Genomic DNA, 576,716 nt, shown 5'->3' with positions numbered 1-576,716 from the left:
TCTTTGATCTCTGGCTTGGTCTGGTTTTGTCTGCCACTGGTAGCCTGTGCTCATGGGATAGTCTCTTCATGGTTTCAGGAGGTGATGGCCATCTTCATTCCATCCCTCTATTCCTGAAGGGCAGTCACGTTACTTTTGTAGACAGAGTTCCATACGTTCAATCCCTTCTCCAGATGGGGTAAATATCAGTTGGGAGACACCTTGGTAGCCCCAGAGTTTCTGCCTCCTGCTATGAAGCCCTGGGGAATCCTTTTACATACTCTCAATGATAAGGTGGGTGGGAATTCGTGCCTGATTTCTTCTCAAGCACAATAAACTGCTGTGGGCTATCTTGCTGTCATCAGAAACTTCCAAGAACGAGACAGATCCCAGACTCTATAGTCACTCAAGCCCCAAACTCTAGAGGATGCGTTGAGCTCTCCCATTTACTCTCTCTCCACCCTCTGCTTCACCATGCTGGCAGGACCAAAGGGAGTCTTCACGGTGCCCATCAAAAGAGCATGTATTTAAGTGAAGAGATGCTAGTCTTCCCTTCATTGGGGAACCTTCAATCTCTAAATCATTCTCTTGAATGCTCCTTTATGTTCATATGATTCATTTATAGCTGTACCTTTTGAACCTGATACTGAGACTAACATCAGCAGGTCAGGCAGTCAGAAGGGAAAGAAGGAAGTAAAGTAGGGGAGAGCAAGGATGAGCCACAACCCACAGGGATGAAGTGGAATCTGGGTCAGTCTCTCACTGTCTCCAGCTTCCAAGACAGGACTCCTGGGAAGCTGGTGCCTTTTGTCATGACACAGAAGGTACGTCTGACCCAAGAGTTCAGCTGAAGCAGGAAATCTCACAAGAACAAAAGAGTCTTTTGGGCTGGGCTCTTCTGCCTTATGCCTGGAAATCAGTGAGCAGGTTGCAGCAGAATGCTTGAGCTGCAATAGCATCTCATCTTCTGAAAGCAAAGATGGCTGCTCCCTCACCTCTGCCTTTTGTTCCCAAGAGAATTTCTCTTGTGGCCAACCCTAGCCCAGACCTTACCAAGAAGGGGATTCTGGGAAACTTAGTTCCAGCTTAGTTACGTTGATCCAGTGTAAAATACCCCCAGGCTTAAGACTTTTAACTCCAGTGTTTCTTTCATCCCTCCATGACCCTATCTTCCCATCTTCTCATATAGATGTGAATGGATATAAGTGGGGAGTGGATGGTGATAGCAGAGCTAATCTCTTAGTAGACCTGGATGAGAACCAGCCCCAGGTGTTGGAATGTAGGGTCCCTGAATCTTGTTACTTACAGTTTCAGGCCCCAGTCACCATTTCCAAGGCAGCAGGAAAAGTCCCACTATCTAAGACTGTATTTGCATAAGATTGTATTTTATTATAGCACTTAAGCTTCTAGCTTACAATCCCATTACATGAGATTTTTTTTTTCTATTTTAAATGAATTTTTCTGAGTGGGATGGGATCAATACTGGACTGTGCTAGTATAGCTTTAGCTATTTAGACATTTCTATGATCACCTGAAAATGTTCACAAGTATAATAAGCAAATTTTAAAAAGTATACATGACAATTTCACTAATGTAGGTCTGCACCACAGAATGCAAAATCTAAACCAGTGCTTTTTAAACTATGAAAGGAATGTAAAAAATGATATCAAGTAGATCCTTGTTTATCCTAACTATATAATCCATCCCCTTTCTTAGCAATATCAGATTTCTACAGGATCAAAATGTTATTTTTAGCTTGATTCTATTGTATTATTAAAGAACTCAGAATCCTTTCACTAGGATATTGTTTTTAGGAAAAACATGAAAATGTAATAGATACTCTATTGATTGATACATACAATATCTAATTCTAGGACTTGGATTAGAAAGCTATTTTCTCAAGATATAAGTGAGATGTATAATAGAGAAACTTATGAAACAGTTCATGAGGTTAAGTGAGTGGAGTTCTACATTGATTCCCAAGTGATTTCCTGAATATGTTTTGCTTATAATTTTTGCTACATTCACCCATATCCATCCACTACCAAAAAGGATCTGAGGTGACTGATTTTTTAGATTTAACCTAATCCTATGCATAATTCAAGATAAATAAACTATGAACTATGTATGATTTATTTTACTCCTCAACTAAAGCTGTATAAATATTTTCTCAAAGTACTAAGTGTTTTTAAATCATAGAGGATGTATTTAAATTCAGTGACTGATTTGTTGAAAGTGAATATAACAAAAAACCTCCAACAACATACACACACATAAATGTTTAGGAGAAGGTATGGGAGGATCCACTCCCACCTGTGAGTGGCAGATCTTTGGGGAGGACAGTGAGAATGTCCAGGGAGGGAGAAGGGGGTAATTTGGTATTAGGGGAGATAAAAGAGGACTCCCTCTTGTAATTTTCACAGTATAAATGTGTGTTTTATTTACTACTTGTACACTTAAGGAAACAAGTACTGTTCTAATGAAAAGGCAACAGATTTAAACTTCAAAAAGGCATAGATCTGAATCAAAATAAAATCAATCTAAATATTCATAATAACATGTGCATGTTAATAATTATAATCTTTTCTATGTTAAAGTATAATTAATTTAAAAATATTGAAAGCATGCCTTGTGTGATTTCAATTTTATAAAACTATTATCTATCTACCTACCTACCTATTATCTAATCTATCTGTGTGCCTATCTATCAAGTATGTGTCTACTTGTGTTTCACAGGTGTGTGTGGAGGAATTGGTACAAGGCTAATGTATGCACTAAGGCATTAAAGAGCTCATCTGTAGGTGGAGACTGCAGTCTTCCTCCTCTTATGCTACCTGTACCTTTATTTTAAAATTTAGGTAAAAACTGTTAAATCATAGACTCCATTACATTCAACAATGTTTAAATGAGAATATATGGGAAGAATCCTTCCTACCTGGCACTTTCCTTCTAGTCTTTATTTTTCATTTGTCCCCTTGAAGATCAGAAGTTGGGTCATTGTCTACATTCATGAGTACATGAGTACTTTTGACACCACATACTGTGTGCATAGACATAATATGAATAAGTGTATTTATATATTTTCTGTATATACATATTGAAATACAGGAGTAGTAGACTTAAAGATGAATATTTTCATGTTAAAATAAGTAACTATTATTATACAAATAATTAAATATCCTCCCTTTTTAAAGGAGTTACATAAATTGGGAGGGAAATGCAGGTAGATGTGTGTGTGTGTACAATCCATTTTTTTTTTAACAAAAGCATTTAGTAATATTTATTTCCTTCTTTATGAGGAATTGTGGGAAGGCTATATATATATATATATACAGATATATGTGTGTGTGTATAATTTTACACAGATTCATGCATGCACACAAGATAAAATCCAAGGCAGCTGTCACAGCTGTAGAAATCCAGGCGGGTTGACAGAAGCTGCAGTACCGGGAGAAGGAGCTCTGTTTCTCTTTGCCCTGGAGTGTTTCCATGGTGAGAAAGTTGTTAGGAAGAGACGAAGCAATGAGACAACACAGGTTCACTCAGAATCAGACTGCAGTACCAGAGAAGTTTGCAAACACACGGATGGGTTCAGTGCAGCCTCCTGTATGGAAAACTCTGTCCGTTGTTCTTGTGCTGTTTTCTCTCCAACTTCCTCCCAAACTCCAGCTCAGATTGTAGCCCTCACGTATTGGGCTACTCCCAATAGTCATTTACTTCTTTTCCATCTGGTGTCTCTCATCATATTATTATTAGTTGAGGAGCCATCGGTCCCCTCTGCACTAGCGTCGCTTCCCACTCTACCTGTCAGGAGCTGGGAGATGACAGTCTGTATCAGCATTAGTTCTCAGCAGACTCGCCTCCACGGTTGGACTCAACTGTGCTCCAAACTCAACTCCCTCAGGTCCCTCCCTCTAACGGACCTTAATCCAAGAACTTGATGTGAGGAAAGTGAGTTGGTTGTTACTAAAAACCAGCCAAACTAACAAACCTGGTGTGATGCTATTATCCAGCCTTGGATATTCCCTTGAACAGGTGTTTACTTGCTAATAAGGATGAATATTACAGATCTGAAAGGGGTAAAATCATATACTGAAGTACCTATTGTATACCAGACATCTGTCTAGGCATGTTCACCTGAATTAACTTGTTTGATTTAAGAAGATGATATGGGATGGGTATGACTGTGAAGTGGGAGGAGGTCTGGAGTCAACACCAGAATAATCAGAATAAAATATTAAATTTAGTTAGGGCTATATGCTTCACTTACTAACATAAGAGAACATGAAATGACACTGTGGATCTACTGTCATTCACATACTGAGCAGTCTGAAAAATCAGCCTACTCAATTATAAAAACTACAACAGACGGGACTGTTAAAGCACACTCGCTGTATGTTTTCACAATAGATTTGAGCAAGAACATGGAAATAAAATGCTTGGTCAAAGGTTTGAAATGATCCATTTGACATAATATCAAAGTAGTGCAACGGAATATAGTTAATAAATTCAATTCACAAAGGATGGGTTTCCCATACCTGCTTTTAAAGCATATTTAATGTTAACCCCTCTGCATTTGCATGGAAACACAAAGGGAACTCCAAAGTGAGGTAAACAGGAGGTGATAGAGAAAAGGGACAGAATTACCAGCCTTGGTTGCTGTTAATAATTACCTGGGTAGCAATGATTGCTTTTGGAAATTACACAATCTTTGTAGCTGTCACTCACTTATGACCTCAGATTTCACATGGACTGGAAACCAAGGAGTTTGGTTCATTTCACAGGCATTCAGAAACTCCCCCACCTACCATCACCAATTCAAGTTATGGTCAAGTACTTTTTCTCTGATCTTGCTTAGAAAACATTCATCTGTGGGAGAAAAGGCACAACCTGCTTGGCCTTAAGTTACCTACTTTTTCATTTACCAAGCTCTTGGCTTGGTGATTTTGTTCAGGATTAGAGAAGAGTTAGCCAAATGCCCAGAGAAGCAGCTGTTCCTCAAAAACAAACCAGGAAGGAAAACAATAGGACCTCCTGCCCCTTAATCAGAGAAGGCAAATGGCTGGGCAATGCGTCCAAAAAGGGATGTCTTTAAGGAGTGCCCACCATTCGAATTAAAACATATGTTCCAATGAGCTAAGGCCCATGGACATCCTAGAGCTAGGAACTTCTGTACTGTAAAAGACTATGCTACTCGGGCAGAATAAAGAGTCAAAGAAGACCAAGCTGACTACTCTAGCCTTTAATTTGCCGCATCTCCATGGAAATGCTTTCCCATTTTCTCAGTTGTCTCTGTAAATCAATTTAGAGCTGCTTTGCTTAGACTCCAGGCAGACAGAGTGGAATCACAGCCCTTCCAGGAGGTGTGAGTTTCTCCCATTTATCATCCTGGGGGCTTGCTTCAAAGCCTGGTTGGGGGACTACTTAAAGGAACACAAATCCAAACAAAATGGGACTGTGCTGTCTGGATTTGGTTAAAAATCTTGAGAATGTGTGGCAGAAAATTCCAAGCACAGACCTGGAAAGCAATTGGGAGGAGACCTCACAAACGGCTTAAAAAAAAAATAAACAATTGTTGAACTCCCACCCACAACACATATACACACACGCAAGCGTTGGGACTAGAATAGATACGTGAACTTTGTTGGAACCCACAGTTGGTTTTTCCGGCTTTGGCCTTCAGCAAGCAGGTTACTCCTGAATTACCGACACTGCTGCCAAACTTGACTGCCTTTTCACATTTATTGGTTCCCATTCAACCCTGTAAATATTTAAGCTGTCTGTGGCATTGGAATGTGATTATATGATCTTACGTGATTAGAGTTAGTGGATTCCCTGATAAGAAAAGCCTTGGAGTTTACAAATGTAAAGAAAGTATAACAATATATGCATGTATGTGGTACATGTGTGTGTTTGTATATCTAGCTAATTTCAGTCACTGTGAAAAGAGGAGACAGTTTTCAGGCCAAAAAAGAGATCTAGTCCTGAAGCATGAAGCATCTGAACCTAAAGAGCTTCGGACTAGTATTTTCAAGTGCTTTTCAGTCTGTGGACATCTGTTGACTTACTGGAAAACACCTGAGGGGCAAAGTAAAGCCTCGTAATTCAGCCATCTGGTCATCTTCTTGTTCAAGCAGCTGTCCCTCTATAGCCCCTTCCCTAGACCACCAGACCAGTAGCTTTCAATGCTTTTTGATCTCAGTCTTTTGTAAGAAATGCTTTTTACAATGCTATGCAGGATGTTCACAATGCATTCATAGATCCTGTGGAAAGAAATGTTCATAAAATAATACCCAAAGTGCATTTTGATATTTTCTATTCTATTCTGTTTTGTTTTCTTTAGTGCTTGTCAGGACCCACTAAATTCATTTTATGTCTCACTAATGTATTGTGTCCTGCTGTTTGAAAACCCTATAGTAGAATTAATACTAGAAATTATAATCGCTCTGTATCCCAGCTCCTAATACTTGGTCACTTGGTAAGCATTTGTTAAATAAATGAGTGGTGAATAAATAAATGAATAAGTTGAGGCTAATATTCTATATTCAAGATATATAAGGCAGGGATGTTGGCCAACCTGGAAAACTATCATTTACAAACTAATCAGAAAAGATACAAGCATAAAATAAAAGATAAGTGTCACCCTTAGGTGGTAGGTGATTTTGGATATTTGGGAGAGCATTACTACCTGTTGGCCAGCTCTGCCGTAGTTGTCATTGTCTTCACTGTAGTAGTAGTACTGGTATTCAGTCCAGTTGTCAGCCATATCCAAACCATTGCTACTCTTTGGTAACAATATTAACTAAGATAGCGGCAATCATACTAGCCCACTCTTGTTGCTCAGTGGCCGTGGACACAGTTTCTGTGTCGCCAGATAAAGCCATAAAGATGGATGCCACTAGAGCCACTCTTTTGTTTTGAATATTTATTTATTTATTTATTTGGCTGCACCAGGTCTTTGTTATATGTGGGATCTTTAGTTTTGGTATGTGAACCCTTATTGGCAGCATGGGGGATCTAGTTCCCTGTCCAGAGATTGAACCCAGCTGCCCTGCATTGGGAGTACAGAGTCTTAGCCACTGGGCCAGTGGCAAGTCCCACTGTCTTGTCTTTAAAAGCTTCTACTTTGGCATTTTTCTCATGCATCTTCCAATCCAGAAACCAAAGGAACTGAAATCGTAATCACAGGTGAGTTTACAGCTGTTGGCCAGTATAGAAAAATGGCAGTGAGGTCTGTGAGAGAGGCAGAGGTGGGAGGGTCAACACCTCCATGCCAGTAGCTTTTACAGACGGCTGCTCAGTGAGCAAAGAAGTGAGGGGACAGGAAAAAAGGGATGATGCATAGTGACCATTGTCCTTAAAGAAAAATACTAAACCATCCTGTGGAAACCTCGCCATGACAGTAGGGAATACAGTGTATGTTAATATTAGTTAATATTGTTCCCTGGTCAGAAGAATTTGTTTTCAAATCCTAACCTGCTTACCAACTGTGTGGTGTTAGTTAAGTTGCATATTCTTTCTTGGCCTCAGTAATAAAATGGGGACTATGTAGTAATAAAATGGGGACTATGTATGATCTATTTCATCTGTTTTAGGCTGCTTAAAAGCAGAAATCACAAATGCAACTGCTTCCAGGGGTCTGAATTGAAGGGGGTCAAAATTAGGGAGTGCTCCAATACTTTGGCCACCTCATGCAAAGAGTTGACTCATTGGAAAAGACTCTGATGCTGGGAGGGACTGGGGGCAGGAGGAGAAGGGGACGACAGAGGATGAGATGGCTGGATGGCATCACCAACTCGATGGACAAGAGTTTGGGTAAATTCCGGTAGTTGGTGATGGACAGGGAGGCCTGGCGTGCTGTGATTCATGGGATCGCAAAGAGTCACACACGACTGAGCGACTGAACTAAACTGAACTGTGAACTATAGAAAACTGAAGAACGCAGGTCCCATTTAAAGACATTCAGATTTATGTGCAGAAAACAGAGTTTCCACCTAGGCCAGTTTGGCCTGCATGCCACCAGTTTGCAATTATTTAAGACAATTACCATAAAACACTTCACATAGAGCCTAGCACATAGTAAGCACTCTATAAATTGGAGCTATTACTAGCTATTATTTCATCACTTAAAAAAAAAAAGCCTCTGGAACTATTTGCAGATTCTCTTTAAGAGAGAAAATAAATGGCCTCTGAATTATTCCTTTGTATGCCTCAGTTAATGGCATCATTAAAAATAAACAGGTCTTAGGCCACCCAGGGATGAAATAAGTAGAGGAGCCTGCAGTCTACTGTCTACAGATGAGAGAATATATATAAGCTCATGGTTAGAAAGCCAGAACCATCCCTGAAGGGCAAGGAACTCATGAGGGAGACCCTTGGACCCATGTTGTGGGGACCTGTATACTGTCATAGGGCTTCCCAGGTGGTGCTAGTGATGTAGAACCCACCTGCCAATGCAGGAGATGAAACGGAAGAGACCAAAATCCAGATTTGATCCCTGGATTGGGAAGATCCCTTGCAGGAGGGCATGACAACCCACTCCAGTATCCTTGCCCGGAGAATCCCTTGGACAGAGGAGCCTGATGGGCTACAGTCCATAGGGTCGCACAGAGTTGGACCCAACTGAAGTGACTTGGCACGTACACACTCATTGTCGCAACAATGAGCAGCGGACAGAGGAGCCTGATGGGCTACAGTCCATAGGGTTGCACAGAGTTGGACCCAACTGAAGTGACTTAGCACGTACACACTCATTGTTGCAACAATGAGCAGCAATACAGTCCTTTAAGGGAGCTGAGACGAATGCATTCCTGCCAGCTGATATTAAATTCCGGCCCTCCTTTCCAAAGCAAAGTGATACTAGATGGTTTTAGAACCAGGCAGACATGGGTACAAACCTCAGTCCCCCCCACTTGCAATATACAAGGTGGATTCAACCAGTCAGCCCCTCAGGAGTTTCCTCTGTCATGTCAAGGATGGTAATGGGTTAGCATTAGTGATCCAGCAGCATAAGAGGGGCTCAATTCTTTTAGCCTTCCTTCCTCTCCATTTCCTGTGGGTTGCTTTAAGTTGTTGAGGCTTATTTTTTGCTCAAACATCATCTTGATTTCCGTGTGGGTAATAATGGGGGCAGGACAGTGCCCAGAGTCTCATTTGTCCTGCAGGTTCCTTACCCCTCCACTCCCTTCCCAGATTAACTCCCATGGGTCCCAAATGATCCAAATGGCTTCCCACCCTTTCCTCACTCTGCCATCCTTCACAGAAACATGCCATTCTGCTGGGGCTTCCGCCCTGCTTACGGAGCCCATCAGGTTTACTAGAAAGCTCCCCAAAGGGCAATAAAAAGTTTATGTCAATCTCACGCCCACCTGCAGCATCTCTAGAGTACACAGCCTCCTATCCATCCTCCTCCTTTGATTCCGGGCTTTGTAAATCTTTTACCAGATGTTGTCAAAAGCCTGGCAGATCCCCAACTCCTTCCCTGATAACACTTGGTCTCTTTAAACAACCTGGCAGCACTTCTAAGTGAGAAAAAGCCCTAAAATAAAATACACCATGTTTAGTCTCTAAGGTCATTTCCTGGCTTTGTCCTGCAGTTTCTGTTTCCTCTAACTAATCACCAAGCGACAGACCTGGATTTATTGTGGAGGCTACTTGAAAGTTTGGGTGAGCTTCTCAAGCAGACTACACACCCCCTCCATCACTCTTCCTCCCACTCCCCAGCCATTTATCACTTGCTGTGATTTAGTGAGGAGGCTTGAGGTGCGACGGTAGCAGGAACCAGATCTTGGTCACTGAAGCTTTTCAGAAGGCAAAGGGGCTAAACCCAGCTTGATCTGCAATGTGGAGCATTGTGGGCACAGTGCAGCCAATGGATCACAGCTGGTCAGGGCAGCTGCCTGCACACACTCCTGGCAGAAACTGTCAATGGGAGCTGTGCGTTCACCTTGACATGCTCATCATTCATTTCCAACTTTTATAATGATATCTAACCTTTTTAAAAGATTTACGTGGGCAAGGTGAATCACTTTGTTTCATTGACTATCCACAGCAGGCATGTGAGATAAGAACTCTTATTATACAATTTTTCAGACTCCACAGCTCAGTATGGCAACCTGAGTGTCTTACTGCAGAGTTCATGCTTTTAACCCAAATCTTTGTTGAGCTGTCCTATACTTGACCTGCAGTGCTGATCCTCTAGTGCTGAAGGGTTCCTGACTGTGAAGAAAAATAATATAGTAAAATTTACTGAGCACTTATGAAATGCCAGGCAGTTTTGAGAAACTATGGATTATCACATTTAACCCTCACAATAATCCTAGGAGTGCTAGCTCTTATGAGATCTGTCTTACAAGTTCCAGTTCCATTGCAGAAGCAGAATTTGAAGCCTTTAATTCTGATACTGGCTAGTTACTGGGACCTGTGTGTGTGTCTGTGTCTGCATGTATGGTACGGTAGTGAAATGAAACAAGCAAACAATGTGACAAATAGTACAATGTGACAAATAGTACAATGTGACAAATAGTACAGTGTGACTTGGCTCAGGTTAGAATTACGCAAAGGGTGCTCTGCATGCATTGAAAATGGGCCTATTGTGTTAGTCTATTCACACTATCATAGCAGAATACCACAGACTGGGTGGCTTACAAACAACAGAAATCTAGTTCTCACAGGTCTGGAGGCTGGGAAGTTTATGATAAAGGTGCATAGATTTGGTGTCTTGTGAAAGCCCACTTCCTGCTTCATAAATGGCCATTCTCTGCTGTGTCCTTACATGGAAGAAGTTTTGAGTGGGCTCTTATTTGTCAGACACCTATCCAAGTCATGGGGAATCCATCTTCTTTATCTAATCAGCTCTCAAATGCTCCTCCTCTAAACACCATCACATTGGGGGTTAGGTTTTAGAACACAAATTTTGGAAAGACATTTACGGAAAGACAAACATTTACGGCACTCACATTAAACTGGAGGTTTTGGATTGGCATCACAGAGAAGGTGATGTTAGAGGTGACCTTCGAGGTGTCACCACCACATTAGCATGTTCAATGGGGTCTCTCTGGAGCCCACTTGGCAGACACAGGGAGCAACATATGCAAAGGCCTAAAGCCAGGCAGGGGCAGGCTGGGGCCAGGTGCAGTGTGGCTGGAGGGAAGGGGTGTGGCGTGAAGTGGCTTTAAGAATAAAGCAGAGGCCAGACGTGAAAGGCCTTTTTAGCTATTCTATCACATGAAAGGTATGAGGAGGTTTGAAGGGTTTTGAGAAAAGGAGTAGGGGGGTCACATGTGTGTTTTTGATAAATTACTATCTAAGGGAGAACCAAAGAGAGGAAGACATACCTGAGGTCTGCGGAGGGGGAGGCAAGGAAGAGGCTGCCTTAGTTACAGAGCTCAGCAGTTACTTAGGGAGAAGAACCTGAACTCCTCTCATATGATTACAATCACGTAGGAATGTCATGTCCTGGCTAGTACAATTGCTTCTCTTAGGAAGACTCCAAATCAGGGGACCAAAGAACTGGACCCACGGGCTGAGCCAGTCACTGGTCACTTGTCATGTTCCTTCTGTTCCTGTGGGCTCGAGGGCCTCCACACAGATACCCACACAAACCCCTCTTTCCAGCTCCCTGTCTTTGCTTAGGGAGAAGCAGATATATTGTCTCTTAGAAGGTGATGCAGCATAGCTAAGTGATGACTTTCCCCAGCCATGGCTCCCATTCACTCCTACCTCACACCCTCACCAGTACTTTCTGCCATAGAAATCCCTCTCTGTGAGGAACATGGTTGTTACCCAGCTTGGTCTTTGCTCCCAATAGAAATGTCATGTATGCTGTAACAATGCCACCCTGCCATTGATATAACATAAAAGGACCAAAGACATAAATTTCATTCTGAATGCATATGTACACATACTTCATAAGCAGAAAAAAAATTTATTTATTGAAATGCTAAGAATTTGTCTAATTAAAAAAAAATAAAAGAGTAAGCCACTAACAGATTATAAATAAGTTTTAAAGTAATAAAGAATAATTGTGAGGGAAGTATGTACTATTTTTTTTTTTTAATCAAAAGATTGCTGGGAACAGTAACTGTCTGTGACAGAGTTGTTTAAGGATTCAATGAGATGGGCTGTGCACACGACTGGATGTAGAGCACAGAGTTGCAACACATCAGGTCCAGGGAACAGGTTCTGAGGACAGAACTCTAGCCTGCAGGTGAGCCTCAAAGCTGACCAGGACTCTTGCCCGGGTAGACAGACAATCCAGGACTCAGTCACAAGTTGTCTCTTTTTCTCTAGGGGTAGTAGTATGTTGGTAAATGCTTAATAACCAGCACTGTGGTGGGGTGGGGGGTGGGTAGGAAAAGCCCTCATTTGAGAGTGTCCCAATTTCTGAGGTGTAAATACTCCTGCAATGACTGATTTCAGACTGCTAATGTGATGTCAAGGAAGCAGAGTTGGGAAGATTCACATAGCTGTCCCTTGGGAGCCACTGTCTTGTTTCCCACACACAACTGCTTCAGGGGACTCTAGGTGTCCAGGCTGACTGGCTCCTGCCTTGCTCCTAAGCCCTGACCTATACCTTGGAGAACTGTCTGGTGTTTTGGTAGGAATTACCCTGCCCCACTGTAATTGGTTCATGCTTTGGGTAGGAATTGAGGTTGGAGCTCTTTGTCTCTTTCAAATGGGAGATGTGTGTGTTAGTTGCTCAGTCATGTTGGACTGTTTGAGACTCCATGGACTGTAGCCCACCGGGCTCCTTTGTCCATGGAATTTTCCAGGCAAGAATACTGGAGTGGGTAGCTATTCCCTTCTCCAGGGGAACTTCCTGATCCAGGGATCGAACTCAGGTCGCCTGCACTGCAGGCAGATTCTTTACCAACTGAGTCACCAGGGACACCCAAATGGGAGATACTCTAATTTAAATTCCCTGATTTTCTCTGTTATAATGATTTTAAATCTCTTCACTGTTTAATTAACAGCGAAGATTTGTTTCTCCCATATTTTTGACCCAGAGCAATTAAGCCACCAGCAAAGTTTGCAGGGGAAGGAAAGATGATCATTTAATTAGAGGTTAAATAATTAATTATTAATTATTGAATTGAGTTAGCATTCATTAATTAGTTTGTAAAGTGCAATAATTACATCTTTTGTGTTTTAATATGGAACTATTTTATAATTATCTGCTAAGTCAATTATGTAGCCATTAGCATTTTGCCCAAGGGTTAGGTTACCATTGTTTTTTGTCTTCTGCAGACTGCAGATGACAGAGAAATGCGGTAACTGGGTTCTTTCACATAAATGGTATCCTGTTTACAGTAAAATGTTAGACAACTTGGGTCACTGAGTCAACTAACTCTCTGTAGTTATGTAGACAAAGAGACAGACAACTCTGCATTATTTACAGTAAAAAGAATTCTGTTAAAAGAGAGTTTCCTGTTGTGAATGAGATGGTTGTGGGATCTGGTTCTAGTGGGAAGGACCCAGGCCAGGGAGGAGTGGTGGGGTGAGGTGGTGATGGTTGTGGGGGTGGGGAAACACACACAATGTGAAGACTGCTTCTATTTCAAGCTGGCTTAGAGCAGTGTGTATACTCAGTTGTGTCCAACTCTTTGTGACTCCAAGGACTGTAGCCCACTAGCCTCCTCTGTCCATGGGATTCTCCAGGCAAGAATACCGGAGTGGGCTGCCACTTCCTCCTCCAGGGGATCATCCTGACCCAGGAATCGAACCCGGGTCTCTTGCATTGGCAGGCAATTCTTGACCACTGTACCACGTGGGAAGCCCTTATGATGACCTAACTATTTCTCATTCCCAGCAGCTGATCAAAACTAGGAAGTGACAAGACACAGTTCCAATTTCTTTCTTTTTCGGCTAGTGTTTTTGCCTTTTTGGGGCAAAAGACCCCTTTGAGAATCTCAAAAATACTCTCTGAATAATGTACCCACAACACCAGCACCAAAGTTTGAATGCAGTTTCAGAGTTCATAGGCTCCTGAACTCCCCTCCTGAACTCATCTAAGGATTCTCAAATTTGGATGTGAATGAGGATTATTTGGGGAGTCATGTTAAATGCAGATTTTGAGCTCCATACCCACATATTTGGATTTCCTGGGTTTAGAAATCTGCATCTTAAACAACCACTTAATGGAATTTTGATGTGTCTGAGAAATGTGACCCATGGTTCTTCAGGTTAAAAATCCCGCTTAGTGTTTTCAAATAGACTTTGAGCATCCAACTCAGACAGACCTAGATCCAAAGTCAAATTTCTCCACTTAACTGCTAGGCATGTCATTTAATGGTTTCAGGGCTCCGTTCCTTCATCTGTGAAATGGCTATGATACCTAACTTGCATGGCAGCTAAGAGAGAAATGAATGAGAAAACCAATTGGAAAATGCTGGCCATGAGAAATGTTCAGGATCTCCCTTTTAATCTTTAGTAGATAAGGTAGAATCTTGACAGAAACAATTTGTAACAATGGAAAGAATTTGCATTTCAGTGCCTAGGAAAAACTGAATAGTTTTGCTGAAGAAGTGCGTAATTTTTAGTTTATGTTTGTGGTATCTGCTGTCAAAGTACATCATTCTAGCTTTGATTGGTCAATTATAAATATCAAGGCCAAGGGGGAAGAGCATTAGAATGGAAAATATAGGGACCACCTTAGCACTATAAATATTTTTTAAAACTTCATTGGAGTAGTGAGGATGAAATTGGCCAGAGAGAGAAGGTTACAGACATGGGGGAGGGGTGGTTATCAAAGATCTGAATACACCTCAGAAACACAGCTCCAGACCAGAAGTCCTCCGTGCTTGGTTATTGACACACCCCTTCCTTAAAAAATGGTTTCAATCTGCCTAAAATTTTTCTTTATCACAGGAATATTCTTCAGGTTTTGTAACAAAAGTCGATATAAAAGCATAAGATTTGCTATACACAAATTCCACTTGTGAACTACATCTCAGATGAAATGAAAGATGGTTGTATTGATTTTTCGGCAGCTTTCTTTAAGTCACTGCATTACATTTGCCTTCACCCCATTCTTCAAGATATTTTACAAATCGACTGAGCTACAGGGGAAAATGTGCTTATTTGTAAGCACTCTGGTCACTTTAAGATTCAAAAAACCAGTAGATACTATAAAATAGAACTAGTATTGATCCCACATTTGGTGTGAATACTCAATAGGAAAAAAATCTCAATTTTACAGGAGTTTATATTATAAAATTATATTAGTGAACATGGGTGTTGGAAATTCATACTGTATTTCCTCTATGCAAATATCATAAATCGTAACATTTCCCTGGTTTTCTCAAATAACCCATTGTTCTAGAATGTAGTTAAAATATACTGTGTAATTAAATAGAAAAGATAGTAGAGAAAAATGCTATGCTAGTTTTAGAAGTATAGTATAGTAGGGAAAAAGAGAAGCAATAAATTTAGTGGAATACTTTTGACCAAGGTTTGAGTCCTGGTTCTGTCTTTTCCTGACTTTAGGAAAAAAAATTTAAGTTCTCAGAATGTCCACATGCTTTGATATGCATACCCTTAATTTGATGTCTGCTGCTACTGCTGCTAAGTCGATTCAGTCGTGTCTGACTCTGTGCGACCCCATAGAGGGCAGCCCACCAGGCTCTCCCTTCCCTGGGATTCTCCAGGCAAGAACACTGGAGTGGGTTGCCATTTCCTTATCCAATGTGTGAAAGTGAAAAGTGAAAGTGAAGTCACTCAGTCGTGCCCGTCTCTTAGCGACCCCATGGATTGCAGCCTACCAGGCTCCTCCGCAGAGAAGGCAATGGCACCCCACTCCAGTACTCTTGCCAGGAGAACCCCATGGATGGATGGAGGAGCCTGGTAGGCTGCAGTCCATGGGGTCTCACAGAGTCGGACACGACTGAAGCGACTTAGCAGCAGCAGCAGCAGGCTCCTCCGTCCATGGGATTTTCCAGGCAAGAGTACTGAAGTGGGTTGCCATTGCCTTCTACAAATTTGATGTCTAGAATGACGTAAATTCTAAATAACTTTAAGCTAAACTATGCTGACTAAATAAGACAGTACTTGTAAAGCACTTAGAGTGCCCATCATAAAGTAAATACTCAGTAAATACTAGCTACTATTACAAATATTCTTCCTTTTGAATTGTTGAAAATGTAATTATATAGGTTTGCTAAGAATATGCTAGTTCCTGGAAAACAGAGACCTGCAATGAAAAATAAAGCTGAAGAAGAAAATTTCTATCCAGATTTTAAAAGGGGCATCTGTCTACTTTTGAAAGGATTAAAAGTTGATGATGCTAGGTGGGTTTTCATCTCCCCCAAATTCTCAGCAACACATGTGCCTTAACTTTTCCTGGAAAGGGAATTATCAATAAAAGAGCAGTTCCTCCTTATATTAAATGGCTAAGATTCTATTTTAGCTCATAGGAGTAAAGAGGGCAAAGAAAAAGGAAATGGAGATATAAAATGACTTACTAAGGTAATTAGAAAAGATTAGTAAAAAGAGAGGATGTAGGGAGGGTGTGAGGTTGCTAAGAACTCAGTGATTCTCACTAAGGAGAAGTTGTGGAACTCAAGAGAAGTGGATTCGAATAGCTCTGCATGCCATCTCCCAAGTGGCAAGGACATTTTGCTTAAGCTCTTGGGCAAGAATGAATAAAGCACCGGTCCCATGCAGACAAGTCAGGTGCTTAGGATTTGAGCAATATCTAACACAGTGGTTCTCACCTAGGGTTGATCTCACCTCTCAGGAAATATTAGGCAATGCCTGGAGACATCTTTGATTGTCATGACTCTTTAGAGAAAGAAAGGAAGAGCAAGAGCTGAGATGTATTCTCAGGCTCTAGTGGGTAGAAACCAAGGATCCCATTTGACAGTCCATGATGGACAGCGCAACCCTCACAACAAAATGGTCCAGCCCAAATGTCAACAGTGTCAAGGTTAGAAATCCTGACCAAATGCTAGCTCAAAACATTATTTTTAGGATTATGATGACAATATTATCACTTTAAAAGGCTAGGTCCGATAATATCAGAATTGGCAGAGTTTAGAGAAAAAAAGTGATAATTCTCCCTTGTTTGATAAAGTAAAGGTTTTGGCCCTTTGGGCTCATCTTCACTCCAGAACATGATAAACTATTTTAAAATCGAGTCTTCTCAGAATAGTTCTGAAAACTAGGGACACTGGCTATGGATCTAGGCTTCCTGGATTGAATTCCAGCTCAGCCATAGTAGCGTTGAAGCCTGGACAAGTTACTTAACCTCTGAGCTTCAATTTCTTCATCTTTTAAATGGAGATCATGAGAAGACCACCTTCAGGAGGTTGTGGGAGATGAACAAGCTGAACGATGTAACATACTTGGCCCCAAACCTAGCAGCGGAAGTGCTCCTTAAATATTTGTTATTATCCTACTCACTGTTCTAATTGTTCATCCTCAGGCTGCCATGCCCAGTAGGGATGTTCTTTTGTTACTTCTAAGTGTTGAAGTCTACAGGCGAAAAGTTCAAGACAGGAAGCCTGACTCTCAAGGCTGAGCTCTTTGCACATGACCCTTGGAGTAAAAAATTCAGTACACACTTCAGAAACACTGAGCGTGAGGCAATCTGACACGTGGTGCTGTTACTTCTCCTGGCTTCTTCCCTTCTATGATCTTTCTTCAGCTGAATCAGTAAAAGTACCAGAAAAGAAGGCTTTCCCCCGAAATATAAAATCAGGAATTAAGCTAAAACCACCAGCCTCCTCATTTACATTTAAAACATACTGGTTTCACAAAAGAGAAGCAAGAATGGGTTGTTAGATTACAGGCTTGATGTTACAGTGGCACGGATAATAGGAAGAGTAAAGCTACATCGAGGCAGGATAATTTCTGCTGCTAAAGAGGCAGGAAAGATAAGCCAAGAAATGTGCTAGAATGAAAGAATCAAATGGATTTTTTTCTTAAAGTTATATAAATTTTTTAAAAAGCAGACTCAAAATGTGTTTTTTAAGTAAGAAAAATGGATGAGTTTTAAATGGAAGTGGAAATTCAATGTAATATAAAATGTCACAGGAATAATAGACTAAGAGGGAACAGATGTTAAGACTTAAATTAAAAAGGTGTGGGTGAGGGAGAAATAGAAAGCAAGAAGAAAATATAGACAGAGTGGGGAGAAGGAGGTGAGAGAGTGTGGTGGAAAGATGCTAAACCAGTCTGGACCCGCGAGTCCTAGGTTTGGTGTGTCTCACTCTGTGACCTTGGCAAAAATTCCTGAACTTCCGTGGTCCATGACCCACATGAGGGGTGGGCTAGATGGAGTCTGCTGTGTCCAGAGCACTCTGGGCTTGCCTTGGTTAATTGCAAGAGTCTAGGACAGAGCTCGGAGAAGGCAATGGCACCCCACTCCAGTACTCTTGCCTGGAAAATCCCATGGATGGAGGAGCCTGGTGGGCTACAGTCCATGGGGTCGCTAAGAGTCAGACAGGACTGAGCGAAATCACTTTCACTTTTCACTTTCATGCATTGGAGAAGGAAATGGCAACCCACTCCAGTGTTCTTGCCTGGAGAATCCCAGGGACGGGGGAGCCTGGTGGGCTTCCGTCTATGGGGTCGCACAGAGTCAGACACGACTGAAGCGACTTAGCAGCAGCAGCAGCAGGACAGAGCTGGAGTCTGGAAATGGGCATGCCTGCTGGAGTGGGGCAGTTAGAGGAGGGATTGGGTGAAAGGATGGAAGGAAGTCCAGTCCAGGACAGAATCCAGCGTCTGGAGAGTATAAAAAATAGTGATGAGCACTAGGGAACAGAAGGAGCTGCACATAGCAAAGGTGTTCCTATGGGTGACTGGCTACAGCAGGTGAAGCAGGCAGGCAGGAGACTGACATTGTGGAAATTGGCAGTAAGACCCTAGTTCCTGGGCTCTGGTTGTGGGCATGATGATACTCCTTAGTGACTCATTGGTGAGACAACTTGGAGCTCAGTGCTGGAGACCTGGAGGAACTGGGCACAGGAGATGATGATGGCAAGCAGCTGTAAGAACTAAAGGACACAGTGGCCACCAACTCACAGAAGGGAGGATAAAATTCTCTCCCGTATTGGGAGGGGGCAGGGCTGGAACTATAGGTCAGGAAGAGCAAGGATCAAGGGTGACATTGAGAAAGTTCTCTAGAGCTCTATTATTCATCCATTCATTCCCTCAGCCTTGGGTCAACATCATATGTGGGGCTCTTAAAGTTGTGCTGACTTGTAATCACATCTCATGGCTGCTACTTCACAGCTTTGTGACACTGGGCAAGTGACTGGACATTTCTAACAGTCTATTGTGAAACAAGGTTGAGAATATCTACCTCATACAGTTGTTGTAAAGTCTTTAAATATGTGCTTGGCACTGCTAAGTCGCTTCAGTCATGTCCGACTCTGTGTGACCCCATAGATGGCAGCCGACCAGGCTCCTCTGTCCCTGGGATTCTCCAGGGAAGAATACTGGAGTGGCTTGCCATTTCCATCTCCAATGCATGCATGCATGTTAAGTCTTTTCAGTCATGTCAGACCCTGTGCAACTCCATAGACGGCAGCCCACCAGGCTCTGCTGTCCACAGGATTCTTTAGGCAAGAATACTGGAGTGGTTTGCCATGTGCTTGGCACAGTCCCTAACACAAAGCATGCCCTTCGTAACTGTAAGTGATCCTCATGCATGCAGTCAAGATTTACTCAACACTCACCATCTTATGAATCTAAGTCAAGAATGATGGAACATTTTGTTGTTGTTGTTGTTATTTTAGAGAAATCATGGTGCTAAATAGAACAAAAGCAGGTATGTGTGAGAAGTTTGAGAGCAATTTTTGCTCTGAGGAATGTGAAAAGCAGCGGAGAAACTCATGCTAATACATACAGTGTAGAATGATTCCAGGTTTAGGGTGGGAAAGAGGGTTGGTTAAGATGGAATACAATGAATCGAACGCTGGCCGTTTTGTTGCCAGGACTTCTGAGCTTACAGCAAGACGAAAGAGAGCCTTGCCAGCTCCATCCCAATGTGCGTCACCCGGTTCTTTTGAACTTCCACCAAATGACCGAGGCGAGCATGGCTTCAAGTACAAGAATCTTTGTTCCATTTGGGACTGCTTCCGTGAGTTCCACTGTCAGACTTGTCCTTTGTGCCTGCAGGAAAATATATCAAGTAAGTTGGGTAGTTCCAGAACTCTCTGGGATTGTCCAGAGTTCCCCACAGCTTCCACTTGATCATGGAGAGGTGAGTCAAGTCATCCATCGGGGCTGTTGACAGCTGGTGTCCCACCTGGCAAGCTGACCCAGGGAGGGAATACTACTTACAGCCTACTTGAGGTACTTTCCACATACCCCATGTGACTGAATCCTCACAACAACCTGAGAGTTAGGCCTTTTGTCCACAGGTGTCAGATGAAGTCTAAGAGTTAAGTCATTTTCTGTGGGTCGCATGGGCTATACAACTGGAGGACTTGAGCACAGGCTTGCTTAACACCCTCAAGGTAGTGCTTTCGTTCTTCATTTTACAAGAGGCCTCTCTGCTAATAATAGGCGTTGAATTTTTAGAACACTTAGTTTTTTAAAAGAAAAGTGAAAGTGAAGTCGCTCAGTCGTGTCCGACTCTTAGCGACCCCATGGACTACAGCCCACCAGGCTCTCCATCCATGGGATTTTCCAGGCAAGAGTACTGGAGTGGGGTGCCATTGCCTTCTCCGTTTTTAAAAGAAGTAAAGTCTAAAAGTCAGGCAAGTTAACCTGTATACATGCACATGAGCTGAGTGGTGTGTGTGAAAAAGAGAGAGAAAAAGGGAAAGAAAGTTATCTCTTCTTTCATGTATACAGCAACAACGCCTCCCCACTCATTTTCATTCCAGTGTAATCTATGCACATGCAAAATAATTACTTCTTCCTGTAGGAAGTGTCAGTCCTCCGAGCAAAGAAGAAAAGGCTACAGCATATGTTACCGACACATGTTTTCGCTAGTCTTGTCTCTGTTCCGCCTGCTGTGGCAATCAGCTTTTGCAAATACTGTCACTTACCAAATACAAAAAGCATGTGAATGCCCAGCCAATGGCCTGGGATAAACACAACCAGGCTTTCTGACTTGGAACATCCACCCAGAACAGAGTCTTTGTTTCAAAAGAACAAAACCAGCCTTGTATCATCAAAATCAGAGGGGGCAGTGAGGGTAGAGGAAAGACATGGACCCAACCCAACACACGGCTTTGAGTCAACCTCATACATATGAAGGAAAATTGATAGTATCTGATAGTGGGTGTGCTCAATCCAGCCAAGCCAAAGATGGGGTGGGGCTCAAAAGCACTGCTGGAAGAGTTGGGATCTGGCCAAATGGCTAAGTAGCCAGTTGGGGGTCTGAGAAGCACATGCACAGAAGGGCTTTGAGCTCTGCCTCTTGGCTGGATGCCCACTCGTCAAGTTCTTGCAGAGGGTGTGTTGGCAATGGGCACTTCTAATCCCAGAAGCCCTTGACAGGTAGGCTGTCTGCCGAGACCAACCGCGCCCGCCACCAATCCCCCTCAGGTGCCAGACTGCACTTCGGACACAGCAGCTCTGAGAACAGTGATGAGACAAAGAAGGGGAGTCTGGCACTTAGAGTGGAGAGCCTGTGGTCTCAGGCATTTGTTTGATGCTTCCTGGCCTGGTGAGTGTGGTGCTGAGAGGTGCATTGTCCCTGGTGGAAGGACTGTGGCAGGCTTGGTTAGGGTCAAGAGGGCACAGCTCTAGACATCTCCAACCTACCATTAGTCCAGCACTTTCTAGAAGGCAGCCTCTAAGTATATTTATATAGTGAACAGCGACAAGAAGGTAGAAACTCCTGGTATTGGGGAAAGGACAAGAACAGTTTCATTTAAAGAGTGTCCCAAGAGACGGACATACCTGCATGCATGCATGCATGCATGCTGTCGCTTCAGTCGTGTCTGACTCTTTCTGACCCTAGGGACTGTAGCCTGCCGGACTCCTCTGTCCATGGGATTCTCCAGGCAAGAATACTGGAATGAATTTCCATGCCCTCCTCCAGGGGATCTTCCTGACCCAGGGTTTGAACCAGCATCTCTTATGTCTCCTGCATTAGGAGGCAGATTCTTTACCACTGACACCACCTGGGAAGCCCAACTGACATTTACATACTACTTTATATAAAATAGGTAACTAACAAGAACCTGCTGTGTATAATACAGGGACCTCTACTCAGTGCTCTGTCAGGGCCTATATGGGAAAGTAATCTGAAAAAGAGTGGATGTATGTATATGTATAACTGAATCACTTTACTATACACCTGAAACTAACACCTTGTAAATCAACTATACTCCTATAAAAATGGGGGGGGGGAGTGGGGGGGAAAGAGTGTCCCAAGAAAAATCTGAATTAAGTTTGCTTCCTGTGGAGCTCTGGGATATTGAGAAGGAATCAGGGGTTCCACTTGTATAAGGACGTTTGAGCCTTCTGGGAGAAATGCTAGAGAGAACTTTCAGAGTCTATAGTTAAATACTACAATCCCTAGAACTAAGGTCCCTGAAGGGACAATGGAAACCAAAGTGGCCTAAGCCTTGAGGACTGAGGCCTGGAGGACGTACTGCTTCTTCCATGTAGGACTGGACAAAGTGCCAAAGAAATGCAAATGATTCTTTTCTACTGCACAATCAGAATTCTTCTGATTATCCTATTTTATTTACTTGTCTGTCTTGATGCCACCATGCATACAGCTACTACTAACTCATTGGGCTTCTATAATCTCTAGGGAAGCCAAAATCACCACAGCAACTCATAAACTGGTCATTGTTAGACTTGCACGTGGCTGATGTAAGCTTCATCTTGCTGTGCTGTGATTTGTCTTATGCTTGGCTGTTGACCTCTGACTAGGGCTTCTTGAGATCAAGAACCATCTTTTCTACCTCTGCCTAACAATTGATTAATAGCACAAGGTCTGGTACAGAGTGAGTGCTCAGTATATTTTTGTTGAATTATATACAAACTTACTGATTTAGTTGCTCTAAATGTGTCTGTGTGGGGGTCACTCACTCATGCATTTGGCAAAAATTTATTGAGCATCTACTATGTGCTAGAGTCTGTGCCAGTCACTGGGTATACAATGATCAAAGGAAGGGCACAGCCCAGTGGAGAAGACAGACACACACACCAAGTGATTACATTTATAAACCTGTGATTGGGAAAGAAGAACAGATTTCTCTGAGAACATGTAGCAAAGTGAGGTGGAGAAATTTCCCTTAAAAAGTGACACATAAGCTGAAATTCAAAGGGAGGAAGGATGAAGATTAACAAGGCTCAGTTCAGTTCAGTCGCTCAGTTGTGTCTGACTCTTTGTGACCCCATGAATTGCACCACTCCAGGCCTCCCTGTCCACCACCAACTCCCGGAGTTCACTCAAACTTACGTTCATTGAGTCGGTGATGCCATCCAGCCATCTCATCCTCTGTCGTCCCCTTTTCCTCCTGCCCCCAATCCCTCCCAGCATCAGAGTCTTTTCCAATGAGTCAACTCTTCGCATCAGGTGGCCAAAGTATTGGAGTTTCAGCTTTAGCATCATTCCTTCCAAAGAAATCCCAGGGCTGATCTCCTTCAGAATGGACTGGTTGGATCTCCTTGCAGTCCAAGGGACTCTCAAGAGTCTTCTCCAACACCACAGTTCAAAAGCATCAATTCTTTGGCACTCAGCTTTCTTCACAGTCCAACTCTCACATCCATACTTGACCACTGGAAAAACCATAGCCTTGACTAGACAGACCTTTGTTGGCAAAGTAATGTCTCTGCTTTTGAATATGCTGTCTAGGTTGGTCATAGCTTTCCTTCCAAAGAGTAAGCGTCTTTTAATTTCATGGCTGCAGTCACCATCTGCAGTGATTTTGGAGCCCAGAAAAAACAAAATCTGACACTGTTTCTACTGCTTTCCCATCTATTTCCCATGAAGTGATGGGACCAGATGCCATAATCTTAGTTTTCTGAATGTTGAGCTTTGAGCCAACTTTTTCACTCCCCTCTTTCACTTTCAGCAAGAGGCTCTTTAGTTCCTCTTCACTTTCTGCCATAAGGGTGGTGTCATCTGCATATTTGAGGTTATTGATATTTCTCCCGGCAATCTTGATTCCAGCTTGTGCTTCCTCCAGTCCAGCATTTCTCATGATGTACTCTGCATATAAGTTAAATAAGCAGGGTGACAATATACAGCCTTGATGTACTCCTTTTCCTATTTGGAACCAGTCTGTTGTTCCATGTCCAGTTCTAACTGTTGCTTCCTGACCTGCATACAGATTTCTCAAGAGGCAGGTGAGGTGGTCTGGTATTCCCATCTCTTTCAAAATTTTCCACAGTTTATTGTGATCCACATAGTCAAAGGCTTTGGCATAGTCAATAAAGCAGAAATAGATGTTTTTCTGGAACTCTCTTGCTTTTTCAATAAGTAAGTCATAAAAAGGGAACATTTACATGCTACTCTTATGTGCCAACACTGTTCTGCTTACTTTACATATGTGTTTATTTTATTCTCCCTACAGCCCTAGGATGGAGCTATCATCATTATGTCTAATTGTATAGGTGAGGATATCAAGGCATAAGAGGTTAAAAACTTGACTGAGGTCACAGACATTGAGTAATAGGCGAACCTGGTAGCCTGGCCTTGGAGTCATGCTCTCCATATATAGAAGAGCTTGTACAAAGGGCCTGGGGCTTAGCAAGCAACAGATCTTCTTAACCCCAGGCTAGACAGGCTCCCAGGTGTCATCTTATCAAATCCTTCCCAACACTGACAGCTCTCCTTTCCTGAGAATTTTGGCAAGGGAAATATTTTCCCTTTTGTTTTATCTGTAAGGCATCTTTCATGGTGTTAACTCACAGCCATTTTTAGAGCCAAGTCACTGAGGATGAGTGACCTAAAGGAAGGAGGAAAGGCAAGTGCCCACTGCGTGGAGTGGCCAGGAAGTGTCTCATCACTTGTTGAGAGGCTTGTTGCATCTGCTAATTCTTTGGAAAAAGAGAAGAAAGGAAAGGAAAGGAAAGGAAAGGAACAGGCTGACCCAGCAGATTTCCCCATTGCATCTGGAGACTGTAAGTCACAGAGCAAGGAAATACTTAGGTGGACAAAGCCAAACCTTTGGCCAGAATGGTAGCATCAAAGGCTTTTTCATGGGCACTTGAAATTGGTTGTCAACAGAAATGCAAATTGAACCCATCTTTGTCTTGAAGCCATATGTCCACTGGGACAGAAACAACATTTTCCCTGCTGAGAATGCTGTTCAGGGTTTACTTGGTTACAGCTTGAGCAAGTACTGCATGGTAATCAAGGGGGAATGGTAAAGGGAAAATAGAACACCCAAAGAATTATAACCAAGCTTAGACAACCTTTAGAAAGAAGAAGAGAATTCACAAGCTACTCATCTCCTATCCTCAGAGAATCTCATTTGCTATTTGATCTCACTTACTACCTTGCAGTTTTTTCAAGCAAAGTTCTCTCTCCTTAAAAGTGTTTCTTCACAGTAAATTTGCAGGCTATTATCCCGTCTATCTACTTTCTCTTAAAACCTAGGACTCTTTGTTTTTTAATTTCTAATTCCAGTCTCCATGTGGAACAACCAGGAAGATCACTTAGGGAGCCTTTGTTTCTTAGGGGATTGCTGTTCCTGTCCTTTATTATGTAATTCTAGTTTGTGACACTAGAGCTTGGGAGGGGGTCATATTCAGCAGGAGTCTATCAAGGAAGACTGAAGTTCAGAACAACATCTTCCTTATCTAGGATTATGGGATTATCCTATTGCATAGCATCCTGCGAGATGATCTTTAGGAAGTGCTTAGCAAAGCATATTGCAAGAGTGAAAAATCAGGTTAGATGTTAGCTATTATCATTATTAAGATAAGGGGGCCAAAAGCAGTAACTGGAACCAAGATTACAGTAAATAGGTAAGTTGTGTGTGATCAATGAACAAATTATAGGTGATCAGTCACTCAGTCCTGTCCGACTCTTTGTGACTCTTTGGACTGTAGTCCACTAGGCTTTTCCATCCACAGAGTTTTCCAGGAAAGAATACTGAAGTGGGCTGCCATTCCCTTCTCCAGGGGATCTTCCTGACCCAGGGATCGAAGCTGCATCTCCTCCATTTCCTGCATTGCAGGTGGATTCTTTACCACTGAGCCATTGGAAGATGATAATAATATGAATATATAAGTAGATAGGCTGGTAGTTAGGAGTTAGGCTAGAGTGCATAATATGGGAAAAGAACATAGACAGGGGAAGGATCAAGTGGATTGTATATTTATCCCTGCTTGATTCCTTGTGTGTTGGTCGCTCAGTAGAGTCCAACTTTTTGCAACTCCATAAACTATAGCCTGCCAGGCTTCTCCGTCCATGGAATTTTCCAGGCAAGCATACTGGAGTGGGTAGCCATTCCCTTCTCCAGGAAATCCTTCTGACACAGGGACTGAACACATGTCTCCTGCATTGCAGGCCAATTCTTTAACATCCGAGCCACTAAGGAAGCTTGATTCTTTACAGCAGGGAAAACCCAGAATCGGGATGTACATTCCCAGATTATTAGCAATAACTGCCATGTATTGAGCACCACTATATGCCACGAATAACACAAAAGGCTTTAAATAAGTTGTTTAAATATAATCCCCATCAAATTGTGAGTTTAGCTATTATAACCTTGGAATGCATAGCACAGTGCTTGGCACATAGTAGATGCTCAGTCAATATTTGTTAATTTTGAAACACTTTGCAACATTCTTAGTTTATCCCTTTTGAATGCACATAATTTGCTTGGCAATTCAAATGTGGAAGCAATATTATAGATGTTTGCCTTTTAAGCATCTGAAGCACAGAGCCCATGCTGATGTTAATCAAGTCTATTGCTAAGATCTTTGTTCATTGGTGACAAGACTTTTCTACATTGGCCTAGATTGAGAGAAAGCAGCACAAGCCAATGATGTGCCAAAGGGGATATTATGAAGAGAGATTGCTTCAAGTTTTACAGACTAAATTGGCAAATGAATAACAAAGTAATTAAGGGAGTCAACATTCAAAACAAGGAAGTGAAAATCTGAAACAGGCACCAAGACAAATAAGAGTATGGCTTCAGCTGGAAATACCAATTGATAGAACTATCCAGATACTAAAAGGGGAAGAAAAAAAAAGAATTTTCTAATATAATTCCTTTTAGTATTTTTTCTTTAAATAAGGATCTCTATTTCTCATGTGAAAGAATTTTATAAGTAGTGAAACCAAGGTTTACAAATTCTCCCAGAATAATTTAGGCCTAGGATGCTTCCTTCCGGTCCTATTTTTAACTCTTTGAGGGTAGTTTATCAACAATCCTGGGTATTGGGTGAATATTGGAACCTTCTATCCCATTTAGAGGACAGGTATCATGGTTAAGAATAACTGTATGTGGCAAGGATTTTCCTGGGATTTATCTAGCAATATAAAACTTATTGAGATGGACAGCACACTCTATTGTCTTTCAGGAAAAAAAAGGATATAGTCTAAGCATGAAATGGATTATTTTCTGTTTTGTACTTTTATAATAGCTATTGTTCCAAAAGTATCATATCAATCAGTCAACAACTATACGTTTGAACACCTATGAAAATGCCCATATAATTCAGAATGTCACAGTCACTGAGTAGGTATATTAAGTCGTTCAGTGACTCCAACGATTTTTTTCCCTTGGAGATCTTGCTAGCTCGTAGTTTAGCAGCTATAATATTTTTGGCAGTGTATAGGAAACCACAGTCACTAAAGTGGGTGACTCTAATTCATTCCTAAACATGATCAATCTCTCTCACTTTCTTTGTCTCTCCCTCCTTCCTTCTTTCCCTTCCTTTCTCCCCAACCCCCACCCCCCGCCACCACCACACACACACACACACAATCACTCACATGGTTTCAATCGTGGTCCAACAAGGGAAACAGAAGCCACCTAAGTATTTATACAAGAAGGCATTTAATCCAGGTGACTGGTTACAAAGATGATGGGATACATGAGAGATTAGCGACATCAGAAAGAATTACCATCCTAAACTGGAAGGATTTTAAAAACTCAACCAGAATCAGAAGTCACTAAGTGGAAGCTAGAAATGTACTGCATCTGTTCAGAGGAAATTGGAGCAATAAAATGGAAACAGCCAGCTGGAAAGATGGCCACAGATACAGAGACAAGGGGAAAACACCATGGCTTCTTCTGCCTACAGTCTCACTAGAGTGACCCATTGGCCAAACTTAGCAAGAACCCAGCTTACAGGGGACACTGGGAAATACAACCTTCAGGTCTCAGTCACCCTGCTGAACTGAGCAGAGCAGGGAAGGGACAGGGGACACACCTGGTATCCACAGGCCAGAAACTAACATAAGCGTATACCCATATATGCATGTGCACGCACACACGCAACTTGGTTCCAGCACCAGAACTGTCCCTCTTTGAATCTGAAGATAATTGAATCAATATAAAATAAGGCTAGCCATTCACAAAATAATTTGACTTTCCAAGTCTACTTGACTCTAAGATTCCAGAGTATTGTCTTTAATCTGGTCAAGGTATAGCCTAGAAAAAGAAAGGCATAATAGAAACCCAATGGTTACCATGTATTAGAATCTGTATTTAGTGCTTTTCAACATTATATCACTTTATCTTCAAGCCCATAAATTTATTACAGTTTAAGCTTATAATGGTATATTCACCTCATTGCACAAGTGAAAAAACTGAAGAAAGTAAATACATTGTCCAGGATAAGTTTTGGAACCCACATAAGATAGTCTGACTTAAATTTTTTATTGACAATATACAGGCTGTGATGCAACTGATAAAAGGTGTAAGCTGTTCATTTGCTTGGTATTTTGCTGTTTATTGTAGTGATACAGATATTGAAAAGAGGCGAATAACAACTTGAACTAAAGGATAATAAAAATATTATATGACTTTCAAATTAACAAGAAAAATGGGAAAAATTATATAATCAGAATAAGGGAAGAAAAGGAAAGATTGACTTTAAAAAACAAGAATTATTGGAAAGCACATAGTAATATAATAGATTTAAGCCCCTGCTGCAGCTAAGTCGCTTCAGTCATGTCCGACTCTGTGCGACCCCATGGACGGCAGCCCACCAGGCTCCCCTGTCCCTGGGACTCTCCAGGCAAGAACACTGGAGTGGTGTGCCATTTCCTTTTCCAATGCATGAAAGGAAAAGTGAAAGTAAAGTCGCTCAGCGGTGTCCAACTCTTAGCGACCCCATGGACTGCAGCCTACTAGCCTCCACCATCCATGGGATTTTCCATGCAAGAGTACTGGAGTGGGGTGCCATTGCCTTCTCTGAGTGTCCCTAATTCTATTAAATGTAAATGGACTAAATGTACCAACTAAAAAATTATCAGACTGGCTAACAACCTAAAACTAACAATATGCTGTTTCAAGTGACACATAGAAAACAGGACAGAGATAATTTAAATGTAAAAGGATAGAAAAAGGTTAAATATAAGAGGATAGAAAGAAAAGTTATTTGGATGGCAAATACTAACTAAAATAACAATGATAATAATACCAAGCAAAAAAGTTTTATTAAAAATAAGGAGGGATATTCTATAATGATAAAGTTTTATCAGACTTAAAAACCAGTCTAAATTTTTATATATTATGTAAAACCTTTAGAGCATATAGAGGAAAACGGACAGAAGTATAAGAAGAAACAGACAGTTATCACAACATCAGGACATTTACATATCTGAGTAAGTGGTAAAACAGACAACAAATCAGTATAGATAGAGAAAATGTGAAGAACATAGTTAACAAACTGAACAATGATTTAAAAACTTGACATAATAGACGCATATAGAACAGTTTTGCCAACAACTGCAATAGAATCATTATAGTGAAGCATATGTTGAAATTCTCCTACAAGTTACCATAACCTGAGCCATAAATTAAGACAAAGGCATTCTCTGACATGGTGGGTTTCTTTTTCTTTTTTTAATTTCCCACCCCTCTTTACTTGCCTTGGCCTTCATATTTTATTTTGAAGTATTTCTGAAATTTATGGTGATCTTGAAGTATCTGCTAATACTTTGGAGTGAAACACTAGACAGCTGGTTTTAAGCTCTGAGTATGGGAGGCAGGGCTTTCCATCATTCATTAGGGGACCCTTACTGTCACTGTATGTGGTCATTTCAATGATTCAGTTTCACTGAGAAGGTACCTTTAATCCCCTGTTTTCTCATATGTAAACTCAGGATAGCAATTGTCCCTAGTTCACAGGGCTATATTGTAAGGATTAATGAGACAAAGCACTTGATGTGTTCCTGGCATACTGAAGTATTTACTATATATTAGCTATTATTATTTGAAGTTTTCAACTACTCTCATGGTTTTGGTATCATTGAATCAAAATGTTGATGGTACCCAGATGTGTATAAGCAATCATTTCTGTAACATCTCCATGTTACAGAAATGATTTCTTTCTGTAACATCAGCCGTTTCAAACATATAACATCCACTCTTTCTTCACTCAGTAAATAATCACTCAGTAAATCATCACTGTCTTAGTAAGCTCAAGCTGCCATAACAAAATACCTTAGACTGCGTTTGCATAAACAACAAAAATTTATTTCCCTCATTTCTGGAGGCTGAAAGCCTAAGATCAGAGTGCCAGCATGGTCAGGTTCTGGTCAGGATCACTTTCCTGGCTTTCAGATGGTCGCCTTCTCACTGTGCCCTCATGTACTGTAGAGAGAGTCAGTTTAGTCTCTTCCTCTACTTATAAGGACCGTAATCTCATCATGGCCTCCCAAAGGCTCCACTTTCAAATACCATCGCATCAGGGTTAGGGCTTCTACATAAGAATTATGGGGCAAATAAACTTTAAGTTTATAACAACCACTTTTGCGATTGCTCAAATGAGAATCCCAACTCATCCTTAAATCTTCCCTTTAATTAGTTTATGGCCTTTTCTCCCCTAATCAAAATGGAAGCCATTAGACAGCAAAGACATTCTCTGTCTCCTTTTTGGGGGGTAATGGAAAGTGAGTCTCTGCATTGGCTGTGTCTGAATCAGCATGTAAAATAGAATAAAGGCACTGAAATAAGGAGCCATCGTACTTTACAACACTGAGTTGTGAAACTTCATTCTTTAAAGGCTGGGTTTGTTTCCAACTCCTTGATCTTCCTTTTTTCCAAGTTTTTTCTGTTTTTGTTTTATTTTTATTTTTTAATTTAATTTTATTTTTAAACTTTACATAATTGTATTAGTTTTGCCAAATATCAAAATAAATCCACCGCAGGTATACATGTGTTCCCCATCCTGTTTTTGTTTTTACTTGTTTCATTCACTTCCAATTACTTTAAGATAGAGCCTCATTCTCTCCTCCATTTAGATTTTGTTTAATCTTTAGTTCTCTCTCCTTTGTAACATTTGCTGGTGAGAGCTTTACTTAGTTCCGAATTATGTTCTGACTGCCATTTCCAGGGCCCCTGGGCATCATAAAAAAAAAAAAAAAAAGTCTTTAGATTCTTGATGGCAGACTGTTGAGTTTGGAAATGTAGACTCCTTTCAGTTATTTCTGGCTTTCCCTTTCAGACTGTGCTGGTAGGCCTTTGGAGCTTCATATTGCTTATTCTTGGAGACTTCCTGGAGCGTCAAAAATGACTTAAAATGATTACTATGCTGTGCATCCGCATATATGACATTCAATCGCCCAACTCTGAGCTGAATTTCAATGAGATTTGTGTAAATGAATCAGAAACATATGGATTCCATCCTCCCTAACTACCTCTACTCTTTAAAAAAAAAACGAAAAGAAAAAAACCCAGGAACTCAGCATTTGTGTTTCACTGGATATGAAAGGTCTGAAACAGAACAAGTAATGGCAAATCAGAGCGAGAGAGGCTTTCCCATTCTTGATAGCCATCTTGTCTCTCATATATCATCCTAGTCCATGATCAGGGGTTGTTAATTTCTGCTAAATTTCATTGTCCTCTTGCCTTGAGATTTTCCTTCCTTACTATAGTTCCCTATAAACCAACCCCCTGCCTTTTGTCCTTCTGTCCTAGAAATAGTTACCTGTTGGTCACTTCCTTGCCCTCCTGGCACTCACATCCTAGAGAGATGACAGAAAGATATATTATAACCAAGGAATTCTAACACATTGTGAAGGCGTCACAATAGAGGAGCATAAAAAGAATTCTGAGGAGACAACAACTTTGGGGGCATTTTGTTTTTTCCTACCTTTTGCTCGCTTTACTTTTTACTCTATTTTACTTTATTTCCTTGCTCTGGTTTCCATTTCCAGTCTTTTTCCTCCCACCTGAGTTTTCTCCAGTCACATTGGCTCTTTCCAATTCCTTGTAAAAACTCTTTCTTTCCTTCTAGTGCTGCATAAGGAAGGCAACGGCTCCCCACTCCAGTACCCTTGCCTGGACAATCCCATGGACGGAGGAGCCTGGTGGGCTGCAGTCCATGGGGTCGCGAAGAGTCAGACATGACTGAGCAACTTCCCTTTCACTTTTCACTTTCATGCATTGGAGAAGGAAATGGCAACCCACTCCAGTGTTCTTGCCTGGAGAATCCCAGGGACGGGGGAGCCTGGTGGGCTGCCGTCTATGGGGTCGCACAGAGTCGGACACGACTGAAGCCACTTAGCAGCAGCAGCAGTGCTGCATACGCATAAGGGGTTTGGTACTGTCCTCTCCTAACCTCTTCTCCATTGTCCTGAATGGAATCCTCACAGTTGGAACCTTTTGCTGCTCTTAGGCTGCCTCAGTCTGGTGTAGGTCTCCAGAGAACAGAGCCAGCTCCTGTGGGGCACAAGCTGAGCGACTGCATTGAGATCTCCAGTTGCACAATACAGAATATGTGCCGTGAGTGGCCAAGACTGATGAAATCCTGTCACAGTGAGGAGACAGAATGAAGTGTTGAGTTACATGAGTATATATACTCATAGCAGATACAGTACATAGGATAGTCAGCAAGTCTGATTAATGTTGCCCTTTTCCCCACCGATACGTGTGTTAATTTAGTCACAATGCCCTCAATCATAAAAAAAGAAATATTCCTCTATGTAGTTTTTTGTTAACTATGACAGGGATTGTGTCATTTCTCTTTTTACCACATCTGAAGCATTCTACTAAAAGACAAGTTAATTCTATCAGGCATGTATATGTCAAGCCAGAAGGTTCAGATTCTCAATAATGTCCCTCTAAATCACTCATGCTATTTTTAATGCTGTCGTTTCTAAAAGACTAAATTTGAGAATATTACAGTCTTTACCATTTATAAAGTATTTAATAATTAGTTATAAACATTAGTGGTCCAACCCGACTGTTTCCGTGTACCTGACAAAGTACTTTACTAGCATGAACTTTGCACGTATAACCCATCCATAAAGGAACTTGTGTTTTTAGCTCCTGTCTTCAGTAGTAGGCGTAGATTTGCCTATCCAGTCTTTCCTAACCAGATATCAGTGACTTGTGAGATAGCTGATCATAGTTGGGACTGTGGTTAAAAAGTAGAGAGAAATCTCACAGGCTCACATGGAGATAAATGGATATAATGTTTGCATTTGTCCCATTAGCCTCCTAATCCAGACATCTGAAACTCATTGTATTCTCAGATGGAGTTCCTATTCCCACAGAATATATTCATCCTCAATGATGACAATTCACATATGTGTAATTCCATTAATACCATTAAAGTTGAAGTTGTTTGTTTGTTTGCTTTCATTTGAGAGGAATGATGATCCATTTCATTTATTTGGTATTTGACAGTGTTCAGAACATGTTCTCATAACTCTTCAAACTGTCTGAGGCGGATATTATTATCCTCATCTTACATATGAGAAAACTGAGACTTAAAGAGATTATTTGACTCCCCCAAGGTTCTGTAAATTGCAAGCATCAGAACCAGGATACAAAACCACATCATCAGACTGTACTCTAGTAGCTTATCAAAATTATTCCCATGTTACTTTCCATTGCACTTTGTGGTTACCCTTCAAAATTTCTCATTTTGGTAAACAAAGACTTTAAAATAAAGTCTAACAAAGGAGCTCAACACTCAACATTAAATTTACTGTTCAGAAACTTCCTGGCTCACAACTAGAGACTTCTAAGTGATGGAAAGAGGGCAGTTAACATGTTGCGATGCTCTCTCTTTCAGCCATAACTTTTCTTCTAAGTTTATGGTTATGGTTTGGCTTTGGAGTACAAAGCCGTAAAACTTAATTGAATATAAGTCAGATCAAGGTCTTTTCAAGCTGGACATAATGTGAGTAACACAAATAGATGAATCAATATTTTTTTTTAAATTTCAGTTACAAAGACTTCAGTGGAAAATATAACTCCTCACTTATAAAATCTGCCCACCATGAAGCTTATATTGTGTGACATACGCATGATTAGGTCCATAACTATTATTATTAAAAATTAAAAGTATACTATAAAACTCATATCTAGAGGCCAAAAGTATAATTCTGATTCAAATCTATGTCCTTCAAAAAAACCCAGAAATATTTGTGGGTGAAAATGCAGAAGAAAAATGATTTCCCCATGTAAAACCTTTTACCAAGTCACATTTAAATACATTCAATTCAACAAATACATTATACTTTCCTAGTCTAATTTCTACTGTCCTAGAAGTTAAGCCCCTTTTTATTATGACAGAATAATATCCACATTCTGATATTTTAGAACTCTTCAAAATGCTACTTTGATGTTATATTTTGCATCATATTATTGTAGTTGCATGCTCTTTTCCCAGTTTCTAAATCAATGCTGTCCTATATCAAAGGTAGAGAGTGTGCCAACTACAGATTAAGTATTTAAATATTAAGTATTAAAGCTAAGGCTGGATAGTTACTACGGTAATGGTCTCCCAACTATGTTCACTTCCTTTCCCTGGAACTGGTAAATATGTCCCCTTAAAAAGAAAAAGGAAGGTTGCAGCTCTGATTAAGTTAATAGTGAGATGGCAAGATATCCTGGATTACTTGAGTGGTCCCAATGTAGTCACAAGTGTCCTTGTAAATAGAAGTAGAAAAACATCTAGAGAGGAGATCAACAAGGATAAAGAGAACGTGAACAATACCATAAACCAACTAGTAGACCTAACAGACATATATAAAACACATCATCCAATGACAGTAAAGTGCACATTCTTCTCATGTGCTCAGAGAATATTTATTCTCCAGGATATACCATAAAGCCACAAAACAGATCTCCATACATTTAAAAAGATTAAAATCATACCAAGTATCTTTTAAAACCACTGTGGAATGAAACTAGAAATCAATAATAAAAGAAAAACAAAATTTTACAAATATGTGAAAACTAAGCACACTAAACAACTAAGGGATCAAAAAAATCAAAAGGGAAATTAGAAAATACTTTGAGATAAATAAAAATGTAAACACAACATAGTCAAACTTATGGAATGCAGCAAAAGCAGTGCTCAAGGGAAATTTATAGTTGCAAAAGCCTACAGTGAAAAAGAAAACTCTCAAGTCAATGGCCTAACTGTACCTAACGTTACTCAAAGAAAGAGAAAAAGAAGTACAAACTAAACCTAAAACTAGCAGAAGGAAGAAAATAATAAAGAATAGAGCAGAGATAAATGGAATAGAGAATAGAATAAAGTAGAACCAACAAAATCAAAATTTGGTTGTTGGAAAAATTTGACCAATCTTTAGCTATAATAACTTGAGAAACAAGACAGAGGATGCAAGGAACTAAAATCAGAAGTAAAAGTGAGACATTATTATCAAATCTCACAGAAATAAAAAGTGTTAAAGAACACTATCAGTAGTTAAAAGCCAACAAACAGGATAACATAGATGAAATGGACTAATTTCCAAAATCATATAAATGATCAAAATTGACTTGTGAAGACCTAGAAAATCTGAACAGGTTTATAAGTAAAGAGATTAAACCAGTAATCAAAAACACTCAACAAAGAAGAGTCCAGGACCAGGTGGCTTTACTAGTGAATTCTACCAAACATTAAAAAATTTTACAACAATCCTTCTCAAAATCTTCCCCAAAAACATAAGAAGAGAGAACACTTTCTAACTCATTCTATGAAGTCATCATTCTCCTGTTACTGAAGCCAGACAGAGACATCATAAGAAAACTATAAACCAGTATTTCTCATGACCATCAGTTCAGTTAGTCAGTCACGTCTGACTCTTTGCAACCCCATGGACTGAAGCACACCAGGCCTCCCTGTCCATAACCATAGATTCAAAAAATTCTTAAGATATTAGGAAACCAAATTTAGCAACGTACAAAAATCATTACAGTCAAAAGCCAAGTGAGATTTATCCCAGGAATACAAGGTTGACTTAATATATGAAAAATCAACTAATATAATACATTATTGTAGCATAATAAAGGACAAAAACCTATGTGGCCATCTTACAGATACAGAAAAATCACTTGACAAAATCCAACACCCATTCATGATTAAAATCTCTCAGCACATCAGGAATAGAAGGGAATTTCCTGAATATAATAAAGGGCACCTATGAAAAATCTTCAACAAGTATCAAACGTAATGGATAAAGACTACAACTTGTAAACTAAAGAAATTAAAGGAGGGAAGTAGACTATTTGCTGATGACGTCATCCTATACATAGAAATTCTTAAGGAATACACACACATCTGGACACATGATGCAAAACTACTAAAACAACTTCATGCAAGGTTTAGGATGCAAGGGCAATACGAAGCACTCAATTGTTTTTCTGCAAATTAGCAACAAGAAATCCAAAAGTAAATTTAAGAAAATAATTCCATTCACAAAGAATGAATCAGAATAAGATACTTAGTGCAACAAAAGAAGTTCATGATTTGTATGAAAAGTACAAAGCACTACTGAAAGTAATTAAAGAAGATATCAATAAATGGAAAGATATTCCATTTTCATTGATTAGAAGATTTAAGAATTTTTTGTAGAAGTGACAAGATAAGACTAAGATTTATATGGAAATGAAAGAATCTAGAATAGCCAAAATGATTTTTAAGAGAACAAAGTTTACTTACTATAAGGTTACAGTATCAAGATAGTATAGTATTTGCATAAAAATAGCCCTGAGGATCAATGGAATAGAATTGAGTTCAGAAATAGAACCTGACATTTATGGTCAATTGATTTTTAACAAAAGCTCCAAGACAACTCAGTGAAGAAAACATAGTTTTCAACAAATGTTTGTATCAGCAGTACACACACAAAAAAAACTCAAAGTAGATCATAAGTATCAATGTAACAGCTAAAAATATAAAACATCTTGAAGAAAACATAGGAAATCTTCATGACCTTTGGTTAGGTAATGATATGTTAGATATGATACCGAAAGCCCAAGCCATAAGAGAAAAACTGATAAATTGGATTTTATCAAATTAGAGCTTTTGTACTTCAGAAGACACCATTAGGAAGATGAAAGGACAAGCCACTGAGTGGGTGAAAATATTTTCAAATCATATGTCTGATAAATGCCTTGTATCTAGAATATATAAAGAAATCAATGTTCCGTGAGAAGACAGTCCAGTTACAAAAAGAGCAAAATTGCATATGATTGGTTAACAAGTACATTAAAAAGTGTTCAACATCATTAGTTATTGGAAAAATTAAAATCACAATAAGTTACCATTGTATACCCACTAGAATGGCTCAGATTTCAAAAGACAGAGAAGGGAATTCCCTGGCAGTCCAGTCGTTAAGACTTGGCCCTTTCACTGCTATGGGCCTGGGTTCAATTCCTGGTTGGGGAATTAAGATCCCACAAGTCACACAGTGCCCTCCTCCCCCCAGAACATACAACATCAGGTGTTGGTAAATATGTGAAGAAAAATGTACGGCCACTGTGCAAAAGAGTTTGGCAGTTTCTTAACAGATTACATAAGCTTATCAAAGGACTTAGTGATTCCAGTCTTAAGAGTCTACTTGAGGAATGAAAACATGCACGAAAACTTGAACATAAATGTTCATAGACGCAGTGCTACAACCCAAACAGGAAATGATCTAACAGTCTAGCAACCTGACAGCGGATAAATAAAACATGGTACCAGCACACACGGACTATTATACGGCAGTCAAAAGGAATTAAACAACAATACACAACTAAAACACAGATGAGCCTCAAATATGCCATAGTAAATGAAAGAGGCAAGATCTACCAGAAGATACACTGTGTGATTTCATTTGTATGAAATGCATGGAATTGCACATTTATAGAAACAAGTAGATTAGTGGCTGCTGAGGGAGGGGGTTTTTTGTGAGTGAGGATTAACTGCAAATAGGCTTGTGGAACATTGTGAAGGTGATGAAAAGGTCCTAAGATCAGATTGCGATGATGGTTGCACAACTTTGTAAATTTACAACAAAACACTGAATTATGTACTTATAGCATATAAACTATTTTCCAATAAAGTGGTTTTAGTTGTTAGAGGGAAGATAAGTTAGCCAGGGGAAAAACAATGAAGATTAAGCTCTTCTTTGATCACATAGCCTGCTGTGGTTACTTCTATTCCAGCAGTTAATAACACTCTTTTCAAATCAGCTGCCTTATTCTCTGATTTACATTCCCCATTAGAAAGGTCAACAGAGCAAGTTGATGAATCTGGTAACTATTCTTTCCTGCTCAGGAAATTATTCCACATTAGATCTTTAGGTGGAGTGTACCAGTCTTGGCCAACTGACATCTCAAGCACCTGGCACTGAGACCAGAAACAGAAATCAGGAAGAGCTGGAGACTACAGAGAACAAGGGCACACGATCTGCAGTTGCCAAGAAGATGTGGTTTGTGGGACTGCTCAGTGCACTCCAAGAGCCCAGTGTGAGAACTGGCTATCAATGTGCCTGCCAGTCAGCCTGAGGCAGGGAAGGGATCCCAGCACAGAAGAGAAAAGGAGGAGAGAGGACAGGAGGAAGTGAGGAGAGAGAACAAAGTGTTGGCAAATCACCCTGTTGCAGGCAATTTCTGCTACTCCAAAAACAGTATCCAACTGACGAGCCTCCAGAGACATGGGAAGGCCATTTGTATTATCAGACAAACTGAAAACACTTGGTTCAGGGCCCTAAAACTGTGAATCCTAGAACCTTATGATCACATTTCATAGCTGTGGGGAAAATCAGAAAAGGAAAGACTGGGCAGAGGTTCAAAGAGGAAATGCCTTCTGCCAAACCAGGTCACCTGAGCTTCCTGTCTAAGCATGGACCCAAGGAGAATGGGTGAGACAAAGGGTCTTATTCGTGAATCAAAATTTACTTCAACAGCAAGGCAGGCTGGGGCAGGATGGGACCGGGTTCACATCTCATTTGTATTTTTCGCTGTGAAAGGCGGAGGATGCAATAAGAATGCTAGTCCCATGTATGTGTGCGTGGATGTTTTTTTGTTGTTGTTAACAAAGTCTTCTTTACTTCTTCCAAGTGTCATGTATGTGTGTGTGGATGTTTTCATGGGCCAGGCAGAGGAAGAAGAGACGCATGGGAGGAGGTGGTGCTCAGAGGATGCACTTGTTTCTTGAGGGCCTGCATGTTGAGCACTGTTGGGCACTTTTCCTTTATTTAGTTCCTCTGGCAACTTTGTAAGATGTGTGTTATTACACCTATCTGACAGATGAGGAACTGAAGCTCAAAAATCTTTCCTACCTGTAAAATAGGTAACATTATCCATGATACACATTATTTACAAGTAAGAACTTCAGGCTCCAAATTTTGAATGGCCAGTATTATTATTGTTCAGTCGCTCAGTTGTGTCTGACTCTTTGCAACCCCACGTACGGGAGCATGCAGGCTTTTCTGTCCTTCACCATCTCCCGGAGCCAGTGTTACATACTTAGTAAGTGGCAGAGCTGGGCTTTAAATTTAGGTCCATGTGAGCCTGGAGCTCCTATTTTTCTTTTATAGCTCACTGCCCATTCAGGTTTGGATAGTTTAAAAAAATATTCAGCTTTTCAGCTTTGGCTCTATTTCTTGTTTCTGGATGATAATAAGCCAGCCAACAGTCCTCCTGGGAATTCTTTTCGCCTCTAGGGCTAGAAGAATAGAAAAACACCGCCATGCCCTTGAAGCCTCACTAACAATCACGACTATAAAGGCTAGAGTCAGTGCTGAGAGGATATTATTAACAAATGGCTTAAGAAAAACCTTCAGAGCGTTTGCAGCCACCCACACCATTTGTAAAATCTTAGGGAGGAAACCTGATCCAGAAAATGGTTGGAAAGAAACAAACCCCAGTATCAGAAAAATAAAAGGAGGGGGATCATTGCCTTCAGACAACTTGTTTTATCGAGAGCAATGAAAGTGTTCCAGTTGATTCAACAAAAAATAACCAAAAACAAGGTCATATTTTAAAAGGCATTTACAGGACTGTGGGTTTCATTTCCTTTGCTTTTAGATCTTTAGCCTCTCATTCTGAGCAGCAGATGCGATGCTGTCGTATAAGGAAGACCACCTGCTTTCCAGGGCATCTCTGCAACAAATAGCTTTGGGGGAGAGAGAAGAAAGATCACAGGATGAAAAGAAAAGAATTAGAAAGGGGGAAACGGGAAATTAAGAAGTTGGCTTAATGCACATCTTCTGAATTATTCAACTGCTAAAAAGCCGACAGATTTCTGTTGACACTTGACTGTCTCACAGTGTCGATATCCATGTTCCACTTTTTAAGGACCTACTTAAAGAGAATTCTGTCCATCTGCACAGCCCAGTTTTGTGACGTATTTATCTTTCTTTGCAAAATGGAGGCATAAAAGATTTATAGAACATGGGTATTAATTAAATGGTGTTTTAGTTGAGGAAAGTTGCTCAGCTTTAAAATGACTCCCAAGGGTGAATCTTTTTGTAAAAGAAAGACTCTTTTGGAAATTAAAATAACCCACAGTCACTCATCCTTCTCATTCACCACCACCACAAAAAAAAAAAAAAAGGCTTAGTATTTTTAAGTTTCAGAGTTTCTAAAAATGTGTTAAAAACTTGTACTTGAGGCAACAGGTATGACTTGATTCACTTGAAATTACAACCTCAGGGGCTAATCGTTTGGAGAGAACTGTGTCCCCACATACCAAGGGAAATAAGACATTAAGGGAATTATTCATACAATTCTGATCAAACTGACATACTCACCTGAAGTACACCAGAAATAAAAGTAATAACAGGAAAATGTCTACAGTTTGAAGTCTCAGGAAATAATTTGTTCTAGAAAGTTGTATTTTCCATATAGTGGAGGTTTTCCTTTTATTAGACACACAAATATTATTTTCAGTTTTAAATAGTTTTAAGATTTTTGTCAAATGTATCATGCATTGCTTTGCCTTCTTAAACAGTGCTTATTTAGTTATAATTCATTCTATTAACACTTTTAAAAAGGATCTCAGAGAACTACTAAGCTATAGTCTAAACATAATTAGAACTCTCTTCGGTGTTGCAGGATCTTCATATTAAACATCAGCAATAGCACAAGACTATAATAAGGCAACGCCCTTAGGAAGATAAACATACTTGGTCCTTTACTCTGTGGTGGCCATATCCTCCTTTAGTGTTTTAATTCTTGTGTCTGCTTCTTGAAGTTGCTCTGTCTCTTCCTGTACTGCCAAGCCATCTCTTTTTGTTCCCGTTACAAGGCTTCCTCTAACAGTACCCTCCCTCTCTTAAAAACTATCACTTCTAATATTCTACAAGCTCAGAAACCAAATGATCCATAGAACAAAAAGGTGCTAAGTAAGGACCACGAGAGCACCTGCTCTTCTAACATGTAGCCCAGCAACCAGAAAAAAGCAGGCTGGAATAGGTTTTTTCTAAAAGTAGCATTGACAGATGACATTCAAGGTGCAATATTTGGGACGTTTTTGTTTAGTCACTCAGCTTTTGGAGAGATGCAACACTTACCTGCATGGGTGAAGGAAGAGCCTTTGAGCTAGGCTGGAATTTTTCCTTTCTAGATTTTGCTGATGTTCTTGTGCCTATGTTTTCTGTGCTTGGGCATTCTTAGAACTTGAAACTCTTTGAAGAGTATTCTTTGCTTCTGTTAATGTAGTTGTTTAAAAGTGACTTCAATAAACACACCTTCAAATGTTGATTTTTGGGGGGTTATTTAACCTCCTGGAATCTACTTTGCAAAATGAGCATTAGAACTCACATTTTTTCACCTGGGGCAGCTTGCTTCACCCAAGACACTGCCAAGATACAGAAGTTAAGGTCTAAGCCTTTTGGCAAGGAGATTCTTCAACGGAGCAAACTTGGCTGTCACAGTACTTCCTGTGCAATGCCACCAATATCTCTCCTCTCCTCCCTTCAGAGGAGAAGAGAATCCAATCAGAGTCACACAAAAAATCTGAAAACTGTGGATGATGTAATGTTGATTTTGATGACACGTATGCCCAATAACCATAGCTTTCTTTTTGGTTATTAAATATATTCCAGATAAAATAGTTGACAATAATTGAGATCTGGATAAGTAAGATGTTTCAGCACTAGAGAAGACTAGATAAGTCAGAATAATTCTCTACTTCAACACTCAAAACACAGATGAGGCTATCGCTTCTGTGGTATTACTGCCAAAATATAGAAGCCAAATCTAATCATAATGAAATAAATAAATGCCAAATAAGGGCCATTTCTATAGAAGGCTTACACTCTTCAAAAGTGTCAAGATCAAGAAAGACAATCTTAAGAACATTTCCAGCCTCAAGAGTTAAGAGACATGTTTTTTAATCAAAAAACCCCCCAAAAACCTTAAAATTGAAATACGAACAGATTTAGGGCAACTAAGTAGGAGAAATATGGAAAGAGAAAAATGAGTGATTACCAATTCCTTTTGATAAAACTGTATCTTAGAATTTGCTCTATTCAGATTCTAAAGGCAATAGATTCAGCTCATAAATGTTGTAGGAAAACAGTATATCGCAAAACTACATTGAATCTCTTCTTCACACACCTTCATAATGATAAATCCCCAATCCAATTATCAAGATCCAAAAGTTTTCTTGAAAAATTCTTATATCTGCGTATCTTTTAGAATGAGCTGAGATCATGGGCCTTTCACTTTCCAGTTCTTCTTATAAGGAATTTGAAAATCATCACTCTGTTCTCACAACAAGTAAAAAGATAAACAGGCTGAAAAATCAACAACTCTTCTTGGATACATAAGAGACAAAAAACAGATCTCTGTGCCCAAGATTGGAGAGACAGACAGGTGAATATAGGGAGTCACAGCTTATTGGAGTAGAGATTCATGAGTGGAAACCATCTGGTTGGAAACTGCTTAAGTTAAAACTGCTCAGGAACAAGTGCCAGGGCAGGAAAACCTAAAGTTTAATTGACAATTACTGCAAGCTTAGTGTGCACAATGCTGAGCGTTAAAAAAACTGTAGGTGACTTAGTAATTGGTAGCCCCTCATGCTGTTGTCCCTGGAGAAGGGAAAGGCTACCCACTCCAGTATTCTTGCCTGGAGAATCCCCATGGACAGAGGAGCTTGGCAGACTTCAGTCCATGGGGTTGCAGAGTCAGACACGACTGAGCGACTAAGCACATGCTTTTGTAGAGCTTCCTAGGTGACTCTAGTAGTAAAGAACCCACTTGCTAATGCAGGAGACATGAGACTTGGGTTTGATCCCTGGGTGGGGAAGAACCCCTGGAGGAGGGCATGGCAACCCACTCCAATATTCTTGCCTGGAGAATCCCCTGATCAAAGGAGCCTGGCGGGCTGTAGTCCATAGGGTCTCAAAGAGATGGACATGACTGAAGCAACTTAGTAAGCATGCAGGCTTTGGTAAAATTTACCTCCAGAAACTCAACCATGTTCTCATAATGAATATTGAGGAAAATCTCTTACTTCTGACAGGGGTGGGAAAAAGTAACCTGTTTGAAATATATCAGAGCATATTTCTTAAGGCCTGCTCTTAGGAGAAACTAGTTGGCTAGAGCCTAACATGCTGAGATGTTATAAGGGAAATGTCCAACTGCAGTCAACATTAGCCTCCTACATGAGAAAGAAAGTATTCAACACTGGCACATTCTAGCCATTCTGTGTTACGTAAGAGGGGAGAAAAGCCTGAGAAACAGTTGTGAAGTTCACAATCCAGAGACATAGGTTCACTACAAGACTAAGACCTAATCATAGGATTATAAAATTCTTCTTTCCCCACACCATGCCATGACTTTACTAAACGCCTATTTATAGCAGTTCCTTTCACACAGTATGTTGTGTCCAACTATTAAGAAAAAAATTACAAGGCATACTAAAAAGAAAAAAAAAAAAACACAATATGAAGAGACAGATCAAAAATCAGAAGCAGGCATGGCAGGGGGATTGAACCTATCAGTCCAGAAACTTAAAACTGTTTTGATTAACATGTTAAGGGCTGCAATGGATAAAGTAGATACCATGCAAGAACAGAGGGACAATGTAAGCTGAGAGATGGAAATTCTAAGAAAAAACAAAAACAATTTCTAGACATTAAAAATATTGCAACCAAAATAAAAATTCCTTTGATTGGCTTATTCTAGACTGGAAATGGGTGAAGGAAGAATCCCTGGGCTAGAGGATATATCTATAGAAGCTTTTAAAACTATTGAACACAAAGACTGAAGAAAATAGAACAGAATATCCAAGGACTGTGGGATAACTACAAAAGACGTACCATATATATATAATGGGAATACCAGAAGGAAAAGAGAGAAAGTAACAGAAGAAACATGTGAAACAATATTGACCAAGAATTTCTACATATTGTTGTAACAAAATAATCCATAAATCCAGAAAGCTCAGAGAACAGTAAGCAGGATACATGCCAAAATACCCACACCCAGGCATCTCATTTTCAACCACAGAAGTCAGAGAAAAAACTCCTGACAGAAGTATGAGGGGTAAACAAACCTATAAAGAAACAAAGATAAGAATTATACCTTCCTTCATCTCACAAATCATGCAAGCAAGAAGAGAGTAGAATGAAATATCTAGTGTGGAGAGTAAAAACCACAACTACAGAATTCTGTACCCTGAACAGTTACCCTTGAAAAGTGAAGGTAAAATAAAGACTTGTTCAGACAAACAAATTGGAAGGAATTTGTTACCAATAAACCTACCTTACAAGAAATGCTTTAAAATGCTTTTTTATAGGGAAAGAAATTAATATGTCATAAACTCAAATCTTAAAGAGAAAATAATGTAAATAAAGTAAAAACTTTTATTTTTCTACTTAATTGATCTAACAAATAATGTGGGCTTCCCCGGTGGTAAAGAATAAGAAAAAGTGGTGAGGTGGTAAAGAATCTGGCTTCAGTGCACTAGAACACCTGTAATGCAGGCGACAAAATGATCCCTGGGTCGGGAAGATCCCCTGGAGAAGGAAATGGCAAATCACCCCAGTATAAAAACATTTATTTTTCTACTTAATTGATCTAGCAAATAATAGTTTGAAAATAACAATAGCAACAATGTATGTTTACATATGTGTGTGTATATATATATATATATATATATATATATATATATATATGTGTGTGTGTGTGTAAAATTTGTGTGTGAAATGAATATAAGAGATAAGAGAAGGACTTATTTTTATAATGTACTAACACTACCTGTGAACAGATAGAGTTATTTGATGGACTTCAGTTAGTTGTAGTTCCCAGGTGGCACTAGTGATAAAGAATGCCTGCCAATGCAAGAGATGAAAGTCGTGGGTTGGATCCCTGGGTTGGGAAGATCCCCTGAAGGAGGAAACAGCAACCCACTCCAGTATTCTTGCCTGGAGAATCCCCTGGACAGAGGGGCCTGATGGGCTACCGTCGATAGGGTCGCAAAGAGTCAGACACAACTAAAGTGATTTAGCACTGCTGCTGCTGCTGCTAAGGCACCTCAGTCGTGTCTGACTCTGTGTGACCCCATAGATGGCAGCCCATGAGGCTCCCCCATCCCTGGGATTCTCCAGGCAAGAACACTGGAGTGGGTTGCCATTTCCTTCTCCAAGTATATCGCAAATTCTAGGGCAACCACTAAAGAAAAAAAAAGGAGTTAAAAATAGAAATATAATATGCTAAAAAAGAGAATGAATCAAATAAAAGTCTTAACTAAAGCCATAAGAGGCAGAAAAAGAATGGAAAACAAAAATAAGAAAATACAAAAGTGACAAATAGAAAATAGTAACAGACATGGTGAATAATGGGTTTCCCCAGTGGCTCAGTGGTAAAGAATCTGCCTGCAATGCAGGAGATGCAGATTTGGGTTCAGTCCCTGGGTTGGGAAGATCCCCTGGAGGAGGACATGACAACCCACTCCAGTGTTCTTGCCGGGAAAATCCTATGGACAGAGGAGCCTGGTGGGCTCCAGACCATAGGCTTGCAAAGAGTCAGACATGACTGAAGCAACTGAGCACACACATGGTGGATAATAATCCAACTATATAACCATCACTTTGAATGTCAATGGTCTAAATATATCAATTAAAAGATAAGGATTGTGAGTGAATCAATAAGAAAGACTCAATTATATATTGTCTACAAGAAAAATCACTTTAAATAGAAAGACACAAGCAGATCAAAAACAAATGGATGGAGAAAAACACACCATGGTAACACTAGTCAAAAGAAAATAGGAATAGCCATCTTAATTTTAGGTAGGGCAGACTTCAGAGCCTGGAGCATTATTAAAAATAAAGAAGGGAAACACATCATGATAACAAAGAATCAATTCTCCAAGAAGACATAACAGTCTTTAATATGCATGTGTCTAACAACAGAGCATCAAACTACATGAGGCAACACCTAATAGAATTGCAAGGAGAAATAGATTGATCTACTATCATAGAGACATCAATACCCATCTATCAGAAATGGACAGGCAGAAAATCAGTAATGACATGGTTGAGCTCAATAAGCCCATCAGTCAACTGGGCATAATTAAAATCTGTAGACTATCTCACTCAACAAAGGTGAAATACACTTTCTTCTTGAGCTCACATGGAACATTCACCAAAACAGATTACATTCTGGGCCATAAAACACACCTAACAAAATAAAGAATAGAAATCATACAACATCTGCTCTCAGATCCAGTGGAATTAAACCAGAAATCAGCACAGAAAGTTAACTGGAAAAGCCCAAAATATGTGGATAACAAACAACACACTTCTAAGTAACACATAGATCAAAGAAGAAATCTCAAGAGAAATTAAAACATTTTGAACTAAATGAAAATACAATTTATCAAAATTTGTGGAAAGAAATTGAAGAAGGCACAAATGAATGGAAAGATATTCTGTGCTCACGAATTGGAAGATATTGTGGTTAAATGTTCAATATGCCCAAAGTGATCTACAAGAAAGCACGCTACATTCAGTGCAATCCTATCAGAATCCCAAGGACATATTTCAAGAAACAGAAAACACATTCCCAAAACTTGTGTGGAACCATATAAGACCCCAAATAGCCAAAGCAATTTTGAGGAAGAAGAATATAGCTGGAGGCACTCATTTCCTGATTTCAAGTTATATTACAAAGCTATAGGAATTAAAGCACGTTGGTATTGGCATAAAATAGACACAAATTTCAATGGAAGAGAATAGAGAGCTCAGAAAAAAAAAACACACATGGGTATCAATTGACGACTAAGAGGCCAAGAATACACAATAGGGGAAGGATAGTTTCTTCAATTTTGGACAGCTACATGCAAAAGAATGAAAGTGGACCACTATCTCATACCATTAACAAAGATAAACTCTAAATAAAGGACTTGAACATCAGACTTGAAACCATAAAACTCCTGGGAGAAAATACGGGTAAATTTCCTGACATCAACCTTTGCAATAATTTTTTAATTTGACACCAAGAGCAAAGCCATCGCTGGCACTCTCTTTGAGGACTTGCATCTCTATCTTTGTCTTCTTGTAGCCACCGAAGGTAAACTTTTGAATCACAATTCTTTCCCAATCCTAATCAAGCTCCCACATTGAAAGTGTTGCCTTAAATCAGACTCTAAAACTCCATAAATATTCTAATTTTTCCCTCTGCCCTCTGAAAAGCACTAGAATTCTGTCAAGCAAGACTGCTTAGCCCACAGTTTATGCTTTCTACAAAAAGGTGAGAATACTTTCAGGATGCTTGGGCAAATATGTTTCATGGCCAACAAGCTTACTAGTGCCTCAAGCAATACTGAGCTTGAGAAATTGGAGTTGCACTCATTAGCAGAGGTATAGGGTCCAGAGTGGCAATCACACAAGTATTTGTACTATAAATATTACCTTTAGCATGGGAAAGATAAACTCAGGTTTGTCTTATTAAGAGGTTGTTTTGATGATATTTTCAAGGAGCCATCATAGTACGTTTGATTGAGTTTGTAAATGAACCAAAGAGACCTCAGGCAGCATATTCAGGTTAGAGAGTGTGTTTTGGCATAGCACAGCATTCCTGTGAACTGCTAAAGCACCTAACACTTTGCAAAGAATAACAGAGAGGTAAAGCTTTCCATGGAGATCAAATTATAAAGGCCTGATACTTAAAGTTTCTATTTAATGCAAGAACATTAGGAAAGTCTGGACAGATCCACAGAAAAGATATTAACGATTCATAGCAGCTAAGGAGCTACAAATAGTTCTTTAAAACGAGACTGTTTAGCCCACATTTTATGCTTTCTTCAAAAAGGTGGAAAGAGTACTCTCAGCATGTCTGGACAAATTTATTTCATGGCCAGTGAACTTTCTAATGCCTCAAGCACACTGACCTTGAGAAATTGAAATTACATTCATTAGAAAAGGTATAGACTCCAGAATTTCTAACCATTGCCATCACTATCATCAACAATGCCTCATCGTCATCCTAAAGTCATATCAGGATAAAACAGTGCAGTGGCTAAGGATGGAGGATTAGGATGGAGGGACTGTATTTGACACGTGAGATGGATATGAATCATTGGGGAATAGGAGGTGGACTGTAGTTGGATGAATAATGACCCACCAAATTTGTCATCCTAATTCTCAGAGCCTGTGAATGTTACTTTATAGGGCGAAAAGGGCTTTGAAGATATAACTGTTAGTATTGAGATGGGAAGATTATCCTATATTGCCTAGTTGGCCTGATGAATTACAATATCTTTATGAGGGACATCGGAGAAGTCAGACAGATTATTAGAGTTCAGAGTCAGAAAGTTCAGATTATCAGAAAGTTCAGAGTAAGAGAAGGTGAAATGATGATGGAAGCAGAGAGGGGAAGGATGCCCTTTGAAGATAGAAGAAGGGGGTCATATTCAGGGAATACAAAAGTAGCTCACCTTAGAGCATCCAGAAAAAAGCAGCCATGTTGACACTTGAATATTAGCCCAGGGAAACTGATTTTGGACTTCCGACTTCCAGAACTGTAAGAGATAAATCTGGAGTGGTTTAAACCACTAAATTTGTGGCAATTAGTTACAGCAGCCAGAGGAAGCTAATACAGAGACATTATACACAGTTCCACTAACTAAATTCAGATACTACATTCATTTTTGACTTCTAATACTTCTAGGGTTGCATAACAAATTATTATACATGTGAAGTCTTAACACACATGTATTATCTGTTTTCATAGATCAGGAGTTCAGGCATGTCTTAGCTGGGTCCTATGTGTTGGCTGGGGGTCTCGTCTGTGGATTGAGATCCTCTTCCAGCTCCTGTGGTTGTTGGTAGAATTCATTTTCTTGCAGCTGTAGATCTCATGATGTCTTGGAAATTGTCTGTTTCTTCCATTTGACTCCTAGAGACTCTCTTTTAAATGACTCATCTGATTAAGTCAGGCCCATTCAGGATAATCTTTCTTTTGATTAATTAAAAGTCAACTAATTCAGAACTTCAATTAATCTTCAGAATTTTCTCAACTTTGCCAGGTAATATAACCTAATTATAGGACTGATATCTCATTCTATTCGCAGATCCTGCTTAAGCTCAAGTGGGGGGTATCATATAGTGTACATAAGGCAGTGAGAATATTGGGGGCTCACTTAGAATTCTTTCTAACACAGACACATAAAATGTCATTTTTAAGACATTTTAGATGACATAAAATCTTATATTCCTAAATTAAAATTCTCATACTTCTAGGATTTACAGAAAATCTAATCCTAGCAATTGAGGAAGTTATTTTTGTAGATAAATATGTTTAGTGTATGTGTAGATACACAAAATACAAATAAAATTTTACATCTGTCTATATATATTCTTTGGCAGGTCAGGAAGCAATAGTTAGAACTGGACATGGAACAACAGACTGGTTCCAAATAGGAAAAGGAGTACGTCAAGGCTGTATATTGTCACCCTGTTTATTTAACTTATATGCAGAGTACATCATGAGAAACGCTGGACTGGAAGAAACACAAGCTGGAATCAAGATTGCTGGGAGAAATATCAATAACTTAGATATGCAGATGACACCACCCTTATGGCAGAAAGTGAAGAGGAACTAAAAAGCCTCTTGGTGAAAGTGAAAGTAGAGAGTGAAAAAGTTGGCTTAAAGCTCAACGTTCAGAAAACAAAGATCATGGCATCTGGTCCCATCACTTCATGGGAAATAGATGGGGAAACAGTGGAAACAGTGTCAGACTTTATTTTTCTGGGCTCCAAAATCACTACAGATGGTGACTGCAGCCATGAAATTAAAAGACGCTTGCTCCTTGGAAGGAAAGTTATGACCAACCTAGATAGCATATTCAAAAGCAGAGACGTTACTTTGCCAACAAAGGTCCATCTTGTCAAGGCTATGGTTTTTCCTGTGGTCATGTATGGATGTGAGAGTTGGACTGTGAAGAAGGCTGAGCACCAAAGAATTGAAGCTTTTGAACTGTGGTGTTGGAGAAGACTCTTGAGAGTCCCTTGGACTGCAAGGAGATCCAACCAGTCCATTCTGAAGGAGATCAGCCCTGGGATTTCTTTGGAAGGAATGATGCGAAAGCTGAAACTCCAATACTTTGGCCACCTCATGTGAACAGCTGACTCATTGGAAAAGACTCTGATGCTGGGAGGGATTGGGGGCAAGAGGAGAAGGGGACGACAGAGGATGAGATGGCTGGATGGCATCACTGACTCGATGGATGTGAGTCTGAGTGAACTCTGGGAGTTGGTGATGGACAGGGAGGCCTGGCGTGCTGCGATTCACGGGGTTGCAAAGAGTCAGACACGACTGAGCAACTGATCTGATCTGATCTGAAGAATCTTAGTCCAACAAATCAAATTATGAAACAAGCAACCCACTGGAGGCCTAGGCTCAAAGTTCAGATCTCAACAATTCTTGCTTAAAGTTCTACCCACTATACCATGATATAATCAGTATTTGATTATCAGGAAACACATTATAAACTCAGAATTCAGATTTATATGGTGTTGACGTCAATAATTTCCAGCAGGAGACTATAATACAAGTCCTCATAAATGCTGGTGTTTTCCCTTCACGCCCCAAGGGAAGCTTTAATCATCCAACATTATCAAGTAAGTGCTAACACTGTGTTCTTATTGCCTTTTTGTAGGTGTAAGAAGTTGACATGGCCTCATTATTCAATGCACACACACTATTTATGAGGTTCATGTCCTTACCATTTAATCATGGAGCCCAATAATTTATTATTCATTTAGGACAATTAATAGTTTTGTTGACAAATCACTTTGAAGCTGTAATTTGGCATTCCTGATTAAATCATGGCCAGTAGCCTCATGAAACTAATCAGGAAGAAATAAGAAAAGGGGAGGGAGAGAGACAGACAGACAGAAGCAGAGAGGGAGAAAAGGCAGGCAGGGAGATAGGACTTGTATCTTTATTTTTCAGTCTTTTTAGTCATAATATTTTCTGGTAGAAGCCAGCCTGTCAGTACAGATCAAGTTTTTATTCAATATGCAGACCCTCTAGTCATAGTAGGGATCTAGGAGGATTAGAATTTTCTCTAACATCCCGTATTGCTTCTATTTTTCTCTCCTCATTTGTCTTTTCCTGGAAATCAGAATTTCTACTGCAACTCTACGAAACTCTAGGACAGAAGCTGGGGGCTGTGGCTTCTGGTTTCAACTCTGCCTCTAACAGCTTATGTGATCTTGGCAAATTATTGTTGGCCTTGGTTTTGCATCTGAGAAATATCAGAAGATTTTCAAACTCCATCTAGTTCTAAAATTGTATGATTCTCAATTGAACTGAATCCAAGTGAAATTCAGTATCTATTTAGTGAAACATTATTTTGTATCACAATTTTGGTATTACTACTTTTATTGCTTTTTAATAGCTTGGAGGCAACTCATATGAACTATAACAGCAAAGTAGAAATGAAATTGGGAGCAGAAATAATGATAAAACTGCCATCTAATGAGCACTTAGTATGTGTCTGGTGCCATGATAAGTGCTTTAAACACTTTATTTACTCCTCAGGACAATATTCTGATAGGATTATTACCTCTACTTTACAAATGGAGAACTAAAGTCGTCTTAGAATGGTTAGGTGAGCTCCCCAAGCTTGCATTGCTAAGCTAGTCAGCAGCAGAGCTCAAATTTGAATCTATACCACTAGAGTCTAAAGACTGTGTTTTTGAGGTTTAAGCTCTTCCAATATCACCTGCTCCATTCACGTGCATTATGGCCAATCAAACCCAACATTGTTAGACAGTGAGGTTACCCAGAGTAGGCAGCATATGCTGTTGTTCACACTCTCCTTCCCACACCCTTTGGAGCACACCAGTGGGAGACTGAATGGCTTGCAAGTGTGGGCTCATTCCTTCCTGCTTTCAAAAACTCCAGAGGGTCTCTGTTTCTCTTGTCAGCATCACCATGGCTTTAAGAATCAGGGAAGTTCAAAGGCAGATCTTCCTCTGGAAAAATCTGGAAGACTGCACTACTGCAGTCCAAACTACTTGCCCTTACTAATGTACAATTGCTGGCAGGAAGTGACCTTTCTTTCCCATTTTAAAAGAAATTATTATAGAATTAATACGTGACATAAAATTTAAGGCTGATTAAAAGGGTAAAAGTAAAAAGTTAGAGCCCCTAGAATGTGATACTTGGATGAACATGAGAAATCACCCTGATCCTAGGAAAGAGTGAAGGCAAAAGGAGAATTCTCAGACAGCAGAGGATGAGATGGTGAGACAGCATCACTGATGCAATGGACATGAATTTGGGCATACTCCACGAGATAGTGAAGTACAAGGAAGCCTGGTGTGCTGCAGTTCATGGGGTCTCCAAGAGTTGGACATGACTTGGCGACTGAACAACAACAAAAATATGTTGGTGAGTTTGTACAAGTCACTCAGTTCCTCAGTTTAGTAGGAATAGAACTGGTGCCTAGTTCCCTGACTCTCCTGCTTTGGGGCTTTTGCTACTGCTGGGCAGTTCTGATTAAAGAAAGAACACAATATACACAAGAAGAGAATGCCAGGGAAGGACCAAGGTAGAGATTGAAAGAATCAGACATTGTAACTGCAAGCCAAGGAGTGCCAGAGAGTGACTCACAATATATGTTGTCCCCTTCTTTCCGTCCTAAGGGAAGACCAGCCTCCAGCTGAGTATCTCTTGCCTCCTAGTTGCCCCCAACTTTCTGGGGGAAATATGAGATGGGGAGAAGCTCAGAGGCATTTTTTAAAGTCTCATTCATAGCTTGACCAGATGTAGTAATGCTCTGACATCAAAGAGTTAGACATCCTTTGCAGCTGAAGAACTTTGGGGAGGTAGAGACCTCTATTACCTGGAAAAGCTCCCAAGAGCCTCCAAAGGCTGCAAACTTGATTTCTACGATTCCCAGGTCAGCCCTAGTGAATCCTTTCTGATATTTTTGTTTGTTTCTTCCCAACTAGCTCACTCTCTGCCTATTCTCTCTGAACATCCCTTCCCAAACACCAGGGAGACAAAATAATACAGATGCAAGAACTGATTCAGAACTGGAGTTTAGGCTCCCTCAAAGACAATATGTAGCGTGTATGTAAGTGCTGGTGAAGGTGGTGTGCAGAGGGGCGCAGCTCTGGGAGCAGGTGTGGGGTTTGTTCTCTGGCACTGGATGGCACAGGGTTTTCCAGTAGCCTCTGGGGAAAAGGGTTTTTTTCAGCTTGTTAGCATCCCTGTTCTTTATGGGTGCTGGTGGAGGGAATCCCCACTGGCCTCGTGCTGGACTGGCTTGGCCAAGCCTGTGTGCTTCACGTTCACTGTAAGAAGTAGGAGAGAGCCTGAGCAGAGTCCCTCGGTGGGAATTATAATTCTTCTATCCTCCCTAGAGAATATTTCTGGGGTCATTAAAGGACTCCCCATTGCTTTCAGCCTCTCCCTTCCAGGGTGGGTATGGAGGAAGTTAACCGGAACAGCAACCTCAGTTGTTATTCCATGTTCGGCAGCTCAGTCATGTCCAACTCTTTGTGACCCCATGGACTGCAGCATGCCAGGCTTCCCTGTTCTTCACCAACTCCATGAGTTTGCTCAAACTCACATCCATTGAGTTGGTGATGCCATCCAACCATCTCATCCTCTTTCATCCCCTTCTCCTCCTGCCTTCAATCTTTCCAAGGATTGGGGTCTTTTCTAATGAGTAGGCTCTTTGCATGAGGTGGCCAAAGTATTGGAGCTTCAGCTCCAATATTCTTTCCAATGAATATTCAGAATTGATTTCCTTTTGGATTGACTGGTTTCATCTCCTTGCAGTCCAAGGGACTCTCAAGAGTCTTCTCTAATACCAGCAGCATCAGAGCAGCTCCTATTCTACCCTCTGCAGAGAGCCTGGCTCTGTGCTCAATGTGGGGCTTCCAGCCCATCTCCCCACGGGTGAAATGACCTGAAGCCTGAAGAACAAGATGGTGACATTCATCTTCTTGTCCTTTTTCCCTTCTCTAATACAAAATAGTCTTCAGAAACTCTAGCTGTGAGATAGGCACCAAAATCCCACTCAGGCAGGCCGTGAATGTGAGCTGGCTGCTTCCAGAACCATTCCACACTCCTCCAGTCCCTTCCTGCTACTCTTTCTGTGCTAAGCTGGCTCCCTCTCTCCTCTGCTTTCCAGTTAGCCTCTGACCTCTCAAGTCGCCTACCCTGGTTGCTCTGACCTTTTCTTTTTTTCTGCAAAAGAGTACCTCCCTGTCCCTAAATCTTCATCAGTAAACACTCCCCATGGCACCCCTCAGTCTGTACTTAGGAAGAAAATAACTGGGAGATAAGCTGAAATAAAGAACAGTAGACAGTTTCTAGTGAGCTTGACTGGCTATGCTTCCTTGAGTATGTATACCTTAAAATACTAGTATCTTGATGTAGTGAATTAAATGCTTGTACTTGCATGCTAAGTCACTTCAGTCATGTCTGACTGTTTGTGATCCCATGGACTATAGCCCATCAGGCTCCTTTGTTTATGGGATTCTCCCAATGGGACTACTGAATGGGCAAGAATACAGGAGTGGGTAGCTATTTCCTTCTCCAGGGGATCTTCCTGACCCAGGGATCAAACCCACCTCTCTTATGTATGTCTCCTGCAGAAGAGTTCTTTACCCTTAGTGCCACCTGGGAAGCCCCAGTGATTTAAATGGTTCCCTTCAAATATATACCCATACCCTAACCCCTGGAGCTTGTGAATATGACCTTATTTAGAAAAATGATCTTGGCATATGAATTAATTAAGGGTTTTGGAATGAGATTATCCTGGATTTATCCTGGTGCTCCCTAATCCACTGACAAGTGTCCTTAGAAGAGAAGAAACATACGCAAAGGAGCACAAGACCACGTGAAGACAGAGACTGACGGGGCAGAGACTGGAGTTTACAGTCACAAGCCAAGGGTCTCCTGGAGCCACCAGAACCTTCCTAAACATAACCACGCTTAGCAGGTTTTTGCATAAGTCTTCCTGCAAGTTGCTGAGCAAATATCAGCTTACGTGTGCTTATTCTTTTGTTTAACACAAGTGGGATTATATTATTCTGTCTTGCCTCTTGTCTTTTCCACTTAGTATATCATGGATATATTACACATTGGCCATAAAAGGATTTGCTCACCTTTTGATGGCTGTAATATTCTCATTGTATGGCTCTATCACAATTTGACTATTCTCTATGGAAGAACGTTTAGCTTATTTCTGGAGTTCTGCTCTTTTAAATAATGGTACGATCATAGCAGTATACATATATCTTTGTGGTTTTGGCAACATTTTTTAGAAATGGAAGAAATTTTTTAGAGTAGGTCAAAGGGCATGTCACCCAGTTAGCTTCCAGAAGGATTGCACCCAGTTTTACTTTCACAGGATTTGAGAGGACCCAATTCCCAGGTCACTGACCATACCAGGTACAATCAGCAATTTTAACTGATACTGGCCTGTATTTTTCATATTTTTCATGTTATTGGGTGGGGATAGGGAGAAAAATATTCCATGCCTGGGAATTATGACCTAAAACTCAAATAAAAATTCTAATTAATGTTATTTCTTCCACCTGAGGGAAAATAGCCTCCCCAGACAGATTATATTGTAGCTTTATTCTCTCAACCCTGACATGTACTGTTGGGTTAACCCCAGCTGTTCCTCATCACCTTTCAGGGGATTCTCACCGTGATCTGAAAAATATTTTGACTTTTCAAATCCTGATATGATGACTTGAATGGATTTCATGCTACTCCATTAATCTTATGCCAGAGAAACTTGTCTGTAGCACATCGTACCTGAGGTCTCTGTTCCAGTTGGCTCAGATTTTATTTAGGGCTTGTTTGACGTTGATTGACAACATTCCAGGAAATAAAGATGCAAACTTGATATCCTCAACCAGACTGCCTGCCAGAGAAACACAGGCTGCTGTATTTCTTTGGGATAAATTGCCTCCTATTAACCCTGATTTTGTGTTTGTGCACTTAAGGCTTCTCAGTTGCACAGCAGCAGATCCAGGTCCTGAAACCTCCTTTTTAAGCTAATTCCTGATTCCCAGGCATGTCACATGGAAAGAATATGTTGGAGTGCCCCACATAATCTCTGTCTTATTGCAGTTTAGTCACTCCTGTTTGCAGAGCTTTGTGACTGACACCCAAGGCAGCAGATCTGAGGTTCTGCAAACCCACCGTTCTCCTTGCTCCTTGCCAGGAGTGCTGTAGCCCAAGATCCCACCAGCTGCCATGCTCTGTGGTGATTTTCTCTCTGCATGGCTGTTCCCCAGCACCCTTGCCAATTGGCTGCCTGTCGGCACTGTGAGATGTGCATGTTCCTGTGCTCTGCCCTCCTTTCCCATCTCTTGACGTTTTGCTGTCATCTAGAGATGGAGAGAGAGGATGCTCTGGATATCCCACCTCTCTTCCCCATGGTGGGGGTGGGGGTATGCTGCTGGCTGTTTCTTAGAAATGGACTTTAACTTAGCTTTCTAAGAACCAGTTAAGAATATCACACTATGTGTATTTTACCCAGTAAAACAGCCCCAAACAAAGAGAAAAACAAATTAAAAGCTGAGTGTGTGTGTGTTAGTCATGCAGTCATGTCCGACTCTTTGCGACACCATAGACTGTAGCCCACCAGTCTCCTCTGTCGATGGAATTCTCCAGGCAAGAATACTGGAGAACCCCTTTCTCCAGGGGATCTTCCTGACCCAGGGATTGAACCCGTGTCTCCTGCTTTAGAAGCACAGTCTTAATCACTTGATGGCCAGAATGTCCCATTATTTTGCTTCCAAAAAAGCCACCAAAATAAGATATTTGATCTGTCTGCTCCTTTGCATTATTATGTGTCTTAATAGAAAAACACGAGGGTAATCAGGCCTCGCCATGACATGCCTTCCTTGATGTCTAGGGTGCTGGTTAGCTAAGCTAATGAGGTACCATACTGTTGGTACTGGGGATATTAAGCATAGTAGATTTCACTGGGGCAGCACGTGGTGAAATCATGAATTTGAGCTTCTGAAACTTTTGTCTCTTGATTACAGTAGAGTCATGGATATTTTCTCCTCTGGATCCCCTCTAAGCTCACCTTTGGTATCACTACATAGTATCAGATCACATGAAGTCAGGTGGGAGGCATGTGAACACAGTGCATTGCCAGACCTTTCGTTCTTCTTAGCCTTACTACTTCCTCTCTGGAGTTTCAGGGAAGGCTGCCTTCTACCTCTGATTTCCCCTTCTTAGCAGCTCTGCAGCACCTCACAACTGAGAATAAACAGCAGACCATATCTTTTTCATACCGCAGCTCAGGTATGAAAGGAACCTGAAAAACAGGTGAAAGAAGTAAGAAGTGTGCCAAAAATTGGATAGAGGTCAAAGATGGAAGTGAAAAGAATCACGAAAAAGGATTTTGATCCTGGCAATGTGGCCTGATTGCAGTACCTTCTTCTGTACTGTATTAGAGATGCATTAGCAGCTGAATCACCATGTCCTTGGCCTACTGGTGTCTGGAAATCATTTTAAATACCATTTAGTAGCATTTAGGTTATTTTATGATAACATGGTACCCACTGAAAAGATTATTAAACTCGTATGTGCAGTGGCCTGGGGAAAAAAAATAATAAACCTTATCTCTTTGAATGATAATTCCCACAATTGCCCCTTCAGCAATTATTCATTTAAAAGCCCTTCTGCCTACATTAGACCCTGAGATAAATTGGCATGTGCTAATGCAGGGTTCTGCTATGGGTTTCTCCTTTAGGAGTTCAGGCTGTCATTACCTACCAACTGATGCTCAGAATCCTCTACCCCATTCCCTTTAGCTTGTTGTCACTGTTATGTTGTTTACTCTGAGCCAAAGTCATTTCTTTTCTATTCCACGTACCTATCGCTCCTTTGACAATGGGTTTCCAGGGCAATATTGCAAGTAATAAGCCCGTGGTCAGAGCTCTCTTGCTTGCCTCCCCAGATAATACCTCATTAGGAAATAGATCTCAGCCTTTCACTATAGAATGGGGGGATTTTGTAAAAAGCATCACTTTTCATGGCTCACAGAAGCCCATAACTCACTGGAGGGAGATAATGCTGTCAAGTGAATCCTCAGCTTCTCTGTGGATACCTGAAAGATGAAGCAGGTTAGCCGTGTGCTAGGTGACTTGGTGTGCCTTGGGAGAGTCCACACTGATCATCTCTCCCCAAGGCCAGATTTGGTGACTTGTGTGTGTTAGTCACCCAGTTGTATCCAACTCTTTGTGACACCACAGACTGTAGCCCACCAGGCTCCTCTGTCGATGGAATTCTCCAGGCAAGAATACTGGAGTGAGTTACCATTCCCTTCTCCAGTTGGTGACTCAGGGTAGCCTGTAATTGGCTGGGAAAATTGGGAAACACTACAAATCAGAATTTCCTTCCTCCATCCTTTCCTTTCTGTTTTCCTGCTTTTCCCAGAGCTGATGATTAAACATTTGCCACACCCAGCCACCTCAACAGACTCTCCAGAGTGAAACAATTCCCCAGACACAGCTGGGCAGAAACCAAGACTTGTTCACTGCTGGAGGCTCACTGTGAAAGTGGGCTGCCGGTTCTCTTCCCTGGGTAGCAGCACCAACTCTCTCCTGGCTTATTATTTCTGGCCAACTTATTCAGCCCAGTACCTATACCTTTAGCTTCTCACATATTCATCTGAATTATAACCAAGAAATTTCTGCAATGAAAGTACCATGAGCCTGATTGTACTTGGTTTTGAAAAGGAAAATAAAAAAAAACTTCTTCTCAATGATTTAATTATGAAAGATGTTGAGAAGTTTGGAGCACAGTTGAAGGTTTTGAGAGCAAGAGAACGGGAAAGGATTGCTTCTATTATTACATCCATTGTTTTCCTAAAACACGGTAAGCAGGACAAGTCCCAACATCTGTTTTAAATTCCTTTAACGTAAGCCTTTAATTACTAGTGAATCAAAATTTTATTATTTAAACTCTTATCTTTACTCTAATGTACAAGAGAAAGATTTTGATGGAGGATGAAACATATGGAGGAAAAAGGGTTTGTGAGCATGGAGCTCCCAAATAAAACATTTCCCACTTTATTTTCTCATCATAATTCCTAGAACTACCCTAGACTATATTAGTATTGTCTGACTAATATTTTAATTACACTGTTGTACTTAAGTAGCATGAAGAGTACAAATGAAAAGTAAAGTTTACTCCCCATCCTACTGTTCATAATTAATGGCAAAATTTTGTTGTGTACCTTTCCAATCAAAAATGGAATATTTGAATGCTAAATAGACTGTTGCATTTGTTGATTAAATATTCATTACAAGCCCACAATAGTTTCAAAGAATGTTTTTCCAAGTATGCTTTTACTCAGACATACAGACATCAAACAATGTTCATTAATATTAAAAACCTGGCTAGTTTGCTGCATTAATTACAAAAGCCTGTGGTTTTGCTGCTTTCCCTTTGGAATTTTTTTTTTTTCTTTCAAAGTAACCTGAATACAGTAGAGGAAATGCATGGGAAGTGAGAGTCCAGAGCTGACTTAGCTTCTCTTGGCAGGATTTTTTGCCCTGAAAGATACAGGATACCAGAAGAGTGTACGCTGCCTGCCTCCCAGGTCCTCCTACACCACTGGACTCATAAGACCAAACACCACCACCTCTCCTCCTCTCAGTAGAGTCATAACTACCAAGAACCTCACAAAATGTTCATAATGGCAGCCACCGGATATCTCCTCTCCAGTAATACTAATGGCGTGTCCTCAAACGCTCACTCCTCCTCTCTCCCACTGTTTCATTTATTGGACCACAAGAGCTATGTTGCCAGGGCATCTGCTTCAGGGCCTCCCACTTCCGTCTCCCAGGGCCCTGAAGCTTGAGATTCTTCCAGGTGAAGAGGAAAGGGTGGGGTTCCGATCCTGTCAAAGTGGCCCTTGCTGCCTTCACTTGTTTAGACGTAGCCTCTGGACAGTTTTCCTGTCAGGAGAAGTGGGAGGGACCAAGTTCCTAGCTAAGGGCTCCTCTGTGGCTGGGGGACCTCCCCTCACAGGTATTGTTTCCATTGTTACAATCTCATCTCTCTCAGCAACAAAGCATCTATTTCTGGGCCTCTAGCTTTTGCTACTTCATTGCTCCATCCTTTTCTGGGTAACTCTCAGCTTCCTTGTGACACACAGGTCCTAAAGCCTGAATGTACTGTCACTCAGTCATGTCCGACTCTTTGCAACTCCTTGGACTGTACCCCACCAGGCTCCTCTGTCTATGGGATTTTTCACGCAAGAATACTGGAATGGGTTGCCATTTCCTCCTCCAGGGGATCTTTCTGACCCAGGGATTGAAGCAGTATCTCTTGTGTCTCCTGCATTGGCAGGTGGATTCTTTACCACTGTGCCACCTGGGAAGCCCGAATAGCCCTAACCTATTTGATATTACATTCATCTTTTTTGCATCTTATTGAATTCATTCATATCCTTAAGCACATGAAGGCTTTCCTGGTGGCTCAGTTGGTAAAGAATCTGCCTGCAGTGCAGGAGACCTGGCTTCGATCCCTGGGTCAGTAAGATACCCTGGAGAAGAAAATGGCAACCCACTCCAGTATTCTTGTCTGGAGCATCCCATGGACAGAGAAGCCTGGTGGGCTACAGTCCAAGGGATCACAAAGTGTCAGATACAACTGAGCGCATGACTGAGCACAGAGCCTTCAAGGGCGGCTGTGAAGATTAAATTCGCCATAGTGAAAACTGTAGCTGAACCACAATATACCTGGTTCTTGTCTGGAGTTTGTGCTGATTTTCACTGCCTCTCCCACTCCCCAACACACTAGTCTAAGGATTAGAAGTTAGAGAGAGAGACCTTGATTCATTCTGGCTTCAAACAAGGACATTCATTCATTCAATAAATATTTATTGAGCACTTACTGTAAGTCAGATATTGTTCTAAATGCTAGAGATATCAAGGAAGATTCTTAATCTTCCTTAGCTTCCCCATAGTACAACTGAAACAAGAATGGAATGTTTACATAAGAATAGATGTTACTAACAGAGACATAGATACAGAGAACCCAAGAAATTGAAATTATTTGGTTGACAAGATACACTTGATCTCTGTGTAGATCACGTATCAGGCCACATGTGAAATCTCAGCCTAGATTTTAGATCCAGCATTCGGGAAACCATTTACATAAATCTACTGCCTTCAAAGCCTAAACCCCTTTGCTCAAGTCTCAAAGAAAGATAACATTTCCTTTCCTTACAGCTGAAATCCTGTCTTACTCTGCCTTACTCTTACTCTGCAGGAGGCAAAGTTGATATAAAATCATCATGTATTATTTGGATTCTCTATAGCCTGTCTTTCTTTTCTTCCTACTTGATCTAAGAAAGATTTTTTAAAAATGTGTTGGTCTTCCATTTCTAGTTATCTTTCTTTCAACTTCTACTTGTATTTGTATGCCTGTTTTTATTGTTTGCTTTAATATATAATATATTTGGTTCATAAAGGTTTAGGGCAGCAGCTCCTTCTTTGTAGAATGAAACCACGGCCAAGAAAAATAGCTGTCTTGGTTCTGTTTAATGATTTCTGATGTGAATTATACTTTGATAATATTTTGATTCTTGCTTCCTTTATGTTCTCAGTTTTTAAAATATACTTATGCATCCTTTTCATTTTTGAGTCACATTTTTGATGTCTTTTTGAAATAGCATATAAATGAATTTTGTTTTCCATGAAATATTTTTCTTTTAAGAGGGTAGGTAATACAAACACCAAAAAAATGTAAGACATCTTGGGTTACAAACTTTGTCTCTCATAATTTCTGTTGCTCCATTATATTCTCACATTTAAAAATTTTACATGTGAAAATACGAAGGTTTTTAAATGCCTTTATAGTAAACCTGTTTGTGTCTGTCATGATGCTTCAGTTCAGTCACTCAGTCCTGTCCGACTCTGTGACCCCATGGACTGTAGCGCTCCAGGTTTCCCTGTCCATCACCAACTCCTGTAGCCTGCTCAAATTCATGTCCATCAAGTCAGCCATCCAACCATCTCATCCTCTGTCCCCCTCTTCTTCTCCTGCCTTCAATCTTTCCCAGCATCAGGGTCTTTTCCAATGAGTCAGTTCTTTGCATCAGGTGGCCAAAGTATTGGAGTTCAGCTTCAGCATCAGCCCTTCCAACGAATATTCAGGACTGATTTCCTTTAGGATTGACTGGTTTGATCTCCTTGCAGTTCAAGGGACTCTCAAGAGTCTTCTTCAACACCACAGTTCAAAGCATCAATTCTTCAGTTCTCAGCTTTCTTTATGGTTCAACTCTCACATCCATACATGACTACTGGAAAAACCATAGCCTTGACTAGATGGACCTTTGTTGGCAAAGTAATGTCTCTGCTTTTTAATATACTGTCTAGGTCTCACAAAGTAGTGATTCTAGAAGTGTGGTCTGAGGACCCATGGTGGTCCCTGAGACTATTCAGGAAGTTCATGAGGTCATAACCATTTTCGTAATATTACTAAGATATTCTTTTGTGGTGTTGACATTTGTACTAAAGTGCAAAAGCAATGATGCCTTAGCAAGAATCAAGGCAGTGGCATCACTGTGCTGTTAGTTATTGTATATTCTATTTAATGATAAGGGAAGGAACACAGGCATTCTGCAGCACACCTGAGTATGATGACTGACTTGAGGAAAACAACGGGGGCAATTGTTTGAGTAGCAAACTGAACTACCCACTTCATGAAACACTCCTTTTCTCTTGAAAGGAAAACTAAGAGACAAGCTATGGTAAATCAAACTTCAATATTTGTCAGGCATTGTCTTTCAAATGGACTGAATGAAATTCATTTTCAGGAAAACAACTGACTCTATTTGTTGTCATTAATAACATTCAAACTCCCAAGTGAAAAGTTAGAGCTCTGGAAAACTTTTAAATGACCACTGTGACCTCATTAGCAATTTGTAGAAAAATCCAATACTTGGATTTTTTGGATGATATCAGTGTTGATATTAATGAATGTGATCTTTAAAATTTGTATAATGAAATGTGTCACATTTGGAGATCTGTATAGCTCAGGGAAACAATATATTTTTAAATGATTAATGAGTGAAGTTGTAACAATAATATATAGGTGGAGATCTGTCTAAAGTGTAGGATAGACTAGTGGATTTGGCTATAACTGGGTATGAAAAGTTATTTAATATGATTTCAGTTTCCATATTACAATTAACCTTTAAAAACTACCACATTTTAAATTTGGGTGCAGTATTTTTAAAATATCCACAATTGTCTGAAATGGCTTATACTCTTTTTACCACTACATATCTGAGGGATGATAGCTATTTATCACACACTTCAACAAAAATAGCATATTAAAACTAATTGAATGCAGAAGTAAATGTGACTGCTTCTGTCTTCTACTAAGTTAGACATTGAAGAGATTTGCAACAATATAAAATAGGGTCACTCTTTCCAGAATTTTCTTTGTTTTGGAAAATAGAGGGTTCTTTTCTCACAAAAATATACTTCTTATGTTAACATGAAATGGTATTAAAAAACTAAATGTAGAAATGTTTTTGTTAAACTCTAATTTCTAGTATCATAAATGTTGATAAATATAATCTATATATAAACAAAGTCCTTTGGGGTCCTGATTGATTTTTAAGAGTGTAAAGCCATTGTGAGACCAAGAAGTTTGAAAATGTTGTTATGAAACATTATATGTTAAAAATACTGCCAGAGTGTGACCAAAAGTGAGTCTTTCTATAGATTTTTGCATGGGTTAGCCACCTTAATCTATAAATCATTGTTTCTCTCAAGCATATCTCCTTGTGTGTATCATTTATTATTACTTGTTATTTATTTACTATCCTTTAGGGACACCAGCTATCCATGTTGAATCCCCATTTTCCATCCTCCTCATCCTCTCTGATCAGATTTGCTTTCTTTTTTACTTTATTCTATGGATTTCAAGTCTGTTATAATATTTTCTACACCTCTTGTTGAAACTTATGTTGTGTTTTTATCCTGGCATTTTATCTCTTCTTGGCTTTCTATTTCTGTTTCTTTTTTGCAAATAGTTTCCTGATAGTTTTTTTCTGGAATAAAATCTTATATAAAAAGAGAACATTATTTTGGAAATTTAACTTTTCTCTGTCTTCTAAAATATTATTATGTAATATTTCTTAGGTTCAGGCTGGATTTTCCTTTTGTCTTCCTTTTTCATGTTTGTCTTTGTTAATTTTTAATTAAGTTCTTTTAAAATTTGTTTTGTTTCCAAAAACACAGTATTTGGCTGAGGTGACATTGGGCCTGCTCGCCGCCTTTTCTGTGTCAGTCCCTCCTGTCCCCAAATCCACAGCTGAAAAGTACAGTAACACGTGAGGAAAAGTGAAAATGAAAGCATTAGTCACTCAGCCGTGTCAGACTCTTTGCGACCCCATGGACAAGAGCCCACCAGAATCCCATAGAATTCTCCAGGCAAGAATACTGAAGTGGGTAGCCATGCCCTTCTCCAGGGGATTTTCTGACACTTAACACACTGACATTGTATTAAGTCTTAATTCAATTTCCAACGTCCTGTGAACTTTCCCCTAGTTGAAAACTACTTTACCAATAGTCCTTTATTTTTTCCTCCACAATCTGATTCTTGGTCCTGTCAATCAATATTAAGTCATGAGAAACTATAATTCTTGGCTTATACTTTATAATAAATATATCCCACTTCTACCCTACCTACTGCCTTTTACTTAGGAGCTACAACTGCGAGAGTTAACTGTGCCGTTACCATTGCCCCTCATCTGCCTCGTCTAGGGATCCTTAATGTTAACCTATACCTCTAATGGGAATAATCTAATGGTTGAGAGCAAGGTTGCTGAACAGAGTACTCAGGTTGCCTAAGAATTCATCACACCTTGAGATGCATTCTGAGAAATTTGTTTTCAATATAATTCAACCTGTCTACATTTAGAGTCAGCAAAGATTCGCCTCCAGATATTGGCAATGGGTTATCTAACAGATTTAGTGTTCAGTGTTGATATGAGTTTTTTCTCTTTTTTCTGTTTCTTTATAAATACTCTAGTGGATATTGGGAAACAACATAGTAGAGACTAATAGATTCCACTTTGAAATTGCTGGCAATATTAAACCAGTCTCCAAGTTACTACAACTCTGTATGTGTATGCGTGTGTGCGTGCGTGTGTGTGTGCGTGTGTGTGTGCGTGTGTGTGCGCGTGTGCATGCAGTCAGTCATGTCTGACTCGTTGTGACCCCCCTGGACTGAAGCCCACCAGGCTCCTCTGTCCATGGAATTTTCCAGGCAAGAATACTGGAATGGGTTGCCATTTCCTACTCCAGGGGATCTTCCTGACCCAAGGATTGAACATGCATCTCTTATGTTTCCTGCATCGGCGGGCTGATTCTTTACTGCTGTGCCACCTGGGAACCCTATGAAATAGTCCTACAGTTTCTTCTACTGAAAATACAGATCAAACTTCTTATAGGATAAACAGGGTACCTGAACTTCCCCTTAAGGTGGCTGGGGCAATCACAATATGGATGACACCCAAGTAGACTGATTTCAAGACTGGATCCAGGGTTTCAGAACTTTGAACAGTCTGAAGCAAATGGCACCAGGATATAAATATAAAAGTTGGGGGAAAGGCTCTTGGGTCAAAGCAGAGAGCACTTAGTCATTAGTTCTTAGAAAAGAGCAAAGGGCCAGATATAGCTAATGAAACTCAAGGTCATTTATTCAACAATATTATTATACATATTTGCTAACTGTAAATTATATTATCAGTGCTTAAGCCTAGGAAATGTAGAAATCAAACAGGAAGCAGGAATAAAATAAGTGGGGGAGGTCTAGAACTTTTGTTGGAAATAAGGCTATGATGCCCAAAGTGTTTTCTTCTCAGTTGCTAGGTATCCTGATTTTAAAGATTTAAGAACTAGATACATACTGAAATATTTCCATGGCATCATACACACCCTATGTATCTTTATTTGATCTCCTATCAGTACCAACTGAATTCAGATCAAACCCAGTTTTTCAAAGAAAAAAATTGACCCTGTGTTCCAAATGTAAGTAACTTAGCATTGTGCATGACCGTTCAGTCATGTCTGACTCTCTGTGACCCCATGGACGGTAGTCTGCAGGGCTCCTCTGTCCATGGAATTCTCCAGGCAAAATACTGGAGTGGGTTGCCATTTCCTTCTCCAAGGAACTTAGCATTAGGGTCTAGCAAAAGACTTCTAGTCAGCCCCCCAAAGATACTGCCTGGCTATTTTCTCTTTATCCCTAAAGTGGGAAGAAACATTCGATCCATCTTGTCTCTTGAATAAACATGCTAGGTTATAAGTCTGCCTGCAAGTGACTTCTGCAGAATCCATATCCCACTTGTGGCTGTCTCTTAGTAGAAGGCAGAATAAAGATACCCGTAAATCCAAGTCAAGCTCTCTTGTAAAACCTCTCATACTTTCTTTACTTACACAAGGAGTAGCCTTGGGGTGGTATTTTCAGAGGTGCTGCCAGTTTCTCTTCTTTCCTCCTCTGCCACTAAATTTTGGATGCAGCGCTCCTTTCCAAACATTGATTTTAGAATACGTGTAACTCAATGAAAAGAAAGCCAAAGAGAAATAAAAGCTTTAAGACACGTCATTATGCAGATAGTAATGCCTTAGCTGCTTCTGCTGTCAACAGAAAAAAAGATAAAGGTGTATGTAGCAGCTGACAAATTTAGGTTAGACACCAGAGGAAATGAATATTACCAGTCAAAAGATGACAAGAAGAAGACATAGGTTCCCCAAGGGAGACTGCATGACTTCCTTTGTAGGTTTTTGAAAGAAATGGTTGACAATTCTATTTCTTATAGAGAATAGAGTTCTATCAGGGCATAGGGGGAAATACCTAATCACTCTCTGGCCAGCCCTTACCAACAGTAATTGTAAATCATATAACTGTAATAATTCATTCACCTGGAAAAGGACACTTGCCTTTATGGCCTTCTTCCTTAATTACCTTTCTGAGTGGAAATCTGCTCACAGGCTGGTTTTGGGTACTGATTTTGCCGTTCATTTACCAGGCTGATGAAAGTGTACATATCCCATAAAGTCTTTAAACTGTAATGAACTTCTAGAACTCTTCCTCTCAAATGAATAAACAGAACAAGGAAAATAGTAGGTTGTCGCAGGATAAAATGAAGACAAACTGTTCCGTGTTTATGCCTGAGGTCAGACCCCAAAAGCTTTCCCGAGGTATCTTCCATGCTTCTTCTAGGGCCAGGCTGAACACCAGACCTACATAAAGCAATGAAAGATTGGACCTATAGTTATGGTGTTTGTTTTTTTTTTTTAATGCCTGCAAAGTAGCCTGACAAGATTAAACTGTACTTTCTAGATACCTCTAGTTTTGTGATGTGTACCGTTTGGTTCCATAGAAAAATAGCTTTGATATGTAATGCTTTGATAATGATGGAATGTTAATAGGATTTTTCCTCCTCTGGTCCTCTCCTACCCAGATATGCCCAAATTCTATCTTTCCTGACAATTTCATGTCTCCTCCCAACCACTCATTCCTGAGCATGTTGTGCAAAATTTCTGTGTTGTGCTGACAAGTTGCATTTTAATCCCTTGTCGTGAAGTTCATTTCCATCTCTTATCTTTCAGTTCGCAGCATAAATGCCCCTTTCTCACAGAAGATTTCCCTGATGTTAAGATTAGGTTAAGTATCCTCGCTGCATACTCCATGTTCAGCTACATTTCCCTAGCACAGCTCTCATTGTAAGTGAGAGATATTTGTACAAAATCTACATCTCACTAGATTCAAAGTTCATGAGGGTCAGAAGCTTGTCCAAGTTCACTGCTCTATTCCCAACATCTAACACAGTGCCAGACACTTAGTGGTTATTCAGCCAAAGTTTTAAATAATTCATTCAGTTGTAAATTTTGAATAAACCCATGCCACCATTAACACTCAAGAAGGTCAATAATACTTCTTACGACCATGTTCTCAAGTTTTCAGGCTTCCCTGGTGGCTCAGATGGTAAAGAATCTGCCTGAAATGCAGGAGACACAGGTTTGATATCTGGGTCAGGAAGATCCCCTGGAAAAGGGAATGACTATCCACGCCAGTATCCTTGTCTGGGAAATCCCATAGATAGAGGAGACTGGCGGTCTACGGTTCACAGGGTCGCAAAGAGTCAGACATGACTGAGTGATTAACACACTCAAGTTTTCAGTTTTAATATTCTCTTTCACAATTAGTATTTATTTAAAATTCCTTCCACCCTGATTACTTCTCTTATTAGGGATGGTTTCTGGGTCTTGGTTTTGCATTTTGTTTTTCTTTGTCGTTTCCTCCCACCACCATGTCATCTTCCTGGCTCTTTTAGTTTGGAAACAAGTAAAATTCTTAAAAAATTTTTTTTCTTTTCTTGGGGGGGCCATTCTGTGCAGCTTGTGGGATCTTAGTTCCCTGACCAGTGATTGAACCTAGGCCCCCTGCAATGGAAGTTCAGAGTCCTAACCACTGGACAGACAGGGAATTCTCAAGAAATAAGCAACATTCTTAACAATACACTTTTCCTAGTTCATGGAGACTGCTTACCTTGGAACAGGTCTTTGTTCTCAGAGGACTTTTGTAACAGCCCCCTGAGGTAGGAAAATAGACAAGAAGATATTTATTGCTTTTGAGGAATGGTGTGATGGATCACTTTTGGCCTCATAAAGACCATCCCACCCAATACCCACTTGGAGATTGAACTCAGAGCTCTCTGGTCAGGCAAATTTATAAGCAGGCCAAGGAATTTCCTGGAAGGAAAGGAATGGAGATTTGACCTTTTCCCTTTTGAAAATGAATGATGCTATAACCTCTAATAACTTTAAATGGCATCAGCTCAGCTTGAAAAAAAATTTTTAAAGAAAATGATAGACACTAAGAATTGCCAAAATAAACTGACCACGAGGGAAGACAGAGTATAAGCATGGAAAAGAGATCATGGTGGAAACACGGCCTCACTATTGAAAGCCTGGATGAAGATCTGAGAACCCTGAAGTCTAGGCTTCTGGTGACACAGGATTAATACATCTGAGATTAACTCTAAAGAGAAAGGCCTCCTTTTTCTCCTTCAATAATCCTTGAAGCCTCCTTTATTCTAGTGAACAGGGACAACATCTTATGGTACAGCTCTTCCATTTTACAATATGACCCCAAACGGTAACCCCAGAAGCTACAGGTCAAAGCCTGGGTTCTCTCCAGACTAGACTCCTTAGTTCTTTCTTTCTATGTTCAGTTCAGTCGCTCAGTTGTGTCTGACTCCCTGTGACCCAATGAAACGCAGCACACCAGGCCTCCCTGTCCATCACCAACTCCCGGAGTTCACCCAAACTCTTGTCCATTGAGTTGGTGATGCCATCCAGCCATCTCATCCTCTGTCATCCCCTTCTCCTCCTGCCCCCAATCCCTCCCAGCATCAGGGTCTTTTCCAATGAGTCAACTCTTCCCATGAGGTGGCCAAAGTATTGAAGTTTCAGCCTCAGCATCAGTCCTTTCAATGAACACCCAGGACTGGTCTCCTTTAGGATGGACTGGTTGGATCTCGTTGTAGTCCAAGGGACTCTCAAGAGTCTTCTCCAACACCACAGTTCAAAAGCATCAATACTTCGACACTCAGCTTTCTTTCTCTGTAAGGAGTTGAAATTTAGCCTATGCCTTCTTCAATGAGTAAGTCCAGAGTGTACTGGAATGAGGACTCCCATAGCCCATAGCTGGGGCAAAAAAGGTTCCATGAAATATATTAGATTTTCTACTTCTCTGGGCAGAAAGAGGATTGAAAAATTAATATGAATAAAAATAATTCAAGGAATATGCATAACCTCCAGTCTTCCCCAGACTGGATAAGCAAGTCAGACAGAAGAGAATTAACATAGTAGGCCTGCAACTTAGACTTAAGGCCTGTTACCCTTAGAAAGGCTTATTTGCAAGATTAGCCTTTGACTGGCATCTGGTGACCTGGATTTCAGGAATGTTCCCATGACCCTAACTGATAAGAGGGTCTCACTGTTCCTAAACTGTTTGTACAACCAATATGGTTTATACTGAACATCTGCTTTCCTTCTAGGAGTCTTGCAAATTTCAGTACATGCTAAGTAGAGGGTGTCTCTATGACCAGTCCTCTTGAAAACCTTGGACCCTGAGTCTCTAATGAGCTTCCCTGGCAGATGTCACATGCATTGTCACAACTTGTTTCTGGAGGAATTAAGTGTGTGACTCCACTGTGAGAGTGGAAGCTTGTGCCTGGTTTCCTCCAACTTTGCCCCATGCACATTTCCCTTTTGCTGGTTGGGCTTTGTATCCCTTTGCTGTAATAAATCACCACCATGAGTCTGACTGTACACTGAGTCCTCCTAGGGAATTATTAAACCTGGGGCGTTATCCTGGGAGCCCAAGAAAAACACAAGAAAAGCACACAAGTAATATCCATCACATGGGATGTCCCTTTTTCAATGCAAGTAGCAGATTTTGCCAGATAGTTCCATCAACATTTTAAAACATTTTCTCATTTTATGTTTTATTATAGTATAGTTTGTGTACAAGCTTTTGACTCATTTTCCTTACACATTAACAGAGTTATGTTAGTTTTTTTAATGGTTCCTATTTCAATGTCAAGCCATCTGAACTGAAAGAGATTTTAGAAGAAATACAGTCCTACTTACTCATTTCAAGAAGAAACTGAAGCCACAGTATAAGAAATAAAAGATGGGCTTCCTAGCTTTAGAAATGAGGACTCCGGACATGTGGCTTTTGGAAACCACTTAAACCCTACAAAGGAAGTCACTGTTTACAATATTTGAATTTGTGACATTAAAGCAAGAAAAATAATTGACATATAATGTAGTTATAGAAGGAAATTTTACTCTTACTTTAAAATAAGTACTTATTTATTTATTTATAACTGGATACTTACTGACCCAGTTATATTAGGAGTTCAAGAAAATCTGATGATATGTGGTACCATCAGCCTGGTAAAAAGTTTTATAAATACTTAATCAAATCAACTCCAAAATAAAATCTCACCCAAAGTAGTCCAACTTCTTCCACTACACACACTGCTTTTTTCACTCATACCTTAACCGAAATAACTATTCGAAGGCTGGCTTGGCTACTTTTACCATATTACAGTCCTACCATTCTTTTCCTCTTCTTGGTATCCAAACTATAAGAGCACAAACTACATGAGAACTGTCTGCAACCCAAACAGTAATACGTGAGGCTATTGTTCTTACATTTTCCCTTTGGTGGAATATTATGACTCATTGGTGCATGAATTAAATTTTAAATTACTTTGAGGGAAGAGAAAATGTTGGCCCTTTGAAAATTCATTAGCCCAAGAATACTGGAGTGGGCAGCTCATCCCTTCTCCAGCAGATCTTCCCAACCCAGGAATCTAACCGAGGTCTCCTGCATTGCAGGTGTATTCTTTTCCAGCTGAGCTACCAGGGAAGCCCTTGCATCCAATTACTCAAATGATTATAAAGTTTCACATTGATCTTTCCTTGGTTTGGGGCAGGGTTTAAGAAAAATACATTTCTGTGTTTCACCAATTCTAACATATACATTTTTTTTTTCAAATTTTAATCCCTTGAATCAGGATTCATTTTACAATCAATGGCATATCAGGTTTGATTGACAGCACTTTTCCTTGAAGTAGTGTTAGTCGTTCAGTTATGTGCAACTCTTTGCGACCCCATGGACTGTAGTCCTGGCAGGCTCCTCTGTCTATTGAATTCTCCAGGCAAGAATACTGGAGTGGGTAGCCATTCCCCTCTCCAGGGGATCTTCCTGACCCAGGGTTTAAACCTGAGTCTCCTGCATTGTAGGCAGATTCTTTATCATCTGAGCCACCAGGGAAGCAAGAATGCTATTGGTTATAAGATGAAATACAGCAGGCATGTTTAAAGTATCTATTAATTCAAGTAAAATATGCTGTTGAATATGTGCCTGCTCTCCTTCCAGTTCTACTTTCCCTTTCTCCACCTTGCTTGGGGCTCAGGAAGCTGAATTGTGTACATGGCATCAACCAGGCTCCCTTGCCATACTTGCTTTTGGTTAGATGTGGTTAGAGGGAGGCACTAGCAGGCAAGCTGGAGGGCAAGGGGAGAGTGAAGTGGGATATATATTCCCATTCTAACCCCTTAAGGATCACCATGAATTGGATGGGTCCCCCCACTGAAGGCAAAGGCTGCCATCAGTCCATCCATCACCCTCCAAGTTGTTCTTTGTCTTTGATCCTTGAGATCTAGGGTTAGTGTCACCATCCAGGTGTTAATAGTCCTGGATATTGCACCATCTCTTGTTACTTCTATATATGATGCCTCAGTCAGTTCAGTTCAGTTCAGTCGCTCAGTCGTGTCTGACTCCCTGCGACCCAATGAATCGCAGCACGCCAGGCCTCCCTGTCCATCACCAACTCCCGGAGTTCACTCAGACTCACATCCATCGAGTCAGTGATGCCATCCAGCCATCTGTTCCTCTGTTGTCCCCTTCTCCTCTTGCCCCCAATCCCTCCCAGCATCAGAGTCTTTTCCAATGAGTCAACTCTTCTCATGAGGTGGCCAAAGTACTGGCGTTTCAGCTTTAGCATCATTCCTTCTAAAGAAATCCCAGGGCTGATCTCCTTCAGAATGGACTGGTTGGAACTCCTTGCAGACCAAGGGACTCTCAAGAGTCTTCTCCAACACCACACTTCAAAAGCATCAATTCTTCGGTGCTCAGCTTTCTTCACAGTCCAACTCTCACATCCATACATGACCACAGGAAAAACTATAGCCTTAACTAGACGGACCTTTGTTGGCAAAGTAATGTCTCTGCTTTTGAATATGCTATGTAGGTCGGTCATAACTTTCCTTCCAAGGAGTAAGCGTCTTTTAATTTCATGGCTGCAATCACCATCTGCAGTGATTTTGGAGCCCCCCAAAATAAAGTCTGACACTGTTTCCACTATTTCCCCATCTATTTCTCATGAAGTGATGGGACCAGATGCCATGATCTTAGTTTTCTGAATGTTGAGCTTTAAGCCAACTTTTTCACTCTCCTCTCACTTTCATCAAGAAGTTCTTTAGTTCCTCTTCCCTTTTTGCCATAAGGGTGGTGTCATCTGCATATCTGAGGTTATTGATATTTCTCCCAGCAATCTTGACCTTAGCTTGTGCTTCTTCCAGCCCAGCGTTTCTCATGATGTACTCTGCATATAAGTTACATAAGCAGGGTGACGATATACTTTTCGTATTGACGTACTCCTTTTCCTATTTGGAATCAGTCTGTTGTTCCATGATGCCTACACATCTATAAATAAGTCCTTTATTAGTCTCTCCTCAAATTTCAGTCTGCATATGCCATCTATTTTTGCCAGGGCCCTAACTGATACATACTTTCTTTAGCCCTTGGATTAGAAGCATCTTCATCAGTTGGGAGCTTTTGAGAACTGCAGACACTTGGGCTCCTCCCAGTTCAGTTCAGTCACTCAGCCATGTCTGACTCTTTGCGACCCCATGAACTGCAGCACGCCAGGCTTCCCTGTCCATCACCAACTCCCGGAGTTCACTCAAACTCATGTCTATTGAGTTGGTCATGCAATCCAACAATCTCATCCTCTGTTGTCCCTTTCTCCTCCTGCCTTCAATCTTTCCCAGCATCAGGGTCTTTTCTAGTGAGTCAGTTCTTCACATCAGGTGACCAAAGTATTGGAATTTCAGCCTAAGCATCAGTCCTTCCAGTGAATATTCAGGACTGATTTCCTTTAGGATGGACTAGTTGGATCTCCTTGCAGTCCAAGGGACTCTCAAGTGTCTTATCCAATACCACAGTTCAAAAGCATCAATTCTTCTGTGCTCAGTTTTCTTTATAGTCCAACTCTCACATCCATACATGACCACTGGGAAAACCACAGCTTTGACTAGATGGACCTTTGTCGGCAAAGTAATGTCTCTGCTTTTTAATGTGCTATCTAGGTTGGCTGTAGCTTTTCTTCCAAGGAGCAAGCATCTTTTAATTTCGTGACTGCAGTCACCATCTGCAGTGATTTTGGAGCTCAAGACAATAAAGTCTGTCACTGTTTCCATTGTTTCCCCATCTATTTGCCATGACATGATAGGACCAGATGCCATGATCTTAGTTTTCTGAATGTTGAGCTTTAAGCCAACTTTTTCACTCTCCTCTTTCACATTCTTCAAGAGGTCCTTTACTCGCTTTCTGCCATAAGTGTGATGTCATCTGCATATCTCAGTTTATGGATATTTCTCCTGGCAGTCTTGATTCCAGCTTGTGCTTCATTCAGCCCAGCGTTTCTCATGATGTACTCTGCATATAAGTTAAATAAGCAGGGTGACAATATACAGCCTTGACAATGCTTACAGATGTCTCAGGAGGCAAGTCAGGTGGCCTGGTATTCCCATCTCTTGAAGGATTTCCCACAGTTTGTTGAGATCCAAAGAGTCAAAGGCTTTGGTGTAGTCAATAAAGCAAAAGTAGATGTTTTTCTGGAACTCTCTTGCTTTTTTGATGATCCAGCAGATATTGGCAATTCAATCTCTGGTTCCTCTGCCTTTTCTAAAACCAGCTTGAACATCTGGAAGTTCATGGTTCATGTACTTTGAAACCTGGCATGGAGGATTTTGAACATTACTTTACTAGCGTATGAGATGAGTGCAACTGTATGGTAGCTTGAGCATTCTTTGGCATTGCCTTTCTTTGAGATTGGAATGAAAACTGACCTTTTCCAGTCCTGTGGCCACTGCTGAGTTTTCCAGATTTACTGGCATATTGAGTGCAGCACTTTCACAGCATCATCTTTTAGGATTTGAAATAGCTCACCTGGAATTCCATCACCTCCACTAGTTTTGTTCGTAGTGATGTTTCCTAAGGCCTACTTGACTTTGCATTCCAGGATGTCTGGCTCTAGGTGAGTGATCACACCATTGTGGTTATCTGGGTCATGAAGATTTTTTTGGTATAGTTCTTCTGTGTATTCTTGCCACCTCTTCTTAATATCTTCTGCTTCTGTTAGGTCCATACCATTTCTGTCCTTTATTGTGCCCATCTTTGCATGAAATGTTCCCTTGGTATCTCTAATTTTCTTGAAGATATTTCTAGTCTTTCCCATTCTACTGTTTTCCTCTATTTCTTTGAATTGATCGCGGAGGAAGGCTTTTTTATCTCTCCTTGCTATTCTTTGGAGCTCTGCATTCAAATGGGTATATCTTTCCTTTTCTCCTTCACCTTTCACTTCTCTTTTCTCAGCTATTTGTAAGGCGTCCTCAGACAACCATTTTGCCTTTTTGCGTTTCTTTTTCTTGGGGATGGTCTTGATCTCTGCCTCCTGTACAATGTCATGAATTTCCATCCATAGTTCTTCAGGCACTCTGTCTATCAGATCGAATCCCTTGAATCTATTTGTCACTTCCACTGTATAATGGTAAGGGATTTGATTTAGGTCATGCCTGAATGGTCTAATGGTTTTCCCTACTTTCTTCAATTTAAGTCTGAATTTGGCAATAAGGAGTTCATGATCTGAGCCACAGACAGCTCCTTCCAGACCTACTGAAATGGAATCTTCATTTTAACAGGATCCACAGATGATTTGTGTGTATATTAAAGCTTGAAAATCACTCATTTAACATATCAGTGGATATAATCAAATATAGCATAGAATGTTAACAGCTTATTCAGAGACTATTTTCTGGTCCTCACTTGATGTATGCTTCCCCAACACTTCCTCCATTCTTTGAACCAAAAAGAAAACACAAAATCTAAAGTGAAAATATCCTTATTTGGCAAACCTAAAGAATCTTATGTAAAAAGTTGTTGATTCTCATCTCAAAATAGTTTAATTTTAATTTCAGTGGAGCATTTGGAAGAAAATGGAGAGGGAAACAGTACTTACAGATATAGTAATGAACAACAACTTGGCCTGTCTATGCCAAACACCAATAAAATAAGAAAATAGTAGAGTTAACTGGACAAAAATGCTTGCCACATTGCATGCAAGTATTGGTAATTGGAGCCTCATTTGTCAGCGCTAAGCCATTCACATTGATTTTTCTACTTCTGCAAACTGGAAGTCGGGATACAGAATGAAGAAATAATTGTTAACAAGATCTCTCTGGATAGAAAAAAAGAGAACATTTAGTCAAATTAAGAAAGCAATCCTCAGTAATTTTTGACACTTGTCTGGATGTAGAAAACAAGGCAGAATCCCCAGGAGGTTTTAGAACCTGCGAATTTGCTGGTCTGTTTAAAATGCTCCACACATTACTCAAGGAAAAATCAGACATACCATGTATGCAGGGAGCTTTTAAGGCATCCTTCCAGGTTCAAGAAATTTATGAGAGTGCAGTTGCACTTACTCATTTTCCTTACCATGTAAGATTACCTCACTTTGTACTAGGTGTTCTTGAAAATAATCGAAAACTTCCTTACATTAAGGAGAAATGTCTGATTTATAACTTGGGTTTAAACCTATAATGAGGCATTCCATTCTGAGTGATATCAGGTAGCCAAAGCAATGATAGACCCAAGGTTTCAGTGAACGAGGAGCCCTGCCTGGATGGATGTTCTGCAGAGTTTGGGTCACCCTTTTTTCTCCCTGCTCAGAAAGTGTGGCCTCTGGGGCTCTGAAAAGGGGCTTGGCTGAAGGTGAATCACCTCATTTTTCATGGGTCAATCTTGAATAGCCCTTCCCCCACCCTCATGCAATGCCCACCATCATCCTTAACATCTTTCTTCTATCTAGGTGGTAGTGGCCTTCAATCTCTAGATGACAGGCCCACAGTTATGTGGTGGGAGGCACTTGGTTAGAGCGGGAAAAGTAGAAGTGAAGCAGGTAGCTCTAGGTTCGCATCATGGCTCCGTTACATTAGCTGTTTGGCCCCAGCTAATGGGGGACAAACAGCTGGTCATCTGTTTGATGCCCAGAATTTTTCTAACACAAAGCCTTCTTTTGCAATTGAGTACCTTCCAATTTCAGTGCTGATGCCTTGGTCTTCCAGGAATCACCTGGAAGGGCTCTTTCCCAGGCTTGGTCAAGAAAGCTTCCTTAGTCCTTTCCACCTCATAGTTCTAGGTAGCAAAGTAGCATAGTGTGGTGACAAAGAACAGACTCTGGTCTAGCCTGCCTAGGGTCAGATCCTGACTACATCATTTCGTAACTGGGGAAAGTGAGTTCCATGCTCTGTGCCTCAGTTTCCCCTATGAAGACATAATTATTACTCTTTTAAAGGCTTGTTGTAAGGATTCAATGATTAGCATATACAAAGCACTTAGAACAGTGCTTGTTGAATAAAAGTGGGCTTTTACAATGTTTATGATTATTCAGTTCAGTTCAGTCACTCAGTCGTGTCCGACTCTTTGCGACCCCATGAATCGCAGCAAGCCAGGCCTTCCTGTCCATCACCAACTCCCAGAGTTCACTCAAACTCATGTCCATTGAGTCGGTGATGCCATCCAGCCATCTCATCCTCTGTTGTCCCCTTTTCCTCCTGCCCCCAATCCCTCCCAGCATGAGTTTTTTCCAATGAGTCAACTCTTTGCAAGAAGTGGCCAGAGTATTGGAGTTTCAGCTTCAGCATCAGTCCTTCCAAAGAACACCCAGGACTGATCCCCTTTAGAATGGACTAGTTGGATCTCCTTGCAGTCCAAGGGACTCTCAAGAGTCTTCTCCAACACCACAGTTCAAAGGCATCAGTTCTTTAGCACTTAGCTTTCTTCACAGTCCAATTTTCACATCCATACATGACCACTGGAAAAACCATAGCCTTGATTAGATGGACCTTTGTTGGCAACGTAATGTCTCTGCTTTTGAGTATGCTATCTAGGTTGGTCATAACTTTCCTTCCAAGGAGTAAGCGTCTTTTAATTTCATGGCTGCAATCACCATCTGCAGTGATTTTGGACCCCCCCAAAAATAAAGTCTGACACTGTTTTCCAATCTATTTCCCATGAAGTGATGGGACCAGATGCCATGATCTTCATTTTCTGAATGTTGAGCTTTAAGCCAACTTTTTCACTCTCCTCTTTCATTTTCATCAAGAGGCTTTTAGTTCCTCTTCACTTTCTGCCATAAGGGTGGTGTCATCTGCATATCTGAGGTTATTGATAGTTCTCCCGGCAATCTTGATTCCAGCTTGTGCTTCTTCCAGTCCAGCGTTTCTCATGATGTACTCTGCATATAAGTGAAATAAATAGGGTGACAATATACAGCCTTGACGTACTCCTTTTCCTATTTGGAACCAGTCTGTTGTTCCATGTCCAGTTCTAACTGTTGCTTCCTGACCTGCATACAGGTTTCTCAAGAGGCAGATCAGGTGGTCTGGTATTCCCATCTCTTTCTGAATTTTCCACAGTTTGTTGTGATCCACACAGTCAAAGGCTTTGGCATAGTCAATAAAGCAGAACTAGATGTTTTTCTGGAACTCTCTTGCTTTTTCCATGACCCAGTGGATGTTGGCAATTTGATCTCTGGTTCCTCTGCCTTTTCTAAATCCAGCATGAACATCTGGAAGTTCATGGTTCACGTATTGCTGTAAGCCTGGCTTGGAGAATTTTGAGCATTACTTTACTAGCATGTGAGATGAGTGCAGTTGTGTGGTAGTTTGAGCATTCTTTGGCATTGTCTTTCTTTGGGATTGGAATGAAAACTGACCTTTTCCAGTCCTGTGGCCACTGCTGAATTTTCCAAATTTGCTGGCATATTGAGTACAGCACTTTCACAGCATCATCTTTTAGGATTTGACATAGCTCCACTGGAATTCCATCACCTCCACTAGCTTTGTTCGTAGTGATGCTTTCTAAGGCCCACTTGACTTCACATTCTAAGACGTCTGGCTGTAGGTGAGTGATCACACTATCGTGATTATCTGGGTCGTGAAGATCTTTTTGTACAGTTCTTCTGTGTATTCTTGCCACCTCTTCTTAATATCTTCTGCTTCTGTTAGGTCCATACCATTTCTGTCCTTTATTGAGCCCATCTTTGCATGAAATGTTCCCTTGATATCTATAATTTTCTTGAAGAGATCTCTAGTCTTTCCCATTCTACTGTTTTCCTCTATTTCTTTGCATTGATCGCTGAGGAAGGCTTTTTTATCTCTCCTTGCTATTTTTTGGAACTCTGCCTTCAGACGCTTATATCTTTCCTTTTCTCCTTTGCTTTTCGCTTCTCTTCTTTCACAGCTATTTGTAAGGCCTCCCCAGACAGCCATTTTGCTTTTTTGCATTTCTTTTCCATGGTGATGGTCTTGATCCCTGTCTCCTGCACAGTGTCACAAATCTCCGTCCATAGTTCATCAGGCACTCTATCTATCAGATCTAGTCCCTTAAATCTATTTCTCACTTCTACTGTATAATCATAAGGGATTTGATTTAGGTCATACCTGAATGGTCTAGTGGTTTTCCCTACTTTCTCCAATTTAAGTCTGAATTTGGCAATAAGGAGTTCATGATCTGAGCCACAGTCAGCTCCTGGTCTTGTTTTTGCTGACTGTATAGAGCTTCTCCATCTTTGGCTGCAAAGAATATAATCAATCTGATTTCGGTGTTGACCATCTGGAGATATCCATGTGTAGAGTCTTCTCTTGTGTTGTTTGAATTGTTATGTGTGTTGTTATGATTATTAGGTTCATTAAAATAGATTCTCCAATAAACATCATGACTTATGGTAAAATTTAGCTTTGCTGGTCATTTCTTTACTGAAACCCTCATTTTTGAAAAGTTTTATTAATATTTTTACTAGATAATTATTGATTATAAAAATTTGAAAAATGCAGCACTGTTAACATTTTAGTGGATTTGCTTTCAAATCTTCTTCTCTGAACATGTATTTGATTAAAATTGAAATCAAAAAAATAAATTTACACGTAGGCTTTTAAAACAAACATGATATTACAAATATATTCCCATGCCAGTAAGTATTCTTTGAAAATGTATTTTGAAATGGCTGTACAATATCACATTATACTGATACCATAAAACACATTATATGGATATCACAATTACGCCATCCTGTTTGCTGTTTTTATCCACTTTTATCCTGCTTTTTTGTCTATTTCTAATTACTCTTCATAAACAATAATGCTTTGATGTTCTTCTGCATAAATTTTTATGCACTGACTTCTGCTTTCAGTCAAAATGGAATAACAGAGCTCAGATTTAGTATTCCCATATTGAGACTAAAACAACGACAACAAAATGAAACAATGGTTTCAGACATTGAACAACAGGCAACTTAGGACAGTGATCCCTGGGAGTGGAGAAACGAATGAGATACATCTTACAATTTAGACTATTACCTTAAAAGAGGTTCCAGATCATATGCCTGACTGGGAGAATCCAGGTGGAAGACAGTGGTTATACTATGCTGTAGAGATGGGGTTGGGAGTTCAAGAAGTCCAGGTGGCAGAGTGTTAAAGAGGAGAGAGCTGCATCTACTAGCTGGACATTAGACTGGCTATTACAAATAATGTTGTGGGAGCTCTGCACAGGAATCCCACCCCCACCCAGTACATGTGTGAGAAAACACTTTCTGAGGCTAGGGAAAGAACCACATCAAAGGAGCAGTTGGAATAACACATGCAACTCACACATGTCCCCACCAACTCTATGCAAAAACCTCATAATACCTGGAGTATCAGGAAGAGTACTCAGAAGGAAATCACCTCAGTTGTGGGGTAAAATTAGCTGTAGACTAAAAAGGCTGCTCTGGTCCCACCTAATAAAGCCTAAAAGCAAAGACCAGAAAGAACAAGCTTTCCAAGGAACTTAACTGCATCACTTGCTAGTGTTTTCTCATAGATGAAATCAGAGGAACGAAGTACATAGTCACAAGAGTGCCACACTACACCTAGGAGAAATGACTGGAGGAAGGCAAGCCTACACTGCTGTAGGAATGGGCAATGTTCTGGTCCAGTCATGTCCATTCATTTGTTCATTCACTCATTCAAGTATATAAGGAGCACCTATCATGTTCCATGAGCCTCCATACATTTTAGCACAAAATAGTGGAGTCAGTCCATTTACAGAGCTGGTGAAAGTGAGTGTTAGTCGCTCAGTCCTGTCTGACTCTTTGTGTCCCCATAGACCGTAGCTCACCAGGTTCCTCTGCCCATGGAATTCTCTAAGCAAGAATACTGGAGGCGGTAGCCTTTCCCTTCTCCAGAGGATCTTTCCAACCCAGGGATTAAACCAGGGTCTGCTGCATTGCAGGCGCATTCTTTACCATCTGAGTCACCAGAGCTGGTGCTCAGTCACTATTTTAGGAACCAGGACGTGGCCAATTGCATTGCACTCTGGCCATCCTTTCTGGAATATACCTGTAAAATGAAGGGAGTGAGATGTATCTGATGGACACATCAAACCTGGTTTCCTAAGACCAAACTGCTTCCCCTGAAAGTTTGATTTAATTTGTACTAAAGTCACAAAAGGATCTGCTGGTTGAGACCACCCTGTTATGAAATTTGCTGATGCAAATTTCTGGGGCAGGACACATTGAAAGTTCTGTTTTTCTCCTGTTATTGGATCATAGGTTCAATGAATGGACTGTTTGTGGTGTGTTGAATCTCTCCCATCTTCTTCATTCCAAAATTGTCTATTAGATGGTTTCAATTTGAGACAATTTTCAAGCAATGATTGCATCAAACTAGAGTCTAATTGGGGGAAAGTAATTTCTGGCAAAATCCCAAGCCAGGAGATTTTCTATCTGAGAAAATTATATACTGAAGCTGCCAACTCGGAATGGAAAGCTTAGCAGCCTTAAATACAACTCTGCCTTTGTCCATTTCTGTGCCCTATGTTTGGTGAAGAGCCACATGGGACAAAGCAGAAGTTACTAGGATCTATTCTGCAGTTTTCTCAAGACTGCAGAATAAATATTTGTTCCATTGAAAGGAAACTTAGTGGTAATGTCTAGTCTATTCTCCCACCTCAGAAACTCAGCACAGACCATGCTATTGTTCAAACTGCTCCCGCACTGGATTGCGATTCTCACAACTCTAAATCCATCTAAAACAGGTTGAAACTTACCTTATCCAAAAGCTTTTTCTGTCTGATCCAGCCCTCACGTATCTCCTTTCTAAATGCCTGCAGATCTTAGGATCCATAAGCATTTAGTGAGGTGTGGATTTCAAAAGAGAGCATATACATTGTTTATGGACTGTTGTGAAGGAGAAGGCCAAATCATCCATCATAGCACGAATCCAACTCAGAGTCTACCTCCTCCTCAAGGGGCATTCTCCAATGGGCCCTCACAATGTCCCAGGCTTACTTCCTTCTCAGTACCTACTGCACTGGGTTATGATCTTTTCAATGCTGGTCTCTCTCAACTACTAACCATGAGTTCCTTGAGGCCTGAGATCATGGCTGGGATGTATTAACACTCCCAGAATATAGTACAGAATAGCACTGCAATGGATACTCAAGGAATGAGTGCCAAGTGAGGGAATAAATGAATGCATAAATGACTGAATTCTAGAAGCCCAATTACTCCTTGCTGATCAATTCATTGATTCTGGTACAAGGGAGCAGAAGAAGGATGGTTTTCCTCTGTGCTTAATGAAAGTTGAAGATGGTAGGTAACTCAGATCATCCTTAGCAAGCATGCATTATACTAAGGGAAAGGAATGAGAAATAAAAGCAACCATAGTCGTGTTCATGTTAGGCCCTGTTAATACCCAAAATATATAAGATCAGTTATGTAAGACCTGTCTCCATCTTTTGTACAACTGAACACTGCCTCTCTTTTTCTACTCGTATCCCCCAAGAAACCCACCTCCACCACCTTAGAGGGAAATCAAGCCTGTCCCTGTCACTTCATTTGGTAGGATTAAGCTGGAAATGTATTTTGGCAGAGACTGATAGCCCCAGGTACACCCATTATCATTTCTAGCCAAAAGTAACAGCTCCTTTCCTACCATCTGGGTGTGGTCAAGTAACTAGGTTCTGGCCAGTGAGGTATGAGCAGAGGGGAAGCATATGACTTCTGAAATTTTTTCACGAAAGATGGAAGCATGTTCTCCCCTCCTTTTTATCCATATACCAGAGGCTATAATGTGGAGGAGGACAGAGCAATAGCATGGAAGGAGACTGCATCCCTGATACTAGGCTACATACCAGCCCCTTCCATGAAAGGAGGTAATTTTGTTATTTTATGATTTCAGGGTTTCTGTAACAGTGGCCTAACCTATATCTTAACTACTACTTGTTCTTTAGGCAACAAGAATCTAGCTCCTACATCTGTATGGGATAATACATCTAAGAGGGGACTAGAGAAAAGATATTTTATGGCAATCCTAGAAAGCACTTATAATAGTCCTCCTTTTAGAAAATGAAGACACTGAAGTTCAGAGAAATCACCTACTGGTACAAGGTTGCATGGCAACTAAAGAGCCTCTTGATAAGGGTGAAAGAGGAAAAAAGCTGACTTAAAACTCAGCACTCAGAAAACTAGGATCACAGCACTCAGTCCCATAACTTCATGGCAAATAGATGGGGAAGCAATGGAAACAGTGACAGACTATTTTCTTGGGCTCCAAAATTGCTGCAGATGATGACTGCATTGAAATTAAAAGACACTTGCTCCTTGGAAGAAAAACCTAGACAGCATATAAAAAAGCAGAGACATTACTTTGCCGACAAAGGTCCATCTAGTCAAAGCTATGGTTTTTCCAGTAGTCACGTATGGATGTGAGAATTGGACTATAAAGAAAGCTGAAAAAAAAAATGTAAGCTGAGTGCCACAGAATTGATGCTTTTGAACTATGGTGTTGGAGGAGACTCTCGAGAGTCCCTTGGACTGCAAGGAGATCCAACCAGTAAATCCTAAAGGAAATCAGTCCTGAATAATCATTGGAAGGACTGATGCTGAAGCTGAACTCCAATACTTTGGCCACCTGATGTGAAGAACTGACTCATTTGAAAAGACCCTGATGCTGGGAAAGATTGAAGGCAGGAGGAGAAGGGTATGACAGATGAAGAGATTGTTGGATGGCATCACCGATTCAATGAACGTGAGTTTGAGTAAGCTCCGGGAGTTGGTGATGGACAGGGAAGCCTAGTGTGCTGCAGTCCATGGGACTGCAAAGAGTGGTACTTGACTGAATGACTGAACTGAACTGAACTGAGCGACTGAACAACAGCAACAACCTGGGTCTTATTGAGTCCAAAGCCCATACTCTCCACTTTATAATAACAGGAATAGTGACAGTAATATTAATAGCTGACATCTACTAAATGCTTATCACATGTCAAAATCTGTGCTGAGCATTATGTGTGAATTATCTCATTTAATTCTCAAAACAGCTTTTTGAAATACCAGCTACTATAGTGTCATTGATTTTATAGTTGAGGCAAGTGAGTTTACAGTTTAATTAAATAACTTTCCTAAAGTCACAAAGCTAGTAAGAGGCAGTTTAAAGTGTCACAGTTTAAACTGTTGTCTGACTGACTTGAGCTGCAGGTCCCACCCTCTGCTTGACTATGAGCACATCCTTAGATTAAATTCTTACTCAGTTAGAAAAGGAATATCTAGTTTGCAGTTTTTGCCTTAGCCTGTAGAGTAAGTCATCCTTCTGAATTCAAGGGTCTAATCACCATTTGGTGACACACATGTGGCCAGTTCGACCCCAGTGTAGAGCCGGTGAAAAGTAAAAGGAAAAAAACCCCCACATTTTCTTAAGTTATCTAATGCATGAGAACTATATAGTAAGACTCATTTGCCTACCTGCCACTGCCAGTGTATACCTTCTTCACACAGTGGTAATTTGCACATCCAGATCAATGAGTTACTGAATAGAAGTTGAAAGAAATTCACTATATACATTTAGCTGTTTGAGTTTAATCCTGCTAACATCCTATCAAGAAGCTAGGGATCTTATGAAGGATGACTGATGAACTGTAGACATGATTAAGCTTTCATAGGCCTTTGACTGAGGCTTGAATGATGATCAGTACTTTTTTAGTGGCCACTGTGGACTTCCTCTTTTATAAAAAATGAAACTATTAGTGTTGTTCTCAAATATAGTTTTGTTTTTGCTTTCATTTTAAATCATATATTCTACTATTCTATGATTCTTTTAAGTCATATGTTCCTATCAACAATTCAACCTGGTATTTGCTTCTGAAAATCAGTTGAAAATGAGGGAGAAAGAAAAACATGACAATAAAAAGCATTTTCAAAATTGATCTGCATAACTCACATAACAAAACCTGACAAAGGCATTATAAGACAAGAAGATGGTAAACCAATATCTCTCATGAACATACATGCTGTGATAAGCAGATCTGTGGAAGCTCCTAGTGTTCGTGCCCTTGTATCAGTTCAGTTCAGTTCAGTTGCTCAGTCGTGTCCGACTCTTTGCGACCCCATGAATCGCAGCAGCCAGGCCTCCCTGTCCATCACCAACTCCCGAGTTCACTCAGACTCACGTCCATTGAGTCAGTGATGCCATCCAGCCATCTCATCCTCTGTCGTCCCCTTCTCCTCCTGCCCCCAATCCCTCCCAGCATCAGGGTCATTTCCAATGAGTCAACTCTTCGCATGAGGTGGCCAAAGTACTGGAGTTCAGTTTTAGCATCATTCCTTCCAAAGAAATCCCAGGGCTGATCTCCTTTAGAATGGACTGGTTGGATCTCCTTGCAGTCCAAGGGACTCTCAAGAGTCTTCTCCAACACCACAGTTCAAAAGCATCAATTCTTCAGTTCTCAGCTTTCTTCACAGTCCAACTCTCACATCCATACATGACTACTGGAAAAACCATAGCCTTGACTAGATGGACCTTTGTTGGCAAAGTAATGTCTCTGCTTTTGAATATGCTGTCTAGGTTGGTCCCTCTAATTTGAGTGCTATGGGAACTGCAGCTTGTTTCTAAATAACAGAATATGACAAAAGCAATGAGATGTCACTGCATGACATTTATGTACCATGTCTTGCTAGTTGGGAGACCCGAATGGCAAGAAAGTGAGGGTTCACTCAAAGAACTGAAAGCAGCCTTCAGACAATAGCCAACAAGCAACTGGGGCCTTCAACTGTACAACCACAGGGAAATGAATTCTGCCAACAACCTGAAAAGGCTTGGTAGGATATTCCTCCCTAGCTGAGCCTTCAGAGGAGAATACAGCATGGCCAACACTTTGACTGCAGCCTTGTAAGACATTAAGCTTGGACCCAGTTAAACTGCAACTATTTAACCCATAGAAAGCTGTGAGATAAGTTTAAAACTGTGTTTTAAACTTTAGATAACTTGTTATGCAGCAATAACACATGTGTGAAAATTGTCAAGAAAATATTAACAGATTAAACTCATCAATACATTTCAAAATTGTGAAATTGGTTCAACATTCAAGAATCAATTAAAACATTTGTCACAAATGGCAACTGAGGTAGCATCATATCTTAAAAGGTGCAGAAAAAACACTTGAAAAAATTTGATACCTCCATAATAAATATTCCTAAGTGAACTAGGGAAAAAAAACAAATACTTCTTCAATTTGATAAAGGGCAAACCGACAGCTAACATCATATTAAATGGTGTAAAACAGAATGCTTTCCCCAAAGATTTAGAACAAGACAAGGATGTCTACCCTGACCTTTTCTGTTCAACATTGTAATGGAGTTCCTGTCCAGTGCAATAAAGAAAAACAAAGAAGTAAAAGTTGTAAAGATTAGAAAGTAAGAGGTAAAGTTGTCTTAATGCAAACACAACATGACTGCTTACCTAGAAAATCCTAAGGGATTAGTTTCCTATTGCTGCTGTAACAATTACCACAAACTTAGTGGACTTAAACCACACAAACTCATTATCCTCATAGTTCTATAGGTATAGAATGTATACCTAGATGTATGTGAGTTTCCACAGGACTGAAATCACAAGTGTTGGCAAGGCTGTGTTTCTTTCTGGAGGCTCTCAGGGAGAACCGGCTTCCTCAACTCTCTGCCTTCCAGAGACCACCTACATTTCTTGGCTTGTCACCCCCTTCCTCCATATTCAAAGCTAGCATAATTGCATGTCTCTGACCATTATTTGCATACAAATATTTTTTTTCTCCACGAGTATTTTACCTTTAAGTTTTCGTGGTGTCTTCAAAAGACACCACGAAGACTTAACTAGAAATGTTAAATTTTGATTAGGCCCATATAACACATTTTTCTTTTATGGTTAGCTCTTTCCTGTGCCCTTTTAGGAGTCTCTGGCTAACTCTAAGTTCTATAGGTTCTACAAGGTTTATAGTTTTATCTTTTGTATTCAGGTCTATGATCATTTTCTGATCCATTTCAAATGAAAATTTTTGTATGGTGTGTGAAAGGGGTCAAGTTGGCTATCCAACTGATTTAGATCATTTGTAGAAAAGATTAGCCTTTTTCCATTGAATTACCTTGGTGTCTTTCTTGTAAGTCAATTGATTATGTATGTGTAGGCCTGTTTGCAGACTATTCTATTCCTCATATATTTGTCTATCTGTTACCCAACATCACACTGTCTCAATTCAGTTCAGTTCAGTCGAGCAGTTGTGTCCAACTCTTTGCAACCCCATGGACTGCAGCACAGAGACCTCCCTGTCCATCACCAATGTCTGGAGTTAACTCAAATTCATGTCCATCCAGTTGGTGATGCCATCTAACCATCTCATCCTGTATTGTCCCCTTCTCCAACTGTCTTCAATCTTTCCCAGCATCAGGGTCTTTTCAAATGAGTCAGTTCTTCACATCAGGTGGCCAAAGTACTGGAGTTTCAGCTTCAGCATCAGTCCTTCCAATAAATATTCAGGACTGATCTCCTTTAGAATGGACTGGTTGGATCTCCTTGCAGTCCAAAAGACTCTCAAGAGTCTTCAACACTACAGTTCAAAAGCATCAATTCTTTGGTGCTCAGCTTTCTTTATAGTCCAACTCTCACATCCATACATGACTACTGGAAAAACCATAGCTTTGAATAGATGGACCTTTGTTGGCAAAGTGATGTCTCTGCTTTTTAATATGCTGTCTAGGTTGGTCATAACTTTTCTTCCAAGGAGTAAGCATCTTTTAATATCGTGGCTGCAGTCACCATCTGCAGTGATTTTGGAGCTCAAGACACTAAAGTCTGTCACTGTTTCCGTTGTTTCCCAATCTATTTGCCATGAAGTGATGGGACCAGATGCCATGATCTTCGTTTTCTGAATGTTGAGCTTTAAGCCAACTTTTTCACTCTCCTCTTTCACTTTCATCAAGAGGTTCTTTAGTTCTTCTTCACTTTCTGCCATAAGGGTGGTGTCATCTGCATATCCGAGGTTATGGATATTTCTCCCGGCAATCTTGATTCCAGCTTGTGCTTCTTCCAGCCCAGCGTTTTTCATGATGTACTCTGCATAGAAGTTAAATAAGAAGGGTGACAATATACAGCCTTGATGTACTCCTTTCCCAATTTGGAACCAGTCTGCTGTTCCATGTCCAGTTCTAACTGTTGCTTCCTGCCCTGCATACAGATTTCTCAAAGCAGGTCAGGTGGTCTGGTATTCCCATCTCTTTCAGAATTTTCCACAGTTTGTTGAGATCCACACAGTCAAAGGCTTTGGGATATTAAATAAAGCAGAAGTAGATGCTTTTCTGGAACTCTCTTGCTTCTATGATGGTCCAGTGGATGTTGGCAATTTGATCTCTGGTTCCTCTGCCTTTTCTAAATCTAACTTGAACACCTGGAAGTTCATGGTTCACATACTGTTGAAGCCTTACTTGGAGGATTTTGAACATTGCTTTGCTAGTGTGTGAGATGAGTGCAATTGTGTGGTGGTTTAAGCATTCTTTGGCATTGCCTTTCTTTGGGATTAGAATGAAAACTGAACTTTGCCAGTCCTGTGGCCACTGCTGAGTTTTCCAGATTTGCTGGCATATTGAGTGCAGCACTTTCACAGCATCATCTTTAATATTTGAAATAGCTCACCTGGAATTTCATCACCTCCACTAGCTTTGTTGTCAATTACTGAAGTTTTATTGTAAGTCTTAAAATTAGGTAGTGTGGCTCTTCCAACTATGTTTTTCTCTCTCAATCTTTTGTCAAAATTTTTTTGGATGTTCCCAATGCTTTGCATATCTTTGTACATTTTAGCCTCACTCTGATTATTTCTACAAAGAAGAAAAGAGCCTTCTGGTATTTCAGTTGGAACTACATTGAATTTATTTAGATCAATTTGGAGTAATTGACACGTTAGCAATATGTAGTCTTCTAATCTGTAAACATTGTATAGCTCTAATTTTTTAAGGCCTTAATCTTTTAGGAAATACATAGTTTTCAGTATAGACATTTTAGATTTATATGATGCTATTATAAATGGAAATTTTAAATGTAATTTCACCACTGCTTGTCTAAGGGCCAGGAAAAAAAAAAAAAGAAAGAAAGAAAGAAAGAAAAACTAAAGTTAAAAGGCTTAGGTGCAGATTGCATTTACAATGTCCTTTAACAAAAGAATTAACATCATATTTGATGTTACACCTGTCAATAAAAGTTGGTGGAGTGCCTACTAGTTGCAAAACTCTGGTTACCCCAAGAACATAAAGTTGATCACATACAAATCCTTCAGTAGATATTTTGGAGACATATCAGTGCTTATCAAAACTGTCCACTTCTTCCAGTGAGTTTTTAACTCAGTGGTTCCCAATCATGGTTACACATTAGAGAGACCTGGGGTGCTTTAAGAAAACACCAATACCCATATCCCACCCAAAGCTACCCATAAGCAGAAATTCAAAACTTCTCTCTCGAGAACTCATTCTGAAGTATTATTGTCCTCAGCACATTCATTTTGGCCATAGTGCTGTTATTCTTCCTTCTTTAAAAAAACCACTCAGGCCCCTTTTAACTGTATTACTTTCCTTCATACTCACCTAGAGCTTTATACATAGCACACATTATACATAGCCTCAAAGAGTGGGTGGGTGATCGTTTGCTAACAAAAACAAAAAGAAAAGGGGAAATCTGCTAAAGCAGCATTCCGAGGCATCTCCTGAGAATGTGTTCATTGGACTGAGGACATTTCAGTGAGGTGAGCTAGGAGACACCAAATGTTCCAAACAAGCCTGGCTGCATAATTTGCCCAGCCAGGTGCAAAATGAAAATGGAAGTGCCGTGTTCAAAAATTATTAAGCCTTTCGAGACGGTGATAGGAGAGCATTTTTATCCAAGCATGGAGCCCTTCTAAGCACTGGTTCCTTTCTGACTGCACAGCTTACTTGCCCATGAAGCCAGCCTTGGTTCCCAGGACCAGAGTGCTCTGTTTACACTCAACAGTTATGCATACTTGCTGGTAATCAAGAAGGCATAGTAAAGAAGTTGATTGTATTTCCATCCCAATGGCCTTGTCAAAAACAAAAACAAGAAAACAAAAAAACCCTAGTTTAAAATTTTTGATTTATCCCTACCTTGACTCCTAAAGAATTCACTGGAGACAGAACCATCCTCTCTTCCTGTTCTTGTTTTGAATAAACATACATATTTTTAGAGTTGCAAGTTTTCTTTATTGACCAATTTCCATAAAGCTTAAAAATCTGAGTTAAAGACTCAGTTCAGTTCCACTTTTTTTACCCAGAGCCAGTCACTAAATGCCATTCCTGTAGCTTTCAGCTTTTAGTTTTTAAAAAAGCAGTATCTACTGAGCACCCTCTAAATGCTTTATATTAATTTTCCCCCTCACAATAAAGTTTTATTATAAAGGAGGAAATATTTTCTCTACTTTTCAAATGACAAACCCAAGGCTCAGAAAGGTTAAATGATTTGTCCAAGAGGGTACAGAGAAGTAATTAACATCATAAACTTGAAATCAGGCAGGTCTAGGTTCAAATCTCATGTTTGCAGTTGTATGCATGAGACTTGGAAAAACTACTAAACTATGAACCAGATTTTCTGTAATTATACCATGGAAAGAGTAATATCTACTGCATAAGATTATCATGTGGATTGAGATAAGTAAAGTGCTTAGTACAAGGTAAGCACAACATCAACAGTAGTGCTTATTATTAAAGTCACACCTAGTAAGTAGAAGTGCCAAATTTTTACTCTCTGTCTGAAGATAGCATTGGTAAATTTCCACTCTCTTGTTTTAGATAACCCCTGGATTAAAGAAAAAGCAATAAGCATCAATTACCTTAAAGTTGAGCTTAAGGCTAGGACAAGAAACTTTTAGAGGTAAATATTGGGGAAAGTCAAAATACAGTGCTGACTAGCATTTTGAAAATAACACACCTAAGTGTTCAAGGCCTTGACTTCTCTTCCCTATTCTTGATGATTAGGCTTAAAACACCAAAAGTATCTTCAACTCGTAGAAGAATATAAAGTGTTGTCTTATAAATGCACTTAATGAGTTGACAGCTTTTCCAGTAATTTCAATCTATTCCTTGAATGCTTGGCCCTTGTTACCTCCTATTATGATACAGTTTTTGATGAGAAAGGGCGAGGGAAAGAGAGTGGGACCAGAGGATTTTCCAGGTTCCTCCAGCTCAAAAATAATCTGTGATTTTGTACTGCAGACCTATAGAGAGAAACAGCAAATATGTCATTTTAAAAATTTAAGCTTACCAGGTGTTTTTTTTTTAATTACCAAAAAACACCCTGCTTATTATAAATATATATATATATATCAGATAATACAGGAAGTTAGAAAAATTTAAAAGAAACAGTTGGCCAAGTTTCTGCCCTCAAAGCCAGTCTTGTTCTGATGCCTTTTCTTCAGGGGCTTTATTACCAAGTCTTTGGCTGCACCCTTCTGCCCCTGCCTTCCTCCTTCCTTTGTCACTTACCTAGGTCTTCATGCTGTCTTTCATTATTGCCACTACCCACACACTCCTCGTGTGCTATGGTCAAGCACTGAAACCTGACCTCCCAGAGGGTCCCCATCCACCAGACTTCTCTAATCCTCTCACTCTCTAAAAGGTTTTGCAAGCACTGGGCTTCCTTCAGGGCTTCAGCCCTCTGCCCAGGCTAGCCTGGTAATGAACCTGCTTTTGATTGGCAACTATATTCCATGGAGGCCTTACTATATTCAGAAGATAAACCAGAGGGTAAGAATTTCAGGTAGCCCAATGAAAGATCCATTCAGTGGAGATGAGACCATTGAATGCATTAAACAAATGTGTGCTCAATACAACTGGAGGCAGCATCATAGCAGAGTAAAAAGAACATGGACAAACAGACGTACATTTAAATCCAACTGCTCACTAACAGGCAACTAACTTCACCTCTCTGAACCTCTCAGAAGTGGTAAGGCCAACTTCATAAGCTTGCCATGCAGCTTTTAAAAATGCGAGTATAAAATGCCTGGTCTGTAAGAGTTCCTTTAAAGGATTAAATTAGTGAAAAGTGCTGTGAAATTTTATAAAATGAATCAGACATGATTCATGTCCTCAGGGAGCTTACTATCTAAGAAAATAAATAAGACATACATAAAAATAACATGAATATTGATTTTTAAAAACTCATTAAGACCCCGGTCCATAGACTTATTTTGTAGATGAGGAAACAGAGGCTCAGAGAAAGGGAAATGACTTGACCAAGTTTACATAAGTAGGAAATTGCAAGGCCAGAATTTGAACCTCTGTCTGCCCAAATGTATACTAATACATCAAAGGTGCTTGCTTTTACCGCTATTTATAAGACTAACCCTGGATACCAGAAAACACCATCTTGCTCAAGCAAAATGTGGCTCCCCTGGTGGCTAGACTGTAAAGAGTCCATCTGCAATGTGGGAGATTTCTGGGTTTGATCTCTGGGTTGGGAAGATCCCCTGAAAAAGGAAATGGCAACCCACTCCAGTATTCTTGCCTGGAGAATTCTGTGGACAGAGAAGCTTGGCGGATTTTTCATTTTCACTTTCAACCTTGGATCCCAGAAAATACCATCTTGCTCAAGCAAAACTGTAGGTCCCATTTTGAAATTTTTTCTACTATTTAGGCTGTGACCCATCACAGAAAAGTGTTGGGAGTTGAGGCAGTAGATTTTAGGGCCTTGAATTTAGGTTTTTGACCCCCCTTTTCAGATGAGACTATACATATACTCACAGAGATTCACGGTGACAACTTCAATCACATGACTTAAAACTAGTCCTGCTACTGGTTCTGCAAGGTGGCTTAGAGTGGTTCAATTTAAATATTTAAAATGTACCACATTTTTATTCTGTCATTTTGTTATTTTTATCCTGAGAGCTTCAAAAAATGGAAAAGGCTGTACTTCTCTCCATTAATGTTCTGATTTTCATCAAGGCTCAAACAGGAAAGAATCACACCATCATATATGCTGGGCCTTAATCCTTCCACATAGCCCATGTACTTCCTCGGTAACACTGTACCCTAAGGAAGAGGAGCAAAGACTTCAAAGACTAGGGAATTTCCTCTAGAACAGTTACTGCCATTACCAGGTGGCCAGGCAGCAGGATGAGTCATCAGGGCCTCTGAGTCTCTATACAGATCCTCTGGGTCTTACCCAGGTAAGGTTGTCACACATGCCAGGTAGCAGCATCATTATTCTCAACCACTCTTTCTGATAACAGCATGAAAACTCTGACCAGACTCATTTTGATTGTGAGGATGTCCATGTTGAATTGTCTTAAAACTTTCTTTTTTAAGAAAGGTTGTGGGACTTCCAGTTTCTGGTCTGGCAAGAAAGGAGCTTGGAAACTGCTGTTGCTGCTAAGTCACTTCAGTCGTGTCCGACTCTATGAGACCCCATAGACGGCAGCCCACCTGGCTCCGCCGTCCCTGGGATTCTCCAGGCAAGAACACTGCAAGTCTATCCTAATAACAAGAAAAAACTGAAGAAACTTAAAAATCAGCAATTCTAAGAGAAGTTGGATCATGGAACAAACCAGTGCCACCGAAATGTGAGAGGTAGACAGACAGACAGACACAGAGAATCACAACTCACCAGAGCAGGAAACTCTTTGGGAACAAGTGCCAGGGTAGAAATATGTGAACTGTAATTGCTGAATTGCTGTAGGCTCAGTGTGGACAAGTCAGAGTCCAGGGGTACCCAGCCATCTGGGATGGGGGCAGCCACACTTTTATGAGTTTTTACCTCTACAAGCTCACCCCTCTTGCTTCCTACAGGAGGATTGGAAAGTAACCACTTTGAAATATACCAAGCACTGTGTTCTTCTTTAAAAGGTTGCTTTCAGAAGAAACTTTACCCAGAGCCTTTTCTGCAAGGGTTTTTATCAGAGCCTAAATGACCTGGAGGAAGGGAAAGACCCAACACCATGGGGCTCTAGACTTCATACGGATGAAAGGGAATATCCAACTCTAGCCCATTCTAGCCATCTGTCCCACCTAAGAGGGGACTGAGACGTACTTGTGAAATCTCACAGTCCAGAGGCACAGACTTACTCAGAGACTGAGACCTAATCATAGGACTAAATACAAAGCTTGCCCTCCACCCACATGGCATCACCACATTACTAACAGCCTAGTTACAAGCAATTCCTTTTATCTCGTTCATCATGTACAACTATGAAGAAAAATTGCATACTAAAAGGGAGAAAGCAAAGTCTGAAAAGATAGAGCAAACATCAGAGCTAGACTCAGATAGGACAGAGATGTTGGATTATCAAACCAGGAATTTCAAAGAACAACGATTACTATGTTAAGGACTTGAATGGATAAAGTAGACAGCTACTAGCAAGGCAGTTATCAGACTCCTTCCCAAAGTGATTCAATCCTTTTATACTTCTCTGGACACTGTTTGAGGTTCCTGTGGTTCTACATTCTTACCAACCATTAGTACTGTTCAAGTTTTTGACAGTCTTGTAGGTATGAAAACATATCTTTCTATGGTTTCAAATTGCAATATATTGGTTAGGTTTACCATCTCCTTGTATGTTTTTGAAAGCATGAGTATTTCTTCTGTGAAACCCTGATTTATAACTTTCACCTTTCAAAAACTAGGTTGTTTGTCTTATAGACTTGTAGAAGTTCTTGTCTAGATATGAAACTCTGTCAGTTAATTGCCTTTAATATCCCCATTTCCACTAGCTTATTCCTGGAAGTCAATCAATAAGGTTAAGTTTCTATAGGAACTTTCACCATACATGCTCACCTAATTGTCTAAGAATTCTTTTCAGAATCTGACAGGTAAAACTTTAAAAAGACACTTGAACACGATTAATACAACTAAACATACTTTTTCTTTCATTCTTACCCCATAGTTAGGGAAAGTGCCGGAAATGAACGAGTCTAAGGATCAAAAGTTTTCAACAGAATCTTAGTTGAGGAATTTTGCTAATTCACTGTTCCTCTTTATATTTTTGGTTTGAGAGCACAATTAAACATACATATATTTTATATTCATGAGTAGCCTTAATTCCCCTAATTATACCAACTCTGAACTGTAGCAGCAACAGAAGGTATCAGGGGAGGGCAGGGAGAATGTGGAGCCAGAGGCAGGAAACTTTATTGATGTTGCCTCTGTCTATAGGGTGTATCATATTTTTAGGAAGAGGAGGGAAAAACACATTCTGAACTGGTTTCAGTTACTTACATTACAATGGGGATATCCATGCCTAGAACAGCTTTCATGGATTTATTTGCCAATTGACATAAATTAAAACCAGACCAAACTTCATTCCAAATCTTGTTTTTTTCTTCCAATGATTTCCCTTGTCTTCTCCCCACATTCTCTCTACCCCACCCCAAACCCTTCTTCTCTTAATGTCTTTAAAAATAACCTTGCTTTGCATACATTTTCTGCTTTCTCAAGAAAACATTTCCCCATTCCATTCTGCCTGAGGGAATGTTTTCTTCTCTCCTTCATTCCTTCATTGTAATCCTTTCAATTATCTATGAGTCTCTGCCTCAAATCTCTAATAAACATTTGGAAAGGAGAGGGCTCAGGCTTGTTGATTGAGTGGTTTTGATGTTTTTGGTTGTTGTTTTTTTTTTTTTTTTTTGAGACCAGGAAACTTCAGTTTAAGTCTAACATCTTCTTTTAAGAAAACATCCTTTTCATATTAAGGCAGTCATTTACATTTGGGGTCATTTTAACAACAAATGAGAATTCCTTAAAATCATATAAAATTCTAAAGCACAAAAGCTTATCCAGCTCTGGATAGACAGCCTGCAATGATGGAAAAAATAAAGAACATTATCCTTATTAAAACCTGTGTTCACCCAGTTTTCTGTATTCCCAGGGTAGGGCTTTCCTGTGAGCCTCAGTTTCCTTCTCCATAAAATATTTAATGCGTAGCTATGTTGTGGAGAGCTTCCCAGGTGACACTAGTGGTAAAGAACCCATCTGCCAATGCAGGAGACGTAAGAGATGCGGGTTCGATCCCTTGGTTGGGAAGATGCCCTAGAGGAGGGCATGGCAACCCACTCCAGTATTCTTGCCAGGAGAATCCCATGGACAGAGGAGCTTTGTGGGCTACAGTCTACGGAGTTACAAAGAGTTGGACTTGACTGAGTGACTAACTTTCACTTTTGCATGTTGTGGAGATTTACAATAAGCTGAATAAAAAGCCGGAGAAGGCAATGGCACCCCACTCCAGTACTCTTGCCTGGAAAATCCCATGGATGGAGGAGCCTGGTAGGCTGTAGTCCATGGGGTCGCTAAGAGTCGGACACGACTGAGCGATTTCCTTTTCACTTTTCACTTTCATGCATTGGAAAAGGAAATGGCAACCCACTCCAGTGTTCTTGCCTGGAGAATCCCAGGGACGGGAAGCCTGGTGGGCTGCCATCTATGGGGTCGCACAGAGTTGGACACGACTGAAGCGACTTTGCAGCAGCAGCAGCAGAATAAAAAGCAAATATTTTCTCATTGTTCTAGTTAGAGTTATAACTTACACTTGATCTTAGCCAAAAGGCCAAGAAGCAATTAGAGTTATAACTTAAAGTGAAGGAAATTAGAAGGATGATGTGACTAAGAGGTGGATGGAAAATGAAGAAACATATATCACCAGGAGCATTAACTGGGAAGCTCTGAACATCAGCAGCTACAGTACCTCCAGGCAGCAGGCTTGGGAATGAATCAGCTAAAACCATTACTAGTTCCATGGCAGCTCCTTATCTGAAGGACAAATGGTCCCCTTATCAACAGCCAAACCTTTCCCCCAGTCAGACAGCTAATGTCCCAAGGAAAATGGGGATTCTTTTTGGAAGGGAATGAGGATGCCTGATAGTCAAAAATCAGTGAGAGCTGTCTACACAGGTTATTAGACCTAATTTCATTCCCTGAATCTTGATTTTACTTACATTCCCTAAAATATAATTCCAAGGAGGAGATTCAAGAGATATACCTACTTCATGTGAAATATAACAGTCAACCACCCATAATGACCCAGTTCTTCTGTCTGCTCAAATCTTAACATCCTTTCAGTTCAGTTCAGTTCAGTTCTGTCGCTCAGTCATGTCCGACTCTTTGTGACCCCATGAATCGCAGCACGCCAGGCCTCCCTGTCCATCACCAACTCATCACCTCCTCCATGAAACTTGCCTCTGCCATGCCAAATTGAAGGATTTTCCTCTCTTGGGGCACCACCAACCCAAACTGACACCAATACTGAACATACACATGTTGCAGTCCTAGCTATTTGCACGTGTGTGTGTGTGTGTGTGTGTGTGTGTGTGTGTGAAACAAAAACCTTACAAAATACTTAGCCTTAATATGTATGATGCATGTTGATATTTTAAAGTTCTAATTATTTAGTCAGCACTAAATAGTCATACTAAAGTGATTTCACAATCCACTGATGAGTTTCACAATCCAGTGAGTTTCAGATAGCTTGAAAAATATCAGAGTAGTAATGGAATTGTGGACTATAGACATAAAAGAACCAGATTCAAGACTTGGCCCTGTCATTCAGATGTGTGGGCTTAAACAAGTCACTTTACCTCTCTGAGATTCAGACTGTATCAAACAGAAATCATAACAAACCCTTTCTTCTACCTAAAATGACTGTGAAATGATACACAAAAAGCATTTAATAACATAGTGCCAGAAACATAGTAGTGTTAGCTATTATTAATATTAAGTACTTAATAAGTAACAGAATTGGAATCAAAGATTAGAAGACTGTGAAGTGGGAAGAAAAATGTAAACTCAAATATAGTAATTTTACATCATTCTTCAAATGGACAGGATCTGTCTACAAGCCTCAGGTGACTTCACTACTATTGGAAAACCCAGGAAGGAAAGTCATGTGTATAGACTATATAGAGCCTTTCTTTTTAGTCAGATTATCTGAATAGTTCTCTTTCTTGATCCTGCCATGAATAAGGATGGAGAGTGACCTGGAGTTTGGAGTTTTCAATCAGGTTATAAATGTCTTCATGGATCCATCATCTTCATTCCCATTCTCCCCATGTATGTGGCCCAGTCCCATTTCACTTCTTGTTCTCTGTCTCCACTCTCTGTACCACAGTCCACATGGTAGCTCAAACTAGAAACTTGGCCTCACTCCTCAACACCCAGTCTCTATCTCTTAACAACCAATTCTACCTTCAAAATATTTGTATTCACACAGACATTGCCCTAATTCAGACTTTGCTCAATTTTCCTTGGACTGTAATCGTCTATTAAATGGTCTTCCTGATAATCTCCCCATCCCCAAACCCACTTTCTGCTTTCTGCTGTGCTCCCTGAGTATTCTTTCTAAGGCATAGATCAATTTTCATGTAACTGTCTGTATCTCCCACTTCTGTCACCAACCTGGGCTTATATATGATCCATGGTTCCCTAAAGCCTGAAAGATAATCTCCCAAATTTCTTTAATATTACATTTGAGGCTCCCTACAAATTAACCCTTGGCTACTTTTCATTCAGAAACACAAGCTGGAATCAAGATAGCCGGGAGAAATATCAATAACCTCAGATATGCAGATTACACCACCCTTATGGCAAAAAGGGAAGAGGAACTAAAAAGCCTCTTGATGAAAGTGAAAGTGGAGAGTGAAAAAGTTGGCTTAAAGCTCAACATTCAGAAAATGAAGATCATGGCATCCGGTCCCACCACTTCAGGGGAAATAGATGGGGAAACAGTGGAAACAGTGTCAGACTTTATTTTTGGGGGCTCCAAAATCACTGCAGATGGTGACTGCAGCCATGAAATAAAAAGACGCTTACTCCTTGGAAGGAAAGTTATGACCAACCTAGATAGCATATTCAAAAGCAGAGACATTACTTTGCCAACAAAGGTCCATCTAGTCAAGGCTATGGTTTTTCCAGTGGTCATGTATGGATGTGAGAGTTGGACTGTGAAGAAGGCTGAGCACCAAAGAATTGATGCTTTTGAACTGTGGTGTTGGAGAAGACTCTTGAGAGTCTCTTGGACTGCAAGGAGATCCAACCAGTCCATTCTGAAGGAGATCAGCCCTGGGATTTCTTTGGAAGGAATGATGCTAAAGCTGAAACTCCAGTACTTTGGCCACCTCATGCGAAAAGTTGACTCATTGGAAAAGACTCTGATGCTGGGAGAGATTGGGGGCAGGAGGAGAAGGGGATGACACAGGATGAGATGGCTGGATGGCATCACTGACTCGATGGACGTGAGTCTGAGTGAACTCAGGAGTTGGTGATGGATAGGGAGGCCTGGTGTGCTGCGATTCATGGGGTCACAAAGAGTTGGACACGACTGAGCGACTGAACTGAACTGAACTGAACTGAACTTTTCATTCTCGCCTCCTGCCCTCCACACACCCTCAGACTCTTCCCGTCATTTGCCATCCAGCGAATGGATCACACTCATTACTCTGCGCTTGTATAGTGCTGTCCCCGCAGCCTAGAATTCTCCTGTTCTCCTTTTCTGTATGGAAAATTCCTATCCGTAATTCAGGTCTTATCTTGTCCATTTATTTAACAAACATTTGTAGAGCACATAAATGCTCAAAAATTCTTCTCAGCTATGGGGTATGAAGATGAAGAGAGAGTTCTTACCCTCAAGGATCTCTGTCTAATGGAGGAGTTGTGAAGCCCTAGGCAGGATTAATCACTGTCTTCCCCATGCTATCCAAATACTTTGTACATAACTTTGATTGATGCCTTTATCACCTTATACCATAGCTCCTTGCTTATATATCTATGTCTCTCACCAAATAGTAAATGCTTCAAAACATGAATATCTTTCAGATTCTTGCAATCCCACAATCCACCCCAGCGCCTGAGAGCCCATAAATAATGTCCGCTTTAGGAACAAGAGTATAAGCCATGTAAAATGGAATAGTGTGATCAGAGATTGATTTAATCAGGACCCATATTATCAGCTCATGATAAAAGAAAGAGTAGGAAAGACAGGTGACTCACATAACTTAGAAATGAGTACATAGTATATTCCACACAATTTTTCTTCTCCCCTCTGTCCATTTTTCAGTTTTTATGATTGTGGAGGGACTGGTATGGGGGAAAAAATGTCATCTTCAAATGTGCCCAGATAAGAGACTCATGCTCTAAAAGTAACATTAACTTAATATTTGTTACTGGATCATATATCTTAGAAGATTCATGTAAATAGAAACTGCCTAGAATTCCTAGTATTTTACTACTAATAATAGTGTTAATATCATCTCAGCAGGAGATTATGATCCCAAACTACAGTAATTAAAATTTACTTGACTATTAGCCTACATTCCTATAATGTGTTAAAACCAGATTATTCAGAACATCATTCAAAAGAGAACATGGAGTTTTCAAAGGCCCCTTCCCCCAGGATCTCAAAATGTATTAGTAGTATCTCCATTTTAAAATAAGCAAGATTTCCTATAGAATTGAGAGTCCAGAAATTAATATATACATTTATAGTCAATTAGTTTTCAACAAGGATGGTAAAACTACTAATTGGGAAAAGAATAATATCTGCTACAAATCATACTGACATACTGGATATACACGTGCAAGAAAAAATGAAGCCTGACCCTTATCTCACACCATATATAAAAAGTATGGTATATCAAAGACATAAAACTCTGAAAAAAAATAGGGATATGGGGATAAATCTTCATGACCCTGGATTTGGCAAAAGATTCTTACTTAAAATACCAAGAGTAGGAACAACAAAATTGAAAATAGATAAAATGGATTTCATCAAAATTAAAACCTTTTGTGCATCAAAGGATACTATTAAGAAAGTAAAGACAATCCACAAAATGGAGAAAATACTTGCAAATCACTTATCTAATAAGGATCTAGTTTCTAGAATATAAACAGCTCTTAGAATTCAGCAACAAAAGAGTCAAAAAAAAGCAAAGCCCAATTTTTAAATGGGCAAAGGACTTGAGTAGATATTTTTCCTGAAAGAAATGGACATACAAGTGGCCAAGAAGCACATGAAAAGATTGTATACATCCTTAGTCATTAAGGAAATGCAAAGCAAAATAATAATGAAATACTATTTCATACCCACAAAGATGAGCTATAATTTAAAACAGGCAAAAAAATGTTTTTTAAACACGTGAGTTGGTAAAGATGATGTGAAGAGTCTGGAATCTTCACACTGGTAGAAGTATGGTAGAAATGTGAAATGGTGCAGCTGCTGTGGAAACCCATTGGTGGTTCCTGAATAAAACAGAACCGATAGGACATATGAATAAATTTGTTATAAGGACTTGGCTTACTCAATTATGGAGGCTGAGAAGTCCACGATCTGCCACCTGTAAGCTGGAGACCACAGAAAGCTTGTGGTGTGATTTAGTCTGAATCCAAAGGCCTGATAACCAAGGGAGGTGCTCGTATAGATTCCATTCCGAAGAACCTGGAGCACAGAACGCTAGAGTAGATCAATGTGCCAGGTCAGCAATCAGGCAGGAGGAGCAGAGTTCTTCCTTTTTCCGCCATTTTGCTCTATTCAAGTCCTCAATGGATTGGATGATGATCACCCATATTGGGGAGTGCAACCAGTTTACTGAGTCCACCAATTCAAGCACTAATTTAATCCAGAAACACCCTCCCAAACCCACTCAGAAATAATATTTAGATAAATATCTGGGCACTGTGTGATCTGGTCAGGTTGACACACAAAGTTAACCATCACAATAAGTTTAACGTAGAATTACTGTGTGACTCAACAATTCAGAAGAATTGAAAACAGATGTTCAAATGAAAACTTGTACGAGAATATTCATACAGCACTATTCATAAGAACCAGAAGGCAGAAACAACTCAAATGTCTACCAGCTGATAAGCAGATAAACATAATGTGGTATATCCATAAAATTGGATATTATTCAGTCATAAAAGTGGATGGAGGATTGACACATAGAACCACATGAACCTTGAAAGCATTGTACTAATTGAAAGAAACCAAGAACAGAACACCACATGTCGTATGATTCCATTTACCTGAAATATTCAGAATAGGAAAACCCAAAAGATACAAAGTAGATGAGTGATTTCTGGAGGTATGAGGTAGAGAGGGGAATGGAGTGACTTCTTCATGGTTGTGTGGTTTCCTTGGAGGTGCTGAAATTGTTTTGTGAATCTCCTAAACATTACTAATGGCAAATTTTATGTGTCATTTACCACAATATAAAAAGTCAAGATTTCCTAAAATGTTTCTCTGGCCTACCATTCCCAGTCTCTTCAACCTGAAGCTGCTGTGAAGAGATTTTCTTCGACTCTAAAACAGTCCTCAGCCAAACACGTTTGTCACCTTACCTCAATTCTCCCATGTATAATTCTAAAAATAGCTGATAATTGTGTGCCAGGAATATTTTATTTATTTCTTAATTACTTAAAAAACTATTATGTTACACCCTCTATATAAGAAACTGGAGATAGCACATTGAACAAGACAAATGAGAAATCTACTCCCAAAGAACTTAAATCACAGGAAAAAGACAGGCAGGAAGTAGATAAATGAAACAGATAATTTTATGAGCACTCTATTATGAGGATGATAAAACAGAGTGACATGATGGAGAAGGATAGGGAGGGGGGAATCTAGTTGAGCTGAGATTCTAAATGCAGAAAAGAGCTGATTAGGAGAAACCTTCCAAGCAAAGGGAACTCATGTGCAAGAATCCAAGGCAGGAAAGGCTCCAACTTGTTCAGAAAAGGCTACAGTGGCTGAAGCAGAGTAAATGAGAAGTGTAGGCATGCATCAGATCCTATAAAGCCTGTAAGTTTATTGGGAAGCCACTGGAAGGTTTTAGGAGAGAGAAACCATGGTCCGATTGATGATTTAAAAAGACCACCACTCTGGCTGCTGTGCAGAGGCTCTGTAGGATGCAAAGCAGAAGTGTGGAGACCAGGTAGGACAGAGTTGCATTAGATTTCACACGAGAGACAATGGTGGCCACAGCTGGGTGGGAGTTGCAGAGACAGAAAAATCACCCAGGACTCCTTGCCCTGTCTCCCGCTTCTCCTTTTTTTTTTTTTGCCACTCCTGCCTTTTGGACATCATACAATACCGTATGCCATACCCAGCCTCGGGACCTTGCCTCATCAGACTTTGCTCCCACTTTCTCGGCAGGACCTACCCTGTCCTAGTCTCTGTGTGAGGGCAGAGAGAGGCAGAGGTCTGAGCACATCCATGAACAGCAACAATAACAAGAAACACAAGAAAGCACAGTAGCCAAGATTTCTTCTGTTTTCTAGAATGTGGGCTCTTTTGCAAATAAACTGGTCCAGACACTTCCTGTTTATAGAAGGAGATCCTGCAGTTCAAAGCAGAGCAGGCTTTAAAAGGAGGCTTGGCCTCTGACGTGATTTCATGCAGATGATCCCACAGACCACAACTTGGAAAGCAGTTTATTTATCCCATTATCAATGGGGAGGGCAGACTGGGTGCCCAACTTCTGGTCACCTCAAGTTTTCTTTCTGCTCATTCTCAAACTGAACCAGAGGCAGGTAAACTAGACAAGGAACCCAAATTAGAGAATTTGAAGGAAGGGAAAATGACATTCATCAAGAATATGTCTTGGAAAACAAAACTTCTTCACACTTCAGCTTCCTTAGCGAAGGCCCAAGTTTTTAAAGGAAGATGCCTCATGTATTTAAAAAAAAATATAACTTTGGTGAAACAAGAAGTTAACGGCCTAAAAAGTAAGATGAGAGAGAGCTGGGGGCTACAGGAGGCTTCCAATTATACTTAATTCAGTGCATATAAGAAAGTGGAAAGGAAGAAACTGTGGAAGATATTTGCAGAAGTTTGTAAGTGTGGCAGTCAGAGGGACAAAGGTCACCCTAAATTTTCTTAAATTTATAAGCAGATAGCCAGACTGCATGTGCAGGCTATTGAGTGAAAGAAGCAGTGATCTAAGTGGGTTGAATGTACAGGTTTAGCATTGTAATAGAATAGCACTTACCGGCAGGTTAATCTAACATATATAGCTAATGGAGTGCATAATCATGACTGTGCTTTGGGGTAATTAGGCATAAATGGTAAACAGTTTACATAATTAAGCGTAATTGGTTTTACCTTTATATAACTGAACACATTTTAGCTTTTCTTTTCTCACTTTAAGTTTTCTACATCCATTCTGCTATTAGAAGGGCTGATTTTCCCTGATATTAACACTGAGTTATCAGTGTTAATATTGTAAGGAAGGAAGACCCAAACCAATTAATGTATTACTGTGAATGTTCAGTCTCTCTCTTCTGCCTACTTCAAACACTTTAGACAGCCTTTGTCTTCCAGAGAGGTTCCTTCTTGGTTAACAGTTATTGGGGCTTTCCTGTTCAGGAGAAAGAAGAAAAGAAAAACTGATACTAAAATATTAGCAAAAAATTTGTAGAGGAAATTGCAGAGGTGCAATGGAAGGGAGTTAGATGATAGACAAAAAGAGGATTCTTTGAGTGATGTGTTATTGCATTAAGAAATAGAAATAAAATCTTCAAGTTATTTTGAAAGTTCTTTTGATGGCTAGATATTTATTATTTTTTTACCATGATACAGCTTTGAAACTGGACCACATGGATCTTGATGGTGTTGATGACATTTTAAGTGTTTTACTGATTGCCATTATCAAACACTGACACAAGTATCTTTTAAAGGTCTCAGATCTTACTCTATAATCATCTAAATTCTACTTTCTGTCATTCCCAAACTATGTGTCAAGGCTGAGGACTCTTGTGTTCTATCCAATTCTCCTCTGTCAGTCTCTCTCACCCAGGATTTTCTTTTTCATATGTGGAAAGCCTTATGTACAGAAAAGACTATTTACAGCTATTTGGCTGATTATAACTGCTGAAGCCATAAATACTAAAACCTAGGTTTCCTCATGTCTTTCAGTTCAGTTAGGTTCAGTAGCTCAGTCATGTCCAACTCTTTGTGACCCCATGGACTGCAGCATGCTAGGCTTCCCTGTCCATCACCAACTCCCAGAGCTTGCTCAAACTCATGTCCATTGAGTCAGTGATGCCATCCAACCATCTCATCCTCTGTTGTCCACTTCTCCTCCTGCCTTCAATCTTTCCCAGCATTAGGGCCTTTTCCAATAAGTCAATTCTTCACATTAGGTGGCCAATGTATTGGAGCTTCAGCATCAGTCCTTCCATGAATATTCAGGACTGAATTCCTTTAGAATTTGCTGGTTTAATCTCCTTGCAGTCCAAAGAACTCTCAAGAGTCTTCTCCAACACCACAGTTCAACAGCATCAATTCTTTGGAGCTTAGCTTTCTTTATAGTCCTCTCACATCCATACATGACTACTGGAAAAATCATACCTTTGACTACATGGACCTTTGTTGGCAAAGTAGTGTCTCTGCTTTTTAATATGCTGTCTAGGTTAGTCAGAGCTTTTCTTCCAAGGAGCAAGCGTCTTTTAATTTCATGGCTGCTGTTACCATCTGAGGTGATTTTGGAGCCCCCAAAAATAAAGTCTGTCACTGTTTCCACTGTTTCCCCATCTATTTGCCATGAAGTGATGGGACTGGATGCCATGATCTTAGTTTCTGAATCTTGAGTTTTCTGAATGTTAAATTCTGAATGTTGAATCTCATTTCTTTAGGTTCAGTTTATAAATGGTGTCATTTTATTTAGAAAACTAGAAATTCTATCTCAAAAGAAAACTATAACTCGTATTTTTTATTTGTATTATGTGTAATTATGTTTAGCAGATCAGATGCCACTAAGGGTCCAGTAAAAGTGTTGGTTGCTCAGTCGTGTCCGACTCTTTGCAACCTCATGGACTATAGCCCACTAGGCCCCTCTGTATATGGAATTCTCCAGGCAACAATACTGGAGTGGCTAGCCATTTCCTTCTCCAGGGGATCTTTCTGATCCAGGGATCGAACCTGTGTCTCCTGCACTGCAGTCAGATTCTTTACCATCTGAGCAATTGGTAAGCCCAAAGGGTCCAACCCATTTACAAATTAATTAAAACATGTTAAACACTTTATGATGGGGTTTTGATGTGTCAACTTGACTAGGCTACAGTTTCCTGGTTAATTAACCAAACATTAATCTAGGTGCTGCTGTGAAGGGATTTTGCAGATGTAATTAGCACCCTTACTCAATTCACTTTAAGCAAAGGAGATTATTTTGTGTGAGCCTGACTTAGTTCAAAAGCCTTAAAGGCAGAGCTGAGGCTTTCGCAGAAGGAAGAAAAAAAGGAACTCCTCCTGTGGACAAAGCTTTGGCCCATGTTTATGGAGTTCCAGTCTACATATGGTCTTCTCCCCTAAGGACTTGCCTAACCTCAGACCTCTTAGCCAGTGACCACAATCACACAAGCCAATTTCCCTATGATAAACCACACACACACATATCATACATTCTCCTGGATCTGCTTCTCAGATTGAACTCTAACTGATACACATTTCAAACTTGGTAAAGCTGATTCTCTCACAAACTTCAAATAGCTGACAGGGCTGATTATAAACCCTATGAGCAAAACTTTGATTACTCTAATAGAAGAAATGTTAAATTAAAAACACACACAAAAAAACAGGTTTTCTTAAGCTTGCAAAACTGTTTACAAAGCTAATCATGTTCTTACTTTTTCAAATTTAGAAAATCACAAATCTAATAATAAGCATTGTAAATTAAAATCACAAAGCAAAGACGCCAGCTTCTTGAAGTGTCAAATTTTCTTAAAGTTTCAAATGCCTAACTAAAATAATTGATACAATCATTATGATAATCAAAACTTTTTTCTTAAAAACACAAATTGTAATAACTATAGGTTTAATTTATTCCCCCATATCTATATTTATTTATATAAATTGCCAAAATTGCAATGTTGTTTACCCAATTTTTAAAAAAATCATAAAAGTAAAATTGGACTGGAATCAGGGTAAGAGAATTTATAACTCAGGTAAATGGTACGAACAACTGAACAGTAATCTCAGCCAGCCTAAAATATGCTCAAGAAACCTCATCTCACAAATGTGTCAGAGAGTTTTATAGACAAATACTTATGAGAAGTAGCTGAACATGAATTTCAGTTTGACCTAATAAGGTAAATTCTATTTGAATCTTCCCTGTTTTGACAGAGAAAAAACTTCCAAAAAGCTGGAGGTGTCTGAAATGAAGAGAAGGGGATGTCAATGAAAGGAAACAGGAGCAGAAAAGAGAGGCCCAAGTTAGGGAACTGATCCAACAAAGGGCAAATATTTGTTAAAACCTTCATGACAACTATAACACTGAGCCGATGCTGTACAAATGGAGGGCAAGGGAAATATTTAAGAAAGCTTCCTGTAGAAAAATTGGCAAAGCTTGGTGAGGTCACAGGAAAATTCCAGTATAATTTGAGAAATGATACTTCAGGTCAGTGAATTGATTCTAAACCCTACCTATATCAGGACTTCCCTGGTAGTCCAGTGGTTGGGACTCTATGCTTTCAATGCAGGGGGTGTGTGTGGGGGGGCAGGTTTGATCCCTGGTCAAGAAACTAAGAAACCACATGCCGCAACTAAAGATCCTGCATCCTGCAACCAAGACCCAGCCCAGCCAAATAAATAAGTAAATACTACCTATACCTCAACTTTTGAAGAACTATGTCAGATGAAGTTAAAGGGAATGGAGGGAAGGGAGGAAGAAAGGAAAAGAAAAACCAGCACAAAAAGAAATTAACTCCCAAGGCTGAGAAGAGAGGTCTGGAGTCTCAGAGGCCAGGAGAACCACAGGTTCCCCAGCCACTTCCAGGAGAGGTGAAGCCACTGGGACCCCAAGAAAAGAAGCAACAACAACAACGAAAGCCTTGGGTTAAAGGATCTAAAGAGAATTTTGCATAAAGTTTTGAGAATGTGGATTTAGAGACTGGTAGGAGTAAGAGTCTTTAGTTTGCCAACACAGGTCCATCTAGTCAAGGCTACGGTTTTTCCGGTAGTCATGTATGGATGTGAGAGTTGGACTATAAAGGAAGCTGAGCACTGAAGAATTGATGCTGTTGAACTGTGGTGTAGAGAAGACTCTTGAGAGTCCCTTGGACTCCAAGGAGATCCAACCAGTCCGTCCTAAAGGAGATCAGCCCTGAATATTCATTGGAAGGACTGATGCTGAAGCTGAAACTCCAATACTTTGGCCACCTGATGTGAAGAATTGACTCATTTGAAAAGACCCTGATGCTGAGAAAAATTGAAGGCAGGAGGAGAAGGGGACAACAGAGGACGAGATTGTTGGATGGCATCACCGACTCAATGAACATGAGTTTGAGTAAACCTCGGGAGTTGGTGATTGACAGGGAGGCCTGGCGTGCTGCAGTCCGTGGGGTCGCAGAGTCGGAGACGACTGAGAGACTGAACTGAGGAGTGAGAGTAGCTAAAGATGTAAGAAAATTGGAAAGAGAGAGAAGAATTTTCCAGAATGTTATTAGATTCCCTTTAATTTCCTTTGAAAATTCAAATAAAGTCCTGAACTACATTTTAAAGACTTTTTTTTGGCTGGACTGTGCGTCTAACTACAACAGCAGCCTAAATCCAGGCCACTAGGCAGCCTGGGATTTATTCAGATCATGTATTTTGGAAAGTGATTCACTTAATTCTTTGATGCAGAAATACAGAAGAATACTTTCTGTTGCTGGAAAAAGTACAGATTTATCAGTTGCTTTTTCCAACAGAGCCAATCTGCTTTACACGGGGTCATCTCTATTCTTTTATTTGGGGACTAGAAACCTATTGTAGATATACTTCTCAAGGCAACACATTATGTAGGTTTCAAAGAGAATCTATAACACTGGTGATAGTGTCCATTTATTTAGTAAGTTATTCAGCAAACATCTGTGAAGAAGTTACCACATGCTCAGCACTGGGCTTAGGTTCTAAGATTAGAGAGATAAGACACAAACTGAGAACTTTGCAGGCTGGTGAGGAACATTGTGAATTGATACCTTTAGTCATTTTGGAAATTAAGTTAGCCACAGCTATTAAAAGGAATACAAATTTCACCCAACTCAGTAAATCCATGCCCAGAAATTTGACCAAATGAAATAATTTAAAATCTTTGACTCTTAATTTAATTTTTAATCAATTTAACTTATTTGAAAATTTTTGTGTTGAATAACTTTAGTCAGCCAGATGTCAGTTCAAATCCTGTTTCTGCCATTTATAAGACTACGACTTAGCTTCCTGGAATTGTGCTATCGGTAATATAAAAATTAGGATTCTAGCACCTGGAGTCCTTGTAAGTCATCGTAATTAACTGAAACATGTAGAGTTTATCATTGTGTCTGGGACATGAAAATGCTTAATAAACAATAATGTCTCCTCTGAACCACAGAAAGGTTACATTACATGTCGTTGTTTTGTCTCTATGTTGTGTCCAACTCTTTGTGATGCCATGGGCTCTAGCCCACTAGGCTCCTCTGTCCGTGGGATTCCCCAGGCAAGAATACTGGTGTGGGTTGTCATTTCCTTCTCCAGGGGATCTTCCTGACACAGGGATAGAGCCGGCATGTTTGCTTGGCTGGTGGATTCTTTACCACTGAGCCACCTGGGAAGCCCTACATCTATATATAAGTTTCTAAACATGCAAATGAGGCTGAAAAAACATGTACTTTTTGGATAGTTTTTATTCTTTTTAATTTTAATTTCCTACAGTGTTGTTCTGTAGATGAAACTTTGAGCCCCAGATTCTGAATTATGTTAATATATTTCATTGTGTTGGGGAACATAATGCTTTTTCTTTTTCCAAAGGCAAGACACGTTTTGACATATAATAAGGAAAGAGCAATCCTTCTTGGTATCCATGTACCCCCATGGTTGGGTGCTCAGCCTCACTACATTAGCCATGCAATTATTAGCCACTCAATAAACATTTATTGAAGATCTACAATGGGCTAGATATTGGCCCATGGTTTCAGAATGAAACCATGTGATTCTTGTCCTCAAGGGGTCTATTTCTGGTATTTACAGACAAATAAATCTATTATTACAGGACAAGGAAATCCTATCATAGAATTACATCCAGTTCTACTATGGGAGCCTGGAGGAGAGGCACCTAAACCAGACTGGTTGGTTAGAGAGGGCTTCCTGAGGTTGTGGTTAAGCTGAGTCTTTAGGACGATGAGAAGTAGTAAGATTAAAAAAAGCAGAAGAGTCATGCCCAGAAGAAAGAAAGGTATATGCAAAGGGAAGGAAACAGCATGATTGATAATGGAGAGCCAAAAATAATCATTCCGCACTTCACATTTACATTATATTCTCTGGAATTTTGTTCTTCAGATGAATTCAAACCAATTTTCTCAATTACCAGATATTCTCACAAGACAAGAAAGGAAGACTTAACTCTGAAATTACCCCCCCAAATATTCACCACTTTGCTCCTTGATGTTGGCCTCTCTCTGTGAAATACAGAACAAAGCAATGATTCAGAAGAGCAAGGAGGCAGAGCATCAACTAATACATTGGTTTTCTTGGCCATGTTAATCTGGCAGAAGATTGACTCCACTGGAGGAACCAAAAGCACTGAACATTTACCCAAAATGCATCTGCACACTTTTCCTTTAGTGCCTTTCACCTCCAATCATGAACTTTTCAATTGCATTAAAGATAAGAAGTAGGAATGGATAAATTGAGAACAACTGGCCAAAAGGGCACGTTTATTGAAAATATAATAAATGGAGTCACATCTCACACGGGTTTTAGTTTTAACAGTTAGAAATAAGACACAATGAGTGTGGTTCAAAGTACTCTTGAATATCTCATATGCTATGCTATGCTAAGTCACTTCAGTCGTGTCCGACTCTGTGCGACCCCATAGACAGCAGCCCACCAGGCTCCCCCATCCCTGGGATTCTCCAGGCAAGAACACTGGAGTGGGTTGCCATTTCCTTCTCCAATGCATGAAAGTGAAAAGAGAAAGTGAAGTCGCTCAGTCGTGTCTGACTCTTATCGACCCCATGGACTGCAGCCTAGCAGGCTCCTCCGTCCATGGGATTTTCCAGGCAAGAGTACTGGAGTGGGGTGCCATTGCCTTCTCCGTGAATATCTCATAAGCCACCCACAAAGAATAACATGTACATTTCATGTTGACAACCCTGTTCTTCAGTATTGTGTGTGTATAAATGTATAATGCCTACAGTAATAAAAGTCTATGGTAAGTGGCACATATGCAAAATAACATTTAAGCCATTTTTATGTAAATTATTTAGAAGAGCACTTGGAGAGTTGAATTTAAAAACAAACATATGATGGGTCTCTACTTTATAAATCCCTGTTCAATATGTAATGTCAGTCCAGGAATTGAAGATCTTTGTAGGCCTAAGGACTAATTCCAGCAGAAAGAGCACTGGACTTGGAATCCGAAGACCTGGGATCAAGTTCTGCCTCAGTCACTCATTGACACAAAGGTCCTAAGGGTTTCTAAATCCTTTGGTGTCAAAGCCTTTTGTAGTGTTTTTCCAAGACAGTAAACGTTCACGTTTCTGTTTGACATTTGACGTGTTGGCCCCACGCACCAGACGTGGATATGAAAGAGCACTGGGCAGCTCAGCCAGGAACCCATGACTTCTACCCCTTTCTGTGCTTAGTAATCAGAACTAATCAAGAATCTTTTTATCTCCCTTAAATACCTTCACTCATTCTCTTATTTACTGCTTAATAAATGTTTAGACTATTTTTAGAATGGACTGTTTTAAAAAGTATAACACAATCTTTAAAGAGAATTAAAGAGGTTTTCCCAGTTTATATATGGAATGAAAAACAGCCACAGGAATCATGTGTATGATAAGTTGACCACAAGTTATTTTTCAGAAAGCAAGTCTCATTCAGGATCGACAATGACTGTGTTCAAAAATTAGGGAACAGAGCAAACAACGAAGCGCTAACCTATCTGCCAAATTGGTACTAGGAGGGAGGGAAAAAAAGATGGAGATGGAGACAGAGGGAGGAAAGGAGATCAACCTTGGCTTACTGGCTGTGCCCTAAGAATTCCAGAAAGTTATGGGTATTATCATCACTGTCTCAGGTCCCCTCATCTGTGGATCCCTCAGAACTTAGGAAAACCAGCTAACTTGAATCTTAACCTCTACACACTCTAGCAGAGATGGCCCTTTTTATATGAATGGCTATATTTCATTTTTAAAAGGTGGTTGGTAAACTGGGTTCCTTTGGGGATTTCTACAGTATCATGGGTCTGTTTTCCAAATAATTCAGGCTCAATAAAACTGCCAACTGTGCTTTGTCACTTGATTTTGTTTTTCAAATATGGGTAATTTAATCCATATGTTGCTCATTCATAAAAATCTCTACAATGCAGTTTAAGATATTTTAAGAGCCACTTGTTTTCCCAGGAGATACTGGGGCTTACTTAATACTTTTCTAGAAACTATTTTTAAATCAGATTTCAAAACAGGAGTCTCTCTTTTTCTTATGAAATCTGGATCCTGAAATTTTAGGTTGGGTTTGAAAAGTGATTCCAAATGTTGGGTCTTGTATTTTGTTTGTAGACCACTTGCTCTGAGACCCATTTCAGTGGGTAAATCATCTCAGCTTTGGAGCTTAAAATCTCTTTAAAGGGAAGAAGGGTGACCAAAGAATGCAAGCAATATTAGTCAGATCCATTGCACGACTTGTTTTAGGAGCAGGCATCCCAGGAGCTAATGGAAAGATCCTAAATTTCCTTGCGTGTGTGCCGACTATATTTTCCCAGGGAACTAAGGTTTCATTTAGAAAATTACTTTTTTAGGGTTCTAATTATGCTACTTCCCTGCAAGGTTGACTCACATCATGCAGACATGAAGTGACATGTCTGTTGCAAGAAGAATCCTCCCCCAATGGATGTGGCTCAAGTTTTAACCTCAGAGAAGTTGTTTCACTTGCAGGCAAAGGCCTTCTTCATGATGCCAGTTCAGAAGCTCTGCCTTATTTCCTCCCCTTTTCAACTTTAATCTTCAGAAAGATAAAATCTGCCTCAAGAACAGAACAGAAATCTGTGCTCATCCCAATGTCCCCCTGCGTCACGGTCACCCTCCACTTTCTTTAGTCTGAAAACAGCTGTAAATGCATTCCTTTCTACATTGCTAATTGCTGGGGAAGCTGAGAACACAGAGACTGCAAATGCGGCTTTGTTTTTCCTTGCCATTTTAAAGTAGAGCTGGTCTTTTAACTGCTTTGGGGAAAAAAAAACCTCTACTACCCAAATGGAAGAGGCCTGAGAGAATTTCCTATTACATCATGATTAAACTATAGGGTCTCCAAAGCTGACTGCCCATGTTAAAATCCCAACTCTGTCACATACTAGCTGTGAGACCTCAGTCACTCTAGTCCCTCTGTGCCTCAGTTTCCCATATGTCAAATGGAGATGACAACAGTACCGAATAAAGAGATTGCTCTGAGTAATGAATGAAATTAAACAGGTATAGAGCCAGGCATTCAAAACACACAGGTGTTACCAGAATCTTTCTCCCTTCTGACTAGTTCTGCCCTGTCAGCCAGCAACACCCTTCTGAGAATCCCCAAAGATTTGCTTCAGAAGACGTACACTCCATGTGTTTCTACTTGCCATTTATTCCACAGATATCTAGCTAGGTGGCAGACTCTGTTAAGTGTTGGTGTATTATTTTGTTCCCCTAAAAATACAGACTCAAGATTCACTTTCATCAAATGGTAACAGAGAAAACCCACTACTCCATTCAGCCTGTCCCCAGCTTCTGTCTGATTCAACATGCTGAGGCTGGAGGACCCAATTTCTCCCAAAGGTTTGCCTACACCAGAGACTCATTAAATGAAAAGAAGCATGGATGCTCCTGAGAGAAAAAGGCTAGATAACATCAGCACTTTGTATTAACATCATTCACTTGGTAGACCCAGGCTCCTGACCCAGCTAAGAAGCCCCTTTCGCATGGGAAGAGCCCACACCGCTGAAGGAGACTAAGTGATGCGTTCCCTTCCGGTGCCCAGGGACCTATGTGTGCTGCTCATTAGTGGTAAATGGTAGCTGTGTGTGGAAATCCCTGCACATTGAGAAGACAATACAACCCTCAGGAGCCATAAATCACCTGCACTGATTCTAAAACTGACTGAGATGTGGCTGGAGAGTTGTTTGTTCAGAATTTAATTTGATGCACCAGCCGTTGGACCGGCTTTTATTTGGTGTTAAACTGCTACACTTCTAAGCTACTGGAGCTGACTCAGGTGTTCTTGAGGTTTTGTCTTCCTCCCCGCCCTGCCTCCCACCCCTAACCCCCAGGTTTGCAGCAAAGAGAATAGAATACGTTTCTTTCAAAACTTGCTTCTGCCCATGTTGAAAAGCACCCGTGTCGGGGGAAAACATGCTGATCGAGTGACACAGTAGACTGTGGTGCCTGCAGCAACTGCTGGACTCACAGCTGGGCACAGCTGGATGAGGGTTAGGTTTGGCATCTTCCAGGGGTGACCTCTCTATACCCTTATAAAGATCAAGGCCTGCTGGAAAATACAGCCCAGTGTATTTGTAGCTGTTGGATACAGTTCTAACAGCAGGCAAAAAAAGAAAATATGAGCCCCTTATTTCCAGCCCTTAGTTAACTAACCACCTGAAATCCTGACCATAGAAATTTTCACCTTCCTGCTCTGCACCTTCGTGCATCTCCTTGCACACTAGCTGCTCTCTTTACCAAGCTTAGCCTGAGCCACCCATGGTCATACTCCATCTCCAAGGACATGGTGTTCCTCCTCTCTGTCCACACCTTCCCTCTCTCCCATGTCCCTGTCTGGCTCAGGTGATTCCTCTCCTGTTCCTTCACTCACTCCCTGCCTCAGCTGTCCATTGGCTGGCTTCTGGCTGCACTTGACCTCCTGGCTTAACCTGGGCTCTGAGGTTAGCCATATTTAGGTGACCTTTACTCATTCATCCCTTTCAGATGCTTCCATACCCAAAGGGTAATCCACATGCCCAATCACTCTAACCATCTGTAGGAAATGCTCCATTTCAGAGCTTGTCCCACAGGACTTGAGAGAAGTCTTGAATTAATTATTGCAGTTATAGTGAGCGACTTCACTTTCACTTTTCACTTTCATGTATTGGAGAAGGAAATGGCAATCCATTCCAGTGTTCTTGCCTGGAGAATCCCAGGGACGGGGGTAGCCTGGTGGGCTGCCGTCTATGGGGTCGCACAGAGTTGGGCACGACTGATGCGACTTAGCAGCAGCAGCAGCAGCAGCAGTGTGTGCCCATAGAAGTCATCCTTCTAGGCTCCTCTCCAAGCCTTTTCCTTCTAGATGCTCTTCTTGATGGTCTCAGCCAGATTTGAATTCTCCCACCTGTGAATTCCCACAGCTCTTTTCTCATAAGCCTTTTACCTCCTTAAACCCTTTAGTGTTTCCTCTGTCTAAATTATCTTCTCTGCAAGATTATGACCCTCTGAATGTAGGAACTATGTTTTGATTAATCTCAAGCCTAGTCTTCTACCTTTTGTCATTGTACATGTGTTTGTACATTTGTACATGTCATTGTACATTTGTTTGATTAATTTGGACTGAGCAACCAAATCGTCACTTGGCAGTGCTGGTAATCTTCAGCCTTGCACATGGAAGGTTCAGTTCAGTTCAGTTCAGTCGCTCATGTTCATAAATCAATGCTTTTTATAAGTGATATTTGCAACAAGTATTTCTACATGTTTCTTTGCTGTTGTGGCTGAGTCATGGAGTTTGGATAAGTGACAGAGAAGCTAAAATTGATGAAAAACCCCACCCAACAAGAAAGAGAAATAGCAATCTTTCGGCAAAAAGGGGGAATTCAAAGAGAAGAAAAGGCAGGAGATCAGAAATGGGAAGACACTGACTCACCCAGGATTCAACTCACTTGGATGGGGTTTAGTGAGTGCGAAATTTGAAACCTTGGATGAATTAGAGAGGAAGGTAGACAAGCAGAAATTCTAATTTACTGTGGTTACACTAGATAGTATAATCTTCATAAGAAGAGATGAATCCAATATAGTCACCTGGGAGTGCTGAAGTGGTGGTCTCAGAAAATTGGGTAGCAAGAGAGCCTGAATGAGTATATTCATTAGTATGTACAGTTGACTCTTGAACAACATAGGTTAGGGGTACCAACCCTCAAGTCTTTGAAAATCCATTGATAATTTCACAGCAGCCCCCCAGTATGTACGTGTGGTTCTACATACGTGGATTTAACCAAATGTGTACGGCAAAGTTCCATAGTGTATATTTATTGAAAAAAAGCCAGTATGAGTGGACTGATGCAATTCAAACCTGTAGTGTTCAAGCATCAACTGTATAAGCACAGTTGTGGGGGAAAAAATCAATTTCCTTTATTCCTACTTGAGGGACCCAGCAAGCTCTAGCATAATAGCATAAAGCTGTAGGCTGAAGTAATGAATCCATGCTGGCCCTATCCTAGGTTGGGACTGATCTTTGGACTTAATTTTCTTATCCCTGTAGTCAGCTGGTGGCTGCCTTCTACCCCGTCTCTGGTCCCATCAAAAGCTTTATTATCTCCTGGATTTCCCACATTCAGGAAGTCAGTGTCTGAACAAGATTATTATTAGTGATTTTATGCTTTTCAAATGCCTGGTGGGCTATTTAGTAGCTATGTGACCTTAAGCAAGTTTCTATGTCTGCAAATTGATGATCATTGTTTCTATGACACTTAACTATTGTGATAATTAAGAATTAACACAACATGTGATGAACCTGGTTGGTACACCCCATTTCACCACATTATGAAATCAATTACACTTCAGTTTTCTCCATCTGCTACATGCCTTTGCTGCTTCCCATACCTCTGCTCTCTACTTTACTCCCTTCCATCATTTTACGGACTTGTCGTCACAATTATCCTTCCTCCCCCAAGACTGTTCATGGTCCTCTCTTTTTTGTGGTTTACCCCTTAATCATCTAACATACTCGGATATTCCCTATCTTGAACAAAATCTACTCAAGTTCAACTATCTTGGCTTAGTATCATACTTTCACTTCCAAAATGATTGTTAAGAGTGTTCAGCTATATGCTAACTCCATGTCACAGCCTACAATCTCAATTAACTATAATCTAGGTTATAGATTCTACTAGATTCTATCCTATTTGAAAATGCCGTTTCTCTTGATTCTTTTCAATAACCTAGTTTATCACCAGTGACCCACCTTTCCAAAAACATTACTTGCATCCTTGAATCATGACACTTTCCTTTCTAGAAATTTCAGTGCCTTTAAAGAGTAAAATTCTGAGTCTTCACTTTAGCATTCACTCTCCATGACCCCACTGTATCTTCCTACACCTGATATTTTCATAAAGACAAAATTAAAAGAGTTTCCTGATGAAAGAAAGTTCAGAAAACTTCGCTTACTATTCCCTCTTTAGAGATTCTTCATGTGTATTGTGACACTAATGGCTCTATGAGGAGCTCTGGGGCTCCCCAGGTGGCTCAGTGCTAAAGAATCTGCCTGCAATGCAGCAGACTCAGGTTAGATCCCTGGGTTGGGAAGATCCCCTGGAGAAGGAAATGGCAACCCACTCTAGTATTCTTGCCTGGGAAATCCCATGGAGAGAGGAGCCTGGCAGTCCATGGGGTCTCAAAAGAGTTGGACACAACTTAGCAATTTAACAACAATATGAGGAGCTCTTCAGGAAAGAAAACTTATTCAATAAGTCCTTACCTACTGCACAGTAAAATCTATAAAATATTTTTATTACTATTTGACTTTTTAGTGAACAAGTCTTATTTCAAGTTGTTTTTAAGCTACTAAAATAAGTATCTGGGGCTCTATATTTGCAGCCCTTTCCAAGACTGTTCTAGGACTTAGATGTAGTGTGTGACCAATATCAACTGGATTTCTAGATTGCTTCCTAGTATAAGCATGACTTTTTCTTATTTAAAAAAAGTTTTATACCACATTTGTCTGAAATGAATAGGAAGGCAATGAACTATAGAGTCTTTATGACACAAATATTTTCTTTAACTCTCCCAAATGGCTCATTTCTCAATATCCTATATGACTCAAAGGGAGGATGAACAGACTTTTTAAAATTACCTCCTAGAGCCAGAAGTCAAGCTGATTCTGTTCAAGTACACAATGGTATGTATAATTTACAAGTTTATGAAACAGACATGATTATACACAATTTTACCAACAATAAACCAAGGCTCAGTGTCACCCACCAATTAAGTGACACTTTATTCAAATTCAGAAATGCTGGTTCTAAAAATCTTTACTCTTTGCACAAAACGGAAGCCTTTACCAATAGTGAGGCAAACAACAGTAACGTGCCAATGCAGGGGATGAAAAGGAAGGCCACCCAAGAAAAGAAAACCATTTGGCCTGGGTGATTATCTTTGCCAAGAGTAGTGGGAGGAGCAGGAACTGTAGGTACCAGGTGCCAAATCCAGTCCTACCATGAAGAACCAAAGTGAAGGAAGACAAAACAAAGGAAAAAAAAATCCAATAATGTGCTCAAATTGCCTCAACTTCTGCAAAGCTATTTGCTCTAGGGAAAAATCAACTGCAAGCCATTTTTTTCTCCTTGTCTTCATGCTGATTATCTGGTATAACAAAAATTTGACTCGACTATGCCAAGTAGGTTATCTGCTGCAGAAGATGATGAAACAAGAAACTATAAGCTTCCATTAGAGCCATTAACTGTGTTTTACTCTTTTCTCCCATATGTGTTTCCCACTTCCTAACAATTACATTCTTGAATATTCATTGAATGCTACTTGAATGAATGAGTGAATGAATGAAAATAGGTTTATATAAGAGAACTATTTAAATTCCCTACCAACCCCTTCATTAGTTTTGGCAGCCTCAATATGTATGGGGGCTTCCCTAGTGGCTTAGATGGTAAAGAATCTGCCTGCAATGTGGGAGACCCAGGTTTGATTCCTTGGTCAGGAAGATCCCCTGGAGAAGGGAATTGCAACCCACTCCAGTATTCTTGCCTGGGAAATCCATGGACAGAGGAGACTGGCAGGCTACAGTCCGGAACAAGACATTTACAAGTAAAATGCTTTCAAAATGTGTATTCTGAAAAGAAGAAATGTATCAACATTGCTTGTGGGTGGCTGAGTACATCAGTCATCAACAAGTCAATATTTCTACACATATGACTGTAATATTTTGATAGTGCATTATCACAACACCTAGTGTTCACTCAACACTTCCATGCATTCCTGACCTCAGAAGCAAATCAAACTGTATCTTGTGGATCTACATCGAGTGCAAGCCCTACTGATGGAAAAACCTCTCTGCCTACAAGACACTGATATTCTTTATATGTTACCTGCTAAGTTGGAAGAGTACAATGAAAAAAAAAGTGGCTTGGTGGCAGCATTTCACTAGATGTTAGAATGACATGATCAGAAAATAAAATAAGAAAACTTTTGTTCTTGATGCTTTTCACTGAAGATTCTTGGACCTTCTCTGAAAATCCAGTTCTATAAGGCTTTTTCTGCAAAATTATTGGCAGATAGGAACTTTTCAGCTAGCACGTGTCAAAGCCTCCGCCAGGAATGTAAACTGTACAATAATTTTTTTCTGTCTTCAGACACCTAGAACAGAAACCTTAAACACCCAAGTGTCAAAAGAAGACAGATAACCCAATAAATTTGCTAGAGCAGGGACAGGGAAAACAAACACAGCCCTTCTGTTATACAGACGTCTGTTAACTCGCTTGGACCACTAGCCTGAAACCTCAGCCTGCCACACGTCTTTCCTGTCGGGCTGTTTATTTAGACTCCTGTAAAGCCTCTTGGCACCCATTTTTAATTTTCAGCTTGCTTCTTGTTAGTTTTCTGAAAAGCATAGCAAGATCCACTGTTTAACAAAAACACACACAAACCAGGGAAGGAGGAGATGGATAGTGGGAGGCAGTGGGTGCAGGCAACTCCCGGCAAGTGCAAGAAGACCACATTCCTGGTCCCATTTGTTTGTAACGGTGTGCAAGGTTTGCAACTGGGGTCATTCCATCACACGCACTTGGGTTTAACTCTCTGTTCATCCTCAGGAAGGGTTTTGCTTCATGTAGTCTTGTAGTCTGCATTCACTCATGAAACATTTTCTTCATGCTCCTTGCTAATGTGTAAGAAAAAGAACCTTCAATGGCACTTTATATTTCATTCTGGTGGCTTTGATCAGAGGGCTCGACGAGGCTGCAGGCAATCATCATGTCCCACTACAGAGGAAAGATAATAGACTGTTGAATTCAAAGATCATCATCAAGTAGTAGTATTTTTCTTCAATGTGACTGATAATCCATGAAGCAGCAACTATTTATCAAGGAACTGTTACATTCAAAGTGCTGGACCTGATCTATGGGAAAAGTTAACATATTTTGGGAACCAAAAATTGGAATTCAGAGTCTTGCATGAAATAACTGTGGCAGGTTCCAACTCAAGAGGCAGTCCAGACAATGAAGTGTGGGTGCCTAAAGTACTGGAATTTATAGGCATTTTGATGTCTTAGGGGAGCCATGTTAAAGACTGTTTAAAAGTGGGCTGCTTGTTCTGCAAAAGCATGGCTTAGGGTCTCTGCAGTTATGGGGAATATAAAATTTCTTCATCTCTGCACTGTCTCTTGGCTCCCAGCTTCGTACAGTTGGAAGCAATCTCTCAGTTTCCTACAAGCCCAAAGACTCAGTTTATACTTCTTTTATAGTTTTCATCAGTTTCTACAGTGAATAGTAATTTATCCTGGAACATAGTGATTTCCTTAAAATTGTGAGGTTGTCAGGGACTGTTGGGTAAGAGAAGGAAAGAAAGATTCTTTAAAAAAGAAAAAAAAAAAAGTAAATTTCACCCATAATTCAATTATATGTGTGTGTGCTTATGTATGTCTGTGTGCCCACATGCGTATATGTGCATATAAAGGAAGAAGTGACAGTCTCAGATTATCTCTAACAAACAATCCCACCCCTCCCCCAGGATTAATCGCATTAGTATTTAAAGGCATTACTTTCCTAGATTTTGTTCTGGTGCTTAAATCTGATCTATCAGATCAGATCAGTCACTTAGTCATATCTGACTCTTTGCGACCCCATCAGTCACAGCACGCCAGGCCTCGCTGTCCATCACCAACTCCCGGAGTTCACTCAGACTCATGTCCATTGAGTCAGTGATGCCATCCAGCCATCTCATCCTCTGTCGTCCCCTTCTCCTCCTGCCCCCAATCCCTCCCAGCATCAGAGTCTTTTCCAGTGAGTCAAGTCTTCGTGTGAGGTGGCCAAAGTACTGGAGTTTCAGCTTTAGCATCATTCCTTCCAAAGAAATCCCAGGGCTGATCTCCTTCAGAATGGACTGGTTGGATCTCCTTGCAGTCCAAGGGACTCTCAAGAGTCTTCTCCAACACCACAGTTCAAAAGCATCAATTCTTTGGTGCTCAGCCTTCTTCACAGTCCAACTCTCACATCCATACATGACCACAGGAAAAACCATAGCCTTGACTAAATGAACCTTTATATACATATATTACACAAACCGCCACATATGTACTTCTTTTCCACAAAGATGGAATCTACTATACCTATTGATATGCAACTTGTTTTTATAATTCCATTATATTATATGTATATCTGATGAAGTACATATTGTTCTATACATTCTTTCTAATAGTTGCATAGTATATACCTTTAAATAAATATACCATCTTTTATTTAACTAATTCCCCAGCTGGATGAACACAAAACTCATTGCCAACTTTTGGTTTGACAAACAAGGCTGCAATTAACATCATTATGTGTATTTTTTCATCATTGTTGTTTTTTGTTTAGTTGCTAAGTCGTGTCTGACTTTTTTGAAACCCCATGGACTGTAGCCCACCAGGCTCCTCTGTCCATAGGATTCTTCAGGCAAGATTATTGGAGTGGGTTGCCATTTTCTTCCCCAAGGGATCTTCTTGACCCAAAGATTGAACTCATGTCTCGTGCATTGGCAGGCAGATTCCTTACCACTGAGCCACCAGGGAGGATGAGATGGTTAGATAGCATCACCAACTCAATGGACCTGAATCTGAGCAAACTCAGGGAGACAGTGGAGGGCAGAAGAGCCTGGTGTGCTACAGTCCATGGAGTCACAAAGAGTTGGACATGACTTAGCAACTGAACAACAAAAAATGTATTTTTTCACTGATTTTAGTTACTGCTGAAAGATATTAATATCTTCCTAGAAATAGTGATGCTGACAACTGGGACTCGTCTTTAGTTATTCATGTCTCATAAGAAGGAATTTGAGATGGAAAGGGAAGAGATCATCAGCAACATAAGCACAGAGGGTCTGGAAGACAAATGTCAGCAGGGCCCATCCACATGCTGTTGGGAAAAAAGGAAGCCCGAGTCTCTAACTTCTGGTGTCTGATCTCATTGGGAAAGGATCTCTGAGAGAGCAGTGCTTCCAGCTCTCTTAGGTGGTCATTTTAATTCTAATGATTATTAGGTAAATTTAATAGCACCTAATTCCTATAACTTATTCAGATTCTATTCTCACTAAATGACATTCTCTGCCAAGTCTGTCTTTTGGGTTTGTGTAACTCCTCCCTTGAGACACGGATCCTCCCAGCATGCCCATGAACTCCTTGAATGTACAGAATTACTGTCCTGTGGGCCATTTGAAAGCCATCTTGTCATTAATGGTGCCAACAACTTGCCCCCATGCTATATCTTCAGTTACATGCTTGGATAGATGATCACAAGCTTCTAGAAGGCAAGAGCCACAGTGGTTTGAGTTTGTCAGTCCTATAGCTAGAGGACAGTGGCAGAGGGGCCACTGACTGCTAAGTCAGTTTCTCAGCATCTTTGCATTGAGATCTTACTGGTTCAGGCTGTCATCCATGACATCAGTACTGCCTGCAGTTGACTCTACTGTCTTCAGTCTCACTCTCCTCAAAAGCACTCTTAAAGAGCATCCTATTGTTTATAAAATAAAGTGCAATCCCCTAAGAGCTGGCATTTAAAACCTGAGTCCATCATAATTTAGTGGTCCAATTTCTCACTACACTACACACTTTTCTATTCCCATTTCCAGGTCTCCGCTTCTACTATTCTTTCCACTTGAAAGACGCTTCCATTCCCATCACTTTGTCATTGAGAAACACAAACTGTATTTGTAAGATAGAAGGTAGAAAAGTCTCACTGAAGGGTGGGAACTTCTGTGGAAATGTGAAGGTTTGACAAGGCTGGAGACTTGTGTGGGGAGGAAGAGTTTGGGACAAACCAGTCAGAGACCTAGCTCCCTCCCTCCCATCTCTGGCTTTTCTTTTTGAGCTATGGTGGCTAACCACAGAATAAGGTCTTTTAATAATTAAAAAATATTTTCATAAATAGATATTGTTGTATATTATTTTTATAAAGGTAAAATTGGCATTTTATCTCAACCTTTCTTGGGTGGCCAAGGTAGAAAAGGTGTGAAACAGACATTAAATCTTTATTTGTTAGATTAACATGATACTGTCCCTTGGAACTAGATAAAAAGTGAATTATTCAATGAGGGGGAAGAAAACTTTCTAAACTCAACCAACATGATGCTTATTTTCTTTTTGAACTTGGTTCATTGACACCACCACCAAGCAATCATTTTTGAAGTTGTTTTAGAAACAATTTGGCCAAGTTGGTCAGATTCATGTTAATACTCATTTTAAGTTTAACATTTTTTTTCTTGAGAAAAACAGAGATTTTTAAACAAGTTGTTAGATATTATTCTATAAGGCAATTCAAGATCTAGAGTACTTTATTCAGAAGGATTCTTATTTTATTTTATTATATCATGTGGAATATGTAATGTTTTCCAAGTTTCAAGGATAAATCTTTCCTAAAAGTTGCCCTGACTTGCTGTTTACCTTGCTGTAAAGAACAGAGGGAGACCCAACCATGAACCCATCTCAAATGAAGTTCAGACTTAAGGTTAAATACCTTTGCTGCCAATCAGTTCTGCCCCCAAAAACGTTATAAAAAGATCCAGGACACCTCTCTCCTTTGAATTGGCTGTCCAGTTCTCTGAATACTCCCACCTTCAAAGCTGAGATACTCAGATCTACTATACTTATGAAAAAGGTAAAAATTTTCCCAGAGCATTGAAAACTACGTGGCAGTCTATTTTGTGCAATAAAGCTTTGACACAAAAATAAATGGGCCACATCACATCAACTTGACTGGTTTCTAGATCTCTTGATGTCTGGAGATTTCTGCTTTATATCTTGTTTTAGAAGAAATAAAAACTGGGCCAAAGCTGGAGAAAGGAGCTAATTCTGAGTTTGGCAAGTGTCCAATATAGATGTGCAGTAAATAGGTGATCAAACAGAATGCAACTCCAAGATTCAAGCCCTTAATCAGAGCTTATGATTTCTTTCTAATGGAAAACTTCACCTACCAGTTTTGGAGGACAGCCTGTGTTCAGGACCTATTTTATCAGTCTTGAGCGGATAGCATCACAAAAGAGTGCAGTTAACCAGGGGCAAAGGAGAGGGTGGGATGAACTTCTGAAAGCAGCATTTCCATATATTCACTACCATTGTATAAAATAAATAGCTAGCAGGACGCTGCTGTATAACGTAGGGAGCTTAGCCCAGCACTCTGTGACTACCTAGAGGGGTAGCATGGCCGGGGTGGGAGGGAGGCTCCAGATGGAGGGGATATATACTTTCAACTGTTTGCACTGTTGTATGGCAGAAACCAACACAACTTTGTTGGAAAGGTTTTTAAAGGAAACCGGCCAAGCACAAAAAGAAAGAGAAGGCAAAATAGAACTATCTCAGGAGAGGAAAGGTACAAAGAGCTATTAGAGGAATCTGTTTCTAAACCAGGTACAACTTACCCTTGAAATTAAAAAAAAACTATCCGCCTGTACCTTTGATGATGGCGCAAAGCCATGAGAGACATTTTTCCAGTGAGAGTCGAATGTGAATTATGACTAGTTTAGAAGAAAATGCCTTTCACAGGAAGTCTTTGGCAGCTGTGGAAGCTGGATTTAGAAAGGAGTTAATTTAAGTGCACAAATAAATGGAATCTATATACATGGGTATTAGGAATGTCATTTTTGACATTTAAAAAGAATAGATCTTGACCTCAGTTGGAATATATACGTGATATGTCTCCCATCTCATTCCTAACATCACTAACTGGTGCATTACAACTTGGAAAGTAAATGAAGAGAAATGGCATTCTGTCACTGGATCAACATGTTATTTTAGAAATCCCAGTTTTAACACAAAGAATATGTTGACAATGGATGGAGCGTGCACTCGCTGAAAACCTCACACAGCGCAGCTGGTAAATCACCCAGAAAGCCAATTCTATGTAAATGCTTATGGAACCTCTAAGGGGAAATCCAAAACTTTTTTTTTTTTAAATCACATCAAAAGTGAAACACAGTCTTCCAGCAGCAACAAACTGGGAAAGTGAATGGCAAAACTCGGGTTTTTTCCTCCACTTGGGAAGCCAGTCTTTTCTTCCTTTATCTTTAAGTTATTTATTTTAATGGGAGGCAATGAGGGCTTGTATTTGTATCCAGGTTGATTCTAAAACATTGAGTGGATTTATATAACAAATCCTCAGGAGGTAAAAGATCCTGATGAGAAACTCATCTTCTCTAACTTGTAACCACAGTATCTAATTCAGATGACCTCCTGGTAATTCCAAGAGCTTTCCTCTCTAATTCCAGTTCAACTTGGCTGTTGGGTCTCAATTTTCATCAAGCTTCTATTCAGGGCTCAGCCACACACACAGTAAATATGCACATCAACCATGAAGAGATTTAATATTTTTGTTTGTTGGTTTTGAATTCAATGAGCTGAATTTGAAACAGTTAGTAAATAATCACTTTCCAAGAGGTGATATTTTTCATCTTGAAATGACCATTGTTTTCTTTAGTGCCATGTCTAAGATCAGAGATTAGCCAACTTTTTCTGTAAAAGTCCAGATAGTAAACAGTTTCTGTTACAACTCAATTTTGCCACCGTAACACAAAAACAGTCATAAATAGTACATCAACAAGTAGGGTTGTGTTTCAATAAAACTTTATTTAGACATGTATTTGAATTTCACATAATCTTCATGTATTAAACAATATTATTTTTCTTTGGCTTTTTTTCCAACCCTGTAAAAATATAACAGCAATTTTTAACTTGCAGACTGTGCAAAAACATGACACATTTGGTCCAAGGCCCAAACCTTGTTGACCCCTGTCTGAGAACCTCAGAAGGGAAGAGAGTGCCAAAGGACACTTCCAGGAGTTATTAAAAGATGCAGCCCCTTCCTCAAAGGTTAAGGTCAACTAGGTATGATAGTCAGTATTGTTGTCCATGAACTATTCCCTGATTTGTACCTGGGCACAAAGATAATAACATCATCCTTTCCCACACCTCTGTAGTCAGTGTGATCACATGGCTTAATCTGGCCAAGGAGCTATGGGAGGAAGTGACAGGTGCCCCCCAGGTGAAAAATGAAAGAGCAAATACATGACTTACCAGATTCCCTTATCAAGTTTAAAGCAGTTATAAATGGCAAAGTACCAACTACTGGCCTTTAGAACAAGAAGTAAAGTTCTGTTGTATTAAGCCACTGAGATTTGATGGTGATTTGTTATCATGGTTTAGCCCAGCCTGTACTAAATGAAGTCAGCTTGTTGTACATTATGATTAGAGAACACCTATGACTTCTTAAAATGAAACATTTAAGCCCATTTCAGAAGGAGCCAGTCACTTTGCCAACTAAAAATCAGCTACCAAATACATCATGAATTTATTATCCTTGAGTCTTTTTGACCGCAGAGAAAACCATGAAAAGTATAGATAATTTTAAGTGATACTGTTCAATGTAGATGAAAGTGTTAAAAATCATTTCATTATCTGCTGCTTGGAAAATAAACTTCTAGAACCTTTCTGGAAAGCCACTTTCCTATACATCAAGATCTTTTACAATTTTTCAAACTTTTTGGTCTCCAGGCAAGACAGAGGAGCCTGGCAGGCTACAGTCCATAGGGCTGTAAAGAGTTGGACATGACTGAGCGACTGAGAATGCATGCACACTGTAACAGCAAAGCTCAGGGGCTTAATGTACTTCCTGCTCACTTGACAGTCTGATCAAGTATTTGGGGGCAGCCTCTGTCTGATAATGCCAGCACCCAGTTTCTGCCATTTCATGGGACCACCGTCTTCCAGGGCTTCCATGGTGGATCCACTGCATTCAGCTAGCCATAAAACAAAGAGAGCTGGTTAGGAGGAAATGGCATACACCCTACCTTCATTCCATTGTCAGAGGACAATCGCGTAACCCATGTGACCACAGGGAAGGCTGGGAATGTAGTCTCCTTGTGCATTCAGGAAGAGGGAAAGAGGTTGGGAAACATCTAGGCTGTTTCTGCCATGTTCACTGCAGGCAACTGCGAGGAGCTGTCTGCTGTCAGTTCTCGATAATACATACTCTGCTTCAGCTCGAGTTCTTTACTAAATGGACTCCTCCACGCAGTCAAGCTTTTCCTGCCAGATTCCAAATTGGTTTTGAATTTGACCTTTGAGGAGCTTTTCTAAATTGCTCCAATCAGAATGAACTTGTCCCTTTCTCCATGGTTCTATTGCATGAATCTCTACTACAACCCTTCTCAGAGACTGACTTGTATGAGAGGAAATCATGTTATGTTTCTCCATCAGAGAGAGGGTGCTCTGGTGCTTTCACACAATGGGCTCTCAGCAAATGTTAACTCCCTTCCTTTGCCTTTCAATCAACATCTGCAAAAGCTAACGGAACAAAAATGCACTGACCAGCACTTCACATTAATGCTGCGGGTTTTAGCTCTCCCTCTTAGCAGATATTATATGAAGAACATTTATAGGAAGGTCCAGAAGAACCATCTAAGAAGTGCATGGGCTTTAAACCCTCACTGGGGATTGATTTAAGAACCAAAGGATCTAGCATAAGATTTCTTATTCCTCTGATAATCCTGTCATATTTTGCAGATTTTAAAACCCTCTGTGGATTTTTCCTTTTCCTGGAAAATCCAAGTTCTTCTGTAAATCAACTTTTCAGCCCAGTGGGTATAAAAACAGCCTGTGTAGTGAATGGGCTTCAGCTTTGCTGAGTTTGCAGGCAAACGGAAAGAAAAGCAAAGAAATAAAATAAAAGTGAGAGGTGTGAACCTTCCCCATCCATCTTAATGGAGTGCTAACCTTCCTGCCTCAAGGTGACCATTTGAATTCTAGAACTATTAAACAATGAGCTGAAATCCAAACACTCAGTCTGGGAGTGAAATCTCCTTGAGAAAGGACAGCTGTGTCCAGTTTTGACTACGGCTCGGGCTTAAGAAAACAAACACACACCAAACGAAACTGATCTTGGCTGTCCTCTGTCAGCTTTAGGCTCTAGAATCTCCCCTCTTTGCTCTGCCCTGAAAAATTCACCCTCTTTAAAAGGTGGATGGAATGCCAAGCATGGTCTTGCTGTTTGAGATGGCACCTGAGTTGGGGAAACTTAAATCAGAGACTATCTTTCATCAAGGAATGTGCCTCTTAGAATTTAGAATCTCAGCAATGGTTGGTGTCCACCATTTGGAGTGATTGGTATGGTGCCAAGTATTATCCTTGGCCCTGCTCGTTTGAATCAGGGCTCAACAAACACACATGGATGATATGGTAGAAAGGGGCCAAAAGAGAACAAAGACTAGCCAAAACAGCTTAACAAGAACCCAGAAAGAGCGAACAAGAGTACTCGTTTCTAGAGCATTCTGCTTGGTCGCCTCCTCCTTTACAAAATAAAAGAATTGGAACCAAACAACAAACAACTGCCTGCTGTTTCTGATGTTTGGTAGCGGGGTAAAAAAAGAACACCTGCCTGGAAGTCAAGTCAGACACGGGCTTCATTCCCAGCTTTAGGACTTAGCAAGCTGCTTTACCTCAGGCAGATGCCTTAATTTCCCTGACCTAGGCACCTCATCCTTAAATTATGAATTATAACATTGCTTCGTAATTTTGTTAAATTTTGAGAACTAAAGGATATCTTGGATATAATCAGCAATCATACTATAATACTTTCTCATCTGTGATGAATAGGGACTCAGGAGAAATTTTCAGGGACTCTTTCCTAATAACAGACATCCCTTCAGATTCTCCTACCACCTTCATTTTGCCTGGCCAATGGTTGCAAACAAACCAACAAGCAAAATCCCACTTGAATCTATATGAAGAAAAAAATTATTGGAAAGCAAAACACAAAAAGTTGAACATCATTTCAGATTGTAGGGAGTTGGCTGGTTTCTGGTTTTTCCTCTTTGCAGTTTCCAAATTTCTTGTGTAAGCATATATTAAACATTTTAATAAATATTTTTGACCAGAAAGGAAAGAGTGAAGAATCAACAAACACAGAGTGATCAGTAGACTAGTTTATTAAGCAGCCGTTTGCAGGTTGTTAGACAGAAACCATGCAAACCTACGCTCCAGGTTTTAGGGGAGAGTTTTAAGTGTGGCTATTCCATTCCACGCGCTTGATTAGCTCCAGTGTATATGGTTACTCTATATACCAAATGCTGTAACACATGAGGGAAAACACACACGATCCCACCTATCTGAAAATTTAGATCCTAAACCAGTTCTGTGTGCATATTAAAACGATGAAATCAAACTATGTGATGCCTAAGCAGAAAGTGAGCACATTGGAAAGTGGTAAGTGAGGAAGTTATACTAAATACAGACAGCACTGTGTGGTTTTAGGCAGAGAACTCCAGTTCCCATGGAGTACTTCATGTTGGTGGAAGAGATGGCAAAGGAGTAGAGAATCCAGGGTAGGTAAAAAACAAATTAGAAATGATTAAAGACTTTACACTGAGGATGAAAGGAATGCAGCAGAGAAGGGGTGTTGGGAACAGGATCCTGGAATTAGGATGACTGTTGAGAAATTCACACGTCTTCAGCCCAGAACCAAAGAGTTGTGATCCTATAGTTCTGTTAGATAACAAAGTTACCTATGATGCAGCTAAAATCATGTTAACTTTTTTGCCAAGTTAGTGTTGTTTAATGTGAAAAATTGGATACCCCACTTAATCAAAATGTGTTTGACTGTATGTAATAGGATGTGTCACTCAAAGTGATTTGAATAACAGAAGGCTAGAGGTAAAGTGGTCTCAAGGTTAATGACTCAATAACAACAAAGATTCAGACTCTTACCGGTAGGTTTCTCTCTGCCACCTCCTGAGTGCCATGACTCCCTGCATAACTGCAATATGACCGTGACCATTCCAAATATCATATCCCTATACTCTTTGCAGACCCCATGGACTGTAGCCCACCAGGCTCCTCTGTTCATGGAATTCTCCAGGCAAGAATTCTGGAGTGGGTAGCCACTCCCTTCTCCAGGGGATCTTCCTGACCCAGGGATTGAACCCAGGTCTCCTGCATTACAGGCAGATTCTTTCCCATCTGAGCCACCAGGGAAGCCCTGTACAACCTCCTATAAAGTAGGAAAGAGTCATAATGGAGGTGGGCAAAGAAAGCCAGAGTAGCAAAGGATTTCTCCCCATATGTCTCTCCATCTTTATCAGAGAGAAACGTATTTCACAGAAATTCCCCAACAAACTCCTCTGTATATTCAATGGTCACCACTTGGTAAATGACCACCTCCATCAAGAAAGGTAGGAAAGCAAGTATCTGCATTTTCTGTTTCTGATGTGGGCTGTGGTCTCTACCTGCAGGAAAAAAACAGGGTAGCAGTTAGCTGTTGTATAGAGAATCAACAGTAGGCATTACAACACAGAAGGAACACACACACACACACACACACATACAGAGCAAACACTCCTAATACTCGCCTCTATTTTATTTTATTTTTCTCCTTGCTCTTTCCAAAATATTTGTTCCTTGGCTGAAATTACAGAATAAGATAATCTCACAATTACAAAAGATAGTGTTTATTTCTTGTCCTTTGGATTTTTGTGAACTTTCCTTTTTGGTTTCAGATGCTATTACAGGAATTGTGATAACAACAACAAAACCCCCAAAAGCCAAGAATACGTGGTTTCTATGACCGTTTACCTTTTTTTCTGCAAAGTTTGAAAGCAATATTTCACAAACACTTTTGAAATCCCACAGTAAATGATGAACATTTATTCATCAAGCACTGAAAGAAAACTAAGCAAAAATAGAAGTTAGACAAAAATATAGTGCATATTAAAGTAGCTTCTATTAACTTACTCAGATGCCATGAACATAATTTCAAACTCCAAAGGTGAATATACATTCACAACAGTTTAATTTTTAAACAAATAAAAATGATTTCTGAATATTATTTGAAATCAAAAGCTGTCTGTCTGGAAGGGGTTAAGAATAATTAAACAGTGAAACTAAAAATGGGCAACAAATTTTTATCTGTTTTGTTTTACTTTCAAATAAAAACTAAATGCAACACAAAATAAGAAGAGCAATTTAAAATTGTCATGCATTATAATAATTGCTTTGTAATTGGAGCACTTCATCTTTTATAAGAGCTTATTACCTGTATAGTGCACTCATCTGCACAAACATTCCTGAATTCCCTAAGGTAATTAGCTTATGAAAAATTGCTGCATGGTACATCCTCCCTCTTCATTACTCCTGAGATTTTATAAAATACAAGAACTCTTACCACAGTGTTATGTTGTGAAATGTAATTAACAGAAAATATTGTATGATATCCATGTCAAACATTACTTGGGCAAAATGCAGAGACCCTAAGTATTCCTAGAGATCTAATTAAGCAAACCAAATTTATCTCACAAACCTTGACACCATAAACCTTCACCAGAGAAGACACGAAAGGCCTTGGAAAGCATTGATTCTGTTAAGCCTCTCTTAACCACACAGCTTCCCAAGACTCCATATCACACAATGAATCTATGAAATGACCCAGGAGAATTCCCTTCAGCTCCTTTTCAGTGAAGTCCTTATCTCTCTAGTCCACTAGAGCCAATCCCACTTCTCTACTGGCTCCTCTTTGTGATGTCTCTATTACTGTCTTCTTGGAAGCCATAGACCATAAGAGATCTTTCACTCATCAGTACTCCACTCAAGGCACATATGTTGCTGAATTCTATCCAGTAATTCAGAAGAAAGGAAACTTCCTTTTGCTAGACAGTGACATCATATAGTTTTCTTTTCCTTTCCTGTTCATATTGAATCCTGCCTTTGCTCTTCTATCTACTAACTGCTCCCCCAATGTCCAGAGTTTACCTGTGTGTTAAAATCTTGCACCCTTGTACTATTCTCTTAGTACTCATAACAAGAAAAGTATTTCTTTTTAAAGGGAACTATTGTTCAGCCTTGCAGCATATCAACCAACAGTTCCAAAAGTCAATAGCACAAAGATCCAAGACCAAGGTAAAGGAGGGAAATGTTTTGATTCATCAAAATCAAAATTGCAATTGCTTTTCCAGTTAAGAGCAGATGTCATGAGAAGTGATTGGTTCTGAGACTAGGGTGTCTGTTAAAGCCACTATTACTTGTATCCAAAGCAGTAAGACAATAAAAATGATTTTAAAACATGATTATAATTTTCTTAGATCAATTCATTTGTTGGTCATCAACTAAGTCCTCATTATTTTGATAAATAACTAGGGTCAAGACCTAGGAAAAATAGAAAACACAATAACTGTTAAACTGAAAATATTTTCTATTCAGGAGAATTATTACCAGTGGGATCAAATCTCCATACAAAACTATAAGATCAACAAGAGGGAATAAATAAAACTTCACATAATCTACATTTATCATTATCTGAAAATGCTACACACTTCAAATTACCCATAATAAATAATACCAATTTTCAAGTTTCCTCGGAGCTCCACTTTTACTACATATTTCTGAATGCAGAGAATAGAATGAGGTGGCTTGAGAGACTCCATGAGAAGGGGTGAAGAGAGTAGAGTACCTGGGATGAAAGACAGAAAAACAATCACTCTCAAAAAGATAAAATGATCATTAATTGCTAAAAGATGTGTCTTGGTATTTCACAACTACGTGAAAGGGACTTGAAAGTAAAAGATGTTGGGGAGGGCAACTTCAGAGAAACATTCCTTTGAAGGGAGAATCAGATAAACATAGAAAACAAGGTGACCTTTGGAGATGTAACAGTGAAGAGAAAGAAATAGAAAGAAGAAATAAAAATTAAGATTCTACAGAAATTAGGTAAATAAGATACTGTAATCATTCTTCCTACCCTTACCACCATCAGCATCATACCTTACAGAAATTTCACTACATGATACTAAGGAGGGCACTTTTGAAACTAGAAAACATGACCACAAAATACCTAGAAATGAAATCTAAAAAGCAATCCAGATAAATGCAAAGATTCTCCAAGGATAACATAAGAAAACAAAAACTGACTCTCAGTTGAAAATTCTGTCCCATGAAACATAGGAAGAAAAAACAATAACCCTCAAAGTAAATGAAAAATCCTTGAGCGATCATTTAGGGAGATGTTTTAATGTCTAGAATCAGAAATTTTAAAACTAAAAATAATGAATTGCTGGAACTCAGGAAAGAAATTTAAGGAAAAAAATTATGAAACACTGAATAAATTACTAGTTGCACAAGGGAGACTAGATTTAAATGAAAATTTAATAAAAGATATTGAGAAAAGTTTGGGAAACAAGTAAGAGAATGAAAATGAGAAAAGAGAGAACGATGACAAGAGTAAAGAAGGCAAAAAATGTCCAACATATATGTAACTGGAAAACAAAATGATGGCACGTTTGCACACGGTTAGTGGGGATGTAAACTGGTGCAGCCGCTGTGGAAAACACCATGGAGGTTTCTCCAAAACTTAAAACAGAACTACCGTATGAGCCAGCAATTCTATTCCTGGATTCACATCTGATAAAACCAAAAACATTAACTCAAAAAGACACCTGCACCCTGATTTTCTTAGCAGTGTTATTTACAATTGCCACGTTATGAAAGCAACTTGTGTCTATCAACAGATTAATGGATAAAGAAAATGTGAATACACACACACAACACACACACGATGGGATACTACTCAGACATAAAAAAGAATGAAATTCTGTCATTTGCAGCTGGGTGGTCTGGGAAGGCATTATGCCTTCCAAGTGAAATGAATCAGACAGAGAAAGACAAATCCTGTATGATATTGCTTGTTTGTGAAATCTAAAAAATACAAAAAAGGAAAAATAAAAAAAACCTAGTGAATATAACAAAACAAGCAGATTCACAGATATGGAGAACAAACTAGTGATTACCAGTGGGGAGAGGTCAGATTGAAGAGTGGAGGGGCGATATAGGGGCAGAGGATTAATACATACTCTAAAATACAGGGAAAATAGCCAATATTTGGTAATAATTATAAATGGAGTATAACCTTTAAAACTGTAAATCAATATATTGTACAACTGTAACATATAATATACATCAAGTATATGTTACGGAAAAATACTGGAAAAAATGCTGTCTCATGGAAGTGAATATTTAAACTATAACCAAGTAAAATGTTCCAGAAATAAAAGAGCATTTGACTCTATATGTTGCAAAGGCCTACCTTATGTTGGGAAAAACTGAGATAGAACTATTCTGACCAACCACTAGACCTAACCTTTAAAAAACAAAGAAAAAAAATCACCAGGAACTTCAGGCAAATGAACAAATTACCTATAAGGACCACAAAGTCCTTAATCTGATACCAGAGTTTACAAGATCTATTTTAAAAATACATCCATAGTGAAGTTGAATTTTCAAGAAATTCTGAGGAGAAAGTGCAAGTCAAGAATTTTATGCCTATCCAAGTTTTGTTTCAACTAAAAATTATAGAAAAAAATTTTTGAACATCAGTAACTCAGGAAATATACACATGAGTCATTTCTAAAGAATCTACTAGAGCAATGTTTCTTAACTTTTTATTTCCCATTATTGCCCCCAAAGGAGTCTTTTAAGTTATGCCTGCACACACACACCCACAATCATGAAATGTTAACATCTCACATACACTGTATATCTGTTCATGTATCATTGTTTTGTTTTGTTTTTTTCAAGATTATATATCTAAGAAATTTTCACCCGAGCCCCAAGAACCAACTTTTACTCTCTTGGATGTACTGAAGAACAAACTATTCTTTAATCAGGAGATAAATGAAAAACTTTGGAAAAGTACTGATGAAGCATGTATTTCATTGTAGAGTTAGAACTAAAGTAAATGGTAGGGACATGGGTTGAAAAATAGTATTTAAACATCTTGTATTCTGACAAAGTATAAAGAATATTAACCACCTCCCACCAAAAAAAAAGGAAAATGAAAAAGGAAAGAGAAATGGTAAAGTCAAATAATATCAATTTATTACTGTATAGGTAAGAGGTTGATGTCAACAGATATCTATTTAATATAGGCAAGCCAGAGAATAAAAGAATAAGCAATATATATTTATAAACCACATATGAGATTCCAGACTGGAGGAGAAAAAAACACTATGGAGGACAGTACTGGAACAAAATTGGCATATGTTCAGTAGAATAAAGCACTGTATGAGTGTCAATCTTCCTGAATTTGAGAACTGTATTTGGTTATCAGTTCAGTTCAGTCGCTCAGTGGTGTCCAACTCTTTGTGACCCCATGAACTGCAGCATGCCAGGCCTCCCTGTCCAGATTTCGGTTATATCTGAGGTTACTGATATTTTTCCTGGCAATCATGATTCCAGCTTGTGCTTCATCTACCCTGGTATTTCGCAGAGATCAAATTTCCAACATCTATTGGATCATCGAAAAAACAAAAGAGTTCCAGAAAAACATCTACTGGGCTGGAAGAAGCACAAGCTGGAATCAAGATTGCCAGGAGAAATATCAATAATCTCAGATATGCAGATGACCCCACCCTTATGGCAGAAAGTGAAGAAGAACCAAAGAGACTCTTGATGAAAGTGAAAGAGGAGAGTAAAAAAGTTGGCTTAAAACTCAATGTTCAGAAAATTAAGATCATGGTATCCAGCCCCATCACTTCATGGCAAATAGATGGGGAAACAGTGGAAACAGTGGCAGACTTTATTTTTGGGGGCTCCAGAATCACTGCAGATGGTGACTGCAGCCATGAAATTAAAAGACACTTGTTCCTTGGAAGGAAAGCTATGAATAACCCAGACAGTATATTAAAAAGCAGAGACATTACTTTGTCAACAAAGGCCCATCTAGTCAAAGCTATGGTTTTTCCAGTAGTCATGTATGGATGTGAGAGTTGGACCATAAATAAAGCTGAGCACCGAAGAATTGATGCTTTTGAACTGTGGTGTTGGAGAAGACTCTTGAGAGTCCCTTGGACTCCAAGGAGATCCAACCAGTCCATTCTAAAGGAGATCAGTCCTGGGTGTTCTTTGGAAGGACCGATGCTGAAGCTGAAATTCCAGTACTTTGGCCACCCGATGCGAAGAACCAGTTCATTGGAAAAGACCCTGATGCTGGGAAAGTTTGAAGGCTGGAGGAGAAGGGGATGACAGAGAATGAAATGGTTGGATGGCATCACTAACTCAATGGACATAAGTTTGAGTGAACTCCGGGAGTTGGTGATGGACAGGGAAGCCTGGCATGCTGCAGTCCATGGGGTCACAAAGAGTTGGACACAACTGAGCGACTGAACTGAACTGCTTTATTGACTACGCCAAAGCCTTTGATTGTGTGGATCACAACAAACTGTGGAAAATTCTTAAAGAGATGGGAATACCAGACTACTTGACCTCCCTCCTGCGAAATCTATATGCAGGTCAAGAAGCAACAGTTAGAATTGGACGTGGAATGACAAACTGGTTCCAAATTGGGAAAGGAGTATGTTAAGGCTGCATATTGTCAACCTGCTTATTTAACTTATATGCAGAGTGATGGCTACACAACATTATAAAGCAATCCTAAAGGGGATTTGACATGGAGGATTTGGAAGGGCAGAAAGTGAGGGCCCATTGAGCATGAAAAGCCGAGAGGACTTGACAAGTTGCATGCTTCCATGAAGCAACATGGCACTAGGGACATTTTTGTTCTTACCTTAAAGGCACTTCAGTAAAATCTTTTCCTTCTAGAGTAAAGCCTCAGTGAAGCTCAGGTGGGTCAGGTGATCAAATAAGCAGCTTAAAAATGGAGTAAGGAGCCTTCTGTGTTACTCACTCAGTTGTGTCTGATTCTTTGCAGTCCCATGGACTGTAGCCCACCAGGCTCTTCTGTTCATCAATTCTCCAGACAAGAATACTGGAGTGAGTAGCCATTCCCTTCTCCACGGGATCATTCCTACACAGGATTGAACCTGGGTCTCCTTATTGCAGGCAAATTCTTTATCATCTGGGCCACCAGGGAAGCCTCCAACAAGACTTCTATTCTTCTCCAAATAAGCCATTTTTCTGAGTAAAGTGATGTCTTCTGATTTAATTAATTTTAAGTTAAAGTTAAGTGATTTATGATTTACAAACTTCTAGCTGCAATTTTAGTTAGGTGAGTCAGATGGTAAATCAAACCACAAAGAACCAAGAGCCTGAGGATCAATCAGAGACCATTCTAACTGAAATTTCAAGTATAAAAAGAGAGGTCAGCAAAGGTTTGGGAGACTAGTAAGAAAGCTCTTGCAAGAACAGTCATTAAAATAACTTCGTGTAATCTCCCCCACTAGAAATAAACTCTGGAAGGATCTGGAAACAGCAGTGTCTTGGGAACACAATGTACTATCTTGCAGATGAAAAATGCCAGCCATAGACACTGTTGGACATGCATAAATTTTATTTCCAGGAATTCAGCCAGGGATACAAAGGAGAGAATTAGTTGATATTGATGACTATGACTCTTAGGTCTATTTTGAATATAAACATCCATTTCCATGCCTATTCTTCTCTCACTAGTTTGAGAAAATGGCTAGTCTTGATCTATAACATACTGAAATTGAAAGATGAAAAACCAACTTGCAAAATCTGTAAATACACACTTAATAATGTAACACTTAAAGTTCTGGAAAATATACAGTCAACTTTTAATAGTTACTTACAGTGGGAGGTGTGTGGGGAGGATGGTGAAGCAGGGAAAAGTAGAGAGAATTTCCCTACTATTTATTGTTCCTCATGTGTTTTTCTCCCCTTGTGTGCTTTAACAGTAGCAATTATTTATCTATGTACTAGGTGGGTTTCCCTGGTGGCTCAGACAGTAAAGAATCCGCCTACAACACGGACTTCCCAACTGGGTTGGGAATATCTCCTGGAGAAGGAAATGGCAACCCACTCCAGTATTCTTGCCTGGAGAATCCCAAGGACAGAGGAGCCTGTCGGGCTACAGTCCATGCGGTTGCAAAGTGTTGGACATGACCGAGCAACTAACACTGTGTGCTAGGCACTCTTCTAAGAGTACATTAGATGCATTAACTCATATAATACCCGCCTAAACCTCATGAAGTAGGGACTATCATTATCCCCATTTTGTAAATAGGAACACTGAGGACCAAGATTAGCAACTTGCTCAAGGTCACACCTCTGGTATGTCAAAGAGCTAAGGTTCAAACACAGGTAGATTTGCTCTACTATACTGTACCTTCAAGCACCCAACAATCGGATACTCAGAAAAGAAGCAAAATTATAATTCATGTAAGGAGTATGACACTTAGAAGGAACTATTGCTATCTAGACCATAAATTTGCGAGTCCTCCTGCCCAGAACCATTATCATCCATGTGGGAGTTGCTGTTGAATTTCTTGGTCTCATCACAATTGCCTGAGCCTAATTGGAGAAGGAAATGGCAACCCACTCCAGCGTTCTTGCCTTGAGAATCCCAGGGACGGGGAGCCTGGTGGGTTGCCGTCTATGGGGGCGCACAGAGTCGGACACGACTGAAGCGACTCAGCAGCAGCAGGGTCAGAATGGGTAGGGCTGGTGACTCAAGCTGTCCAATCAGAATTGCCCTTCTGAATTTCTTCAGCTAGACCTGGAGGGGCGTACAGATCCCCATTCAGTGGTCGGAGCTATGGGCTATGAGGCTCCAAAGGGCTGGAGCAGCCATATTTCCCATCCTTTGGCGGACACACAGTAAGTGAGAAACAAGGCAGCGAGTAAACAGAGAAACATCGGAGACGGAGAACTTCAGCCAGGGATCGTCTACATCTTGAGCTACGGTGGCCCCCAAGGCCAGGGGGCAGGTCTGCCCTGCCATAGCCTGCCTGTTCCACTCCTCTGTCACTCCCGAGGGACCTCCCATCAACCTTACATTCCCTTTCTTGCTTACGCAATTTGATCTGGGTTTTAAATGTTTTTGCCTCTACTAGTTAGATCTGGTTATTGCATGTGGCCACAATAAATCATATTTATCAAGGGGAAAAGGAATCATTTTGATATTTTTGCTCTAAGGGCCCAGAATTTCAACTTTTGGTGCTAAAAGAATTTCATGCAGTAGCTCCAGAGAACAAAGAAAAATGTATAGTCACTTGAAAGAAATAAATTTACTACTTAAAAAATTCATTGATTCACAAAAATTTATAGTTTTGAGCCTAGTTATTTCTACTGTATGTCTCCATAGAAAATATTAGACGAACTGGTATTTATTTTTACTCATTTCTTTGAAGTGCTTTAGTTTTTTCACTTATTCTTCATAATATGGGCCTTTCGTCAAATATATGTGTGTATTTGTTCTTTATTTTCATAAGACTTTTTATATAAACTTAAAAAAATACCTTATCAAACTTTATTTTCTGGCTTCTAAAATAGTCACCAAAAGTTCTGCTGGTACTGTATTTACTTCACCTATTTCTCTGCTCACCGTCTTTAGAAGGAAATATTCATTTCCTTTCTATAAATTATTTCTCCCCAAGGAGCTACTTTGTCTTCTCTGAAGCAACAGAACAATACCTACTCTAAAGACTCAGATCAGAGCAGCTAAAAAGGTACAAATGACCCTCTTTCCTGAGGAGCAGGACTTCAGGAAGAGGTGTCGTCGCTGGTTATGCAATCTGACCAAGTCTTGAGAGGAAGTGTGTGACGTGTTTGGAACCTACAACGTAAGGCTGGAGAACCAAATTCTAACCTGTAGTAGCTCAAGTGAATAATAAATTAATTAAATATATTCTAAAATAAAGGTAAAATATGCAAGACAAGAAAACTAGTATTTATTGAGTGCCTATTATGCCATATGGGCTTCCCAGGTACCTCAATGGTAAAGAATCTGCCTGCCCATGCAGGAGACACAAATTCGATCCCTGGGCTGGGGGAATCCCCTGGAGGAGTACATGGCAACCCACTCCACTATTCTTGCCTGAAAATCATGTGGACAGAGGAACCTGGCAGGCTACAGTCCATGGGGTCGCAAAGAGTTGTATACCACCAAGCATGCATGCATTATGCCATATATGGTATACGATGTGTGATTTCAACAAATACTCAGAATAACTCTAAAAGCAAGAAATAAGCACCCCTCCTTTGAAGATGAGGGAAGTTGAGTTACAAAGAAATTACATATATTGCCCAAGCAGACATCCTCAGTAAGTGGAGAGCCAGAATTTGAACCCCTATCTGTAGGCCTCCAGAGTGCCTGCTTTTCCCACTCTATCACACTACCTTTAAGCAAGCCATTATTCTACTTCATCCATTCTAAGAGTTACTCTACATTTGACAGCATCCAATATGCAAGAATTTGGATTGATAAGATTCTATTTATTCCTTTAATATAAGCTTAAATGTTTTCAGTCTTAAAGGTACAGGTAAAAAGGTGATGATTTGAACACATCATGATGAGCCTATATCCACAAATAAAATCACACTGGTTTTCCTAAGCCTATCTTGCCAAGACAAAGTGTTTCTTTAAAGGCAATAAGTCATTGCAAGGGTCCTGCAGCCCATCAGCTGTAACTGTCCTCGAGCGTGAGACTGCTGTCTGCCTCCCCACTGCAGCCTGCAAAGGGCTTTATTATTACCAGCCGAGAGCCACGGCAGCTGAAGGGCACATTGTCGCTACAGTTTGCTCTCCCACATGTCAACATATTCTGAGAGCTAGTGACATCTGATTTTGGCTCTTTGCTGCCTTCTGTTCCTCTGGCTTTGACAGATTTTAATGAGACAAATGCTAGCTGTGGGTTTCCTGTCTCTGTATTCTTCTACCACCTTACCCCTCAGAAACTCACTTTCTGCTGCTGTCTTTGGCAAAACGGCAAATTCAACATGACAAACTACTGATAAGGAGAAGTAGACTTGTGCCCGGAGGGTAAACTTAGCAGAGCTTTCCCACCGCATCGACACTGACCCCTGCCTTTACCTCTTCAGTACTGGCAACCAGACCTGCTCCTGACACTCAGGGATGTCAACATCCAGCAACTTGTGAGAGAGCAACACCTGATGCTTCTAGGACTCTGATGGAATAGAAAATGCTAGGATATGTGTTGGGAATTGTGTTTGGCTCAGGTTCTTAAGCAAGTTGATAGATTAGTGGTTTCTTAAGGAAACTTGGTTGAGTCAGCCCAAATACCTAGGAGGATGCTCAGAATAATGACCATTTATTGAGGATTAGTTACATGTCAGTTATTTTGTGTATTTTTTTTAATCTGTGATTTAAGCTTTTTTTAATTTTAAATGTATTTATTTTTTAATTGAGGGCTTCCCTGGTGGCTCAGACAGTAAAGAATCTGCCTGAAATGTGGGAGACCTGGAAGGATAATTGCCTTACAGAATTGTGTTGTTTTTCTGCCAAACATCAATAAGAATCAGCCATAGGTATATTGTGTATATTTTCTTAATTATCCTCAAGGTTGAACTATCAACACACTCCTATGACACTGAAAGACCAGCTTTCAGGTTGGACAGACTTGTATCTAAAGTCATATTTCTATCACTTGCCGAGATTCCTTCAGTTGGAAAAGTTTCTTTCCATATGGCTGACCTTCATCTAGGTGAACTGAATTATTGTGACCACCTCTTCCCTAATCTGCTACCAGGTTTGCTAATATCACAATTTAGATGCTCAAAGTTTGGGGGCAGCTGGAAGAAAGAGGAGGTCCTAGAAATCCTGAGTAGGTGGGGCAAGACTCTTGGCACACACAAGGTTTATGCCTTGCTCTCCTGGAGAGTGATCACTCATAGATTGCCCTGTGGCGCAGAGCAGTGGAATGTCATCAGGACAATGGTTCTGAGGTGGTGTTTCCCGTTCCCTCCAGCTTGGTCAGAGGGACCAAGACGTGGATGAAAGACGTGGTCAGGGGTACCTACAGGAGACCCAGACTATGACATCATCACAGCTGAGAGCCAGGTGGGATTGTCAAACACCAGCAGATGCTGGTCCAAGTCCAGAGGCCAGGTTGGGGCCCCTTTGACCACCAACAGAAACTGGAAAAGGACACAGAGGCCAGAGAGCCCTCCTCCTATGGCCATGTTGTTATTTCTGAAAGCTTCCCTCTGTGCACAGATGTCTTCTGGAAGAAAGAAAAAAGGAGAGGGAGGGGAAAAAAGTCCTGAAAAACTGTGCTTTATGCCAAAGTGAATGGATTAAGACTGAGATAATAACATGTAAATTGACTAGGAAAAAACAGCATCACAAAATGGAATACGATAGATTGTGTGCTCTAGGACTTAAAAGTTGAATTCAAATATACAAAAGAAAAAATTACATTTTGGTATCTTTGAATTACAGAGTATGCTAATATTACCTGATAGACGTGTTCTTTATGCTTTTATCTATTGCTTAAAATTACTGAACAAAATTGGACAAAGGAGAGTGCTTGGGACATGACTAAAGAATTGCTTCTAAAATGACATCAATCTATATGTCAATATCCATTGATTACATTGGTTTAACTAATCATAATGCAATATATTTACAGTCTTTATGTCCCATACTTTCCATGAAGATATCAATAAAGAGTTGGTCATTGCCTGGATGAAATCAAGATACACAATATTTACATAAAGTATAACATAATAAATAAGTGTTGGCATTGGAGTTAGAAAATCTCTTGAATCCTGTAATTTACTAGCTGAGTAAGATTCTATAAATTGCTTAACTTTTCTAAGGTTCCATTTTTAAAGTTTTATTATCTGTTAAATGAGGGTCAAATTCAGCAATAGTACCTGACTCAAAGATTTGTTAGGAAGATATGAGTATCAGCTGAGTCACATATGTAGTATTAATCACCACATAGATGTCAATTGTTACCAGTTGTTATATGGGTAAGTTTTACTTAAAACTCATTATTTTAGAAAGAAATGGTTGATTTAGGTATGTCTTTGTATTAAACCCATGTTGGCTCCCAGTGATCTCTATTTAACTTTCTAACTGCTTATAAGCCATTCATTTTAAAATTCCAAAAATCCAAACATTTTGCCAAGGATTATTTCAGAAATCCTTTGTCCTTTCATACTCAGGAGACTGGGTATGTCTACTTCTCAGAAACAAGGACTCTTTTGGCATCTTTCCAGCTCCCCTTGATTCCATGGAGATTATTGGCATGGTTCAATGATCACATCACAGTTCCTATGTTTCCGGAAATATTAACAATCAGAACCTTAGAGACTTGGGCATAATTTTCACCATCCCTTTTTTTTTCTCAATTAACCTGTTTTTCTTTCCCTACATCAAGTGAAATGCACAAACCTCTTAGCCATATTGGTTTGCTTCTCTCCAGTTTGAAGATACTCTTCCTTAATAGAGGAGAGGGGACAAGCGAGAAGTTCAGCGCTCTGCTTTCTCTTCATTCACTTGTAACATTGCATAATGTGTTGAGGACAAGAGACCTTTTCTTCCTATTTCTCTTCCTTGCCCTGAACTAACCTCAGCTCACCCCGGGCATAGACTTCCTCACACTGACAGTCTTTGCGGGAATTATTCTCTTTGGTTATGAGCCCTTCCTGCTACCTTCGGCACATGCTCATGTCAATAGAAACTGTCTTCAGAGAGAGCCTATGCAGGAAGGTTCTTGGCATTTGAAACAGTGTCAGGTACCCATCCGAGGCCTGGGATCATGAGTGATACTGACTGGAAGTCCCATTGGTGACCATTGGCAAGGCCAGTCCAGCCCGACAAGCTTCCAGCATCACTAAGTCACCTTGTCCTGGGGGGCACATAAAGAAACTCAGGAGAAAAGGAACAAGTTCATGTCAGTACATAAGTATCAAGGTCAACCAAAATCTTAACAATTAATATATTTGAGCAATAATCTGATCTTCTACTTGTCTGAATGTTCTAATATCTCTTTAAGAGGCAAGAATTACTTTTAAAATTGTTTTATACAAACTATTTAATAGTTCAGTGCTTCCTAGAATGATGATAAGACAGAAGTTTGTTTTTTTTCTTTTTTAAACTGTCTTATTTTTAAAAGTTACTTAGAAGAAACACTTCCTGGAGAGAAGACAATGTTCGACTGACCCTAAAATCGAGATCCAATTTAGTGACTCATAACGGGCCGTGGGAAAATAAATTTTATTTTCATTGAGCATTTACTGAGTTATTATGTGCTCAGTCCTCAGATAGCTGGGGGGAAGACTGAGTATAATACCTGATTCCTGATTTCAAGAAGCATTTTTTAAAAATTAACTGCAATAAAAATGTGTCCTACTTCATGTTATGAAATATAAATATAAGAAAGAAGTTCAGAGAATAGGAAGATGAGCATGAATGGAAGCAAAATGTCTCCATGTGTTCTCTACAGACACACAAGGGATCCCCCTCAAGGACAGTCATATATTTGTTAGTATATTTAAGGTTCTGAGATGTCTACAGTAAAGGAAGTCATTTAACTTTGCATAAATATTAATACTATCATTTCCCAAATGTATTTGACAATAGGAGCTCTTTTCTCATGGAATACCTTTAGTATCCTACAGAGTTGCCCAACCTTAGAGTAATGTTGCCAAAAACAGATTTATGTAGGATATGCTGTGGAAAATTCTTCAAGAGATGGGAATACCAGGCCACCTGACCTGCCTCTTGAGAAATCTGTATGCAGATCAAGAAGCAACAGTTAGAACTGGACATGGAACAACAGACTGGTTCCAAATCAGGAAAGGAGTATGTCAAGGCTGTATATTGTCACCCTGCTTATTTAACTTATATGCAGAGTACATAATGAGAAACACTGGGCTGGAAGAAGCACAAGCTGGAATCAAGATTGCCGGGAGAAATATCAATAATCTCAGATATTCAGATGACACCACACTTATGACAGAAAGCAAAGAAGAACTAAAGAGACTCTTGATGAAAGTGAAAGAGGAGAGTGAAAAAGTTGGTTTAAAACTCAACGTTCAGAAAACTAAGATCATGGCATCCAGCCCCATCACTTCATGGCAAGTAGATGGGGAAACAGTGGAAACAGTGACAGACTTTATTTTGGGGGACTCAAGAATCACTGCAGATGGTGACTGCAGCCATGAAATTAAGAGAAAATTGCTCCTTGGAAGAAAGTTGTGACCAATCTAGACAGCATATTAAAAAACAAAGACATTACTTTGCCAACAAAGGCCTGTCTAGTCAAAGCTATGGTTTTTCCAGTAGTCACGTATGGATGTGAGAGTTGGAATATAAAGAAAGCTGAGCACTGAAGAATTGATGTTTTTGAAGTGTTGTGTTGGAGAAGACTCTTGAGAGTCCCTTGGACTGCAAGGAGATCCAACAGTCCACCATAAAGGAAATCAGTCCTGAATATTCATTGGAAGGACTGATGTTTAAGCTGAAACTCCAATACTTTGGCCACCTGATGTGAAGAGCCAGTTCACTGGAAAAGACCCTGATGCTGGGAAAAATCGAAGACTGGAGGAAAAGGTGATGACCGAGAATGAGATGGTTGGATGGCATCGCTGACTGAATGGACATGAGTTTGAGTGGGCTCTGGGAGTTGGTGATGAACAGGGAAGCCTGGCATGCTGCAGTCCATGGGGCTGCAAAGAGTCAGACATGACTGAACGACTGAACTGAACTGAACTGCACTCATTCTGAGCTTTGAAGAATGGATCGCTTTTTTGATGGGCAGAGGATGGAGGATGGAAAGAATCCTATGGACGTGAACACACAGACTCAAGACATCATAACTAGGGTCCAGATTGATCCTGAGAGCTGGAAGCAGGCCTGGAGGGAGTGAAGGAACTCAAGTGGTCCTGATGGAAGGATCAGAGGGGTGCTGAACAGTGGTTTGCAAAACATGCATCTACGACCATCTGCACCTGAATTTTCTGGGGTGCTTGTTGTAAACTCTTCAGCCTCAACCTCAGTTCTACCAAAGGTGGGTCTTGGAAATTTGCATTTTATAATAGCAGCCCAAGTGATTCTTAAGTGCTCTAAAGTTTATAGGGAGTGAAAGCCAGGCTAGAGAAGGAAAAAGAGATTTGACAGGAAAATGAAGTTCAATGGAAAAAGGTGAATCCCCACACTCGTGCTTTCATTCATCTAATGTGTACTGAGCACTTGCTGTATGCCAAGACCTACCCGAGGTGCTGGGTCTACCTGGTGGGTTGTGACTGGAAAACCCCAGTCATGGAGTAAATTACATCCAATGATCAATTATGACACATTTACTGTATCTGCCTCTGGCCCCTTGACGAGTTCTGAAATTTTGGCTTCTGCCTCATCTCGAAACCCATCCCCATATATCTGCCCCATTCAGTTCAGTTCAGTCATTCAGTCGTGTCCGACTCTTTGCGACCCCGTGAATCGCAGCATGCCAGGCCTCCCTGTCCATCACCAACTCCCGGAGTTCACTCAGACTCACGTCCATCGAGTCAGTGATGCCATCCAGCCATCTCATCCTCTGTCGTCCCCTTCTCCTCCTGCCCCCAATCCCTCCCAGCATCAGAGTCTTTTCCAATGAGTCAACTCTTCGCATGAGGTGGCCAAAGTATTGGAGTTTCAGCTTTAGCATCATTCCTTCCAAAGAACACCCAGGGTTGATCTCCTTCAGAATGGACTGGTTGGATCTCCTTGCAGTCCAAGGGACTCTCAAGAGTCTTCTCCAACACCACAGTTCAAAAGCATCGATTCTTCAGCGCTCAGCCTTCTTCACAGTCCAACTCTCACATCCATACATGACCACAGGAAAAACCATAGCCTTGACTAGACGGACCTTTGTTGGCAAAGTAATGTCTCTGCTTTTGAGTATGCTATCTAGGTTGGTCATAACTTTCCTTCCAAGGAGTAAGTGTCTTTTAATTTCCTGGCTGCAGACACCATCTGTGGTGATTTTGGAGCCCCAAAAATAAAGTCTGCCACTGTTTCCACTGTTTCCCCATCTATTTGCCATGAAGTGATGGGACTGGATGCCATGACCTTCGTTTTCTGAGTGTTGAGCTTTAAGCCAGCTTTGGTAAGCGAATTTCAGCCCCAGTCCACTGCTTTGTGCCTCTCTTCTGTTTACCCACCTACTTCTGCCCCCCTGCACTTCTCTGCACTGCCCCTGCATCCTTGCCTTTCTCACTGGAGCATTATAGCCGAGCTCCTGCTAGCTAACAGACTGACCTCTCTGGTGCAGGCTGCCTCCTCTCCATCTCCCTGCCTGGAGCTTCACGTGTGTCCACGAGCAGACTCCCAGTCGCTGTGCCTGGACTACCTCACTACTCCTTCATGCTGAACCCTTTCTTTGCCGACCACCTACCCAAACTACAGTTGACTTTTGCTGTTGATCCAGGTCGTTTTGTAGAATCAGCTTTGGGGTCAGTCCTAAGTCTAAATCTTAGTTCCTACATTTTTCAGCCATGTGGCCTGAGGAAATAGAATCATTTCTCTGAACCTTAGTTTTCTCAAGTGAAAAAGGGGGATGGGTAATAATAATGCCATTCCAGATCATCAAGAATGAAACATGATGGTGTCTTTTAAGCTCCTAGTGCGAAGCCTGGCACATAGCAGGTGTTCAATCAATGAGAGGCATTTTATTCATCTTGGGCATCTTTGCCTTCCAGGCTGTAATTTTCTTTTAGCATCTACCTCCATACCTGTTTCCACAACTTCCAGGGATGGGGGCTGTTTTCTGAGTCCTGGCTCCATGTACACTTTGCAAAAGTGGCACCTACACAACTTTCAAAAGATGATATGTGACTAGTCCACCATCAAGGCTAAGATGAAAAGCCATGAGAGGAAGCAGTGTGAAAACAAAACATCAAGTTAGTGTCCCTCAACCAACCAGCAGAGCAGGTCCTGTTCTCCCCCACTCCCCATCCCATCCATGCACCCAGGCTTGTTGCCAATGGTGTCAGTGCCATTTCAACCCCTGCCACCACTCTGCCACAAAACAGAGCTTAGCTGACCACAAATATGGCATTAGCCTGATAAGCTCATGGATTCTAAATAAGTCCAGTTTTTTGGAAGGTAAATTTCCTGTCCTTCATTTAATTGCCGTATAATTTGCCAATCAAAACAAGGCTAACATTTCCAAGAATGGATAATAACAGGGATAATTCTCTGCCTACATGTTCTTCTTTCTCTTAGGTTAAATATCTTCTCTCCATCACTTACTTGATGAAATCCGTACTTCTTAGCCTAGGGCACAAGGGCCTATATGATCAGATGCATGTTGCTCACCTCAACAGCCTCATCTCCTGCCACCTTTCCATTCTTAAGCCTTTTGCTGCTGTCATTCTGAAATTTTTGCAGTTCTAGAACTCTCTTGTCTCCCTCTATTTGTACGTGCTGCTCTTTTTGCATCCTTTCCCCCAGTTCTTTGCCTGGAAAACTTCCATTCAGACTTGTCATTTCCTCTAGAAACCATCCCAACCCCTCCCTGCCCAGCCTTGGCTAGGTGCATCTTCATGCTCAAAACATTTGTGGATTTGGTGGCAAAGCACTTATCAGACTTTATCATAATGAAGCATGGGTTGATGGTCAGTCTCGCCTACACCTTTGCCACTCAAAGTATTGGAAATGCAGAATCTCTAGGTCCATCTCAGAGTTGCTGAATCAGAATTTTTGTTTTAGCAAGATCTGCAGGTGATTCCTAGGCTCAATGAAGTATGAGAAGGCTTCCCTAATTTAAGACAGACTTGGGAGGAGCCTCAGGAGGAGAACTTGTCTTTCATCTCTGAATTCCCAGTACCTACGATGGTACATAGCACATCATAGGGGCTTTTTGGCACCATGCCTGTACCTGAACCCCAGCTGGCCTCCTGATTTGCCTTTGTATCCCTATTGGAGAGGATTTGAGCAAAATCTGTTTTTAAGAGAGGCTTTTGTAGGACTCCTAACACAAGCAATGTTTTATGGGGCCCACATGGCAACATAAAGCCCCAAATCTGGGGCCTGACCAGGATCACAATGGTCCTTACAAGAGGAATGCAAGAGGAATCAGAGTTGGAGGAGTAACAGAAATGACAGCAGAAGCAGAGGTCAGAATGATGGAAGAAAGGGATGAGGAGACAAGGGATGAGGCCGGGGATCTAAGGGATGAGGACAGCCTCTGGAAACGGAAAGCAAGGAAACAATTTCTCCCCTAGAACTTACTGTAGAAACCAGCCCTGCTCAAACCTTGATTTTAGCCCAGTGAGATTCATGTTTTAGACATCGATCCTATAGAACTGTAAGCAGAATAAATGTGTGCTGTGTTAAGTCTCCAGATTTGTGGTAATTTGTTACAGTAGCACTGGAAAGCTGGTATAAGTAGGAAAGCTGAGTTATTTTTATTAATGTGAATTTTTCTGTTTAGACAAGCTGGGGCATGAAGTAACATCTGGGATACTCAAGCTAAGCTCCAACAGTCCTGGTCTGCCAGAAACTGGTTATATTTCCAGCTGATTGGCTCTTGGAAAGCTCTAGAAAGAAACCTACTCCCTTGGGTGGGTTGGAAGTGGGAGGGGAATAAGGGCCTGGTTCTATCTCAGTTTCAAAAGCATTTTGTGGGCAGATTTACTACTCCATGCAAGAATGTTCTCCCAAAGGCATCTTCCTAGCCTAAACCCTGAGCAGTTCTCAAGAGCCAAGCTTCCAGATAACAATGATGATTTTCATCCTGCATTGATAAATCGACCACTGAGAGCTCTGGAATCTTGATGGGGAAAGTTAGTCATCACAACCATGGAGTGAAAAGCCTGGGGACCATCAAGGCAGAAAACCAGTAGCTTCTATTAATAAATCAATCCTTTCCCAGAAGAACGTTAAAAATTTTTATGACTGTTGGTTTATGGAGAAACCTTAAAGAAGAAAAAAAAAGGAGCGGGCAATTTCAGATCTGTCTAGACCATGAAATCCACATGACATTATGATTCTTATGGGCCATTTGAGCTCTTCTCTTTGAAAGATCTCATTAAGAGTGCAGCTCTCTCCGCAGCTTTGAATTTCACATGGCTTGAGCCTCCCTTGGGAGAGCTAACAATGGTCTAGGTGCCGAAGAATCCCAAACACTGAACAGTTTCCTTGGTGTCCAACAGCTAAAGTGACTCTCTCAAGATCTCTGCAAATCGCATTACTTTAGCTACAGGCAACTGATTCTGAGCCCCCATAGAGGAGGTTTCTCCTGAGTTTCCAAGCCTACAAACAAGTGGCAGTGACCACTGCATGATATTGCTTCCAAAGGGGAATGCCCATCTCGCCTGCTTAGATCAGTGTTGTTCTCGGTCCAAGGGCAGCAGGGAGGGGAGGGGAGATGGGCTGTCTTTCAGGGTCTCTGACAGCCACCGACAGGGGCCCGAGCCACGAATCCAAGAGGAATGACAGCTTCATTCCCAGTCCCCCACCGGGAAGCTGAGGCAGAGGTTAATTAACTTCCTCTCCACCAGTTCCCTGGGAGAGTTTCCATTGGTTCCTAGATATATGAACCCACAATACTCCCTGCAGGAGACCTGGGGAAGTAGGCAAAACTAGCTTGTTGCTCACTGGGTCTTTGTTTCTCCATCTCTCGAAGAGAGTCAGGTAACTCACTGCCTCTAAGTGGAAAGTGCAACGGGCAGCACAGTCTTCAGGGAAGATAGACCAGGTTTGTATCTGGCTTCTTAAAGGAATCCTTTTAGGGCCCCTTCCTCTTATAGACATCTTCCTACTCCTCTCAGATCTATGCCCTGGCAAATGAATCCAGTTGAGACAGGTAATATATGAAAAATGTAATTGCCTGTTATATACATTTAATAAGCATATAAATATCTACTCTGTGCCAGAAACTAGAAAGAACAGGTTAATAAGGAAAATGACATTTAATGAGCATCTGCTACAGACTACATCGTGTGCTCTTTTATATTTACAACTTCATGGCCTTCTTTTTTCAGATGAGAAGAGCAAGGCTCAGAAAAGTCAAATAATTTACCCAACATCATACAACTAGTAAGTTATGCACAAAGCAAGAATTTAAGCTGACTCTCCCTCCAAGCCTGGGCTTTTTCTCTACTAATTATGAACTTTAAATCCAGAATGAAAAACAAAACAAAAAACCTAAGTTCAAATTTTGGTTTTACTATTTAGTAATTATATGACTTTGACCCAATAACTTAAATTCTTTAAATCTTAGTGTTTTCCTCTTCAAAAGGGGGATGATAAAAATAAAATCTATTTCAAAGGATTAATGAGGGTTCAATTAGATAATGTTTATGTGCTGTTTAGAACAGTACTAGGCACACAAAAAGTTCTCAAAAAGTATTAACTATACATGATTTTTTTTTTCATGCTATTCTCAAGAGACTTATCTTCTAATGGTATTCCTTTACCAATATACTTTCACTCTTCTAAAATCAATATCTATGAATAGACTTTCAAAGATTGTTTCTCCAATAGCAAAAATCTCAGATTGAGTGATCTCGAGTCACTCAAAGTCATTAAATTGGCCTAATCAAGCTGTAGCCACCATGTTTTTTAGACCACTTTTTCTTGGGACAGATTTTTAGATCTCTCACTTCCACTCATGAAAATATCCATTATTGCCTTTAGTTTGTAAAGTATCCTTGATGATCTCCTTAGTGAATGTCAAGTTTTTTTTATAGTCATTGTTTTAGTAGACATAAAAATATCTCAAAGAATTTTTGTAGAATCACAACTTTAAGATCCTGACTCACTTTTTTCCTATAAGGTCTTAAGTTCGTAAGTGGTGCCTTCCCTTGCCAGGATGGTTAACAGGGACTAAATCCTCACCAAGAAAAAGTGCGCATATGAGGGGGTGATTGCCTCAGACTAGAAGAAAGGCAACTATACAAACAGATGGGGAGCATTCTGGGAGTATCTGGTGAAGCCGAGAAATCACCTATGACTAGGTAATCCCATTCTTTAGCCGCTATTTCAGAGAAATTCTCACGTAGATCCATCTGGGCCTACCTACAAGGAGTGGCCCTCTTGAGAAAATATAGTTGTGTTGACAGGTAGAATATTGTGGTGAATATCCCCTAAGGATTACTATGCAGCAGATAAAAGTAATAAATTTGACTTAATTTCAGCAACATGGATAGATTATTAAAAAATCTAGGGTGGAAAAAGAGAGTGAGGTTTCTAGCAAAACAAAACATATAGATCAATTAGAAGCATCTACACACAAGACAACAAGACTTATTTTTGAGGGTATGCACATGTTATGGATACTGTCCAAACATATTAAAGGGGCTTACATTGACCAATGAAGATAATATGCTGTGCTGGGGGTTGGGGCCAGGATGAACTTAGCTTTCCACAGCTCAAATCCAACCAAAGAAAACAAAATATGAGAGAGATGCAGGTCAATTGCACTAGGCATGAACAGAAAAGCATTAATTACCCAAATTTGAAAAGAGGAAACAAAGCTCCAAGGAAGCCATGGCATTCTAGTAGCTCAAGAGCAGGATTTCCATGGGTCGAGGGGGACAGGCTTTTGAAGGCAGTGCAAGTGAAGTTGCTCAGTCGTGTCCGACTCTGCGACGCCGTGGATTGTAACCCACCAAGCTCCTCCGTCCATGGGATTCTCTAGGCAAGAATACTGGAGTGGGTTGCCATTTCCTTCTCCAGGGGATCTTCCCAACCCAGGGATCGAACCCAGGTCTCCCGCATTGCAGGCAGATGCTTTAACCTCTGAGCCACCAGGGAAGCCCTTTGAAGGCAGAGGCATAAACAAAGGCTCTGAAAAGTTAATTCCAGAAAAGGATCCAGTGTGCACATCAGAGAGGGGTTGGAATAGAGATGCTGAGAAGGTCAAGGAGATGGATAAAAACTGGAGGGGAAGGCCTGCAAAGCTACCATAAAGACTACATTTTGAATACATTGGGCAACCAGGGAATGTTTTAAATTTGGGAAGATGTACATATTTAAGAAAAGATATTCTGCGAGTCAAGTTAAAAGTAGATGAGAAGAGTATAGACTACAGTGGGTAGAGAGGAAATAATTTAGATCACCATCATGTGGACATTTGTTATAACCATCATGTGGACATTTGTTATAAATGCAGATTCCTAGACCATATTTCAGTTCACTGTACCCGAAGGTGTCTGAGTAGAGCCCTGTAATCTATATATTTTTAAACTAGCTCCCAGGTGACTCTTAGCTCATTGAGGATTAAGAACTATGTCATTTTCAAGCATGGCAGCATACAAGAATCAGTTGGGAAATTTTTTAAATTCTTGATACCCAGGCAACTCATCAGACCAATTAAATCGAAATCTCTGGGGTGGGGTCTGGGCATCAGTATATTTTAAATCTCCATAAGAAATTCTAATGTGCAGCCCAGACTGAGCACATCCTGCACTCCAACAAGCCTTCTTTAGAAAACTCAGGAGCCAGCAAGACTTCTCTTTATTCCATCTTCATTTAATCTCCAGCTAATTTGATTCTCTACTTAATTGGATCAAAGCCGCAGGCTCTAAATCACTTATATTAAAAATATAAATTACCCAACCTTTTATTTCAAGAACCCCCAGGCACCCAGTATAGTGCTTTTCCATCCCTGGTTCTGGACAATTGACATTTGATTATCATAAAAGGACTAAAGTTGGAATTAAATAAAAGTAGCAAGATCCTTGCTCTGGTTTGGTCTGATGAAAAGAAACAACACCAGGTGGTAGAATACAGCCACATACTTTGTATAGTAAGTACACCTTGAAACCATATACATTTAAAACTCAAACATACTCCGATATGAGATACATACACCAATTAAAGTGACAGGAATGGGTTTGAAATAAAGAAAGCAACAGACTAGACCTGCAACCTTGAGCAGGACTAAGATACATAAATTATGCCTTGGGATTCTATTGTTTTTCAGTCAGTGAACAGACTTCTGATTTAAAATGGTGCCTGGCTGGAGTTTCCTCCTGTATCCTCCCAGTTTCCCACTAAAATATCATCTATGGAGACACAGAAAAACAAGGAAACTTGAAAACTCAAATCGCCCAAAACAAGGACTGTCAACTCAGGGCCAGAATCTGGGAAGACTTGCCAAATATTAAACAGAAGGAAATAGAATGTATTTTTTAAACCCCACTGATATCCTCTAATGAAATGTAGCTAATCCTTTAATGCAAAAATAAATATCTATTAAATGAGATTCTAAAAATAATACTGGATGCTGAAACCCATAAATAGGATAGTTTGTTTAGAGATGAGAAATATTTAGGATGATAATAAAGAAAAATAGAAAACACAATAGAGAAACATACAAAAATAATTGAATAATTGGAAACAGAAGGTTCTTGAATAAGAAAATGCTATATTGCTACTGAAAGTAATCTGTGAATTCAGTGACTTCTCTGTCAAAGCCCCAATGGGGTTTTGTTTTGATTTTATCTTATTTTGCTTTAAAACGTGGCAAAATGATTCTAAGATGTATTTGATGCAATCATCCAAGAGAAAGTGGCAAGAAAGATTTTTTCTTATCAGATTTTAAAATGTATCTTAGAACAATAGTAATAAAAACATAGGAATAACAGAGGACTAGAACCAGTAGAATGGAGAGTATGTAAATATGAAATTTAATATGTTATCAAATGAGGCATTTTAAATTATCAGACAAAAGGACTGAGCTGGCTCTCTGGGAAAACAAAATTGAGCTCTCCCTGTTTTTACCCTGGGTAGGATTCTAAGCAAATCAAGGACTTTAAATGTTTAAAAATGAAGAAGAGTCTTTCAAGCATATTATGAAATCCAAAAGTCAAAAAGTAAAGACTAATAAACTTGATTATCTGTAAATCTTAAATTTGTGTGCGGAATAAAGAAGTAGAAGGAAGAAGAAGAGAAAATCCTGTCATCAAACAGTAGTTATGGGCTTCAGATAGACAGTACTCTTTGGCGGCTTAAGCCCCGACTCCAGATTCTGCGAGCCCCTCTGCTTCCTCCCCAAGATTTCTGTACACACGCTGCGCTCATATGCTCGTGGTCACTACTCAGCTTTCTTAAAGAACCTTTGATCCAACTCTACATACATCTCCCTCTCTTTGAAGGGAGAAATGAACCAATTTGCTTACTTTCTTTTGATTTCCTCGAAATCTCAGACAAAATATTTACATATTTAACGAAATTTATTGAATGTCTAGGATGAGGAAACATGTACAGCAATAGCAAATTGAATATTGAATAATTTTGTCCTAAAAACTACTTCATACACTGCACTGATTGGAAGAAATCATTAACAGTATTTTCCTGCAGGCTTCAGCCCCCTGCTATGTCATCTAGCTCCTTTTCTCCCAGTATTTCTGTTTACCTCCTATATCCTCACTTCTCTGCATTTTTTGAACTTCTGAAATCTCTATTTTATTGCTAAATGTAAAATACATTAGAAAAGTTTAAAAGTTAAATAGCAAACACCTACATCAAGAAAGAGATCATTGAAACTCTAAGACACTTCTCAAAAGAAAACCACACGCACATACAAAAATACTCTTCCTCATCACAACCACCACTCCTAGAAACAGCCAATATTTTAATTATTGTGCATTCTAAGCTGCTTCAGTCCTGTCCAATTCTTGGCGATTCTAGGGACTGTAGCCCACCAGACTCCTCTATCCATGGGATTCTCCAGACAGAACATTGGAGTGAGTTACCATTTCCTTCTCCAGGGTCTGATTATTATTTGTGCCCTTAATTTTTTAAATAATTAGTAATCATGTCCTTGTTTTTCTTTGTAGGTTTACTACCTGAGCATACATCCCTAAACTATATAATTTAGTCTCTTTTTTACCTTTGTATACAAATAATGACATCTGCTGTGTTCTTTATGCCTCTCTTTTCTTTCTCCCAATCCATGTTAGTAAGATTTATCCATGCTGGAGCATGTAGCTTTAATGTATTTGTGTTCAGAGCTGTATAGTTTTCCATACCACAGTTTATCTATTCTGTCCTAATGGCTATTTAAGTTCTTTTCAGTTTGAGGAAATTATAAACAAGGCTTCAGTGAACATTATTGTGTGTGTATGTGTATATATATCTATCTATACAGATAGATATATATACACACATATAGATAAACATATCTTGATATAAAAAGCATGCATATTTGTAGAAATTTATATATGTATATATATCTCCATCTCCCTTGGTCATGGGATATATGTGTCTACATTAGGAACTTTTCCTAAAGGTTTTACAGTCCCACCAGCAATTTTGAAGAATCCCTGATATTCCATATTCTCAAAAACATTTAATGGCAGTAAACATCTGATAGGTGTGCTTTTCTTTATGTTTTAATTTACATTTATCTGATTATTAATTATGTTTTAGAAATTTTCCATGTATTTATTGGTTTTTGGATGTCTTCTTTTGTGAAGACAAACTCCACTATATTCAAATATTTTGTTCATGTTTTAAATTGGTTGTCTGCTTTTTTCTCTCAATTTGCAGGAGCTCTTTAAAAATTGGCTTTGTTGGCTTTAAAAAAAAGGAGTTGGCTTAAAACTCAGCATTCAAAAAACTAAGATCATGGCATCTGGTCCTATCACTTCATGGCAAATAGATGGGGAAACAATGGAAACAGTGACAGACTTTATTATTTTGGGTTCCAAAATTACTGCAGATGGTGAATGCAACCATGAAATTAAAACATACTTGCTCCTTGGAATAAAAGCTATGACCAACTTAGACAACACATTAAAAAGCAGAGACATTAGTTTGTCAACAAAGATCCATCTATGGATGGATTTTTCCAATAGTCATGTATGGTTATGAGAGTTGGTTTATAAAGAAAGCTGAGTGCCAAAGAATTGATGCTTTTGAACTGTGGTGTTGGAGCAGACTCTTGAGAATCCCTTGGACTGCAAAGGTATCAAACCAGTCAATCTGAAAGGAATTCAGTCCTGAATATTCATTTGAAGGACTGATGCTGAGGCTGAAGTTCTAGTACTCTGGCCACCTGATGTGAAGAACTGACTCATTGGGAAAAAAACCTGATGCTGGAAAAGATTGAAGGCTGGAGGAAAAGGGGATGACAGAGGATAAGATAGTTGGATGGCATTACCAACTCAATGGACATGAGTTTGAGCAAGCTCCATAAGTTGGTCATGGACAGGGAAGCCTGGTGTGCTGCAGTCCATGGCGTCACAAAGAGTTGGACATGACTGAGTGACTGAACTGAACTGTAGGAGTTCTTTATGTATACTGAATACTAATACATGTCAATTATATGTGCTGGAAAAATCTCCCACTTTTCTCTATTTTATTGTGTCTTTCGTTTAACATCTTCCAGCACTCCACTGTGTTTAGCTGTCTCTGTGCTTCATTGTTTTCATATAAACTGAACCTTCATATTTATGACCTAAATTACTAATTAATGTATTCTCTTTAGAAAAACTAAATTTCCACTTCAAATACTGTCATGGCAGGTGTTAAAATGATAAAAAATTTTATCTCACTATACAAGGTTAAGAGACAAATGAGTAGTGTTTTTTAATTTTTTTTATTGAGGCATAATTGCTTTACAATGCTATGTTAGTTCAGTTAATATTCTGAGTATACAAAGAAGTCCTAAGCCATAAGAAAAAGTCAAGAGACAATTTTTAAATAGGTAAAAATATGAACAGGCAATATAAAAAATAAAAAGTATTTACCAAAGGTCAATAAACACATTTCTGCTTAATGCCATTAATTAAAGAGATGTAAGTAAATATAATTTGATATAAATATTCATCTGTAAATCAATGATATGAAAAAGTTTCACTAACCTCTGTGCTGGTGAGAGTGTGAGAAATGAAGACTCTTGTGAACAGTAAATATAAATATAAATTCATTTGAATTTGGTGGAAAACTATTTGACATTATGCATTAAGATAAATTATTGACTATGCCAAAGCCTTTGACTGTATGGATCACAATAAACTGTGCAAAATTCTGAAAGAGATAGGAATACCAGACCACCTGACCTGCCTCTTGAGAAACCTATACGCAGGTCAGGAAGCAACAGTTAGAACTGGACATGGAACAACAGACTGGTTCCAAATAGGAAAAGGAGTATGTCAAGGCTGTATATTGTCACCCTGCTTATTTAACTTAAATGCAGAGTACATAATGAGAAACACTGGGCTGGAAAAAGCACAAGCTTTTTTCAAGATTGCCCAGAAGATTGCCGGGAGAAATATCAATAACCTCAGATATGCAGATGACACCACTCTTATGGCAGAAAGTGAAGAGGAACTCAAAAGCCTCTTGATGAAAGTGAAAGAGGAAAGTGAAAAAGTTGGCTTAAAACTCAACATTCAGAAAACTAAGATCATGGCATCTGGTCCCATCACTTCATGGGAAATAGATGGGGAAAAAGTGGAAACAGTGGCAGACTGATTTTTTGGGGCTCCAAAATCACTGCAGATGGTGACTGCAGCCATGAAATTAAAAGACGCTTACTCCTTAGAAGGAAAGTTATGACCAACCTAGACAGCATATTCAAAAGCAAAGACATTACTTTGCCAACAAAGGTCCATCTAGTCAAGGCTATGGTTTTTCCAGTGGTCATGTATGGATGTGAGAGTTGGACTGTGAAGAAAGCTGAGCACCAAAGAATTGATGCTTTTGAACTGTGGTGTTGGAGAAGACTCTTGAGAGTCCCTTGGACTGCAAGGAGATCCAACCAGTCCATTCTAAAGGAGATCAGTCCTGGGTGTTCATTGGAAGGACTGATGCTGAAGCTGAAACTCCAGTACTTTGGCTACCTCATGCGAAGAGTTGACTCATTAGAAAAGACTCTGATGCTGGGAGGGATTGGGGGCAGGAGGAGAAAGGGATGACAGAAGATGAGATGGTTGGATGGCATCACCAACTCAATGGACATGAGTTTGAGTGAACTCGGGAGTTGTTGATGGACAGGGAGGCCAGGCATGCTGTGATTCATGGGGTTGCAGAGTCGGACACAACTGAGCGACTGAACTGAACTGAACAGAACTAAACTGATTAAAGATAAAACCATGTCCATACCATTTGAATCTAAAACCTAGCTTCGTTAAGTTCACCTTAAGGATATAATTGCCTAGATATGAAAAGACAAACATGGGAGCCTCTTCAATGCAGCATTATTAATAGTAATGAAGAGAAATGACATGCCCAGAAGACCCCCAATCTAGTGGATGGTTTCACAGGATGGCAACATGTCCTGCAGGCTTCAGCCTGCATTGTCTATGAGTAGATTTCAAAAGGATGACCAATAGCTGGGTTTTTCGTTTGTCCAACACTTGTAGTCAACTTTTTAAACGTAAATTTATTGTCTTGATTTAAAAATTAGTAGACTTCACTTCAAGCATTGCCTTAGGACTTCTCTAGAAAAATCAGCAACTCTGAGCTATCTGTATCTCCACATGATAACAATCAGCTGAAACTGGAGATAATCTCCTCTATAGTTTGACATTTTCTTATACCATTCCTGGTCCACTTGTGTATGTTACCCGCCTAATACCTGTGTTTTAAGTGTTAGATATAATAGTAATTAGGCTAATAATTCATTACATCTTGCCAGGGGCATTGAGCTATCAAAGGTTTGATACACCCACCTTTTAAATAACTTCTTTCTCCTAATTATAAAAGTAAGGCATAGCCGCTATAGAAAAGTTAGAGGCATAGAAATGCATAAAAAATAAATGTCAGTAATCTGATCCTTCCTAAAGATAACTCTGGTGGAATTTGTGTATATATAACTTGAAATTATGCTTTGTATTCTGCTATTTTCCAGACTTGCATGTCCAAGGCATTGCAATGAAAGCAATATCGCATCATTTTGATAACTGTGTAATATTCCATGGTACAGATGTACCATAATTATTCTTCTAAAGTTGGGCATTTAATTAGATTCTTTGTGTTTTGTGGGGGGAGGGGTCTTTTGGTTTTTTGGGGTTTTTTTTGTAATATATAATGCTATAGTGAAGATCTTTTAGTACAGTTTAATGACTTTCTTTTTGTAATATCTATAAGAGGGATTTCCAGAAATGGATCTTCTGGATCAAAGCATATGAGCATTTTTAAGTTCCTTGATATAGAGAGGATTGCCAAATTGCTTTCCTAAAGGTTAGCTGGATCAATTTGTATTCTCATAGTAGAGAACAGGCCCGTTTTTAAGTTTGTATGTTTTCTCCAGGATACAGATAGTGTGGGGGCCATATCTACTGTGATTGCTTCTAAAGTCAGTTTAATTCTGTTGAATGGGGTCATTATCTATATCAGTTAACACCTAAATAACTTTCGTCAATCAAAGTCTTGCCAGACTCCAGAATGAACCCAAGCAGAACTGAACCAAAGAGACGAATATCATTTCTAAGGTCAGGTCTGCCTACTTGCCCACGTGCGTAAAAGGTGGAAAATGAAAATGTACGAGAAACAGTCACCATGACCTCCCTGACTTTCCCCATAAATGCTTTCCAGAGGGCCATCTCAAAGCCACAAGTTCGCTGAGGACTTTCCTGCCACTTGGCTGCATCATGAGTGAGAGGAGGTACAAAGCGATCCACTTTCAAAGGCAGTTCCCTCCAGATGTGTCAGCCCCAGGTACCAAGGCTCCGTACCAGATGTGATCCCTGGGAGCTGAGGTGAGGGGAAGAGCTTGGCGTGCACAGCTGCAGGTGATGAGGTCATCAGCACAGTTTGGGGAATGGATGAGTTCACTCGGGAAAGGAAAAAAAAAATGTCACTTTTCTTTTTTCTTGTTTGAAGTCACTAAGCTTCAGGGTTCAGGAGGGAATTGTTGCTCTGACTTTATTCTCTGGGAGGCGGGTGGCTGCCTGCCAGAGGCAGCTGCACGCAGGGTCATTTGCATTGCATGTCCTCTCTGGTTTTGAAGGGGAGCTCTTCCTTCCCCTTAGACCGTCTGCTTCTTTAGAGTCAGGGCCACTGCCTCACACAGATTGTATTCGCCCTTTAATCTTTTCCCCACCCCTCCCTCTCCCTGACTTACTCCATGCAGTTTAACAAGCTTCCCAGACAGGTCCTGCGGACTCATCCCAATCACTTTGAAAGCCAGCTGGCAGACAAAGGAGGAATTATTTCCTACACTCCTGGTGGCTGGGTGCTGGAGAGAGGTACTTTGGGGGACACACCGGGGTCCCCTTGCATCTCTCCCTCTCTCTCACCCTTCACCCCGAGGTGCTGACACCTAGTAGCTGGGACCTCAGCTGGGTCTGACCTCCTGAAGCATAGTTAAGACTGCTGAACTTTCAGCTGGCCCTGACAAACCTAATGGGGCCCTGAGAGAGCAGTTTCCCAGAAGGAGAAGCAAATTCTCTTTTGTGTCTGGGCACATTCTTGAAGTTTCACCAAGGTGATGCCGGGGCTAAAAGGGATGGAGAGCTGGTTCTCTGATGTGGAGAAACTTGCTTGCAGTACAATGAGGCACCTCTTTTCTTTTGGAGGGTGCAGGGAAAAGAAATCAGAGAGGAGTGAGACAGAAGGTAGCCTAGGCAGGAGACAGGGACACAAGGCCTTTTTTTTTTCTCTGCAGAAAAAAAAAGCTCATTTCTAGTGAGCCAATTGCTTATTAAGTGACAAGAATGTTTTAGGTGTCATTTTATTTTCTCTCTCTCCAGTTAGAGATGATTTCAGCCATTATTTTAGAAATGGTACCAAATGGAGAATAAGTGGTCCATTTCAGTTTGATCTTTTTAAAATTCAGACTGGATAGAGGCCATGTGCCTTGAACCAATCAAAAGAACAGAGAGATGTAGTAGTCACTGTTGAACACGGATGTCACGGAACAGCCGCCGTGTTATTAAGCCCCCAAATGTTCCTCCTATCCTCAGAGAATCTAGCAATCAATAAAGCAGAGGGCTGCTTGGTAGCTTCAGATGGACTTTGCTTCTTCCCAGTGGCATTTGGGAAGTCTTGATTCTTACCATTAATGTCACTATGAAGCATCTTGAAGAGGTTTTGAATTTTTAATTATTTAGTGTGAGAGTACTTCTAATTATCTAGAATCTAAATAACCATTCTCCTCAATATTTTCTCCAACAATCCACTTTGACAGTAAACGGGCAAAAAAAAAAAGTAGGGAGGGGGAAGTAACATCAGACAAATAAAAAAAATAATGTGTTTCAAAGACAATCACAATCTCCCAAGCTTTCTGATATCCAGTTTTTATAGCGAAGATACTGAAATGCTTCAAGTAAGAAAGAAAAGAGCTAGGGCTTCCCTGGTGGCTCAGTGGTAAAGAATCTGCCTGCCAAGGTAGGAGACGTGGGTTTGATCCCTGACCCTATAAGATCCCACATGCCTCGGGGCAACTAAGCTCAAAGGCCGTAACAACTGAGCTCACGCGCTGCAACTACTGAACTAGAGTGCCTGGAGTCTGTGCTCTGCAACGAAAGTCCCCACAGTGGGAAGCCCGCACATCACAAGGAGCAGTAGGCCCTACTTGCTATAACTAAAGAAAAGCCTGCCCAGCAGCTAAGGCCAGCACAGCCAAAATAATAAATAAGTAACTTTTTAAAAGCCTGTGTTTAAAAGGAAAGAAAAGAAGAAAAGTACCTTTATTTCCCTGCCATTTATATCAGATGCTGGTTAACACTGCCACACACCTCATTTTGTTTAATCTTCATAATAACCTGACAATATATTTTATCCCCATTTAACAGACTAACTTCTGATTCCATACATTTCAAACCCAGTTTCTCCTCCTTCATTAAGTACATATTTTCAGTGCCAAGCGCCAGGGGACATGTTGATGTGGAGAGTTATCTTCTTCTTGTGCCCTTCCTCTTTGTGTCACATTGCCAGTCTGAAGGCATGTACCTGGAAGCCATTCTTATACCAAGATGGACAGCAATAAAGTAACCATACAAAGAAGTGGCTTTGATCCTCATAAATCTAACTCACTAAAGCCCAAACTGAGTGAATTTCCAACTCAACTGCTTTGTATCACTCCAACTCCACAAAATGGGGGAAATACAGAAGTCGAAACCGAAACAGCAGTCAACTCATTGGACTTAAATATACCTTATTTTTACTACAAACATGTGAACACATTGCTAGGATCCCTCTCAGGGCCTCAAAAGGGGCCCAGAAGCTTAAGCTTTATTAGCTTCATGGTAAATTGGCCTCTGCCCAGGGATCCTGCCATTGTCCACAGCTTTTGGCATTGACTTCAGAGCTTACTTCATGCTTGTCTGAATAGTTTTGCTGGTAGCTTTATGGGTTGATTGGACTTTGGGAAACAACCAAAGTCTTTTGGACTCAAATGTCATGGGGTTCAGGTAATTGGTCAGGCTATGGAGTCCCCTTTTAAAGGCAAAGGGTTTTCTTCTGTTGCTCATTAACTATATCTGAGAATAGTTCTCTGAAACAGGGATTGGCCCTGCAAACCATAAAATACAGCCCAGGATCATTCCAAGATCATTCAACAGAGTACTTGCGTCTCTCAAGACCCAGAGTCAGCCTGTAACTTGGCCAGTTGTCCTGTTCCTTCAAGTGCACAGAAAGCAGAACCCAGGGCTGGAGTGCCCCTTGGCCGCACATGCCAGACATGGGGGATTTGGTTATCCCTACAGCTAACAGCTCTCAGGAGCTGTCTTTGGGGAAGGGTTTTGTTGTGCCCAAACTTCATCCCATGGCTTTAATCCCACTGCATTTGTCATCTTCAGCCTCACTGAATACAGAGAAAGAGAGGCTTCAACCAGCTTGCCAGAGAGGTAAATAGGTTTAAACTTCACCACAGATGGCCTCATCTCTCAGTGCCAGATTTTCATCAACAACTGGTGTAGCTAGTGACAGGGCAAAGAACCACGGCTAAGCCTGGCTCTTGTCCACCTTGCTGATAACAGACACCACGTGGGTGGGGGGTGGGGGACAGAAAGGGAAAAATGGAAGTGAGGGATTGTGGGGTGAAAGGGAAGCATCGTGTTAGAAGCCAGAAAGAAACATTGCAACAGGAAAAGAATGAAAACCTAATATTCTGTCTGATTTATTTATTTACTAATGGCCTGCCACATTCCATAAAAGAGTGATTCCCCCCTGCCCCTTTTCTTCTGAGTTAGAGCCAGATGAAGCTGAAAACTGCCCCTTTCGTTCTCTTCTTTGGGTTTGTTTATAGGGAGGGAAAAGGTAACAGTTAAAAATGACTTGTCATTTTAAAACTTCATTCTTCCTCTCTCCCTGTCATCAGCCTCTACTTTCCCACTATTCTCAACTTCTTTTCCTCAAAAACAGGGCAGTTACAGCAAGTATGCATTTGCCAGTGCTGTACAGCCATACTTCAGCAGTTAACTAGAATGAGGAGAAAAAGAGAGAATCATACAAAAAAATTAAAGGGAAGGAAAGGAAAAACATGAACTGACCTGTAATCTTTGGGAAGTTGCCAGAATCCTTGGCTAACAAACCAATTCCATTCCACGGTGCGTGTGCATGGGTGTGTGTGTGTGTGTGCACTGCACATCTCTAAGCCTGAGTGAGCACAGAACATTCAACTCCCCATGAATTGCTGGGATATATGAGGCATAAGAAATGCTACTAGTGGCAGTCACGGTCCACGCAATTATCAAAGAACTGCTCTCCTGATCAGGTTTTGTGCTAAACACACCAGAAAGAGAAAAGGAGCGCCGATGGCTGCTTGCTTGGCATTTCTTTGTAGTCCGGCCCTTTTCTTCCCCTGAGGTGGTTGTTGTTGTTAACCGGGGTTGTGTGAAACCCCTTCTGTGCAGGAATGAGTTTCCGCTTTGAAGCTGGAGAGTCTTTGTTCTTCACCTAAGTTGGTGCCATTTTCGACAGGAGCATTTGTATTGAAGTCTGGTCAATGCCTGCCACCCAGAATTCAGTGAGGCTATTTGCCAGGTGGGAAAACATTGTGATAGTCGGACCAGACGGGACAGGGTGGGTTGGGGGCAGAGGAAGGATGGGGAGGCATTGCCTGTGTATAAAAATGCAGGATAAGACACTGTAAAAGTTGGCTTGGATTTGGGGGGAGTTAGAGTTCACAGTCCTCCTCTGGGATTTGAATGCTCCAAAAATGACTGGGGACAGAGAAGAAGAGGGGAGAAAGGCAAGTGGGATGTATTGCTGGATTATAGAAAAAGAAGTGGGAGGGAAGGGTAGAAACATGTGTAATGTATATAGAATCCCTTAGTAACTGGCATTGAGACCAGGAATGGGTTTAGAAGGTACCAGCATGGAAAGCAGTAGTTTTCAGGGTTTCCCCAAAATGCTTCTTCCAATTTCACTTTTTGAAATTTATACTCAAAAATTTTAATTTGGAAAACAACTCAATTGCATTTTGAATCTCTTATGCACCAACGTGAAGTGGATTTCCATTTACCCAGAGTTAGGTTTCAAGATTGGCAAATATTGCTTTTTAGCCTAAGTGGCTTGAATATCCTTAAATCTCACATTAATTACACATATCCCTGAATAGTAATGCTTATTCACACTAAAGCTGAGGAAGCATTGACCTAAAGGGATAAACAAACAAACAAAAAGAGTGGGTTAGCTTGTCTGTTATCCTTTCCCAGCACCATCCAGTCCAGCTGTGATGCGGGTGAGAGTAGAGAGACCTCTCTGGGGCTTGGCAAGAGGATTTACTCCTACTCCTTTCAGTGTGGAGCCCCCATTACCTAATACAGGACATAATTCTTTGGTTGTTGTGACAAGCTAGATGATGTAATTCCTTTTTATCGCAGGGAGTTGTCCCTAAAGTTGCATGTAAATTTGCTCCTAATTCAGCTCCACTGTATATCAAAGCATTCACTGTTGGCTCAGTCAGTGCTACTGTGGATTAGCAGGTGAACTCAGGCAAGTCACTTAAGGTCTCTTCAAGTCTATGTATCCATGGTCTAGATGGCTTCAGGATTCCCTTCAGTGAGAACTGTTCATGCTGCTATTAATACAATTAAAACCTCATCTTTAGGCTGACAGCATCACACTGAGCATTAATTGTGCTGCATTGTAGTCCCATGACAGGGTCATTCAGGTAGGGAGAGGTGGTCAGCATGTGAAATGGCGAAATTTGCTCTGTCCTGGAGCCAGAAGCTGTCCCTCACACTCTGAATGAACACCTACAATCCTGGACTTGGGGCCCAGGGTAAAATGGGAAAGCACATTGTCACTAACTAGAAAAAATACATCTCAACCCAGACTCTAGTGCTGGGGCACTGCATCATTCCTGATTTTTGAGATGACTTGTAGTACATACACATTGCATGCTCAGTCACTCAGTTGTGTCCAGCTCGTTGTGACCCCGTGGACCATAGGCCAACAGGCTTCTCTGTCCAAGGGATTTCCAGGCAAGAATACTGGAGTGGGTTGCCATTTTCCTCCTCCAGGGGATCTTCCCAACCCAGGGATCAAACCTACCTCTCCTGAGTCTCCTGAATTGGCAAGCAGATTTTTTTATTTTTTACCACTGAGCCGCTTGGAAAGCCCCACAGTGCGTACACATTAGCAGATACCTAATGTGTGAAAAGGAACCCTTTCAAATCAACATTATTTGACTATTTATTCAACATTTATTTATGGACAGAAACTCTCCTTCTAGAACAACAACAAAAAAAGTGTGTTCAGGAACAGATTCACATGACTAATTCTTTGGCTGAAATAAACTCAACATACAAAAGAAAACTCAACAAAAGTTTATTAAGAAGTGGATTCAGAGTTTGAAGTTAAAGGACTTAAAAATATGTTAAGTATAGATGTAGTGAAGACTTAAAAGCCAAAAATTATTGCTTATATCCTTTGAACTAGAAGTGAAGATGCCCCAGAGGCATCTTACAGGGTAAACCATCAAATTGCATTGGCTGGAAAAGCATATACAGTATCTGAGACAATAAAGCCTTCTGTAGTTGAATTGCGAAATACCTGCTATATGAAAAGTCAGTAAAAAGAATTCAAGCACTGTGACATTCCAATACTACAGTAACTCCTTGAGTTAAAGGTTTAGTTGGAAACATGAAGACTGAGTTGCCCTCTTTTCTGTAGAATTGTACTTTTGCCTCACAAATGGAAGAATCTACAAACAACGATTTTGCTTGTATTGGTATTTGTCCAATATCAGCACCAACGAATCATTAAAGAAGATTATCCATTATTTGAATGCCTGATAACAAGCATGAGTAGTGCTGAAATAATGTTCCATACATTTTCTAAAAAAATCTTTTGATTAATTTTGGAAAAACCACATTGACCTTGTGTTGATGTTACAAAATAATGGTGGATAAAACTGTTCACATAGGGCTTTCCTGGTGGCTCTGCAGTAAAGAATCCTCCAGCCAATGCAGGAGATGTAAGTTAGATCCCTGGGTTGGGATGATCCCCTGGAGAAAGAAATGGCGTGGCAACCCGCTCCTGTATTCTTGCCTAAAAATCTCATGGACAGGGGAGCCTGGCAAGCTACAGTCCATGGGGTGGCGAAAGAGGCGAACATGACTTTGTGACAAGACGACAATGACAAAATATAAGTTACATCTCAATATGCAGAAAAGACCTTTGAAATACTTAGAACAGTATGATCATAAGATATGAAAGCAAATAACCCCCCCCCATTATAAACAATTGAAAAAAGCTGCTTGCATCTTGGCACAAATCACAGTGATGGCACCAAACTGTGCCAGGAGTTACTGTATTCTTTACACACCAGAAGTAAAAACAAATGCTTGTTGCACTTAAGGTGATGCTTGATGAAGCAATAAGAAGATTACTTTTTATTAAACTTGACCCTTCAGCCCACATTTAAAAATTCTGACAAAATGGGATGTAGACTCAAAGCACTTCTGCACATTGAGATATGATTTACTTCTATGAACATATTGAAGAAAAGCACTTACGTGCTTCAGTTGCAAGCTGAGTTACTTTTTCCATGGAAAGCCATTTTTACTTGAAAGAATGACATATAAAAACTGAGACTATTTCGAGCTGGATATTTGGCTGATGTTTTCTAGAAAATGACCTAAGTAAACCTATAGCTTTAAAGAAAACAGCTGATACTATTCGCTGCCAGTGATGAAAGCGGAACTTTCAAACAAAACTGCAAATTTTGGTAAACTTGTCACCATGAGCTTTATGGTTTCCTGATACTTGTGTTCTCTTCTGATGACATCAACAGTGATGTTTATGAATTTTGTAATGTCTTATGTTTGTGATGTTTTATTATGTTATTACATATTTTGTTTATATTATGATTTGATGTTTTGCAAGGAAACACATCTGTGGTTCACTCAGTGAACCAATATTTTCCAAATAACTAATACCTGATGTTACAAAATCCTGCCTGGTTAAAAGATCCATTCAAAATACAAAGTGGGCCAATAAATTTTTGTGTGACAGAATAAAAAAATGTTATGGATTTGTTTCAGATTCTACATTTCAATTAACTTTTAGGAAACTACCACTTATCAAGTTTTGGTGGAGCATCAAAGAATTTCCACAATCATCTGAAAAAGCTACTGAAACACTTCCCCCTTTTCCACCTGCACAACTGTGTGAGGCTGGGTTTCCTTCATGTTCTTCAACCAAAATAACATATAGTACTCTTTTCGGTGAATTTCTGTGAAAGAAAAAGAGCGGTAAGATATAGTTACTTTGAAAATATTTATTCTAGCATGTAATTTCTTTAAGAGAGTCATTTAATTCATCTTTTACAAATTTGTTTTAATTTCTAATAATATATATATAGCCCTCATAAAAGTTTGGGGAGATATTCAATGTTATTCAGGAGAATAAAGAAGCCCTAAAGTGCAGAAGAATTGATGCTTTTGTACTGTGGTGTTGGAGAAGATTCTTGAGCATCCCTTGGACTGCAAAGAGATCCAATCAGTCCATCCTAAGGGAAATCAGTCCTGGGTATTCATTGGAAGGACTGATGTTGAAGCTGAAACTCCAGTATTTTGGCCACCTGATGCAAAGAGCTGACTCATTTGAAAAGACCCTGATGTTGAGAAAGATTGAAGGCAGGAGGAGAAGAGGTCGTTAGAGGATGAGGTGGTTAGATGGCATCACAGACTCATTGGACATGAGTTTGGGTAAACTCCGGGAGTTGGTGATGGACAGGGAGGCCTGGCGTGCTGCGGTTCACGGGGTTGCAAAGAGTCAGACACAACGGAGTGACTGAACTGAACTGAACTGAAAGCCAAAATAAGTGAGAACTGTGAAATTATTTCATTGTATCTTACTCTGTCTCCCTCACTCCATTGGGCTGGTCAAGAATATGCACTGTATCCTATTTGAATCTGTAACTATCCTCCATGCCTGGTATTTAGTAGATACAACAGTTAGAACTGGACATGGAACAACAGACTGGTTCCAAATAGGAAAAGGAGTATGTCAAGGCTGTATATTGTCACCCTGCTTATTTAACTTATATGCAGAGTACATCATGAGAAACGCTGGGCTGGAAGAAGCACAAGCTGAAATCAAGATTGCTGGGAGAAATATCAATAACCTCAGATATGCAGATGACACCACTCTTATGGCAGAAAGTGAAGAGGAACTAAAAAGCCTCTTGATGAAAGTGAAAGTGGAGAGTGAAAAAGTTGGCTTAAAGCTCAACATTCAGAAAATGAAGATCATGGCATCCAGTCCCATCACTTCATGGGAAATAGATGGGGAAACAGTGGAAACAGTGTCAGACTTTATTTTGGGGGGCTCCAAAATCACTGCAGATGGTGACTGCAGCCATGAAATTAAAAGACACTTACTCCTTGGAAGGAAAGTTGTGACCAACCTAGATAGCATATTCAAAAGCAGAGACATTACTTTGCCAACAAAGGTCTGTCTAGTCAAGGCTATGGTTTTTCCTGTGGTCATGTATGGATGTGAGAGTTGGACTGTGAAGAAAGCTGAGTGCCGAAGAATTGATGCTTTTGAACTGTGGTGTTGAAGAAGACTCTTGAGAGTCCCTTGGACTGTAAGGAGATCCAATCAGTCCATTCCAAAGGAGATCAGTCCTGGGTGTTCTTTGGAAGGAATGATGCTAAAGCTGAAACTCCAATACTTTGGCCACCTCATGCAAAGAGTTGACTCATTGGAAAAGACTGTGATGCTGGGAGGGATTGGGGGCAGGAGGAGAAGGGGATGACAGAGGATGAGATGGCTGGATGGCATCACTGACTCGATGGAGGTGAGTTTGAGTGAACTCCAGGAGTTGGTGATGGACAGGGAGGCCTGGCGTGCTGCGATTCATGGGGTTGCAAAGAGTCAGACACGACTGAGCAACTGAACTGAACTGAACTGAAATAAACAATCACTATAGGAATGAATGCATCAGTGATTCACTTTAGTGTCTGAAATTTTCCTGAATTCTGTAATGCTGTTTTTGGCCTCACTGACCAAGAAAAACTCCTGCCATCACAATGTCCAGGTTGTGAAGAAAATCATAAAGGAAAGATCACACATTCTTTCACATTTCTTCCAAGATCCTCCATGACATCCCCTCTAACCTCGCCTCCACCACTCCCTGCCTAAGACTTTATATTTCAGCAGCATCAAACTACTAGTCACAAGCTTGATTATTGCCCCCAGAACCCAAAATCTACACACACACACACACACACACACGTCACAGTTCTAACTCTGAACTTTGAAGGTTCAGATCAGGCTTGGACACGAGGCATGTCTCTATTTTTTGTGCTACCATAATACTCTATGCTTCGTTTTCTCATCGCACATGCAATACTTGGCCTATAATTGCCTCTTTGTGTGTATGTCTTCCTTTCCCAACTATCAGTTCACACATTCTTATATTCTCAGTACCATACATAGACTCTGACACCTAATAGGTACTTAATAAGAATGAATTACACTGAAATGGTTCCTTCTCATGATAAAGCTTAGGTATAAGTCATCCAAGCCCCATTCAATTTCACTTCCTTTTATTGAACAGTTACATGTAACAACGACTGTGGTGAGCATTCGGGATTATAAATATTTAAATCAGTGACCTTACAGTCCAATGGAGGAGAGAGAGACTTGAAATGACAGACTACAATAAGCAAGCTATATACACGTGTTTCTACAGAGCTCAGGAGAAGCATAGTCCTTCAACGGATACCTAGAACACCTTCCATGGGGCGAGACACTTGTGCAAGACCCTCATGGAAGCATGTGCCCTTAGTGAATGTAAAGTCTTGGGAAGGAGACAGGCGTTAAACAAACATCACACAAATGAGATGCGTAATTACAAACAGTGAGCAGGACTGGGAAAGAAAGATCATAAAAATATACTACCATCAGGGATCAGTTTTGACTGGGGAGGGAAAACAGATCAGATTAGGTGTTTCTGAGAAAGTGCCCTGAATGTGCAGGTGGGTGGGAGCGCGATGGAGTTAACCATCATCGGAGAAGCAGAGGGAGTACTGAGGAAAGCGTTGAGAACGGTGGGTCATTGGCTGGGGTAGAAGGCTTGCCGTGAACGTCAGCACTTGCCAGGTTTGCTGGGCTGGAGAGCTGGAGGAGGAAGGGAGGGACGAATATGGTGCAGCACCCAGGCCTGAAGAAGCCTACGGCCAAGTTTGGATATTTCCGTGTTCCTCTTGTGATAGGCTGAACCGCGATTCTGGGTGGTCTGCATTCATCTCACATAAGCCCTCACAAGATAAATAGAGCCTGTTTCCTCAAGTAACTACTGCTAAGAGAAAAGTTTTCTTATGTATTTTTCCATTGGCACTTCCCCATAGGGCACCTAAAAACTTGATTTATCATAAATGTTTCACCCAGAATACGTGTACAGTAATACGAATGTAGCATATTTAAATGCACTCCTCAAACAAATTTGCTGGCAGTGACCACAAACCATAAATAAAGGAAAAAAATAGCACAGCTGTGGTTGTTTCCAGAACAACTAGATAGACCCCTACTCGGGCTACTGCCCAGAAGCTGACAAATAGCTCAAGAGAGTCGTGGCGATATTATGGGAACATCCATCCTGGGGCTGGGACCAGCTCTTACTTAAGGGTTGGCCCCTCCAATGGGAGGAATTTACTAGCAAGGCTCCATAGTTTTTTCAGCTGGTTTGCTAAAAAAATAGGGAGAAACCAGGGCTGACCAATGAGCAGCCTACGTCTTGTCGAGTAATTAAGGTCCACTGCCTAAGTGGCTCAGTGCCTGCCAAAGCAGGATATGTGGGTTTGATCCCTCGTTTGGGAAGATCCCCTGGAGAAAGAAATGGCAACCCACTCCAGTACTCTTGCCTGGGAAATCCCATGGACAGAGAAACCTGGTGGACTATAATACAGTCCATGGGGTGGCAAAGAATTGGACATGACTGAGCAACTGAGTTTGCACACATCTTAAGGGTAAACCCCAGCGTATCCACTAACTTGCCCTGTGACCTCGGTTGTTTAACCTACCTGTCACTCATATGTTCCTCTGTAAAATGAAATAATACCAGTTACAGGTGTTAACTGAGATAATGGAAATCCATGCTTAGCACAGCATTCACTACAGGTCATCTGTTCTTACCATGACTCCCCAGCCTCAATAAGTCAGCAAGGAGGGTTTCCAAGGCTCAATGTGCCAGGCCTCAAGACCAGCCTAGCTGTCTGCTTCACCCCTCATCTGTAACCATTCATTTGGCATTTGAAGGACATAGTTATTGTAAGAAATCACCCCGTTTTTAGTCTTCGTGCAGATAGCACTCATTTCATGAAATCCTAGCCAACAAGCCTTGTGAGATTTTACCCCCTTCCTTATTGCTGTAACTTCTATACCCTGTAAAAAATATTCTAAGAAAGTTCTCTATTAAAATCTAAAACATGGTTCTAAAAGAGCCCTTTCTTTGCAGAATTTGCCAACTGCTTCCTTTATGGTTCTGAACAGACACTGTTGCCTTGAGAAGAGCAGCCCCCTTCCCTGTCCCTCACCTACCCTCCCAGCATGGGGGCGCCCAAGTCCCCACTCAGACCGGAGCACTTTCATGAGCCCTCACTTGACACCCACCAACATCCTGAAACCAGACGCCTGCTACATTCACCCAAGACTGGGCAAAGCATGAAGTAATCACAGATTTTGATATTTTTCCACCCTCAAGCACCCTCAAGGTCCAATGTGTCTGTGTGAGTAAAGTGACTCTCTCTTACCTAACCCACAGTGGAACAAGGATCAGTAGAAACCACATCAAGATTGTGCTTGGTGAGAAGTTAGAAAGACTTTCAAAAGTATACATTTGGCTTAAGCATTCCTGAAATATGAAATAACTAGAATAACATGCCTCTCTGACCTTTGCATAGGGCCTTTCACTGGAATATCTCAGGACCTCAAATGAAAGAAAGTACTTAGAACCTTGAAACACTTTTTAAAACCTGCAGACAGCTTAATGTGAGGGGTCTTGTGAACAGTTCGTTGTCAGGAGTTTCTAGCAAGTGTTATTTCTTCCTGAATTCCAAGAACCAAGTGCTCTGATGTTTACATTCACACAGGATGAACAAGCCCACCACAGCATTAAAAAGGACAAAATACCTGATGTGGTTTTCTTTGAGGGACAGGGTTAACACCGGTACACACACATTCAGGCCCAGATTCTGGCAAGGCGGCAGAGAGGCAGGTGGCCTCCCATGGTTAGTGCCACACTAACATCACTCACACAATTTAAAACAAGTGCTGGGAACCAGAAAAGTAGTTTTTGACAATAAACAAATGGCTCTTTAAAAAACAAAAGTCTGTAGGGTGACAGAAAGCAGTGATAAAAGACAAGCATTTGGCTAAACAGCATTTAATGAAGAAAAAAAATGGACAGAATCATCATGCTGAAGGTTCTCATACATATGAAGGGTGCTGAGTGATAGGGTTTGTGAGTAACAAGAGGGGAAGAGAAATCTGAAATGAGGTGATCATTGCAGTCACACTGCTGAATTCTTCTTTTCTACTTCAGTCTGGACAGTCAATATAAATCCTTCAGCTCTAGAAGGGGTCCTGGAACAGGCAGAGGTTTTGTAAGGTTTATGGTTTTTTAGGTTTTATGAAGAGAAACTTGACTTTGGCATTAGGAAGAAGAAAAAAAAAATCATTACGACCATTAAGACGTATGTATATCTGATTCCAGGACCCCCCTCAAAAAAGCTGCTGGTGCTCAAGGTAAGAAAACATTGTGCAAAGTTTTAACAAGCATTTGCTATTCTGATTGGTATGGGCACTTGTCTTTTCTACCTTTAAAAAAAGCCCTCTTACTTTTATGGTTATAAAATAATATATACTGGTATTTACATTGGTTATAAAACAAGACAAATAATCGTACAGCTAAGAAACTCAGAATGAATATTGAAGTCAGTTACACATGGATGTCAGTCTAAACAATTGCACTAAGTATGGCTGTAAAACAAGTGTTGTCTATAAATTATTCCTAAAAGATTAGGTATAAAATATAAAAAATAATTATAGCAATAATTGAATAAAATAATTTAGTGTTAACTACCCAAATTATGCTTTCAAAAGTTGAGAAATATGAAGCTGGAATAAAACATGACAAAATATAAGAATATTAAATTATTTGTCTAAAATACAGGATTTCCAAAGATTCATGGTTATTTTTTTATTAATAACTAAGAAGATATTGGTCAAAGGACAATATTTTTAACTTTTTTTTTGTATGGGATATAGCTGATTAACAATGTTGGGACAGTTTCAGGTGAACAGTGAAAGGACTCAGCCATATATATATACATGTGTCCATTCTCCCCCAAGCTCCCCTCCCATCCAAGCCATCAAAGAACAATTTTTTAACTTAGAATGAAATAGAACTGAGGTGGAAAATGAGCCTTCTAAGCACTGCAAAAAATAAAAGTAAGTAAGTTACAGGCTACATGGGGGAAAACAAAGACACCTACAGAGAATAATTAAAATATGACATTAGAGGTAAAATCAAAATAGCTACATCAATAAATGAATTGAAGTCATTAAAATACAGAGAACTTCAAAATAAATTTTTAAACTCAATGATAGTTTATTAAAAGTGAAAAATTTTATTAAGGTTTATTAAACCATAAAGTAAAAAAGATTTTAAAATATTAAATGTATTCCCTTTCCTGTCCCCTGGAAAAAATATAGGTGTCATAATACTAGTACAATAAAAATGAAAGTTCATGGCAATAAACATGAGACACAATTATAATTTCATGTGGATAGGTGGTTCAATTCATAATGAAGATATAAGTCAGCAAATTTTGTGTGCCAAACTTATTACATACAAATGTATAAAGGGAAAATGTTTAAAATAGGGGAAAGTGACAGAAAAAAAAAAATAGAACTGTTCAATGAAAAGAACCCTCTCAGTTTTAGATGGCTCTCTAATGCAAAAGTACCTGGGACATGGAGGAGCTGAAAAATAGCTATTGATAGGAATGATTTATTAAATCATTCCACAGATATCTACAGGTATCCATCTCAAACATTGCAGCCTACAGATGACACTTTTTTGGCTCCTGTGAAACATTAAAAAAACCAGAGAGTGTTGTACATGTATAAAATGTAGGTAAATATATACCACCTGATCTGCCTCTTGAGAAATCTGTATGCAGGTCAGGAAGCAACAGTTAGAATTGGACATGGAACAACAGACTGGTTCCAAATAGGAAAAAGAGTACATCAATGTTGTATACTGTCACCTTGCTTATTTAACTTCTATGCAGAGTACATCATGAGAAACGCTGGACTGGAAGAAACACAAGCTGGAATCAAGATTGCCAGGAGAAATATCAATAACCTCAGATATGCAGATGACACCACCCTTATGGCAGAAAGTGAAGAGGAACTAAAAAGCCTCTTGATGAAAGTGAAAGTGGAGAGTGAAAAAGTTGGCTTAAAGCTCAACATTCAGAAAACGAAGATCATGGCATCCAGTCCCATCACTTCATGGGAAATAGATGGGGAAACAGTGGAAACAGTGTCAGACTTTATTTATTTGGGCTCCAAAATCACTGCAGATTGTGATTGCAGCCATGAAATTAAAAGACGCTTACTCCTTAGAAGGAAAGTTGTGACCAACCTAGATAGCATATTCAAAAGCAGAGACATTACTTGGCCAACAAAGGTCCGTCTAGTCAAGGCTATGGTTTTTCCTGTGGTCATGTATGGATGTGAGAGTCGGACTGTGAAGAAAGCTGAGCACTGAAGAATTGATGCTTTTGAACTGTGGTGTTGGAGAAGACTCTTGAGAGTCCCTTGGACTGCAAGGAGATCCAACCAGTCCATTCTGAAGGAGATCACCCTGGGATTTCTTTGGAGGGAATGATGCTAAAGCTGAAACTCCAGTACTTTGGCCACCTCATGCAAAGAGCTGACTCATAGGAAAAGACTCTGATGCTGGGAGGGATTGGGGGCAGGAGGAGAAGGGGACGACAGAGGATGAGATGGCTGGATGGCATCACTGACTCGATGGACAATAGTCTGGGTGAACACCGGGAGTTGGTGATGGACAGGGAGGCCTGGCGTGCTGCGATTCATGGGGTCTCAAAGAGTCGGACACGACTGAGTGACTGAACTGAACTGAAATATATGTATTTATAAATATTCACAATAAAATGTATATAAAAGGTAAACATTTATAGTGATGATATGCTTTTAAGAAAAACAGAAATTTTATCAATCTCTTATAAAATTGACCATACTGTAAAAAATCCTTCATTTTAAAGTTGAAATAAGCATCAGCCATTTGAAAGTTTTAAGATGTTCCTTTAAGCAACTCTTTATTAAAATAAAAAGTAAAAACTGGAATTATATATGATTCATAAAGTAATTAAATACATACCATAACTTCTAGGATGAAGGCAAGTTTATATCAGATAAAACTTCAGTCTTAAATGTTTTGATTGTTAAGAAGGACTAAATATAATAAGCTAAGCATTAAATTTAAGAAGCCAGAAAGCAACACATTTGTAAGAAAAATTGGAAGAAGGTATGGAGGAAGAGAACATAAATAATTAACTTAAAAGTAAAAAATAAATATATTCAAGCATAAAAATACTTTAAAAAGTTAACATAATTTCCCAACTGCCTTTCCTTAAATCTAAAAAAGAGAAAAATAGGAAGAAAAAGGTGTGAATAACCATAGACATGAAGATTTTTAAATTATAAGATCATATTCTGTATACTTTTATGCTAATGATAAAGTGGACAATACTCTCAAGAAATAGACATTATCAAACTTGGCTCTGGAACTTAAAAAAGTGTATAAACTAATAATCCAACTCAAAAAATTTGAAAAAGCTGTCAAATAATAACAATAATATTTTTTGAGTGCTTACTATGTACTTTGCCTTAGATCAGGTACTTTATTCACTACCCCTGATATATCAACCCAGAAACGTAGGTATTATTATACACATTGCTCTGATTCCATATCACTCTGTATTTCTCTTATAAAAAACTCATTATATTCTGCTGTTGTCATCTGTCTTATCTACTAAACTCCACCAGGCTCAGTCCACCATGAGCAGCCTCTATGTTCCCAGCACCCACATTCACATAAAGCCTGAGACATAAGGGTAATTCAACAAACTATTAAAAGAATGAGAACACTGGGAACTCGTATAGTATGTTTGTAGTGTAGCATAGTATACTACAGTATGGAAAAGCTACAGTCCAGTCTCACTAATGTGGGCTCCCTGGTGGTGCTAGTGGTAAAGAAGCCACCTGCCAGTGCAGGAGGCATATTGAGATGTGGATTCAATCCCTGGGCTGGGAAGATCCCCTGAAAGAAGGTATGGCAACCTGCTCCAGTATGCTTGCTTGGAGAATCCCATGGACAGGGGAGCCTGGCAGGCTACAATCCATAGCCCTGCCGAGTCCGACATGACAGAAGCAACTTAGGATGCAGGCGTGCACTCACTTACGTATATGAATGTGAAAACCCTACCCAACATATGTGTGCGTGTCTTTAACTGTAATGTAAAAGTTGCATTCCTAAGAAACCTCATATTATTGAGAAATGTTTTATTAAAAAATTCTTTCAGTGGGATGAAGGGGAAGACACACAATAACAAAGATGCTTTTCTACAGAAAGTTGAATAATTTTTAATAGAAAAAAATATGTGTAACTACAGCAAACCTACACCGAGCAAACCCATGCTTTGATTATGATGTATGCTTAAGTCAGGCCTTTTCCTGTATCTCCCTGTGCTGTCATTAGCCCAGGCCCTTATACCGCTTACTAATGTTTTCACCTTTATCAGACCACTTTTCCTTTTTTCTTGTACTGTTTCTATTGGTAGGCTGATGACTTCAGCTATCATCCTTGTAGTGCTGTGCTGTGCTATGTGCTAAGTCGCTTCAGTCATGCCTGACTCTTGGCGACTCCATAGACTGTAGCCCGCCAGGCTCCTCTGTCCCTGGGATTCTCTAGGCAAGAATACTGGAATGGGTTGCCATTTCCTCCTCTAGGGGATTTTCCTGACCCAGGGATCAAACCAGGGTCTCTTCTATCTCCTGTATTGGCAGGAGGGTTCTTTACCACTAGCGCCACCTGGGAAGTCCAAGCCTGGTATTTCCAACCACTTTCTGCCCCTGAGGTAGAGGGCCTCTGACCTAGGCTGGTCCCCTGAGACTGCCTCAGCCACAGTGAATGACCCAGGAAATGAGCACTAATCCAAAGTAAGTGGACCTTTTAACCCTAGAGAGAAAGCATGCCTGTTCCTCACACTTGTTCCTGGCCTTGAGGTCTTGCTGTTTAGCCTTTACTTCAAGTCTTCAATTTTCTCAGTATCCTCCCAATAAATCCTTTTGTAGTGTTGGCTGTAGTTCAATTTAGCCTGAGTCCATTTCTGTTACTTACAAGGGAGGGAAAAACACCTTAATTGATAGGCCTATTTTTTAATGATAAATCCTAAAGCCATTCAAACAAAACAAGAGGATTTTTCCTTCCATTTCCATTGCAGTGTTAATACTTGATATCAGTTAGTGCCTTGGGCAGTTAGTCCAATGCAAACGTGTTTCCTAAATAATGCATCATATTGTATCCAGTTTGCCTCAGGAAAATGTGTGCTGTGAGAGAAACACAGTCCCTAGAAGAACAGGATGACCTGTCAATAAATTAAGCTTGATTTTGTTTTCTTTCTCTGTCTCCTCTCTCAAAGAGGAAATAGAACAGCCTTAGTCTTCCTTGGAAAACGAATTTCTTCTAAGAAGAGGTGAGGGGATGGAGTCTGGGAATAAGCATATTTAAGAGACGTATACAAATCTTGGCCTCCTGAGGTAATAAACCTCTACAGATGTGAGTTGGAACATAAAGAAAGCTGAGCGCTGAAGAAATGATACTTTTGAACTGTGGTTCTAGAGAAAAATCTTGAGAGTCCCTTGAACAACAAGATCAAACCAATCAATCCTAAAGGAAATCAACCCATTCCAATGAATATTAGAAGGACTGATGCTGAAGCTGAAATTCCAATACTTTGGCCACCTGATGCGAAGCGCCAACTCATTGGAAAAGACCCTGATTCTGGGAAAGAGTGAGGGCAGGAGCTGAAGGGAGAGACTGAGGATAAGATGATTGGATGGCATAATCAATTCAATAGACATGAGTTTGAGGAAACTCCAGAAGATAGTGCAGGACAGGGAAGCCTGGCGTGCTGCAGTCCATGGGGTCAGATACGACTGAGCGATTGAACAGCGAATCTATCTTTATCAGAGAAGAGAGAATTATCAAGTGTTCCTATTAAAGTGTCAAAAAAGAAACATTTCTTTTTAATATTATGGTATACACAGTCCATGATAATATTTGAATTGCACATTGGGGTGAAAAAAAACAGATTGGTTTTTGAAGTTTGTTGTGGGATTCCCAAAAGACACTCCAGCTAACAACCCTTGGTTCTGACCCCCCATCACTGTCTCTCGTGGGACAGTAATGATCACCATGCCTCATCTGTAATAGGTTCAGTGGACAGGTATCCTGTGCTTTTCAGTAGCACCACTGAACAGAAAATGGGTTCAATTTTGGAACAAAGGCTTCTCACAGTATGCTTATAAATAAGCCTGTATAATAATGCTTCTGATCAAGTACATAAATATCTTGGCCTCAGTTGAGGATAATAATTCATAGTCATGATTGGCTGTTTTCATCTTTTTTTCAAGAAAGAGAGAGAGGAAAAATAATTAAATGTGTTTTGAGCCCATGAAACCTCAGACACATAAAGGAAATACAAGCAGGTTATCTTGAAAGACTCTTAAAAGCTGGTTAAAAGAAATGTGTACATATGCTCACCAGAAGAACATAAATTTTCATGACAGACCCAAACTGAATATATTCATACAAGGGAATACTATACTATGGAATACTATATACTACTACTACTAATAATAATAATAAATACTAATATTTATATATTTATATATAATATAAATATACTAATAAAAATACCAATGGAATACTACACTACAATGAAAATAGGAGATGTATAACAATGCAACACATACATGAAACTCAACAACATCCATGAAACTCACAAACACAATGTTGAATGAAAGAAGCCAGGTGTAGAAACTATATATAAAGTTCAAGATCAGGCAAAACTGATCCATACTGTTAGCGGGTGAGTAGCGATCAGAGGAAGATATTACCATAGTGGGTGAGGGGAAGTGCTTCTAGAGTTCTGGTGATGTTCAACATCTTAATATGGGGGCTGGTTAAACAGGTATGTTCAGTTTATATAATTCATAAAGCTGGAAATCTATTATTTGGGCTCTTCTCATATGTGTACAATATTTGATGTTAAAATGTTTACCGATAATATTTAGAAAGAAGAACAAGCAGAGGGTGTGTCTTCTAGGCCTGTGGGTCCTAACCTTTTTAAATGTATGGCACTCAGAGACAATGATAATATTTGAATGCTCTTTAGAGTGAAAAGAGAGATTGGGTATAGCATGAAGAACTGGCCCAGGGGCTCCGGCTTCCCTGGGGACTGAGAGGATCAATTTTTTTCAGAACCCTGCTTTGTCTTCATTAGCAGGGAATCTATGACTTTCCCTTCTAGTCAGAGAGATCTGAGTGCACAGCCAGGAAGGACTGGAGGAACATGGCATTAGACACATAGACTCTAAGAATCGCATCCTCTCTTTGTACCCATTGACCTTCTGTGGTTTCCAAATTCAATTAGCCAGGTTTGACCACTGCATAAGCATTAGAGACCCCATTTGTCTTAACTGTGTTAGCCCACTACTCACTAAGGCTCTCACCCTACTACTGCTTTCCAGATTTCTTTCTCCAGAAGAGTATCTGTTTCAAATTATTGTCCCCCAGATGTTTTGGGTTCTCCTTCTCCAATCTGAACCACATCTGGCTATTTCCTGCCTATATTCCTGATCTCAGTCTGCATTTGTATTGCTTTGCTATATTCATTGGAACTTTCAACACCATCCATTTTGCATAGTTCATGCATTTTGTTCAATCAATTATAGCTGTCTTTCAATGATCTCAAAGAAAACAGTGATCTGGGAATCAGAAGTCCCAGATTTATTTCCTGAGATGATACTATGTGGCTTTAGGTTAGCAATTTGTCTTCTCTGGATATGATCTGTAGATTGAGGTGACCATTTTCTTGGTTCTCCATCAGAGAATATTCTGTGGGAAGGAGGTTCCCATAATGATGAACCTGGAGCTTTCAAAAGATATTCAAGGGAAAATTAATTTTAAACAATGAACTCTGCTGCCACCATCATTAGAACCTATATCTCCAAATCCATCCATTCAGATGCTCCTGTTGGTTGTCACATCATAGTCTCCATGGATTCTGCCTTTCATATTTGTCCACTCAGTCATTGGCGTTTCCCATTTGACTCTTGGTAATGGAACACTTTCTATGTCACTGATCTGTAATTAGACTTTGATATTCTTCTCTGTACTCACCTTGTTAATCTTAAAGCTGGAAAGAGAGATATTATCTTTGCCAAAATAAAAAACATGTTATCCTAAGGACCTATGAGGCTTCATCCATTCTGCTTTGAAAAGCAATATTACTGACCATATGGCCCCTTTTCCCTGAAAGCTAGGAAACTGGGCCAAATTGGTAGCTGGATCACAGAAGCCGTGCTGGTTTGACCTGCACATCTCCTTTCACATTTCAGGGCACCTCTTTAAAAGAAACTGGCATTATCAAATAATAGACCTCTGGCATCTTCCAGGCAATGGTCTGCTTCTGTTTTTTTCAACATTTCATCTTTGAATTATTGGTTAATGTTCAGTTAACAGTCCCTCCTTGATGCCTTAGAAACCTCAGTCATGTTTCTATTACTTTGAGTTCCTGCCACTATGGATATGCTATCCCTTCTGACAGGTTTACTCTGGTTTGAAAAGCAGTGCTGGGATCTACATTTTATATTTATTTCATTAAGCAGCTGATGCATCTTTTGTTGAAGGCAACTTCACCTTCCTTTTGTAAAATATAAAAAATTTCAAAAAAGAAAACTCAATATTTTCATTCCAGAACTTCAGTATGATGCAAAGGTAAAAACCTAGAAAAATATTTTGTAATTTTCTAAATATATCTCTCTTGTCAATCATTGCCCTCTCATTTAAAATATATTTTTATGGCTCATATGGTAAAGAATCCACCTGCAATGCAAAAGACCTGGGTTCAAACCCTGGGTTGGGAAGATGCCCTGGAGGAGGAAATGGTAACTCACTCCAGTATTCTTGCCTGGAGAATTTCATAAACAGACGAGCCTGGCAGGCTACCATCCACTGGGTCACAAAGAGTTGGACATGACTAAGAAATTAACACTTTGATATTAATTAGACATTGAAATGAAGTAATGGGGTAAAACTGTTAACCTAGACTTCTCACTTTTTTGGGACAAATTAGTCCCAAGTCAGTCCCTTCTTCACTCCTCTTAGGGAGATAGAGTCATCACCAAGCCCTCCAGCTGCTCAGAATCCCTAAATGGCACATGGTGAGGTATGGATCCCTCCAGAACAGGATAGAGAAAGGAAAAGATGGGGAGATACAAAGGACCCTAGATCTTATTAGGCATATGTGGGGTAAATGAGTAACAACAGCCCTTAGCCATTTATAGTTTTAATGGAGCCAAGGCGACCAAAAATCATTTGGTACTCAAGGAAAATGATTTTTTGTATGAGGGGACCCCAATGATGAAGTGTTGGTGGCTTAATTCACATTTTAAAAAATGAGAAAGTTAGGAAATTGAGAAATGAGATGTGTTAATGAAAGAGTACCTCTGTTATTGAGGGTGAGGGAGGTAGAGACCAGGGCTTCCCAGGTAGCTCAGCTGGTAAAGAATCCACCTGCAATGCAGATGATCCCACTTAGATTCCTGGGTCAGGAAGTTCCCCTGGAGAAGGGAGAGGCTACCCACTCCAGTATTCTTGGGCTTCCCTGGAGGCTTAGATGGTATAGAATCCACCAGCAATGCAGGAGACCTGGGTTCAATCCCTGGGTTGGGAAGATCTCCTGGAGGGGAGGACATGGCAACCCACTCCAGTATTCTGACCTGGAGAATCCCCATGGACAGAGGAGCCTGGCAGGCTACAGTCCATGGGGTTGCAAAGAATCAGATGTGACTGAGCGACTAAGCACAACAGCACAGAGATAGAGACCTCCAATTTTGAGTTACTCAATGTGGTTTTGTCCACTTCAGTATTCTTGCCTTGAGAGCCCCATGAACAATATGAAAAGGCAAAAAGGTATGACACTGAAAGATGAACTCCCCAGGTCAGTGCCCAATATGCTATTGGAGAAGAATGGAGAAATAACTCCAGAAAGAATGAAGACAGGGAGCCAAAGCAAAAGGAACAACCAGTCTTGGATGTGACAAGTGAGGGAAGTAAAGTCCGATTCTGTAAAGAGCAATATTGCACAGGAACCTAGAATGTTAGGTCCATGAATCAAGGCAAATTGGAAGTGGTCAAACAGGAGATGGCAAGAGTAAACATCAACATTTTAGGAATCAGTGAACCAAAATGGACTGGAAAGGGTGAATTTAACTCAGATGACCATTATATCAACTACTGTGGGCAAGTATCCCTTAGAAGAAATGGAGTAGCCATCATAGTCAACAAAAGAGTCCAAAATGCAGTACTTGGATGCAATCACAAAAATGACAGAATGATCTCTGTTCATTTCCAAGGCAAACCATTCAATATCATGGTAATCCAAGTCTGTGCCCCAACCAGTAATGCTGAAGAAGCTGAATGGTTCTATGAAGCTAGAACCAACACCCAAAAAGGATAGCCTCTTCATTATAGAGGACTAGAATACAAAAGTAGGAAGTCAAGAGCTACCTGGAGTAACAGGCAAATTTGGCCTTGGAGTACAAAATGAAGTAGGTCAAAGGTTAACAGAGTTTTTCCAGGAGAACGTGCTGGTCATAGCAAACACCCTCTTCCAACAACATGAGAAGACTTTACACATGGACATCACTAGATGGTCAATACCAAAATCAGGTTGATTATATTCTTTGCAGCCAAAGATGGAAAAGTTCTATACAGTCAGCAAAAACAAGACTGGGAACTGACTGTGGCTCAGATCATGAACTCCTTATTGCCAATTCAGACTTAAATCAAAGAAAGTAGGGAAAACTACTAGACCATTCAGGTATGACCTAAATCAAATCCCTTATGATTATACAGTGGAAGTGACAAATAGATTCAAGGGATTAGATATGATAGATGTAGTGCCTGAAGAACTACGGATGGAGGTTCATGACATTATACAGGAGGCAGTGATTAAGACCATACCCAAGAAAAAGAAGTGCAAAAAGGCAAAATGGTTGTCTGACATGGCCTTATAAATAGCTGTGAAAAGAACAGAAGCTAAAGGCAAAGGAGAAAAGGAAAGACAAACCCATTCGAATGCAGAGTTCCAAAGAATAGCAACAAGAGATAAGAAAGCCTTCCTCAGTGATCAGTGCAAAGAAACAGAGGAAAACAATAGAATGGGAAAGATTAGAGATCTCTTCAAGAAAATTAGAGTTACCAAGGGAATATTTCATGCAAAGATGAGCACAGTAAAGGACAGAAATGGTATGGATCTAACAGAAGCAGAAGATATTATGAAGAAGTGGCAAGAATACACACAAGAACTGTACAAAAAAGACCTTCATGACTCAGATAATCCTATCGGTGTTATCACTCACCTACAGCCAGATATCCTGGAATGCAAAGTCAAGTGGGCCTTTGGAAGCATCACTATGAACAAAGCTAGTGGAGGTGATGGCATTCCAGTTCAGCTATTTTAAAAGATGATGCTGTGAAAGTGCTACACTCAATATGCCAGCAAATCTGGAAAACTCAGCAGTGGCCACAGGATTGGAAAAGGTCAGTTTTCATTCTAATCCCAAAGAAAGGCAATGACAAAGAATGTTCAAACTACCACACAATTGCACTCATCTCACACGCTAGTAATGTAATGCTCAAAATTCTCCAAGCCAGGCTTCAACAGTACGTGAACCATGAACTTCCAGATATTCAAGCTGAATTTAGAAAAGGCAGAGGAACCAGAGATCAAATTGCCAACATCTGCTGGATCATCGAAGAAGCAGGAGAGTTCCAGAAAACATCTACTTTTGCTTTATTGACTACACCAAAGCATTTGACTGTGTGGATCACAACAAACTGTGGAAAATTCTTCAAGAGATGGGAATACCAGACCACCTGACCTGCTTCCTGAGACATCTGTATGCAGGTCAAGAAGCAGCTGTTAGAACTGGACATGGAACAACAGACTGGTTCCAAATAGGGAAAGGAGTACGTCAGGGCTATATATTGTCACTCTGCTTATTTAACTTATATGCAGAGTACATCATGTGAAATGCCGGGCTAGATGAAGCACAAGCTGGAATCAAGATTGCCAGGAGAAATATCAATAACCTCAGATATGCAGATGACACCACCCTTATGGCAAGAAAATGAATAAGAACTAAAGAGCCTCTTGATGAAAGTAAAAGAAGAGAGTGAAAAAGTTGGCTTAAAGCTCAACATTCAGAAAACTAAGATCATGGCATCTGGTCCCATCACTTCATGGCTAATAGATGGAGAAACAATGGAAACAGTCAGAGACTTTATTTGGGGGGGGGCTCCAAAATCACTGCAGATGGTGACTACAGCCATGGAATTAAAAGATGGTTGCTCCTTGGAAGAAAAGGTATGACCAACCTAGACAGCATATAAAAGAGCAGAGACATTACTTTGCCAACAAAGGCCCGTCTAGTCAAAGCTATGGTTTTTCCAGTAGTCATGGATGGATGTGAGAGCTGGACTGTAAAGAAAGCTGAAGAACTGATACTTTTGAACTGTGGTGTTGGAGAAGACTCTTGAGAATCCTTTGGATGGTGAGGAGATCCAACCAGTCCATCCTAAAGGAAATCAATCCTGAATATTCATTGGAAGGACTGATGCTGAAGCTCAAACTCCAATACTTTGGCCACATGCTGTGAAGAACTGACTCAGTGCAAAAGACCCTGATGCCTGGAAAAATTGAAGGCAAGAGGAGAAGGGGACGACAGAAGATGAGATGGTTGGATGGCACCACCAACATGATGGACATGAGTTTGAGTAGGCTCTGGAGTTGCTGATGGACAGGGAAGCCTGGCATCCTGCAGTCCATGGGGTTGCAAAGAATCAGACACGACTGAGCCACTGAACAGACTGAACTGACTGAAGGGGGTTTGTAAACCCCAGGACGTTCCCATTAGTGGGCCATTTTGCAGACACATTGTAAACATGGATGGCAAGAGAAGACTATGTATACTTGCTGGTGAAGTGAACCAAGGGTCAGCCTCCTATTAGCATGTGGATGCCCACAGTGCAGAGTGGGTTTCCAGGCAGTCATGGGAAGAGCACTGGGAGCCTGCAGCAAGCAGGTCTATTAGCTCTGCCAGTGTTGGAGCAGGACACTGATGTTGAGAGAAAAAAGAGCCAGAAAAAAAAAGTGAGGGAAAAAAAAGAGTAGGGATTTTTGAGTAAGTCACCTAGAGCTGGAAGAAACATTGTTTTGTTCTTTTTGAGCCTCTTTGGCATGCTGCCTTGACACTAGGCCAGTCTTGGAGATTTTGATAATATTTCCTGAATTGGATGGATTCGGGCATTCTAGCCAATACATTGTCTGTGCCAAGCTTCTCCTAACTGGCAAGTAGTGCTTATGTTAAGCAATTTTTAATAGTGCCTTCATTGGTAGATTATTAAACTTTAGGTAAATCAACAGTAGCTCTTCATCAAGAAGATCAATGACCCTTAGCACAGGAGAAGTGCCAAGAACACTTGTATTTCTTGTTCTTGCGTCGGTGTGGTCTTCGGACATTGGCATGTTTAGTAGGGTACATGATGGAGTACTGAGTGCATAAGACTTAACAGTTACTAAACTTGCTCCTGGGTCCAGCTGTGCCATGACTAGCTATGTGATGTTTGGAAACTGACAACTTCATAATTTCCTCAATTCAAACTGTAAAATGGGAACTAATAGAAGAGTGATTAAAAGCAATGAATGCATTCAGCACTATACTAGATCTTTGTGGGGCCAGGAGGGCTAAAGAAATATGGCTCACTTCCTGCTTTTAAACGATCTGTTTTGTCTACTTAACAGGATTGAAAATACTAAATAGGGTGGTTTATATGCTTTGAAAAACTGTAACATACTATATAAACACAATTTATTATTGCATTTAGTAAACAAAAACTGCTGGTTCCTGTAGATGAAAATAATTTGTTTTCCTGACAACATGATGCTTCCATGTATTTCTCAGTGATTCCCCATCCAAGCAAATGCCTGGCTCTTAAGGTCAGTGACAGCATCCTATAACATCATCACTAGGCAAAATGGAGGTCATCCTTTCCTCCTTTGTCATTCCTTCTATTTCCAACGGACTCCCCTCTCTGTCCTCCCTTACAAGGGCCTGGTGGAAAAGTAATCCCTTTGTTTCACCACTACCTTTGATGCACCCCCATGCTGACTCCAAACAGCTCATGTTCACTAAAATTGAGCTTTCCTCCTATTCTCACATATTCAATCAGAGCTCCAGATGGGTAAGCAGGAGATCCCAGATGGCCTGACCACTTCCTGGATCATAAAGCTTCTCAGTATATAAAATAGAAATCTCTTTGATGATCCATGTATTTGTCAGGATTTGTTACACAACACATGTCCCAAGCGAGTCTCCTGTGATTTCCAGCACCTCTGTCATAAGCCCAGAAAGACAGTTGGTTAGTTTGTTTGTTTATTTAGCTTTCACTTGGGCAGTTGGTTGCAGAGTTTCCTATTTGTTTTTTCTGCCTGCCCCATCGTCCTTTAACTTAGAATGCAGTCATGATGCCCTTCCTTTTAAAAAATACATGAATGCTAAGATCCGGGATGAACTGCTGATTCTCTGAAATAATGCCATGTTCTTTATTATTGGAGATTATTTCTCATAATTTATTTTTAAATTTCTTGGTTCTCATTTACCTAACTGGAAAATATCTAATTCGAATAAATTTCATCCCCAAAGGAAATGGTCAAGATAAATCTTCCTTTAAATATATGTATTTATTTAACAAATATGTAATGAAATCTTACTTTGTGTCACACTGTTCTAGGTGCTTAGCATACAGAGTTAAAAAAATAGACGAACATCCTTATCCTAGTAAACATATTCATTCTTATCTTACCAGAACTTATATATTAGTGAGAAAGAGAAACAGTGAAAAGAATAAGAATGAGAAGGAGGAGGGGAGGAAAAGGAAGAGGAGGGGAAGAAGGAGAAAGAGGAGGAGAAAAAGGAATAGAGAAGGGACCATATGAGTGTGTGTGTATTTTTTTTAATTGTGTAAGCTCCATGGAGAAAAATGGAGAGGACAAGGAGAAAGCCAGGAGTGGAGATGCAATTTAAAATTTTAAGTGCTAAGACTAGACTATGGGGAACAAAGAGAAGCAGAAAGATAGTGGTGGCTTAGGATAGGGTGGTGACAGTGAGAGTGGTGAGAAGTGGTCACTTTCCGGGTTTATTTTTAAATTAGAACCAACAGGATTGTTAACAGACTGAATTTGAGAGAAAGAAAAGAAAGTTAACATGAGAGAAACTAACTTGGGGAAGAAGGTGAAGGATTTGTTTTGGATGATGAGGGTAGCAGAGGTGATAGATATTTAAAGAAAGAGGAGAAGTTATGAAATAGTAATTTAGGAAGAAACAATGTAGGAGAAAAAAGATCTGAAATCATAAGAAATAATAGTTTTCTAAAATCGAAAGAAGACATAAGTCCTCAGACTGGAAGTACAAAGTCTTAAACTGAATATATAAAAATAAATCCACATGTCGCCACTATAATGAACCTGCAGAACATCAAAGAAAATAAGAAGACTTTTAAAGCTCTCAGATAGCAGGCTTTTCCTTAGCTGCAATCAATGCCAAAAAATAACAATACTATCTTCAGGGCTCACCGGAAATAACTGTCAATCTGCGATTTTATGCCCTAACAACCTTTCAGTTGTAAGACAAAAAAGAAGTCATTTTCACCATTCAGAAACTTGGAGTATTTACCACTTACTGATCCTCACAACGGGGACTATTAAATGATTTACCTCAAGAAGAAAAATGAACCCAGAAGGAAGAAACAAAACAGCACACACACAAACATGCACACATAAAAATCACTATTTATTTTGAATTTTTAAAAGTACAATAGAAGCTGTGAACTCAATAAAAAGATGGGGTGGAGGCATCGTTCCTTGGTAGTAGGAAGCAGGCTAATAGATCTTGTAATGTTTGACAGGGAGACAGAATTATTACATAGCTAAAGGTTGCTGGACATGGGTTTGGATGAACTCCAGGAGTTGGTGATGGACAGGGAGGCTTGGCGTGCTGCAATTCATGGGGTCGCAAAGAGTCGGATATGACTGAGCGACTGAACTGCACTGAAAGGTTGGTAGAAAAATGTATCAGTAAATATTCTGGTAAACGTTTAAGAGTAATAAATAAAATGGCAGGAAGACAATCTAGTTTATAAAACAGCAGAAAGAAGAAAAGAATGTGGGTATCTGTCTATGGCCATACCACCCTGAACATGCCCAGTCTCCTCTGATCTTGGAAGCTAAGGAGGGTTGGGCCTGGTTAGTACTTAGATGGGAGAATGTAGGTATCTTATTAGTCTACTAGAAGAAAGGAAGTAAAAGAAAATAAGCAAGAATGAAGAAGGCAATCAGAAAACCTAAAATAAAAAAGGTAGAAGTAAACCCAAATCGGTCAGAACACAAGCAATGTTAAGTATTTTAACTTACCTAATAAAGAATTAAAATGAGAAGCATCAAACTTGAGAAGGAAACCTTAAACCTCTTGTTATTTATAGGTGATGTGATTGCCTAAAGAAAATAAGAGTCTACAAAGTTAGAATCAGTAAGAGAGCTCAGGAAGAGTTTATACAAACATCTGTCATGTTCCTATGAACTAGTAATAACCAAAGAGAAATGTAATAGAATAAAAGTTACCACTCAAAATATCAATTGAATGTGTTTTTTTAATCTTAATGATACATCTAAGAAAAGATATGCTATAATTTTATGGGGAAGGCTTTAAAACAGCATTGAAGGACACAGAAACAGACTGAATAGATTCAGTGACATTCCATGTTCCCTGATGGAAAGTTTTAATAGCACAGAGATATCAAGTCTTCTCAAATTGATGTGTCAATTCAATTCCACACAAAATCTAACAGAAACGTCCAAGAAATTTTAAAAAGTTAATCCTAAAATTTATATGGAAGAAAAAAGGACAAAAATCACCTGGAAAATTTTGAAAAACAAAATGAGTAGTTGGACCCTATCAAATACCATGATTTATCATAAAGCTATAGCATGTAAGTGATCATGATATTTGCGCAAGTGAATAGACAAATAGATCGATGGGATAGGATAGCAAGAACTAAAAACAGATCTGTGTATAGGCGGGAAATGGACACATTACAATTAGTGGGATAAGATGGATTATTTAATAAATGGTGCTGTGATAATTGGCTATTTATGTACAAAATAAAATTATATCCCTAAGCTACATTCTAAAAAAAAAAAAAAAAACTATTGGTGGATAAAGATCTCAGTGTGAAAAATAAAAGCTTAAAATTTTTTTAGAAGAAAATAGACTGTTTTTATATTTCCAAGCTAGAGAAGAATTTCATAATAACTGTACCCCTAAAAAGTACAAAGCCTAAAGGGAAATATAGATAGATAAATTTGACTTTATAAAAACTTTAAACTTTTGCACATGAAGAGACACCACAAAGAAAGAAGTCAAGTCAGATACAGGGAGAAGGTATATATATATATTCCCAAAATACATAAAGAACTCCTGTTACCAAACCAGTCTGCTCACCTGCTCAGTAAAGCCGAGCTACTGACACCACGCTGTGGTGAAGGAAAGTGCAAGTTTATTGCAAAGGCCGACCAAGGAGCGGGACAATGTGGAGTTGGCGTCATCAACCTGGACCCACCTGGCCTGGGGCTTGTGGGCAGCATACAGTTAACTTCTTACACCTTGTGGGGATTTCACCAGCTGTAAAATAACTCAAGGATGTGGCTCAGAATATTATCTCAACCCCTTAGGGAGGAACTAAAGGTCCTTGATTTTGTTTAATGGCTAAACTACTAATATTTGTCTTGCTTGACTGTTTTCTTTTGCTTCTGCATTTTCTCACTTTTCTGATTAAATCTGTGCTTCAGAACTCAGGAAAGACCTAGGAAGCTAAAAGTCTTTCTACAAACAAGAGGCACGGGGAGGACATAGGAGTGGGGAGGGGGTGGTCTGTGGACCAGAAGGCCCCATGGGGTCCTGTTTAATTATATTCCTAGAAGTCACCAAGAAGAACAAAAGGCAATGCATTATGAATGGTCAAGTTACAAAAGGGAAACATTACAGATTCACAAACATGAGGAGTTGCTCCATTTGAGTCATAATCAGAGCAATTCAGTTTATAACACTAATGATATAACCATTTTGCAACCATAAATTTAATAAAAATTAAAGTCTGAAAACAATAATAAGTATCCCCATTCATGGTGGGTGATAAAATCATACCTGGCAGAAAAATAAATCAGTAAAAACTGTTTTGCAAAGCCAGGTAGTATCTTCCAATGTAGATGCTGTGCATATCCTTGGCAATTCCTCTTCTAGGCAAATCTCAGAACGGTGTTTCTAAAACTTGAGGTTTTGACCCATTAACAGATAATGAGATCAATTTTAGTAGGCAATGAACGGAATGGAAGGGGAGGAGGAAGAGAGGAGAGGCTAGAATAAACACATTTAGACTTTGACTCATCCATGAATGTGTGTGTGTGTGTGTGTGTGTAGATGAGGGATATAATTTTGCTTTATTCTCTACATAAGCAGCCAATTATTCCAGCACCATTTATTGAATAATCTATCTTGTCCCCACTAATTCAGTAAATTAATGAAATCAATTTAGTGGGAATAAACAGAAGGAAGGGGAAGGGGGGAGGGGGAAGAAGGGGAAAGGGAAGACGCAAGATGGGGGGAAGGGAGCGGAGAGGGGAAACATCAGAATATATCACAGGTTGGTAGGTGCAGTCAGTACTGGCGGTGCCCTGCCCAGATCCCCTTTACTGGGCGAGCACACTCACCCCACCTGCTCTATTAGCTGCTAACTGCTCACACCTGCACTCTTACCGCGACTTGCCAGTAAGCGGAGAGGAGCCTCTTTACCTGGAGAAGTCTAGACAGTTGCCCCGCCCCATCCCCACGCCCCCCAGGTGGCCAGCAGCCAATGGCTGACGCATGAGGGGTATAAAAGCCAGACTCGCCCCTGGCACGGTTAAGCAAACTTGTGGTGCCATTTGTAGCTCAGGTGTTTATGTTGGGTTAAACGGAGGCTGCTGCTGCTAAGTCACTTCAGTCGTGTCCGACTCTGTGTGACCCCATAGATGGCAACCCACCAGGCTCCCCTGTCCCTGGGATTCTCCAGGCAAGAACGCAGGAGTGGGTTGCCATTTCCTTCTCCAATGCATGAAAGTGAAAAGTGAAAGGGAAGTCCCTCAGTCGTGTCTGACTCTTCGCGACCCCATGGACTGCAGCCCACCAGGCTCCTCCGTCCGTGGGATTCTCCAGGCAAGAGTTCTGGAGTGGGGTGCCATTGCCTTCTCCCTAAACGGAGGCTGGGTTTTTTTTTTAGCAGAAACTGCATCTTTCCTAAGCTTCTTCATCCCCTCTCTTGTCTTTCTCACACCAGCGATACTGTCTCAAACTCAAGCTCTGCTGTTCGGGAACCTGACCTTAGGCCTAAAACGGGGGGTGGTAAGTGCTTTTAAGGGTGTGTGTAGGGTGTGTAGGTGAGGTCTGAGTGGCCCAGTGGGTAAAGAATACCCCTGCAATGCAGAAAACACAGGAGACATGGGTTGGATTCCTGGATTGAGAAGATCCCCTGGAGGGGGCATGGCAATCCACTCTAGTATTCTTGGCAGGAAAATTCCATAGACAGAGGAGCCTGGCGGGCTGTAGTCCATAAGGCTGCAAAGGCCACTGAGCACACACACACATGTAGGTGAGAAAGGTTATGATGTAAAATAGGGTTTTAAAGGTTTGAGCGCTTCTGCTCCAGAATCTTGTAAATGTTCATGCGCAAGGAGATAGGGACAAGAGTGTCTGTTGTGAAAACTCGAGTGTAATCTGCTACCAGTAAGAGGACAGATAAAACATGTGTGAAAATAGCAAACCCCTTGCTCATGTTCACCTTAGTCCACAAAGGACTAAAGGTTGAGGAAACTTGGGAAATTTCAGCCCTTACGAGGTGGGTGGGGGCACTGGGTGATTCTGATATTTTTTATGCTTCTCTTTTCTACACTTCTCTCTTTATTTGAAATATTTAATGAGCAAGATAAAAGCCCTGATCCTCGCTTACTTGCCCACTCACCTTCTCTTATACACCCCCATGGATAAATGAGGAAGCAATGTGTTTCCCACTCTTTGATAAATTATGTAAGTTAAGTTTCTCTTGTTCTTTATTCTAAGGATACACAGGAGAACTAGGTTATACGGAGGCTCAATAAACTCCTGGTCTTTACAATCAGCTGGTACTCCCAATTGCCATGGGGCTGGGGTTATTGTTTAATTGTGGTTCTTGTTTACTCAAGTCTTTCATGAAGTAAGAAAAATATGTAGGAAGGAGGGAAGGAGAATTGGAAGGAGAAAGTCAAGTGAGAAGGCAAAAGAAACTGTGAATCTCATAGTTTCAGTGTAAACGCTGTGGTTTAACATTGGGATGGTTTGTTTCCTTGCAGTTCCTAAGGGTGAATCGGAACCACTTGGGAGAAAGCCCCTGTGATCAACTATATTTTTGACTGCAGGTGATTTCCTTTTTTGATTTTTGCTTTTTGAATGCCTAAGGAAATCAAGGAAAAGCTGACATTCCCTCCCTTACCAATTGTAGCTTCTCATCCTGCAGTTCCATGAGGAGTAGAGGCTTCCCATTTTTCTATGTAGAAGCTCCCAGTAAATGCATATTTTCTTCTAGCTCATTTTGGAGTCTGGTGAAACATATGGGAAATTTGCAGGAGATTGAGTCCATCAGCCAGGCATCAATCTGGAATGATTTGTGGGCATGTACATATAAAGAGACCATAGTTGTCCGCTAACTGCATACATATGGCATCCGGGAATATAAACTCACAGCCTTTGCCTTCAAAACCACATGCTACCCAGGGAGGTAGAAGCGTGGTTCACAACATGTGGGTTGTGACCCAGAGGAGTCTGCCAACTTTTGGCAGGTGGGCAGCTAGAGATGAATTGTGTGCCTACTGCAATTTCCTTTCTTTGAGGTTCCCTTGGGTGTGTGTACACACGCACATACTCTCTAGGCCATAATATATACCTGGAGTGGAGCTGGAGCAATGCTGATGAAGACTTGGACCAATACATACACATATTCCTGTCTCGTCATTTTGTGGGCACATTCTTCCATCTGTCTTTATTTTAAATACATTACAGATACATGTTTATATATTTCATGGACCTATGCAATTTTTGTAATCTCTATCAACCATGTGTGTGTCTTACAGCCCCTATGGGGAAACCTGACCGTCTGCAAATAGGTATATCTAGCCAGGGAGGTGGGATCTGACTAACATCAGGGAAATAATTTAAGACTAGAGTATTTGTTCTAATTTTGAATTAACAGGAGTAGGGGGTGTGGGGGAGGCCCTACTTGAATAGTGGTCTTTCTTATTCTTGAATCAGAAGCAAATTTCCCAAATCTTTTCTAATCAGTGAATTTTATTGTTCATTCTATAAATCCAACATCCACAGTAACTTCATCTTAGCATTGTAATAAAGTGAGTCCCTTTTAGACTATTTGACTCTAGTTGGTTCTGAATGGCTTGAAATGTTGCCTCTTTGCAAATGGTCAGATTTTCATATATGCTATGACACAGTCAATTGCTTTAAAATATAAATATGGTATGTTGACTCTGCTGCTGGAGTCAATTAAATATTTTAGCTGCACTTTGCCAATGAAAATCTTTGGTTTGTTTATGGTTTCTTTGGTATGTGATGGTGTGTAACCTCACTATTCTTCAGTGATGCTCTAGTAACCTGGCAAAGTGGTCCATATCTATTTGCATCATCTTTCTGGTGTTTTAATAACCATTTAGCCATGAAAATATTTAATGACAGCTCAACCCCTTGAGTTGAAGGTCTCGTGAACTAATACATAATCTTTTGCAAGCTTACACATTTTGAAGAAATAGCCTGAGCAGAATGAATTAAAGATGACTGCTGCAGAAGTCAGCTATGTTTCTGTAATGCACTGTAACAAAAATAGTGTCTGCTACACCCTTCCAAGCATAGCCATCAGCATAGCCTTAGGGCATTCCAGAACAATCTAGGCAGCCAATTATGTTCAATAATCACCTGAGCTCAGACCCAAAGACTTGATCTCTTAATGTGAGTGCCTGAAGTTTTCCCACGTCTCTATTGGGATAACTGCTTCAACCATGTCTCACACTCATGGCCCAGCGACTAACGCTCGGGGGATTGTGTGGTATGCAGTGTGTGTTTTTTCCTAAAACTAGTCTCAAAAATTGCACCCCATCCACCATGAAAACAACCTGTGCCATTTTAGCTATTTGGAATTCAAGTCTAGAATTTTTTCCAAATGGGACCTTCACTTCCCTCTACAAATGGGCTTCCACAATGGCTCAAGCAGTAAAGAATCTGCCTGTCAATGCAGGAGACATGAGTTCAATCCCTGGGTTAGAAAATTCTCCTGGAGGGGAGGGCATGGCAACCCACACCAGTGTTCTTGCCTGAAAAATCCCATGGACAGAGGAGCCTGGTAGACTACAGTCACAAAGAGTAGGACATGACTAAGCATGCATGCACATTCCCTTTACAAAATCAAAGGGCCCGAGGAAGTCAGTCTTCCATAAAAACAGGTTATCATTCCCCTCCCCCCACATCTTCATCTCTTGTAGCACAAAGAAATGCAAGAAGCTTTGACATGACAAAATCCTTCACTTCTATATTCTAAGTTCACAAATTTTCAAACCTTATGCACAAATTCTTTTAGTCACAGGTCTTGAACAAATGGAATTTGCAACTGCTTTGACCTAGTGTCTCCACAACTGGAAGATATGCTGAACTGTGTTTTCCAAAGATCAGACCTTATGGCTTGAAGTCAAAGGCCTCAGATTTCCTTTTCTTCTCTTCTGCAAGACACTAGCTTTTCTCCAGCTCTTGCTCTCAGGTACAGAGCACGGACTCTGGTAGGAGGCTCACAAATGCATCAGCTGTGCCTACAGTTTACTTAGTTTCATGTACGTAAGCACCCAGAGCAGGAAAATTGATGGTGGACTATGAATTCCCAATTACGGGAGTACAAAATCAAATTTTAAAAAAAGAGGGGAAGATAACTCAATCTTCCCAGGTGTGCAAGTGGTAAAGAAACCACCTGCCAATGCAGGAGACATAAGAGACACGGGTTCAATCCCTGGGTCAGGAAGATCCCCTGGAGGAGGGTATGGCAACCCACTCTGGTATTCTTGCTTAGAGAATTCCATGAACAGAGGAGCCTGGAAGGCTACGGTCCACAGGGTTGCATAGAGTCAGACACGATTAAAGTGACCTGGCAAGCACCAGGGAGCTCAAGTGGAAGGGGTAGGCTGGTTTGCAGGAGGATGGGCACCAGAAGTGCTGATTTCCTCAGATGCTCCCTACTATAGCCCTGAGAGGGAAGGAGAGAGAACTTCATCCTCCCTGATCTAGGAAGGGATTGAAGCCTAGACTACAAGCAGATTGTGATGGCTCTAAAATGGATTCAATCAAGTGTGGCACCCAGGCCCCAAACTCTTGTTTACCCACCAAGCCCATGTGTAGCTGGAAGCATGCAGAAGAGAGACCTCCTTCAGAGGAAGGAGAGATGATGGTGAGGCTGAGGCTGCTCACTCTGGGGAAGGGGCAGCTGCTAGCACTCCATGCAGGATGAGGCACTGTAGTGGCTGTGGCATTTGGATTCTTCCAGAAGGCCCCAAGGCCACCAGCCAGAGCCAGTCATCCCTGAGAATGCAGATTTCCATGGAGTCATGGAAGAAGATGCCTGCTTTGGGCCAAAGAAAGGAATTTAGCAAATCTGAAGAACCTGGAGGCAGGTGATAAAGGGCAAGTTGTCATAAGCTATGTTATTTCTCTCCTTGCTCTTCCCTGGAGGAAGACATGCTATTGACATTTCTTTCTTTTACATCACCATAGCTCTTCACACGCCTTGAGTCTATGCAAAGCTTCTTAACCTGACTAGAGGTAGTGTAGTACAGTGGTTAGCGGTTGATGGCCAGGGTTCAAATCCAGACTCTGCCACTCAATAACTCGTGTATTATGTGACCTTGATGAATTACCTTAGCTTCTTTGTGCATTGATTTTTTTTTTCTTTTAATTCTTATTTAAGTAATTGAAGGCACAGTGCTCATACCCACCTCAGAACTTTAGGGGAAGGATGAACAGACTAATAGACATAAAGAACTAAAATAGTGTCTGGCCCATGTTAGGCACTCCATAAACACTATGTACAAGTTTTTACTTGTTTAAATTGGAGGCCCTTGAGTAAAAAGGGCCTCATAAAAGAAACTTCATTCACACAATAGACTGAAAATGTCAGGCCCTGGGCAAGCGTCTAGAGATAAAAAAATAATTGTGCTATGCAATTCATGACTTTGTCAACATCTTCCTGCAACAGTTTACCATCTTAATTTCCTAATCTTATGCTCTTTTTCTTCCCTTTTTAAAAATTATTTTTGCAATACAATATTAATCACAGTGAATAAACTTGGATTTTTCATGATTTTTCTTTAATATTGGTCACTTGCATACATTATAGGCTTCCCAAGGGCAGGATCTGGGATCTGTCTATTGCTGTATCCCCACTGTCTAACCCAAAATCACATATGAGATGCTCAGTGAAGGTTTGAGTGAATAAATGAGGCAAGAGGAGGAATTATCATTTTCCGGAAGTTCTCACTAAAACTCAGCACAGCGACAGAGACAGGTGGTAAGTGTTAAATATCTTACCACCAGCAGTGATGATGTGCTTCCTGAGAGTAAACCACATGCTTCTCTGTGCTACATAAGTCATTTCTGTGAAAGATAACATGGAAACCCTGCCACCTCATCTTCAGGTTACTTCCTCATCCGAAACCAGGAAATGTGGCATCTTGGTAGCCAAGGAGGTAGCTTACCCTCAATTTAAATATTCAAGAGAGGATACATAGATACATTCTCCTCTGTCTCCTACTAAAATAGTATCTGAAATAAGTGTTCTCATTATACATGGATGGCTGTTTATTGATTTCCAAAAATCTTTCTGCCAGTGAGTTGAAAGGGAAAGGATCATGAAAGTAAGCACTCTGCATAAACCACAGGTTGTGAATCAAAAATTTTTAAAGATAAATTTTTCTCTGCACTTATTTCTCTGCCAAAAGGATGGCCACTTCTCTTGTCCAGATTCACTGTCACGTTTGAGAAACACAGAGCCAAGTTGAATCTCAACCAATCATGTCTGGGCTTTCCGGCCAGCAAATGCTGAATTTACAATCGTGTACTCAGAAACCCCTGAATAATTGAACTAAAAAAAGACAGCAGCATCCTGAATAATTGAAAGGATTCTGCTGCATAAAATCAGTCTTCTCCAGCCCTGAAAAGTAGAATTGTTTTCACCTCCGGTGGGTGGAACTGTTTGCATAGTGGGTCACAGCAGGAAGCTTGTTGGGGCACTGGTACCAGCCGGTGGGGCGATTATGCTATCTGAAAGGTATGCGCCTGCGATTTCTTAATGATGGCTGCCTGCTTGTTTAGTCCTGCAGGTAATCAAGGATGGTTACGGGGAAACGTGAGCCAGATCAATGAGGGATAGAGGAGGTGGGGACAGACAACCACAGTGAGCCAGCAGCGAGGTGTGCCTCACGTTGTCAGGCAAAGCTGGAGACCGAATCACAAAAGCCAGAGGCTCAGAGGAGCCCTCCAATCTGGGGACTCAGGGTTGGAGGGAACCCCCAAGTTATGCCTTTGGCTGACTTCTGCTTTTGTGATCCTGAAAAATTTGAAAAGGCAACCTTTCAGGAAGTGGTTCATTCATTCATTCATGTATTTATGCTTTCTTGAGCATAAAGTATAATCTTATATGTATTGGGCATTACCTTCTACAATAATGATGGCCCCCATTTAACAAGCACCTTCTAGGTGCCAGGCATTGTGCTAAGTGAAAGTAAGTAGTATTATCACTGTTACAAGAGAGACTGAGATGCAAAAAGGTTCAGTAGCTTCCCTATGGTGATGCGGAGGTGGCAGAGCTCGGACCCAAGTCTTTCTGACATCAGAGTCCTTGTTTCCTGCTTCACAATGCCCCACCTTCCTCTTGAAGGTTTTTCTGAGGATTTCTAGCTGATGACTAGAAGCTAATTTGTTGGGAGGAGGGGAAGAAGAAGGAGGGATGAATTAGGAAGATGTGAAAACATCAACTAGTGAAGACCAGAGAAACCCTGTGTTGGGAGTGATTTGCTTTTCTGTTTATTCACCTGGCACTGAAAAGAAGTCGGGCTTTTATTCAATAATTCTTAGTAAGACTTGATCTTAGTAGCCTTCACATAGTTCTGGGGAATAATCCAGACCTTTGTTCTGATGAGTGACTTAGCCCTATCTTGGTGAGGAGGGTCCTCCTTGTCCCCCAGACAGAAGTCATCTCATAGGTCCCATGGTGTAGTGTAATTTTGAGTTGCAGATGTAAGAGTTAGATGGTTCTGGAAGGCCATGCTCCTAGGGTTCATTGATCAAAATACTCCAGAAGGCTTGGATGAAGGTGACCTCGCTGCTCCATGACTCAGGAGCCATCTCGGCCTCATGAAAGATCCAAGGGCCCTAGGCTGGAAACGGAAGTGTGGGTGGTCCAGCTGAGCCTTAAACACAACAACAACAACAAAAAGAGGCCTGCTCCTGACTACGCAGACCCAAGTGCATTTATGAGGTTCGACACCTGTCAAGTGCTTGGATACTTTCATGTGTTAATTCACTTCACCCTCACACTCACTCCAGGAGGCTGGGATATTTCTCATATGTTATGAATGGGGGAAAAAAATGAACTCAAGAAGTGTAGCATCTCATTCATGGCCAGGTACCCTTTACACAGAAAAGTTGAAAATGCAGGCCCGCACATCCAGCAGCTTGTCCTTTTTACAGAGTGAGAGCCCCTTTAAGTCATCTGTATCCACATGGAAACATCACTTAGACTGGACTTCTGAGTACCTTGTTCCAGCCCCTCACCCAAGATCCAGCTGGAGGTGAGGTTGACGAAAGGGGTCATGTTCTGGAAACTCATGACTATGGAAATTACAAATGAAAACTAAGCTAGTTAGATGATAAAGCAGTCTATGCTTTAGGTGTGGTCTGGGGTACAAGCACATTCCTAACAAGGATACAAATGGAGGGCCCCAGTTGGCCCCCTTTTCTCTCTCCTCAGGCTCCTTCTGGCTCTGAGGGGGCCCTTGCCTGCCTGCCTTTGGACACTCAATTGTGCACGTCCAAGCTCTGTGTAAGCGCCACTCAAACAGCCAAATCCTGGAAGTGGGCTGGGACTAGGGTTGCCAGAAAACATGCAAGATGCAGTCGAACCGGAATTTAGATAAATAACTTTTTAGCATTACGCATGTTCTAAATATTTCATGGGACATAATTATACTAAAAAAATTTGCTGTATCTAAAATTCAAATTTAACTGGTCAGCCTGTATTATTTGCTACCTCTAGCAACTCCAGCTAGGACCCCTTGGTGAGGGAGTTCCAGGAGACTAGGCATCCAGTGTATAGTCTAAAATGAAAGGGGGGCAGGGGGCAGCAAGGCGTCCCTGGGTAGCAGAACTATCCAGTTTCCCAGACTTTTTCCCTCCCAGGAGGGGCCCTCTCAAGCCTGGAGCCTGGGGTGGGGACTCCTGGTGCCCAGATCTAAGAGCAGTCTGGTAGTCTTGGAAAGCCAGCACATGGCGGGGAAAGGCCTTCAGCTATGAAACAAAGAGATTGGGCTCCACCATGAGCCCTGGGCAAAATCACGTTCTCTCTCTGAGCCTCAGTTATCTGAACAGTGTATAGAATGGAGGCTTTCCTGGATTCCTATTTGTCAGAAACCTAGCCCGTGCTCAACACTTAGTAGGTCTCAATACACCTTCAAGGGAGATCCCTGGTGGCTTAGAAGTTAAAGCGTCTGCCTGCAATGTGGGAGACCTGGGTTCAATCCCTGAGTTGGGAAGATCCGAGAAGGAAATGGCAACCCACTCCAGTACTCTTGCCTGGAAAATCCCATGGACGGAGAAGCGGCCCCACTCCATGGGGTCACAAAGAGTCGGACACAGCTAAGCGATGACACATTTGTAAAGGGAGATCAATGCTAGGAGGATGCTGTGAGTTTTTCTGCTTCTTGCTTTCTGTTGAGTTGATTGACCTCAGCTGAGCTGGGAAAAGGTATCATATCAATGTTTCCACTGCTTATACCTGGATTAGGAATAATCACTCTCTGCTCAATGTAGCAGCCAATGAAGCTCAAAGAGAGAGAGACTGGGGCTGAGTTTTCCAGGAGAGCTGAGGGCTTATTCCGTTCCCCACCTGCCTTCACTGTTCCTCAACACCTATATCTGGGCTGCTAGGTAGGTGAGGCACTATCCTTTCCAAGGAAGGCAAGGAACAGAGCAGACACCTTGCCTGGCCTGAGGTGCGTGAAGTAGTTACTCACTCACCTCACAGACTTGCCTCCTGTCTTGGGTGGAGCCAGCCAGCCTTCTATGAGAATTTAAGCCCTTTTGTTGTAACTCAGGGCTGCAGGGCTGCACACAAAGGGAGCCCAAGCAAACTCACCCCCAGGCAAAGTGCTCAGTGTTTGAGAAGAGAGGTAAATGAACTTGGACCATCATGAAAGCTAAGACTCTTTTCTTAATTTCAGTCTCATTCCTAACCACCACCCCATGGAATCTGACTCAGGGTATCTTTCTGTTTAAAAGTCCAGAGTAAGAAGTAGAGGGGTGAGGGTGGTAACGGCAAGGTGGCTCAGAGTCAAAATGATCAGCTTCCTTTTTAACTTGGGTGATTTAATGGGAGTAGAATTTTTTTGAACTTTAAGGCATCCAGGTTTCTTTCTTTTGCAGATTACAAGAGTTTAAGTTGACTAGGGGCTGAAATGACCTTGTTTAGGGGCTTGGACTGTCCCTAGGACCATTGTGGTTCTGCATTTTGGTGCAAGCAGATGAGATGGTAAAGAGGGGGTGGGGGTTCGGGTTCCCAGGAAGAGGCATTACCCAAAGTTCAGATGGAGATCTGTCAGTTGAGGTGATAACACTTCTCCAGCCCCTTCTGCATCTCTGAGGGTCTCATGTAACCAGATGTAGAGCCTTTGTCCCTGAAAGACCATTGCACGAATGGCGTCTCTGCCACATCCAGGTAAATTCATGAGTCTTCATAAAAAGTGAAGCTGCTTTTCCCTCCTTCATCTCCTCCCTTCAGATCCACCCTTCTCCCAGAAAAAGGACTCTTCCTTCAACTTTGTTACAGTAATAAAGAAAATATAAAGTGCAGATATCTTAGCTAATAAAAACCATACGACTTTAGACCCCTACCACCACCTGTGAGGACACATAACCGTTTTGCTCGCCTGATAATAATGCTGAGGGTTGTTTTTTTCCCCGCATTCATGTTAGTGTCTATGAGAGTGACTGTTTAGGCAAATACTTGGCTTTTCAGGCAGGAAGAGGAGGGGTCAACGAAGGATGAGATGGTTGGATAGCATCACCAACTCAATGGACATGAATTTGAGCAAACTCCAGGAGATGGTGAAGGACAGAAGCCTGGCGTGCTGCTGTCCATGAGGTTGCCAAGCGCTGGACACAATTTAGGGACTGAATAACAGGAAGAAGTGGCTTTTCAGCTTGACTGAGTTTTGAAATCAAATAATTAAGCACCTACTACAAGTAATAAAATAAGTTGCCAATTATTTTGGCAAATTGCCAATGCAATTTTAGCAAATATTTTGACCGCTAGGGCAGTGGGTAGCATGATGATCAAGAGCGAATCCTGACTCCACCACCTACCAGTTGTGTGATCTTGAGCAAGTTACTTTAATCCCTTCAAGCCCAGCTCCCTTACAGTATGAATTACGAAAACACTGCTTCATTGGGTTGTTGTGAGGAATCATTGAAATCATGTGTGTTAAGCAGCCATCACAGTGCCTGGCACTATTGACTGGTCAAGGAATAAGGATAATCATGTGGTTTCTGTCCTTTAAGGAGCTTACTACCCTGAGTGAGAATAAAGGCAGAAAATTGCCACCTCTCCTGGAAAAGGATGTACTACTGTGCTCAGTGGGTATATTAATCAGGATTTTTCAAAGAAATATAGCCAACAGGATATACAGACAGAGGGAAGATTTTTTTTTTTTTTTTTAATGAGGACTAGTTAATGCCATCAGAGAGGCTAAGAAGTCCCATCTTCCATCTGCAAGCTGAAGGCCTGGGAAAGCCGGTGGTGTGGTTCAAGTCCAAATCTGAAGGCCTGAGAACCTGGGCGACTGGTGGTGTGTAAGTTCTGGTCAGAGTCCAAGGGCCCAAGAAATGTGGAAGCCAATAGTGCAAGATCCAGACCAAGTCTGAAAGTCCAAGAACAGGAGCACCACTGCCCAAAGGTGATTGCAATGCCCCAGCTCAAGCAGAGAGCAAATTCCCCCTTTCGCTCTCTTTTCATTCTATCAGGCAGATAGGATGCCACCCACCCACGCTGGTGAAGATGATCCTCTTTACCCAGAGTATCTATTCAAATAAAACACTATCACACACACACACACACACCACTATCACACATATACCCAGCAATTATGTTTTACCAACTATCTGGGCATCCCTTAGCCCAGTTGAACTGACACATAAAATTATCACAGGGGTCCATGAGCCACTAAACTCCACACAGGCATGGGTGGAGAGGAGGGAGAGGAGTTTGGGGGGCCAAGCCAGGCCTTGAGGGTTCACTAGCCTGCACTGAACAGGTTGAAGGGACAGAAAGAGCAGAGGTAAGTCATACCATCATGACTTCTAAAAAACAGTCAACGTATTTATTGTCTATTTCAGCAAATGCCTGGTCCCTTCTAAATCAAATTAGTTGCCCCTACTCCTAAAGCTTACCCCTTCATTCTCCTTGACATTTTTCTCTAAATTTTAATGACGACCCAGCCTTGTTCTCTAGGGCCTCAGTGGTAAAGAATTTGCCTGCAATGCAGGAGACTGCAGCTTTGATCCCTGAGTACGGAAAATCCACTGGAGAAGGAAAGGGCAACCCACTCTATTTCTTGCCTGGGGAATCCCATGGACAAAGGAGCCAGGCAGGCTTCAGTCCAGGAGGTCACAAGAGTCAGACATGACTTAGTAAACACCACCAGCAACCTTGTTCACCAAACACATTTTCTGCCCTGAGCATTCTATCCACCATTCCCCATTCTATGTACTAAATTAGCATCCCAACTCAGTAGTTCTGGCCCAGTTCTCAGTCAAGCTCCAAGAGATTTGACACTTTGTCTGTTTTCTCCACAATTTCCACATGAGCTTGGCTAAAATACTACTTTGCCTCAGTGTTCCTGTTCATAAATAGACACATGCATTCTAGCTACCTAGATAAAAGGAGTCTGGTAAGCTTCAAAAGCCTACAAAGTCTCAAGAAATGGAGTGGAAAAAAAACCCACTTAGAAATGGGCTTACCTGGTGGCTCAGTGGTAAAGAATCCACTTGCCATTGCAGGAGACATGGGGTTCCATCTCTGGTCCTTAAGGATCCCACATGTCATGCAGCAACTAAGCCTGTGCACCACAACTATTGAGCTTGTGCTCTAGAGCCCAGAAGCCACAAGAGAAGCTTGCACACTATGTCTACGGTAGTAGCCCCGACTCTGCAACTGGAGAAAAGCTGGAGCAGCAACGAAGATCCAGAACAGCCAAAATAAATAAATAAAACTATAAAATAAGGCCAATTTTTTTTTAAAAGACAAATAAATAGCAAAAGAATGCCATCTGACTCAATTCACTGGGTTGGTGGGCTGGCTTGGTCATATCCAGGAATGCTGCTTACAGATCAACTGGAGGCAAGGAAATCCAACTGGAAGCTCAGGCTCCAGCAAGATGGACCTGTATGTGTTAAGAATTATCCCCCAAGTTAACGACTAACCGCAGTTCATCCAACAGGAGATGTCAGGTCTCCCACAGGAGGGTCCGAACCTCTAAGGCTCTAGCACAGGAAGGGGAAGGGACTTTGGAAGAGACTGCTGGTGATTCTGGCTCACGTTGAATGTGTTGGGGTTTTCCTCCCCTCACCACATCCGATTCTAGGATGCAACACCTGACAAGGGAAAGAACCTCCTTCTAACTGGCTGCAAGAAAAACATCCTGAGGCTAATTAAAAACAGAACTTAAGCTCAAGTAGAAGTAAACATCGCTCAATGAATGGCTTTGTCATTGCCAAAACCTCACTTCTTTGCTGCCTTCATTTAGTTAATTAGCCTTTCACTGTCGATCTGCTGCTGTCAACTAGGCAGCGTATGCAAACCACATCTCTAACTCCAGTCGGCTCCTCAGTCTTTGAAAGATGGGAGGGAGGGCGTTGTATCCAACCTACAAGCCAATTGCAAAATGAAAAGTTTCATTTCCCAGGCATAAGGTGCCAAGATCTTTCTTCAATAATCCAGCAGAGTTTTCTTTCACTGCTGGTGGAATTTCAAATTAGCAGAAGCTTCCGTGGTTTCTTGCAGACCACCTCAGTTACAGATGAAAGGGCCCCCCAAGCCCCCATTTTGCGTGTTTTCACTTCTCCTTTTATTGCTAAGCTTGCACTTACATTCTTAACTTTCTGTGCACAAGTTTTTTAAAAACTATAAATTAGCACCTTCATTCCCTCATAGTTGACATCTGCATTTCAAGTGAGAATGCATTAAAATCACCTGTTCATGACGATTTTATTCATGCCTTCATTATCATAAAGGCATATAAACAGAATACTGACCTCCTGGCTCCGTCATTTTTTGTGATTGTGTATATCAAATATTTCATAAATATGGAATATTATAAAACTTCATAGCATACTAAACAGTATATAATACCGTTGGTGAATACATGTATATAAGTAGTACAAATATTCGGACATGCTTGAAAATGATAAACATCACTTTCAGCTATTGAGGAGACCTTTCACCCAGGATACTTTTTTCTAGCCAGGTTGTAAACACGTTTACACACACACACTATTACATGTAAAAACATATTCTCAATTTCATTTTATATATATATTATATGAACAAGGCATTCTGGAGTTTGTCTTAGAAGACTTCATTCTACCTTTAAAAGAAAAGGAAGGCAGAGCAAGTGAGAGTTTGTTGATGTGGGGGGGTGTTCATGACCTAACTTTCAAGGGTTTTGACTGCCTTCCAGTAGCTCCCCTCCTGGGTTCATTTTTTGAGGCAGGCTCAGGCTTGGCTCAAGGCCAGTGTGACAATCAAGGCTGGCGCAGTCTCTTCTTTCAGAGATTATTTCTCAGGTTTCTTTGTTTTATTGGTGGACGGGAGGAGGGACAGTGAGCAACCGGGAGTGGGAGGGAGAGGGCATCAAGCGGGAATTTCTCAACTCAAAGCGGCGTGTTGCGCTGCCGCGCCAGCGCTCGAAGTTGTGCTCACACGGACGGCCAGGCTCACAGCCTGGGCGGGAGGGCTTCAATTAATCCAGTGAGTCTGGGCAGCCAGACTGATCCCATCGAGAGGCTCCAAACCCGGAGGAGCACCCCTGACTCGAGCTGTCTGGCCAAGGTGGTTTCGAAGAATGATGAACTCAAGGGAAAATTTAAAAAGAAAAGATAAAACTATCAGGTTAAAATACGTGCCTTTAAATAGCTATGGGCCAGACACCAAAATGAGTCTTTATAAGCTTCCAAGGAGACAATTAAAGAAACTGGGAACAAGCTGAAGAACCAGATGATTTCAGCATTGGAAACAGCAGAAGGAGGGAGGAGGATCAGAAAGGGGGCCCCCAGGCCAGCAGTGGGGGAGGATGAGCAGACGGACCTCACCCCCAGGCCAGCCAGAGGAGCCCCCCACCCCACACACAGCCCTCTTGTGAAACGTGTGCCCCCAGATTCTGCTGGCCTTACACCCGCCTTCAGCAGGGACTGAAGAGGAGAGAGGGCACCAGCGCTGAACATCTTTGAAATTCTGCTTGGGTTCCAAATGAAAAATCGTTCTGCCTTCAAAGCCTAATGGAAGTTTGGTAGAACCATGTGCTTCCCCCTTAGGTTCAAAAGAGAAATTAATATCCCTCTCATTTCTCTGTGCATTTATATTTCCCTTTCTCAAGCAGAGAGCAGAAATTATGATAAGAGGCATCCTATAAAAATAGAAGGTATTACAGAATAACAGTTCTGCTCTTTTATAAAAGCAGATGTTTCCATATTTTCTTTAAAACAGAGAAACACAATTTGCTTTAAAGTCTACCATAGTACCAGCATACCTAATAAAAAAAATCAGTTTTTAATAGGACATTATCATGATTATTTACTCCTATTCCATTTAAAAACATTGTTTGCAAGGCAGATGTCAGAAATGATGTCCATAAACCTTGGCAGGAGATAGCATTGGGTGCAGATTACAGGGAACTTTCACATCTTAAATCATTTATTCCTATAAAGATTTTCTTTTCTGATGAGAACATTTTAATTTTATAATAGGAAAAACAAAATTAACTGAGCAGAAATCCTGTAACAGGCCCTACTAACACAAAAATGATTAAAGATCTCATGGCCTATTTCTGCCCTAAAAGAGCTTGTGTCCAATACAGGGAGAAAGGCAGGTGAAGAGGAGCAAAATGATGAGTTTTACAACTGAGTTAGGTGATGACGTACCTGAAGGTCCAATGCTTTCTGTAGGATGACTACCAAAGAAAACTACCTCCATGATATTAGTGAAAGCAGAAAGGCAAGGGAATCAGAGACGAATAATAAAGGCCAAGAGGAATGGAAGTCTGATGTTTTCTGGAAGCAGAAAGGAGTCCAGTGTGGCTGAAGTGTGGAGACGGGGCGAGACTGGAATGGTTGGAGCTGGGCTGGGAATGTGGACTTGGAGCCGGAAGGCAGTTCATCAAAGGCTTAGATTGCTGTGCAAAGGAAGGTGGCTGCTAAGAAATAGGGGAAGGAAATCAGTTTAGAAAAAAACCCCTGGTCTTCAGAAGCTGTGCTGGAAGGGAAGGGGGTCTTTCAAAAACAAGCAGCATTTGTACTATGGCAGTGTTAGGGTGGACTGAAACAGGGAAAGGTGAAGTCAGACTGGATCTAGTGAAAAGATAAGGTGAGCTTGAGGGTCAAGTTCCTAACACAAGAAGTGGTTGGCTAAAATAGGAAGTGCTAAGTAACATTTAACATTTACCCACGTGTTGCTATGTGCCAGATCCATGCTAGTTTAATTCTCACAACAACCATCTAGGGTAGGAGCTATTATTATACCCATTTTACAGATGAGTAAAATGAGGCAAAGAGAAGTTTAGTAAAGAGCTAAGATTACAGATAACTCAATGAGGCAGACAGAATTTAAATGAGGGCAATTCAGTCCCCTGCACACTTAACTACCCATATGCTCATGGAGAAGAAGACACAGCATTTAAAGGGAAAAAAGTGAGATCGTGTATGAATGTAGATTTTGAAGTTGCTGCAGGATATCAAGACAGAAGAGGGCAGCAAAGGATGAAATGGTTGGATGGCATCGCCAGGTCAATGAACATGAACTTGGGCAAACTCTGGGAGATGAGGGACAGGGAAGCCTGGTGTGCTTCAGTCTATGGGGTTGCAAAGAGTTGGATACAACTGAGCAACTGAACAACAGCAAATCAAGACAGATGTCCAATAAATGGTTGGAAAAATAGTCCTGGCACGTGGAGAAAGATTCATTCAGCAAATATTTCTTGAGTGCTTATTACGTACCCAGCTCTGTGTCAGAGTTGGAGTTATGACATCATCAAAATAGTTAGTACCCACAATGGAAAGTACCTGTATACTAGATTTTATTATTTTTGGCCACATGATGTGGCTTGAAGGATCATAGTTCCCCAGCTAGGGACTGAACTGTGCCCTCAGCAGTCAAAGTGCAGAGTCCTAACCATTAGACTGCCAGGGAATTCCCCTTCCCATCCCGCCCCCGACCTTTTTTTTTTGGTAGTGTATATCAGATTTTTTTACCCTGTTCCCTGGTAGCTCTGTGATAAAAGAATCTGCCTGCTAATACAGGAGACACGGCTTCCATCCCTGGGTCAGGAAGATTCCCCTGGAGAAGGGAATGGAAACCACTCCAATATTCTTGCCTAGGAAATCACACGGACAGAGGAGCCTGGCAGGCTACAGTCCATGGGGGTCACAAAAGAGTCATACCTGATTTAACAACTAAACAAATATCAACTTTTAGTCAAGCAAATAATTTTCATCACAGAACTGAACACATACTCTAAAACAACTCAAAGATAGATCCTTCTATAAAATAATTCATCCCTTTTATATAACTTTGGGATGATGCCTACTGGTTTTCAATTAAAACAAAATACCTCATAAATGTGTAAAAATTCAGTGAGGAAGAAAGGGTTCATTTTAATTTTGTAAACCACTTAGCACATGTGTTGGGCTGGGGAAATAAAATGTCTCCATCGCTTATAGAACTTGATAGAACTTCATAGGTAGCCCACAGTAGTGAAGAGTTCCTCATAGGTAAACGGAATGCAGACCTCTCTCCAGAAAAGAAAGAAGAAAGTCAATCATGAAATTGAAGATCACAGAGAGGAAGGGAGCAACCCCAGTCCCCTGGCCTCAGCTTCACAGTCCACACAATCACCGACCACACCATTCACAAACATTGAATACTACTTAGATTTTTGTGGCCTGGCAGGATTGCATTCATACCACCCCTGACTAGAGCCCCCCACCCACACCCCAAACACAGCTGTTGTGTGAAATCTGCTCTCTGGCTTCAGCTTTAAGGGGCTGGGGCACCAGGACCCTTATCTAGTTCCAGGGAACACTGCTATCCTCTATTGTTTCTCGGCGCCAAATGACCATTACGCAGTGTACTGCATTATAACATGAGATTCCTTTCACAGAAAAACATTTGAGACCGTTTATGTCTTGAATTCATTTAGCCCCCCTCTGCTAAGCACCTCAACTGACTCTCAGATACCATCCTATGAAATCTTCACAGGTTTCTGTACTGGAAATATTTTTTATGCCGTGGCTTGGAGCGCAAAGGCATTTCCATGAATGCATGTCCTGGCTGAGAGCAGGTATTGATTTATTCTTCCCCTGGAGAATCAGCAGATCATTTTCTTAAGCAAATCCCATGGTGGTCCAGCTCTCACTTGGGCAGCAGTACAGAGCATAACGGTTAATAGCATAGGCTTGAAATCAAGCTCATTTACTGTGTGAACTTGGGCAAGTTTTCTAACACCTGTAAAATTCAGTGTCTTCATCTGTAAAATGGGAATAATCACAGTCCTTCTCAATATGCTCAAGAGAGTTGTTATAACATACAAAGTGTTTGGACAAAGCTGGCAGGTGGTGAGTCCTCCATATGTAGTGGTTGATTAGATCCACCTATCCATGTGCATAAAGCGAAGAGCTAGGAAGTGGATGTCAGAGGACCTGGATTCTAAATGCAGGTCTCCTACCAACTAGGTGAGTTTTCTTGATAAAGTCAAGTTCTCTGAGACTCAACTTCTGCTTCCTGAGGTGGAATGGATTATTCTCACAGGGGCTTTGGGGGAAGTAACTGCAGCTAGGGGCCAGTGGTGAATACAATGGGCCCTGCTAGGAGCTCCTGCTGGCCCACAATGGGTATCCGACAGCTCCAGAAGATTTCTTGCCTCAGGGACTTAATAGTGGTTGAAGAGAAATACCCTCAAAGAAAGAACTTTCCTCTGGCTCTGCCTCACAAGCAGAATTCTGAGACTTCATTTCCCTCTCTTATCAGGAATAAAATAACTACCCAACTGCAAGCCTATGTACAACTATATCTCTGGCATTTATTTTTCTGAGGCACCTACATGGCAGAGCTCCTGTAGGGTCTTCATAGACGATAAAGTATCCATTAGACAGTCGTTTCCCCCAGAGATTTGCTTATGGTTCTTCCTGCCCCTGCTCTCTCTTTCCCTCTCCTTCTAGAAGGTGTTCAGTGGGGCCACAGACCAGCTTCAACATTGGGAAAGGAGTGTGGCAAGGCTGGTTGATATTTAGACCACAGGTAATAACAAGCCCCACATCTCTTGCCTGTGGCAGACATCACCAATCAATAGTGGCTCTTTTCTAGTAAACCCAAGAATCTTTTTCCAACATAGCCATTCAGGAGCCAATAACACAATTCAATCTGGCAAGTGAAGTGAAACTTCTGTGTCACCCAGGCACTAGGCCTTAAAGAATGAAAACTCAAATCCCTCCAACAGGGACTAGGCTGCTCATGGAAATAAAATGGGTGGGATGCCAGTCCCCCTTGGACACTTCATGTGAGAGTGCTGAGTGAAGCATCTGTCCTGGATGAAGGGGCAGCCACGTCGCTCCAGCTATTGTCTTCCCATGTGGAAGTGCATGTTCAACATTGCTTTATCTTCATATTTTTTAGTAAAAACCTGAGCCTGTGAGCATGTATCTCAAAATCTCAGTTTTTCAACACTAGGCTGCTGCTGCTGCTAAGTCACTTCATTCATGTCCGACTCTGTGTGACCCCATAGACGGCAGCTCACCAGGCTCCGCCGTCCCTGGGATTCTCCAGGCAAGAACACTGGAGTGTCGACACCAGGCAGCCTAAACAAAATGCACGTTTGGGTCACACACAGCGCAGAGGCCATCACTTTGTAACCTCTGCTATTAGCCAAGTCTGTAATCCTTGCCTTTCTCTGAATTCTGAGCATCTGGGTAAGTTTCATGACTTGATTTCCTGGAAGCACTGCTCTCACCTCGATTAATGAGATCCCTAAGATGCATCTGGACAAGTTGCTCATATATGCAAGGCACCAGCTGGCTCCAGCGTTTGCCTCCTCCAGACAGAAGGGTCAGGGCTAGTCTCTGCCCAGCGCGGCTCCCAGCGAACAAGACAGTGGAAAAAGAAAGGCCCGTTTGCCTTAACATTGGCAAGAGAAACCGGAAAGAGGGGGTCTGACCAATGTTTGGGAAAATCTCAAATGTTACATATTGTCTGAGAATTTCCAATTCTGTCTCTTCCCGAATGTCTTGTGCTCTGTGGTACTTTCTCCCAATGAGGTTTCCCAGATATGCCCTCAATCTCCTGGTAATTTTTTTTCCTTCTTCTATACCCCCAGCTGTCTCAACACCTAGTCCCAAATTAGCAAGAATGTCTCCAAAAAATGTAAGACACCCACTCCAAATTGTCACACTCTAGAGCCCCTTCTGGCTCCAGGCTCCCCTGAGTCTTCTGTTCTGCCTGACTAAGCAGCTGGTGCTTTGCTGCTCTGAGCTCCTGCCATCTCCCCTTTCATTGTTGCCTCAAGGCTCTCTGACCTTCCAATGGGATCATTAGTTAATCTTATCAACTAATTTGCTGAGGAAAGACACCAGGCTCTTGGCCTTCTAGGGGAGAATAACAATGGAATTCTAGAAACAGGGCACCCATCTTTGTAGTCTGTCTCAGGGCAATTATCTCTATAGTGGGTATTTGCGGGCAGGCTAGAGGGAAGGCTTGACCCTTAGACCTTAGGTGGGTAGGCATCACTCCCATAATTATCCTAAAGGAGGGAAAAGGGAACAGTGTGATACAGCCCAGAAAGAGGCCTGATCTTAGAGAAGACATGTCTATTATATGCATGCAAATGTGCTAAGTCACTTGAGCTGTGTTCGACTCTTTGCAACCCTATGGTCTGTAGCCTGCTGGGCTCCTCTATCCATGGGATCCTTCAGGCAAGAATACTGGAGTGGCTTGCCATGCCTTCCTCGAGGGGATCTTCCCGACCCAGGGATTGAACCCGTATCTCCTATGTCTCCTGAATTTGCAGGCAGATTCTTTACCACTAGTTTCACCTGGGAAACCCATCTACTATATGATCTTACTATTAATATCTCAGTTCCCATTTATAAAATAAAGATCCTAACTCCAGCCCAGCCTTCTTCCCAGGGCTTTTGTAAGACTTTATCAAATCACTTGTGAATGAGTCTTGAGCTAAACAGATGGGTAGCTATTAAAGAGTTGCATTTAGGGCCATAGATGCTTGAATTTGGCATGACTTAGATAATCATTGTTTGCACTGTCTCACTTCTGAGGGTTACCAGGTGAACAACAGGAGAAAGACAGATCCCACTGCTATTTATCCTAGGCTAAGTTTCCAGGGCAGGGTTCTCAGCCTAGGCTGTATATTAGCATCATCTGGGGGAGGTTTATAGACCATAATGTTCTGAACCAATTAATTTCTGAGGCAGTAGGACCCAGACATCAGTACTCTTTTAATAGCCCCTCAGGTGATTCTCTGCACACAGGGTTGAGAACCCCTGCACCAGGGTGAGTCAGCAGCATAGAGATTAATTGGAGTCTTCTTCCATCAATCATGCAACCACACTTGAGGGACAGAGTGACACGGTCAACTCACAAGGGGTCAGAGTACCCTTGGTTTTCTTTCTCGGCAAGTGGGTCAGCATGGGCGATGCTACGTCATGACCCACTCTGGGGGTTGCATTTACTCCTCAGAACTACTGGAGGTTTCATGTCAAAGGTTTAAAAATGTGACAGGGGCTTGGAAGACGGAGGGCAGTGAGGAAGAATCGTGTTGGAGAAAGGGAATATGAGGTTGAAAGAAAGAGATAAAAGCAAAAAAAAAAAAAAAAGAGAGAGAGAGACAAAGACAGGCAGGGGGTGGGGTGCAGAGAAGCAGCAGCAGAAAATAAAACTGCTGATAATGGCTTTCAGAATTCAGACCTGCTTTCAAACCATATGGCAGAGATATTAGCTTGCCTGTAATTACTACAACATTCTCAACTGCAGAATGACTTTCATTAAAACCCATGGATTGAGGCACTTGGAATTTGTGAATAATTTTGCTTTGAGCTCCAGCTCTATTATGCTTCTGTTTGGAGTTGATATTTTTTAGGGAGGGAGAGACTCCACTTGTTCATCAGGCAACTATTTTGGAAATAATGCTGTCAAAATCCATTTAACGAGCATTTGTTGAGCACCCATCATGTGCCAGGCTGTGTGCTAAGAGCTGGGTAGTAGGAATAGATAAAAAGGACTGATCCCGTCCCTTGGCCACATCCATTCAATAAATATGTTCAGGATCAACAGCTTGCCAGGCACCCTGTGAGGTGCTAGGGCTTGAGAGAACCCTAGAAACTGACAAGAATGCAGGCAACTACTTGTAGTAGGGTCACTTGAGTGTAACCCATCAGACATCCATTAGGCTGCCTCCAGTGATGAAGGGAGGAACATGGTAGATGCATTTATCCTTGACTGCAGGGGTACCTAGAGTGAGAAGAGTGACCACCACTTAGTGAGCTATGAAAGAGGCAGGTGACAACTTTCCATTTCCTGATGCAATCAGGCTCCAAGCAGGTTCCTGCATGGAGATGTCCCTCTCTTTCTAGAATGGAATGTGGCCAAAAGAACTCCCAAGTCCAGGGTTTAGCTCATTTAATATCTATACCATCCTTGCTAGCCATTTGCCACTTAGCCCCGAGAGGACAAATTGCTTGCCATCCCTGATCAATTGGTAATGACTGCTCAGAGTACTGCTGATAAGGTTTCTGAGCTCAGAGGCAAAAAGTCTGGTGACTGATAGGTAATGTCTGCCAATGCATTAAACCCTATAGTTTGCATCCCTTTCTCAGCCCCATCTCCTTTTTTATCTATTGCTTCACAACAAACCACTCCCAAGATAGTAAGCTTATCAGTCTGCATCAGTTCCTCATCAGTCTGCAATGTAGGCAAAACTCACAGAAGACAGCTGGTCATAGATTAGGGCAGATCTCCTTCAAAGATGGCTCATTCACATGGCTAGAACATTGGTCCTGTCTATTGGCTGGGAGCTCAGATGGGGCTACCCTCCAGGGGCCTTGGTTCCTTTACACATGAGCCTCTTTAAGGGGCAGCTTGGGCTTCCTCACAGCATTGTGGCTGGGTTCCGAGAGACAGTAAATGAAACTTCTGGTATCTTACAACCTGGTCTTTGATGCTGATCGAACATCCCTTCTGCCGTATCCTGTTTGTCGAAGTGGTCACAGAGTCTGCTCAGGTTAAAAAGAGTAGAAAAAGCATCAGCAAAGTTGTGGCCAGCTTTCTTCAACCAAATTTTTCTATTTTGTGAAGCAAGTTGAGTCTAAGCTTCAATTGTTGGTTGAGTTGATCCTAAAAGTGGTGGGGTGGGGAGCTCAAGACCGATGACTTGGGCAAAATGGTTTAGAATGTGATAAGTATCCTTGCAACCGATTCTGTGCTGCTCTCTCTGATGTTCTTCCTGGTAAGCCTCTGCTCTCCTGTACCCTCAAGAACTTCAAAGGTTTAGTCCTTGGTGAAGGCAGAGCACTGCCAAGCCTTTGCCAGTTGTTCCAGGAAGTGGGCTGTCTGTACTTCATAATGTTTTCCTCTCTCTCTCTCTTTACCAGCTGAGGCCTCCACTTTCCCCATTGTGTCTTTTGCCCAACCTCTACTTCCTGGGGTGATTGTCCCAAAGCTTCTCTTGTCCCACTCTTCCAGGCTCTGTCATAGCATTATAAAGGCTGTGGCTTTCCAAACCTAGCTGTCAACTTCCGTGCAGGGGAGGGGATGGGCTCATGGTTTCTAGAGCTGTGCATTCAGCAAGGGTTTTCTGATGAGCCCAGGGAAGGGAGAAGGTTCTCCTACCTCTCCCAGGTAGTAGAAGCCATCTTTGGAGTTAATAAATTCTAAACAAGTTTGTGGCTCTTTTTTATTTTTATTTGCTCCTGCCGTACCCATTGAGAATGAAGTGGCTCCCAAAGAAAGAAAGGAAATTGGGAGGAAAAAAAAACAAAACAGAAAACTCTAACATGCACTCTCTCTTCCCTAAGGTGAACAAATGTGAACTGACAATCCTATTATTTTTAGAACAAAGAATTTCTATTTGCCTTTGGTTACTGAAAGCTTAATCACTTCATATAATCAGAGGATTCAGCACTCTAAGGTACTAAGGTACTCTAAAAATGAGAGGCACTATCAACCTGGTTTTAAAATTGGTTGTGGGTTTTCCAAGGTATATTATTTCAGCTTACCCACAATGTCTAGGAATTCTCCCAAGTCTCTTGGTCTACCATATACACTACCAGACTGATTTGATCCTAATTACAATTAGTGATAAATACGCGATAAAAATTTTTGAATTTAACGATTAGAGATTTCCAGACAGGCTGCCAAAATAGAAGAAAACTCTCACCTAAGCTTTAGAAATGTAAAGCTCCTAAGATTAAAATCTGCCTCTTTATAGTTGTTAACCAAATTGAAGAACAATGTCATAACTATATTTTTTTCATGTAAAATTTGCTATTTTTTAATTGGTAAAGCCTGGTCTTTGGAAAGCATGGAAAACACCAATTTTTTTTTTTTTTAATCACACCATTGACAAAAGACAGCATTGTTTGCATTTTATTTCCCCACAACTGATAGAAAAAGGAGAAATAACCCTGTAGTACATTATTCCTGGCTACCCAGATGACTCAGAATTTTACTTTTGAGGCAATAAAACTAACCCTTCCAAAGGCGTAGTGTTCCACTGGGGTCAGATGCACATAGTTTGAATCTTGGTTTTGGGCTTTTCCTACCTGTGCAGCCCTGGAAAATCTGTTATCTGCAGCTGCCTCAGTTTCTTCATCTGTAAATGAGAATCATCAGGACTGCCTCCTGGGCTTTTGTGAGGGTTGGAGATACTATATGTAAAGCTTCTAGCACAGTGCTTAGCAAAGGAAAGTGGTCTATGTTGGCCCAACATTAACTTTTAATGAATTTGTGAACTGGATTCTTGAGGGACTCCTAACAGATTTGCCAGCTGCAGGAGTCTGAGCCACCTGCAACTTGGCTGCCAGAAACGGGCCTTCACCTCAGCATAGCCCAGAAATAATTAGGTCTTGCCAGTGGTAAAGAACTTGCCTGCCAGTGCAGGAGACGGAAGAGATGTAGGTTAGATCCCTGGATTGGGAAGATCCCCTGGAGGAGGGCACGGCAACCCACTCCAGTATTCTTGCCTGGAGAATCCCATGGACAAAGGAGCCTGGTGGGCTACAGTCCATGGGGTCACACAGAAGTCAGACATGACAGAAGCGACCTAGCACACTAAAACTGGAAACAATGGCTCTTTCCCACTATGTATGCTTTATCACAGGCACCCTCTCACTTCGTATTTGGGCATCAGCCTGTATAAAACGGAAGCTATCATTCTAGAGCACCCACCATCTAGATGCCTCACTCTGGCTCCCCTGAACGGACTTCCTCTGGGGAATGTTCTCCCTCATTCTCCCCATTCTTCTCATCATGTTCTCCTGGCATCCACTCTGGAGTTGGTACATTTTTCTACTATCACGTCTCTTTCTAATCTGCAAAGTTGGTTGTAATGTTTTTTCTTGAATAGGAATTTTTATCTTCACCCCCCTACCCCCTGTACCTAGCAGAGCAGCACTTAGTAAATGTCAATAAACGTTTGCTGAGTAAATGAATCAGAGTTGAGTAAAAGGGTGCATGAACAGAACATGTGTAGATTTACCTGCACCTACAATAACACTGCATGCTTTCCGTAACCCAAGATCCAAGCCATTTTCCAGATCATGAGCGATTGACATGCACTTTTTCCTCTCTTCGCTACTGATTTGTTCTGAGGTTAACTGGGGGAGGTATTGACCAGCAAGGTTCACCAAGACCTGGGCAGGCGAATCTTCAGGGGAGAATTTGTTACAGTTCAGGTCACCACGTGCTTTCTGGTGAGAAACTAGGAAGCTTGTAGAACTCCAAGGGCATACTTCCCACTGGACTCCAAGTGAATGATGGCCCCTGCATCCCAGTGCCTCTTCTTATATGAATGATGCCCTCGGGAACAGTTATAGTCCAGTGCTAGTTTCACCCTATAATATGTGTCCCTTTGGGAAGATTTTTGCAATATTTCTCGGTGCTGCTGGAATAAAGCCAACCCTAAACGCTTCCATGATTGTAGGGAGGAAACCAGCTTATCCACTTCCCTTGGGCCCTCCTGGTGTCCTCCTTCAAGCCCCACACAATTAAGGCTCTGAGTCAATCTCAAACCTGACAGAGATGCACATCTCCTCCTCTCTCGCCCCGGGCTCTTACTGGTCTCATTCTTGCTCTGCACCTCTGGGCTGGCCAGGTGTCTGGAATGACTAAATTTTGACAAGAGACCCAGAAGCCACTTCCTCCTGCCAATCTGACTTCTATCACTGTCAGCCCTGAGGGCCCCCATCTCCAGCAATACCAGGCAAACTGTCAGCACTCACTAAATAATGCAAGAGATCAGGAGAAGCTGATGTATAACAAAGGCTGTGGAGAACAGGGGCGCTGAGGTTACTATGCCCCCACTCAGACAGCTCTGACCAAGCTGAGCCCCTGACTGGGGTAAATTCCACAAACCACTCTGAGCCTCAGTTTCTACATGTATGAGGTTAGGATAATGATACCTACTCTACAGGATCGTTGAGGGAATTAAGAGTTCCTATTCAAGTGTCTGAACAAAGCTGGCGCCTATTCAGCCCTTAATCAGTAATTGTGGGCTGTTCTTTATCAGATAACTCAGTTTATCTCCTCCACTCTGGGCAGGACCAGCAAAAAGCTGAAAGTCAGATCAGTGGACCTTGGTTCACATACTACAGCTGAACCTTGTCCTTCCTCAAAGATTTTTTTTTTCTTATGAAAACACCAAGTCAAAGAATTTCTAAAACCAAAATCTTTACTCCATGGAATGACGAAAAGAGCTGAGCTAAAGCATTTAAAGGAGAAGGCAATGGCACCCCACTCCAGTACTCTTGCCTGGAAAATCCCATGGGCGGAGGAGCCTGGTAGGCTGCAGTCCATGGGGTCGCAAAGAGTCGGACACGACTGAGCAACTTCACTTCCACTTTTCACTTTCATGCATTGGCAAAGGAAATGGCAACCCACTCCGGTGTTCTTGCCTGGAGAATCCCAGGGATGGGGGAGCCTGGTGGGCTGCCGTCTATGGGGTCGCACAGAGTCGGACACGACTGAAGTGACTTAGCAAAGCATTTAAAACAATCGGTTCCATCACTCATTCACCAGAATTTGGGGCAAAGGGCAGCCTCAGGTTCGGATTCCTCCTCTGAAGATGGGAGCAATGAATGATATCTACATCAGTTGGTCATTGTGAAGATTAAGTGAGATAATATGGAAGATCCTCTGGGACAAAACGTTAATACTAGTTCCTCCCATTCCTAAAGTTTCCATTTTATAGAAAACTGAGATTTAGGGTCTTCCCTTGTGGTCCGGTGGCTAAGACTCCACACTCCCAATGAAGGGGGCCTGTGTGCCACAACTAAGGCCCGGGGCAGCCAAATAAACAAACAGTAATTTTGTTTTTTTCAAAAACTGGTGTTTAAAGGGTTAGGCAAGTCACCTAATCTCTGTGAATGTCATGTTTGCATGTTAAGTCACTTCAGTCATGTCAGGCTTTGTGCAATCCCATGGACTGTAGCCACAGGCTCCTCTGTCCATGGGATTTTCCAGGCAAGAATCCTGGAGCGGGTTGCCATGCCCTTCTGGAGTGGGTTGCCAGGGGATCTTCCCAACCCAGGGATCGAACCTGCATCTCTTACATCTCTTGCATTAGCAGGCAGGTTCTTTACCACTAGCACCGCCTGGGAAGCCCCTCTATGAACGGGCATGCCTATAAGATGGACTGATATAAAAGGCCTCTGAGGGACTCTCCATGCTAAAACATGGAAGTCTCTGAGCTACAGTTGATGCATGGAGTCACCACTGTTACAACATCTTCCTGATGAGTGAGCACTGAAGTAGACCACTGAGTCCAGGACTCAGACCAAGATTCAGACCTTGGGTCCATCAGCATGGCACTGTTACCTTTTGAAGGATATTTCTAGGCCAATCCGAGAAGCAGCACCCTGCAAATGTCCTGGAGCGTGCCCCTGCTCTTACAGAACCCACAGCAGGGGATCCATGTAAATGATTATCCATACTGCTGAGATCTCTCCAGTCACACGAGCATCACAGCAAAGAAGACAGATGTGGCTGCTGGCAGACCACTGGACAGGCACTGCCATCCCCTGTGTGGATTCTGGGCAAAGGCAGAGATTTAAGTGTCCCTAAGTGGTGATGATGATGATGATAAAAGGGAGCTGAAACTATTTAAAATAGCTAGAACATGGAATGGCAACCCATTCCAGTACTTTTGCCTGGAAAATCCCATGGATGGAGGAGCCTGGTAGGCTGTGGTCCATGAGGTCACTAAGAGTTGGACATGACTGAGCGACTTCACTTTCACTTTTCACTTTCATGCATTGGAGAAGGAAATGGCAGCCCACTCCAGTGTTCTTGCCTGGAGAATCCCAGGGATGGGGGAGCCTGGTGGGCTGCTATCTATGGGGTCCCATAGAGTCAAACACCACGGAAATGACTTAGCAGCAGCAGCAGCAGCAGAACATGGAAGCAACCTAGATGTCCATCAACAGATGAATGGATAAAGAAGTTGTGGTACATATACACAATGGAATATTACTCAGCCATTAAAAAGGAGCACATTTGAGTCAGTTCTGATGAGGTGGATGAACCTAGAGCCTATTATACAGAATGAAGTTAAGTCAGAAAGAGAAAATAAACATCAAATACTAACACATACATACGGAATCTAGAGAGATGGTACTGAAGAATTTATTTGCGGGGCAGCAATGGAGAAACGGACGGAGAACATACTTATGGGCATGGGGAGAGGGGAGGAGATGGTGAGATGTATGGAGAGAGTAATATGAAAACTTACATTATCGTATGTAAAATAGATAGCCAACGGGAATTTGCTGTATGGCTCAGGAAACTCAAACGGGCTCTGTATCAACTAGAGGGGTGGGGTGGGGAGGGAGATGGGAGGGAGGTTCAAGAGGGAGGGGATATGTGTATGCCTATGGCTGATTCATGTTGAGGTTTGATAGAAAACAACAAAATTCTGTAAAGCAATTATCCTTCAATTAATAAATAAATGTAAATAAATAAATGTAAAAGAAAAAGAAGGGAGCTGAAGAAAAGTCATCCCATCCCTGCCTTCAGATAACTGCTTTTCAAGGTTTCACAAAGGCCCAGGTTTCCTTGTCGTGCACATCCACTAAGCACCTAATTGGCTTCCCTGGTGGCTCGGCAGTAAAGATCTGCCTGCCAGTGCAGGAGACACAAGTTTGAATTCTGGGTTGGGAAGATCCCCCGAAGAAGGAAATGGCAACCCATCCCATATTCTTGCCTGGAGAATCCCATGGACAGAGGAGTCTGGCAGGCTGCAGTCCATGGGGTCGCCAAGAGTCAGACACGACTGAGTGATTAAACAATAAGCACCTAATACATATTTCTTTTCTAGGGCAATTCAGGAGACACACATCACCATAAGTCACGGTGTTCCGAAACTTCCTGAAATATGAGAGCTACATTTCACAACCTATATTCTTAACACCAAGAGGCTCTCCAAATCCAATAGGTCCCACACATGTGAGTTTGAAAATTTCTGCATCCTTGGAGATTTACAGTGCACTTCATCACAGCCAAGGCACTGAGCAATGAAATGAAAGCTAATTTGATCTTATTTAATTGACAGGTAAAAAATTAATGTAAAACCCAAGACTTTAAAAAAAAAAAAATGAGAAGCAAATGTTCTTCAGACCGAATTTGGAAACTGCCATGCTATAATTTTAAAAAAAGTTTTTATTTTTAAAATATTTTTGGCTGTACTGGGTCTTCATTGCTGCAAGGGCCTTCAGTAGCTGCAGCGAGCAGGGGTACTTTGTAGTTGCTCTGTGTGGGCTTTTCATTGCAGTGGCTTCTCTTGTTGCAGAGAACAGGCTGTAGGCGCAAGGGCTTCAGTAGCTGCAGCTCAAGGGCTCTAGAGCACAGGCTCAGCAGTTGTGGTACACAAGCTTAGTTGCTTTGTGGCATGCGGAACTTTCCTGAACCAGGGATCGAACCAGTGTCTCCTAAATTGGCAGGCAGGTTCCTATCCACTGAGCCACCAAGGAAGTCCATCCTATACTTTTAAATGGAGATTAGATGTCCTCTTTTCACCACAAATAATGGTATTTTCACTATGTTGCAAATAGTTTTCACCATCACTATCACCCACCCACACTCCCATCCATACCCATCTCACGTATCATGTTAACTTTGGGAATAAGAATATGGCAACTACTTGCTCATATCCCACTTAGAACTCAGTTTCAAGGTTAGTGTGGCCTCTTAAGCCCACTGCAGGGCCAGGCCCCCCTCCCCAACAGCTGCATTTTCCTTGGCGTTAGGGGGCAGGGGAGCCTGGGTAGCAGTGATCCTCATTAGTAGTAGGGAAAGACAGCATTCTGACTACAGGGATTCTGACCTTTGAAGGGTGTTGGGTAGGCAGTCAGGGGAGACCCCAAGGTGAGGAGTTAGATGTCCCACCCTTCTGGGAGCTCCCAGACACCCTCTGAAGGCACGTTCCCAGAGCCTAGAGCAGAGTCTGCCACATGGTGGGTGATCAGCTATCAGTGAATGAATGAATCACTTTTTCACATTGCAGGACATCATGCTCTTCCATATACGGGAGAATCTTTGCCCCTGGACTGTGAAACCTGTAAGGGAAAATTCACGTCCTCTTAGTTTTGTGTGCCTGGTGTCCACACTGGGCCCAGCTTGGAGACTTAACCAACAAGGGGGTGGCTGCGTGAATGACCTTGAGCTTCTTGGGCCTGCCTTCTGGGTGCCAAGAATTGGAGGTAGAGCACCCAGCCCTCTCTCTATTTTCTCTTCTCCCCCTTTCCACTTCCTCCTCCTCACCTGGGTTCTCTGCTACTTGGCTCCTGTGCTGGAGAGAGGGAGAGAGAGACAGGACTGGCCTGAGGAGAAGCAACCCCTCTAGCCACGCATGCACGATGAGGTTCGCACTGACTGGGAACCAAGACTTAGGGATCAGCTCCCTCACTCTCAGAGTTGGTTCACAGCACTTTGCTGGAGGTCACTCTGGAAAAATGGACATGCAGAGGAGCCGGGAAGTGGGGAGGGAGAGAGGATGTTGGGGTTGAAGGAGGACAGGGGTAGGAAGATAGGAGAGGGGGATTGGGAAGCACTAAGGAGGGAGCTCCCTCACCCCCACCCCCACCTCAGTCACTGGCCACAAGCCCCAAGCTCTTCCTTTGCATCAGGCCTCTAATCCCACCTCTTCAGGCTCAGCTCTCTGCTCTCACAGGATGCAGGCACTCTTCCAGGGCCCATCTGAAGACTTCACTTAAGACCTTTCCCATCTGCCCACTGCTCACAGTAGGTAGTCTCTGAGCAGAAATAAGTGCTGTGTTGGGGGAGTAACAGGAAAGTGGGCTTTCAGAGGGGAGCCCTTCCAGGACACTAAGGACCTGCCATTCTGGGACATCATCTCCAACAAGGAGCCACAGGAGCAGCACTCACTGTGGACACTTTGCAGCTAGGGATTTTTTTTTTTAAGGCACAATTTTGCAACTAAAGATTTAAAATTCTCTGCTTTGACATTTTGCAAGTGACTCCAATGGAGCACTGGGGAGCAGAGTCCTATGTCACTGTGCCTGAGTCATGAGTTTCAACATCCAGGAATCCAGGCTGGTATGGGGGAGGGAACCCTAGCTGGGTCCTAGATGTCACCTAAACCTCACCAGTTTTGTGGCTCACTTAATACAAATGTGTATGAACCTTTCACTTTCCCTGGTAGGGTAGCTGTTATTATACCAGTGTATAGATAAAGAAATGAGATACACATGTGATGCAATGCCATTTGATTTGGGGAATTATGGATATCATCCTCTCAGAAGGAAAAAGTGAAGTGAAAGTTGCTCAGTCATGTCCCACTCTGCGACCACATGGACTTCTCCAGGCCAGAATACTGGAGTGGTTAGCTGTTCCCTTCTCCAGGGGATGTTCCCAAACCAGGGATTGAACCCAGGTCTCCCACACTGCAGACAGATTCTTTACCAGCTGAGCCACCAGGGAAGTCCAATTAATTGGAAGTGCATGCATACATGCTAAGTCGCTTCAGTTGTGTCTGACTCTTTACGACCCCATGGACTGTAGCCCACCAGGCTCTTCTGTCCATGGGATTCTCCAGGCCAGAATACTGGAGTGGGTTGCCATGCCCTTCTCCAAATTAATTGGAAGGACTGATGCTAAAGCTGAAGCTTCAATACTTCAGCCACCTGTTGGGAAGAGCCGGCTAGTTGGAAAAGACCCTGATGCTGGCAAAGACTGAAGGTAAGAAGAGGAGGAAATGACAGAGGATGAGATGGTTGTATGGCATCACCGATTCAATGGACGTGAGCTTGAGCAAACTGCAGGAGAGAGTGAAGAATGGGGAAGCCTGGCGTGCTGCAGTTCATGAGGTCTCAAAGAGTCAGACACAACTTAGTGACTGAACAACAGCAACAAGCCACTCAGGAACACCCACCTATTTGGTGATTCTGGATCCAAACCCCAGTGCCCCATTTCTCAGCTCATCTTTCCCTCCGACTCCTTAATTCCCCAAACTCCCTTCTCATTCATCTGTTCTCAGCTCTTAAGTTCTGAAGGAGGTGGGGTACAGTGAGAAGGGGAATATGGGGAGAGAGCAGAGTTCTGGATGTTTCTTTTCATCCCCAACATCTGTTTCCTCTGCTTTCTTTGTTTCCCTGACATCAGCTATCCTTTAACATCCAGACAAAATCAGCCCGAAATCCCCTTCTACAACCAGAGAGAAATATAAGCTCCCCTCAAGATTTCTTCAGCTTCTCAGAAGTGTGCCTTTCCCTGCTGCTGCTGCTGCTAAGTCGCTTCAGTCATGTCCAACTCTGTGATACTCCATAGACGGCAGCCCACCTGGCTCCTCTGTCCCTGGGATTCTCCAGGCAAGAATACTGGAGTGGGTTGCCATTTCCTTCTCCAATGCATGGAAGTGAAAAGTGAAAGTGAAGTCGCTCAGTCGTGTTTGACTCTTAGCGACCCCATAGACTGTGGCCCACCAGGGTCCTCCGTCCATAGGATTTTCCAGGCAAGCGTACTGGAGTGGGGTGCCATTGCCTTCTCCATGCCTTTTCCTAGTTATCTCTATCTCATACTTGGTTTTTCTTGAATTTGTCAATCAGGGTCATCTAGGCTTCTATTGTTGCTTTTTAAAAAATCCTCTTCTTGGTATTGACCCAAACAAAGAACTCAGCCCCCTCTTGATGTCTTAATGTACTTCCCAGTCTCACTCACATGGAAGACTATATTTTTACAGGAGGTTGGGGATCATGGTAAGGTGTTTCTACACAGTACTGTACAGCCTGTAATTGAAGAGCATTATCATGACTATTCATAACAAGCCCGGTCACTCATCCTCTCCATCTCTCTCTGCTACCCAACCTCACAGCACATCCTCCCTCCCCCCAAGTAGATACTTTTCCTTTCTCAGCCTAAACTTTCATCCTACTCATTTATTAATTAGCCTAATTAATAAATATTTATTGAGTGTCTACTAGGTGAGAGTCTGGGGATACAAGAGTAAACAGCAAGGTAATAATCCTTGTCCTCATAGAGATTACATTCTAAGGAACTCTGCAAACCCTCATTTGGGAAATAAAAAGGTTTCAACACATTAAAAGCTTGAAAGGTGATGTCTTAGAATCTTTAAGAAAACATTTAGAGTCAACCATAGCAGGTTGCTAATTTTCCTATTTATTCCTTTTAAAAGGAAGGGGAGCTGGAGGGAGGAACTGGCTCCTGTGTTTTGGGATCCAGTTTCCTTTTTTACTTTCCTCCTCTTTGAAAGGACTATTTCCTCCTCTATTCTCTTAGGCTGTGCTAACCACCTCCTATTTCCTGCTTAACCTTCTCTGAGACACGCAAAACTGCACTTCCCACCCTACCCCCACTCCATCTCACCCCTGCCTTCAAGGTTATTATATCCAAGGGCTCCTTCCCACTGAGCCCTGTTGCCCACTCATCTACCTCACCACGCTTTCTTCTCCCACCTAAATTAATTCTCTTGGCCTATTTTGAAGATGTTATCTGTGCTGGCGGGATGTGCTGCTTTGTAGGTCATTAAACCGTCCCCATATAATTTACCGATCCCTCCAATGATGCATGTCTGACTGTAGATATCACCAACAGATGTCTGGGGAGTTACATTCTACCCGGAATATGCTCTCCTGCAGTTTTAAGAGTTAGACTGTGCATCTTTATTCTTCCTCTCCTCCTCGGCTAGTGGGTTTCACCAGACATGTGCTGCTGTTTCTTTTATAGGATTTCCTTTTTAATTTCTCCAGCCCATACCCAACAGATCATCTTTGGAAAGTCACTTTACAACTGGCTGAGATTATCAGGACATGGAAGTCCTCTGTCACAGCACTGCTAGGTGCAACAGACAAGAGACCTTAGATGGCTTTCTACACGTGCCTCTATTCCTGTGGCATCTCAAGAAAGAAAAGCTCCAGCAGGAGACTGGTGTAGACATCACAGATGAAAGGACAGCATCTAACAACATGCACTACCCAAATGATTCTGTACTTTTATTATTTACCTGGACTCCATCTTGTTTAAAAAAAAAAACTGGGGAGGGAGGCTCTAGAGGGAGGAGACATATGTTTACCTATGCTGATCCATGTTGACGTATGGCAGAAACCAACACAATATTGTAATTATACTTCAATTAAAAATAAAGTTTGAAAAATTTGAGGAGGTTTACAAAAGTGCATATATAATATTATAATATATAAATCCCAAACAAAAAACAGGATGCATCAACATGGATGGACCTCGAGATTGTCATTCTGAGTGAAGTTATCAGAAGCAGAAATATCGTATGACATCCCTTATATGCGAAATCTAAAAGGATATGATACAAATGAACTTACTTACAAAGTAGAGACTCACAGACTTAGAGAATGAACTTACAGATACCAGTGGAGGAAAGGGGGGTAGATAGAGGAAAGGGGGTTTGGGATGGATAGGTACACACTGCCATATTTAAAATGGACAGAAAACCAATAAGGACCTACTGTATAGCACAGATAACTCAATGCTATGTGGCAGCCTGGATGGGAGAGGAGTTTGGGGGAGAATGGATACATGTGTATATATGGGTGAGTCCCTTCACTGTTCATCTGAAACTATCACAGAATTGTTAATTGGCTATACTCCAATACCAAAGATTTTTAAAAAACAGTAAGGAAACTCAGTTAAAAAGGAAAGAAAAATGGAAATATCCTTTTGAAAGAATTGTATATAACTTGCCTGTTATGAGAGTCTCTGTAGATCTTTGAAGGCACTGACTAGCTTTGGCTCTGAGCCTCCTAATGGCCAAAGCAAAGAGGACAACACAGCTTCCTGTGAAGCCCATCTGGAGAGGGGAAGGAGGTCCTATTAGGGCACGTTTATTTTTTCACAATGACGAGAATATTTTATACATCTAGTGGGTGGGGTCAGTAAGCCTAAATATCCTGCAGTACATAACCCTCCATAGCAGGGTTGTCCCATCCAAAATGCCAATCACATACCTTCAAGAATGACTGACTTTTATGATTCATAAGCCAAATTCAGACTAGTAAAATTCAGACTAAAAGCCAAAAATTCAGACTAGTAATTCAGGAGAAGCACTGAGACCAGAAGACAATATCCTTCTGAGACCTAATAGAGACTCAGTGGTGTAACACACAACATCAAGACCCTCTAAGAGATGTAAGGAGATTTCTATCACCATTCCTAACATCATCCAGAGAGAATTGCTATTGAGGGGTTTCATGATTTGACGTAGCCGTTAATGGAGAAGTTCAGCCTGATAAATCTGTCCCACAAATGTGTGAAATGAGTGCCAGGTTCTGTTCTAGACCCTGCCCTGGTACCCCTGAGGGTTATAGACCCCACCTCTATCTCAAGGAACTGATCTTCTAACAAGGCCACAATCCCTTCAAAAGCAAGTTAGGAAATTGACCAAATAAAACCCCAAACTGTCTCACTTATCTCTCTGATAAACATATAAACCAGTCTTTGAAATAAACCAATAGACTGATCAGGCAACTCAAAACAATGAAGAAAAACTATGGCAGCAACCTCTGAGAAATCTGTTTTGTTCTGGTCAGGGTGCTTGGTGCAAGCTCTAGACATTTATTCTGGCTCCCTTCGGCAGAAAAGAAATTTGTTGGAAGATTATCAGTGACCCACGGTATGTGTGGGAAGCCAGAGCCAAGTGAAACATCAGTAGGAGGCTCGCCACGGAGCCCAGCAGCAATGCCCTTGGTGTGGCGCAGCTACTGCAGATGAAGATGAAGAGCCATCAGTGCTTGTCACTCAGTCCTGACCCAAAATCCCAGGCTGGGATCTGGTTGGCCAAGCCTAGGTTACACTTGGCGGCCAGGGTGCAGATGAAAAGCATCCGCATCCACCCTCGGCAAATTCTACAGAGGGACGAAGGCTGTGTGTCCAACTACTACCACACCCAATAGAGGATGCACACAGCTGAAACGTGACGCTTGTCCCCAACACCTGATTTACATCTCTGCTCAATCAACAAGTGTGTGTTTGACACTATTCTGAGCACCAAGGATGTGAGTGAGGAGACCAAAGTTTCTGTTCTCATGAAGTTTATATTCTAATGTGTGCTTGGGTGGTGGAGTAGGTAACGAACAAACTAATTAAGACACTGTGTGTTATGGCCTCAAGGACTCTGGGTATAACAAAAAGTGGGGTTAGAAGAGCTGGGGGCTGCGATTCTACATAGACTGGATGGGGGTGTCATGTCATATGGATGGAGGGTCATGCAGGTATATGAGGGAGGAAAATTTCCAGCCAAAGGGACAGCAAGTGTAAGCCTGAATCAGGAGCACACTTGCTGTGTTTACAGACCAGCAAGGGGCCTGCGGCTGGAGTAAAGTGGATGGTGAGACTAGACAAACAGGGAGATGATGCAGGGTGCTCTCAGCCATGTTGGGGATGTGGGCTTTAACCTTAAGTGAGCTAAGAAGATCTTAGAGAATTTGATCAGAAGAGTGGCTTGATTCAACTAATGTTTGAACAGGATCCATCAATCTTCTGGGTTAAGGATCAACTTTTCAGGTGCAAGGGGGAGGCCAGTTCACCCCTAGGTCCCTCTCCTGACCACTGCCCTATGACTGTGGAGTGGAGAGTTTACAGGCAAAGGGGACCCTGGCGAGGTTCCAGACAAAACTGTATTGAAACTCAGGAATGTGAAGGGTCCACTGTGTTTCACTCTCAGGGCTGAGGGGAGAACCAGGCCTCCTAACTTGGTCCTGGGATATTTTCACCAAGCTGCAATGACAGTAGAGGAAGCTTGGTGTGTCTTACTCTTTTGCCCAAGGATGATGGAGCGTGGCGTACATTCTGGGGATGAAGAGACTGCCCTTCTCGGGCCTCTCCCCCACACTGGGAAAGGAATAGAAGCTTGAATGGCAGCACTAGACATGACGGTACCTTTTCCTGCTTCAATCACCATCCATGTGAAAGAGGCAGTCTTTATGCACTACATGTTGTAACACGTGGCTTTCTTCCTCAACCTTCACCCCAGCCTGACTCCAGACGATAGGTTCAGGCTGGACTCTTGATCTGAGCCGTGGAATCTGAAGGCTGGCCAAGCAGTTGAGATGAGGCAGCCTGGCCCAAAAAAGACAAGAATGGCCAATCAGAATCACTCTCTGGAATTTGAATTAAGAAATACCAATAAAAAGAGGTTCTCAGCAGTGGCATCTGAAGCTAAAAGTGAATATAGATGCAGAGCTGGGTTAAGGCTTATGGCAAACAAGTGGTGAAGGAGCAGACCTACAGAGAAAAGCACAAAGGCCTGAGTACTGTGGTACCCATAAGAGTCACAGGAGGGGCTGGGTCATACTCACGCCAAAGCATTCACAAGGAGAACCACGAACCATCTTTGTCCAAATTCCCTGAGACCAGCGGTGCTGCTTTTTCTGAAAATGGGTATATGTACAGTAGCATCTCCTTCTGAATGTCCAAGCCTTAAAGTACCCACCTCTGCTTAGCCAGTCTCCACATAGGAACACACCCAAGATAATGTCACACATTCTCCTTAGAACCACCCCTTCATATAAGTGAGATCATATAGTATTCTTTCTCTGATTGACTTATTTCATCCACTATAATACTCTCTACATTCATCCATGTTGACCCAAATGGCAGGGTTTTGTTATTTTTTATGGCTGAGCAATATTCCATCATATGTGTACATGTAACATCTTTTTTATCTATTCGCACACACAGAGGTTGCTTGCACATCTTGGCTATTGTAAATAATGCTGCAGTGAACATAGGGGTGGGTGCAGATGTCTTTTTAAATTAGTATTTTCATGGGAAAAATACCCAGAGACAGAACTGCTAGATTATGTCATAGTTCTGTTTTTAGTAGAACTCCATACTGTTTTCCATAGTGGCTACACCAATTTACATTCCCACCTACAGTGCACAAGGGCTCCCTTGTCTCCTCATCTTTGTCAACACTTACTCCTTGTCTTTTTGGTAATAACCTTTCATACAGGTGTGGGGTGATATCTCATTGTGGTTCTGATTTGAAGTTCCCTGATTAGTAATGTTGAACATCTTATGTGTCTGTTGGCCATCTGTATGTCTTCCTTGGGAAATGTCTATTCAGAGTCTCTGTTCATTTTTTAAATGGGTTATTTGGTTTTTTCTAATGTTGAGTCATCTCAGTTTTGTTGTACATTTTTTATATTAACCCTTTATCAGAGTATCATTTGCAAATATCCTTTCCCATTCTGTAGGTAGCCTTTTAGTTTTGTTGACAATTTCCTTTGCTGTACAAAGGTTTCTTCATTTGTAGTCCCGTTTCTTTTGTTTTTGCATTTGTTTCACTTGCCTGAGGAGACATAACCAAAAATACATTGCTAAAATTTATTTCATAATGTTCTGCCTATGTTTTCTTCTGGGGGGTAAATGTAAGACCTGACACTATAAAAGTCTTTATCAGTTTTGAGTTTATTTTTGCATATGGCATGGGAAAGTCCATTTTCTTTTGCATGTAGTGGTCCAGTTTTCCCAACACTCCTTACTGGAGGCTGGACAGTAGCTGTAATTTTGATGTGTCTGTGGGAGGAGGCGAGCTCAATATCTTCCTACTTTTGCCACCTTGACCTCCCTCCAAGTCTGCCTTTAAAAGAACTAATGTCAGTTGTGTAAGTCCATCAGCAACTCATTGATCCATTTCTAACCAAGATGTCTGGACAATCCTCCTGCCAGACTAACAGCTCACTTGGCTCATAAAATTAAATGCTGGGGAGTTCTAGATTTTTTACTATCTTGTTTAAAGTATAATTGGAAAGATAAGATCACATTTTAGGAGACAGAAATATCTTTTCTCAGATCAATGAACTGACCATTTCATCCCCACCATGAAAATAAGTCTTCTTCCATTGGCTTGTGGGGCTGGGCACAAGTCCTGGCCTCAGGGACTTGCTCTCATGGCATTAATGATTTTGATCTTTCAAGCTAAGTATTTATAAAGTTTTCCAGTAGAACCATCCAAGGTCAAAATTGAGATTGCCATCCTTAGGATCTTCATCTGTGTGTGCCTGCCATCTAAATGAAGCGGTAGGGCCTGGCAGAAAGGAGGCCGTTGCCAATGGCAGTCATTGTTTTAGTTTGGATCTCCAAGAGCAAAGTCTGAGATGGGGATTCTTAAGAATGTATTAGGGGAGTGTGCGCAGGAGAAAAAGAGCAAGAAAATGAGAATAGGGCTGAGGAAAAAATAAATGAAGGATATGGCTTAGATGGCTTCAGTGTGGTCCCATCGGGAGCTCTGGAACATAAATTGTACCACAAAGTTGATCTTATGTCCAAGAAGGATTACCTTCTACCCCTTGTCAGTCATCAGCCTCTGGTGGGAGGTGGGATATGCATAACTCCAGATGGAGACAGCCTCCATGTGACCAAGGGCAACTCTGCGAAGATAGCAACTGTGAGTTGCTAGGAGCCAATAGAGCACTGGAGGACAGGGTGGATCCACCTGGTGAGGAAGGTCTGGGTCAGTCACCCACTCATCCTCTAGAAGCAGCAGGAAAAGATGGGGTGCAAGTTTTCAACACATTCTGTCTCTGCACAGGACAGAAGACACTTTGGGGCACCTGAGAAGTTGTTCTGAATGACTGTATAAACATCAACTGTGACCACTGTTACCAAAGAAGAATTCTCTAGTACTGGAGCAATGTCAGATTTTAGATTGATGGTTTTGATTTTGTCTTTGTTTTCATTTTAAACCTGGGCCCCTATAGTTGGCTGAATGGTGGTCTTCCTCAAAAGACATCCCCATGTCCTAAATCCTAGAAGCTGTAAATGTAACCTTACTTGAAGAAAGTGTGTGTGTGTGTGGCTGGGGGGTGCGGGCGGTTGGGGGTAGTCTTCACTAATATAATTAAGGATCTCAAGTTGAACTGGGTTCTAAATCCAAAAACAAGTATCTTTACAAGAGACAGAAGAGAAAACACAAACACAGATAGACATGTGAGGATGAAGACGGAGATTAGAGCCATGCAATCTACAGCCAAGGAATGCCTAGATAGTGCCCCCAGAAGCCGGAAGAGACAGGGAGTGGAATGTGTTCCCTAGAGCCTTTGGAGGGGGTGCTGCTGCTGCTGCTGCTGCTGCCAAGTCGCATCAGTCATGTCTGACTCTGTGCAACCCCAGAGACAGAAGCCCACCAGGCTCCCCCATCCCTGGGATTCTCCAGGCAAGAACACTGGAGTGGGTTGCCATTTCCTTCTCCAATGCATGAAAGTGAAAAGTGAAAAGGAAGTCGCTCAGTCATGTCTGACTCTTAGTGACTCCATGGACTGCAGCCTACCAGGCTCCTCCGTCCATGGGATTTTCCAGGCAAGAGTACTGGAGTGGTGTGCAGCCCTACAAAAACCTTGATTTTGGACTTTGGCCTCCAGAACCACCAAGGAATAAACTTCAGCTGCCTTAAGCTACCCAGTTTATGGTGGTTTATTACAACAGCTTCATGAAATTAATACAAATCTCTTATCTGCCTGGTGTTTTCCAAGTTAACTACTCAGAGCCTCAGCTTCCTAATAGGTAAAAAAGGATAAAGAATCTCATAATTTTGAGAGGGAAAAAAGCACATGGGCACTCAAGAATTGACGCATAACAGATGTTCAATGAGCCTTACTTTCCCATCTCTCTTCTGCCTATACTGGCCCTAAACGAAGCTGTATGAAGTAGGTTCTCACTCTGCCTTTCCACTGTGGCAACCCTAACACTGTAACCATAGAACCTTAGCACCTCTCCTCTCACAGATGTATGATGTCGCTGTGCTACCAAAGATCAAAATAAGGCCAAACAGAAAATTTTCAATAAAGCATAACTTCAATGATAGCCTATTGGAGGATCAAATATATACATATTATTAGTAGAGAGTTTGAATTTCCACAAACTGAGCACAATCACGTAACCAGCATCTAGATCGAGACACAGAACATTACCAGCTTCCCCTCTCCCAGAAATTTCACCTGTGATCCTTTCCAATCACTATTCCCCCACAAGGGAAACCATGATGCTGATGAATTTTGCCTGTTTTTGAACTTCATATAAATGGAACCACATGTGTCTTTTGTGCATGTCTCCTTTTGTGCCATGTAATGATGACTCACCTGTTTTATCTGTAAGGGTAGATTGCATGTTATCATTGCTGAATAACATTTCCATATGGGGACTATACAATAGTTAATCTATCTATTTTACTAATGATGAATATTAGGGTTGTTGCCCATTGTTGGCTATGACAAATGGTGCTTCTATAAACATTCTAGTTTATATCTTTCAGCAAACATGCTTATGGGCTTCCCTGGTGGCTTAATGATAAAGAAACCACCTGCCAATGCAGAAGACATGTGTTCGATCTCCGGGTCAGGAAGATCTCTTGGAGAAGGAAACGGTAACCCACTTCAGTATTCTTGCCTGGAGAACTGCATTGACAGAGAAGCCTGGCAGGCGACAGTCCATGGGGTCACAGAGTCCGACACGACTGCGTGACCAAACAACAGCAACATCAAAGCATACATAATGGATTAATCTGGGAAAACTGACCTCCCTATAGTATTAAATCTTCTAGAACATGAACATGGTACATCCTTCCTTTTATTTAGGTGTTTTAAAATGATCTCTCAAGAATGTTTTATGCTTTTCTTTGAAGTCTGTCCACATCTTCCCTTAGATTCACTCCTAGTGTTTTATTAATACATTTTTGATGCTATTGTAAATAGTATTGGGACTCTGTGGGACTTTAAGGGGGCTTCCCAGGTGGCTTTCGTGGTAAAGAACCGACCTACCAATGCAGGAGACATAAGAGATGAAGGTTCGAGCCCTAGGTTGGGGAGATCCCCTGGAGGAGGAAATGGCAACCCACTCCAGTATTCTTGCCTGGAGAATCCCATGGCCAGAGGAGCCTGACAGGCTACAGTCCAAGGGGTTGCAAAGAATCAGACATGACTGAAGTGACTGACTGACTGACTGGGATTTTAAGGCGATGGAAATTTTCAATAGCTTGACCTTTATTGCCTCTCCAGACAAGGAATATAAGATTTCCTTCAATTAAAATTGTAGAAGGAGGAAAATTATTCCAAACTGTTAAAGCTGGCAAAGGGGAAAACAAATGTGATCAGAAGTTGCAATTAGTCCATTTCAGTCATCAGTGACAAATTCCAGCTTTCATCATCAATGGTATCTAATAAGCCCTAAGAAACCCTTTTCCAGAAAAGTACCCAAAAGAAACAAGTTGAAATTCTGTGGTTTATGTAAAATAGATGAATTCTCTTGATCTTTGGCCAGAGTTTAGTACTTTCTCTGATTTCAAAAATTTGAAAAGGGAGACAAAATCCAACATTTATATACTCTATTATGTGTCAAGTACATTTACATAATTATCTCTTAATTCTCATGATAAACCCATATGCTGTTAGCATTTACTCGATTTTACAGTTGAGGAATCTGAAACACAGAGAGATTAATGCCCCAAATCAAACTCCATCAGTGATAGAAATGCAAATCCAGGCCTGACAGATGCCAAAGGTAATTTTCCCCTCCTTTAAAAGTACATTAATTAGTATCTTTTCAACTATTAAAGGAATGTTCATTATAGAAACTCTGAAAAATATAAAGTATGGACAACTGGTTTTTATAAATACATATTTTTCAGTTAATATTGCTTCATGGTAACTACCTTATAACCTTACATATTCTTCTGACATCATTCTAATGTATATATAATTTTTTATCAGTTAAATCCAGCATATTTTTTTAACCAACTATCTTTCATGCTGGACCCTTAAATTTTGTGTGTGTGGGTTATTCTTTTTTTATTAATTAATTTATTTTAATTGGAGGCTACTTACTTTACAATACTGTAGTGGTTTTTGCCATACATTGACATGAATCAGCCATGGGTGTACATGAGTTCCCCATCCTGAACCCCCCTCCCACCTCCCTCCCCATCCCATCTCTCAGGGTCATCCCAGTGTACCAGCCCTGAGCACCCTGCCTCATGCATCGAACCTGGACTGGCGATCTATTTTACATATGATGGACCCTTAAATGTGTTTTTCATAGAATTGATAACTCTGCAATGAACTACATAGGCATTTGTATCATTACAACTTTGCATACACTTACAATTTCTCCTTTATGATAAATTCCTCAAAATATTCTCCCGGGTTAAAGGAATAGACATATGTGAAGGCTCTTTAATATACCTGGCCAAGTCCTCCCCCCTACACCTGATGCCCCACGCCCTTGAGATGGGTCACTGTTCCCCCTCCCCACTGTCTGAAAGAGTGGCCACCACTTCGTCTTTGCCTGTGTTGGGTTTTATCACTTAGAAAAATACGTAACAAATTGGATAGGTTTAAATCATATAAATTTATATTTCTTTAATAGTGATGTTAGACATTTACTTCTAGGCCACATGTATTTTCCCTTTTGGACACCACTGTTTCTCAGAATATGGTTTGGTAATTCTGGATTACCTGTGTTAGAATGCTGAGGTGCACAGGGAATAGGCAGATTCCCAAGTTTCAAACCAGACTTGATCAGACCTTAGTTGGTGGCCTAAGAGGGGAATCTGATTCAGTTAGTGCTTTGCTATCAATTCATATGCTTCTAGACTTTGATAACCACCATCTTCCTCCATCCTGCCTCTGCCAAGTCTGTCCCTAGGAGCCACAGGCCAATAGCCAAGTCTTCATTCCGTGAGAAGCAATAATCCTCACACGATGCTCTTGCTCATCTATATCATGTCAAATGTGCTTTCAGGTACATTAATAGTTGCAGAGAGACTTGTTGAATGTAATTATTCAATCCTGGCCATGTGAATAAACTACAACACAGTTTCAGTGGTCCAGGGTAGGCAGCCACTGTGAATTTAGCCTCTGTGCCAAGAGATCTTAAAAGCAGAAGGTACAATTTTTATTTTGAAGTGTTCAAAAAAAAAATACTGTAAAAGCTATTAAAGCTACACCTAGAAAGCCTAGCAAAATAACATGCCATCCAGCACTGGCCTCTGAGGGACAGAGGGGAAGTACACCTGGGTAGGCTGCTCAGCCTCTCTGAGCTCGCCCGCCTCCACTGACTCCGGTCTCATCAAATAGTGACAAAAGGATTGTTTTTCCTTAGGATGGCATGCGTATGTTTACAGGCATTTGGTTTCCGTTTCTCATGCCTTACAGGGAGTTCTAGGGACATAACATCTGCAGTGGTATTATTTGGGGGCCAGCTATTTTTTATTATGTCTGGGCAATTCAAACAAGCAAAACGTAATTTCATTAGCAGTTTTAGAACTTTATAGCCCAAGGAGTACCTATGGGTTTTTATTACCAAGAGGCCAAAAGAGCCAGGTCATAGGCCAGGACTGGTAGGATGAGCAGATGATGACACACCACGTTCTAAGATGCAGACCGTGTGGGAACCTCTTAAGGAAACAAGCTAAAAATGTCCTCTTCCTGGGAAGGAAGAGAAAACAATTTTATGTATGGAGCCCCTTAGTCCTGCAGGTGCTACATGCTATTCATACACTCCCTCTTTATCCTCATGACACTGACCCAAGGTGGCTCTTCATGTCTTCATGTGGTTGGTACCCATGCCATGACGACTTGACCAAATGAAGGGTTGTTTTTACTTATGTGCAACATGTGTAGAGAAAGTGCCTTTGACAGAGTTGGTGCTCCATGGATGATCAGAGATGAATGAACGAACAAAGGAAGCAACAGCAGACACTGACCTGTGGCCTACTGATGCCAAACCCCCTCTTCCTGTAGCATCATGCTGACAGAGGGCTGGGCGTCAGCAGAGTTGCCTTTTCTGGCCAGAAACTATGTGCTGGCTTGACCCAGAATGGACATATTGGAATGTCTATTGGACATATTGGAATGTCCATAGATTCATAGACATGCTCAAAATTTCATAATTTAACCATAGATCTCTCTCTCTCTCTCTCTCTCTCTCACACACACACACATAATCAGGGCTGGGATGCCCACTTCTTGAGCTCTACTGCCCCAACCTCAGCTGAGCTCTGCCAGGAAGAGAGCAGACAGGGCTCCCTTCACCCTGCTCCCAACCCCTCCTTGAACCCTGCCACTTTCCCAGCCCAGCAGAACTGTGCTTGCTGCTCTCTGCTGAAACCCAGGGAGGGAAATCATTTTCTTTCTAGCCATGCTGAGCACAGCATGCAGGGTAAGGCTGAACTCTGTCAAACAAACAATGCAGAAAACCCAAATTAATACTGAGATGGACCCAATTCTCTGACAGGCGTGTTAAATGTGATTAAAGCTGCATAGCATTCCCCGCATACCCATCTGCTGCATTGAGGAGCCCACAGCTGTTCTAATTTCCGACGACATACAGTTTCTTGTCAGTTGTGGCAAAAGCATCTCATCTTGCGCAGTCTCCAGGCCCTCCCTCCCTCATCGGCTGGCCCTGGCCACCTTCTCTAAGCAGTCGCTGATATCCACATGCCTCTGGCCGTGGGTCTGTGGAGGAATGTGTGAGCCCTGGCTGGTGCAAAAATGTGTGATCACAGGGAAAGCTTAGCGCTTTGGCGGCTGGAATGAATCTCTTGGATCCTAAGCTGTGGTGATGCCACCACCTGCGGCTCCTGCTGGCTTAGGCTGTGGGGTGAGAGGAAAGAACAGGGACGAAGCATTTTGGATGCTAAAGGGAGCTGCCCCTGAGCAGCCCACCAGCTACCACAGAAAGAGCTACCACAGAAAGAGCTACCACAGGAACAGATTCTGAAAGCTCTTGAAATCCAGTGAGATCCTGAAGGCTGAGGATCCTGGGGAGAGGCAGAGAAGCAGAGACAGATGGGGTTCTACTGGGTGAGGGAAGGGGGGTCCACAGAAGCCACTGGAGACCTTGAGACCCAAGGGAACAGAAAAGGCAGAGGACAGTTCATTCCGGGATAAGAATCAGGCTGGCCAGCATCTTCATGAAAAGATTTTAAATGTTGCCCCCTATAGGAGTGTGGCCTTGAGCCAGGATACACACCAGGCAAGCATGGGATTGTTGCCCTATTTGTCCCTTTGACCAGGAGTCCTTGTGCAGTGAACCACCTGTGCAACCATACCCACCAGCTCTGGACAAAAGAAGAGGTCAAAAGTTACTTGGGGAGATCACCATCCGAAGCAGGGAGACAAGATGAGGGAAAAAATACCTGCCCTCAAGCAAACAATAGGAATAAAGTTAGCATATGAATGTGGAAAATACAAGGAAGCCAAAAAGAAGAGCCAGGAGAAAAATAGGAAAACAGAGTAGCAAGTGGATTCAAAGAAGTTGAAGTGTCTTCTTAGCTTCTGGTGGTTTGCCAGCCAGCTCTGGCATTCCTTGACTTGTAGATGCATACCAATCTCTGCTTCAGATGTCACAAGGCATTTCCCCATGTGCCTCCATCATCCTATGGCTTATAAGGACACCAGTCATATCCAAGGGAATTCTTTCTAAAGGACTGATTGTTGCTTTACATCCCATATGAGATGAAGCATCATAACTTGCTCCACCCAGTTGACCAGCCTGGGCAGGGCTATTGTTTTCTATTCTGGGAAAAACCTGGGCTGGGGCTTTTACTTGTCTCTAAAACAATTCATTTTTTCCTTTAAAGCCCCTGTTTTTTAGGTCTGAAGAACCAGTACTATCACAAGCTAAATGCAGAAAACAACAGCTCTGGATTAAGAGAAAAACCTAACCGAGCATAACCCCCTGAGTTCTATCAAAAATATCAGAAGTTATGTATTGATTTTCTTAAAGAAAAAATATGAATTGAAAAAGAAAAGCTGGCCCATTATATGATAGCTACAGTTGAATTCAGTAAGCATTTGCTGGACAAATACTATATTTCAGGCAGGAAGGATGCAAGAAAAATAAAACATTCTGATGTCAAGGAGCGCCTGGTGGTGACAGAAGTAGTACCACAGGCAAGGCCACAGGACACCAGGGGACAATGTCAGGAAGTCACGTTCCTTCAAACCCAAGCTCTTCCTTCCCCTAAACTTCAGATCACATCTGTATCACTCTAAGATAACTACAAAATTTCAGTTGTCAGCTAGTAACAACACCAATTTTAGATCAGGTGTAAAATAATCAGATAAACACACAGATACATCTGTGTGAGTGTATATGTATAATACACATCAGATCAGATCAGTCACTCAGTCGTGTCTTACTCTTTGCAACCCCATGAATCGCAGCATGCCAGGCCTCCCTGTCCATCACCAACTCCCGGAGTTCACTCAGACTCACGTCCATCAAGTCAGTGATGCCATCCAGCCATCTCATCCTCTGTCGTCCCCTTCTCCTCCTGCCCCCAATCCCTCCCAGCATCAGAGTCTTTTCCAATAAGTCAACTCTTCGCATGAGGTGGCCAAAGTACTGGAGTTTCAGCTTTAGCACCATTCCTTCCAAAGAAATCCCAGGGCTGATCTCCTTCAGAATGGACTGGTTGGATCTCCTTGCAGTCCAAGGGACTCTCAAGAGTCTTCTCCAACACCACAGTTCAAAAGCATCAATTCTTCGGTGCTCAGCCTTCTTCACAGTCCAACTCTCACATCCATACATGACCACAGGAAAAACCATAGCCTTGACTAGACGAACCTTTGTTGGCAAAGTAATGTCTCTGCTTTTGAATATGCTATCTAGGTTGGTCATAACTTTCCTTCCAAGGAGTAAGTGTCTTTTAATTTCATGGCTGCAGTCACCATCTGCAGTGATTTTGGAGCCCAGAAAAATAAAGTCTGCCACCGTTTCCACTGTTTCCCCATCTATTTCCCATGAAGTGATGGGACCGGATGCCATGATCTTCGTTTTCTGAATGTTGAGCTTTAAGCCAACTTTTTCACTCTCCACTTTCACTTTCATCAAGAGGCTTTTTAGTTCCTCTTTACTTTCTGCCATAAGGGTGGTGTCATCTATACAAATACAGTTTGTGTATGCATTAAAAAAAAAAAAAACCAAGTGGGCATCAAAAATAAAACCAACTTTATGATACAATAGACCAGTTAGACCTAATTGATATCTATAGGACATTTCACCCCAAAACAATGAATTTCACCTTTTTCTCAAGCACACACAGAACCTTCTCCAGGATAGATCACAGCCTAGGCCATAAATCTAGCCTTGGTAAATTCAAAAAAATTGAAATCATTCCAAGCATCTTTTCTGACCACAGTGCAGTAAGATTAGATGTCAATTACAGGAGAAAAACTATTAAAAATTCCAACATATGGAGGTTGAACAACATGCTGCTGAATAACCAACAAATCACAGAAGAAATCAAAAAAGAAATCAAAATATGCATAGAAATGAATGAAAATGAAAACACAACAACCCAAAACCTATGGGACACTGTAAAAGCAGTGCTAAGGGAAAGGTCCATAGCAATACAGGCTTACCTCAAGAAACAAGAAAAAAGTCAAATAACCTAACTCTACACCTAAAGCAACTTGAAAAGGAATAAATTATGAACCCCAAGGTTAGTAGAAGGAAAGAAATCTTAAAAACTAGGGCAGAAATAAATGCAAAAGAAACAAAAGACACCATAGCAAAAATCAACAAAACCAAAAGCTGGTTCTTTGAGAGGATAAATTAAATTGACAAACCATTAGCCAGATTCATCAAGAAACAAAGGGAGAAAAATTAAATCAACAGAATTAGAAATGAGAATGGAGAGATCACAACAGACAACATAGAAATACAAAGAATCATAAGAGACTATTATCAGCAACTATATGCAAATAAAATGGACAACTTGGAAGAAATGGACAAATTCTTAGGAAAATACACCTTTCCAAAATTGAACCAGGAGAAAATAGAAAATCTTAACAGACCCATCACAGGCACAGAAATTGAAACTGTAATCAGAAATCTTCCAATAAACAAAAGCCCAGGACCAGACTGCTTCACAGCTGAATTCTACCAAAAATGTCAAGAAGAACTACACCTATACTACTCAAACTCTTCCAGAAAATTGCAGAGAAAAGTAAACTTCTAAACTCATTCTATGAGGCCACCATCACCCTAATACCAAAACCTGACAAATATGCCACACACACAAAAAAAACTACAGGCCAATATCACTGAGGAACATAGATGCAAAAATCCTTAACAAAATTCTAGCAAACAGAATCCAACAACATATTAAAAAGATCATACATCATGACTAAGTGGGCTTTATCCCAGGGGCGCAAGGATTCTTCAATATCTGCAAATCAATCAATGTAATACACCACATTAACAAATTGAAAAATAAAAACCATATGATTATCTCAATAGATGCAGAGAAAGCCTTTGACAAAATTCAACATTCATTTATGATAAAAACCATCCAGAAAGCAGGAATAGAAGGAACATACCTCAACATAATAAAAGCTATACATGACAAACCCTCAGCAAACATTATCCTCAATGGTGAAAAATTGAAAGCATTTCCTCTAAAGTCAGGAACAAGACAAGGGTGCCCACTCTCACCACTACTATTCAACATAGTTTTGGAAATTTGGCCACAGCAATCAGAGCAGAAAAAGAAATAAAAGGAATCCAGATTGGAAAAGAAGTAAAACTCTCACTGTTTGCAGATGACATGATCCTCTACATAGAAAACCCTAAAGATTCCACCAGAAAATTACTAGAGCTAATCAATGAGTATAGTAAAGTTGCAGGATATAAAATTAACACACAGAAATCCCTTGCATTGCTATACACTAACAATGAGAAAACAGAAAGAGAAATTAAGGAAACAATTCTATTCACCATTGCAACGAAAAGAATAAAATACTTAGGAATATATCTACCTAAAGAAACAAAAGACCTATATATAGAAAACTATAAAACACTAGTGGAAGAAATCAAAGAGGACACAAATAGATGGAGAAATATACCGTGTTAATGGATCAGAAGAACCAGCATAGTGAAAATGAGTATACTACCCAAAGCAATCTATAGATTCAATGCAATCCCTTTCAAGCTACCAATGGTATTTTTCAGAGAACCAGAACAAATAATTTCACAATTTGTATGGAAATACAAAAAAAACCTTGAATAACCAAAGCAATCTTGAGAAAGAAGAATGGAACTGGAGGAATCAACCTGCCTGATCTCAGGCTCTACTACAAAGCCACAGTTATCAAGACAGTATGGTACTGGCACAAAGATAGAAATATAGATCAATGGAACAAAATAGTAAGCCCAGAGATAAACCCACACACCTATGGACACCTTATCTTTGACAGAGGAGGCAAAAATATACAATGGAGAAAAGATAATCTCTTTAACAAGTGGTGCTGGGAAAACTGGTCAACCACTTGTAAAAGAATGAAACTAGAACACTTTTTAACACCATACACAAAAATAAACTCAAAATGGATTAAAGATCTTATGTTTATAAGACCAGAAACTATTAAACTCCTAGAGGAAAACATAGACAAAACACTCTCTGACATAAACCACAGCAGGATCCTCTATGATCCATCTCTCAGAATATTGGAAATAAAAGCAAAAATAAACAAATGGGACCTAATTAAACTTAAAAGCTTCTGCACAACAAAGGAAACTATAAGCAAGGTGAAAAGACAGCCTTCAGAATGGGAGAAAATAATAGCAAATGAAGCAACTGACAAAGAATTAATCTCAAAAATATACAAGCAACTCCTGCAGCTCAATTCCAGAAAAATAAAAGACCCAATCAAAAAGTGGGCCAAAGAACTAAATAGACATTTCTCCAAAGAAGACATATAGATGGCTAACAAACACATGAAAAGGTGCTTAACATCACTCATTATCAGAGAAATGCAAATCAAAACCACAATGAGGTACCATTACCCACCAGTCAGAATGGCTGCTATCCAAAAGTCTACAAGCAATAAATGCTGGAAAGGGTGTGGAGAAAAGGGAACCCTCTTACACTGTTGGTGGGAATGCAAACTAGTACAGCCACTATGGAGAACAGTGTGGAGATTCCTTAAAAAACTAGAAATAGAACTGCCTTATGACCTAGCAATCTCACTGCTGGGCATACACACTGAGGAAACCAAAATTGAAAGAGACACATGTACCCCAAAGTTCATTGCAGCACTGTTTATAATAGCCAGGACATGGAAGCAACCTAGATGTCCATCAGCAGATGAATGGATAAGAAAGCTATGGTACATATACACAATGGAGTATTACTCAGCCATTAAAAAAATACATTTGAATCAGTCCTAATGAGGTGGATGAAACTGGAACCTATTATACAGAGTGAAGTAAGCCATAAAGAAAAACACCAATACAGTATACTAATGCATATATATGGAATTTATAAAGATGGTAACGGTAACCCTGTATGCAAGACAGCAAAAGAGACACAGATGTATTGAACAGTCTTTTGGACTCTGTGGGAGAGGGTGAGGGTGGGATGATATGGGAGAATGGCATTGAAACATGTAAATTATCACATGTGAAACAGATCGCCAGTCCAGGTTTGATTCATGATACAGGGTGCTTGGGGCTGGTGCACTGGGATGACCCAGAGGGATGGGATGGGGAGGGAGGTGGGAGAGGGGTTCAGGATGGGGAACATTTGTACACCCATGACAGATTCAAGTCAATGTATGGCAAAACCAATACAATATTGTAAAGTAAAATTAATTAATTAATTAATTTTAAAAACAGAGAGAGGAAAAAAACCTTTATCACAGTCATCCCATGCCCCAATCTAAGTTGAGATCAGCTGAGAATGTCAAATAGCACAGAAAAGTCACATCGAGAAAGCAAAGGCATTTTATCCTTAGTGAGGATAAGAAAAAAAAAAAAAAATAGTCATGTTTGAGTGCTTATCATGTGCCGAGCATTTCATTTATGTTTCACATCATTCTTTTATTTAATCCATGTATTTGGATTATCTCATATAATCCTTACCTTGACTCTGAGAAGAAGGTCCATAATTTCCTCTTTTTTACCAGTGAGCAAGCCAGGGGTTGACAAGCAATTGACTCAATAAATGGCAGAAGAAGGATTCAAACCTAGGTCTCTTGCATGCCAAATATAATCTAGGGTAAGGTTCTAGAAAGAGCCCCAAGGTCCAGGCTGGGCTCCAAGTAACCAAATCAGCAGTTTTACATTAATTCTGATGGAGGAGAGAAACCATACAAGGAGACCAAAGTAGCTGTATCCAGGGGCGAGGGTGAGGCTGTCAATAGGAAATCAGGCTGCAGCTTGGAGGCCAAGGGTTATGAAACCTTGGGGGAAGAGGGGAATCGAAGCTGAGCCTGGGGAAGGGTTGGACACATGATCTGTGAGTGAAACAGGGGTATCTGGGCTTCTAATCAGTCATTGGTGGGCCTGCCTGCCTAAAGGACAGTGAAGGTCTGGAAAAGACCCAGAAGACTCAACAAATTCTCACTGGTCTTCCAAGCAGCTTGCACCTCCCTGGCACATATCCCTGTGCAGCAAATAGAAGCACTTACCCAAGAAAGAGCCAAAGCAGGCCCCACGCAGGCAGCTGCCAGGAGTCCCATGCAGAGTCAGGCAGAGCTGGGTCTGTGACAGCTCTCAGATACAACACAGGTAGCTGCCTGGGGCGCTCCCTTGGAGAGGCCAAGCACAGTCCAAATAATGGACCACAGGCTTCAGTGGTCCTCCTGACCAAGCCTTTTTAGGTCACAGACGATGCTGTGTTTATACTCCCAGGGACGGAACATCCTTTGCTCATAGCCCGTGCCCCACCCCCACCCACCACCTCCCTTCCTCTGGCAAATGGCTGGACTCTTAGCAAGCTGTGCAGATGTGTCGTGAATCACTGTCAGTTCAAGTACACAGTATTCCCTGACTTTAACCCCCATCTGCTTGCCCCACATACCTCCCACTCTAAGTGCGGATGGAAGCCGACTCCACAAAGCAGGAGTTCCCTACTCAGCCACAGTCAGCCACAGCAGGCAAGGCAGCCACCAAACTGGCTGACCAAGACCCCGGATGCAGAGCCAGTGCCAGGTTTGCCATAGAAGCTTGAGATCCCCACAGCCCTGTGAGCAAGCGTGGATCACGTCTATCACAAGGATGAGGAAACAGGCTCAGGGAGGCTGATCTGCACAAATGCTGATGTGAATAAAAGAGCTGAGATTCAAAACTGAATATGTTCTTTCTCATAGACAACATCTCAAATCAATTATTTTTATTAGCAGTCATAATAGCAGCAGCTTGGGGGCTACACTCTGTGTTAAGTGCTTCATATGTATTAAGTTATTTAATCCTTCCCAAAAGCGCTGAGTAAGATAAGGATTGTGATCTGTTTAGAGATAAGACTCTTGGGCACAGAGAGTTCAGCAGGTAGGAGAGGATGAGGAAGAAGGCAGTGAGCCACCCCCTGCAGTCCTCATTTCCTTGACTCCTCTCCTGCCAGAGGCTACTCAGTGAATCTGGGCAGACTGAGACTCATGTGACTTCAAGTCCTTAGGTCCTCCAAAGACCCTTGCTAGGGGTGGAAGGATCCGAGGGGATGGGCAGCCATGGAGTGTCTGAGAGATGTTTTGGTGGTTGAGATATTTGTATGTGCTGGGCTTCCCTGGTGGGCTCAGCCGTAAAGAATCCACCTATCAATGCAGTTTGATCCCTAGGTTGGGAAGATCCCCTGGAGAAAGAAATGACAACCCACTCCAGTATTCTTGCCTGGGAAATCCTATGGACAGAGGAGTCTGGTGGGCTACAGTCCATGGGGTCACAAAAGAGAGTTGAACACAGCTGAACAACTAAAACAACAACAAATAATATGCATGTATATATAGATATGTATGTCTATATATACATATCAGCCTCATAAAATTGCTCCCTGAGGAAAGCAGAGAAAGAAAAGGTGGGTTGTGGACATCTGGAGCTAAAGACGCAAAAATGTACATTGGAAAACTTGGAAGTTTCTAAAGACCATGGGCGTGGGCAGGATGAGGCAGAGCAGGATGGTCAAAGGAACAATAAAGACTAGCGCTTCCCTGTGGCCAGCCCTTCATCCTGGGTCACAAAGGATCTCCACAGACTCAAATGCGTATTTTATTTAGCAGAGATGCAAATATTCTGTGTATAAGGCAAGATGACATAGGGAAAAGGAGCATGGAAACTTGGGAAAGGATATTGAGCAGGTGGGAGTATATGGAGGGTGGTCCCAAGAGGAGCTGGCCATGCCAGAAAGAAGATTGATGGGCTCTGGAATGAATCACGTGAGTGATGGCAGAAACTACTCAGCGTCAGTCATGTCCAGCCACACTCCTCATGCTCCCTGGAACACGATCCTTCCTTGAGAGGTGTGCAGTATCTCAGTTGGGTGTTTCTCTACTTCATTGGTAATTTCGGCTATCATAGGACAGGAAGGGATGGCTCCCAACAAACTCACTGAACTGCTGTATTCCTGAAGACCTAGAATGGTCCACAGGGGATTGGAGAACAAGCTTCTCTACTCCTCACCCCAAGACCAGCACCAAAGTCAGCTTTTATTCATCTTCACTAAGCATCTGCTAGGCCCAATGCTAAATGTGGGTCTAATTTTGAAGACAAGGAAACTTGCTCAGGAAGGGGCATGCCCAGTCACAGAAATCGTAAGTGGCAGAGCCAGGATCCAAACCTTGGACTCATGGTCCACGTTCTCAACACGCCATGTTGCCTTCCGGAAACATCAGCCAACTCTGTGCTTCTGTGGCAAACATCATGTTCAATAATTCTGATTACTTTGAATTCAGAAAATGCCTATCAGTTAGATCAAGATCCACAATATAAGCTTACCTTTATATCTAGTACTTTCTGAGAGAGAGAGAGAGGAGTGTGTGTGTGTGTGTGTGTGTGTATAATACAGTATTTTGAAATAGAGATAGATGATAATGGATAGATGATAGAAGGATAGATGGACTTTAAATTAAGCTTTGGTCTTAGCTCCTCCATCAAGCTTGGTGATCTTGAAAAACAGTTTTGTTTTTCTGTAAAATGACCCGGTCAAACCCTCTCTCATGGGATTCTTGTAAGAACACAGTCTCTAACAATGCCTCTCACTATTCTTCTCTGTCTTAAAACTGCCCTAGAATTGTGTCCAAATTTCACAGCAAGGACCCAACTCAAACATTGTTGAAAACATGCGGAGCATCTGTTTTTGACATCAAGTTGGCTTGAAGGTTTAACAGCCTAGTACCCATAATGTCCCACCCAAGAACCTTTCCTTCAAAACAGGTTCCTGTTACAGAAACAGCCAGGGTTTTCAATATACTCCCTCTCCTCATAAAAATGCCCCAACCAGCTAAAGCCATCCTGCCTAAAATATTTAATTAATACCCTCACAGTGGTCTGGTCCATATTAAAGAATCTTGGGGACCATGTCTTAGGGGCAGCTCTTTGTTCTAAGCAGCTCTATATGTTACAGATAAAGTACTGGAGCGTGCTTTCTATTAAGAGCAGGGAGGCTGTTCTGCCCACTGCTGCAAACCCCTTTTGTCATCAGAGTGACACATTAAAGCATAATCCAAGTACAACACACAAACAAAAACAGTGGAAATCCACCCACTTAGTAAAAGGAGTCCCGGTAAAACCACAAGAAAGGGCTGGTGATTAGCCGAGGGGATTAAAAACTTGGATGAGCGCTGCCTTTACCTCGGCTTCCCACTGAAGAGGCCACAAACTCATTCTGCTCCCCAAACAAGAGCCAACCTAGAGGCACTCGCTGTGCTCTATAGTCCCCTCCCAGCATCTTCTGGGCTTCTCGGCCTTGGGCAGGTAAGAGGAGCCTGGGCTAACAGTCTGCCCTTGTCAGAGGCAGGCCCACCCTCTGCCCACATTTGTCTCCCCAGCCAGAAAATGGCAAATGCTTCTTTATACTTTTTGGTGTTAGAGGAGTTGTTGGCCTTGTTGTTATAAAACAGTGTAAGCTCAATTTTGAAAATTTTGGAACAAACAGGAAAATAGAAAATAAAAATTAATCTTAATCCTACCACCTAGAGGTGTGCATGTATGCTCAGTCAGTTGAGTCCGACCCCTTGGACTATAGCCCACCAGGCTCCTCTGTCCGTAGGATATTCCAGGCAAAAACACTGAAGTGGGTTGTCATCTTCTCCAGGAGATCTTCTCCACCCAGGGATCGAACGGGCATCTCCTGCATTGGCAGACAGCTTCTTTACCACTGCGCCACCTGGGAAGCCTCAGGATACATTTCACTTCTTCTCTGTGCACCGTTTCACATGACGATCCCATAGATTTCCACTCCATTTCCTGCCTCTTGTCTTACTGTTCCTCACTGAGCACTTCCCTCTGTCATTTCTTTTTCATCACCAAGGAGGAAACCACTCTAGGCTGGCCCACCAAGACTATAACCCATCATTTCCTTGTGATAAACTTGGAGGTTCTTTGAATTTTTCCCTACTGTAATCAGTGCAATGATAGCATCTTGCTACATCAGTCTTGGTCCATTTTTTGGATTATCTCCTTCAGACAGACTCCTCCAAAAGGGTATGGCTAAATCAAAGACTAGGAATATTTTGAAAGTATTGATGTCTTTTGCTAAATGTATCTCTCAAAATGCTGCAACACTGTACTGCTTACATGTGAGAACGTATATCTCACTACACTTTAAAATTATTTTTTAATTACTAAGATATATAGATAGCTACATTTTTTAAAGCAGAAAACCACCAGGAGGCTGTTGTCCTTTTTCATGTATCATAAGAGCACAGTTACCCCCTCTCTGCTGGCCCTTCCATTTACACAAAATGGAGTTCTGGGCCCCCTAAAATAAGGGTGCACCCCTCCTTCCACCTGAATGAATTGCCAGGGAACACTGAGGGTTTTTGCAACATCCAACACGGTTGAGAGCAGGGATTTAAACTTCGGCCCCTGTACTGCAGCCAAGATCTTCGAAGAGTTTGTTTATTTTTCTCTACTTCTCCCTTTGAAAATCAACAAATTTAATGCATTCATTTAAAATCCCACAAGTCTGTTCCCTTTCCCAGGAGCAGAATGAGTAATCTAGTTCCCACGTTCTGACAGTCCTGTCTGGGGGCCACAAAAGATGACAGCCCCCAGCCTCCGTAGAGCCAGGGGTGGTTCAAATAACTGGATGTTTGCTAACACAATCAAGCAAAAGGACGTCTGCACCAAAGCCTTGGAGATCTTCTCGCACTTAGCTACCCATTATTCCTTCCTACCAGAGTTTCCTCCACCTGATTGTAGCCAGAGCTTGACATTTAACTGAGCTTTGCTATCAGAAGATTCCATTGTTGTCTTCTTAGAGTTGCAAGTGATGCTTTTCTTGGGTAGGCAGAGCCTCTTGGTGTAACCTCACAGTGTTCCAGGTCTTTGCATCCTATTTGAAGTTAACACGGAGACATGGAGGTGGGCGCCCAGCTCAGTGTGTGCTGAGTATTCTAGGCTCTGGGGGTTTGGATAGGGGAGACTTGGGAAGTACTTTGAGCCTTATCATCCCTAACCAACAGTGACTACACAAGATATCCCCAAGCCCACTGAGGGTCTCAGTTAGGTTACATCTCATGATGTGGCTGTAAAGCCATCCCAGGTATGGATCAGTTAGTTTCAGGTTTTATGCCAAGTGACTGTGAGGCTAGCTTCTGTTTGCCCTCTGAAGGCCTGGCTGGGATTTGTTGCTGCCCCTACACAGTCAGGACCTGGGTCTACCCACTTAAGGGACAGGCAGGCAGGTTAACTATTTCACTGCTGCATACCAGCTCCATCCCACATCCCCCTCACTCCCAGCCCACAGCCCTAGGCGTCCATTCTGCAAACACTTACCAGGCTCAGGGGAAAGCTGACCATCTGACCTGAGTTCTCCTTTTTTAAAGGAAGAGAAGATATTGAGAACAAGTTCATTGTACTGAACACATTTAAAATTTGTTTTAAAGTTTTAAAAATTACAGAGAAGAATTAAAAAAAATAAATAAATAAAACAACTCATCAGCCAAATAATCCCTATGGTTATTTTACATAAAACACATCTGTAAGTTTAGGTGTTTTAGAAAGGTACAAAGTTAAAACTGTGAAAAGGCAAAGTCTACTTTACCCATCAGAATAAATATAAAACTCATAATAAATTTTTCCTATTTAATTATGCACAGTTTGAATCATACTAAGAGGCAATCCTTACATAAAATGAAACAGCCTTGCACTATTTTCATCATTCTGTTTTATAGAGGAGGCAGCTAAGGTGAAGAGAGAAAAAAAAAAACTTGCTAAAGTCTCAGAGATACTACGCAACAGAGCAAGGATGTCTGTCTGTCCAGAGTCACGGGACCATACATCCCAGCTCCTTACAGTTCACCTGGGTCATCTGATAACAGACCAGCATTTCTGCTGCCAGATCTAGCATCCACCAACCCATGCCCCTACTCAAGTCTCTGAATGTCTCTCCACTTCATATGCCCTCACTGGGGAACTGATTGGGTATGGGAAATACCATTTTGAGACATGCTTTTTAAAGAGAATGGACTCTACCAAGCAGGGTGATAACCATTTTAGTAGTTACAAAAGAGTTGGTGTAGGTGACTACCTCTTCCTGTTAAGGGCTGTAAGATAATGGCTATTAACATCTTATTAAGATTTAGGTCAAGAGTTGGCAGTAATAGTTGGTTGTGTGTATATGGGGGGGGGTGTTTGTTTTTATTTTTTGTGTTTTTTTCTTGCCTTACACCCCTTTTGAAACAGGAGGGAAAGGGAGATTAAGCAAATAAAAGTGAAATAGTTACCAATTGTTTGCAGTATCTACAGTGTAGTGAGCACTTTGCTAAGTGTTTTCCATGTATCAGCATATTTAAGCACATACCTCTGAGGTAAAAACTATCATCCCAATATACATATGAGGACACTGAGACTCAGAGAGGTGGTACCATCTATCCAAGGCCACCCAGTGGTAAAACGGTGTTAGGGCTAGTTTGCTAAGGCTCCCGTAACAAAGTACCGCAGACTGAGTGGCTCAAACAATGAGCATTTATTTTCTCATAGTCCTGGAGGCTGGAAGTCTGAGATCCAGGTGCTGGCAGGGCTGGTTTTTTCTGAGACCTCTCTCCTTGACTTGTAAAAGGCTGCTTTCTCCCTGGGTCTTCATATGGTTGTCCCTCTGTGTGTTTCTACGTCATCTCTCTTCTTACAAACTCACTAATCATACTGAATTAGGGTTAGTTTTGTTCAGTCATGTCTGACTCTTTGCAACACCATGGACTGTAGCCTACCAGGCTTCGTTATCCATGGGATTTCCCAAGCAAGAATACTGGAGTGGGTAGCCACTCCCTCCTGGGGATCTTCCTGACCTGGGGATTGAACCTGAATCTCTTGCAATGCAAGAAAACTCTTACTATCTGAGCCACCAGGGAAGCCCTATTGAATTAAGGCCCACTCTAATGACCTCATTTTAAATTACCTACCCCTTTTTAAAGACTCTTTCTCCAAATATAGTCAGATTCTCAGGTATGGTGTTAGGACTTCAACATATGAACTGGGGAGGGTAGGGGGTGGCAATTTAGTGCATAATAGGTAGCTGAGCCAAGATTCTGATCCAAATCTATGATATTGGAATCTGGTATTGTTTCTGTTGCCTTATGTTGCTTTGGAATTCAGAAAGATTCTTTAACACCTTTGGCCAGTTTCAAACTGATTTAGGGAAGGACAAAATTGACAATATCTGTTGATATTTATCATCACTATAGCTCTTTTAACCATACTGAGCAAAGAAACTCGAGGCCCAAAGCACAGCAATTGATTGGTCTCTACAGTACACAAATGCAAATGATGAGCCTTTATGTAGCCAGATTGTTCATTTTCCCCCAAAGGCTCCACAGATAGAGAAAAACCTGAAGACATCTGCTTAGCCATGGATGGGATTTAGGTGCACATTCTTGGCTGGGATCAAGACATATCCACATCCTGTCCAGGGACGCTCAGGCAGAGTTACCAGCCCAGATCTAGCCATGTGGAGTGCCTACAGGTAGAGCAGGGCATGGCCAGATGGCTGGGTCAGGTGCCTTTGCTTCCCTTCATGAATAATACAGCCATGTTCCTTTACATTCCCTTATGTTCTCATCCCAGATGGACTCACTTGACTATTACCTTTATAATTTTTACCAAGCCTATATTCAACCTACGATATTTTTTTGTGTACAATTCCTCTACAATGTGGGATTAGTTTCTGCTGTACAACATGAATCAGCTATATGTATACATATACCGCCTCCCTCTTTCAACCTATATTTACTTTTTTTTGAAATCATCTTACATGTTTTATCTAAATTTCTCTTCAAAAGGAAGATTTATAGAATTGTCTTAAATGAAAAACCTATATGTTCTGCTACAGATAAAAGGTAGCCACATAAAAGTACAAGAAAACAACATATGCTATTAATTTCTAGCTAGATAGAGGCAGTGAGCAACTCTATGAGCAACTCTATCTGTTTATAAGGGGGATGGGTCTGGGGGAGAAAGGATATGAGGAAATGTTTAAAAGAAGTGTTTGAGACATTTTAGTATTAAAGTGAGATTTTGTTTGAAACTAGTTGGAAAGTTGGAAATAAACTTAAAACAGGAATAGCTCTTACGCTATGATCGATGTTTTCTGGGTCTCTGTCCTACCTAAAATCAATTCCACTCACATCTGGGAAATGCTGCTTTCTATTTTTCAAAGCACTCTCATGACAACCCTCTCACATAAGCAGAGCAGATATATTTTACCCTTGTTTTCTAAGTGGAGAAAATTCCAGCAAATTGTAGGCACTCTTAGAGCCTCCTAAACCCCAGGCAAGCCTCTTAATTAGAGTTGAGAGTTGGGCGACTGTTCTCGGGGGGCCAGGAATGCAATCCAGACCTGGGGAGGAGGGGACGGCAGGAAACACTTACTGCTGAAGAGATGACTTTCTATAGTTGGCTCAGCCCCTCTGCTGGTCTCGAGCCAAGTGCTACACAACTGGAAACCAAACCTAGGTTCATACACACACATGCTAGACCCAAGCTTCCGGGACCTTGTCTGACCAGGCTGTGGAGGGTGTGGGGACACTGTCCGCTTAGCCCAGGGAAGGAGGGACCGCTCTCTCTTCTCTTTGCTCAGCTGCAGCAATTAATTTGACCACAAGATTTACCAGCTTTTTCCTTCCCTGCCTTTGTTTTACAAATAGCTATCCCAGTTCTCAAGTCAGAGGACCCCTAAATCCTGGGTCTTAAAGTGTCACCTGGGAGCTTGTCAGAAATGCTCAGCGTTCCATCCTCCCCACCGCCCTCCCTACCACACAGGTCAATGGATTCAGAATCTCCAGCTTAAGTGATTTGAGAAGCATTGCTTTAAAAGATGGCAGTCAAGAGGTCATCCTGGACTCAGGCCATGGATCATTCAGCTGTGTGACCCCCAGGCCCAGAGCTAGGAGCCACTGCTCTGAATGTTGCAACAAGGACAAGCATGGTTCTCACCTAGGGTCTCCTTCTTACCATCTAGGGGCTCTTGAACAAGTTACTCAGCCTTTCTGGGCCTTTGTTGTACATACGTACATGCTAAGTCACTTCAGTCATATCTGACTCTGTATGACCCTATGGACTGTGGTCCGCCAGGGCTCCTCTGTCCATGGGATTCTCCAGGCAAGAATACTGGAGTGGGTTGCCATGTCCTCTTCCAGGGGAATCTTCCCAACCCAGGGATCGAACTCACATCTCTTAAATCTCCTGCATTGGCAGGCGAGTTCTTTACCACTAGAGCCACCTGGGAAGCCTGCTGCTGCTGCTGCTGCTCAGTCGCTTCAGTCGTGTCCGACTCTGTGTGACCCCATAGACGGCAGCCCACCAGGCTCCCCCGTCCCTGGGATTCTCCAGGCAAGAACACTAGAGTGGGTTGGAAAAACAAGATCTACATCCCAGAGTAACGGTCCATGAGAGGAGTGGGAGGAGTCTGTGAGAAGCCCTGCCCAGCTCTTCCCCCAGTGACCCAGGGCACTCATGCCGCACACAGGCATGGAGTGTGAGGTCCAGCCTCTTCTCCAGGCCCTGGGGCTACAGCCCTGAACAGGACAGAGAGGATCCTGCTCTTGGGGTGCTTCCATTCAAGGGGCTAGAAAAAAAAGACAAGATTTTCAGTAGTGATAAGGACCCAGAACAAAACAAATCCCATGAGAGAGAAACAGGAACGGGACTTGGCACCATGAACAGGGTGGTCAGGCATGGCAGGTCTGAGGAAATGACATTCCAGCCAAGATCCAAATGAAGGAAAGGGGCAGCCAGGCGGAGATGTGAAGGCAGAGCCTTCTGGACAGAGGGTACCACGGGCAGAGCTGGGACAAGCTTGGTGCAGAAGAGGAAGAGAAAGGTCGGGCTGGCTGGTGTGGAGGTGTTAGGAGATGAGGCTGCAGAGATAGCTGGCTTCATTTCTATCACCATGATGATCTCTCCATGGGCTCATCCTTCAGCTTTGTGATTATCCACACCTGCCCATCAGCTCTACTCTGAAAGTCACTCATGTTCACTGGCAAGACAGAAGGCAGAGAGGCTTGGAGACCAAGAGAGCTCCTTGTTCCAGTGTCTGGCTTCACAGGGATGTACCTGCCTGTGTTCTTAATGGGGAAAAAAACTGCAGACCACCCCCAAGCGCTTTAGAAGGGAGAGTGAGACCCTCCCAGGAATATAGCCTCGTGGGCTTTGGCTAGACGGAGTGGATGGACATCTCTGGGGTGGGATAATTTTCTGCTAATTTCACAGATAAGCCAACACAGATGTCAAATAGTGTGAAAAGCATTCCCAAAGCCACCAACAAGATCAGATTTGGAGTTTTCACCATATTCAGGGTGTTAGCTCTGAGCCAGACCTGATAGTTCAAGGTTGCCTCAATTGTGTGAGCCAGAATTCAGGGAAATGTGGGGCAAAAGGGCAATCAAGTAGCTTGCCTCAGAGTCTTACATCTCACATGACACCATGTTATAGATCCAGAATCACGTTCACCAATAATAGTTGCTGCTCCTCACTTGATCCTAACAACCCTGGAGGCAGAGGAAGTCTCCCCATCACAAAGGACAGTTCTGATGCTCAGAACAGCCTGGAGGCGTCACTAGGACTCAAAAGCAGATCATCTGGGCCCTGACCAGTGGCTTGTGAAGTGGATGAGGCATCACCATAGGTGGCATACCCATGTCCTTCACAAACTTCACAAACAAGAACGTCTCCCTCCCAACCCCCTCCACTGTTCCAACCTCCTGCTGGCCCTTCCCACTATTGTCACTGCTAACTTTGGTTTATCCTCTCCTTGCTATCTCCATTTTTGTCCAAAGTATAATCCAGGATAATCTCCCTAGTTTAAAATCAGCATCTTAGGGACTTCCCTCATGGAGCAGTGGCTAAGATGCCGAGCTCCTAATGCAGGGAACCCAGGTCCAATCCCTGGTCAGGAAACTAGATCCCACATGCTGCAACTAATAGACCCTGCATGCTGCAATGGAGACAGAAGATCCTGTGTGCCACCACCAGGACCTGGTGCAGCCAGGTAAATAAAGTAAATATTAAATCAGCATTTTCATTTCCCTTTGCCGTGTACCCTAACATACCCCCTGTCTCTGGGAATAAGGACTGTTTTTGGAGGGGGCTGACCGCAGGCAGTATCCCCCTGAGCTGCCATTACTTGGCAATAGCTTTACACTGTGGACGATTTACTGCCACTCTTGAGAATTCACCACTGTCATCATCACCTTCGCGGCTCCAAACACTCAGCCAGGTGTTTCTAGTTTGGGGTGATTTCATCGTTAAGAATCTTTAATTCTGTAAACTTGATTGGCGCGATTCCTTTTTTAAGAAACCCTTCCTACATCAGAAGGAAGACCAGTCCCTCCCTCACCTCTCCAAAATGTTGAGACTTAGAGAAAAGTTAAATTCCACTTTGAGTGCAAACCAAACCTGCAAGATTCAGTTTCAGGGGAAAAATGCACTCAGAGCATTTCCTGCTGGAGAAGGGGCAGCCATTTCACAGTCTTAATGAGAACATGCTTGCCTCTGACAGTCAGCCTAGACAGTGTTTATAGCTGTACCGTCTCTGTGCGGTGTGCAGCATCCCACCTCCTCCCAAATGGGGCCATTTGCTTTGAAGAATGCCTCAGAGGCTGCACAAATGCATTCAACTAGTTCCTTTGCTAATTACATCACACATTCCAGAGTTACCGTGGCTGGCTGAATCTAATTACGATAAATGCATCTACATGGAGATTTCCTAAACACCCAGAGAGAGGTTTTGAAGGGAAAACCTCAAGCTTTGGGGGGGAAAAAAAAGGCTGTAATGGAGTCTGGCCACATTGTTCTGTTGGTCTGGGGTATAAACCCTTGACGGGGCCATAGGAACAGTGTGTGCCTTCCTCACTGGACGGCTACCCTTAGAAACTCGGTATTAAGAGCACAAGTATCCCAGCTCTTTGGGAAAATTCAAGACTCACACCTGCCTCTTTCATTTCCAAACCTTTACTGAGCATCAGCCTTTATTAAGAGCTCTGGGTGGTGATATGGGGAAGACAAAGATGGTTAGGTAACTCAAGGTAGGCCAGTGTGTGGAGGATCCTGAGCAGTCTTATTATTTGATGCCACTTTTAATGAATATTCTTTAGGTATTTGTTAGATATTTACTTAGTGGGGATGGGGAGAAAATGATTTAACAATCATTGTATGTAGCAGTAAATTCACTTACTTGACCTTCACTGGCTAAAATAAAATATTCTTTAAAAATTGACCATTTTCTAGAGTTTGCGGTTTTTTCCCCCAGTTTTACAAACCAGACTACCTCTTAGGCAGAGGGATGCATTGAAGAGTTTTGAATTCAAGCAAGAAAATAATTCATCCATTGCCAATAAATAGCCCCCTACCAGCATTATGTGGTTTCAGAATTATGGCTGCCACCGCAGGCCACTCTCCCCTGGGTAGTGTGGCCATTGGTTCACTGTGAAAATTACATGTGTGTGTCACAAAAACTCTCAGCAAACTTAGGTGGATGTGGAAAGAGATATTGTCTTTCCATTCCAGGATGCTATCTACTATAGCAGGAGAGAAATTAACTCACATTTTGTCATATACCTGAGTTCATCGGCACTATGCACACGTTTTTTCTCATTTATTCAACAGATATTTATTATGTGCCTGCTGCTACTGCTAAGTCGCTTCAGTCACGTCTGACTCTGTGTGATCCCAGAGACGGCAGCCTACCAGGCTCCCCTGTCCCTGGGATTCTCCAGGCCAGAACACTGGAGTGGGTTGCCATTTCCTTCTCCAATGCATGAAAGTGAAAAGTGAAAGTGAAGTTGCTCAGTTGTGTCCTACTCTTAGCGACCCCATGAACTGCAGCCTACAAGGCTCCTCCCTCCATGGGATTTTCCAGGCAAGAGTACTGGAGTGGGGTGCCATTGCCTTCTCCATTATTATGTGCCTAGAAGATCCCAAATACTGAGCCTGCTCCAAAGAACAGCTCAGATAATGACCCTGTTCATATAGACTTTGAATTTTAGTAAGGGTGTGGGGTGGAATAATAAACACTGAAATCTACAAATTTCAGGTAGTGGTAAGTTCTTTGATGTATGTAAAATAGGGAGATACGATAAAGAGCAAAATTGCTGGGTATTTAAGAGCTCAACAGATACTCTGTGACTGTGGAATGGAGAGCAGATTTAAGTTTTTATTTGTAATTGAGCTGAGATGTGACTAGTGAGGAGGATCTGCCCAAGCAAAACCCTGAGGGAAAGCAGTCCAGGCAGAGACAACAGCAAAGGGAAAGGCTGAGCTGAGCTTGTGGCAGGAGGAACAGACAGAAGGCTAGTGCTGCAGCAGCAGAATGAACCAGGGGTAAGAGCTAGGGAAAGAGAAGGGGAGAAGGGACCCAGACCTTACAGGCTATGATAAGAAGATTAGATTTCATCCTAAATACTAAAGGGAAACCATTAAGGGGTTTAATAAAGGGAGTGACATGATCCAATTCACTCTTTTAAGAGATTATTCAGTTACTGTATGGAGAATGGATTATGGTGGGGAAAGGAGGATTATGGTGGGGAAAGGAGTAGAAATGGGATGCATGCTTAGGCACATTGCAAGAGTCTAAGCCAAAAATAAGGGCAACTTGGACTATGATTATGATTGTCCAGGGGATGTGATGAGAAGTAGCTGAAATCAGGAGATGTTTTGGACGTGGAGCTTTGTGGATTTACTGATACTGCAGTGTTTAAGATGTGGGAAAGGAATCAAGGGCAACTCCAGTATCACTGGCTGAGATGGGGCAATGTGGTGGCGAGGGTGGGGGAGGGGGCTGCTGTTGCATAAAGAATCAAAAATTCTGCTTCAGACGTGATACATACAGTGGTATGGCCTGGATTTGTACACATCAAGCTGGCAGTTGGTTGCAGTTGCTCAGTGGACAGGTCAGGGAAAGAGAGATCATTTTGGGATCATTTCCTGTTGACAGTATTTAAAGCCATGGGACCAAGATAAAAGCGTAGACAGGGGTTAAGTCCAGTGATGCATTAGTGTCCTTCATCACATACATGTTCCTGGAAGCTGTTTGGTGTGTTCACTACTTACCAAACTCCAAACAAGGTGCTTGCTCTCTAAGGGAGCTCAGTACATAAGGAAAGACAGCAGGTAGTTACAAATCAGAGTATTATGTGTTACATGATGTTAAAAAGTGAGCTAAGTATTGTGGGAAGGCAGAGAAGAAGAAGATAACTAATAGCCTAGGTCATACAGAAGATGACATGCTAAAGAAGGTATTTGAAAAGAGCTAATCTAAGTATAGTGAAGAGGAACTAAAAAGCCTCTTGATAAAGTGAAAGAGGAGAGTGAAAAAGTTGGCTTAAAGCTCAACATTCAGAAAACTAAGATCATGACATCTGGTCCCATCACTTCATGGGAAATAGATGGGGAAACAGTGGAAACAGTGTCAGACTTTATCTTTTGGGGCTCCAAAATCACTGCAGATGGTGACTGCAGCCATCAAATTAAAGACGCTTACTCCTTGGAAGAAAAATTATGACCAACCTAGATAGCATATTGAAAAGCAGAGACATTACTTTGCCAACAAAGGTCCATTTAGTCAAGGCTATGGTTTTTCCAGTGGTCATGTATGGATGCGAGAGTTGGACTGTGAAGAAAGCTGAGCGCCAAAGAATTGATGCTTTTGAACTGTGGTGTTGGAGAAGACTCTTGAGAGTCCCTTGGACTGCAAGGAGATCCAACCAGTCCATTCTGAAGGAGATCAGCCCTGGGATTTCTTTGGAAGGAATGATGCTAAAGCTGAAATGCCAGTACTTTGGCCACTTCATGCAAAGAGTTGACTCATTGGAAAAGACTCTGATGCTGGGAGGGATTGGGGTCAGGAGGAGAAGGGGACGACAGAGGATGAGATGGCTGGATGGCATCACTGACTCAATGGACGTGAGTCTGAGTGAACTCTGGGAGTTGGTGATGGACAGGGAGGCCTGGCGTGCTGCGATTCATGGGGTCGCAAAAAGTTGGACATGACTGAGCAACTGAACTGAACTGAACTGAATCTAAGTATGGGCTTCCCTGGTGGCTCAGCAGTAAAGAATCCGCCTGCCAATGCAGGAGACGTGGGTTCGATCCCTGATCCAGGAAGATCCTCTGGAGAAGGAAATGGCAACCCTCTCCAGGAAAATTCCATGGACAGAGGAGCTTGCTGCTGCTGCTGCTACTGCTAAGTCGCTTCAGTCGTGTCCAACTCTGTGCGACCCCATAGACGGCAGCCCACCAGGCTCCCCTGTCCCTGGGATTCTCCAGGCAAGAACACTGGAGTAGGTTGCCATTTCCTTCTCCAATGCATGAAAGTGAAAAGTGAAAGTGAAGTCGCTCAGTTGTATCCGACTCTTAGCGACCTCACGGACTGCAGCCTACCAGGCTCCTCTGTCCATGGGATTTTCCAGGCAAGAGTACTGAAGTGGGGTGCCATTGCCTTCTCCAACAGAGGAGCCTGGTGGGCTATAATCCAAGGGGTTGCAAAGAGTCAGACCCAACTCTGTGACTGAACAACAGCAACAAATCTAAGTATAGGTTTATCAAGTAAAGGAGAGGAAAACAATATGTGCAAAGCATGAGGCAGGCCATATTGGTAAAGTTCCATGAAACAAACAAAATATATATATGTATTTCCCATGTTAAAAGCTGGAGCAATGCTTAATGCAGAGACAAGAAAAATATTCCCATTAAAATCAGCAACAAGGCCAAGATTTCCATTTTCACTACTACCTTTTAACACCGGTCTATCAGTACAATCAGAGAAGCTAAGGACCTTACAAGTTTAAGACTTGCCAGGAGGTTAAATTCTCAGTATGTGTAGAAGATAGGATCATAAACCTAAGGGAAAAAATAAAAATAGGAAAAAATTAAAATGAATGCAAAAATTCAAAAAGGTCGTTATAAACAAAGTTAGTACTAAGAAATCAGTAGCTCTAAATATGGGAACAATAATTAACTGGAAAATATAGTAGAAGAAAAGGTCCTATTTATGGCACCCCAAAGAATAGACTAACTAGAAACAGACCTAAATTTTGATTTCAAAGAAAATACTGACAGAACTTTATCTCACTAAACAAACTAATTTTAAAATGTATATGAAAAATGCATAGTAACAAGAATATCTAGAAAATTCTGAAAAAGAAAAGAAAGGCAGACTGGTCCTACCAGCTGGTGTTACATAAAGTTAGAGTAATTAAAACATCATGGGACTGATTAAGAAAATAAAATCCAGAAATAAACTCTAAAACATATGAGAATGTATAATATGACAAAGGTGGCATTTCATATCAGTGTTTTAAAAACACAACTCAGCAAATGATACTGAGACAACTAGGAAGCCCTTTAGAAAAAAAAAAAGTTGGATTATTAAATTTATTATCAGGTCAAAGTAAATTCTGGTTAGGGGGAAATCACTAAAAAAAAATACTAGAATTATTTTATAATCTTAGAGAAGGAAAAGCCTAAGTATGGGGAGAAATCTGAGAAACAAGAAAAGAATAAAATTGATAAACTCAAATGCATAGAAATTTAAAACTGCATCACAAACAGAAGTTGAAGGACAATGGCAAGAGATCTAGGAAAGTTTTTATAACACATGTATCAAAGGACCAATTCTCTAAACACATACAAACACTGTAAATCAATTTTACAGAAAAAGGCCAAAACACAATAGAAAAATGGACAAAGGAGCTGATCAAACACTCAAACAGCACACACAAATGCTAACACACGTCTACTACAAATAGATTTAGAACACATAAAAATGTTTAAGAGAAAGCAAATAAACCAGATTTCTCACATTTCAAATTGGCAAATATTAAGCCCCTGAATGCAGCCCTCTTGGAGACAGTATGAGGAAACAGTCCTCACTGTGTTATTGCTGGGACTGTAAATTGACGCAACCTCAAGGCAGGGTAAGTTGAATACTTCCATAGAAACCATAACACATATATCCTTCAACCCTGCTTTTCCACTTCTGAGAATTTATCCTACTGGCACATGTGCAAAAAGATATAGTCTCAAAGCTGTTCTTGCAGCATTGTTTATATTAGCAAAGGAAATAACCTAGGTGATAATCAATAAAGGACTGGCCTAATAGATGACAGCATTTCCTTACACTGTTTCAACAGAAGCCATTCAGAGGTGATATGCTCTATCCGTATAAATATGGAATTACTATCAAGATAGTGTTTCAAAGTTTTAGAATAATGTGAAAATTTTACAATTTATTATTCTAAATCTCTCATCTCCCATTTCTGCAAAATCAAACAAACAAACAAAAAATGCACACGTTTATGCATGTGTGTGTGTAAGAGACCAGTACCAGTGACTGCCTTTAGGGAGGCAACAGGATGGTTGAGATACAGAGATGGGAAGGACTTAACTTTCACATTCGGATCTCTGGAATCATGTGCATGCATTACCTCTTAAAAACCAATTAAGCAGCAGAAAGATGAAGACCATAGTCGTTTGACCTTGCGATTTGAGATTACATTGTACGGTGGGAGGAACAGAGATGAAACTGAATAACAAAATGGATCTTGTGGAATTTTGAACATTAGAACGTTCTTAACACTTAGCAAAGTGCTTGGCCCATTTTAGGTGTCCAATAAATGTTAGCAATTATTACCCACAGATTACATAACAGAATCACACATCATTTAGTGAGGTGGGAGGTTTGATTTTGCAGGTTTAACTAGAGTAGAGTGAATTCTCCTGTTACCCTGTGTTGCAGATGGTGGAGTCTGGTGAGAGCCAGCTGTGAGTCCCGTGGGCCTGACTGTGAGGTGAGAGCTGGCGCTTGGCCTGGAGCCACATCTGGTACCCAAGTATCAGCCCAGAGGACATCAGCCCAGAACACACCTTTCTTCTTAGGCAAATAGACCTTGCAGTAAACACCTGTCCATCCCTTAGCACTTGAAACTCTCCCAACCAAATGGGGCAAGTGCCCACCTCCTGAGCACAATAAGGTATGGACACCTGACCCAAGCCAAGCCCATCAGATTTCCTTCTTTGGGAATACAGAACTTGAACCAAAGGAGAGTCAATTTATCTTCCCTGTGAGGCTGAGAGTATAATCTGTACAGGTGGGAGTTGTAGATTAGAGCAGCAGAAAATTTCTGTCTTCCCTGAGGAAAAAGGAGGTCTTTTACTTTTCACAACAGAGGGTTTCCAGTTTCTGGTTCCAATCCCTTCCAGAAGCACAATTATGTTAGTGACTTTGTTTTTCATCTGGGTTCTTAAATTTTGTGCCTTTTTACTCCCTTAGGCTAGGTGAACTTGATTTCTATTTTCTGTTTTGTTTTTTTCAATGAAAACATCCAAACCAATACAGGCAGTGAAAACAGTAAATCTCAACCTCTCGATAGTAACAGAGGATCGATCGTGGGGAGAGCCAGAGCCTGCCCATGGCCTTCCCAGCTCCTCCAAAGATTCACGTGCCCACAACTGGCCTAGAGGCAGAGGAATACCTCTGAGGCTGCCATCTTGGGCCTCCTCTCCCATCTAACAACTTAGGCAAAATAGGATGTCCCTGGAACAGGGGCTGGAGGCTCTCACCATGTGTTCAGAATCCTCACGAAAGCCCTGGGCTTCCAGTGCAGACCCAAGAGTTGGAATTTCCTGCTGCTCTGGCAGGAGGAGAGCTTAGAGTCAGCTTTGATTTTAAGAAAATAAATAAATGTGCATTTTCACACATGAATTGTGGACTGAGGTTCTCAGCCACTCGATTTGTTTCATGTCAGACTTCCCTAAGTCCCTGACAGCCAAGACAGTCAGCCTTAGCTTACGGCCCAGTGCAGACTAAGTGCCTGTCAATATTTGCTGAATTGAGCGAGTGAGCAATCTTGGAAGGCAAATCTTGGAAGAGCGGGCATTAGCTGCACGAAGCCTCCGTGCTCACTGTCCTCTAAAGCCGGTTGCCACAGAGCAGACGCTGCAAGACGGCCTGGGTGGTTTCTGTCTAGGCAAGCATCCCTTCCTGGCGAGCAATACCTCCGAAGCTGCCTCGCATCTCGGGGCTTCATGCCCATCTTTTGAATTTTCAAGTGCCCCAAGCTATTGTGAATGCATTCTATGTTTATATTCCAAGCAGCTTGAATCTGTGCCTAGCAAAAATGCAAGTTGGAAAGTTAATTCATTCCTTTATGTCAAGTTAATTGCAATTTCACCCTAATCCTCTCTTGTCAAAGACGTTTCTACAATGCAGGGAGTTATCTTTTACAAGAGACACTTCAAGGTGATTTAATAACAGCACTTGCTATGAGTCACATTTTCCCTGTAGTCATCCACTCTTTGGCTTGGGAGAATAGAGTTTCAAGTATAGAAGAGAAAAGGCATTTGGCTAGGCTTAGAACCCACTTACACGCTCTCAGCCAAATGCACACCTTCGAGACAGAACACCCTAATGAGTACTTGTAACTAAGGTGCTAAACAGATCTTTCAAAGCAATGCCATTTTTGTTTGTTTGCTTTAGGGCAACTGCTATTCATGCAGGGCTCTGAAACTTCTTAAGACATTTAGGAGTTTGACAACTGTGAACAAAGGGGAAATTCAATACTGAGATCAATTATTAATTCAAAAACTATTTGAGTTTGGATTCAAATGCACACAAGGTTTGCCTGCTAGCTGCCCTCACCCAGCTTAGAGTCTACTGAGTAGCTTCCTCATCCTCAGTCTCCTTCTCTCAATTGGAATACTAGGAATTTATGTCCTAGAAATCCTCCTTTTTCTCTTTTTTAAAAAATTTTTACCCTAGCTTCCTAGTAAAGGGAATAGGAGTGGATTTCTCTGATCTAACAATTTTTCCCCTGCATGGTGGGGGAAAACTTCCGTGTGCTTTATGCTTTCTATTTCTCATCTCACACTAACTCATACCAAAAGGCAGAGAAAGAGCACTGGCTGGATTGTGGCTAAGGACGAGGTGATTTGAGTCTAAAAAGCCAGCAGGTGGCCCCATCTTGAAGACTTCTTGGCCCCAGAGAAGTCAAGTCTCCCTCTGCAGCCCCGCCTCTAGAGCTCTCATCTAATGGTAACATCTACCCCTGAGAAATTCCAGCTGAAGAACAGAACTCTCAGTAGAATCTTCAAAAGACTAACCATAATGTCTCCCAGAAAAACATACACAATACACTTTAAAATCAAGACTAGACAATTAGGACAGGAGGACCCCTTTGCCAAGTGCCACCTACTCCCACCTCCAGTTGGAATTCCCTGGGCATGCCGGCACTGGCGTTACTTGCTGGAGGCAGATTCCTACCCGTACTTACAAAAACCCAAACTGGCTACTCCTCATGGAGTTCTTAGCATGTCTCTTTCAACCGGATTTCTAAAACAAGGAACAATGTAATTGGCAGGTAACGACAGGTTAACAGGATTGTCTTAACAAGGTACTGGTGCATTTTCAGTTGACTTTCACTGGCCAGGATGTTCCATACAGATATCTGAGCCACAGGAAGAGATGCCAAAACACGAGAGCTGTAACCCAGACTAAAAGAGTCTGGCTTGTACCTTAATGGGGGGGCGGTGAGGTGGGGAGGCTACTTACTCATCCTTGTGTGATGTCATACTTTGAATATGATAAGTTCAGACATAAAATTACTTGGGAGTTTAGCCGCCTTGAAATATTTGTGAAATGAAACAAGATAGAAGTGAATTAAATGGTGGAAGGCGTTAACTGTCTATGCCACACTTTCAAAACTTAGAAAAACAAAAGAGCAACAGCAGCTGTCTCTGTGCTGACAATCATTTCTTATCCCAGAAATTGACTTTGCTTGGTTGAACTGATTCCTTTGCCTTAACTGAAAATCTAAACTACCAGCAGAGTACCCTTATGTCCAGGATAGATTCCTGTGAAAATAGAGCAGAACCTTTAAACCAGGGTTCCCTGTGGGTCTGAGTGTCTGAGTCTCTCTCCAAGGGGCCCACCATGTCACCAGGCACAGCTCTGTGGGGAGCAACTCTCCACCCTTGCCTTCCATAAGTTGCGTTACTGTCCCTGATGACCTTCGTATGAGCTAATGACCCCACCTGAAAGGCATAGACACTCCTTATGTGCTTTCAAGGCAGAGACTTAAGCTGCCATAACCACAGAGGGTTTAGCTGAAGCCCAACTAAATCTCTAGGTGTGGGGCCCTGGGTTCTCTCCAGGACTGAGAATCACTGATTTATGTTGAAACAGCTGTCTTGGGGCTTTCCTGGTGGTCCAGTGGTTAAGACTTCACACTCCCAATGCAGAGGGCCCGGGTTCCACCCCTGGTCAGGGTACTAGATCCCACATGCAGCAGCTAAGAGTTTATATGCCACAACTGAAAGATCCTGCATGCTGCTGTGATGATTAAAGGTCCCATGTGCCATAACTAAGACCCAGTGCAGCCAAATAATAAAGTATTTAAGAAAGCAACTGTCTTTCTTGACCAAAATATGTGGGCCAATAATACACCCTGTCTTCCTGACAAATAATACAAGTAAGTGCTTTGGCAAGGTCTTTCTGTCTCCCCCAGGGTTGGTGACAAGACAGCTGGAGAAGGATGGCTGTGGGGTAGGAACACAGTGGTGCCAGAGGCCAGACGTTAACTCCCAAAGCAGAAGTCAGTGCCCTAAAGTGATTGAAAGGGGAGAGCTGAAGGGAGATCTTTACTATGAGATAGGGTGAGGAGCCCCAAAAGGAAGCCCAGGCAGTGCTAAAGGGGACACAGAGCAGGGCTGTCAGCAGGGAAAGGCAGTGCTGGTTTATAGACAGAAGGAAGTCAACTTCCACATTGCACATCCAGTGGGATGGCCATAAGCATGGGCCTGCATCCCTGGGTACTCCCTCTCCTCAGCTCACTGGGTGCTTAAGGTCTTGAGTGGCTATAGTTAGGTTCTGCATATGAGAGACAACTTGGAAGGGGATGTGGGTTTTAGTTCAGATCAGCAAAATATGTGTAACTTTGTGGGCATCAGGTCCTAGGGTTTCAAAACACTCAACATTGATACAATTCAGTGATAAGAAAGTTAAAAATCTAAGTCACTCTGGAAAACCCACATGAATCAGTCACTGAATTATGGTTTTCCAAAGAAACAGAACCAATAGGATATCTACAGACATATAAGATGAGATTTATCATGGGCATCAGCTAATGTGACACTGAAGGCCAAGATATGCTACCATATAGTGTCTGCAACCTGGAAAAGCGGGAAAGCCAGTGGTCTAATTCAGACTGGGTCTAAAGACCTGAGACCCAAGAGCACCAGTGTTTCTGGGAAGAAGAGAAATGTCTCACTCTGAGAAAGAGAATTTGGCTTTCTCATGACTTTCTGTTCTATTTGGGTCCTCAGTGGATTAGATGTTGCCTGTCTACCTGGCTAAGTTAGCTGTGATCATTGGCACTCCACTGGGACTCTGGCCATGACAACCTGTTTGCTTAGCCCAACCACACTACTGGCCCAAGGATAGTCCATGACATTTGGGGTGTCTTGCTCTAACAACTTTAGAGTAACCAATCCCATTTTTTTTTCTACACTGTGCAAAACTTAAAACTATTCCCTTAATAAATCATGTTGGGTCTCTGCTGCTGCTGCTGCTAAGTCGCGTCAGTCGTGTCCGACTCTGTGCGACCCCATAGATGGCAGCCCACCAGGCTCCCCCGTCCCTGGGATTCTCCAGGCAAGAACACTGGAGTGGGTTGCCATTTCCTTCTCCAATGCATGAAAGTGAAAAGTGAAAGTGAAGTCGCTCAGTTGTGTCCGATTCTTCGCGACCCCATGGACTGTAGCCTACCAGGCTCCTCTGTCCATGGGATTTTCCAGGCAAGAGTACCGGGGTGGGGTGCCATTGCCCTCTCCATGGGTCTCTGTTACTGGGTCCTATATTCTCTCCCCAAGTTCAGGAGCCCAGAACTGAGTCTTAGTTGCATATTAGAATCACCTGAGAAGCTTGAAAAAATGTTAATGCCTGGTGCCCCACCATTCAAGATTCTAAATTAATCGTGCTGAGGTGGGACAACGATGATAGTATTTTTCTTTTAACCTTTGTTAGGTTTCTTAATATTTCAGCCAACTTCTGCTCATTTTTTTTATTGAGTGGGCACTTATAACCAACCTCCAGCCTGATTAAACGCAGCACCTGTATTTCCTCCTTGACACTGTTCAGCAATTAGCCATCTCCAGTTTCCTAAGTGGAAATCTAAAGATTATAGGGACCTTCTTGGCTCACTGGAAGCCTGATATTTTTAATGAAACTAAAATACACCAACTCTTCCTGGTGAATTTATTTTAAGAGGTTTCTAAGAATTCTCCATAACATTGAAGGTTGGTAACATAGAGTTTATTGACTCTCATAGCGGGAGGGTGTGTTTGTGGGATAGAGTTCTCCTTGTCATCTTCCAAACCTCTTCCTACTATCTTTGTATTTAATGGCCTTAAAAGTACTGACATTGAGGCAACCTGCATTCTCAATCCAACTTTAATCCAAAACTCTCCATTAACAATGTTTTTATCAACTGCAGAAAAATCTGCTCCCAAATTCTGCCCCATTTCTCTCCATCTTACAAATAAAAGAACAAACTAGCTGACTGACCCACTTGAATCTTCTTATCTTGAGGAATTTTTAAGAAAATGCTTATGTTAAGGGTTGGGGAAAGAAATGGTGAGGACCGAATTCACTTTAGGCTCCATTGTAGTTTCTCAGGGAACTTCAAATATATGTCACCTCTTGATTCTTATGTTTAATCCTCATTATGAAAGCGGGAAGGTGAGTTCTCCACCCTGCAGGAATTTCTCAAGGCTCTTTCAACCCAGTCAAAACACCAGGTCCTGGTTCTGAGATACTTTTCAGACTGCTGTGCCTCCTGGATTTTCACTACATTTTGTCTGCGTTGCTACAAAATTCATTATCATGGTTTGATTAGCTGGGTTTGTTTCCTGTCTCTCTCTCATGAGGTCCTTCAGAGCTGAGGCCGCATCTTTTCTTCTAAATATATCCAACCTGACACAGGAGGTACTCAAATGTGTGGCCATAAAGAATGACCCAACAAATGAAGAGTCAGTTCCCCCCAAAGCTGCCTGAAAGTGGTCTAGTTGGAGGACAAAGAGAAAGGTCAGGACCGTGGGTGCCCCAGCAGGGCCTGGACTGCAGAGATTTATTGCTAAGTCTTCTGCTTTTGCCTCCATTTGTCCACTGCTGTTTTGCCAATCAATATCATTAGTTGTGGAATAACATTCATTTATACATTATTTAGTAGGGGCAATCGGTCAAAGTCCCCATGATTGTGGCCCAGCTTTTTAAACTTGCCTCTTATCTGTAAACACATTTCCTGAGCTGCTCTATCTTTTCATCTTGTCTAGGTGATCTATAGCAATATCCCTGAACCTGCCTATTTTCTTTTTAATCCCCTGATGGATTATAAATAGCCCGCTCTCAACCTTCCCAAAGCTTTGAAGGCAAATTCCGGCTTCCTAAATTACTATCAACCTCTTGCTCCACACTCAGACTCCTTCAGGAGACTGCACTCCTTCTCCAGGACAGATACACAAAGCCTCCTACACTTCTCTGCCCTCGGGCTGAAGTAAAACTACAGCAACTACCAATGTGTGGAAAGAAAGCACGTGAAAGAAAACAGTGAGTAAGAGGGAAGAGAGAGCCGCAAGAATAGATGTGAGGGAAATCCAAGGAATACAGACATGAGGCCAGGAAGGCAAAAATGAACAGAGGAAACCCGGGAGAGCCCGGGCTTGCTCTCTTTGACATTAAGGCACCGCACTTGTGGTAAAACACCCAAGTTAGTCCAACCCACTCTGATGTCAATGCCATTATAAGAGGCAAAATGGCCTGGAAAGAACTCAACTGTCTGCCTTATGGATCCTTTTTACTCTCTGCACAGAGAAGAAGAGCCCCATTACCCACCTTCCTAGATTTCAGACGAGTGCCTCCATCAAGGCACATTGTGGGGTTTGGGACCACAGTTTTTTGTTTTAATTGGAGGATAATTGTTTTACAATGTTGTGTTGGTTTCCACCACACAAAAACATGAATCAGTCATAATTATATATATAGGTCCTCTCTCTCTCGAGCCTCCCTCCTGCTCCCATGCCACCCCTCTAGGTCATCACAGAGCACCAGGCTGGGCTCCCTGTGTTACAGAGCTTTCAATTCACTTTAATGAACATCTCAGGATATTCACTTCCAACAGGACCAAGCTCCCAAGACACCCTTGAGTCCCTGCTTGTAAAAGCCACTCACAGGGCAAAGTGGAATCTTCTCCTCCCCAGCTCCCCAGGACTGCCACTCAGACCAGAGGTGAGCAGCCGGGGTGCCCTTCTCAGATTTCCATTCTTTCTGTGGATTCACTTTGCATTTCTGGTTGCGGCCTAATCCATTGAGAAGCACTTATTCTCAGCATACCTCTTGAGCAAGCTCTAAGTTGCTGCTTCTCAGTACAAAATCATTCAACTAGAATGTAGCTGCAAGAGGGGAGAATTTTTTGTTCCCTTCTGAACGCTCGCAGTCTAGAACAGTGTTCTGAATGAAACATTCCTGAATAAATTAAGATATTCTTCTTCCCTCCATTTTACAGTTGAGATGAGAAAGAGTTTAGGGTGACTGATTTTAACTTGTCTAGGTCATTGAGCCAGTACATGACAGAGCTACACAAATAGTAGTAGGGCTTATCAACCTCCCTCCCCAAGGTCAACATGCCTCTGTGGGAAACATTTTTGCCAGGATCACTAAACTGGGGGTTCAGTCCAGTTCAGTTGCTCAGTCATGTCTGACTGTTTGCAACCCCATGAACCACAGCATGCCAGGCCTCCCTATCCATCACCAACTCCTGGAGTTTACCCAAACTCATGTCCATTGAGTCGGTGATGCCATCCAACCATCTCATCCTCTGTCATTCCCTTCTCCTCCTGCCCTCAATCTTTTCCAGCATCAGGGTCTTTCAAATGAGTCAGCTCTTTGCATCAGGTGGCCAAAGTACTGGAGTTTCAGCTTCAACATCAGTCCTTCCAATGAACACCCAGGACTGATTTCATTTAGGATGGACTGGTTGGATCTCCTTATAGTCCAAGAGACTCTCAAGAGTCTTCTCCAACACCACAGTTCAAAAGTATCAATTCTTTGGCGCTCAGCTTTCTTTATAGTCCAACTCTCACATCCATACATGACTACTGGAAAAACCATAGCCTTGACTAGATGGATCTTTGTTGACATTTGATAGATGTTTAGTAAAAAATTAATGTCACTGGAAAAGAAATTTTAGATTTTCCTAGGAAAATATTGGATACTGGTTGTCTTGTCCAGGCCAGCCAATTACATCCACCTCCGTGAAAATGATGGTTACCATTTGAGAAATTTGGTTGGGGGCCATAGAAGTTAATCACATTTGAGAAGAAAGTCATAATCCTAATGGAAAGTTTGTAAAACAAAATATATAACTAGTAGAATGGAACCTCCTTGATAACAAGAGAGAAACCCGGAGCAGAATCTATCATGTTAGTTCTGCCCAGGAATACACAGAGATGGGATGTGAGTTCCACAAGTCAAGCTGGGAGGTGGGCTGCTTTCCAACTACTAAAAACATTCCAGAAGGAAAGACAAATGGCCATGACTTAGAAAGCAGAAAGTTGAGTTGGTGAAGCATAAACAGGCAGTCTACGGAAATCCAAGCTGACACCTTCTAATATATATATCTTTTCTTTCTCTGTTCCCCCTGTGCAGGCTTCAGAGTTTTGCCACATTTGCTCTCAGGGGAGGAGGATGGAGACCAGCTAAGGAACAAAAATTCCTTCTCTGTTTCCTTGAGTCTGTCCAGGGGTCTGGGATATTAGGAAGTGCCTTCAAATTCACAGCTCTTTCCAATCAAGAAATAACATTGCTCCTTATCCACTACCAAGCTCCATCTGAGAGGAAGGTTAGTGCCCCAAATGAGGACTCACCCAGCTGGCAGCTCCAGATTCCTTTTATTGATGTGACAACAGAAGGAATCTCTCCTCAAGTGTCAATTGGACCTAGTGACTTGCTTCTCATGAATAGACTATAGAAAAAGGTAATGGGTGTCACTTCCATGATTAGATTATAAAATTATGACTTCCATCTTGCTAGCAGACTCTCGGCTTGCTGGCTTCTCTCTGCAAGCTGTCAGCTGGAGAAGCTCACACAGCAAGAAACCGAGAGCGTCCTCCAGCCAACAGCCAACAAGGAACTGAGGCCCACAGTCCAACAGCCTGTGAGGAATTGTTGAATCCTGCCAACAACCACTAAATGAACTTGGAAGCACATCGTGCCAAACTGGAGCCTTGAGATGACTATAGCCTAGCCAGCCAGCAGCTTGACTGCAGCTCTTGGAGGGGCCCTGAGCCAGAGGACCCAACTAAACCAGGCCTAGACGCCACAGTAACTGTGAGATTAAAAAATATGTGGTGTTTTAAGCTGCTAAATGTAGGGGTAATTTGTTATGTGGCAACAGATAACTAATACAAGGGTAGCAAAAACATGAGATGCATGTTGCAGAGGTTCATGCTAAGGGTACCATGAGAACACAGAAGTTTGGGGTCAGAGGATACTTAATAGTATACTGTTGAGTATATTGTAGAGGGGAAGGGTAGGGGACCCTACCTAATAATGTAAAGCTGGCCTTGATACTCCTACCCACTACAGCGGCCCATTTATCTGGCAGGTGAAGCCCAAGTGTGTTAGTCTGGCAACAAGGATGGCCAGCATGTGGCCTTTGCCTACTTTTCCAGTTTTATCTCTTGCTTTCCCCCATCTGTAACCTATCTTCGAGTCAAATTGAATTAGATGTAATTGTCCTCAGTACTTTCCCCTTTGTCCATAGTGGGCTGTCTTCCTGGAATGCCTTCCTGTACCAGGCGTTCCATGCCTCCTGGGTTCTCTGTGCAGCTCCATGCAAACCCCCATATCTGGCCCTATGGTGACCCCCTCATATCACACATTGCCCTGCCTGCAACTTCTGTTTTTCTTGCCTGGTATTCCATCTAGCTCTAAGGCTCAGGGCTTATCCTCCAAGTTACTCAGAGTCTGGAAAATCCCTCAGTCAGCAGCCAATGAAATAACCAGGGGTGGACCTTCTGGGAGGATGAACAATTATTTATTGGCTAAATTATAATTTCTATCACGCTACTGAATACACATACCTGACACCTTTAAATCAGTGGCATCTTATCTTCTGGATGCCTTCCATTTTGAAGAAAGAGAAAAATTAATGACTTAGTTTGTCAAAAATTTTGCTTCCATACAAATAAACTTATTGTTCTGAGGGATTTCAAAGCAAGATCAATAATGACCAATAATGACCCTTGGAGAAAAACTTTGAATTCTATGAAAGTAGGATGACTTGGAAAAAAAAAAAAAATACTACTCCTCCTCAGTCAACTTGGAATCACCATCATCTTTTGTCCGCAGAAAACATCCAAAACCTAAGTTGACATCTCTATTCCTTTAGGTCATAAGTCAACACTGTAGTCAAATCTGTGGAGATTCCATACAGCAAGTGACTTTTGAGTTTTTATAAGTTGGTGAGGTATGAGGACACCATCAGTGGGCTGGGGACTCAACTATGTAAATATGCTGGGAAAACACCTTTGAGGAGGATTGGATGATTCTGTACAAAAATTCTGGAGCCTGAACATCCATACCATAGACCCTATTGAGGCTAACATAGTTACAAAGGAGAAAGCTACATAATTTCAGGCAAACAATTTTTCCACCTTGGTGACCAAGTTAAAGACACGAGGAAATAATCCATTTACTGAAAGGCAAAACTAAAACAAGAATAAACAGTGATCTTCTTATGCTAGAATTGCTAACAAATTGGATCGTATAAAAGAAACTGAAAATGTCTACCTGGTGCATGAAAACAATCAGGAAACATTCAGTATTTCAGGGCCAGCACGCTGTCTCCATCAGAAGAAATCTGACTGGTGCCTTCTTAAGTACCTCTGCTTTATTTACACCCAGATATGATCTCCCTCATTCCTGTGTGTGGTACTTTAGAGTGGTGGTCCCCAACCTTTTTGGAACCAGGGACTGCTTTTGCAGAAGACAGTTTTCCACAGACCAAGGGGTGGAAGAGGGATGGTTTCTGGATGATTCGAGTGTGTTACATTCCCTGTGCACTTTATTTCTATGATTTTTACATCATTTCTATTATTATTATATCAGCTCCACCTCAGATCACCAGGCATTAGACCCCAGAGGCTGGGGATCCCTACTGTAGGACATCCCTCCCTCTTTCTTGCTGTGAACCGATCAGATGACCTAACAAGGAAATGATACATCACTGTCCAGACAGCCCTCGACAGAGCAGAAAATCCAAGGAGAATCAGTTAAGCAAACTGGCCCATGCTACTCGTGCAATGCCCCATCCTTGGTATGCCACCAAACCAAGACCAGGAATACTGGCCACAAGGGCACATCACCCAAATGCAGGGAACTGAGAGTGGATTTGTGGGCTAGATTACAAATCAGTGGAAGTAAAGGCACAACTTTAAGTTCTTGGCCTCAGGATCCTAAGTAGCTCTACAGTGTTTCCTACAATTTCCAGGTTAAGAGTCACCTAGAGAACTTGTTAAACCCATAGCTTTTTAGCTGCAGCCCCCAGAGGCTGGGGTAGACAAGCATTCCAGAAATCTGTACCCAGAACAAGTCCGTGATGAGCATTGGGGATCCCTGGGAAACAGAATCCTGATAGCTGAACAACCAGAAGATTGTTGCTAGGATTGTAACCTCCAAACCTGGCGGCCTGTTAGAAACTTTAACCATCAGGATCTGTGGCCCCTATTCTAGGCTTATTAAATCACAATCTCTGGCAGTGGGAACCAGGACTTTAATTTTTTACACTCCTATCCTGGCTGCACATTAGAATAATCTAGGGAGCATTTGAAATTACTGAGATCCAAGGCTTCGGGCAAATGAATTAAAGCAGAGCCTCTGGAAAAGGAATGGCTTGTAAAAGCTCCCTGGGTGATGCTGATAAAACCAGACCACAGCTCAGCATATGGGAATCACTGGGGTAGATGGTGTAGGATGATGCTGACGTCATCAGGTTCTCATCTTTATTAAACAAAACGGAGCAGCGAGGAGCAACTACACACTGACTTGGTGGCGCTGCAGGGCTGGTTCCTTTGTTCTGTCAGTGCCCCAGACTGCTCCCTGTGCGCTGTTTGAACTATGTATTCCGATGCTGGGAAAGAGTGAGGGCATGAGGAGAAGGGGTAACAGTTGATGAGATGGTTGGATGGCATCACTGACTCAATGGACATGAGTTTGAGCAAACTCAGGAAGACAGAGAAGGACAGGGAAGCCTGGTGTGCTGCAGTCCACAGGGTCACAAAGAGTTAGACAATACTTAGCGACTGAACAAGAACAAATTTACTTTAGGCCATTCTTTAAAAAGGTTGTGAAACTCAGATCAGATTAAGAAGTTTGCCATCAGCAATGGGAGTGAGAAGGCTGGGAGCCCAGAGAGGCTGTTTGGTCTGTCTGCCAGTTAAGGATTTCCATATTGCTTCAAACAAATCCTAACCACATGATGACATTGTAGCTCAGGAGGAAAGAGTCTCTGTCCCAGCAAAGTGGGAGGGAAATTCTGTAGCCATCACGGTTACATTTTCACAAGCTCCTCAGGAGACTGGTTGGCACATGGTAGATACTCAATAAATATATGTTGAATGACAGACTGAATTTCCATCACCACAGCCAGAACCTTAAATAACCTTTCAAGATGGTTCACTGTGGATTTTTCAAAAATTGCTACCACAGTTGTCACAAAGTATGATGCCGTGAACTATTAGAACTGGAGGCAAATTTACTTTCATTTTTAATGTGGATGGACAAATTCTACATAGTTACCTAAGTAGAAGTTTATTTCCTTAAACTTCCAGAAGGATGGGGATTTCAATACTGGCATCTTCCCACTGTGGTGGACACAGTAATTGCCCCCAAAGATGACCATATCCTAATAGCTAAAACCTGTGAATATATTACCTTACGTGGTAAAGGGGCAAGTTTGATTATGATTAGTAAAGAATCTTGAGATGGGGAAATTATCCTGGATTCTCTGGATTGTCCAAAGGTAATTACAAGAGTTCGTAAAAGATGGAAGGAGGAGGCAGAAGGTAAAAGTCAGGGAGATGATTTATAAAGCTACACTGCTGACGTTGAAGATGGAGGAGGGGACCGTGAGCCAAGAAATGCAGGCAGTCTCTAGAAACTGGAGAAAGGCAAGGAAACTGATTCTCCCCTGGAGTCTCTGGAAGACTTTGTGCAGCCCTGCCAACATTCTGGGAAAAGGCAATGGCGCCCCACTCCAGTACTCTTGCCTGGAAAATCCCATGGATGGGGGAGCCTGGTGGGCTGCTGTCTATGGGGTCGTACAGAGTCGGACACGACTGAAGCGACTTAGCAGCAGCAGCAGCCGACATTCTGAGTTTAGCCTGTGCTCAGTCGCTTCAGTTGTGTCTGACTCTTTGCAGCCCCTTGGACCATAGGCCACCAGGCTCCTGTGTCCATGGGATTCTCCAGGCAAGAATACTGGAGTGGGTTGCCATTTCCTCCTCTCCAGGGGGTCTTCCCAACCCAGGGAACGAACCCGCATCTCCTACGTCTCCTGCACTGCACACAGATTCTATGTTTGCACTGTTTTAAGCAACTAAGTTTGTCATAATTTATTATAGCAGCAATAGAAAATTAACACATCACATAATTAAGAGAAAAAAGAAAATAGGGAATAGTAGTCACTAAAGTGGGCATTTCTTTGTCTTGCAACATAGCAAAGGGCTATACGGGGGTCCTCTACAAAGCAATATGGCCAAGCACACGCCATCAAAACTGTGGTATGGCTTTTAAGAGTACAATACTGAAATAAGAGTTACGGAGATACTTGCTATAAATCAGATCACAGGATTAGAAGATAACAGTTCAACATAGTATACATATCTGCTTTCAAAAACAAAAGGAGTAATATCATCCTAAGGTCTATATGATAACTGAGTAGAATGACTGTCTAACTAAGGTCACAACCTTGGTTTATTCCAGGTAAAATTGCCAATATTGAGAGGCTTAAGCCACGGGTGCCTTAAGATGGCAATGATGATAACAATGTACAATAATCCCCCTTCAGAAGATGTTATGAAGTCATGTTTGAAAGGACAGGCTCTCTCTCTGTCCTTCAAAGACCCTGAACTTCCTAAGACTGGAAAGTTTGTAGCCATACAAGGGGGAAAACCAAATGGGCTTGGAAAGGGGTTGAACCTATGACCTCAGCTTCACCAACATTATCTCCACCAAACAAGCTCACCAAGAGAAAATGTGCTCAATTCAGTTTAAGGTGACCCAGCCCTGAGGCCAACTAGAAACCTGAACACTATCCCATTACCTCTGCCTGCTTTTCTTTTCCAAGCTGGAAACAGCTACCAAAGCAGCAGTCAGTTGTGTAACTGATAACTGTTTTGCAAGAAAGTGCACATGAGGATGGCCAATGCTCATGGCTGTTTGAACCACGGGCACATCACAATAGGTGGACAACCAGAATAAAGACACTTGAGGCTGACCAGCAAACAGCAACAAGGTCCTGCTATGTGTTGGCAAAATTCTCAACCACAAGAGCAAATCAGAGGCTCTCATCAGACTCCAGCAGCAGAAGCACCGTAAAAATCACTCTGTTGCATGCAAAGTGCTCTTACAAGTATCTCGTCTCTGTAACAACCTTAAAACAGACGTACATTTTTATTCCCATCTCACAGATGAGAAAACCAAGTGACAAGAAAGGTTAAGGGTTTAAGGACTAGGAGTGGCAGTTCTGGGATTCAAAACCAAGCCTTTCTGACCCCAGCATCTGTGGTTTGTGTCCCCATAATACCCTACCTTTAAAACAGTAGCAGAATAAGGGAATTTTGGAGAAGGAGGCAGCAGAGAGTGACAATGTAGCAACCCCCTTGCAAGCCAAGAGGTTTATTTACAGTCATTCATTCACTCAACATTTTTGGAGTCTTTGTTCTGTCTCTACTAGGAATTATACCTGTGCAACCTAGAACCACTAAAACATCAAAGGATATCACACGGCAGGGCATGAAGGCAGAGTAAAGAGCAGCGAAATTCCAGAACACACTCCAACAATAAGCAGGGAGAGGGTGTCAACCCCCAGGAAGCAGCAGCAGGAGCCAGAGTGACTCAGCAGGTGGCAATGAAGAGGTGACATTTGGTGCAAAGGTGGAAGATATCCTGTGTGGAAAAACACCACAACCTCAACATGCAATAGGGTCTGGGAACAGGGCCAGGGACCCAACCTGTTGGATCCATACACATACCTGTATGGTGCATGTATTGTAGAAAGGACTGATCATCTATAGCCTATTCACCTATTCAAATGATAGGCTCCGGTGGGGGTGGGTCGGGGGGCAGTGGTTGATGATGAGGGATGGCCCAGGGGCCGCTTCAACACCTGTAGATCTTCAGTAACTTTGAAAATGCCCTTTCCAACCTGGATCCTAAGGGCTTGCCCCTACCTTGAGGAGGATGCTCTTGTTCCCATACATAACCCAACCACTGTTTATCATGTACAGGCAGAAATCTGAGGGTAGAAGCAGAAACCTGAGGGTAAATTTTCAGTTCTCCATGTCCAATAGTGCATTCCTTGGAAATACGATGCCCTTCCACATATCCTAGTTTGCCAAAAACAACCCACTTTACTCACATTGTCCTGGGATAATTCTCTAATGTTCCACTTTGGATGGCAAGTGGTCACCTAACCCAGAAAACAATTTCTGGGGATATTAACAGCTCTACTGTCCTTCTGTGAACCTGCAGCATCCCAACTTTAGGTTGTAAGCCTTGAATGAAATATAGTGTAAAATTATGTTGATCAAGGAACTTTAAAGCAAAACATCTGTTACTGTCTTCTGCAACTCCTGTTGTTACATACAACATAAGAAATAGTGTTCAAGTTAAACCAGTTTGGTGGTTGTTGGCAGAATATATGGCTTCCCAGAGATTTACTAGAGGAGTGAGTGATGAATTTCCAAGAGGGTCAGATACTGGGCAGTTTTCCCAAACTCGCTTTAACACAAAACCTTTTTTCATAAAATGTCAAAAGAGGTCAATGTTTTACAAAATACTCCCACATTTTCACTCAACAAAGATAGGTACCTAGTTTGTCCAGGAATTGTTCTAGGTCCTGGATCCAGCAGTGTAACAACACAAAGCCTTTGTCTTCATCAGGCTTTCATTTCAGTTGGGGGTGGGGGGGGGGCGGGGCGGAGGGGTGGATAGGAAATAAACCTGTAAACAAGCATACATTATAATGTGGAAAACAATGATCTATTCCCCCAGTGATGGATATTCAAAATAAAGACCACAACAGTCATCAATTCTGAGGAATATTCACGAAGCAACCTGTCTTCAGACAAAGATCCACATCTGTCAAAAGCCATGAATTGATGGGCACCTATTTTCTGAGTAGAAGTCTCCCATACAAGTCTCCCCCTTTGAACTGAGTGTACTTCCTTTGTCATTCATATACATGTGCCTCTGGGGGGCGTCCATCTGCCTTTGGCTTTTGTTCGTGGACTATATTCATAACATGTGCTTTTAATACTCTTTCGTGTCCTATCTAGACTGAGGTATTATTTAAAATAGCATCTCTTTCCAAAGAAACGTGTATAGTTGCCTAGCACTCAGGGGATAAATTAGAACAAATGGAGAGTTACTACACTCCATGCCATACATCCCATCCCCTAGACCTGGGACACAGGACAAGGAGGTGCTTTAAAACACCCGCACACACACACACACACACACACACACAAACCTCCTACCCTTTGATTCTGTGCAGAACAGAGACTCATATTTAAATGAATAAGCTAAGTTAAAACTTTCTCTCCTGGAACAAAGCAAAAGGAAAGCCTCTTTATGTTGCAGGGGCTATAGATGCCAGGGGCTGAGCCTGTCCCAAAGCTTCCCTCCGCTGCTCAAAAACTAAGCCAGCTTGCTGCATTTAGCACTTCTCCCCAGACCACCCACCCAGACACGGATACACAAACCACATGTGTGAGGAATGCTGTTCAGCTAGGAAATCGGTATCAGTATTTCAGCCTTATTACTTGCACAGACGGCCCTTTTAGTGCGACTCATTTGTTTTATCTTTTCAATAGCTTTGATTATTTTCTTTTAATGGCCTGGATTTATCCTTTTCTACCCTTTTGAAACTTCAGAGCTCCGCAGTGGGGGCCACATGTGCTGGGAGACGTGTTACCAGGCAGAAGGAGCAAATTGCTTTGCCTTCACGCACCACCATCTCCCTGTTCCCTGTGGCCACCTCTTCCATGCACATGATCCCAACGCCCTGAGTTATTATCAGCGTGGACTCGGGAGCCTTCTCATTCCAGCAGTAGATTATTTTTGTACGGCTATAGGGCCCAGTTATAATTAATGGAGTGTTTTCTCGTTTGTGCCTTGTATGTCTCTCCCTAGCGCTTGGGAACCACACTGGTTACCCTTCTCTAATTAAGGGGAAATTAAGACCAAGAGGCTGCGCCGACAGCCCAGGGCAAGTTAACAACCTCTGGAAAAGACTGGAAATGCCTCCAAGAGGAAGAGGCCACATAAACAGGAAGGTGTGGATACTATTACCGGGTGGAGAAAGCAGAAGCATTGAAATGTGCTCAGGCTTTTCTAGTTGGGTGGTATTCTGAGCAAGGGAACCCATAAAATACCCTTAGTTACTCCACTAATCAGAACAAATGAGTCCATTCGTTTTGGACACCGTATCCCCAAATTGCCAAGCAGAGAGGTCTGGGCATCAGGTCTCGCTTCAGCTGCCATCTCTCTCTCCAGGACTCCCTGGGTATCCAAGTGGGAGTGCGATTCTGCGTATGGCATGGGGTGGTGGAGGGGGAGAGTGGGGAGGTTTGGGGGGAGACTGAGGTTCAGTGCACTTCCCATGTGAGAGCACTTGGGAGACGACATCCTGTCTTCAGCAAGCCCAGGATGCTTACTCTGACTTTCTCCATGTTGGAGAAAATGCAAAGCCATTATTTTAAAATAAACAAATGAATATCTAGGCTGAAACAAGGGGAAAAGATAGTCCACTTCCAGCATGGTCATTAGAAAGCTTAGCTGTCAGATGAGCCCATCTGGGACTGAGGCTTCCACACCTAAAACCAGTTGCTAGTTGATAAGATACAAAGCAGTCCACTATCGTCCCCTCAAGGGCTTGTCACCTGAAGATAAGGTTTCTCAAATCTGACCTCTCTCTACTTTTAAGCAGCATTACATAGAGCATTACATCCAATCCCTTGGTTCCTTGCGAAATCAAAAGTATTCTCTCCTCTCTGTTGATATAGTCTTTCTCCTTCCTGTCTAAACAAGGTAGCATTTCTTGCCACTAGAGTAAATGCAAGATCTTTGTTAAGTTTGTAAACAGAACCTCCCAGAGAAAAAAGGGGAAAAAGAAAAAAATACCATGCACAAGTAACCTGGTTTATTCCAAGAATGTACCCTACCATTTCTTGCCCAATCTTTGCAAAGCTTAAAAAATGTACTGGTTTTAGGACACAGAATATGGTGCTAGACCCTGGGGACTCAGAGATGAATGGAGCAAAACTGTGTCCCCAGCCGTTTCTCCTCTCACCATTCCTTAAGACCAGCATCACTTCTTGAGAAAGGCTGGGGGCTCATTTTTCTTGTATGCAAAGGGAAACCAAATCTTGGTCAAATGACTCTTAATCAGGAAGACTGTACGCTGGAAAGAAAATGGAGCCACAACAAATTTGATATGAATTTAAGTAAAACACCTATTTCTGTCCATCTGTACTTACATTTCAACATGGGTTTTAGAGACGGGAAATACATCTTAACGAATGCCTTGTAGTTCACATAGTAGCATCTACACACCATACACAGTGTATCTTTCAACATTACTACACATACACACTCCATTCAAAAAAGATACTGACAGATTTATAAAACGTACTGGCCTTGCACTGTTAATCTCAAGAATACAATTACTTAATTTATTTTTGCACTGCATGGTAGCTGTAGCCACCGTTAGGGATCTGTCAGCATTTCCATCATAACTCTACTTTCAGAATACCGGAGTTCAAGTGCCAAAATACATATTTACAGTTTACAGACAGTGGTTGCTTTGTCTTCCTTTGACTTCTTCAATGCATCTTTACAAGGGATATTCAAGGATGGCAGTGCCTACATAATAAAAAAGTATCATAGAAAACAAGAGGTCAAAAGATGTAGACTTCCAGTCCAAGACTCGACTAAACCATGGGAATCGACTCCTCAACATTCATTGCAGTTGTAGTAGTCTGTACATTATACTCATAGCTTTAGAGCAACAGTCCAAAGCAAGATTTTAAGGTATGTGTACGTATGGAGTACACAGCATTAGTACACAAAAGTGCTAAGGGTGGAAAGTAACAAGCATACAGCGAACTACTCCAGAGCAGATCACCTCCACAGTGAGAAAAATGAACACACACCATCCAATAGCAACACGGGCCATTTCCAACACGAAACATCCAACTCCGTTACCTAGGGACACCTAAAACATTTTAAGAATAAAGTCTCTCTCAAATACAAGTATGTCAACTTATTCACACGTGTGGGGCTCTAAATAGTATGTGGGATGGTATGCAAGCTGAAACTTTTTTTTTAAAAGAGTAGCTGGGTCTGTAAAAGTTACCAGCAGAAACATTTTTGGTAGAAGACGTGTTTAGTGGAAGAAAACCAATTTTATTGGTTCTTCCCACAAAACAGGTGGGTAATTATTCAGATTACAGCAATTTGCTTTGCAATTTAAAAATGTTTGGGACACTCTCCTAGGAATTTTTTCTCCTAGAGATTTTGTCTCTTGATCTTAAGTTTTTATGTCCTCCCCTACTTTGACACAATATGCAAGCATATATAGACATATCTTTTTGTCTACATAAAGACAGGTGGATTACAGTGAAGAAACAAAATAGCTGCACGCATTTTTGTTGCTAACATGCCTGCTATAAACTAAGCATATCTTTTTCTAAATATCCAGCTGCAAAACCAGAGGCAAATGCTAATTGATAAGGGGAGGGGAGGAAGTACTGTACATAAATTGTTTTTTCCTTTGAATTGCTGAGGGAAAATTTAAAGTTTATTATACTCTGGTTGGCTTAAACCATATTCACACTCACCCAATTAATTTTATTGGAAACATCTATCATATATATATATATACATACACACACACACACACAAAAGAAATTAAACCCTGCCATTTTCCCTTCATGCTTAAAAAAAACTGAAGCCACTGTTAAAACACACATGTCAAAAATATCTTAATAGGTTTCAAAGGTGAGTGTACATAAGTGTGGCAGAACTCAGCGGGTTTCTAAGTATAACTATTAGAATTTAATTGAAAGGGGGTTTATCATTTCTGCATTTAAAAATCAGATGAGAGCAAAGAGTTCAACTTCTTAAAAAAATTAATAATATGACTCTTATTCTATTGGAATTTCATGGAAAACTCATTTTTCTGTCTCAGTGAAGGGTTAAATTTTCCTGAATTTTATCCATTCCAGACAATATTCTGAAGACATTTGCTTTATTACCTAAATTTTAGGCCTAAAGTTTATCACTGTAATAGCTTCCCTTCTTACTATCCTTTTTGTCTGCTTACTTCTTACGTTAACCAGTTTCTTGGTCAGTAACCTAGGGAACAAAAACATCTTTACATTGCCAAATCACAGTTTTGGTCACACAATTTAAACACAAAAATAAAAATGGCCCATACTACATATATACATTTCTAGTTAAACTGCACAGATATTTTAGTTAAGGTACATACATTTCTGGCTTAATTAGAATGTGTGAATTAACATTTAGAAAAATTTCAAGAGTTTTAAATGTCGCAAACAATTCCATATAAGCATTGTCCACCCCTTTCACCTGTAAAGTTAAAAAAAAAAAAAAAAAACAACTAAAACCATGCAATTCATCAGTCACCTGATGTTCAAAATGACTCAAAGTTCCTCTGTAATTAAACAGTGAGAAGTGGACTACGAAACAAATGCTTCAAGGATGGTCCTGCCAATCGTAAGAGTCATAACATTATTGAAAAAGTACATTTGTCCTCAGAGAGGATGCTTTTGAGAAGTAATTTACAAGGAGCATGGCTGTATTATAATTTTTTTTAAGGAAAAAAATAGTGTCTTTGGATAGAAAAAAAACAATGTAAAAAAAAAAATCCCCTTTTTAAAATGCAGAAATAACTCCATTATCAATCTGCATTTACATTCCTGCCCAAAAGAATGGGTCTGGAAAGACCATTTTCTGTACAGACCCTAGTTAATCTCTGTATGAAAAGACAGCATCTGGCGTGGGAATCAACAAGGGAGATACTGGTCTATTAGCACACATAGAGACTTTCTTAAGGCTGATCCAGTGAACGAACCTTTGGATCCAGAAGTATTTCTTCGTTTTCTTTTCTTTTCAGTTGAATTCCTAGTACAAAACCTTGGTGCTGAGCTGCTCGTATTTTGCATGTCTCCACTTTTGGAGAAGATGGAATAATGACACCAAAAGTACTTTGGGTTTTTTTTTTTTCTTTTAAAAATAATTTGCTTTCTTTTGCATGCCACAGGACAGATTTCTAGTTTCAAAACAGGGTACATCAAGAACAAAAATATCCCCCCTCCCCAACCATCTTTATTGTCAACCGTCTTTATTGTCACCAATACAAGAAATCCTTCTGGAAACATAAGCAAGTGACTAAATAGGTATCGAACCACTGAATCTACAAGTTAATACATAATATGTTATGGCAGAATAATCAAGAGTTTTCCCCCAAAGAAAGATTTTAATTTTTCAAATATAAAAGAGTCTAAGAGGATCATATGAGAACAAACAAAGATCTCTTACTCCAGGTTTGGTGGTAAAGATGGGTAACACACTGGCAGCTGAAGAAAGCTGAACCTCTTACTAATAAATAGACCCAAATTAAGAATTTCTACAACATTTCTTTAGAAAACAGAATCAGAATTCCTTCTTTTTTTTTTTTTTAAATGATGATCCTGTGGAATGCATTCACTTCCATATTTATCTAATATCATAACAGTGAAACAGACACAAGGATGTTGATGACAGCTCAACAATGTAGGATGCAGGACGTTTACAGGTACACGTTTGTTTAAAAGTCCTACAGGTTTATTGACTAAGGCTAGACAGCAATTCATATGATCCTATTTGGTGCATTTACTACCATGGTCCAAGATCATTCATTATATGGATACAGCCAAGGACTGTAACTTTCAGGAAAAAAAGACCACAAAGAAGAAAATCAGGGTGGCTATTTGGTCCCCCCAGTTGATCATTTGTGTCCTGGAACTGGAAAAAAAGGTGGAAAATACAGACTGCAACGAGTTAAGGGACTTGGAAAAAGTTGCTGGAGAGTGGCACGGTATACGGAGTAAGGTCACTGGGCTTGGGATGGCAAGGGCGCTGCATTGAAAGAGCATCCACGGGACCGAGAGATTAGAATGTCTTGTGGTGTCATTCCCTCAACGACTCTATAGTATGCGATTAATAAATAGATCAGTTATGTAATAAGGCAGTGTGTTGAATATGCATTCGTCCTGTGGAATGAACCACCACAGAGAGAGAGACACGTGATACCATACACATTCTTTAAGTTTTCTCGTGTTGTGTTTGATCTCTTTGTTTTCAAGGCTATCCAGGCTAACTCTTCCCGGGGATTTCCTTGGAGAGAAGAGTGGTCCACTGAGGCTGGTTTGCTGAACCTCTCCTTTATCAAGAGATGATGACTGGCTTTAAAGAAAAATAAAGCTGAAGGTTGTTTGCTTTTTATTTTTTTCCCTTTTGGTTGCATCATTCTGAGTGTTTTCATATAAACAAACAAGGAAAAAAAAATCACAACCAAAAAAAAAAACAATAGTCTTTGATGCATCCAGTTGTTGTATCCTCAAGATGTTCCAGATGTTTCCAGGTAACTCTGTAGTTTACGAACTGTGGTTTTGTCCAGCGAGCAAAGGTCAAAATCAAATGTTGTGTTTGTGATATGAAAGTGTCCAGTTTCTTCTATAAGGTTCACAATCTAGAGGAGTGAAGAAGAGAAAGTTTAGGCAATAAGCAATAGGCGTCAAAATGCAAAAAGAGAGGGAGAGAGTAAAATATGGAACCCAAGGGGTTAAGAGACTCATTTATAGAAAGAAGGTCCCATATTATTGATGGCACCAAACTACCTCTTAGCCAATTTGGTAGGTCAAAGGAATATTAACCCTTTGAACTTCTCAATGAGAGCAGATTACCTGTTCTCATCATTCATATTCTTTAAACTGATTCCTAACTTTTAAGTCATCAACAGACTATTTTACTATAGGGGTGGGAGTGAGAATGGATAGTTAATGGGAGATACAATTTCAAGACCCTTTTAAAAATTACTGACCCAAAGGACAGTGGCTGTACTTAACAGATGAAAGGAAATTCCAGCCTAGGAATAACAAAACTCCTTATAAAAATATGTACATGCAGAACACATACCAATATAATGATCATTTTTCTTTCAGATTACCTTATTGTTGAAAGTTTAGAAAATGCAATAAACCCACCAAAAAAAAAAGGAAACCATTTCCATCTCCACCTCCCTAAAGATATGGGTAGTGACTATAGAGGGGCTCAAGGAAGACTTCTGGGGTGCTGGGACTGCTTCATTGCTTGATTTGGGTACTGGTGACAAAAGATGCATTCACTTTGTTAAAATTGATCTAGCTGCACATTTTGTTATGCTTCCACAAAAAATAAATAAAAATCTATATTCATCCCAACAGTCATGTTCAGTGGATGGCCTTGAGCGTTTGGAGGTAATAAGTATTATCTACAGAAAGAAAAGATGCCTTGTCTCCCCATTTGGAATAGCTATACCTCATTCCTTGAATTGGCTCCAACTTCCAGAAATATGATCAACAGAAGTGGTGACAGAGTTACTGTTGGTTTTGCCCGGTTTTCAGGAGGACACTTTCTAAGGTTTCAACATTAACAATGATGTTGGTTATGATTTGAAAGAATTTTTTATCTTGTTGTGTGTCTTTCTATTCCTATTTTACAAATAATTTTATCAGAAATAGATACTGTGCCTGGCAGTGTGGGTTTTAGGTATGTTTGTTGTGAGTAAATTGGAATGGAGGGAGGTTAATTTCAGCAAGCTTTGTGAAAGAAAGAGGAAAATCACCATCAAGATGAAAGAAAAACTATTTGTGCAGAGAAACCAACTGGCAACCCATTTGGCTTATTTGTAGTTGTCTGTTATCCTCTATCACTTGCTTCTGTTCTTTCTCAATCATCCTAAGAGGAGTAATTTTAATTATTCAGTCTATTATTTATTCAATGAAGTTTTAGATTACCTAGTCTGGAGTTGAAAACAGCAGAATGGAAACTTTTGACCTTTTCTTCTTACAATTAGTTTTCTTCAAAAAACAGTAAATTTGCGAACTGTTTCCTATGGGTCAGTGGCTCTCAATAGAAAATGTGCTCCCCATTCCTGACATATTTGACTGCCACAGAAACATAAAAGGCACAGTGAACCTCATTCCAATTAATTGCACAACTCCAGACTGAGCTGTTATTGCCGTATTCAACTTCTGAAACTATTTTTTTTACAGATGTAACTGTGGGTTTAATAACAAAACCAGTTACTCCCCTTGCAAAATCATGACAGTCACAGCAGACTGCCTACCTCCTATTCATGTGTCCCTTCTTCTTTCCTAGCAGAAGCTTGACTTTCTGGAAGTGGCAATACACTGGCTTCCCAGACCCACTTGCAGCACTAGGCAGACACTGCTATTCACAGTTTGTCAAAAGTCACTGGGCTTTTAGGAAAAGTTTCAGAAGGGTGTGGACTATGGGCAGGTAGCTTTTGCCCTCTGCTCCCTTCCTGTCTGGAAAGAAGATGCAACTCTGGAAGTGCAGCATCTGTCTTCCCCTCATGTGGATGAATCAACGAAATGAAAGATGGCAGAGCAGAGTGGCAATGAGTCTATGTCCTCGGTTCCATCTTTTAAGCCACCACACCAACCATGAATCACTTACCTCCAGGCCTATTATTATATGGGGTGGCAGGGAGGCAGGATGCAGGGGTAGAGAGGGAGCCTTACTTGCTTAAACCACTAGACTCAGGGTTCAATTACATGGATCAGGAGATTATCTGAAGGCGCGTTTCTGATTATGGTTAAAGTATGACATTCATGTAAGCATTTATCAAGCTAGATCTTATTAACACTAAAGATCTAAAATGAACTCTCGTTGGCTTTATTAGTTAATAGTTACAGGATAAGTCACCCCCATACATCTATATGCGTAGAGAAACACGCACACCCAGCTATGTCCACAAATACAAGCCTTTCAAGGCAATCCAATACTTACTATATATTTAACATTAATTGAATCAAGAGTACTTTCCAGAGTAAATTATCTTTTTGCTACATCGATTAGAAATACTAAAGACGAACTGAAAATGTGTAAACTTCAGTACAGCAACAAACAGCCCCTTCAGAGAGCTCTTTTAGGATGGAAACAAATAGCCTTTCAATTTATGCAATAGAAGCAAATGACAATTATCCCAGAGTGTGGCTCCTCTTCTCAACGAGCTGGCCAGCAGGTAAATGCCCAAGCATTCAGAACAGAGAATCCTGAATTTGGCATATTTAATCCTGACTCTTTTCATACTGTTCATGGGGTCCTCAAGGCAAGAATAATGAAGTGGTTTGCCATTCCCTTCTCCAGATTATGGCATCCGGTCCCATCACTTCATGGCAAATAGATGGGGAAACAATGGAAATAGTGACAGACTTTATTTTGGGGGGCTCCAAAATCACGGCAGATGGTGACTGCAGCCATGAAATTAAAAGACACTTGCTCCTTGGAAGAAAAACTATGACCAACCTCGACAGCATATTAAAAAGCAGAGACATTACTTTGCCAACAAAGGTCCATTTAGACAAAGCTATGGTTTTTCCAGTGGTCATGTATGGTTGTGAGAATTGGACTATGAAGAAAGCTGAGTGCCAAAGAATTAATGCTTTTGAACTGTGGTGTTGAAGAAGACTCTTGAGAGTCCCTTGGACTGCAAGGAGATCCAACCAGTCAATCCTAAAGAGATCAGTCCTCAATATTCTTTGGAAGGACTGATGCTGAGGCTGAAGTTCCAGTACTCTGGCCACCTGATGTGAAGAACTGACTCATTGGAAAAGACCCTGATGCTGGGAAAGACTAAAGGCAGGAGGAGAAGGGCACGACAGAGGATGAGATGGTTGGATGGCATCATCGATTCGATGGACATGAATTTGAGCAAGCTCCAGGAGTTGGTGATGGACAGGAAAGCCTGGCAGTTGCAAAGAGTCGGACATGACTGAGCAACTGAACTGAACTGATCCCGACTCTGCTCTTTGAATGGCATTGGACAGAACATCAGAACCTCTGAGCCTCAATTTTCTCAACTGTAAAATGGGGACAATGCCACCCATTCTACCTATCATGCAATGTTGTTTAGAGGATCAAATAATATACAGAACATGAAGCTTCTTTATAAGCTGAAAATTGCTACACAGATGAGGGCAACATGATTATGACTACCATGTAAACATAAACGTATCCTTAATTATCCAGGAGGTAACTATACAACACATGAGTTTTCACACCCAGTGCTTTTTCCTCTGCCCCTCATTGACTGTTGGCCATTTCATCAGCACTAAAACAAATGAAGCAGGGAAAATGCCAGAAGCTAAAAGTCAGAAAAGATCTCCTTGAAATTAAAAAAAAAAAAAAAAAGTATAATAAAAGTTTGCAGGAGAGAGGAAAGAAAACAGGGAGAATAGCAGCTGAAGGAAAGTAGTTGAAACAACAAGGGATTTCCCTGGAGGGCCAGTGATTAGGGTTTTGCCTTCCACTGCAAGCAGTGTGGGTTCAATCCCTGGTCGAGGAGCTAAGATCCCACATGACTCACGGCCAAGAAATCAAAACATTAAACAGAAGCAATATTGTAGTAAATCCAATAAAGGTGTTAAAACGGTCCACAGCAAAAACAAAAAAATCTTTTTTAAACAACAAACTAAAACCACAATGTGGGGGTAAAGAAGTACAGTCCTACATTTTCCCTTGAAAATGACAGGTAACTCACCATTGTAAGAAAATAAAATTCTGTGACTCAATCTAGTTGCTTACTAATTACTAAATAATAAATAGAAGAAAGAATAATAAAAATACCTTCTAGAAAAGGCCACTTGGTTTTAAAGCAAATAAACACATTTACTCACTAGGATATTCAACCCCCTCACCTCATGGGCACTGTACTATCTTGTAGGTTCCGGGGCTTCGATTACAGCTCTCCTGCCTCCTCCACAAACTTCACACCCCACCCTGCCTGCAGCCACACACACACAAAGAAACGAAGGGGATCTGATCACTCGCACTAAATGAACCCTGCATTTTTACGGGAGCTGGTAAGAATGCATCAAGGTGGAGGCAAAGACGGCCTTCGAGCAGTAGGAGTGCCAACAGATGGGGCGTTCAGGACTATTTGCCAATGGGAACAGCATTAATGATCTGAATTATTAGAGCATGAATCTACACCCTCAATTAAGTAAAGACTTCATAAAGAAAAATAAATGTGGGTTCCTTTCCAGGAATCCTGATAGTTAGAACATCAGAAACAGAGCATTAACATGCTTTATGGTAATGACACAAGCCCCACAACCTACAGACACCACCCCGCTGGTCCCTGAAGGACGCCCTGCTGCCGTGCCGTAGGATTCCCCGACCTGCAAATGCACATGCTGCCACCCTGGTGTCGTTACCTTGCATCAGACTGCAATGATGAATCTAACTCCAAAATAATAGTAACAGTAAAAGGCAGACTGACTGCAGAGGGGGAAAGCAGCCAGGGGCACACGGTATGTTATAGGTAGTGAAGGAGGAAGAGCATGGAAATTGCTGAGCCCATTCTTCAGATGACGGTGGTTGTGCAAATATTTGTGATGGATTATTTCCTGCCACATCAGCTTTGGAGGGGGTACTATGCAGGGTTTTTTTTGTTTTCTTTTTAAGGGGTAAGATCCACTTGTTTAAGTCTACGGCTTCTTCCCCCAACCCTGGTTATAAAAGTCATAAAAAATTATAAAAAAGGCAATAAATTATTTGTAGTCTGATTTTACACATATTTGCATATATATATATATATATATATATATATACACACACACACACACACACACACACATATATATGTATGTATATAGGCTTCCTTGATGGCTCAGCAGTAAAGAATCTGCCTGCAAAGCAGGAGACAAGAGTTTGATCCCTGGGTTAGGAAGATCCCCTGGAGAAGAGAATGGTAACCCACTCTAGTATTCTTGCCTGGAGAATCCCATGGACAGAGAAGCCTGGCAGTCTACAGTCCAGAAAGTTGCAAAAAGTCAGACACAACTGAGCGGCTGAACACACACACATACACACACACATACATATATATATATATATTTTTTAAAGGATTCTTTTCACCCAAACAGCCTCTTCACTGAGTGAGAAGTCATGAACAAGTTTTGCTTCCGTCTGGAGGGAAGTCAGGGCTGGGGTGAGCTAGGTCTTCCTGCAGAATGGCCCCTGCTATGCGGACAGGGAAGCCCCGTCTACGGCTGTGACAACATTACTGGGGTTAGGAAGTGGGCCATCAGGCTCCAGTCTTCAAGGAATTCTAAAATACAACAGGAGATTCTCCAGGGTGGAGAAGATCACTTTCGGCAAAACACTTCTCAGGGAGAGTTCTCCACATTGTTATAACACTCTGCCATACCATTTATTCCCTATCTCCCTAAAGAAAATTCTGAGTATAATAGCTGTTACCTAAACTGCTGAACCAGCCTCTAAGGAAGCCCTGGTTTTCCTCAGAGGTTATTTTTTTTCTCCTGAGGAGGATGCAAGCCCAGACTCAGAGCTGGAACTGCAAGAAAGTTTAGAAGTCTTCAGTCTCCCTTTCCAAATAAATGTTAGACATGTGGTTTAAAGAAGAATGAAATTATTAGTCAGTCCAAGGTACTGACATCTCTGGTTTTGACTGTGTCCACTGTACTACATTGTACCTGATGGAAAAGGGCCTTAAGAACGCAGCCTCTCTTGATCCAATGCTTTCTGTTCATTAACCTAGATGCCGGGTGCCAGCACTGCATGATCCCAGAATAAAAAAGAGATAAACCATTTTTTGTGAGCCAAATAAAAATGTCAGGCCAGATTTTCTGATAGGATCCCTTCCATAGGAAAAGAACTGGGATAGGCTCCCGGGCTCACTAGAAATCCTGTCTCAGGTGCTATGGTCTGCATGGCAGAGGAGATAGACTCTGTGGAACGCAGTCCACAGGATGCGCAGCGCTCAAGGTGGGGAATAACGTCAGTGCTCAACAGTGCTATGCTTTACAATAGGAATTAATTAAGCAGTAAACCATGACAGGACATGCATCATGGTATCATAATCACAAGCCTCAGCTGCATTACAAGGCAAAAGGCCAAAGACTGAGAGCTTTCAACCAGCCTGGGAATGCAATTAGGTTGAAATGCTGTGGGCCCTGGAGTGCCTTTATGCTAGGTTAAAAATTCATAGATATCACTCTCTCCCTCTAGAATGCTAAAATAATCCACTTCCATGAAACTCTCCTGTTAAGCCACCTTCCCTCATAACGCTTTCAAAGGTCAAAATAAAGGGCAATGTGAAATTGGGAATGCCAATGACACCCCATGGTAAGACCCTGCCCAATGGCACAGTATCCTCGATTCACTGGCTGGCTTTCTGTGAGAAGGGGGTCCCAACGCTGCCCAAACATCTATCTTGCTCTCCTGTGAGACACTATTTAGGTCCAATTTGTTCAATAATAGCTTTATTAGACAGCTTTTCCACAGTGGTTCAGAGCTGGTGCTCAGGAAAAAAATGGGAAAATCAGCTAAATAGATTTACCATCACCATTCAGGCAATGGGCCCCAAATAATTGCCAAGTGGCAGGCTAACTGACTAATTTTCAGTTGTACAGAAAAAAATTGAAGAAAAATACTCTCGATATACTAGGATATGTCTTAGAGCAAGCCACTCAGATCCTGCTCCCTGACCTATTGCACACTTAGATAGACATGCAAGAAATGCAACTTATCCTCAATTAAGAATTATAGGTCTGTAGTCTTCTGTTCAAGTCTGAAACTCTAGAATTTTAAACCTTATCAAACCAATCAGGGAACTTGCAAAGTTTGAGAGTATGTATTTATAGATTTAACCAAAAATGTACACAGAATATAAATGTGACCATCAGCCATTAAATATTAAACACACACACACATATACACACAGCTGGGGTAGATTAACTTCTAACATCAAGTCATTTGAAAGCAGTCTTTAAAAAAAATTCCAGCAGCAAAATAATCTACAAATCTACCCTGGAATTTAGAACACAACCTTCACTTTGAGTATTAAAGAAAAATTATTTTATCTTTAATTTTTGATGCAATGGGAACACATACTATAACCGTATGAAAACTAAAAACCACCCTCCTTCTCAAAACATCAAATTGTACTAATAGAAATGTCCCCACTCAAAAGTATTCCACAGTTGAGTTCATAATAATAGAATGTATGTTAAACAAGATAAGACAAAAGAGGAAAATATTTATTTTCCTTAGAATAGCATTGGCAAAGGTTACTAAATTGAATCACAAATGTTTACAGCACTTGACTGCAGTTCTTATCACTGTTTTCCCATGAAACCAGAAGCCTGGCCCCAAAGGTTTCTGCATTCCTCCCATCCCTCCGTCAGCCCACATGACAGCATCAGATGGCTTGAGATCAGTATGTTGCAGCATCGTCACTTCCCCAAGTGCCCCGTTTCCATTGTCTGTGGCACCAAGGAAGCCCCAAAGCAGACTTCCAGGTAGCCTTGGAAATAAGCCCCTCCCCAAATACTCTGCAGGTGGCACTGGCCCAGAGAGCGTGCGGCCAGTGTGCCTCCAGGTGCTGTCACACCAGCGCAGGACAAACCAGACCTCAAGGCTTCTGGAAAGGCTGGTGTTCAGAAGCCCTCCTCACCTGCTGCAGAATGTGTCTTTCCCTCAACGTCATCAGCCTTCTGTGAAGCTCTACCAGTTCATCGAGGTATGCCTGAAAGAGAACGGTATGCCCCCAGTGACAAGCATTTAGGAAGCAGTTCAAAAACAAAAGGATAAACAAGTAAGAACATACCAGAGGTGGTTAGAGGTCGCACATTCTACCTTCTGCCCTAAGCTGTGTGGATGCACTGCCCAAGGCCTTTGCAGACCAACTCTCCTTTGGCCAACTAGTACTTTCTCAAGGCAGCTTTTTTACAAAATAGGGCTATTTGTGAACTTATTTGCTCCCAAGTGAACAGGATTAACCCTCTCCCAACCATACCTCTACAGAGAGAAAAGGAATTCAATGAAAAAATGTGAGCTTAAGCATATTATCACAGTACATATTCTTTTTTTCAATTATTCTTCCATCTTAGGCTTTTTTCTCTTAGTTATAATGTTTCCAAGTTTGAACATGGAAGTATCAATGCACATCACTAATTATGTAATTAGGGCAAATTGGAAGGGGAAAAAAAACAACCTCTCCTGGTCATACCTAACATGGCCAGTGAACAGCAAGTAACAGGACAGAAGAAGGTCTTATGAAAAATAGAGGTCACTATCCAAATCAGCATCTGGCTTGTCGAGTTCCCCTGAAAAGGCAGAGCACCTTCATGTGCTCAGACTCAGGTCTTTGTTAGCATAAATGCCTGGGTATTCTTTGTGCCATTTGCAATGAAAGCAAATAAAGGTTTGTGAAGCATTATCCAGGCCTACCCCGATCCTGCAAAGCATGTGAGGACCCTGCTTACAACAGGACACAAACCCCCAACAACCCTTGAAGTCAGATTTTGGATGCGTGACTGCACACGAGGGGAAAACACATTGCACTGGGATCAGATGTCCTGCTCACTTCAGTCCGAGATTCCTGAACCCTCCACCTCCACCACAGCTCTCTCACCTCCTAATTCCATGTGCCCAAAATCCCTTGGCAAGCATGGATAGCAAAAGGCCAAGTTTATCTTGTTCACTGGAGATGTAAACAAGACTTGGAAAATAAACTACAAAGCACTGGAAAGAAGCGTCTGTCATTTGGGAACTTCAGGCCCTTCTGATGAAGAAAACGAAATGAGAACCAGCAAGAATGATCAAGGGAAACACAAAGAAACAGAAGAGTGTCAGTGCAACGTTACTCACGGTAACAGACTAGAAACCTACCTTGTCACATTCGCCATTCTTTATTTGCTTATCTGATTTGCTTTGCTTTATTGGACTTTTCACTTCAAGAATCTAGGGATCAAAGAGGAAACAGTTAAGTTTGATTGCTAGCACTGCTTGGCTAACCTGCCACATAAACAAAAGGCGCTATGAATGAAATGCATAACATCACTTTCCAAAGAGCATTTTTCCTCCTCACATTTTAGTTCTTCTCCTCTAATCTGACTTTCTCTCAGAAAATAAACTACTTATATCTGAAATGCTGAGTCAGGGCAATAGAACTTTAAAAAAAAAAAAGTGATGATAAGGAAATTGATCTATGCTTCCAAGGCTGCTTCTCTTTAGTGACAACACTCTCCCACATATGCACAGCAGCTGAGCTGTAGTAGATTACAGTCCCCTCTGGCAAGAAATTTTTCTTATTCATCCTGTTGTTTCAACATGACTACCCGTGTTCAGTGCAGTAAGGATAAGACAAACACTCAAATACCCTTTCTAGTACCTGCCTCTCAGATTCTAAAAAGTACTCCTGTCTACTAAATTGAGGAAGGTTTGGAAGTGAAGGTGGCTGCCACGCTGGCTGCTCCCAACTTGGAATCCTCCTACTCAAGAAATCAGAAAGCCAGGACCATTTTCTGTATTCTAAGAAATAATGTGTTTACCCAGGATAAAATCCCCAGTGCCTTTCCTTTGATCTGAACCAATTATAGCTCAGGTTATGAACAGCAGTTTTGCATACTGTTCAGACGATGGGGAGTTACATTTCTAATTAATAAAAAGGAGAATACATTATTATTTAATAAACACAGTTGATTAATTAGAATTTTCAAAATTGAGAAGTATGCTTTAAATGGTGAAAACCACTGAAATTATTGATGAGTGTTTACAGACATATAAAAACATAAAGGCAAAGGTAATTTGTCTTTTTCATTATATTCTCATTATCAAGTGAGTTACAATCTGAAGCTAACACTGAGGGGAAAAAATGCCAAAAAAGGAGATATTGAAGAAGTTTACTCTGCTTTAGCATACACACACACACACACACACGTCTCACGGTTCTGTTCAAAGGTCTACCACTTCCAAAATGCACAGATTTTTAAAATGAGTCCACATTTATTTTGTAATTTAACTTGTAGAGAGAGCATTGATTGGGCTCAGAAACCCAAGTTCAGGTACCAGCCCTATCATTCAATGTTTTTTGAACTTTGACAAAAATGAGACAAATAAAAAGAGCTAGGAGCAAGGGAGCATCCAGGTTCCCATTTAGCCATGAAATTTTCTACTGCTAATAAGCACTTTACTTGCTGAGGATGACATTCTAGAAAAGACCAAATGCTTCTCAAAAGGAATACACATTCATTTGAATTTAGGAAAATGTATAAGAAGTGAGCTCCTAACAGCATCTTGCCTGAGAATCGCCTTTCTTCCTTCGTTTTTAAGATTAAGATACCAGATGACCAATGTGACCAGGCTAATTTCAAACATAATACTTCTGGCAACACAAGGAAATTACTTAATCGCAGAGGCAAAGCAATAGCTTTTAGTAAAGGAAACCAAACACCCCCCTACATTCAGAACTCCCTTCTCTATTTTGGCTGGAAATGAGACCTCAAGGGGAACGTTCGTTAGCACTGAGACCTAGGAGTAAGTAGGTCAGTAGATGGCACTCCTCGCCAACTCAGATACAGGGCTGGGCCAAGCAGAGCCAATCTGCTGTGAATGCAGGCAAGAGGAAAAATACAGCCCCTGTCTGCCTGCCTTGTGCATTAGAAAACTGAATTTTGTTCCCATCATATCCTTCCCCTGAGTACCCCGCCATTCCCTGCCCCAAGTCATTGTTCTCTGGGGACCAAGTGACCGAGAACTCTCTATGGGGCACACAGAGTTATGAACTAGGTTGAGAGAGTTCCACCACCTTCTCTTCAAAGCAGAAAATAGAACACGCAGGGCGCTGAAATCCCATCCTACACATTCCATAAGGGCTGCGGCACCGGAGGCCCAATGACACTGAAATCCTGGTTTCTTTCTTCTGAAGCTGCAGAGGCAGGAACAAAAGCCCCGGGTGTCAGTGATCCGCCTCGAGTTACTGAGTGGCTGCCCAGAGAGGGCTCAGTTAATCTTCCTGCTTTGATCTCTCCCTGCTCCAAAATAAACAGCTTTGTCAAAACCTCATTCTGAGAGCTGATCCATGCTGAAGACAATTGTTTTATTTATGATCATTTCTTATCTTTAAGGAAACGACTCCAGAATAGAAAAATATGGCACCTTGTCTTCCACAGGCCGATTTCAAACCAGTTTAACTGGATGGACTCTTTGATTTCATTCAACACGCCTCGCAGGCTGATAGGTGATTTATGATATTCTGAATATTAACTTGGGTCCGATGGATCGCTTCCTTCCTTTGAGGCCCCTCCCTCCCCTTCAATACTTTCAGCCAAAAAGGATCTAGAATTTTGATTTTGTTTGAAATTCACATAAAGAAGTTTGAAGTTAAAAAACAAAAACAAAAAAACTTCGGTTAAAATGGCACAGCATTATTCCTCTCTTTTAAGCTGTAGGGAGAAGAAACAGCCACCCAGACTGCTGAGAGGCACCAAGTATGCACGTGATAGTCTCTGAAAATAGAACTATGATGAGTTGCGCTTCTATCCTTAATCTGAGGATCTGGCTTGAGAATCAGATTTTCAAGATTATTATTTTTCTGTATTCTTTTGTGAGGACTGACAACTCAATTACTCAGCAGATGGATTCTCTACCGCTGGGTCTTTGATGTTAACGATCACTAGTAGCTCCTAACAATACTCAGGTTAATTACTTGCTTTGTTGACATATGGCTCTCTCTCTCTGTTCACTTTTTTTCCAAGAATTAGAAATGTCTGACTCAATGAGCACTTTCCCTCTTCCCCAGTCCCTAGAAAATTGAGAAAAAGGAAACCATAGCTTTGCCTGGTAATTTATAGAAACTTTGAGACTATTATCAACCTACACAGAGAGAATAGTCAAGGGATATGAAAGAAGAAGACTCAAGAGTCTGCCCGTTTCATAGTTTGGCCTTCCTGGTATGTTTTCGCTTATTTCATGTGAAATTTCAGATCATCTCATTATCATCACTATCACACTCACAAACACACACACACACACACGACTAAACACACTCCAGTTCTAAGACACAGGTCCAGAGGAAAAAGCACCCTTGGGGTACATATATTTCCTACCCTAAACTAGTTAAAACTGAAAGCATATGGACCCCCTTATTATGCTTATAGGTGTATGGAGAAAGTGACATATAACTGAGTATTCCTGACAGATTGATGACTCACATGTGTGAAGCTACATTTGTCAAATAAAATATGCCAAGAAACCAGTGGTATGCTATTTAATCGGATAAAGCAAATTTTACCCTTTCTAGATAGATGGTACCATTTCAATTTTGTTTTGCTTTTTTTTCATCCTGCCAGACAGTCAATAAAAAAAAAAGTCTGACAAAGAATCTAAACCTTTCCCTGAAACCAGGGTCATGTCAAGACTGCAGCAGATCCAGGAAGAGACTGGGGCAGTTCTGTCTGCAAGGCAAGATGGTGGCTTGTTGAAGCTGCATTTATTTAGCAAGCATAGTCTTCACTCCACCTGGGAACAATGCTGAAGGAGACTACTACAGGGCACAAAAGCACAGCCTATAATGCCCTGCACTCCTGGCCCTGCCAAGGCCACCGTCACCGCCCAGGAAGAATCCCAATTTCAACACACCACCCACTGGAAGCAGAAATCAGGCCTACATAGGTTGAAATTGGATATAAAAATATATTTCAAGGTCCAAATGCTATTCTATTGACAGCTTATACTGAAGCACACAATTACAAAAGAATCCTCCAAGTTATCCAGTCAGCCAGCCTAGGGCCCTTCTCCACTGACTGGCAATGATGGCTACGCCCGTGGTCCTCACTCTCCCCAGCCATGCTTGACTTTGGAGTACTGGGCAGCCACACTTGAGGTGACGGCTGGCTGGGTCATGGGTATGGCTGGCCCTGGAGGCAGGGAGACACATGGACTGTGCGGAGTCAGGATAAGGAAGAAGAAAGTACAGCTCCTTGCCGGCCAGCCTGTAACGGGTGACGAGGCTGGGCCTGCAGTCACATGCAGGACACAAAGAAACTGCAGTTGAACTGCAACTGGTGAGGTAAAGAACACTGATGACATTCCTACTTAATAATGGAGGCTTTAAGTTGTAGATCAATTAGATGAGGAATTTTAAATTTTAAGAGATTTTTGCTTTATATGAAATTTGAAATGAAAAAGTCTTCGGCTATAAAAATCACATTTTCCCCATTAAAGAAAGATCACAGATTTCAAGGACAAGGCCATTTAAAACAACAGGTAGGACACCTGTGAAACAGAATACTTTTACAAACCACATTTTCAAGTTAACATTCATACGGTAACTTGAATTAAGCAATTATTGTGAGGTCTCATGGAATCTGTCTAAATAAGGAAAAAAGAATAACATGGTAATAGAGAATCAACCCGATGCATAATGAGGTTTTTTTTACAATACTTGAAAACAGCTTATTTTATCAAGTGTTTAAAATAATCATTCGTTTAACGAAAGCTCTTCATCACAGCTTTGCAAGCTCTGCCTAGACCTATCCAAATAACTATATTCTTTACTCTGATTATCAAATTAATAAGCTTTCCTTTAGCTGGACTTATAACAACAGTGATAATGACCATTGTTTACTCTATAGTTTATAAATGATTCCTTACAATCCCAAGTGATAATCCTTTTTCCCTGGATAAGCACAGAGGCAGAGCACCTGTACTAACCATGTATCATCAACTGTTTGCCAAGAGGTATGAACCATGCTTCATGCTCTTTACACACACTTTTTTGTTACCCTCCCAGTAGCCAGTAAGGTAGACATTAATATCCTCATTTACAGATGAGAAAACTGAGGCTAAATTAAAAAAACTTTTTGTACCAATAAACTACTATAAATCAGTAAAACAGAGAACCAGGCTTTATACAGCTCCAAAGGTCATATTCTTCCCAATTGACGGGGAAATACACAGAAATCAGGAGTAAATGGGTAACACTTTTTGTCACCATCCTGTCCTGCATCTATTGACATTTAACTAACTCATCCAATACCATACTTTTGTGACAACTTAAGTCTTTTTACCCTATGTGTTTAGTCCTAAGGTTGTAGGTTCCCAGCTATTTGCTGTCAAGAGGGACTTTGTTTAAAATTTAAGGGGTAAAATGCCTGGCATACTTTGAGTTCTGCAGAATCGTGAGAAGTGCAGACCCAGAAGCTTACCTGGTTGTTGTTGGTTTTTAATAAGGGTGGCGGGGGTTCATGATGTAGGGGTGAGGAAGCAGAACTGCTTTCACTATCACTGCCATCACTTAAGCTAACTCTGAAAAGGAACAGAGAAGTCAGTTGCAGCGTTACAGACAATTCTTGAAATATCCAAAGAATTAGGGGTAGAGAGCAAGGCATCCAAACACTCATCTTCGGGAACTTGTTTTAACTCATACAATTGCTACTACATGCCGGCGTTTACTTTGTATCTAGAAAGGGGTTAAACGTTTGACTTGCTCCTTCTCATTTAATAATCTCCATTTCATAGATAAGGAAACTGAGACAAACTGGATCACTCACATAGCGTCACAGAGGTAAGAGTGCTAGTTCTAGGATTCAAATCCAAGCAACGTGACTCACAGCCCTGGTACTCGGCCAGTATATTTTGCTGCCTTCATTTATTCATTTATCTCCCTGTTCCAGATCCATCCACCTACTGTCATAAGCATGTCACCCAAGCTGGAAGTTCAGCAAAATCAGACAGTTCACAGGTTACTACCCTTTTCGCCCTTCCTTTCCTTCTGCCTATTTGTTACAGGTGAAAATTGTACAAGTACAGCTAAAATACAGGGTGCAGGAAAGGAAGTAACTGCTAAGAAGAATGTGGACCACGGCCCTGCAGGACTGACAGTGCAGAGTGACGTCTGAGGGTGGGAGGTGTGAAGCTCAACATGACAGACCCATCACCAATCATTTCCACTGTGTCATGATGCAAAGTTGACCCTAGTTCTGATGCAATTCCCTGGAAATACACCACCGAACAGGAAAAGACAGTGTGTTTGGGAAAACTGCTTTAGAAAAATACAGTGTCTTTCAACAATGAAAGACAATAAAAATATCACCTCATTTTTTTTTTCCTTTCCATTGAAAATGGAATTTTCTTTCAGCGAGAATAGGAGATACGTCTTTATTTACTCTGCTGAATGTGTGCACTCTTTTAGAAATGTCCTTCAGGGCTTGCTCCCTCGCTTCGCTTACATAGTAACCTAATACAATATTCTTCTCAGAAACAGAAAATGCTTTAGAAATCGGATAGTTTTTCTGTCGTTCTGAATAGGCAATCACATTCCAGCCCTATAATACATTCAGATAGACAAGATACGAGATAGGAAATGAAAAGGATACACTGGGACATCCTTTTAGGAAAAAACTGACGGAACTTGTTTTTCTTAACTAAATTACATTAATGAAGTGTTCAGTTGAAGCGCTGCTTTAAAATGCTTCTTGACTGAAGTGGAAGGCTGAGTATTTAAACTGATTAAACAGTTGAGACTTCACAAGTGCCATGAAGATCAAATGTTACCCGGGCGGGGGCTGTGCCAACAGCATATGTCAGGAGGGAGGGAGAGCCTTGCAAACAACATGCATCACACATCAGTCAACTCACAAACATGTATGATCTGACCCATGTTGACTCAGGGGACAAGGCAAAGAGGGAACAGGCCACAGCCCATCACAGAGTGTCTAGATCTTCTACATACTAAGTTGGGAGATGTCTAAACTGGTTATGCATTTTTTCACCAGCTAAATGTAAAAGCAGTCAGTGGTCAGGATTTCAATTGTTATAAAGATGCTCCTAGCCTACAAGTGTCAGTTCATTTTTAGGTTTTTTTTTTTTTTGCCCCATCAGTTTCCTTCTTGTTAGATTAAAACTTGTAAAGGGAAACATTATAAGGCCAAGACCATAAGGTTCCTTATGTCTCTCTTATTTAAAAGGAATACAGATGGGTGATTTTGGGAGATGAGTAGAGAAAAAGGAATTGAGTACAGCCATAAGGAAGAACCACTGAGAGATGGGACAGGGTATATATTCTAAGGAGACTCTTCTCCAAGGACACGAAGGAATTACCAATTAACAAACACATGGTCTGTCCAGTTTGGGTTAAGATCACATCATTGTGGGGAATTTTAGGGCCTGCTACCCAGTAATGGATAATGAGAAAAGACTTAATGCAATATATTATCAATGTAATTGGATTTTAAGTTCAAATAGATTCATATTTTTTCCTACTCAAAACCCATTAAAGTAAGCACAGCTATTTGTTTTGCTCATGATAAATAAAATTCTCGAGGCAATTTCAAGTTGACTATTAATTATAAGTGACATGAATTAGCATCTTTCCAATGCAGAAGTATGCCTCGCTGCATTAAAGCTACTTAAGTAACAGTCAGCGCACTTAAAAGGAATTTAGTTTCTGGAAAACACACAGGTGATCCCAGTTTTAATTAGGTCACACATAATTCATTGAAATCAATCATGCATTTCTAACTACAAACAGTGAACACATTTCCTCAAATTCTGAGTTATGAATACCTACAGCAACGAAGCTACACAAATTCTTCAAATGAAAGCAGAGTTCATTTCAGCCGCCGGTCCAGCCACCATGGCATTTACTTTGAAGAGCAAAAGCTTCCAATAGGACTTTTTCTCTGTAAAATTTATAGAGGAAAAACCTCTCCTTTCTGAGAACAAGGGATAAAATAGTTCCCTGGGGAACGGTGAGTGTAAGCATGCCAAGGTGCCCCAACTTAAACTTTGTACAGCGTATAATCTATAAAAATAGTTTATATTATATACAAATATCGTGTATTAACATCTATAAAGGGAATCTAGAAAGACGGTACTGATGAACCTATATGCAGGGCAGGAATAAAGATGCAGATGCAGTGGACCGACTTGAGGACACAGCATGGGGGTGTTAAATAGTGGGAAGCTGCTACGTAACACAGGAAACCCAGTCTGACACTCCCTGATGACCGAGAGAGAGAGTTACGGCTAATTTGTGTTGTTGTATAGCAGAAACTAACACAACAGGATAAAGCAAGCACCCTCCAGTTAAAAATACACACACACTATACTATCGAATTACTATGCTGTACACCTGAAACTAACATAATAGAGTAAGTCAGCTATACTTTAATAAAAATAAATGAAACAAATTCAAAATACTTAAAAAAAAAATGAATGTGACTATTTATTTGCCATCGTTTTTGGTGTTTCACATTTTTGCTGTGGCTATACTCTTAGATCCAGTGAAAAGGTATGATTCCATCCCAGGGAACCTCATCTCTACCAAGACACTCACCTGCGACTTCGGCTGCCCCCTCTATTTACAGGTCTCTCCATTTCGGAGTCATTTTCATTATCCTCTTCTTCATCTGATTCCTCCTCGTTGTCATCAGAATGCAGATCTTTCATTATAGACCTTAAAGGACCTGAACAATGAGAATGAACCACAGGCAATCAAATATACTTAGCCATAGCCGACATAGGGGGATAACTCACCAGCACAGAACATTGCTTAAAAATTACCATCATCAGATACAGTTATACAATTTACATGATAAATCTGGTAGTTTCTGGAATGCAACCTCTCCCCAAATACTACTGCTTTCATAACACATGCCCCAAAATGTTCTTTACAAAATCTCTATTTCCTAGGAATTTTTTTCCTATGCATTTTTCTTCCCTAAGAAAAATCACACCTAAAAAGAAACAGAAAGATCTGTTAGTAAATTGAATGTTTTGTTAGGTTAATCCATGTATTGAAAAGTTGAGACTAATAAATCACCATGGTTGTAACTTGTTCTTAGCAAGGCGGCCTTTGTGTGGTAGTTTTTGATCTATTAAGGTTTAGCTGTTCCTTTTATTTCAAGGTCAATTTCAGGTCAAGCAAGCATTTCAGTCAAGTTCAGATTATAAAGTATTTCAATTCCATGCTGCAATGTCCTATTTCTGATCTTCATATTGATCTTGGACACAAGGTCTTGTTGCAACAATTTTGTGTAGCCAATTTTATTTTTTTGTTATTTTTTGTTATTTTTGTGTAGCCAATTTATACTTTTTAAGAATTTCCTGGCAAAATATTGGCATGAATTTACCTAAATAAGACCATGTAATAAAACAGTGCCCAGAACATTCAAAACAGTATCCAGTATTAGATGGGAGAGAAACGTCAAGGCAGAACTAATTTTATTCTAGAATGTAAAAAAAAAATTAAATTCACAGAAAAATGCATTAATGTGGCTTATTTTCATCACACTACTATAAATGTAATGAAATCAAAATTGGTATTTCTAATCTTAACAGAAGAGATTGTAAGGACAATGGAGAGAGTGAGAGAGGCACTTTCATCCTAGATTAGCCAATTCCTAAAGGCTAATCTGTGATAGGACTATCTGAGCTATCATTGCCTTACTTCTAAAATAAGTGTTGACTCTGTGTAATCTCACATTCTGCAAACTCCAAATTTCTCTGCTTTTGTAATGGGCTTTTATCTTGGGAAGTCAGTGGAACAAGAACTCTAAACAGCCAAAACGAACAGTGTCTTTTACTTTTTTCCTGGAAGCTTAGCCTTAGCCTAAACGCACACAACAATTTAATCCTTTTCAAAACATGTAAGGCCATCAGGAATTCAATGCGGTCAATCAAAAAAGGTAATGTGCAACGTGATGCCCAGAAACAGATTATTTCTGGATATAATCTGTTTCCCTGTTTAAAAAAAAAAATTGAAAAACGGGCCTGTGTTTGTAGAGTTTCCACACATGAAAAATGGAACATATATTTAGTTAATGTTTCAGTTTAAATTTTTTTACTAAATTTGAGTTTGAGTAGAAGAAAATATATTCTAAAGACAGCAAATTAAGACTCACCACAGAAAAAAGTCTATTAATCTGTAGAAAAATAATAAAATGAAAGATGTCCAGGAGGGGGACTAAAAACCTATTTCTCTCTGTCAAAGCCTCTCAAGTCTAGCTTTCACTATTGTATTTCCTTTGGGAACTCCCTGGAATGGGCTGTGTCTATAATCCTTTTGTAAAATGGGACTCTGATGGCAGGGACTGGAAAAAGGGGAATTTCTAGAGGCTGGCCTCATACATCAGAACAATACTCAAGTGCATTCCTAGGGGAAATAAATACAACTGCATAAAAGCCAAGTTATCATTCAAATAATAAAACAGTAGAAAATGGGCCATAAATCAAGTCAGTAAGATGTTCTATGAGAAAAATGTTTCCGAGCTGGCCTGGGAGATGTGGATACCTTGTTGCCTGGTCTGGGACGGTGTGAAGCTGGAGCTGGAGCTGGAGCTGGCAGGACTGGGCTGTTCAGACTTGAAATAAGAAGAGAAAAGCACCATCAGTAAATGCATAGGACGCTACACACCTAAAATTAGAAACACCATCGCTGCTCAAACAGATTTTGCCCTACAAAAACAGTCTGACACTGTGCTAGAAAATGACTACAAATTGCCTCATTTCAAAAATGCTAACACAGGAAAGTCAGTGTCCTTGTTGTTTTGTCCACAATAGTTTCATTAGATGCAGAAACAAGTGCAAAACCTCAAGGATAAAGAGGGACACACCTCATAAGGCAAGAAACCTGGCTTTGATTCCACTCCCATGTTTACTGTCATCCGCATTGCTTTCTGAAAGATACCTTGATTACCCTTTCTGCAACATTTGATTGACTCAACTGGTTAAAACATAGTGGTAATGAGGCCAAGGTCATTAGTTCAATCACATTATGAGCCAGTTAATTTCACTCTGGTCCAAGGCCATGACCCAACCCTAACCCCGTTCATCCACAGTTCACAAATGGAGGCCAGTGATTGCAAGGAGACCTGGCCAAGTCCCACACATGAGTCAGGGGAAAATGTTCCCACCACTTAAAATAAAACACACCCTTTAATTCCACAGTACAGTGATGCAGGGAAAGAGCATCATATACACACCCCACTCTCAACACATTCTCTTCATTCCTTAGTACCCAGAATAAGTTCCACATCCTCCTTGACCCACCAACTCAAAGTTCTCTTCCTTTCCCAAACCCACTGAAAATGTGGATCATCTGTTTGCTTAGAAGATCTGCTATGGAATCATGCTACCTCTGATGTAGATGTTTTTTCTTTCCAGTAACCTGCCAGCACTTGAAAAAGCTGGGACTGGAGCCTCTGCCTTGTGCTTCTCGTTATGCCCTCATACTCAGCAACACTCACTGCATACAACAGGCGCTCTTTCTCTGTGACATTAGGCCCTCTGGTCCACCATCTGTTTTGTTTTTTTTTTTTAATTTATTTATTTTAATTGGAGGCTAGGCTAATTACTTTACAATATTGTAGTGGTTTTTGCCATACATGGACATGAATCAGCCATGGCTATACATGTGTTCCCCATCCTGAACCCCATTCCCACCTCCCTCCCCATCCCATCTCTCAGGGTCATCCCAGGCCATTGGCCCTGAGTACCCTGTCTCATGCATTGAACCTGGAGTGGTGATCTATTTCACATATGATAATACACATGTTTCAATGCTATCTGTTTTTATGAGACTTTCTAGTAGGTAACAGTGGGAGGAGAAAACAGATGGACAGAACTGTGCAGAGAAAGTGATCATGCCATCCAGACACCTGAATTGTACACATTTGAGGCCCAGTTTGGAGAAGGCAATGGCACCCCACTCCAATACTTTTGCCTGGAAAATCCCATGGACGGAGGAGCCTGGTAGGCTGCAGTCCATGGGGTCGCTAAAGTCGGACATGACTGAGCAACTTCACTTTCACTTTTCACTTTCATGCATTGGAGAAGGAAATGGTAGCCCACTCCAGTGTTCTTGCCTGGAGAATCCCAGGGACGGGGAAGCCTGGTGGGATATAGCCCACAGGGTTGTCATTAGTTTAAAATAACTTAATGTTGATCAATTTGGTTGGAAGAAGGCATTATTTTTCTCCCATATCTAATATGCTCATAGTTTAAACTACATGCTCATGTCACTTGAGAAACTTCTGAGGTCTTCTCACGATCAGGACACATCTTCGTTGCTCAGTGGGTGACTACGTTTATCACGGCCACATGGAGGACACCCTGGAGCACAATCAGAAGCCACTCCATGAGGATGAGAATCCCAGTTCCATTCACACTGCAGTTTCTCCCCCTTGCTCTTCTCAGCTCCCCTCCCTTCACTGAATCCACTACCCCCTCCCCTCCAAGCGGCACCAAGCTCCACAGACTCAGACACAAGGAAGCACTTTCAGGCATTCCTAATGCATACTTCATATCCCGAGGCTGGATGGGAAAACAGGTGTCAGCAATCTACCACTCACCCTCCAGGAAAAGAGCCAGACGGGACCTCTAATGAGCAGCAGGTGGCCCACCAACCCACCACCCCTGCAAGTTTCCTTGAAATTTGCAGCACGAGGTCCACATTGCTATTCGGGACCCACAAAGAAGAGCCGGTGGACAAGTACAGAGGCCTGTGAGAGGTACCCTTCACTCTGCCCAGTGTCTTCCACTTCCCAGACCCTGCGGTGAGTCACACAACTGAAAGGGGATGCAGCACGATGCCCAGCCGCAGACATTTCTCCGGGGGTCCACGGAGCACTCCCTCTCCTCTCCAAGTTGCTCTCTTCAGCCATGAAAAGTGTCTGCAAATGGTAATATTTTGATAGTTCTGGAAACCATTTTGGAGCCAAAAAAGAGGTTTCCTTAGAGAGAGCTGCAATCCCCATCCTGCCTGGCCAGTACACGCTATGCTGGACTTCGAGGAGATGTTCTGCCAGAGCTATTTGCTGTGAGTGACATTAATTAGGATCAAGAGGACAGCGGCTATCTCTCCAACTCCCCCATGCTAAATGTGACCCATCTGTCTCAAGCATCGTGCCAATGCCGGAACCAAACCTGGAGGCAGCCTTCTTTTAGCTTCCTAACCATAAACAAGGTTAATAATGCCACAGTTGCTAACCATCAGAAAACTGGCAAATGCTAAAGAACATAATACAACCAGAGCAAAAGGCTTTCTATTCAATGTTTATCATTAACACCCTGGCTCTTTCACCAAGCATTTGAAGGGGTTTACAGTAGAAGACACAGTCATTCAGTGAGAATATTAAAATGGAAACTTTAATATGGAAACTTTTCACGGTTGAAAGCAACAGAGGTGGATGGAGAAGGATAAAGTATTGAATGGTGGGCAGAAAATTCCCATGTCCAGAAAGTTTTTTGCCATCAGTACAAGGACTTGTAGAATGTGAGAGCTAAGGAGACCTCTGAATCATCAAAAAGAGTGATTGTCATACTTCCATGAGCAGTAGAGAACCAACTGGGAGAGCTGGTAAAATGCAGACTCCTAGGCCCCACCCAGGGTGTCTAAGTCAGGGAGAGTGATAAGAACCTGGATTTCTTACAAGCTGCTGTTCTGAGGGCCAACCAGACTTTTGAGAACCACTGGCCAAAGACTCATATATTCACAGCTGTGAATATTCATCGGAATCAGCTAGGGGGATTCTACACACGAGGAGACTCTGATCCAATATATTTGGCAGGGCCAAATCAGGGAAGCCCTCTCTTTTTATACATGCAAACATATGTTGTTAAAAGAATCTTAACTTTAAGAAAGCATAAGAGTTTGCATCATGAGAAAAAATATAAACTTATCGATCTATCCAGAGGTAACAACCCAGCATAATCTTCAAAGTATTTGGCAAAAAAGCCCCCTGAGAGAACATAGCTGCTGCTGCTGCTGCTGCTGCTGCTAAGTCTCGTCAGTCGTGTCCGACTCTGTGTGACCCCATAAACTGCAGCCCATCAGGCTCTGCCATCCCTGGGATTCTCTAGGCAAGAACACTGGAGTGGGTTGCCATTTCCTTCTCCAATGCATAAAAGTGAAAAGTGAAAGTGAAGTCACTCAGCCGTGTCCAACTCTTCACGACCCCAAGGACTGCAGCCCACCAGGCTCCTCCGTCCATGGGATTTTCCAGGCAAGAGTACTGGAGTGGGGTGCCATTGCCTTCTCTGACAGAACATGGCTACCAGTGAATAAAAACATTCATGAAGCATGTACAATTGTGTTTTGGTGGATAGACCTTACACTAACCAAAGCTGACCAGGACAAAATTCAACTAGATGTTAACTACTCAAAAAGCCATTCTGCTACTAGATGAGGCTGATCCAGCCTTAGATTTTATCAAGTCCAACAAAACCAAGCTGGAGGTCACTTTAAGTTTGTTTGTTTTAAAATCAGATTTACCCACCAAAAACACAAGTCAAAGATGACTATATAAAACTAGGTAAGGTTGTGTGTGTTACAAAAATTTTCACCATAAATAGAGCTAGATTAAGATCTTAACTAGGCCCCAAGGATTGAAGAGATTATGTATCTTCCTTTTCCCTCCCTAGGTGTGCCAAAAACTAACTGCAGGGAATTCCAATGAGGTTCTGATGTCCCCCTTAATTTAAGACTTATTTTTGAACATTAAAATTTTCACTAAGAAAAAAAGTTTTTTGTGTGCTTCTTCTTGCTTATGCCCTAAGCACATGTTTAGCTGAGGTACTAAGCAACGCACACTAGACATGAAGTTTCTTTAAATAGTCTGTTCCACAATGACAAAAGTATAGGCTGAAGAATCTCAAATTCTATTGCTCATTAGTATATGTTTTGGGAAGATTACTTAAGCATTAGTTTCCTCAGTGAGCGCACTGAACCTCATGTAGAAGTGCTAATGTTAAGTTGATATAATAAAGTAAAAAATCCTAGCCCATGGCTGTTATAATGGCAGCTAATCAATACTTAGTTGCAACTACTTTTTACAATAGATCATAAACGCCTCTATTGCCTAAAACAAGATATATCTTTACTACCAAAACAATGGGCCTACCAAGATTTGCAATGCAATCTTCAACATTAAATGGCTATGCAAAACCATTTTGTAATGGATTTTCTATGGAGGATTATTCTTGTCCAAGACAAGTAAGAAAAACCGCATGTTTACAACTCCTAGAAGTTAAGTCCTAGAAGTGTTGTTGCTTCAAACAAGAACACCTGTCAATGTAGGTCACACGACAGGACTTGTAAAATCTGCCATTGTTCCTTATGCTTGGAGCAGATTTCCTCTTAGGTAATCAGAACCCAGAATTTTCATCTTTTCTAATGGGCAACTATATTTTTGAACAAAATCTCAACTTGATCTTTAAAACAATAAAAATAAAGAAAAGGTGGGAGAATTATATACACCTTTCTTCAGGAGAAAGGCAGAGAATATGGTATAAGTAAATTATTTTAGACATGTTTTAGACATATTGCTACTTTATTTTCACAAATTTCTGTTTTGTTTAGGAAAAAAACACATACCCTCCAATAAAGATTATCTTTTCTTTGCACAAATATTCAGACTGTGTCAAGGATGAGTACTAATCAAAGAAGAAAACACATATGTAATACACTTTTAAAAGACTACATCATTCATGATGTATATCAACTAAATTTATCATAGCAATCATTTCACAATATATACATATATCAAATCACTATGTTATGAACCTTAAACTGATATGTTTTATAACAATTATATCCCAACAAAACTGAGAAAAAAAACTACCTCATTTAGTTTCTCTATGATAAGAAACTAATCAAACTCAACTTTCAAATAAACATTTGATTTTAAAGAAAAATGACATTCAACATCCATTCTAGACAATGTTCTTCATCCTATGAACACACTCTTATCAATTCCCATTAATAGGTAATGTATTGTGAGAGCTATGTCAATAAAAGGTAAGGTAAAAGTTAAGCTAGGAAATAAGTATTAAAAGTTACAAAATAACACTTAAATTTAACAAGGTTATTGCAACAGTTGGAGAAGGCAATGGCACCCCACTCCAGTACTCTTGCCTGGAAAATCCCATGGATGGAGGAGCCTGGTGGGCTGCAGTCCATGGGGTCGCTAAGAGTCAGCCATGACTGAGCGACTTCCCTTTCACTTTTCACTTTCATGCATTGGAGAAGGAAATGGCAAGCCACTCCAGTGTTCTTGCCTGGAGAATCCCAGGGACGGGGAGCCTGGTGGGCTGCCGTCTATGGGGTCACACACAGTCGAACACGACTGAAGTGACTTAGCAGCAGCAGATGCAGCAATGCAACAATGAATTGTCAAAAGGCTAAAAACAACAGAGTTTTAATCTTCATTTGGTTTTACATTAATAACTTTTACAAAATAAACATGCTAAAAGAACAAAACCTTATTATACAGAAAGGTATATGAAAATAAGATTGGAAAATTCAGTCAATAACTCTAGCCTTTTAATGGATCTTTGTGTAGATCTATCATGGTCTTTATTTCATTTGTTCTGCCATGAGAAAGGCAAGTACTGGTATGGACTAAATGTGTTTCCCCCCAAAAAAATTCTATGTTGAAGTCCTAACCCCCATGTGATGGTATTTGGAGATAGTCTTCGGGAGTAATCAGGTTAGATGAGGTCATGAGGGTGGGGCTCTCAGGATGGGATTAGTGCCCTTATTTAGACAAGACACCACAGAACTTGCTCCTCCCTCGCTTCTCCTATGTCAAGATACAGTGAGAAGGTGACCAGCTGCAAGCTAAGAAAACAACCCTCACAGAGAAGCCAAATTGACCAGCACCTTGATCTTACCAGCTGACTTCCCAGCTTCCATAAATAAAAATATTAAAAAAAAATTTCTGTTGTTGAAGCTACACAGTCTATGGTATATTATGGCAGCCAGAGTTGACTAAAATAGCAGAACACAATAAAATGAAGTGACCAGCGGGTCACTCTGGACTTTCCAGGTGGCTGAATGGGTAAAGAACCTGCCTGCAATGCAGGAGATATGGGTTTGATTGTTGGGTTGGGAAGATTCCCTGGAGGAGGGCAAGGCAACCCACTCCAGTGTTCTTGCCTGGGGAATCCCATGGACAGAGGAGCCTGAGGACTACAGTCCATGGGGTTGCAGAGAGTCAGACATGAGTGACGTGACTGAGTATAAGCATGGGTAATACTTAGGTGGATTACAACCAAGCTTTGTGACTTCTAATCTAGCCCTCTTTATACTGTACCTATTAACATTAAAGAAGATCTATCAGTTTAAAACAGAGTTCTGAACATACTAACACCATTTTATAACACTAGTGTCAAGGAAGAAAGTTTTCTATGTCACTGGGAAACTGAATATCCCTCTAAGGGACAGCTTGTGAGCAGCATCCAAAGCAAACGAGTGGTAAAAACACTTCACCCCTGGGGCTGTATGTCTGTATCAACTGCTTCTAACATTCGTCCAATCAATACCACATTAGATCCTGGCTACTCACCTCACTAGTACAGTAAGGTTTTTTCTTTTCTTTTTTTCAAAAAGCAAGTGAGTTTTCCCTCTGAACTATCCTGATCCTCTTGACACTAGCATCGATCAAGAAGACTGGCAAACACATCAGGCAACACGCTACAATCATTTACTTTATTTGCCTTCAAGGGTGAACTATCACTTTCCCCAAGCCATGAAATCCAGGGTTTAAAAAAATAGATTTAATGCTTTAAATAATCTGTTAACAGCTCTTTCTTTGAAACCAAGGTTTAATTGGAGAAAGAACACTGGAGTAGGAAGCTGGAACCCTTATTGCCAATTACTCAGGTCTGTGAGCACACAGAAGAAACCACATCTCTCTTGGGCAAACCCTCTCCATTTGTAAGTATCATGACAATTTGAGTGAATCCGATGTTAAATTATAATTGTATTTAGTCTCTTGGACCCTCGTATTATCAAAAGCTATTGTTATGTCCACCATGTGCTGGTAATAGAGGAGGATCCTAAGAACTACCTTTCCTATGGTTAGCAAAACAGAAACGATCTTTATTTCTATTATATTTTCAACTTACAGACAAAGTCATTCTGGGTGCCAAGATAACTGGCTTTGCATCGAGCTGCCTCTGTTTTTACAACTGCATTTGTATTCTTCATTATTATTGCCATCTTCACTATTATTATTAAGTGCCGTCAACATTTGTCACCATCCCTCCCTGTCTGAGAACACAAAATCCCATTAGGAAACGAACTGGCCTTGGGGAACAAGGGTCTATAAATCTTTCCATAAGACCCTTTTCCACACTTGGGGATGGCTATAATTTTCTTTCAGCTTCTTCTCTTTTAAACAGAGGAGCCTCAAGTCTTTTATCTCTCATCACCAGTTGTACTTTGAAGGCTGCTACTGACTATTGTGGACAGAACATGTGATCTTTCAAAAAAATCCAGTTGTTGCAAGATGGTGCATGTGCCAGGTGTGTTCTGAAAATCACTCACTTGTTAAGAGCTTTAGGAATGAGAAATCATCTGGAAAAGACCATGTACAGTTGTGCCGCCTCGAAGCATGTAAGCATTCCTTGAGTAAAGACTGCACACAGAAGTTGAGTTTCACAACTGGCCATTAATTATACCACCTATTTGTAATGTTAGAGACATCTTTTAACTAGTCTTTTTTTTTTCTCTTTCATACATTTTAAAAGTAGAGGAAGAAAAAATTACAAGAGAGTTTGGAGCTATAATGCGTCACAAAAGAGAAACAGGAAGAACAAGAAAAAAAAAAGTTTCCTGATAGAATTGCCACATAATTAACTGTTATTGAAGCTGACCAATGAACATCAAAACACCACTGCTCCTCAGCCAACAATAAGATCACTTAACTGTTGTCAGAACTACTATTCAGTTGCTTGTGAAATAACCCACCTGTGTAGTGCACGAGACACTTGAAATAATGAAAAAGTGTCGGTGGATTCTTTGTATAAGGGCAGGGCCCAATTGAATAAAATACTAAAAGTACATTTTATGTGGTTATAACTCTCAGTTTGGGATTATAAATTTTAAATATAAAAGTAAGTTAAATAGAATGAATTCAGAGTATCATAAACATGGTAAATAATTGAAATCAAGTAAAACAGAGATATATCTAAAGAGATCATCTTGACAAGACATTTACCTGCATTAAAAAATGGCTTACTTAAAAATGGTCATAGAGTAATTGATTGACCCAATAGAATCTTTATCGACCTACACAAATGTCAGGACGTTTTATTAATTTTAATCTTTCAGCTATCTTAGAGAATTTTTCCCATTAAATGTGAAGCTTAGATTTACCACCATAGCCGCAGCATTAAGAGTTCATTTTATTCACTAAATGCTTATATCCATGGTATTTGGACTTCCAAAAACAACCAAAACTCACTGGGGAAAAAAGTACTGATTTAAAATTAACCAATCAGCATCAGGTTAAAAATGCAACACTTCTCATGGTCAGTCTACACAACAAAGATTATTAATAGTTGCAAGAACTCTTTCTTTACAAACCTGTATCTTCCTAATCAGAGTAATAGTGTATTTTTCAGGTTATTTTACTGGAACCCTCTCTTCTGGATGACAGCATCTTGAAGTTCCTTGGGTATGGATATGCACATGTGTTCACAAAGATATGTGTCATTTAATCCATAGGGGTAAGAGAAAATAGGACCTTTATTCATGTTTATTTTCTGTCTTTACCTTTTAAATTTTCAATTTTTTTGTATGTGTTTTCTTATATATGTTAATATGGCTATTACTATATGTATAATCTGGAAATATACATATACTTGGGGACACATGTCTATTAAAAGTTTTAATATCAACTCTATAGATAGTTTTAATTCTGTAATTTACCTGCTCAAATCTTAATTATATGACAGATTTCAAATTCTGGGGTGATATGTGCTAAACCTATAAGGCACCATCATTACAATTTACTCAGGGACTGTCCAGATTTTTGTATTTTGTGCTCAAAATTGACTTAGAGCTTAAATGTTTAATTTTTAAGTTAAACAAAAGTATTTCAACAGAGTTCCTTAACAAATAAGAGGCAACACAAACCTATTTAAAAGATTTTAAAGTGCATATATGTCTTCTTAAAAGTCCAAAGAAAAAATACTCTACATGACCTCCTTCTCCCCAAAATTTGAAATTACCTTCACTGTGGCTCTATTTGAAGCTCTCATTTTATAGTATTGGCTGGAAATTGCACAATATTAAGTGAAACTGAAAAAATTTTTTAAAACAGCCTAACATCTAAATATTTTATACTTGCATTCACTTCTCTTAAAATATTAAGTACTAACAAACATTTTAAAAAATAAAGTTATTTTTTAAAATTCCCTACTATCAAAAAAAAAAAAATGAACTAAAATAGCAAAAACACAGCACAGTTAAAAGATTGTTCTCATGTGAAAACATTAGATGAACTTTTTGTTCTCAATGTACTCCCTTAAAAAACGTAGTATTTAGAATCAACAGATTCCCTATTAGTAATATTAGATTCTTGTCAAGAATAGGAGGAATGTTGCTGCTTATAAGGCTGTAAAGGAACCTACATTTCCATGCACACATCTTATATAGGCCTAACAGTTGCTTTTCTTCATAAATCAATCTATTGTTGCACTTCATAATGAGAAGGCAGATTTACTGCCTTTTACCGCCTTTTCTCACCATCAGAAAGATGCCTATTTGGGTCATAGAACGTTTCTCTTCTTCAAGGGTGTTTGGGATTAGGGAGGCAGGGGCAAGAACCTTTAACATCTGCTCCCTTCAAGTGAATGACACCTCCAGTTCTCACAGCCGGAATGCTGAAAAGCAAATACCCATAAGTTGATAAAATTTTCTAACCTGAACAAGCACAACACTTGAAATCCACTGAAGACATACACATCTCTAAAATACACATTTGGGATTTGAGGGTTATACTGTAAAAAACAGTAAAGCGTATCATTTTGATTGCTAACATTGTAATTCAAATGCCATGAAATCATCATCACAGTTAGAACAATAGGAGTTTAGAATAAAGACCTCTGAGCCCATCATCTTGAATTTTCTCTACCACTGAAAAACAATCTAAAGTGCTGGGCAGTAAGACTAACATTTGTCATCTCAGTATTTTGTGCAGTAATAACAAAATAGTTTATAATATAGACGTACACTCTTCTGTTTTTATTTGTTTAATTTATTCTTCCCTTAGGGAGAAATATTTAAGATTTGTGAACTTTAAAAACAAGAGAAAGACACTTGTCAGCATCTAATGCTTAACCATCTGCCTTTTAAAAATATACACACATGTACTTACCCGCTCACGCTAGTTAGGCTAAACATTCTTAGCAAGTAAGTACAGTTTGATGGATCTAAACAGAAGTTTCAGTAACATAGCTATACTTTTGGAAACACAGCTATCTTTAAACAAGGCATCATGATTTCTATGAGCAAATGCAATCAGCCATAAATTAACAGCAAATAGACACCATCCAAAACAAATAAACAAAGTGAGGCAGGTATTGGATTCAAGGAAGAACCTCTTTTTTTGAAGAAAACTAAATTATGTCTTCTGTCCATGAATATGGAGTATTGCCTAGTGAGCTAACACTTCTTGTTACTTTGGGCTATCTTTTGTCACTTAAGCAATGCTTTCTGACAGTTTTACAGGCTGTTATCCCAAGGACTTCAGTATTTATGGCCTTTATTCACTTGGGCTTTCTGCTCTTATCCACTAGTTACTAATCACTAAATAGATTTTTTTTTATGGGACTGAAATTAGCTCAAAGGATGTCCTTTGACAATGGCAGCTCTGGACAGTACCGGCTAAAGGTCTTCTCCTCAGCTCTTCTTGCTCTCCTCAATTTTCTCTTCCTTACAGACAAGTTAATGAGGGTTCAGATCCACGCTGTTCAATTAGAGCAACAGTACAAATGATTTACAGCATTCTTAGAGGACAGTTTTGAAACGTTTGTGAATTGATTCTCAGAAACTCATTCAATTTCAATAACTCAACGATGATTTAAAGACCTATATTTATTTTTAATCTTCATGAAACTTGTAGAATCATTATTCAGGAAAAGCTACAAACCTTACTATACATACAGTATTTATAGAGCGACAAATTCTACAAACCTTACTATACACAAGCATGCATAGATGTTTCAAATATATACATTATATTTTAAAACTTCGGCACATTTAGTTTACAATATGGTACTCCAATTTCTCCCTAGACAATAAAGGCTACTTAATACCTTTTTATCCACTACACTTAAAAGAGCCAAGCGCTGAAAAGCAAGTAGAAAACACAGACGCTTCTTTCCACTTAATTGCATTTGACTTAAAACATCTCCTAAGAGCTTGGTTTTTGTCTTATGAACAATGTGAAATGTGTAATAGATTACATCCTCTACCAGCGGGCTGCTAGAAGCTTTAAAGTCAAATTACTCTGGAAAGCAGTGTATTTTTATAAACTAAAAATCTGAAAGAAAACTAAAAATACTGATATTATTACTCTCATAAACTTCTGGATGAACTAAGCAGAGGCACAATTTCTTGAGTGTGTGCTAAGCAACGGGGTGGGAAGGGAGTGGGGAAGGGGGAGAGGGCACTAGCTCTGAGGAGCAGTAAAGCTCCACTTACTGCAACTGCTCCACTTACTCCAACACAATTCACCAAATATGACTCTTCCTGGAATGAAAGGGATTATTATGATCAGCTTCTGTTTTCTCTGAAATTATGCTGGAATGAAACATTTAAAAAGGAAATGGTATTTTGTTAAAAAAAAAAAAGAAAGAAAAAATTTTTTTTCTTTAGTCTTGAGATATTTCCTCGTCTGGGTAAAAACAATATGTTTTACCCTGTCAGAAAAACAGTTTTAACTTATTGAGCTTAGTATTTACATGAAATTACTTTGCCCATTTACATATAACATTAACTATTTGGACATCGAGTGACTGCATTTACTTTATAGAGACCCATATGGTAAATTCTTCTTGAATGTGGTTCCAAGAAATTTATTTCTGCCAATGAATGTACATGCTTTCTGACATTCCAAATATAAAAGAATATAACTCTATTTCTATAGGAAATTTGCCTAAGTCTGAATGAGTGCTATGTTCTTTAAATTTTGTTACTTCTTCTCTTAATTTATATTTGTCACATATATTAATGTGTAAGCCTAATTCCATTCAAACTGTCCTACAGTATGACTGTTAAAGAAGTTAAAAATTAAATACTTGTATAAGAATTTACATACAAATTTTAAGAAAGTTAGTATATCTATGATTATCAAAATAATATTAAGAAAACAGCATTTTAATGTGCAATTAAATGATAGCTAATCTGTATCAAATACTCCAGTGGTTACATGACAAGGAGTGTCCTGTTATTTTTTTCCATAAGTTAAAGATAATATGTAGCTTGCTTTTACATCTAAAAATATGTGAATGGGAAAAGAAAAACACTTTGTGTGGATGGCTTTGTAAAATATGATAAGCTATATAATTATAAAAAAAGGAAGAAGAGTATTATTCTTTTCTAAAGGAAAAGATTCATTACAGATTAGTAAGATATTTATGTCTAATAGCTTCTTTTTAAAAAAATAAGTCTATAATACAATAATCATGAATAGAAAAACTTCAATTTCTTTAATATTCATTTTAATAATTCCTGGGTAAATAAAATACATGTAAATACTTCAAAGGCATAGGTGAAGGGCATCTTTTATTATTCCTACCTTAAATCACACCAGGGCTCCACTATAAAATGAGTTATCATAAAAATTATACCTCATTTTATAAATACTTTTTTAATCTAATTTTTCTTAGATTATAGCATGCTAGGTGCAAATCAGTGATCTGAAACTGAAATTCTATAAACAAAACCTGTAGGTCTTTTCCTCATTTCACCACCCTCACCCCCTCACCCTTTCTTTCATTACCTTGTAGAACATCCTAGAAGGTATCTTTCCTACGAAGTTACTGCTCATGGTAAATAAACTTAACATACGGATGGCCTTTAAAAATCAGAAATACAGCAAGCAAAGAAATCACCCTCACCTCTTCTAAAAGAAAACAGAGTAGCCCTCAGGAAAACAGAAGTGCCCCAAAGTTCATGTGTCGGCAAGGACTTGAGAGCTGTTAAGAATGATCCTCTTGAAAAGAAAGAAGTCTCCTTAGGCACCCACATGTATATTTAGATTAGATTGGCAGTTTAAATGACAGCAAACACATGGTCATGACTTCCCAATTGCTCACTCATCCAACACACACACACAGGCTAATGAGAAGCAAACATCCACCCTGAGCTGTTTTAGAAACGGGCTTCTTCCATCTGATACAGCCGTATGTGTGGTAAGCATACTTTCTGCTGGAGAGGTCAGATGTCAAATACTGAACAATCTCTCCTAGTCTACCCGGATCTTGAATCACATTGCTTGAGTTTTCCAGGACATTTCTCTAAAGTCTGACTTATCAACTGAAGTCACTTGAGTAAACTGCCTGCTCTGTCTAACCTGCAGAGTGTTATGAAGTACACAGTCAAGAAATGGCCACGGGAAGGTTCCAGGATCTATTTGTCTTAGGAGTATTATAACTGTAAGACCTGCCCATCCTATCAGTAATAGCACACACTCCTATTCCGTAAACAGGGCAAAGTCACTACAGAGGATCACATTTGCTTGTGCAAATAAAGAGTAGCAGAGTTAAAAGGCAAAGATACTGAACATGAACTTTAAGCTCCTATTCATTACTGGGGTTCCAATAACATTTTCCAGTATATAAAGGAAGAAAAAAGAAAACACAGAAGGCACTATTTGGAAGCAACTATGAACTACACCTACAACACTGCTGTGCTATGTATGTTCATATTACACTGTGTTGTGTATATGCACATATATTGAGATTCATAAATATTAAGATGTGTTAGATTCATAAAGGGATTCCCTAGTAGTTCAGCTGGTAAAGAATCCACCTGCAATGCAGGAGACCCCAGTTTGATTCCTGAGTTGGAAAGATCCTCTGGAGAAGGGACAGGCTACCCACTGCAGTATTCTGGGCTTCCCTGCTGGCTCAGCTGGTAAAGAATCCACCTGCAATGCAGGAGACCTGGGTTCGATCCCTGGGTTGGGAAGATCACCTGGGGAAGGGAACGGCTGCCCATTCCAGTATTTTGCCAGGAGAATTCCATGGACTATGAAGGCATAGGCTATCCACTTCAGTATTCATGGACTTCCCTGGTGGCTCAGATGGTAAAGAATCTGCCTGCCACACGGGAGAACTGGGTTCGAGCCCTGGGTTGGGAAGATCCCCTGGAGGAGGGTATGGAAACCCACTCCAGTATTCTTGCCTTGGAGAATCCCCATGGATAGAGGAGCCTGGTGGGCTACAGTCCATGGGGTCACAAAGTCAGACACAACTGAGCCACTAAGCTCAGCACAGATTCATAAATATTAAGATGTGTTAGTAAAAGAGATGCAAAAAGTCAAATGCTCTGTGATAGAGGAACAAGTTAGAAGAAATGGCAAACAATTTTGCACTTAGATCTAATGCCAAATACTCCAAAAACTCAAGACTAATACGAGTGTGAAGGTGAAAAGGGTAGGATAATAAAACGATTTGGGGCTCAGGTTCTGGAAACTCAGATCTGGTTTGAATCCCAATTCCACCATTTTCTTGCTGTGTGACCTAAGCCAAGTCATATGCCTTCTCCAGGTCTCAGCTTCTTCATCTCTAAGTGAGGAAATTGAATTAATAAGAGTACTAGTTCATATAGACAGCATGAGAACATAGTTAATGCAAGCAAAGCATTTAGGACAGAGCATGGGATAAATGGGGCTTCCAGGTGGTGCTAGTGATAACAAACCCATCTGCCAATGCAGGAGATATAAGAGAGACAGGTTTGATCCTTGGGTCGGGAAGAACCCCTGGAGGAGGGCATGGATACCCACTCCAGTATTCTTGCCTGGAGAACCCATGGACAGAGGGCTATAGTCCATAGGGTCGCAAAGTCAGACACGACTGAAGGGACTTAGTGTGCACACACACACGCATGGGATGACTAATTAACTGCTACTATCACCAAGAAGAACCGTGAAAGTCTGATATGAGAAAAGTCACATCTGAGTCCATTTGGCTTCATCTGAGTCTATTTGGCTTGTCCACCTCTCACCCTATGACAATCTTCCCTGAAATATATTGGACACTTTCAGAAATAAGGCAGCCTCCTTCAACTGACCCTAAATTTATTTTCCCTCAAACTTCTCTTAGAGCAGGGAGCTAGCTGGCCAAATGCCTCATTAAATGCCTGGTATAAAAAAGACATCCTAGAAAGGACTTCCACAGAACAAAGATGAGAATGAAAACATGGCCATTAATCTAAATATAAATCACCTACTGGAAAGTAATAATTACTGGTCAAGTAAGAATTAAGAATTTGCAGAAAAATGAAAGTGAAACTCATTTAGGGCATTCCACTGACTGAGATCCAGAAGTTTATCCTCCTACAGAAAAATGGGGGACCCCAAGAATATCAATAAAAAGATCCATTTAAAGGAAATAAATATCATGCTGTGTTCTTGATATTTCATCTCAATTTTACAGATGTATACACTTCTGTCATAGGTTAATTTCTTAGTATTAAAAAGACAAAAACAGATGGATTCTGATGGTTTAATGGCAGAAGTATTTGTCCTGTGGTCTGTTACTTTATAAAAGTATTAGTAAGGAATTCAGAAGTGGGGTGAAACCTCAAACTTAATTGAAACTCCTTTACAGTGTCTGACAAATTAAGATTGTAAGTAGTCTTTATTATATAACATCTGCTCATGTGGTAACATCAATGTCAAGTTATTTCACTTTTTTCTTTAAAACCACAGTCACTACATGCAGTTCCTGCACTTCTCGTTAAGAGGTTTTGATATATAGTCAAGTAAGCAAATTTGATGTACTTGATAAATAAGATTATTTCCAATGTTAATACTATCCAAAACTTGTTCTTAATATTCATCTGTATCTATCATTAAAATGTAATATAACCTAACACAGTTATCATCAATAGGATGCAGGTGTCAGATAATTATATTAGTATCAACACTACAGGCAAATTAAGATTTCTTCCCATGTGATGGAGTTCTGATAAATATCAATTCCTTGGCTTACTGAATCCTGAAGATCAAAAGGCCTTGCATATGGCACTAATAAATCAAACAGAGTCATCAAATCTACAGTCTGTTTTCTTTGGCTAAAACTGCAAAGTTTTACTCGCAGAGCCGTATCTACTCCTAAAAATTCTCTGCCAAACCAAATTGAGCTTACCAAGAGGACAGAAAATATAGCACTCCCCAGCTGCACCCTCCTGGGACTTTTGAAGTTCAGGGATACTATTGTGTGGTCTAGGATATCTGGTCTTTTCCTCTTCTGTTCTTTTCTACATCTCACAACCAACTGAAAACTCATCCAAAAAGTAAAACGCTACCCCTAGGTTCAGACTGAAAAGTTACAAAACACTTCGACTTATTAACAAGACCAAACATAAATAAAGGTACTAAATAGAAACTTCTAAGTTATGATGAACACATACACACTAAAAATACTAAGATATCTCACAAAATTTGTCTCTCAGATACCAATAAGAATTCCTGATGTTGGGAATTCTACAAAAGTATTTATAGTCTAAATAGTCACTTTCTGATAAACTGAACCTAACTGTGTGTGACTGTGGTGTTATTTAAAACAGAAGAGGCTAGGAAGAGATAATAGAAGCAGGATGAAAGCCCAGAAAAAATCCCACTATCTTTCAGTTGTTTTCTCTAAAGAGAATATTCTGATAGAGAAACCATTCTCTTTCTTAATATTTCCAATCTTGAAAGAAATACACAAATCAGTGATGGAATCAGGTTGTGTCTAATTTTTTTCTCTATAAAAGTAGCTTGTAGTTTTCAAAGTTTTTTACATAACCATATTGAAAACATACAAACAAAAATAACAAAATGTATTTCTTTGGCTCAACTGAAACTGCCTTAAAGCAGTAAGAAATACTCCCTTTTCATGCCCAAAAGGATTTTAGAAAGGTTTAATAATTTGTTCCAATAAGCAGAAATCTCAGCTAAATATTTTTGCCCACTATCCAGAGTTTTTCAACATTTGCATTGTTAGGTAAAACTCAAAAATTGTTTGTTTTAAGGGCTGGCCTGTGCACTGAAGAAGATTCAGAAGCATCTCTGGCTTCTACCCACTAGATGCCATGAGCATTGCTCCTTGCCATCCCCTCCCCCACACCCAGGTGATGACAAAAACGCCTCCAAACAGGAAAGACCTTCTGTGCAGCACAGGGAACTATATTCAATATCCTGTAATAACCTATAATGGAAAAAGAACCTGTAAAAGATCAGATATGTGTATGCACATATACATACATATATTTTATATATATATACACATATATATATATATAACTGAATCACTTTGCTGTATGCCTGAAACGCTGTAAATCAACTATACTTCAATAAAATAATTTTTAAAGTTATAATCAATGTATTCTTTAAAAAGCCTCCAAACATTGCCAAATGTCACAGGGTAGGAGAAGTCAAGTCACGTAGTTTGAGAACCACATCTCTAGACTAATATTTTCTTTACAAGCCAACTACAGGAGTTTCATAGACTCATGTACCATGAATTAGCACGGCATTTCATTTTAATAAAGTTCTAATTCTGAGATCTCCAGGAAATGACACCTTTGGCCTGACATCCATTTCAATGGGCTCTCTCTGGTATTTATGCAAAGATGCATTTTGGAAAAAACTAGAATCTCTTCCTTCTGCACTATTTGCATTCAGTCTCCCCCTTTAGTATTCCGGCCTATCACTTCACGCCACTTTAGTTCTGGGTTGAATCCACCAGCGTCTCTTAGACTGAAATCAAATTTCCATTTCCAGTTGGCACCGCCATGTCTGTATTCCACACACAGAATGAGGACAGATGCATGCCATTTGGTGAACAGTGTCCAGAAAGCACTTTGTGAGACTTCATACATAATGTTATCTGAAGCAAAAAAGGGTTTCCAGTTAGAACTGGTGGATATAAGAGTGGTATTATGAATCAGTTTACATTTAGAGAAAGCTTGTTCTGAGCTTGAAGTGACACAAAACAATGTTTACAGAATAGCTTCCAAGGCACAGTATGTCACAGAGTGGGGAGAAGGATCATTCAAACAACTCTCTGGTCAGGAGTCCCAAGACTACTACTCCCTAAGAAGCCAAAGTCTGTCAAGTTAGCCTCTGAAATTGGGGGTTTTCTTCTTCTTGGCTATAGCTTCGCTAAAGAAACACCAAGAAAGAACTAGTCTGGTTTCTGTCATCAAGATTTGTTTGGAGGCCCAAAAGCTGGACAAAGGAACCTTCGGGAGTGGACAAAGCCTATTAATAGAAGCTTTCAGCTGCCACAGACATCACTGGAGGTGACAGGACCCCATTCCACAGATGCCCCAAGCTTCTATGTTAAAGATGTGCTGGAATGATACAGCCCAAGGAATACATGACTGCACTGACTATTCCAGACATCAGAGAATTCCCGGTAAGGAATGCCAACTGCCTTTTAGGGCTATTCGTAATAGCCAATCTGTTCCAATGGTGATAGCCATGTTACTTTCTGGATAGGTGTGTGTGTGTGTGTGTGTGTGTGTGTGTGTGTAAAACTCCACACTGTTCTGAACTGAACCTAGATAATGAATTATAGTCCAACTATGGCTGTTTTTCTCTGATATCCATTATTCATCTACATACAAATTCTGCTTCTTAGGGAAGATGCCTTTTATACCCTTTTCATCACTGATTAATTCTGTTGTTCTACATTTTGCTTTGTGTATGAGTTATCTGAATATTGATACTAACTGCTACATAAGCAGTTGGAGAAGGAAATGGCAACCCACTCCAGTGTTCTTGGCCTGGAGAATCCCAGGGACAGGGGAGCCTGGTGGGCTGCCATCTATGGGGTCGCACAGAGTTGGACACGACTGAAGCGACTTAGCAGTAGCAGCTACATAAGCATGAGTGTGAGGCTATAAGTGAAAGTGAAAGTTGCTCAGTCGTGTTTGACTCTTTGCAAACCCATGGACTATATAGTCCATGGAATTCTCCAGGCCAGAATACTGGAGTGGGTAGCTGTTCCCTTCTCCAGGTAATCTCCCCAACCCCAGGACTGAATCCAGGTCTCCTGCATTGCAGGTGGATTCTTTAACAGCTGAGCTACCAGGGAAGCCCAAGAATGCTGGAGTGGGTAGCCTATCACTTCTCCAGTGGATCTTCCTGACTCAGGAATTGAACTAGTATCTCCTGCATTGCAGGCGGATTCTTTACCAACTGAGCTACCAGGAAAGGAGGGTGAGGCTATAAAGTACATCTTACTTGGCATTCTTTATAGAAAATGTTGATAACTTTTTCCCTGAAAGAGTCCAACAGTAAAGTTTTAGACTTTACATCTATACATTCTTTGTCAGAACTACTCAACTTTGGCCTTGGAGTGCGAAAGCAGCCACAGACAATACATAAACAAATGAACATGGCTGTGTGCCAAGAAAACTTTATTTACAAAAACAAGCAGCATGCCAGATTTAGTCCAAGAAATATAGTTTGCTGATCTCTAACCTACAAGTACTCAGCATAACTTCATACTTACAGTGGGTTAAACCAAATTTCTCTGATTTAATTTACCATATTATTTCTCCTGCTCCATTTCTGTTTATATATACAAAATACATTGTGGCTTTATCTTGAAAAAAAAAAAAAAGCAGCAGCTTAATGATCTCAGTCACTAGCTATGTGGCTTACAACTCCTTTAAGACACTCTCCTCTGGCAACTAAATTTTATCCCATAAAAGAGCAGTGTTCTGACTGTGTTGTCCAAGTTTCTCACAGTTAATACAGAGACATAACTGTTTTGATTATGCTGAAAAATGAGTTTTCAAACTAATGATATTATTGATTGGACTTCCCAGGTGGCTCAGTGGTAAAGAATCTGCCTGCCAATGCAGCAGACATAAAAGACGCAGGTTCAATCCTTGAGTTGGGAAGGTCCCCTGGAGAAGGAAATGGCAACCCACTCCAGTATTCTTGCCTGGGAAATCCCATGGACAGAGGAGCCTGGTGGGCTACAGTCCATAGGGTCGCAAAGAGTTGGATACAACTGAAGCGACTTAGCATGCATGCACACATATTGTTGATTGTATACAAATAAAAATCTCATCAATTAAATAAACTACTCTTTACCAGATAAACAGCAGTTCCTCTGACAAAGCAGAACCTTGGAAATGCAGCTGGAAAAAAGTTACAAACTTAGGATTCCAGAGTCACTGCAAACACCTACAGGAAAGCTCCCCAAAGGTTACTCATTTATCAAGTGCAATTACAAACTTTTAAAAGTTCGAAAGTATTTAAAGTGGTAAGTTGTGGTGCTGGAGAAGACTCTTGAGAATCCCTTGGACTGCAATGAAATCAAACCAGTCAATCCTAAAAGAAATCAACTCTGAATATTCACTGGAAAAGCTGATGCTGAAGCTAAAGCTCCGATACTTTGGCCACCTGATGCAAAGAGCTGACTCACTGGGAAAGACCCTGATGCTGCGAAATATTGAAGGCAGAATAGGGCAACAGAGGATGAGATGGATAGATCGCATCACTGACTAAATGGACTTGAGTTTGAGCCAACTCTAGGAGAAAGTGATGGACAGGGAAGCCCATGGGGTTGCAAACAGTCAGACAAGATTTAGCTACTGAACAACAAGTTTTAGTTATCTGGAGGGTCAACTTCTGTAAACAGAAATATAAGACAGGCTCATGGTGGGGGTGGGGGGAGTTTGTAACATCACAATCACCCAAAATAATATCTAATCAAATAAACATTTGTGCTTCAAGTTCAAATTAACATTTAGAAGATCAATGTTTTGATTCTTATCTAGAAGAAACTTAACCACAGTAGAATCTTCAAGCACACTGATTGCTGTGTAAATCTCAACACAAAGCAAGCAGATCAAGTACTGGATGAGGAGAAAAACTTGTACTTGATTGTTTTCTTTTGAATACTTATTTTGTTCTCAAAAACAGTAAAACTGATCAACTAAAAAGAAAAACCAAAGGCTGATGAAGAAGATGGTAAAATTTATCTTAAAAAAAGAAAGAAAAAAAAAACTATTTCCCCCCCCAAAAGAATCCCCTATTAAAGAACAAAAATGTAACTGTCAAAAACAAACTGCCAACTTCCAAAATGTCCATGTTTTTCTAAACAGTTGCATAACTATATCAGATCAGATCAGATCAGTCGCTCAGTTGTGTCTGACTCTCTGCGACCCCATGAATCGCAGCATGCCAGGCCTCCCTGTCCATCACCAACTCCAGGAGTTCACTCAGACTCACGTCCATTGGGACAGTGATGCCATCCAGCCACCTCATCCTCTGTCGTCCCCTTTTCCTCCTGCCCTCAATCCCTCCCAGCATCAGAGTCTTTTCCAATGAGTCAACTCTTTGCATGAGGTGGCCAAAGTACTGGAGTTTCAGCTTTAGCAACTACAAATAATAAAGCTGTGGGTGGGTGCATATTGTCCTGAGGATACCTAAATGACTGACCCAGAGGGACATTCCATGGGGAGAAAAACAACCCATCTCCCTGAACAATTACCAAAATTCTCCAAACTTTCTCAAGATGCTCAGAAGTAAGAAGAAATAGAAAAGTTATACCAATAAGAATGTCAGGGATTCTGAATGCTGTTGTCAGATCAGAACATAGTATTTCATCAGTAACTCATTATGTAAAAATAGCAGTATTCACAGTAGGGAAAAGATGAAATCAATCAAAGTCTCTTATCAACTGATGAATAGATAAGCCAAATGTTGAATAGACATGTAATGGCATATTATTCAGCCATAAAAAATGAAGTTCTGCTACATACTACAGAACAGATGAGCCTTGAAAATATCATGCTAAGTGAAAGAAGCCAATTACAAAAGACCATATATCATGTGATCCCACTGGCATGAACTGTCCAGAAGAGACAAATCTATAAAGACAGGAAGTAGATGCACTAGGGCTGGGGGAGATGAAGGAATTGGGAGCTGATAACTAAAGAGCAAGAAGTTTATTTGGGGGAGACAATAAAAATGTTTTAAAATTAACCGTGGCAATGTTTGCACCCCTTTGAATATACTAAAAACCACTGAATTGTACACTTTAAATGGGTTAATTACAGGCATAGGAATTATATCTCATTAAAGTTGTTTGGAAAAAAACTATAATGAATATATACTAATACTTGTTCATTCCATTGTTTCCCTTTTTCTTATTCTGTCCAGTAAGGCAATTTGATTCAAACCCTATGTTTTTAGATTAAAACATAATTAAGTTATGTATACTTTGGGGATATTTAGTACATCAGATTATTATGGCAGTTTTTAAAATGGAAATGTTATGAGACTCAACCAAGAGACTTTAATGGTAAATTTGGCAGTAAAGTTTCCAATGAACTACAGATAAAATGTAAAATATTAGCCAAAGAAAATAGTAGTAGATTTGATAGTGTTACATAAAGAAGGATATAAATTAGAAAAATATGTTGAGATATTTGGAGATAAAAGGTGGTTAAGTTTAAACAGAAAACTGAAAAGTGGGAAATTAATTTTTCTCCAAGATTGTAAATATAGGCAGGGCTTTGAAAATAAAACTTAAACCTTATTACATAGACAAAGATATACTCACTGACAAAGAAAAAGCAGCATTAAGGTAAAATGAAAATAGAGATTTAAGTATACAGACAAAAATAAAAATCAGATAAAAATCAGATGAAAGCACCGATCACAAAATAATCATAAATTAATTCCTCTGTGTAAAGCATATCAGAAAATTCTGTACGTCAAAAGCTGTCTTTTATTGACTTGTTCTTATATGCCTTATATGTTCTTATAAGTGTGTCTGGCAATGTATTAGCACCCTGGGAAAATAGTGCTGGGCAATCCAGATATGATTCCTGACCCACAGGCTTTCAGTCTAGCTTATGACTTAACATTAAACTGCCTTTTGCTTCACTTTTACAAAGAACTCTAACAAACTGGCTGCTTTTATTTCAACATTTAAAATCAAAGCTAGAAGTACAGATTAACAGTCAGATAAATCACTTCCTTCCTATAATGGCAGGACAACTTAGATATTTCATAGGTTCAACTGAGGTGTAACTTACATGCAGTAAAATGCACAAATCTGGATATATAGTTCAATTAATTCTTACATAGGTGTACACCCATGTAGACACCACAGGTCAAGGTGCAGAGTAGTTCCCCTGATAATGATTATAGTTCACTACTAGAGTGTTGATACTAGATTGCTTGCTGGCTCCCAGCAACTCTCCTAGGGCATTGGACAGAAGATTTTGTAAATGGAAAACCAACTGATATTAGTCAATCATTCTGAGGAAATAAAACCACATCTAGATGACTGGTTGTCTTCACATAGAAAATACTAGCTCATTTCTAGCAAAGGGAGAAAGATGGGATAAAGGAAGCAGAATGGGTTCCTGCAGAATGGACAAATATACGTGGTCAATAAGAGTGACTTCGCATGGGGGGAATTCTCTTGATTTTCCTCACATTTATTTTGCAGGGAAAGTAGGTAGTGGGAAGAAATTGTTACTATAAGGCATGGAACCAAAGACATCACAGCTAGATTTGATGGCAGCCTAGGAGAATCAAAGAGCAGCCTGAAACACATGGAATAATTGTTTCATCCCATCTACCCATCCATCTGGGCTTCCCTGATGGCTCAGTGGCTAAAGAACCCACCTGAAATGCAGAGACACAGGAGATGTGGGTTCAGTCCCTGGGCCGGGAAGATCCCCTGGAGGAGGAAATGGCAACCCATTCTAGTATTCTTGCCCGAAAAATCCCATGGACAGAGAAGTCTGACTGGCTATGGTCCAAAGGGTCACAAAGAGTTGGAAATGACTGAATGACTAAGTATACATGCATACGTATACCCATCCATCTATATATTTATTTAACATTTTCATTAGAAAATATTCCAGCCTGTGAAAAAGACCCTGGGCTTATCTGTCTCCTGACCCACTTCCCGTATCTACCTCTTTTAAATTTAATCACATGCTGTTGCATCTAAGCATTATTTCTATGAGCTACACTATTTTTTCTACAACAAGGTAGGGCAAAAAGATATGTCATTACCAAACATCACTTTGTAATGTTGAAGTTAATTGAAGGAAGCCAAGGATGTGACAGATGTCTAATGAATAGCTAGAAATTATGCAAGTTTGGCAAAGTTAACGTTTTAGTATGTATCTCCTCATATTTCTTCCATCTTATTGCACTACAGCCCAGGTGCTGCAGAAGCTTAAAGACTGAAAACAACTAAAGAAAAAGACAAAACTATATGGAATTCAGTAGAGGGAGTAAGAAGGGGCCCATCCATGGTGGCTTACCACAAAAATCAGCACAGCCGGTGGGTAAGAGAGACCCTCCCTGGATAAATACCATACAACTTGCTCATCTTAGGCTTCTCCTGAGCTGCTTTATCCTGCCTCAGCTCCCTGAGTTGCCAAGAAGCCAAATCCTATTGATCAGAGCACAGAGTTACTTCCAAGAATACTATTTCAAAAAATAAAGAGAATTATTATGTCTCTTTTCCCAATCTTGCTTCCTTAAACCATGACTGGTGGCTCCTAGACCCATCAGAGTTCACAAATTGCTCTAAGAACTCTATTTCTACTTTGTCAGCATCTTTAAAATGTAGGACCAAACACGTGACTCAGATATGGTCTGATGGGTGCAGCAGGTAATGGAGCTGTAATTTTCCATGATTGACACACAGTGTTTCTATGAATACAGTCTCAGATTAAACGAGCTCACAGAGCACTGGTGAGCCACTGTAACCAAGATCATCATCCCACCCCTCCCCACCTTAAAAACCATCTCTAAGGTCAATGTCCCTTATCCTTTACTAATCAAAACAATTACTTGCTTTTAAATGAAGGAGCTTACATTTATCTCTGGTAAATTTCACTTTCTTGGGTTTAGCCCAGCATTTCTTTTTTTTTTTTAGCCCAGCATTTCTATTTGATAAGACTTTCAAATCTTAATTCTCAAATATAATATGGAATATATGATCCTTCCCATTTTTAGGTCACTAGTGAGCATGCTTTCCATATTTTTTAGGAAACTCACTATAAAAATAACAAACAGGACAGCAAAAATGCAAAGCTCTGCAAGAGCTCTCCACAGGGGATCTCTTGACAGGATGATACAGATTTTTTTTTTTTTAAGGGCACTGTTCAGGAGGTACAAATTCACCTGTCTCAAGAACCATGCAGCTTTCATATCTCCTCCACCTGATCTTAATGTAACATTAAAAGACTGATGAGTCACTGTATTCTCCAGTCAACCTTATAATTAGAATATTAGATTCCTTAAGTACAATAAGCTATTAGAACCTAGTGACAGCCAGTCTTTTGCAAATGCTCCTTGACTACATATTTCAAATTCAATTCTAGAGTTTTATTAGGAAATAATATAGGACTTAGCAATTCAGTTTCTAGAATAGAAGGAATTGTGAGGTCTACTTATAGATCACACTTACTTTATCACTGTTTGTTGACTGTTGCAGCTCCAAGGCTAGAGGAGCCTCATAGGTTGCAGTTGCTGGGAGTTGGACACAACTGAGCGGCTTCGCTTTCACTTTTCACTTTCATGCATTGGGGAAGGCAATGGCACCCCATTCCAGTGTTCTTGCTTGGAGAATCCCAGGGACGGGGGAGCCTGGTGGGCTGCCGTCTATGGGGCCGCTCAGAGTCGGAAACCACTGAAGCGACTCAGCAGCAGCAGCATATTATATCACCTTCAGCGGACTTGCTATAAAGATTTCCCATCAATTTCAAAATTATTCAATAATGGTTTGGGTTATTTGATAAGAAAAGGCCAATGTCTGAAAGTTGTAAATGTTCAATGCCCTTTTTTTTTTTTTAAATGTTTATTTATTTGGCTGTACCAGGTCTTAGTTGCGGCACATGGGATCTTTAGTTGCGGCATGTGGATCTAGTTCCCTGACCAGGGATTGAACCCAGGCCCCCTGCTCTAGGAGCACAGAGTCTTAGCCACTGGACCACCAGAGAAGTCCAATGCCTTTTTTCTTTATCCCAAAAGCTATGCCTGGCATAACTGTGTTTAATTGCCTGGCAAAAGTAGTGCTAATTGAGAGGGGGAAAAGTCATTATTGGCCCTATGTAATAATTAATCCTGCTTTTTAAAAGTACCAATTACTTAATAGAAATGGCTATAAGACCACAGACAATTGGAGTAACAAGAAAAAGTGATAACCTAACTTGAGATATTTTAATACTCGTTACTGTCATCTTGAGAGTCCCTTGGATTGCAAGGAGATCCAACCAGTCCATTCTGAAGGAGATCAGCCCTGGGTGTTCTTTGGAAGGAATGATGCTAAAGCTGAAACTCCAGTACTTTGGCCACCTCTTGGGAAGAGTTGACTCATTGGAAAAGACTCTGTTGCTGGGAGGGATTGAGGGCAGGAGGAGAAGGGGATGACAGAGGATGAGATGGCTGGATGGCATCGCTGACTCGATGGACTTGAGTCTGGGTGAACTCTGGGAGTTGGTGATGGACAGGGAGGCCTGGCGTGCTGTGATTCATGGGGTCACAAAGAGTCGGACACGACTGAGTGACTGAACTGAACTGTCATCATCGATTTTTAAACATATATAATAAACTGGTTCTGATTATTTGATGCTTTACTTGAAAGCATCTCATCATTGATTAATAAGAGCTATCATTCCCGCAAAGTTTCACATCTAATGAAAAAAGATTCAGAGCCATTTTAATTATCCTTTACAACATCGCAATCAAATCTCAGTGCCACCATCCCTGCTTCGAGCCAGGTGAGGAAAATGACTCTTAAACGCTTTGTAGAATTTTCACCAACTCCTCCACAAGGAGCTGGCTGGATTCCTATATAGTCTACTGGCTGTGGACTAAGAGACTCAACACAGAGGACCTGACTCCCCAGAAAGAGGAAAGGACCTCTTCCAGACTCAGAATCGAGTTTTCAGAGGGAGGCAGGGGGACTAGAGAAGCTCCTCCCAACCTGAACACAGAATAAGATGCTAGATGTGCCAAACAGGTAGATGGTGAGCAGTTTTAAGACATCTGACTGTGGTTCCACCTACCTAGACAATGAGCCAATTGGTAACCTGGCCCTGATTAGAGAATGAACAGTTCAAGTCTACCAGAAAGCCTTAATCAGGGGTGGGAGCGTTGGGTTGAGTTGTATAAGGAGGGGAGTTAAATGGTGATAATTTAACTCAATACCCCAGTAGGAAAATTTGGGGTTCACAAAGAAGACATCAACTCCATGAAGACAACAATTCCATCAAGACAAGAGAGGAGAGAACTGCCCTACTCAGAAGACAGAGTTGTAACTTTCCTCCATCTGTCTTTAAGAGATCACCTTGTCCAGGGGTTATCTTTATTTACACAGGCTGTAAGATACACCTGTAAAAATCACGGAAAGTATTCTTAACTTTTTCCTCATATAAGACAGGAAAAATAAGGAACAGAGTAATAGAAACAAAAACGCCTGGGGGAAATAAAGCTTCCAGAGAAAAACAGAAAGTCCTGGCCTATTTTATCTTTTTATTTTTTAATGGATCTATTAAAGAAGCTGTGTCCTGATATTGTGTTGGCAGGTGGGGAGGAATTTCAGTGCAAGGTGATCCATGTGAGAGAAGGGCAGCTAAAAGAAAGGCCCCACAAGAGTCATGAAGGCCATAATCTCCCCAAGTTCATCGGTCACCACCTGTGAAGCTCATACTGTATTTGGAGAACCAACCCATAGTGTCTCTCAGAGCAACAGATGGATCAAATGAATTAGTCGGAGCCCTTCCCAGGACGCCAGGCATACAGCACTTTGGAAGGAAGGCAGTTCATCAGTGCATCCTGCGACAAGAGCCTGACATCTGCTTAATCTTCTCCCTCAGACTCCAACCCCACACTGGATATTTCAAATGGGTAACAATGTGAAAGCTCCGTGTGGACTTCCCTTTCATTATTATCATTTCAAATGCTAAATGTTATCTACTTAAAGATCTTACCTTGGCTCCCTGCCTTGGCAGAAGGCAAGATATTTCTGCTAATAAGAGCCTGGAGGCTTTACAAGACCATGGGAGTTTTCAAAATATTCCTACATATTTGTAATAGTCAAATTAATAGATCTGATGCCAGATGTAAAGTGGCATTTTATAGGTAGCTTTAAAAGGTACCAATGGAGTAACTTTTAAAACTACTTTAAACATGCAGCCATGAATCTAAACTACAAGCTTGTTGCCTTTTGATCTTGGCTGTGTGCTCACTGTCCTATAGCTAACTAATCAGAAAAGGTTTGGCATATTTCTTCCCTGGAAAGATATCTGACATTCAGTAAAGAAATTTAGGTTAAACACCTTTCAACTATCCTCTCTGTAACAATTAAAAGCTTTTCCTTTGACTTACTGACACGGTTCACAACCACACACAATGAAGGCAAAATAAATCTTTCCTGTGCGGTACATTATATGCTCTTAGATGGATTAAGACCTGCTATCCAAGTCTGCATTTTTACAGGTTTTAGGTCTGCTAAAAAGCCATCACGATTAGTGACAGCTCGAGCAGCGGGTAAACAGGGTGAAGGAAAACCACTGGTAAAATCTACTTCGGGATCTTCTGACCCTGAAGTCAGGACAGACCTGGGCTTGTTTTCTGAGCAAGCAGAGTCCCCACCTTCATAATTCACAAGCTTAATCGGGAGACAAGAGAAAATATACTGGGTGACAGTTACCTAACATGTATGAACAAAGCATCCACAGCAGCAATTTTACATCAAGCAAAACAAAATGTGTCAACTAGAAGAATAAAACGCTTAGTATAGATCGTGTTTTCAGCTACACATTTAGATAAAGTCATCTCTTTAAAATCTTTTGAGCAGCCATTTTAAATTTGAGAAGTCCTTTATACAAAGAATCCTAATAACCATGAGGTGGGCGTTATTAGAATCCCCATTTTATTAAAAGTAAGGAGGAAGGGGGAAACAAGTTGAGAAATATTCAGGTTCTACTACATTTACAAACTAGCAATGATGTGTCATTTGGTTCATGCAATTGTGGAAGCTCTTAATCACATTTCAGAAATTATGAAATTAAGATTCAAAGAGGTTCTTTGCCTCAGATCACAAAGCTAACATAACTGTCAGACCTGGAGCTTTTTCCCAGTTCTCAAGACTTTTTCTGGGATATCGTTTTCACTTGGTTTATAAAAATGCACGGTCTGTCTTCCTCACCAAAATATGGACAACCTGCTTTCTGGGCCTGACACACCATGGTCACAAGCAGATACCTGGGTCCAGAGTGCATTACATAAGCACACTGAGCTTAAGGAAAAGGTGGAAGGCGTAGATGCTGCCAAACTCACTGATCCCATAAGCTCATTTGGGAAACACTCTGTGTAAGAGGTCAGATAAGGAGGGGATCATCGTTCACAAAATGGAGTAACAGGGGAAAGGAGAGGAAAGACATGGATGTTGATGCAGTCTCACCTTACCTCAAGGTTCAAAGAAAAAGTACCAGAATCATAGGTGAAGGGCAGTCAAGATTTCTGGCTAGTGGACATCTTTCAGATGAACATCTGAAACAGTCTAGAACTAGTTAAAAAATTAACTCACATCCCTTAAATATTTTACTTTAACTAAAAGCTTATAAATAGTATTATATATTATTCATTATAGTATACTATATAATATTATATAATATTATATGTTAACAATCATATAGTATATAATATATGTTAATGATTATATATATTATTGATACATATTAACCAATTTTTTGATGTAGGATCAAGAAGTTTACTTTGAGTGAAAAAGTGCTTGTTAAATAAACCAGCTTCAAAACATTATCAGTGATTACCACCTATAAGCAAGAGTCCAGAGACTTGCATAGTTATTGAAAAGGAAAAGTCCTTCTAGATGCTTAAGATTTTTTTCTTCCCTCAGTGTAAAACCTTCACTTCACGTTTCAATTTCGTTTTTTGCAGAAACAATCACTTTTTGTGTACATTACTGGTTTATATAAGATTTAACTAATTAATGCAATTACAAGTGGAACACTCATACACGTTTGAGAACAACTACTTGGCTTCTTGGTGAGTTTACCATTCAATCTATGGAAGCAGGAGTGTACAGTAGAAGAAAGCACCCCCCAGCGAGAAGCAACAGCGAGGATGTTTCGTACGCAAATGGAGAGTCCTGTTAAGAGTGCAGGCCCATCAGGGAAGCTTCTGGGTGCAGATCAATGCAGGGTCACTTAACAGCTGGGTAGAGGGGCTGCAGTTCAGGGCACACTAACACACAAGTTCCAGCTTAGGAGATGCCCAGAACTGGAGATAGAAGGGAACACATCTTGAAGACACTGCAGATTCTGTTTCAGACCACCGTAACAAATAAATATTGCAATAAAGCTAGTGCCACAGACGTTGTGGTTTCCCAATGACTATCTATTAAGTGTGTGCAATAATTTAAAAATATATTGCTGGGACTCCCCTGGTGGTCCAGTGGTTTGCCTTCCAACACAATGGATGTGTATTCAATCCCTGGTCAGGGAGCTAAGACCCCACCACCCCACGTCCAAAAAAGCAAAACATAAAATAGAAGCAATACTGTAACAAATTCATAGACTTTAAAAAATGGTCCACATCAAAAAAAAAATCTTTAAAAAAAAATTTCTAACTATCTAAGCCATAATCTTTTGGTTGGCGAAGGGTTTGAAATATTCCAGGAATTACCAAATAAGACACAGAGACATGGAGTGAGCAAATGCTTGTGAAAAAAAATGGCGCTGATAGACTTGCTCAAAGGAAACTTTCCACAAACCTTCAATTTGTAAAAACAAACGAAAAACCCCACAATATCTGTGAAGCACAATAAAAATAGTTACATCTGTGTGAGTTTTAGGATACCTTAGTAAGGTTTCAAAGTACCTATGCTGGGGCAATGTCATTCCTTAAGATATGAAAAGATGGATGTGGTAACATTTTCCTCTCCAAAATGATGGCTGCTGTGTTTGGTCCATTTTTTTCTTTTAATAGCTTCAACCTCCCACAGTGATAAATTATACTGGTTATGATTTTAGTTTTATAGTAGAATGATGACTCTCTTAAAACCACCCTTAGAAAGGCTAACAGTCTCTGATGACTATAATTAAATATATATTTGAGTATAATTAAACATATATTTGAAAACTAAGATGATAATTCTTTAGGGAAATTAAGCGAATCCCCCATGTCTTGCTTCTCTCAGCATGTTATTGTTCAGTAGAACTCTCTCTCTCTTGTTTTTCTAACAATGCTTGCCCCTTGTGGTTAGGAACTTAAATTGTTTGTGAGGATGGTTTCATTCATTCTTCCACATATACAATAAGCATTTAATTGGACAGTTGCACATACTCAAGTGTGATGGCTTAATAATTATTTAACAACCAAATTAACAGTATTAATTTAAACTAATCTGTCACGGTCATTATGCAACCTGAGGAAACAGAAGGGGGAAAAATAGTTCCTTTTATACAAGTGGTTTTTCACCAGTTCATTTCAAGAGTACATATAAACACTGGAGAGAATATAACCATATTTCACGATCACAAAGACAGCAAAAACAAGGTGATCGTATAGCTTTCATGTTATCATGCCTCCACACAGTCCCTATAGGAAACAGGGAGGCAGAAATTTCTTTCACTTCAACATCCTGTTATTGAAATTTCTCTGAAAACCATTTGCTTTTTCAAAATACAGAAGCAAATGTTTTGGGATTGTACACTCTGACATCCCTCTGTTGTCTCAATAAAAGATTAATTTGTGGTCCTTGCCTCCCCTTTGTTAGTTTTGTGGTTTAATACTCCTCATGATAGAATCAGTTAACAACAACAAAAAAATCTCGGGTCTTTTCATGGGCATTTTCAAGAGCTCCATACTCCTTGGCTAGTTTCTGTCCTCCAACACAGAGGCAAAGGCTGCAAAGACTCCTTGGTCCCCAACTGATCCCAGGATTCTGTTGTATAAACTTATTCGTACAAGGGTGGGTTATTCCCTGAACTGTGGTCGTCTAAGAGAGCCAAGACAGGTCTACCAGGGAGTCTCCCATTCTGTGTGGCCTGTCCACTCTACCCCCATTAAGGGGAGGAGCCAAGTATCACATTTCCAGATCATCTGGATGTATTTGCAGTTAAGACACTGCAACTATGAATACATAAATCAGTTAAGAGAAGTCAGTTACAAATATATAAACAAATCTTTGTACTTTTTTAACTCAAAATTTCTTGAGCACCAGTTAACTACCAGGCACAGTCTGAAGTGCTGAGAAATCAGATAGTTAAGCATCTATATCTTCCCCTCAAACACCTTACTGATCAGGAGAAAAACACTTTAAGATGAGACAGTAACAACTATAATAAAAATATAGATAAACTGTTAATGGAGGGAGCACACAGAAGGGAGGGATTCATTAAAGTGGGGCAGATTATTTAGAAAAGTTTCAGAGAAAAGGTGAGTATTAATCAGGTCATAAAGGACCAAGGGTATTTCATGAGGACATTAAATAGCATGGGATGATCAGGAAATTCAAGATGGCTAATATATTAGGATCACTAAAGTATAAGAACAAAGAAAGATGAGGGTGGATAGGACACATTGAAGAAGTCTTAAAAGCAATGCTTAAAAAGCTAGCTATTGTTAAAAGATGCCAGGAAGCCAATGCCAGGAAGCCAAACCCACCCCTTTGAAAACTGTTTTTTTTTTTTTTAAAGGGAAAAGAATCAAGTGCCATGTTTGACTTTCCCTATACAAACTAACTGCTGGTTAAACAAAGGGTAGAAGAAGAAGAGTTTCTCTTGATAGGTGAGTTCTGGCTGATATTATCCATGAAGAAAGAATGATGGGATAAAAATACCACTGATTCACAACCCATAATGGACTAATGCATCCAGGGTCCAAGCATCAGTGGGTACTAACCTCACGAAAAAAGAGATGAAGTCACTTTATAGGCCTCCCAATGAAAGACAACAACTCTGTCCATGAAATAGTCTTCCCTCAAAACCAAAACCAAAGACCTAACTTAAATCTGGCCATATCCCTAATTTGCAGAAAATACACCACAAAGATACTCTCAGCAAAATTCAAACTTAGAAATTTTATAAGGCAAACTATTCATTTTTTTTCTTGCACTTTTACAGAAAAAAGAGAGATGAGAGGATCTACAGACTTGCTGTTGTTCAGTCACTAAGCCTTGTCCAATTCTTTGTGACACCATGGACTGTAGCATGCCATGTTGCCTGGAGAAGCTATAGATTAAAAGTGACCTAAAAGACATTTTTACAAATTACAAAATGTGAGCCTTACTTGGGTCCTCATTCAAACAAACTGTAACAACAAAAAGAAAATTTATGAATTTTGATTCTATTGCAAATTTGCCCAATGACTAGATATTTGATATTATGAATTATTAATTTGCTTAGATGTGATAGGATATTTTAGTTCTGTTTTTTAAAAGTTCTTATCTTTTAGAGATTCACACTGAAATATCTATGAGTGAATCAATATGACATCTAGGATTTTATTAAAAATTATACTGGGGGAAGAGTAGATGATACTACAGTTGAAACAAGAATGGTCAGCTGTTAATAACTGCTGAAGCTGAGAGATGAATGAACAGGAAGGTTCACTATGCTATTCTGCATATTTTGTGTATATTTGAAATTCTCCATAACAAAAGATTACAAAAAGAAAAGAGAGAACTTAGTGTTTAGCATACATAGGATCTGAGTTTTTGAAATGAGATATTCTTTAAAAATAGTGGTATTAAAGATATTTTGAAAATGACCCATAGTACCATTTTAACTAGTTGTTTTAGATTCTTTCACATATCTCCTTCCAGAATCTATCTATGTTTTAGATAGTTTTATAGAGAAGGGTCTGAAAATAGAAAGAGACAAGTAAGCAGTGATTGTCCAGGGAGAGATTATAGAACAGAGAGGAAACAGGATGGCAAATTAAGGTTGGTAGAGGAAGACCAGTTGTTGAAGGAGACTCACAGAGAATGGTTAGAGCGGTCAGGGCAGACATAACAGGGCCAAGGAATAAAACAGAAAAGCAAGTCAAAGATGCCAGAAAGGTAAAATCCAATGCTTAGAAGATGTTATCTACGTAAGAATCTGGAAGGCACTGGTGACCTTTACCGATAGCAGCTTTAAGGATAGTTTCTAAAAGCCAAACCACAATGGGTTGAGGAATGAGCTTTTGAGATGTCTGTCAGCAGGAAAGGAAGTGAAGAGATTATAGCGTGAAGAGCATCAGGGTTAACTGGAGAGCTGGAGGCTGTATGAGAGGCTGGTTGGTGTGAAAGATGCTGTACTCTCTTCATTACTGTTGTTGAAGAGACTAAGGGGAACAACAGGACACACAGGCAGATACAGAAGATACTGGAGGGTAGGAGAAGGAAATGGCAACCCACTCCAGTGTTCTTGCCTGGAGAATCCCAGGGACGGGGGCTGCCATCTATGGGGTCACACAGAGTCAGACACGACTGAAGTGACTTAGCAGCAGCAGCAGCAGCAGGAGGGAGTAGGACCCAACTCAAGTTCTACCTGGTAAGAATATCAGCTTGTCCAAGGAAAGGCTTCATTTATGCTGGAGGTTTTTAAAGCTCTTTCCATGTTTTTATTTTTAAACAATATTAAGGCCTCTGATTTGTCAGATATCTAATTGTGCCATTTTCTGTTTTGTCCATATCATGATTTATTTTTTTCCCCTGAAATATACCAAGCCATGATTACTCTGGTTGTTGTCTTCCCCATGACAATCAAGGATGACCAGGGAACAGGTCTATCAAATCTTTCACCAACTAATCTCTGTAATACCCACCGAGACTAACACACTATCCTCACTTAGACATGACATGAGGCTTTTCAAGGAGATTCTGCTGAGGATGTGAAATGTAAGGGCCATTCATTCAACAAAGAGATGTAGAGTGAGATGCAGGACCAGGAAGTCTCATGCCTAGTGGGTAAAACCACTCATTGCTGCTGCTGCTGCTGCTGCTAAGTCGCTTCAGTCGTGTCCGACTCTGTGCGACCCCATAGACGGCAGCCCACCAGGCTTCCCCGTCCCTGGGATTCTCCAGGCAAGAACACTGGAGTGGGTTGCCATTTCCTTCTCCAATGCATGAAAGTGAAAAGTCAAAGTGAAGTCACTCAGTCGTGTCCAACTCTTAGCGACCCCATGGACTGCAGCCTACCAGGCTCCTCCATCCATGGGATTTTCCAGGCAAAAGTACTGGAGTGGGGTGCCATTGCCTTCTCTGAAAACCACTCATTAGGAAGCAGATAAAAATGTTCAAGTGGAGAAGAGTTTGAGAAAAGGAGTGAAGGATGTATGAAGGGTTATAAATTGTTGCAACTGGACATCAACAGTTGCAACTGGCACATCAACATCAACTGGCACACCAACCAGGCGCCTACCTCCTGAGGGCCTTTTGGGGGGCAATGAGAGCATCCTGATCTTGGGCAGGTTATAAAACCTGGTCTCAAGGTCTCCTCTGCAAAAGGCAAGTTGTAAAAGGAAATTTCCAAAGTCTTCCTGCTTTCAAAAATGCTAGGATTTTCTAAAGGGTGAAATAAATGCTGTATTAAAAATAGATGTTCATGGTTTCCAAATTTGGTCTTATATCTTTAAAAGAGTACATAGTAAGCTGTGGAGGGTTTTCTAAAAAGAGAAGAGAGACAACAAAGCTATTAATATGATGAAGATCAAAAGACAGGCACCATGGAACACATCACCACCTTCCTTTAACCTTAGTTTTAGGAGAGGGATCTGAGACTCACTGGTCTTATTCTACAGTCCAAGGAGGACTGTGCATGGCTGGTCTTTAAAAATGGAGAGGAGGGACTTCTCTGACTGATGGTCCCATGACTAACACTCAGCACTCCCAGTGCAGGGGGCCCAGGTTCAATCCCTGGTCAGGGAACTAGATGCCATATGTCACAACTAAGAATTTGCATGCTGTGACTAAAAAAGATCTCACATACCACAACTAAGACCTGGTACAGCCAAATAAACAAATACTGTTTTAAGTATGAAAAAATAAAAACATAAAAGTGGAGAGGTAACTTGTTGCATGTTTCTGAAAGTTAGTTGCTAGACAGTGAATGCAAGCTTCGTAAGCAAGCGTAAGGCATGACTCTCACATAAAGTTATCAGATAACCCAGCACTTTAAAAATAACCCATCATGGGACTTCCTTGGCCATCCAGTGATTAAGACTCTGTGATCCCAATGTAGGGGGTATGGGTTCGATCCCTGGGAGGGGAACTAAGACCCCACATGCTGTGTGCAATGTGGCCAAAAAATAAATAAATAAAATAATCCATCAAAAGATCAGAAACAAGTTTGATGTTCACCTTTAATTAAAATAACCCCGGAGAATAATGAGAAAGAGGAGGAAACGTGAAAATAGAGTGAGCACTTTACAACTCTGAAAATGTGTCAGATCACTTCATGTAGAATCTGTCCGATACTAAACATTTTAATCCAGGGTGGACTTTCAGCAACACTCTGTTTTGATTCACAACATGATCTAAGGTTAGGCCAAGTGGAAAGTGACTCCTTGGAAAGAGTACTGAAATTAAAAATACGTGATGACCATGGATTATAAATCACTAAATTCCTAGACTGCAGCTTTGCCTCTTAATCTTTACAAGAACACCTACCAACACCAGGTCTTCATAGAACACTATTAGTAAATTACTAAACAAAAACGTTAAGTCTTTGTCTATGACATACTTAAAAATTTTGCATGAATTAATACCTGAGTGGAAGTTTGCATTCATAATCTTATCACCATCATTAAAATCCACATTTTACAGCCTACCACTAGAAAGTCGATTTGGTTTCATCTTTAGATTCCAAGTTGATGCTGGAGGGCCACGCCTCTCCTGGGCCCAGGATGCGGGCCCAGGGATGGCCATGTTCTAGGACAAGGGAACTCTACATTCCTAATAGTTTCAAAGGATTAGATCTGGTAGACAGAGTACCTAAAGAACTATGGATGGAGGTTCATAACATTGTACAGGAGGTGGTGACCAAAACCATCCCAAGAAAAAGAAATGCACGAAAGCAAAGTGGTTGTCAAAGGAGCTTTACAAATAGCTGAGAAAAGACGAGAAGAAAAAGGCAAAGGAGAAAAAGAAAGATATACCCATTCAAATGCAGAGTTGTAGAGAATAGCAAGGAGAGAGGAGAAAGCCTTCTTCAGCAAACAATGCAAAGAAATAGAGGAAAACAGTAGAATGGGAAAGACCAGAGATCTCGTTAAGAAAATTGGAGATACCAATGGAACATTTCAGACAAAGGTGGGCACAATAAAGGACAGAAATGGTATGGACCTAACAGAAGCAGAAGATATTGAGAAGAGGTGGCAAGAATACACAGAAGAACTGTACAAAAAAGGTTTTAATGACCCAGATAACAGTGATGGTGTGGTCAATCACCTAGAAGCAGACATCCTGGAGTGTGAAGTCAAGTGGGCCTTAGGAAGCATCGCTATGAACAAAGCTGGTGGAGGTGATGGAATTCCAGCTGATCTATTTCAAATCCTAAAAGATAATGCTGCTAAAGTGCTTCACTCAATATGCCAGCAAATTTGGAAAACTCAGCAGCGACCACAGGACTGAAAAAGGTTAGTTTTCATTCCAATCCCAAAGAAAGACAATGCCAAAGAATGTTCAAACTATCACACAATTGTGCTCATTTCACATGCTGGCAAGGTAATGCTCAAAATCCGTCAAGCTAGGCTTCAGAGGTATGTGATCTGGGAATTTCCACATGTACAAGCTGGACTTAGAAGACGCAGAGGAACTAACCAGAGATCAAATCGCCAACATCTGTTGGATCATAGAAAAAGCAAGAGAATTCTAGAAAAACATCTACTTCTGCTTCAATGACTATGCCAAAGCCTTTGACTATAAGTACAACCTTAAGACGATACAATGTGGTAGATGGGAGCTCACACAGTCACACTGGCCGGGTCCTAGCCTCTGGTATAATGTGTAAGAAAAAAGCTAGTAAGTCAGTACATCAGTAAGTACCCTTGGATAGACTCTAAAGAACCACCACTTCTCAATATATTCTGCAATTCTACTGCTTTGAAAATGATATAAAGCATGAGTTGATCAGCACTGTGAAAATCGAAGCCAGCTCACTGCACCCATTATTCATAGCCAAGAACCCAAATACTGTGGCTTTATTATTGTTTAGTCACTAAGCCATGTCCAACTCTTTTTGACCCCATGGACTGTAGTACACCAGGCTCCTCCGTCCTCCACTATTTCCTGGAGGTTGCTCAAATTCATGTCCATTGAGTCAGTGATGTCATCCAACCATTTTATCCCCTGCTGCCTGCTTCATCCCTTTGCCTTCAATCTTTCCCAGCATCAGCGTCTTTTCCAATGAGTACATGACTAATACATCTTACTTCTTATTCCCCGCCTTTCACTGAATTGTGGTCCCACTGTCAGGGGGTCAGAGAAAGCCAGAAGGTCAGAGAGTTAATGCTGCTAATTAGTCTTTTTTCTTGAAAAGATTTAATCAGTCCCATAGTGGTTTTAATTTGATGCAATTCCTTTCTTTCTCAACAAGGTGTAATCGATGGTACAGTACATGGGCTTGGGCATGGTTTAGACCTGGATTCAAATTCTAGTTCTGCTGCTTTCACATAGTAACATGAGGAGGGGGGAATCTATCTCACATATTATACAGAATAAATAAGAGGCTGCAGAGTGAAATGTGACTAGGACATGCCTCACGAAGTTGAGTTCAATTAAGGTTTTCTTCATTCCTGACAAACCAGTTTGATAAATTAACTGCAGGGATTCGTACGTAAGAGCTCTCTTCATTTGCAGTAAGGTCTACACAGATTTGTCTACGTTTGTTCCTCCAATCATAAACTGCCTTCTCCAGACTTCCCTGGTGGTGCAGTGGTTAGGGATCCATCTGCCAGTGCAGGGGACACGGGTTCAACCCCTGGTCTGGGAAGATCCCACATGCCATGGGGCAACTAAGCCCATGGGCCACAACTACTGGAGCCCACGAGCCCACGCTCAGCAAGAAGAGAAGCCACCACAGTGAGAAGGCGTGCAATGCAACTAGACAGCTGCCTCCACTCACCGCAACTAGAGGAAGCCTACACACAGCACCGAAGACCCAGTGCAGCCAAAAAGCGGAAAAAAAAAAGAACGCCTTCTCCTACCCATCTACCCCGAACCCCACCAATGCATGCTTCCCTTCCCTCAAAACTGAGCCTAAATTCCAATGTTGTACCATCAGTACTACCTAATACAGTGTTTGTATATAGGAGTGAGCGACTGAACTGAACCACATAAATATTTTCAAATGTCGTTAAATAAGACAAATGTAATCGAAGAACACTAAAACCAAACATGTTTAGAAGGAAATGTTTGTAGTTACTCAAAGGGACATGATGATTTTATCATATTTAAAGCAAAAACAGAAGAAGAGTCAGAAAATAAAGCACGGGTCAACAATTTAATTAAAAAAAAAAAAAACCAGTCCTATGATTCTAAACACTCAGGTCCTAAACCAGGGCATTCTAGTAATTACCTTACTTATTTACTTAAGTAACATCTGAGGACCCCATATGTATATTTTCTTCCCATGACCAAGCAAGGCAAGGAAATCTCCTTTTCTCTGTGTCACCGACTCTGACAATTTCTCCCTATCCCAAGCCCCCACCATCCCCATCCCCCACATCTTCAGAATTCAAAGGCAAAGCCTGTTGTCTCCACACACTTCAGTAAATGCTTTTCCATTTTCTTTCACCTAATAGAAGGATCTTTGACTTTATCTGGGAACATCTCACTGTGCAGTCACCTTTAGTGACCTAAAGAAGCCTCTTAGGGGTAATTTTTCTTTGTGGACCTTGACACTGCCTTGAAAGTTTACAGTCATAAATTGTTACCCACTGAGAACAATTTCTCAAACTTGGTTAAATAATTACATAGACACCAAAAGAAAACCACCCTCTACCTAAATCCACTGCATTATCTTGTCTCCTAATTCAAAGAAAGCCCAGTCGATGTTTTGAATACCTTAGAGGCATTGTAACAAGTTACAAAATGGAACTAGAAGATTCAAAAAAAAATCTTCAAACTGGAGGACAGCATTTGTTATTTGGTGGCACCTTCTGGGAAAGCTCAAAATTACAGCTCAGCTCTGTTATCCATAAATTCTCACACAGAAGCAAGGTGGGGAAACTTTTGAGAGCTGGGAGCCAGTGCTGATGATACATCACAATAATGTTAAAATTCAGAACTACGAGGGTTGGTTTTATTTTAAGTGAATATGTGTATGAAGTGAGAGGTCCCTAGATGTTTCATTGCACATCCCTCAGTTCTGACTGTGCATGCCAAACCCACCCATGAAGACAACCTGTCACCTCCTGAAGGCTGTTGGTAGAGCCCAAACAAATGGAGAGGTCAAAGAAACAGGATTCATAAATGGAATAAGAAATACGGTATCAAAGGCTTTCATCAAAACACATACACACACACAAGAGACTTCCCTGGTGGTCCAGTAGTTAAGATTCTGCACTTCCAAGGCAGGAGGCAGGGGTTTTGATCCCCGATTGGGGAACTAAGATCACCCATGCCAACCAGAGTTGGCCAACACACAAATAAACACAAAAGGCTTTCACAGCAGTGATGCCAATTTCATGAAGCACATCTCTGTAATCACAATATGAATTCCTGGAACAGTAAGATTTCCCTCACCCCTGAATCCTCTTGAGTGCATCCTCTACCAAATAGGATCAAATTCTGGCTCTACTTTAAACACAGCGATGTTGGGCAAGTTTCTTAATCTTTGAGCCTCAGTTTTCCCATCTATAAAATGGGAATAATGAGTCTTTCACAGAGTTGTTTTGAGAATTAAGTGAGTTAAAACAAGTGAAGTACTTAGAAGGGTGACTGGCACATAGAAAGCACTGAAGGAAAGTTTAGCTACAAATATCAGGCATCATGATGACATGGTAAAGCTAGTTGTGCAAATACCACGTTGAGTCACATCCTTGACTTTGTGTCTAGATGACAGATGGGACAATGACATAAAAATCACAGGCCCTAGGATAAGAAACAAGAATGCACTGAACAGGCAAAGCAGCTTCCTTGAAGGAGGCTCACGAAATTTACCGGGAGAGAGAAAATTCAATACAAGCAAGTGAAAATGGTGAGTGCTGGCAATTCTTGATGACAACCAATTCTTCAATGATAGGGCCCCTTCTCTGTTCATGACCCTCAGCTACCTAAGGGCTTCTAAGGAATAATTTAACTTAAAAACTGAAAAACCATTCGGGCATGGTATAGCACCCAAACATGGAAGAGAAAGAGCCTCTTAGTTTTTTGTTTTAATATATCCGGTTTAATTGTTTCAAATCCTTTTTGGAATAAGTGAGGAATGTGTCTGAACAAAGGACCAGTGGACTGGCTAGGCTGCGCCTCCTGCATCTGATCCCATTGAGCACAGACAGCAGACAACAACCAACCAAGCATTAGGAAACAGGTCAGGTGCAGTGTCTCCTGGCATCCAACAAAGTTACCTTTCTGCTAACGATGTTAAAGAATGTTCCACCCCAGGGCTACATCTACAGAGGAGAAGTACACGCCTTCAGGTACTGTTTACGTCCAGTTATAATATGCAGAGAATAGGAGTCCAGAACAAGAGAGCACCCCCCTCCCCAGAGGGTCAGGGCAGCCCTTTAATGAATGGCCTCTCCAGCTGCTCACTCACCATCCTTACAGACTTTACAGCTCTTGCATGTGCTGGAATTACAAGTCATTAAAAAGCCACTTTGAAAGCACAATAAAGACCTTCTTCTCTGACTGCCACAACGTTCCATCACATAAAAACCTGAGGCCAGTGCTTCAACAGCAGGACATTTACTGCCAGCTCCAGACAGTGTAAGCAGGGCAGGGGACAGGGCGGGGCCAGAGGAAATGAGGCACCACAAAAGCGGGGCTGGGGGGGAGTGCAGGGAGGAGAGTTTCTTTTTCCTTCTTCCTTTTTTTCTTTCCAAAGAAACTTTCTGCTAAGCTGGTTTGAAGTCTTTACTCTGTATCTGAACCACCAACCACCCTCCAGAAAACCCACTCCATCTGATGAGATTTCATTGTTCTTTGTCAAGATTTTATCTAAGAAAACACTGGTAAGCCAAACTATCAAGATATGATTAAAATTTCATTTCTCACACTGCCAAATGTAGTCTGCCCATTTACAAGGAAACATAATGAAAACTTTTAACTTCTGTACTTTTAAATTATGATTAAATCTCTACAAAGCAAGATTAAAAAAAAAAAAAAAAGTGAAGGCAATGATAAGGAAATTACTACCATAACTGAATCTGATCATACATGGTTATTTCGATTTTCTTTTACTGTTTTTCCCTCTTTTCTGCTATGAATACCGAACTTCCTCATATCACAAAACAACATTAACTCAATAAACTTCCCTTTAAAAGCAGAGTTACATGAAAAAGAAAAACTAGGGAACTACAGTTAAAGGATTTGTTTTTATTCTAAATTAACCTTTCAACAGGTTAATGAAAAACAGAATTACAAACTTCTAGTTGACCCAGACACATTCAGATCTTTACCCTTTCTTGCTGCTAGTTAGTGCCAGTTACTAGTAAGAACAACCACTTGCCACAAGTGGCCATTATGGCTACAAAAAGATGAATTCTTCAACCAAGAACAGCTTTACTCTAATGGAATTACCTAAGTTCTTAAATGCAAAATTTTCTTAATGCTGAAATTTACATACACAACAAAAACAGGCCCTTATCATGTTTTCAGTCTTTGCTAAATGTTCACCCACTATAAAAACAGTCCTTCTGCCTCCCTCCCCACCCTCCCAGCTTCCACCTCCCAAATTCTGTAAAGGAAAATTATTGATGGACTTTCATGTGACAATTTTAGGTTTCTTTATAAAATGAGAAGCATTTCAGGAATTTCAAATCCTATTTAAAAATTACTCTTTCAGTCATATTAATAGTAATCCAAAGATAAATCATTTCTTAGGATGTCTTCTTTTAATAGTAATAGCAATAAAAAAAAAAAAAATCTACCAAGTGCCTACCAATGCAGTACTAGGTAAGCTCTAGCCCTTTATTTCATTTAATTAAAAAGCTAAAAAGATCCTGGGAAACTTTGGCTTAACTTTTGATTTAATACTGAGATTCCCTGTCCTGTATTTTTCCAGTTACCATATTACACGTGCACATCACTATCAAGGCCGTATACCTCCTCAACGCAAAATCCAGGGCAAAGAGACATGTATTTCAAGTGCTTTTTCCCCTTTAAAACATTTAACCCACACTTGAAAAAGTACACTAGAATTCTAAAGTATTTCTGAATATTAAAAAAATCTCCTTCAAAGCTATAGGTAATAAGGACTGCCAGAAGCCAAATCATGGAACAATAAATAGCTCATAACATTTTTTGGTTAGTGTATTAAGTGCTTTACCTAAATTGACTATTTTCACAATAATCCTGAAAAGTAAAGGCAATATCTCTATTTCACAAAAGTAAAAAATAAAGAAAAGAAAATTAGAAATATAGAAGGTCAAATTATTTGCCCAAGATTACTGGTAGAGCTGGGATTCAAAACAGCTTATCTGACTCATAGATTTAGAGAACAAACTCATAGTTGCCAGAGGGGAAGAACAGGGGGGAGGGATAGTAGGGAGTTTGAGATGGATGTTTACACACCTCTATATTTAAAATGAATAACCAACAAGGACGTACTATATGGCACAGGGAACTCTGCTCAATGTTATGTGGCAGCCTATTGGAGAGGAGTTTGGGGGAGAATGGATACATGTACATATATGGCCTGAGCCCTTTTACTGTCTACCTGAGACTATCAGAACATTGTTAATTGGCTATGCTGCTGCTCCTGCTGCTAAGTCACTTCAGTCGTGTCCGACTCTGTGCGACCCCATCGACGGCAGCCCACCAGGCTCCCCCGTCCCTGGGATCCTCCAGGCAAGAACACTGGAGTGGGTTGCCATTTCCTTCTCCAATGCATGAAAGTGAAAAGTGAAAGTGAAGTCGCTCAATCGTGTCCGACTCTTAGCAACCCCATGGACTGCAGCCCACCAGGCTCCTCCATCCATGGGATTTTCCAGGCAAGAGTACTGGAGTGGGGTGCCATTGCCTTCTCCAATGCATGAAAGTGAAAAGTGAAAGTGAAGTCACTCAGTTGTGTCTGACTTCTAGCGACCCCATGGACTGCAGCCTACTATACAAAATAAAAAGTTTATTAAAAAAACAACAGCCTGTCTGACACCACAGTACAGACTCCTAATTACTTGATTACTACCTCCCTACCCACATGCACATCAACAAATAAATGATTCCTCAAAAATCATACAGGCATATAAACCAAGGATACACTTTTTTTTTTCTCTACTCATATACAAAGTATATAAAAATCAGGGACTTCTCTGGTGGTCTAGGGGTTAACAATCCGCCTTCTAATGCAGGTGACATGAGTTCAATCTCTGGTAGGGGAACTAAGATCCCACATGCCATAGAGCAGCTAAGCCCACAAACTGCAAACTTCTGAGTGCATGCCACAAGTGGAGAGCCAGCGCTCTGCAACAAAAGACCTCATGTGTCACAGCTAAGACCCAATACAGCCAAATAAATAAATAAATATTTTTAAAAAACCAAAGTATATAAAAATCATAACCAAGAAACATACGATGAGAATCAAATGAAGAAACATACGAATCAACAGTCTAAGCTTCCTAATCCATCTTAACAGCATTGATTTTTATTTTTTATATAAAACCCAAATCTAACTTAATTATGGAAAAGCTCTTTTTAAAAAATTCTTCCTTCTAATCCTAACTATCCTGTGCCAAGACAAGATACTTTCTTTACAGACATACCAAGTGAATAACCTTTTCCCCTGGCCCTCCCCAATTCCTCATACTTGGTTCAATTTCTTTTTGTGTCCTTCTACTGTTTCCAAAGTCCATGATCTCTGCCTGCTATGTGTTAAATTACCCTCTACCCAGCCCTCCACCAATGAACATAAATCTGACTGATGTTCAAATAATGAAGCCGGAAAGGTCCTCAGACAGATCAGGTCATCTGATCCTACTTACTCAGATGCAGACAGGCTCACCACCAGGACAATGGGAATGGTGTCCTTGAAGGTGGGTCTGTCCCAAGCTATCCAATCAATTGCTTGCCAAGGGAAGGCTAGGGGTAGCTTAGTGCTGTCCATTACAATTGCTTCCTGTTCCTTTGGTCTTAACCACAGAAGGGTCACCAGGTAGCAGAAAGGCCAAACATAAGTTACCTTAACCAGTGGAGAAAGAGAATTTCAGCTCTCTTTCATCCTCCTTTGCAAACATAAAGTCTTTTGGACCCTGGCTTACTTGAAACAACTTTTAGTCAATTCTTTTCTGTTCTACCACCTATATGTAGAATATTAAACCAATAGCAGCAACGATAAAAGCACTACTAGAAAACCAATAAGGAAAGTACAGCTGTTGGATTTTACACCCAAATAACCCCAAAATGAAGTACAGCAAAGGCTAACAGAGTTTTGCCAAGAGAGCACACTGGTCATAGCAAACACCCTCTTCCAACAATACAAGAGAAAACTCTACACATGGACAATACGGAAATCAGATTATGTTCTTTACAGCTGAGGATGGAGAAGCTCTATACAGTCAGCAAAAACAAGACTGGGAGCTGACTGTGGCTCAGATCATGAACTCCTTATTGCAAAATTCAGACTTCAATTGACAAAATTAGGGAAAACCACTAGACCATTCAGGTATGACCTAAATCAAATCCCTTCAATTATACAGCAGAAGTGACAGATTCAAGGGATTAGATCTGATAGACACAGTACCTGAAGAACTATGGACAGAGGTTCATAACATTGTACAGGAAGAGGTGATCAAAACCATCCCCAAGAAAAAGAAACGCAAAAAGGCAAAATGGCTGTCTGAGGAGGCCTTACAAATAGCTGAGAAAAGAAGAGAAGTGAAAGGCAAAGGAGAAAGGAAAGATATATCCATCTGAATGCAGAGTTCCAAATAGCAAGGAGAGATAAGAAAGCCTTCCTCAGTGATCAATGCATAGAAATAGAGGGAAACAATAGAATGGGAAAGACTAGAGAACTCAAGAAAATTAGACATACCAAGCGAACATTTCAAGCAAGCAAGAGAGTTCCAGAAAAACATCTATTTCTGCTTTACTGACTATGCCAAAGTCTTTGACTGTGTGAATCACAATGAACTGTGGAAAATTCTTAAAGAGATGAGAATACCAGACCACCTTAAACTGCCTTCTGAGAAATCAGTATGCAGGTCAAGAAGCAACAGTTAGAACTGGACATGGAACTATGCACTGGTTCCAAATTGGGAAAGGAGTATGTCAAGGCTATATATTGTCACCCTGCTTATTTAACTTATATGCAGAGTACATCATGTGAAATGCCAAGCTGGATGAAGCACAAGCTGGACTCAAGATTGCCAGGAGAAATATCAATAACCTCAGATATGCAGATGAAACCACTCTATTTTTAGTATATGTGCTGCCGAAGCGAGCACCAGATGACACCACCCATATGGCAGAAAACAAAGAGGAACTAAAGAGCCTCTTGATGAAAGTAAAAGAGGAGAGTGAAAAAGTTGGCTTAAAACTCAACTTTCAAAGAATGAGGATCATGGCGACTGGTCCCATCACTTCATGGCAAATAGGTGGGGAAACAATGGAAACAGTGACCAACTTTACTTCCTTGGGCTCCAAACTCACTGCAGATGGTGACTGCAGCCGTGAAACTAAAAGATGCTTGTTCCTTGGAAGAATAGCTATGACAAACCTAGGCACATATTAAAAAGCAGAGACATTACTTTGCCAACAAAGGTCCATCTAGTTAAAGCTAGGGCTTTTCCAGTAGTCATGTATAGATGTGAGAGCTGGACCATAAAAAAAGCTGAGCATGGGAGAATTGACCCTTTTAACTGGGTTGCTGGAGAAGACTCTTGAGAGTTCCTTGGACTGCAAGGAGATCAAACCAGTCAATCCTTAAGGAAATCAGTTCTGAATATTCATTGGAAAGACCAATGCTGAAGCTGAACCTCCAATACTTTGGCCACCTCATGCAAAGAACTGACTCACTGGGAAAGATCGAAGGCAGGAGGGGAAGGGGATGACAGAGGATGAGATGGTTGGCTGGCATCACCGACTGAATGGACATGAGTTTGAGAAAACTCCGGGAGTTGGTGATAGACAGGGAAGTCTGGCATGTTGCAGTCCTTGGGCTTGCAAAGATTCAGACACAACTGAGCAACTCAACTTAACTGAATACCCAAACGTTTTTAGAGGGTTTCCTTGTATGATATGTAAACTACTACAAAAACCCCTGTTACGATCACTGGATAGATGGCTCTAATAATGTCATGAACCATCTTAAAAATTTCCTATCTACCAAACAGAATTACAACTCTAACTCTTCATTCCAGAAGGTTTTTCAAGATATTGCTTTGGATAAATTTATCAAGTTGAACATGAAATTTAGGAAAAGTTGTATCTTAAAAATTACATATGAAAGGGAGGGAGCAAGAATCAAATAAAACTAAGAATACACAGAGTTAGCTAAAGAGGAAGATCATTTGTAATACCTTCATGTAGAAAGCTCATTCATTCCATGGTGCTTTATAGGGACTTCCCTGGTGGTCCAGTGGTTAAGATCTGCCTTCCAATGCAGGGCACACGGGCACAATCCCTGTCAGGAGAATAAAACCCACTCCTGCAGGGCAACTAAGCCCAATTGGCAACTACTGAGCCTGTGCTCTAGAGCCCAAAAGCTGCAACTACTGAAGCCTGAGAGCCACAACCATGATTCAATGCAACCAAATAAAAAAGGATTTTTTTTAAATAGTGTTTTATTAATGTTATTTGGTCTTCTCACAAATCAGCAAATAGTCAAGAAAGATGCATTTCAAAATTTTGATGATGACCTACTACTGTAAGAAATATATACACAGTCTCTAAAATAAACATTTCACAAACCATTCCTTACCATACTAGTTACAATATATTCTTATTTCCTTTTTTAATGCTGGTGATGACATGCTAAATTGATTTCATGGCTCACTAGTAAATCACAAACCACAATTGGAAAACCTCTGTTCTAGAAGAACTACAACAGGACAGAATATGGAGAAACAAAGTTGCTAAACTTGAGGATCTTGACAGACTGGTCACACCCCAACAGCATCACTGAAGGTTTCAGAGTGACTTGAAATAAAAGTCAAACATACCAAAAAAGTTCTGTACTGAGAGCAAGTTTTGAATTAAGAGGAGAGGAATAAAGCAAAGGAGGAAAAATAAATGCTTGTGAAATCCATTGCTTTCATCTCCATTTCACAAATGATCACTTTAAGGCCTTTACCAAACACTGGAACAGATTACCCCATCTCCAGTGTTTATATGCTACTCTGCCCATAATCTGATTTAAAATTTTGACAGAGACTAGGGAGGAAGGAGGTGGTCTCTTGATCTGATGCCATGTCCTAAACCTGGCTGCCTTTCTACCCAGACCAGTGCAAATGGTGATTCTGCTAAGGCCTCCTAGCCCTTGCCAGCCTTTGAGCTAGGAACTTTAGTAATGTAATGGAAAGAAAAGTATTCTAAAATGATCGGCGATTTTTAGCCAGAAGTCTTCCCTGAACATTGTTTAGAAATACTGATATCTCAAAGAGATTAGTGGGACCAATCATGACTGATAAGTAACAGCAGAAGATCAAAGTTAGAGAAAAATGGGAAGTGAGGAAGAGATAACTTCCTAGTAAATAATGTTCATTCTCCAGAAATAGAAAGGAATAACTAATAGTACTGTCACTAGAAATGTAGGATCTCCTACATTGGAAGGAGGTTAGAATAGGTAACCTGAAATTCCTTTTCAACTCTAAGAAATCTATAATTGTAAGTTTAAGTCTTAACATCAAACAATATTTTGGGGGATTATTAGATGGCCAGATGTTCTTTAAGGAACACACAAAAGATAATGCTACCAGTCAGCAAACCTTGTAATGAAGATTATACACTCTTCCCCTTTCCAAACGGGCAGTTATATTACGGGAGAAAAAATTAAATATTTCATTTTCAAAATACCATTATCTGGTTTCATGACACACATATACATCAAAATGTATCAAATCACACATTTAAAATATATAGTATATTGTTATAAAAATTTTGCCTCAATAAAAGTACTAAAAAAATACCATCACCAATTTTTAGTCTATATAAACAAACTACATAATTCTACTGAACAAAAAGATCAACACTATAACTGTACCCTAATATTTTGTTTCTTTTTAAAATTTGCTTTCTGATGTATTCTAGTTTCATCGCATTCTTTTCACTTTCCTAAATCCGCAGTCACTGAAAAGGCACAGCAACTAAGTTCTGATGAGCATCTAGATTTTTCAGCTGCCATTCAAATGACCCATTATTATACTATGGAATATATCTTTCCTTAAACAACTTAAATCATAGCCTACACATCTGCACATTCCTTAATGATTTCATTTCCTTCTTTCTGTTGGTCAAGCAAATTCATTTCTAGGCCATGTCTCCTTTCTTGCTACCATTTTATGGTGCAACCGTCAGTTTTCTTCCTCCGTCTTTATCCTGAAGCTATCGAAAAATTAACAAGGGAAAGGAGAAAAAACAAGCAGACTACTCACATCAGACTTAGAGGACATATTCTCTTCCACGTCGGAATCATTGGGATCCACAATATCATCAAATGGTGGTAAAGTTGATTTCTTCTTCTCTGATGTCTCACTTTCAATTTTGACCTTTCCCATCTTGACATGAGATTTATCTTTTATCTGTTTTTTATCAGCAGAACAAGTGAGTATCAGTGGTGGTGCGCTAGAAAAACTTTTAAATAAAGCCTCTGAGCTACTCTTTTTCCTTTTTTTGGCTGAGAGTTCTTCAGAATCTGAAATGGGGGGTCTTTTACTAGGAGCCTTCTTATCTTGCTGTCCACTGGTGATCGTGAGTAAGTTACTGTCGGGTTTTGGCTCTTTTGACATGGGTTTCGGTTCCTTGAAGGCCATCTTAGGAACGATTTTTTCTTCTTTCAGTGGCTTATTTTCTTTGGGTTTCTTAGAGGATTCTTTGGAAGATTTGTTGTGATCCCTGGAAGGTTCTTTGAAGGCACTTTTATGTTCTCTGGAGTCTTTAGAAGGTTTTTCCTTGTGCTCCTTCATTAATTTGTGAGGCTTGGAAAAACTGGTGCTGCTGCTGCTGCTGCTGCTGCTGCTACTGCTGCTGCTGCTGCTGCTGCTGCTACTGCTGCTGCTGCTGCTGCTACTGCTGCTGCTGCTGCTGCTGCTACAACTGCTGCTGCTGCTGCTGCTGCTGGTATGGATACTCCTGTTAGGATCCTGCAGAAAGGTGGGAAGAAAAGCAAACTCTCAAAATGAAACGTCAATGAAGGCTAAACGCCAGTCCCCTTGCACTCCAGCTCCTCAAAATGACCCTCTGTTGAGTGCTCCCAAGTGCGTTTTAATAGAACCCGACAACCACCATAGAACAGGTGGGAGTAGGGTCTACAAGCAACAGTGAGTGCGGGCAGCCGTGATCAAGGAGTTTAATGAGGCAAGTTGTTTTCTCAGTCATGACAAGCATGGCGTTCTGAACATTTCAGTTCAACAAATGTTCGCTCGATGCTTGTCCTGGAAGAGACAAAGCTGGGTAACACATGGCCCCCACTCTTAATAACTATGACACATCTATGATGAATAGCTAGCTGTTTGGGAGCTACCTACAAAGGGCTACGATGACAAAAAGGAGAGAGGAAATTAATTCTGTGGGGGGATGGAGAGAAGAATAATTCAGAGATTCTTGGAGAATCAACACCTCAGTTAGGTCCTTAAGGATAAGCAGGTAATTTCTAGAAATATAAGAATAAAAAGGTACATTGAGACCATGGATTATAATGAACTAAAACAGATTATATTTAGGGACTGGCATTCAACTACAGCAAAGATTGAAAAGAAGGTAGGAAAAAACAGCCAAGGGTCACATACTGAGGTAGATAATATTAAATTTTAATAACTTTTTAACATGAAGAATCACAAGACCTCAAAAAGAAATAAAATAATTCTCAATTTTAGATAAATAGCAATTTTTTCTAACCAAACTTCTTCAGTTGAGGAATGTGTCTCCCACCCACTAGCAACAACAAAAAAAGCAAAAAAAAAAGGAAGAAAAATAAAAGGAAAGGAAAGAAAAACCTAAAAGAACAAAGATTTCGGGCTTCTTGTTCAAGATGGACAAGTAGAAAGACGTGTACTCATCACCTCCTGTGAGAGCACCAAAATCACATCTAGCTGTTGAATAACCATCGACAGGAGAATGCTGGAACTCACCAAGAAAAGATATCCCACATCCAAAGACAAAGAAGAAGCTACAGTGAGATGGTAGGAGGGGCACAATGATGATAAATCCCAAACCTGCTGGGTGGGTGACCCACAAACTGGAGAACAATAATACCAAGGAAGTTCTCCCACTGTTATAAAGGTTCTGAACCTCACATCAGGCTTCCCAGACTAGGGATCCTCACAGAGACTAGGAATCCCTAGGGAATCTGCCCTTGCAGGTCAGAGGGATTTGATTATAGGACTTCCACAAGACTGGAGGAAACAGAGATTCCAGTCTTGGAGGGCACAAATAAAATCTTATGCACACCAGGACCCAGAGGAAAGGAGTAGAGCCCCCACAGGAGACTGAATCAAAACTACCCGCTAGTGTTAGAGGGTCTCTGGTAGAGGTGTGATTGGCCAGGGTTCAACACAAAGACAGGGGCCCTGGCAGCAGCAGTCCTGGAAGGTCCCCCTTGGTGTAAACCCTCTTGGAGTTCACAGTTAACCCTACCATACAGCCCACAGACCCCAGGGCTGGGTTGCCTCAGACTGAACAGCGCAATCCCATCCATCAGCAGATAACTGGATTAAAGCTTTACTGAGAAAGATCCTGCCCACTAGAGCAAGACCCAGTTTTTCCCACCATTAATCCTTCTCATCCAGATGTCTACACAAGCCTCTTAGCCTCCTCCATCAGAGGGCAGACAGAAGAAACAAGAAGAACCACAATCCCACAGCAGCTAGAACAAAAACCACATTACAGAAAGTTAATCAGAATGAAAAAGCAGAAAGTTATGTCCCAGATGAAGGGACAAGATCAAACTCCAGAAAAACAACTAAATGAACTGGAGATAGGCAACCTTCCAGAAAAATAATTCAGAATAATGATAGTGAAGATGATTTAGGATCGTGGGAAAACAATGGAAAAGATGCAAGAAATGTTTACCAAAGACCTACAAGAACTAAAGAACAAAAAGAGATGAATAATACACTAGAAGGAATCCACAGTAGAATAACTGAGGCAGAAGAACAGATAAATGACCTGGAGGACAGAATGGGGAAATCACTGCTACAGGACAAAATATAGACAAAGAAAAAAACAAACAAAAAAATTAAAATAGCCTAAGAGACCTCTGATCAGATCAGATCAGATCAGTCACTCAGTCATGTCCAACTCTTTGCGACACCATGAATCGCAGCATGCCAGGCCTCCCTGTCCATCACCAACTCCCGGAGTTCACTCAGACTCATGTCCATCGAGTCAGTGATGCCATCCAGCCATCTCATCCTCTGTCATCCCCTTCTCCTCTTGCCCCCAATCCCTCCCAGCATCAGAGTCTTTTCCAATGAGTCAACTCTTCGCATCAGGTGGCCAAAGTACTGGAGTTTCAGCTTTAGCATCATTCCTTCCAAAGAAATCCCAGGGATGATCTCCTTCAGAATGGACTGGTTGGATCTCCTTGCAGTCCAAGGGACTCTCAAGAGACCTCTGAGACAACATTAAATGCACCAACATTCACATTATAGGGGTTCCAGAAGGAGGAGAAAGAGTAAGGACCTGAGAAAATATTTGAAGAGATAATATCTGAAAACTTCCCTAACATGGGAAAGGAAACAGTTAACCAAGTCCAGTAAGCACAAAGTCCCAGGCAGGATAAACCCAAGGAGGAACACACCAAGACACACAGCAACCAAACTGACAAAAATTAAAGACAAAGATAAATTATTAAAAGCAACAAGGGAAAAATGACAAATGACATACAAGGGAATTTTCATCAGGTTATCAGCTGATTTCTGATTTGTAGAAACTCTACAAACCAGAAGGGAATGACATGATATATTTAAAGCAATGAAAGGGAAGAAACTACAACCAAGAATACTCTACCCAGCAAGACTCTCCTTCTTATTTGATGGAGAAATCAAAAGATTTCCAGCCAAGCAAAAGTTAAGAGAATTCAGCACCACTAAACGTTTTACAATGAATGCTAAAGGAACTTCTCTAAGCAGGAAACACAAGACAAGGAAAAGACCAACAGGAAATAAACCCAGAACAATTAAGAAGATGGTAATAGGATCATACATATCAATAATTACCTTAAATATAAATGGATTAACTGCACCAATCAAAAGACACAGATTTGGCTCTGGAAAACATGTATATTTCTGCACTTCTACTTACCACATCACTCCGCTTGACCCCCCAAATCATATGTAAACTATTTTATATTGTTAGGCTAATCATATTCCCATCATGGTTTACAAATGTAATTATCTTTTTTTTTGGTCTGGCTATTGATTGTGAAAACTGATAAACATCTTTTACCATTGTGATTATGTAACTATTACTCATTTAATACCACTGCATCATGATTGGTCAACGGAAAAATAATAGAATTCTATCTCACCAAAACTACCATTTACTAGAAAAACCTGTAATCACTTTTTAAAATCCAGATGCATGTCAGAATTATCTTGGAAAATTTGAAAAATACAAATGCCCGTGTATTGCCTTTTTTCTCCAAAGCTCCAGATGCTTCTAATGAGCAGCCATGTTTAAAAACAACTGGACTATATGATGACCTTTTACTTTTATCTAGTTTGTCTCCCTTTTTCTAGTTCATATTCAGTGCTCCCATTTAATTTAGTTTATGTTTTCCAATTTCTCCATCTCTTCCTTTTTTTCTCTTTCAATATTCTTTCTCAAGCCTTTATCAGCATAGTAGAAAAGCTTTTCTATACCTATATATAAATAATATGCATAATATATATATTTTAGAAACCTATGAACTTTTTTGCCTCACTAAAAATTTATGACATTTTGATTCCATTTGTTTGACTTAGCATGAATACAATGCTAGATTTCTAATTAAAAAAATAGATATGCAACAAGCAACAAGGTTTACTGTATAACACAGTGAACTATAGTCAATATCTCATAATAAGCTATAATGAAAAATAATCTTTTTTTTTTTTTTTCAGATATACACATGCTCCCCATCCTGAACCCTCCTCCCTCCCAACCTCCCCATACCATCCCCCTGGGCCTTCCCAGCACACCAGCCCCAAGCATCCAGCATCGTGCACTGAACCTGGACTGGCATCTCGTTTCATACATGATATTTCACATGTTTCAATGCCATTCTCCCAAATCTTCCCACCCTCTCCCACAGAGTCCATAAGACTGTTCTATACATCAGTGTCTCTTTTGCTGTCTATAATCTGAAAAATAATACATGTGTATATGTATAACTGTATCAACCTTGCTGTACACCTGAAACACTGTAAGTCAACTATACTTCCAAGCAAAATAATAAATAAATAAATAAAAGGACAAAGATTTCACCTAATGGTCATCAAATGGACTGAAAATCTTCCAGCAATTACTATTGTATAATCATAAGGAAAGAATTAATCTCTATTTCATTTTAACTGTGTTACCAATATTTTTACTCATATAAATACCTCAGAATATAAAACCTATAAATAAGCTTTCTATCTAGGAACACAATCTGAGTTCATACTTACCAGTTTCTGAGCCTCTATCATGAATAGTAAGAAGAAACAGAAGAAGATAAAGTAGATTTTTGCATCTGGACATGCAAAAACCCAGACCAGTACTAAAAGACAAGCTCTTTCCTGCTTACTTCCACTTCCTAACAGAACCACAGGCAATTAAATGCCCAGGTTTTCAACTAAAACCTGTTAACATCTTTCACCTGTAACTTACCCACTGAAGTCTAATGATATGTAAACCAATCTTATATTCCTTAAATATCTAGCAGGACCCAGGAAAGACCCGTAGTCAAAGACTATGCTTTTCATGAAAATGAACAATCTACCAATTGGGTCTATACAAGGAAAAAAAACCCACAAAAATAAAAAACCACACAAATATATATAGATCAACTTCATAAAGCCATATCCCAAATGAAAAGTTATTGTTTTATGATAGTGGAATATACATTTTTCTTATTATAAAAAGTTGTGTCTTATTTGCTCAACAACAAAATGACATATACCAATTATTCCATTTATTATTCTCAAGTGAGCATTTGATGTAAAAATTATAAAATTAATGAAGTTACTAAGCAAAGACATGTTTTTATCCATTAAACTAGATAATTCCTTATAAAATATTTTAATCTGAGATTTAAAAGCAGAACGCTAAAGACAGTACATATTCATATTACTGAAAGGATGTTATTTTATAAATCCTATTATAAGACATTTCCTGGCATGTTAAGCAATACTATGAATAATAAATATAATGTATAATGGACAAACTAAATTAAGGAAGAACGTTTTGAAATCTAATATCCTTGAGGTTTTTTTTTTTTTAATTGGTCTGTTAACCCACAGAATTTTGGCAATTTGCAAACAGTATTCTAATTATGGCTCTAGAACACCCAAGCACTGCTGTTTAATATTCAGTCTTCATGGAGTATTACGTACAGTTTTATAAATACACAAATTTTAACCTACTAACATATTTTCTAGAGTTAAGAATTTAAAAATAATAACATTTCTGCACCAAGAAAAAAAAAGGACTTCTATAGGGGTCCTTCCATGATTTATTTTCAAAATCCTTTTGTAGGACAAACTGAATTCTTAAGGCAAAGTACATAGTGGTAACGACACAGGTTCTTGTGTCATAGAAAGTTCAAGTTCTCGTCTTAATTACATACATATGATGTTAAGTACAAAACTCAAGAAGTTTTATAACTTTACTCCCCATGTTGGTCTAGGTATTAAATGCCTACTGTCACCTTTTCACCCACCCAACAAATCTTAATACAAGCAAGTAACCAATTATTCTTGCTCCTTCCACTTTATCCAAAAGCTATCTTTAAGCTAAAGCAACTCAAAGTTAAGAAGGGAAACATAAAAAAAAAAAAAAAAGAAGAAAAAAAGAAGGGAAACATATTTTCATAATAACACCCAGACAAAAAAATTGAAAATAACAAAAAGGTGAGAGAACAGTTTCTATTCCAGAAGGTTACATTTTCTTTGGCCTGGGCCTGTGATAAATGGCAAAGTTCACATGTAGTCACCTGCCTCCATATTCATACATATAATAAATGTAAACAGAGACTTAGATACACCATCAGGAAGTAAATTCTTACTGACACAGAATAGAAGCTTTCACTAATTCTCAGTTTATCAATCCCATATAAATTGGGGATCAAGTCACTGACTTTTAAAATATTTACTGAACTATTAACCTCAATATTAAGTGCCACTAAGCTGCACAGACTAATTACCATTCAATGTGAAGTTTACACATGTTGTATAATTTAAATTCTCTTTGCCTGAGGCTGATTAGCACAAACTGAGTATCAGTATTAGGGAGAACATGTGTGCATAATTCAAATCTCAAATATTTAAGGCCAATGTTTAAACATAAATATACATATGTTTGTACTAACTTTACAACATATGAATATAGGGTACAGTATTTTCTTTCATCCACTGAGATTCAACTGAATGCTTCCTTGTTTTAATTTTCTGGAACAGAATGGGTCCCTTTAATTCATAATCTCTTCTAATACTGCTGCTGCTGCTGCTGCTAAGTTGCTTCAGTCATGTCCGACTCTGTGCAATCCCAGAGACAGCAGCCCACCAAGCTCCCCCGTCCCTGGGATTCTCCAGGCAAGAACACTGGAGTGGGTTGCCATTTCCTTCTCCAGTGCATGAAAGTAAAAAGTAAAAGTGAAGTCGCTCAGTCGTGTACAACTCTTAGCGACCCCATGGACTGTAGCCTACCAGGCTCCTCCGCCCATGGGATTTTTCCAGGCAAGAGTACTGGAGTGGGGTGCCATTGCCTTCTCTGCTTCTAATACTACTTGTTGGCAAGTCCAGTAGATGGCTTATGAAAAGAACAGATTATGACTATTGGCCAGAAAAAGGTTTTCTGATTATACATGACTTTCAATGTCCATGTTATTACATCCTTTTTCTAGCACCACTGATAACCCAAAACTGATTCTTCCTCCAGCTCCTATTTCTTCATCTGTCTATCCTCTTATTCTTGGTCTCTATCCCAGTGTAACTGGCTTCTGTGTTGCGTAAAGATATTCAGATCATTCATATCTTGTTTAATAAAATTTGCATAGGAACAAATAAACTCTCTCCGAAGTGTATCTAAAACCAAGAAACTCTCCAAAAGGAGTTTATTTGTCCAAAGCGTATCTTAAAAGGGCATTTCCTAGACTAGTCCAAGTATAGTACAGTCCACTTTCTAGTAAAGTCCAAGAGGTTATGCATATAGGTTGGAGAAAACCATGACAGTCAAAGATAGGCTTTCCAAATAGAAATTTCTTCTGTAATGCCATTAAACACATGATAAAGGCACAGAGGGATGAAATACCAACTGAGGCTATGAATAAAGCATAAAAATTCAAGACTCTGGGGAGAAAAAGAACCCTGGATTTGACTTACCTTCTCCACTTCAATCCCAAATCCAACCCATTTGCCTCTCTTGAGCCAGCTGGTGATATAGAGGCCAGCAGGTAGTGAGCAGGGCCTGAAGAATGTGGCCATGGATTGTAAGCATCTTGAAAGAGGACTGGTGTAGGACTTGCTCTGCTCTGGGCTCCAAGCAAGACCCAGAAGAGTTCTACATGTACATAAGTGCACAAGTGTGTGCTCAGGAGGCACTCAAGAGGAGAAGGAGTCCCTTGTCCCCCTGAGGCTGGGAATGCAAGAAGATTAGAAGGAAGGCACAGATCCTCCAAGTATACATGAAATATACAACATGCCTGCTGCTACAGTGCAGGCTGAGATTCTTTATAGGATTAAAACAACCTAAGGTCCACTAACAGCTCGACCTGAACCCCAGTGCACATGTGAACCACATACCCAATGACAGGAGAGAGAAGGAGAGAACAGACCTAACAGATTTCCCAAAGGATAGGGACAAAACAGAGGTCAAAAATAGTGTGACTACTTAAGAAGAGTCGAGCAGAGAACAAAAAGTAATTCCTACAGATTTTAAGAAAATAAATTAAGTGAAAAATTTAAAGGTAAAATCTTCAAGCTGAATAATTCAGTAGATAAATTAAAAGAGAAGATGGACTGTAAATGGTGACTAAGAGCGACTAAAGGATCAACTGGAAGAAATCTCAAATTATGAACTGAAAATATGAAGAGGTGAAAATCATAAAGGAAAAAGAACAAGGCCATGAAGAACAGATTAAAGCAACCTAACTAACATACCAACCACAGGAAGAGTTCCCAAAGAGTCTCTAAAAGGGGGAAGAGAAAAAGATAATAGAAGAGAGGCAACAGCTAAAGTAATATGAAAGAAAATTTCTGTAAACGAAAGAAAAGATTGAATTGCAACCTTACAGGGCATTCTAAGATCCAGGCAGGACTAAAGAAGAAAAAGGAACACCTTCAAGAGTATCACACTAAAATTCCTAAACTTTAAGGATAAAAAGGAAATCTTACAAGTTACCAGAAAGAATAATTACTTAACACTAAAAAATAATCAAATTAACATTGAACCTTTCATTTGTAATGCTGGAATTGACAAGAAAGAACAGTAACATCTAGATTGCTAGGAAAAAAGCAGTACAAGCTAAACATCCTTCAGTGGGAGAGAAATGTTTTCCAAAATTAAAGATTCAAAGATCATATCACCTCCTGCCCCAATTAATGAAAGAACTTCAGAAAGGATTCTAATGGATCAATAACTGAATCAGAAATAAAACCATTCATGTAACAAAGAATGTAATTATTTTACCTTCTATACAGAATTAACTAAATGAATACATAATACAGAATAACTGTTCAATACGAATTTTTAACACAGAAACATCCAATATAAATCTGGACCTAAAAATTAAATTATCTCCAAAGAAATTTAGGAACATTAAAGGAGAGAATTAGTGTGTGAAGGTGAGGGAAAATGTTGGTATCATTTTTCATGTTAAAACAAAGGGAAAAATTGGATTTATGAACAATCGAAAGGGAAGGTGGCCAATAATGAAATGGGAAAATACAGAATAACTGACACATAAATAAGGGAAAACTGGGAAATAAGTATAAACTTGAAAATAAATGCTAAATTAAGAAACATGAAAAAAGTCACAAACATAAATAAGTAACAAGGTAAAAATTAAAAAAAAAAAATCACACATTAGAATTCAAAAGAAAGCTGAATTCTCCCACTAAAAGACAGACTGTTAGATGAGTTAAAAAGACAAAGGTCATATACAGGCTGTTTATAAGAAACATTTAAAATTGAATGACTAGGAAAAGCTTAAAATAAAGGGAAGAGCCAAGAAATATCAGCTAAAGTGCCCCCCAAAGAAAGCATGAGTGTTATATTAATATCACACAATATGCAATTCAAGGTTACGCTGACTAAACAGCATAAACAATTTAAAAGTTAAATTATATAAAGCAAGGGGTATTGAATATGCAAAAAAAAATTTCAATGAAATAAGAAATCAGTACATTTTTGTCAGAAATATACAGATAGACAAAATAAAGTGAAATGAATATAGAAATAGTGAAATTGATTAATACAATCCACAAACTTGATTTAATAACTATACAGAAAACTTCCTATCTCTTAAACAAAGCTTATAGTTTTATATATGCCTATGAAACACTGATAAAAATTAATCATAAAGGTATCATAAAATGAATTTTTAAAAATATCTGAATAGATTGTATTGGTAGATCATACTCTAATAAATTAGAAAGCTAAAAAACTAAAAACAAAAGAAAATCAGTCAAAAGAAAATAATGAAAAGATCATTTCATATAAAAAATATAGGGGCACAGGAAAACATTTGCCCTACAGAAAATGTATTGTTTTTATTGCATTTTTTATTTTAAAAGCAGAAGAGGAGACAAACTAGTCCTAAAAATATACTTACTACTCAAAGAAACTTTCAGAAAAAGGTCCACAGATATAATACCAAATACAATCAAGTAAATGAAACAAATTTCACCAACATTTCTGCTCTAAAATAACAGTGAAACATGTAAAATATCATGTATGAAATGAGATGCCAGTCCAGGTTCGATGCACGATACTGGATGTTTGGGGCTAGTGCACTGGGACGACCCAGAGGGATGGTATGGGGAGGGAGGAGGGAGGAGGGTTCAGGATGGGGAACACATGTATACCTGTGGCGGATTCATTTTGATATTTGGCAAAACTAATACAATTATGTAAAGTTTAAAAATAAAATAAAATAAAATAACAGTGTTCAATGTATATGTAGGAATCAAATTCTAAAGAGAAATTTAACAAGTTAATTCTGATTTAAAGGATAGCTATACTCTACTTTTTAAAATCTACTAAAAGAGGTTATCCCATGGACAGAGGAGCCTGGTGGGCTACAGTCCATGGGGTCACAAATAGTCAGACATGACTTAAGAACTAAAAAACAACAAAGAGAGGTCAAGTTTCTTGAATTTAAAATTTCTTACATGTAAAAACCATGATCTTCCATGAAAGGAATAAAATCAGTGAAAGGATAGCAACTTATAGATACTAGTATCTCAAAATAGGTAGGCAAATATCAGAAGATAGAATCAAACAGTTCAAAATGGTTGAAAGAGAAAGAATCCAGGAAAAGGATGGAGCAAAGTGGACAGCTGATGATTTTTATAGGCTTTTAGCACCGTTTGAGTTTTGTACTATAAATGTTTTATTAAAAATAAATATAATAACACAATGAGATGGTGAAGCAGAAAACATTTCAACAACAAATGATAGGACTAGTTTTAAAAAATGAATCAAAACTTAGTTAAACATCAAGGCTGAAGAGAGGCAACAAGGCCCCAAATTTAACATGTATCACTCAATCAATAGGGAACTGAAAGAACATTATACAAATGGAAAAGAAATGGCATTTGAGAATAGCAACAAGGGTCTTTCATTCAATAACAATCTAAATGGCCTGTGCATAAAAAGAACATGAAATATTTAGACTACAAGAAGGAAAAAGAAAAGTGTGCCATTAAAGGACACAATGCTTTGGAATGTTTTACTTGTTTTGATTTTTTAATAATGTTGTACTGTTCTTGAAGGTGATACTCCACCAGGAATTTGAGAGAACTCTACAGTACACCCCCACAGCACAGAGAGAAAGAGAAAGAAAAGAAAACCATTTCAAGATCTGTCCAGGGAGGGGCAATAGACAGTTTGAGGAAATGAAGACTCATCCTCAATTCCTCAATTTGCCTGGATCTAAATAAAAGAAAACAAATAAAGATATAAAACTTCACCTATAGCTGCTGCTGCCGCTAAGTCACTTCAATCGTGTCTGACTCTCTGTGACCCCATAGACGGCAGCCCACCAGGCTCCCCCGTCCCTGGGATTCTCCAGGCAGGAACACTGGAGTGGGGTGCCATTTCCTTCTCCAATGCATGCATGCATGCTAAGTCACTTCAATCGTGTCCAACTCTGTGTGACCTCATAGATGGCAGCCCACCAGGCTCCTCTGTCCACAGGATTCTCTAGGCAAGAATACTTGAGTGGGTTGCCATTTCCTTCTCCTATAGAGATACGGGTAAGTGTGGATTTTGCACAAAATGACAGAAGATGCAGCAACTGTTCTATCTTTTAAGCATGAACCAACAAGGAACATGAAAGAGCATCAAAAGATGATGTTGATCATTCCAAGAGAGAATCTAAATAAGAATAACAGACATAATCAGCCATACCTGGCTAGGAGTCCTGCCAATTCTTTATAAAGAAAGACTGGCTTTAATAACAGGTACAAAGAGCAATTACATCTAGGAAGCAAAGAAGACCCATTTGAGGACTTTCAAAGAAAGAGTCAATATTAATAACTATCCACCTAAGGAGGATCATTCAGGAGCAATGTGGAAGAGAGGCTGGAACAGGCAGAGGGTGAAAAAGGAAGGCTACTTAAGGAACCACTGTACTGACAGTGATGGTGGTGAGAGCAACAGTAACGGCTCAGACACACTTACAGTCCACACACCAATGTAGGAGTTTTACCATTATCTTATGAACCAACTTCTATTTGCCCATTTTCCAAGTGAAGAGACTGACGCACAGAACCTAAAATGTCCAAAGACGCATCCATAATTTAGCACTAGAATTGAGATTTAAGCTCCAGCAGTCTGCCTTCAATGCCCATACTATCAATCACTATGCTTCTATTGACTCCCAGAAGGACAGCTGGTATCCAAACCAACTCTTCATCTTGCCAACATAACCTGAGCTGTAAATGAAAGAAGGATGGGAAGAAACAAGGAGGGAATCAATGGCTTTAAAAGAACATGCCTGCAGTCTAGGCGTTTTAGTTCCAGCAGAGGGGGTACAATATATCACTTTGGGGTAGGTATTAATAGCAAATAACACATTTTGAAACCAGAGGCTCTTCCTGTATGTTTCAAGTGACTTAAACTTCAAGGCTTCTGTTACTAAATAAATATTTCAAGTTTGACGGACATTAAAATAGTTGTGTTCTGTCTTAGAGAATGAATATATGGTCACCAAGGAGGATGGATAGGGGAAAGGGATAGTTACTGCATTTGCGACGCACATTGTACACATTGCTATATTTAAAATGGATAACAAGCACCTACTGTATAGCACAGGGAACTCAGCTCAATGTTATGTGGCAGCTTGGATGGCAGGGGAGTTTGGGGGAGAATAGATACACATATATGTATGGTTGAGTCCCTTTGCTGTTTACTTGAAACTATCACAACATTGTTAATCAGTGATACTCCAATACAAAGTAAAAAGTTAAAAATAAAAGTTGTGTTCAGAGGGCGTGTTTGGTATTAGAACATCAACCTTTCCTATAATATTCTTTCAGAACATGTTATCTTTAATCATTTTAAAGAGTATCGCAAAATTATAGGAAACATTTCTCTCATAATTCAGTTTTCAAAATCAATGTAAAACTCTGCCACATTATATCATTTGAAATAACAAAAATTTATAGTACTCAAATGAAATAAATGCTTACCTCCAAAAAGGGTGAGTTGAAGAGACCACTGAATAAGAAAACTGCAGAGATTTTATAAAGGCCTCCATATTTGGAAAGAGAGAAAACTGGGGAATTTTAGCACAAAAACAGGGGGCAATAAAGAAAAATAATAATTTTTAAAATCACAAAATAAATGTTATATAAGAAAGGAAACATGATAATAGTATATATCTTGACAGTGGCAACTTTTACAGTCACAGCTGTAAACATTTACTGATTTTCAATTTCTACATTTTAACGTGCTCAGCTCTACCACTTCCTAAGTGACTTAAATTTCCTTGTCAGTAAACTGGAGACTATAATATCACCTATACCATCAAGGTCAACTAGATGATTAAGTAGGTTTAATATATGTAAAATATCTGTGTGTGTATACATGTATGTATTATAAAACAATATAAATATATATTTAATACATGCAAAGTGCTTGGCACATAGCCGGGACTATCTAAGTACTTTCAATTACCACCACTAGCAGCCATGAAATTAAAAGACACTTGCTACTTGGAAGAAAATCTATGACCAACCTAGATAGCATATTAAAAAGCAAAGACATTACTTTGCCAACAAAGGTCCATCTAGTCAAAGCTATGGTTTTTCCAGTAGTCATGTACAGATGTGAGAGTCAGACTATAAAGAAAAGTGAGCGCCAAAGAATGGATGCTTCTGAATTGTGGTGTCGGAGAAGACTCTTGAGAGTCCCTTGGACTGCAAGGAGATCAAACCAGTCAAAGGAAATCAGTCCTGAATATTCATTGGAAGGACTGACGCTAAAGCTGAAACTCCAATACCTGGGCCAACTGATGCAAAGAACTGAGTCATTTGAAAAGACCCTGATGCTGGAAATGACTGAAAGCAGGAGGAGAAAAGGGGATGACAGAGGATGAGATGGTTGGATGGCATCACCAACTCGATGGACATGAGTCTGAACAAGCTCCTGGAGGTGGTGATGGACAGGGAAGCCTGGCATGCTGCAGCCCATGGGGTCTCAAAGAGTCAGACATGACTAAGAGACTGAACTGAATTGAACTGAATTATTATTACTACTGCTGCTACAGACAAGCACAGAAAAAGTAAAATTTCTATTATGTAAGACACTGTTATCTCCTGTGACAATGCAAAAGTAAGTGTTTGGATGATAAACATGAAAGGTAGATATATAAACAGAGAAGGGAAAGAAACTCTAGTATACCCTGAGGCTACAAAGTTTACAATCAAGAAACAAAATCCATGATTAGTGGAACAAGAAATAAACATGCAGAAAGCTATATACAAGGTAAGAATTAAAAATGGTATCATACTGGGAGGAAAAGAGAGCAAACAGGTTGGGTTCTCACACAAAAATAGAAGCATAAGCACATAGTTTGGAAACTTAAAAAAACTTATGCAGTAAACCTAGAACTTAAAAAAAAAAGAAACAAAAGAGTAAGGAAGAAAGTTAAAGCGCTTCCTTCTAGGAAATGGAAAGACTGGGGAAGAATACTATATAGGACTTCCGGATTTTCTTAATATCACCCTTTGCTAATTCTTTTAAACTATGTAAGTGCACTATTTTGGCAGAAAATACATGTCTTCAACCTCCCAAATGTACTTTTGCATTCTCTCCTCTTTATGTACCCATTTACACTTCAGAGATTTTGTGAAATAAACTTTGTGTTTGAAAAATAAAACGAGAAGCTGTTCAACTACATCACTGCTATGTGGTTGTATAGTCGCTCAGTTGGGTCCATCCAACTCTTAAAGACCCCATGGCTGCAGCACGCCAGGTTCCCTGTCCTTCACCATCTCCCGGAGTTTGCTCAAACTCATTGTCCATTGAATCGGTAATGCCATCCAACCACCTCATCCTCTGTTATCCCCGTCTTCTCCTGCCTTCAATCTTTCCCAGCATCAGGTTCTTTTCCAGTGAGTCGGCTCTTTGCATCAGGTGGCCAAATTATTAGAGCTTCAGCATCAGTGCTTCCAATGAATGTTCAGGGTTGATTTCCTTTAGAATTGACTGGTTTGACCTCCTTGAGATCAAAGTCTTGTCCGGCAGCACAGTTTGAAAGCATAGATTCTTCAGCGCTCAGCCTTCTTTATGGTTCAACTCTCACATCCATACATGACTACTGGAAAAACCATAACTTTGACTAGATGGACCTTTGTCAGCAAACTAATGTTTCTGCTTTTTAATATGCTGTCTAGGTTTGTCATAGCTATTCTTCTGAGGAGCAAGTGTCTTTTAATTTCATGGCTGCAGTCATCATATGCAGTGATTTTGGAGCCCAAGAAAATAAAGTTGGTCACTGTTTCTACTGTTTCCCCACCTATTTGCCATGAAATGATGGGACCAGATGCCATGATCCTCATTTTCTGAATGCTGAGTTTTAAGCCAATTTTTTCACTCTCCTCTTTCACTTTCATCAAGAGGTTCTTTAGTTCCTCTTTGCTTTCTGCCATAAGGGTGGTGTCATCTGCATATCTGATGTTATTGACATTTCTCCCAGCAATCTTGATTTCAGCCTGAACTGCATCCAGCCTGGCACTTTGCATGATGTACTCTGCATTTAAGTTAAATAAGCACAGTGACAATATATAGCCTTGATGTACTTTTTCCCCAATTTGGAACCAGTCCATGTCCCATTGTTCCATATCCAATTCTAACTGTTGCTTCTTGACCTGCATACAGGTTTCTTAGGAGGCAGGTAAGATGGTCTGGTATTCCCATCTCTTTAAGAATTTTTTTAACTTTCTGTTGATGTGGTTTCAATGTTACCTCTTCTTTTTTTTTTTCCCAAAGCAAACTACAATCAATCTCTAAGCTACAAATTTAGCTTGGATACTTAGATTGCATTTTGAATTTTATTCACTATACTAAGATCATTAAAAGACGAAGAAAACAAAACCTATAAATCATATTTACAATTGAGAAATGGAAACTGAAAAAAATTTCTTTCCATTCTAAAGAGAACAGAATTAATAGTTAAAATTTCATTTCCCTAGCCTTCTGTTTAAAAGCCTTAACAGTAAACCTAAAATATGTCTTCTTCAAAATTAAAAATATATTGAAGTACTACATGTGCATGTAAATATGAAATTTAACTGTAAAGTAGTATTTGCAAGAATATTCAATATTTTACAAAATAATACTCCAAGTAAATTTCCAAATGTCTTCCTTTCTCAAATGATTAGTTTTAGCTATATTCTATGTACTAAAAAATACCTTTGTTTCACAATTCAATCTCATTTAAATTGATCCATTTTATACACTACTTCCTCACTTGCTATGGCTTCAAGTCTAAATTATAATTAAGTACTGTTAAAGTAAGTTATATTTAGAAGACTTTGCAGTTTCAAGCAAACTTCTGTTTACATTTGTGGTTTTAAATTAGAAACTCAAAGTAATAATTATATAACTTCTCTTTCTAGATATATATACTTAACGTTGCACAATTTCTTTGTACAAGCTCTAAAACATATTGGCCAGATCATTTGGTCTCTTTCAGCACTAGCTGGAATTCTGACAATGAGCCTTGATAAGTAGTTGTTACTCACAAAGAACAGTCAAATCTTCAATGTTTAATGTATAATACTAATCACAATAGAGTGGCTGGAGGCATAAGATGAAAAACGGTGCCGATATTTAAAAATTCAATAAATCTACTGTAAAAATAAAAAACCCAAAGAGAGATACAATTAAACAAGGGGAAAATATAATCAGGGTTAGGCTGTCTTGCCACCTTCTCTCAATAGTTCTTCAATTCATATTTATTGAGTCTCTAACAATGCAAAGTACAATGCTGAAACTGCTAGACATACCATGGTTTTGGGGGGGAAAATCCTTTTAATTGGGTGATATAGTAGACTTTGGGGAATACAATTAGATATTGGATAATTATAAAACTCTTCACTGTGGAGCTTATTAAAAAAAAATAAAGAAAGAAAATTCCAAGAGTGATGAGCATATAAAAGAGATAGAGACGGAAAGAGAAAAGAGAAGGGAAGAGTTAAAAAGTAAACTGTGAGCTACAGTCAGGCATGAGAGATGAGGACACTTAAAGGGCATCATAGGTCCACATTCTCATGAGTTTCTAAAGACCAAACTTGGGGCCTAACTCAATAGGCATGAGTTTGAGTAAACTCCAGGAGTTGGTGACGGACAGGGAGGCCTGGCGTGCTGCAACCCTTGGGCTCACAAAGAGTTGGACACGACTGAGCGACTGAACTGAACTGAAACTTGGGGCCTACAGCACATTTGGAGATGTGAACTTCAGACTCTCTCAGAAATCCAGGAGAAGCCTTGACAAATCTGCCACTGGGGAAAAGTACTCTGAATTCAGACCTCAGGATTGCCAGAGTTCAACTAAATCAAATAGAACTCACGATTTTAAAATATCCCTAAACACAAAGAAATAAGCCACTATGATCTGAGAGTCTCTAAAAGGGTCTTAAGGGTCACAGATACTGGAATCATCAGATGCAGAATATAAAATAATGACATACAAGTTATGGAATGGGAAAATGTTGGAATCCAAAGCAATAAGAGACGAGTTTGCTCAAACTCATGTCCACTGAGTTGGTGATGCCATTCAACCATCTCATCCTCTGTTGTCCCCTTCTTCTTCTGCCTTCAATCTTTCCCAGCATCATGGTCTTTTCCAATGAGTTGGCTCTTTGCATCAGGTGGCAAAAGTATTGAAGCTTCAGCATCAGTCTTTCCAATGAATAACCAGGACTGATTTCCTTTAGAATTGACTGGTTTGATCTCCTTGCAGTTCAAGGGACTCTGAAGAGTCTTCTCCAGCACCACGGTTTGAAGCCATCAATTTGTGAGCACTCAGCCTTTTTTATTGTCCAGCTCTCACATCTGTACACAACCACTGGAAAAAACACAGCTTTGACTATATGAACCTCTATCGGCAAATTGATGTCTCTGCTTTTTAATATGCTGTCTAGGTCTGTCATAGCTATTCTTTCAAGAAGCAAGTGCCTTTTAATTTCATAGCTGAAGTCACCATTCACATTGATTTTGGAGCCCAAGAAAATGAAATCTTACACTGTTTCAACTTTTTCCCCATCTGCTTGCCATGAAGTGATAGGACCGGATGCCATGATCTTCATTTTTTGAATGTTGAGTTTTATGCCAGCTTTTTCACTCTCCTCTTTCCTCATCATCAAGAGGTTCTTTAGTTCCTGTTCACTTTCTGCCATTAAAGTGGTATCATCTGCATATCTGAGGTTGTTGATATTTCTAGGCTCACAAGAGTCTATTGTTAAATTTTCAGGAATTTTGTCAACAGTTTTTAAACAAGGCTTTTGTGTGTATGTGCTCAGTTGCTCAGTCATGGCTGACTCTTGCAACTCCATGGACTGTATGTAGCCTGCCAGGCTCACACCATGGAATTTTCCAGGCAAGAATACTGGAATGGCTTGTCATTTTCTACTTCAGGGGATCTTCCTGACCCAGGGGCCAAACCCCCTGTCTCCTGGGTCTCCAGCATTGGCAAGTGGATTCTTTACCACTGTGCCCCCTGGGAAGCCCCAAACAAGGCTATTACTAAGTGTTAAATGATAAAAAAAAAAAAAAATTATAAGAAGGAAAGTATTAAAAACAGAGGTAACAGATAATCAAAATTCATCACTCACTAGTTTACTACATTTACTATTATCTGTGTTCTTGAGGTCATTATTGATGTTTATTGTATCAGGATGGTGGAAATACTTCACAATTACATGCTACTGCATGTCTATTTTCAACTCTTACAATTACTGACATACATGGTAATAGAGTATTTACACCACAGAAATGAGCAAACACTAAAACTCAGGAATGTTTCCTCCAGAGAGGGAGATGCTATATCTCTAGGGGTATAACCCTGATTTAAACAGATAAAAAACTTCAAAAAAAACAAAAGAAATATTTTCAAAGCATTGAAAGTAAACATCAACTTAGAATTGAATAATCAGCAAAACTACTTTTTATAAGAGGGACAACAAGCAAAATTTGTACAGTTAACAAAATTTAGAATTCACTAAAAGAAAACATCACTAAAAGAACTTCAATAGGATTTACTTCAGGAAGAAGGAAAATACATTCAAGAAGAAATTATGATAATACAACTAAGCTAAAAATCAAACAAATTATTTTTATTTAAAAAATTTCCACACATTTGGAATTGTAAAAATATATTTCTAAATAATTTGCAGGTAAAAGAAGAAATTAAAATGGAAAATTTCAAATTTACCATATGGAACTAAGAAAATACTACATATTAATACTTGTGGGATGTAAATAGTTAAAGCAGTAATTAAGAGAAAAAATTTTAGCTTTAATGCTTACATTTGAAAAAAATGACTGATAGAGAATTTTGCATAATAACTCAAGCAAAAGCAGACTATAAATTTTTTTTTTTAAACTAAAAAATTCAACAACATAAGAAAAGTGCTTTGCGGTAAAGAATCTGCCTGTGTTGCAGGAGACTTGTGATGGAACCCTGGTTCAGGAAGATCCCCTGAAGGAGGAAATGGCAATCTTTCCAATATTCTTGCCTGGAAAATCCCATGGATAGAGGACCCTGGCAGGCTACAGTCCATATGGTCGTAAAGAGTCAGATACAACTGAGCAACTGAGCATGCATGCACAATAAAAACCAGTCTTCTCACTAAAACTGACCCCAAAAGAAGTAAACATCAAGAACAGTCCCTCATTTAAGTCAAGTATGTAGTTTAAAATCTTCCTACAAAGAAGGTATCAAGCCCAAAGATTTTATAAGCAAGTTCTAGGGAAAAGACAATATTAAACTTACAGAAACTCTTCCAAAAGATTAAAAAGAGATCACATTTCTCACTTCCTGCAGTGAATATTATCAAGTACAAAACTTTCCAAGAAGAGTAAGAGAAAGAAATATCCAAACTAACCTCAAGAATATGAATGCAAAAATTTTAAATAAAATATTAACATAATTAGTCCAATGGAGGAGGGACCCTAATAGGACTAGACCAAATTGGCTTTATCAGCACTCTTAACCAACTAGTATTAGGAGATAAATTCCTTAACGTGAAGAAAGATAGCTACTGAATTCCCATGCAAACATTATTCTAAATGGTCATTTGTTAGAATTATTCTTTTGAAAATCAGGAATATTTATGCCTAACATTTTACTAACACAGGACCACAAAAGGCAGGGGAAAAAAGAAAACTGAAAATGAGAGACATATGTCATTATTCACATGATATGACTGCCTACAACGAAAAACAAAAGGAGCTTTATGGAAAAATTATTGGAATTAATAAGTTTAGTAAGATAGAAATATGCAAAGGTAAACTGCATGTTTACGCATCAACAAAAAAACAGGGAATTCAATATGCTATTTATAATAGCAATAAAAAATATGAAGTTCCTAGGAATAAACAAACCATAAAACTGTCTAAACTTTTATCAGAAATGTCTTAACACTTCAACAACACTAAAGAATGCCTAAATAAACTCATAGAGAGATTAGTTGCATGGATAAAAATACTCATTATCTACAAATTCAATGAAATTTCAATCGAAATCCCAACAGAGTTTTTCAAAGAACTTAAACTAAACCTAAAAAAGAAAATGTAATAGAACTTGTCATGCCATATAGCAATTATAAAACTATAGTAACTACAACACTGGGGTATTGCTGCAGAGATCAATGAACTGACCAAGGGAATGGAGTTGAATCACATCCCTCCAACAGTTTCACAAATATTTGAAAATCTGAAATTTGACAGGGTAGGCACTAGAGATCTTTGAATAAAGCACAGACAACTCAATAAATTGCTCTGGGACTGATTTTCTATATAGGAAAAAATTTAAATTAGACTCTTACCTCATACCATACATAAAATCAACTCCAGATGTTTGAAAATATTTAAATGTTAAGCAAAACTTTTCTCAAATGTGTTGAGAAAAAAAATACAGTAGATCATCTATATGACTATGGAGTAGAAAGCATAACAGGACACAAAAAGAACTAGCTATAAAAAAATCTGACATTAAAATTAAGAATTTCTATCAAAAGATATAAAGAAAATTAAAAGCCACTAAATAGGCAAAGTAGGAAAAGATATCTATAACAAGTATAACTAACAATGCATCCATATTTCCAGAATTAAAAAAAGATCTTCAACAAATGAATAGAAAAATAAGCAGAAGACATGAACAAACATTTCAGAAAGAAACATGAATGGCCACTAAAATGTATGGTCAGCCTTATTACTAATCACTTCAATATAAAATAACAGTGAGATATTATTTAAACACTCTATAATGGGCATTGATGAACAAGTTTAACTAGAAAAGAGAGCAATGGTACTTCTTTACACATTGCAGATATAGAATTCTAAATTGTGGCAACTACTATATAAAATAATAAAAAGTTAAATATGTGAATATCCTATTGAGACAGGAGGGGTACAGAGCACAACCTTTAAAAGAATGACACGGCTGTTGAAGACACGACATAAACTGGTTAGAACCAACCAGGTCCAAAAGGGTGGATGAGTCAACTTCCAGTGGACCTTGAGCCTCATTATATGCTCACTGTTACTACATTAGCTAATGACACATTCACAGGTGCCATGACAGTTCCGAGGCCAATCATAAAAGGCCCAAAAGTAGGTGGTGGCCCAATTTCTGGAAATCCCTGCTCCCTCCCCAAAACAGTTGGAATACCCCTCCCATTCATTAGCCTATGAAATTACCCTCCCCTATAAAAACTGACAACCCCTCACCCTGGAGCCTCTCACCTTCTGAGATAGCCCATACTTCGTGGAGTGTGTTTCTTCCATAGACTCTTGCCTTCTGAGATGGCCCTCAATCTGTTTATGGAGTATGTATCCACCTTAATAAATCTTCTTTCACTTTACTACAGCTTGCTCTTGAAGGCTTTTCTGCACAAAGCCAAGAACCCACACTTGGTGCCCCATCCCTGAGATAGGCCTGAGACCTGGGACATGTGTGACCATCCTCTGGCCCACCCCCTTTCTTTCCTGCAACACTATGACTTGGAAATTTCATTCATGAGTATATACTCTATAGCAATATTTCTCAAATGTGTCAGCAGGCCAGCAACATCATTATTACCTGGATACCTATTAGAAACAGATTTTGAAGCTCCATCCCAGACCTACCAAATATGACTCTATGCAGCAAAGCCCAGGAATCCTCACATATACCGACCTCCTGGTGATTCTCATGGGCCCTAGAGTTTGAACCACTTGTTTAGAGCAATGCTATTCAAACAGAACTTGTTAGTGAGACTGGAAAGCAAGAGTGGATTACATTGCTATTTATAAGTCAACCTGTATAAAATAAAGTAGATTGAGTCCCATGTAGTAAAGGTAAGTATTGATTTGTAAAAGTTTTGTCTCATTTATCTATGTATACTTCCGTGAGTGGGTATTTACTTTATTACAGAAAACATATTTCTTACTATGGGTCACCGTCATAAAAGTTTGAAATCCACCACCCTAGAAAAACTTTTGTATATGTGTACTGGAGACATAGCCTACAAAGTCTACAGTTTCATCATTCAAAATAAAACAAAATAAAAAGGAGTAGTCTAGACATCTAGATAACAAGAGAATAGATATACCAATCATACTGTACAGACTAGTATAATGCAGAGAAATCAATAATATGCAATAACAACAGCAAATCTTTACACAGTGCTGAGTAAATAAAGCAAATCACAGAAAATTACATACAGTATCACACTATTTTCACCAAAAATAAGCAAAGCTGAACAAATATAAGAACACATACAATTGAGGTAAAACTATATTTAAAAGCTCAGGAAAATTTAGGAGCACAGTTACATCTGGGGGACACAAAACAGTGGACAGTAGAGCTGTATACAGGTAATCTGAATGGTACTAATGTTCTCTCATTCTTAAGTTGAATGGTGGACTCATGGTATTCTTTTTATAATTTATACATAAAATACATTTAACCGTCATATATATCAATTATAGCATAACATTGTTATTTTAAGAAAAACTCGTAATACCTGATGTCAAAATCCTTGAGTTTAGTAAGGGAAATCTAAACACATTTAGATTCAATGGACACTTATCTATTAGCTGCTTTGACCAAAGCATACACATTGTCTCACTGAATACTTTAAGAGTCCTGAGAGGCAGGTACTTGGCAAAGAATAGGCAATCAAATATATTTTGAGTGAATAAATGCCCAAATAATTTTATAATTCAAAAAGAGAGTTTGATTATATGCTGTGTATTATGGTCCTACCCATAGGAGTTGAATGAAATAAGAGATGATTAACTCTATTAATAGAAAGGAACTTATGCTCTATACTTACTGTTTCTACAGTCTAATACTTATTACTAAATGTATAATGATAAAAATAACTTTTCTTGCTGGAATTATCTCCGGTTAAAGGTAAGAAAAAAATTAACAAACTACAGGGTAGAGCTAACTAATATAATATTTCTACATTACTAGGATTTCCATATTGCACTTAAAAGCCAAGTTAGCTATGTGCAAGGCACCAGTTCTCCTCAGGGTAGGAAAGAGCCAAGCTATAATGATACAATAAAATAAATTACCAAGGCTAAAAAAAATCTATGACATATTTAGTCTATGCACTTTAATAAGAACTACACTTTAAAAAGTGCAAAGTCAAATCCTTTTTTCATTGAATACACATTAATATAAATGAACACACTGGAAATGGCTGCCTCACAAAATTATTTCCATCCTTCACAAAGAACTATTTCCCTTTACAGGGCTCCCACAAATGTATGCATTATGTTTTTCAAACTTAGTTCATTGTTGTGTTCCCCTCCCGCACCACCACCCCCAGAACCTGGAATAATGACCAACCACTAACAGACACAGAATTAAGTATTTGTCTTTGAATGAACTTACAAACTTATTGAGCGTTTATAAAGGGCACTTGGGGATGCCAGATCAAAAGTGTTATAGTATATACACACACATATATGTGTGTGCCCATGTTGATGTATAACAAATATAAGAACAGATTTAAATTTAAGGAGGAATGGGATATTTATATTTTCTCTAAGTATCTCCCAATAAAACACTAATTACAAAGGTGAAAAAAAAAGTAATTTGCAGTGGAGAAGCCGGCTGACAGCATCTGAATCAAGTGCTCAGAGTAATATTGCAGTAGTAATGGTAGGGTACAATGGAAATCACGATCATATGATTGGAAACAATGAGAGGAACCCAGTATCACTTCTGTAATATTCCTGCCAGAGATGCATAGACTGAATCTGGTCATGAGGAAATGTCATACAAACCCAGATTGAGGGCCAGCTACTAAATAATCAGCCTGAAATAATTCAAAGAAGTCAAGAAAAGACCAAGGAACTCTTCTCAGATGACAGAGACCAAGGAGACATAATAACCAAATGCTACATATGATTTTAGACAGGATTCAGTTCAGTTCAGTTCAGTCATTCAGTCGTGTCCAACTCTTTGCGACCCTATGAATCGCAGTATGCCAGGCCTCCCTGTCCATCACCAACTCCAGGAGTTCACTCAAACTCACGTCCATTGAGTCGGTGATGCCATCCAGCCATCTCATCCTCTGTCGTCCCCTTCTCCTCCTGCCCCCAATCCCTCCCAGCATCAGAGTCTTTTCCAATGAGTCAACTCTTTGCATGAGGTGACCAAATATTGGAGTTTCAGCATTAGCATCATTCCTTCCAAAGAACACCCAGGGCTGATCTCCTTCAGAATGGACTGGTTGGATCTCCTTGCAGTCCAAGGGACTCTCAAGAGTCTTCTCCAACACCACGGTTCAAAAGCATCAATTCTTCAGCGCTCAGCTTTCTTCACAGTCCAACTCTCACATCCATACATGACCACTGGAAAAACCATAGCTTTGACTAGATGGACCTTTGTTGGCAAAGTAATGTCTCTGCTTTTGAATATGCTATCTAGGTTGGTCATAACTTTCCTTCCAAGGAGTAAGCGTCTTTTAATTTCATGGCTGCAGTCACCATCTGCAGTGATCTTGGAGCCCAAAAAAATAAAGTCTGACACTCTTTCCATTGTTTCCGCATCTATTTCCCATGAAGTGATGGGACCAGTTAGGCAGGATACTTCTGATATAAAAACAAAGGATATCAGTGCAACAATCTAAAACTTGAATGGGATCTGAGAAGCAGAGGCTGGTAATGTATCAGTGCTTCAGTGCTAAATCCTGCCTTTGATAACATTAACATGCTTATATAAGATAATGTCCTTGTTTGCAGAAAATAACATATTCAGGGATGACGGAACATTGCGTTGGCAACTAATTCTCAAATGGCTCAGGAAAGAAAATCTCTTTGTACTAATAACTTTCCTATAAGTTTGAGATTATTTCAAAATCAAAAAAAATTGAAGTATATAAAGGATTTAGAAGAACCCCATGTCTTAATCTGTGCCCAGTGGACTAAGGAACCCTGGGAGGGACATCAAAATCAGAGGATGTTCAAGAAGCAGCCTCAGTCTGTTTAATTTGCTCACTTGGTTCTCTCTCCAAGGACCCATATCATGTTAAGAAGAGCTAAACTGCACCATATTTCTTCTAAGTGGAATCTAAACACCATTCCAAAACAAACTAAAGCTTTCTAATAAGTTATATTTGTCAACTAACTCGAGGCTTTCCTAATATAAGAAAAAGCAGTGGTTTGATCTCAAAAATGCCAAATGAAGTTGCATTTTTAGACCATACACAAAAACAAAGAAGACAAACACATCTGATCTGGGACTGTAGTTCATCTCCTCCCCATTAAAACCAATTGTTTCTGTTGAAGTAAAAGACAATAAACTTGTAATACAAATTCAAGATGTACTTGGAAACAACTTATCTATTGCTTATTTGGGAAAATCTGTTCCACTTGGTACAATCTGTTGTAGAAACAAAACAATTTTATATACATTCATTATAATCATCTAACGGGTATACACAAAAGACCAAAGGAGAAAACGTTGTTGTTTTTGCCATCCTTTGTCTTCAGAAGCCCACAGAACCTGCTTGGGGTATGACAGCAATGGGGTCCGGGGAGAAAGTGTCTGGTCCCCCAGAAAAAGCAGTGAATGACTCAAAGTACTGCAGCTTTTTCTCCTAAAAGCACACCCAGGCAGCCTGGATGAACAGGTAGACATTTGTCTTTCTTTCTTTCTTTCTTCTTTCTGTTCCTTTTTCTTTTTGTAAAGAAATCAATATGGGTTATTTTAGTTTTCTGAGAAGATGAGAATGCATTTTCCCTTGAAACTGACAAAGAGTAGAGTTGGTAAAAAGAAAGAAAGAAAGAAAAATCTATTGTTCATTTACTGTATACCTAGCACCTGGCATTAAGTATGGCCCATAGCAGGCCCTCAAATATTTTAAAAGTACTTATGCTTTCTAAGGATAAGGCAAGTGCTAAGCTTAAAAAATACACACACACACACACACACACACACACACACACATTGGTACCTGAAGACAAGGGATAGGACAAGACTTAGCAATACTTAAGAATGTCCTCTCAAACTTGATTTTCAGAAGAAAGAAAAATCAGTTTTGTTCAGGGAATTTCAATATATGAAGCAAGAAACAAAAGGGTAAAAATCTTCTGCAAGAAATCTTGTAGGATTTGAAAGGCATCTTGGATTTGAGCCAAAGGCATCTTGAGCCTGTCCTACCTGTCCCAGATTCAAATATTCTGAACCATCTTCAGGTCAAGTATCCTGATTTTGGTGCATGTGTGCATGCCTGTGTGTGTGAGAGAGAGAGAGAGAGAAACAGAGAGAAGGGAGAGGGAGAGAGAGAATCCAAAGAAGTTAAAGCAGTTTCCCAAAGAAGTGGCAAGCCAGCCTCAGTAAGCTGATTCTAATAAAGCATATTACCAGCCAACTTTCCAACCCTGAGGAGAAAAATCTTTTAATATCTAAGCACTCAAAATCACTCCTACCCCATGACTTATTTGCATCTCGACTTTGAAAAACCTGGGAGATTACAAACTTATTTGTTGACTTTATTATAGCCTTTTTCACATGCTGACTAATGCCAAGAAAAAACACTTCTGAAGTCATGCATACCCTTGCTATTCAACTGAGAAAAAAGACTCCAAAAATTATGCCTGTCTCTAATTCACAGAAAATGAAAATGCAACCTGTCCCCACAGATAAGCTGATGTTGGCTTTAGAAAATTTGGGTGGTGGGAGAACAACTTCCTAATTATCATTTTCTTTACATAAATTGGATTTTCAGACACAAGATACAGAGAACTTCAGTCTACAAAGCAAGAAACAAAAGGATAAAGTTGGCTAGCAGCAGCAAATGCATGGCTCTACTCTGGCAATTTATCTATTAAGGGCTTCGGGTTTAATCCATGGGTTGGGAAGATCCCCTGGAGGAGGGCATGGCAACCCACTCCAGTATTCTTGGCTGGAGAATCCCATGGACAAAGAAGTTGGGCGGCTACAGTTCAGGGGGTTGCAAAGAGTCAGACACTACTAGGCAACTAACACTTTCAGGAGGGGACTTGTGTATAATAAGCTTGTCCTAGTGGCCTGATGGAGAAGGCAATGGCACCCCACTCCAGTACTCTTGCCTGGAAAATCCCATGAACGGGGAGCCTGGTAGGCTGCAGTCCATGGGGTCGCAAAGAGTCGGACACGACTGAGCAACTTCACTTTCACTTTTCACTTTCATGCACTGGAGAAGGAAATGGCAACCCACTCCAGTGTTCTTGCCTGGAGAATCCCAGGGATGGCGGAGCCTGGTGGGCTGCTGTCTATGGGGTTGCACAGAGTCAGACACGACTGAAGCGACTTAGCAGCAGCAGTGGCCTGAAGGCAACTAAAAGAAGTGTCCCTGGAGATTTGTTTTATTTTTAATACTTTGTCGCTTTTAATTGCATTTTTAAAAGAAAACTAACATTCCTCTATGTTATGATAGAAAGAATATGCCAGAACAGTGAACAACAACACTGGCTCCACTATGCCTTGGTTGGCCAATCATTTCAGTATTTGACCACTTATGCATTTACAAAGCAAGAAGCTTGACCTATTATATCAGAGAATCTCTTCAACTATAAAACTGCATGTAAATGCATGTTTTTCTCCTTTTACAAATGAGGAAACAGAAGGATGGAGATAAGTAATTTGTCCAAAGTTACACAGTTACTAAGTGCCAATGCTAGCATCTGGGGGGGAAAAGTCTGTTTTTTAGAGAATTCTACTCTTCCCACTGCTGTCCTGTTTTCTTCATCAAAAGACATCAGAATAAGGTGTTCAGAACACAAAACAGTGAGAAAGTGACCACCTATCACAATAATCAATATAGGTTGTATAATTACCTTCAGAGCTGATTAATCAAGGAAGATCTTTGTGCCTGGGAGACATTCACCCCTGTGTTGCTCTGCAGGTCAGAGGCTCATACATCTTTAACCTCAATGCATTTTCTTTTAAGAAAGGTAAATCAGAATAAATATTTAATTATAACATGTTTTCCAATTAAAGAGAAAAAAAGAACTGAAGCCAAAATCAGGAGTATGTATACAAACCACAAAAATCCCTTCAGGAGAAGAATAGAAAAGATGACCACAGGGGACATTATAGATGGAGAAGAAGAGAAGCCCAAGAAACCTGACCCTGGCAGGGAGCATGATGGACATAAGAAATGGAGCCCTTCCTCATCAAGAGGAGGAAGAGTAATCTAGGGAAAAAATACAGAAGGGACATAAGGGAAAGAAGACTCATGAACTAGTTCCAGCCCTAGCCTGGGGAACTATTCATGTGCTGTGCTCAGTCACTTCAGTTCTGTCTGACTCTTTGCTACCCTATGGACTGCAGTCCACCAGGCTCCTCTGTCTATGGGACTTGCCAGGCAAGAAAACTGGAGTGTGTTGCCATGCCCTCCTCCAGGGGATCTTCCCAACCTGAGGACTGAACCTGTGTCTCTTATGTCTCCCTTATCGGCAGGCTGGTGCTTTTACCCTTAGTACCACCTGGGAAGCCCAACGGAACTATGAAAGTGAAAGTGTTAGTTGCTCAGTCGTGTACAACTGTTTGCAACCCCATGAACCATGGCCCACTAGACTCCTCCATCCATCGAATTCTCCAGGCAAGAATACTGGAGTAAGTTGCCATTTCCTTCTCAGGGGATCTTCCCAACCCAGAGATCGAACCCAGGTCTCCCACACAGCAGGCAGGCTCTTTACTGTGTCAAGAGTCAGATCAGATAAAGTGCATCTTAAACTTGGAACAAAGTGGAAGGCATTCTTAAGCAAGAACAGTCACTGTTGAGCTCTAGAGTAACCCTAATCTGGAGCACATTGATGCTCTCTTTACCATAGCATTTAGAGCTCAAAATTATCAAAAAGGAAATGTCCACCTTATTTCATCATTACATAAAAAAAATAATAAATCACCACCCACTGTGTGAAATTCCCAATAGCAAAGGCTATATTATTCAGCTGGTCTTCCAGTTTTTGTGTCCATGTCCTTTCAAAGTGTTAGCCTGGTTTAGCACAATAGTCTGATCAAAAGCCTTCTTGCTCCCTGTGCTTAAACCAGATCTTTATGGTGATCTGTGGATGATAAATAATAGTATCATAAGGTAAAAAACACAAAGCAGAGGGGCAGAATAAGCAGCCAGGCTGAACCTTCAAAGGACATGGCCATTCAAAACTGGAGAACAAATTTTCAAGAAAGCTTTATTTATTATTTCCCTAGAAATAATAAATCACTCCTGTCTAGACTATCTCAGGCAAGACAGTTTTAACATCAAAATCACTTTTTTGGCCTGGACCCATAAATAGTGCCATGACTGTAAATGACTGTCCAGATGGTGCACAAGGATGCCTGGCCAATGGGAAAAGGACTAGCTGCGGTCCAGCCATGCTCATCCTAGCCATGCCGTGTTCCCCGGTCTAGGGTTTCATGAGGCAGAGGAGGAAGCACTTGTTTCTAATTTGCCCAAAGATGCCACGGACACAGTATGAGCAGACTTCTGTCTGTATAACCCCCTATAACCCACTCAAATCCATCTCTTCAGTCACCTGGAGTTCATGTGAAGACTAAAATTTGCAAGGTTAACCAAATTTTTATTATATTTCCTGTTTACTCAAACTATAGTTGAGTGGAGTAGTTTGTTTTACAGATAAGGCATTCTTATTTTACTCAATGTTTCCATTAATGTCTTTTTATATTAGGGCTTCCCTGGTGGCTCAGACAGTAAAGAATCTGCCTGCAATGGAGGAGACCTGGGTTTGATCCCTGGGTAGGGAAGATCCCCTGGACAAAGGAATGGCAACCAACTCCAGTATTCTTGCCTGGAGAATTCTATGGATAGAGGAGTCTGGTGGGCTATAGTCCATGGGGTCGCAAAGAGCTGGACACAACTGAGTGACGTAACCATTTCATATTACCCACAGGTCTCCAATCTACCCTAAAAGGGCAGAAAGGCAAAAACAGCATTTACAAAGACAAGCTACCAAATCTACACCTATAATAACCTATCAGATCAGATCAGATCAGATCAGTTGCTCAGTCGTGTCTTACTCTTTGCGACCCCATGAATCGCAGCACTCCAGGCCTCCCTGTCCATCACCAACTCCCGGAGTTCACTCAGACTCATGTCCATTGAGTCAGTGATGCCATCCAGCCATCTCATCCTCTGTCGTCCCATTCTCCTCCTACCCCCAATCCCTCCCAGCATCAGAGTCTTTTCCAATGAGTCAACTCTTCACATGAGGTGGCCAAAGTACTGGAGTTTCAGCTTTAGCATCATTCCTTCCAAAGAACACCCAGGGCTGATCTCCTTCAGAATGGACTGGTTGGATCTCCTTGCAGTCCAAGGGACTCTCAAGAGTCTTCTCCAACACCACAGTTCAAAAGCATCGATTCTTCGGCGCTCAGCCTTCTTCACAGTCCAACTCTCACATCCATACATGACCACAGGAAAAACCATAGCCTTGACTAGACGAACCTTTGTTGGCAAAGTAATGTCTCTGCTTTTGAATATGCTATCTAGGTTGGTCATAACTTTCCTTCCAAGGAGTAAGCGTCTTTTAATTTCATGGCTGCAGTCACCATCTGCAGTGATTTTGGAGCCCAAAAAAATAAAGTCTGCCACTGTTTCCACTGTTTCCCCATCTATTTCCCATGAAGTGATGGGACTGGATGCCATGATCTTCGTTTTCTGAATGTTGAGCTTTAAGCCAACTTTTTCACTCTCCACTTTCACTTTCATCAAGAGGCTTTTTAGTTCCTCTTCACTTTCTGCCATAACGGTGGTGTCATCTGCATATCTGAGATTATTGATATTTCTCCTGGCAATCTTGATTCCAGCTTGTGCTTCTTCCAGCCCAGCGTGTCTCATGATGTACTCTGCATATAAGTTAAATAAACAGGGTGACAATATACAGCCTTGAAGTACTCCTTTTCCTATTTGGAACCAGTCTGTTGTTCCATGTCTAGTTCTAATTGTTGCTTCCTGACCTGCATATAGGTTTCTCAAGAGGCAGATCAGGTGGTCTGGGATTCCCATCTCTTTCAGAATTTTCCACAGTTTATTGTGATCCATGCAGTCAAAGGCTTTGGCATAGTCAATAAAGCAGAAATACATGCTTTTCTGGAACTCTCTTGCCTTTTCCATGATCCAGCAGATGCTGGCAATTTGATCTCTGGTTCCTCTGCCTTTTCTAAAACCAGCTTGAACATCAGGAAGTTCACGGTTCACATATTGCTGAAGCCTGGCTTGGAGAATTTTGAGCATTACTTTACTAGCGTGTGAGATGAGTGCAATTGTGCGAAGTTTGAGCATTCTTTGGCATTGCCTTTCCTTGGGATTGGAATGAAAACTGACCTTTTCCAGTCCTGTGGCCACTGCTGAGTTTTCCAAATTTGCTGGCATATTGAGTGCAGCACTTTCACAGCATCATCTTTCAGGATTTGGAATAGCTCAACTGGAATTCCATCACCTCCACTAGCTTTGTTCGTAGTGATGCTTTCCAAGGCCCACTTGACTTCACATTCCAGGATGTCTGGCTCTAGGTCAGTGATCACACCATCGTGATTATCTGGGTTGTGAAGATCTTTTTGTACAGTTCTTCTGTGTATTCTTGCCATCTCTTCTGAATATCTTCTGCTTCTGTTAGGTCCATACCATTTCTGTTCTTTATCGAGCCCATATTTGCATGAAATGTCCCTTTGTTATCTATGATTTTCTTGAAGATATCTCTAGTCTTTCCCATTCTGTTGTTTTCCTCTATTTCTTTGCATTGATCGCTGAAGAAGGCTTTCTTATCTCTCCTTGCCATTCTTTGGAACTCTGCATTCAGATGTTTATATCTTTCCTTTTCTCCTTTGTTTTTCGCTTCTCTTCTTTTCACAGCTATTTGTAAGGCCTCCCCAGACATCCATTTTGCTTTTTTGCATTTCTTTTCTATGGGAATGGTCTTGATCCCTGTCTCCTGTACAATGTCACAAACCTCATTCCATAGTTCATCAGACACTCTATCTATCAGATCTAGGCCCTTAAACCTATTTCTCACTTCCACTGTATAATCATCAGGGATTTGATTTAGGTCATACCTGAATGGTCTACTGGTTTTCCCTACTTTCTCCAATTTAAGTCTGAATTTGGCAATAAGGAGTTCATGGTCTGAGCCACAGTCAGCTCCTGGTCTTGTTTTTGCTGACTGTATAGAGCTTCTCCATCTTTGGCTGCAAAGAATATAATCAATCTGATTTTGGTGTTGACCATCTGGTGATGTCCATGTGTAGAGTCTTCTCTTGTGTTGCTGGAAGAGGGTGTTTGTTATGACCAGTGCATTTTCTTGGCAAAACTCTATTAGTCTTTGCCCTGCTTCATTCCATATTCCAAGGCCAAATTTGCCTGTTACTCCAGGTGTTTCTTGACTTCCTACTTTTGCATTCCAGTCCCCTATAATGAAAAGGACATCTTTTTTGGGTGTTAGTTCTAAAAGGTCTTGTAGGTCTTCATAGAACCGTTCAGCTTCACTTCTTCAGCATTACTGGTTGGGGCATAGACTTGGATTACTGTGATATTGAATGGTTTGCCTTGGAAACGAACAGAGATCATTCTGTCGTTTTTGAGATTGCATCCAAGTACTGCATTTCGGACTCTTTTGTTGACCATGATGGCTACTCCATTTCTTATGAGGGATTCCTGGCAGCAGTAGTAGACATAACGGTCATCTGAGCTAAATTCACCCATTCCAGTCTGTTTCAGTTCGCTGATTCCTAGACTGTCGACATTCACTCTTGCCATCTCTTGTTTGACCACTTCCAATTTGCCTTGATTCATGGACCTGACATTCCAGGTTCCTATGCAATATTGCTCTTTACAGCATCGGACCTTGCTTCTATCACCAGTCACATCCACAGCTGGGTATTCTTTTTGCTTTGGCTCCATCCCTTCATTCTTTCTGCAGTTATTTCTCCACTGATCTCCAGTAGCATATTGGGCACCTACTGACCTGGGGAGTTTCTCTTTCAGTATCCTATCATTTTGCCTTTTCATACTGTTCATGGGGTTCTCAAGGCAAGAATACTGAAGTGGTTTGCCATTCCCTTCTCCAGTGGACCACATTCTGTCGGATCTCTCCACCATGACCCGCCCATCTTGGGTTGCCCCACGGGCATGGCTTAGTTTCATTGAGTTAGACAAGGCTGTGGTCCTAGTGTGATTAGATAATAACCTATATCAAAATATAAATTTTTCCAAATAATAGACCTAATTTGGCCCATCCCACTGCAACAACAATAAACCTAGACCATCATTCTTCTGTATTGTCAGAACCATTAAGAAACAACCTCAAATTTGTGAAAAACAAATTTTCACAAAGTTCTTTTGTCTCTAATTTCATCTATAGTATTTAGGCCTTAAGCCAGTGACTTTAATTTTGAGAAGCTGAGAGCATAAGGAGAAAATAATAACAAACAAAAACATAGAACACATTACCAGTAACTTCTTAGCAAACAACCAAAAATTTTACATCAATACTCTTAAGTTTGAGAATATGTCTTTATAAAGAACAAAAATAAAGTAACTCATGTATTCTAAAGTGTATGAAATTCATGTTTAATATATTAAGTGCGAAACACAAACATTTTGTACAATCCTATCTACATGAAAAATGCAATGTAAAATACACATTACAATCACTAGAGGGATTATAAATGATTCTTCTTCTTTTTGCTTTTCTAGAAAGTCTACATTGTTCTAAAGTTAGCATACATTTATTTTAAAATCTGTTAAAAAAAACAAAAAACACCAGATTCCTTCTTGAGGCTAAAGCATGTTCTTTCTTAGCAGAAAACCATCATTATGTCAGTCCTGAAATGGAAATCTTTCATTTTCACCTTTCTAGGTAATAAACAATGTGGTTTAAACCAAAACATAATAAAAAACCTATAGAAAAAAGAGGCTGAGTCAATGAATAAAATAACTATATTCTGACTGCTTAACTATGTACCACATTTTATTTAATAATCTCGGAAAGAAGGGGATAATTCAGATTTATACCAATCTACAGCCCAAGGTAAATTAGTAGCAGATTTAAGAATTGAATTTGTGCCTTTAGATTTCAAATCAAACATTCTTTATACCACACACCATGGCTGTGTCCTTTGTGGAATAAGGGATATTGTGTTTACCTACCATTTGTTCTTACTCCTCAAAAATAAAACAAATATCTATTTTAAAAGTCTCAGACATCTATTTCCTAAACTGCTACTACAGATCCTAATCACTGTCAAGTTTTCTTATAGCTTACAGGAAAAGAAAAATTTAGAAAATAGAATGTTAATCTGTGTTTCCCTTTCCCTTTTCTACTCCCTCCTCCCAAATTGTTTTTCTTGTAATATTATAGAGTATGAATCCAAAAAATATCCAGGGGTGACGATTAACACAAAAATTCCTTTACCATCCTAGGAGTCTGGGAATGGATTCAGATATATTAGATAAACTTTCTGTGCAGCTTTGAAACTAGGGCATAAAGAACCACCTGAGCCAAGAAGGGAGAAAGAAAGTGAACCAATAGTTTTCAACTATAGTATTTTTGTATTTAAAGAGAGAAAGAACTATTCATTTCTTAACTTGAAATTCTTCGATTTCTTCTTTTCTTGGCTTTTTTTTGGTGTGTGTGCGTTGGAGACAGGAGCTAGGGGCAGGGCTATGTGATGGTTTTCTTTCAGATATTACAGCATTTCCTTTCAAGACTAAACTAAGGTTCCTACGCAGGGTCAGCTGAACTGCTGCTCCTGAGTGGCCAGCCGAAAGCAGCACGGCGCACCATCCAGCACGAACAACTCAAACACTCGTCACGGCTTTCCTACTCCACACTCCAGGAATATCTGCCTGTTTCTTTCTCAGCTTAGCCTCTGCTCAACTTAGGCAGGAAAAGTATCTGAACTTTGGACTCAGTGAAAAGTGTGCCTCTATATTTTCCCCTCCTTACTGAACAGGTGAACAGGTAACCTAGAAGAAGGAACAAATGAAAGCAGGAAGATCTATGCCACAGATGCTCTTTTGGTGCATATTTTCAAGTCTTTAACTGTCCTTCAAACAACATATGTGATTTTCAGAAGATGTTAACTATAAATTAACCATGAAGTATGCTGAGTGACATAAATAACTTTTCTACTATCATGACCATACTTTCCAATGGATTTCATAACTTGGACATTCGAGTTATCATGTATATATCTGTTCTACTTTCATGATTTACTTCTCCAGACTTTTGGTGAGGAGCAGGGGGGTGGTAGTCAAAGAAATGGAAAGAAAAAAATACTAAATATGACATAAAATTGACCTCGATTCTGAGAAACAACCAAATAGATGAGGCTGCCTGCTTGATCTTACATTCATTTAAATATATCACCTTTTATCAGTGCTGGTGAAAAACAGCAGCATCCTTTTATCTCTTGAGGCAGACGTTTACAGGATGATATATATCGAAAAATTACATAAAGGCACACTAGTCCCAAAACAAATATCCAAAAATTCAATGAAGCTGTCCAGTAACAGCAACTAAAATAATTTTCTATGTATTATTTCCTTTGAGTTATTTTAAAAATAAGCAGCCAGCTATCCCTCTCTGGGCACTGTTAAGATGAGTTTGCCACAAAAGCCACTTATATTTTTAGAAGCCAAAGTCTTGACAAATCAGTCCCGAGGAACATAATTTGTTACACGCTGAAGAATGCCTGAAAACACAGACCTTGGTTAAAGAGGCTTCCGTATCTTTTTGTAACCCTTCCAAATGTAAGTATGTGGGAAGAATACTCATAAATTTAAGCTGAACCGAAACATTTAGAACATCTCCAATTTAGAACACATTAAAATGCGGTCTTTGAAGGAAATGAAAATGGCTTTAAACATATGAAAAGATGCTCATCATCACTTGTAAGAGAAATGTGAATTAAAAATGAAATATCATTTTTCACCCATCATATTGAGGGGAAAAATGTTTAATGAATCACTGTATGGCGAAATAGGCACTCTTACACATTGTTGATGCAAGCACAGAGTAGTATAACATCCTTGGCAGGCAATTTGTAAATGTCTATCAAAATCTAAATTCCACTTTGCCTTGGAGCCACGATTTTACTCCCAGGAATTTATCCTACAGATACACTCATCCATGTGCACAAACAACTATATAAAAGGTTATTCACTACAGCATCGTTGGTGGCCCGGAGGAAGACTCATTATATGTCATTTTGTATTGGATGTGTATTTACCTATTAAAAAAAATTAAAATTTGAGGGGAAGAGAATGTGATCTGTACTGTTTAGAAATTCAAAGTGTTCTGAACTCCCCTACAAAAGGAAATACTAAACCATCCTACACAAGATTCATTCCAGAACCCTGAGATCAAATGCTATGTTCAGATGGCTTGACACGGCTGCATTAGTGAAAGCTCCTTATCATAAGATCCCTTTGGCCCTTTAGTAACCAAAACCCTTTGTTGGCAGTCCACTGTGGGTCTGATTTCTACTTCACAATAAGTAGTGCTTCAAAAAATTCCAATTTATTCCTTGCAAAAACATATCAGATATAAATGAGACTGTCACTCTGAGAAACAGGACTGCATTATGCTGCAGACTTAACACAGACTGAAAGCATGTTCCCCATGTCTTCTCCAGCAAATCCTGCCAAATGGGCGTCTGAAACGTCCTATTGAAACAGGTGGTGTCTGAACAGAATTGGATTTCTGCCTATAGAAACCCTAGTTTTAACAACTGCTGTGGTTAGTTTTAATTTTCAGTCCTCAGAATTAACTGCTTGCCAGCGATTCAGAAATAGACTGAACAACATGTTTAGACCTTGCTCTGTTTAATTGAGGAAAGAAAGAAAGGGGGAAAAAAAAGCCCACCAACACCCTACCACCATCCCATAAAAAACAACAGAACCAAAGCAGACCACTTGATTTCTAGGCCAAAAAAAAAAGGGAGCAGCTGTAAAACAAACTCAACTCTCTAAAGATGATTGTCCCTTTTGTGCCTTCTTCACAGAAGCACAAGATGTACATACATACTCGCTGAACACACTACTTAGGAAATCTAAGGGTTTTGAGAAACTTTTAATCTTCTGGAAATTTAGAATTAAGAACAATGGTAAGAATCGATCATTTTTCCAATGAAAATGGACATCTTAAAAAATGATATTGCCAACAGACCTCTGTTTTAATTTATACAACCAAAATACAAACAGCCAGAATGTAAATTCCTTGAAGAAAAATACAATGGGCTAATTCCCTTTAAACCCAATGGGTTGGTCACACTTGCTGGTGATAAAACACATATTCTTGTGAATAAAGCTAGGGTAGCTTACACTAAATAACGAACTTTTTCCACTGTACCTTTAAGTGCTTGATATAAGAATGGATAAAGCTCTAATTTTCTAGGCCAGCAATCAAATTAAAGGAATCCAGGGACTGGTTATCTACTATTGAGCTGCACAACATGGTTACCCATTCTCAATGAAGGCAACACTGTCTTGACCACTATACAGATGATGAACTGAGATTCAAAAACATGTAATAATTTTCCAAGGGTCATTCAGTTAAAAGATGACAGAGAAGAGGTTTTAATTTAAATCTGCCTGATTTCAAAATGTCTCCAATTGTCTCATACTCCCTCCCAAAAGAAAATTCAGAGAGATAAATTAATAAAATGACAAGTTTCAGTTATATGACAAACATTGTACCATTGCTTTGCCAACACCCACATAAAAACTCATCCTCTCTCAATCAAAAGCGATGGATGTCAAATCCTCCTGCATTTTTCAGTGTGACTGAATTCCAGCTATTAAGAAGGTGATCAAGTAAACAGAGAGAAACCCATCTATCGTGATCGTAACTCGTTAAAAAAAAAAAATCCTGACATTGTAAAGAGCATATTTGAAAATCCTTCCACATGGATTCATCAGTGCATGGAAAAAAAAAAAAAAGTATCTCAGTGAAAGTGAGAGTTGCTTCCCAATGGGGTACATTTGATCCTTTTGCTTATAACTCAAGTATAAATAGATGACATCAAGTCTGGCCCTCAGAAGTTTATAGCTCACTGTGCTCTACCTCTCCTACCAACCAAAGAAGAAAATAAGATCTCAAAATGAAGGCAATCTCCTTCCAGAAGTTCTTAGATTATTATTTTCCATTTTTAACCTCTGGCCTGGTTTAGTTACTAAGTTGTGTCCGACTCTTGCAGCCCCATGGACTGTAGCCTGCCAGGCTCCTCTGTCCATGGCATTTCCCAGGCAAGTATACTGGAATAGGTTGCCATTTCCTTCTCTGGGGGACCTTCCCAATCCAGGGATCGAACCTGTATCTCCTACATTGCTGACAAATTCTTTACCAACTGAGCCATAAGGGAAGCCCCTTTCTGACCCCTATCTTCTGTCTTTTTCTTACACAGGTCCCAGAGAGGCTAGCTCGTAAACCAAATCTACAATTTCCCTATAAGCTCCAATGACATCTCTCATTTAGAGAAAAATAACTGCGTGTAAATAAAATCATTTTGTATTTCTGTATTCTCTGAAAATGATGCTTAAATCCAAAGATAACCTTTCCACAATTTTTTTTTCTCTTTTCTTTGAAAGCAATGATTCCTTAATTTTAGATAGCTATTCAAGAGAAGAACACAGATAGTATTAAGTTTCTTCCAAGGGGGAAGCGCACCAAGATTTCTTTGACACTATTTAGAAAAGAATTACAACTTTTTTTTTTAAGGAAAAAAAAAGAGTAAAAAGAAGAAAATCTCACTGACCCCCCTCCCAAAAAAATTTGTCATATAGCTTACAGGTTTATAGATTATGAAAATCTGCCATTTTTCAAGATTCTTCTGGCAAAATGTTCTTTGGAATCATTTTCTTCTGAAAGCTGAAAAGCACTTTCTAAGATGTTGCCAGCTCTAAAAACAACCTTTCTGATCCCTTGAAAAGCCAAGTTCTACTTTTAATAGTGCTATGTACTTTTGTTTTCAAAGAAAAAAGTGAAAAGAAGGAACTACAGCCAAATGATAAGTTTACTCTACTCGTGCCTCAAGCTATACATGATTTCACATAGTACATATGAAGAAGGGATCGATTTCTTTCCTTTAAAAACAACATATACCTCCATGGTACATATGCAATATTTAAATATGAGGAAAAACAGCACCCCCTTTCACCCCAGGCTCCAGTTAACAAAAATGTTTATACAAAGAAACAGTCATGGGCATAAGATTTTCTAAAGCAAAAGCAAAAACAAACAAGTGGAACTACATCAAACTACAAAGCTTCTGCCCAGCAAAGGAAACCATCAAAAAAATGAAAAGAAATGGGAGAAAATACTTGCAAATCATATATCTGATAAGAGATTAATATCCAAAATATATAAAGAACTCATACAACTCAATGGCCAAAAAAAAAAAAAATTCAAACAGTATGATTTTTAAATGTCAGAGAATCCGAATAGATGTTTTTCCAAAGAAAATATACATATGACCAACAGGTGCATTAAACGTTACTTGACATCACTAATCATCAGAAAAATTCAAATCAAAATAAGCTATTACCTCATACCAGTAACAATGGCTATCACCAAGAAGACAAGAGATGGTAAGTGTTGACAAGAATGTGGAGAAAAGGGAACCCTTGTGTGCTGTTGTCAAGACTGTAAATCCTACAGTGCAGTCACTATGGAAAACAATATGAACCTTCCTCAAAAAATTAAAAATAGAACTACATATGAGCCAGCAATCACACTTCTGGGGACATACCCAAAGGATATTAAAACAGGATACTGAAGATATATCTGTCCTCCCGTGTTCACTGTAGCATTTCTCACAATAGCTAAGATATGAAATAATGCTAAAGCTGAAACTCCAGTACTTTGGCCACCTCATGCGAAGAGCTGACTCATTGGAAAAGACTCTGATGCTGGGAGGGATTGGGGGCAGGAGGAGAAGGGGACGACAGAGGATGAGATGGCTGGATGGCATCACTGACTCAATGGATGTGAGTTTGAGTGAACTCTGGGAGTTGGTGATGGACAGGGAGGCCTGGCATGCTGCAAATCATGGGGTCCCAAAGAGTCGGACATAACTGAGCGACTGAACTGAACTGAACTGAAGATATGAAAATAACCAAAGTGTCCATCAACAGATGAATGGATAAAGACGATGTGGAGATTTGTGTATGTGCACGTGTGTACATAACAGAATATTATTCAGCCATGAGAAGGAAGGACATCCTCCCATTTACAACATGGATGAACCTTGAGAATATTAGGCTAAGTGAAATGAGTCAGACAAAATGTATGATATCGCTTATATGTACAATCTGAAAAAAGTTAAACTCATAAAAACAGAGGCCAGAATGGTATTTACCCACGGGTGGGAGAGGGGAGGTGCAAGAGAAGGGAAGGTATGGATCAAAGAGCACACACTTCTAGTTATAAGATGAATAAGTTCTAGGGATCTGATGTGCAGCATGATGGTTAGAGTTACTAAATTATATATGTGAAATTTGCTAAAAGTCAAATGATAGAGAAATGGTAATTACCTGATGTGATGCAGGTGTTAGCTAATGCATGGTGATAATGATTCTGCAATACACAAGTGTATCAAATCAACCTTAAGTTATACTCCATTAAGCTGGAGAAACAGATCTCCAGTCAAATCAAAACGGCTTATAAAATAGCTGACACCATGACAGAATGCATTGGACGCTACTTAGCAACTGAACAACAACAATGATAAAAATTAAAATGTCAGGTGAACAAAATATTAGGTATACAAAAATCTCAGTAAGACAGTTTAATAGTTCAGATTCTCTCATTTCCATCAAAGACTATTTTAACCCTCCCATGTGAAATGGACAGAATCTATGAGATTACTAGTATTTCAAATGAATTTTTAAATGTTAATTTTACTACAAAATTTACTCAAGTCAGTCACTTAAAGAACTTATGTCGAATAATGGGTGTGCTTGAGTACTTCACATTTTAGAGTTGTCAAGACACAATGTAAATCTAATGGGGGAAAACAGGCAGGCTTCGAATAGCACTTAAAGAAATACAAAGGAGGGAAGTTAGAAGTCAAGGAGGATAATTCTGAGATAAAAGCTGAGTAGAGAGAAAGACAGAAATCAACGAGAGACCTTATCAGGGTGCAGTGCTGCACTCTGCTGCATTATCACTGACCTGTAACCTCTTCTCCAGCTCACAAACAGCCCTTGAGTACTCCAGGACTAAGTGGATGTTTTAAAAAGTTCTTGTGTCATATTTACTTTTTCCGACGACCCTTATCAGAAGCCTGATGTACTCAAGCTCCATAATTCACATGCTTCAATTACCTACCTAACTACATACCCGAGAGGAATAACCAGAGGCGTAAAATGCCACCCTCTTAAAAAGAAATATAATGGGAATGATTAGGATTTAAAATGGACAGGCTCATTTTTAAGGGCATAGTCACAGATAAGTAGCATCAACACTGTGCTCTAGATAACTAAAAAGAATCAAATAGGGTTTGTTTAAAAAACATTCCTGAATAAATATATAATAAATCCCTAACTTTAAAATAAGTTGTATGACAAAAGCCCATTTCTTTACCAAGATACATTTCCCCATGAAGTACTATAAATGGTCATTCATTTCCAAAGCTGGCCCATAGATATCTATTTAACCCATAATCTACTGACATGCAATACAGTGTGGAATGAAATGTGGTAGAAGTTCTTGTAAAACTTCAGATGAATGTTGCCCTGTATAAAATCCAATTCTTTCCTACAAAGCTCTCAGGTAGAGTTTATCAGTGAAAGGAGACATCTTAAGAAGTTACCATCTACATACCCTTCATATAATAAGCTCATGAATGCAAAACTTCAAAAACATTTCAGTAAAACTAAAGGAAGGGAATCCTAAAGAATGCACTGGGAAAAAAAGGGGAAAAAATATATATAATAAAAAAAGAAAACAACACACTGCAAAATGTTATGGGATCTGAACTGCCTACATAATATGACACAAGGAGTTCAGCTAAAGTAGAAGCTGATGGTCCCAGGAGCACTCAATGTTAAGTAGATTTCGACCCATGTTTGTCTGTGCAGCTGACTTTGCTGCAAGCAAACATTCCATGTTTATGAGAAATTCCACTTAAAAGTCTTTCCCTATCCTAGCCAATTCACATGGGCAAAAACTTACCATGCTAATTATCATTATCTTAAAAAGAAAAATCCATCTATTACCTACACACAATTCAAACAAACAAAAATATGCTTTTAAATGAAAAATATGTAATTTGAATGAGTACATCTTTTCTATTAATTTTGACCTTAAAATTTGGACAATATAGTTTTTAATGTAACTTTCAATACACCAAAATAAAATTAAGGTACTCTTCTTAACTGAAAATAGTTTGGGTTTGGATTGCTGTCGAAATAAATCTGAACTGTGTAGACTACACATGCATGCTAATTCACTTCAATAGTGCCTGACTCTTTGTGACCCTATGGACTGTAGCCCACCAGACTCCTCTGTCCATGGGATTCTCCAGGCAAGAATACTAAAGTGGATTGCCACGCCCTCCTCCAGGGGATCTTTCTGACCCAGGGACCAAACCAGAGTCTCTTCGTTGTCTCCTGCATTGCAGGTGGATTCTTTATCACCGAGCAAGCAGGGAAGCCCAAATAAGACTATAAGGCTGTTCTAACCAATAATGTAATTTCAGACTCATACCTACTTAAAATATTGTTTGCTTACCTCTTCTTTTCAAACCATGAGTACACAGTGAGGTCATTAAGGTGCTTCATTTCTTTTACCTCTCTCAAAACACTATCATACTTCTTGACACACTGCTGCTGCTGCTGCTAAGTCACTTCAGTCCTGTCCGACTCTGTGCGACCCCAGAGACGGCAGCCCACCAGGCTCCGCCGTCCCTGGGATTCTCCAGGCAAGAACACTGGAGTGGGTTGCCATTTCCTTCTCCAATGCATGAAAGCGAAAAGTGAAAGTGAAGTCACTCAGTCGCGTCCGACTCTTAGCGACCCCATGGACTGCAGCCCACCAGGCTCCTCCGCCCATGGGATCTTCCAGGCAAGAGCACTGGAGTGGGTGCCATCGCCTTTCCCTTGACACACTAGGAACTAGCTTTTTATGGGAAGGCTTTCCACAAGAAGACAGAATCACTTACCCCTCCTGCCTTCAGCAACTTTCTTCTGAACTCCTCTGTGGGATTGTTGAAAGTCAGTTTTTCACAGCGGAGGTGATTCACTGGTGGATGGCCTTCAAGATGCAGGAATAAGTCATAATCAAAGCGAACTTTCTTAGGTTCCTCCTAAAAGTTAAAAAAAAAAAAAAAATAAGAACACAGAGAGTTAGGCATAAATAGAGATTTAAAGCAAAAGTTTACTTCTGATAAGGATCAGAAAAGACCCAGAGGTCTAACAGCTACAGTGTCAAAGAAGTACCGGGGGAAAAAAATCATCATGGAACTATCTACAAAGCAAAATGGAAACATCTGAAAAATTAGTTTTTCTTTGAGGAAAACTGAAAAGAATAAATTCATCATCTTTCTTGCAATCTCTCAAGAGGTATAACACCACTAACACAGTCACTCAACTGGAACCCTAAGACACCCCTGAAGCCACTCTTCCTCCCCTGACTCTACCACCCTACACCCATCATCAAGAGCTGCCATTTTCTCTTTTAAAATATTTCCTGAAGAAGCCCTCTAACCCATAACTGGCATGCTCTTACACATTGCCCAAACTACTATAAAATCCTTCCTCTAATAGCTCTTCCCACTTCAGGATAGATGATCAATTCCTTCTTCATTCAGGCCTCCAAATTATCCATATGAAACAAAAACCTAGCCATTTTCACTCCTTGATTAAAATCTCACAAGTTCCCAGTGCCATCAGAATAACAATCTGAGCTCACCTATACGCCACAGGAGAAGGCAATGGCACCCCACTCCAGTACTCTTGCCTGGAAGGTCCCATGGACGGAGGAGCCTGGAAGGCTGCAGTCCATGGGGTCGCTGAGGGGTCGGACACGACTGAGCAACTTCACTTTCACTTTTCACTTTCATGCATTGGAGAAGGAAAAGGCAACCCACTTTAGTGTTCTTGCCTGGAGAATCCCAGGGACGGCGGAGCCTGGTGGGCTGCCGTCTATGGGGTCACACAGAGTCGGACACGACTGAAGCGATCTAGCAGCAGCAGCACATGCCACTTAGGATTTTCAACATCTACTCTTGGTTCCGAGTCTCACCATAGCCTTTCCACCCATCTGATGGTCTAGCCACATGCTGTGGTGGGTTGCTCCCAGATTTCACTCATTCTCAGTTAACTCTGGGTTTCACTCTTGCTTTACATTACTATGGTCATTATCTACCTCCATTTCTCCACCTTCTGCTTTACATGGGTAACTTCTACTCATCTCTCTCTCTTCAGGTTTTACTGGGAAGGCTTCTCTGAACTCTGATCCTAACTACCTCTCCTCTGTTCTGTGTGCCTCTCTCTCTTATCCTTGCCACGTCTTAGAATAACTCTCTTCTTACTATCTCCCTTTACCCTGCTGGATCATAAGATGTTTGAAAGTAGGAATAATGGCTGGGTCATCACTGTACCCTCAACAACTAGCTTAGTGCCCTGTGCATCGTAAAAATGCAATAACGCCTGTGAAATGAATGAACATGTGGCATTTTCCTGGAGGACAAAACAGCACCATATCCAAGAGAACACAATAATTATAATTCCATGATACTCAAGGTTCTACTCTCCAGCCATTACTTTAGCTAGCTAAACATCTAAACCTTTCCTGATTCTCAGGCATCCACAGGGAAATGAATACTCAGCATAATAATAACAATAATATGTTTTTTAACATTGATATCATTTAATTCTCATAGCTCTCCTTAGGGTCAGTTGTCAGCTCTGTTTCACAGATAAGGAAATTAAAACACTTAGAATTTATTACTTTTTATATAAGTCCTTGTGTATTATAGATATTAACCATCTCTGTGAAATGTTACATTTTTTCCATTTGTCATTAGCTTCGCCATTTTACTTTTTTAATAACAGCTATTTATGTTTTTTTAATAATAGCTTTATTGAGAAATAATTCACATATCGTAAAATTTACCCATTAGGAGTGTAATACTTACTGGGTTTTAGTACATTCACAGAGTTATGAAATTATCACCACCTTCTAATTTCAGATTTCCATCACTCCAGAAAGATATCTCAAACTCTTTGGTAGTCATTACCCAGTCCCCCAGATCCTGCATCCCCTGGCATCACTAATCTATTTCTGTTTCTATGGGGTTGCTTATTCCAGACATTTTGCATAAATACATGAACATACATAAAATATGTACACAATATTTTGTGATCTTTTGTGACTGGCTTCTCATACTCAGCATGATGTTTTTGAGGTTTATCCATGTTGTAGCATCTGTCAGTTCCTTTTTACAGCTGAATAATAACACATCATATGGGTATTCTTGGTTTTGGTTATCCATTTGTTGGTAAATAGAAATGTGAGTTGTTTCCATTTCTGGCCATTATGAACAATGCTGCTAAATTTCTCCTGGGTATACACTTAGGAGTGCAATTTCTGGGTAATAAGGTAATTCTATGTTGCACATTTTTTAGGAACGACCTTACTGTTTTCCAGGGTGACCGCACCATTTTAAAATCCCACCAGCAACATGAGGAATTTGTGTGTTTTTTTAAATACAGTATTTTCTAAAACTACACAGTCAAATAAACAATGTTTTTCTTTTTCGAAAAAGAGTTTGTTATATTACTAACACATAACATAACCAAGTGATTTGAACCCAGTTCTTTTGACTAAAAAGTCTTAGCAACTAAAACTGTCAGAATGTAGGCATTACCTACTACATATTCATGGGTCTCACCTCTTCATTCAAACTTACCTAAATCATAGTCTCTACTCATTCACTCACTATCTCTCACTTCTATTACTCATCTGGCAGAAAACTTGCTACTTCTTTCCTTGATCAGAATGCCATTCTCTCTCAGGGTGCCATTTTCCTCACACTTTCTGGCATTCCTTCTTAGTTTTCATCACAAGCTGCTGCGTTTCCTTTTTCATTGACTCTTAAATGCCCTTTAATTTTTCGCAAAGTTCCCCAGGGAGACAACACCCACTTACAGGAAGTTAGTTCCTCCTATATGACCATGACTCCCCTCTCTTTACCTCCAGCCCAGTACCTGACTCCCTTTGCACGTGTTCCAGTCTAACCACACCTCCACTGGGATGAACCGCAGCCGCAGCAAAGCCATGCATTATCCTAAACTGAAGTTATCTTCATGTGTCCTTTCCCCTATACTCTATATACGATGGCAAGCAGAAACCAAGGCTAACATACACAAAAATCATCCGAAACACTTCCTTCTCGCTTACTCATCACAGTCAAACTGTTTCTGAGGTCTATTCAGAATTCCTCCTGAGGAGCTCTCAAATCTATCCCCAGTGCTCTAGTCACCCTAACCACTGCCTGAGCTTGGACCTTGACCATTCCTCATCTGGTTGCCTCTGTTTTTAAACTTACCCCTTTCTACTACCCACAATGACAAGAGAGTGATCTTTCTAACACAAAAGTAAGATTACTTCTTCCTACTGACATAAAAGCCTTTAATGGCTCATCATTTTCTACAGGATAAAATCCCACTTCCTGGTAATAACCATTACAGTCTTTTAATACCTTTCCTGCATTCCCTTTGTGCTCTTACTATGCTCTGTCCTTTCACAAAGGTGAAGCACTTGCTGTTCCCCAGTGCTTCCTACTATCTCAGTCAATTTGCCTTTCACATATAGTCTTCCCCATTGTCAAAAATGTTTCCCCTCCCAGCAGACAGACTCATCATTCAAGACCTAACTGAAGCAAGAACTCCTGTGAAAAGTCTCCCAAACCCTCCCAACCCATCTGAATTAGACACCCTTGTTAGAGCATTCCTTTACTAATGTAATTATCATAATCATTTTTTTTTAGCTTATCTGCCTTTTCTCTGAATTGAAAATAGTCATTATAACCATAGAATTCATTTGAAAAATAAGAAGGGCCATTTTCTATCTTACAATTGGGAATGCAAATTGGTAAAGCCTTTGAGAAGACACACTAGCAATATCTATCAACATACTAAATGCATACAATGTTTAACTCAGTAATTCTGCTTCTAAGAATCTTCTCCACAGAAATACTCAAATATGTGTGCAAAGGTACATAAATGTAGATATAGATGTAAAATACAATGTTCGAGGTAGCATTGTTTATAGTAGACAAAAAATGTGGATAATCTGCATGATATCATTACCATGGAATACCATGCAGATATTTCCAAAAACTTGGAAAGGCATATCACTAGGGGAATTAAAGGCAAGTCACAGGAAAATATTAAAATGTGATATATTATGCTCTTGCCAAGCTCTACACAGACATATTTTTTTATCTATGCAAATGCATGGGGAGAAAACTGGAAAGGCCATACCAAATAGTTAACAATGATCAAATGAAGTGAAAGGAATAACGCCTAAGTTTTAGTCCATTCACTTTTCCTAGCAGTATATTCCTGCACACTTTTTAAAGGAAAAAAAAATAGACTGATGAATATAATAATTACCAGAAGAAAAAGAGTGAGGTAGTAACATCACTTTACAGTTCATATCAGTTTAAAACCAAGAGCAAAAAGAAGAAAAAAAAATCACTTTTCAGTAAAACTAAGGCTAAATGAACACAGAAAGTGGCTATCTTTGCATGAATCCTAAGGGCAAGTTTCTTTTAAAATTTTTTATAGTACCCATAATATAAATGAAATACAATATTTTAATATAAATAAAAATAAAAGTACCCATAAATGTGTGTTCTGACCAACTGAATATCTTTCTCAGAGGGCTGACATCAATCTAACATCAATCTATGCTCCATAGAAAAGATTTTTCTTCAAAGTTCAAACAAGGAAGCATGTACTTATTCTCCATATAAAACGAATACATTTCCTAGAGGTTGGAAATCTGGTTTTGGCAACATTAAATTATTCCTCTCAGTCTGCTTCAGACCTTGACATTTACTTATGTACTTTTCTGAGGACAGAATGAAAGAGAGAAGCATGGGATTTTTTTCAAACCTGAAGTGCTACAGTCAATTATGTTTCAGTGGGCCTGTTTGTTTAGTTTCTGAAATACACATGATTCTCACAGATAGGCTTGTTTCATTGCATACAACCACAAAATAAGAGAAGAAACAAACAAGAACTCAAAACAAGCACTGACACTCCACCACTCCTCTTGACTCTGACCTCTCAAATAAGTGAGCAAAACTGAAGACAAGCTTATTGTAAGCAGGAAAAGTACTAGGATGGAGATGGGACCAAGGACAGGATGATATATAGTGAAAACGTGGTGGCAGGCCCCTTCCAACACCAAGTGCAGGTCTTTTGCTGCTTTCTCTCATCCCCTATGAAAACTTGAAATAATACTTTTTTTTTATAAACCATTATTATAATGGATGTTCTTTCTACAAGACAGAGTTAAGTAAACTCCAGGGATAAATACAATGATATACACTCAAAAGAAATGAAATGAACATTCTGGAGAAATGGCCCAGACCTACTAAATTTTCACCCATGGGTCATTTCAGTAGGAAGAGAAATAAGAAATATATCCAGCTTGGAGATCCAGAATAAAAGACAGCAAAATTTTGGTTTCTAAGATAGTCTAAGATAAATTAAGAGAGATGACACAGTAATAATTTTCAAGAATCAAGAACATACAGAAAAGTACTTAAATACTACACCCATGCATTTTCCACTGAGTTTAAACAGATAATAACACTTACACCATGTTAGTTTGCCTTTTTCTCTAAAGAAATAAGTTTTATAAATACAGGCCTTTCCATCCCTCTTCCCCCAGTAAGCCATGCCCTTTGGTTCCTGTGCTGTCCTTTCCACTCAGGCTCTTGTACTACATATGTGTGTCTCTGTAACCTCATGTATTCTTGCCTTCACACATAAGTGATGGCTGCATACATAAGTGATACCGTAACCGTATATAACGACTTCTGTAACATTTAAGTCATCATTTTTGTTTTATAGACATGTCCATCTTGCTACATTAATTGCTAGATAGCGGTGTGTGCATTATTAACCCATCAGTAATTAACCCCCATCTCTACAATTAGGTATATCCTGGCACAGTGGTAAAGAATTCGTCTGCCAATGCAGGAGACCCAAGGGATGTGGGTTCCATTCCTGAGTCAGGAAGATTCCCCTGGAGGAGGAAATGGCAACTCACTCCAGTATTCTTGCTAGGAAAATTCCATGACAAGAGGAGCCTGGTGGGCTACAGTCCATGGGGTTGCAAAGAGTTGGGCACAACTGAGCACATGTATGTATGTATGTATGTATGTATGTACTTTTTCATATTATAAACACTGAAATACTTTTCATTGTGCACCTGGGGGCGGGGGGAGGGAAATGGCAATTATTAAGTATAAAATCTTAAAGAAAATCTACTAGAAAATCAGATCAGATCAGTCGCTCAGTCATGTCCGACTCTTTGCGACCCCATGAATCGCAGCACGCCAGGCCTCCCTGTCCATCACCAACTCCCGGAGTTCACTCAGACTCACGTCCATCGAGTCAGTGATGCCATCCAGCCATCTCATCCTCTGTCGTCCTCTTCTCCTCCTGCCCTCAATCCCTCCCAGCATCAGAGTCTTTTCCAATGAGTCAACTCTTCACATCAGGTAGCCAAAGTACTGGAGTTTCAGCTTCAGCATCATTCCTTCCAAAGAAATCCCAGGGCTCATCTCCTTCAGAATGAACTGGTTGGATCTCCTTGCAGTCCAAGGGACTCTCAAGAGTCTTCTCCAACACCACAGTTCAAAAGCATCAATTCTTCGGTGCTCAGCCTTCTTCACGGTCCAACTCTCACATCCATACATGACCACAGGTAAAACCATAGCCTTGACTAGACGAACCTTTGTTGGCAAAGTAATGTCTCTGCTTTTAAATACACTATCTAGGTTGGTCATAACTTTCCTTCCAAGGAGTAAGCATCTTTTAATTTCATGGCTGCAATCACCATCTATAGTGATTTTGGAGCCCAGAAAAATAAAGTCTGACACTGTTTCCACTGTTTCCCCATCTATTTCCCATGAAGTGGTGGGACCAGATGCCATGATCTTCGTTTTCTGAATGTTGAGCTTTAAGCCAACTTTTTCACTCTCCATTTTCACTTTCATCAATAGGCTTTTGAGTTCCTCTTCACTTTCTGCCATAAGGGTGGTGTCATCTGCATATCTGAGGTTATTGATATTTCTCTCGGCAATCTTGATTCCAGTTTGTGTTTCTTCCAGTCCAGCGTTTCTCATGATGTCAACTTATCTGGACACTAAATAGAATACCTACTAAATAGTGGTCAGCCAACATGTCTATTTCACACTGGCTCCCAAGGAATAACTATTTTTCATCTCAAGTGCATTTTTATTCTTTCATATTTTAAGAAATTGAAACTTCCTCACAAGTGAATAAATAGTATGTCTTTCAGTCACAAGAGTTGCTCCCCAAATTACCAAGAAGGCCACATTTGAGTGTGGCCACGTGTTACACACATTACTTGCTGCCTCTTCATCCTGCATTTATTTTCTTTTTAAATCAGGTGGATGAGGAGATTCCAATTATTTCTGTAAAGAAGGGAACTTGGCAGTTCAGAAAATATATTTCTCTGAAGAAATGAGAGCTTGTAAAAGTGACCAGAGAAGTTAAGAACAAAGTAGGAGGCAAGATACTTCATTGCAGCATTATTTTCAAACTAAAGCTTTCAATGTACCTTTCATATACTGCCGGTAGAAATGTAAAATAGTACAGTCATTTTTGGAAAACAGTTTGGCAGTTCTTCAAAAAGTTAATTTAAACACAGAGTTACCACACCACCCAACAACTCCACCTAGGTATACGCCCAAGAGACTTGAAAACGTATATCCATGCAAAAACTTGCATATGAATGTTCACAGCAGCAGTATTCATACAGCAAAGATGGAAACAAGTCAAACGTCCATCAAACTATGAATACGAATATAAATAAAATATGGCATATACAGTGGGATACATTATACAATGGAACAGTATTCAGTTATAAAAAGGAGCAAGTATCGGTACATCCCATAACGTGGATAAACCTTGAAAATACACTAAATGAAAGAAGCCAGACACAAAAGGCCACACATGGTATGGTTCCATTTATAGGAACTGACCAGAATAGGATATTACATAGAGAAAGGAAATAGATGAATGGCTTAAAGGAAACAGATTCAGCCCAGGAGTTGGGAGAGGCAGAAATGAGGAGCAGTTGCTGATGGAGGCAGGGTTTTCTTATGAGGTGATGAAAATGTCCTAGAATTAAACACTGGTGATGTTTGTACAATATATTAAAACCCACAGAGCTGTACACATTTAAAGGATGAATTTTATGATGTGTAAGTTATATCTCAATTTTTTAATGAAGGAAAAAAAGAAAGCTAAAAACTAATTTCTTAAGGGAAATCTTGAAATGAGAAAAAAACAAATCTATACCTCAGCGTGAAAGCATGTCTTATGAATAGACAGAGCACATCTCACCAAATTTTGATGTGATGAAAAACATGTGAACATTTCAGTGATATTACTACTGAGGAAGGTAATTATCCTGGCAAAGAGTGACTTCTGCTAAGGAACAGAAGTTAAGAGAATTGCCAATGGAGAGAAAGACCTAGATTAAGAATCTGGTTTTAACACTTTCCAACTGTGTGTGGCCTTGGACAAGCCATGTAATCTTTCCATGACTCAGTTTCCTCTCCTGTAGAGTAGGAATAATAACCTCTCAAAAGTTCTTATAAACCAGCTGAATAAAGTAACATATGTAAAAGGTTTAGCAAACTGCCATGGACAAAGTAAATACTCAAATATTTACACAGAAATAGATTATGTGTAATACTGTGTAATACCACCAAATAATGTTCCCAAAATACAAACATACAGAAAAACAATTTAAAAGGGTAACGTGTAGGAGGATCAGGGAGCAGCAATGTGGCACATGAGGAAACTGGCTTTTGAAAAAAATTTTTAAATATGGAAAATAAAATCTACCCCTGTTTTCTACACATTCCAACTTTTAAGGATAGTTTCATTAGAGCTTATTTAAAAGCAAATTATGTCTTAATCACAAAAAGGCTTTTATTGAACCGAAGGCTGAACCTTCTATACATTGAAAAAGTCAGTGGAGGGACTTTCACGGTGGTCCAGAGGTTAACACTTCACTTTCCAGTGCAGGGGATATGAGTTCGATCCCTGGTCAGGGAGTGAAGATCCCACATGCCTCTCCGTCAAAAAACCAAACCATGAAACAGAAGCAATATTGTAGCAAACACAACAAAGACTTAAAAAAAATAAAAGCCAATGGAACACAATATTGCAATCAACTATACTTCAATTAAAAGGAAAAAGAAAAAGTTGGTGAGGCAGTATTCCAGGAGTGGCTAATCAGGGTTTTCATACTCACTGGTGTTTGTTTACCTGGAAGGCCAGTAAAGATGCAGATTTCCAGGCCCCATCCCAGAGATTCTGATTCAACAGATCTGGGATAGAGCCTGAGAATCTCATTTCCAACCAGCTCTTGGGTGATGCCAATGCTGCTGGTCCAAGCACCAGGCTGTGGAGCACTAGCTTGGATGACACAACATTCTAATAGCTCAATTCTTTTTTTTTTAAAAGTGAATTATCTCACTTTGGGGCAGGTTTTAGGAACTATGATTACCTTAGTAATCAGGAAAGGAATGAAAGAAAGAAACAGGGTGATTAAAAATAACAGCTAGTATTTACTAAGTGCTTACTTACATATGAAGCATCATTCTAAATACTCTACATTGCTTTATTTGATCAATTCCTCTGAGCCACTTTACAAGGTAGGTACTCTTATCCTATCCCCATTTTATAAATAAGGACAGTCAGCCCCATAGAGGTTGAGCAATTTGTCCAATATTATATAGTCTGTGTGTTTTGCCATATATGCACTGCTGAAATTTTTAAAATCCAGTAGAATTCATAATATCCACTTCTGATATAACCAGAGAAGGCAATGGCAACCCACTCCAGTACTCTCACCTGGAAAATCCTATGGATGGAGGAGCCTGGTAGGCTGCAGTCCATGGGGTCGCTAAGAATCAGACATGACTGAAGCGACTTAGCAGCAGCTGATATAACTGTATATTTGTGTGTTCTGTGTGTGTGTCAGATAAAGATCAAATAAAGAAAAATAAAAGACAATTCTTCAAAAGTCTCAAAATTCTAGAAGTATGGAAATGAGAAAAAGATCATTTCACTGAAAAGCCATAATTTCTCTTTTCTATTTTACAAACATATATTAATCTTCTTTTTCAAATTGACAATCACTCTTCTCTTAAAAGAGACATTTAATGAATTTCACATAATCTGACTCCTCAGAACTGAAATTATCTTTCTCTAGCCACTTCCTCTTTATTTAAGGACAACAATAGCCAAAATTCCTAGAAGATAAATTTAACATTTTTTAAAAACCATCTGGTGATCAAAGTGCTTATAAATCAAACTATTTTAAACATTGTTTGGTTAATGAAGGATCTTCTATTGAAAGATTAATGAGTAAAGATTACATACCTTGTTTTTAAAATAAACCTCAATTGGCAAAATGAAACCAGCATACCCAGATTCTTCTACTTTGTAAGGTGGATCTTTGCACACTGAAACATTAAAAAAAAAAAAAAAAGAATATGTGAGATGAGAGTTATAGGCAAAAAGACATTCTTCTTTCCTTTAAAAACAATAAAAAAATAAATAAATAAATCCCATCCTTCCACCTACATCGTTCTCAATTTTCATGCCACCTGGCCAAGCCCCAGCTAACTCTGAGTTATTCTTTATTTCTTGTTTAGAATCTACAATAATAATCAGATCAGATCAGATCAGTCACTCAGTCGTGTCCGACTCTTTGCGACCCCATGAATCGCAGCATGCCAGGCCTCCCTGTCCATCACCAACTCCCGGAGTTCACTGAGACTTATGTCCATCTATAAATCAAATACATTAATTATTTATCCAAGTCTTGATAAGGGATAGAGCATCAGTGTCGGCCACGGTCATGAATGACTTGACCTCAGTTGTTAAACCCTGCCCTAACGCTTTAGGGAAACTGAGGACAGATCCTTGTGACCCAAAGCTTGAAATCAATTATCAGTTTCCTAACAAACATACTATCTATGTCTAGTCTGTGATGTATATCACTCTACCCCAAACCTCTCAGTTCTCTGAGATATCCTAATTTCCATATCAAAAAGTGGCAAGATCACCCTCCTTCCTTAGAAAAATCCCAAACCCAGTATCTCCCAATGTCATTAAGACTCACTATTCTCCATTACCTCCACCAAAGAATATTTACTGAAATATTGTGATACATATAAACACTTCAAATCTATTTATATCATAAGAATATATAAGAAACAATACGGTTTTTGTATTCTTATGAAGAAAGACTTATTTAGACTTGGGAAATGAGATATGCCCTATGAGCTAAATATGATTCACCCCACTAAAATTTCCATTCATTCAAAATCAATCACAAGCCAACTGAAACTATGCTAGCTAAGGCTGCATATTGGTAGTCAATATCACAAAGAAGTCGAAATGTACATGTTGTACATCAGGACCATACAGCACATAACCCAGGTCTGCAGGGCTCCAATCTACCTTTTCAACCTTCCTCCTTTTGTTAGCCACCAAACCTCTTATGCTGGATCCAACTGCACTGATTCACCACCAACAGGCCCAGTATTTCCCACCTATGATCGGTCCTCTTCCTGTCTCTCATTCTTTGATTCTACTCTTATTATCTTCTGCTAGTTCCAATCCCAGTTTCCTTATAAAACCTTTCCAGCCCACAAGGTACTATCATCTCTTCTCTCTTTACCTTTCTGAAGTATTAACTGTCTGAAGCACTGATTTGACACTTAACAGACTTCCTTTTTATCATATATTCAGGGACCTCATCTCTAATTCCCTTTCACTCCTTAAGGACAGAAACATTTGCTCAGGAACATGAAGAGTGTCCAGGGCTCGGGTACACCTGGATGCCAATCTGGGATCCATCTCGAATTAGCCAGGCCACCTTTGCAAAGTTACACCAGTCGTCTGAGCCTCAGGTGCCTCATCTGGACCATGTAAGGGTCAAACAGGATGATGTATGTGGAAGACTCAGCAAAGGTCCTGGCACACACAAGTTCTCAAGATGCGACAGAAGCGAGGCAGGAGCTCTAACCTGTATAATACCCAATGGTCACATAACTTTTTCCAATGAAAACAGAAAAAAGAAAACAAGTACAAAGCCCTGGATTTGGATTAGAAGACTGAATTCCATGGCCCTGGACTAAGGATTCTCTAGACAGCTCCAGCTCCATTCCTTTTAAAAGGGAGGGACAGGTATACAGTGCTATATTTAAAATGGATAACCAACAAGGACCTACTGTATAGCACAGGGAACTGCTTAATGTTATGCGACAGCCTGGACGGGAAGGGAGTTTGGGGGGAAATGGATACATGTGTATGAATGGCTGAGTCCCTTGGCAGTCTACCTGAAACACTATTAATCGGCTATACTCCAATATAAAGTAAAAGTTTAATGTAAAATAAAAGAAAGGGAACATGAGTTAAATAAACAATTTTTAAAAGAGAGAAAGAACACCATGCGTACATTGTAAGCACGGCTGTCAAGACTCAAGAAGATTACATATGTGGGGAAATACAAGTCTAAGGCATTTTTAATGCAGAAGATGAGGACGATGTACCTAAAAATTGGTTAGACATTCCACGAATACAAATACGATTACAAACAGTTATACTGAAGACAGGATTTTAACATTAGGCTATCTCCTGTAGCCCACTTTAGGAAAATTTCCCCAAACTGACATCAGAAGTAAATGATGAATGAGGCATCTCACCTGACCTTACAAGTTTCTCTAATAAAAAATGAAAAAAGCAAAAGGACTCAGAGTGGCTTCAGCCCATCATCCACTGACCACCTGCCAATCTATCATGAATTATCAAATACCCTGAACGTTGAGTGGTGGCAGGATGCCACTAAATGCATGGGCACCCCACCCCACCCCACCCAGAAAGCATGACATTTCCAGGCTGCAGAGCCCCTTTTCAGAACAGCAGTTTCACTGGCCAGGTTGCTTGGGATTTAATCATGCCAATGTCATTTGAAGGAAGTTTATTCCGTGGGCTGCTATACATGCCAGAGAAGTTATAGCTGTTCCTCTATACACCCTTTTGTATAATTCATTTTCTCTGTTCTGCATGCAAATTGCTCCTATTATAGAAAACAGCTGTTAATGAGCACATCTTATAGTTGACGGTCTTAGTTTTCTTTTTTTCCACCCTCTAAAGGAAATGATCTGTTATGTATTACTATTCCATAGAATCCTGGTTTTATAAGAAACTGTTTACCAACTCATACCTCAATTATTTTTAAATGCAGTATTTTTCATCAAAATGAACAATGTCTGTTGAATACCCTGAGTTCTTAATTAGAAGCAAACAACAGAAATGTTTTATTCACAGTAAACAGGACAGAAAATCAGTAGCAGTGCAAATACAAACTTATAGTTCTAATAAGAAAAAAGTCAAATTGGGGGAAGTAGTTTGGTTTATTTATTCAACTGTTTTATAATCAGAATCATTAACACGAGTCTCTAACCCTAAGAATCTATTAAGATCTATGTAATAAGATGCCAAATGTCATAAGTTATTGAGGGTATACCCATCTTTAGAAAGCCATCAAAATTTTTAGGTGACAATAAAATGAGAGATTCATATTCACTTTTAAATTATATGCATTAATTAAGTAGAAATCACTGGGAACTCTTATTCCTGTCGAAATCCAGCCCAGATTTTAGCTCTTTCAGAACGTCTTCCTGTTTTTCTTCCAAGCTTCTCCTGCTGCACTTATGAGGCAGGCTGATAATATTCATTCACCTCTCAATAGACTAAGCAACATAAGGTCAGCAACACCACCATTATTATTTGAGCACCAAATAATAGGTGCTCAATAAATGTTGAATTGAATTTCTTAAAGATTCATGCCACTCTTGATTTTGGGGTTAGTCAATGCAAACTTGGAAAAGGCAATGGCACCACACTCCAGTACTCTTGTCTGGAGAATCCCACGGATGGAGGAGCCTGGTGGGCTGCAGTCCATGGGGTCGAGAAGAGTCGGACATGACTGAGCGACTTCACTTTCATGCATTGGAGAAGGAAATGGCAACCCACTCCCGTGTTCTTGCCTGGAGAATCCCAGGGACAAGGGAGCCTGGTGGGCTGCTGTCTATGGGGTCACACAGAGTCAGACAAGACTGAAGTGACTTAGCAGCAGTAGCAGTAGCAGCAATGCAAACTGGTATATGTAGAAGAGATAAACAAGACCCTACTGTATAGTATAGCACAGGGAACTATATTCAATATGCTGTGATAAGCCATGATAGAAAAGAATACAAAAAAGAATGTATGTATACATGTAACCGAATAACTCTGCTGTACAACAGAAATTAACACAACATTATGAATCAACTACATTTCAATTAAAAAAAAAAAAAGACTCATGCCACTCTGCTGATCTACCATTGCTAAAGAACTTGCAATTCCACAAGCAGCAATGAACTGATATTAACCAGTCAAATTCCTCTCCAAACTCCCTACAATCAACATAATATTATAAAAATGGTAGAAGTGATCAAAAGTGTTGCCACAGAGAGGTTTTCTCTTGAAAGTTGAGTATCTAATGTGGAACTGGTTCTAACTTTTGTTAAGGACATGCCCCAGCTGCCCATCGATAATTATTGCTTTTACTTTATTCATTGTGCTAAGCTTGATAAAGGACAGAAATGGTATGGATCTAACAGAAGCAGAAGATATTAAGAAGAGATGGCAAGAATACACAGAAGAACTGGACAAAAAAGATCTTCATGACCCAGATAATCACAAAGGTGTGATCACTCACCTAGAGCCAGACATCCTGCAATGTGAAGTCAAGTGGGCCTTAGAAAGCATCACTACGAACAAAGCTAGTGGAGGTGATGGAATTCCAGTTGAGCTATTCCAAATCCTGAAAGATGATGCTGTGAAAGTGCTACACTCAATATGCCAGCAAATTTGGAAAACTCAGCAGTGGCCACAGGACTGGAAAAGGTCAGTTTTCATTCCAATCCCAAAGAATGGCAATGCCAAAGAATGCTCAAACTACCACACAATTGCACTCATCTCACACGCTAGTAAAGTAATGCTCAAAATTCTCCAAGCCAGGCTTCAGCAATATGTGAACCGTGAACTTCCTGATGTTCAAGCTGGTTTTAGAAAAGGCAGAGGAACCAGAGATCAAATTGCCAATATCCGCTGGATCATGGAAAAAGCAAGAGTTCCAGAAAAGCATGTATTTCTGCTTTATTGACTATGCCAAAGCCTTTGACTGCATGGATCACAATAAACTGTGGAAAATTCTGAAAGAGATGGGAATCCCAGACCACCTGATCTGCCTCTTGAGAAATCTGTATGCAGGTCAGGAAGCAACAGTTAGAACTGGACATGGAACAACAGACTGGTTCCAAATAGGAAAAGGAGTTCGTCAAGGCTGTATATTGTCACCCTGCTTATTTAACTTATATGCAGAGTACATCATGAGAAACACTGGGCTGGAAGAAGCACAAGCTGGAATCAAGATTGCCGGGAGAAATATCAATAACCTCAAATATGCAGATGACACCACCCTTATGGCAGAAAGTGAAGAGGAACTCAAAAGCCTCTTGATGAAAGTGAAAGTGGAGAATGAAAAAGTTGGCTTAAAGCTCAACATTCAGAAAACGAAGATCATGGCATCCAGTCCCATCACTTCATGGGAAATAGATGGGGAAACAGTGGAAACAGTGTCAGACTTTATTTTTCTGGGCTCCAAAATCACTGCAGATGGTGACTGCAGCCATGAAATTAAAAGATGCTTACTCCTTGGAAGGAAAGTTATGACCAACCTAGATAGCATATTCAAAAGCAGAGACATTACTTTGCCAACAAAGGTTCGTCTAGTCAAGGCTATGGTTTTTCCTGTGGTCATGTATGGATGTGAGAGTTGGACTGTGAAGAAGGCTGAGCGCAGAAGAATTGATGCTTTTGAACTGTGGTGTTGGAGAAGACTCTTGAGAGTCCCTTGGACTGCAAGGAGATCCAACCAGTCCATTCTTGGAAGGAATGATGCTAAAGCTGAAACTCCAGTACTTTGGCCACCTGATGTGAAGAGTTGACTCATTGGAAAAGACTCTGATGCTGGGAGGGATTGGGGGCAAGAGAAGAAGGGGATGACAGAGGATCAGATGGCTGGATGGCATCACTGACCTGATGGATGTGAGTCTCAGTGAACTCTGGGAGTTGGTGATGGACAGGGAGGCCTGGTGTGCTGCGATTCATGGTGTCGCAAAGAGTCGGACACGACTGAGCGACTGATCTGATCTGATCTGATCTGAAGCCCTCTAGAAAGGAAACATACTAAACGCTCTCTGGTTTATGTAGAGACTGGGTATTACCATGGCTTTGGGCCCAATGTCCCTTCCAGTTAGACTCCTCTTCCTGCTTCCATTGCACCACATCAGCGCCCCTAAGAAAAATGAAGCAGGTACTATATGGCCATCTTGCTGTCCCCAACTGCTCTGTGCATCTGGGATTAACGTCTAGGCTGGGCAAAGCCCTGCCACTGAACATAGCCAAGACTTTACATTCCTGACATTTTGAAAAGAACAAGAATCAACAGTTGGATTTTTTGTTTTCATAAGCACATGCATCATGTGTGCATGCACACACACACACAGAGATTCTGCCATTGCTTCCATTCAGCCCATTTCAAAACAGGTATTTCCAAATTTAAAAAAAAATGTTTTCCCACTTTCCTTATTTCCCTGAAAATGTATTAAAGATAACATCAGGCAATTCATGAATTGTATTGTTGAGTTGTTTTTACCTTGTTGACTTTTTTTTTTCAAATTAAAATGCAATTATGAAAATCTAATTGTTTTCTATGCAATAGAGAACAGCAGCCACAAGAGATAACTGCCCAAATAACTTTCACAAAGTTATAAAGAAACAGCTAGATATAGTTAGCTAGCTGGGCAGATGTGAAACACATGGCTGCCTCCTCAGGATTCACCACTCCAGGACCACTCAAACAGACCTTGGCTGGAAAACCTTCAGCCAATGCTGCTGCTGCTAAGTCGCTTCAGTCGTGTCCGACTCTGTGCGACCCCATAGACAGCAGCCCACCAGGCTCCGTTATCCTTGGGATTCTCCAGGCAAGAACACAGGAGTGGGTTGCCATTTCCTTCTCCAATGCATGAAAGTGAAGTCGCTCAGTCATGTCCAACTCTTCGTGACCCCATGGACTGCAGCCTACCAGGCTCCTCCGTCCAGGAGATTTTCCAGGCAAGAGTACTGGAGTGGGGTGCCATTGCCTTCTCTGTCAGGCCACTAGGACAAGCTTATTATATACAAGTCCCCTCCTGAAAGTGTTAGTTGCCTAGTCATGTCTGACTCTTTGCGACCCCCTGAACTGTAGCCCACCAGGTTCCCCCATCCCTGGGATTCTCCAGGCAAGAATAGTGGAGTGGGTTGCCTTTTCCTTTTCCAATGCATGAAAGTGAAAAGTGAGAGTGAAGTCGTTCAGTCGTGTCCGACTCTTAGCGACCCCATGGACTGCAGTTACCAGGCTCCTCCATCCATGAGGTTTTCCAGGCAAGAGTACTGGAGTGAGGTGCCATTGCCTTCTCCAATACTCTACAACAAAAACGGCCCTGTCCCTCTTCTGGGTTCAGCCTTTTTTTCTCATTGATCCCATTAGCTGATCCTAATATACAAGCTATGATCAAGCCCCACCCTCACACTAGATTAATTCTGTGCTTTCCAATGGCTAAGGTTGTGTCTCAGGCCTCTTTTCATCTCTGAACCCAGCCTACTCTTTATGAAACACAGTAGAATTAATAAAATGTAACTTTAGTATGACCTCAAAGGAAGAGATGGAGCAAGCCTGGAAGTTGAGAAGAAATGCCTGGGTGGCAAACAGAAAGTATGAGCCTGAGTTTTGCCTCAGGAAAGGAACAGCATAACAGAATAGTCAGTATAAGAAGAAACACTGAAGATGATGCAGACAAAAACAGGTAATATGGAAGAAGCTTATATACTTCCATAGAGAATTCATACCATACACACTTAGAAATTCACATCCAAACCCAGGGAGGGTAAAATGGATAACATATATAAAAAAAAGGGATTGTTAATTTTGAATGTTACACAAAACTCCTAGACTTGGAGTAAGAGTTCACAACTCCAAACTGGCTATGTTGAAAAAATCTTAATGATCATACATAAAAACAGCTTCGTTGTTTAGTAACTTGGGATCTTTATGTATAGACTCAGAAGATCCATGATTCTCTCCAGAAGAGGGAGAAAATAGACAATTTTTTAAAATGTATACACATTTCCACCTTTCGGAGGAGTTACATCACTAGCCCATCTAGCTGAGTTAAATCAATACATTTCATCTGGAGAAGACCTAATCACCTTATTAAAATAAGACCCCTTTCATAATCATTTCTTCAAGGATCATATAACAAGCCAGCAAAGGAATAGAAAATGGCAACCCACTCCAATATTCTTGCCTGGAAAATCTCATGGACAGAGGAGCCTGGCAGTCTACACACTCCATGGAGTCACGAAGAGTCAGAAGACAACTGAGCACACATGCACACACACACAGATTGCAGGATTTTAGTTCCCTAAATCCCCTACACAACTGTGAAAGCACAAAGTCCTAACCACTAGACTTCCAGGGAATTCTTGCCATGTCTTAAGATGTCAGTTATCTAGGTGCAAAATTCAAAACACTACATCATATACTTCAAAGTTGCAAAAGGCTGGATTTTAAATGTCCTCATCACAAAAAAAGAAATGAAAATTATGTGATGGAATGATGGCGTTAGCTGATGCTATGGTGGGAATCATTTTGCCATATATAAACGTATCCAATCAACATGCTAGACACTTCAAACTTACATAATGTTATATGTCAAGTATATCTCAATAAAACTGGAGGGAAAAAATTAGCCAACAAAATACAAAAACTGCCTAAAACAACATATCATTAAGAAATGTTAGGAAATATTAAATATAAGTCTTCAAGCTTATATCTTTCACTAAAGTTGATAGCGCTGACACCAGTTTGTCCCAAGTTCCTTCAATATAACTCAGTATATAGCACTGCTTCAGTTGACTGGCCCAGTGAAAACACATATCCCAGCTAATATGATAAGAAAGAGCAAAATTAAATCTTCAGAGAAAGTTCAACCTAGAGACAGACCTAATTCTTTTATTGAGAATTATTAAATCAAGAGATCTATCTTAAAGAGACTATCACTTTTAAAGTTAAACCTTGGGCAAAATATTTTTCAGAAAACCATATTGCAGAAAGTCCATCAGGAAAAGCTACATGGAAAATGATCTCTTAGGGAAACTAGAGAAGTAACAAAGAACCTCACAATATGTGGCAGGAGCATCTTCATTTCAATACATACTATCACATCAAAAAATGAAAAAACAAAACTGGTCATTAGAACTGTTAGTAGAAATGTAAGTTTTCAGAGCCACTATGAAAAACAGTATGGCGGTTTCCTCAAAAAACTAAAAACAGAACTACCATCTGATCCAGCAATTCCACCCCCAAGTATATACTCAAAGAAAACAAAAACATTAATTGGAAAAGATACATGCATACCAATGTTCACAGTAGCACTGTTTACAACAGCCAAGATATAGAGGCAACCCAAGTGTCCATCAACAGATGAAAGGATAAAGAAGACGCGGTGTACATATGCCACGTGGAATAGCACTCAGCCATAAAAAATAATGAAACTTTGCCATTACAACAACATGGATGAACCTGGAGGGTATCACACTTGGTGAAGTAAGTCAGACAGAAAACAAATATGTTATCACTTATACGTAGAATCTAAAAAATAAAGTGAGACAAATCAATGAATATAACAAAACAGAAACAGACTCACAGACACACAGAACAAACTAGTGGCTACCATTGGGGATAAAAAAAAAAAAAAAGAGGAAGGGGCTTGATATGGGTAGGGGATTAAGAGGTACAAACTGCTATGTATAAAATAAATGTACTCATAAAAGCTACAAGGATATGTTATGCAGCACAGGAAATATAGCCAATATTTTATAATAAGTTTAAATGAAATATAAGCTATAAAAATTTTGAACCATTATATTGCACATCTGAAACTAAATATAATATTGCTTTTCATTATTTAATCAAATATATTAAAAGCCACTGAAAAATCTCACTTTCTAAAATAATCACCTTGTGATTTTTGGAACAGCATAAGTCACCAGTCCTTGGGACAGTCCTTCAGCATCAAAGTTTTACCCAGTTTTATCCCAGGTTTTACACTTGGCCCCTCTATCACTGAGACTGATACCACTTCTTATTTAGAGGGAAAAAAGGAATGGAATGTCTTCATTAATAAAGTTATCCTACCTTTTCACTTTTTTCAATTATGTTAGCCTAAATAATTCAATTCAAGAGGCACTATATAATCATAGGGCTACAAAGATAAGGCTGGCTTCCCAAATGCCTCAGTGATAAAGAATCCATTGGCCAATGCAGGAGCCACGGGACATGTGGGTTTTATCCCTGGGTTAGGAAGATCCCCTGGAGAAGAAATAGCAACCCACGCTAGCATTCTGGCTAGGATATTTCCATACACAGAGGAGTCTGGAGAGCTACAGTCCATGGGATCCCAAAGAGTCGGACACGACTGAGCAGACACACACAGAGATAAGGCGGAATCCTGCTCTCAAGCAGATGACAGTCTAGCCAAAGACACTGTCCGCTAAGTGCAGGTTCTATTCTAGGGCCTGGAAATAGAGCGATAAACACAGCTGACATGGCCCCACACTTATTAACCTTATGTCCATTGCTGGGAGGCAGGGAGGGCGAACAGGAGAGAAGAAAAAATACATGTACAAGAAAATACTGAGAGAGTATTGGATAATAGGGACTTCAGTGAAAATACAGCAGGCTGATGTGAAGAATATTGGGAGTTCCTCCTTATTTTAGATGAACATTTCCCTCCCTGAGAAAGTGACATTTAAGCTGAAACCTCAAAGAAAAAAACGAGCAGGGTATGTGTTGGCCAGGCAGGAAAAAAAGCCCTATTTATGTTGCTTACAGAGACAGACGTGTAAACAGCCTAAAGAAAGCCTGTCTTTACACCTGCCTCCAGGGCTGCTTACCCGGATTTTCCTCTTCAACTGAGGTGAAGGCTACTTCCTCCTTCCTGAACATTCTCTCCCATTCTGTATCCACCAGTTAACACTCACAAAGGTTTGGCTCTTAGAATCTCACAGTTTGATTTCTCAAATCTTAAATTCTCCCAATGCTATGAACTCCCAAGAAAACAAAACATCTACTTACAACATCTTCATGAAGATCCTTCATCATGAAGGTTTCTTTAGGGAGATAGAATTCTTGGGATTTGTATAATCTAAAGTAAGAGTTGTTTGTTTGTTTAAGTCTGTCCCTTGAAATAGAGCTCCTAAACACAGTACAGAAGGAAGCATCTACACTAAAGAATGCCAACCACAAAAAAGGAGTGGATTTTAAGTGCAATCTGAGAAAAAGAAAGATCATAAGTATAAAGCTACCTACTCAAGGGGAGGGAAACAATGCTGCAAGGGGAAGAAAACCACATGAATCAAGAAACAAAGGAAGAATACAGAAGTGATGACACTCGAAATATTAGAATACAGAAGTTATGATTTTCTCCCTTTCATATTAAAGGGATATTTTTCAACTTAATTTTTTTCTTTTAATAAGGGCACAGTGTGTAAGAGTCACTTTTAAATGTGGTACATCCATCTTTTCATGTAGAGCATGCAATTCTTAATACTTGCCCTTTAAGTATTCAATGCAAAGGATGATGAAGTGATGTTACACACAAGACAGATATCGACTGCATTAGGGTGAAAGAAGTGGCAGTGTGTTATAAAAAATAAACAAATACAGTCAATTAAAGTTAACACTCATTTTGTTTAAAAAAAATATATACAACCGCCTAAAAGATCACTACAACCTAACTTCACAGAAAGTCCAAAAGATAATCATCCCCAAAAGGTCAATGATCCAAATTTTCTCTTCTTAATTTACTTTTGCTTTATTCCCTTTTCAGTAGGGAAAAAAAAAAAAAAAAAACTTTCAGGAAAGGAATCAAAATTGTCCTAACTTTAGAGAAAGAACTAAAAACAAAATTCCTTTTCAGCATCTTGTGGATCCTTCTTTCTTTTTTCTGTTCAGCATTTCGCACAGAAATAGCCTATCTTAAGTACACTAATTGATTTAAGCTCCATTAGATATTACAATGGCATCCCACTCCGGTACTCTTGCCTGGAAAATCCCATGGGCGGAGGAGCCTGGTTGGCTGCAGTCCATGGGGTCTCGAAGAGTCAGACACGACTAAGCGACTTCACTTTCACTTTTCACTTTCACGCATTGGAGAAGGAAATGGCAACCCACTCCAGTGTTCTTGCCTGGAGAATCCCACGGATAGGGGAGCCTGGTGGGCTGTCGTCTATGGGGTCACACAGAGTCGGACACAACTGAAGCGACTTAGCAGCAGCAGCAGCAGATATAACGAATGAAGACAGAATGGGGCAATGCTCATATGATGCCAACTGTTCATACATCGTGCATACAAGAATGCGGTTCCTGTTACACCTGATGATCTTTCAACCTTCCCAAATAAACCAAGGAAAATACTGTAGCTCCACTCTCGTAAAACAAGGGTTTTAAAACTGATTCCAGAAAACCCTACACTCCAGCAGTATGGATTGCTTTCACAAAAACAATAGAGCACTAGCCCCAAACAATGAAAATTTAAATAGCCAAAGGACCAATCCTGAGTTTTAGATACAGAATTAGGGTCCTTTTTATGTGGGAAAAAAAAAAAAAAAAGAAGAAGAAGAAGTAAGCCACTGCTAAAATAAAATCGATATCACTGTTCAAATACACATTACAAAAATTTAACCATATCATTAAAGTTATGATTTTTTTCCTTGCTTCTACTAAACACAGTAGTGACTTAGTGTTTTCTGTCTGTCCTGACTATAAAAGTGAGCTACACTTATTTCTCAGTGCGATTTGCAGTTCTGACATGTCTTTGAGCTAAATAGGGATACATAGTAAGAGGAGAAAACCAGCTTCCACTCTTCTTGAAAGGGTCAAATTTTATAAAATACCTTCTTATTATTAAATGCAGTACTAGTTGTAAGGTACTTCTCATGGTCTCTGAATTCCAGGATTTAATGGGGGAAATAGTACAAACACAAAAGATAAATCAGAATGAACACAAAACCCACTAACAGTCAACATTATAGGTCAGTTCAGTCAGGCGCTCAGTTGTGTCCAACTCTTTGCAATTCCACAGACCGTAGCATGCCAGCCTTCCCTGTCTGTACCAACTCCAGGAGCTTGCTCAAACTTATGTCCATTGAGTCGGTGATGCCAACCAACCATCTCATCCTCTGTCGTCCCCTTCTCCTCCTGCCTTCAATCTTTCCTAGCGTCAGGACCTTGTCCAGTGAGTCAGTTCTTCACATCAGGTGGCCAAAGTATTGGAGTTTCAGCTTCAGCATCAGTCCTTCCAATGAATATTCAGGACTAATTTCCTTTAGGATAGACTGGTTGGATCTCCATGCAGTCCAAGGGACTCTCAGCAGTCTTCTCCAGCACCACAGTTCAAAAGCATCTATTCTCCAGCAATCAGCTTTCTTTGCAGTCGAACTCTCACATCCATACGTGACTAATAGAAAAACCATAGCTTTGACTAGACAGACATTTGTCGGCAAACTAATGTCTCTGCTTTTTAATATGCTGTCTAGGTTGGTCACAGCTTTTATTTCAAGGAATAAATATCTTTTAATTTTATGGCTGCAGTCACCATGTGCAGTGATTTTGGAGCCCAACAAAATGAAGTCTCTGTTCCCATTGTTTCCCCATCTGTTTACCATGAAGTGACGGGACCGGATGCCATGATCTTAATTTTCTGAATGTTGAGCTTTAAGCCAACTTTTTCACGCTCCTCTTTCACTTTTATCAAGAGGCTCTTTAGTACTTATTCACTTTCTGCCGTAAGGGGGGTGTCATCTGCATATCTGAGGTTATTGATATTTCTCCCAGCAATCTTGATTCCAGTTGTGCTTCTTCCAGCCCAGCATTTCTGATGATGTAGTCTGCATATAAGTTAAATAAGCAGGGTGACAATATATAGCCTTGACGTACTTCTTTTCCTATTTGGAACCAGTCTGTTGTTCTAACTGTTGCTTCCTGACCTGCATACAGGTTTCTCAAGAGGTAGGTCAGGTGGTCTGGTATTCCCATCTCTTTCAGAATTTTTCATAGTTTATTGTGATCCACACAGTCAAAGGCTTTGGCATAGTCAATAAAGCAGAAATAGATGTTTTTCTGGAACTCTCTTGCTTTTTTGATGATCCAGCACAGGTTGGCAATTTGATTTCTGGTTCTGCCTTTTCTAAATCCAGCTTGAATATCTGGAAGTTCACGTATAGCTGAAGCCTGGCTAGGAGAATTTGGAGCATTACTTTACTAGCGTGTGAGATGAGTGCAATTGCGCAGTAGTTTGAGCATTTTTTGGCATTGCCATTCTTTGGGATTGGAATGAAAACTGACCTTTTCCAGTCCTGTGGCCACTGCTGAGTTTTCCAAATTTGCTGGCATATTGAGTGTAGCACTTTCACAGCATCATCTTTTAGGATTTGAAATAGCTCAACTGGAATTCCATCACCTCCACTAGCTTTGTTCGTAGTGATGCTTTCTAAGGCCCACTTGACTTCACATTCCAGGACGTCTGGCTCTAGTTGAGTGTTCACATCATCGTGATTATCTGTGTCATGAAGAGTTTTTGTACAGTTCTTCTGTGTATTCTTGCCACCTCTTCTTAATATCTTCTGCTGCTGTTAGGTCCATACCATTTCTGTCCTTTACTGAGCCCATCTTTGCATGAAATGTCCCCTTGGTATCTCTCATTTTCTTGAAGAGATCTCTAGTCTTTCCCATTCTATTGTTTTCTTCTATTTCTTTGCATTGATCACTGAGGAAGACTTTCCTATCTCTCCTTGCTATTCTTTGGAACTCTGCATTCAAATGGGTATATCTTTCCTTTTCTCCTTTGCTTTTGGCTTCTCTTCCTTTCACAGCTATTTGTAAGGCCTCCTCAGACAGCCATTTTGCCTTTTTGCATTCCTTTTTCTTGGTGATGGTCTTGATCCCTGTCTCCTGTACAGTGTCACAAACCTCTGACCATAGTTCATCAGGTACTCTGTTGATCAGACCTAGTGCCTTAAATCTATTTCTCACGTCCACTGTACAATCAGAAGGGATTTGATTTAGGTCAGATCTGAATGGTCTAGTGGTTTTCCCTAGTTTCTTCCATTTAAGTCTGAATTTGGCAATAAGGAGTTCATGATGTGAGCCACAGTCAGCTCCTGGTCTTGTTTTTGCTGACTGTATAGAGCTTCTCCACCTTTGGCTGCAAATATAATCAATCTGATTTCGGTGCTGACCATCTGGTGAGGTCCATGTGTAGAGTCTTCTCTTGTGTTGTTGGAAGAGAGTGTTTGCTATGACCAGTGCGTTCTCTTGGCAAAACTCTATTAGCCTTTGCCCTGCTGCATTCTGTACTCCAAGGCCAAATTTGCCTGTTACTCCAGGATATTCATATTTATCCTGGCAATCTTGATCCCAGCTTGTGCTTCATCCAGCCTGGCATTTCACATGATATACTCTGCATAGAAATTAAATAAGCAGGGTAACAATATACAGCCTTGACATACTCCTTTCCCAATTTGGAACCAGTCTATTGTTCATGTCCGCTTCTAACTCTTGCTTCTTGACCTGCATACAGGTTTCTCAGGAGGCTGGTCAGCTGATCTGGTATTCCCGTCTCTTGAAGAATTTTCCACAGTTTGTTGTCATCTGTACAGTTAAAGGCTTTGGTGTAAATCAATAAAGCAGAAGTATATTTTTTTCTGGAATTCCCTTGCTTTTTCTATGACCCAACAGATGTTGGCAATTTGATCTCTGATTCCTCTGTCTTTTCTAAATCCAGCTTGAACATCTGGAAGTTCATAGTTCACATAGTATTGAAGCCTGGCTTGGAGAATTTTGAACATTACTTTACTAGCATGTGAGATGAGTGCAACTGTGTAGTAGTTTGAACATTTTTGACATTGCCCTTCTTTGGGATTGGAATGAAAACTGACCTCTTCTACTCCTGCTGAGTTTTCCAAATTTGCTGGTATATTGAAGTCAAGAGACACCTGGAGTAACAGGCAAATTCGGCCTCAGAGTACAGAATGAAGCAGGGCAAAGGCTAACAGAGTTATGCCAAGTGAACTCACTGGTCATAGCAAACACCCTCTTCCAACAACACAAAAGAAGCCTGTACACATGGACGGCACCAGATGGTCAATACCAAAATCAGATTGATTATATTCTTTGCAGCCAAAGATGAAAAAGCTCTATATAATCAACAAAAACAAGACCAGGAGCTGACTGTGGCTCAGATCGTAAACTACTTCTTGCAAAATTCAGCCTTAAATTGAAGCAAGTAGGGAAAACCACTAGACCATTCAGGTATGACCTAAATCAAATCCCTTACGATTATACAGTGGAAGTGACAAATGGATTCAAGGGGTTAGATCTGACAGCCTGAAGAACTATGGACAGAGGTTTGTGACATTGTACAGGAGACCAGGAATCAACACCATCCCCAAGAAAAAGAAATGCAAAAAGGCAAAATGGTTGCCAGAGGAGGCCTTACAAATAGTTGAGAAAAGACGAGAAGTGAAAGGCGAAGGAGAAAAGGAAAGATATACTCATTTGAATGCAGAGTTCTAAAGAATAGCAAGGAGAGATAAGAAAGCCTTCCTCAGTGATCAATGCAAAGAAATAAAGGAAAACAATAGAATGGGAAAGACTAGAGATCTCTTCAAGAAAATTGGAGATACCAAGGGAATAATATATTGTGCAAAGATGGGCACAATAAAGGACAGAAATGGTATGGACCTAACAGCAGCAGAAGATATTAAGAAGAGGTGGCAAGAATACACAGAAGAACTGTACAAAAAGATCTTCATGACCCAGATAATCATGATGGTGTGATCCCTCACCTAGAGCCAGACATCCTGGAATGTGAAGTCAAGTGGACCTTAGGAAGCATTACTACGAACAAAGCTAGTGGAGGTGATGGAATTCCAGCTGATCTGTTTCAAATCCTAAAACATTACAGGTAGGGACCAACAAACTGAAAATCTTGGGAAGAAACTAGAGAGAAGGAAAGAGGGAGTCAGTCACTGGGTTTCATTTTGTGTGTTTAAAGAAAGCAGGTATGATACTGCCAAAAGGAGGAAAAAAATTTTAATGAGTGGTAATTATTCTAGAAAAAGCTTAGTAGGAAAAGATTATAGTCCATCTGGAGTGTGGGAGAAACATTCCAGTGGATGGGTAACTTTATTAGGGATTTCTCCATGGTTCTTTTCAATCTTGAGATACTAAGGAAATAAGTTCCCTAAGAGGAAGGTAAAAAAACAGGATATTAGAAAAGAATTAAGCAGCCAGTGGCTAGCAGCTTTAATCTTATTTGGGAATAATAGAGAATCACTTAAAGTTTTTTTGAAAATAGAAATGAAGGTATCCAAGTTAAGCCCAATGTACACTGAGTTGTTGCTCCAAATGAGCCAAGAAAAGGGAGAAGTGCAGAAACTTAAGAGTGAACGTGAAGAAAGAGGAGGAAAAAGAGGCTGCAAGTTAAGATGGTCCTAGAAAACTACTGTATCCCTAATTTAGTGAGAGAATTCTCAAGCGTATGGCCAAAGTTCACTGAAGGAATTGTAAAAATGTTCACTAATCTAAAGCAGAGCCCTTTGAAAACTTTTATCAGTGGGTGGCATTTTGTGGTGGAGGAAATTATTTGTAACATGGAGGTTTATGGTCAAGAGCCAGAGCTTTCGAGAACTCCGTGGTTCAGATCCCACCTTGGACACTCACATAATATATTGTGTTTTCTCAGTTACAAAAGGGAGTCAGTGCTATTACCTACATCATCCCCCTCTTGAAGCTTTAAGAGACCATCCATGCTAAAGGCATAAATGAGATAATCCCTACAAAGCTTTACAACACTTTCTGGAAACTAGAAACCATCCAGTAACCTAACGGTAGTCAAACACAAACCATAAACATTAGAGAACTTCTTTTGAACTTTCCCCAAGATCTTTCCAAAAAACAGATTTAAATTTACATACTTACCATCAGTTTAATTAAACATTCTGGTTTTATTTTGAGCCTTAGGGATTCTCGACAGGGATAGATGAAAGAGGAAAATATTCTTCACTTTGGAATTCTTTGGACTCAACTCACCACTAAAAGTCCTCACAGGAAGTTCACAGAGTCGTCCCACCTTCAGACTCATGAAGCCTAAACTAGCACAGATTGTGAAAAAGCCATAAAGCTTCTAAGGTTATGTATGGGCTTCCCTGCTAGCTCAATTGGTAAAGAATCCGCCTGCAAGGCAAGAGACCCAGGTTCGGTCCCTGAGTAGGGAAGATCCCCTGGAGAAGGAAATGGCAACCCACTCTGATATTCTCTCCTGGAAAATCCCATGGACAGAGGAGCCTGGCAGGCTACAGTCCATGGAGCTGCAAAGAGTCAGACATGACTCTTAGTGACTAAACCACCTAAACCAAGGTTATGTATTATAAACAGTAACACTAGAATACAGTACTAAAACAAAGCAACAGAAAAGAGAAGCGTAATCCAAATTTGAGTCCTGTAGTGTAGTAACAGATAAATTAGCCAGAAATCAAGAGATGCGGTTATGGCTTCATTTCTACCACAAATTTGCCATCTGACCTTTGGAGAGTTTCTTCCACCACGCACACTGGAGCTCTTCTGTGGTATAAAGAGCCAGGCAGCTTCTAGATCTACAATTCTGTTATTCCAAAGACAAGTCATATATGTAACTTCTATTCTGACTTGAAGGCAAGTGCATTTTACCTTTTAGTATCTTCCTTTAAACATAAAACATCTATCAGCTAAATACCATATATCTGTTATAACATAACCAGGAAATTGGGACAAAACAAAAGAACAACAGAAACAAAAGAGATTCAGAATCACACTTGAATTATTAAGAAGGTTTCATTGTAAGTGCTTTTCAGAAGAGAATTTTTATTAGACCAGTAAGTAAATAAATCCTGGATTTCTTTAATAGAGGAAAAAAATTCTATAAATTAATTTTTTGTTTTCTACTTTCCATTTTGATTATGAAGTCAGACTAAATCTACTGAGTGAGAGCCTGTTTTACCTGCATAAATCAAACTAGAAATTCAATTCCTCGGGAACTTGACACAATTGAGCAATAGCAGCAGATCGGCTCAAGTTATTAAGGGATGAAACATCAGAACATACTGGCAGCATTTATGAGAAGCATCATGCTTTTAAAAAGCTGAAGTCAAAAATTAAATCAACTGTTTGCACATTAGGCGTAACACATTATGTTAAAAAAAAAAAAAAAAACCCTTGAGTGTTATGATTTTACTATATACTGCACTTGTAACACCCTTGTTCTTGATCACACTGAAACATATTACATTGCTTTTTAAATAGAATGCACCCTGCCACAATGTACTCAATATTAATAGTATTCCAGAACAACATGCCCATATGAAAGACAGGCTGATGAATAGGTTTATGTCCTATTCAAGGAGATGAAACAGCTCAATGGCAAGATTAAATAAGGCTCCTGCCAATGACTGAATCTTAAAGTCAAAGAGAAGAACACAACTCAAACCAAATGTTACAGGCAAAGGTCAAACAAGAGAATAATTAAGACCCTAGCTTGAAGAGCTAGCTAACGTTCACTCATTCAGTGTAAATCAGAAGAAAAATTCCTCCTCTTAAAGTGGGACTATAAAAATTTTTACTGAGTCGGCTTCAGAGATCCATTATAAAATTGAATGAACGAAGGTGAACTAAGTCCCCAAATAACCTTTAGAGGAAACCACTCCTATTATGGAACTATTACACCTTAAATGCAAAATTCCCTAGTGTCACATTGTACTTTAAAAATTTATTCTAGATTTATTAAGTATCAAATATTAAAAGAAATAAGAATTTTGCTAAGAGCCTTGATTAATTATTTTGTAAAACTCTATTATAAGCCAATTCATTTATATAAAAAGAAAGTTTATAAAGAGTAAACCAGCAGTTTATGTTTCCAGGGGTTTTTTTGTTTGTTTGTTGACTTGATTTTCCCGCCACTAGCGACTTCCCTTTCACTTTTCACTTTCCTGCATTGGAGAAGGAAATGGCAGCCCACTCCAGTGTTCTTGCCTGGAGAATCCCAGGGACGGGGGAGCCTGGTGGGCTGCCGTCTATGGGGTCGCACAGAGTTGGACACGACTGAAGTGACTTAGCAGCAGCAGCAGTCCCAACCCATTTTAACAGGAGATTTAAATGGATGAACGTATTTCTATCTACACACACTAGCTACAGAATGGAAACACAAGCCCAGCTATATGAAAATCTGGGAAGTATAAAATAGTGCTAAAACAATAAGAAAAAAGAAAAGTTGCTTTTCAAGCTAGTAAATATTTTGCAGGCATTGTAATCCCATCTGGAGAAAAGCTTACTACATTGAAATTTATCGTGGGAAAATAGGTACATTTGTGTTTTTTAAAAATCATTCTCTACATGCACTGTCATACCCTATTTTGAAAACTCACTATCTAACTTGTTTCTCTTCCAAATAACCATATTTTTGGACAATGTCACTGGTATCACCTAATAAACTAAGTAAATTACATGAATTAATATGCATATATCCCTATAATGCCCATGGAGTAAATACAATCAATAAGAGAAAATACCAAGAAATCAAATAAGCTTTCCTGACTCTATCAATTTCTTTTCCCTGTTATTCTATTTTCATGAAGAAATGCTGGTAGATAAAATCTAAATCCATCCAACTATAGTTTGGGCTCAGGGAGGGTGGAAACTAAACAACAGAACTGAAAATATCATAGGAAGAAGTTTTTAATGTTTTATAATGATGATTTATTTATAAATAAATACATTTGTTCTCACACATACTCCCACCCGAATAAACACATACCTTGTATTGCAAATAAGTCATTTTCTTTCTTATGACAAATAGCAGTAAGATATTTAGAGAGAGCAAATTTCAAATAATTTCTTCCTCAGAGATAATAATAAAGGTATGATTTATTTAACACCTTTCACCAAGTCCCTGAAAGATGGCTGATGTCAAATAAATCTATAACGTAAGGAAATAAGTAGCACAAGAGCCCTGCCAGCCACCCCTTTTTACAGATGGAATATGACAACTTAAGCAATTTACCCAGAGGTCAGGGAGCTAATTCCTGGCATTCAATCAATAGATATTTATTAATGGCTTCTATGCCCAGCACTCTGTGCTGAATGCTTGGATGAAAAGTATTATCTTCTTTTTGCTTATTTGCACCTTCTCATTTTTCTACAAAAGAAAAAAAGTCTTGTACAATAAAAGAAAAATGTTTAAAACAACAATAATAATGAGATGCTGAATGAATGTGGAGAAGAACAAGGTATCTGGAATATGAAACATTTGGAAAGTAAGAAAAAGTGACATCAAAGTCTCCCATCTGCATGTCCCTTCCAACACATATACCTTTTCCTATGAAAAAAAATGCAATATACCAGTAGTTGAATTTTATAGAGAAACCTAATTTAGAGCTAGCAAATCTGTGTTCTTTGTCTCGCTCTGACATTTCCTAGCTGGAATAATTAATTTTAGGCAAGTTACTTAACTTCTTTCTACCTCAGATTCTTCTATCCATAAAAATTTTAAAAAGTATCACTGTGTAGCTCCAAAGTAATATGTAGGTGGTCATGAGAAAATCATCTTATAACTGCTAAATTCCTACAATTTTGCCAACAGTTATGCATATTTTCACTGAGTAGGGACAAAGGAAAGGTGCCATTTAGACAAAATTTCTGACAAACCAAGAGTTTGGTGTCAGAGATATTACAACACAGCCTCTGTCTGCACTTATGAATATCTCCCATCATTTCATGCTTTCAGTCTCTAGTAGAATCTGGATATTATGCCCCTGCCAACAATGTAGCAGGGAAGATAAAGACCTTAAAAAATTAACAGATTAGGATAACATGATTCTGTTAAACTATTAAAATGAATGATATAAATTTGGAAGTTTCTTAATTAATTTCATGATTAATTTGGAAGTTTAATTAATGATTAATGATATGAATGATCTAAATTTGGAAGTTTAATTCCTTTACCAATATAGCTTACTTGGACTTCATATTTTATGAAATGCTTTTGTTATATCTCCATGGCTTTAACCCTGGTTTCATTTAGATAACGTGTACGCCTGTCAAAAATAATGGTTTCTTGAGATTCGTTTTGATATTAAAAATTCAGATATCATTTAACTCTACTAGGATTTTCAGTTTGCCTAAATTTGTTGAGATAACAGAAACTATATTAATAAGCTGTGTACTGTGCTAAGTGTGTGTGTGTGTGTGTTGCTCAGTTGTGTCCGACTCTTTGCAACCTCATGAACTGTAGGCCACCAGGCTCCTCTGTCCATGGGATTCTCTAGGCAAGGATACTAGAGTGGGTTGCCATGCTCTCCTCCAGGGTATCTTCCCAACCCAGGGATTGAACCTGCATCTCTTATGTCTCTTGCATTGGCAGGCTGATTCTTTACCACTAGTGCCACCTGAGAAGTCCATTAATAAGCTAACATGCAAATTTTTCAAATCATCAATAGATTCCCTATGTGAGTTATCTGGGGTGGTTCCCACCATTATCACCATGGTCTAATTATTTCCAACAAATGTGCTACTGGCCATTCATTCATTCCTTTCATAAACACTGCACACATTACATACCACGACTAAAAATGCAAGCATGAAAAAAAATGAGAATTTATCCTTGAAGAAATCGTAAGCTAGGCATTTTCTATACAGACATTTTAGATCCAAATTAAGAAATTCAATTAACTCCCTTCTCTCCTTTCCCGGGCTGCAGTATTAAATGAATACAAGTGCCAAGCCTCTGGTAGCAACAGTTGACCATTCCAGACAGAACAAACTTCAGGATGGTCTGGAACTACACATGTAAGCAAATGCATATTTTAATGTAACAGCTCTTAACCGATATCAAGTAAACCCAGTTTAGAAACATATTAAGTTCTAAACCATATGATTTTGTTAATCATATTAGTTCAGCCACTTAATTATAATTCAATCCTCTCCTAGTCAACCTAGAGTCAGTCAGTCACCCTCTCAAACAGACTCCGACTGCCATTCTTTGCATTTTCTGTGGTGTTACCAGCACTACACTTAAAAAAGTTTCTTAGCTAGGACTCCATTAGTTTAGACTCCATTAGACCACTACAGCAGTGACCTCTGAATCAACAACATGACCATCACCTGAGGAAATTGTGCAACATGCCAACCAATTCTTGGTCCTCACCCCAGACCTCTTGCATCAGAAACTCTAGGGAAGTCTCTGGCAATCTACTGCCCAAAGTTTTCCACATGATTCTGATGCCTGTGCAAGTGTGAGAAACACTGCCCTTGAGACCTTCCCTCACATACTCAGCCAGAGCAGAAAGTCTTTCTGTGAATCACTTTTTCTCACTGCTTCAGTTACATGGCTGTTTTTTCCTCCACCAACTGGGTGAAGTTACTTCCTTCCAGATAAACTACATCACTTTCTAATACATGATTAATTTTGAAAGGACCAAAGGATTGTGTACAATCATCCCCTACAGTTTCCTTTTCTGACACTACTTAATAATAGAAAAACTGTTATAACATTCAATTTCTCCCACTGTAATTTGTCTAAAGAGAGAGAGAGAATGAACAACAACAAAACTAAATGTTCAGAGTACCCTTATGATTCTTAACATGATGATAGCACAAGAGGTATGTCTATTTACTGCTCAAGCAATGCCTACCAGGAAGACACAGACATGGTCATAGAAGCAACTTTCAAAACATCAGAGGCTAAATAACAGTTGCTTTTCATTTGCTGAGTAGGAGTAGGACTAGGTCCAATAGTCAAGCTTAATCCACCAGATAATGTGCAAACTTTTCCCATAAGAAATGTCAAGAACAAAGTAATCCCATAATGTCACTACTATGAAAACCATAATCCTATAAAGAAAAAAAAGGAAAAGACAACAAAAAAAATCCAACTGTGCTAATAAACTCAGAGCAAAGTAGTTGCAGGCTATTTAACAGGAATGGACTCAAAGCCTGGCCCATGTACAACAATGGAGCACAATACATAAATAATTATTGTGCAACTTGCAAATTCTTACTGCACTTTCTAGTCATTGCACAGATAGAATTTATTGTACCACACTCTTGCTTGATGTCTGTTCCTAGAAGGCTAGAGATGATGCCCAATAGAAGCAGGAACATCAAATTTGTCTCTACTCAAATGCCTAGAGACATGAAATAATGTCGACTCCCTTAACTGATAAAATAACCAGCCCCTTAACACACGAGGGCCCTGACCTTGCTGCAGCTGCTTCTGATTTGTGAATGTCAGCTGGGAGTATCTTTTTCTGTCTCTTGGCTCCTAAACTTGTAATATGTCATTCTGAGGATCCTACATTATTTCTATAACTCTAATTACTGGACTGATTTGAAACCAAAGGTTCTTTGGTAACTTCAGCTCAAGACCACACAGAAACTTTTATAATAACCTATTTATTTATTTTTTTTTCTACTTTTATTTTTAAACTTTACATAATTGTATTAGTTTTGCCAAATATCAAAATGAATCCGCCACAGGTATACATGTGTTCCCCATCCCGAACCCTCCTCCCTCCTCCCTCCCCATACCATCCCTCTGGGCCGTCCCAGTGCACCAGCCCCAAGCATCCAGCATCGTGCATCGAACCTGGACTGGCAACTCGTTTCCTACATGATATTTTACATGTTTCATTGCCATTCTCCCAAATCTTCCCACCCTCTCCCTCTCCCACAGAGTCCATAAGACTGTTCTATACATCAGTGTCTCTTTTGCTGTCTCATATAATAACCTATTTAAATGAATGAGTTGTGTAAACTGGAAGAGAAGGTTTGGAGTAGTGGTAAAGAAGTTAACTGTTATTATCTAAACGCTGGCTAAATTCAGAAGACTAAACACCTTGAAAATTAGGTTTGGGCAGATACATAAACGTTCAAATGCAGCTGAGAGTACTTTCATTTTCAATGACTAGCTGGCCCACAATCAATATTCACTATACTAAGTCAATTACTTTCAAGTTATTGCTGATAAATGAACTAACCCTACCTTGTCAGTCTGCTCCCGTACATGAATCCACTTACTCATATATTACAAGCCTCAGTCTGAACACAAAAGCCTCTGCCTCATTCAGCATAGACCATGAGCATCCTATACACCTTAGCTTCCATCCCATCCTGATCTGATTTCACCCTACGGACAGTTCCCTCTCTGATCTTGCTGTTAGTTCAAGAAAACAGTGCCGTATAGGCAGTCTGACCAAAAGGATAAAGAAGCAGACCAAAGAAGTATCCTATGACTGTAATTTAATGAGAGCAGCTTTCTCCCACAGTTCTAAAAGTAATTCTGAAGACAATATCCACTAAAAGCACTTTAAATAAATATACTCATCTGCAGGGATATGTTCTAAATATTTCTAGTCTAAAGCCCATCAAATACTTGTCAAATAAACTTATCAAATATCTTTAAACGGTTGATAGGTGCAAGAAACAGTGTTCTAACTGACCAAGGACTTTACTGTCATAAGTCAATATCTAAAGCTCATGGATGAACTAGAATAATTTGATTCTATGAACTGGCTACAAACCACTCATCAACCCAAAGATTTGAGGTCACCTGACATTACAAAGCAATTGCAAGAGAAAAGAAAAAGAGAGAATGAAAAATCCTTTGTCTAACAATTTGATTCCTGCATTTTAAAGGTCGGTATGATTTATACAACCTTAAGGCTCAAAGTGAAGTTATTTGTGCTGATGGGAAGGCAGTCTAGAAAGCAGAAATTCAAACACAGCAGAAATGCCAACCACTAGATTGTTAATGGCTGTGCTTTCTACAGTAAATTTTTATAATGTGAAAGAGGGCAGCTAAACAGATATCCCTCAATAATTCATCTAAAAAAGGCACATTAATACCCCTAAGCCTTAACAAATTTTCTCAAAGATAACCATCAAATCTCCCCTTCCAAGAAGCCATCCTGCACTCTACTCACTTGATATAATTTTCAAATTCTGATCTGCTGCATTAAAACTAAGGCACAAATCACCTTCAGTGAAGAAATATGTAAGAATGTGTGAACATTTATTAAACGGGTTCATACAGTTTGCTACAATTAGGCTAAGGTATTGAATTAAGTCATGCAGATATTAAAGGCAATCCAACAGCATCAGAAATGTACCATTTACAGCTGATGGGAAATGGTGCTTAGCTCACTGGGACTGGCCCAAAGTTCCTGGGCCAGGAATGGGGGCCCGCATGGGTTGTATGGAAAAATCACATTTGACTCCCACTGCCTTTATTTACATTACCTACCTTTTCCCGAAAATTGACATATTCTAAATATGAGGGCCACTGACCCACCAAAGTTGAGTCCTCCTTCAAAATACAGACATTGTGAGTGTTGAACGTAGCATATCAGTCAGGGTGCTATTTAGCAACAAAACTGTCCCACCTGGGCAAACCATACATTTCACTAAGGCATATTTCCTAAATATTAAATATGAAAATGCTACCTAAAACTTTTCTCGACTGTTCCAAATTTACTTGATCCAAAACTAGGTAGGAAATGATGGTCCAAGCATCAGTCCTTCTATTTGGTGAAGACATTTCTGGATAAAATGTCTTATGATAAATAAAGCTAACAAAACACGGGAAAACTAATACAATACTTGAGCAATGTACACACTCTTTCAATTTTGTGCCATTTCCTCTAAAGGACTGAAGGGGTGAGTCAGTGGGTTGGTTCTCTAAACAAGCTAGAGAAGACCCAAATCAGAGAAATACTTTACAGTAGAGTCCTGAGACAGCAACTTTACTTTGATGAATATATCCCAGAGTCAAATAGTTATCTAGCAAAGGTTCCCCGTATACTCCAGCATGCCTCACCCACACGTTCCTTCTTTATATTATGCAAATATAAGTCACAGCAGTCACCTGTGAAACAGTACAAAAAAAAAAAAAAAAAGTCAACGATTTACACCTTTAAGACAAAAAAGAAACGGCATCTTAATTCAAACATCATGGAGAAATAGATGTTTGAATAACTGGTGAAGTGAAGTCGCTCAGTCGTGTCCCGACTCTTTGCAACCCCATGGACTGTAGCCAACAAGGCTCCTCTGTCCATGGAACAAATGGTAACATAATTATGAACCAAAATTAAACAAAAGTTTTCCGAATTATACTGGAACCCTCTTAATCATATCATACCTGGTTGAAATTCCTTGGAAAGGCTATGAAACCCAATCTTCTAAAAATTTGAAATGAAGAACGTTTTACTTTCTAAGACAGTGTCATATTGAAACCCCGTTATGCCCATCTAAAAATAAGTGGCATCTTCATCCTAAAGACTGATATTTTATTGATTTCTCAACCTCAAACACTAATTGTTGATAATGAAGATGATAAAAATCATCAGTTGGCTAAAATGCCATGGTTTAAATTCATGTCAATTACTATGGAGCATGTTAAGGAATCTATTCTTTAAAGCAAAACAAAACAGTCTTTATCATCTGTGAATAAAAGCCAGGCTCTAAAACCTATGGTCTTTTGTTTTTTCCATCATGCTATAAACATGCTATAAATAGTCTGACAGACAGCTTCACCTTCAACTGAACCAACCCTGGCTACAACAGGGATATGGACTTTTGTCTCCTCCCTTCCCTGGGGCCCAGTGGGATAAATGCCAGAGGGATTCCACGCAAGCTTTAGATGTCTTGGACTTAGACCCTATTTGTTTTGGAACCATGGGTCCCTTTCTTATTAAATTCTCCTACTTGCCAGGAGAAAACTGGAACAAAAATGAAAAAGTCTAATGTGTTGACTTCAAGGTTTGTTCCATCAGTTATGATAGGAAATTTCAAGCCTTTTTTTTTTTCTTTCCTTTTTAAGGCAATAAACTCGACAAGTTGCTTATGGCCTTTGCTTTTTTTGAAATAGGCTTTTAGAAAAGTGAAACAGAGGCTCTGGTTTATAATTGCATTTGGCTAGCAAACCCTGATGCAGCTGCACTTGCATCTGCAATTTAAAATCTTTGAAAGTAGACCTCCAAAAATGAAAACAAACCCAACACTGAAGTGGACCGTTAACCTATGACCAGAGGATGATAAAACTGGACAGAAAAAAAACTCAATGATACCTTCCTCTCCTACCTGTTCTGGGGTCCGTGAAGCCTAGGCCCAGATTCAGTCACACATACAACTCCCTGAGACTCCATTTCTTCCACAAAATGAGGGATGAAGACAGTGTCCTTTCAGGCTCCACGGTCCTTCCATTCCAAAGAGACACTGAGAAGAACCAGTCCTTAATGGTCTGAGTTATGTTTGCAAGCTAACATCTACCTGAAGACGGGATGCTCAATCACTGGGATATAAAAGTAACAGAGAAAATTTCAAAGAGAAAAAAAAAAAAGTTTCTATGACTGTATGTTTCAGATTACAAACCAGTAAAACATTTAAGTATGTAGGGTTTTGTTTTGTTTTGTTTTTAATTGCATTGCAAAGCCTTTGCCAACTCCACCCCCTATTCTCAAGTGCAAAAGTAGAAGCACAATCATTGTCTGGGCTAGGTCAAGAAAAACACAGCCTCCTTCAGATACAAAATGCCCTAAACCTTGCCCTAGGGCTGAGTGTACAAGGGATGAGGAGGTCCTTTGCCACCCATCCATGACCTGGGATTCCTATTAAACTGACAGCAGTTGCACTAGGCTCCCTTGGTGGCTCAGATGGTAAAGCGTCTGTCTACAATGCGGGAGACCCGGGTTCGAGCCCTGGGTTGGGAAGATTCCCCGGGAGAAGGAAATGGCAACCCACTCCAGGACTATTGCCTGGAAAATCCCATGGACAGAGGAGTCCACGGGGTCGAAAAGAGTTGGACACGACTGAGCAACTTCACTTTCACTTTCAGTTGCACTAGGAGCAACATCCTGTCCTCAACCTCTGCATGTTAACTGAAGTTAACATGGCATACTTCTCAATATTTAGAGGGCTCTATAAACACTGCTGGCTCTCCATGAAGAGGTAACCAGAGGAGAGGGGATGCAAGATGTGTGCAGAGTTGTTAAGCCTTGTTCTGTCCCCCTGTGCCTAGCACAATACCCGGCACAGAACAGATGCCCGATAACCCTACACAAGTTGACGGGACAGACAGACCTCTTGAAAGTTCACCAGAGATGTGACTCAGAATTCCAGCTGGTGAACAGCAGAGGGGGCCACTAAACCCTGTGCAGGAACAACTCAAACTACTGATCATGGTCTTATAAAGGCTCCAAGATTAATTAAACATCTCTTCCTCTGCAAATGATCGAAGCACTTAAGACAAAAGAGACAGCTATGGCAAGGTGAGAAGAGCTCAGGTCTGGGAATAAGATGACCTGGTTTTAAATTCTAAATCCGCCACTTAATGCTATGACCTGGGGCAAGTCATTTTAACCTCTCAGCTGTCCTCCAGTGTAACCAGGGAATACTACTTACTTCACAGTCTAGTTGTATTTAGAAAGGAGGCCAGGTCTGTGAAAGCACCTGGAGGGAGGGAGGGAAGAAAGGAGGTGGGGAGGCGGAGACAGGGAGGAGCGGAGGGAGGTGCAGAGAGAAAGGAGAAGAGAGGGAGGAGGCGCTGGCTCCAGCAAGGGGAAGTTCCACTTCTAGGAACTCAGAACGGAATTTTCCATAGCGGGCCAGAGTAGAATAGCAGCTGTGGGAATGCACTTGAGAGACTATGAAGAAAGAGATTGACAGGACCTGATGACAGTTTGAATGTGAAGGCTCTCAATTAAAGAGATCCTGGCCTGCCCTCCTCTGGCAGGGCCTGAATTCGTTTCCCCCCCGTGTTATTCCTAACATGATGGATCTCTTTCATTACTGAGGAGGAGGAATAATTTGGAAGGCACTGCTTAAAATGGTTTCCTTTATATGTCTAATGTCCTAGGATGACATAATCCTGCTGGCCCGTTTGGTTTTTTATTTTTTTATTTTGGGGGGGGGGGTGCAGGGGCAGGAGATAGTGCTGGTTCTTTTGATGCTATTAGGTTTCTCAAGAAAGTTTTTAACTTTGTACTAGAGCCCCAAGGTGATTATGTGAAAGGTGCTCTTTAAGCAATAGGACAATTTCTCTAATTAACTTGTTTATTATGTTTTTACTGTTGTTGGCCATTCTTTACATCTGGAGCAAACTATTTGCTTTCTTACGTCATTTTTTTTCTTTTTTAAAGAAGAACATAGGTGATTCCATGTCTCCACCGCAAATTCTTAAAAAAAAAAGTTTTTCAAATTAGTGCCCAGTTCTAAGCTGAGACCTTCTGCTTGGAAGAGTTAACTTATTTAACTCAAAGCAAACAATTTAGACAGGAGAAAAGAATAAGACTTAGAGTAAGCAGGTACTGTGGTTTATCTGGATCGCCACTAAATAACTGTAAGAGTCAAGGTAAGGCAAAATTTCCCTGTGACTCAATTTCCTTAATCAGACATAAGTGGCAGTATCTGTCATCATCTTCTTGGGATGATGTGAAAAACCTTTTTAAAAAAATAAAAGTATTCTAGAAATAAAGAGTATGAAAATCAACATGTGAAATGTCACAGAGATAACAGTATTTATCTGTGGGTAGAACCAAATTTGAATAAAGACTGTGAAATATTTTTCAGGGAAATCATGCACAACATGTTTTAATTTCCATAACTTATAACAATGCTGGGGTATATATTACACGACAGGCTGACTCATGCCCAGGTATGAGTAGAAATTTCCTAAAGCCTATGTTCTGAACCAACCCAACAATGTAAAAGGTGAAAATATCATAGCCCATAACAAGGTACCATCCTTTCCGCAAATACAAGAGGTATATTATCTGCCCCCTTCCACTGCCACACCCTGTATCCTTTTTCCCACCAACCTGGCCTTTGGAAAGTGGGTTTAAGGCAACAAAGCAAAGTGCGAAGGTAAAACATAGGAATTTAGTTCCTCAGTCGTGTCCAGCTCTTCGTGACCCCATGGACTGTAGCCTGCCAGGCTCCTCTGTCCGTGGAATTCTCCAGGCCAGAATACTAGAGTGGGTATCCATTCCCTTCTCCAGGGGATCTTCCCAACCCAGGGATTGAACCTTGGTCTTCTGCATTTCAGGCAGATTCTTTACTACCTGAGCCACCAGGGAAGCCCACAGGAATGTAAATAAAATAAAAAATTAGCAGAAAGAATTGATGCTATTTCCCTGAGATCCAAACTATAGGCCACAAACCTGGGGCCTTTCCATTCAATCCTTCTTGTGGCCTTCCCCAAAACAAGGGGGCCTCAAAATCTGTATGCACGTGACATAGCTCCTCCACTGGCTCCTGGGACTAGGCCTTCACTGCTTTCACTCCCAGCTCCTGGTCTTTCATACAGAGGCTTCTAGAGCTAGAAGTTTCCTTTCATGCAAACAAATATACCTGAATTCTCCCAGCAGAGCAATGACAAATTGCTACATGCAAACTCAATGATGGTGAACTGACAGCTTCAGGTGGAGCCAGTATACTGTTGGCCTACACCAAAGCCACCTCTCTCTGCAAGGAGGGTCAGGATTCCTTTTCCTCCGTATGTTGGAGAAACAGCCTTGCTCTTCTGGTGGGCACTCAGAGCAACTGTGCTCTTCAAGACACAAATGTGTTTCTGAACAACCCAGCAGAATCAAATTATAACCCAATTAATTCACAAAACACTCATGTACTAACTCACTTAAACAAGCCTTTCTACATTTTCAGAAGAAAGGCCATTCATTAAGAATCCAATCATTTTAAAATCTCAGAGTTCCTCATGTCATGATGAATACACAGTAGATACTCAATTGGTTCTCTCTTGACCACGTGTTAAGTACTAGATGCTACACATATAAAGATCACTGGAGCAGAAAGACCCTGTGTAAAGGAGAACAAAAGACAAACCTGTAGAAATAAATTATTATAATGTCAGAATTGCAGTTTTAGAAGTAACGGCAAGGTAAGGGTCAGAAATGGTTTCATAGAAAGTATTTAAGAGATATTCCTAAAGCTAAGCCTTGAAAAATAAGTATTGTCAGTAAAAACTTACTTATGATTCAACAACCTGAAGTAAGAAGAGAGAATGAGAGTGAGAAAACTATTGCCAGTCACTCTCCTGAAGTTGAGCTTTCCTTAATGAACTCTCTAAGTTTGGGGCAGCTGGAATATTAATATACTTTTCCTAATGATGAACCTATATGTTTCAGCCAGAAAGCCAAGAGTTATTAAATCTCTCATTCATATTCTTGGCCATTTCTTAAATCAAAACTACAGTGAGGTACCACCTCAAGCCAGTCAGAATGGCCATCACTAAAAAGTGTTGTTGTTCTTCAGTCACTAAGTTGTGTCCGACTCTTTGTGATCCCATAGACTGCAGCACACCAGGCTTCCCTGTCCCAGGGTGTGGAAAAAAAGAGAACCCTCCTACACTGTTGCTGGGAATGTAAATTGGTGTAGCCACTATGGAAAACACTATTGAGGTTCCTCAGAAAACGAAAAATAGAATTACCATATGATCCAGCAATCCCACCCCTGGGCATATATCCAGAAAAAAACTATAATTCCAAAAGATACATGCATCCCTATGTTCATAGAAGCACTAGTCACAATAGCCAAGACATGAAAATAACCTAAGTGTCTACCAACAGATGAATGGATAAAGAAGATGTGGTACACACATACAGTGGAATAATACAAAGGCATAAAAAGAAGGGAATAATGTCATCTGCAGCAACACAGATGCAACTAGAGATTATCAGACTAAATGAAGTAAGTCAGAAAGACAAAGACAAATATCATACCTATATGTGGAATCTAAAATATGAAACAAATGAGCTTACCTGTGAAAGAGAAACAAAATCAGGGACACAGAAAACAGAATGGTGATTGCCAAGAAAGAGGGTAGGACTGAGACTCTGGGATTAGACGCAGATTGGTATACACAGAATGGATGGACAACAAGGGATATACAGCACAAGGAACTATATTAAATATCCTATAATAAATCATAACAGAAAAGGGTATGAAAAAGAATGTACATATGTAAAACTGAGTCACTTGGCTAGACAGCAGTAACTAACACAACACTGTAATTCAACTATACTTCAATAACAAATATATTAAAAACACTTACCAAGGAGCCACTGGGGGAGCTCCAAGAACAATTTAAGAGACACCTAAATGGGTAGCCTCAAATTCTACAGTTATCTGATTTTATCACACCTGATGTCACTGTGAGATAGCTACCAGGAATTAGGAATCAAATTGCTCCATATCCACCCACCCACCCCCACCACCCCCATCTAGATCTTCCTCTCAAGAATGTATCATGGGTTAACAATGCCTTGTACTTCTTAGTCATGGAGCGTTGGGAAAAAATGTAATTACTTCACGCACACTTGGAAGAGGTTACAAGCTGCTTATCAAAGTCAAGACTGTGAAAAGTTAAAACAGTATTTTTCTAAAAGTCGAACAAAAGAAAAGTTCCTTCCGTAGCACTACAAAATAAGCAATGCCATTGATTTGGGCCAAAATCACCATAATGGTAACTTGAGCCAACTACAACTTCAGAGAAAAAAAGTTTTAACTTCTTCCTGTCACTGTCAGGGTGGTGGGTGGTTTCCTATTCAGTCAGAGCACATAAACACAAAAGTCAATGATTTACAGGGTCTATTACCCATGGGAGGACATGATTTTAAAAAAGACATTATGGATACTGCAGAGCAAATGGAATGGGGAAAGAGTTGGCTGTCCGCTAAAATAACTGTGGTGGGCCAAATCCTCACCACATGTTTTTTCAACCACAGCCTCATCTGGTTAACTTTCCTATGATTTCACCACTAGAACCAAACTGGCAAGTTGTCTTTCAAACGAATATTAAATTCCAGGGCCAGAAGGAACAGAGAGGTCATTCAAAACACCTGCAATTCAAGATGACCAAACCTTAAAGCCATCCTCAAATAAATAAAAATGTAACAGCTTCTTAAAATTGTGCAGAGAAGGCATTTTAAATGTCTAACTTGACTGGCATGCATTTATTATGCTTGGTATTTCAGGAAATATTTATTGACTTCTCTCCAAAGTCTCTCCTGCTATAGTTTAATTCTTATTTCATCATTTCTTATTTCATCATTCCAAGTTACGTTTTCTACAATTTTAAAGTATGCATTTCAAGCTCTTTTCATCTCCAAATCAAGGCATTACATTTCATTTTTCCTGTAGTTTTTGGCAATATACAATCTATTACTATTTTAGACGTTTGTTTTCTTAGAAATTTAAGCTAACTTTGAATTAGATAAGTTCCCACTATTAGCTCTCCACTTTAGCATGCAAATGAGAAACCAACTTTCTTAATATACACAGAGAAGGCATCGTTCAGTGAGAAAGATTTTTGTAAACACTGCCTTTTGAAAGTTCATCTTCTAATTTTATCTTATGCTTTACCACTGAGAGTAGGTAATTCCCCATTTCTCCTGAAGCTAAATCCTCTGACACCCAGAGATCTTGTACCTACCTTCCTGTTCATAAATCTTCACAGTCTCAGTACACAGTCCACCTGACATCTGAAACCTCCAACCTGAAGAAATGTGCTCTAAACTCAGTCCTGTTTAGATATATGTCAATCCAAGAAAGTCTGCTAGCAACCAGACTTTTCATCATCACATCCTCTATTTTTCTTAGTCACACCTGAATTTAAATCTCTAAATGGTGCTATCTCATAAAGATATGATACCATACACTATTAGGAGTCCCTATTACCAGTCAGAAAGCTGAACAATAGATTATCATAAAAATACAAGTTCGAATAAGCCCCAAAGACAAGAATGCATTAATGACTCAGATAATGTAAGAGGTTTTAAAGGATTGGTTTCATTTTATTATCACTATTTTTTAATCAAAGAAAAGTTCAAATGAGTGTACATTTACTTCTCAAGTGATCAACCCCTTTCGTGACGGGGGACACCCACACATCTATTCTTTCCATTTGCATATCCCTATTGTTTTTCTTGTACAAATCATAAGTTTGACACATTATCCCATACCCTGTCGGGTGATTGTTTATATCTTAAAAATGGGTCCTCCACCTCTTAACTCACCCCATCTCCAATTTTCTTTGCTGATCTTAGAACTGTACTTAACTCTTCAAATGCTAAGAACTGGAACTGAAAAATGACAAGTGACTCTGGCATCTTCAGGTGCAAAAATGTTGTGAAAAAGAAAAGGACAGCTGCTGCTGCTAAGTCACTTCAGTCGTGTCCAACTCTGTTCGACCCCATAGATGGCAGCCCACCAGGCTCCCCCGTCCCTGGGATTCTCCAGGCAAGAACACTGGAGTGGGTTGCCATTTCCTTCTGCAATGCATGAAAGTGAAAAGTCAAAGTGAAGTCATTCAGTTGTGTCCGACTCTTAGCGACCCCATGGACTGCAGCCCACCAGGCTCCTCCGCCCATGGGATTTTCCAGGCAAGAGTACTGGAGTGGAGTGCCATTGCCTTCTCCGGAAAAGGACAGCTAGAGGCCAACAACTATGAATCATTTCAGAATCCTTAAGGGAAATGGCAACCCCATACCCAGTAACCCTTACCAAGGCAATTGATCAGAAATACTCCATGGTATACCATCATGGGTACTCAAAACATCACTGAAAATAATTACAACTTTTTAAAGTAAAAAAATATATGTTTTTTTTTTTAAATGACAGACCAGGAAAACATTAACATCATATTTCAAGTTTAAGATGCTACTGACAGTAAACAGATGTAACGCTACTTTATGCTACACTAGAAGAAAACATAGCCAGGAAAACTCTAACTTTGTACTGAGTAGTAGACATAAAGGACATTAGAGATGTTAAAATGTAGATCTTAAAATCTATGAAATATAGTAGTGATATAATTATACTTGAGTATTTGTGGGTACATGAGCACATTATAAGAGATTTGGTTAAAGAAAATGTGCTCAAAGGGGTAATCCAGCACAGTTGATCAGGGGGTGAAGTATCATCAAATCAAATTTATTTTCCTTTTGGTATCACTATATTTTCCACTTAGGCCTAGTTGAAATTTTGGTGAAAATGGTTCTTTTATCAGACTCAGTTCAGTCACTCAGTAGTATCCAACTCCATGCAACCCCATGGCCTACAGCACACCAGGCTTTCCTGTCCATCACCAACTCCCAAAGCTTGCTCAAACTCCTGTCCACTGAGTTGGTGATGCCAACCAACCATCTCATCATCTGTCGTCCCCTTCTCCTCCTGCCTTCAATCTTTGCCAGCATCAGGGTCTTTTCAAATGAGTCAGTTCTTCGCATCAGGTGGCCAAAGTACAGGAGTTTCAGCTTCAGCATCAGTCTTTCCAATGAATATTCAGGGTTGATTTCCTTTAGGTTTGACGTCTTGTCCAGGACCACAATTAAAAAGCATCAATTCTTTGGTGCTCAGCTTTCTTTATAGTCCAACTCTCACATCCATACATGACTACTGGAAAAACTACAGCTTTGACTAAACAGACCTTTGTCAGTAAAGTAATGTCTCTGCTTTTTAATATGCTGTCTAGGTCTCCCTACTATGTACCCACCTGGAGAAATACTACTCATCTTTCAAATCTCAACCCCAAAATTACTTGTCTTCCCTGCCTTCCTCATTAAGACTTTTCTGACATCTTCCTCTTAAATTCCCCCAAATTACCAATTTCTCCTCTGGCATCTAAATGAGGATACTTATCCTCGTTTTACTGAACTTGAAATTTGCTTCTCCATCCCTGCTACTATCTGTAACCTATGCTGCTGCTACTGCTGCTAAGTTGCTTCAGTCGTGTCCGACTCTGTGTGACCCCTGAGACGTCAGCCCGCCAGGCTCCCCCGTCCCTGGGATTCTCCAGGCAAGAACACTGGAGTGGGTTGCCATTTCCCTCTCCAATGCATGAAAGTGAAAAGTGAAAGGGAAGTCGCTCAGTCATGTCCGACTCTTAGCGACCCCATGGACTGCAGCCCACCAAGCTCTTCTGTCCATGGGATTTTCCAGGCAAGAGTACTGGAGTGGGGTGCCACTGCCTTCTCCAATCTGTAACCTATAAAATCTGCAAAAGAACTATTCTTTTCTCCTTTTATTTTGCTTGACATTACCAGGGCCTAGTATGGTGCTTAACCTGAAGTATTCAAAACAGTTGATAAAATACTAAAATTTTGAACATAAGAACACTATGACCCAGAGAACAAGAACTATATAATCGTACCCACATCTTGGATGTAGTTAACGACTGTGGCAAAGGTTTTTGAACAAATGAATCAAACTTATACAAATTCCCTGATATAAAATCTATAGTTATTTTTCTTAATCAGATCTTTAAAGCAAGAGCATATTCAAGCCTCAGTTAACAGCTTGATTTTTACATAAAAAAATACCTGTTATATTTAAATTTATTTTGATTGGTGAAATTCTTTTAGGGAAATATAAATCCCACACATGATTTTAAGGCAGTTTTCACTAACTGGCTTCTAGGACAACTGATTTCTATATGTATGAAAATCTAAACAATTTATTTTATTTTCAAAGAAGACATTTACTGTGATATACATTAACTTGTTTATTTCTCATATATATGCCCTAAACTTAAAAACTATGAAATGTCACCAACATAATAATGTACAGAACACTAAGCAAAGACTTTTAAAATGACACTATAAAGAGATATATATTTAATTACTAAGTTTTTAAAAAACAAAACTGCTATACTTTCTGCTTTAAATGATCCCATATTCATGAAGAAATATATAAATACACACACACATATGTGTGTGTGTGTGTGTGTGTGTTTGTGTGTGTGTGTAGACTGATTTAATACATATAGAAAACACTGGAAAGCTACAAAACAAACTTAACAGTGATATGCCCCTGGGAGTGGGACTGGAAAATAAGGACAGCTTTTTATAATCTTAAAATGATAAATAAATCAATGCTATTGACTGCAATAAGGCTAAACAAACAAATTTTACTTGGCCTAAAATTTTCACTGTAATTCATCAGTTGTTAAAATAATGATAAAATTGTAAGAATGGATTCTGCACACAGATGGACAGATCATATTATTTTCGGCCATAAAGTAACACTTCCCTCACATGCCAAGTTATGGTCAAGTCATACATTTCCTAAAATGTATTTTTGTCTGTCATCAGCTATACTCAAGTGCTGAGCTCTGCTTTTTGTGTTTGCCAGAATGGTATCATTGAAATCTTGTATGTCTTCAACAGGAATGACCACTAATAGCAGCATAATTCAAAATTATTTTGAAAATCCTAGTGAATATAATAAAGATTTAAAAAAACAACCAAGAGCCATACATATTTACTTATAGAAGATTACTGTCTACTCAGAAAAACGGATCCCTGGTCGGGGAACTAGATCCCACTTGCCACAGCTAAGACCTGATGCAGTCAAAGAAATAAATAAAATAGTTCTTTTAAAAGGAAAGTCTATTGAAAAAGTATTAGTATCAAAAGGATTTCCAGAAATAAGGTAATATACAATAATATATTGATTTCCTTCATGGCCTCAATAACTACTTTCTGGAATAACCACTTCTGAAATACAATGGAACAGAAGTCTCCATTTATAAAAGCAACAAAAACTTAATGAACTCAAGAAACACAGATTACCTATAATTACAGCTATATAACTTTAGTGAGAGAAATAAAAATAAGACCTGAATAAGTGAAAAGACATGACATACTCTTAGACAAGGAAGATAAAATATCACAAAAAGATTAATTTCCCATAAATCAATCCATACCTTTAACACAGTTCCAACAAACATCCTGTCCCCTATAGGCCAACATTAACATAAAGTGGTCTTGATGATTAATGAGAGAAATGGGGAAAGCACACTAGTTGGCAATCCTCCAAAGAAAAGAGCAGCTAGTAAATATATGAGAGGCTATTCCACCTCGCTGGGATCAAAAAATGCCAAAGACAATTTTTCTAAAAGATTGGCAAAGAGTTTAAAATAAGATAAGGTCAACTTATACAACACAAATCAGTATCAGACACATTGCAATAAATCTTTCTACCTATTCTTCAAGGTTTAAACTTTTTGGCAAAGGTGCTCCCACAGTGCCCCCAGAGCCTTGTATGTTTGCTCTTTTCAGTAAATGTCTAGAAGCACCCATGAAGTGGTATACTCTGCAAAGGTAAGACACATACATTTTAGTCTTTATATCAGCATTTGTTGATTAATAAAAAATTGCAATAGACAGGAATCCAGAAGGAAATAAAGAGCCATTTAACTCTCCATGACACCGTAACAACAACAAAACCACTTCAGAACGTTATAGAAACGCACTAATGATTATCAATTGTTGGTTGTCAAGATTCTAAAACAGAATAACTTTGTGAAAAATAAATTATTTACATACATAATCAGCTATGTTCATCACCTAAAATTATAACACAAAGAACATCAGTGAAAATGTTCTGAAACTGGTACAGAAAAGTTGCAAGACAGAAAGTGAAAGTGAAGTTGTTGCTCAGTCGTGTCAGACTCTTTGCAACCCCATGGCCGGTAGCCTACCAGGCTCCGCCGTCCATGGGATTTTCCAGGCCAGAATACTGGAGTGGGCTGCCATTGCCTTCTCCAGGTGATCTTCCCAACCAAGGGATCGAACCCAGGTCTCCTGCATTGCAGACATACGCTTTACCGTCTGAGCCACCAGGGAAGACCAAGAAAGAAGTAGTCAATACTAAAAGGTTTCTCATCTCATCTTCACGTGTTCTCCTGGTCTACTAGGTGTTAAGGAGGAGAAGGTAAAAGGGCTGTTTGTGAAGCCATGGTTTCTGTTTACCTATGTATGCGTGCTAAGTCACTTCAGTCGTGTCTGACTCTTTGTGACCCAATGGACAGTAGCCCGCCAGGCTCCTCTGTCCAAGGAATTCTCCAGGCAAGAATAGTGGAGTGAGTTGCTATTCCCTTCTCAAAGGGATCTTCCTGACCCAGGGATCAAACCCACATCTCCTACGTCTCCTGCATTGCAGGCGGGTTTTTCACCACTAGCCTCCCGTTTACCTGTAATTCTGACTATTCAAGGTCAAAATCTTGCTGCTATCTGGCAAAACCACAGGACCTTAACTACTCGAATGCAATTCTATTTACATTCAACAGATCACTCAACTGTCTACAAAAAGAATGAATGTGATTATAATCCTCCACTGGGAGAAGCTTACAGACACTACCCAGAAGACAACCTAAGCCATTTTTTAATTCAAGCCTTGCTTTCCCATGCCAAAAATCAGAAAATTGGCTCATATTCCTTAATCAGTACTATTCAGAAAACTCCTTAGTTATCAGGCAAAGTATCTACAATCCAAATGGTATAATTTATCAATAGTGCAATCTTATCAAGCTAATTTCAAACAACCTGTGGCATATGAGACATACTGCTGTCAAAAATCAAGGCATTACTTGTCTTAGAAAACAAGGAATTATTACCATTAAATACTAGTAGCACAGACTAAACATTCAAGATGGAAATTCAAATAACCTGAAAAAAAGCTAAATTGAAATATATATATTTGAAAGACAGGAATATCAGTAAAACCCATAACTCAAACTTCAAAGCTTTACTTTTTTCATTCAAAGACTCTCTATTTTAAAGACAAGTTATATAGTCATATATTCCTAGTGTTGAAATCCTCCAGATGAAAAGGATTCAAAATATACAAGGCAGGTAAAGGTTACTTATTAATTCCTTAGGCAATAAATTAAACAGATGCCTATAAATCAAGTCTTCTTCCTTGTCCCTGGGCCCACCCCACTCAGGCTTTAAAGGATAAATTCTTAAGGTGAACATTACAAAAACAAACCAATTAAGTCAAATTCATAGAGACAGAAAGGAAAATGGTGGTTGCCAAGAGACAGGGGAAGAAAAGGATGAAGTTATCGTTTAATGGGTACAGACCTTCACCTTGGGATGATGAAACAGTTCCAGAGATGGAAAAGGGTAACAATTGAACAATGTGAATGTTCTTAATGTCACTGAACTATATACTTCAAATTGGTGAAAATGGTAAATTTTATGTATACTAGCCACAACTTTAAAAAAGTAGTAATCGGATAAGTTGACCCATAAAAGTTGAACGAGGTACATCAATTTTAAAAAAGACTGAAAAATTGTCCATACTTCAGAAAACTTTAAACACAGTGCTAATCACTTCCCTGATTATAAGCTCATGACTTCAGAAAGAATCACAAATTCCTCAACAAACTAAACAAATACACTTCTGATTTATTCTGGTAACAGGATAGTTTTCAAAAATAGTCCAAATAAGCAATACAGAAAATGTGGCTCTTTCAAAGAGATTCTAAAAGATCTTTCTCCTGAAAGAAAATTTGGTTTTTTTAAAAAGCTCAAATTCAGTAGTTGAAGGAAAAAAAGCAAATGCCCAGTTTTCCATGAGAGAAACTAGACTGCCAGATGAAACTGCAAAACATATAGAAAGATCAAAGAAATAGTGAATAGACATTGTTGATCCTAGATTTAGAGAGAAAGGCATTTTTGAAAGGACTAACCAACCATACTGAATGCTCACCCAGCCCTTGTGATGAAATTCAAAGGCAGCAAGGTAAACAAGGAACTTTGGCAAAAGATGCTTAAATTTTCTGGTACAAAAGAGTTACTTTACATTTTGCATGTTTTTAGGTGGAGAGAAGAGACAACATCTAAGTGTCAGAAAAAGCAAGAAAGTTTAGAAGACATCATTTATGAATGAAAGGAACAAAGTAAATACTTTTCCACAAAAGGATATTAAACAAACTCATTTCTCCTGGTATAACACAGGATTATAGGGGTGAAGGTTGTAGCGAGTGGAGGGCTGAGGAAGTCAATTTAATGAAAAGAGTAAAAGAAAAAAAATTTTTTGTTTAATTTTAATGAGTAGAGTCCCTGAGACAAACAGGTGTTCATATCTACAGAGAAAGGCCTATGGAAATATCCTAAATACAGTATCATTAGATAGCTTTAACCATTTTTTCAAAAATCTTGCCATCTTAAAGGTAAGAATTGCTATGCTTTTTTTCTTGCCAGGTCTCCAATACATCTAATAAAATCAAAATCATCAAACAAAGACTGAAATTTGTTTATCAGGGAAAATCCAAAAACAGTAAGAGGAACAGAGGCTGATTATCACCTTGCAGATGTGTGTAGTCATAGGTTCAATAGTTAAGAATACCACCCTGAAGAGGCCAATAGGGTACCTGCTTCTGCTGGGGCAGGTGACCACCTTTACACTCAGCTATCAACAGTGTTCTATACTCACAGATCAGATCAGATCAGATCAGTCGCTAAGTCGTGTCTGACTCTTTGCGACCCCATGAATCGCAGCACGCCAGGCCTCCCTGTCCATACCAACTCCCGGAGTTCACTCAGACTCACGTCCATCGAGTCAGTGATGCCATCCAGCCATCTCATCCTCTGTCATCCCCTTCTCCTCTTGCCCCCAATCCCTCCCAGCATCAGAGTCTTTTCCAATGAGTCAACTCTTCGCATGAGGTGGCCAAAGTACTGGAGTTTCAGCTTCAGCATCATTCCTTCCAAAGAAATCCCAGGGCTGATCTCCTTCAGAATGGACTGGTTGGATCTCCTTGCAGTCCAAGGGACTCTCAAGAGTCTTCTCCAACACCACAGTTCAAAAGCATCAATTCTTCGGCGCTCAGCCTTCTTCACAGTCCAACTCTCACATCCATACATGACCACTGGAAAAACCATAGCCTTGACTAGACGAACCTTTGTTGGCAAAGTAATGTCTCTGCTTTTGAACATGCTATCTAGGCTGGTCATAACTTTCCTTCCAAGGAGTAAGCATCTTTTAATTTCATGGCTGCAGGCACCATCTGTAGTGATTTTGGAGCCCAGAAAAATAGTCTGACACTGTTTCCACTGTTTCCCCATCTACTTCCCATGAAGTGATAGGACCGGATGCCATGATCTTCGTTTTTTGAATGTTGAGCTTTAAGCCAACTTTTTCACTCTCCACTTTCACTTTCATCAAGAGGCTTTTGAGTTCCTCTTCACTTTCTGCCATAAGGGTGGTATCATCTGCATATCTGAGGTTATTGATATTTCTCCCAGCAATCTTGATTCCAGCTTGTGTTTCTTCCAGCCCACCTATCTCCAAATACAAGTTACAGAAGACTCGGGTAAGAGTACATACAAGTCCAACAAATGCTAAAAAAGCATAAGGCAAAGAAATTCAAAACATGTGGTCCAATGACAAAAGGTCAGTTGTGGCAGCTTCCTGCACTCTGGCACCCAAGCTATTTTATCTTTGTGATATGATGACAATCAAAAGTATGAAAAAAGGGGAAACTCAATGTTATGATTCATCTTTCCAAGGAGGCACAAGAGATATTAAAACTTTCACACTACTGGTGATGATTCAGAGACAGAAAATGAATAGAATCAAAAGGTAAATTACATTCAAGTTATCAACCAGTGGCAGGTATTTAAATAGCTATATGACAAACTCCAAGGTCCCATGGATCTGAAAAAAGTAAGGAACAGTGCCTACCTACAAGGAATTTACAATTTACTCTATGCTCCTGTGATGATACGATTTCTTTCGCCACTGTTGGTTGCCTCCAAGGCAACTTTTCACCACCATTTTTGAGCACCAGGATGGGGAGAATTTCAAAGCTGTCCCTCAAGACTCCTGTCCTCTGGTTATTCGATCAAACACTAATCTAGGTACTACTGTGAAGAGATTTTGTAGATGTAATTAAGGTTATTAATCAGCTGACCACAGGCTATGGAGACCATCCTGGATTATCCAGGCAGTCTCGAGCTGATCACATGAGACCACAAAGTGGGGAGCATTCTCCAGCTGTAAAGAGAGCGATGTGGTACAAGAGGAAGAAGAGATGCAGTAGCAGAAGAGAGGTTTCCCAGTTGAGAAGGCTGTGCCGTGCCCTTGCTGGCTCCAAATGCAGGGGCCCACGAACAAGAACTAGAGAGCAGCCTCTAGGAGCTAAGGGCTGGACTCACTGACCGTTCACAAAGAAACAGAGACCTCAACGCTACAACCAAAAGGAATGAGATTCTGCCCACAATCTGAATGAGGCTGAGAGCAGATTCTTCCAAATCTTCTAGTAACAGGCCAGCTGCAACATCTGGATTTCAGGCTCACTAAACTCTGAACAGGGAAACCAGGTAAGCCAATCCTAGCTTCTACAGAACCATGAGATAATGAATACGTGTTGTTTTAAGCAGCTTTCTTCTGGCAGCAATAGAAAATTAATTCGAGCACTTACATGGAAGTGCTAGAACACAGTAACTCATTTAATTCTCATAACAACCCTGAAAAGTTATCCCTCTCCGTTTTACAGATGAGGAAACTGAGAATAGAAAGGTTAAATAACCAGCTTACTTACAAACTGGAATCACTAATGATCAGAGTGGCTTACATATACTAAAGTCATTGATAATACAGAAAGAAAATCAGGAGGGAAATACAAGCCAAAAGTGAAACATATTATTTAGTTTATGGGAAAGACTGACAGACACAATCAATCACGAAAATGTCTATAATGAGAGGAATGAAATTTGTTTCCTAACCTTCAAAGTGTTATTGCTAAAGACAGTAAAATATTTTCAAGATTTTGGATTTCTTTACTTTGAGATTCAGTCAAAATTCAGATATCAACAACTGTTACATTCTAGAACAATAATTAACAAAAGTACAAATATTTTGAGGGGAAATATGCAGAAACCTTTAAACAATCATATATAGACTGGAACTTTACTAATTAATAGTACTTTCCTCTAGCGATGATGTTTTCTTGTTGGACTTTTAACCTTGAACTCTTGATTCCTAGAGTTGGAGGCAAAAATCTCAGAACACAGAAGGTCCTTGGCTGATAAAATACAAAATTTCCTCTCAAATAAACCAACCTTGGATTTCCAACATGTAATGGGAATTTAAGTCATTAAATGAACACCTACTTGGTCTTTTATGTAGGAATAGCAGAGAAGGCAATGGCACCCCACTCCAGTGCTCTTGCCTGGAGAATCCCAGGGACGGGGAATCCCGGTGGGCTGCCGTCTATGGGGTCACACAGAGTCGGACACGACTGAAGTGACTCAGCAGCAGCAGTAGTGTACTTGTGTTGTTTTAGATTCAGTAATAAAAGATTTTTTAAATAGCTTACTTAGAAAAAACAGAGACACAATTTCCAGTTTAAGAAATTTATAGGAAAAAGTTTATATCTGGCCACAGTTAAAATTTTCAATGCTAATGTCCTATTTTTAAATATCTTTGTTATTATGAATTATGTACATGCATTGATATCTATCATTAATTTGCAGGTACTCCCAACATAAACTGCATATACCTATTTAGATTTTTTTAAGGCTACTAGCATACTAATTCAGAGAAGGCAATGGCACCCCACTCCAGTACTTTTGCCTGGAAAATCCTATGGACGGAAGAGCCTGGTGGGCTGCAGTCCATGGGGTCACTAGAGTCGGACACGACCGAGACACTTCACTTTCACTTTTCACTTTCATGCATTGGAGAAGGAAATGGCAACCCACTCCAGTGTTCTTGCCTGGAAAATCCCAGGGACGGGGAGCCTGGTGGGCTGCCGTCTATGGAGTCGCACAGAGTCAGACACGACTGAAGCAACTTAGCAGCAGCAGCATACTAATTATAATTTAAGAAAAGAATGTGGCAAGATCTTTCCAACCTGTACTTTTCCTACAGGCTAAGAAAGGAACTTAGAGGTAATTTGATCATGTTCTAGTTCATGGCTGTCCATTGGATAATCTTGCTTTGTCACTTACACATTACCTATGTTGTCCTATATGTACTAAGTGCTAGACAGATTAAAATTAACAGGTGGTACAGTTTCTTCAAAGTATAGTCACAAACATAAAAATAAAATTACGAATGTTGTGTTTCATGACTTCCTATATGCATATAGACACTAATGCCTTGGAATTTATAGGAAAAAAAATCCTTTACAAAACTTTAACTATACAGAAGAGCACAAAATAGTTGCAATCCAGAAAAATGTAAATCCACTTAAAAACCCAAATTTCCAAACTAAATTAAGAACTTTAGTAAATTATATATAGAAAATACAGCTTATAGATCTGGTCTTGAAAACCTTTAGTTCTGGCTAAAAATCCTTTACAGAAGACTATAAGGGTAACTAACCTATTGCTGATAAGCCAGAAGTCTGGGTTGTTTTTAACTTTATAGAGTAACTAGGATGGATCCAATTAACAGGATGGAGTATCTAGTTGATTACCTTACCTCTAAAAAACTGGCTAAGAAAGAGTATTACAAATCAGTCTTCAGTCTGAATTGTAATCTGGTTTCTGTTTTTTTTTTTCTACCACAGCTATTATTCTTGTCTCCTTTTTTTAATTTGCTTAGTGAATCACAACTATCTCAATACTTTTGCCCTAAATTAAATTCCAGAGAGTCAGGCATTAAACATTACAAACTTGATCTTATTATTAGAAACTTTATTGTCAAGTACTCTCTTATTCTTATTTATTAGCAGAATATTTTTTTAAGGCATTTGCCATGTAAACAATTCATTTCTTTGGAAAACATCTTACCTCTCAAAACTTACCAAAGGACAAGTTTCTGGCCTTTTCCCCCCACTTCAACAAGTGTTAAAAACAGGTGTCAAAGATAGAACCAGGTTATTCTGACCTATCCAACTCCAGCTTAGCTTCTAACACCTTGTCACAACATCCTTATGGGATACAGTGGCTAAGCAGTAAAGAATTCGTCTGGAATGCGGGAGATACAGGAGATGCAGCTTCAATCCCTGGGTCAGGAAGATCTGGAGGAGAGCACGGCAACCCACTCCAGTACTCTTGCCTGGAGAATCCCATGGATAGAGGAGCCTGGAGGGCTACAGTCCAAAGGGTCGCAAAGAGTCAGAACAACTGGGCACTTGCACAACGTCCTTATTTTTTAAAACCCAGGAAGGCTTAGTATTTCTTTGTAAACAGTCCCTCAACTTCACAGATGAGCTTTTAAGGAAAGGTTTTCTATAAGACTTAAGAATATTAATTTCAGTTCTGGCAATCTGTTCTAAGCAGAAAATTCTCATCAAAGAATAGCATCATACTCTTATGATATTCATTATAGTATTATTCACCTGCATGCGTGCTCAGTCACTAAAGTTGTGTCTGACTCTTTGTGACCCTATGGACTGTAGCCCCCCATGCTCCTCAGTCCATGGGATTCTCCAGGCAAGAATACTGGAGTGGGTTGCCATGTCCTCCTCCACGGGATCTTCCTGACCCAAGGATCGAACATGAATCTTCTGCATCAGCTGCATTGCAGGCAGATCCTTACTGCTGAGCCACTAGGGAAGCCTGATATTATTCATCTGAGAAAAACATAGAAATCCACTTAAATTCTGATAAGAAGGAATGGCTACCCAAGTGGTATACCTTTTACAAATGGAATATGACACAGTCATAAAAAATCATGTTCACTGCTAAAAATGTGCAATTACATGAGAAACAGCTTATGTTACAGGAAGTGTGAAGAAAAGGACAATTACAATTTTTGAAAACTACATTAAAAATATTAGAAGGGATACAGGGTATTTTTTTATTGTTTTTTCCCAAAAGGTATATACAATGTACATATACAATTTTTTTAGTAACACCATAGCTACAGTCCTTCTGCTCACATTTTATGGCATGCGGCTATCAATACCTCCTTGCTCACTTTCCCAGAATGCATACTTCTAACATTCAATCATCTGAAACACAGATGAAAATTTTTCAGATAGAAACTAATAGCCTCTGTCTTTCAGAGGATGCACTTGGGTGTGTATTATCTGAAGACTATTAAACTATCATAGTTAAAAATAATTGGGCTATCAATTATTATTATAGCAGATAAACACAATTTGACTTTCAGGATCCCTGGGGATTCTCTTTCCCACACGTGTCAGGATCCTAAGGAACTTTCACTGTTGTTGAATGATTTCTATGATCCATCACATCATCTATAGAGACACATCATTCCCCCATTCTTCAGAGAAGACCAGATTTATGCAGCAACTCAGAAAGCTATGATCATTTAATCTTCAATTACACTACAAGAGTTTGACCTGAATTTAAGAAAAACTAGGCTACTTTAAGAAATAAGCAAATAATTCCTTGAAGTAGTTGGAGTATCTTATCTCCCTCTGAACATTTTTTTCTTAATCCCAAATTCACATTTCAATGATATTTCCAGATAAATCCAGCTGCTTGAAGTTCTCTTTGAAAATATTCAAAATCAATACATTTTAATAGCACTTGGGGCAAATTTACCAACATCTTACAGGCTGCCCTTCTTTAGGGGCTCAAAAAAAAAAAAAAAAAGACAGTTAAAAAGTATTTTCAAATTAGTCTCCCATTTTCATTTTTCAAGCAGACAAGTTTCCCCATCATGAACATTTCCTCATTACTAAACTATTCTTCATAACCAGTCAAGTTGGCCCTGAGTTTAATACCCACCACACACTCATTTTTATTTTATATACATTGACATTTAATGATATAATTATTTTATTAGTTTATAGATACCAAAGGGATATTTCCAGGGGAAAGAAGTTGTACTGTACGTATATACAAAATGATTTTTCCCCCCTCACAGGGAAATTTGCATCTTGATGAGGGGTTGTCTTTTAAACTACTCTACTTTCACACATTTAATAGGTAATAAATTTAATAAAGGTAATAAATTTATAGTTAGTTGAATGGGAAATGCTTGTGCCTCATTTCTGCCAAACCATAAGCAAGCTACTTAATTAAAGGGAGTTCACCACTATCTTTTCACCTTCAAGGAAAAACTGCGGATTGTGAAGACAGCCGTTTCTCTCTATTTCCACCACACCAGCTGTACAGTGTTGAACATTATGCTCCACCACACCAAAAATGACACTCAGAAACGCCTACTCCCTTGTTTCTCAGAGTGTGGTTCACAAGTCAGTGACATAATCACCCGGGAACTTGTCAGAACTAAAAATCTCAGACTCCACCCCAGACCTACTGAATCACAATCTAAATTTACCAAAATGCCCAGGTCATTTGTCTGCACTTTGAAGCTTAAGAAGCACTAGTCTAGAAGTTAAGGTAGAAGGCAGCATGGTAAACTATCTCCTGCTTGTACATGCTAAGCTGTTGTGAAAAGCTGCAGAAAATCTACAGTCAGCAACATATAAATCACTCCTAGAGATTGTTAATAAATCTTTTAATTAGATCAAGTCTTTCCACAAAGATAAAAAACATGCAAGTGACTGATGCTTTGTGCCTATTAACAGGATTTTCACTGCAGTACCAGAACTAGATATTTTTTAATAACAAGCTGAAAATACATACATCTGTTCTCTATTCTCTAATAGAAATCTTGCTAAAAGATATTTCCTCTTCTGTTCAAACCTAAAATGAATCTTGTGGATGGAATCTATTTTTAATTGTTCCAAGTTAAAAATGAGTCAAAGAACCTTAATAGAAAAATCCTAACTGATCAGTTTTAGGAACCAATGTAATTCACCTTATAAATGAATGAAGTATGCATATTTAAATCAAATATATAGCCCTTATCATAGTCTGTGGTCTCACAAGGAGGTACCTGTAACAAAGGTCCTCACACTTTCAAGAATAACTTTCATAAGAAAATATCAAATGTCAGGCTTCTGGGAATTTACAATACAATGTGACTCACAGAAGTGTAATTTATACAACTTTCCAAAGGTGGATCCAATACATAACATGGTACACCTGTACTGACCCATGCTCTATTAGTCTACAGATCTTTAAACAAGCTGCTTCTATAAGGACTTCAAATATAGCCTACCACAAAAGTGTTTTGGGAATAACTTTATCCCCCTACAATCCTAGTCTTGTTCTAAACAGAGCCCTTAAGTAAATTAAATCTTTAGAAAAACACACTTTTTTGTTTGTAAAGAAAGAAACATTTCGTGGATGCCAGAGAATGTTTCCTTGAGAAACTGTTTATGTTACTGTGTTGAAAAGGTGTTTATGTTGCTATAAACACCTTCCTTGTAAGAGGGTATGCAGAGTTTCCCCATTGTTTACATTGTAATCAGCCTTATTCTGAAAAGATCTACCCTGATTCCTCATGCCTGGACTCATTCTTCCTCCATTCTGTCCCAATTAGATCACTCTCCAAGATATTCTGTATTTGTTTAGCAAGATCGACTCATCTCATGTGAACAAGGGAGTTTAGGTTGCTAATCAGGACTGCAATTACCAACCTCATTAATGAGCAAGCTGTGGTGGTTTGTCAACTTCATTTAAGTGGAAATTACATCTCCTGGAAAATTCTTCTCTGTGTAGTTCCAGGTTAAAGTTAACCAAAAGTAGAACTGGCCTAGACTTGGAAAGAAGAATCTGCATGGATATGGCAACCAATATTCTCTGAAGGTTGTCATGGTTAGTACAGTGACCAGACATGGCTGTGTAGGCAGGTTCAAGCTTATCTTTGCTCTTCTCAGATCCCTGTCCAATTTCCAAGCTGGTCTCTCAGGTCAATAGTGACTCCAGGCCCACCAACAGACCCATAGATGGTAACTCTATGGAGGCACAGCCTTCCACAGACCTGCTCCCATGAGCCATGTCTTATGTTTGGCTTCTCAGGCTAACTAACTGGAGACTTCACTGACACTGTGACTTGCCCTGAACCTTCAATCCCCAAGCACCTTTCATAAATGTTTAAGGAATAATTTCTATAATAAAACTCTCACTCGATAATCAATTGTAGTCTTCTTCCATGATTAAACACCAACTGATTCGAAAGGCTTGGTTTACCTGTTAGCTCTGCATTGAATGGTCTCCTGCCATTAATGACATGGCATATTCAACAGTAAATGGCACAACAAACTTCGCTTGCTGATGCTCAGCTGTGCTAATATATGGCCTAAGGTTTAAGCCTATCACTAAACCCTACCTTTTTCCCATATAACTTTTTTCTTTTTGTTCTGGCTTCATTGAGACATAATTGACATATAAGAAATCTCATATTTAAAGTACATAATTTGATATGTTTTCATCACAGTCAGTAAAACATACATATCTATCAACCGCAAAATTCTTCTCACCTTTCTTTAAAATTCTTTCCCCTATCTGCCTTGCCCCATATCGCCCATCTCTAGACACCACTGATCTACATTCTATCACTAGAATTAGTTTGCATCTTCCAGAATTATATATACACATGGAATCACACAATATGTACTCTTTTTCGGGTGGGCAGGGGTATCTGACTTCTTTCAGATTCATTCATGTTGCTGTGTACATTCAGATCAGATCAGTCGCTCAGTCGTGTCCGACTCTTTGCGACCCCATGAATCGCAGCACGCCAGGCCGCCCTGTCCATCACCAACTCTCGGAGTTCACCAAGACTCACGTCCATCGAGTCAGTGATGCCATCCAGCCATCTCATCCTCTGTCATCCCCTTCTCCTCTTGCCCCCAATCCCTCCCAGCATCAGAGTCTTTTCCAATGAGTCAACTCTTCGCATGAGGTGGCCAAAGTACTGGAGTTTCAGCTTTAGCATCATTCCTTCCAAAGAAATCCCAGGGCTGATCTCCCTCAGAAGGGACTGGTTGGATCTCCTTGCAGTCCAAGGGACTCTCAAGAGTCTTCTCCAACACCACAGTTCAAAAGCATCAATTCTTCAGCACTCAGCCTTCTTCACAGTCCAACTCTCACACCCATACATGACCACAGGAAAAACCATAGCCTTGACTAAACGAACCTTTGTTGGCAAAGTAATGTCTCTGCTTTTGAATATGCTATCTAGGTTGGTCATAACTTTCCTTCCAAGGAGTAAGCGTCTTTTAATTAACAGCTCCTTTTTATTATTTAGTAATGTTTCACTATGTAGATCTCTAACAGTTTATTTATACATTCACTTATTGGTGGACATTTGAGTTGCTTCTAGTTTGGAGCTATTACAAATAAAGCTCTCAAGCACATTTGTGTAAAAGTCTTTGCATGGACATATACTTTCAAGTTTGTTGATTAAGTACCTATGATTAGAACTAGGAAGGTATATGCTAACATTTTAAGACACTGAAAGACTATTTTCCAAAGTGATTAAACCTTTTCAAGTATTGATCAGCAATTTATGAGAGTTCTGGTTGCTCCATAACCTCATCAACATTTGGTATCGTCAGTCTTTTTAAATTTAGCCATTCTAATGGTTAAAATGGTGGTATAATGATTTCTCATGGTAGTTTCAATCTGCATTTTCCTAATGACACATGATACTGAGCCTCATTTCATGGGCTTACTTGACATGTGTATTTCCTCTGCTGAAGTGTCTACCCAAATATTTTGCCAATTTTTTAGCTGGATAGCTTTCTTATTACTGAATCGTTGTTTTGTTATTCTAAGTAGTCACTAAGTAGTCACTAAGTCATGTCCAACTCTTTGCGACCTCATGGACTGCAGCATGCCAGGCTTCCCTATCCTCCACTATCTCCCAGAATTTGCTAAAACTCATGTCCACTGAGTCAATGATGCCATCCAACTATCTCATCTTCTGTCGTCCCCTTCTCCTCCAGCCCTCAATCTTTCCTAGCATCAGGGTCTTTTCCAATCAATCAGCTCTTTACATCAGGTGGCCAAAGTATTGGAGTTTCAGCTTCAGCATCAGTCCTTCCAATGAATATTCAGGGTTGATTTCCTTTAGGATTGACGGGTTTGATCTCCTTGCTGTCCAAAGGACTCTCAAGAGTCTTCTCCAGCACCAAAGTTCAAAAGCACCAGTTTTTTAGTGCTCAGTCTTCTTTATGGCCCAACTCTCTCATCTGTACATAACTGCTGGAAACGCCCACATCTTTGACTATATGGACCTTTGTCGGCAAAGTGATGTCTCTGCTTTTTAAAGGCTTTCTAGGTTCGTCACAGCTTTTCTTCCAGGCAGCAAATGTCTTTTAATTTCACTGAATCGTAAACCCTTTAAATAATCTAGATTCAGTTCCTTTGTCAGACATATGCTTAGCAGATATTTTCTCCCAGCCTGTGGCTTTTCATTTTCATAACTTTTGAAAAGCAGAACTTGTTTCATTTTCCCTACTTTAGGCACAAAATCTGTCATACTAAAGCACTAAAACATCTTTATCCTGGAAGTCTGAAATCAAGGTGACCAAAGTGTCAGCAGGGTGATGCTCCTGCTGAAAGCTCTAGGGTAGAATCCTTCCCTGACTCTTCGAGCTTCTGGTGGTTGCTGGCAATCTGTGGAACTCCTTAGCTATGGTAGCATAACTCCAATCTCTGTGCTGTCTTCCCACAGAGTTCTTCACTGTGTGTCTCTGCATGTCTGTATCTTCACACTGCCTCCTCATAAAGACACCAGTCATTGGCTTTAGAGCCCACACTTAATGCATTACAATCTTAACTTGATTACATCTGCAAAAAAACCTATTTCTAAATAAGACCACATTCACAGGTGAGGGGGTTAGACTTTCATCCTATGTTTTGAGTTGGGGGGGTACAAAATTCAATACACAGCAGGTGTATAGATTTTAATATTAAAAAAAAAGCACACTGAATGATAAATTATTCAACATGAGTTCTAGCCTCCTTGACAACAGTCTGTTTTTGCCTCTTTCACTGTTCCCATAGAGATATCCCCAAGCTCATTTGCAGAATGTCTTGCCCGTGGTCTTACTTCCTCAAAACAGATGGATTCCTTGCAAGAGTCAGTTCAGTCTAAGCTTCTGCCCTTGGTTCGTTGGTCCGTACCAACTATTAGCTAAATGAACATGAAGAAAAAAAAAAGTTGCCATGATTTTCTCTTTTATGATCTCTCCCCCTTGGTCTTCCCCCAACTAGGGTACTAAATTTGGGGGGAACAGGGTTAGTTACAGTTAGTTAGTCAGTGTTAGTTGCTCAGTTGTGTCTGACTCTCTGTGACCCCATAGACTGTAGCCCGCCAGGCTCCTCTGTCCATGGAATTTTCCAGGCAAGAATACTGGAGTGGGTTGCCACGCCCTTGTCCAGGAGATCTTCCTGACCCAGGGACTCCTGCATTGCAAGCGGATTCTTTACCTACTGAGCCACCAGGAAAGTTAGTGAGAAATCTAAATCTAAGAGATGCGTCTAATTACAGAGCTGTCTTCCTTCAGCATCACCTAGAAGAAAACACAAATTGCTTCTCCAAAGAAACATGTTCTAATTATCAACTGTTGCATAATAAAGCACCCTAAACTTAGTTTAAAAATAATAACAGCCATTAACTATCTTTCCCTCAGGACATTGGGAAGATCTGGCTGGGCAGTCCTGACTCAGAGTTTCTCATTTCTCACTTGGCAGCAGACAGACAGTAGCTGGAGCTGGAGCGACAGGGCTCTCGGGAGGCTGAGGGCCCTTTCCTGTGGTCTCGCCTCAAAACACGATGGCCTCAGGACAGTTGGACTGCTCCTATGGTGGCTGCAGGTTTCACAATCAAGTCTTGCTTTCCAAGAAAACAAAAAAGAGGAAGCAGCACTCTTATGATCTCACTTCGGAAATCACAAAGGGTCATTTCTGCAGGACTCTGTCAGCTGAAACAATCATAAAAGCCCACTTAGTTTCAAAGAGGAAAACATAGACCTATCTCTTGATAAACGTGTCAAAATCAAATTGGAAGATGAACATGTCAGATGGGAGATAACACTGTGGAAATCTTTGGAAAGCAAAATTTGTCGCAGAATATATCCTATGTCTCCCTGGGGCTCTGCTCCATTTACATTAAATGCCAAGTTCAAGGCATATAATCAAATTCCTAGCACTCAATATTTTCCCCATTCTTGTTTCTGCTGATACTGTCTTCCATCTTGACTCCTATGGTCTAGCATACACTAATGATTTAGGTCCTCTGGGTGTTCTGTGTTATAAACAGTGGATCCAGAATTCTTTACTCAAAATCATACAGAGAAACTAATGGCAACCACTTAACTCTCTGTAATTAGCAACTCCCTCCATTCCACCCTTCTCCTCATAATGAAGGCCCAGAAACCGAGGTTCCATTCTAGCCCTACCAAAACTTATTCAGAACCATTTATAATTCAGTTTCAAATCATTCTTTCATGGGTTTGAAGTTAAGCCCTCACTGTAACACACACACACACACACACACACACACACACACACACACCCCAACACCTTCTTCAGTCAAATGCGAATGTCTTTTCGCTCATTCATCAATTATGGTTCATGATAGCTATTCATTAGTCTGAGTGCCAAGGAAATGTCCCATGATCCTTTCTACTTCCATAAATCAGGATAAATCTTCATTCAACTACACCATTTTTAGGCACTTCCTTTAAGATTCCCTTCTTTTCTATAAAATACAATGGAAAATAAACTAAATTTCAAACAATAAATATTTATGGAACCCTGACTGCCTGCCAGGCCGTCTGCCATGTGCTGGGCCACAGAGAGAAGTAAGGCACAGTCTCCTTCCCCTTATGGAGCTAAGCTTCCAAAATGGGAGGCGAATTTACCAGCAACCACTATACAACTTCACCACATACAAGATATGACTAAGGCTTAAGCGACTTGTTTAAAACCGTAAATAAAAGAGATTACCCAGGTAGGCAAGGAGAAAACATAAGAGCCCAGAATATAAAGAAGACATAGCTGGATAAGGAAGTACCAATGAACTTGAAGGTTCCTCTTACAGAAATACTCCAGGTCCTTGATGGCTTGTGACCAACCATGAGGCTAGAAAGGCAGGCAAGTGCTAATCTGTGTTGTTCCTTACACAGTATCATGAGGAACTGACAGGCAACAAACAGCAACTAAATACTTTTAAGAGGTGAAAAGACTTAAGGAGACCCAGTTTTCAGAATGACAATTGGCCACCATGTGGGAAATTGTTTGTGGGAAAAGAGCCTGGAAGTAGGAAAAACTACTAAGTTCAGGCAAAAGGAGAAAAGGGCCCAGGAATGGAACGAACAAAGCAAATACAAGAACATCCAATCTGGTGACAGATACCTTGAACCAGGGCTGGAGGGAAGGCGGGTGATAAAAGCATCCTGTCAGAATAAGAATCTACAGAAGTTGGAGAGAATCATGTGTCAAAGTCAAACAGATCAAAAGGCTAAGAGAGGAAATAAACCAAGACGACAGTGATTTTAAACTTACTTTCTGCAGGAAGCTTGGTTAATTATAGAACAACATCACTAAACGACACCCTAAGTGACAGACTATGAGCTAAGTACATAATCACAAACTCAAGGAGAGTAACTTTTCATCCTGGTGATCGTCTTACTCGCCTTATAAACCACGTTTCTCTCCTACCACAAAACTAGAAGGTAGAAACCAGAGGCCCTGAGATGTCAGGGAACAAGAAACTTTAAAAACAAAGTCATAAAGAGGAATAACAGAATCAAAATGGAATCTGTACAAAGTACACATATATAACAGCCAAAATAACAACTGGCAGAGGATGAAAACTGTAAGAGGTTAGCCTGTAAGATCTCAAATAAAAATGTTCCTATAGGAGTAATTCCTCATCCATTCTTACTTTGGCTGTAGCCCTTCTTCCCATGCCTCACTTGAAGATGTCTGAAAGGCCCCCTGGTAGCAAGCATGTCTCTTATTACAGACAAGAAATGAGCTTGTAGTTGCACCTTCAACAGGTGGGTTTTTTCTCTTCCCCTTTGCTTCTCTATCCTCACCTTGGGAGGTTTATGTTACAGATGAGCAGTAGGTCTGGCACATAACATTAGAATATCTCCAACCGTTAACTGTTCATATTAGCTACAAGCATTAGATACCACTTCTGCCTGATCCAACTCTGCCATTTTTCAGCTGTGTCTTGTTTTGTTTTAATATTTATTTATTCATTTGGCTGCACCAGGTCTTAGTAGTGATATGCAGGATTTTCAGTTGCAGCATGTGGGATCTACTTCCCTGACCAGGAATCAAACCTGGGCCTCCTGCATTGGGAACACTGAGTCATAGCCACTGGGAAATCCCTCACTGTTTCAAATGTAAGCTGAAATGTCTTTCATGATCCATCTTCACATTCCCAAAGACAGCAAGGAAAATATGCATTTCTGTTTTGTCATCTCTGAAAAATAAGCGACAGTGGTCACTGACAGGGGTCACCTACCCCACCTGTCCAAGAGGAGAGGCTGGTGAGCACCGTGGGGGCACTGCTGGCTTTCCCCTGCCACTGCAGCCTCTCCATTCTGAACAGTTTCCAGAGCCATAACCATCGAGTAAATACTATTTTTTTTTTACCTTTTAAATATTAAACACCCATACAAAGCCAGTCTTCAGTGAAACATGTTGTTGGTATAAGGATACAGATTTCTGGCTTTGAATCACATCCAGTTATTATGCATTCCAAATCACATGCCAAAATTTTAATGAACTTTCAAATTTACATTTATGAAAACAGACCTTGGCACACATAAATGGGTTATTTTTCCATATCACTTTTCAAAAGGTGCCTCGTAGCTAAAATGATTCTGAGCTGTCTTCTGTCATTCAAAATGAACTCTACAAAAGAACTAAATGTTCCTACTTTTACACTAATTTATTCTACATTGGTTTTACTCAGCATATGGTAAACATATGGGAAAAAGAAGTGTATCTGGAAGCTGTTAGAACTGCATGTAATCAAAATCTACCAGTAGAAATCTAATTTGATTAATTGAAAATTAAAGTAGTAGTTAATCACTAGCTATTTGAGAAAGCAGGGGGGAGTGGGCATCACTAAAAAATGAATCCTTCTCAAACACACAAAATTAATTCTCTTTGTTCCAAATCAACACTTACTATTCAACTGGCAACAGCAAGGGTTGCCAAGGCACTCCTAAAATCTTCAGTGGGTCAGCCCTGGCTTAATGCTAAAGTGAGCGGTAAATTTTGAAAATGAAATCTACTTTTGGCAAAGAACCCTGTTCCTTAAAACATCACTTTAAGAGCTAATTGATCTTTTAAGAGAGAAGGAGATAAGTGGAACCCAGGTCAAGTTTTCTACCCATATCTAACTCCAAATTTTCATGCTGACATACCATCTACAAATTCACATAATGTGTTACCTGTGTATCTAGAGCAATCCACTTCCTACCCAAAGAATATCAGCATCCAATGAAAAGCTGAGAGAATTTTTCTGAAGTTTTCTTAAATTTTTCTTAATTTTCTAAAATTGCCTGCTCTAAGTGACCAGGGCCTAAGGTCAAAACTTTTATCATTTTCTAAAGATGACAATGGTATTATCATAAAAGATATTTATGGTATGATCAAATTTTATATAACCTTTCCAAAGCCTGCTTTAAAAGTCAGACCCTTATTCTTCCCTCCCAAACCTCTGGGATAACACTGTAATCAAAACCAAAATTAATCCCATGTTCAAAGCTAGCATATGATTTCTCAGGATTACTCAATTTCCTCCTGCCCATGCATGCAAGATTTTGCTTACTAACTATAGCAAGTTCACTATCTTCTTCAAGGTGAAGCCTCAGTATTAGAAGAACATTAATCAATCACATAATTTCATGCAGCCTATTTCTAAACTGGAAAAAACAAGTCAAATCAGGATAATAGATAAATCAACATTTTAAATGTTAAATGTTAAGACCAAATAAAATAAAATGTAAACAAAAAGTGCATGTTACAATAAGACTATATCATCAATCCAAATGAAGTTAAGTTCATTTGGTTAACCTCTAGGTTAAGTGTCAAAATATAACACATTAAAAAAAATAAAAGAAAACAGCTTATACCGGGTTTGAAGCAGGCATACTAAATGTGAAAGTAAGGAATATTAAGATATAGAATTTCACATTCCCTGCTGCTTAATACAAAAAGGGAGGTTCTATTTCAGTGTTACCACAATAAAATATTTTAGGGTCCACTATTGACCAGAATCACAAATAGCACCATTGCTTCTGAGACTGCTCTAAATTTAAAACATTGCAACCTTCCTCTCATAAAATCCATTTGTATTAGCCCCAGAAAATCCAAGGTAAATGCAAACCCACAGAATGCTTGAAATGCATAATGAGGACAACAGATCTATTCCCTTACCTTTCCCCCACATTCCACCCTTGCTCTTTAATGAAAAAAAAAAAAAAATGTCTTTGGTCTTATCAGTTTCCTTTCACAAACCCTCTGCTTCATGTATCCTCCAGAGGCCCATCCACTAAAGGCAGAATGAAAGTGTTTACAGATGGTAGAAAGAGATAGGGGAGGACACCACCCCTGAGCCAACACTATCTTCCCAGGATCTAGAGACCTAAAGAGAAGAAATTCTAGTCCACAAAACCCCAGTCATAGCTTTAGTGAGGAACTGAAAGTAAATCTTAGAGGTAAAGAATGAAGACAAAACATAGCTAAAGATTCAGGCTATAGGAAAGGATTAGACAGATAAGCACAAACTGCTTTAGAAAGTCAGACTCCAAACAATTCAAGTCTATAGAAACCAGCCTCTTGAATTAAAAAGAACTAAACAAAAAGGAGGACGGTTTTTTTTAAATGTTTTAAACCCAGATGGCAAACTATATTTGCCATATTCACTAAAATAAGTATAAAGACTCCATCAACCCAACTAAAAGAAAAAAGAAAAAGTATGGCTAAGAATCCCAAATTTTACTCTACTCAAACCATTTCTATTTTATGGTATCACTAATTTATACACCTGTCCTCTCTGTGGCCTCAAGGAACTAGGAACCAAAAGAGCATAATACATGATTTCATTTGAAATCATTCCATTTTAGAAGTCAAGTTATTCTGTGTTTGGAGAAGGGTGGTGAGGACATGACAAGGAATTACAAGCCAAAATAAGCCAGTGGGAATTAGAAGTAGGGCTCTGCTCTTTTCATGCAAAAGAGATCCCTATTGTGGTAGACACCATGTTTTTCTAAGTATGCACAATGCCCACAGTTAACATTTTGTGAAGATCTAAATGAACACCAGGTCAACTTGGGCTCCTCAAATTCTCTCCTTTCAGAGTCCAGACTGGGGCCCCTTCACATCCTGGTAGTACAATAACTGGCTACCTAAGCTGGTGATCTTTTTTTTTTTTTTTTTGAGTATGTTCACTATGGGCAGTATGCTCATTAAAATGTGTGTTGAAAGGTATATTTACTTGGTTCAAATTTCAGATGAATATAGTGGGAAGAAATGTTTACTATATTCTTTGTAATTCTTCTTTATCTTCAGATAAAAGAGGTTATTACTCTCTAGTAGTGCCTGGTCTGAGTCATTAAAACATCCTTGTTGGAGGGTTGTTTCTTTTCTACCTTGCTTCTTTTCCCGAGACAAGTACTCATTAAATGTCTGCACTTGAGGTTTGAGTTTGTTTTTAAGCATAAGTAACTGAAATACTGAGTGATACACCATATTAAAAACAGCTCACCACTGCAAAACTAATTATACCACGGTTCAAATTGTTTTTGTTATGTATATATCAATGCATCTTTCACTAACAGAATAACTTATACCTTCTATCACATGTATCTCTAAAACAGATTACAACTATTTCATTAATACCACGGATTTTTGTTTTATATTCTGCAAAGTGACTTCAGTAACTTTTATTGTAAGAAGAACTATCAATCAGAGCACAATGCAATGGCCAGGGTACAGTATTTTTAAAACAAGTTAATTTGAATCTGGTAAGCACCACTTACAAACCTGGGCAGGCCACTTGGCTTCTCTGAAAATCAGAGTCCTCATCTAAAGATGAGAATATCAACATTATACCCTATTTATCTCAGGGATATTAAGAGGATCAAATGTGAAAATGTTTTATATCCTAAAAATCCTATACATAACCATAAAAGAAAGAACTGATAAGCTGAATTACATAAGCATTTACTATTTCTGTATGGCAAAAGACAAGTGATAAACTAAAAAAAAAATATTTTCAACACATCTGTCAATACCTCTAAAGGACTCCAAAAATTTGATAAGTGAAAGAACCCAAGAGAAAAAAAGATGATCAAGAAATAGAAAAAATGCAAATAAATTAAAAAATATAAAGAAAAATTTTCAACCTCACTGGTAGGCAGAGAAATGCAAAGATCAAGTTTGCTAAAAACTGGCATTCTCATACACTGTGTTTTTGGAGGAAGGGGGGGATAGTATGAAAGTCTACAGTCTTCTGGAAAGATACATACATTATTTAAACTTTAAAAGTCATATATCCTTCAATTATGGTCTTCCCAGGTAGCTCAGTGGTCAAGAATTCACCTGTCAAGCAGGAGACATGGGTTTGATCCCTTGGTCGGCAAGATCCCCTGGAGAAGGAAATGGCAACCCACTCCAGTATGCTTGCTGGGAAATCCCACGGACAAAGGAAGCTGGCAGGCTGCACTCCATGGGGTCGTAAAAGAGTTAGACATGACTTAGCAACTAAACAACAACAAAAACATCCTTCAATTAAGGGACCCGTTTTTCGTATTTATTCAACTGAACTTAAAGCACCAGTATTTAAGATATATATTCAGGGATATTTTCATTACTGTTTAGAAGAACAAAAACTGGAACTGCAGTTTCCATCAATAGCAGAAAACCTGAATAAATCACAGTTGATTCTCTCTATAGAATATTTATTTATTAAAAATAATAAATTCTATGTCTACATCTGTTGATCTTGAAATATGTCCAAGATACATGTATGTTGAACTGAAAAGTTCAAGTTGGAGAATCATGTAAATGGCATTATTTAGTTAAGTTTTTACATGTCTATTTTATTAGCCATATGAGAAAGATGTGGGAGAAATATATCATAATGTTAATACTAGTCATCACAAAAAGTTGATACTGGTGGGGCTGATTGTGTTTATTTGCACATGTGTATGCAGGGATATTTATTCATTTCTGGAGTGACTGACTTATGAAAATTAAATGTATTACATTTTATAATTTAAAAAATTTTCAAGAAAAAATAAGATGAAAAGAAACTGTGCCCAATATTAGAAAGAATACATACAAATATGCAATTAAAAATAAATAATCAATATTCCATATATTCTTTCAAATAGGAAAAAAGAAATCTACCAAGACAATCAAAGTATACTACAATGAGTTCTACGTTGAATACTTTACAATATTCTATCTCATCACTCCTTGTCTCAAACTGCTACCAGAAGTAAAAATAAGAGAAGTAGAAAAAGTTAAGCTATGAAACATCATTAAACACATCATTTATAGATGCACAGATACCACAGGTGCTCACACATACACACACACATTACTCTGTCACTGAAGGGAAGGAAAAGCAAAAGTGAGAAGACCGGTACCTGCAGCTGAGGTTGAGGGTAGGGGATGGCAAGAGTAGTCACAGCAGACATTAATAATCAATCATGTGTTCATTGATATGGAGCTGAGAATTCCAGACTCAGAACTGAAAAGCAGGAGAAACCCATCTGCCTTCCCCGGCTCAGAAAGGCAGGTAGCCTAGCTGTCTTCGCCAGAGGAAAAAGGTTTCCAAGTCTGAACCAATGATGAGATGCACACCCTTGCCTACCCTTTGCTACCTAAGCAGTTCAAGAGCAAGTCTTCAAACGTCTTCCTTCAATAAAAGCTACTAAAATGCTCATTCTTGATCTGCCTCTAAGAAAGGCTACAATGGTGTAGTTTTAGGGATTGTGGAACAATAGATCCCTCCCCATCTGGCAGCTGGTATGAAATTCCATTAACAAACATGTTTTCATTCCATAATAGATCTTTCTTAATTTCATATGGCAACAGCATACCAGCATGAATTGGTAATATCGGACACTTGCCCATTTTGATAGGTCCTTTTTACCTTTAACCAGCAGTTACCAAATTGTGACCTCAAGACTAGCAGCATCAATACCACCTTGGAATTTGCTGGAAATGCAAAAGTGATCAGGCCTTACCCTAAAACAAATGAATCAGAAACTTCAGGGGAGGAAACCAGTTCATTTTTCACCCAGCTTTCCAGTTTGTTCTGATTCTGATAACCACTAAAGTTTCAGAACCACTGCGTCAAACTACCCGTGTGAAAACAGCATCAATATCTGTAGGTGTTTTTATCCTGCAGGCCTGCAAAGTTTAACAGCAGTAATGCTATTTCAGTAGTAGCATAACATATAATGACATCATTAAGTAAATTTCGTCTGTTATTTGGGTTTTTTTTTTTAATATAGCTAATTTTTTTTCAAGAAACTCTGTTCCTAGAAGTCAGTAACTGAGGTTACTAAAATAGCTATGGCAATCACCAGAACTGCCTCTAACCTCACTGCCACTGACAAAGCAAAATACATGACCAATCCCTCCCCATACTAAGGATACAGTTTGCAGAGCCTGCCTTTTGGCTGGAACGCCTGCTGTTTATGGTACTCGCCTTTTTTTGCATCACCAGCTGTAAAAATGACTTGACTTAAATGTATAAATCCATACTCCACAGTATAGGACAATTCAACAAACACAGATGATCTAACATCTACTATACATAAGACACCATATGAAGAACAGCATGGAAGGCCCTGACTTCAGCGAATTTACAAACTAGCTGGAGAATACCATGCAGAATGTGGCAAAGATTCCCAGATTTCCACCAAAATCTGCTCCTCCCCGTTCTGTGCTTCACAATATTTCCCGGCTTCCTTTGTAGTAGAGTGGTTGTATGAACAGCTCTTACTAATAGAATGTGAAAAGTGATATACGACATTAGACATCTTAGGCTTTAAACTATCAAATATGTTTCTCCTTCTGTCCTGTCCCCAGAAAACCTGGACCTGGTGGCCACAGGGCTTCAATCACGCAAATGACAATGTGTCATGGGATGGGACAAACAGACTTGAAAGGAATCTGGATCTCTGAATAAACACAGGTCCCTCAACCTGGATCATGCCTATCAAGACTTACATAAATGAGAAAAACATCTTTGCTATTGAAGCCACTGTATTCTTAGGTCTCTTTGTTATAGCCGCCTGGCATAGTTTGACTCATCGACTATCTAAATCCTAATATACTAAGTAGTATACAATACAGAAGGGGCTGCAGAGAGGTGTTCCCCTCTATAGGGGGCACCAGAGAGAAAACAGAAGTTGTAGGAGCCCAGTAGTAGAAAAGATTGTCAGCCCCCTAACCCCAAACCCCAAGCAAAGTAGAGGGAAGACATGAGAGAGGGTGTGGCATGATTTGCTAGGGAACAAGCTACTGTATCTGGTGCTGAGTCATAATGCCATTCACAGGGATTTCAGTTTGACGGCCCTATGTACAGTTGTGCCTCAGTGAGCCCTGAGACCACAGTCATTCTGAACTGTTTCTGAAACCCCGATGTAACCTCAGACTATCCACTCAAAAATACATGTGCAAAAAAAGTTTTCACACGTAAAAAATTTCCGTACCATTTCAAAAGGCTTGCGCCCCACACACCAAGTTCATGCACAGACTCCCTGATAGAAATGTTTTGTGATCGCGCTTATGTCTGAAAAAAAATGATGTACATTCTGCATCAGAACAACATGGATTCTGTGAAGGTTTTCACGCAACAAATGATGCACGGGCAAACGTCACTAGATGTGTTATGTTATGTACCACGGGAATATAATACATAATGACAAAGAAATACAAAATGAAAGCAAAGTCACTAAGAAAGGCATCCAGAAGATGTTAGCCATAAACCCCAGACCCAGCTCCAGGTCTTTACAGCTGTGAACACTGAACATTAGCCCTGCTTCAGATGTGCCCCCCTGACTCCTACAAGACTTCAGCAACCCCACCTGTGATGTAGATGAAGGAGGAAGCAGCCCCATCATTAAAGCTTGGAAACAATGTTAACACTAAGTGGCTCTTCTGATCACAAGGAGGCTTTATATGTGTACTGAAAAGCTATAGCAACTTTAAAAAACTGATGTAGAATTGACATATAACATTATGACTCAGTGTCTGTAAATACTGCAAAATGATCACAATAAGTCTAGTTAACATTTTTAAATCACATTTAAAATCACAGTCCAATCTGATAGGTAGGCTTACAAAAATAAATAGAAAAGCATAAAATTCTAAACACATACACAGCCAAATACTTTAAATTATAGGCAATCAGAGAACTTCAACAGTCTTCCTGTTCTCGTTCTTTGGCTTATCTCCAAAACTTTCATTACCTATCGGGACCCCCTGTTGTTCCTCACTTTCTGTGTCTACAGAATGTTATTTTATTAAATAATTGTCATGCCAAAAGGCACACACTACTATAAAACTTTATTTGCGATGCTGAGCAGGAACATCTATTTCTCTTTTGTCAAAACGTATTATAATGCTCTATCACCTACAGAGTGTGTAGTATGATTTCCAGATACACTTGAACTAAAAAAAAAAAAAATCTGTTTTTCTCCTAAAAGGGTACCAATAGTTGCAATGATGTAAAAAGATTATGTGGTAATCTTGAATAGGCAACATATTTCATGTTTCCAAATATCTTAGCAGGTTCAATAGAAGACTAAAAGGTAAAATCTTTACTAAGTATATTATTTTTACACTATCATGAGATAATTGAAAATGTGTTCTAATAAACTTGACTCACACATTTTAAGTACCTACTTAATTTTCAGTAATTTGCTGGAAATTACTAGCCAGTAAAGGATATATGTTCCACTTTATTAACTATAAGAAATAATTATACTTAATATGGTATCTATTTTTTAAACCAGTTTAATTCAATTTGTTAATGAACATTTACTTACTGCCCATGTAGTAATATAGGTTTTTTTTCAGACTTTAAAGAGTTCAAAGTTTAACGTTTCATAATGCTTATTGAATCAGTGTCATTAGAATTCTGAACATATAACCTTAGAGACATAAAATGGTCTCTAAGTCTATACTAGGATGTTTTTTAGTGGGCTAATAGTAGAGGGCTATACAAACAACATCAAAATAGAATCTCACACACTTAAACCATAGCACTATCCACTGAGAGGAACAAGAAGAAATGGCACTCAGTAGCAATGATCACAAAAGGTGCCCGATCTAAATACTGCTGCTGCTGCTCCTAAGTCACTTCAGTCATGTCCGACTCTGTGTGACCCCATAGACGGCAGCCCACCAGGCTCCCCTGTCCCTGGGATTCTCCAGGCAAGAACACTGGAGTGGGTTGCCATTTCCTTCTCCAATGAATGAGAGTAAAAAGTGAAATTGAAGTCGCTCAGTCATGTCCGACTCTTAGCAACCCCATGGACTGCAGCCCACCAGGCTCCTCCATCCATGGGATTTTCCAGGCAAGAGTACTGGATCTAAATACTAGTCCCCAATAAAGAAACCAAGGCTCTCTGAAAAACTGGTTGAACCCAGGGCTGGGAAAATGAAAATATAAGATGCACTTGGATAGTCTCATGGAGGCAGAAAATTTGAAAACAGGGCGGTTCAGGGAGTGGGAATGGAAACACGTCTTAAAGCCCCAGGAAGCAACCTGCAGGAATTCCCACTGGCCAAAGCTGGGACAACTTAAATAACAAAATACACAACAATAGTAACATGGAAAAAAATATCCATGTGGCATACTGATACAAACAAACAATCAGGGAGAAGTGATCAATTTTCTTTCTGGAAGAATTCCAGTTAATAAATGAGAAGAAATAAGTAAAACTTATTTAGAACTGCTGCAGGAAAATTCATGGATGAATGCCAAAACAGGTGGGCAAAAGTTTAGGCAGAAACAAAATATCACATAGTCTCAAAAACATCTTTCCCAAAATATTTAATAATCACAGAGAAAAATGGTAACTTTACAGTGGAGTATCCTGGTAGATACCACTTAAACAAAGGGAACAAAGTAACAAATATTGACAACATGCAGCCCCTGAGATGATGCACTGAGAAGGGCTCAGCAGGGCTGTGCTATTCTTCCCAGTACCACATAACCACAGTCTAATCATGAGAAAACATCAGTGAACTCCAAATTCAGGGATATTCCACAAACCACCTGGCCAGGACTCTTCAAAAATATCAAGGTCATGAAAGACTAGGAAAGACTGAGAACTGCCACAGACTGGAAACTAAAGAAACCCGACAACTAAGTGTGATGTGGGATGTGAGACTGGATTCTGCAACAGAAAAAAAAAGACTGCTAGTAGAATTGATAAAGTTAAAATAAATTCTGTATTGTACCATAACTTTTATTTTTATTTAAAATGTTAACATAAAAGGAGCTAGGTGAAGCATGGACAGAAATTCTTTTTCCTATTTTTGCAAATCTTCATTAAGTCTAAAATTATCTCAAAATAAAAGCTGTGGAAAGCACAACAGAAAAAAATAAACCAACGGCACCATCAGCAAAAAATTACCAGCTATAAACCTGACAAAAACCACAAAATAATTATAGAGAACATTATAAAATTTTATAGGACATAAAAAAGAAGGCAGGAGTAGAGGAAAATACACTAAAATCACACGATAAAAAAAGCTAATAATTCTCAATAAAGGTTAAGATGGATCACTATTTTGAATTTAAAAGGGGCAGGGACTATTTTCATTTTGCTGGTCCTGTAATACTTATTAAAAACTTAATGGTTCAGTTAACTAACAGTGAGTTCAATCTTCCTACATGACAAAGATCTTCCTTCATGACAAAGATAAAAGAAAAAGCAATGCTTTTAAAAAATTAAATCTGTGAATTGAGATACGTAAATGTTACAAAGAATCAAAATTAAGGATGAAAAATGAGAAATAATAGTCTTCCAAAACTAAAAAAAAAATAAGGAAAACTATAGAAGTACTTATTAAACATAAGAAATTTATGTAAGTATTTAAATTAAGACTTCTAACAGTTCTCCAAACACTTCTAATGTGGTGTCTAGACTGGATTTGAAACACAAAAAGGATATTAGGATAAAAACTAAAGAACTCTGAATAAAGTCTGGAGTTTATTTAACAGTGATGCACCAACATTAGTTTCTTAGTTTTTACAAAAATATCATGGTAATGTAAAACCTCAACAACAGGGAAACTGGATAATAGCTACACAAGAATTTTTTGTACTGAATTTGCAATTCTTCTGAAAACTTCATTCATTTCAAAATAAAAAGTTTATTAAAATATATGTCTTATAATTTTTAGTTGTACAAAATAGTTCCTGCATTGGAGCATGTCATTTTATTAAACCATATTGGTTTACTCGATTATATGGCAGATATTTTTTCACACATGTAATACATACATTCATTCCAATCCCAAAGAAAGGCAATGCCAAAGAACTACTGCACAACTGCACTCATCTCACACACTAGCAAAGTAATGCTCAAAATTCTCCAAGCCAGGCTTCAACAGTACATGAACCATGAACTTCCAGGTGTTCAAGCTGGATTTAGAAAAGGCAGAGGAACCAGAGATTAAATTGCCAATATCCATTGGATCATCAAAAAAAGCAAGAGAGTTCCAGAAAAACATCTACTTCTGCTTTATTGACTACGCCAAAGCCTTTGACTATGTGGATCACAACAAACTGTGGAAAATTTAAGACATGGGAATACCAGACCACCTTACCTGCCTCCTAAGAAATCTGTATGCAGGTCAAGAAGCAACAGTTAGAACTGGACATGGAACAACGGACTGGTTCCAAATCAGGAAAGTGTACATCAAGGCTGTATATTGTCACCCTGCTTATTGAACTTATATGTAGACTACACCATGAGAAATGCTGGGCTGGATGAAGCATAAGCTGAAATTAAGATTGCCAGGAGAAATATCAATAACCTCAGACATGCAGATGATACCACACTGATGGCAGAAAGCAAAGAACTAAAGAGCTCTTGATGAAAATGAAAGAGGAGAATGAAAAAGTTGGCTTAACACTCAACATTCAGGAAACTAAGATCATGGCATCTTATCCCATCACATCATGGTAAATAGATGGGGAAACAATGGAAGTGAGAGACTTTATTTTCTTGGGCTCCAAAATCACTGCAGATAGTGACTGCAGCCATGAAATTAAAAGATGCTTACTCCTTGGAAGAAAAGTTATGACAAACCTAGACAGCATATTAAAAAGCAGAGACATTACTTTGTCAAAAAGGTCCATCTAGTCAAGGCTACGGTTTTTCCAGTAGTCATGTATGGATGTGAGAGTTGGACTATAAAGAAAGCTGAGCACCAAAGAATTGATGCCTTTGAACTGTGGTGTTGGAGAAGACTCTTGAGAGTCCCTTGGACTGCAAGGAGATCCAACCAGTTCATCCTAAAGGAAATCAGTCCTGAGTGTTCATTGGAAGGACTGATGCTGAAGCTGAAACTCCAATACTTTGGCAACCTGATGTGAAGAACTGACTCACTGGAAAAACCCTGATGCTGGGAAAGATTGAAGGTGGGAGGAGAAGGGGACGACAGAGGATGAGATGGTTGGATGGCACCATCGACCCGATGGACATGAGTTTAAGTTCCAGGAGCTGGTGATGGACAAGGAAGCCTGGCGTGCTGCAGTCCATGGGGTCGCAAAGAACTGGACATGACTGAGTGACTGAACTGACTGACTGACATACATACATAACTCATGATATACATGGTTGAACTCACAGAATTCATTGTCTCAAATGGAATAAGCTGAGCTACAATCATATATTGACTCACAAAACTTATCAATTATCAGTTTAAAAGTACTTATTTTGAGTTTAGTTTGTACCAACCAAGTCCCATTCCAAGTGCTCTGAATTCCAATTTCTTTCATGTAACATAAATCTAGTAAAATAGAAAGGCATGTAAATAATTGGAGAATCATGTAAAGACTAATACAAGAAAATAATTAGAGAATAAAGAGAAGACCACCAGAGTAAAACCATAGAAGAGTTAGGTACACAGAAAGAAGGGATGACTGATTACCTAGAAGACAGAACAGACTGTTTCCTAGAGGTGATTGTTGAACTAGTCTGGAATGAAGACTGGATGCCTGGAGAAGGAGAGAGAATATCTCAAAGGCACATGGACAGGAGAATTCAAGGCACATATGAAAGTGGCAAAATGTTAAGAGAGAATGCTGACCCATGGTCACAGTACAACAACTACACAAAAAGCCACAGAAGCAGTGGTGGGTGTTTGTGGGTGTGTGTGTAAAAGGGAGACAATGGATCTCAAATGAGTTAACATTTAACAAAAAATTGACAGGAGAGGAGTATTTAATTGTAACACAAATCCAAGTCTCTACAGAGACTCTTGCTTCAAAACCATATTACTGTAACTCTACCATAAAAGGAACATTCAAACTGCAAAGAATTTTAAGTGTACATGCTCTAGACAGGAAGAAAACAGTAGGAAAATGTGTTCTCAAACACTGTATGAAAAAGATGACAGTGCTTTCTGTTCTTTAAATCAGAATTGAATCCTGGATTTAATGAAGAGAAATCTCTTATTGTCTATGATGCCATACGCAATTAAGACCAGCTAGAACTCATTAATTGCTAGAAAAAACAGCCATAGTATGCTCATTCTATTGTATGAGTATGCTCATAGTATGCTCATAGTATGCTCATTCTATAGTATGCTCATACCAATGCAGCCTGGTATTCAAGATCAACAGCAATCTAAAACAGGAGATATAAAAAATGAATGCATACGAACCAAAGAGAGAAAGACATCATTTGATAGTAAAAGGGACTTATCCTTTAATTGTCACAAGTTTCTTAATATTCTTGAAAACATATTGTGAGGAGTTTCCTCATAAACTAAATGTAAAAATGTAAAGCACATTTATTCCTAGAACCCAGAATCAAGTTTTGATACAAAAAAAATTTAGGAAGAAATAAAGACCCTCTTGTTATCACCAAACTATTAATGTTTTTTAAATTACCACTGAAGTAGATGAACAAGCTTTACACAGAAATCCTTTTGATAATTCACACTTCAAATAAGACCACCAAAGTCACCTCTTTCAGCTTTGAAAGCCACCAAAGAAAGCATTAGTTTAAAAAATTAAACTAATCCTGTACTGTACTTACTGTTCTTAGACCTGTATTCTACTTCTGCTTTATTGACTAGGCTGAAGCCTTTGACTGTGTGGATCGAAACAAACTATGGAAAATTCTTCAAAAGATGGGAATACTAAACCGCCTGATCTTCCTCTTGAGAAATCTGTATGCAGGTCAGGAAGCAACCATTAAAACTGGATATGGAACAACAGACTGGCTCCAAATAGGGAAAGGAGTACGTCAAGGCTGTATATTGTCACCCTGCTTATTTAACTTCTATGCAGAGTACATCATGAGAAATGCTGGGCTGTATGAAGCACAAGCTGGAATCAAGATTGCTGGGAGAAATATTAATAACCTCAAATATGCAGATGACACCACCCTTATGGCAGAAAGTGAAGAACTAAAGAGCCTCTTGATAAAAGTAAAAGAGAAGAGTGAAAAAGTTGGCTTAAAACTCAACATTCAGAAAACAAAGATCATGGCATCTGGTCCCATCACTTCATGGGAAATAGATGGGGAAACAGTGGAAAGAGTGAAAGACTTTATTTTGGGGGCTCCAAAATCACTGCAGATGGTGACTGCAGCCATGAAATTAAAAGAGTCCTTGGAAGGAAAGTTATGACCAACCTAGACAGCATATTAAAAAGCAGAGACGTTACTTTGCCAACAAAGGTCCATCTAGTTAAGGCTATGGTTTTTCCAGTAGTCATGTATGGATGTGAGAGTTGGACTATAAAGAAAGCCGAGCACCAAAGAATTGATGCTTTTGAACTGTGGTAAATGAGAAGACTCTTGAGAGTTCCTTGGACTGCAAGGAGATCCAATCAATCCATCCTAAAGGAAATCAGTTCTGAATATTCATTGGAAGGACTGATGGTGAAGCTGAAAACTCTGGCCACCTGATACTTAGGCGAAGAACTGACTCATGGGAAAAGATCCTGATGCTGGGAAAGACTGACGGCGGGAAAAGAAGGGGACAACAGAGGACGAGATGGTCGGATGGCATCACCAACTCAATGGACACAAGTCTGAGTAAATTCTGGGAGTTGGCGATGGACAGGGAGACCTGGCGTGCTGCAGTCCATGGGGTGGCAGAGTTGGATACAACTGAGGGACTGAACTGACTGACTGTACTTAGACGTAGATAAACTGGATATTAACGTTTAAACATTATTTGGAGGAAAACAATGGGACACTTTAAAATTAGCTTTACCTCTCTGAAATATTGATAGACTCTTTCTGGATCCCAGTACTAAAGTCATTACTCTTTAGAAGATAGAATTATTGCCCACTAATGGAGTTACACTTAAAGGTGGCTCTGTTTGTCTTACATCAAATTTCAAAGTCATATGTAACATTTATTCCCTCTTGTTTCAAATATCCAGGGAAGTTCCTGCTCAGCATGTGTAGCATAAGGAAGAATATAAAAATAAATAAAAAATAAGTATTCTGTCTCTTAAAATACTATTTGTATCAAGACCAGAATTAATAGTATCCTTATCCTGGTTCTTACATGACAATCTCCATGAAAACATCTATGAAACTATCTCACAGCACAATGGCATGATAAAATATTTCTGCCAGATGAAATTTACTGCTGCTGCTGCTGCAAAGTCGCTTCAGTCGCGTCCGACTCTGTGCGACCCCATAGACGGCAGCCCACCAGGCTCCCCTGTCCCTGGGATTCTCCAGGCAAGAACACTGGAGTGGGTTGCCATTTCCTTCTCCAGTGCATGAAAGTGAAAAGTGAAAGTGAAGTCGCTCAGTCCTGTCTGATTCCTAGCGACCCCATGGACTGCAGCCCACCAGGCTCCTCCGTCCATGGGATTTTCCAGGCAAGCGTACTGGAGTGGGGTGCCACTGCCTTCTCCTGAAATTTACTACATAAAATAAAAATTTTCTTCCTAATTTTCTAAAGTAGAGGAACAGAATTACTGACTAACTAGAAAGAACATTTCAAAATAAAAATACTGAAGAACGTGACTGGGGTGCAGGGTCGGTAGCTGTCATGAATGGTCCACCACAAGCTTTATCAATGGCCTCAGGAATGATTACCACACATGTTCATGCTTCCCCTCCCATTCAGACGAATCCAGCCCACCTCTGAGTGAGGCTCCCGATGGTCACTGATGCTTCCCAAACTACACAGCCCCCCATCCCTGCTTAGTTTTTTAGATGTATCCCAAAGGGAGACAAGAAATTAAAACTCTTCCTTCCAAAGGAACACAAGAAATGAAAGACCCTTGCGTGGGAGCCACGGCAGCCTCAACAGTCTGGAAGACCACCTACTCACTAGGGAGGGGAACGGGGGAGGGACGCACAGGATGAAGACGCAGAGCACAGGGAAGCGGGCACGAACGAGAAACTGAAGAACTAAAGCAGCAGGACTGGACAAAAAGGAGCAGTGGAAAAAGCACTTGGTTCCTTAATATAAGTGAGTTCTAGCAACAGGAAGACAAAAATCAGTTTTTGAGTCTTTTTTTTTTTTAAAGGGCCAAGGTTTTTAAATGAAATTTAAAGCTCTTGTTTTTGTTCCTCCTATCAAATGTAACAGTATCCCCACTACACATGCTTCTTATTTCATTCATTTGTAAACCATTCCTGTCAACTCTCAAATGCAGGTCTAGTCAATCTCAAGGTCACTGGGCACACATGCTTCTCTGTTTAATAGGTTTGGGATACAACGTCTTTGCTGTACAATTTTTTTCAGCTCTTTTAATGTGTCAGTTCAGGCTTTTAATACCTTTCATCAAACTATTACTCATAACTGGTCTCACAAGACCCATAGTAGTTTAGCTCGAAGTCTGACCCTCTAAATTTATATGTTGTGACATTCTTTGAAGGCATTTATTTAAAATCATGGCAAGGGTATTTGTACTGAGACCAAATAAGAAATATCTTTTGTAATTTTGGCCACGGCTAAGGAAGACTTGGAGGTCGACAAGGTTGGAGGGAATGGAGAATGGGTAGGGTTGCTGTAGAGAAGATATGTATGTTTAAGATTAGAAAGCACTAGAATATCTTGTGTGAAAATTTTCATAAGGTACTAGAAACATAAGAATCAAGTAAAACCAACAAATGTTTATTAGGCAATTAGGCACCCACGAACTGCCAAGAGCTTTGCTGACGACGATTAACTTTTTGTACAGTAAACTTATTGAAGTTTAGTGAAGAAAAGTGAAGCAGATCCTAAGTATACAACTTGATACACTTCTCAGCAAATCAACAAACCAGAATAACCACCACCCAGTTCAAGAAATACATTATAAGCTTCTGAGAAGTCTACTCCTCCAAACTCAACCTATCCAAAGGTGGTTGTTGTTCAGTCGCTCAGTCATGTCCAACTCTGTGACTCCGTGGACTGCAGCACACCAGGCTTCCCTGTCCTTCACTATCTCCCGCAGTTTGCTCAGACCCAGGTCCACTGAGTCAGTGATGCCATTCAACATCTCATCCTTTGCCCCCATCTTCTCCTCTTGCCCTCAGTATTTCCCAGCATCAGGGTCTTTTCCAATGAGTTGGCTCTTCGCTTCAGTCGCCAAAGTACTGGATCATGATTCTTTTTTTGAACTTTCTAACAACAGAACTGTGGAATACATATTCTTTTGCATCTGGCCTCTTAAATGTTATGTCTGTGAAATGCATTCATACTGTTGAGCATAGCAGTAGTTGGTTCATTTCTCTAATGTACAAAATTATATTTTTCCAGTGTAGAAACATTCAATGTATTTATCCATTCTAAAGTTGATGGACAGTTTTAAGTTATTACAAGTAGTTCTGCTATGAATATCCTTGTACATGTACACACACATACATACACACATTCCTAGAAGTATAATATCTGGATCATTGAATATGTCTATGTTTAAATTTACTGACAGTTTTCCAAAGTGCTTGCACCAATTTACATTCCTACCAGCAGAGAGTTAGAGTTTCAATTGTTCCACATACCTGTCAACACTTTACTGTCTTTCTTAATTTTAGCCATTCGGGTGAGCATGTAGAGGAATTACATTGTGGTTTAATTTGCATTTCCCTAAAGACTAATGAGATTAGGCACTTTCATATGTTTGTTGTACATACTGGACACTCATGGAGTGTTAGTTCAGGTCTTCTATCCACTTTTACTACTGGGTTGGCTGCCTTTTCTGTATTTTGATTTGGCCGAGTCCTTTATATGTTCTAGATACAAGTGCATGGGCAGAAGTTTGTAATCTATTTGATACAAATATGATATATACACATGAAAAAGTTCTCAGTTCAGTTCAGTCGTTCAGCCGTGTCCGACTCTTTGTGACCCCATGAATCCAGCACGCCAGGCCTCCCTGTCCATCACCAACTCCCGGAGTTTATCCAAACTCAGGTCCATCAAGTCGGTGATCCATCCAGCCATCTCATCCTCTGTCGTCCCCTTCTCCTCCTGCCCCCAATCCCTCCCAGCATCAGAGTCTTTTCCAATGAGTCAACTCTTCGCATGAGGTAGCCAAAGTACTGCAGTTTCAGCTTTAACATAACTCCTTCCAAAGAACACCCAGGACTGATCTCCTTTAGAATGGACTGGTTGGATCTCCTTGCAGTCCAAGGGACTCTCGAGAGTCTTCTCCAATACCACAGTTCAAAAGCATCAATTCTTCAGTGCTCAGCCTTCTTCACAGTCCAACTCTCACATCTGTACGTGACTACTGGAAAAACCATAGCCTTGACTAGATGGACCTTTGTTGGCAAAGTAATGTCTCTGTTTTTCAATATGCTATCTAGGTTGGTCATAACTTTCCTTCCAAGGAGTAAGCATCTTTTAATTTCATGGCTGTAATCACCATCTGCGGTGATTTTGGAGCCCAGAAAAATAAAGTCTGACACTGTTTCCACTGTTTCCCCATCTATTTCCCATGAAGTGATGGGACTGGATGCCATGATCTTCGTTTTCTGAATGTTGAGCTTTAAGCCAACTTTTTCACTCTCCACTTTCACCTTTATCAAGAGGCTCTTTAGTTCCTCTTCACTTTCTGCCATAAGGGTGGTGTCATCTGCATATCTGAGGTTATTGATATTTCTCCGGCAATCTTGATTCCAGCTTGTGCTTCTTCCAGCCCAGCGTTTCTCATGATGTACTCTGCATATAAGTTAAATAAGCAGGGTGACAATATACAGCCTTGACGTACTCCTTTTCCTATTTGGAACCAGTCTGTTGTTCTACTTATAAAGTCTATGACTTTTTCACTAAAGATCCTACATCTCAACAACCAAATCTATTTTAAGATTTAGTTTCCACCATTGTAGCTCTTGAAAAACAATAATTCGATTAGAACACTGGAAGTTTCAGAATTTCCTATAGGTACTGCTCACCTTCTAACATAATGTATTTCAGAAAATGTGCTCAAACTGAATATCCAAGAGTTGAATCTGAAAAGTCCAACAACAGACCTGTTGAAGTGTCACAATTCTAAACACCTTTAATTCAGAATGACATCATTTTGGAATATCTTTGGGTGAGGAAAAAAAACATTAAATGAACACATCTGTAAACGAACACATTTATTGTAAGATCTGAATTTGATAAAAGAGACAAGTGGTACACCTTAGAATCAAAGACACAGAGTAAATGTTATAAGAAATGATCTATTCCCAGTGCAATAGAAGTTTATTAAAATCCCTAATTATCACACTCACATTTTTAGAAACAATCTTCAACAAAACAGTTTCAGCATCCAGTACATGTTCATTAATTGTGTTCTTTTACTTCATCATTAAACACAGCTTAAATCTAATGAGCATCTAATTGAGGTTAAAGACCCATCCTAATGATTTCCATCTTTATTTCAAAAACATTATTATAGGCTACACTACTGTGTATGTGTATATATAAACACAAACACACATGTGTTCACAAACACACAAACCTTTCTGTGATTTCAACTTATTTTTATAAAATGGGGTAATGCAATTAAGGACTTAATGGATTACACAAATATATAGTGCTGTGTAGAGAGAGAGAGCAGGCCACCAAAACCCAACTGTACACGGAAAGCAGCCACATTAGTCTCCGCCGCCGACTGCTGTACCAACCAACCACAAACTTGGTGACTTAAAACAACACACATTTAACCTCTGACAGTTCTAGAGGCCAGAATTCCAAAAGCAGTGTCTCTGAGAATAAATTAGATATCAGTCAGGATGCACTCTCTCCGGAGACGCCAGGGGAGAATCTGCTCCTCGCCTCTTCCAGCTTCTGGTGGTTGCAGGCATTCCCTGACTTGTGGCCCCACCACTCCCACCCTTGCCTTCATCTTCACAGTGTCTCCTCAGTATATCTGTCGCATTTCCCACTTCTTTCCTCATCTTAAGATCTTAATCAAATTTACAAAATACTCCTTTTCCATATAAGGTAAGATTGACAGATGCTAGGGACTAGGACTCAGACAAATCTCCAGACCACATTCAGGCCTATTACAGCACCCTGCTGTAGGGTTGTTTAAAGTACTCATCAGTTTGTATGTCAAAGTCCAAACTGTAGGAACGGGTAATGCAGGCAATTTCAATCCATACGGCATGAAAGTTCAGGGTGCAGTAAAATACGATGTCCAGAAAAATCAGACGGCCAGTGTCACACTATAAATATCCATTACAAATAAGTCCCTGGCACAAGGTTATCAACTCTGGCTAAATATTAAATCAGCAGGGAACATTTACAATTACTGATTTTACAATTACTGATGCTAGGGCCCCACCTGAGATCACTAAAATTAGAATCTGGAGGTACAGCCCAGATTTGGGGATTTTTGTTTACTTGCTCTTTTTTTCAGAGAAGGCAATGGCACCCCACTCCAGTACTCTTGCCTGGAAAATCCCCCGGGCGGAGGAGCCTGGTAGGCTGCAGCCCATGGGGTCGCTAAGAGTCGGACATGACTGAGCGACTTCACTTTCACTTTTCACTTTCTGCATTGGAGAAGGAAATGGCAACCCACTCCAGTGTTCTTGCCTGGAGAATCCCAGGGACAGGGGAGTCTGAGGGGCTGCCGTCTTTGGGGTCACACAGAGTCGGACATGACTGAAGTGACTTAGCAGCAGCAGCAGCAGCAGCAGCAGCTCTTTTTTTAAACTCAGGTGATTCGAATGTGCAGCCAAGATTGAAAAACCACCATCTCCAGCAGAAAAAAACAAATAAGATGGAAAACTTAATTATACAGGGAAAGATTTGTTTGTTTTTACAACGAATTTAATGGAACCACATTTTCTCCTTAGGGAAAAAGAGTATCTTTAATAATCATATTCTTAATTTAATTTGAAAATATGTTGAGATCTTAAGTTCTAAAAACTTGGATCTGTAACTCTTTTAGCCAAATTAGAATATGTGAACAGGAGGGCCAACTGAGAAACTACAAAGTTTAATTACAAGGAACCTCAAGTTTGTTCACTTAATTGACACAGCTTTAACAGGCTCTGAAGGTAAAGAGTCTGCCTGTAATGCAGGAGACCCGGGTTCCAGCTCGAGGTCAGGAAGGTCTCCTGGAGAAGGGAATGACTACCCACTCCAGTATTCTTGCCTGGGGAATTCCATGGAAATAGGAGCCTGGCAGTCACAGTTCACAGGGCCGGAAAGAGTCAGACATGACAGAGCAATTAACCCTTAACAGTATTAAGCACTGCTAGCCTAGAACAGGAGAAGGCGATGGCACCCCACTCCAGTACTCTTGCCTGGAAAACCCCATGGACAGAGGAGCCTGGTAGGCTGCAGTCCATGGGATCGCGAAGAGTCGGACACGACTGAGCGACTTCACTTTCACTTTTCACTTTCATGCATTGGAGAAGGAAATGGCAACCCACTCCATTGTTCTTGCCTGGAGAATCCCAGGGATGGGGGAGCCTGGTGGGCTGCCATCTATGGGGTCATACAGAGTCGGACACGACTGAAGCAACTTAGCAGCAGCAGCAGCCTAGAACAAGCAACTCCTGGAAATATTCATGTTACATTGAGGTTATTTTAGAATTATGCCTACTGTTTCATGATTTTATTTTTATATAGAAAACCATTACCAAGGCATGGGAAATGACAGTCAAAACTCAAAAGATGATAAACCAAATTTCCTATCACCCAGGTTAATTATCCAAACTGAGGATTTTATATTCGTATCTCTGACTCCTCTTCCTTCTTTCTGCAACTGCTCTTTTATCCAACTACCTAGGGGTTTTACTGCACCTTCATGACACAGAAACAAAGGAAACTCAAAGTCAGTTGATTCTACTTCTAAATGTATATTTTTTTAAATGCTTCTTATTAGAAAAGGGGAAACCTATATATGTCAAAGGTTGAACAAACAATGTTACTGTTTGTTAACTCTGCTTAGAAATATCTTTATTGCTGATCAATATGATAAGTAACTACAAAGCCAGCAAAAAAAAAAAAAAAACACAAAACACAGTACCTCAATATACGGAGTTCACAGATATAGCAGGATCAGATCAGGAAGCAATAAAAAGGCTGAATCTACTGTTACCCCTATTTGCCATTATATAAATAAAAAATTACCAAGATGAGAACATACATGTTTTAATATGAAAACTATAAGAAAGAGTCACTACACTTTTGAATTGAGATATACATTTCATCTTTATACAATGAAAAAGCACTTCAAAGTCCCTTAGGAAATATTCTACCCAACTCACCTGTCAAATTTTCCAGAGCTTAAACAGGCCAAGATACAAAGGTTAAGGTGTAGTTCCTAGCTGACATAAAGGGGAATTTATCCAACAACTTTCAAAATCTGAAAAATATTCTTCAGAAAATCACACCTATTTTTCACATTCTGTTTCCTGGTAAGTATCTTTACAAAAACAATTACTGAATACAAACTGGTATTTGGTCTGCCACAATCTGAAAGTCTTTTGTAAACTGCCTATACATTTTAGATGAATTATGAATTATATCTTTCATTTACAACATACTTCTTTGTATCCAAATTTATTTTAATAACCTACTTATATTCTTTGATACCTCTTGTTTTCCCCTCAAAAAGAAAAATCCAAGAATAGCCTAGTTTTGCTGTTGGCTTTCACCACGACAGAGCAACCATTGTTTTCTCCTCTCTGTCCATTGCACAGTTGCTTTTTCAAATACATTTTCCTTTCAACTCTGTATTCATTTTGTTTTCTTTTTATCTTTTTTAAAGCACTGCTTGTCTTTATTTTAATTCTTTGTCACGTACTTAATTAGGATTTCATCTTGGTGGCGGCCACTCTAATTCTATAGACTCCTCATTGAGAAGCAGGTTTTGCTTCTCATTTATCTTCCCCTAAACTTTTTTCTTTTTTCTCATTTTCACTAGCGATTTTAATTACAATCAATTTCTAAGACAGGAAGTATGACATGAAATGTGTCACTGCATTTTATATTAGACTAAGAAACTGTTGATTCCATGTCATTTCCAAAATATAAAAACTACAAAACTAGTTAAAAACAAATTGTAAAAATCTTTGAGGAAAAGGATGGCTTGATGTCTCCTCTCACATTTCCAGTAAGGCCTCTGAATCTTATCTGTTTTAACAATCTGTGTAATCTACTGATTTACAGTAAAGCTAAAAAAATCTCAATTTTAGTTTATACAAAATAACTAAAATATTTACAAATCATCCACTATTTGTTAATACAGTGATAAGCAGCAGTCCTCCATATCCCACAAAAATGACCAAATTAAATTAATCTCAAAGTTGTTTTCATAGCTGCATTAAATTATAGATTTGGTATTGGGCCCTAAACGTCATGATTTCAAGCAAAAGATTAAATCTTACAGCCTTCGTTTAATCTGTAAAATTAAGATATTCAAGCATATGATGAAGTCTCTGCAATAATCTAGAGAATATTGCTTGACCCTTGAAAAAGATTCACCAGCAGCACTTTAGAGAGTTTTTTGTTGCTGTTATTGTTGTAGATACACAGTATGGAAAACCTAGTAAATGTAGAAATCTATATAAAAGTTAAAATCATTCATTAACCTAACAACCAGGATGAACCAATGATAACATTTACAAACTAGAAAAAGACACCAACATGATATGTGTTCATAAATGTGAAAAATTAATACAGTTGCATCACATGGTATATAATTTGGGCCTACTTTTTCAACTTATATCATGAACTCTGTCCTCCATCACTAGAATACCTAAAAAAAATAGCATCTTAGTGGCTGAAATCTACTTCCAGAAAATTTAAGTTACTACACAAATGCAGTTTTTCAAAGGAGAAATATTTAGCAAATTTATTTGTGAAATTTTGTAAGACACGTTTTTGGAAAGCTCCTCTGGAGAGGAATTATTCCAACCCTTAAAAAGCAAATAAGATAAATAGCAATGGCAATGACGGGAAAAAAAAAATCTTCATTACAGATCCTTGTTTAGAGTCTTCCATGGCTAAAATAGTTGGGGAAAGATCCAACTGAAACACTGATCCTATGTTTCTGCTTCAGTCCTATATATACGCAACCAAACAACTTTAAGTTTAAAATTAGTTATGAATTGACAGAATCATGCGAAAAGTTCTGAGCTTCAGGAACACTGCTCTTCATTTTTACCCAACCTTGTCCCACCTGGATGCATGGAAAATGAGTTTGAAATAAAAATTAAAAATATGCTGCTTTCTGCAGAGCCCTCGCAATAAGCACACAAAACCCACAAGCACTCACAAAACTAGAAGAAAAAAAAAATTGTTTAAAGCCAGCATTAACCATGATCTACACAAACAAGAAGGAGCATTCCAGAATGCAAATACTAAGTCTTCCACAGGCATGTAAACATTAGGAAAGATACTCAGCAACAGTTCATCAGGTCTAACCCCTGGGAGCTCTGGTGCCAAAGAGGCCAGAGCCTGCGATGCTTTTTTAGACATGATGGACCTTTAATAGAAACCAAGAGGAAGCAAGGGAATGTACATCCGAAAAAATCAATCAGAAAATATTCAAGTAATGAGAGACATAAGAGTAACTGAAAGAAAACTGCATTCGCTCAGCAGAAACAGACACTGCAAAGAACACATTTAAGGTTCCAGTAGGTAGTGTGGGACGAGTGCTGAAGTGGCAAGGTCTGGGAGGAGATGTTCGCCACCATTAAGGAACATCCGAGAGACCTGAGGAGCTGATCATCTCAGCCCCCACCTGCTCCACATCCCAAAGACACCACCACATGTTCAAAACCTGTTCGATACTGGCAAATGTTAAAAACAGACAGAAGTGGGAGGATGCCAATCCAGACATAACTCAGCTAGAAATATCCATGCAAGGCAGAAATTTGGCCCAATGAGGTTGTCTTTGAATCCATCAAGAAGCAGACAGGGCTATGTGATTCTATTACTAAACAGGAGGTTGTAGCAATTCAGGGGAGAATGCCTCCAACTTACAAAGACCTTCTGCGCTTATTAAATATAAAAAAGCTTTTAAGAGTCCATCACAGGTATATTTCTGACTGTAATTCTTAAAAGGGGATTTTTTTTCCTAAATGTAGTCAAGCAGGCAAAAAGCCAATCAATCCATTAGAAAAATCAAAGAGAGAGAAAGCTATGCTTTGTCATTAATTCAGTCATGCAAAAAGCAATACTACAGGCATTCTTGTTTGTTTTTTAACTGGACAGAAGTGGATAAATGGATAACAGAACAGGAAGTGGACAATGCCTTTGTAATATTTATCCTACAACTGAGACAGAGCTCATACTTCTGCTTCACACCACGTCTTCGGGTCTGAGCAAGTGTCCCAAGTTTCAGGGGCACATGTAAAGATAAAAGAAGAAAGCATGTTATCACGAAAAAGTTGTTTCTGACTCTAGACTTTGATGACTATCATTTAGGCAGAAAGAATACACTGCGTTTATCCAAATTTTTCCCTCAACCCCCTTAAGGTGAGAACTTCATAAAAACCACCATTGTTGTTGTTTTCAGTCACTCAATCATCTCTCACTCTTTGTGACCCCTTGGACTGCAGCACACCAGGCTTCCCTGTCCTTCACCATCTCCCAGAGCTTGCTTAAACTCATGTCCATTGAGTCAGTGATACCATCCAACCACTATGCTATGTTAGGTGGTAAATTTAATACGCTATATCCCTATGGTTCTTTCGTTACCAGTCTAATGAGCCATAATTGACCTAGAAGAAAAAGTTGAGTAAAGGAGAGGGTAAAACTATTGGCGAGGCAAAGAGACCCTACACCCTGGTTACACAACACTTTAATCAGATTCCCTCCCATTTAAATTCGTTCTTGAATGCTGATGAGTATTCCTGAAGGGTGATCTTTTGTATACAGAACTGTTTTAATAAAATCTACCACGTGCAATTTTTTGAATTACAAAATTATTTCATATGACAGCCAAGGCTATTTCTTTTCGGCTCCGGTATGTGACTCCTCCTGTAGGTAGTGACTGTTTAACTAGAAAAACAAAAACACTGCCAACAGGCACATACTGTGCAGAAAATATAAGTGCTACATTTATAGACAGGAGCAGCTTTGTAGAGCATCTAAGATCGGCAGCCCAAGTGAAGGACAACCATCTGGTTTTTCACTTATGACCAGGGTTTCTCAGCCACACAAACATCCAGGAGCATGAAACCTAGGTGTCTGTACTGCCCACTGTCAAGCTATCAATGGGAAGCCATTAAGTAGCCAATTACTTAAGGCCATATAGGAGGTATTCAACATAAGCATTCATGGACACTTACCTTTCAGTTAATGGCAGATATTTTAAAAAATTTACACATTCCAAAATGGCTTGGAGAAAACAGACAAGTATTCAATGTTATTACAGCTGGGCAAGAAACTGCTACAATTCAATCAATGTTTACTACCATAGAGGATTTGGAGAAGGCAATGGCAACCCACTCCAGTCTTCTTGCCTGGGAAATCCCATGGACAGAGGAACCTGGAGGGCTACAGTCCATGGGGTTGCCAAGAATTGGACATGACTTAGCGATTAAATAACAATAACTACAGAGGACTGGTGCTGTACACAGGTGTGCCTCCCTTGGTGCCAGAGATGTATACTACAAAAGTGAAAATATTCCATTTGTCTAATGGAAGGGATGATGTGATTTTTAATGTAAAATGTAGAGAAAGATATGTGTAACATTCCTTTTGTACAAGAAATCTTAGAATCACTTTCTTATTCAAAGAACGCTTTTACTTCCCTACAGATGCTCATCTCACCATTCATGAACATCTTGAATTATAAGCTCTAGTCCAAGATTTTCCTAATAAACGAACACTTAAGACTTTTCATTACTTACAGCTTAAAAAAAAAAAAAAAAGGAATGAGGGAGGGTGAAGGAGTCCTGTCCCTCCTTGGTTCCAATGTGAACTTTCATCTGTTTATTTTTCAAATTTTGGAATAATTCAAATAAAGCAACACAAGCTATAAAAGTTCAATGTAATTAAAACACCAAGAAAATGAAATTTAAAAGCACTACCATTAAGTTTTAAAACTTAAGATCCTTCAGATGATTTATTGCAGTGTGAAAATAAAGTCTAAGTTGCAAAATTTATTTGACAGACATGGCATATTATAAGCACTTCAATATCAAAGTGTCACCATGGTTTATGCTGTTCAAATACATTAATCTTCATCTTACCCTAGGTTTTACACATACATCAAAAAAACTAATTACAAGCCCGAAGACAAATGATAAACTACACAGCAACATTTGTAATATCCCTTAATATAAATGTAATGTTCATATAATCATTAAAAGATTTGGAAACCTCCTGATCTAAGACTGTATAATCTCCTGTTACACCATCTGGGTGTTAAGAGTTCTCAATGACAGAAATAATGTGTGCCCGATTTGTTCATTATTTCTGGTGGAACTAGAAAGGTTGGTCACCTCCGAACCCAAGAATTTAGCAAGTGTTCTAGTTTTTAATATTCAGAGTAATAAAACACACACTTATACAGCACTTAGTATGTGCCAGGCACTGTATTTAATTCACTTTGCCCTCTGAATGTTCCTGTGAGAATTTCTGAACATTCCTGTTCAGAGCTTCTAACATTAACTTCATTTTATAGATGAGGAAACTAAAACAAATATGCAAAAAACAATTATTTGCCCAAAATTTACAGCTAAAAGTCAAACCTGGCAATCTAGCTCCAAAGTCTTAATCTTTTTTACCACATTTCTACCGTACGGCATATCAAACAATCCCAACCATCCTCCCTGTCTTCCCACCTCCATCTGAAGATCAGGAATACCCGAGAAGGCAAGCATTCCTAACTAAATTTACACCGTCTGCCATCCCTTTGGATAAGTAGATTCACATACCTACATTGTTCTAAACATGCTTGAGGTAAAAGGGAAAAAGAGAAAATACAAATTCCCTTATTCTTCTGGGAAAGAGATACTGGATACAAAAAATGCAGCAAGTTATAAATTATAAAGAATTAGAGAAGGTATTATCAATAGAGTTTTCTAAACAGTCCTACTGAGATCCTTAAAAACATGAAAAAAACTCAATGCTTTTTAAAAATCACTCTAATGAGATCATCAAAACAGTATGGTGCTGGCATAATGACAGACATACAGACCAATGGAATGGGTACATGGTCAAATAATCTTTGACAAGGAGCAAAGACTACTCAATGAGAAAAAAGACTCTGTAACAAATGGTGTTGGGAAAACTAGATATCCATATGCAAAAGAAAGAAGTTGGACTGTTAACTTACATCCTACACGAATATTAACTCAAAATGAATTAAAGACCTAAATGTAATACCTGAAAGTATAAAACTCCTAAAAGAAAATGTGGGCAGGGGCAAAGCCTCATGATACTGAATTTGACAAGGATTTCTTAAATATGACACCAAAAAAGCACAGGTAACACAAGAGAAAAAGACACAAATGCACTGTATCAAAATTTAAAACTTCTTCACAACAAAGGAAACAATCAAAAGAGTGAAAAGGCAATCTATGAAATGGGAAAAAATATTTGCAAACCATGCATCTGATAAGGAGTTAATATCTAGAATATACAAAGAACTCCAACAGCTCAATAACAAACAAATATCCTGATTTAAAAATGGATAAAGGGTTTGAATAGACATTTTTCAAAAAAAGATATATAAATGACCAAGAAACATATGACAAGATGGTCAACATCACTAATCACCAGAGAAATGTATATCAAAACCACAATGAGACATCATCTTATACCTGTCAGAATGGCCACTATCAGAAACAAAGAAAGTAATAAATATTGATGAAGATGAGAAATTGGAACCTTTGTATACACTATTGATGGGAATATAAATTGGTTCAGCCACTATAGAAAACAGTATAGGTGTTCCTCAAAAAATTAAAATAGAACTTCTGTATGCTAGTATCCCACTTAGGGTATATATCTGCTGCTGCTGCTAAGTCGCTTCAGTTGTGTACAACTCTGGGCGACCCCATAGACGGCAGCCCACCAGGCTCCCCCGTCCCTGGGATTCTCCAGGCAAGAACACTGGAGTGGGTTGCCATTTCCTTCTCCGATGCATGAAAGTGAAAAGTGAAAGTGAAGTCGCTCAGTCGTGTCCGACTCTTAGCGACCCCATGGACTGCAGCCCACCAGGCTCCTCTGTCCATGGGATTTTCCAGGCAAGAGTACTGGAGTGGGGTGCCATTGCCTTCTCCGGGGTATATATATAAAAGAACTGAAAAAAGGATCTTGAAGAGATATTTGCATAGCTGTGTGACTTCCAGCATTACTCATAATAACTAAGTAGGACTTCCCTGATGGCTCAGACAGTAAAGAATCCACCTTCGATGTGGGAGACCTGGGTTCGATCCCTGGGTTAGGAAGATTCCCTGGAGGAGGGCATGGCAACCCACTCCAGTATTCTTGCCTGGAGAATCCCCATGGCCAGAGGAGCCTGGTGGGTTACAGTCCATAGGATCCCAAAGAGTCATACACAAGTGAGCGACTAAGTACACAGAGCAACATGAATGTACACGGATGGTGAATGGATACAGAAAACACAGTATATTCATACATTAGAAGAGTATTCAGCCTTAAAAAAAAAAAAGAAACCCTGTCCTATGCTACAGCATGGATGAAGCTCCAGCACACTGTGCTAAGTGAAATAAGCTAATCATAGGAAGACAAATACTCCACGATTACACTTATATGAGGTAGTTATGTGAGTAGTCAAATCTGCTCCGGGAAACAAAGTTGAATGGTGGTTGCCATGGGTTGGGGGGAGGGGGGAAGTTGTTAGGTGAGTGCAGAACTTTGGTCATGCAGGAAGTGGGGGCAGGTTCTGGAGATTTGCTGCACAGTGTACATACATGTGGTTGACAATATTTCACTGTAAATTGGGAATGGTTGGGAGGGCATATTTTGTTATATATATTTTTGTGGCCAAAAGCAGGAATATACAACAGGAATATATTACTTATACCTAAAATCTTATTTAACGACCTCATGTTTTAGTCATGCATCTTTAACCCTATTAGATTTAAATCAACTGCAGCAGCAAATCTACTTGTAAGACACTCATTTGAAATCATACAAGGGTTCAGGGTTGAGATTGTTTTTCATATTCAATAAACATTAACCTCATCATTTTATTTCCAGATGATTTTTATTTCTCATGAACTCTTCCAGAACATGATCTCCCAAAACACAGGAACATCTGAGTATGTTAAAAAGCTTCCAAAGACACAGATAGGGGGAAACAACCTAATACAGCGCTGCCCAATAGAAAAAGAACATGAACAACACATGCAATTGAACATTCTCTAGTAGCCACATTTTTTAAAAAAAAGTAAAGATATTTTTGAAATTAATATTAAAAATTATTGTGGCATTTTACATCCTTTCATTCATACTAAGTCTTTAGAATCTAGTGTATACTTTACACTTACAGCACATCTCAATTTAGATGCTAAATGTTCACTGGCATCTACTTGACAAGTATCTAGGTTTCAAAAAATTTACAGCTGAAAAAGTAGATTCACATACCCAAGTTGTTTTAAACATACTTACAGTTTTCTAATAACTTGAATGAAATCTGATTTAAATTGTAATTTAATTAAAATTCAATAAAATTTAAAATGCAATTTTTCACCCTGAGACACATTTCAGGGGCTCAACAAACACCAGGAGTTAGTGACTACCAAACTGCACGGCAAGCGTTTCTAACAGGAACATGAAAAGGCATCAGTTTCTTCTGTCTTCATTCTCCTTTAGTCCTACAACATTCATTTATGATGACTCTCAAGGTATCTAATTGGTGCAGTCCCAGATTAGCCAAGAAGTTCCTTCTCCCCAAGGAAGCTGTTTTTGTTTTTCTGGAAAGCAGTCAGCATTTGATGCTTGAAAAATAGGAAATGAAAAAAGTGTAAGTCATCCAGGGTGAGTGCTAAATGCAGATTAGATTTTACATCCCATTGGTGTGCTTATGGTAAATGAATTTTCATTGTAATAGTTAATTGTTGGAAACACCAGAGGTAAAATGTGCTTGCCCTAATTACGTGAAATTGCCCTAACATCCATTTGGAATGGTCCTTATAAGAGTAAGAGCCAAAAGAAGCCACCCCCTAAAAAGGGAACCCTTCTACACTGTTGCGGAGAATGTAAATTGGTACAGCCACTATGGAAAACAGTATGGAGATTCTTTAAAAAACTAAGAATAGAGTTACCATTTGGTCCTGCAATTTCACTCCTGGACATATACCTGGAAAAGACAAAAACTCTTTAACTCGAAAAGAAACATGTACCCCAGTATGCATGGCAACACTATTTACACTAGCCAAGACATGGAGGCAACCTAAATGTCCATCAACATATGAATGGACAAAGAATGGATACACACACACACAATGGAATGTTACTCAGCCTTAAAAAAAAGAATAAAATAATGCCATTTGCAGCAACCTGGATGGACCTGGAGATGGTCATCATTAGAGGAGAAGGAAATGGCAACCCACTCCAGTGTTCTTGCCTGGAGAATCGCAGGGACGGGGCGGGCCAGGTGGGCTGCCGTCTATGGGGTCACACAGAGTCCGACACGACTGAAGCGACTTAGCAGCAGCAGGAGGAGTGAAGTAAGTCAGACAAAGACAAATATCCTATCACTTATATGTGAGATTTTAAAAAATGACACAAATGAACTTATTTACGAAACAGAAATGAGTCACAGACATAGAAAATAAACTTACGGTTACCAAAGAGGAAAGATAGGGGAGGATAAATTAGAAGTTTAGAATTAACAGATACATACTACTATTTGTAAAAGATGAACAACAAGGACCTACTGGATATAGCACAGGGGGCGATAGTCAATATCTTGCAATAACCTAACCTATATAGAAAAGAATCTGAAAAAGAATATACACAAATATATATAATTGAATCACTGTGCCATACACCTGAAACTAACACACCATCGTAAATTAACTTATTTCAATTTTTTTTTTAATAAAAAAAAGTCATCCTCTGTCTCAGGTACAATCTTTCCTGGGAATTCTGGGCAGCAGGGTGATAAAAGGGCAGCAAAGAGCTGCAAAGGAGGAAACTATTCACGTGAATGTCTTTGAAAGTTACTCATGAACAGTATTCTTTGTTGGGAACCTCAATCTGCTCAGACTGACCAACATACTCATTTTACTCAAAGACATTAACAAAAATGATAAAATTAAACAAGGTGTTACAAGTACAGCCTTCCTTGGACAAGGCATAAATCACTCAAATCACCTATAAATGAAGAGAGCCTCCTTGGAAGCTTCCCAAAAGAGAAAAGGCAACAAGTTATAATGTGTGTGGATCCAAACACTGGACTGAAAGATAGAACTGACAACAGGCTTTGCTTTCTCTACCAAGAAACAGCATTTCCGTTACCACGTTAAAAACATGGTTTATATGTGGGAGAGGGAGAGGGTGGGAAGATGTGGGAGAATGGCAATGAAACATGTAAAATATCATGTAGGAAACGAGTTGCCAGTCCAGGTTCGATGCATGATGCTGGATGCTTGGGGCTGGTCCACTGGGACGGCCCAGAGGGATGGTATGGGGAGGGAGGAGGGAGGAGGGTTCGGGATGGGGAACACATGTATACCTGTGGCGGATTCATTTTGATATTTGGCAAAACTAATACAATTATGTAAAGTTTAAAAATAAAATAAAATTGGAAGAATAAAAAAAAAAAAACATGGTTTATAGCAGCCATGACTAACTCTTAAAGAGTAATAATAGTAATAACAACAATAGCTAACATATGTGTGTCACGCTGTGCCAGGAATTGTTCTAAGCCTACATTACATATTTCACATATATTGTTGAATCTGCACTCTGACTCTATAAATATTTTATAACCCCTACTTCGAAGATGAGGAAAGTAAGTAAAGTACAGTTAAATGAACAGAGGTCACATGGGTGATTGGCAGAACAACACCTGAGATTTGAACCCCAACAGTCTGACTCCACAGGACATACTGTAACCACTACAACGTACAGCCAAGACTGTAGCATTCACCGTGGCTGGTTTGAGAAGAACATAAGACCACTAACTACCCAGACCCTCAAACCCCAACCTGATAGATGATACTTCTCCCAACCTCGCCGCCCAAAGATGCCCAGTGATCTTTCCACTGTGATCTTTGTCTCTTTTCTTAGCACACATAGGTAGGAAATCTAGTTCCAGAACATTGTCAATATAATCACATTAGGCAATTTCTACCCCCTCTGCCCTAAATACAATCACATTAGGGAATTTCTACCCATTTTGCCCTCTCCAACCCCAGGGATTTCATATAGTTGAATGTTGATCAAAACAGAAATCTTGTGGCTTACCAGTGATGGACAGGAACCTGTGAACCAGGTCCTTGCTCCCAATATGATAAACTCCAAACCACTTTGAGTTATGGGTGCATGAAGCATGCACTGAAATCTTACCTACAATGTGAAAACTCACAATTCCACTTTAGACAACATTTCTAATCCCATACTGTTATATATATAGGGCTGATAATGAATTGCAAACTGTTTCAAGTCTCACTCCTCTTATTTGCCCTAAATGCTCAAAGCACTTTATGAGGGAGGTGGCTTATAAATAATAAGGAGACACCCAAGTGGAAGAAAGAGGAGAAAAAAGAACCTAGATATGCAGCCCTTCCTAAATCAGAGACAGGTATTTACCCATGTTCTACTCTGCGTGTTTCTACTGAGTTGGCCAAAAAGTTCATTTGGGTTTTTCCCTTTAACCACCTTACAGAAAAAACTTTTTGGTCATCGAAGAAACTTTTTGGTCAATGCAATATATAATTCACCTTTTTCCTCCATTTAGATTTCTTCCTTACTGCCACTGGTATGTATCTATATCTATATAGATATATAGTATATGTAATATATATAAAGAAATCATACATACATACATGTGTGTATATGTATACACACATATACATATGTATGTATCTATATAGATATATGTGTGTATGTGTATACACACATATATGTATGTATGATTTCTTTATATATATTACATATATCTATATAGATATAGATATATGTGATATATCTATATTACATATGTGATATATATCATATATTTGATTTCTTTACTATGTTGCTGCTGCTGCTGCTAAGTCACTTCAGTCATGTCCGACTCTGTGTGACCCCATAGACTGCAGCGCATCAGGCTCCCCTGTCCCTGGGATTCTCCAGGCAAGAACACTGGAGCAGGTTGCCATTTCCTTCTCCAATGCATTAAAGTGAAAAGTGAAAGTGAAGTTGCTCAGTCGTGTCCGACTCTTAGCAACCCCATGGACTGCAGCCTACCAGGCTCCTCCGTCCACAGGATTTTCCAGGCAAGAGTAGTGGAGTGGGGTGCCATTGCCTTCTCCGCTTTACTATGTTAAAGCTTGTTTAATATAGTTAAGTCTTCTTTAAATGACTAATACTATTGAAGAAAAAAAGTACTATGAAAATTTAACAGGTAAAGAAACATAACCAACATTTTGGCTAAAATTTCCAAATGGTCTTTGCAGCCAGCAGACATGAAAGTAAAGTACAACACCCCCAATTCTTGAATTTATTCTTGGGCCCCCCAAGAATAATACCATACCTGGTCTAACTTCTAAGGTACTCCCATACTTGATAATTGAATGAGCTTCTTCTTACAGCCTATCCAACTCTATTCTACAAAGGAAAGACTGCTTTTAAAGTACTCTACTCAATCCCCCCCTCAGCCTCCTGCCCCAAAGGTGATATTTCCCTTTTTCATTCCCTTTCAGTAAATTATTACTTGGAACAGCATTCCTTGGGAAAAGTCCAGAGGAAATATGTTCTAATTAAAGGAATTTACCAAACATTCTGAGCCCTATAAATTCTCCTGATTGGTCATGAAGTTAACAACCATCCTTCCCTGTGATATTTTCAATTCAAAAACAAACCCAAAGCAACCTTCAAAGCTAAAAAGTGCTGAAATTCCAGAATCTGAAAACAACTTGCTTAGTGACCAAGATGGTACCGTTTCTGAGTTCAGTATTCAACATGGAGTCAATTATACTAAAATCAACTTTTCATAAACTCCCAGTGATAATATATACAAACTATTTACCTGCTGCTGCTGCTAAGTCGCTTCAGTCGTGTCCGACTCTGTGCGACCCCATAGAGGGCAGCCCACCAGGCTCCCCCGTCCCTGGGATTTACCTGGAGGCCCCCAAATACAAATTCTATGAAAGGAAGCAAACCACATATTTATTACAAGCTCTATGTTAACAGAATTTGATATCATTTTTATTGAGCATTAATAACATACCCTATGAAGACGGTAATATTGCCTGAGATTTATATAGAGTCGATTTTTATAGCCTCTTGAAATTAATGTTAATTGTTATGTCTATACTCAGTCCCCATCCCCGTATGTGCACATACACACACACACACAACTGCTCTGATAAAATCAACAATTACACCTGCTTCCCTTTCTCAATTGCCAAGTCATCAGATCCACCCACCCGGGTACCCTTATGACTGTAAAGTTTATGGATTACTTATTTCTCATGCTTTTCTCCTGACACACTGTAACCAGTTTCCTTTTAGAACTCTGATCAGTTCTCAGAAGTTTATTGGGGGAGGATAGTAAGCAACAGAAACAAAGACGTTTTAAGATTTTTCTTTATTACTTGGAGGCTTGTTTGCGAAGAACTTTACAGTCATATCAGAGCCTTCTTACAACACTCTAGAAAAGGCAGCATTCTTAATCCTATTTAACGCAGAAAAAATAAGGTTAAGCAAGTTGCAGAAGGCCACCCAGTAGATCCAAGGTAAAGTGCACACACCATGTAGCAAGTGCCACCTTTAAAAAAATGATCCTTTAAATTTCCTAAGCTACCAAAATTTTAATTTATTTTTAATTATGGCTGACATCACTCACATGAGAGACAGTAACCTTTATCATTACCACCACCTTGTTACCTCTGGCACCACTACCAGCTAAGACTCTAGTTGGTAAGACATCTCCCTGACGAGTTTTTATGGGTGTTAAAAGGGTAACAAATAGAGATTTTGAGAGTGAAGGGGATGAGAACAGAACCTAGAAGGTCAATAACTGGTACGACATCAAGGATAAGCTTTGATTTTCTGATCAACTGTTGTTTTTAAGGTCCCCAACACTCCACCGTGGCACTCTTCTCAAGTAATATATTAATGTATACACTGGGCAATACTGCAATTTGTTATCCAAATAAGCCTTAATTTACTTGAAAAATAATTTTAATAGAAAGTTTAAGAAGCCAAATTCAAGACTGCAGTATTTAGTTTAAAAAAAAAATCACATAGAATCTTTTTCTCCCCTGGCAAGATCCCAAAGACAAACCAGTTTTAGTCATGAGCCTCATAAGACTACATCCTAAATGTTATTATAGATTTATTAAAAAGCCTATGATGAAAAATAAAGTTTTTTTAACACAAAAACTGAAAAACACACACTAAAACACTTTTTCTAATAAGGATATTCTTTGCATTAGATATCCAGAAAGTACCAGAGAAAATCTGAGAATCTGACTTTTTATTATGAGTCAGTTATGGGTGTTTATTCTTCACCACCAGAGGTCAGAATCCAGAAGGAAGTCCTTGCTTTATGGTCACACTTTTATACTTTAACTCCATGCATGAATCTCAGAGAAGTTTTAAATGTAGCTTCAAACAAAAAAGCCCTCAATTCTCAACACTAATATAAATCTGTAGAAAACAGGTTCATCAAGGAAAAAGAGACAGGTTATTTTTGGTTATTTCTTCTTCCAAAATAATTAGAGGCACTTACATTCATATCCACAAAGAGGCTGCAGTCCTTGTCTTTGCACATACCTCATTCACAACAAAGGACAGAGGAGCCATATACTGGGCATGGTTTTAGGTGCCCTGAACACACTAAATCAGAATCTTCATCCATACTCCTGAAGTCCGCCAACGCCAGCTGGTCTCAACTCATCCCTGAAGTGAAGTCGCTCAGTCATGTCCGACTCTTTGCGACCCCATGGACAGTAGCCCACCAGGCTCCTCCGTCCATGGGATTCTCCAGGCAAGAATACTGGAGTAGGTTGCCATTTCCTTCTCCAGGGGATCTTCCCGACCCAGGGATTGAACCCAGGTCTCCCACATTGCAGGCAGACGCTTTAACCTCTGAGCCACCAGGGAAGCCCCAACTCATCCCTAACACTCAACAAATACTGAATGCCTACTAGGTCAGCTTCAATGCTTTGCATCAACATTTTGCTTATACATATAGAATATTGCTCATTTTCTTGCCTCAGTCTTAGAACAGGTTTTATCCCTCACCTACGATTGAATATTCAACTCCAAATATTAATGTCAGTATTCACTGGGGCTTTCTCAATGAAGCTGGTCAAATTACTTGAACTTTTAAACACTCTTATCTTACAGATCTAGAACACAGGAAACAAACTGGAGCCTGAATGTGTAACTAAGTTTTCAGAACTACGTTAGATGCTTTCCTAATTTCTTGAAGGCAGGAAACAGTATATATTTTTTAAATTTACAAAATGCAAATACAGACATTCACAGCACTTCTAGCAAGGAAAATGTCTCTAGAATACTAAATAACTAAGTTACATGAATTTTTAAAAACTGTTATCACAAATCTTTGAATCAAGTATTTTTCTTTAAACAAAAGCAAATTAATTATAACAGCCCAGTAGCTTTCTATATCCTTGAAAATGATGATACCTTTCCTATAAAAATTTTCCTTTTCTTCTCTGTTCAATTCCAAACACTGCTTTTTCAAACTAAATAAATTTCACATCTATGATTTTTAACTAGCATCACACTCTCTGCCTAACATGTTTCATACAACTCCTCATTAAGGAGACATTAATGATTTCAATCAGACCAATTTCACTTCCTTACCCCAAAATTTAATTTCCTGTACAGTATTGCTTTCATTTCACCTTTGGAAAAAAAAATCTTAGTTCACAATTTTTTAAAGACCTCTGTTTTCTACTTAAGAAAATTCATAGCCTGGCTGAATATAAATGAATACAAGTTGTTACAAGTTCTGTTACCACTCTCTGACAGAGGAAAGCTGCTAGTACACTTATAAAACCAGTCCCACATTCAAGCAACCGTCCTTTAAAACTCTTTTATAAATTACTGAACACCAAAGATGGGTGATAGGAATAAAATATGTTCATAGAACATTACAACAGACAACATTACATGCAATAGGAAAGAAAATCAATGAGAAAGATTCTTATTTATTAGGCAAAACTCTGACAAGGGCACCTACTTTCCCTCTTTAATATACACAAGTGATGGTCTCCATATAGCAAATGCTTAAAGCTACTGAATACCTCCTGCATAACAATATACTTATCAGAAGCATTTTGTTTATTCCCCAATCCGGTTTGGTTCTGTTGAGTTTTTCGGGGTGGGGGAGGGGGGTCTGTGGTGGGGTGTGTGGTAACTATTTGCATTTGTAATCATAATGAAATAAAAGTGAAAAGTACTACCTTGAAAGAATGAAATGAGGGTGAAAAGCATTATTTTTTAAAAAAACCAAAGCAAATGCTTTTGCAAATACTCAGTGAAGGGGAGCATCTAAATTAATATCGGCCCCAACAACTTTGCCTCAGCTGGTAAAGAATTCGCCTGCAATGCAGGATACCTGCGTTTGATCCCTGGGTTGGGAAGATCCCCTGGAGAAGGGAAAGACTACCCACTTCAGTATTCAGGCCTGGAGAATTCCAAGGGCTGTATAGTCCATAGGATCTCACAGAGTTGGACAGGACTGAGTGACTTTCACTTTCACTTTCCAACAACTTTGGGAAGAGAACTTGAGACTAGAAGTAAAAGAATAATTTTAATCTGCAAAGATTCTAACCTCAGATTACAGAAGTTCAAATTCTTGCTTCATTTTTTAAATGAATGATGTATTAGTGTGTGGTTAACACAAGAGAAACCACACAGAAAAACCACTCAGAACCCAAATCAGTGGAGATATATATACAGACACTCGTTTTTTTTTAATGATCATTCCTCAGGATATTGGATAATAGGGTATATTTATGTTTTCAGTTAAAATGCCTAAGGTAAATGTATATATCTTAGTTATCCCTAACTAATTAACAAACTAGAGGTAGGCCCAGTAATAGGCTCATATCAAACTAAGGGTTTCAGGGAACGGAACAATGACAAGCTGGCCACATGACTGACCACCCTCCCCACTGTGGCCAGCCCAGTCTCTGCCAGCACTCCTCCTGAAGCTCACGTAACGAACCCCACAAATTATCTTCTCAATCTAAACTTAAACTGGATTCTCCAGTTGATTTTCATGCTGGAAATAGCATTTTGGTGTAAAAACCAGTCTCCCATGTAAGTCTAAATGTATACAAGCACCCAAATGACACTTGTAGAAGCTAAAACTGAATTCTTGAACATGTAGAGCTGAGCAAATAAATTTAAACCTCACTAATACACTACATCCTACAACAATAGTCTTCAAACTGGGCTATGTTTACCCTTTAGGGTACACGAAAACTGTTCTAGAGGAAAGAAATCAATTTCTCCATCTTCAACTGCTTCGAATCCTCTGTCCCCAAAATGACATGGCTGGCAATGTCACCATTTCTTTCCTAAACTGCCCTTTCCTCGCTTGCTCAAGTAAGGACACTTCTCAGACATCTCACCAGGGATACAAAACTTACAGGGCACCAGAGAGGAGAGCCACTTGATACAAGCGGGCTGGAGTACAAAGAATCATGTAAGAAATAGCAGCGTCTACAGACAAGAAAGCAAATACTTCTTCAAGCCAGATTGCTTCAAACAAAACATGAGGATCCAAGCTTTGAGTCTTCAGCCAATTATTAAACCTCATTTTTGATGACAGATCATTGTGTGAGTTTTGCCATGTAACTTCAGAAAGTGTCCAAAGGATTGGCTGTCTTTGACATAATACTCCTCCCATTTTAATTTTTGGGAACAAGTTAGTCCCTGCATATGTTAAAAAGAAAGAGAGAGAGAGAGGAAGGAAGGAGAGGAAAAAAAAGAAAAGAAGTGATAACTAATCTTTTATCAGCTACTGAAATATGAATAACTTGTAAGAGATAAGTTTTAAAAGAGATATATTTTTACTTTTTATTTTTATTTATCATATATCAGAATTTGTAGTATAATCATGATATTTTCATCAACTCTGTTCTACTAACTATTGAAATGTTTAATCAACTACTTCTGGAGTGAGTAATTCTTACAGATACTAGACATTTTTAAAGTTTTTATACATTTTTATAACTATGACATGAAAATCAACAAAAGACTCTGAAACATAAACATGTATTACATTTGAATAAATGCTGGAGGAGAGAATAGGATAAAAAACAATTCAAGGTTAAGGGGGATAGATAAGTTTCCAATTTAAAAATCTGTTTTTGTTTTAATGAATGGTGGCTGGTATGAAAATGTTAGATTTATTCATCAACTACACTTAAGAGCATCATGTAAAGAGCATAAATAAAAAGGTTTATTTTTAAATGTAAATTTTTATAACATGCCTAAAATTATCTTTTGATACAAACTGAACTTGTATCTGAACTTGTGAAAGTTGAGATATCAGTACAAATCTGAAGACCACAGAGCCACAGAACTAGTCTGTCGGCATCCATGGACTCTCATTCAGAGGAATGCTCCAGCTACCTTTCTGGCCTCTACTGCACTTGGAGTCTAAGAAACACCATTTCCTCCACAAACTTTTGTACTTTCTCGGCCCCTCATCCTTGTTCAGACTGCCGACTGCCAGAAAGACAGACCCAGTCCTCCTCCAAATTCTACCTTTCTCCCTTGAAAGACCAGCTTCTTCTGCTCAGGTGCTGTGACCTGCTAAGTTGGTAAGAGGATCAAATGACATAGTGGGATTGACAGTGTGGAATAAGGTGACAGGTGGCATCATCTCAAATGCTGGCTCTGCCACTCACTAACTTAAACCACTTACTTAATCTCTCTATGGTCCAGTATCCTCATCCACCAAATGGGGATTACAACCAACACTGCCTGTCCAGGGTTGTGTAAAAATTGAACGAGCTAATTCATTAACACCCTCACTACTACTTGACAATAGTTTTTTTTTTTTTTTTTTTAAATCTTCGGCTCTTTAGGCACCTGGATGAGATGCAGGTGGTCCGCAGCCTCCAGAAGCGCCGCCCACTCCACTTTGGGTATCATACGCACTATGAAGTCGGGGTTGAACTCCACAGGGTTGATACGGACCTCCGTGGCCTGGAGATGCAGGGGGAAGCCTCGGGGCCCCATCCCCCGCACGTGGGAGCTCAGCAAGTTGTGGGTGAGCAGCCTCATGTCTACGCTGCCCGCTCCCGCAAAGCCAGAACCGGAAGGTTGACAATAGTTTTTGCTACATTATCATCATAATAGCACCACCAACCACAATTATTACTGCGTGCTCACTCAGTTGCTCAATCATGTCCGACTCTTTGCAAGAAACTCTTTGTCCTACTCTGTAGCCCACCAGGCTCCTCTGTCCATGGGATTCTCCTGGCAAGAATACCAGAGTGGGTTGGCATTTCCTCCTCCAGGGGATCTTCCCCACCCTGGGAGCAAACCTGCATCTCCAGCATCTCCTGTACATTGGCAGGTGGCTTCTTTACCACTGAGCCACTTGGGAAGCCCAGAATTATTACTACAACTACTATAATCACACCCTATGTCAGGCCACCATTTAGCTGGAAGGTACAGACAAGAACATCTATCCACCACATTTGTTCCCTCCTGGAGAAACATGGCTAGTGAAAGCATAACTGGGTCCAGAAAAACTCTACACAGATCAACTCGTGTTAAGAGAGAGGAATTTTAGCAAGGATATTATAATTAACAAAAAATTCTACCCGGGCCTTTTCTCAGGGTCTCACCCTTTGTGTTCCAAAAATGGAAAAATCTAGTAGCAAGAAATACAGAGAAAGAGCCCTGAGAACAAACACCTGGGAAAAGTCACACTTCCCATCCTCCGGGCTTCTTTCCATCCCTTATCTTGCATCAAGAGACAATTAAGTGGAAAATAATTGAGGCAGAGGGAAAATCTCTATCCATGACCAAGAAAAACCAAAATAGAACTGTATGGACTCACTCTTCAAACTGATATGCTGGTACAGTGGATAAGAACCTACATGCCAATGCAGAGGACACGGGTGCAATCCCCGGCCCAGGAAGATGCCACATGCCCTGGAGCAATGAAGCCCATGTGCCACAACTACTGAGCCCACGAGCTACAACTACTGAAGCCTGCCTGCCTAGAACCTGTGCTCCACAAGAGAAGCCACCAGTATAAGAAGTCCATGCACTGCAACAAAAAATAGCCCCACCCTCCACAACTAGAGAAAATCTGCACACAGCAACGAAGACCCAGAGCAGCCAAATAATAATAATAAATAGATAAACTTTTTAAAAACTGATGTGGGTACCACTGCCTGCTGCCCTCCAATCATTGTGGCTTAGCTGCTGCTGCTGCTGCTGCTAAGTTGCTTCAGTCGTGTCCGACTCTGTGCGACCCCATAGACGGCAGCCCACCAGGCTCCCCTGTCCCTGGGATTCTCCAGGCAAGAACACTGGAGTGGGTTGCCATTTCCTTCTCCAATGCATGAAAGTGAAAAGTCAAAGTGAAGTCGCTCAGTCGTGTCCAACTCTTCGTGATGCCATGGACTGCAGCCTGCCAGGCTCCTCCATCCATGGGATTTTCCAGGCAAGAGTACTGGAGTGGGTTGCCACTGCCTTCTCCATTGTGGCTTAGAGCTGACTGTAAAAAGAAAAGTGCAGGAAGGAAGCCAAGAAGAAGACCACCAGAGCAGCCCTGGAGCACATGGAGTGGCAGGTGTATGGCTACAGAAGAGCTGATTTCACTGATTACAACAACAACCACTTCCACCAATATTCCCTCCAAATCACATCTTTAGGAAAGCAGTTTTTTTAAAAAAATAATTTGCCATAATAAATATGAGCCTGTATTTGACCCTGATGAAGCATCCTTCTAAACCAAACTGCCATAAACCTAACTTATTAACAGCAATAAACTTAAACATAACTTGCATAACTTGCACCTAAAGTAAACCAACATCCTCGCATCCCAGGTGGAAGAATAGGCTCTCATCAATTCAGTAGCACCCAGGGGTATTAGAATCACCTGGACTGTTTGTCTGAAACACAGCTTCCTAAATTCCCCAGCCAGCTGGTTCAGTCTGTGGTGAACTGAAACTGTGAGTCCTTCAGTTGTGTCCGACTCTTTGTGACCCCAAGGACTGTAGCCTGCTAGGCTCATATGTCCATGGAATTTGCCAGGCAGAACACTGGAGTGTGTAGCCATTCCCTTCTCCAAGGGATCTTCCCAACCCAGGGATCGAACACAGGTCTCCTACACTGCAGGCAGATTCCTTACCATCTGAGCCACCAGGGAAGCAAGAATCTGCCTTGTTAAACAAACTCTTAGAGAACTCTTGAGTATATCCACTGTAATTTTACAACCACTGTCTGGAGGACATCCCTGGAATATCAGGCAGTAAATGCAACTCACATTCACTGTGCCCACTTGGAGAAACTCAGATGTGCTAGTGTCATTTTCATCAGTGAGCTCTGGCTCCACAAGGCTGGAACCAGGACTGCAAACTGCTCTGGGTTGGAAACGTCCCATTCTGGAAAGCAGAGGAAGGGGAGAGCATGTTTCCCACAGCTTCAGGAGGCACAATCCTGGAATAAAATCCCAGTTGGCCTGGCTTGGATGATGAGACCACACTGCTGTCTTCCTGTTAGATGGGGGACAATGAGAAGAGACACTGAGTTTGGTTTGTCCTGTCCTGAGTCCACTGCTGGCCAAGATCCCTGTAGCAGGAAAAGGGTGCATGTGGGTGCTAAGTTGCTTCAGTCATCTCCAACTCTCTGAGACCCCATGGACTGTAGCCCACCAGGCTCCTTTGTCCATGGAATTCTCCAGGCAAGAATACTGGAGTGGGCTGCTATTTCCCTCCTCCAGGGGATCTTTCTGACCCAGGGATCAAGCCTGTGTCTCTTATGTCTCCTCTATTGGCAGGTGGGCACTTTACCACCAGTGCTACCTGGGAAGCCCAGGAAAAGGGCTCCCTGCAAATGTGGCTCCTGGAGAATCACTCCTATTGAGGCAGTTTCCCTCATTGTGTCTACAGGTTTATATAAAAATAAGAAAAGGAAAGGAAAGTCGCTCAGTCATGTCCGACTCTTTGCGACCCAATGGACTGTACCCTACCAGGCTCCTCTGTCCATGGGATTTTCCAGGCAATAGTACTGGAGTGGATTGCCATTATATAAAAATATTAAACTATTATACTTTATAATATGACCCCATTTTAAAATTCTGATATAAATGCAAATATTCTGGAATATGGGTGTTCCTAAAACAAGCAGTAAAAGGCGCTGGTTCCTACTCCTTAAAGATGGATGTTTGAGTACTTTTAAAAGATGAGAGAGACACTTTTAACTTCTGTTATGAAAAAGTGACTTAAACCAAGCTCTAGCTAACTGGTTGAAGCACGTGGTGTTCAAGTTAATATTCCAGTTTCCAAGCTGCTTTTATGGGGGTAAAAAAAAAAAAAAAGCCTCAGAGGGGGGTTTCTACATCAGAGTAGGAAGCAGGAAGACATGCTCTGGTAGGCTGAAAACCCTCTTCATTTTGGTAATCCATCTTAACTTACTGACTTGGCCCTCCAAATAAATTGCTGGGTTTATCTGATGAGGGATATCTGTTTCAAAGTCTCTCAGTGGGGCAGCACAGGGGCATCGTGACAGGCCCAGCCAAAAGAAATCTTAATGTTATGGAACCTTTGGCCAAATCACTTTGCACCTTTGAAATGAGTCACACTGTTTCCTCCAATTTGAGTGACACCTCCACCTGATTTATGTAGGATAAAGTACTTCGTACTATAAAATGTTGGATATCTGTTATGACCACTGCCTGAAGGAGTATAAAACAAATACTTATGGGGCAGTCATTCATGAATGCTTGATGCCACTAACTTCCTCAAGAAGTTTGTGATGAAGAGAAAAACTGACTTTCTGCCAAATACGAAGGTTTTGTGGCACCAAGAGGACCCATGTGGACTCAGGTGACGGGGCCTTTAACCCTACTCAGATACTAACCAAGCTAACCAGTCATTTTGCTTTGGGGAAAGACAAGTAACCTCCTTGTGTGCTTGGGTTCATCAGATACAAAATGAGTGAGATGGAGAAGGAAATGGCAACCCCCTCCAATATTCTTGCCTGGAAAATTCCATGGACAGAGGAGCTGGGCAGACCACAGTCCATGGGGCCACAAAGGATCGGACACGATGGAGTACACACACACACACACACACACACACACACACACACACACATACAAACACACACAAAGGCAAAAGTACCTTGGACCCAACAAGAGTCATAATGTGACCTGGATTGCCATCATCTTCGCAGAGTAGACTCAGTAGACTGAGCGTTCTTAGGATGTGGTGAATGTAACCTCCCAGGGCTGTGTCCTGTAATTTTTAAACGCTGGAAAAGTCCCTGATGCTGAAAAGATTGAGGGCTGAAGGAGAAGAGGGCGTCAGAGGATGAGACAGCCAGATGGCATCACTGATGCAATGGACGGGAGATGATGAGGGACAGAGAGGCCTGGTGTGCTGCAGCCCATGGGGTCACAAAGAGCAGGACACAGCAACAACATCCCCAGTCCAGTGCCTGATAGTCAGGACAGGCTCAATCAATGCTTTCTGAATAAAGTGGATAGGCAAATGAAAAGAAAAATAGACGAGGGAGTCAGGAGACATCAGGTCTGCGAGCTCGCACTCCATGACCCTGTTCTTTTCAAGAAGTCTCAGGTGTTGCTGCTATTTGTATCAACAAAGATAAAGAATATTGTACGATTTAGGTACAAATTCGTTACTGCCTGCTTATTCCTGCTTTGTGTTCTGGAATTATAAGCCTGGGAAAGAGCAAAAGAATAGCTGCCATACATAAGCTGGGAGGAAAAAAAAAAAAAAAAAGGAGAACATCTGGACACCCAGGCAGCAAATCTTTTCGAATATGCACAAGCAGAAGGTATGCAGTCATTTAAAAAACTAAAAAGCCACAACTGCTATTTTGGAAGATGCTCTATATGAAAATTAACAAAAGGGGAAAAGTGATATATTTATACATACTAAGGCAGCACGATTTACATCAACTATACTATCACTTACTCAACAAATATTTACTGACTACACATTACAAGCCAAGAACCGGGAATAGAACAGAAAACAAGACAGAAACAGTTTGCCAGATAAATAGCAGGAGAGCCAGGTTAATGAAAATTAAAGAATTAATTATTACAAAAGCGGCGGCCACTGCACCAGAGAAGAATGTAAAGGGTGTGCCCAGAAAATCTAATAGTGTAAGAAGCTGGGTCTGAGAGCCCTGAAGACTTTCCCCAGGGAATAATAATTTATCTAAGATGTGAGGGATTGTGGAGATATCACATGCTAACAGGAAAGAACATTCCAAACACAAGAGAATAACCTTGGAATCGATCAAATTTTATGTCTATAGGGCCAAGTTTCAATTCCTGTTCTGCCCTCCAGATTTAACCCTACCTATGAAAGCTACTTTATTATTTTTTTTAAAAAAAAAAAAGGTCTATAAATGGAGACTGTTTAGACAATTTAGATGCACTGCTGAACTTAACTAGAAAACAAAGGGATTAGGGAATGTGCAGCTACTTTAAATAAACAAAAGCGAGTGAAGTCGTTCAGTTGTGTCCGACTCTTTGCGACCCTGTGGACTGTAGTGTATCATGCTTCTCCATCCATGGGATTCTCCAGGCAAGAATACTGGAGTGGGTTACCATTTCCTTCTCCAGGGGATCTTCCCGACCCAGGGATCGAACCCGGGTATCCCGCATTGGAAGCAGACGCTTTAACCTCTGAGCAGTTATACTCATTGTGACCATAACAGAGCATATATACAGCCATTAAAATCAAAGGGAAGAATGAAATTGGATCATTTGGAGAGACATGGATGGACATAGAGACCATCGTACAGAATGATGTAAGTCAGAAAAAGAAATAGCAAATATTAACACATATATGTGGAATTGAGAAAAATGGTATAAATGATCTTATCTGCAAAGCAGAAATAGAGACACAAATGCAGAGAATAAATGTATGGATACCAAGGGGGAAGCGGGGAGTGGGATGAATTGGGAGACTGGGATTGACATACACACACACACACACACACACACACACACACTGTGTATAAAATAGATAATTAATGAGAACCTATTGTATAGCACAGGAAAGTCTAGTTAATGCACTGTGGTGACTTGAATGGCAAGGAAGTCCAAGAAGAAGAGGATATATGTATACGCATGGCTGATTCATTTTGCTGGACAGCAGAAACTAACACAACATTGTAAAGCAACTATATTCCAATAAAAATTAATCTTAAAAAAAGGTGGGGGAGAATCACTGGCACACATATTTTCCTTTTGTCCTTTGAAAAATAATCAAAAAACTCAAACTCTTAATTTTGAAGATTATCCCCAAAACAATTAATCTCAAACTAAATTAGTATAATTAAAAGTTTTCTGATTAAGAGAAAACTCCAGTCCCTTCCAGAGACCACCTGGGCAGCCTCAGAACCAGTATTCTTCTATGTTAATGATTCCTGGTTTTAATCATCATCTTTATGAAAAACAAATAATCACTGCATTCCAGTTGACAATCCATGTTCCAAGTTTCCTTTCAAAAAGTTGTCTTTAAAGTTCAAGGCAAACAGAAACCACGATAGCATGGTTGCTTACAGAACTGACAAAGACTTCTTTACTCCAAAAGACCTGGTTGGCATCAATGATTCAAGCACATTATGAAAATCTCCACACCACTCAAAAAGTTTTCAAGTACAGAACTGAAGTTTACATCCACAAATCTGTTTGATCTCTGCAGTTGCAAAACCATATGGCACACAGAGAAAAACAAATTATCTCTGCTTATGAAATAAGAACCTTCTGTAGGCTTTGGGACAGACCAACAGCTACGATTGTCCTACTTACTATATATCACTATAATTTAACTCTCTCTGATCCTTTTGAAGAATTGAGAGTTTGGATTCTGTTTGTCTATTGGAGGACGGGAGTGGGTGATCAGAGGCAAAAAGGTAGATCACCACTGGGAGATGGGGAGAGTGTAACAGTAACCTCAGACACAAGAATTTCCATATTTTCTTCCTACAAACATTTTATAGGTAACACTTTTGCGCTTTATTTAATCACATTTATTACTGAGGAAATAGACAAAGCCACACATGTCAATATTTACAATGCAGGGCAGAGCGTTGTGCTTGTAAAAAGCCTATGTCATTTACTATACTCTGTCATTTCCAGAATAAAACCAGTTTCACAATCCATGTAATTCCCCACTCAGCAACGACACAGAAACAACAGCAAAAATACAGCCTGGCAAATGAAATTAAGCAATTTAAAATGTGGTTAAAACTTGCTGTCCCTGATTCTATTCCTGCCACTAGCCTCCCCCTCCACCACTATTATTTACAAAATAAAAGCTTAAAAATAATTTAAACTTCCAAAAGCAAAATGCATCTATCTCTAGAGTAGTGAGCAAAGGGATTTAAAATCTGATCTGACACTAACAGGATTTAAGAAACTATCATAAATATAAACAGCCAACCAACTGTTTAGCACCAGCTGACTCTTAGCACCAACAAAGACAATTTCAGAGACCATTTCGTTTAAAAGATCCAGAAATGTAATAAAAGAAAATGCAAGTGAAGAGTGACAACAAAAAAGGGCTGAATATTCTTAGAGGTAGCAGGCTCACCTCTCATGGATACACATATGATTTTACATAGAATGTGTATTTAAGGAGTGTATATATAGGCGTATAATTTGCATTTCCTAAGGAAGACACTGCTCTTAAGAGGAACAGCCTCGAAGCCCTGCCCCTCTTTCCACTTGCAGGCACTGGGTTTGTGAAAGTGTTTCCCTATGGCTGGATGGCATCACCAACTCGATGGACATGAGTTTGGGTGAACTCCGGGAGTTGGTGATGGACAGGGAGGCCTGGCGTGCTGCAATTCACGGGGTTGCAAACAGTCGGACACAACTGAGCAACTGAACTGAACTGAATCGCTTGATGTGATGGAGCAGGTGATGCAGTAGGATCTCTAGGGAAGGCCTGGCTTTGAGTCATAACTACTGAGAGTTGTGGAATCACAAAAACCCTGGGTCACAGAAGCATTCCTGGCATTTTGTCTTCATTTTACTCGTACTGCACCCAATCCAACACCACCTTCCAGCAACACTGCATCCCACCACCACCAAACCACAGCTGGTTTGAGACATCCGGAGGGATCCAGAGACCTGGGACAGAGGAGAATGACAGCCTATTAGAACTGTCTGGCAGGCTGGGGAACATTCCCAAGACGCAAACTAGGCAGGATTCAAGGGAGGAACCATATCTCTTCTGCTATGATCACCTCCAAATTTAAATACCTTTAAATCATACAGATTACACATACAGTCGTGGGAAAATCAGTAACACATCACTGGGTAAAGGCATTAATGGGTTTACCTGGAATTCGATCTACTTATCTCTGAATATCCTTATACTTTTTTTTTTTAAAAAAGATCACTTTCTATACAGAGGTGAACTACAATGGAGAACACCTTTTATTCATTCACTATCTAATCTTGCTGTCCCCAGGTCAGGTCCCTACTGAGGTGGGGCAGCGAATAGTTGAAAACCGCCTTTTCCTTTTCTTTTCTCTTGGTTGACGGTTTATTCAGATAAGCTGTTCTAAATACATTTCTGGATTGTTTCCGTGTGGAGGAGAGAAACAGCCCATAAATGTCCACAGGGACATCTAGAATATGCAACATCTCTACCTACTCAAGAATAACCATGGCTTTTCTGCCTTCCCACTGGCACTTCTAACTCCTCCCACAACCTAAAGTTTCTTGGCTGGATTAGAAAGCTCATTGTTTTGTTCACTTTTCCCTTTACTGAAGGCCTTGTCTACACCTCTTGGCTACAGACAGAGAGAACAAAGGGTAGTCAGACCTATAGATTTCTGTACTTGACCTTCTTTATGTGGTAAAGATGTTAGTGTCCAAAATTGCAACAAGAAAAAAGGAATCTGAGTTGCAGGAATGACAAACAGAACCTACAAAAGAAGGAAAAAAAAACCAGCCTGAAGTTCTTTGTTACCTAGTTTAGGATATAACAAAAAAAAAAAAAAAAAAAAGGTGACTTCTCAAATAAGTAAAAGAATCTAGTGAGGACAGAAATTCACTGAACAAGGAAACACCATCTGCATTTTTTTTTTTACAGTTGCATGTTGGTGTTTTCCTGTTTTGATAAATGAGACACTGACTGATATACTTAGCCAAATATTCTGATCTGTCATCATTCTAAATATATGGGCCCATCTTTCAGCAAACAAATTAGCAGGTAATTATCACTGACTGCTCACCCTTCCCTGGAAGCTCTATAAATATAGAGTGATCATGACTGGCAGTTAGTGAGCTTAAAACTTAAAATACTACTAACTTCACTGGAGTCACAAAGCAAAATTCCAGAGTATCCATCAAAAGGAGGGTGTTAGGGAAAGTTTTGTGCATTGACATTCTTCCAGGAGAGGGAAAATAAGGAGACACCCCCTTTATTTAATCATGGAGAAAAGAAGAAAGGGTCTCGGATGATGAATGACTCCAGTACTTTTTTTAAAGTGGGTCCAAGTTAGGATGAGCCCCAATTTTGGGAAAACTGCAAACTGAAAGGAAAAACAGCCCACTCCCCCTCCTCCAAACCTCCCTACTAAGAGCAATGTTAGAGCATATAAGCTTCCAAATACAGTAAGAGCTGCAAAGCGAACCACAGCCTTCAAGACTCAGAAATGACTCATGCCGTCTCCAAGATTCTGATTTAAACAATGATCAACTATTTTCTGAGGGCAAAAGGGGAGTAAAGTTCTTAAATCATTTAATTCTGCCAATTAGTTCCGCAACTATGGCATTAAAGAACTATGGATATTTATCCACTGGAAGTGGATCAAAAAGTGGACTCTCTTAATGCCTATTAAATAGTGCTGATTTTCAAGCATCACTGACCAAGGTCAAATCTGAACCAATGTGAAAGCCTCCACTTCCCCATCACTAATCCCTTGAGCCATCCATTCTTCCAAAAGGCAAATGTTTTGTAGGAAGGGGAAGAAATACCACACAGTATGTGTAGGCACTTCATATGACTGCTTTCTACACTCAACTCAGCTCACATACTACCATTTATCTATGGTTAAAGAATGAAAACACTCTGGAAACTTCCAGAAGAGATATCACTACAATATTGACATGAACAGAGAATCAAATAACTAAGTGCTTTATTCTACATAAATTAGGTAAAATCTCGGTGGTATTGACTGACCATGAGTTTTTTTCTGGGTACGTAGCTTTCTTCCATCGATTCGAAAAATAAAAGGACACCCACTTGACAGTGTGTTTCCAACTGACAAGATTATCTCCTGCAAGTGTTATTGTTGTTGTTCAGTCACTAAGTCTTGACTCTTTGCGACCCCATGGACTGCAGCATCCCAGGTTTCCCTGTCCCTCACTATCTCCTAGAGTTTGCTCAAATTCATGTCTATTGAGTCGGTGATGCTGTCTAACCATTTCATCCTCTGCTGCCCTCTTATCCTTTGGCCTTCAATCCTTCCCAGCATCAGGGTCTTTTCCAATGAGTTGGCTCTTTGCACCAGGTGCTTTTCACATCAGGAAGTGTGCTGTTGGTCAAACTGCACAATGGTCAAGTTTAGGTTCCATTGAGTTATCAGCTACACTTTAAAAAAAAATGGGGCTCAGGAGCTGGGAGAGATGAGTTTAAAACAAAAACAAAAAAACCACTGTGAGTTGTTAGGCAACGGTGCCCTTGGTGGAGCAGAAGACCTGAGAATTAACTTACCAATTCATAGCCCAAAAGGGAAAGCTTCCAAAGTGCCCTAATTGACCCAAGAACTTAACTGTTCACTTTCTTTACGGGACAACTGCCCTAAAGACCACCCTGCCACCCTCCCAATCTAATACATACTACAATGTAAGCTTCAACTTAATGTTATGCTGCTGCTGCTGCTGCTGCTAAGTCTCTTCAGGCGTGTCTGACTCTTAGCGACCTCATGGACTGCAGCCTACCAGGCTCCTCTGTCCATTGGATTTGCCAGCCAAGAGTACTGGAATGGGTTGCCATTGCCTTCTCCAATGTTATATTCCTACTGAAACAAAGCTAAGCATAGTCCAGTTTAATTGTTCACTTCTAATTATGTCTACTCACCAATTACGGCAACTTTTCAAGAATACTGAATATATTTGAAGTGTATTTAAGCAAGTACGTTCCAAGTCCCCCAAGAAAATACAATTGCATGCTACCTGTCCACTCTCCAGGAAGGAAAAGCTGTAGTGCCCAAAGAGCTGGTGTACCTAGTCACTACTGAAACTCCAAACAAAACAAGGGGCTCCATCAGTCTTAGGCACATTCTAGTCTCTCCTGAATGAAAAGCTTTCTCCCTGTCTCTGCACTTCCCCCTCCTACTCAGGGAGGAGAAAAATCTTTCAAAAAATATGCTTTGGCCTCTGCTCTGCGTGGAGCTAATCACTTTCCCACTGTATTTTTATACGTCTCTTCTATATATCACAACATACCTTCTTTTTATTTAAATTGCCTGGACAGTATATGCTTCTAACCAATTCAAATATTACCTAGACATCTACAGTAAAAACAGGTCCACTCTCTCCTCCTTCCAACCCCTGCTAACCATTTGATATGTATCCTTCCAGGCCAGTGTCTATACTTAAACATGTACCTGTTTGTCAGTTTATATCTGTCACATCTTATAGATTATACACCCAGAAACATCTCCTACCTCCATTCCCCACCCAGAGCTGCCTTCAGGGACAAATAAGATGTTGACTTGGAATCCTGATTCCAAAACTACTCAACAATTGCAAATTAATGAGAAAAATCAACTAACAGAATCACTAAGCTATGAAAAATTAAATACAGTGACCAGAAATAGCTACCTGAATATACTCTAAAGTATAAGAGGTACGTGGGGGTGGAGGTAGAGGTGGGGGAGTAGAAACTGTGACAAATCACATTTTAAAAGTATATGTCACTGAGATATTTATGGGTTAAATGATGAGATGTCTAGGACTGAACTCAAAATAAATTCATTTAGAGAGAGGGAGGAAAAGAGGCTGGGTGATGGTACTGGTAACACAAGACTGTCTGTGAGTTAACAACTGTTGAGACTAAGTAGGCTTCCCAGGTGGCTCAGTGGTAAAGAATCCACCCTTCAATGCAGGAGATGCAGGAGACTCAGGTTTGATCTCTGGGTGGGGAAAATTCCCTGGAGAAGGGCATGGCAACCCACTCCAGTATTCTTGCCTGGAAAATCCCATGGACAGAGGAGCCTAGGAGGCTACAGTCTATGGAGTCATAAGAGTCAGACATGACTGAGCAGCACACACATACACATATACACAAGCAGTGAATACTATTATACTACTCTCTCTGATTTTCTGAAAATCTTTAAATTTCCAAAATAAAAAACAAGGGAGTGGGGCATGAAGTATGTATATCAGTTCAGTTCAGTTCAGTTGCTCAGTCATGTCCGACTCTTTGCGACCCCATGAATCGCAGCACGCCAGGCCTCCCTGTCTATCGCCAACTCCCAGCATTCACTCAAACTCACGTCCATCGAGTCGGTGATGCCATCCAGTCATCTCATCCTCTGTCATCCCCTTCTCCTCCTGACCCCAATCCCTCCCAGCATCAGAGTCTTTTCCAATGAGTCAACTCTTTGCATGAGGTGGCCAAAGTACTGGAGTTTCAGCTTTAGCATCATTCCTTCCAAAGAAATCCCAGGGCTGATCTCCTTCAGAATGGACTGGTTGGATCTCCTTGCAGTCCAAGGGACTCTCAAGAGTCTTCTCCAACACCACAGTTGAAAAGCATCAATTCTTCGGTGCTCAGCCTTCTTCACAGTCCAACTCTCACATCCATACATGACCACAGGAAAAACCACAGCTTTGACTAGACGGACCTTTGTTGGCAAAGTAATATCTCTGCTTTTTAATATGCTATCTAGGTTGGTCATAACTTTCCTTCCAAGGAGTAAGCGTCTTTTATTTTCATGGCTGCAATCACCATCTGCAGTGATTTTGGAGCCCCAAAAAATTAAGTCTGACACTGTTTCCACTGTTTCTCCATCTATTTGCCTGAAGTGATGGGACCAGATGCCATGTACATAGTTAAATACTAACGACCCCTCAGTGAAGAGATTCAGGATTATTTTATTTTCTTCTATGAGCTTTTTGCAGAGAAGGCAATGGCACCCCATTCCAGTACTCTTGCGTGGAGAATCCCAGGGACAGAGGAGCCTAGTGGGCTGCCGTCTTTGGGGTCGCACAGAGTCGGACACAATGGAAGTGACTTAGCAGCAGCAGCAGCATGAGATTTTCGACAAAAATATTATCACTTTTGTGTTCAGAAAGTAAATATTTACTGTTAGCTTGGTGATGATTGCTAAAATATTTCTGGTGAAGAATGATGCTCTTATCTAGATGCCTTTCTTAGAAGCCACTCCTGTCACAGTAAACCAGGTTGTAGCAAGATTCAAATTTAAGAGAAAACCATTGTGCCCTGAGGCACACACACCCAGAAATCCACATAAAAAAAAGTTTCAAGCACGGATGTAACAAGTACAGAATGAAAAGAATCTGACAAAAATATCCCAACAGAAAGTAAAACAAATTAATTCCTTTTCCTGAAGGGCAATATCATCTTTTAAGAAGGCTTATTTTTCCCTTTCAGCTAAAGTTGACTGAGCCCTTGCTAGGTACAAATAACTTGACTGTACTTTCACCTAATCCTCATAATAACCCTGAGAGGAAGTTCGAGTATTACGTCCTTTTCAGAAATGAAGAAACTGAGATTCAGAGAGTTTAAACAGAGTGGAGTTGGGAGTAGGGATTCCAACCAAGAATGTGATCACATCTTTGTCTTCAGGATGTCTGAGAGAAAAATAGGAGAGGAAAGCCCCAGGTGGATAGAGAGAAATTAATCTACTTCAAAAAATTCCCAAAGTAAATAACCCAGAACCTGGACCCTGTTAGCATTTACATTCCTTCTGTCCATCCTCAAGACCAAGGGAAGACAGTGAGTGTAAAAGGAATATATCAAGAAGAATTAAAAGTTTCATAAACTAATTCACAAGCTGATGATTACTACCTATAATAAAACTCCAATAATCTGGTGGCTTATTGGTAAAGAGTCTGTCTGCAATGTAGGAGACGCAGGAGATGCGGGTTCGACTCCTGGGTCAGGAAGATCCTCCGGCGTAGGAAATGGCAACCCACTCCAGTATTCTTGCCTGGAAAATTCCATGGACAGAGGAGCCTGGCAGGCTGCAGTCCCTGGCGTCGCAAAGAGTCAGACACGACTGAGCATGCACACAAACCAGTGCTATGAGAAACTCAGGGATGCCCTCAGTGTTCAGAACCCCCAGTTACAGAGAGAGATTTGCAGTAAAGAGACATTTTCAAATCCCAGCTTTGCAGTTTACAAGCTCTATGACCCCAGACATGTCATCATTTAGTCACTTCTGCTCTCACTTTTGGTCCCTATTAGTGGTATCAGCAAGACCTATTTACATGGTATTTATATGTAACGGTCAACCATAGCAGCTAGCATTTGTGGAATGTTTGTGTGCCTAGCACTGTGTTATTCACAACTGCTTCTAAAGAAAGCACTGTCATTCCCATTTTACTAAAAGTGAACCTCAGGGAAGCCAGGTAACTTGCTCAAAATGACCGCTAATAAGCAAAAACTGTCTTTTAGATCCCAAAAGTCCCCAGGAGCTGGATATTGCATGCATCAAGACACAATGATGATCCTTGAAAAATAGGCTCACTCACTCAATGCAAGTCATAAGTCCCCCCCAGCAGAGCAAGCATCTATGCTCCCAAATTAACACCCAAACAAAATGGTTACCAAGATACCTTAAGATTTTTCAAAGTTTAAAGATGTTAGGAAGATTACAGAGTAGATTTCCTACAACCTATTTAAAACTTGGATCTTACGAAAGATACACAAGCTGATGATAACAACCTATAATAAAACTTTAGCAGATTGGTGCCATGGGAAACACCAGTGGCGTCCTTGGTATTCAGAACACCCAGTTTCAGAAAGAGATTTGGAGTAGGGAGATAATTTCAAATCCCAGCTTCGCAGTTTACAAGCTCCATGACCCTAGGCATGTCATCATTTAGCCACTACCAATCTCACTTTAGGTCCCTATTAGCAGCGATAACAATACCTATTTATATGTAAAGCGCCTAACTCGGGGCTTGGCTCTAAACACTGAGCAGACGCTCAGTAAAGGCCTCATCCCCACATAAAGCACTGTGGCCGGTACCAGCCAGCATTCTTCCTCCTCAGTAACCCCAAGGGGAAAATGAACCCTCAGCTCCCCGTATGTGGATCAAAGTAATACCCCCAGCTGGCCCAAACTACCGCCCCTCCCCTCTCATAACACAATAACATCTTTATAGTAAAGATCCTCAAATTGTGGGGATTTAGTTCAGTAACTCTCTTATTTTGCAATACTATAATTTTACTTTATTGGACTTTCAGATGAGCTTTGTTTGGCATTTGATTATTTCAGAGCCAACTTCCCACTTAAAATTCTAGACCTTGGCTTTGATAATAGAATATGAAAAATGCCAGGACATTATATCTATCCAAGGGACAAAAACTCTGTGAGCAGCCAGAGATTGTTTTATTTGTTTATACAGTGACAACAGTCAGAATTCCAAAGAATCAAGTCATAGAATCTTAATTTTCTTCCTTACTAGCTAATTCTGCCTTATTAGCTTGGTAGTCATAAAAAAGCTACAGAGTCCTCACAGTCAGAGTATTTTGCTTTTTAGATTTTGTATTTTGTTCTCCTAATGCTTAATATAGAGTAAAATTAATAAGGCTAACCACTGCATTTTCAAACATATAAAAAGGATCTCTCCTACTTCTATTACTGTTTTAACAATATTTCAAGCTAATTACTTCAAACTACTTTTGTTTAAGATTTTTGGAATGTCTATGACAACAAAACAGATTTAGATATATGCATATTTATGACATGAGGGCAAAAGGAATTCTGAATCTCTTTCTTAGTTTGTTGTTTTTGTCAATGTGATACAGAAATTAAACATTTAAATAAAAATTTAAATCCAAAGGCCTGCTTTAATGAACATCACTTAAAAAAAAATAAAAAGATTAAGTCTCAAATTAGTTGACAATTCTGGGAATTCCTCACAACACAGACTGTTCTCCTTCAAAGAACAACCCCTTCCCCCAAAAAACCTACTGCTCTAAATCCAGACCCAACAAATTCCATACTTTTTAATTCTTTCGAGTCTCGCTTCCCAGTTAGAAAAGGCAGGGTTAAGGACTAAACAGACTCTGACCTTTAAGTGTAACTTGAAAAAGCCATAGCCTGAAGATGAGTCATACAGAGACTTTGTAAACTAACTACACAATTGCTAGACTGTATTACATACAAAGAAGCTGGGAGGAAAACTACTCACTGAAAATAGAACTACATGCCTTTGTAGTACAGAAACACGCTCAGTCACACAAAGAAAACCAGGACCACCACTCACACACACATACACACCACCCCTTAACCAACAAAGATGTATTTTCATATAGTGCCATTTAACTTTGTAAAACAATGTTTTATTTAAGTCTTATGAACTCAGGTGAGCTTACAACTTCTAGATTTCTCATTCAACTTATTAGCTTCAGAAACAAAGAAAATTTCTGACCTACTTCTTTATTATCTGAAAGAAAATTAAAGTAAGAAAACCTCTTCTTGCTCAAAGTGTTTTCTCCATGAATAGATACCATCTCTCTTTTAAAAAAGTATACACTTACATACAAAAAGAAGTACCTCCAGGCTGCTGTCTAAAGAAAGCTTTTGGTTTGTTCTCCTGTTGATCTTTTCATGTTGCCCACAAGTTTGAAAACTAGGTCAGAGTCAAAAAGGATTTTTTAAAAACTACAGAAATATGATACACAGAACACCACTAAAATGGAAACAGAAAAAGGCCTAGAAAAGAAGCTAGAAGAAATTCAAATAACTTTAAATTTTTAAACTGGATAAAAATAAAGTTGCAATAAGCGAAATGCTATCTGAAATATAAATGATACACTCTGACACAATTTGAGAGGGCTAAACCAAGCAGGTTAGATATATTTCCATCCTGCGTCCCCTTGGTAACCTGGAATCAAGTTGCTGTGCTGTGCTTAGTCACTCAGTCGTGTCCGACTCTGTGAGACCCCATAGACTGCAGCCTGCCAGGCTCCTCCATCCATGGGGATTCTCCAGGCAAGAATACAGGAATGGGTTGCCATGCCCTCCTCCAGAATCAAGTTGCTACATCCAAAGTATTTTTGAAAAATGAGCTATAGTAGCAATAATCATAGTAGTATTTATTGAACTATTCTATGCATGATACCATTCATCTATCTCATTTAATCCTCCCCAAAACATGGAACTATACATTTTCTCATTTCACAGGAGAGAAAACTAAGATACAGAGGCCAAAGGACAAAATTTTTTGCCTTTTACTTTTTTATTTTATTTAGAGAGAACTGGTGGGTAGGAAGAACTGGTGACTGGCAATCCCTTTAAAGAATATGGACTCATTTAATGTCTGTGTTCTTAAACTGAAAATCAAAATCACCTGGAGGGTTTGTTAAAACACAGATTTCCATGTGCTGAGCACTACCTCCAGGGTCTAAGATTCAATAGGTTTGAGGTGGAGCCCAAGAATTTGCACTTCTAACAAGTTCCCAGGTGATGCTGCTGCTGGAGATCCCATATAGAGACCCACTGCTTATACTAATCACAGTGAGATACACTCAATATTCAGAGATGCAATAAGTGAAAGTGAAAGTCTCGTCCAACTCTGTGACCTCATAGACTATAGAGCCCATGGAATTCTCCAGGCCAGAATACTGGAGTGGGTAGCTTTTCCCATCTCCAGGCGATCTTCCCAACCCAGGGATCAAACGCAGGTCTCCCGCCTTATAGGCAGATTCTTTACCAGCTGAGCCACAAGGGAAGCCCAAGAATACTGGAATGGGTAGCCTATCCCTTCTCCAGCAGATCTTCCCAACCCAGGAATTGAACCGGGGTCTCCTGCATTGCAGGCACATTCTTTACCAACTGAGCTATCAGGGAAGCCCAGAGATGCAATAAAAGAATGATAAATTGGGTATAACTGAACCTAATTCCAGTGTCTGAATTTTCAAATTATTTGATTTATACACATTTTGAAGAACAAGTGTTCTGTGAGAAGTTGCTATAGTATAAAGTATAGTATTTTCAACCAGGATTAATTCTGTAACACGGCCCAATGTCTATTATCTTGACCCATATTAATCCCATGGAAACATAACTCTTTCTACTTGTCTGTTCCAAAATTACATTCTGCTCCTTATAGTGATTTATCCCCATATTTGATATATCTAATAATCCCAGTTAGAACAACAGTAGGGCAAAAATTTCAATGTACTCTCTCCTCTTTCATATTTTAAAAATTTTGAATGTTCCGACACACAAAAACATCACAAAGTAGGATAGAATACTAACATAAATATTTAGACAACACTGATATATTTATGTAGAATCGAACTCTCAGATTTTCAAATTACAAATAATTTGAAATTACAAATTACAAAATAATCAAGTTTGGTCCAGAACTATTACCACTTATCCATAACCTTCCAGAAGTTATGGACATGGAGAAATGATCTCAAGAAAAAAATACATATATACTCAATATCTTGCTGCTGCTGCTAAGTCGCTTCAGTCATGTCCAACTCTGTGTGACCTCATAGACGGCAGCCCACCAGGCTCCCCCGTCCCTGGGATTCTCCAGGCAAGAACACTGGGGTGGGTTGCCATTTCCTTCTCCAATGCATGAAAGTGAAAAGTGAAAGTGAAGTCGCTCAGTTGTGTCTGAATCTTAAAGACCCCATGGACTGCAGCCCACCAGGCTCCTCCATCCATGGGATTTTCCAGGCAAGAGTACTGGAGTGGGGTGCCATTGCCTTCTCCACTCAATATCTTAAATAACCTATAATGGAAGAGAATCTGAAAAAGTATATGTGTGTGTGTGCAACTGAATCATTTTGCTGTACACTTGAAACTAACACAACATTGTAAATTAACTACACTTCAATTTCACTCAGTGAAAGTATCTCTGTAAGACAAATAGCCCCAGGTTCAGTGGAGACTTCCATTGGTCCATCTTTGACTTCTGTATCAATAAGTTAATAACCACTTGGGCAACTACTATACACTTGTTCATTCACATTATTCTAGCCCCTGGATTGCACAACATAGAACAAGAGAAGACCACACTGCCAGAGCTTCTGCCATACACAATGAGACAGATCTGAAAGGAAGAGGGAGCACTATCAGGCAGGGCTGTGCTTCTAAGGCTGAGATCCTGGTGTTCAGCCCCCAGTTGCAAAGCCAACAGCCAACACCCACACTATTTTGCCAGCTTAGGTTATGAGGTCCTGACTGCAGCAGCTGTAATATGGGAGGCTCCTTGCCTGCTCAGCTTTTTTATTACAGCCCAGGTGGCAGTTTCCCTGGCTAACCAGTCTTACAATGTTATTCCGAGAGTCTTTCTTAGAAATTCAACCCAGAGCCTGCTCTTCCAGCTCCTCCAAGATTCAAGAAGGACCTAATATCCTATACTAAATCCCTCCCTGCTGAACCTGGCTGGAGTGTGTGATTTCAACAGGTTTCAGCAGGTCAATGCCACTAAACAGAAATGGATTCCTTTTAACTTCTTATCACTTGTGAAAGGAAATGCTCCATAGCAAGGGGAATGAGTAGAATTTAGCACAAGGGAAGAGACGGACAGCACTCTGGAAGATCTGGATTCTACCCCAGATTCTGGCACTGATCTTCACTAAGTAGGAATTTAAGAACTGCTAGATGAATTAAAAATAAATCTAGGTAAATCACCCCTTCCCTCAGTATGTGTTCTGAATATTATAAGAGCATAATGAAAAAGAGGTGATTGATTAACAATCTGATTCATTATCTGAAAATGGGAAACCAGCCACCTCATGCGAAGAGTTGACTCACTGGAAAAGACTCTGATGCTGGGAGGGATTGGGGGCAAGAGGAGAAGGGGACGACAGAGGATGAGATGGCTGGATGGCATCACTGACTCGATGGACGTGAGTCTCAGTGAACTCCGGGAGTTGGTGATGGACAGGTAGGCCTGGTGTGCTGCGATTCATGGGGTCGCAAAGAGTCGGACACGACTGAGCAACTGATCTGAATCTGAATCTGAATCAAAGAGAGAATGACAGATAAAGAAAACTATGCTATTCAATACAGCAGCCACCAGCCACATGTGGCCATGGAGCATTAGCAATGTGACTAAGTGCAAATGAGGAACTGCATTTTTTATTTTACTTCTTAATTAATTTAAATTTTTAAAATACAACTGATCAATAACCAGAAAATCTGAAAATATTTGGAACAATTCAAGTATATGAATATGCTTTTTTTAAAAAAAATTATTTATTTGGCAGTGCTGTGTCTTAGTTACAATATGCAGGATCTTTAGTTGTGGAATGTGCGACCTAGTTCCCCAATCAGGAATCAAACCTGAACCCCCTGCACTGGGAGTATAGAATGTTAGCCATTGGACCACCAGGGTAGTACCAAGAATCTACCTTTTTAACTGCATATTTTATGAAATCTAAACACAAGCCAGACTTTGAAGACTCAGTACAAAAAACTGTAAAACACCTTAGTGATTGTTTATATTGATTACATATTGAATGATAATATTTTGGATATATTCAGTTCAGTTTAGTCGCTCAGTCATGTCTGACTCTTTGCGATCCCATGGATTGCAGCACACCAGGCCTCCCTGTCCATCGCCAACTCCTGGAGCTTGCTCAAACTCATGTCCATCAAGTTGGTGATGCCATCCAACCATCTCATCCTCTGCTGTCCCCTTCCCCACCTGCCTTCAATCTTTCCCAGCATCAGGGTCTTTTCCAATGAGTCAGTTCTTCACATCAGGTGGCCAAAGTATTGGAGCTCAACTTCAGCATCAGTTCTTCCAATGAATATTCAGGACTAATTTCCTATAGGATTGACTGGTTGGATCTCCTTGCTGTCCAAGGGACTCTCGGGAGTCTTTTTCAACACCACAGTTTAAAAGCATCAATTCTTCAGGGTTCAGCTTTCTTTATGGTCCAGCTCTCACATCCATACATGACTATTGAAAAAACCATAGCTTTGACTAAGACGGACCTTTGTTGGCAAAGTAATGTCTCTGCTTTTTAATATGCTGTCTAGGTTGGTTACAACTTTCCTTCCAAGAGTAAGCATCTTTTAATTTCATGGCTGCAATCACCATCTGCAGTGATTTTGGAGCCCCCAAAAATCAAGTCTGCCACTGTTTTCCCATCTATTTCCCATGAAGTGATGGGACCAGATGTCCTGATCTTAGTCTCCTGAAAGTTGAGCTTTAAGCCAACTTTTTCACTCTCCTCTTTCATTTTCATCAAGAGGCTTTTTAGTTCCTCTCCACTTTCTGCCATAAGGGTGGTGTCATCTGCATATCTGAGATTACTGATATTTCTCCTGGTAATCTTGATTCCAGCTTGTGCTTCATCCAGTCTGGCATTTCTCATGATGTACTCTGCATATAAGTTAAATAAGAAGGGCGACAATATACAGCCTTGACGTACTCCTTTTCCTATTTGGAACCAGTCTGTTGTTCCATGTTCTGTTCTAACTGTTGCTTCCTGACCTGCATATAGGTTTCTCAGGAGGCAGATCAGGTGGTCTGGTATTCCCATCTCTTTCAGAATTTTCCACAGTTGTTGTGATCCACACAGTCAAAGGCTTTGGCATAGTCAATAAAGCAGAAGTAGATGTTTTTTTCTGGAACTCTCTTGCTTTTTTGATGATCCAACAGATGTTGGCAATTTGATCTCTGGTTCTTAAATTGTATTTTTAAAATTAACTTTACTTGTTTCTATTTTTTTTAATATGATGACTAGAAAACTTAAAATTACAACCATGGCTTGCCTTCTATTTCTACTGGACAGTGCTACCTTAAGGGTTGTAAAACATTTAACAGTTTTTGAAAACAGAGTTAAGAATAAGGATAAATCAAATCAGCATCACAGAGAAACAAGGGAAACATGCTTTTATAAAGAGCCATGATGACACTTAAAAACCATCTCTTCAAAAAAAGAAAATACAGAAAAAAAAATTTTTTTAATACAAATGAAATTTTTAAAAACTGAAAAACAAAAAAGCATCACTCCAAATTAAATGTTTAAGTATCCTACTAATTTACTCACAAGAATTCTGACCTATGCATTAACATATATAAATCTTTTTTTTTTAATTTAGCAGGAAGCTGGTAAGAACCATTATGGGGGTACACAAAGTTAATATTCCACAAAATAGAAAAGTATGAAAGGTATGAGGAAATGTAGACTTGTGGTTAGAGTGAAAGAGCTCTGTCTTCTAACCCTACCGTTTTTACCTAGGACTAAGTCCAAAATCAGGTTAGGGACACAGAGGGAAGACCAGACAGGACACAGTAATACCATAAGTGTGAAGCAGGCCTCCTGCCTGCTGAACTATAGAGGTCAGTGTGGGACACGTAGGGAGGGAAAAGGATGGGCCGATGGCTTTATTTTCTACAGGCAAGGAGCAGGTATCGGGTGGATCCACCTTACAAGCAAGCCCCAGATAGCTTCCTCTAAGTACAACTAATTAAATCTCACCAGACTTGTGTGAGGTAAATAGGGAGCAAAGCGGTCCTCAGTCATACTAATGAGGCCCCAAAAAGCAAGCCCTTGCTTGTTGTCACCTTAGTGAGACCCAAGTGCTCTGGCTTAGCGACCACAGTCTCACAATAGAAAGAGACTACCCATCTCAGTCATGGACGGGCACACAATGCCACTCACCTCCTTCTTCGCTCTCTTTCTTCCCTGTGAACATTTAGTAAGTTCTTAAAACAAACAGAAAGGTCACATCTCTTCTCTCCATTGATGGAAGTTAACCAAAGTAAATCCATTGCATAACTAGACAGAGACAAAAGTTACATCTAACACCTTGCCTTGAGTTAGTAAGATTTTTTTTTTTCATGTTGAACTGGAAAAAAAAAAAAAAAAAAGTCTTATTAAACCAATCTCTTGACAAATACCGTTCCACAGACACACTGGCACTCTTTTCAGTCCTGAATAAATTCAGATTGGGACCCAGCACTGGTAAGCTACAAACTTTCATAAGATAAGTTCTTAGGCTCTCTTAGGACAGCTTTTTAATCCACTTACTTTCAGCAGTTTTATCCAGAAACTCAGTATATAATAAGTCTGAGAGGAGACCAAGGTTTCAGTCAAATGCAATCATGGATGGAATGACTTGAAGTACCTTGTACCAGCTGACCCCCGAATGATGCAGGTTTGAACTGTGTGCCCGCTTTATAACAGATATTTTTTCAATATCACAATCTGTGGTTGGCTGAACCCGATGATGCTGAGGAACCAACTATAAAGTATACGTGGACTGATCCCCATGTTGTTCATGGGTCAATTGTAGTTTTCCTTTCAGACAGGCGAGCCTTACCAATGTTTCCTTTTTGCACCCCCTCCCCAAACATGCCCAGGTAGCACCCAGAAATAAAGCAGTAAATGCTCATTTTTATTTAAAATAGCTGCCATATCAGACACAGCATTCTAATCATATTATATCAGAGTGCTGAAAGAGACAGTACCCCACTCTCTAGTCTGAGGGATTAGACTAGACCTACAACAACTAACGGCAACCCACTCCAGTACTCTTGCCTGGAAAATCCCATGGACAGAGGAGCCGAATAGGTTACAGTCCATGGGGTCGCAGAAAGTTGGACACGACAGAGTTGACTTCACTTTCACTTTCACTTTCACAACAACTAATACAGGGTCAGCCTGCCTAACCACCTAAAGAGAAAAGCTTCTGTCACCAGACTTTATTTTTAAATATACACTATATTCCAAACAAGCTATGCTACGTTGCATTTGTTTATTCACAGGAGAGGATAGTGCCAAATTTCAATTCAAGATTATCACAGACACACCCAATACTTTTTGGTGCTTTTTAAATTCAAGTTATCAATAGATTCATTTATGACTTAGGGTTGATGGACAAACCTTTCAAGATGATGCTTCATTTCAGAGGATGGTTGAACTCAATCCCTGACTTAAATGTAGTAAACCTCGACAATTCAGACGCTGCTGTTTCTCAAATTCTTTGATATTAAAGTGAGACGGAGAAGTTAATGTTTACCTTAGCAGTATCAACGTGAAGTGGTAGTGGGGGAGATTTTTAAGCAAAAGAATTACATAAACAAAATTAAAGAGGTGTTAAATTCTTTTCATTCCCTTTAGAAGTTCCATTTACATACTCACAATGTAAACAGCAGCCACAGTAGAGCTTTGATCTGCTAATTACAAAACATTTTTATCGGTTCATCAAATCAGGAGTTCTAAGAGGCCACTTTAATGATTAAAAGAGCAGCCTGAAGAAGTCTTCTCTAACTCACAGCAAAAATTCTCTTGGAGGAAAAAAATTATTTTTCAACAAAAAGAGGCTAAGCAATTCACCTTTAACTCCTGGGATGGTTGGCTCTATTCTAACAGGCAAGTCTCAAACCAAGGTTCAGGAACAAGGACCACTGATTAAAACGCTCAAGCTCTTAGGGCCCTGGCTAAGAGATACTCTGTCCATGAAGCTCCTTAACCTGATCTACTACCCACCCAATGACTGGGAAATACTACACAATTTTATCAAGTACCAGGAAAACATTTCACATCCAACATTTCTTCACAGATCTAACCCTTCAGTTTGGTAAGGGAAATACCATCACCTTTGGTTCTTTCTCTAAATGATAAAAAACAACAGAAACACATTTGAGAAATGCCAATGAGCTGCTGAAAGACAGTAAATCCCTTCCAGTTGGAAGATACCTCAATTTTTCTCTTTTATTTTTCTCTCACTTTTAAAGCAACAGAACAGAGTCTTGAATCTAATACTCAATTGGTGAAAAAAATTTTTGAATGCTTTTTATTACCTTAATTTCAGTCCTCTATAAACTGTTCATTTTAGAGCAGTTTTAGGTTTATAATTTTAAAATGAGCAGAAAATACAGAGTTCCCATATATTCCCTTATTCATCTCACTTCACCCCACTACATTCCTATTTTAAGCATCTTGCACTGGTGTGAGACATTCGTTGCTACGGACAGCACCAAAACTAAAGTTTATCGTTTACATTAGTGGTCACTCTTTGTGTGATAATTCAACCAGTTTTGACAAATGCATAATGCTCTGTATCCACCATTACAGTAACATACAGAACCATTTACTGTCCTAAAAATTCCCTGTGTTCCACTTATTCATCATCCCCTCCTTCCCCACAGAACCCCTGGCAACCACTGATCTTTTCACTGCCTCCAAAGCTCTGCCTTTTCCAGAAGGTCACAGAGTTGGAAGGAAACAATATGTAAGCTTTTCAGACTGCCTTCTTTCACTTAGTAATATGCATTCAAGATTCTTCCTTATATTTTTGTGGCTTGATAGTTCGTTTTATTACTGAATAACATTTCAATGTATGAATGGACCCCAGTTTGTTTACCCATTCACCTACTGAAGAATATCTTGGCTGCTTCCAATTTGGGGAAATTATGAATAAAGGCTGTTATAAACATCCATATGTAGGTTTTTCTGTGTGGACCTAAGTTTTCAACTCATCTGAGTAAAAACTTAGGAACACAATTGCTGAAGGGTATAGTGTATTATTAGTCTGCTTGGGCTGCCGTAACAAAATACTATGGACTGGGTGACTTAAACAATGGAGATTCACTTCTCACAGTTATAGAGGCTAAAATGTCCAAGATCAAGGTGTCAGCTCATCAAATTTCTACTGAGAGCTCTCTTCCTGGCTGGTAGAAGATAGTTCTTCCTGGCTTTCGTAGATAGTTACTAGATCCTCACACAACTGAGGTGTGGAACACTGGGGAGGAGAGCTCTAGTCTCTCCTTATAAGGATACTAACACCATCAGATCAGGGTCTCATGCTTACGATCTCATTTAACCTTCAGTTCAGTTCAGTTGCTCAGTCATGTTCGACTCTTTGTGACCCCATGAATCGCAGCATGACAGGACTCCCTGTCCATCACCAACTCCCGGAGTTCACTCAAACTCATGTCCATTGAGTTGGTGATGCCATCCAGCCATCTCATCCTCTGTCATCCCCTTCTCCTCCTGACCCCAATCCCTCCCAGCATCAGGGTCTTTTCCAATGAGTCAACTCTTCGCATGAGGTGGCCAAAGTACTGCAGTTTCAGCTTTAGCATCAGTCCTTCCAATGAACACCCAGGACTGATCTCCTTCAGAATGGACTGGTTGGATCTCCTTGCAGTCCAAGGGACTCTCAAGAATCTTCTCCAACACCACAGTTCAAAAGCATCAATTCTTTGGCACTCAGCTTTCTTCACAGTCCAACTCTCACATCCATACATGACCACAGGAAAAACCATAGCCTTGAGTAGACAGACCTTTATTGGCAAAGTAATGTCTCTGCTTTTGAATATGCTATCTAGGTTGGTCATAACTTTCCTTCCAAGGAGTAAGCGTCTTTTAATTTCATGACTGCCGTCACCATCTGCAGTGATTTTGGAGCCCAAAAAAATTAAGTCTGACACTGTTTCCACTGTTTCCCCATCGATTTCCCATGAAGTGATGGGACCAGATGCCATGAGCTTCTGAATGTTGAGCTTTAAGCCAAGTTTTTCACTCTCCTCTTCAACAGTCATCAAGAGGCTTTTGAGTTCCTCTTCACTTTCTGCCATAAGGGTGGTGTCATCTGCATATCTGAGGTTATTGATATTTCTCCTGGCAATCTTGATTCCAGCTTGTGCTTCTTCCAGCCCAGAGTTTCTCATGATGTACTCTGCATATAAGTTAAATAAGCAGGGTGACAATATACAGCCTTGACATACTCCTTTTCCTATTTGGAACCAGTCTGTTGTTCCATGTCCAGTTCTAACTGTAGCTTCCTGACCTCCATATAGGTTTCTCAAGAGGCAGGTCAGATGGTCTGGGATTCCCATCTCTTTCAGAATTTTCCACAGTTTATTGTGATCCACACAGTCAAAGGCTTTTGCATAAGCAGAAATAGATGTTTTTCTGGAACTCGCTTGCTTAATTTAACATTAATTACCTCCATAAAGGCTCTATCTCCAAATGCAGTCACATTGAGATTTTGATATACAAACCTGAAGGGGATTCAAACATTCAGTCCGTAACACATGTTAAGAGTACATTTAGCTTTGTAAGAAATATCCAAATTGACTTCCAAAGGGTCTGTAACATTTTATACCAGCAATGGATAAGAGTTCCTATTGCTCCACATCCTTGTTAGCATTTGGTGTTGTCAGGGTTTTAGATCTTAGCCATTCTAATAGGTGGGAAGTAATATTTCATGTTGTTTTAATTTGAAATGTTCTAATAACATATGATGTGGAGCCTCATTTCATATGCTTATTTGCAATCTGTATATGTTCTTTGGTGAGGTGTCCATAACATATTCTGTTCACTATTCTAAATGTATGTTTTCCAAAGTGTGATCCTACAGGCACCTTAGGGCTTCCCTGGTGGCTCAGCTGGTAAAGAATCTGCCTACAATGTGGGAGACCTGGGTGCAACCCCAGGGTTGGGAAGATCCTCTCAAGGAGGGCACGGATACCCACTCCAGTATTCTGGCCTGGAGAATTCCATGGACTATATAGTCCATGGGGTTGCAAAGAGTTGGACACAACTGAGCAACTTTCACTTCTAGAGTGGGATTACCTGGGCTGCCTGTGAGAGATGAAGAAGCTTGGGCCCCATCCAACACTAACATACGGACTCTTCTTGGGTTTCCCTGGTAGATCAGTGGCAAAGAATACACCTGGCAATGCAGCAGACTTGGGTTCAACCCCTGGGTCAGACAGATCCCCTGGACAAGGAAATGGCAACTCACTTCAGGATTCTTACCTGGTATATCCCATGGACAGACTAGCCTGGCAGGCTACAGCCTGTAGTCCAGGCTACAAAAGAATCGGACACGACTTAGCGACTAAAAGATTTTCTTAATATATTCGAGAGCGAAACGTTAAAGGGATAGATACACAGTGGGAGACAGGAGAGGACACTTATTAAGAATCACCAATGGGTAGCCTCACTCTTACTGGACTGACTTGTTAGAGACCTGCATCCTTATCTTTTCCTCACTGGAAGCTGACAAATTCTTTCAAAAAGAATAAATATAATATGGATGGGTATTCAGCCATGATCAGGAAGTCAAGGTTACTCAGTGATGAAAAAAGGGGGGTCAGAATAGAAATTGAGTTGTTTGACCTCAATCCCCCAGGAAAATCACTGGAAGCAGGGTGAGGGGTGGTGGGGTGAGGTGGGGGGAGACAACTGGTTCTACTCCTTCAAAATAAGCTAAACTAACCTGCCAAGAAAGAGAAGAGGCAGAAGTTGGACATGCAGCTGGGAAGCTGAGATAAGCAAAATACCATGGAAGCAAATTATTCAAACTATGACAGGTCACAAATCAAACTCATTTTTAAAGCCCCTAATAAGCCTCAAAGAGTTTTGGGTTTTGTTTTGTTTTGTTTTTTACTTCTTTCCTTTCAAGGAAGGAGAGGAAGGAAGGGAGAAAAAGTAGTGAAGCAGTGGGCCTTACTGGTGAGGACAGGAAAAGAAACAGTTGCCCCTTTTCTAAGAGATGGGGGAGGGGAACAGAAAAAGAAAAGCAAAAATGTAAGAGAATAAAAACTATTGCTAGCATAATATTCTTATCTACATTCTACATACTTTATTTAGATTTTTAAGTTTGAAATGAAACCTCCAATCTGTTTTTAAGCCAAAAGCATGATTCCTTCCTGAGTAGTAAATCTGATTAATTAATTTTCTCCAAACTTTATAGGTAGTAGCCAGCTGATTCTTCAATAAAATGTCAAGTACAAAATGAAAGCCATGATTTTGCAGTTTCCAGTAATAATATACTAATTTCTCTTAAGTATTTTAAACAAAAGTTGACTTATTTATAGTTGAAAATTTACATACTATCTTTTAATCTCAACAGTAAAAGTTGGTAATTACTGCACATTTGCAATAGATAAGCAACTGGGGAAAAATTATTTCCCAATAGGTTCATATCTACAAAGAAAACTTATTTAAAAAACCAATAAGACACAAAATAGATTAAAATGATTTTCTTTCATGGCTAAAACACTAAGCTATAATCAACTGTAAATCAGACTATTTACTCTAAACATTCTTTTTGGTAATGGCAAATAGTAATAAATTTCTTAACATCACTGATTTATTAGCATTTTACCATTTACAACACATTCTTATACAAAATTTCTTTTTTACTAGATTCCATTATCACTATTCTGAGTGAAGTGGAGAAAGCTGATCTGCCTATCCTCATTTTACATAAAAGAAAGCAGTCTCTTGGAGATTAGGGAAGCTTTCTCAGTACATAGATTTGAGCACACAGTAAAGCCAGAATTCAAACCCAGAACTCCATCTCCAAGACAAAGAAGCCCCCTACTCTTTCCATTTTGCAATACTATGATAATGTTTAAATTATAAGACACAAAGAAAAAATCCATAATGTAGTTTTAGAGTATATTGGGAAATCTTTTTTTAAAAAAGAATTTGAAGATTGTACTCATAAGCTTTGTATCTCTCAAATTCCCTCTGTAATATTAATAGCACTAATATTTCAGACCATGGCGTTAACCAATGATTTCTAGGCAGCCCTCTATATTGCAAGTTATCTGCCAGCACAAGACATCCTGCAGGTAATGAACAGCCTGTTTGCAGAGTCATCTATGCCAGTTGTTGGAAGCTGGAAAATCTCTGTCTCCTTTTCTTTTCACCAAGCATTCTAACCTAATAAGCCTCCACAGCTGCTACATCCATTTCAACGGGCAACAAAAACTCCCTTCAAACTTCTAAACACCCAAGAAGGCAGGATAGACAAAAATGGCAGTTATGTCTAGGAATTTCAAATCCCCTTTTACATTAGTGCTAAGTAAGGACAGTCCCTACACTTTTTTGCTATCCTGACACTAAAAAAGAAAAAGAAGAAGAATACAGGAGACATTTAATTACATTAACCATCACCACCCCCACACCCAAAATATATCTATTTTAGTGAAATACAAAATAATATCAACGTTTCGAAGACTTGAGTTTCAAGGGGGTCATAAATCCATATCAAATAATGTTGGCACTTTAGTAAATGTAGTGGCACTTTTCAACTTGTTGGACCTCTTTTTCAAGTCTGGTGTATTGTTCTTCCTAATTTATTGAGTTTTTTCCTAACTTACCAGGGCAGGACTCTGAAGAAGATGAGTGAAGTGGCTCCCCCTACTCCACAGTGGAGGTGCTCCAATTCAGAATCATCAAGGAGCTTGCTTAAAACTCAGCTCCCCAGACTGCACTGGAAAAGGTTCTAAGTTAAGTCAACATGACTGGGAGAGTGTCCAGGAAGCAACATTTTAAGATGATTCCAGTGTAGGTGGTGATCTGACAAGTGTGTCCAGCAGATGCTGCCACAAAAGGACTCACCCTGACCCACAGGACAAACTTATAAACAGACATTTTAAAACAACCTGAGAGTACTGAAGGCCATAAAAAGGAAACTGATTCCAGGTGAGGTACCAAGGGCATTCCAAATTAAGGGGGCACAACTTACTTACACAAAGGAGTGAAATACTGAAAGGTTTGGGAAACAAAGAATCATCTGAAAATTAACCAATGTCCAAACAGTGGACTCAGCCTCTGAGGAGTATCTTGCCCTGTAAAATTTTTCACAGAAAAAGGTTTTTAAGACATAGGTGTTTAAGCAAGGAAGTGAATGATTGGATGTATATTAAATGTGAAGGACAGTTTCTAAGGAAGATTAAGCTGAGAGCGAGAAAATGACTTCTCCAATGGAACAGAAAGGAAGAGCATTTTTTAAAGAGATACTACAGAAACAGAATGAATGGAAACTGGTGAGCTACCAATCCTATTACCATATTTCTACTCCCAAGTGAAACCAATGAAGACCTACTTCAGAGAAAAAACAGGGTGAGTTCACAGATGGACATTTTAGCTATTCCAATCACATATCTCAGTAATGCCAACTGGAAGATGAGAAATTGGATTTTAAAGCTCACAATCCATCTTCACTTTAGCCTTTGGTTATTTCTAACCTATACTGCCCCTACCCTGCTTAGTAAGTAGCTTTAGATACAAACCAGAATAATTATACATTACATTTTAATACACACGTAATTTTTGACAAATTAAATGTAATATATATGCATTAATACATAGCACTATTGCTGAATCATATGGTATTAGTCTGCACAGGCTGCCATACCAAAATACCATAGACAAGATGACTTAAATAACAGACTTCTTCTGCCACATTTCTGAAGGCCAAAAATCCAAGATCAGGGTATCTGCCACACTGATTTCTCCTCCTCTTTGGCTAGTAGATGGCCATCTTTTCCCTGTGTCTTCATAAGGTCTTTTCTCTTTAGGCCTGTTTCCGAGTCTCCTCTTCTAGAAGGACATGATACTGGATTAGAATCCATCCTGCTGCTGCTGCTAAGTTGCTTCAGTCGTGTCCAACTCTGCGCGATCCCATTGACGGCAGCCCACCAGGCTCCTCCATCCCTGGGATTCTCCAGGCAAGAACATTGGAGTGGGTTGCCATTTCCTTCTCCAATGCATGAAAGTGAAAAGTCAAAGTGAAGTCGCTCAGTCATGCCCGACTCTTAGCAACCCCATGGACTGCAGCCTACCAGGCTCCTCCATCCATGGGATTTTCCAGGCAAGAGTACTGGAGTGGGGTGCCACTGCCTTCTAGAATCCATCCTAATAACCTCATTTAATCTTAATTACTTCTCTAAGGGCTCTGTCTTCAAGTACAGTTATATTCTGAGGTGTAGGGGTTGTACCTTCAACATAAAAATATGGCAGGAGGGAGGACACAATTCAGACAATAACACTATTGCTAGCTATATTTTTTTTTTCATTTAAAATAAACATTACTTCAGAAAGTTTGAAAATTCCCTTAATAAAGCTCATCAGCAAAAGAAAATGAAAGGCAAACAAACAACAACAAGAAAACCAGCATTACACTCAGGACTCTTCAGGCCCCTCTTAGAATCCATGCTCACTTCAGGAAGAGGATTACCCAGAGGTCTGTTCCATCATTCCAAGATCAAGAATCAGCTCTAAAACTATCTTGGGAATTTTAAGTCACTCCCTAAGGGCAACAAAATTTCAGACAAGTTACTTTCACACCCATCCCTGGTGATAAAACCAAAGAAGCAGTGAAAGAGAAGGGAAAAGGGAAAAATAAGTTTACATAGTTACATTCCAACACTTGCTTCCAAAGCTGTTAAGAGTATGATGGCATTCTTGATATCCATGCCCAGAACTTAATAAGACCTCACAAAATTTTCCTAAACTGTAGCTAAATCTAGAGGCACAAATTTCTTCTGAAACTCTTCAGAAGCCATAGCATATTTAAAAGCAAGAAACAAGGGCTTCAATACTGTAAACTAAAATGACCACAGACTAGAATTAGTTCCCTCCCCCTGGACTCACCTTCATCAGATCTCAACATTTAAAAAATACTGGAGAAATTAGAGGACACAGAAAACTTTATATTATCACATATTTCTCTAAACCATATAGTCAGACAGAAAGCATTTGCCAAGACATAGACTGTTTCAAAAACTATATAGCATGGATAAAAGGGGGGGGATGATGGAATAAATCCTTATTCTCTTAAACATAAGTACCACAAAACTAAGAAAACAACCAATATGCAATCCCAGTGAAATAGCTAACCAGGTTCACCACAACGGATCATCAGTAGATGCTAAAACATTACACAAAGACTAATGTGTAATGCGGGCTTCCCTCGTAGCTTAGTTGGTAAAGAATCTGCCTGCAATGAAGGAGACTCTGGTTCCATTCCTGTGTTGTGTAATATGACGTGAAAGATACAAAGTATCATCACATGGCCACTTTGTAATTACAAGAAGAAAAATGTATCTTTTCAACAGCTTTTGCCACTTGCACTGAGTGATAAAGCTCTGTATCACTAATACTGGGATAATCAACACTAAGCGCCTCCTGATGTGAAACACAACAAGCAATACCTATGGAAGTGTCTTGCTAAAAATATTTAACCTAAATGGAATAAAACTTATAGATCTAACTCCAATTCACAAGAAAGAAAGGGGATAGAAAATTCAAGTTAAACGAGTCTATAAAGAAATGATCAAACAAATCCAGACTGTAAGAGGTTAGATAAGACAACTGGCCTACCCACCTATAAGACAACAATGTTAAGATCAAAAGTGGGGAGAAGGGGGAGGCAGGGGAAATGTTCTAGATTAAAGGATACCAAAGAGACATGACATCTTAAGGCTAATGTTAAATCTTACATGTGATCAATGGCTTTGTGGTTCACTGGAGAAAATTATTGTTCTTAGGAGATACACTGTTAAGGACTTAGGGTTAAGAGGCCATGATATCTGTAATTTAATTTCAAAAGACTGCAAGGTATAAACAAAGAGATAAAGTACACGAAGCAAAGCATTAATAATTGATGAATGTGGGCATTCCTTGGACTACTTTTCAACCTTATTGTAGGTTTCAAATTTTTCAAAATAAAGTTGAGGAGGCCGTAATTTCATGAAAACAAAAAATTAAAGTTGTAGGGATGCTCAAAACTACAGACTTGCAAAAAACTTGATGGCACCCTGACTGGGGAAAAGAGAAATTTAGGAGACAACTGGATGTTTAAATAGGCCTGGCATGGTATGGTATTACAAACAAATTGATCATTTATTTCTTGAGTGATGATGATATTGTTACCCAGGATAACATTCTGGGTCTTAGGGGATGTGTGCGCTAAGTATTAAAAGCTCACGTATGGTGACCGCAACTCACTTTTAAGTGATACACACACAACCAAATATGGTTGCATGTTAATGAATGGTGGCATACGAACATTTGCGCCATTATTGTCTCAACATATGTTTTCTTTTCATCCTCATTAAATGTTAAAAAAGCATATATGACCAAAGCCTTCATATTTCCTTTTACACTTAATGGATAGCTTACTAAATTCTTAGGAGCATACAGGGGGCACTTTTTAATAACACAAAATTCCATTTAAAAAGCAGCATAACTAATACTTTAAAATATTATTTACCAACACTTCAGTTACCTATTATTTTTCAGTTCAGAAGAGATATTGTGAAGATACTCCAAGGTCTTTAAAAAAAATGTAACACATATTGTTTCTGGATTGGTGAACACATGGAGATTCAGGGAGAGTGATGAGCTTGGAGAGAGCAGGGAATGAACTCCACGCCTTTCTCCCTTCCCTGTCCTAGGCATCTCCTCCAACTGGCTGTTCCTGACTTGCATCCTTTTATATAAGCTGGTAATCCACATGGTAGACTAGGCACACTGACTGACAACCCTGTGAAAACAGCCGATGAAAAGGGGGGGAAATTACTTAAAAATTGAACTGGCAAAAAGGTTAACTAATAAGAGGCCAAAAGCTTAGAAAGCACAAAAACCTCATGTGAGAGGAGACTTCCCCATACCCAGAAGAAGGAAGCCCCCTAATGTAGGAAGACAAAGGAAGAAGAAATTTCAACAAACAGGCCCTGTTAAATTTCTCCCAGTTTACTACAGTTACCCATACGCCCCAACCTATCTTACTTCTTCATGACCTACCCTTTATTAAACCTTGTATAAAAATACACAGCTCTGTTTCTTTGGCTCTTCATTTCCTTATGAAGGCTCCCATGTCACATAAAACTTATTTATATGCTTTCATCCTGTCGAAAAAAGAAAGTGTAATGTATACTTTTAAATAAAAAGTCCCATCAGATCCTTTTCCTCCACTTTTCATTCCCGACAAAAGCACATGGACCACCTTAATTCCTGTAAAAAGAGTGGATGTTACCATTTCTCTAGTCCTGTTCTGTCCAATATGGCAGCCACTGGTTACACACAACTATCAAACATTTAGAATGTGGCTAGTGATTAAGGAACAGAATTTTGCATTTTATTTAATACTAATTAATTTACATTTAAATAGACACACATGTCTAGTGGCTATTGTTTTAGATCGTGCAGCTGTAGCATATGTACAAAAATATAGGCATGAACGGCAATATAATTTACAAGCTTAAATTAAGGACAGGTTTCAGGGAAAAGTATTTTATAAGCTTTTATCACCAGCTAATTCTAAATCGGGAATTGCCTCCTTTGGACTTTCTTACAGCACTTTTTCTTTACTACAAAAAATAGGTCCTCAATAAAAGTTTGCAGAATGAAACTAATAAAGCTTTAAACCTACCCCAAATCAATAGAATTACCAGAGAAATTACTGCACTCAATCAAATGTATAGGAGTGCCCTGATTTAAGATGTCACAATTGTCAAGACTGATAAAAAAGAACTGATTTATTTGCAGGTTCAATTTCCAATAATAGGCTCCTTTAGCACACTAAAAATATGGTTTCACTTACAAAAAGTTATTTTAAACACACACTGTCAGAAACATCTATCGTATAAGGTAAAATATGCCTGGCCCAGAATAATACAAAACATTGCTGCTACCTAGTACCATATTCTGTCACTTACCTATTATTTGACTTTGAGTAAGTTATCTAAATCCTGTGCCTCAGTTTCCCCATCATTAAACCCAGAATTACTATACTTACTTTGTAGAATTGTTGTGAGATGTACTGGATAACACATTAAAATCACACAGAAAAGTATCTACACATGGTAAGTCTTCAATGAACACTTGTTACCATTTCCTATCAACTAAGAGCTTGAACTTTTGATGAATGGAAACAAAGCTAACATACATATAAAGTAACTTAGAGTAAAATCACCAAAGCAGCCAGATATACACTTTTAATTAGGTCTTGCTCAACCCAGGAAGCAAAGCTCTTTTAATAAACCATACTGGGGCAACCAACAACCCTGAAATGATGAAATGTGCCTTATCAAGAGAAAAGACATATCATCAAGGTTTATTTCTCTAATAAGGGCTTCCCTGATAGCTCAGTTGGTAAAGAATCTGCCTGCAATGCAGGAGACCCTGGTTCAATTCCTGGGTCAGAAGATCCACTGGAGAAGGGATAGGCTACCCACTTCAGTATTCTTGGGTTTCCCTTGTGGCTCACCGCGAATCCGCTGTAATGCGGGAGACTGGGGTTCAATCTCTGGGTTGGGAAGATCCTCTGGAGAGGGGAAAGGCTACCCACTCCAGTATTCTGGCCTGGAGAATTCCAGGGACTGTATTGGACATGACTGAGCGACTTTTCACTTCAGTGTATAACTAAAGATATTGCTTGTGTCAGCATTTTTATTAATGAAATAACAGGCTTATTGAGATAGAATTCACAGACTATATAGTCACCTTTTTTAAACATGCAATTCAACGGTTTTAGTATATTCAGATATGTACAAGCATCACAATTCTACAATAGTCTCATCATTTCAAAAAAAGAAATCCTGTATTCTTCAGCTGTCATCTTCTGTTTCCCCTCAAAGTCCCCAGCCCAAAGCAACCACTAATCTTCTATCTGCCTTTATAGATTTTCCAATTCTAATCCTTTAATATAAATAGAATTATACAATATGTGGATTGTGACTTTTTTTTTTTTCACTTAGCACAATGTTCTCAAGGTTTATCCACACTGTGAACTTCCCTAGTGGCTCAGATGATAAAGAATCCGCCTACAACACAGGAGACCTGGGTTTGATCCCTGGATTGGGAAGATCCCCTGGAGGAGGGCATGGCAACCCACTCCAATATTCTTGCCTGGAGACTCCCATGGACAGAGGAGCCTGGTGGGCTATAGTCCATGGGGTTGCAAAGAGTCGGACACAACTGAGCAACCACGCACACACACATCCATGTTTTAGCATGTATCAGTATTTCATTATTTTATATGGCCAAATAATATTCCATCGTATGAATTTACCACATATTACTTGCTGCTAAGTCATGTCAGTCGTGTCTGACTCTGTGCGAAATTGTCCATTGAAATAGAAAAGCTTTTGATTTTTATAAAATCCAATTTATCTAGTTTTTCTTTTGTTGCTTATACTTTTGGTATCATATTTAAGAACGCATTCCCTGCCAAACTCAAGGCTATTCCTCGACAAAGATTAATGCATTCTTCTAAGAGTTTTACAGTTATAGCTCACATTTTTGATCCATTTTGAGCTAAGTTTTATGTATAGTATAAGGTAAGGATCCAATTTCATTATTTTGCATGTGGATATCCAGTTTGCCCAGCACCATATATCAAAAAGATTATTCTTTCCCTACTGAATGGTCTTGGCACCCTTGTTAATCTGAGACACATAGGTTTAGTTCTGGACTCTCAATTGATGAACATGGGTTATTTTTCACTTATATATTCTTTAATTTCTTTCAAAAATGTTTTATAGTTTCAAAGCATAAGTTTTATGCTTCTTTTGTTAAATGTATTCTTAAGTATTTTATTCTTTTGATGCTATTATAAACAGAATTGTTTATTTCATTCTTTGAATATTCATAGACAGTGTATCGAAATACTACTGACTTTTGGATGCTGACCTTGAATCCTACAACCTGGATTAACTCATTTATCATGGGGGTAGTACTAGTAGTGTTCCAATTCATAGGGTGACCATTAGACTAGGTAATTCTTTTAGGTAACATGCAGTATGTGTTAAATACCAGCTATTACTACTAAAGTACTTTTATATATTGAGTACTTTACAAAAGTATCTTACTATAAAATGTTTATTCAACACTTCCCATGTGCAAAAGTGTGAGTGATATAGTGATAAAAAAAAAAAAGAAAAAAATCCTATCCTTAATGAACTAGCAGTCTAAGAGCAGAAATAGATCCTACCTGTCCCTCAAGTGATTTGTACAGATACCACAATAAAAGTTCAGATAAGCTATCTTTTGCAACAAATTTGCCTTCAAACACTCTTGAAAAGGCTCAGGAGGGTATTACTTTGAACTATGCAAATGAGGTTTAGCCCTCCTTTTCCTTCATGCACGCGTACACCCTTTCAATACCTCTGACCAGACTCTTCCATACTTGGGAACACAGCATGGTTGCAGAGCAGTGCTCCTACACTGCCCTTGACCAGTATGACAGGAAAGTTGTAGTGTCTTACAATTAGTATCATTGTACTTTTCATTCTCTGAAATCTATTTCATGCTTTTGAATTTCCACTAAAGGGAAACAGAGATGGGAGGCAGGGAAGGGGGCGAGAAGGGGGATTACAGTCTTCGATCCTACTATCCCACAGAAGAGTTTACTAGTATTTCTTCTCTAAAACAATTTTATTCCAAATACCCTTTAAGCTGAGACGCCTACTTACTGTTTTAAAGCACCATTTATAAATCAACCAGACCCCCTTTTGTCTCAGCAACATTTTGCTTTACTTCTTTCTCAATAACTTTTAAGTTACAGTTATTTGTCGGAACAATAACAGCCACAACCTACAATCCAAAATTTGTGCCACAAAGTCCAATCTCGGCCCAGATCTATCTTCAGCTCCACAACAGCTAGAGGTAAAGAAGAATTTCATTGTATTGTTCAAGCTGGGTCATAAACTGTCACTGGGGAAAGAAAAACAATGCAAAACAACATAAAATGCTTTATAAACCAAACATGGTGCAAAAGATGAAAAGAGACTCAGGTTGAAGCATGTGTTACATAAATGGAAACCACTGTGCTCATCTTCGATCTCAACTTGCCCATTTGTGCACCCACAAAACTCCATTCTGACATCAACTATAATTCTTAACTTACACTGAAATGTATCACAGTATCTGCTTACAAGTCGACCTACCCTTCTCCCCACAAGCTTCTGAGCTTTTCAAGGGCAGAGAAGTCATATAACTGCACAGAATTTTAGATGTGGCCCAGAAGTAGGATGAGAGCAACATGGGGCATTTCCATCCCACCCTACCCTGACCTATCCCAGAAGTTTTTGAAAATGGCTTTATTTTGCTTCTGCCCCTCTATGTGATTCAAAAGCTAACAGAAGGCTGACATGAGTCCTCCTTCAAGTGAAGAAGACTACAGCCTCAACGAGGTACAGCTCAGATCACACTGTCTACTGATGAAGTGTCACAGCATGTAAGAGAAGTGACACAAAAGTTCTTTAATTACCAGAACTAATTATTAGTAAAATCAATCCATTAAAGTTTTAGCTAACCGACCTGACAGATAGTACACATCTAAAACTTCACCCTGCTTAAGTGTTGAGCCTTGTTAAATGGGACCAAATAAAAATGACATTCTCAGTATTCATCCAGCAAAGCTGGTAGAAAAGCTGACCCATCTGTGCAAATCAGAACATCAGTTTCCTATTTTCTTTCCCAAATTAGAGTTACTTTCTTCAAGCACTCTTCTGCTGCTCTAAGCTTCTCATTAGGTGGGGGAAAGGAACAAAAATTAAAGGAAAAAGCAACATGTTCAGTGATCAAGAGATGCAACAAATTTCCATTTATCCAGAAGACACAAGTCACCAGAATTTTCTTGATTAGTACCATGCAATGATGACTGATATTTACAGATATGTTCCCAAGACTTGAAGTTCCTTTAATGCCTAAATTTCCTTTGAAATTTCTGAGGGAAAATTAAATCACATTCTAAAACATTTTGGTAACAGGATGTTTAGAAAGAAAGAGAGAGGAAGGAAGGAAGCATGAAAGCTACCATGTTTTTCCCCTTCACCCATGATAAGCACCGCCAACCAAGTACTGAGTACTGCACTGAGCCAGATCTATGTCTCAGCATCCTTCTCATCAGACCAACCATGGAATTAGTCATGACCTAGAACCACAGAAGAAATAGGGTATAACAGTGGTGAGCCTGAGATTCGGAGTTTAAATCTTAGTTTAATGCCACTCAAAAACAGAGTAATCATACAGCCTATATAGAAGGCTGAGTGCTGAAGAATTGATGCTTGTGGTGCTGGAGAAGACTCTTGAGAGTCCCTTGGACAGTAAGGAGACCAAACCAGTCAATCCTAAAGGAAATCAGCCCTGAATATTCATTGGAAGGACTGAGGCTGAAGCTGAAGCTCTCTAATTCTTTGGCCAACTCATGTGAAGAGCTGACGGAAAAGACCCTGATGCTGAGAAAGATTGAAGGCAGGAGGACAATGGGATGACAGAGGGTGAGATGGTTGGATTGTATCACCGACATGATGGACATGAGTTTGAGCAAACTCTGGGAGACAGCGAAGGATGGGGAAGTCTGGAATGCTACAGTCCATGGGATCACAAAGAGTCGACCACGACTGAGCCACTTAACAACAACAAATTATTGAAAAAAGCCCCAGTTCTGAGAGTGACACATGACAACAGGCAAAAACTGGGACTATCCCCAGCCAACAGGCCATAATGTCACACTGTATTCAAGCCATACAGACCTTGGACAGCTTATTAATATTGAGTCTTGGATCTACACCTGTAAAATGTGAATAACAGGGTACAGAATTAAAACTTCAGTAACTATAAATTGCCTTCCTACTCCTGTTCAGCTATATAACCCTATATTCTACCATGCTAACCCAGAGTTAGGAAACCGAAAACATCACACAGACACACAATCATGTGAGAGATACTGGATAATTTTTTAATCCATGTAATTTTTATTAGACTTTCCATTTGCAATTTTTTTAGCTTAATTCAAATTCTGATATCTCTGATTAGTAGAACTAATCTCTCAAAATTTTGTTTCCACAGCTTTGCTTTTTGTAACTTCATAAAAGCATTCTTTTTTTGGGGCAGGGGTAGGCAGGGGGTGGGGCGGATCATGCCTATTGCCAGACTAAGTGCCCTGAGTAGATGAGAACTGCTTCAGTTCCTATTGTTATCTTCAATGTTTGAAGAAGTTCCTGTCACATAGTAGGTAGTCAGAGTTGGCTGAATAAATGATGACTACTTTAGAAATACAACTCTTCACTAGCCAGCCCTAACCTCACAGTACATCCTCAACCCATAAAGGTGATCTGTAACTACCTATGTCCTTATCTTTCCCTACCTGAGTTTTCATATTCCTGAGGAGTACCAGCAACCCAGACTGTTTCTTCTCTATAGAGTGGTTTCACCTACTTCCATAGAGGGAATCCATCTTGATATCCAATTAAGGTTTTTAGAAAACCTTAATTTTAGAAATCTTTTAGAAAATTCCCATTTTAAATCTTTATTCAGATGCTCCTGATCCTTCACACAGATTACTAAAATTGTAACTCTTCATTCAAGTAAAAACAAAACTGACTGTCCCAATACCAGATTTACCTCTATGGGTTCCCACACTTTTTCCCTACCCTCCATGAACTCTTTTTGTCCAGTCAAAACTACAGGGCCTCCCCCCAGAAATTAAGGTACACTTGACAAAGACCATTCTCCTTATTATTGGAGGATCAGAATCTGATGAAAAAAATTAAAAGCAAATTAATACATTCTCAATTTGACAGCCCTAAATGCCTCCAGTGGTAAAATGGTTTTAAACTGTAACAAAGCCCCACGGGTCCCTAAGACATTTCTAGGGTTTCTTAAAAAAAAAAAAAAACTAGTCAATCACAGACATGTTTGCTTTTTCTCTGCACAGTTGCCCCCAGACTCAGACTGCTCTGGGGACTGGGGGGTTTCAAGGCAAAACAATGAAGCATTTGACAAGCTCAAAAGGTCTGAATGACATTCTGGTAAAACAAACTTCACTTTGGGTTGCTCACTGACTTACAGTCACATCATGATACACTGCCCACCTTGAGCTTGGAATATACTCGAGGTGAGAGTCCCAGTGTATTCAAAAGACCTCTATGAGCTGACAGATTAAGAACAGTCATTCAAAAGTTCTCCTGCATGTTTCCTAAAAGCCAGGAAAATTTACCTGGCAAATCCTCACCCAGTACTACAGTAAACAACCTATGACTGCTTGTTGAAAATATAATTTTTATTTGGAAAGAAAAAATTCACTGTAGCAGCAGCAAACGGCTCTTACCCCAAGCTAAATAACAACAGTAAAATGAAATATTAAAGGTCTGTTAAGAGAATGGAAAGCTCTGAGATTTTCACTGTCCCTCCTCCAGAGTTTCTTTTGCTCCACAAAAATAATTTTAATCAGATGGGAATGGGGTGAAGAAAAAAAAAAACTGCCAACAGAAAGAAGTATAGTTTCAGTGTGAGTACAATATTAAACGTCCTAAAAGCAGACAGTTCCTCAATAACGTAGCTTCAATAAAAACTTCCTAAACCCTTTCCTTTTTTGTTCCTTTGAGAAAATGGTGAAGCAATTTGCATTTACAGCTTAGTTCCTGTTTCCAAAATACCCCTTTAACTTTTTCTTTTCTCTTTTTATGGCAGGTATAAATAGCACCAAATTGTCAAATCACAGCTATTTTGTGTGCTACCTATACAAATAGGTCTGATTTCTGGCCAGCCATAAAACAATTACTGCCGAATTCCTCTGGCTCTTTGATATCCAGCTTGTCCACAGGGCTTCAAAGCTAGTCTCCAGGACTTTTCTTGGGGCACTGCAGAGAAACAACCTCAACAGAAACACAGAAGATAAAATGTTCCCACTCCTATAAACACACAAAGACATAACTACAGAAGTAAAATAATTCAGCAGCATTGTGGTGTGGTTTCTTCCCCACAAAGGAATGTAAGATGGCCAAGTACTCTGAATTATTTTTCAGCGATGGGAGCCAACTAGACTTTTTCCCCCTCATGCATAGGGGCATATCCCCATTTTCAAGCCACCAAAAATTAAGAATCACTTTGCTTTCAAAGAAATTTTCTGATTCACTAGAATAACATATCCCATGAGAACAGACTGGGCTTGAACGAAAGTTCAGCTTCTTAAGCACATACATAACTGTATATCACAGAATTTGTGCAATGTTGCAAAATGCATTCAAGCTAGGAGTTCTTTGTATAAGGTTAAATCTGATCAGAATATCAAGTAGAGGAAATTTATGGGTGATTGTACGTTTTGACTATTAATAGGACTTTATTACCACATGACTTATGAAAAATCACTACTTGTAATTAAATGGGATGGCACATACAAATACCTAATATACATAGCACACACATGTGTTCAGAGTGCCAGTCAGCCTATTTCCTATTAAGCCACAGCAAAATCAATATACATGTCTATTACAAGGAAATAAATGCTAACTTCCATTAGAGAAACTTCTAATTGGGCATCTTAGAGGAGTGACAAATATGATATAAAATCTCCCACTACCCAGGTTCATATAATAAAACTTTATCAAGGTTGACAGAAACACACATACATACATACTTATATCTATACCTATATAATATGCACCCAAAAAGACATCACTTTTTTTTAAATTCTTCCTACCAACAGCAGCATGCCAAATCAGTTTTCCCTTAACCCAATATTTTTGGCAGCTCTATCATATGCCAGTTAGGTGGAAAAAGTATTTCACAGATTAAGTAGCTGACAAACGTGATTCTGAATCAGAAGTATAAACGATAGTATCCTTGTAGTATGAAAAGAGACCATTTCAGACACTGCATAAATAGTAAAAACTACCTTCGCACCCCATACCTGCCTCTTATTTCTCTTCTCTTCTCTACCTGAAAAAAATCAAACACTTTTAAAATATTAATCCAGATTGGATTTCAGCACCCTTCCTTGACCTTATCCAGGGAACCACTTGTAGATATTTTTCCAAAGACAGAAAGCCATGTTGTTTTTTAAATCTACATAATAAATCAACTCTTAGTAGTACATAGATGAGCCTTCCTCATTATAACTGGAAAACTTACCACTCAAAATTGGAGCCACCTGTTTACAGCTCTGATCTCAAGTACATAGCTTTTATCTCATAGGTCAAATCTGGCACCTAACATGGGTACTAAATTTCCTCATAACAATATGATTATGTAATCTCTCACATTTAATTATATTTTTTCCCTTCTGGATTTTTTTTTTAACCTAGGCCAAATGCATTAACATACAACAAAATTCTCAACATGAATGATAAAAATGCATTAAAAGTAACCTTTAATCCATGCTATTAACTGATTTTATTCTATTTTGGCACGTTTGAAGTAACTCATCTAAGGATTAGTTAGGCTTTTCTACACTTCTTTTTTATCAGGTCTCTACCATTCTTGATTTAGTTTTGAGAGAAAAGGGTTTGCAAAAACTATAATAATCTCACAGCTGGAGATGGCTGGAAAGTCCGTTAGTACTCATTGTGCCCTTAATTTGCAGGAAGCCTTTGTGCTCTTCTACTCCTCGTTTTACATGCTGAGCAGTTTTCACTGATAAAGTACTTATAGACCAGTTATTTTAGATTAATGAAAAGCCCAGTAAAATTTTATGTAAAATGGCTGTGAACTTTCTCTTTAAAACACTGAAATGTACCTGCAGTCTTAATTGCAAGAAATTCTTAACCCTGATCACTTGCCTCAATAGTTTTCATGTGAGCAAGCAAGAGCAGTCTTAACATTTTCAAGAAGTATATTTTTCAAACAGAAGAGAAATCCAAAATTTTAAACTACGAATTCAGATTGAATGGCTCAAGCCTCAGGGCAAACACACTGATTTAATCACATAGCGGTAGGTTTCCAAATCTTGCCCTCTTTAGCCTGAACAATAAAGTATTTCCCTGCCCTTTAAACCTCTAGCAATAATGCAAACACATTATACAAAAGGAACCCAACATCATTGGGATTTTCAACATTATGACATCAATTTCAGGAGTAGATGGCATTGTTCTAATTTCACACTTATCCAAAACAAGATATTAAAGTCGAGGACTTAGTATTTCCTCTGAATTTCAGGCCCCCAAAAGGATATTTAAATATCCAATTATAATAGATTATAAGTCACACTCAACTTTCACAATTTTTAGAATTCCCTAAAGGTCTTCAGATACAAATGCAAAGTCTAACTTTGAAAGGTAAAAGCTGAAGTTTTTTAATCTGTCTGAATATAAGCAAAAATGTTGAGCTCAGTCATATTCAAGACATGAAACTATTGTAGTAGAGTGCTAAAATTACTCATTTTCTGCTATACTGCCTTCCCATAAATTAGAAGTTCAAATCATAATCACAGAGATTCATATCTAACACAACAAGTATATCACTCATACTGAAGAAAGTAAACCTATCTGCAAAGTAGAAATGATAGTATCTGAAACTAACAGGGTTAAACAATTTCTTTTGTGAGACCACAGGCAAAATCTACAGCAGCTGTCTAACTTTGCCTTTAACGATCATAGCAAAAGCTCAAGGAAGTGATCCAATACAGCGCTGGTCTTTAGTAACCAGATCGTTTCTATTTCATTTTCAGCCAGGGGACTGGATAATGAAAACAGAATTATTCCTCAGTCAGTAATTTTACTTGACAAGCTAATTTTCACCAACCTTTAACTTTTATTCACATATATAGCCAGAAGACCTGTTTCTTTTTTGTGTGTAGACAACCTTAATAACTTTTAAATACTGGCTACACAAGATAAACTTCAGACAACTATCACTTCTTTAAACCCACTTGTAAAAACTACTGGAAAACTTTTTAGCTATTCAAGGACTAGTACTGAGCTAATAAAGAAAAGGCAAACATTTAGTCATTGCTGTAAGCTGTTGAGCCACAGAGCTTTGAGTCTATCAGTGAAGAAAACTACAGAATTCATACCATTTTCATATGACCTGAAACAAGTGTATACTAATTTTTGTAAAAGAAACAAATTCTTTAAAAATTACAATTTTCCACCTAAAACTACTGACATTGTTTAAAACAAACAAAAATGCTCTCTCGTCATATATCATCATTCATTTATTTATCAATATATCTGAGATGCCTACTCCTAAATTCTCTCCTCAGCCTATGGAAAATAGATAGGTCAGACTTCAAACTAATCAGGACTTATATTTATTTTAAATAGAAATTCAATATTCTCCATAAATTAATTTTGTGAAGAATGTGAATAAGGAAAACAAAGTAATCAAATCAATAACCCAATAAAGTTATGTTATCACTAATGACAAACTTACACTAGATATTCCAAAGTAATTTTAAACTAAATTATGTAGGCATAGGCATGAGTGCAACATTCCCCATTTCCATATTTACAGAGCATAAGTACATGTATTGTTTTATTGACGTTTAAGTAAAAAGAATTGTTTTCTAAAAAGCAATTTTAATCCAGTATTTAATGTATCATTCCAATCCTGTGTGTTTCTACAAAGGTTTGGCCCAAAGCAATTTTGGTTTTAAATTTCAGGGTAGAATACATTTATGCTACTTGCCACAGCTAAGAGGTAATGCTTATAATAATACCTGATATCCTTTCTGATTATAACAGATCCTATCATTTTACACTATCTCCATAAGGAGAAATAAAGCTTCAATTAATAAACATTTGGAAATGACCATAGGTGTTGGTTTCCTAAAGGAGGAGAATTAAAACAAACAAACAGACACCTATGAACTAAAATATACACACAAATGAGTATTACTGAATTGACATATATACAAATGTCTTACTTGTTTTAAAAAGTAGAACTCAAACACTGAGTTAATATGTGTCATTTTTAGGGATTTAAGCCCTAAATTCTTCCAATAAAATTCAAATAAATTGGTTTGCCAGTAATTAACGATGGGACTTCAATAGTGTAAAACTACCTCTGTATATTCTCTATGGCTTGGGAATTTAACTAGTTATGTTCAATATAATACATTTAGTGGGTCTTGGAGCCCACTGCCTGTAAAAATCTCCCATGGAGATTCAAGACCACCCATTGAAAATAGTACGACATTATTGCCTCCAGCAAGAAGCGGGTACATAGGACTAGTTATTCAAGTCTTTTAAATACTATTTTATTGAGGGATTGTGGGAGGTGGGGGAGGGGGAGAAGGGGGATTCATGAGTGGATGGGGGAGAAAAACTCAGACACAGAAAAAAACAGCAATTTCTAAAGCAGAGGTTCCTATGGCATCCCCCTTCCTTATCCCACGCCCCTCCTTTTAAATAACTAGGTAAACAAAGTAATAAGTGCTCAATTTCAGAGAATTACATTATACTCCATCTGAACAGGCTACAAAGTACTTTTATTTGAAAAGCAGCTTCTCCTCTGTTACAAACAGTTTTACTCTGCATCAATTTCAGACAAGAGAAGATGACTAGGGAGATGGAGGTGGCATTAGGAAAAATTCACTCAGTGTCTTTCAATGCCTTAAAGAGTTGATCCAATAAAGATCCTTTAGAGGAAACTTTAAGTCTATTTTTTTCCTCCAAGTAAGCAAATCATACAGGAGGGCTTTTCTTTTCTAGGGTACTGCACCCTGTCTCTTTAAATTCCAGGCCTGCCCCATTTCCCACGCATTCAATGAAAGCAACACGTTTGCTGGCCTCCGGCCCACAATGTCAAGTAGTTTTCTTGCTATTGAATTTCAAGATTATTCTTTTGGATCATTTGCCCTTTAGTTTTAAGCACGCCAAAGCAAAAATAATGTCTTTCTACAATAACATAAAGAAAACTCTGAGGTCTTTACAAGTAGAGAACACCTTGTCCTTTAGTCTCCCTTTCACTGCAAAACCTGCTCCCACTCTATATGCTCCAAATAAGAGCCAGTCACACATTTTCTTGGTAGATCACAGCTTTGTCTGTCCTATAATAAAATTCTATGAGTATATTTATTTAATTTATGCCAAATTGGGAAGCTCTTCTTACAATCTGCAATATTCAAACCAAGTCTTCGTACTGTTGAAACTTTTAAGTCTTCAGTCTGGTCCCCTAAGTGTTCTTTTAAAGTTTTCAAAACAGTTTCAAAACAGGCACTTTATTTTCTATATCTGCAATTAAGACATCTACATAAATTAATTTAATTAGAACAATAGGAAGCAAACATGGTGCATTGTAATCAAGGTGCCAAAGAGTGGATTTTTCTCATTCACATACACACCTTAATCTTGACGAAAGGAATCCAGGCCACTCTGAATCCCATTTAGGATTCTCTCAAAAAGACCAGAAATAGTTAAAATAAAAATTTATCAGCAGAACTAAATTAAAGCTCTGTGAAATATACTGTTATTCCAAATGCTACCCAATAGAACTTAAAGTGGCAATCTTATTCAAGGAGCTAATAAAGAAATGCTCAAATCACCAACATCAATTTTTATATTTTACATTCTCAGGTAGAATTAATCTGGCTACCTACTGAATATAATTTATGATTTTTATCAATGCATCTAACACTAAAGGGAAAACAGTTTTGTTTTTATTTGACATACAGTTTTGCTATGCATTTGAGTATAATATACTTGTAATAGTGATTTTTTAATGTTAAAAAGGCAGAGATGTTTTCCCATTAATCATAATATTGTGGACTTAATCAGATAAACCAAGACTGCTAAGAGATCTTTTAAGACAACTAAAATCAACTCCCTCATTCTGCAGAAATTCCTTTATTTAGGAATATTTATATCAATCTATCTGCATTATCTATAAAACATGAAATTACATTTTATTTTCTTTTAACTTCTAGTTATTTTTAAAGCCTATATATTGAACAGTACTGAAACACCTTTTAATGCTAAATACTGTTTGTGTTTATGCAATTATGCATCAATTCTCCATCCAAAATCCTACTTACTTCCCTGCCCCAAACCTTACTTTTGCCTTGGTTTTGGAAGTTGTTTTTGTACCTTTTATTTCTCATAATTTAACGTTTAACTTCCAAATTATATACATGCATGCATGCTAAGTTACTTCGTCGTGTCCAACTCTGTGTGACCCTATGAACTGTAGCCTGCCAGACTCTCTGTCCATGGGATTCTCCAGGCATGGATACTAGAGTGGGTTGCCATGCCCTCCTCCGAGGGACTCAAAAACAAGAATTTCCAACTATAGATCCCATTTATTCCTAACACACCACCATATATCTAAGCATAATGACAGTCCTTTCATTTGCAGACAATTTTTAAGTCAGATGTAGGCTCTGGAAATTTTTCTACCACTATGCATCAAGATAAACATATTAATCAACAAAGTTATATTTATTAAAATTCTACAGGTTAAAAAAGGTCAAACTTCTCAAAACATTCCTAAGTACTCCAAAAGTGTATGTTCTACTGAAATAATAAATACAGTTGTCTTTCTGTTACAAAGAAAAATTTATAAATATATCAAGTACTTATATATCAAGTTAATCTGATTAGTTTTACACCTTAACACAATTGTTAAGAAAGGTAAGAATATGATTTACATGTGTCTCTTTAAAGGTTACAATCAACTTATGAAACATTTATACATATATTCATAGTAATATTAAAAGGAAACACTCAGAATGACAAGGTGGTTAAATTTCAAATAACAAAACATGAAAATGTTCCTTGGGGAAGACATTTCTGTTAATGCTTCAAGTGAGATTACTTTTTAAAAAAACTAAAAAGCTTATTGTAAACATATCCTTATGTACATTTAAGTATCTAGTTTAACTTTCACGTAAGTAGTATGTATCATTCAAGAAAGCTTGAAAAATCCAACAACTTTTTACTGGTGACAAGAATTTCCTGATATCCCACCTCTCAGAGATAACTTTCATTAACACTGTGTGAAGTATTTTCTTCCCATCTTTTCACTGATCTATTTTTATCTGTCATACAAATTCTCCAAATGTGGATAAAGATGAATAATTCTGGCCATTCGCCAGAAATTTTTAGTTCATAAAGAAAAATGAACTAAATCATACTAAAATCAATGATCATGATAAATCCAAAAAAAAAGCCTCCACAGAAAGATACTAAACCAAGTAGCATTAACTACAAGCTACTATCTAGCCTTTACAAGTAAGAAAATTCTCATTCATTTGCTACTCTCTTTAAAATATCTGCATTTGTGTATTTTGTATAGTTAAATTCTTGGCTCTAGTCAGTCACTCAACAAGTCCCATTAACAAGCTGGAGTGATAACTAGAATTATTTTTCTTTAACCTAAAAGTTATGCAGCATGTTGCAAGTGAAGACTGAAAGGGTACTTGCTTTTCAAGGCAACTTCAATTAAGCATCTGCATTATTAAACAGAAAAGTCCGGCAAATATGTTGAGTGATCAAAGATCTGACATACTTTCTTCTAACCTGTTCACCTGATAATGTAAGTCCAAGCCCCCACTTATTACTCTATTGATAATAGACATATAAATAGTTACCTGAAACATGATACTTTCAAAAAGCAAAACAAGTAACAAAATTTCAAGGTCTGGCTTATGTTATATGAAATTTTTTTTTTAAATTATCAGTCATCTTTCATGAAAAAACCCAAGGATCTAATGACCTGGTCAAGAGCCATATTAGAGGGAGAAGTTTCAAATAAACAGTCTCATGAGTTCCTGAACTGCTCCAACCTACAAGAAGTAGTTGAAAGTAGGTATAAATGGCACCAATATAGTCAGAAAGTAACTTTTCATAACCAAAACTTAACCACCTACTTGGTGAATTATCCACATTATCGTCTACTTCCCTGATATTCAACAAGTCTTTTACCCATTCCACTGTTCACACACCATTTAAGTAGTGTAATATTCCAAGATACTGAAGTTCATGTCAACATTTGGTCTTTTTTTTCTTTTTAGTCATTCTCCAAAGTGCTACACTTATAAAAAGTGAGAAATTAAACACATCAACACATGTCTATTGTCTAGCATGATAACCAATATATACCTGAAATGTAATAAATGGTAGGTATCTCATCATTATAAAAAAAACAAGGTAAATCATTGACACACTCAGAATGTATCCTTTTTTAAAAACCAAGGAAAAATAATATTTTAGAGCTGGAAAAGCCCACAGAGTTTTCTCAGTCCAAACACATCCCTTTTACTTCCCCCGGCCAGAGTCTTTTCTGCTGCATTGCTAAATACTGCTCCTACCAGTTACTGGAATACATCTGACTCCTATTTTTAAGCTAAAAGGCTAGTTCTATTTCACGGATTAAGTAATAAAAAAAAAAAAGACGGACCTGGCCAAGTTGCTCAAATTTGTTTTTAAAAAAGCACTTGAAGTAGGTAAGAAAGAAAAGGAGAAAAATTCACTTTTGCCTATAACTACTAAGCTAAAACAATTCTAGAAAATGTGATTCTGGGCCAACACAATGTTTTTTGCTAAATTCAAGTGGTGGTTCTGTTTACATGAAGTCAGTTATTAGAGGTACAGAGGAAATAAGTTTCAGAAGACTGAGTAATAATTTACCACTTAGAGGAGGGGACGCTTAATCAGGATTCTAACTCCTTCTGACTTCCGATAACCGCTTTGATATTATACTGTTGCCCGTGTCTAGACTACATTGATTAAAGGTATGAGTACTACCCATAGTGATAATATTGGTCCCAGCTCCTTGGATGTGTAACTCTAAGGCAGCACAAAAGAAACAACAGATACATACGCAAGGAGAAATGAGCACGGGACTAGCTGAAACATGTAACGCATGCTTTGTGTTCCCTGTGGTGAAGAAGGTAGCTCCCCACTTCCCTGTACTACTTCTGGGCATAAGTAGGAAAAGGTATAAAATGAGCATCTCTGATTAGACAATCTGGAGCTATGTCAACATTTTACGTAACTTATCCTACCAAAGGGCTTCCCAGGTGGCTCAGTGGCAAATAATCCGCCTGCCAAGGCAGGAGACACAGGAGATACGGTTTCAATTCCTAGGTTGGGAAGATCCCCTGCAGTAGGAAATGACAACCCACTCCAGTGTTCTTGCCTGGAAAATTCCACAGACAGAGAAGCCTGGCAGGGTACAGTCCATGGGGTCGCGAAAAGTCAGGCACAACTGAGCACCACACACACACATATCCCACTATTAATAAGAGCAACCAAATCCCAGTGGCCTGGACTCTGTTTTTCCATAAAAGTCAGTACAAAACAGCTGCTTATATTATAGGAACAAGGAAAGAACCCAAATGAAGAAAAACATTTCGTAAAATAGAAGAATATTTCTTCAACACAAAGGAAGCTTTCATTATTCAGCAGCTCATATCAATGGAGTACTTCGGGTAGAAGGTATGGATGACACGAAGTCTACAATGAACCTTGGTTTGTTTTTTCACGGTTCTATGTAAATGAACTTTGTTTTTAAACATTCCAAGTGTTATAAATGCTTATCAAAATAAATAGACACATGGAATCATCTGATCTTAATCTTCCCCAATACTACCCTGGGGAGGAAGGGAAGACGACTACAAAACCTATCCGCAAAAATTAAAGGCATCATGCAGATTAAATTTATATCCAGAAACAGTAGAAGAAAGTAAATCTCTTCACTGTCTAGGCCACTATTATTGTATTAATATTTTAGGAAATCGTTCATGTATATTTTGCCCTTAAAAATCAATACTTCTACATAGCATTTGGCTTAGTATTGATGGGAAAATAATGATTTCTGCTGGAAAGGAACAAAGAAAAACATTCATATTTGGCAAAATTAAATATATTAAAATGTATTTGCTCTGAAAATATCAATCTTCTAACATGGGTCATAACTAATTACATTCAACTGATCATCTTTATAATCACTTATGAACATTATTTCAAATACATGGACCTCAGAATTAAGCTCAGTATAAGCCATAATTTTCTTTCATAAAAAACGATGCACTGATTTTATCCAAAAAAGGTAACTGTTAACTACTGACATACCAACTAAATCACACCCAGATGCTAGACTCTTTGGGCCTTGATCACTACAAACTTAACACACTTAAGTTAAAAGGATTAGGTTTTATTTCTTAAAACAATGTTCTATATCCTTCAAGGGGCTGGAATCTTACCATGGAGGTGGTGGGGGTGGAAAATATCAGGGAATACCTACCATTCAGAAGCAATTTCTCCTAAAGATTTAATTTCAAAGGAAAACCTTAAATTAATCCATAAAATGAATTTGATTTTACCCAAAAGTGGCTATGGAGAACCTCTTCGTTTTAAATGGCATCTACCATGGTTACCACCACTTAATTAAGTCCTAGATCATGTCTACAAAAGCAGTTATGGCTGAACATTTGTCTGCTAATATAAGTGAATAATTACTCAGTGTTTTAAAAGTAAACATTTACCACCATTTATTACTAGTTATCTTTGCACCAGCACACTTGTGACTCATTGTGTCTACATGCAAGATCACTTCACATTTCTAGGCTTCTGATTAAAAGTAAAATGAGAGGGTAAACAAAGATGAAGACTCTCAAGAGTCCTTGCCAACTCTAAAAGACACAAGCACACTGAAGGCAGGGACCGCCTCTTTCTGTTATTTCCATCTCCCCCAGTCTTTTCACTGCATCCTGCACATACAAAGCCTGTTGGTTAAGCACATTACCATGCCCACAAATTATATTCTTCCACAAAACCCCAAAACCAGACAGGAAAACAAAATAAAACAAATCAATTTGACAAAATTAAAAACTTATGTATGACAAAAAGATACCATACATTAGGATACCAAGAAACAGAAACAAAAATGGGACAAGATGTTTTCCACACAAATAACAAAGAATTAACATCCCACAGATAAGGAAAATCTTTTTTTTTTTTTAAGACAGAGGATAGAAAAAGAAATCAATATAGGCAATCTCCCTCTGTTTCTAAAGAGGGAATGTAAATGGTCAGTAAGCATATAGAAAATGCTTAACCCCATTAGGAAACAGAAATGCAACTGAAAACAAAAAGACACTACTGCAACTAATAACAAAAATGAGAAATTTTAAAATATTCAATGTTGGCAAAGATGTAGAAAAAATGATACTCATTCCCTGACAGAATATAAACTGTCACAACTACTTTGTGGAGCAATCTGACAATGTCTATTGCAAATGGAAACACACACAGCTGGTATCCTAGACCTATATCCAAAATCTTGCTCATTTGCACAAGGTAACAAGTACAAAGATATTCACTGCCCAGAACAGAAAATGACCCATATATTGCTTAATGGAACAGAAAAGTTAATAGAGAACATACTCCTAAACAAAATACTAAGCAGAAAAAATTAAAGGGAATGAATTGGGTCTCTAAAGATAAAATGGGGAAAGGTTCAAGATGTACTGAGGCCAAGAGAGGTGGGGGGAGCAAGACACAAAATGATTTATTCATTGAATTGAATAGTTTTTGCACAATCTTATGAATATACTAAAAACACTAAATTTTCCACTTTAAAAAGGTGAATTTTTTGGTGTATGGATTATATCTCAATTGAAAAAAATGATTCACCCATTATGATACACTTCATGAAGATTTTAAGACACAATATACTATTACCTGTAGCAGAATAAATGTGCAAATGTACATAAATAGATGGGGAAGGGATTGAAGACTTGGAAGAAAAGACTGGGAATCATTTAAAAACTTGAGCCATATCTATAATACTTAATTCTCTCAAATCAAACAAGGAATCAAATAAGAAAAAATGAGCCAAAAAGGACCTACTATATAGCACAGAGAACTCTACTCACTATTATATAAAGACCTAAATGGGAAAAGAATTCAGTAAAGAAGAGATATAGGTATATGTAAAACTGAATCAGTTTGCTACATACTGGAAACTTTCACAACATTGTTAATCAACTATACTCCAATATAAAATAAAAAGTTAAAAAAGTAGGATAAAATGTAAATATATGTTCATTCTCAGTAAAGGGATGTGAATGTTTATGATATTATTCTTTCCTTTGTGTTTTCCTATACCTCCCTTTTTTGAGAATACAAAAAGGGCTCAAAACAAGCATTATCACCAACAGCAAATGGTAAATATGTCTACACAAAGATATGTGGCACTACTAATCAAATAAATGCAAATAAAAATGAGGTATCAGTTCATGCAGCAGATTGGCAAAGATTAAAAAAACCTTTTAATCCCTAGTACTGGCAGCCATGTGGGGAAATGGGCAGTCTCCCAACTCCTAAGGAAGTATAAACTGGTACAATCTTTTTGAAGGGAAGTTTGGTAATGAATGTCAAAATGTAAAATCTATATACATAAGGAAATTATTGGAAAAACCATAAAAATGAATGTCAAGGATGTTCATCAGAGCATTATTTATAACAAATTAGAAATGAGAACAATATAAATTTTCAAATAAATAAATCTATATTTAATGTGATACCATCGAATTCAGCTTTAAAATGATATCCCACCACATACCATGAGGGCAAGAATGCTCATCTGTGTTTTATCCCCAACTTCTAGAAATACTCTAGGCACATGATAAGAGCTCCGAAAACCACTTGCTGAATAAATTATAATTTAAAGTTAGTTTTTGTGTGTATACAAATATAAACATAATTATAAAAAGATGCCTACCAAAATATTAATTATGGTTATCTATGAAGAATTTTCAAGTAACTCCTTTCTTGATATTTCTATGGTTTGATTTTTCTACAGTGAACATATATGTATAAGTTAGAAAATACAATTTTAATTTGTATATAAAAATTAATATATGCATTCTTCATAAAGGCTAAACTGTAAAATTGTGCAATGTAATGTCTCACTGTGTAATGTAAGGTATCACACTTTCTATGATAACATAACAAAAACTTGTCAATTACCTGTAACATCATCTATGGGAAATTATTTACCCAAAAACTCTTTTCAGACAAATCATACTCCCAAAAGCAAATATAGCACTACAAAATAATGAGAACCACAAAATATAAGAGAAAACAAGATTAATGGATTAAAATAGCTGTTATGAGGAAGAGAATGAAGTAAAGAGATTCTGGCCACACACACAAAATGTTTTAAAAGAATATAAATTTGTATCACTGAGACAAGAGAATCTCTCCTACATATTAGTAGCTTCGTTGAGAAGTGAAAACACAAAAGTGGAGGGGAAAAAAAACTACAGAATTCTGTATTATTTCTATTGGGACAGTGTGAAACATTGTTTTAGAGATCAAAAATATCCTGAAATCTGGCCAATAAAGATTAAAGTCCAGTAAGTTCAGTAATATATTGAGTCCTTGCTTAATTACATAACTGCTATAATTGTGTTTAACATTTCCCCCGTTCCCAAGTATCTAAACTTTTCCAAGTTCTCTTTTGAAGACTTAAGTCACTAAGAGATTAAAAAAAAAAAAAAAGACACCAAAAAGTTCCACATCTTAGAACTGTAAAAGCTGTGTTAAGTACTGGGTATCATTGTATTAGATGATCAGGAAAATAGCTAAAGGGCTCAGGTTGGTCCATGGAAGACCATTAGAAGGAAACTTCAAAGAGCCAAGAGAAGGAACAAAAAAAATCTTTAAAGAAAAATTATAAAACTGACTGATCTCCCAGCTCTGTCTACCTCCCAAAGGTACTTCTACAGAGGGTTACCCAAAATAATAGATATAAAAGGCTTCTGCATCATAAAACGGACAACAATGTTAACTATAAAATATAGTCAGTAAAACCAAATTTGGATTTTCCTTCTCAGAAAAAAAAAATGTGTTAGATAATTGTTACACTGGAATTTAACCGTGCAAATACCTTGGAAATTTTACCCTTTCTCATTCCACTAAATAAGTATTTTTATTAGCAACAATGATAGTGGTTACAAGGAAAATCACCTTCCACATCTTAACAGAGCTGTTTATCTGTGTCAGGTAGTATTGTGATTATTTTATATCAGAGGTTCACCGAGTATAAGTCTGCGGATCCCAGGATGCCCATAACCTTTTCCAGGAACTGGCAAAATTAAAACTATTTTTATAACAACTCCAGGACGTCATTTGCCATTTCACCCTTGTTCTCTCATAAGTGTACAGCAGAGTTTTCCAAAGGCTACATGATGAGTGGTAACACCACAGACCAGATACAGAAGACAGAAGCAGATCCAGTTGTCTTCTATCAAGCAAAACATTTAAGAGACTGCATACAAACACAAATAAAATGATGCTACTCCTCTCACTTTTCTTTTTGTTTTAGAAGATAATTTTTCATTAAAATAGTATCTATACACTCATCTAATGGGCTGATGATTGTTATTCATAAATTAGTAAGTAATTTGTTTAAACCATTTCTGGTTGATTTCAAATACAGGCAATATTAATACATACAATTTACATAAAAATTCGTAAATCTAATTCCTCCTCACCACTGGTCAACAACATCTACCCAAGAAAGTTCAAGAGCACTTTTAGAGAACTACATGGTAATCCATGTCCAAAAGGCAGTAGTATTTACTTTCGTTGTTTTGTCTTAAAAAGTAATGAGTGCTCATTTGAAGGCTTTAAATGTAAAGAATTAACATTTATCTTTAAAAAAATCAAACACTACCAAAAAAAAAAACCTCTCATCACCACCAAGACCATAGCATCCACTTAAGAAAACTATTAGTAAGAGTTTGATGTTCATTCATCCAGAATTTATTTTATCCACATACATACATATACTTTTTATCTGTATAAGCACATTTTTTAAATGGGATTACGTTGATTATCTTATTTCACCTAACATCTCTTAAAGATCTTCCTGCATCTACAAATAGATTTACCCTCTTTTTTAAATAGATCACCAAGATCTAACTGTACCCCACTGAGGTCCCTTCTATGGATTGCTTCCAAATGTTTGCTATCCAAATACAGTCCAAAAAAATGCTGTAACTCTGTGGAGTTGTGAAGCCATATCTGTTGGAAAATTCCTAGAAGTAAAATTGCTGGGTCGATGTGCATAAACATTTAAAATCTTAATAGATTTTGCCAAATGTCCTCCAAAATGTCCGTGCCCAATTTATATTCTTACTAACAGCACGAGATTTCCTCTAGCAATTCAGCTTTTTAAATGCGCTTTGGTAAATTATACTTTGTGTTGCTTCAAAATGTCAAGCTGTAAAACTGTTCTCACTGGTCATCTTAATTCCATACAGAATTCTACACAAATCTCGTAACACTCACTGACTGTATCAGTATAGTCACCCACTTTTTTTTTCTTCTATAAACCTTTTAAATATCTCAGGAGACAAAATGCACCAGGTGCACACAATATTTTCAACTAGTAAGCCCTTAAATTTTAGATACCCTGATAAAAAGTTATTCAAACTATTTCGGAAGACTAACACAAATCAGAACTACACAGTAAAACCGGGCTCAAACACTTAAAGGAAAGTTACAAGTACAGATTTACTGCGCTTTATCTGCCCACTCAAAGGACTAAGGCTGCAAATAATAAGCTATCAAATCATACCAGTGGCCAAATTAGCTTACATAAAATAATAAGCAACAGATTTCATATCGTAAATGTCAATGGAACAGATTGCAATAGTAAGGATGGCAGTAATTGAAAAGAAAGTTCACTCAAATTCACATCATACTGAAAATGAAAACATTAATATTTTAAATGAAATGTTTTGAATGTGACTATTCATTTCAGTCATACCAGACTATTATAAATCTGTGCTAGTAATAAATAAGATATAGTCTTTTTTTGCAAGCAGATAGTTTTAAAATGCATTATAGTTTGACATGCCTATTCTGTAAATGGCTAATGGATATTCCAGGCTGCACTATTTTATCAAAATCTCCTTTCTAGGATTTTGTGCTAGTAGTTTTAAATGAAACTGTCTTTAGGACAGAGTAAAACCTTATCAATTCAAGTCCAATTAGTTCAGTTTTGAAATGGCATATGTACTTCTCAATGGGCAACAAGTTGAATTTACTGTAATTTTTTCCCCTATAAGTTCTCATAATATTACTATAGAATAAAGGAAATCAACATGAAAATCAATTTGCTTTTCCAAACCAAAGATTTATGAAACTAAGAACTCATTCATCTTAATGGCTTGAGCAGTTCATCCTCAGATCTAAGTCCACTTCTGTTTATCAACTACCATACATTTTGGAAGTGACTGAAACTGGTATTATTAATAGCCATTTACAGTTTACAGCATGCATTTCTTGTAACTCAGATTTCTCACAAAGCCATTTGCAGTTTCTTCCATTTTCAATCCCCTTATTTATAGATCTATAATATCAAATATATAACACTTTAAAAGGTACAGAAGTAGACTTAGAAATGCCTGGCATTCTTATTCTGGATTTATTCTTATCATTTCAAAAGACCTCATAAGCCAAAAAATAAGTCCCCAGGATTAAGTGGCATGTTTGGTGTTACTTGAATTTACAACTAACTATTCCCAATGAACAGAGAAACCTTCTCTTGCAATCTGAATCATGTGTAATTACAGTATGACAAGGTCTCTCCTGGGCTATGTAAGCTGGCATTTTTCCCAGGACTTGTCACATCATGGGAAGCACACATACAAATAAAAATCCAAAAATAAACATTTTGAAACAATGGCTTATAGACTACATCAAGAAACTCCACAATTGAGAATAAAAATTGAAGAACCCTACCAACAAGCATACATCTCTCACTAGAGAGGTCTGAGAAGACCTTGGTGTTATCAAACCACTTACCACACCTAGCAACAAAACTCCCAGGTGTGGGCTGTGCAGGCAGCACTCTCATGTCCCCTCAGGCTGGACAGAAAATCATTAAGTATGGGAAATAAAAGGAGACATCACCACACACACCCACTGAAGCAGAGAAACAGTGGTGAAATGTGGAGAGGTTGATCACCTCTAATTTCATAATACCAATTTGTGGATTGTTAAGCAGCCTAAACAAAGTTATCTTAAGAGCTACATCTTCGGCCAACTGGCTTAGTTTCCCTAATACAATAAATATTGCTTTTTTGTTGTTGTTGTTAAGGGTGTTTCACCTGGAAGTGAACAGACAGTCAAGTAGTCCTAACAGTGTGTACCAAGCAAGGATCTTAGAAGGTGGTTTCTTTTGTTTAAACTCCTCTTCTGTGGCTCTATGGACAGATGGAAAACAAAAAACAAGATCCCAAGAAACATCAGACCCAACCTCAGAGAGGGACAGAAACTTGACAATACTCATCTTCATCACAGTTCAGAGGAAAAATTAAGTATACTATCTCTGGCTATCTTCTGATACAAAGTGCTAACAAAATCTAAATGTTATTTCCAATAGGCCATGCATATCCCTACCCCTCTGTAAGAAGCTGGACTCATTTATTAACCAACCAGCAAAGCCCATCAAATTCAACTGTTGGAGTTTTCAAGAGCAGATGTAAAACAAACCATTATAGGCAAAACATACACTCCTAAGACCCATTACAGGAGCTCTGGAAACAAAAATAAGCGTCAACACAAACCTCTGCCACCTCTAAGGCACACATTTCTCCTTTCTTTATTCAAGCCCTTGAATGTTCAATAATTTCCACCCGTAACTCTAAGCAGAATGGATTTATTATGATGTTAAGCTAAGAAACTGCAGGAGTTCTAGATGCCAATAAAGATTACGGATCAAATGGAAGATAACTGCTAACCATTGTGTCCACTTAGATAAATAAACCTGATCACAAACAAAGCACCTTACTGTATTACCTCCACTAATCCAACTAAAACAACAGGTCAGTAGCTTTCCAGAGACTGAAGGGACCAGAAATTGGGATTTCTCAAACCCTCTTTATATGTCTTGTAAAGTAACACTCCGTTCCTCTTTTTTCCAAAACTGTCCTTTATGGAAAATGTTTTGAGACCTCAGAGGCTGAGCAGAATTATGCAAACCAGACACCAAGGCTGCTAAAAACCAAGGTGAGGGAAGACTGAAGAAGGCAAGACAACGCCATTCCTCTGAAACTTAGCTTCGACCTCTGGCAGGGACCCTCTCCCCTGCAGATCACATCGGGCAAACACTTATGAACGTGGCTCAAAATCGAATGAGCAATCAACTGCCATCGGGGGGCTAAGGCGCCCTGCTCCCCCCACTCCCAACTGAACATAAAATTCTGGCGGTGGGAGGTCGGGGTGGATAACCCACAAAAAAGAAAAGTCTGTGACAGCTGGCACCTAACGCTTCACACAAGGAGGAAGGCAGAGAGGATCCTAAAGACAGGCGACTTCTCAAGACGGAACAATAACTACATCCCATGCATCCTCTGCTAACAACACAGGTAAATCTCAATTTCTCTAGGTTTAAAAAAAAAAAGTGCAAGCTGTTTATTCCCTCCAGCCCCACTCCCCACGCCTCCAAACCCAGCAACTAATTGCAGTTTCCCCGCAGAACCCGCGGCTAACCCCAGAGGACCGGTGAGAGCTGGCTTGGGATGAATAAACACTCGACACCTGACGGTCCTTTCTCTGCGGTGACTTTCAAGGAGCCGAAGTGGCGCGCGCGCGGGCGGGAGCGGGGACCTGGCCAGCGCGGCGCCGCGCACCCCGGTCCCGAGCTACGCCGGCGAGCGCGACGCGGGGGGCGGGGAGAGGGGCAGGGGGACCGCCCGGACCAAGCGATTGTTTCCACCGCCAGCAAAGACATTTTTTATCAAGCTCCTTTTGTATTCGAGCCCTACCTCTTTTTGGCCTAGGAAAGCTTTCGTGCAAGTGGAAGACGACTTTCTCCACAAAGTGCTGTATGTTACTGTGCTCCGGACCGCGCACGAACACCATCCAGTCGTGGGTGAAGCCCTCCACGGTGGGTTTTTTCCTCACCTGGGCGCGGTGCCCCAGCTCCAGCTTCACCTGCACGGCACACTGCGGGCAGGGGGGAGGAGAGACAGCCGTGAACAACAGGAAGGCGACCGTTCGACACTGAACATTGCGCCTGACATTTTTTTTTCCTCCTTCTTGAAACGCACATAAAAGGAAACGGCAGTGCCCTCTGCATCCACGTTTCACGCGCGTGGGCGCGCACACCCCACACCCCCAAATGCAGCCTATCCGGCCTGCCCGGCCCCCGGCACCCCCGGGCCCGCATCCATACAGGCCGGGATTGTAACGGAATGTTACCCCCGATTGGGAAGGGGGTCCGGTGGTCGGGGCGGGGGGCGGGGGGGGGGAGGGTTAAGAGAAGCCAGCACACTCAGCCACTACAAGCACGACAACGAATGCATCGGAAACAAATTAGAGACAATTAGGAGGCGATGCCGGGGCGGTTGCCCGCCGTGGGAGGGGAGGTAGCTAGGACACCCGAAGGGGGTTCTCGCAAGCCCCCACCCCGAAAGTGCTGCGGCGACAGACACACGCCGAGGAAGTCTTTGTGTACGTGTGTGTGTGCGTGCGTGTGGAGCGCTGTGCCAGGCGGAATGGAAACTACAAGCTGCCTCTGCCGATGGGCACAAACTCCCGTGTTCTTACCACGGGGTTTGTGCACAACAAAAATGAGACGTCGTCACACACACACGCACACACGCCCGCAGGAAAACACGCCGAGGCGTCCATAACTTAATGCACCCCGCACCCCCATCGAAAAGCCCCACGCGATCGGCGAGACCAGCCTAAGAAAGCCCCCGCAACACACTTCCAAGAACCAAAGTGGCCCCAAAGTACCTCCCACCTCCCCCCAAAAATGAAATTCAGAAAGGCAGGGCGGCGGGCGGACAGCCGCGGAGCCCCGACTGCGCACAGCCCGGCGCGGGGGCAAAGTTGCGTGCGGCCCAGCGGCTGTCAGCCCGCTCACTCCGGCTCACACTCGCGCGCCGCGGAGAACGCACCATCGTAGCGGCCGGCGAGGCTGCTCGCCGCGTCCCCCGACTGTGCCCGCGGCTCCCGGCGGCGGCGGCGGCTGAAATATGGCTGAGTTATTATTCGCCTCCTTCCACCGTGTGTGTGTGTGTGTGTGTGTGTGTGTGAGTGCGCGCGTGTGAGCGAGAGTGCGCTTCTTGCGATTGCAAAGAGGCGAGGAGGGAGGGAGGCGCGGGGGGTGGAGGGGCGAGTGTGTGTTAGTGTGTGAGTGTGTGTGTGTGCGCGCGCGCCGGGGAGGGGGGTGAGAGGGAGGGGAACGGAGACTGAGGGAGAGGCAGCAGCTCCCTGCAAGCCGTACCAACCTTTCTCTAATTGGAACCGCTGAGCGCTGGCGCTGTCTGGGCTGCGGTGGCGGCGCAGGGCGAGGGAGGAAAGGCGCGGGGGCGGGGGGGGGAGTCTTTTATTATTATTTTTGCAGGTACTTACCGAGCTAGCCATGCCTGGGGGCCCGGAGGTTTGCTGGGGTGTTGTGTGGTACCCCCCCTCCCCCGCCCCCCTCAGCTGTAATTCATGAAGAGGCTGCTATGAATGAGAGCGCGCCCAGGAGCGGAGGGTAGATGGCGGACATTCTCTGCCTTTTTCCCCCCGCGATCGCTTGCTCGCTCGCTCGCTCGCTTATTAAACTCAGCCCCAAAAGCAAAAGCAGCAGCAGCAGCAGCAGCTCCAGGGCCAGAGGATGAGATTCCGGAGCATGCGCCGTGGCGCCTGACACCGGGGCTCCGAGCCTCACGGGGCGGAGGGAGGGCGCGCGGGCGGGGCGGAGCGCGCGGGGAGGCCGAGCGAGCGAGCCAGGGGGAGCTCGAAAGAGCCAATCACCGGCCACCTCCCGAAACCCGGGCTGCCAGCACGGCCACACTGGAACGCCTCGCTTAAAGTAACAGGTTCCTGCTGGGGGGTGGGGAGGGGGGCGGGGAGGGGGCGCTGGAGTGGGGAGAGGGGCCAGCTGGGGAGCCATCCCAGTCTCTGTGTAAACTGCTCTCTCCCTACAATAAAAAACGGATTAAAACTGCTGGAATGTAGCCACTGCTTAGAGCCCCCAGCCGCCGGAGAAAGGGTGTTAAATTAAGTCTTTGGCGTTAGTTAGCACGCTCCGGGAAGGGAAGGGGTTTCTTTTACTTTCCACCACGTCTTTTTTATGGTTTTGTGCTGAAAAGGCAAGAACTCACACCCAAACAAACTTATTTAAAGACAGAGCGAGAGAAATGCCACCCTTTCAAACAGCATCTAAAAGCAATCGCTCAGTTTTATAACCGGCAATGATTCCCTGGCCCCCTTTCCCATCCTCTCACCCCGCCCTTCTGCTACCGCTACCGAAAATTTTAAAATGAAATGAACAAGAGCAAGAAATAAGAAGGCTATTTCCTTCCCAGGGAACGCCTCCTGCGTTGGTAATCCACAAACGGGAGGCACCACAAAGCGGTGCCCAGGTGAATCGCTAGATACCTGGGAGTGCTGGGTGCGGACCTTCCGGGACCAGGCTGGGAGTTGTATTTTGGGGAAGGGTCCCACTCCTGACAGCCTGCTGGGTTGCATCAGAACGTGAAAAATTGTCCCCTAAGGACGCGGGGGGCAACTGGGAGTCTTAAAATAGCAGATAAAGTTAATACTGACTGTAATGTGCATAAATTGGATTATAATCTTTAGGCGTATTGGTGACAGCTAACGTAATCCATCTCTGGGTATTAATCCTGTTAGGCTCCCGGGTGATAACCAGTCGCAGGAGTGTTCCCAGAGTCGCGCTTCTACAAAGGTTTCCACTCGGATTTTACTTGGTCTCGGTGGCCGAGGTAGAACAGCGCAGACACGCGTGGGGCGGGGTAGAAGGACTGACTAGCTTCCTTTAGCAACACAGACAACCTTTACAAAGGAAGCGGATAAGATCTAGACGATTGATTTGAAAGTGAAAGATGGGTGTAACTTCGGTTCGTTATAGAAGGATCGTTGCATCTTCCTAGCCCTCATTCCTTTTTTTGCTCCCTTTATCTTCTTTCTTTTCTCCCCTTTTTCCTACCTCCCAACTTCTTTCTGAATCTTTCCCCTGGTTTCACTCTCTTCTCCCTGTCTTCCCTCTTTACTTGCCTCTCTTTTATGTTTTCGGCTCAACTATATTGCTTTCTTCTTTTCATTTTTTTCTTTCTTAAAACCACGAAAGCAAGTTGTCTGGGCCCTTGGATTAAAGAGAGCGATATAGGGAAAAGGAGTTAGCTGGGACATCGGGGATCCTCGATGTTAATTTGTCAGTCCTTCCAGCTGCTCACATGACGATAACCAGAATTAGATCGGACCGCTTCGGGCCAATTTTAATTTCCACTGCAAGCCTCCAACTTGAGTGGCTTGAACCCCTAAAACTGATACTCTGCTCTCTCCCACTTACAACCAAGAAAGCTTTTACCGGTGGATCCCAATTCCTCCCACCATTTTACTGGACCTAGTAAAATAACTGGACCTAGTGAAATAATGGAGAAAACCGTTGCGGATAGAAACATTTTAATCCAAGTCCAAGAATTTAGATTCTCAACTGACCTACATGTACACTGATGCATGTCATCTTGCAGGCATATGTGTGGTTGTGTCTGTTTTTGTATATAAGAACTAAGTTGACATGCACCCAAACAAACTGTGTGTTAGGATCTAAGTGAAGGGTGG

At 39.9% G+C, this 576,716-nt stretch overlaps 1 protein-coding gene and 2 long non-coding RNA genes across 6 annotated transcripts; all 3 read right to left on the bottom strand.

Moving 5' to 3' along the window:
* Window positions 1-19,835: 19,835 nt before the first annotated feature.
* On the bottom strand, window positions 19,836-59,368 carry LOC133252551 (uncharacterized). Of its 3 annotated transcripts, none has more exons than XR_009737970.1 (6): window positions 58,830-59,368; window positions 57,850-58,083; window positions 56,565-56,673; window positions 32,650-32,838; window positions 32,017-32,053; window positions 19,836-20,097 (listed from the first exon to the last, which is right to left on the bottom strand). It is a non-coding gene; the product is annotated as an uncharacterized LOC133252551 (long non-coding RNA). The 3 variants fall into 3 exon arrangements; XR_009737969.1 differs by lacking the exon at window positions 19,836-20,097 and adding an exon at window positions 30,542-30,680; XR_009737968.1 differs by lacking the exons at window positions 32,017-32,053; window positions 32,650-32,838 and having other exon boundaries at window positions 58,830-59,350.
* A 67,664-nt stretch (window positions 59,369-127,032) lies between these two features.
* LOC133252550 (uncharacterized) lies at window positions 127,033-247,200 on the bottom strand. The gene is made up of 2 exons (XR_009737967.1): window positions 246,823-247,200; window positions 127,033-132,146 (listed from the first exon to the last, which is right to left on the bottom strand). It is a non-coding gene; the product is annotated as an uncharacterized LOC133252550 (long non-coding RNA).
* A 36,399-nt stretch (window positions 247,201-283,599) lies between these two features.
* Window positions 283,600-574,791, bottom strand: MLLT3 (MLLT3 super elongation complex subunit). Of its 2 annotated transcripts, none has more exons than XM_061425188.1 (11): window positions 574,497-574,791; window positions 572,900-573,080; window positions 412,919-413,001; window positions 402,412-402,555; window positions 358,046-358,753; window positions 307,570-307,639; window positions 305,614-305,743; window positions 302,483-302,582; window positions 297,165-297,236; window positions 295,948-296,019; window positions 283,600-287,931 (listed from the first exon to the last, which is right to left on the bottom strand). In XM_061425188.1, exons 1-11 carry the CDS (start codon window positions 574,506-574,508, stop codon window positions 287,800-287,802), a joined length of 1,704 nt encoding a protein of 567 aa, XP_061281172.1. In that variant the 5' UTR covers window positions 574,509-574,791; the 3' UTR covers window positions 283,600-287,799. The 2 variants fall into 2 exon arrangements, with proteins under 2 accessions (XP_061281172.1, XP_061281173.1); XM_061425189.1 differs by lacking the exon at window positions 574,497-574,791 and adding an exon at window positions 574,040-574,277.
* Between the last annotated feature and the right edge of the window lie 1,925 nt (window positions 574,792-576,716).

The sequence above is a fragment of the Bos javanicus genome, chromosome 8 (genome assembly GCF_032452875.1).
Source record: "Bos javanicus breed banteng chromosome 8, ARS-OSU_banteng_1.0, whole genome shotgun sequence".
In the NCBI taxonomy this organism is placed as follows: domain Eukaryota; kingdom Metazoa; phylum Chordata; class Mammalia; order Artiodactyla; family Bovidae; genus Bos; species Bos javanicus.
This window is presented reverse-complemented; position numbering and strand designations above follow the sequence as displayed.

Coding starts and splice junctions, on each gene's coding strand:
- MLLT3 (XM_061425188.1), bottom strand. Junction 307,640..358,045: donor ATATGTCCTCTAAGTCTGAT/GTGAGTAGTCTG, acceptor TCTTATTTCAAG/TCTGAACAGCCCAGTCCTGC. Junction 287,932..295,947: donor AAAGACACATTCTGCAGCAG/GTGAGGAGGGCT, acceptor TCACTCCTCTAG/ATTGTGAACCTTATAGAAGA.